General features: G+C 35.7%; 7 protein-coding genes across 18 annotated transcripts; 3 read left to right on the top strand and 4 right to left on the bottom strand.

Annotated features, from left to right (window-relative positions):
- The first annotated feature begins 17,966 nt into the window (after positions 1-17,966).
- Positions 17,967-187,229, top strand: ryr3 (ryanodine receptor 3). 7 transcript variants are annotated; one of them, XM_069193296.1, is made up of 105 exons: positions 17,968-18,093; positions 50,818-50,937; positions 59,023-59,130; positions 61,189-61,209; positions 66,495-66,569; positions 67,904-67,982; positions 69,604-69,716; positions 72,482-72,581; positions 73,872-73,965; positions 77,210-77,284; positions 77,675-77,831; positions 78,984-79,148; positions 82,027-82,148; positions 83,122-83,302; positions 84,164-84,299; positions 86,160-86,255; positions 87,143-87,261; positions 89,707-89,840; positions 90,179-90,420; positions 90,846-91,038; positions 97,951-98,167; positions 99,389-99,493; positions 102,377-102,480; positions 104,305-104,388; positions 105,823-105,982; positions 106,433-106,580; positions 107,077-107,282; positions 107,685-107,859; positions 108,111-108,319; positions 108,609-108,808; positions 109,148-109,220; positions 109,560-109,720; positions 110,250-110,415; positions 110,931-111,017; positions 111,679-111,905; positions 112,288-113,092; positions 113,669-113,869; positions 115,665-115,767; positions 117,454-117,591; positions 124,900-125,173; positions 125,705-125,819; positions 127,211-127,343; positions 129,058-129,161; positions 130,015-130,150; positions 132,618-132,804; positions 134,107-134,215; positions 134,893-135,013; positions 135,978-136,147; positions 136,981-137,201; positions 137,920-138,010; positions 140,314-140,454; positions 141,683-141,846; positions 143,878-143,956; positions 144,302-144,391; positions 144,971-145,117; positions 145,615-145,677; positions 146,121-146,196; positions 146,823-146,946; positions 147,905-148,020; positions 148,588-148,655; positions 149,633-149,754; positions 150,263-150,312; positions 150,848-150,908; positions 151,626-151,864; positions 152,153-152,234; positions 152,658-152,788; positions 153,544-153,861; positions 154,192-154,432; positions 154,872-154,959; positions 155,989-156,081; positions 156,543-156,557; positions 157,560-157,730; positions 158,377-158,436; positions 159,277-159,411; positions 159,918-160,030; positions 162,421-162,517; positions 164,305-164,414; positions 165,041-165,092; positions 165,328-165,381; positions 165,784-165,883; positions 165,996-166,075; positions 166,315-166,391; positions 166,742-166,815; positions 167,888-167,905; positions 168,447-168,527; positions 169,492-169,580; positions 170,145-170,273; positions 171,419-171,523; positions 172,386-172,467; positions 172,690-174,008; positions 174,877-174,935; positions 175,761-175,932; positions 176,512-176,598; positions 176,715-176,918; positions 178,000-178,130; positions 178,492-178,534; positions 179,217-179,344; positions 179,595-179,655; positions 179,787-179,933; positions 180,369-180,503; positions 180,865-181,021; positions 181,617-181,681; positions 182,611-182,711; positions 183,336-183,387; positions 186,152-187,229. In XM_069193296.1, the coding sequence occupies exons 1-105, from the start codon at positions 18,046-18,048 to the stop codon at positions 186,245-186,247; spliced, it is 14,700 nt and encodes a 4,899-aa protein (XP_069049397.1). In that variant the 5' UTR covers positions 17,968-18,045; the 3' UTR covers positions 186,248-187,229. The 7 variants fall into 7 exon arrangements, with proteins under 7 accessions (XP_069049400.1, XP_069049397.1, XP_069049401.1 ...); XM_069193299.1 differs by lacking the exons at positions 61,189-61,209; positions 162,421-162,517 and adding an exon at positions 161,096-161,195 and having other exon boundaries at positions 17,967-18,093; XM_069193300.1 differs by lacking the exon at positions 61,189-61,209.
- A 1,380-nt stretch (positions 187,230-188,609) lies between these two features.
- On the bottom strand, positions 188,610-260,973 carry aven (apoptosis, caspase activation inhibitor). Of its 2 annotated transcripts, XM_015350750.2 has the most exons (7): positions 260,711-260,973; positions 260,065-260,106; positions 257,365-257,539; positions 193,001-193,071; positions 191,635-191,730; positions 190,040-190,382; positions 188,610-189,182 (listed from the first exon to the last, which is right to left on the bottom strand). In XM_015350750.2, exons 1-7 carry the CDS (start codon positions 260,900-260,902, stop codon positions 189,073-189,075), a joined length of 1,029 nt encoding a protein of 342 aa, XP_015206236.1. In that variant the 5' UTR covers positions 260,903-260,973; the 3' UTR covers positions 188,610-189,072. The 2 variants fall into 2 exon arrangements, with proteins under 2 accessions (XP_015206236.1, XP_015206237.1); XM_015350751.2 differs by lacking the exon at positions 260,065-260,106 and having other exon boundaries at positions 260,711-260,970.
- chrm5b (cholinergic receptor, muscarinic 5b) lies at positions 239,965-264,727 on the top strand. Its single transcript, XM_006632443.3, has 2 exons — positions 239,965-240,593; positions 261,945-264,727. The coding sequence occupies exon 2, from the start codon at positions 262,032-262,034 to the stop codon at positions 263,631-263,633; it is 1,602 nt and encodes a 533-aa protein (XP_006632506.1). The 5' UTR covers positions 239,965-240,593; positions 261,945-262,031; the 3' UTR covers positions 263,634-264,727.
- Positions 264,728-269,673: 4,946 nt separating this feature from the next.
- LOC102686821 (fibrinogen-like protein 1-like protein) lies at positions 269,674-273,448 on the bottom strand. Of its 2 annotated transcripts, none has more exons than XM_015350682.2 (3): positions 273,291-273,448; positions 271,537-271,698; positions 269,674-270,447 (listed from the first exon to the last, which is right to left on the bottom strand). In XM_015350682.2, the coding sequence occupies exons 2-3, from the start codon at positions 271,679-271,681 to the stop codon at positions 269,753-269,755; spliced, it is 840 nt and encodes a 279-aa protein (XP_015206168.1). In that variant the 5' UTR covers positions 271,682-271,698; positions 273,291-273,448; the 3' UTR covers positions 269,674-269,752. The 2 variants fall into 2 exon arrangements, with proteins under 2 accessions (XP_015206168.1, XP_006632578.1); XM_006632515.3 differs by having other exon boundaries at positions 271,537-271,695.
- A 1,820-nt stretch (positions 273,449-275,268) lies between these two features.
- Positions 275,269-279,172, bottom strand: emc7b (ER membrane protein complex subunit 7b). Its single transcript, XM_006632442.3, has 5 exons — positions 278,783-279,172; positions 278,147-278,266; positions 277,389-277,527; positions 276,878-276,958; positions 275,269-276,022 (listed from the first exon to the last, which is right to left on the bottom strand). The coding sequence occupies exons 1-5, from the start codon at positions 279,010-279,012 to the stop codon at positions 275,873-275,875; spliced, it is 720 nt and encodes a 239-aa protein (XP_006632505.1). The 5' UTR covers positions 279,013-279,172; the 3' UTR covers positions 275,269-275,872.
- Positions 279,173-280,131: 959 nt separating this feature from the next.
- Positions 280,132-288,827, bottom strand: katnbl1 (katanin p80 subunit B-like 1). 2 transcript variants are annotated; one of them, XM_015350816.2, is made up of 11 exons: positions 288,625-288,827; positions 287,739-287,793; positions 286,995-287,125; positions 286,602-286,639; positions 286,204-286,483; positions 285,439-285,554; positions 284,419-284,469; positions 284,241-284,330; positions 282,424-282,528; positions 281,831-281,924; positions 280,132-281,405 (listed from the first exon to the last, which is right to left on the bottom strand). In XM_015350816.2, exons 3-11 carry the CDS (start codon positions 287,109-287,111, stop codon positions 281,373-281,375), a joined length of 924 nt encoding a protein of 307 aa, XP_015206302.2. In that variant the 5' UTR covers positions 287,112-287,125; positions 287,739-287,793; positions 288,625-288,827; the 3' UTR covers positions 280,132-281,372. The 2 variants fall into 2 exon arrangements, with proteins under 2 accessions (XP_015206302.2, XP_015206301.2); XM_015350815.2 differs by lacking the exon at positions 287,739-287,793 and having other exon boundaries at positions 288,625-288,826.
- On the top strand, positions 287,903-326,502 carry acp7 (acid phosphatase 7, tartrate resistant (putative)). Of its 3 annotated transcripts, none has more exons than XM_006632513.3 (15): positions 287,903-288,364; positions 291,528-291,659; positions 292,250-292,386; positions 293,919-294,119; positions 296,023-296,205; positions 297,194-297,219; positions 300,511-300,608; positions 316,605-316,667; positions 318,924-319,038; positions 319,321-319,434; positions 322,438-322,504; positions 323,347-323,414; positions 324,156-324,227; positions 325,586-325,723; positions 326,023-326,502. In XM_006632513.3, exons 3-15 carry the CDS (start codon positions 292,278-292,280, stop codon positions 326,086-326,088), a joined length of 1,320 nt encoding a protein of 439 aa, XP_006632576.2. In that variant the 5' UTR covers positions 287,903-288,364; positions 291,528-291,659; positions 292,250-292,277; the 3' UTR covers positions 326,089-326,502. The 3 variants fall into 3 exon arrangements, with proteins under 3 accessions (XP_006632576.2, XP_015206300.1, XP_015206299.2); XM_015350813.2 differs by having other exon boundaries at positions 287,907-288,364; positions 292,245-292,386; XM_015350814.2 differs by lacking the exons at positions 291,528-291,659; positions 292,250-292,386.
- Positions 326,503-430,422: the final 103,920 nt, after the last annotated feature.

The following is a 430,422-nucleotide window of genomic DNA, read 5'->3' as shown; positions in this document are numbered from 1 at the left end:
TACAGACAGGTGACCATACAGTATAGTTAAAAATTGAAATTACAGAATGGTCTTCATTCACTGCTCTGTTGACATTAAAAATAATTAAAATTGACTTTGTTCTGGATAAATATTAGTGTGGGTCATTTTGTGAATTTTATACCATTATCTTTATTTAATTTGTATTAGATATTATTTGATATAATTGAATGTAACAGGCAAATTCACATGATACACTTTAGCATTAGGCCATATGGATATTTTTAAACACAGAACAGTGTTAACAATATGTTTAAACATAGGAATAGAAGAGCTTTTACATTTCTATTAATTAACTATGTTGTTCCCGAACTTGGTGAGTCCTTGAAATGTCTATAATTGTGTAAGCTTCAACTAAACATTAAGCAAGTTAGATTCATCATGACTGATGTGCACATGAAAAGCAGATTATGCATCTGAGCACAGATGAACAGCTAACGACTCTGCGATTACTGTGGGCTTCCAATGTAGACCAAGCATGGTCACTGTGCCCTACATTTTTAACTGTGTGACAGATGGGCTAGAAAGCAGAATTTAATATGTCTTAAGTACTGAAGTGGATCTCTGACTGAAAACCTTTTGTGTAAGTTAGTAAAATGTCTTTTTAGTGTGCTGTTATTTACCATGCAGTACTAAACAAAAGTACTTTTTAAATTAATGTAAATGGCTGTTTTATTTGTATTCATTTTGTTTTAGGCAATAATGCAGGTTTCATTAATGCATTGTTTCTTTATAAATTAAATGATAAAGCACAGCTTTCTGTATTATACAACAGCCTCATAGGACATACTGTTTATGATGGAATATATTTTGCTTATGTACAGTAAGTGCAGTTGAAGGTTGTGGGGATATTAAGAATATTAATTTAATTGACAATTTCATTTTAGTTCTGTTGTTGAAGTATTGACAATTAATATTAGAAACTATACTAGAAGGTCATCCCTCGGTCCCTTATAGGCGTGTTTTTGGAGTGGAGAATGAAAGGGCAGGATGGCAGGGTTGTAAACTCACAGGAGTTTACTGTCCTCAAGAATTAACAGGTGTCCACGTGTATTGGTCACTGAGAGTGGCAGAGAGCAGAGAATGCACCATCACCAGGAGGCAGAACTCACAATACATTCAAAAAAGTTCTCCTTCATGCTTTGTCATCACAAATGCTGATTAATATTTAATATTTTTGTGCTAAGCATAGTTAACTTGTCATTTTTTATAAATGAAATAGATTATTTTACCCCAGTGCAGTGTAATACTATTGAAAGTATTCAGGCTGTGAGAAGAATATTCAAGGAAAACTTTAGATACAGTATGTGGAAGTTGTCTTAGAAATATTTTAAGAAGTTCTTTCTTATACATTATTTAGGAGAAAGTTGAATTTACATTTTGTTTTGTGTGTTTCAAGATGTTTCTAAGAATTGCACAAGAAGTTATATATACTGATGGGAAAAAAGAAACAACACCTCCTCCCATCTGTGTGGAACAGGCTGTGTAACAAACAGTTCTTTCAGACCCTATGCGGATGACACGATCCAGGGAAAAGTGAGGAAACACTAGGAAAAAGATCATGCCGGAATACAGGGATGAAAAGGGGGGGGGGTCCAGGGCAAACAATCCAAAAGTAATCCAGAGGGTAATCCAAAAACACAAGAATAAATCCATGGCCAGGTGATCCATCCAACAAGGGATTAAAAAACATGAACCAGGTTGGAACCAGCTGAAGGGGAACGGGACCAGGCTCTTCCAGGTCCCAGACTCATACAATACAGAGATCAGTCAAAAGGCTTGGAAACACACACTGGCAAATACTACAAGAGGCTTCTCACTAGTGAGTGTGGGAAGGTGTGTGAGGGGAGTTTAAATACTGAAAGGAAAGGGATGTGGTTGGATAATTGGTTAGAGAGTGAGAATTTGAGGAATCTGGTGCATGTGAGAATGTGATGGGTTCAATCATTAATGAGATTGTGAAACAGTGGTTCTGGGAATGCAACGTCGTTTGCGAGGGAGAGTGTGGGGTGTGACAGGGACGGAACAGCGTTTGCGAGATAAAGTGTGGGGCTGAAGACAGACTCATTTGTGAAGAGGACCTGTCCTGTCACTGATGCGGACATTGTGTCTGCCTGCAGTTTCAGCAGTAGTACGGGTGGCAGATCTGAAATGATCTCTCAAATGGACCAGTCTGATGTGTTGGTCCTGCTCTGGTGTGGTCACTCGAGGGCGACTGGATCTTGGACGGTCATCTGTCCTGCCGGTCTGCTGAAACCTTCTCTGCAGTCGGGACACAGTGAAGCGGCTCACTCCATAGTGTCTGGCAATGCTGGCACATGACATGCCTGCCTGTAGCACACCAATGGCCCTCTCCCTTGCTTCTGGTGACATGCGACGCATTATGGAATGCATAGAAAACCGACTAAGTGCGGCCTTTTTTCTTGCAGTGACCTAAGCTTTGAATTAAGGCGTTTTTAAAGGTGACCTGATCAGGCATTGTTCCACTTTGACCTTGTTGGGTGAAAGTGTACTTAACGAGCTTTCATGTGATTGGCAAGTTGCAATGCCTAACTGCACAAGCTGTATTGCTGGTCAGTGGGTTTAAAACAAATTGACAACTTTTTGTGAAAGTACATAAGCTATAACTATAGTATTCTCATTCCAGTAAATGTTGTGTTCCTTTTTTCCATACAGTATGTATATGTTAAAAGTTTTATGGCTTATATCTATTATAAATGAACAACTTTAAATATCAATTGTTTTATTTTTGGGTTGGGGAGGTAAGAGATTTTACTGCTCCTAAAATTGTGCTTCAAATGAAATGTTTACCTTGGAGATCATCTGACTGCAATAATGATGGTGCTTGTTAGATGAGCTAATTAGTGATCTTTTACCTATGCCTGTCTGTTTTTTAACTGATACAGTATCTGGCTATGATTATTATGATTATTAAAAAAGCTATGTTTAAACTCACTTTCCTGAGCTCAGTAAGAAACCATTTATTTTAACTGTGATAAAAATTATTTTATACTGTATCATTCCTTTATTACAGGCATGTGCAATCCTGGTTCTAGAAGACTCATATACAGTTTTTCCCCTCTATTTCAGTTCTTACCCACCTAAACTATCTCATTATTGGTATACATGAACCTTATTAACATCTCTTACTCAACACCTTAGATGCTGAATTTGTCATAATTGTTGAATGATTTCTTCCTCACATCAACTAAAGAAATTAATATTAATTTCTGCAATTGTTGTTTAAAGTTAATTTCTTCCTGTACAGTATGGTAAGGATTTTATATACAGTATATTTACACATTATATCATTCATACAGTAGCATTTTTTGTTTGTGATAGTTTATGTTTTAGGGTCTATAAGCACTAGATCTGATTGACTGACACACCCAAGTTAAAATAGTACAACTTTGCATCAAAAGTAAGCTATTGTGCCTTTAGACTAGAGTTCTAACAATTCCCAGTCTGTTGCAGGTCCTTCCTACACTCCTCCAGTACTTAATCATTTGCAGTCTTTACCTTGTGTCTTCACTTATTCTGCAGTTTCTTCCCCATTCCTCAGAATCAGTTCTGGAACATAGCTGTCATCAAAAAAGGAACAAGAGTCAGCCTGTGTGTCAGGGCTGGTGTTGAGGGATGGTTATGTAAAGCTGGCAACTTGGAAATTAAATAAATTGTGTCCCTTATTCCCATTGTTTTCAGATATTTAGAGCTCATTTATTACACAAAAATGAAATGAATATAAACACTACGTAGTCTTTATATAAACGCTACGGGAAATAAATAATGCTAATTTAGATACAGTAACATCCAACTATAACATTAATAGAATTTGAGTAATTGAGAAAATTTCAATTCACAAATTATCCTTGAGCACAGACTTATAGGCAGTGTTACTACATTAGAGATAAATGACAATTAGAACAAAATAGAGTAAAATCCAACTCAGAATAAAGAACAAAGCAAAATCTAATTAATTGGGCTTGACTACAGTATATTGTTATTTTAGATTATCTAGGTAGCAAACTGTTTTACTATTGGAGTTAGACAAAATAGCCTTGTTTAAACCCTAATGGTAAAGACTATACTTACTAACATGAATATCTCTAATATAGTGCTTTCTTCTCATAGTACTGGACAGCAACAGGGTATTGTGGTTTTCATTCCAACTTGAGATTCTAATGACTTAATTGCATTAATAATTGATAAACAGGAAATCCTTAGCTAATGAAAGGTTGGGTTCACTGTACAATATTTGGGACAAAGGCTCCTCCGTAACAGATGTGAGGATCATTGCTCCAATCCATATTCATTACAGAATTATTTGCTTACCAGACAGCTGGATCCATGGCAATTGACACTGTAAAAAACTTTTCATTAAGTGCACGTTCAAGGAACAATTCTGCAATTGCTGCAAGTTAACAATATGTACTGAAATAGATAAAACTTGAGCAGTGTACAGATAATGTGTATACAGAACAGCAATTTAAACCCTCTGTACTCCATGTTTACATGCAAATAACAAGTTGCAGTAACAGTATGAGACTTAGAAAAGGTTCCAAACAGTGTAGAAGCTAATAAAGAATGTACAATAGTCGAGAGCTCTAGAGAATTTTACAGGTGCTGACTAATCAAATGGGTTTTGAACTGACAGAGCTAAGAAGTTCTAAGATTGGGTGGGCAGTCCATTAAGAAGAATGGAAAAGTAGTACCTGTACATATTGGTTCTGTATTTTTCCATGAAGATATTCTAGTTACCCTTCCCATAAGCGAAAATAAAAAAAATATTGATCTTTTCTGGGATTTTGTCCATCTAGCTTCTTATAGGTTTCCAAATCGAGTTAGATCAAGTTTTGTGTGGAAAAACTGTTTTAGAAATATATCCAATACTAATGGATGCAGTAGAGAAAACATAGAGAATTGGTGCCTATATCTACAGAGATTTGTTAACATGAGGTTTGCGTTTATTAATTAAAATGTACCCAAGTTAAATATCATCATACTATCATTGACCAGAGAGGATCCTTGAAATAATTTTCTCCATGATTTTCAGATTCCTCATGTGACCTATTGCTCAACAAGTTAATAGTATTAATACCTGTCATGCAGAAATAGAAAACAAACTGTATTCAATATACTGATTACAGTATGTTAGTTTAGAATTCAGAAAATTGTATAAAATCTTTCGTTCTATTGGGTATGCACACTCAAAAGTTATAAAGGGCAAGGAATTCTGATATTCTCCGGGTCTTTGTTCAAGATTAATGAATATTAATCTGCAGTATCCTCAGAATTAAATTTTATTTTCTTAAATCACAAAGAGAATACCATTTTTCTGTATAATAACACAAAAGCCATGACACTAGCTCAACTCTCTTTTAAAGTAAAAGAATCCTGGGGTTTCTAAATCTTATTTAGATTAAAATCTAATACTTCTGTAATTTTTTAATTACCTATCCAGTGAGACTGCAATTCAAAATGTGGACCTATCCTGTTAAGACAAAAAACACATACAAATATCATAGAATGAAGCTCAAAGATTTGTTGTGAAATATCCCTGCATTGTTCAAGTTTTTATATGGAAAGAATTTAGATGATATCTGTTATTTTAGTAAAATAAAGTTTGGGTTTTTAGCCAAGAAGGCTGCCTGATAATTCAGAGCTACAGCAGAATTAAATACAGCAGGCCTGACTGATTGAGTCCTTAACACTTGCAGAATTCCATGTAACAGAGAAGGGCTTGTTAGGATAGGCTGTCCATGGAATTAGCCGCTTCTCTGAGTGCACATCTGTGAAGTTTTACGATCAGTTGAGAAGAAAGGAATTCAGTCTGTATCTAGCCTCTGGCCTGGAGAAACGGCAAGGGCTCTGAAGATAGTGGCTCTTGCTATAGACTGGTTGGGCTGACTAATAGGCTGTGGGTCTCAGGAGGCCACAGATTATTTTGAGGAAGATGTAGTGATTGATGTACTGCGATACATCACTGGTCCTGGACAGGTGGGTTCTGTGATAGCTATTTTGCATGGACTAATTAGGATTTGAAGGTATTGAGCATTGCTAGGAATGGTTGCAGAATATCTTCTCCACACACCATCAGGGTGCCAAGGTTGTTCATAGAGAATGTCCCTGGCCTAACAGGATCAGTTGTGAGATTATGTGGAAAAGTTCTAAAATGAGATAGAAGGAAGTAAGTGAGGAGCAGAGAAATATTTAAGACTGATCTGGGTGCCAAGGAGCAAATCAGAATATAAATCCTTGCTCCTATGCTTAGGGATGTAAGTTGTGTTAGTGAAGAGTAAGAGGGAAAATTTGGTTCCATGGAGTGAATTGAAATGAATATTCCATGGCCTGCTAGTGACTGAGTGTAGCGCATTCAGAGCAAGAGTACTGTTTAAAAGAAGAGACCAGGGAAATCCTGAGAGCAGAAAGAGTTTGCTCAGTCTTCTTTGGATTGGGACAAACTTACTGTGATAAACCTAGGATTCTTGTGGTGGTCTGAAACAAAGTATAGCAGAGTGTAGATAGGCCTCTTAATACAAATGGTCTCATAACTTCAGCCATAAGTAGTGAAAGTCAGGATGGAGGGGTGTAATGAGTGACTTGTTCACAGTATTAAAAAAATCTGTACCATAGAGTGGTACATTTGATATCTTATTGCTATTCCTATGTGCCAATGGAATTTCAGTTTTCTCATGTTATTTAATAATAATAATCTATAAGTGCTCACACTGATAAAGTGCTTTTATGGACATTCAAAGCGCTATACAGGTTATGGAGACTCCCCTCCACCACCACCACTGTGCAGCATCCACCTGGATGATGCAATGGAAGCCATAGTGTGGAAGTACACCTGTACACTAATGACACATTAGTGGGGAGGAGAACAGAGTGATGAAGCCAATTCATAGACCTGGATTTTTAGGAGGCCATGTTTTGTAAAGGCCAATGGAACATTTGGCCAGGATGCCGGAGTGACACCCCTAATTTAGACTCCTTACTTCTTAGACTCCTTAAATATTAGGGTATGATGTTCCATTTCAACAAACAATCTCATCTAAAAAGTAGTGAGAGATGGGTGTGGTTCTATTTACAAAGAAATAAATTATATTCAGCACCTAACATTTAATTCATATACCCATACAAATAAAATTGAGTTTTATTCAATTTTATTTGTATGGGTATATGAATACCACCATCATCCAGGTGGATGCTGCACATTGGTGGTGGTGGAGGGGAGTCCCCATTACCTGTAAAGCACTTTGAGTGGAATGTCCAGAAAAGCGCTATATAAGTGTAAGCAATTATTATTATTAATTATTATTCAACCTACAACTGCCTGGAATAGGACTAAGTCATTGCTCAATGTTGCCATCTAGTGAGTATGCTAGCTCAACATGTTAAAAAATGTAAAGACTCTTAAATATACTCTACAGTATGCAACTAACATTTTGAGGCAAGGATATTGAAAATATATATATCTTCCATGTTTATGTTTCTTAATATTTAAAACAAGTAGTACCAACCACTGTACATTTTTCACATTAAGATGAAAAAAATGCACAGATTTTTACCATTTTAAAATACATTTACAAAACTATTAAAACAGAGGGCAAACCAATCAGTGCTGTGGTGAGAACAATATCTTCTAAAACAATTTTAAACATTTTCCTCTTCCATGTTGCTTCAGCAGCTTGCTGCGACCTCTGTGGCAGATCTCACAAAGCTCCCTTCAACTGCACGCCATTTGTCTCCTCGCTGTCCTGTTCCATATGTGGCAATATTCAAAACTGGCAATATGGGAGTGTTAAAATGAGCCAAACTGATTACTCAATTAGCATTGCTCTGCACGTAGAGTAGGAGATGTCCAATTAAATTGCAAAATTAATATTAAAAGGCAATTTTACTGTCACGATTGTAATCCCTCCCCCTTAAGGGCGCTCTGGCTCATTCACTTTTTAGTTGATCTTGTGCACTTGCTCCCTGTTCCAGCCTCCCTACAAAAGCCAGATGCTCACTCTGTTCCGGGTTTTGCACTGGAAGACGGACACCCAGTGGCCTGCCTACCACCGAGTCGCCCTACGTCCGCGGCTCGAGGGCAGTGGCCTCCTATCGGCGCCCTGAACCTGACGAGTCCAGGACCTGGAGCGCCTGGTCCCATTCCACCTTTTTCTCCCAGACCCTTCGCCGGATCCCACTCTGGTTTTTAACGTTGTCTTGTCTGTTTTCAACCCCTTGCCGGGTCCTGCTCCGGCTTTTAACTTTGTCTTGTCTGTCTCAGATTGGATCACCCGGCTCTGGACTTTTGCCTGTACTGGATTTCCGTTCGGACTCCTTTTGGACCATGCCCCCCCAAGCACCTTCGTCACGCACCCCTGTTCGTCCACCAGTCCTGTTCCTCCACTCTTCCCTGTGTGTGTTCACTCCCTTATGGATTGTACTGTCTGCATAGGGTTCTGAAAGATGCTTTGTAACAATTACATTCATAGGAGATTTGATGGGTTGAGGTTCAGCATATCAGAGTTATAAAAAACTAACAAAAGCATCTGAAAGTCCTATTTCTATAGAAAAATACCATCTCTGATTCTTATCTGAACTGAGTTTATCATGATTATGTATCATTAAGATAATAACTGACATATTTGTGTAGATTTTATTTTACTTGGTTCAGTTCTTTAACCAATTTTGTTGGGATAGTACACGTAAAATCAAAATGATCTGTCCCATATGAAGATCCAAGATAATGAGATTACTTGTCTTCATTGGGGCTATCTCTTTAGGTAAACCCTAGGATTCTTTGTTCTGAATGCAAGATATCTTTATTAAAGTCTAAGATGTCCTGTTCTAGTTATTTTCTCGAGTTTGAATTAATCACTTGTGTTGATTGAACACCTTTAAGGACTCATTGATATCAAATTATTTCAAGTAATTTTTATCCAACCATTTTCTAACAGCTTTTCCAATGTAGAAATGCTGGGGAGCTGGAGCCTATCTCGACAAGCAGTGGGCACAAGGCAGGGTAAACCCTGGATGAGAGGTGAGTCCATTGCAGCACAGACACACACCCTAGCCCTCACAAATGCACATCCTCACACCTAAAGTCAATTTAGTATATTTTTGGACTGTAGGTGGAAACCAGAGCAATAATGTAATTTGTGCATACAAATTCCAACAGTCTGTTTGTATACTGTATGTCACTCCTTTGTGTGCAGGTCTTAATTACTTCTGGCCTTCTAATCATAGAGTCCCAAGCACAGGTTGGGGGCCTGTCACACCTCACCGCAACATGTGCGAGCAAAATTGTATGGAGAGCAAATCCTTAGAGTGCATTTTGTAATGTATCATAAATTAATGTATCAAAAATGTATTGACCCAAGATAGTTGAAATTTCTTTGATTGAGGAAGTTGACTGGAAGAGCCTCCATCTAGATGGAGGGCAACTCCCAGTACAATATGTGGAGATAATACATGGAGAATACATTTTAGAGGAAAGAAAATCTTACAGGTGTCCAATGTTACACGTAGGAGTTTAACTCTGTAGGTTCCAAGGGGTATCTCCTCCTAGCCAGTGTAAAAGAATCAGCTTCCTCTCCTCCTTAAAAACATACCTGAGAGGTGTGTTCCTGATCTTTTGCATGCATATGTTATATATTGGGGGAGAGATAAAAAAAGGGTGAAATTGGCTAATTTACCAGGAGGATTTTCAGAGAACCATGTGACAATCCTGAGTAGCCTCTGTTTATTCCGATTCTCCCCATGTTGTTACAGGTGTTGTACTTTTCAACTGAGACCCAAAGACACAGCTAGGGTATTTAAATTGGGTGGCCATGTAATAAATAATAAATGATTAACATTGAATTAATTCTAATTTAAAATGTAAAATGATGTATAGAAACAGCTGAATAGAGCTTTCTCAGTGATAAATTGGAATGTTAAAAAGGTCCTGATTTGAGGAGAGTTACAGTATGTACCTGCCTGTGCTCCACAGCTAGTTTAATTGGATTTATACCTTATTTTCTGGCAAGCCTGAAAAGTCAGTGTTTCACTGAGCAGTTGAGTCCATACTTCTGAGTTTTTGCAGTTTGATGTGGTTACTTGAAATACAAGAGCCCTGAAAGGAGAAAGATTTATTTGTTTACTAGGGGGACATTGCAACTTCTGGGATTATAACTTGTTTATTAAAAATGCAAATCTCTTCCTCCTTTATGCTTTATTTGTGTTTGTGATATTGTGTTTAAAGCGATAGATGTAAACAGTCTATCTTTAGGTCTTTACAAGTACAAGGAATGATAACTATAATAAAAGCATTACAACAATATTCTAGAATCCTTCATGCAGAAAGCATTGCTAAAAATAAATGATCAGGAGATCTTTGCCATATTTATACTTGAATCTCAAATGTAATTGAAATACTGTATGCTCTCTTTTAATCCATTTACTGTATCTGGACTTTGAAACAAGAAAACAAACCTTATGAAATACTTGCTGCAGTTTTTCAGCAACACTTAATGCTTTATACAGCAGACTTGCTCTCTGAGTATCAGCACAGCATTGTAATACTCTAATGAGCTGTGTTGCCAATTCAGGGGAAGACCATTTATTTCATGTCTTCAAAACATTAAATAGCCTTAAGCTCAGGGAAAAGATGACATACCAGAACCCATTAGTGACAATGAGATGAAAATGTGGGAGATGGAAAGCTTTCACTCTGATATTCTGTTTCCTTCTTACAAAGATCAAGGGATTTTTTGTATTGGATATTTCTAATATTATGATTATTTGGTTATATACTGTATATGGCACTGACTGGCATCCCATCCAGGGTTGTATCCTGCCTTGCTTCAGCTGCTTGCCTGGATAGGATCAGGCTCCCTAGCTACCCTGAATTGGATAAAGCAATTATAAATGAATGGAAGGGTGGATGGTTATACTGTACATACTTTTATATACAGTACTGTATGTATAGGCATGTGTGTTTTTTTAATATTAGGTTGTACTATATGTGTACAGTATATTGTTTGTGTATACTGTACTGTATATGTTTTGGATTCATAAAACGTTACTGCAGTTTACTATGTACAGTATCTCAAATTCACAAGTGTCATTATGTATGTACAGTATGTATTGTATATATTATTAGTACTGTATTACTACATAGTGTTTCTAATAGTAATCTGCGAAAATGGCTTTTACAAAGATAGGAATTGCTGAGAAACTTGTTTGGTGTTGTGTGAAACTGTTTAGGCAAGTAAACCAAATAAATAAACCAAGTGGTGTCATTTTAAACATCTATGAGTACTAAAACAATTGTATCCACTTTCACCACAGGTTTAATCACATTTCATAAGCTGCTCATACTGTAAGTGGCGCAACTGAGAAAGACGCTTAGCTGAGAGTTTTTAACCCTAAACTGTGATGTGAATAATATCAATATATATATCAGAAATGTATAAGTAAATATATATCATAATATATATAGCACATATATAAAATGTGCATGTAATGACAAAATAATGGGCAAATTGAAATTTCTAAATGGGCTAATTTCAGATGAATATAAAAATTGAATATCAATAGGAGGTCCTCAGAAATATAGAAATTTAACCATGCATAATGTGCTACAGTACAAGGTTACACCCCAACAGAAATCTTTGAAACTTTCATTGACGTTTATCATTTCACTACCAAGGATAATAAAAATAATAAGAATAATTAATTGTAGTTTTTTTTAAGTAGCTTTTTTGCCATTGGTAGGTGCTTAAATGGCATGATAAACCTGAAAAGAATGTATATCTGGATTTGATAACAATGTTAATATTTTGAGAATATTTTAACCTCTGTGATCTGTGATCAGCTGTTTTCAATAGATGCTTTCTTCCATCATTTATTGGAAAAGCATTTATTTCTCTGAAGGGCTACTGAGACCTATCCCAGAAACACAGTTCAGGACATTTGTAATCTTATACAGAAAAAATAAAAGGTTTCAAACACAGTACATCATCTCTAGGTACAAGGACTGTTGAATTTCACATTTCCAGCAGAGGGCAGTAGAGCACCAGGCACATACAGTTTTAGGTAATTCTTCCCTCCTTCCTCGTAAGAGATTTTCTTTTCTTATTTTTTGAAAGGTCTTTATAATTCAGGCCCTAACTACGATACAATTACAGTAAATAATTCACATTGTTTATATAGTTAAAAGCATATTGTAAATGGACTCTTGACACATTCACAAGCACAGATTTATCTGGATTTCTGCAACATTCAATTTCAAAATGCCTGCATATGTTCTTATCTAACTTCAGATTACCATCTGATTAAAACAAAATTAAAGCTAAAATGGATATTTTGCATCTCACCATACATACACTATACAGTATCTTTAGACAACTAGAGTGGGAAGCATCATTTTCACTATTAAGCTATGCCTTCTATTGATTAAAATATTATTTTCTTTGTTTTTGCTTCCAAAACCACCCAGACAATTTATTTTTTTTGTGCCATGGAGATGGCTGGAAACACTGGAGTTCTTAATATCAAATGGAAAAGCCAGACACATCTGGCACCACTACCGCGTGTGTCTGTTCAGCCAATTGGCTTTTCACTGAGCTGAGATTCCCTGTTGACTTGAGAAGGTTACAGTTATCATGGCAGTTCAGGTCTCTCTCTGATGACTCTCAGCAACAAGTGGACAGTGCAATGAACTGGATCATAAATGTGACTTTCCAGAACGGGGACTCATCCTTCATTGCAATTGGACTTGGAAACCAGACTATAAACTATTTCAGTAATGAATTGGCTTGCAGCAATATGATGAAGGTTAAAGAGTATGTAGAGCACGTAGTAGGGTTATCTACAGTAGTTTTTAGGTGCTAAAAGGAATAAGGTGCGACAAAACATAAGAATCTGAAGGTTACAGTTTATTTTTGCAGGGCTGGGAGCAAAGGTCTACCTATTAACAAAGGAGCCTTATCGTTCATGTGTACATTTAGAAAAATATTATTTGAATTTTGGATATTGATTAATTCTTTTGCTCATTGTGATTCACTTGTGTGACTTTAACTAGTGGACAAGCACTAAAATCACCTCATTAATGAAAGGGTTGACTTGGTTGATTCAGCTTAACCTGCTGATAATCAAGAAAAGCTACAGTATATTAAAAAGGAACCAATCTGACCTTTGTGCTATTGGCATGTTTGACTTTGTCAGCACACTGTCATTCACTCTCTGGGGTGTTCAAAGCCAGTTTGATTTCTAACCTGGCAAAAGGTTACATCCAAACACATCCTGTTAATGATAGGCTATGAGCTGCGAGTCATGACACGTCACCAAGAGCATGGGGGAGCTCAAAGTGTAAGAAAAATATGACTCTTCTTTCTCTAAAAATTACAGAGCTGTGCAAAAGTATTCACACCTTTCCCAAGGTGTCTAATTTTGTGAAATTACCAACTAATGCATATACAGTACATGTTTTAAGCTTAATACTGTAAACAAAATCTGAATGCACAAATTGAAGACTATAAAAAGGTAAAATAAGAGACAGTGAATGTTGGCAAAAACTAAAGAGAAAAACTTGAATATGTTGATTGTATAAGTATCCAGACCCATTAATTCAATATTTGATGGAAGCACATTTGTCAGTTACAGGCCTGATGCAATTTGTGCCCATGCTTCTTGGCAGATTTACTCAAGTTCTCTCAAGTTGTTAGGGAATCATTGATGGAAAGCAGTGAGATTTTTTTATTTCCACACAAGCACCCTTTGTGGAGTGACCAGAATGTTGTTGTCCTGTGTCCTATGAACTCTGGAACTCTGTAAAGTTGCCTTTGGTATCCCTAACCAGTTGCCTCCTTGCCCAACTGCTCCATATGAAGGAACGGCCTGATCTAGTCAGCATCTACTGTATGTGTCTTCCCCTTTTAAGGATTTACTTCAAAGAGAGGGTTAAGGGTTTTTGAACGTTTCTATGCCCTGCCCCTGATATGTGCCTTTATACAACTTTATCCCCAAGTTGTTTTGAAAGTTTTAAGATGATTGAATCTTTGCTTGATATTCACTACCTGACTGAGGGACCTTACAGAGATAAGTGTATTTATTATGAAATCATGTGAACCACTCTTAGGCCTCAATTGTATGCAATAATAATATCACTTTATTAGCCATATACAATTTCTTGCATTAGGAATTCGTCTTTTTCGCATACCCCAGCTTGCTCTCCATGAGACACACACATAGACAGGCAGAGAAGCTTGGGGTCAGAGCACAGGGTCAGCCATCGTACAGCGCCCCTGGAGCAGTTGAGGTTAAGGGCCTTGCTCGGGGGCCCAACAGAGTAGGATCCTAGCTGGGGTATGCGAAAAAGATGAATTCATAATGCAAGAAATTGTACAGTATATGGCTAAAAATTTTATCTTATTATTGCATACAATCAGAGGCCACTTAACTAATTTAGTGGCTCGTTAATGTAATTATGTCCACCTGTATAAACTTGGGTGTACCACAGCAAAGGGTTTGAATAGTTATACAATCATGATACATTTTTCTTTCATATTAGTTATCTTTTTACTTCTTCCTTTTTGTTTTTAGTTTAGAAAGTGTGGCATAGGTTGTATACAGTATATATCTAATATTAATTGCTACTTCAAAGTGTCATGATTGCAGGCTTTAAACAACAAACCGAAAACTGTTCAAGATTCTGAGACCCCTAGCAAAGGTTGTTCAGGGCACTGTACGTCTGAAATCCTACTAAATTTATTCAGAACAGGGTACTCTTTCTTAGAATAAATAAGATTGGCCTCACAGCCTGCATTCCTGCCACTGTCTGTATTATCTGCTTTCTACTTTGTGTTGTATGAGAAACTATGCAGTCCTATATAGAAATGAGCTTCTGAGGTATTTACAGTACAAGTACTGTACTTTCAAATCATAGGGAAGCTTGCAATAAAGATGTACTCTACTATGAAGGATAATATCAATAATATGTCACAGTAATTATTTAATTCTTAGAAATGTGTATTAAAGACTCAACATGGACAAGTTAAATATTAAATCAATCACAGCTCAATTTAATAGAATGGAAGATGTGTTTCATTTATGCTTTATAAGCACAAATTTTAGTAGTTACACTATATACTGTAGAATAGGTATACTGTATATGAGTTACTTACATTCTATAAACAGCTGGTTTTCAATAATTTGAGGAAACCCAGGGGAAATTTAAAAGAACAGCTGACAGTATTACTTTTCTTGTGGAATTGCAAATTTATTGCTGTGCTGAAAGGGTAAAAGGGTTCCAGATAGCAACATGGAATAGTTTGAAGTATCAGCAAAGAATGCACTTACAGCGTAAAGAGGATTATTTTACTATGAAGCACAGTGTACACAACAGTAAATTATAGCACATCCTTTCTTGGAAAATCAACATAACAGAAAAAAGATTAGGGTATATACTGTAACTGTACTAACTTGAAATACTGTACATTATTTGACAATTCTATTCAAGTTTAAAAAATTTAATTTTCTAATAAATGATATCTGATGGTATAAATGTATTTTAATGGTGCAGTTGACAATTGGGAAGACGTTTTGTTCATTTTTTCCCTTGTCAGAAAACTGAAAAACGTTAAAACTAAGAAAATTAATCGTTTTGCTGTTTTGCTAGACGTTTGGTGTGTTGTTGTTGTTGTCTTCTTGTCTATTCATCAAGACAAGTACAACTACTTGTCTATTTATCAATTAAAACCTAATTAAAGTATTATTGTCATTGTAATGGCACTTTATGGATATTTGTTTAATCTTCATCTGTGAAGATTCTTTTCTATAGGTCAAAATCTGTGCAGATAGTTTTTTTTTTCTGTTTCTTGTTGTAGCCATCATTTCAAATATACATAAGTTGAATTATTGTCAATTATCCTTACTTTTCAATTCAGATATAAATCAGGATACAAAGAAGATAAATTAATTCAATGCTTCATACCAAATTGTTAGTAGCTTTAATTACCCACTACCTTGATATTCTTCCTAGTGACTTATTATCCACGACATAACATGGCAGTATCCATAGAAAATTCATTTGTGTATATTAGTAGCTGTTGTCTTACATCCTACAGTTTGCTGTGTGTGAAGTAAACATTTTGATTGGTTGTTGTTTACTTTCAGAATTGTTAAATCCTTTCACTTTATTTCCACTGCACCTCTTCAGTTAGTTTAGTGAGTCTAATCATTCAATTAATTGAAGAGCTTTATCTCCTGTCCTCAGAGTGTTTTATAATCACTAGGCCATAAATTTAAAATATGCTTATGAAATTCTGAAAGATGCAGATGCCAAAAAGTTCTCTTTCAACCAGTGAATGATTTAAGGCACAAATGGCTGGCCATGATGCCCAATCTTTTTTAATTGGTGTACATATCTACCTAATTTGTCCAAAGGAGTTTCCTAGTCCTTAGCCATGAATAATTTCAAGGCCTCAAACCGGCAGGATTTCTCAGGAAATGGGCACAGTCAATAACTGTAGACTTCTGTGCTGAAAGAGAGGTGGGGGGAGATCATAGCTCCTGGATAAAACTCATATGAACACAGTGAGAACATACATACTCCATACAGAAGGTTCCCTAGCCCAGAAACAAAACCAAAACCCCAGAGGTGTGACATGGCACCTATGTCCATTGTGACATGTCCCTTCTGTACAGTATGTCACCATGTCTGCCAATTAACAACACAACAATTTAAACATTTATGTGGGTGTTTTTACTTTTTATTTACCCGTGAAATTAGTGTGTTCCTTATTTTATTTGTTTACATTGTACTCATCTAAGATTACAGTACTTTATTTCATACTGAGCATGGCGTTGAAATATGTATAGATGCTTTACCAATTTTCAGTTTGCTGATGCGTGTCATGACAACCACAGATACACTCAATAGTTATATGATCCCGTGTTTAAATAAATTAATAAATAAGCTACCGTTTTAAGAAAAATAAAAATGTTGTATTTCTAATTGGTGGGGTTAAGGAAAGAATTGTTATTAATCTTTAATTTGTTTGGAACATATCATGTAGGGATTACACTGAATCAGATTTAAAGTACTCAACAACCTACCCTAAAGCTAAAACGGTCTTTCAAAAAGGATTAAATCTCACTGCATTTTCTATGATATTTTAATGATCCCAGCTGAAACACATTGTGATGCTTTCTAAAACAGTATAGACACGCTTTTTAACGCGTGCCAAAAGCCATCTCATCATAAGGCACCAAATTACAGGGATGCTATTGTGACACTGAAACTATGGAAGGCTTGCAATTTAGACATAACTGAAATTAAACAATACTTACACTGCGGTCGTTTGTACTTGCAATCAGGGAACAGTGAACTGTATTTAACATTAGAATTGCTATTATAAAGTCTCCAGCTAGTTATTGTTGGTTAATTCAAAACCTGAGAGGAGTTGTATGAAACATAACGTTAAAGGGACATGGTATAAGCAGTTCTATACACGTTTTCCTTAAAAGCATGGATTATTCATCACAGAAAATCAGTTAGGCTACTTGTAATTACGCATACTTGGTTGTGTTAGAAAATGTTTCTATTAAATGTAAACAGTCATATTAAAAAACATGCGGTGACTAATACAGTATAATCATGTTTAATATTCAAAGGCGTGCTATACAGAACCCACGCTCGATATTTTGGTCAATTCTGCATGAAATAAACGCTACTGCTGACGTCAGGGATCTGACACCGGTGCTGTATTTTGACTGCAAAGGATTTATTTCCATGTCTTCCGTGTTTTCTGTACCTTCGGTATCCCCAAGAACTGGTGCTTGCCTGCGAAGAGCTCCCCTGGGAACGTTATCTCGGGCATTGGCAGTAAGCGGGAGTGAGTGACAGGCTGCAGTGCAGTAGGTTTGCCCAGGCTCCCCTATATGGCTGTGGATTAGCTATATGCTAATATCGGTACGAGAGGAGTAGCAGCGCGGAGCTGCGAGCCGACAGTGGAGGCTATCAGAGTCTAAGCAGGCTCCTCAACAGCCATGGCCGAAGGAGGTGAAGGGGAAGATGAAATTCAGTTCTTAAGAACTGTAAGTAATGCACAGCGTTTAAAATGATACATTTTAACACGGTGTTTACTTTAGGCTTCTCTCGTGTATCTTTCGAAGCCAAGACAGTGTCGCTGTCTGCAGCCCCCTAGACATTACTCTTCCATTCAATTAATGCTGAAGCATCACCTTAACGCGTGAATACCACAAGTAATGTAACAGAATGCAGGCTCTCTCATTCGACCGTGGATATAACTGAAATCTCAACCTTGTTTCCCCATTTTCTTTTATGCGTTTGCTTCTTTCGGACTGTGCACAAGGGGGGTTCCTCTTTGTTTTGCGCAGCGTTCATAGCAATTCTGTTCTGAGCGTGGAACTTGCTTTACTGTCTCAATACGGATTACAGATGTAGTCATGAACTGAAATATGATTTCCAGTGTCTCCTTAATTTCGTTTTATTTTTACCACACGATTCACGTTTGAAGTAGCCGTGTGCTTGTGATGCTGGTGTTTGCAATAAAAAGTTTCTTTCCCTGTGGTGTAAGGTCGCAAATAAAACAGTCGTAATTTGGAGAGAAAGTTCAAGGCTCTATTTGTATATTTGAAGAATTTGACGGACGATGTAACCACAATTAATTCTGAAGTCAGTCGCGAACGCAAGTGTTGGATTGCAAATATGTCGTTAGCTAGTTGAACTGTTAATTACACGTCTGGTACTGTATTTTCACTAATTTCTGTAATTAAGCATGTTGCTCTACTGTTAGGGCTTTGCGTTAGGTGTTCATTGCAAATGTGACTTTGACAAGTTCTGTTCACACGTTAGCTTCTTCAAGATGGTTCTATTTTTAAGTATTGACTCAGATGAGTTACATAGATGTGGTCGTGCATGGCAGTTATGTTTGAAAATGATATGATATAATGCGAGGAACTGTGTGAAGAACCGTCGCAGCTGGTACGCTGCAGAGTGATTGAAGAGACTCCATCTCCGTTTTAAAGACGCCCATTAGACACCTGTATATGGATGTGTGCTGTACTTGTTTTTTTATCACTGATGATGAGGAGTTGTTTTACGATTGTCGTTGGTTGGCTGCAAGGGTCATTAGACCAGTTAGTACTATTTGGAACTAATTAATCCAAACTAATTACGGAGCTCACACGTAATTGCCAAGGAACTTCGAAGACCTTGGTTTGGGATCAAAAATGACGGATGAACAGCTTTACGAGTAACCTTATTCAACGCTGTTGAGAAAATAGTTACAGTATTTAGAACAGTTAACTGAAAAAGAAAATTGATTTTTATTACTAAGGTGCTGGACAACAATCCATAGAATGTTCTGGGATTTCTTGATTGAAGGATATATAAAATTCACTGTGTGTGTTATGTGAACCAAATTCTGAAATTTGTCGATCTTGGTTGGAAACGCAGCCGGGAGTTCAAAATGTATTGTACACTCTAATGGGTAGCAGAGACAAAACCCATCTAGGCTTTATTCAGTCTGATGTGCCACTGTAGCCGATTTAGGTCACATAAAATTGTCAGAGGTGAATAGTTCCTTTTAGAGCTTCCCTTGTTTAGGAGTGCCATCTGAAGAATCGATATAAGGGCAAGGAACAGAGCTCATAAATCCTCTATACAGTCCACCTTTTTGTTCACCTGTAGGATTTACTCGTGAGCTTAAATTTTATTTTGTTACAAGCAGAGAACCAAAGTCAATTGCAATAATAACTATAATAATTGTAAATAATAATCCAGATTAAAAGCCTTTTTAATGTGTAAATCCTAATTATGCATCTTTTGCCATAAGTGAGCACACAATTTAATAGACTTTGGATATTGAGTCAAATTAAAACTACAAAGTAATGACAGAAAATGTGTAATACTTAGTATTGTTGTTCCTTTAGAATTATCTCCATAAAATTCTATTAGAACTATCATATAGTTGTGAAAGAAAAGTTTCCCTGTCTGTGTAAGTAGGAGTGAATGCTGGATATACTAATACTGTATCTCTGTACTGCTTTCTATGAGTTGACACACCACAACTGCTTATTGCTTTAAAACATATTAAACATTTCATTGAGTTCATATAAAATAAGACCATAAGAAAAAAAAATATTCAAAATCAATGAAATCAATACATGTATTTGGTCAAATGTTTTGCTTTTCCCACCAAAACGAGAAGGACTGAGAAAGATTATAGAGTAAACTAGACTATATTAGGTATGTAGTGTATTCTCCACAGAGAAAACAAAGAACTTCTTAATTTATCCTCAGACGTTTACAATTATCTGTAGACTGCTACATAAATTTGTAGAGGGCCCCAATATTAACCCAGAGAAGTGTGAATACTACAAGGAAACATAATATTCAGGAAAAAAGACATCTGAAAGCAATTAGCAATTTCTTCTTCTTTCACCTGTTCATTTTGTGTCCGAGTTTGGAATTAGCCTTGCCATGAACCAGACACCCGAGGAATCACTTGCCGGAGGGCAGTAGCCTATTAACAGTTCACAGCCTTCCTGTGCTTTCTTGAGCTCGTTGCTTTTGGATTCATTTGCCACAGTGGTATGTTAAGTATATGATGACAACAGCAATTTGTAGATGAACCCACATGCAAGGGGTTTTCCCTGGTCTGACCCTAGTATTGGATAGCAAATCTTGTTACAGATTTTAATTAAAGGGAAACTGTATTATGCTATGGACTGGTGATAGCGAATAGAACATTGTAATAAAGTTACAATTAAACATCAATTTTACCACTTTGTAGTCTGATTTTGTTAGGTCTCCAAAGCTAAACAAAGTTGGGCCTGGTCAGTGCTGGAATGGCAAACCTTTTAGGAAATAGTTTTTGGTGGATTAGTAGGTGACCAATCTATGGACCATCTTGACCATCACAATTTCCAAATAAACGTCCCAATATGGACATGTAGGAGGTGTCATTCTTTATTTGGGACATTCAACTGCCATCCTAGCAGCCTGGTCATAAATATTTTATCATACTGTTTGTAGGAATAGTGGTGTTAAATCTGGTGTCCAGATTAATTCCATTCTGGGTTTGTACAAATTAACATCCATATATTCCAGTAGGTAGCTGCGTCAGCATCCATAGGCTGGAAAGGAACAAGTAAAGGTGTATTCCATGCTGAAAAGAGAAGAAAGGAAACACAACGTTTCGGCTGTGGAGCCTTCTGAAGTTATTTGTCACTTTTCCACCACAGGCTGCTGGCTGGTAATGGCAGCTGTGTGCCATCCAGGTGACTGCTGCACTTCTGTGTAGTGCTATGGGTTGAAAAGTGGTATGCAAATGTGATTTCTTATTTAATCAATCACCCCAAGAGGGAAAAAAAATCATTACCATTGATGAGATAGTGTTTGGATATCTTGTACAAAATTATTGTAGCTATGGCAAACACTGGTCCTGAACTGTAATTTCTAAAACAAATAGAATGATTAAACTGGGGAAGTGTGATGAGGTAATAAATAAATATGTCAATAAAACAGAACCATTGGGTAATACAGCAATTTGCAGTGAAAACAAAACCCTCACATCTTGTGAAGATGAACCTGATTTTTTTTGTTGTGCTGGTATTATAGTATCTGAAGGTTTATCATATTGCCTTTTCAATATCTGAGTTTTTCATCTCAGTATATCCATCTGCAGGTTGTTGTTCACATCACGTCCAACGGTCATAGCAGAAGTACACCTGATATCAATTGCCTGTCTTCGGTGAGAATGTTGTTCTTTATTCAGTGCAGGAAGTAGAAGCTTTGGGATGATATTTAAGAAGAAGCCTTGATTCTTGTTTCCCCACTGCTTAATTGAACAGCATCTGGAGCTTTAAATCCCTTCTTATTGGTGATGTTCACCCTTTGCTCCTGGGTGCCAATATCTAAAATATTCCAGGATTTGTACTTAATCAAGAATAAACATCAATGCATTTAGTCAGAGTTGTGTTTTTAATGTTGCTTTTTCTGCATAATTAGGTAGGATTGGAGAAGATGATATGAGTAGCTGTAGAATAATTTATGAATTTAATGTATTGCCAAAGGAAAAAAATAACCCACTACATTATTCAGAGCTTTACTTAGGTGTTGAAAATGTGATGTTGTTAAAGATAATGACAAACTCCGAAGCTCCGCTTCTTAAACGTCTTATACATGGAGGTTTGTTGAAAATTTTGAAAAGTACTTTCACAATGTCATGTAGTTTACGAATCTCTTCTTGAGAAACTGATATGTGTAGGTTAAAATAGAAGATTTTCATTTTATTATTGAAGCAGTGTGTTTGGTAGGTAAGGCAGGTTTTAATGTTTCTTTATTAGCCCTATACAATTTCTTGCATTAGGAATTCGTCTTTTCGCATACCCCAGCTTTTCTCCATGGAGACACAGACACAGACAGGGAGAGAAGCTTGGGGTCAGAGCGCAGGGTCAGCCATTGTACAGCGCCCCTGGAGCAGTTAGAGTTAAGGGCCTTGCTCAGGGGCCCAACAGAGTAGGATTCCTCTGCCGGCCGCGGGATTTGAACCGGCAACCTTCCAGTCACAGGCGCAGATCCTTAGCCACAGAGCCACTGCTCCACTTTTTTACTAAGTATATGTGAATGTCTCATATTTAGACAGTGTGAATATTTAAGGCAGTGTGTAAATGATAATGTTTCAGAAATAATTTCTGTTAATAGTCTTAAAATGCACAGGATTGATGAGATCAAATTGATTAGGATGGGTCATATATTCTAATATCATATTTTTGCCCTTTTTACAGAGTGCATGCAAGTAAATATACATACTGTATTTATAAAAATATAATCATGTGAAAATACCTTAAATAATACAGAATTCAGTAATAGGGCTAATGATTATTTTTTAACAAACAAATCAATACATTGTATGAGATTTCTTAAGTAGCTGTAACAATGAAATCCTTTATGCTTACTCTCCAGAAAAGTCACAAATGACATAAAAAAAACTTTTGTTTTTCTGAGCTGGGTTTTCGGGGAGGTCATAAGAACTCCTGGATAAATATTCTCCTCTGCTGAGTGCATGTAATGTTTTTTTAATGAGTTCCTATCATGTAATTATACAAAAAAAATAATTAGGTAAATTTGTCATATACTAACTCATACAATTGTTTTTTTCATAAAGCTATTACAATTTGTTAGTTCTTCTTTAGTTACCAACAAACAACAAAAAATAGGCACCAATCTTTATGACAGTATAACAAGGTCAGAATGAATGCAGTAAATCTCTTAAGTGTTTAGTATGCACACTGCATTGTTGCATTTTCTACCTGCCATTAAGAGATTCTGTGCCTCTCAGGAGTCCTCGAAAGGTTCATCTATTTAAGCGTTTTTTACCTGCTGCCCCAATTTAAATTAAAAGATTAATTTTATTTGTTCCAACACAAATATAACATTTTACTTTGAGTTCTGTTTTTCCACATAATATATTCATATAACCAGTCAGGTCTGGTAAGACAGACATATTTTTACTTTCATTTTAAAAGTAAATATACTGTACCCACCCTTTTAGAAGGTACAGTAAGTATGCTATCTCCACTATTTCACCAAAAGATGGTATAAGGTTGAATACTATATTTTACTCTTGGTGTAAAGTCGAATACTATATTTTACTCTTGCTTTGTTAACAAGAGATCTGTATTGTTATTTTCCAAATTTATTACACATTCCATAACTCCCTGTTTTTGTCTTTTAAACAATGCAAGCAACACATATCAGAACTTTGACAACAAGTAATTGCTAAAATATATTTTCAATTAGTACTTTTGTATTTATGTAAACTTTTTTAAAAGTTTGTGTGATTATGATTTTATATGCAATAATGTGATAACATTTTAAATATTTGTGGCATCAGTACAATCCTATATTTCCATCAGTATTATTTGTCCTTTTTTTAAAAAAAAAGCATGGTGAAGCTTTGCTGGGGAATAGAGAGATACTACTATGTCCTCTCTGAATATGGACATCTAAATGAATATCCTATCATCAATTTTGTGTGAGTGAAGCATAAATGTTATTCGGCCTATGTTTTGCCCCTGCTGGCATGCAATATTGTTCTTAAATTTGTTCACAATTAGAAATTCTTGGAATCATAGTTACAGTATCTGCACAGCATTGACAGTTCAAATCGATGCATAACCCAGTAAGCTACCACACAAAATTAAGAACTCAAAGCCTCTTACTTTTCACTTAGCTGTTGATGTGTAAAGGTGATAAACTTGGCAGTGAAGCAATTTGTTAGTGACAAAATCAGAAAGGTCACAGATAAGAGAGGGCCACTTGCCTATCATTTTAAACCAGCAATAAGTAGCCAATCCTTTGCTTCAAAGACTTGACCAAGTTATGAACTAGAAGATTGATTTTAATTATTGCAGAGTTTTATTGTTTAAAAAAATGCTGTATTGTAATAGTAAAAGCTGCAAGTATTGTTTTGTGGAATCTGGTCTCGCAGTAGAGAGTCTGAAACAAGTTTTCTTTTTTCATGGATAATTTATATTTTGGGTTTCTGGAATAAAGTGGTGCTAAAGATATCATCAGGGGGTAAGAGTGTTTATCCAGACTGCTGATTTAGCCTGATTTGGATTTCTAAAGAAACATTTGATTCATGCATTATTGTTTTATTTCATATTTTTTGTTAGTTTTGTGGATCGCATGAATGTTAGCAACACTGCTGTGCACACCTCTGGGTGCAGTTTCAGCTCAGGCTTCTGTCTGTGTTGGGTTTGAATGTTCTGAGAGCTGATGTGTGTTGCTCAGGTACAGTAGATGCTGACCAGGATAAGCGGCTTACTGATAGCTGTCATCCTATGTTGTTGCCTTGACTCTGTGCAACTTGATGTTTGATTATAGATTTCTATTTGATTCCTATGTCTGAGTAAATGCCTTAGAAAACGTCTTGATATCTAATGAGAGGATATTCTGTTTACTATACCAAATGTACCATTAAGCTGTTATGCACAACAGGGTGTGTGCTGTCATGAAATATCACCAGGTACTGTTGGAGATATTATGAGGTGTGAATTACAGATGAAAGCTTCCAACTACCATACCCGTAGCACTATCCTATGACAGTAAAAACCCCAGAGGTAATTATTAATAGGGCATGAGTCATGAAATTATTTCAGAATTCAAAAAGACACCAGATACATCTCGAGACATAATTCTTAATAAACATCTATTCAATAACTTTCAACTCAACGAAAAGTAGTTCTTTAAAAAGTTAAACTGTAAATATTTAATATTTATTTACTAACAATTGGTGAATTCTACAGTTTTAAAAATAAAACTATATATTTTGGGTAGCTGGTCCACTTAAAAATAGCCTTTTGAGTAACATTTGAAAACCATTAGTGCTATAGTATACAGTATTTATCCTTGATGAGGCAAGTACCTATGCTCTGTGATATATTTCACGATACATTTCTGTATTACACCAGATCTTACTGAAATAAATATGGTGTAAGGCATCTGTAAGGCTGTATAATTATGCTTCACATACAGTTCTGTATGGGTGACACATTACAGTCCAATGCGCATTTGCTTTTCTATGGAGCAACTTTTCAAAAGTATTTCTAGCAGGTTTTTTTTTGCTGGCATCTTTATTAAGCAACATAATCTAAAAAAACCTAAACAACAGGGAATAGTTCCAGATTGCATGCAATAATACTGTATGTGCAATAGCTAAGGACAAAAGGAACTGCCTTTAAAACCTGTTTTCCAGAATGCTGTTGTATAGTAGCAATGGGCTTATTTGGAGTTTGTGTTGTTCTGGAAGCCTCAGGCATTCCTGGAGACGACTCCAAGGTTTAAAATTAGCCTTTAAAAAGCTGATGCTTCCACAGCACCTACACACTGTCCCCTGGCACAAACACATGCTGAAGTTATTGCATCAGCCACATACATCATTAGCCATGTAATATCATTATAACACTAATATTTTTAGTCGCTGTATTTAAAAAAGATCACAAAATGCATAAGGCCTTCAAATTATGATAAAAGTTAAGATTTCTTTAAGCAAACTTACTTAAATATATTTTTTCCTTTTTCTACCATACAGATGTTAATATAGATAGCCTGAAGTATGATCATTTACGACAAAAGGAGAGTTGTTAGATTTAAGCTGCAGATTTAACATCTAGAACATGGCTGGGCTCTCTCTAGATGCTCAAATGCATGTCTTTTCTATAAAGATGAGAATCTGAAACAGAATACCCTTTGGCGTTTTCATCACAATATTACAATGGAATTTGTGCTTCATCTGCAGGTTTTAGATGCGTCTTTGTGCACTTTAAAACTTACATACCCACTAACATTACTTTTGCTGACATTAAAATAGTTATACCTGGATATTGTTTTCTGTTCTGTGTTATTTGGAATAACTTGTCGCTTAATGCATCAGCTTTTTAAAAAATTCTAAAGCTATATAAAGTCCTTCAACTTTAATAAGCCAAACACCTCTTTATAACTTGCCACATGGGCCAACACCTGAACAGATGACTGGAGTATCATGTTCATGGAGCGTTGTATGAGTGCATATGGGGTGAATGCAAAGGAAGTGCCAAATTAGAGTGCTTTGTCAGGAAAACAAAACAGGATCTCTAAATGCAGTGCGGCTTGCACACATTTCATTTACCAGAGAACCCTAGCCATTTGGAAAATTGCTTCTAGGTGACAAAATCATTAGTCACACCTTTATTTGTTTTCATTTTTGGCTTTTCCTTTGGGAATTCTTTATTGACCTACATATACAGAACATCTCTATTCTAAATCTTTTTTTTTCCATCTCTTGATTCTATATTCAGTCTCTAGATTGCAAGCCAGTCTCGTTAATTGTATTCAAATGCATTTATTGTCAGTAAGAAAAGTGTATTCCAAATACCATCAATTGAAGTTTTGATTGTTCCTCTACAGGCTAACAATTATTTGTGTTAGTACTCTTTACTTCGTTTTTTTTCTTTTCTACAGAGTTAATACATAAAAATATCCATGATAATTGATATATCCATGATACTGTATACTGTATATTTACTACAGCTCATTTAATTGGTAGCAAAATGAATAAAATAGATTTCTTGTAAGGTGTTTGCAACGTATTAGTATGGAAGTAACAATATGTTTTTGCACTTATTTTGTGTCACATCTTTATTACCATCCATTTTTGGCAAGAAAAAAAAACAGTTTTACATTAAAAAGCAAATGTTCTTTAGGGCTGGTCTGCAAAGTCAGTGTAAGCATGGAGTAGGGACTGATGATGCACTTAGATTTACCGTTTTAGAATAACAACAAAAAAATTCTTCAGATTTTGCATCAATGACATCATTCTATTTTATTACATTATACAGTACTCCACCCAATGTACTGTACAGGCATTGTAGAAAGTGTCAAAGATGTGACACATTGCCTTTTTGTTTGGGAGGCTTTCCTCACCACTAATGTGTCTCTTTTTTTGGCAAACATGAAAGCTGTTATCAGCTAATGTAAATGAAGTCATTGAGTACCAGGGGAAGAATGAGGAAAAGTAAATGGGGAGGAAAACACACAATATATGATCTCTTGTGCTTGTTTGTGGTACAAATCCTGTGATTCTAAACATGGTGTGTTTACCTCCTACTGTTTATTCTAGGAGAGTTTATAAGGCAGCATTATTGTACAGTACTTAATTAAGAAAATACTGTATTTTGTGCAGCTTTGAAATATTACTGATAATATTATAGTTGGCCCTGGTTTTCTGCAGTTGAATGAGTCTGGTTCCTGTGGGTTTGGAGTAAAATCACTGTAGCACAGCTGTTATTGTAATGGTTTACACAGGGATTGTTTGGTGACAAAGGTCATGAATGAGGTGTAATACAGTACTCATTTATTTTGCTATTACAGTAAAAAATTTCCAATTCTTTCCCCATTGTTATTTTCGTTAAGGACTATGCTGAGCAGGCAAACAGGAATATTTTGATTTAGTCAAGAAGTATCTCTAAGATAAGTTGATGCTATTTTTAACCCTGAAAAATTGTCTTGGATTTCACACACATATCATCACTAAGAGGACATCTAAGAAGGTCTTTTGCAGGTATGTTTTGGTATCTTTTTACAACAGTAGAATAAACTTGAATTTTGATTATTTGTGATACAAGCCTATTCACTTCATACTGTATTTACACATAAACTGTGTAAACATTCTGAGCCTCAAGTACAAATTAAAAGAAGTTAATCTAATTGGGTGTTTTATATTTGCTCTTTATCAAAGAAATACAAATACAGGTGTTTGAGTTTAACTTGAAGAGTTAGTTCTCATCAAGAACCCTTGAGTAAATATTGGTGTTAATTCCTAACATAAGCTCTCTCTCTTAAGGGTTTTGCAACATGCCATATTGTTTGTTTTGTTTTATTGTTTATGTTGACAAATCTCAAATATTGAATTTAGTTTTCTTAGATTTAGAGATTTACTTTGCATATTCCATTTACATTCCCCCTAAATCATGGATTTGAGGTTTAAAAACAATATTGTAGATTAGTATTCTAGTAGTTGGGTCCAGTCGGATCAAGGGCAACAGTCCTGAAAGTTTTTCAGAACTAAGTATTGCAAATAATGCAAGATGGCTTGGGGCCAGTTTTATTCATTCATGTGAATAGGCAGCGACTCTAGCTTGGATTAATTGAAATGTGTCAGAGATGTGTGTCATTTACATAATCTAGGAAATATTTCATAATTTCCTTTTCAACTTTTTTCATATAGATTTACTTTAATACCATCCAATGTAATGTGGTAAACCAGTGAGGGACAGAGTTATGCATTTTGAGAGATAAACTTCTCCTTGTTATTTCTTGCCTTTATAAATCAAACAGGATTAGGTCTGCTTTAGTTTGTTATAATGCATAAAATTAGACATTGGATGGTTAGGATATATTACTGCAAATATACAATATGAAATACATAGTAGCCGCCACTGGTAGTGTAAGTGACATTGCACTCTCCATTGCAAGAAGTAAAATGACATTTTTGTGCAAGTTTTTTATAGGATCTTAAAATTTGTACTTTTCACAGGAACAGTCCATGACCTTTAGTTGCATTAATCTCAGATGTCAGATTAGTAGAGATACTTATTTTTTATTCATCACGATATCCGGTATTTTTACAGTAGGATTTTTATGTGTGAGGTCTATCTACTGCCACCCAGTTTTGCTAGATTTTAATGTCATCACGCAACTCCATCACATTTGATTTTTCCATCCCCTGAACAGCCTTGAGGGCATTGCCATCAATGAAAAAAGACTACAATGAGAAAGAGCTACAAAGAGCATCATGAAATTAACCTCTAAAAACAGACTTAATTCAAGGCACATGCACAGAATTTTAGGAATGCATCTGTGAAAAGGGCAGAATTTAAATATGATTAATTTGAAATGGTAGGGCTGAAAAAGTGAGGTTTTTCTTTGCAGTAGGCTGTATTCCACTGAACTTTAATCAGAGAGTCATTTTTAATTAGAGCTAAACCTATATCAGGATGTCTCATGTAGGAAACTGTACCAAAGGGAGGTTACTTCACAGTGTGCTTTAGTCTTTGTGGGGGTTTTGTTTAATGTAAAAAAGCCATGGATGTATTTTCCTAACACCCACTTGAATTTCTCTTGCTGTGCCATGACTCATTTTGTTATGAATTTATCAAAGGCTCCTCAGCTCAAACTTCTTGTTGCCTTTGTTATACCAGGGTGTCCAGATCTGTAATTATTGTATTCTCAGATACATCCATGCTGAGTTGTCTGTTAAAATGTCATGAAAACTTTTCTTGTAACCTGGAGGATTTTGAACAATTCCAACCGTTTAAAAACATTGTATGCTCAGACTTGAAAATTCTCACTACAGTAGGTGTTGAATAAAGGGTACAAAAATGAGTAGAGACCATTGTGGACCTGATTTTAGTATTCAAAATCCTCAAAGGCATTGATAAAGTAAAATCTCCAACCTTCAAATTATTTAGACTTGTTTAGACATTAAATATGGGCACCAATAGAAATCTAGGGAAAGTGTATTTAAGGAAGTAGCTTTTTACACAAATGTGTGTCATCCTCTCATTTGTAAGCTTTTCATTTTCCTTTTATTGTTGTACTGTATATCCGATACTGTATGTTCAGTGAAGGTTTTTTTACTTTGTAACCTTTTAATGTGCAATTTGAAAAAGAAATACATAAAATTGTTTTATTGTAAAGTCATAGCCCTCTTTTAAAACTTTGCTATCATTTTATCAACATAATGTTATGACATAAATACACCATTGTGATATATACAAAAACCTTAAACACTAGACATGAGGAAATATGGGAAACCACTGCAGAGTGTTTATATTACTATTAAAATGTATCACAGTAAGCCTTTGTAAGAATACAAGAAAGATTACAAATGAACAGTTGCCATTTGGAACATCTTGCGTATTTACATTATATGCTATTAGCTTATTTTTGTAGGAGCTCATCCAAGCTTTTTTTAAAAGATCCCAAGAAATAATCTTCAGCATCATGATAGTTGAAGCTTGTTACTGTATATACACCCACCAACAGTGTGTAAATAAATGCTTCTTATTGGTAAATTAAATGATAAATGTCTTGACTGCTAAATTATATTCTTTACCCTTGTTGTTCCAGGTCAGTTTAAAAACAGTATGATGTACAGTATTTTGTCTTCACCAAGGCTTGAGCATATTAAGAATATTACGAAAGGGGGAGAATAAAAGGCTGAAAACACAGTTTTCTTTTTACAACATGAAATTCAGACCCCATAAATGTACATTGACCCCACTATTAAGTTCTTATCAAAGAGAAAAAAGAATTTAATCACCTGCCAACCAGTCAAAGGATGAAAGCCTGAAAAGAGGTACTGTATACTGTAATGTGGCCTGTTTCAGAAGGAAAAGATGCATTCTTCCTTTAAAAAAAATGGCATCATGTTGTAATGGGAACGGGTTTGTCCTTGAAAAGGAGTGAATGCTTCATCAATTCTTATTGTAAACTACACATTTCCCGCTGACAGGGTCACAAAATCTATCTTGATGAGAGCTGGTGAATTCTATGAAATTATATATGCTGAAATATCAGTTTAGCCCTGTCATCCATTCCAACTCCCCCCCCAGCTGTGACAGTCATTTACAGATTCAGTGAAAGAAAATATTTAGTTAAATTTTTTTTGCATTGTGGCACTTAAAAAAATAATTCTAAAATTATTATATGTATTAAATATTATTACATGCATTATTAAATAAATTAAATGTAATAAAATATTGCAAAGAGTTTAAAGGCCTTAGTTAAACATAAATTGAATTGCTTTATGTCTACATGTGTGGTCATAAGAAAATGAGCCTGAGATTCAGATGGAAAGAAAAGGAGAGTTATTAATGTACAAGATTAATATATGAGAAATCACATTCACAAAACCATAGTTTTGTAGTGGTGTTTAAATTGCAGTATAGTGAATATCGGATAAAAAAACACTAGTTTTAAAAAATACAATATAATGCCTTTTTAAATGTGGTCCTATGTAATTAATATTTGACCAATTACAATTGTAGTAGATTTTGTTCCTAAAAATGGTTTTATGTATCCGTGTTAAAATATCCAACTCTTTGTATATTAATATGTAACTTTAAGATGTTTGGACCTAAACACAACCGTTTTAAATTATCTTTTAAAAGTTAAATTGGAGTTATTTCCCGTTTTAAAGTGAGTGCCAATGAGTGACACGTTTGTACTCAAATTGTCGTCAGTGGCAAGTTTTTTTTCTCTTTTGTTCCCCGAGGCAATGTGCTAACAAAAGGATGTTAAAGATATTAGCCACTCATGGGATGATGGGTGAAAACATGTACAGCAGAATGTGTGGCTGCAGTGAAGTGTTGGTTCAGAATCAACAAATAGAAGAATTCCATTAAAACACTTTTTTGCATCTGTTTTTTTATATAAATCACAAAGCACTTTGACCCAACCTAAAAATGGGAGTTACAAGAAAGCTGGGATGTGTTATATGGAGTCTTTCTAGAAGTGTCTAAATCCATACTGGAGGAAAGCCATGGAAAAAAATAGTATAAGGGTAAGCATTCACACATGTGTAGGTATGTCTCTCCAACAGAAGGTTTCAAGAGGCCAGAGGAACAGTGTAGATTGTGGTTCTGGCTGAAGTTGTGAAATCTGACACAATTATATTCTTGTGGATAGTGAAGCTATCGTTTTGCGTTTTGATTGTATCATTTTTGTTTGTCTTTTTGATATTGTTATATGTGGAGACATTTTTTATGAATATAAACTTGTTTTAATGCGATGCTTTTGCAACTTCACATGACATCCAAACGTGTTTGCCTGTCAGTGCCACCATAAGGTTTGCACTCCTCTAGCTGTTTTTCCTTCACAGTGCAGTATTTTGCTCCATGCAGTAATTATATGTAAGTAAAAAGCGTTAAGTACACTCTTAAACATTGGAGCATTGTTATAAATTGATTATTTAATGATGTACGATACAGTACAAATAATAGAGAATCTAATATATGTGAAGTCATGGTACAGCTTTTATCATATAGTTGTATATTTGCAATATGTGTCAAAACAAAATAAAGTTACTTTTACTGAGAGGATTGTGCTTCCAAGGGCAGTAATATAAGCTGATATGGTGTTTACGTAGAGGTGACAACATAATATTTTCAGTGCTCTTGAAGTGCTATTTCCACTACCACTTAGTTTCTATTTTGTTTACTGTGCCCCTGCATTGTGACGTTCTACAGTTTGTCATTTGATACTTTAGTTGTTTCTCTGACACATATTTTGCTCAAATGAAGAAAGTTTTCATAGACAACTTGGGCTGGCTTGCTGCCTTATCTTAGACATGACCTTTCTTTTATTTAAAGTAGTATTCTTTGGAAAGGACTAGTATTTGGACAGGATTATTATACAGTGACTATAGACAACCAGACTGTCTGATTATACTGTAATTAAACTAGCTGTGCCTAGAAAACACATTTCATTCTAACAGAGTCATGTATCCCTGAAGAGCAGTTGCTTTATTTTAACATAACAGTTTCAGGAATGTTTTATTCCGTTCATTTTGCTGTGGTTGCCCATTTATAGCCTTCTAAGAATGTGGCAGAATAAAGCATTGATCTGTAAAATTTGCAGTGACAACAACAAGATGTGATAACTCATTTTGTATGCTCTAGAGTTTAAATTAAAATAATTGATATACAGTATACTGTATATCAATAACCTTTATAGACCTTTCAGGATTTTTTTATTGTAGAACCAAGACTAGTTACTGCACATCCTGTATATGAATCTTTATGACTCAGACAAGCCTTGATTACATCTAGTCAAACAGGTGTAAGAGGCCGATACCCAACATTCCACTCTGTGTTCAGTTATTACAGATGAAAATGGTCACATAAACGGAAGAAGGTCAGACAGAATGTGATATTATATCCCATTTAAAATAAACTGCCTAATCACCTTAGATTTGCAAGTAATCAGATGTGAAGGGAATTTCAGTTCTTGCTGTGTAGTTAGATGGTCATCACGGACACTAAACATGCTTAAATACAAAACATGATTAAAAAGGAATTATGTTCTGCTGCATGTACTGTAATTTCTGTTCCTTAGTGATGGTTGCTAGACACCTGTCGTTGAAGTTGCGTCTTCAAGCAGATAATTTTTCAGACAGCATTTACTGAACATTAGCTGAATTCTTAGATTAGAGACCTGGTTTAGCACCTGGGGTGAAAGAAGAAAAAGATTATTTTGGATCTTACTGTTTTTTCCCTTGCTTGTGACTGGCTCATTTTAGAGCATTTACCCCAAAACTAATAAACATTACAAAGAAAGTGTTACAAACTAATTCTGTGTTTAAACTGATGAAAAATGTAGCACTCCACAAGACAATATTAGATGCTATCCCTTTAGATACATATTGTGTAGGGTAGTCTGCCTTGCAGATTTCTAGAATGCCAGCACCAGATGTCTTTGAGCACAATAACTGATAATTTATTTCTGCCATAGAAAAATGTAAAAGAAGAGGTGGGTGTTTACAGAATCCAATACTGCTGCACATGAGCATCAAGTCTAGTTTGGTCAATTTGAATGTGTTTGTAATTCATGACAACTGCGGTTATTACATCCTTTATTGGCTTTGCAGTGTTTCTTTAAATTATTTATTCCACATTTAAAACAGGATGTTAAGTGCTGCGGGTTCAACTGTACTAAATCTTCTTGTAACAAACACTGAAATGTGCTCTTGCGTCTACATTAAAAAGCCTGATTTCCTTATCAATTCTCAAGCATTTGGAGAAACTCTACAAAAGGCTTATGATACATCAACAGTACTGTATATTAATAGCAGAAGAAAAATGTTTGACTACAGGTCATTATGTGCATTTTCAGTGAATTTAAGTATTATTAGTTAATTTCACAAAATTTAATCCAGTTACTGTCACGGACGTCCAAAGGGACTAACCATGGGGAGCAGGAGAGCGGAAAAAGACCCATATGCGTACCGGCGAGACAGGAAAAAGGCCCGGGCTCATTAGTGCAAAGAGTTCAGGAATGCCGTATAGAAACTTATGCCCTCAGGGAGCGGACGTGGGGCACCCTGGTGCTAGGCGGGTCTCAGGACATCCGAACGTCAATGCTGAGCGAGGACAGAGGGCAAGACCCGGAAATATATAGCCCAAGGGAAAGAGAGGGACAGGAAGGACAGCAGACCGGAAACTAGGGACAGGACAGAGAAGGAGCGCCCTCTGGCTGCAGAGGGCATGACAGTTACAGATTGGAATTTCAGTTTTCCAGTTGGTATTTGGTGCTGGATGCTTATGACATTTTTTTAAATTTCAAAACTAAGTGGATTGCAAAGAATCAAGACTGTTTTATCAGAGAGTATGTCATTAGAAATGGAAAATTCAAGCATTGTTTCATATAATATAAAAAAAATATTTTTAGCTATTAAGGCAACCGAGGCGAGATGAGCTTAGCATAGGAATGGATATAGCTAAGGATTACTGTACATCCTTGCACCAGATTTATACTTATGCTGGAAACGTTATCATTGCTATGGCATTGTGGGAAATTGAAAATCCCCCACAAATTGTCAAAACAATAAAGCAAAGCTTTCATGCATTCTTTCAGACACACTGTGCTAGTGACTGCAAACTTGAAAAAATTTAAGTGTGGACATTTCTTTATCTGAGTTGAAAGGGATAAGGCAGTCACTTATATTCTCTCCTATTCATGTAATGTTTTAAGACAGGTTGCTGTTTCATAGTTTTTGATGTGCTTAAAGATCATTTTGCTGTGAACTTTCTTTTATAACAGCCTTATTTGTAGAGATGGCTTTGAAGGAAAGGTGTGATCATAGTGGTCAGCCAAGATTGATTTTCTGCTTTGCCAAAGTTTTATTTACAGTGTTGTTGTGAAAAGCCAATTTAAGAAAATTGAAAAGTCACTGGAGTAAGGCGTGAACACAGGAAAACAAAATGCTGACAGAACATGATTGACAAAAATATTATTTAAAGTTAAAGCACCAGAAAGTGATGTAGGTGCTCCAGGAGAACAAGACATGCATGGTAATAAAAACCAATGCATTGATAAAACTAAATAAAGCTGTCTGCTGAAGGGAAAATAAGCAGTGTTTTACATGGCCATAAAGTTTCTGCTGCCTACAGTGCAGTTTTTTTTATCAGAAACAGAAGATCACTCCAAATACTTGGTTCCTTGTGCTGGCACGCATACTGTATAGCAATACACTAGTCTTTCTTATCTAGCTATTAAAACCACATTTTTAAAAAGTATTGTCTGCGATTATCAAGGTAAGTGCCTTCTTGTAAACCAGCTCTTGATTGAAGTAAGTGGTTGTAAGGATTTTGCTTTTTATTTTTTATTTCCCTTTTCTTTCCACTTTGAAAACTGGTCACTTTCTGAGAGCAAGTAGCCAAGCAACGTCAGATGCAGCAGGTACTGTATGGTGCAATACATACCAGATAGGCCAACGATATTTAGGACAAAAGGTGTGGTCCCGCATCAGCCAAAATGATGGCTTGAATCATGCCAACCCTTTCAGAGTATTTTTCTTATAAGTTGTTGCACCTATTGAAACAAAACTTTGTGGGTTTCAATAACAACCAAAGGCTTTTCAGTTTTTACCCGAAAAGGTGTTATTTTGAAGCTTGCAGTGGTTCATAAGCTATTGTAAGAATTGTGACCCAATCACACAATCTTCTCCTTTGGGCAATTATTGACAAACATTATCGATATACTGTACTTCTTCTACAGTGTATATGAGATACTGTAGATGTATATATGACAATGGAGTATCTGCATAAACAAAGGTGGACAACCTCCTGTTTTTTTTTTCGGTGTTTTGCCCATATGTTTATTCTGTAGGAAAAACACTCTGAGCAAGGTGTGTATAATTCTGTCAAGTATAGGAATGGGAGATACAGTATGTGTTTACAATCCTACAATGTTTTATCAGTTTATTCTGTACAAACATTATGCTACTGTCATGATATGTGGTGCAGAGGATGACCACAACCTATGATATAGCATTATTTAGCACTTAGTTGTACCTGTAGGCAGTGCATCTCCAAAATATTCCTACAGTAGGTAATATGAGTTGAAAATCTGGGACAAGCACTGATACTGGCAGGAAATGGGGTGGTAATATAGAGTCAGATTAATGTTTTTATAATAGCTTATATAATTTTATGATAATAGAGTTTATACAGTATATTGCATTATAGGGGTTCCTGTGTAAGCTGCGTGACCACTATTGTTTTCTGAAAATTCAAACTACCTCAGTCTTCGGTAACATTGTGCTGATTCAGTTGAAAGTTGACAGGTTTCATCAATGCTCAAGCCTGTTGCGCCTCATTCCTTGCAGCACTGCTATTTATGCCCACACGGATTTATCCCCTGCTTGGTGAAATGCAGCCTGTAACGTACACTGGTCCTATACAAAAAAGTATGTGAGCTATGAATTCCAAACTAAGGGTGGGGCTTGATTGGAAGCCTTTAAAGCTCCATGGAGTTTTCTATTTTTTTTTTATTTATAAAAGATAGCCATCCTATTTAAAAACAGCAATTGTTTTAAAGACTCAGCTCCCCAGCATCAACTCACGTGCTGGTATGGGAAAGAGCAAGATGTAGACCTGCTCCTCTGACAAACCAAGCTGCAAAGCCATCCTTTGTTTTTCACATTCCCAGCTCCATAGCTGGTTGGAGCAGTGGTGTGTCTCACACTGATTTTCTGCAGGGCTGCCCAGCAAGTCAAGGGGCTGTTCTGTTGGAAACCTGAGGGAGTCCTGGCTGATGACATCTTATGCCACCAGTCTTAAGCCACCACTTGAGGAATCTTCTGTTTGTGCCAAATGGACCAAATCTAGACAGTAAAGCTCAACTTAAGCTCCACGGTTGTCAGTTTTCAGGTTGAGCCACTCTGGAAACACGTCTGGACACATTTCAACAGTGTTTGTAAAGTGAAGAGTAATTTTATTTTCTTGTTCCACTTTATATTGGTTGAATGTTTCAAGTAATTCACTTAATTCATATCCTGTTCTATTGAAATTATCCAGAATCCTGAAATTGCATGGTCTTGTTTAGTTTCTTGCCCTGCCCTACTTATTGCTGAAGAGTAAGGGATCTTAACTGTGGTACTCAGGTGTGGCATGTTATGTCTTAATTCTGCCACTAAAAAGTAGGACGCTGAAGTAGCTGTATTTGAAAAGGAATTAAAGCATTTGATTCTTTCCTGCCATTGTTTATAAACATCATGGGAAAATATCACAGTGGTGGCTCAACAGGTTTGTTGTTTTGGGGTGGTAAATACAGTAATACATTGTTGATTACACACATCATTGAGTCTTTGCTGCATCAACCAGTAATAAAAACGCAGATACTGTATCTCTTAGTACATAGTGGTGTGAAAAGACCCAAAGGTTGTTAATATTGCATGAATCTTTTATGAGATAGCGAATTGTTGTGTAGGCAATTGAAGTCATCACGCTTAGCATTACACAGCAAGCCAAGAACAAAAAACACAGCAAATAACATACTGTACATGGAGAGAAAAAAAAATCTTAATAAATCTTATACTTTAGGCCTTTTTGGAAATTTTGAGAGCTTAGACATTTTAAAGAAATTTCTTTAAAGTTTAGAGCAATGTACTGGGCTTGGGTTCTTAACATTTTGATGATCTGGCTACATTCTTAGCTTTACTGAATAAAAACTAGGATAAATTATTTTGTAAGTTGGTGTACTGTATACAGCATTACAGAATGCAAGAAAGCAGAAAAATACAGTAGGACTAGGAAAGGGTTTTTTAATGTTTTTTTAAATGTATAAACTAGGGGTGATTTGGTGTCTGTGGTACCAGTAATGATGCATACTATTCCAATTCTAATGTGAAATATTTTTCTCTGAAGATATTTTTCTTATAAAACTATTTTGGTTTTTCTGAAGATTTAGGAACTCTGACATCTACAATATGACATCTATTGCAAAAAACAAATAAAATTGCGATTGTGGGGAGTAGTCTTCTCTATGATAGAGAGAAGGTAATACGTATTTTAGTGGAGTGTACAGTAAATTTATTAAAGTACCCCATTGCTTCTGAAGTGCTTATGAAGTCAAAGCATTGAAACTTAAAGCTCCAGTTAATCAATAAGTTATTGGTGATGTTAGCATGCTAAGCATATTTGATTTCAAATGTTGAGAAACAAGTGAAACAAAGCAATTGTTTTATAATGTGTGGGACTTTTTGGGAAAATGTTTTAATCAGATGCAGATCTCAGAGAATTGGTAATTACAAGGTGTTCTTTCTCTGCATAAGGACATGCAAGTTTGATTTCAGAGATTAAGCTAAGTTGTACTTCTAGACTTACAGTACAACCTGAAATAGCAGGTAGTTTAAGAGTGTTGCTAATCACAGTCTGTGCAACCACTGGGACCTGCAAATATGATTGTGATTAAATTCAGAAGTAGATTTGTCCATTTATAGGTGCCTAAATATATGCAGTGATTTGTGAGACCTTTTTTTGTGATGTTGAACATTTATTTTTTACAAGTGACTACCAGAAATAAAACAAGCAGTAATGTGCATTAAAGTCCTGTTTCTTTCTCTTAGTCTTCTACTGTATTGAGCATTTTGAGTTTCTTAAAAAATTGTAATAAATGTAAATATGTATTAAAAGAATAGTGATAATTACAATAATAATGACAGACATAGAATTATGAGTCCACAGAGTATATCCACTATCTCAAATCCACTATCGCAAATACGCTGAAATGACACCTTTACGGTGATTATCTTTATTCCTTGAAACTATATTTTTGTTACATTTTTTAAGCCCTTTGAGGTACAAGTATTTTGTTCTCCAAATGACTTGGATTGTGAGTAGTTGTTTCTTATTTTAGATAGAAAAACAATACAAAATCATGACTGCATTCTATTATTTGTTTATTGATATTGGACAATCTCCTGCAAAGCAGACTCTGGCAGGGATATAGTAACGAACTCAAGGTTAAAAAATCAGTACAGACAAAACAGTCAGACTTCCTTATATTCATTTCATGCTTAATTACAAAGAAAGAGGATGAGCGGTTTGAAACCAAGTGTGGCATCTAAGCATTAATCGTCTCACAGCCAGCAATGAGACATGCACACATTGGTTTGTGTTCACAGTGGAAATAGAATGGACTGTTGCAGGATTGTAAACAATACAGTACATCACAAATAGAGGCAGTTAGTGGATGTCAGAAGCTTAATACTGTATGTGATTTATAAGGTTTGCGTAGTAAGGTTTGTTTGATTCACAGGTTTGATAAGACGTTAGAAGCAATGAGAGGGGTCGTTGATATCTTTATGCAGTAGCCAGGAACTGCATTTACAGTAAATATGCCTGAGGTGTTCTTAAGATAAAATGCATTTCATCCTTCAGGGCTGCAGTGCATCTTCACAAATATAGAATTTTGCTCCCCAAGGATTTTTTTTTCATTTTGGAAGGTAGCAACCAAGGGTTCCCACTTGTGTTCCACTTAACTTAGAAATATTGTTGATGTTTTACTCCCTTGATAAATTTGGAGCATGTTGGGGAAAAATGTTATTCCTTGATTTCGCAGTGCATCAAAGCTTGTGTCGAAGCTGATTCTGAGTGAAGGATCACTCTCTGTTAATAATAATAATTCCTTACACTTACAGTATACAGCGCTTCTCTGGACACTCCACTCAAAGTGCTTTACAGGTAAGGGGGCCTTCCCTCAACCACCAGCAGTGTGCAACATCCACCTGGATGATGCAACGGCAGCCATACTGCGAAAGTACACTCACCACACACCAGCAATCATTTGGGGAGTAGAACAGAGTGTTCTGCTCAGACTGTTCTCTGTCCCGTCACACTCCCCTGGTGTTCTCCAAGGTTCTGTGCTGAGTCTTTTGCTGTTCTCTCTTTAACCTTCTCCCTAGGACCTTCCTCAGTATACAGTAGGTGCTTCCTCAGTATTTCATACAACTTCTATTCAGGTGATGCTCAGATCTTCACCTTTACTCCTCTGATAACCTGGTCCTTTTCTGTGTTTATGCCTGCCTCTCATCAGTTTCCAACTGGATATGATCTCACCTCAAACTGAACCTCTCTAAGTCAAAAAATCTTTTTTCTGTTTCTCTCCATCTCTCTTTCTCTTGATGCCACCATCCTCTATGCCTCTGCCCCTGGTGTGAACTTCAGAGTCATTCCTGACCCCTCTGTCTCCTGATACCATCCTGTTTCTACTCTGGCCTTGTCTCATTGCGTTATCTTGACTCCCTTTCCTCATCAACTTGTCTGAACAACTTCTAGTTCAGGTCCTGGTGCTCTCCCCCTCGGACTATTGCAACTTTAACCTCCATCTCTTCCAGAGTGTTGCTGATCATTATCTCATTTATCTCATTCCATGTCATTACTCTCTTTCCTTCACTGACACATCATACAGTATACAGTGGCTGCGCACATTCATAACAAAAATCATGATCTAACCTACTGCTGCTAATTAACCACCCTGCCCCAATTTTTCACCAGTCACTCGAAAGGTTACTCCTTCTAGACCTCTCCACACCTCCTCCAGACTCTTCCTTCTCTCTTCTCCTTAATTTCACAGTCCATTCATTCTCGTCCCTGCTCTGTGGTGGAACAGAACATTAATTCTGTCAATCCCTGACCATCTTCTGGCATCTCCTCAAGGTTCATCTGGTTAGATGTGATCTCTCTCAAAAAATTGTGACCACATTCTGATGATGTACAGTATGCTGCTCATTGGCCTTCCTTCTTTGCTGTAATCAGTGATTCCATACCTAATTGATGCTTAATTCTTGATGGATGCTATTTTCCCTCGGCTCTGTGCAGCACAGGCATTATATTGCCAACATGTGCCTGCCGACCTCTTTGGTTTTTGTCATTTGTATTTTAATTTTTTTCATTTTGAATGATCTGTTTTTTACATTCGCTTTATCTATTTTATACTATATATTGCAGTTTATATAGCGTTTGTCTATTGTATAGTGTACTGTACATAGTGTAACTCACCTTGAAGAAGGATATCTACTAAACCAATTAATAGAAGACCCTGTGCTTATCGAGTTATGTGTTTGTTTTCACGGGCTGTGGTAGGAAGTGTGAAAGAACACATCCATTATAAACACAGGAGAATAGCATCATGCCAAATTTCAATTTAAATCATCAGTGACTTGAAGGCATCGAATGCACTTGCACGAGACAACGTTTTCTGTGAGTGATGCGGGCACATGTTTAGATTAGTGAGCATTCTGTCTTCCATATTCGCAAAAATGCTGATTTTAGATGTGTGGTAAAATGGGCGCATAGGCTGAAAGTACTGTACATGTAATGAATCATACTTTCTAGTAGTAATAAAACATAAGATTTGAATTGTGAGTGTATGAGCAGCATACAATAAAATACAATTTATTATTCTTTCTGGTGGTTCAGACCACTATTTTAGCCTCTTTTTCATGTGATCATGAACTTCTATGAATGGTCCTTATGAGTATTTCCTTTGCTTTTACTTTAAAGCTCTACCATTTGCTTTTAATAAAAGATATTTCATATATACAGTAATGTCAAAACCCAAAAAGTAAAGTTATCTTTTCAGTTGTTGTATTTGGTTTTACACAATAAAACTTTATAAGAGGAAAATGCAAAGAAGGTGTTTTCCATGAGCAATAGGACATAATCACTCAGTGAAACTTCTTCCACTGTATAAAGTTGATTAAAACTCATTAAGTGATTGAAACATGCTCTATGGGAGTCAATACAAACGTGGGTCATCTTAAAAAAAAAGGTGCACTGTCTCGGTCTCTGGCTTAGTGTGTTATTGTTTTTATTAATGTTCCTTTAATGTTTCTATGCAACAAGACAATTATACTAACAAGCAAAGCTGTAGAAGATACTTGATTTTTCACCACGATGATGGTGTTTTAAACTATACAGTACATTGCACAGTCATCACACCAAGAGGACACTTTGCCAGTAATCTTCATCTTTATAAGAATTCAAAAGAATATGGAACAAACAAGCTAGACTTTCAAGAAATGGCTTGATGAATTCCTTGTGTCTACTAACTATCAAATGGGTTGGGCTGGCCTAATAGCCTTTTCTTTTTGATGTTTTCTTATGTTCTAATAATGGCATGGCTCATGACATTTCACCTCCTGTGCTCTTTCCTTTTTTTACCTCCTTTTTCAGGTTACTGTCCTTATGATAGTAATCTTCAGGTTGGTACCCAATCTGTAGTCTGTTTGCCTGTGATCTGAAGTTTATCTAAAGTTATGGCATGGCGTTCTTTTTCTACTAAATATTTAGCATAATTTTACCAGCATTTTTGTTAATTTTATGGATGAAAATATTCAGTTTGCTAACTTTTTAAAATATATTGTAAATAAATATTTATAAAAATATAAGTATTTCTGATAGTAGTGTGAAAAGACCTGTAGCTGACATGGGCTTACTGTAGATTCCTTAAATATTCCTGGAGTCCCAACCTATGCTGTTGGAATGCATGAGTAGTAACACATCATAAAGCTGTCATATTTGACCATGTTAGCAAGCTGATTAAAGCAGACTGTATATTTAATACAGTAGATGTTGAGGCTAATTTATTCTGATACTTGAGTAAACCAGAATGTAGTTGTGGTACATTGGCAGTTTTTTCATAGCAGAACAGTTTACGTCTTAAACTGTCTTGTCCATGTGAACACTTTGCTTTCTATCGCAGCAATGTGTCATAGTAATAATACATGAAATTTTGCCCTGAAGCAAAGCATTTGTTCTAAATGTTCTGAATCATTTAATTTATGTAGGAGAGGTAAAACCTAGCTCTCAAGAATGAAGCTCTGTACTGTGCAAATGGACATGCAAATGTACATCTTGGTTTGGTCATTTTAAAACAACCAATATAAATAACACAATAGTCTGGAAAGTGAACCACCATTACTTCTTAAAAACTAACTGTGGTGAATATGGGCAATTTAGGATGATTCCCTTGTATTGTCATAATGACGTAGAATAGTTGTAGTAATACCTTTTGACATGTTTAGGACTGAATCAAGAGCAGAAATTTCTCTGTAGTCTGTGTTCCCATATTCTTCTTTGATAAAGGTCTTTTTAATGTGGATCGGTCATGTAAAATGGGTTTGTGAAAATAGCAGCAGTTGCCTTCCTCCTTTTCCTTAGAGCATATTAATGCTGAGTGCGTTGTGAGAATTTATTTGGCACAGCAGCACATTAGGTCTCCTCAAATTACTGCTAATGAATGTATCGGGGCCGAACTCCTTAGGTATCCACACCACCTGCTCTTGTCCTTAAAGACACACATAGGGGAAGGGAAGAAACCTAATTAAAAGAACAGGAACATTTAAGACATATCAACACAATTTGTGTGCAAAGGCAGACTTATAATGATGGCTTTGGTTACAGACTTTTGGGCCTTGTTTCTTCTCATTTTCAGGGTTTTGAAGCCTTTGCCTTTGCCAGTTCAAGTTCCTGCTTGGGTACTGGACACAGGCAGCAGAACTCCCCCCCCCCCAACACTCCAACTCTATACATAGCCTCTGATGTAGCTCTTTAGCTTTCTAGCAGATGTCTTTTCTGCAGTCCTCAGGATCATTTTGCCGCAGATTCACTGGATTCTTTGGCATGAGTTCAAGCTTGTAGAAACTCTATTAAATGTGGAATACTGTACCATGAGTTGAACTTTTCAGTTTATGGCTTCATATCATCCATTTAACAGGTTGCTTCATACAGTATCTTTATCATCTGATGTGTAGTAATATTCTGTCTTGTCTTGAAAATGTAATCTGAAAGTGGTGGTGTGCCCATCGCTAAAGTAAAAATAATTATGTATTTTTATACTGTAGCTACAACAGCTTTGTGCTCTGATACCAAGTGTTTGGGAGGTTTGTTTGGTTATCAGGTATTCCATACATAAAAATGCACATTAGGGTGTCATGAGAAAATTCTTGGAAGACACTACAATGTTCAAGCAATGCAATTCACAGTCGGAAACATGGGATGTGTCAAAAAAGAAACATACACTGTGCTAAATACGCTTAACTAATTGAGGAGGGAAATGTAGAAGTGCTGTTCACATACAGTAATTCTTGTCCAAGTCTGAGTTGTCCAATGCAACATTTTAAAATTAATTTTATTAAAGAAATCAATTTCACAGCCTAGCATAACTTACTAAGCACTTTCTAATATTACATGGCTTGAAAGATATTTGAGTACTTTCTGAATCTGCTCATAAAAAGGAATATTTAACAAACTACTCAGCACACTGCATGTACTATTCAGCTAAACCTTCACATTTTAATTTAATAATATAGAACAAAATTAATTTAGTCTAAATGGTCCCTTTTTAATTTATTTCTATTATGTATTTTTGTCTATAAGGTTTCCCAGTACTATTTACCTATGAAATGTACCCAAGTGGTGTAGGTATCATCTGTAGTTGTTGGTGTTGTCCTGGATTAGTGACAGGGTAAAATCAATGTAGGTCTTTAAACAGGAGTTAAATCACTCTTCTAACATTAGTAGTGATTAGCGGCTTCTTTTTTGGAGATGGTGAATTGTCAGGCTTTAATGTCACAGTTTGTTATAAAAAACACTTAAGTATATTAAATAATGTCAACATGAATCCCAAGCCCCTTTGGAAGGCTTCATAGGACTCTTGTTGAAAAGCTCTTGAGCTGGTACATTGACACTTTAAAATCATTCTGTTAGAAGTGCGAGCAAAAGGCCTTCTGCTTAATATCTGAATTATATTCCATCAAACTCTTGAACATAATACCTTCAGTGGGAGTCAAAGGAATGTGGGGGTTTATTGGATCAGCCTTCACCACCCTGGAATATGCCAGGACTGCTGCTCTGTATGTTAAAGCATTAATAAATCACTAGGGACAGAGTTGTTTCATCTGTCTATTTGTGTTTTTTCTCGAGATAGGTGACGATGGGCTTTGTTAGCAGGTGATAGGAAGGCTATAGGCAGCATACAATTGCGGCTATTAATTGAAGACCAGTAGGTGGCCCTTTTCCCTTTGGTTATGTAATTTCAAACAAGGTTTCCTTTATGATGACAGGCTACACTGTGCTGTTGGAATTATCTTTATACAGGATGTACATAAAATAGACTTTGAAGGTATGTAACCCTCTGCATTTAACTTAATAACACGGCTGCTGTCCATGGTGTTGTGGTAGAATCCAACAACAGATTGTAATGGCTAAATTTGAATTGCTGTCTTTTTGTATCTTCTAAGCTGGTCCTGTGGTTAGGTTGGTCTGTAGTGTGTTTATGCAAAAATGACCTCCACATTTTGCTCTGGAGGTGACTCATCTGCAGGACACAATGGGGTGAATCAGTTTTCTGGGGGAGCTACTGTACATATACATGTTCTTGTTTTATTCATATGAGACCTATTCCAGACTGTATTTAGATAAACAACAATTAAAATTCTCAATAACATTCTCACTGGTTTAAACGCATTAATGTGTAAATAGCCGTATCAATTGGGAAAAAAAAGAGCACAGGCTGTAATTAACAATACCAATTTAAAAATAATAGGTAGCCAAATGCAGCATTGCATTAAACAAAATGTTCTAGGAAATGATTCTTATACAGCATTTTGCATTTGGTATGATAAAGTGATCAGTCTGGGAATTGATAAGATTTTGAATTACTGCTTGGTTCAGTTTTGACACAGATATATGGGTCTTTCCTTCAGTGAGGTGACATTGAGGTAAATTGCTGTTGCCAATTAAGCAGCTCTTTGGTTTGTGGGATTCACATCTTGGCACCCAAGGAACAAGCTGACGTCGTCACTTTCAGACAGTAGTACATTAGTAAGACTGTGTGGGTATTCCTCCAGGGAAACCTGAATTATTAACAAGAGTTCATTCTGTTCAAGAGATAAATCTTTTACCATTCTTTCACTAAGATAGAATTGAATTGGCTCAGATAAACTGTGTGATTATGGTGTAATTTTATCAGGGTGGTAAAACATCAGGTTGCACCTTGTCTTGTTGGAAACACTGACGTTGCCCTAACATTGTACAGTTTTATTTTGTTCTGATTAACTTTGACACTTGGTGTTTAATATGATCCTTCAGGCTGACTGACAGAATGCCTGCTCTTTAATGTGATATTTGTTTAAGAAGTCGTAATCAATTGCGGAAGTGATATTATGTTACGGCTCATGGTAACATTGCTAATTGATGTGAAGATTTGCTAGATTAACAGGTTTAAATAAGGTCTCTGAAGTTTCATCTCAATGACCTCTCATTATAACCTTTCTTATATTACTATGAAAATCCTAAAAGAAACACTTAAGAATAAAAGACAGTTGCTTCATGTACATATGCGTACTGTTTAACTGTGCTGTTTGCTGTTATCAAAGCTAGATGTTTAATCTTTTTGTAGTTTGTCAATGGCTTTCAAGCACTTATTGTTTGGTTTAACTAACATTTGAATTATGTATACCAACAAAAGACATAAGGGTGATTCAATTTTAGTCACAGTTGTAAATTGTCTTTGACCTCAGTTGTAGTCAGTAAATAAGACTGACTTCCTGGTAAAAGAAAATGATTGCACCCAAGCCTGTGAAGCTACAGTATGTAATCATTTCCTGAAAAATTAATGAAAGTGTACTGGAGCAAAATCTCGCCTGTGTGGGTAGTTTCTATAAAGGGTTAGGGGCTTAATCTGTGTTTGCAACATTTAATACATTAGTTTGTTCAGCAAATTCCAGTGTTAACCATGGAAACCATTGATGGAGATGAATACTGTAAATATTCTAATCATACAAATGTACTATCAAAAAGGAAACACATCAGTATCATTTTAAAGTTTTTATTATATGGCTCTCATTTGAAATGCACTGATTAAGAAACATATAAATAGTTTATTGAGGACTGGAGTGAACAATTACTTGCAGATGGTGAGATATTGAAGACCCATTCACTGTGTAATTAAGCAGACAAGCTTCAATTTTATGAATACGTGTTTAAAACTGCTATACTAGATTAAGAAGATATTTCTTTGACTTTAACTTCTTTCACATTCTTTGCTGTGTCTTGTTTTGCCTGTGGAATGGAAGAAGCCAAAAGTTCAATTTTGATCAGTTTTCTTACTATATGCGCAGTAGTATTATATACAGTTTGGTATTTAGAAATAATGTTCTTACAATATCATGCAATTTCATGTAATGCACCTTAAGTGAAGTAATTTTTTATCTTTTTGATGAAGAGTTATATAAAAGCAATGAATGATGAATACTATAAGGAATTTTATGGTTCATTTCAGAGAAATGCAGTCTTTTTTAAGTGTCAGTGTGTCTTGGATATCAAAACATGTTAAGGTGTTTAGCCATGCTTTGGATTAGTCCAGTGGTCTCATATTCAATTCCTGGAGGGTTTCTTTCCTTCATCTCTTTCTTTTTTACAAAAGAATCATGTTTTTTTTTAAAAATGGTGATCTGTAGTATACAGTATGTGCCGTAAAAGTAAAAAAAAAATACACCTACTGTACAGTACCTACTGTATACCTACAGTACACTTCTTTGCATCTACACACTGACAAATACAACTTTAATTTTAGGATCATTAATAATGCTTCCTTATAGTAAAAGTCTCACCATGTTTACTTTGTCGAGCTAAAGAAAAATAAACAGTTTTTTGGTGGTTGAAAGGCATTTGTTAAATTGTTTAAGCTATTGGGCCACCAATGATCAAGCACATTGTATTTTAAAATTATTTCATCATCTGCTTACTTACAGTGTGTCTTGTAGACACCTAATCAATGTTGTTTAACCTTATTAGAACTAGCATATCCAATACGAGACACTACCCAATATAAATTACATTATTTGAACTATTCTAGGAAATCCATGTCAGAAGAATATAACAACATTATGAAAATCAGTCTGTTGCTATTTCAGTGCATTAAACCAAGGCTTCAATCATTTTTGATTGGCCTCTTGTAATCAGGGAAGGTCACTGAGCTCACAGGATAATATTTGGATACTGAATTACAGAGTATTCCATAATAAAGAGACATGAACTGCCATTTCCCTCCAATAATGTCATTTTGTTTTGTCATTTTGTGTTCTGTTTTCGGAACAGATGCATAATAGATGCATAATAGTATTTACAGTACTGTATGTCACAGAGTTGTGTTCTAAGGCATACAGTACAGTTACAGTACATACTGTACAGTGGCACTCTGTGTTTGAAAGGTGCAATAAATCTTGTTGTTAAACTATACCTATGCATTTATGATGCCTCTTATTGGTTTATTGAGCAGTTATTCATTTTAGCAAGTGGTAAAGATTTTTATTGTATGAATGTAATAGGAATTATTTGGGAATAATACATAAGGTGACACCACCCCCTTGTAAATTGGATATTGTTGAATTCTCCTGTGGTGAGAGCCTTTTTGGTGTATTGGAATTCATTATTCTGAGGGGAGCTTTATTGAAGCCAGAGGTGCTTTACAGCAGCTGTGTTTGAAATTAACAGTGGCAGCAATGTAGTTCTATGTATTTCTAATAAGTAAGCATGCAGGAAGGAAGCAGGTATACCTTTGGATATATTATCACTCCACTGCTATAAATTGTTTCTTCACCAAGAATGAAGAAATGTCATTTAAATATAGTCTGACAAGGTGACTCTCTGGGGATTCATAAAGCTTAACCTTTGTGAAGCAGTTTAGCATTGTTAAAGATAACCCTGATTCAGATGTTCAGTGATTGTGCTGATTGCTTGACTTTAAGAAGATGAGTCATTCTTAATGGGCTAAGTAAATGTGCTTAGAGAATGTTTTCTCTTTGCAATTTGCAACTCCTGTAGTTATGCAGCAGTAGTTTTTTATTTTTAAGTAAAAAGAGGTATGTGTCAATATTCATATCCCTGTAAGTTAAAATATTCATCCGTTTTGGCTAATCAACTCTAATAAAAGAAAAAAATAATCATAGAAGGTAAGAATTACTGTAAATCTCATTAAATGGGTTTTAATCCTTGATTATTTTTTATCTTGTGTATTCATTCTCATCTGTCAGTAGAGCAGATTAATTCTTACTTATCTGTTCTACCACTGTGTTGTACACAATTTACTCAATAAATAAAAGTTGATTTTGAAAAGACCTCAGTCACATTAAAGAGTCAGACATGATAAAAGCTTCAAAGCAGTTAAGCAATCTGAAGAGAAAGAGACAAGAACTCCATCTGCTTTCTTCAAATTCAGAAGTATAGGTTTATTTAACTCAAAGCCAAGTTTAGAATGCACAATTGGGATTTTTGAGAGAAAGCAATGGCACCATAACTAATGAGGTTAAATAAATTCTGGAAAGCTCTTAAGGATGTTTTTAAATTACTTGGGGCATCCAAGAAAGATGCCTTCTCACACTGAACATTTTTTCTCCAGATTCTAACTACCCTAAATCAAGCATCCAGAGATGACAAAACTGCAGTGCACGAGTTCTGCTATGAAATCGAACTTGAATGTGAAGAAAAACTACGATATAAATGAAATGTGCAACTTTGAATCTAGCAAACTCTGTTTCATAGAACATGCTGTATCTTACAAGACTGGCAAAAGCACATAGCACAAATATTACAATGGAACACAACTAAGTCTCCTTAATTGAAGAAATTATTAAAATTTAAAAAGTTACTATTTAAAAAAGATATTATAATTAACTTCAAGGACACATTTCCGTTTTGCCATTATTATATTCTAAATATGTATCTTGTGTCTTATAGTGTTTGTTGTGCGACAGTTTTTTTTTGTATTAACATTTTCAGCAAAATTAAGTTTCTAAAAACACTTGTAGAGCTGAACTTTAGAAACTTCACAAATAATGATGATTTTTTTTTGTTACTTCAGTGGAGATGTTCTGAGAAATGAATCATAATGTACTGCATGTGCATGAATTTAAAAAGTAGTAACATTGCCTTCCAGTTTAAAAATTGGATATGCTTGCCTCTAATATTGAATCTTTATACTTAGAAACTGTAACAGGCCTACAAATCCTAACAAATAGGGTAGGATTTTTTAATTTGTGACCAGCACTGCTATTTTTGATGAGGTAAGGCATGACAGCAGCTGAGTATTGGTCTGGTCGTAAATGTTGTTGTTAATGGGCTACTGTTCGAGCGCAATGAAGATTTTCTATTTTGTAACCCTCCATTGTTTCCTGACAGGATGATGAAGTGGTCCTCCAGTGTGTTGCCAACATCCAGAAAGAACATCGCAAGTTCTGCCTGGCAGCTGAAGGACTTGGTAATCGCCTCTGCTACTTAGAGCCAACATCAGAGGCAAAGGTAAGTTAGACACTGATACCATTTGGAAGCAAACTCTTCTTTTGAATAGCACCTGACAAAAAAAAAAGGTCAGCAATCACAGGTTGTTGGTAGCATGTTGGATTTTATTGTTTCAAAGTGGATTTAAAATGTCTGTTACCATCATGGGGACATTTATCAGGCAATGAAGATTTGTATAAAAAAGTAATGGTTACAGATGTGAACATTCAGACTTGAAACAGTTGTTTTGTATGTGGTCAAATAAAATGATTTTTTTCAAATGCATACTAAACAGATTTCACATTGAAATCTGAGTTCTCAGAGAGTGGTCTCTGCTTGTTTGGTTTTGGTTTTCTTGTATGACTAGTTCATACAGTACAGATATTTATATTTGAGTATGGGTTTCTTAATTTTTTCTGTTACTCAAATTATCTTCCTTATTTTCATATACTGTATACAGTATCTGGTAGGTCATATATTGAAAATGAGAACCATGAAACCAGCTGTATTTCTGAGCTACAGAAATCATTTTGTCTGTTATAATTTGGGTAGAGGGATTGTCAACTAGTAAATAAAATTAAATCAAACTGAGAAGAAATAACATTTCAATAACCTATACTATACATAGACATTTAATAGTGGGAGTGAAAAAATAATCCCAAGGATCTTCTTATTACTAAAATAATGCTTGTAATTAAATAACAGCTAGGTCACAAAACACAATTTTTAGCTGGAGATCAAAAACAGTAATTAAATCTGTAAGGCAACCAGGGAAGAAATTCCAAAGCTAAATACCATGGCAACCAAATACTGTGGTACCACATGCTTTCCAAATTTAACCTTGCAGTGAAATGTCCATCTGAGCCTGGAAAATAAAAACTGAATTTAGGGTTCAAAAACTTGGTTTAGTAAGAGAGAGCCAGTATGGTTAACAGTATAAGGTAGAAATATCTGTTTGAGAAATTAAAGTGAAAGAATAATACTTTAGATGGTCATCCATTTGATTGTGAAACAGTGGCTAAACCATTGTTGCACCATATTTGATCTGTGTGCATTGAAATGTGGTTTCACTCAGCTTTTGAAAGGTACCGTATAAATCAGATTCCTGGGTTGTAAAATACTGCTTTTTTTTTCAAATGTACAGTATTTGTGCTTACCATTATATACTGAGTATCAAAAGCATGTTGATTTCTCTATGAATGTCTCTATTTCTCTATGAATGTACAGTATGTTGTTTGTAAAATACTGTATTGTACATATTTTGTTTATTAATTGTATGTTTTAACATGATTTTAATTAAGTCATCATTAATGACTGACCATGATACACTCAGTCCAAAATCAAGCCTAGTGAAAACATAGAAAGAAAAACAGGGAAAAAATACACCCTAATCATCAAGAGAACAATGCCTTTGTTCTGTTGAACAAAGAGCCTGGACTACTGTACCATTAGCGTTGTAGTCAAGGCTTTTTTAGTGTTGAATTGAAATCCTGTGTAGGTGATATTAATGGATGTCAGAGAATATGGTTCTGCAGATACTCTGATTTAATGCATATACAGTCTACAGATCAGTTAATGAGAAGGTCCCATGCTCTTATGTATTAAATTTATAAATTAGTTGCAGTTGTATCAGTAAGAGATACTGTAGATTTCTTTACTCAGTATATTCTGAATATTCAGTTTCAAAAAAAAAGTTACCTTAATCTTTAATGCAATGCTTCTATTTTGCAATAAATAATATTCACTATCTCATTGTATTAAAAAATGAAAAATGTTGAAAGATTGCAAAACCACATTCCTTTAGAGTACTGTATATACCATTTGAAGATCAGACAGAAGCTACAATGTTTTATATCAGAATGCATCCATTAGCTCTTAGTTAATCTTGTCTATTGTTTGTGGTAAGCAAAAACTGTTGATAGTGCACTGTAAGAGTATTGTTTATTCTAATCATAATCAATTTATTTTTTTAATTATTTCTGTATTGCCCAGCTGGTAACATTCTGTGACTACCAGGTATTTTCTATTCAAAAGAAAGATTGATTTAAATATAACATGTACTGCATGTATTTTTCCCATCCTCTGTTCTAATATAGAAATTGAAATTGGAGTCCATAAAGTTTATTGGACAATATTTAAAGTAGACAGCAGTGATTTGTGATACTGCTGCCTTACAGTTTGTCTTCAGTGCATTATCTGTATGTGTAGCATATCTTAGGGAAAATGCCTCATTTTTTACTGTACTTCAAAAGAAGCAACAAATCATATACAGTCAAAATGCAAACAAGACGAAGTACATTGTTTAATCATTGCTTTAGGTTTTCAAACATGTGTTTCTAACAAACAGGCCTGATTACACAGACCAAGATTAGTTTTACTCCTAGACTTTGAAATATCAATGTCATCCAAGGTTCATGAAACCTCTGGCAATTCATTTAATAATATGCATCTAATGTGAACATTGGCTTAGCAGTATAGTGGACAAGAATGAGATATAGTCCTACTGTATCTCGGCTGTATAGTATAATTGTTATCTTGAAAACCCTAGTCCATACTGTTAAAAAATAGGAGACATACAGTAGGAAGTAAAAAGTGTAAATGAGTGTAAGTAAAGATCTAGTAAAGATCTAGATCATTGGTGATCATTTCACCAAGGTTCTGGCCTTTTTATGTACAGTATAGAAGAAACAGTTTCATAGAGGTGCATTTACTGTACCCTGTCTTTTAACCAGGCAAAAGTAGTGCCTTGTCTCAAAATAAAAATTACCTCCCAGAAGCCGCAATGTGAGTGATATCGCTAGTACTGTGGCTACAGAACTTTAATCTCTTGCAGAGAACAGGTACAGTCTAGTTTTCCAGTATCCCCAATGTGTCGTCTTTGCATACGTCCTTTAGACATTTACTAAAGTGTCTATTTTTTTCTGATTCACCCAGTACTTTAGCTGCTGTGAAACAGCTACTGTATGCATGTTTCTTGTTAAGCTCTTTTCATGTGGAACACGTCTGTTTCACTTAGCAAAACCATGTACAAGTTATAATTTGATGCAAAATCACTACAGTACCTGCCAACAGTCCACTCTTTTCCCCTTGTTTCCCTTTCAAAACTATTCCAAACTATTAATCATTCACTTGTTTTTTTTAATGATTATGCCTTTCTTTCAAAAACAATTGACTAGATTGCAGATGTAGGTTAAGAGGTGCAAAGAAAATGGGGATAAGTAAAAAGAAAGAAACTAATTTCGCGCTGTGAAATAATGTTTCCCTCCTGGAGTGCAAGTGAAAGTTGTTTTAATTGAGTAGTGCTAAGGATCGATGCATAGCAGTTTGAACCCTCTTCTTAATAAAGGCCTGTTTTTGGCATTCACTGTATCCTTCATTGGATAAGATTTTGACATGCCCTTACTGTGCAGGCAGTCCTGGCTTTTAAAAGCCTATCAGGCTGTAGCTCTAAAACCAAAATTATACCTGGATCTCAACATAACAGTAAAAATCAAGATAAGGCTGTTATGACAAAGAACACATTGCTCTACGGACTTGACATTCATTCAAATGGTAACCTTAACAGATTGAAGCTCTTCATTTGTACAATTATCTTTAGAACAGAATGCCAAGGCCAGGTCTAGCATACTGTACATTCAACTACATACAGTATGAAGCACATTTTTTTAAAAAAAGGAAAGAGTAAACCTTTACTTGCTAGTGTTTATCCTAGTATCACAAGAATAATGATTATAAATCAGAAAGAATGCAGTATGTTGTTTAATATTCTGTAACTTTCTGATGCAGATAAGATTCCACTTAGGGTTATGACGTTTGTCATAAACTTTTGCAACTCGTATACAGTTGGCTATGTACACAAGGTATCATCATTTATCGTAAGAAAGCTCTGGGAAGTCACTGGTCTTCACACTTTTTATCTATACAGACACATTTAGGACAGACCTGAATAGTAGGAACAATGAAAGTACTACTCTGAATAAAATAAATAGACTAAAGTTTATTTTACTGAATCCTAAGTATTTCCCTGATACAAAAGCAGTAAGCTGATGAGGAATGTTTCATTTAAGTATGTCAAATGTTTCACAAACAAAAACAATTGCAATACAAAGAGACATTTTGATTTATTTCTAAACTAAAACTTTAACAACTGACCTTATTGATTCCTTCCTCAGGGAAATGGATATATAGTTCTCTACAAATTGTGGACATACCTCAGAGCACTGAGAGTGCTCATTGTGCTCTTAGCTAACAATAAAGCAAGAGGGTCAGACAGACAGGCAGCCATATAAAAGTCTCTTTTTCCTATCCTTCCAGATTGAAAGCTCACTATTAGAGCCCCTGTGCTGAGTTGCATTCTCATTAATAGATTTTGCTCATGTCTGCAGCTTTCTTCCCTCAGTTGCGTGCTAGCCTCTCTCTCCATGCTGCATGGGTCACAGGTCACCAGGCTGGGTTACAGTCTTGGGAGCATGTTACCCCTGTTCTCTTTCCAGTATGTACATGATATTCTATGCTTGAGTGAGTGTGATGATTTCTAAAAATGTGTTGTAATTACTTTTAAGAAATCATCTATAGGAAAATAAACACACAAGGGATGCACAGTAGCATTAAGTATTAAGATGTTACAGTATATGGCTGATTGGAAAGTACAGAAAATAGTACTGTTTACAGTAATACCATGCCCTATGTAACTTCTATGTTTTAAGAGTGAAACAGAACACACTGTACAGTACATACAGCATGGTCTTTCCTTGAACATGTGCAGTTAATTTATTGAAATCGATTTGCATTTATTTCTTTTTGTTTTCTGTGAATGAATATAATCAAAGACTATTGTTTTATGAACAGTCTATAAAATCATGTAGATGTGACCAAAAACATAATCTATAGCAAAATTAGTTATTGACAAGATCAATTTTACAAATACAAATCCTGGAACCTGCAAGCTTAATTTCAGTGCTTATTTTTCAACTAGGCCTTTGTTTTCTATAAGGAATCATGCCACAGTAGCTCAGCTGCAATTACTTTGAAATCCGAGAGAGAATTAACAGCAGAATCTAAAAGATTGCATTTGATCAGTGCTGGAAAGATATTTTTCTGTTAGGGAGGACTGTGTTGAAAATACCCAAGTTGCTATACTGCAAACTGGAATGCTATGGTTGAGGAAAGTAAATTACTGACATAAAAATTGTAAAACATCTGTGCATATTTACTGTAAAGAACTTTGATGACAGTTTTTTTGGCAATGATGAAATGCAGTGGTTTGTTTGTATAGAGCTCTGATGTCTTCATGTTAATACCCCAAAGTCTATAGGTTTGTATGGATTACAAGAATGTCTGCCTTGTGAAAAATTTCTGATAATGTGATTACTACAGTAGTAAACGGGGCCCTATTTAGTTAGTGAACTTCTAGTCAGTAATGCGTCTCATTTCACAGGTTTAACAGATGTGCACTGGCATAGGAGAGAGATACAGCCATGTGCTTTCAGAGGTCTTTAGAATTGAGTACAGTAAATGTGCTGGCAATTAATTGTCGAACGTCTGTCTGATACAGACTAGGGAGGAGAATAAATGAACCTAATTAAGATCAAGCTAACCAGAGGGACTAAAACTTTGGCAGCACTTAGGCTTGACAACCTTTTTTTTATCTCAAAACAATAATTAAGGAAACATATCAGTGAGCAAAAACTACCAGAAGATCAGGAGAAACTCTAAAACTGGATTTGTTTCTGTTTTTTTGCACAGTTAATTTTTAAAAAAATCTATAGATCTGTAATCTTAGTGTATTAATAAAATGTATTTCTTTATCTACTGTTATGGCACTCAATAGGCATATTAATTCTGGAACCTCCTGATTCAGGGAAGCATGGCAATTTTCAGAGTTATACAGTAATTGAAACTTATAAACAATCTCTACTTGTATTGTATTAAGGTCAAAATGTGATGGAAGCGGTGTTAAAGCTCCTTACTGTTGGTCTATTTAGATTTTTGTCCTTTTTGATGTGTTCTGTGCTTCGTTAAAGCCCTATAAATGGGAGATATGGGAACTGCAGAGTACTATGCCGTATCAGCAATTATGAAACAATCTAATATCACTTTTAACTTTGATGTAACTTGCTTTTTTAAAATATTGTAATGATATGGAGCTAAATTTAACTGTAAAATGTTCTCAGCTTGATTTGAATGTTTATCCTTTTGCTTTGTCTGTTTACATGAAACATTTTACAGTTTTCATTGTAACTTACTGACTCTACAAAGACATTGAAATAAGATATTCTATTGTAAATTTGCCTCTAGCTCTGTAGGTTTTAAGATTATAAAGTACTACAGTGTCCACATTGAATGTAACTACTGAGTTTTTGCAAGTTTTAATAACTATTTTCTGGTATCTGATATCTGATAACATTTGCTTATTTGGTATACATTTTAAGAAACAATTAGTTGCTTCTGTCCCTTTTTAAAAGACAAAAGACTACAATACTGAAATCAATCTGAAAAAAATAAAATAAAACCATGTATACTGTACTGTACTTAAATAGATACAGCAACACATAAACGTGTATACTGCTATAGTTTCTCAGAAGTAAGTTGTTCTTACTTTCTAAGCCAGTATCTATCAATATCAGAATGATGATAATTCTGGTTGTTAAAGGGCCCATAACCAGTATGACTTCAATAAGCTTATACCTACCATAATCATACCATAGCCTTACCTATTAATCATTCCAATACATCATCAACTTGATGTTGTCTAGATGTTTTGTTGTTTAATGTTATTTTGCTGTTTCCGTTTAAAATCATAATGCCTGATTCAGAGTTTGATATTTTCGATGAAGCAAGACTGATTGATCCTCTGTTAAAACATGTCCCAGATCATTTGTTTCTTGTCCACTTTTAATGCTAAAGTGAAAATTATATTTAAATAAATATTCACATGATTAATATTGATTACAACTGTGGCAAGACTTGTGGAGGCCATTCTCAAATGAATATTGTTTCTCTCTGTTAGCAGTTATGCATCTGACCCTAGTGATCTTGAACATTATTCATAAAGTATCTTCAAAAGGTGCTCCCTGTAAATAAAAGCATTAATTTTTAGAAAATAATTTGCCTTAACATGCTTTATGTAATTCTAAAGTTTGAATGTTAGATTCTGTTGACAAGGATGTTAAATGAATAGTGGATCCCATTTTCTTCGATGACCTCATTGGAAATGTTTTACAATTACATTTAGTTTTTAGTATAATTGTTTATGAGTGTCTCAATAACATATTTTTTGTGTTCTTTTTTTTCCTGAAAATTAAGTATAAGAAAAGGTATTGATGATAATTGTCCCCAGTGAACTCGTTAGGGTTTGTTTGTGTCTTTTAGTTAGTGTATCTGTCAGAGCTTCTATAAACATTTTTAAAAAATGGAACAAAGTCAATACCTTACTCTGACTAGAACCCTCTGCTTGACCATTGTTTTATGATACATTGTTTTAGGCAACTTAAGCAGTACGTTTTAAATTGAAGCAACCATGGATTTGTAGGATGACATTGAGCCAGCATTTGTTTATGTGTAAATTCTTATAAAGAAGTCTGATAGTGTGTTCCCTTTTCTACAATGTTAAAGTGAAAGATCTTTCATTGTAATGCCGTTCATGCCCACAGCTCAAAGATAACATTTGTAATGTTAAATTAAACATTTTAATCTGAAAATAAAAAGGTCAGAAAAGGTAAATATGTTATTTGATGGAGAAATCAAGGATTTTTGACATGCAGTGAAAAGTTCCTAAGGAATTAACACAAACAGGATGTTCTTATAATGGCTTTGATTTTGTTTTGCAGCCTTTAAAAGCACATAATGTAATCCGAGCGCTGGAGAGAAATAATGCTTTGATGAATCTGGTCCATTATTGCTTTTGATTGGCAATTTTGTTTTATTATTTTCTGAAGTATAAAAATCCTAGAAACACAGTGATGCAGAACATTGCTGAACTGACAGTCAAATCACGTTTCTGCACACAGTTGTCCTGTAATTACTCTGCACATACTGTAGGTCAGTTGAACAAACGTATCTGGGATTTGCATTGACGTCTGCCTTGTCGTCCCCGTCTCGTTGCAGTATGTTCCGCCGGACCTGTGCATCTGTAACTTTGTGCTGGAGCAGTCCCTGTCGGTGCGGGCCCTGCAGGAGATGCTGGCCAACACTGTGGAGAATGCTAGTGAAGGAGTAAGTGTCACTGCCACTTCACAACCCACATGTTGCAGATTTATTCATTTCTGCATTCTTCAGTTTTATTATACACTCATGGAGTTCTATTTTGTGAAGAACAGAACGAATCTTAAGTCCGCATTTGCTTTATAATCAGTGCTTCTACCGCCATTCTAATTAATACATACTGTACAAAATCAAACATTTTCTCGTACTGTAGATTGTAGAAATTTCACTTCCCAATGTTCACTTAATGGTTGTTATATGTACAGTAGCTCCAAGTGCTACTGTACCTATACCTTGCCTACAGTAAATCCATTCTGTGAACTTAGAACTGATGTGTGCTTCTGTGTGTGATATTGTTCTTGTTATCATGTTCTTAGAATTTTATCTTTATGCTGTGTTTAAGCCTTACAGTCAAGACAGTACTCTACTATGTGATGGCTTTCCTTTGTCATATAAGGATATTATAATGTAAAGACCCTGTTTGTTCCAGACTTTTTTCACTTTCATTTTTTTCCTTTGATCAACACTGGAATTTGACGAAAATTCTGAAATGCCAGTAAATAAAGCTTCGCCTAATACCAGTGCTACATTTTCCATTGAGCCTCCAATACAAAACTATAATTTAGAGTTTAGATTTACAAAGTAGTATACTGTAAATATTTAATCTTTACTGTTTTTCTGTTCTATTATAATCTACGGTATTAGGATTTTGACTCAGGAATGGTGGAAATATGGGCAAACTTGGTAAAGGTATAATTTGTAATTGTGAGTAGAATTGTGTGAAATATTTTGGTGGGTTTTTATACATGATGTGGTTATTACAGATTATAGAGGTAAATTTTAGTTCTAACAACAGGTTAGAGCACTGTTATGCAAAAGTTATTATATCAATTGCAGGTGACATCTTGTTTTCTGTATCCTTTCCAGAGCTCAAAATTGAAATTGTTTGATAAACTACATCATATGTGAAAATGTGTTGCTCTTCCCTTTACAGTACAAGCAGAGACAGGGGACATGATATGTTAGTAACCCTTTTAGAGAAAATCGGAAATACTGATATCAGGTGTCTTGGAGTTCAAGCATTATCAAAACATATGTATAATTTGGGTACAGAAACTTTAGTTTAATTATTGTATTTCAAATTAAAAATCCCCTCAAATAAACAGGCATTATCTGTCAGTGCTATAGTACATGATTGACTAGTCTTGCCATGCAGCTCTTGCCCAACATTCGGCTCAACAGTTGGATGGGTTTTATTCAGTTGCGATTCTATTGATTATCTAAAAAACTGTTTACAATAAAAATACACATCATTTTACATCTTTGTTTGTAAAATTCATCCTCTTCCTTTTACTTTCCTAGTTAGTGTTGCTGTTGTTGTGATATACAGTATGTTGCATGGGTAGAAGCAAGACATACTGTAATACACCTTTTGATTGTTAATTTAGCAAATTTCAGCTTATTCTTACTGTAAGTGGGTAGTAATATTAATGTGAATATACTGGAAGGGTAGATATTTAAGGTCATATTAAAGGCTATAAAAGAACTAGAACATTTAATTTTTTAACAAATACTGGGTCAAAATTCTAAATGAAATTATTGTTTTCGGATTTATCTTAAAGTTTTGGATAATTAAGGCTGTACTGTAAAGTGGACATGTCTGATGTACGTTCAGGCATGGTGAGCCATTCCTCTAAAATGATAAACGCCAGTATTTTTTTTAAATACTGCAGTTGTAGCTTCATACTTGAAATTATTTTTGAAATACTTGAAAAACTTCTAAATTGGCTTTACTAAGAAAAACCCTTTAGTCACTAAAATCTTGGCCTGGTTTTTACAGTAAAAAGTGCTGTGTATAATAATGAATTTGCCCCATGTGTCATTTAATGAAGATTTCATTTTTGGAATTCATGAACTGATGTCTAATATTCATCTTTTGTGTAACATATTTCTTGAACTGTTATTTTAATTTGCTTTGTTTTTGCTTTCATTGACTATGGCAGCACAAGTCATGCTTTTTGTCATTTTTTTGCTTTATTATTTATCTTTGTTTTTGTTCAACCATGCTAGCACAAAGACCTCGACAGATGGGTATGTCCACCATCCATTTAATACCTGTACATTTTTAACTGCATGAAAGCTTTCTTCATGAAGAATCAATTTCACTTTCATTTAAAGGTGTTTGCAGAATCATTTGGCTTTTCTCCCTTTCTTTGAACACACACACAGACAGACATATTCGATGCATACTGTATGCAAGATCAAACCTTTTCTTTAGCAAAAAAAAAAACATCTTTATTCTGTAGTGGACTACAGTTTTAATTTCAAACACTTATTATATATTGAAAATAAAACAGATACTCCGAAAAATGGTTCAATCAAAAAACAATTCAGTCAGACTGAAGTTTTTTCTATCGTTATTCTGAAATGAAATATATGATTTTCATATCAGCAAACCAAACTCAGGTCATTTTGTGTAAGTTTTCTTATTGTATATGTGTATACTCTGTTTAAATTTACCTTGAAGGCATATGTTTATCTCTAATTTAAGTTGAGAAACTAGCAACAATAATTTGCTTAAACTTTGAGAAAATTTCAATATTTATTTACATGGGGAAAGTTTATTCATTTATTTTACCACATACTGTAACATCCTTTCAGTAACTCATACTTTGAATGTATTTGATGTACAGTACTACTGTACTGTACATCACTGTGACATTGGTACATAAATTATTTATTGCTCCCATTTTTAGATTTGTCTTTGATCTTTCATATAATGTACATAAAATGTTTAGAATCTGAGTCTTGTAGGAAAAGTAATAGGATGATTCTCCATTGCTTTAAATTGTTTGCAGGAAGACAGAATGAGAGTTTAAAATATTTGATTCTGGAATTTACTTGCCGATAACAGTGGCCTTAGCAAAATACCCCCTTCCCTTAATAAAATAAAGGGACATATGCAGCTTATAACAAAAAAGGATCATCTACCAGTATGGAGTAGTGGTGAGGGATTGTTTGGATCAAATCCAGACACTGCTTTTTACACTTAAGCAAGTTATTTCAGAGATTGCTTCAGTTAAACGCAAGGAGACATACCGTAAATAGGTGCAAATTTAATTCAGTTTGGATAAAGCCAAAACTATAATAATTTTGGATTAGCCAAAACAATAATACTTCATAAGATATGCACTTTGATATGAGGTATGCTAATTGAAATAGTCCATGCAATTAAATGACCGATACCAATCTGTTGCAGTTCAGAGAAGCATGTAGATACTGTACTTCTTCTGAAAACCAGTCACCAAAGACAAATGGGCTTTCTGATAACATTTAAGTTTTTGTAGCAAAGCAAGGATTAACTGTGCATTTTGAATACGCTCTATTTAGTCTGTATATGTCTAAAAATTGTTGCTGTATAGCACATGAAAAAGCAAGAACCATCATCACATGCAGAAAATGAAGAAAACTCAGTCATATAACTTATATAACTAACAGTAACATAATCAATAACACATTTGATAAGGAAGACTTATCACTGACAATAGGAAGCAAACTGACAGTTGAAAACTAGGAGACACATCAAATGCCATCAATCATCACTAATCACAACAGTTTAATCGGTTGCTCACTAATTTTTTGCCAGCCTTACAGGTTTAGCAATATGGTTATACAGTATATGTTCTTACTTTTTTCTACAGAGAAAGAATAGTTTTGTTCAGAAGCAAGATCGTGTACATGGCTTTAAAAAGCTGTAGTTTTTTTTCCTCTTTGTCTAATTTAAATGGTCTCTTTGTGCCTCTAAGAGTTAAAGGGAAATAACTTTATTCTAAAAATAACCACTTTTAACAAGCTTAACATAATTGCACATACTGTATAGAACTTCCAAGTTGACATTTGGAGAATAGTGAAAATGGCACTTAAATCAGTGAAAGGTTCAAGTACAGTATGCTGTTAAATGAATGAGTCAAACAGTCCTTCTTAAGCTAGTGTACACATCATCCTTGAGTTGGAGGTAAAAGATAAATGCACTTGTCAAAGTCAGCTGCTTTAGCTGCATTTAAGATAATTATCAAATGTAACCAATTGGCCCCACAGTATTTCCCAGACTGTGTGCAGCATTTTGGACTTACCTGTATGCAAACAACAACTTAAAGGACTGAGATACTGTCCTATAATTTCTAGGAATACCACCTTTACACTGCTTAAAGCATATATTCAAAATAATAGTACAGTAACTCCCCTAACACATTGGAAAAGAGACTGAAAAGAATGCTGTTTATTAACAGTATGACTAAAACTTCCAACTAACCTGATTAAAACTAAAGTTGCAAACCAGTTCTGCACCACAATAAGCACATTTCCTTTGTCAATTTTATTCACAGTTCTAATTATTTTTCTTGCTGTTTCTATGAGCCTGCCCTCAATTATATTGTTTTCTCGGCCTAATGAGTGCTGTGAGGACTCACTAACACTTGTGAAGACAACACATCCTGAGGAGCTCAGCACAGTGCAGCGCTAGGGACTGATGCTGTTGTGGAAACCGTGCATGCACTTTCACTCATCAAGGTGTTATTTCCTACAGAATCCATGCTTAAGGCTACATCTGCTTAGCCTTCATCCTTCAGTGTATGGTGTTCAGTTTAAGAATAAATTGTATTGTTCTGTGTTTTCATGTCTGTCTCCTTTTTAAGGCAGTTCAAGCAGATTCTTTTCTTGGAAATTCTTTTGGAACATTCTTTTGTGCTGTTTTTTACAGTTAGATGACACCTTTCTTTTTGTTTAAACACAGTGCTTTTCATTTCAATGTGTGTTTGTCTATGGATTGTGACGTGTCTTCTTTTTTTCTCTTTTGGGTTTCTAAACCTGAAATTTCAAGGGTACCAGGGAAGAGGAAATGTTTTGGAAGAGAAGCAGTTGGAGTGTAGGATCTTCAGACAAAGTTTAAAAGTCAAACTTGGTTTAGAACTTTTGATTGGTTGATTGTTATAGCTACTGAATGTACAATTAAAAAGCAGTGAATCTACAGTATAGATTGCAATACTTGTTTTTAAACAGAAAATGTATAATTGTTATTCTTGTAAGTGAAAATTGATTTAACAGCTGACAAAACTCTTCACAGCAAGTAGTTGTTAGTGAACAGTAGGTTGTAACATGGCAAAATGTCTGAGTGAATAACTTACTGTTTAAAAATTAAAAGACTTAACTAAAATTACATCATATCGCTAGTTCATCCATTTAACGTGAAACATTTTGAAATACACAAACGTTTTTTTACTGGTAAAGTTTCATTCAGGCATGCATTTTAAGAAATGTTATCAAGAAATTTAGAAATTGAGACCATGGTGTGTTCCTCTTACACTGCCAGTTATATTTTAACTTGTGTAGGTTTTGGTTTTAGTAGTAGAAACTCATTGTATTTGTTTGTCTTCTTCTGGAAGCTGTATGTTTTCAGAATTTCATTTGATTAAATGATTTAAAAAATCACTAATATGCCAAACACTGTATACATACTGTATGTACAAAGATATATGGGTTTTTTTAATGCATGTTAAGCATTAAGTTTTCATCTGGAATTCAATTATCTAAAGAACAAAGAAAACTAAAGAACACTGACAAAATGAGTAATATGTGACATTTTTAATCCATTAGCCGCTTTTATATCTTAGTTGCTGGGTATAATTCTCTTTCCTAATAAATTATAAATGAACTCTACCAGAAGTACCTGGCTTTGTAAATGATACATCAAAACAATTCTTGTTTTTTCTTAAGAAGCTGTGATCTTTAAAATGACAACCTTGACAAATAACACAATGACAGTATGCTTGCATAGACTAAGTATTTCCTTTAAGTAGGAACATCATGGTTTTATGTACAACTTCAGTTTACCTACTACAGAGATACTTTAACAAATCACACAAAGAAACTACTTAATTTTCATGGACTGCAGATCTCTCAGTGCTGAATAAAATCAAGTGAGCTGCTGTGCAGCAAAAGGTCACCGTTTTTCATGTGATGTCAGTGTGTCAGCAAGCTTGAAATACAGCAGGCAATCTGGGTGCAACAGCTGGGCACAGGGTACAGTTTTGTCTTCCCTTTGATCAAACTCCCATTCCTTTTTTGTCCACAAGCTTCCCAGTCATTAACTTGCTTTAACTCTGCAAAACAAATCTTGACAGAAGTCTTTTGTTTCATTGCAAGCATAGAGTTTAAATGCAATGTCAATCAGCAGGACTCATAAAGCTTTTTTCTGAGTCTCTGCTGGAGTTGCATTGTAAACATAATTCTACAGTGTCCTGTGAGATTGCTTTAGTGCTTTCTTTCACTGGCTTTTACAGTAAATGTGTCAGCCAATGAAGGCTATATAATGACTTCAGTCCTTCTTTAAAGTAGGATGTGACTAAGGATCTGCACCTTTGGCTGGAAGGTTGCCGGTTCGTATCCCGCAGCCGGCAAAGGAATCCTACTCCTTTGGGCCCCTGAGCAAGGCCCTTAACCCCAGCTTCTCCAGGGGCGCCGTATAAATGGCTGACCCTGTGCTCTGACCCCAAGCTCCAACAAGTTGGGGTATGCGAAAAGACAAATTCCTAATACAAGAAAGTGTACAGTACATGGCCAGTAAAGTGATCTTATCTTATTTAGGGCACTTTGAAAACTGGTCCACTGATAATTTTTTCTAGTTTAGGTGATAAACATCTTTGGCTTGTTTTTTTGTATAGAAACTTTACAAATAAGTACAGTATCTCATTGGAATTTGAATGTTTACAAAGGACTTAAATATTTCTAATTTACCTCTAAGACTGTAATTTCTATTGCCATCTGAGTACCTCTTTTTAAGATTATCCCAGTCACCTCTATTATCAAATATTAGATAAAGGAATAATGAAACTAAAAAAATATTCATAACTTTTCAGACATTTTGAAGATAAGGCATTCAAACATTAATGTATTTTTCTCTTCTACATTAATGCTTCCTAGAGGTTTATAAGGAAGGTAAGTATTCTTAATAGCTCAAATCTATCTAAATACTGAAATATTTTTTTTGCCATCTATGAACTTCCTTGAATATTTCAAGTGCTAACATTTCCTCCCCTGTGATACTACAATGAAATTTCTCTAGTTCAGAAAGGAACTGGAACATCTTTTTTTTTTACCTAACATATGGCGTACAATGGATTTGCATGCAGTCCATATGTCTTTTAACATCAGAATCAGAATATTAATATGAGAAAAACAAACATACATTTCTTTGCCATAAATATCTAGAAATCCTTTGTTTCCTGAACAGCTCTGTTATGACAAGGTGCTGTCTTCCTGAGAGAAATTAATATTGCTTTCCTGTGTGAGTGTTTAACAGAAGCATGCTTTTCCCATAGGCTGCTCAAGGAGGAGGACATAGAACTCTTCTTTATGGTCATGCCATTCTTCTTCGACATTCTTTCAGTGGAATGGTAAGATCTTAAGAGATTACTTGCTTTTGATGACTGATTAAAATTTTCAAGGAATATGGTGACTAGGCTTGTTTCCTTTTCTTACAGAAATGTTATTTTCATATTTTTCAACCCGTGATAGAATTAAATAATATGTTTAGTTGGAAGGTACACCCCTTAGTATTTTAGCAAGAAACTAAGATTCTACTTTAACTAGCGGTGTCTAGAGAGAACTTTGCTAATATTTTTGGCCTTGGTTCCCATCTTAATTCTCAAACAAATTTACTTAGAGTAGCAGTCAAAGGTATTGGCATCCTTCACCTTCATTTGAATCGATTAATCAGATCATTATAGTTTAATAAATAGTATATCAAAAGGTACAAATTATACTGTATCTGCAAACCCTGTGGATTTGTATTGCCACCCTCTTTCTCTGTTTACTACTATTAACACAGTTATCTAGAAATATCAGTGTTCATTTTAAAAATGTAAAATATGTAAATACTGTAAATGTAAAAATGACTAAATAAACACAATTCTTAAATCTGTAAATTAAATTTCCTTAAGCAAACTATACTGGCATTTTAGTTATTGACTGCATTAATCCAGTCAGCAGACTGTAATTCATTGATTCATATTCTTAACCTGCTACAGTGAGACTATTCAGGCTTTCATTTGAAAAACAATATTGAGAGAAAAGAGAGCAGAGAGAAAGAGATCAATGAATTTTATTCTTGAAGGAACATGTTTTCAATCTCTGTTTTTGAGTACATTATTTTTTCCAATGCCCATTTGTATTTTGTTTCAAGCATGTGGATAATACAATATGTAACACCATGCAGGAAAAAAAAATTCTTATATAAAAATGCTACCTTTCAGCATACTTACAAACTATCAGAGGTTAATTAGATTAACATATCCAAAGAAAGAAAAGGCAGTATGCCACAGCTTTTACAGTTTTATGCAAGAAAGTCCTTCCAGTATGAAACACACATGAGGAAAAGGGAAGAAAGTGAAACCTTGGCAGACAGCGAATTAAACAGACTGTTTCTCTGATGGTTCCTGCTGCTGGAGTGCAGTGCATTTCCTGAATCACAACTAAAGGTGCAGAGCAGGAAATAAACATTTAAAAGGGGCAGATAGAGACTAACCGAAAAATCAAGGGAAAACCAAGATTTAGACAAAGATTAGAAGATGGGCTTAAGGTATATAGAGATTTTCCTTGAATAATTCCAAATAATATTTTCTTATGCATGTGCAATGTCTACCATCTACCCTTTTAAAATATTTTGCAATGTACTGAATAGTTTAAAAAAACATGAATGTCCTATTTCCTTGTTTTGTACATTTTGCAGTACTTAACCTGTCTGACTACATCAAGATCCCAGACGGATAAGCTGTCTTTTGATGTGGGACTGCAAGAGGATGCAACAGGTATTGCAATGCTGACATTTTTCCTTACTGCTGATTGTTTAATTCTTGCATTATAAATTGGAATTGAATGGTGCTTATTACCATTAATTTATGTAATTTTAAGTAAAAACTACTTTGTAAAATATTATTTATCAATCTTGTAGTATTTATTACTTTGATAAATTAAAAGGAATTTGAATAGTAATCCTGCATGAACATTAAGAATATTAAGTTTGAAAACAAAGTAGACAAAGGACGCAGTAAATGTTAACGTGTACAGTAGTTATATTCCATTTAGCTTTGTGATCTTCACCTGCTTAATGAAAAAATAATGTGCTTTGTTATAAACATCTCAGCTGAGCCAACAACAGCCTAGCAGTACTGGTAACGCTGGTAACACTAGAGATAATCTGAAACAGCGTTTTTTGTTTTAGTGTAAAGTGTGCTAATATCTTTCCAGTGCCAGATATAGTAAGCTATAACATTCTCCAAGTAATGGTGAAATGAAAAAAGTATACCTTTCAAGTTTTTCCATAGTAGTGACAACTTTTTTTCAAAGCTTGCATTTTTAGCTTTGGAGTTACTTTTTGAAAAGCAGAACAGACTGGTTTTGAAATCAGACTGGGGATTAAGGAAAAAAACATACTGTATCATTAGCCAATATCATTAATATGGTCTGCAAAGTAAAAATGTATATTCATTACCTACAGTGTATACTGTAGATGACTTACATTTCCAGAGGAAAGCTGGCAGTTGACAGAAACAACAAAATGTGAAATTGAAGTAGCTCTAGATACTTATGTATGGAGTCACGGAAGAGTGCTCCAAACTCCGGATCAGCTGCTTCATGTCTCAATGTGCGCTTACAAAATATTCTGTACATCAGTAATGGATTTTTCAGTGACATTTAAAACATATAGTGTAGTAAAAAATAAGTCTCTTTAAAAAAAAAAAGCTTTTGTGAGGAACCTTGGATGACCTTATCACGTAATCAGAAATGACTCACAAGTATTTATGTTTAGTATGCAACCAAAAATAGATGCACTGTGTCGAACATAATAATTCATGTAGCGCAAATAACAATTTATATGGCTCTAGGTCTAGTAGTACACTCTAAGGCTGGAACAATTTACTTGTATTAATCATTTAAAGAAGAATGCCTACTTGCATTAGGATGGTACTGTATGAATTGCCTGGTCTTCATTTGGTTTTGAATTTTGTGAAGGAAACAAAAGGAACATTTCCACGAAAAATGTCAGTAACTTTTTTTCCTTTCAATAGAAATAATGTAGATGTGACATTCATACAGTATATAACCAAAGATAGCATAAAAAGCATCATATACCGTACAGTATATCTCTGAAGATGATATTGACTCTTGGAAGGCAAGAAGTAGATTTTATTACACAAAATGCACATACTGTATGTACATCAAGGATTAATGTCCTAATCCTTGAAAACTAATGTTTTAATGTGTGATTGCACAACATTAATAAAATCTATAATGCATGTGCCAAACAGTGTGATTGCTTTTATCGTTTGGAAGGATGCAATCCAAGCACACATGATGTCTGTAGAGTAACAAAAGAATTTGGGTGAACACTGCAAGCTGTGATGTGCGTCTTTTACTTTGTGTCTGTAGGTGAAGCATGCTGGTGGACTATTCATCCAGCCTCCAAGCAGAGATCAGAAGGAGAGAAGGTGCGCATTGGTGATGACCTCATCCTGGTCAGTGTCTCCTCAGAGAGGTACCTGGTGAGTGCAATTCTTCTTTTTATCCATCACCTACAAAGGTCAGCAGAAGGGGACATTTAGTTTCTTTAAAATTCTCACATTTGTGCTCACCGTGCTATCTGACTAATAAAGTTTCTCTAGCTAAATGTAAAGAAAGAGGTGGAGGCTGCACCGAATGACCTATTGCCTACCTCACGGTTCCTTCCAGTAAGTTGTTTATATGGTCTCTTAAGAAGTTCACTTTGCTTTACTGCTAATGTAGTGTGGCCGATACAGTAAGCAGAAACAACAGAGTAATGTATTTATGTGTCATTCCATCTTAAAATAAAACTAATTAATGTACCAAACACAGTACTTTTATCTTGAGATGTTGATGTAAGGTTAGTGAAAGGTTAAATGACCATGAAATGTAAAATGGTCATGATAAATATCTTGTATTACAGGATTATTTAGTGGTCTTTAGGCTCATTTTGCTCAGATCCACACTCATACACAATTTATTTTTTGTTACAATTGTGCTACCAATATTATATATAGACTGGGATTCTCTTTTGGCATTTCTACAGCAATGAAAATGGAACCAGCCTAATTAATCATTTTAGTGCAGTGTTTTGTTCCTTGAGCATCCTGCTGTCGAGTGAACCTTTCCATGTCTTTATTTTTCTCACCACACTTAGTTTCTTTTTAACAGTTTTTCAGGTTTTACTGTCATTATTAAATTCATAATTGCAGCATTGCTGATTTGATTAGATTTTATACCATTTTCTCTCTGAATTCTCATATGTATTATAGTCTGAAGTAACGGAAACCTTTTGATTTCATGGATTTCATGGTCTTGGAATCCCACCAATGGCAAACATCTTATTTGTGACGCACAGAAAATCACGCATCACTCTATTTTAAATCTCTCTCTGGATGGCTAAAGAGAAAGCAAGCAGGGCACTCCAAGGAGACCTTCTTATCGTATTACACCATTTTCCAAGATCTGTGCCACCATAACCTTGTGTTATTTTAATATATAAGACCTCATACGGAAATCACCAGCAGTACCACTTTGAATAATTCAGGGGGGGTCAGCAAAAGCAGGGATCAGCATGGCAGCATGAGATCAGATCTAATACATGTTCTCTCATTACAAATGTTATTGCATTGTGCTAGATTTTTCATTACCATGGATATTTTCATATAATTCATTTACACATGTTTTGTCATATTTGTATTCACTATTGTTTGTGATTTGCAATTTTTGCTAAAACAATAGCTGTAGAAAGCTCCTTAAGCTGTAAGAGGGGAGTGTCGAGTATGTTAGTGTTCCAAACGTACATCTCTGTGTTTCAGGAATTGACTTTTGTGTTTTGTACAAGGTTATTTATTCCCTTCTGCTTTAAATTGGGCAGCTTTAAGAACTCTCTTCAGATTTGCAGGATTAACTGTTTAGAATGGCAAATTTGAATTGCTGCAGTGCCACCACCTTTTAATGTGGATGTTGGGATCCCAAAGTGGGAGACCAAATTACAGTATATTTGCTTATTGTTACAACAAGTATGGGATGTTTTGTTTTGTTCTTTAAATCATTTTCAATGCCCACGAACCAAATAAAAAAAAACTACAGTTGTTAAAAACTATAAATAATGGAATCCAAAGACATTCATACTGAATGTCATTGTAGGGATTGAGCTAACAGTTGTATCTGATGAGACTTTGGATTGCTGTATTATTTTGTGTGCTCACTGATAATTTCAAGGTACAACAGCTTGTAGATGGCATTTTTATTAGGGATAAACTAAGGGTCCAGATAGGTTTAGGGTTAGAAAAAAACATGAAATCAAATATCTCTCAAATTATTAAGTATCTCAAATAGTAGAATTTGTAGAAGTGTTTCAAGTGATTGAATTAAGATAGGAGGTGCAGCATGATTGTAATTTCAGGATTTTAGTAAGCGCCTTTTTTGAGAGTAGTGGGTCTTTGATGGATATGAGAAAGGGGCCTGCACAAAACTTGAAGTGAAGAGCAAATTAATATCTTAAAACATAAGTATGACCTTAATTGAAGTCAGATGTATACAGTATGTTGCTCTGTCCATATCCCAAATCTAGCCCTGTCCCAAATGCCACCTCAGCAGTCAGTGTCAATGTAGAATAACATACATCCATACCTAAAATAAACAACCTACAAAAGCCCACTTGTCACTATAACATCATTCTAACCTCTAAACCACAAATTTCATTTATCTTAGGCCAACAGCATAAAGCATAAGGAAACATTAAACCACTATATAGAAGACCCATTTTGACTTGGGAACAGCTTGATGCAATTTTGCTCAGATCCACACTCATACACGATTTATTTTTTGTTACAATTGTGCTACCAATATTATATATAGACTGGGATTCTCTTTTGGCATTTCTACAGCAATGAAAATGGAATCAGCCTAATTAATCATTTTAGTGCAGTGTTGTGTTCCTTGAGCATCCTGCTGTCGAGTCCATGTCTTTATTTTTCTCACCACACTTAGTTTCTTTTTAACAGTTTTTCATGTTTTACTGTCTGTTCTGTTTCTCATTTATATGGCATGTTCAAGTCAAAGTGCAGTCATGTGTGAAATGGGAGCTACGACCATACAGTTATACAGTAACTGATTCCACGCTATGACGACTTGCTTGAATTAATGTGAGCTTTAGCTTTAACAGGAGAAGTGCTTTGTTCAGAAAGATGCTTTCATATTCTTTTTTTTGTTTTCTACTGTTTTCACTTTCAGTGTAGTAACACAGGTTTTCTTCTTCTAGCATCTGTCCTTCTCTAATGGGAATATACAGGTGGATGCATCTTTCATGCAGACACTGTGGAATGTACATCCTACCTGCTCAGGCAGCAGTGTAGAAGAAGGTAAGTTTAGCATACATTTGATAAGGTTGTTTGAGAGACGTTATCAGTACCTTTGAATGAAGAAAACATTTCATATTATTCCACCAAAAAGTATTTTCTGGCTGTAATATTTGTTCTTATAATAGAGTTGTACTGAAAAAACAGCCTTCATCTTCATAGGCAAAAATTAGAACTGATTAACAGAGATACTGTATCTGACATTTAAGGTGTGCAAATCTACCAGCAAAATAAATAAAATAATAATATTGTCAGCATTAACCTTTGTTTCCTGTCTTGGGTTTGGTTACTAAATAAGGAGAAACGTCACACGCCTCTTGTTTATCTTCTGCCCCAGACAGGATGAGCTATATAATTGTCAGGATTTATATGGATTGCTTGGTCTCTAATTCCAGTTTGATAGGAGAGGGCAAAAGGTAGTACTCGGTATTCTTTGCCTCATTGTTCGAGAGCATAGTTTCCTGTCCTCTTTATGAAATTGCTATTCTAATACAAGTGGATTAGACTTACAGTATGTCTAATGAGAGATGCCATCTCTTTCACTATGGATTGATCTTTTATATCTTCTGTGACTCAAAATAATTAAATATGTTTTTTACCTTTAGAATGTGAATGTGGCTGTGAATATCTCTACAACAGATCAGTCAAATTTATTTTTAAATGTATTCTTTATAGCTCCATTTATAACATTAGCTCCATCTTTTCTCATTCATGACTCACATAATACTCTAATACTGCATGCAATTTGTGGCTAAAAATATGTTTGCAAGTCCTAATAAGAGTAAAAAGACTTCTAAATTGTATCCTTTAATTGAGCATGGGTAAGCCTCAATAAATGATAAATGATTGCAGCAGTCTTGTTGCTTACTGCTTAACATTTGCACTATTGTCAACTTTAATAGTTTCTTCTTGTTCATTTTTTAACATCAAACACACAACCTGATCTCTAAAAGTGCTGGTGGCTGATATGAGTGGCTACACTTAAATGAAAGCCAATTTTATTTAATTTAAATATAAATTCAGTTTAAATATATTCTTGCAAAATGTGCTCGACTTTATATATACTGTACAGTCATTTTAAAAGGTTATTTAAAAAAATAAAATTGGATCAATAAAAATTATTTCAATGTATTATAGTTTAATTACAGCCACATGATATCTATCCAGTGTTTTCCTTCAAAAACTGACTGTGCCACTTTAGGTCAAAAAAGGCCTCTATCTCTCCTATCCATAGGTGACTGTTATTGAATTTGTTCTGACTATAATTGCTGTTAAATCTCCTCATTCTCTTAGGATACTTGCTTGGTGGCCATGTAATGCGTCTGTTTCATGGTCACGATGAGAGTCTAACCATCCCAGGGTCTGACCAAAGTGATGAACAAAGGAGGTGAGTTCTCATTTCCAACTCACTAACAGCTGGAGAATCTACCCTTATCTTTGGTTCAAAGGTTATTCTTTGGATGTTCATTTTCAAAAAACAGTGGATTAATAATTTTCATACTCCTTTGTGTACCCTCTCTAGCGTTCCCAATGGTGGGTCACACAGTATATGCTTTTAAATGGAAATATAGAGACGGAATGGAATTTGTAGATGCATGAATTGTAATTAGTGTACTATGAATGCCACAGTACAGTATGTGTCATGACCCATGTTACGTTTGGAGCCTTTATGGCAAAATTGCTTTACATTTGGGTTGAGCAACAGCAGGCAAAATTAGAATCAATATTTTGATTCAATATTTTAATGAATTACAGTAGGAATGTTATATAGTTATATGTACTATACATATTCAATCTGAGAAGTTTAGACTGATGCTTTCTCACTACAGTTTGGAGTAGAAACAAACCTTAAGTGCCAGTTGTAGAGTGGACAAGGGCACAGTGAATAATGCAGAATCAATTATAGTGTTGTAAATGATGTAAAAAAACAAACTTTGGACAAGTTAAACTTGTCTAAACTCATTGCATGGCTAATATAAAGGTGGAAAACCTTGTGGAAGAGACGTGCTATAAATGACTGGTTAAAATGAGCATGGAGTTGCATTGTGAAGATATATATTGAAGACACATATTTGATATTAGACATATTTGATAAGCTTTATTCTCCTGATAGGGGAGCTGTGACAAAGCTGTCAGTGGGGAGCTGTGTCAGCAAGGGTTGACTGTGAAGGAATAAGTAAAAGTTAATACCATGCTGAAAAGCAGAAAGAAAGATCCATATTTTAATGTTAAGCCTGTTTCAGGTGTGACTGAGGGAAAGGAATTTTGAAGGGATATAAAGCAAAGGACAAAACAGGGAAGGTATGGAAATCCTGGGTAGAAGTGTGAAAAGCTGAACTCAGTTATTTAATAGAGATATTCTAGATTGAAATTAGTCTATCATTAAAATAAAGGTAGCGGAAGCAGGGGTCATGGTTCTCGATAACAGGAAGTTGTGAGTTCAAATCTCACTGAGACATTGCTGTTTTATCCTTGAGTGAGGTACTGTACTTAGTTGTATAAATTGGTACAAATGTACTGTATATGGATGTGTTACTCTGGATAAAATGTATTACTTTGGTTAAATGTGTCAACCAAATGAATTAGTAATTTCTAATTATGTGATGAGGGAAAGATAATGAGGATACTGAGATCTTGGGTAACACTGTAAAAAGATATGGACAGAAAGGTTACTGAAATCATGAATAAGAAAGCTGAAATGGAGAGCTACTAGCTTGAAGAGGTCTTTCATCCTCATACTGTAGCACTGATTTGTTACTTATCTCACTAAGGTAAATCTTAGAATATTTTCTGCAAGATGTAAATGAGGTTGCTACTGTAGATACATTTGATGTATTGGGGTAGACAGGAAGCACCAGCGCAATACATTTGTGGGACTGGGTGTTTTTCACTGGTTTGATGTTTGGCTCAACTTCATGATGTTGGAATTTCCTTTGTCATTATGTAACGAGTTCAGGGAAAGCTTAGTCTGCTGCAAGAGTAGGTATCCTGTCCATTCTAAGACTTGGATCCAGCCAGTATTTTGTTCAATTAATCTACAAATAGCTGTGCAAAATCTGTAAATCCTTAGTGTTGTCCTGCTCTTAAATGTAGCACCTTGTTAGCTGTGGAGGTAAGGGACAAAGCAACCAGCACCACAGTCAGAGGTTTAATACATACATGTATGTTGCTGTAACTGAAAATCTGTCTCCTAAGTAGAAAAAATGTTTCACTATATATGTTGTGAGACAAAAAATGGTGGAATACTAATGTATAACTGGCTTGCAGCAAAGACTGTGAGAAGCTCTACCTTGGAATGGAGATATGATAGGACTGTGCATCTTTTCTGGAGCTGTAGAGTTATTTTTAGGTGGTGTTTGGCAAATTCAGTGGAGATGAAATATTGGTTGTCAACTTTGGCTTTACTTTTAGTCTTGCCCTTGAAATTGAATAGAGGTAACATGTTTAAAGAATCCAAACTTTTTGCCTGGTACATACTGTAAATAAATACAAGACCTGTCACCAAAGTAAATTAAAACATTTTCTAATATATGTATTTCCCACTGAGTTACCACACAGCTTTAATGAGTGTCCTGTTTGAGACTTTCAGTGCAGATTTTACATACTGTTTCAGTATTGGTATTTAGCTTAGGGAAACCAATTAGGGAGCAGAAACCTATGCAGACTTCCAATCTTTGTGCTTTCTTTCTGCCTTGTATCACAAAATATTATTCAGATGGTGGTAAGTAAAAATCAATATTATGATGTCTTGTGGAATGATTACTGCATTATTTTGTTCCCTAGAAAAATATTTTTTAATTGTCATTAATATATTTTATATTTTTGTTTACATACAGTATGTGCATCAGTTAATAGCAGGCATAAGAGATGGTTCATTTTTTATGGTACTGTAATTCAAAGGACATACAGCAATGATATTCACATGCAACCAGCATTGTATTATCTTTTGTGAAATATATTGTGGTATAGTACGTGGAAGCCTGGATGATTGATTGAAGTGTCATGTCACAAGATATTGATGGATGGTTTTGTGGTTCAGATGAGTGATTGACTGCTGCAATAACAAACATGACTTTTTTCATGAAATGCTGAGGTTGCAAACTATTCCACCATTCCCAAGTGGGATTTACTTAGCTTTTTGAAGCTCTTTTTTTCATGTGGGTTTTCATTTCCCATCAGACTACAGCCATCAAGTGTTAAAATGCTGACACTGTAAATAATGAGAGCATTGTTTTTTTTACGTAACTTTTTTATCTGAATTACGAATACTGGTTCTTTGCCTTAAAGAAAGAGATTAACAGCTTTTACCTCACATAAAAAACATGTGTACCATATTAAAAAAAGTATAAAACTTTACCAGGCTCATTAATTAAGCATATTGTTGTATATTGTCAGGATAAAAAAATGTTGTGGCACATGTATGGCTAAATCGTACAGTTCACGGATTATACACAGTAGTGAACAGTACCTCTCTAAATGCCAAAGTTGTTAATACATTCAGTTTTTCAGAAGATTTTCTCATCTGGTAAAGTTTTCCTATTCTGCTGCATTCTTATAATGAATACATGGCATCATTATACAGGTGGATTCAAGCTTGTAAAAGTACAGGGATCTTGTCTTTCTGTGTGCAGGATAGTGAACTATGAGACAGGTGGAGCAGGTGCCCGGGCCAGGTCTTTATGGAGGTTGGAACCACTTCGGATCAGGTAATCCCGCTTCTTAAGGCATAAGGCAGGATGAGTGATAAGCAGCAGAGAAGATCCCAGTTGATATTTTGTAAGGAGACGGCACTTCTATGAGCATCTCTCTAGCACTTTTGCCTCGATAAGCGAGCTGTCATAAGATGTTAGTTACAGTCTGTTGCCTTTCTGAGGCCAGACTTAAGTTCAGATTTTAGAAGGTAAGAGGATTGAATATATACTTCTATAATTATAAACCAGACTCCTAAGCTCTGTTTGTTGACTAATTGTTTCATTTTCAAATTAGATATCATCCTGTCATCCATACCTGTCTAATACCTGTTGATAAAATGTGTGGTACAGTGCACAAAGGATGAGATAGACCTAGTGGTTAGATAGGATGTGTGTTCTTTGCAGCTGGAGTGGGAGTCACATTCGCTGGGGCCAGCCTTTCCGTGTTCGTCACCTTACAACAGGACACTACCTGGCTCTGACAGAGGACCGTGGCCTTGTGCTTCAAGACAGAGAGAAGTGTGACACAAAGTCCACAGCGTTTTGCTTCAGAGCGTCAAAGGTGGGCTCAAAGAGTAGAACCTAGCCTTGACTGTGTGATTGGTCTTGTGAATCCACCTTCACGCATTTGTTGAGAGATTCTGTTCAATAAGTTACATATACCAAGAGGCCTTAAAAACACAACTAATGAAGTTAGTTCCAACACTCATTTGTTGAATATTCAGGGCATCTTAATATATACTGTATATATGAACATTCATGTCCCTTTTAATGAGAAGAATGTTATATTGTAAGATTTTCCTGGCTTAATTTTCCATTAGGCTTGAGACCTTTCAGATATTAAGTTCTTCTTTCCCTCTTTCAGTAATATGTGGTTCTTCAATAAAGTTAATTTATAATTACTGTACAGTATACTGAATGTCAATTGCAAAGCACATGTATAAGAAAGTCTAAATCAAAAGAGATATTTTTAATGTCACTTTATCAATTTTTAAGTTACAATTTAGTTGTGTTTAAGTTGTTGTGACCATATATGTCACTCTTTCTTTTTAGCAGGTGTTTGTAACCTATTCTACACTGTATATATTAGAATAGTCACAGCTGATACAAAAACTGTTTTCTCTGGAGGGAATGAACCCTTATGAATCTTCTTTTGAGGGGAAATACATATTTTTAAATAATCCCTTCTGTGTAACCAGTAAGATAATATGCTGTAAAGGGAAAATAAATATGGAAATTAAAAAATTGAACATGCTGTTAAAAAACAGTTGCTGCATCAATTAGAATTGACACTGGGTGGCTTTCGTAGTTGGGTTAATCAAGGTAATAAGAATTTTTCCAGTAGTTTTAATCATCAGTGCAATTCATGGCACCATTGTTAGCTCGTTCAATTCTCACCCTTTTTCTTATGCTTTCAATCTACCTCTTATCACACTTTGTTTGTATTTATGAGTCAATTTCAGAAAGAAGTTAGTCTTTTTTTTTGTCCTTGCCTAACTTCGTTTTGGTGTGTCAGCAAATTTTAAATTGTTTCCCTTAAATGAGGTCACTCATTACATTCTGTTTAGCATAGTAAAAAGTTTGATTAGAATAAAGCTGCTTTTTTTCTGTCCAAGGCACTGACCAAAAAAATAGCTTGATTTTACAGTGGTCACCCTCGAAAATGCCTTATTTAATCATGTGCAATATTGAACTTGTTTTGTTTCCTCCTCAGGAAAAACTGGAATCCAGCCCAAAGCGTGACATTGAAGGCATGGGGGCGGCTGAAATTAAGTATGGGGATTCAATTTGCTTTGTTATGCATGTGGCCAGTGGACTGTGGCTGTCCTACCAAGCACCCGATGCGAAATCTGCTCGACTTGGGCCTCTGAAAAGAAGGGTAAGGACAAAGTCAAGCATCAGTGGTAGTGTGCGTGTGAATCTAGTCGCTAGAGGATTTGTCTTTTTTTTTTAATTGCTCGCATTAAATGTAGATATTTTCTAGTTATTCATTTGTAATCCATTGTGTCTGTCTTGCTTATTTGCCACACACATTCAGAATATTCATAAATTAGATGTTGATGACTGACATAAATGCATTTTATGTCCTACTGCCCTGTCTCTCACACACCTGAAGAAGGCTCCATGGCCAAAACGTTGTGTTCTCTTTCTTCTTTTTTTCAGCATGGAATAAACCTATTCCTTGTTCATAAATGCATTTTGCCATCAACTGTGGCACTTCACTGCTTCCATAGCTTTATGAATGTAAAGTAACGGTCGATTAGTCTTATTACTCAGAGAGAACATAACAGGTGATAAAACACAGAGAAAAGCTTACGATTATCCCTGTGGAGACAGTCTAGCACAGTACAGTATGTAGCCTATTTCCATTGTTCTGGAACTGGAAAGGTTTAAATAAGGTTACCAGATGGAATCCTGTTAACATATGCATTCTGGCACAATTCCTCAGGGGGTAGGATGGCGGGGGGAGACTGTTGCAAATCATTTACAAAATACATTTGAAAAGGCAGCAACTTTACTGAATTAATAATTTGGAGTTCAAATATATGAATAAATCCCTTCCGATTCTAAGGAAGATTCAGATCAGATTTTGTCATCTGTGTGGTATACTGTATACTGTATGTAGCAGAGAAAACCTTCAGAATGTACAATAAATGGTTGTGGACCAAAGTAAAATAGAAAATGTTCGAAAATTTTTAAATTAATCTGACGTCTTGTAATTGACACTTCATATGAAGACTGTGTACAAAACATTTTAGGTTCTTAGTTTGACAAATAATTTACATCTCCTAGACAGTGTATGGAAGCAGCTAAATAGAAAAACAGAATAATAGGATATACTGTATAGGCTAAATTTAAAACATTGTCTCCAGGTTTGTTCATTATATGTAAACGATATTACTGCTCTGGAATCAGTCCAGTGAAGAGTAACCAGATACATTCTGGGATGTCTGGGAATGTCCTACACTGACAGGCTGATGAAACTGAACCTTTTTTAATCTTGAACAGAGACAATTACATAAGGACCTGATACAAGTATTCGTAATTCTCAAAGATATCGACAGAGTTAACCAAGTGGACTTCTTTAGAAGGAACAGTGAAACACAAACCAGAGAAAACAAGTGTAATCTATTAGGACGTTTTCACATTTGTAACATTTCTTATGTCCATGCAGTTAGGAGAAATGCAGTACTGTAACTGTCATCAAAGTGCAATGAGTGTAAAGCAATTTATGAAGATTGTTCAAATATCACTCTAATATTTATGTTCTGACAAGAGTGTACATTTTGCACAGTCCATTATTTGTAAATTGTGACTTCTAGCCTAGATGCTGTACATTGCTATTGTTTTATCTCTGCCTCAGAAGGCAAAAAATAAATCTTCAAAACTGCAATGCTCCAGTTCCTTCAGGAAGCTGTACATTTGCTTTTTAATAGTTTTTAATGTCATTTCAAAAAGATACCTTCCAGCAGAGTTTTCAAGAAAATATTAATTTCATAAAAGAAACAATAGTGGCCTCTTTCCTTGGAGCAGGTGTGCAGATTTAGTTTGTTACTTTGTTAATAATCATGAATAGTGCACTGAAAGTAGAGTCTCATAATTGCCTCTTAATTGCTTAACAGTATGTAACAACAGTGCCAACAGTTGGAAGTGTGCTGCAAATAGGAGGGGAAAAATAAAAACTCCAGGCAATAATTTAGATGTCGTGATAATTAGAAAAGCCATGGCTGGGTAATTTTAGAAAGTGGAATAGTGATTCTGATTAAGCAGCTCATCACTGTATTAGGCATGCCGTTATTACATGGGAAAGTTTCCGGAGATCACCTTGTGATGCTGGTCTATAAATGTCTCTAGGGAAATATCGCCACTTGTTTTAATTTTGTAATTGAGAATCTTGTTTAGAAAAATTGACCTTAAATAAAAAAGTAATTGCTGTCTAGCACTTGACTTGGCCAGCCTCATCTCAGAACTCATTATATAGATCTTGTTTAATGAACAAGCTTTCCTACAGCTGGGCATTTCCATCCCATTTTTGAAAAAAATAAAATAAATATGGATGAATTTGACATCTTACAGTATGTGTTGCTTCAGAATGTATCTGTTCATTTTGAGTATGAATGGAACAGAGCTGTAGGAAATTATATTTAGCACAATAATACCAAGGAAGGAAGACATAAATATCCAGTTTATTATTAAGTGTTAAAGATTGTAATTTCTTAACTATAATGTACCAAAAGTTGTTTAAGGCATGTAAAAGGAGATTTAATGTACAAGCAACACAAATAACATCAGCTCGCTATTTCCAGAGACACAATTTCACATGTTTCATTAGTGCTTCTACAAAATATCAGTTCATGCTTGCTTGGAGGATGTTTGAATGTGAGGCCACAGGAGTGTCCCCTACAGTATGTGCTGCAAATACATTTGATCAAGACAGGACATGGCCCTCTTTAATGTCAACACAATGCATTGCAGTTTTCCTCTTCCTCTACCATCTCTGAATAGTGTATGTCTACATTTTGGAGTCTAAGTCATAATGTATCATTAAAAGACTCCCAAAGTTGATTTAAAAGGAGTATTCTGTGTGAGAGGGTGCAGCTGGATTGTGGATAGCTACTGCTGAGTATTTTATTTGTTATGTTTGCTGAATTTATCCAAATGGCTATTAGTATAAAGAATTTACATATCCCCGGAACAGTGCCGATGTCATTAACAGGCTAATTTGTTTGCTTTTTTTGCTTGTTTTTGTTTCCCAGGCTATTCTTCATCAAGAAGGGCACATGGATGATGGTCTGACCTTACAACGCTGCCAGCATGAGGAATCCCAAGCGGCCCGCATCATACGCAATACATCCAAACTTTTCAGTCAGTTTATCAGGTACGAGAAAGTGAAAATGAAGTCCGAAAAGCCTAAGAAGGGGTCACATTAATTGTATAGCAAACATTAAAAATGTTACTGTTTCCACAAATACACAGAACAGTCAACACCAATACAGCAGACATACAGTACAGTCACCCATCAGTCACACAGAGGATTCAATGACAAAAACACTAAGATAAGATAGTCAGGACTGCACCAGTTAATTTAGATTGGCCAAAAAGCAATTGAACAGGTGCATAAATGCAAACCATTTTAAAGGTTCCATGATAAAATTAATTGTTACATCATTAGAAAATCTATTCACTGCCCTTTTGAATTGCACATTTTCTATCTGTTACTGAATGTCTTAGTTTCACTTGATTTATTTTTGGCATTTCAGAAATAAACAGATCTAATACAGCGATGCAGCGGGAATGACTGCAACACCTTTAATAATGGATATATTGTAATACAGCAGTATGTTTCTACTCTCTTCTTTTTAGTCATAGAGATATTTTTATCCTCTTACCGGGAAGGTATAGTAGATGTGATTTATGGAAATAATTTGTCACAATGACATATTGGTGTAGATCTTATGAACTGTTCATCCAGTGAATATTAATCTTTGCATAGGCCTAATTTAACAGAAGCTCCTGGGATCATATTAGCAGAACAAGCAGACTGTTTCTTGAAAAATTTCCAGTTTTATTTCATATTCTTTTACATTGTATAAAAGATGGTGAACTACTTTTCCATTGTTTGAGCTTGTTAGCTTCAGTTCTGATTTAGCACATTCTCATACTGTATGTATGTTATGTAATCTTCTATACTATGTGTTTTGGAATTGTTTTTCATGTTAAGAAATGAGTTGTCTTTCAGATGGCTTTCAGATTGGCAAAACAAAGGCTTAGCTTTTTAAAGTTGTTCTTTTTCCTCTCGTTTGAATGTGTTTTATATGCCTGGTTTTCCTTGCAATTCTTCCCCATCTCAGTGATCTGGATAGCCTGAGTGGAAAGAATAGAACATCTGTGGCCCTGCCTATTGAGGAGGTTCTGCAGACCCTGAATGACCTCATCACCTACTTCCAGCCTCCAGAGGAAGAGTTAGAGCATGAGGAGAAACAGAACAAGCTGCGCTCACTGAAGAACCGACAAAACCTATTCAAAGACGAGGTTAGAGAGACACCTGTTCTATTGCTATCACAGCTTTTTTTTTGCTCTGGTGTGGAACATTTTCTGATTCTGAAAACTCCATCTGATTTTCCATTTGTGCTTAAGTGATTACAAAATATTCCATTTCACCTGTCTGTTTCTCTTGTCTCTTGCTAGACCAGTAAGATCACAGGCAATGGTGTCTAGATTTTTTCTTTGGGACCAAAGCTTTAGACAGTTCCCTACTAAGCATTTTATCATTTATTTTAAGATCAAAAGGATTTTCTTTACTCACAATTTTCACAATGCTTTCTTAAGCATTTGTATCTCTACCAGGGATTTCCTCTCATTGCATTAAAAGCTAGGGTTGAAATAAGTGAATCACAACATGACAATTTTTGGAAAATTTTTGGATTTAGTTCAATTTCTCTATTTGTTCATTATTCAGTTATATGCTATGGTATGTTGAGATGAAGTGGGACATTAAGCACCTATGTATAAACTAAACTTAATCTCCTGTAGTATCGTTTTAGTTTTAAGATGCTAAATCTTTAGTGAACACACAACAATATTCAGTTAAATATGATACAAAATCTGTAGCTAGACCACCCACAGGGATTTTATGACAGAGATGAAAACTTCACTCATCAATTACACTATAAAATGGAAAATATCTGTTAATATAATAATCTGTAGAATCAGCAGAATAATCTGTGGAAGAAGGATCCACAGCCGAAACATTGTCTCTTTTCTTTTCAACACGGAATTACCTTTACTTGTTAAATGTTAAAGTGAGTACAGGGGATCCCGTTATAAAAACAATAAAGAAAATGACAAATGTTCAAGAACACCAGGAAATAATACATGTTTTATGTTTTTTAGGGGATGCTGACTTTAGTTTCGAACTGTATCGACCGGCTCAATGTGTACAACAGTGCCGCCCATTTTGGAGAGTACGCAGGCGAGGAGGCTGGGGCTGCCTGGAAGGATATTCTGAACCTGCTTTATGAATTACTTGGTATGGAGAATAATCGGTTTATAACTAAGTTTTCCATGACTATGAAAGTTTGTGCACAGCAGGTACTGTACAGTATATGACTGTCAGTCACTCCTAGGCCCCACAAAACCAATATTAGGGATAGCTTTGACTTCATACAAGAGGGGTACCAGCATAACAATTTTGCACAAGGTTCTTCACTTGGGAATCCCCGTGTTCTTCAGTGTGTGATGGTGTTTCCATTTTCACTTTTGCATGGAGGAAGGATGACTTGACCACTGAGCGCAGGAGGACAGTATATGACATCTGTACTGAAGAGTTGTGACATAATCACCCCAAGGCTTTTAATCCAGTAAATACGTTCAGTTGGAGAAACCATTCAATTCAATTCACCAAATGGGTTCAAAGTGATAAAATAAAAATGTCAGGTTCAGTCGTGTTCCTGTCGTTAACTTACACATCCACTAAGGTTAACATTATTAAATAATCAGGTTAAAGTTAAGTTCGTGCCCATTAAGTACAGTATGCTAAACACATATAATAAACAGAATATTTAGCAAGATGTCTTGATTACTTTTCTGCTCGATATTTCTGGGTTTTCAGTCTGCTCACTGTTTGTAAAATGTGAATGAATTTTTCAGTTCTTAATGCATTACCTCATTGTTCATCCTATAAATGATTGTGTTGGCTGGTAAGTATTATTTTACACTTCTCTGTTGAAGCATATTACTGTGCCATGCATGTATTCCCATTAAATTAATATCCTGTCCTTGCTATAATACATGATTTAATACATACTGTATAAAGCACTATATCAACCTAATGAGATTTAGGTAAGCCTGTATTTGTTTGTACCACAACTGCATTTGGTCTGCTAATTAATTAATTGCTAAGTATCCAGCAATAACTACTGTATAGAACAAGATTTTGTTTTTCACATAAAGGTTGAAATGTACAGTATTTTGTGCACAATTGCCTCACAACGACCTGTGGTTTTGGTTTTCTGCTCCCTGTGGAACTAAGACAAGTGTTGCAATGTCCTACTTTGTAATATCAAATATTGTTTAGATCCTACTTTGTAATACAAATGCTTAATTGTAACACATCTTCCTAGTGCAGTTCTTGACATTCTGTTGTGTCATCATGACAGCAAATGTTTTTTATGCCGGTTACTACAGTAAAAATGGCCATGATTTACTGATATCCGAATTGCACACTTCAAGCAGTTGTATTATACAGTTGAACAGGCACCCAAATCATCATGTGTTACAAGTCTGAAAGACTCATACTAACTTTACTTGCCCCAGACCCAACATCTATTGCACTATTCTGAGCTACCCAGCATGTTTTCTGCCAGTCAGCAGTCTGGACTCAATCATCAGGGTTTATCTATGGATAGAAAGGGCCAGCTGCATCATTCTGTATGATTCTGTATACAGTATGTGTGCATTGATACATAGAGTTGTAGTTTTTAATCAACAGATATTATTGAAATTCTGAAAGTATATTCCAGTACCAGATTTATTTTCAACATTTCCAGAATGATACAAATCTGCATCCACTTAACCAATTACAATCCTCTTTACAGAACATACCACTAAACCACCCACTTAACAAAAATGCTATGTCAAACAGGAAAGATTATGTTGGAAGACAAGAAATGACTTTATCTTAGTGAATTATGTTAGAACAAGCAAGTGTATGAGAAATGACAGACATGTATCTGTGCTTGAGTTCCTGAAAAAAATGTTGAAAGCTGGAAAAAAACAAACAATCACCGATTAAATTCAGACTCATAGATTCATTTAGATTCAGCATGAATTCTTCAAAATTATTGTTAGGTAAGAGTAAATATCAGTACTTTTTGGTGGTTTATTTCAGCTGCCCTGATTCGTGGAAACAGAAACAACTGTACTCAGTTCTCCGATAACCTGGACTGGTTGGTCAGCAAACTGGACAGACTGGAGTCCTCATCAGGTAATCGCTGTCAAAACAAATATCATGTTAATCTATGTTTTGTACAGTGATACTAACCTCTTTTCTATGTGTCTGCTTGGGCTGTTGATACTGTTTTTCCTTACATTATCGTAACGTTTTAGATTGTTATTGCAATTGTTTTATTTAGTGCTTTTAAACTGGAGTCTAGCTCTTTATTTCTCCACTGGCAGCTATTTATGTGAGTGACAGTAACATTGTTAAATACATGGGAAATGTATTGAAGGTGACTGTTGTTAGCACCCTTCACAGTGCCACTAAGTAGTGTCATGCAGGCTTCCTCTCAAGAGCATCTTAATTCTGCCCCGCAGGTCGGCTGTCTTTAGTCCTGGGCTTCTGCCAAGCAAGAGGCCATATAGTAATGCATTATCTTGAATTTTTATATCTTTGTTTCCTGGCAACAAAACCTAGACTACCAAAATCATTTTGTCTGAAAGCTGCACTGGATTTGTGCTTAATAGTAATAGTTGAGGATCTTGCATATTGTTTCCTCATTATACTAATTTGCATGTTATGTATTGATGAAAACTGTCCAGTGTTCGTGTCCATTATTATAATATATTAAAACTGACTTTTGTCCTCAACATGAAAGTGCTGTTTCTGTCTGCAGTGATCTAATCAATGAGTCCTTTTTCAAAAGATGAACTATGCCCCAGCTGAAATTAAAATGCCAACCTTCCCATCAATCACAAATTAAGAATACTGTATCCAATTTTACCTTTATATCGGCATTCCTTCTACCTATTAGAAACCCCAAATTAAGAAGTGGGCTTGTAATTTGCAATTACTGGCTGGTTTGAAATTATATTTGATCTTTCCCTTTTCTCATCAATTATGTGTCTATAAACTGCCATTTTTTTCCCATTAAGGAATTCTTGAAGTTCTTCACTGCATCTTAATTGAAAGCCCAGAAGCCCTGAATATCATACAGAAAGGTCATATCAAATCTATCATTTCCCTTCTGGATAAACATGGACGCAATTACAAGGTATGTGGGAACTCTTTTATAGATGTTTGCTATGAGGTACATGTGTATGAGTACTATAAGACTAGAAATGAAGACTACTGTCTAACTTGTCCCCAGAGGGATAAAAAGTTGTCTCAAGGACTGAAAAATGTGACATCTGAATGTGAATAATGTGGTGATCTTAATGAAGTGGTACGTGACATTTATCTTATTGCTTCCTTTATACAATAAATCACAGTTGCAGTAAGTTGCAGTTGCAGTGCTTTTACAAAGATCAAAGACACTTAATATTATTACCTAGTTGTGACATAAATGCACTGTAGTACATTTAATCTGATGTAGTTAAAAGATATGAACTAAAACCTTGATGTGCATTAGGAGATGGATGTTCACACTATGAAGTAGAGTATGAAAAATAGATGATGTTCATAACACATGGATAATGTGATGCATTAGTTTGTAACTGATAATGCAAATTTCTTACTGTTTGTGTTCTCAGTTATAGTTATTAAAAACAGTACTATTTGAATTTACTATTCTACTATACATTAAAATATATTCTTAATTTACATTTTGTCATAGTTTATCGAAAGTTGACTATTTTGTTAACAAAAAGTGTGCTTACTTTTTTCGTGGTAACTGACCTGGTAACAGACTCTTCAAGGTTTCTGTCAAAGGTTTACTTTTAATGTTGGTGACAGGCTATGAAATAGAACTTTAAAGAACCTTAGATTCTGGTTTTATCTGTACCAATTTTAAAGATACAACACTGTTGTAGAATGTGTGTAAAAATAATTCTGCCAGAACCAATTTCATCTTTAAAATTACCTGCAAGGAGCCTGGTTTTGGCAGAGTAGATATGACATGTATATTGTTTATTGTATGTGAATAAGCACTAAATCTGTATTAGAACAAAGAAGTCATTGTGAATATTGTTTTCAACATTTTACATATAGTATAGAGCGTAGTATACATTATATATAGTATGCACATATATAGTATAGTATATAGTATACATAGCATAGTACACTGTATACTATATACAGTGCATATAGTATAAAGTATTTGGAAGTGACATATTTTGTGCTGTTTTGGCTCTGTACTCCAGCACATTGGATTTGCGAACCTGCCAAATTTAAATTAAGAGTATGTTAATGTGTCCAATTACTTTTGTTCCCCTAAAATGGGAGGACTATGTATAAAAAGGGCTGTGATTCCTATATGGTTCACCCAATATAGATGTAAATACCCTCGAATTAAAGGTGACATTCTGCACTTTAACCTCATAGTCATTGTTTCATTTAAAATCCAATGTGCTGGAGTACAGAGCCAAAACAACAAAATTGTTTCACTGTCCAAATACTTACGGACTGCACTGTATAGTATATAGTATACACATTTTCTTGTATTGAAATGGCTTTTGCTAAGGGAGTTGTGTGTAACTGGAATAATCTCAGCTTTTAATTGTCAGTGTATCCTTAAAATTCAGTGTTGTTTAGTCACAAATTATATCTGCAGGATTCTTGCAATATCATGAAGAAGAGCTGCAATATTAATCATCTTGTCCTGGCTAAATGCCTTTGGCTAGGGCTATTTTTCAAGTCCTTAATTCCCTTTCTGTGTAAGGAGAGGGCTACAGTCCTGAGTAGTAGAGTAGTAGCAATGTGAAGGAAAATTTTGTACAATCAATGTTGGCATTTTATCCCCTATATGAAATTTGGCAAATACTTGATAAAAGGAGTTTCTCTGGTTGTTGCATTCCAATTATTGTACAGTATGTTGTTTTTCTGATTCTATTAATTCAGAAGGAACATAACATTGCTACCTGAGCATTCCACAGCCAATTTGACATTTAGTTAAAAAAAACAACTCCCAACACATACAGTACAGTAGTAAACAAGGGATTTTTATACTTACCTTAAAATCCCTCTTCTTGTATATTTCTTACCTTTCTTCTGACTAAACTACTTTCCAGTCTGGGGAATAAGCACTCATTAGGCATGTGTGAGGGGTACCTCAAAGGGCAAGGCCAAAGGCCAAGTGATTCATTTTAACAGATTATTTCAATATAACACTAAAAGCCATCAACTGTATATGTTGTACTGTAATATGCTGTTGGTACAGTATATTGTAGTATATTATGTCTATGCTCTTTATACAGTATATTATCTAATCATAAGTAATCATAAATTCTCCTAACTTAACCAAACCATTCTTCTTTTAGTCTCAAATCTCTTTTAACATTTTAACATGAGTATCTTCTTACTGTTTGTGTTATGCACTTCAGAGTATTTATGTCTGCAATTGAAATGGCTTCTGAATTATTTTAACATTAATTGAGATAAACATTAATAAAAAATGGATACCTAACACCAACATGTAAAACATTAACTTGTACTGTAGTATGTAAGGTTAATACGGTGCACACTGATAGCAATGATCTTTTTTTCTCTGGCTGTGTTTTAGATTTTGGACGTGCTGTGCTCCCTGTGTGTATGTAATGGAGTGGCTGTGAGAGCCAATCAGAACCTCATCTGTGATAATTTGCTTCCCAGAAGAGATTTGCTTCTCCAGACCCGTTTAGTTAATGATGTCCAAAGGTAACAAGCTAATCAATTCCAGTCAGCTACTGCATTCCTTGTTTAGTAGGACCTCATTACAATGCAGACAATTTCATTATGTGCAAAGACTGCATGTTTTAGCACATCTGTGTTTTAACATTAACTGTTAAAAATCCACAATGCCAATGTATGAACGTTTGTGTTTTCAGTTAATGAGGATTTGGCTTTGCGTACTTTTTGAAAGAGTGGTGCATTCTTAAAAGGATTGAATTATTGAGTCCTTGAATCAATTAGCCTTGCTGAGACGTGCTCAGATATTACAACCATATTGAACTAATGCACTGACAGTAAAGCATATTTTATTTTTTTCTGCACAGCATGAGGCCAAATATTTTCCTGGGGGTCAGCGAGGGCTCAGCCCAGTATAAGAAGTGGTATTATGAGCTGATGATTGACCAAGTTGACCACTTTGTGACGAGTGAGCCCTCTCACCTGCGAGTTGGCTGGGCCACAACAAAGGGGTACGCCCCATACCCAGGGGGAGGAGAAGGCTGGGGAGGGAATGGTGTTGGAGACGACCTCTACTCCTTTGGGTTTGATGGACTTCACCTTTGGTCAGGTGAGTGAGAATTAGGAATACCTACTGATTAGTCCATCGTTTCCTTCTTCCTAACTTATTATCATTATCTGACCCACTTGCCTGAGTAGTTTAGCATATCTTCATATGTTTCTCAGGATGGGAGTTATTGTTTTGAGTCTCGTCTTAACTCCGCTTGAATAACAATTTGATTTTAATAGCTCACTTGTCAGATTATTTTCACGTACTCTATATGTTGTTCCTAGAGACTTCTGAAGATATAAAGTGACTGATTTAAATATTTAGAGCAATGACGGGATGAAAATGTACAGTATCCTACAGCCACTTACTGTAAGACTTCAGTTTAGCCAAATACATTAAACACTGAAGTTTCAAAACCTCCCTCTATTCTTATGTATGGAATGTTGGTACTGGGTTTATAAGAAAAGCTTTTGTATTCCTCATAGGGCGTATTCCTCGGGCTGTGGCTTCCATAAATCAGCACCTCCTGAGCTCAGATGATGTTGTCAGTTGCTGCCTAGACTTGGGAGTACCCAGCATTTCATTTCGGATCAATGGGCAGCCAGTCCAGGGCATGTTCGAGAATTTCAACACTGATGGCCTCTTCTTCCCGGTGGTCAGCTTCTCTGCTGGAGTCAAGTAAGTGTGAAGAAAGTGGCTTCCTAATATAAACAAAGAATTTATCAGCTTGTACAGTATTTTTAGTGCATGTGAAACATAATCTATTCAGACAAAACTGGAAATGATTAGTCAGAAGAGGCTACCTTTTGAAAGCGACTTAGATGTTTATGTTAACACATCTTGTTAAAAACACAAAATAATGGAATGTAAAGTATAGTGTTACAGCTATTGGAGGTGGATGCCGAGGTGTCATAAGAAATTTCGAGACAGTGGTCAACATCTAGTGTCAACATTTGCAGTTCTTGAGAGCTTCAAAGCAAGAATCGAACTGAGGTGTTTGCTGAGTTGGAAGAGGTCTGAGACACATTGATCAAAGGAAACATCTGGTTTATCTTGGTTGATTAAGTTCATGGTACAGTAAATCATTAAGAGTCAGCAACAGTCCAGGAAAACTGGATAAAAGTTTGCGAACGAGCAGAGAGGAGAGAAGGGCGTGACATGGATGAAAGACCAAGAGAGAAGAAACAGTGCCAGATGAGATGTTCTTTTTCTGATCAGCTTTTAAGACCAGATGTAAATGAAGTAATTGGACCTGTGTCTTAGGAAACTGATTTCCTTCACAAATAATCCCTAGGTTAAAAACAGTCCCTCTAGGTTTATGTACAGTATACATTTTTTTTAGAATTAGGGAGATAGGTTCCCATTTATTTTGTAGTATCCATATTTATATAGTGATTAAACTCTAGGTTATGTTCTGTTTGGTTTTAGATAGCAGGTTTTTGCAGGATTTTAGAAATCTCTGTTTTTGGCCTGATAGTCATTATATTGGATTTGAAAATGTAATTGCGGTCTGGAGTTTTTTTAGGTTGGTCAGGATGAAGTCTTCTGAGACATCTTGTTTTTAACTAAAGTTACTTGGAGTTTTATGTTGTGTGTTGCTTACTTGTTATTATTGTCATTATTAAGAGATTTTCATTTATGCCACACTCCTCTGATTTATTACTTCTTTGCCAAAGCTGTGCTGCAGAGCAAAGATCTCAAGTGTCTCTAATTATACACTGTTATGAGACATTTACACAATTCTAATTCAGGTTTATAGTTTAGTATTAGTCAATTTTCTGCCTGATAATGAAAAGTGCTTGAGCATAATATTTAAGATGGAGCAGTTTAAATGCAGATGGTGAACTGTTTGTAGTGCTATAAATTTTACGTTCATACTGGCAGATATAACCAGGTCAAATAATCGTATACATTAAGTAGACAAAACATAGATAATTATACTGTACATACAGTAGACTAAGACTAGACTAAAACATAGACAATTATACTATATAAACCTAAAGAGATTCTTTCTTTAGAATTATAAGTGAACAACATGTTAGATAACAAGTGGAAACATACTGTATACTTAGAATCAGTAACTTATCCCTTGTAGGTACAGTATTTTTTTTTTTTTTTGCAGGTGCACTTGGCTATGTTTAACAGGTTAAACTGCCTCATTACCTGTGTTTAATCAGCTCTCTCACTGATGAGATAATGTGATGCTTATACAACTGAGTCAATAAAACCCAATTGTATTATGGTCAGTTATGAATGATTAATGAAAATGATGAATAAATGAATAACAAAAATATTTAATCAATGCTCAAAATAAGTATAATTTATTTTAGATTAGTCTATAATTATTGTAAATTCATAAGGTATAGATTGTGAATAGTCAAGGTAATACATGATGTTTTTATACTGTATGTGATTCCTACCTGTATATGAAATTGTTTATTTGAAAAAAAGCTAATATCAATATCCTGCTTTCGCTTTGATTAAGGATTTTTAGACCACTAATGAGTGGTTTACTTTTTCTAATTATTCTTAATAAGATTATGTGTGCTGTCTAAATTACCTAATCCTCTCAGTTGGAAAGGCTTTGCAAGTACCTGCACAGAATACTTTAAACATAGTTATCTTTCACAATTCCTCTTAAGAAATAAGTGACTCATGACAAAGATGAAAAATAAATAAATCTTCTATTAATTAATTACAATGTTAGGTAGAATGAATCACCTTCCTGTGTTGTAATAAAAGCACTTCTGCAAAATAGAAATAAAAAATGTATTTGTTATTACTAAATTTTTTGTATACACTGGCAATCGACGATGATTGTCTACTATGAACCTTAAGATTACTGATAAGGGCAGTACAAGAATGACACATTCTCCAAGAGATTGAGTAGGTGTGTTGTCATGGGAGATATCAGGTGGTGTGCTGAGCAATCCAGTCATGGTGAGCGCTTTTCAACACCCTCACTTTACTTCCTAGTTCTGATATGTTCTACCTACTTCTGATAAAGTGCTGGGCTCCTTTCCAGATATCCTTCCTCCATCTGGTCAATATCAACTCCTAGGCTCAATATCAGGTTCCCTTGGCTGGAAGAAGAGAACTGGCTTTGGTAGCCTGGAGTCTCATATCTGGACAATATGACCAACCCAATGGAGCTGATGACTAATGATCACAGCTTCAGTGCTTATGGTTATGCATGGATGAGAAGACTGATGTTGGTGCATCTGTTCCCTTGGTATTTAAAGTGTTCTGCAAACAGAATTGGTGATTTGTCATGTAAATTGGTGATATCCAGTCATATCAGGTCAATTCCATTCTATCTTCACCATTCAGTGCAGGATTTGATTGAGGTTATACTTTAAAATCTTAAGATTAATAAAACAGCATTTTTCAGGGGTTGTTTGGACACCTATACACCTTACAGTTTCTCAATTTGAAGCAGTAGTGAACTATACAGTAGCAAAGAAATACCAACATGCTATTTTTATTAATAGTTGATCACCATGCATAGTATCATTTTAAGTACTGTGTGTCACTGCATCTTCTAAAACTACTGTAGCTGCAGTTCATAATACCTAGTGTAAAACTAAATGTCATATCCATTTATAGTTTTCAGATTGAACTGTACATTCCTTAATGCAGACTGGCTTTCCCAGCTGCTTTGCATTTACTCAAGAGATGTCTGCTCTTCAGTGAGATATGTGCAAACTATAATAACGTGGAGTGAGCCGACTAAGGAAATGGGTATCTTAGGGGAGAAATAATTTAAATGAATTTCAATTTTATTTTTGAATTTTTTGACGTAAGCAAATGGTGTAATCCAGCCCCCCATTTTGCTGGGTAAAAATGACTTAGAGAGTATGCATTACAAGATTTTTTTTTTCTCCTATTAACTAGAGTTTTATACCCCTGTTTTATTCATTTTAGCCCTCTTTTGCATTTTCTTTTCCTTGGCCATTCAGGATGACTTGTGCATAAGTGGAGGGGTGATAACCTGCTGTCTTGGGTAGACTCCACTTAAAGCTTGCTCAGTCTGGCCTGCATAATGCTCCTTCTTAAACTCAATTGCTAAAAACAGTTTCTCATTTTTACCCCTGTTCTGCTATAGTATGTACTTGGAGGTGTTATATGCATTGAATAGCTGACATGTTACCCATGTAGATGCTGCACTTCAGTGGTGGATTAATCAGGTAACCTCTTACTGTACTGTACATGTACTATAGAATGCTTTTTGATCTTTTTAGATAACACAAACTGTGTAAAATCCACAGGATTATTACTGATATGTTTTTCTAAATCTCATGCAAAACCCTACAAAAGTAGTTTGTAAGTAAATGCAATTACTATATATCACAGTCCACAACCATCAGAGTATATTATCTCTCTTGTTTTCACTCATCTGTTTTTGAATGAATAGAATTTACCATGAGCCTAGGTTTTAATGTTCTGTAGAAACTACTAAACAACACAACCATGTGTTCATGATAATAGCTTAGACATTTTCAAAGATGAAAAACAGATATCGGTCACAAATCATTGAAATCCATGTAAAGCACTAACAGTACAATATATTCCATTTTGCTAATGAAGCAAAATATTGGTGAAGGGAGAAGAATTGAAAAGACTTGGTTTTGACAGTCAAAGTAAGACTTGCAGATTCAGCAATAATGGGTGCACAAATATTTTGCTGTCATATACAGTACACAGCTTTTTATTTTTGCAGTTGGCAGTCAAGCAGCTTATGTCAGTGTACAGTGTCTTATCTCTCCCTGTGGCCATTTTCTTCCATATCCATTTCTCCTATGAAGCCATACAGTACCTTTCTGTCCTTCACTCTGTTCTCCCCTTCCAGAGCCTGTTCATTTTCTACCCACAGTCCTTAGTGGTTGTATGAACTATCCACAAAAATCAGAACTGCTCAGTCCCTGATAATTTTTGACGCCTGCTTAAGATTAAGATTCATACTTTAAGACACCTGTGACATCTTATAAATTCTTTAACTCATACACCATTTTGTACCCATTTTTTGTTGTTCTCAGACTGATAATGTAATTTGCAAATTGCACTTATTTATTGTCAGTATTGGGCATTAGCTTAGCGTAACTTTAATTAGGAAAACAACTGTAGTTAGCTGTTTTGGTGACTGGCTTTATAGTAGTGAGTAACTTTTATTTAAGCTATACTGTATGGAGCTCCTGCTATTGTCTCTTTTTTATGCGGTTTTCTTTTTGACTGATCTTGCCTAGTTGACAAGGGTCTGCATAGCTGTCCTCTTTCTTGGCAGGGTTAGCTGCTGAAGTCTGATGAGCTGTTCAGGAACCCCTGATTGCTATAGCGAAGACTGTGAAGTTACTTTCTCAAAAGTTTCAGTTTTAAAACACAACATTAAAGGTTAGGGTGACTATTTCCACAAAACAATGAATGGTTTGAGACAGAGCAGGAGTTTAAAGTTTCTCTGATACTCAAAGCAGTAATTATTACACCTGAGCATTTCCTTTATGTTATTCCTTATATTATTGTAATATATAATATATTATTATATTATTTCAAGATCAGACAATCAAAGAGAGTGTCAGTGCAAATTAGGGCTGTACAATAGATTACTTTTCAGGTGACAATAAAGATAACTATTAAGTAATTGTAACTGAAAGTAATTAAAGATGGATTTTTTCTTAATTCTGTAAAACATACTGTACGTATAGTATCATAATGAAAAAAATAACAGTGAATATTCAGCAAAAATCTAGAGCTTGGTAAAATGAAGCTTACTACAATGATTCTGTTGTTTAATTCCTGTAATGTTTTGTTTTTCATTTATTATTTTCCTTTTTTTATATTGAAATGTAGTTATGAGAATAACAAGTTACATTTTCCAATTAGCGTAGTTTATAGCTTAATGGCATATTGTGTATCTGTCTACTTTATCAAAGAGTAACATGTAGCTCTAGATAGCTATTATTTTTTTTAGCTCTTCCTACACTGTTTACAGTAAACATGAAACAGATGCCACCAGGGTGTTTAGATTACTGCTTTTTTATCCACTCCATCTGTATATTTGATATTGTTACAATTAGATTCTGACTTCAGCTTGCTTTGCAAGCAAAGTATAAAGATTAGTAATGTTACCCCCTAAAGTCTGGGAATATTGAGCATTACACAGCATGTGTATTCTTTATTCTACAGTTATAACAGAGTAATAATCAGGACTAGACAAACAAATGCTTATTAACAATACATAAGAAAACTGCAGTATACAGTATAACAACACAGTTTACATAACATGCACCAGTTAAAAATGTACAAATCAGTAAGCTTCAGAAACTTCAATAGACGCACTGTAGCCCAAAATTCTGTCCTTATATGTAAAAACTGGCATAATACACCTATATATCCTATATAATTGAGAACATGCATTGTAATAAGATGGATTCTTACCAGGACTAAATTTCCCTCTCTAAAGAGATAGTCCCAAATGAATTGGAACCAATTTCCCCCTTCTACACAAAGGCATCACAATAGTAGGAGATATGTGTGTAGCCTGTGGATTCCACTGTAATGCCCCAGAATACAGAATACAGCAAGCTCTCTTCTATAATGAAACTCAGCATTAGGTATTCAGTGTTGGTTTGTATGTTTCCCTGGATCTCTGTTTGTGTATTTATGCTATATCTTACTAATATATGCAGTGACCTAAGAACGGTCCAGTCACTGTTGAATGTTTATTCCTCAATATGGTGGTCTTAATAATTTACAGTGAAGTTTTATCCTGAGTCAGTTTTAGGACTCCCTTTGATCTTAAGTGCTCTCTGCCTCAAGGACAGCTAAACAGCCAAACAATAGCCATTGTTCAACTGTCGTTTGTTCAACTGTTTCAACCTGCTGAAACTCCAGTCACAGTAATATTGTTGTAGTTGATAATTCATTTTCAGTTGACGTTTTTAACACTTGTTGCAAACACAAACATTGCCTTAATAATATTTTCTTATTTATTTTATTGTACATGCATTTTGTCGTGTCTGTTGTACTAAATGTATATGTATATGCTAAGCAAAAATACTGAAGCAAAAAATCCCATTTACAAAATAAGAGTAAATGAAAGAAGACTATTTGCGCCATCTATCTCATTTAGGCTTTTGTATCTTATTTTAAGAACACAAGAAATTATTACTGTCTTATGTTTATGTTAGAGATTTATACTTAACAGGGAAACATACTGTAAGTAAACTAAGGGAAACTAGAATGATGCTGTATTTACTATATCTAAAGTTCATACTGCACATAGGCTGTTATTATGTACTAACACAAAAAGAAATGGCTCTAATTATCAAATTCGTGCTTTATTTTCACATATATTCATCCTGTTGGTTCTAATATACTGTACATAATAAAGTTTTGGAGTCGTTTAATCAAAGATTTTCAGTAGGAGCAGTTTGTATCATAGGCCATATTTCTTAAAATGATAAATGGTTGTATTACCTTTCGAGCTACAAACATTTTGAAGCTTAGGACACGAGGAATCATTCCTTAAATACGATAGGTTTGACTAAAATGGGTACTTAAAAGGCGCCTGGTTTTCTTTTTTTTCTTCATTAGGGTGCGTTTCTTGCTGGGTGGCCGCCATGGCGACTTCAAGTTCTTGCCCCCCTCTGGCTATGCTCCATGCTATGAAGCCCTGCTTCCCAAGGAGAAGATGCGGGTGGAGCCTGTGAAGGAATACAAGCGGGATTTCGAAGGCGTACGGGATTTACTGGGTACCACTCAGTTCCTTTCCCAAGCCTCCTTTATCCCCACTCCTGTAGAAACTAGCCAGGTAAGCATGAGAATCTCTGTCCTGGGGTCATTTTGCAAAACCCTCTTTTTCTTAATCTTCTTACTCAGTGGCAATCACAAATCTTTAAAATATTTAACACTAACCACTCTATTTCATTAGAATAGCATTAATGTCCAATGCCGTTTGCTTCATCATCTTTCGGAGCTCAGTTTTTAATGATTAGAAAACATAATGTCTCAGCCCTCAGGAGCACATTCACCTTGCCCATGGCAAGGGGATTGACTATCAAGGTGCTAAGCACACTGTTTTCAGTCCCCTTCAAGAACAATCCTTTTCTTTCTTGCTGTACACTGTAAACAGCTGTGTGTTGTCCAATTAAATGATAGCACTAATAGATAATTACTTCAGACTGTTATCATCTTTATTTGATTTAAGAAGTATATAAGACAGTTCACAGGAACTGTGTCTAGCCAGAGTCTGTTTTATTTCCATGTACTACATCCTAATAGGGGCATCACATGAGAAGAGCAGAGTCACTGATATTAGCAAGAGCCTCGACAGGATACTGACATTTTTTAATGAATTATTAAAATTATTAAAAAAGAGCTCCAGAACATCATAAAGCAAACAAGTGAAGGAGCATATTAATATTTGTAGGGAAGATAATGAGGTTTGAAAATGAGCATTTCTCATCTAGATCATAAAACTTCTTTCCTCAAAAGCTAAATGCAGATTTACTGTATATATTTAAATTATCTACAGATACGACCAACCTTTACGATCAGAAAATGGAGCTGTAAACAGAAAACGCAATTAATATTTCAACGAACAAATGAAGAAATAATCCCTTAAATAAGCCACATTCAAATAATACTTGCTACAGTATATACAGTACATGACCAGTCAAATGTCTGCACAGGAGTCCATTGCTATGCATGATTACACAAGATTGTATAATATTTTTAGCATTTTTTTGTTAATGAATTTATATTGTAAATGTATACACTGATTACCTGTAAAGATATCATTGTTGTTATAATAAAATGACAAAAAATCATGATACAACACAAACCTAGAAACAATTCCTGTCCCTCACTGTTTCATACCTATTTTCTTATCATTTCTGATAACCCTGCAGTAGGAAATCTACATCACCCTTGTTATTGTTTAAATGCTTGTTCCAAGAAATGTGCTAATTGAGTTATTTATTTTAAAGGGTATTGTAAAGAAGAATAAGTGATCCCATTAAATATTTTTTAGATTGTGATGCCTCCACACCTTGAAAAAGTCAGAGATAAATTAGCAGAAAATATCCATGAATTGTGGGGGATGAACAAGATAGAACTTGGTTGGTCCTATGGCAAGGTATGTTAATTTTTAAAATATGTGCATGCTGGCAGGAAATCATGACCACAGCTTGTTCTCTGTAATGCTTCCCAGACACTTTTGGGTCATGGAATGACATTAGCTTCAATCACAGGTCTTCTGTATCAGGTTAGCCATTGCAAATATTAATGTTGTAATCCTTATTTTTTTTAGCCTAAAGTAGGGTCCGTGAAAAATGTCTGAAGATGTTATAGCAGTTTCTTTAACCTTTAAGCTTTCCAGTGTTAAAGGTTTGTTACTTTATATTAAACAGGAGATACAGTATATAGGAAGGATTGCTTTTGTTTAAATTATCAGCAACATTTGGAAGTTTATTATAACAAATAAAAGCTACAGATACACATTAGTGGTATAAAAATGTGTTTAAAACTATTAAAGTTTGGTTATGTAATCTGCATGGATTTTAATGTACAGTAACAGAGTATAGTATTAAGCCATCATTCAAGCCAAATTTGCTTGTGGATCATGTTGCTTTCTCTTTTATAATTTGCGGTTCACATTCTAAACAGAAGGTAAGTTAAATTCTCTCATTGACTTTGTTCTTCACTCTCAATTTGACCATGCATTTCCAGATTTATCATTTGTTTTTGTTGTTTTGCTGTTACGCAAATAAGAAAAAAACGAGGAAAACAATGTAAGAAAATAACAAAGATATTGAGTGACCTATTGGAATATTAACTAGTTGTACATAAAGCATGAACCCATGAACCTCTCCATTCACTATGGACACAAGAGAACCACTAACTCCTGGGTCATGAGATGTTTGGTATGTCATCACCCAAAGCTATGACAAAGCCCAATGACAATTAGGAATGCTCCCAAATTAGTAATTGAGAAATTGGAGTTTCCCTGTGGGATTCTCAACTAACTTTCTCCTAGGTTAATGACTTGCTCTGAAATGTCTGTGTGACCCTGATGCCGGGACACAGAGTCTCTCAGCAGGATTCTAAACATTTTTTAAATAACTCTGTTTTCTCAAATGACTCTTCTTTTGATCTGTGAGAAATAAGCACAGATGCGCCCCTAGATTATTTTTTTTTTATGTGCAGCCAGCTTGGACCCTGAATTCAGTAATTTATCTGCCTCTGTTGAGCATTCAGTTTTTTTGATGTGTGTATACCAAAACAATATGTAAAACACAGGGCTGCATTTACTAATACTAAGAACCTGCAAATCATGCGTAAATGTGCTTATTCTGTACATTTCTTAACATAGGCAAATACTGTTGTGTCCCAATACAAAATAGTCTCTACTGTAGAGTCACTGAAAGGTGCCGCTTAAATGATTTAAATCAAGTTTAGCGTGTCAGCGATTTCTGGAAATGCTGTTAGTGAATTGCACAGTGACTTACCCTAAAATAACTGTACCTCAAACCCTAGGAGAGCCAAGCTTAAGTGTTTTTACGTTTGTGATGGGAAATACTTGAGACTGTTTTTCATGCCCCTTCAGACATTATCTAGATGGAACGTCTAGAAGAGCTGACTGAGATTTATTTAATTATACATAAATGTCTGTAGACGTAAAGGAATCATTGTTACTATCTCAATCATATTTAAACATGTTTTCTTGGTCAGTTTATGTAATCAACTTCTTTATTCTTGGAATGATTTTACATCATCATTTGGGAAATTACTATAATTATATTTTAGATAATTAATCCAGTCAGGAAAAGCTAATAGACCTCAGCTTGGTTCCTTAATTGGTGTCTTGGCATTGCATTATTTGTATAATCTGAAATGCCATGTATTTCTTCTGCATTATGAGAGTCTTATTTCTTTATACATATTTAATAAGAATTACCTTTGGGGGTGCTTTTCTTATCAGTTTTGTTTTAACATTTTTTTAGTAAATGTACAAATTGTTAGAGAATACTGCATTGAAAGATCATATCTTCTTTGCTATTTTGGAGCAAAAGAAAACAAAATGGAACTGTTGTTTCCAATGAAAGCTCAGAAATCATAAATAAATGCCCTGTAATTTTGTGACAATTCCTGGGAGCTCCTCGAGAAACATAATACCTCAGTCTGCCAAATTTATTTTGGGGGGTTTAAGAGTTCAAGGTTCCTTTACATCCTCTCACAGATGTTAATGTGTAAAACTTACTATATGTGCTTCGAACCACAAAAATACACACAGAAAACATTGCTGACAAAATACTCACCCAAGAAAACATGAAACATGCAACTAATCATTCATACCATGTTCAACTGCCTCTATATTTGCAATAATATTCAGTAGTTGTACTGTAGTTATAGTATAGTATTTAAGCAGTTGGTTTATAAGTAACCTTAATTTTTTAATGGTATACAAGTATTAATGGAAGTGTGGAAGTGGAAGTCCCACTCTCTCGACCTCAGAAGCCTGGGTCCAGTGGTACGAGTAGTCGTTATGACTGGAGAGACTTCCCTGGTTGCAGTGGATGACCATGATGCCTTCCTGTGCCTTGTCATGCCCTTTGCTTTCCACTGAGAATTGCAACAGTATAGTGTCCCATCACTATACTGGGGCATTAGGACCCACACAGACTGCATGGTGAGCACCCCCTGCTGGCCCCACTGACACTTCTTCCAGCAGCAACCTTAGTTTTCACAAAGAGATAAATAGATGTTTAACTGTTTGATTGGCACATTAATTGGCACATTTCCCTGTCTAACTTAATATGAAAAATTGTTTCATACTACTGAAATTCACTCACAGTGCTACAGGCTTGTCTTTAGTGATACTCTTGACTGCGTTGCACAGAAAAAAATTGTCTCTTTCCTAGAGCTTAAAAAAACAGTACTATCATCTCACACTTGCTCTATTGCTCTGTTGGAACTGTAATGATTGAATGAATAAATAAAATGAATGCTGTTTACCTAGGTGCGGGATGACAACAAAAGGCAGCATCCCTGTCTTGTGGATTTCTCCAAACTGCCTGAAACAGAAAAGAATTATAACCTCCAGATGTCCACTGAAACCTTAAAGTGAGTTTTGCATGGCTGAATTAATGAGTTCCATTATAAAATGTCAGAGGTGGTCGGTAAAAAGCTATGACAAAGCCACAGTGTGTGGATCATGTGAAAACTAGCTATTAATTTTTGCTAGTACTGCATGGTTTTGCTAAATCTAAATAAGTTAAAACATTGTAAGTATAAACTTATTTAGCCATTCTGAAATTAAGTACTGAAATGCTCTCCTCTGTGTTAAACTAATTTCACAAGACTCGTAATTGTGTCATTAACTCTGGAGTGTTTTAGCACAATTATGTTTCTTGTTCAATTATTGGCATTAAATAGCAGTGCAGGAAAACCCTGAATAGTGAACAATTTAGTCATCCCCACAGGTAAAATTCATGTGGATTCAGATCTGGTGTCATGGGTGGCCAGGCCAGTCTTCTACCACAAATGTAAGGGGACCTGAATGAAAAATATTTGGTTAATGGGATTCTAACTTTTGAAGATCTAGGTTCATGTGTTCCTAACTTAATACATAACAGTTTTGTCCCATTTTTCCATATTTGTCTCCCCTTCTCACCTGTTAATACCAATTCTCACATTCTTTCTTATATGCTTCTTATCCACAGTAACCCTTTCCCACATATTCCTACTCTCTCCCATGTTCTACCCCATACCTGAAGAATGTTTCACAGCAAGGACAGATGTTGTTGTTTTTTTCTCTTTGTTATTTAGCAGTACACATTTTGAAACAGTTCCCTGTTCATCGCCAACTAGATACAGTACATAACACAAGCTATTCATTTTTTAATGTCTGTGGGTTTTGCAAGCTTGGTTATTGGTTTAACTGATTCCTCATAAAGAATATCAGTTTTAGTGCTTTCATACATGGCATTTTTCTCAGAACTTGTGAGATGTAGTCAGAATATAGAATTAAACAGTTCTACTAGTAGAAAAGAATGATCTGAACATTAATGTTCTGTCAGAAGCTGACATTTCCTATTGATTGCATGATGGATTTGTGGCACAGGGAAAGAAATTAAAAAGTAAAGCTTGATAAAATGTGGTTTGACGAAATTGAAAGCTTACGTGTGTGTAATTAATCTTTTTTTAATCTTCTTTTAACCATAAAACAAAAAAAAACTGAAGCTTAGGAAAGGGCAGGTTTATTAAGTTGAAAGCTGTGTGTAATTAATCTTTGTTTTAGCTACAAAACAATGCAGAAAATGACATGACATTCATAAATGCAGCTCTGACTTTGTAGATAATAAATGAAGCAGTCAGCGAGACATACAGCAGAATTCTAATATAAGCCATGAATGTAACGACCACCCATTATAATAGTAGCAGTTTACATAGCATTAGGTGTATATTCTAAAACAATGGAGTATTTCAGCAGAAGTGAATAAGAATAGATTTGTATCAAGCTCTTACTTAGTAGTAGCTGGTATTCCAAATAAACACATAATGCCATTCTTGTTCAGAAAGGATGGCATGTTGTCTCAAATAGTGAGTCTGGAGCAATTCATACAGCTGCATACTTGCAGATTTATTGTATCAGATGGTCATAAAGAGAATCAGTAAATCAAAGAGAATTTAAGATCATGATTATCTTGTTTTTGGTAGACTGCAGTTCTGGTTCTTAAAGGAGATGCATCATGGAAAACAACTCGGGCCCAAAATCCTGTTGCAGTCAAAACATACAGTACATTAGCTACTGTATGTGTTAAAAATGCATCAAGAAGCCTCTGGAAAGCATCTTGAATAAGCATATCCTTAGGCATTAATACTACTGTACAATATGGTGAAATTTTACTGGTTAATTACTGCTTTGTGTCTTATACCCTCCCATAGGACATTATTGGCTTTGGGATGCCATGTCGTTCAAGTAAATGTGAATGCAGAAGAAGATCTGAAAAAAATGAAACTTCCAAAGAAGTAAGTTTGTTTCCAAATAATTCATAATTGGTTTATTAGAAATACTTGATTTGTATGAAAATGTGTCTCCACATTATTTCAGAGAAGTGTTATTTTTTCTTTTCTCATACTCCACTTTGACCCCTGTAACAGCACACAGGAGAGAAAAAAGAGCTATAGGTTAACTCCTCTGACTCGTTTACCTTGTAGCCCTTGTCAAAGGCCACACAGCCCCTTAATAGAGATTCAGTGCCAATTGTACTTCACTGACAACACCTAATGCCTGCAAGCACCCGGGAGGCCGCAGGGATCCCCAATGTCACTGAGAGTCAAGGGAGGCCTGTCTGACTAATGCTACCTGAATCTGTGACACTTAGCCCACTGTGTTCCTCAGCTAGGGGAATTCCAGTCATAGTTGTGTAGTGAGCTGACCCAGGTTTGAACTTGTGATCCAGAGCTCAACCTGGTTGGACGCAGGCTCTATACTCCAAAATATATTTTATGTAACAAATTGTCAAGGTTTCTTCACAAAAGCCTACATCAGAACAGTTGACTGAAGCTGCACTATGATTGTTTCAATTTGGAAGAGCCATAGTTGAATGCATCTTTACAAATAATAATAAAAGATTCATGAATCACAAAGCCAATGAAATATATATATATACAGTATGAACATTACCAAAATACAAACATGATCAACAATAATTTATTAGAAGATCTTCAGTAAGCCAAATATGATTGTCCTGATAAAGGGTTCGGTGCCAAACCAATGGCAGTTTATTAAAATTTATTTTGGACTATACAGTAGATTGTGCATCTAGATTGTCGACTTTTTATATGACCTTTTCTCCAGACAGCACCTTTGTGATTTTTGGGTGTCTGTTCTTTTCTTCTCCTTTCATAGAGCTCCACCTTTCAATGCTGGATAATCCACACGGAACCATGATATTTCAGACACTTTTCAACATTAAACCTGAGAAAGTACATTATCTATATATTTTAGAATCTGACTACTATTGATCAGTCAAATAGTGTCTCAGCAGTCAAATCTGTGATTGTTTTATTTTCATGTACAAAACAGCTTTAAGCCAAGAGGTCTGATTAAGAATAGGGTGTCCTGCTACAGTACCTTTGTGTGTAACTCAATTAATTTGTGTGTTATTGAGAATAAATAAAAAAATTGAAATATGTAGTAGCTGGGTCACACTGTGAATCCATAGATCCATTCCCATTTCCCTTTTCATTAAGATATTTTGCATTGACCTTTGGAAACTGCAAAAAAAAAACTTTTGAAAAAGAAATGGTGATGCTTTGAAAAGCTTGTTTTTTTCATGCCAGTTTTATATACTGTACAAATGATTTCAGAATTATTGAAACCTCATGGTATATTAACTCAAGTTACGTGTAATTTTACTTGGAATCTGTAATTGAGGAATCTAATTGTTTTGTTTTAAGCTATATGATGTCAAATGGTTATAAACCTGCGCCACTGGATCTTTCTGAAGTAAAACTGATTCCTGCACAGGAAGTTCTAGTTGATAAACTTGCCGAAAATGCACATAATGTTTGGGCAAAAGACAGAATTAAACAAGGATGGACCTATGGCATTCAGCAGGTAGGAGAAAATATTCTTCTATAATAATTTGTAATGCTTTTTTGTGACACATGTTGTACAGTAGCTCTCTTTTTTTCCCTTAAACTTTCTTTCTATAATGATTTTTATTATGATTCATACTGACAATTCTTCATATCCCAAAGTACTGTATGAAGAATTATAAAAATAAATCTACAGGACAGCTCTTGCCTTTGAACATTTTTACAGTGTTTGTTGTTTTTTTCCTTACAGGTATGTCACTACCACTTAATTTTTCTGCAGAAGACTACACATATTACCTGTTTAATGAAACTTCTAGTTTTTTAGTAATTAGAAAGCAATCAATGAATAAGCTAATATTTAGGACTAAACCTCAGAAAAATCATTACTGAATGCCTCATTTTGACACAGTATAAGAAGAATATACCAGCTTTGAACTTGAATCATAGTTTTTTTTTTATTTTCCAAAAGGATTTGAAGAGCAAAAGGAATCCTCGTTTGGTGCCATATGCTTTATTAGATGAGCGCACAAAGAAATCAAACCGAGACAGCCTCCGTGAGGCTATCCGGACACTAATAGGATATGGATATAACATTGAACCTCCTGACCAGGAAGGTGGTGAGTAGAGCTCATATCAAAGACACAGTACAAGTAAAGTTTGACAATACAAAGCACATCAGTAGAAATTTTCTCTTTCTGTAGGTATATTGGTTTGGCGAAGATATTGCAGATAACCTGACCTGTCAAATACTAGGTCAAATGCCTGACCTACATCAAATACTGTATACACCTCATCATTGAATACACACCAGTGGATATTGAAAGAAGCATTTCTGTACATAATGCTGTGTATGTTTTTCTGAAAACCTTAAAGAAATTAGTTTGTACTGTAGCATACTTGAATATTAACAAGGGAAATTCACTTCGTATGTTCAGTAATATATTTTACTGGCATTGTAAGGTAAAATATACAGTAGGTGGCCTAACAATGTGCCTGGATGTTATCCATTGACTCAAGGTGCAGTCTACTTTTAAAGTACATTATTATTTGTTTGGTGACCATATTTTCTATCCCACATGTTTGTGTTTCATGATGTTGTTTTTTTCTTTGAAGCTGGCCAGACTGTGGAGAGGTTGAGCATCGATAAGATCCGTTTTTTCCGTGTGGAGAAGACTTATGCAGTGAAAACTGGAAAGTGGTACTTTGAGTTTGAGGCAGTCACTGGTGGAGATATGCGCGTTGGCTGGGCCAGGTCGGGCTGTAGGCCTGACATGGAGTTGGGTTTGGATGACCAAGCGTTTGTGTTTGATGGATTCAGGGTGAGTTCATAGATCATATATTTAGGTACAACAGTTTGAGCCTTTGCAGGCTTTAGTTTTTTTTTTAAATTTTTCTCATGTTTATCTACTGGATAAGCCATTATATTTTTATTTTTTAGGATGTTTACAATGGACAACTTTGAAGATAAAATGTTAAAATATATGCACATGTTAGTTTTTTCTCACTTCATCATGTGGGCTTGTTTTCCCTTCTTAGACCTTGCATGCACTGTATGAGATGTAGCAGAGATGAGTAAGACTATAAAAAGAGTATGATTGTAGAGTAAATATGACCTGTGAAAAGTAATCCGATAAAAGTGTCTTTGCCCAACATACATTTCTGTGTTGTAAGACCACTAATTTATTGCACAGATCTGATGCCTATATGCGGTTGATTTTCAGGGACATCGTTTGCATCAGGGTAGTTGGTTTTTTGGTCGCAGCTGGCGTGCAGGGGATGTTGTTGGCTGCATGATTAATTTGGAAGACAAGTCCATGATCTTCACCCTAAATGGAGAAATCCTCATCACCAACAAAGGATCGGAGCTTTGCTTTGCTGATTTTGAAGTGGAAGATGGTGAGTACAGTATAGCATGGTAAAGCTGTGCTGTGTTGGTGCTGTATTTCATAAATCTCTGGGAGAAAATTGTGATTTCTCCCAGGAAATTAAAGGTATTGTTTTAATTTTCTTTTTACTCATTGTGTTCACTCAGGAAAATAAATATCTCATTCTTTGCTTTGCCGGGAAGTTTGATAAATGTGATGGTTTGGCTTGATTCAAGAGTGAAATGAGAGTATTACGACTGAAAAATATTTGATTGTTTTCAGGTTTCATTCCAGTGTGTAGCCTGGGTCTCTCCCAGATTGGCCGCATGAACCTTGGCAAGGATGCTAGCACCTTTAAATACTACACAATGTGTGGTCTTCAAGAAGGCTTTGAGCCTTTTGCTGTCAATATGAACCGTGAAGTAACTATGTGGTTCAGTAAACGATTGCCTACTTTTGTCAACGTGCCAAAGAACCACCCCCACATTGAGGTAATTCAGTCAAAGATTTTAATTAGTTTTCTTTAAATGACATTTATGACTGATTTCAGTTGTGTCCTGAAATGTTCTGTTAATTCTGTATCAGTTAATATACTTTTTTTAAATACATAAATTTTAACATAATGTAGAATGAAAATATTAACATCTGACTAAATTGTACCAATTACTTACTAAATCCATGGAAGCGTTTGTTTCAGTGCTTAGTTAGAATTAGTGCTCTACAGAAAAAGGACCTGTTGTTCAGTGCCTTGACGTCTTTTCTTTCCTTCAAAATTTGCAGGCCACTAGAATCGACGGCACTGTTGACAGTCCACCATGTCTCAAAGTGACCCACAGAACCTTTGGAACCCAGAACAGTAATGCAGACATGGTCTATTGCCGCCTCAGCATGCCTGTCGAGTTCCATTCAACATTTAAAAACACGGGCATTTCTGACGCTGAAGGAATGCATGACGATGAGTCCCTGAAAGCAAAGCAGAGGTGAGACCCGTTGAAGAAAACAATGCTAATGTTAAATTCAAGCAACATGTCACTGTGAAATAAAAATAAGCACTATGGACAATATTTACTTCCCTGTTCGGTATAATTACAGATTAATATCTACATTTATGTATTAAATGTGCATTGAAAAAATATTTTCTTTCATCTTTCATCATACTTTCATCAACACTTACTGAGCAGTTAATGAATATGCAGGAAGGCATCTTGCATCCTAAGGCATCCTAAATAGCCATGTCCTGAATTCATATGCAATTCTGACTAACCTCTTGGAGAAAAGGCCTTTGTTAACTCAGATTGTTTTATTTTTCATCTTTTTAGGTTTCCACTGAAATCCCAAAAACAAGTTGATGAAACCTCTGCAAGAAGGGCAGAATTTGGCAATATCACAATGGTAATTTGTTAGAATCCTTATTATTGATGATAACACTACTTGGTCTTTTACAAGCACCAATATTGATATCTGTACAAATCACAAAGTAAACATGTCAATACATTTAAAACAGAAAAACATGAATTGTTGTTATTTTACTCTCCTCTGCTTGCTTTGGACTTTAGTTTTATTTAGGATTAAGAAAAATATTATGCTACAGTATATACAGTGTACACTATACGAAGAGGGATTTGTGTATCAATATTTGAAATCTCAGTGTTAATGATACAGTAGAAATATATGATATATCTTTCCTTTTATTGTCAGTGAGAAATTGTTTGGTTTTGCTTGGCTCTGCAGTATTACCATTCTGTGCGAATATTTGGAGGCCAGGACCCCTCCTGTGTGTGGGTGGGATGGGTCACACCTGACTACCATTACTACAGCCACAACTTTGACCTCAGCAGGAACCGCACTGTCACGGTAACGCTGGGAGACGAGAGGGGGCGAGTCCACGAGAGGTACGACAAACCCTCAATCTGAGGTCTCACTTCAGGCCTTGGGAAATATTCCTTTGTCTTATCGGTCGCCGTTTGCTGCTGTCTTTCCATCCATCCAACATAAAAGATGAATTAACCATTTGAAAAAAACAACTGTATTAGAATGGATCGCAAAGCCCACATGTTGAAGTGCTTGCCATAGATATTAGTAAGGTGTCAAGGTGCAAGATGATCATTATGTGCACATGTACTGTAATAATTTTTTAGTCATGGAGTTTTCTATAGAGATCTGAATTGACTGTTGCTTTTATTCCATTGCACTGCTTTTACATCACACTGGAAGCTGAAGTGATTAGTTCACACCTGATAGCTAAAGAAATCAAAACACAGTTAAGCAAAGGGACATACTGTAGTTTAAAAGACAGGGACAACATTAATAAGAGAAAAACAGCTGTTTTAATTTTGATTCATACTAAAGATTGGTTGTTTTCATTAACCACTGCACTTCTAGTTATGTGACAGATAAATCCCAGTTTTCATTTCCTTGCAGTGTTAAAAGAAGTAACTGCTACATGGTGTGGGGGGGAGATGTCATCAACACCTCCCACACATCCAGTCGCACAAATGTGGATCTAGAAATTGGATGTTTAATTGATCTGGCCACTGGCCTTGTGTCCTTTACTGCCAATGGAAAAGACATGGGAACTTCATACCAGGTAAATAAAAAAATATACATAGAAATCCATAACATTACAATTTAAATCATTTAAAAATTATTTTTAAAATTCTTAAATTTAGATAGTATTATAATGGTAATTGACAGTTTTGATTAGAGAAAAGCAAATAACTTAATTGGTAAAAGTTGTGTTTTGGGGGAAGTATGATTGTTAGGTTTTCTGTTGAGACTTATACATTGTGTTTTGCCTGCTGTATCATTGTAAATAAAACACTGCTGTCTTACTTTTAAATCTGGACTGAATTAAGTCCTAAGTAGTCGTTGATAAATGTTTGAGTGCCATTACTAATTACAGTAGTTAGCCAACTGCAGTTTGAGTGCTAATTCAATAAAAGGAATACCGGGAATATTCAGAGTGAAAACCATACAGCACAACTACACTATATACAGTAATATAATGTCTAAATGTGGATCTTTGGTTAATGAAGACAATTCAGAAATACTATTGTGCTTTTCTTTCTGTATTCTGTATACAGTGCATTTGTTTTTTTCCAGGTTGAGCCAAATACTAAGCTGTTCCCTGCAGTGTTCGTACGACCTACTAGCTCCAAACTGTTTCAGTTTGAACTTGGGAAAGTAAAGGTTGGTTCTTCAAAATAAGTGTTTCTGCAGTGTGTAATCACTATTGAGAATACTGAGAGAAACTGAATTTCAACCTTTTGTAATTTGGATAATAAACTTTTTATACCCATAGATATTCCTATATTACCTGGACTGGTTGCAAAGATGTGACAAGTTTTAAATAATAATCTCTTATACACCATAAATGTTTTATTTTGTAATTATCCATCCATTTTCGAACCACTTAATCCAATACGGTGTTGTGGGGGAACTTAAGCCTGTTCAGGAAAACAATGAGTGAATTGTGGGATACACCTGCATGGTGTATCAGTCCATCTTAGGGCACACACACTGAGACACTTACACCAGTGTGCCCAGAAGCCAGCTAACCTATCAGCATGTTTTTGGATCATGGGAAGAAACCAGAGCACCTGGAGGAAACCCATGTGAACATGGGGAGAACATACAAACCACTCAGACAGCACCCCAGGACCTGAACTAACCACTGTGCTATTGTCACTGTGACACAACTGTCTTGTCTTCAAGGGAAAATACATTATAGAATAAACCAAACTAAAAATTGTTTGAAAATTAACTGTATAGCATGGGTGTTGAACTTTTGGAGAACCATGTCTGTTTTTACTTTACATTTCCCATTAATTTGTTTTCTGTGCTGTTATAGAACTTCATGCCACTGTCCTCAGCCATATTTAAGAGCGAGCACAAGAACCCCATCCCACAGTGTCCACCCCGCCTGGACATACAGACCATCACCCCTGTGCTGTGGAGCCGGATGCCCAACACCTTTCTGAAGGTGGAGACAGCGCGGGTCAGTGAGCGACATGGCTGGGTGGTTCAATGCCTTGAGCCCTTGCAGATGCAGGCAGTGCACATCCCAGAGGAAAACAGGTCAGTGTCCTCTTACAATACTTGCACGTAGGTCCATAATTTCATTTGATCTATTTTGTATTGTGTTCCTTACAGTTTTATTGAAGAGGCTGTCAATACTTTGATATTTTCACCAGAATTCACATAATTTATATATTGCTTCAACAAATTGATAAAAAAATATTTACAACTTTTTCCTTGTTAAATTGGTTCTAATAGTCTGATCGGCATTAGAATGCATGCAATGAAAATTTCATTTTAATGCCTCTGAGTACAGTTTGTGTTTATTGGCATCTGTGAATCAGCAAATAAAAAGACTACTTTTCAGTCTCGGTCAGACTTAGTTTTTGATGGTTTTTGTTTTCTGCTGTATATAAAGCTTGTAGTTCATCTTTTAATTTAGATGTGTGGACATTTTGGAGCTTTCTGAACAAGAGGATTTGAGGATGTTCCATTACCATACCCTCAGACTCTACTGTGCTCTTTGTGCGTTGGGCAACAACCGCGTGGCACATGCTCTCTGTAGTCATGTGGACCAGTCTCAGCTCCTTTACACTATCGACAACCAGTATCTGTCAGGCAAGCTGAGAGAGGGCTTCTACGACCTGCTCATCAGCATGCACCTTGAGACTGCTAAGGAAGCCAGGCTAATGATGAACAACGAGTTCATCATTCCCATCACGGATGAAACCAGGAGCATCCGGCTGTTCCCGGATGAATCCAAAAAGCACTCCCTCCCCGGGGTTGGTCTTTCCACCTCCCTCAAGCCGCGGCTCAACTTCTCTCCCCCATGCTTGATCACCACCAAAGGAGAGCAGCAGCTGCACAGCCCGCAGATCCCACTGGATATCCTGAAGGAGAAAGCCATCAGCATGCTGACAGAGGCTGTGCAGGGAGGGGGGCATCACATCCGGGATCCTGTGGGGGGCAGTGTGGAGTTCCAGTTCGTGCCCATCCTGAAGCTGATTGGAACCCTGCTGATCATGGGGGTGCTCAGCAATGACAATGTTAAACAGATCCTGCTGCTCATTGACCCCAACGTCTTTGGGGAACGGAAGGAGGAAGAGCCGGAGGAGACCAAGGAGAAGGAAGAAGTGACCAGCAATGAAGAGAAGGCTGTGGAGGCCGGGGAGGAAGAGGCCAAAGACTCCAAGCAACCCATGAAGGGTCTGTTGGAGAAGAGGCTACCTGAGTCTGTCAAGCGACAGGTAAAAATGAATGGAATATTATACATTGCTGGCTGAAGGATACATTTTAGCAAACCTTATTATATGCATTAGTTAATTATGGGCTTCTTTTATCAACTGTTCAAATTAAACTATTTTAGTGGTTAATGTTTTGTGAGTACTGTAGGAATCTAGGAATCTTGCTTGGTAGTTTTCCTTATCTTCTGTGATTTTTTTCAGTTCACAACAGTTGAACAGTATCTTGAAGAGAGATCTAAGACTTGTATTTAAGAAAAGCAAATGCTTCAATGGGATTAACATTCAAAACGATCCAAATATTATAATATTGTAATATCAAAAATTATGAAACCTCTCTTGTTTTTAAAAATTGCTCGTGAAAAAAAACTTTTCCCTATGTTTGTAAAAGCATACATGTAAATACAGGGTATATAATATTTATAATATATGAGTAACTTTATAATAATATGAATATTATTTGGCCTTGTAACCTTAACTTAGGCATGAATTACTGATTGGATTTGAATAATTCATGGAACATAAAAAACATGACCAGAACTGAATCCTACGGTTTATAAGTGCTTTCTTGCTGTTTTCTAGATGTGTGAGCTCCTTCATTACTTCTGTGACTGTGAGCTGCGAAACAGGATCGAGGCCATTGTGTCTTTCTCAGACAGTTATGTGTCGAAGCTTCAGCAAAATCAGAAATTTAGGTACAATGAGCTGATGCAGGCCCTCAACATGTCTGCTGCAGTGACTGCCAAAAAAACCAGGGAATTCCGTTCGCCCCCACAGGAGCAGGTAACACCACTTCTGAAATTTGAATATAATAAGAATATAATCGGTTATTCTACCCCAAGACTGAAGTTCCATACTACAGAATTACGACTAGTTCTCAGTCCTTCTGGACATTCAAGAGATAGGATATATATAGTATTGTCCCCAATATTATAGGTTATAGAATTTTGTGCTGTTATAAAAATGCATTGATACACTTATAGCTACTGTCTGCAATGTCATACTGTGGACTGATCTCTAGTTTCTAAAGCTGTAGTGCAAATACAGTACATGTACAGTATATGCATTTTAATGCAAGAAGCTTGAAGACCAGTTGAGAAAAAGCACTTACCTTTTTTTGTACAATAAAGTAAAATCTGAAGACTGGGCAAGTGTTCACTCTGTTTCTTGACTCAAACCAAGACATTTTGATAACTTCAGCAAGATGTACCAGCTTTCATTGATAATAAAATATTAAAGTATTACAGGATGACTATTTCTCATTAGGTTTAATGCAGTTAGTATTTAATTGACATTTAGAAATGTTGCCTGTTTCCTTAGAACCTAATTCATTAAGTGAGTTCACGTAACAGTGACATTAACTTGTTTTGCCCATTATGCTTGTATAAAATATTAAAAAGACTGAGAATAGAGTCAGCTTTTTGTCACAGAATTCTCCTGAAACACGTTGTTTGATTCACCCACATCACAGCACAGCATTGCTGTTTTTTTACTGTACCACTGACTCAATGCTATGAAGAAGGAAATAGAACATGAGTGTGTATCCTTAGGTAGTCATGAGTAATTGATTTATGGTTTCTAGGTCCTATTACAATAAGCCCTTAATTATAAGTATTGAGTATGAGATGAAAAATTGTCAGAAGTAAACCAAGTGTTTTTGGAATGGTAATGGACTACTACAATAGAAGTTTTTCATTATATCTTTAAGAACCCTTGGTCTCCATGACTTGCTTACAGCTACGGGTGTCAATGTGTGTATCCAGTCAGCATTTGTGCACAGTAATGCTGCGTTCTTTTTCTTGCTGATTTTATATCCTGGGGTAGACGTTTCTACCCCTTGTATGCTTGGGTATTTTCAGGGGGCCTGCAGAGACCACTCTCATCACCATTGTACAGTGAGGGTAATATGATGCCTTAATCTTGGATTCATTAATTCAGTTTCTCATAGCTTCACCATAGGTTCTTTTATTCACTCTAGCGTGATGTTTACAAAATCGCTGAAACCATCTGGCCGCAGCATTTCAAATTCAGTTTCATGTGCTTGGCCAATGTATTGGCAGCAGATCACAATTCAGCACAGACATCCCTTTTGTGGACAAAACTTCCCTTTATCAGAGTTTGTTCATGAAATCAGAAGTCTTTTAAAGGGTTTATTTATTATTTTATTTTGTTAAAGGGTATAGTTGTTTTGTTCAATTAAAATCTCTATGTAGTGATTTGTATTGTAAAACACTTGCTGAGCAATAAGAGTGAATGACATACCTTCTTATTCAGACTATTCAAGTAAGCTTTCATCATCTTGGTCTAATTTTGTCCTGCCACACTGCTGTTCTAGTATTTCAATTAATATGCACATGAAATGTGATTTTCAGTGGCAATAAATGAAATTTTGCTGATGCATTTATAGTTTAAAGTTGGTGGATGTTTTTGGTTTATGCATCCATGCTTACTGCAGAAAACCTGACTTTAATGTTGTAGCCTGTTGAAACATTTATTATTCAGCAAGTGGTTTGTGCACAAGCATACTGTAGTATAACGTTTGTGAACAGTAACGCTTTAGCTCACTTCTGTCTTGTAGATTAACATGCTTCTGCAGTTCAGTGCTGGGGATGACTGCCCCTGTCCAGAAGAAATTCGAGAGGAACTGTATGACTTCCACGATGACCTTCTATTGCATTGCGGTATGACATAACTTGAGCTTTAAATCTTTATTTAAAAATGTATGTAGTAGAATCCATTGGGAAATGTAATATTATTCAGATCTACCTTTCATCAATTACTATAGACTGTACTGTCACAGGTACAGTATATGAGAGGGTAGAACGAATGAAGACTGGTTCCGTTAAAAAAATGAAAAGCCCTGTAACAGGCAACAACTTTATTTTAAAATGTAGTAACTACACTCATTTCATTTTGGGTAATTATATTTTTTGTCATAGAGTGATAGCTTGTATATCACTGATTCCTAATTTACTTAGTTCTCAGGATAATTTCATAAAGTATAAACAGCCCCTCACACATTTGCATATATACAGTAGTTGGATTTTTGTTACTGAGTGTGTGTGTGTCTCTAGGACCAAGACTGGGAACCCCTGATCTATGTAAAGTTAGTTAATTAATAAAAGCTTGGGGTTCTGAGTTTTCAGTCATTATAATGATGTGTTTAGGACCCAATTGACTATAATTGAAATAAATACAAATAGCAATCCAGAAACATATTTCATGTGCTATAGAACTGCAAATCAGGTTCAGTTTTTAAAGATTAAAACAGCTTTTTTTAATATAGAAATTAATATATTTTTACTGTTTTTCCATTTTTCTTGGTGCTTTTACTCAGCTTCTTAAATGTTATAATCTGTTTCTTCATCAAGGGGGAAACAAGATGTCTTCAGAAACAGGAATTACTGGTAGACATTAACTCACAATGTATCTACTTATCTATTTTAAAATAAACGATATGAATGGAAGTAATGCACCTTAATACTTCTGTGAACTAAAGAAGCTTATAATTCTTTATATCTCAGTGTTGAGTGTTACAAGAGTAGAATTTTAAAGAAGAGAAATGTTAGTTTCTCTGCCAGAACAACTAATGGCCTCAGTATTTAACTTTGCTGATTATGCGTAATTCCAGTTGATATATTATTAAATAATTATAAAGACATAGGCCAAGGGGGAACTGTGCTGTTAATGTTTTAAAAGCAAAGGATTCATATATGCATCATTTATTTATTAGCTCTTTTACAAGATCAGTGATTCTGGGAACATGGGTTCAAATCTGAGGGAATATATACAGTAGTGTGCATAGTTCATACATTCAGTCCATGTACTTTTAATGAGCATCGCCACTGTTTGTATATTTAGATGATACCTCATTTTTTCTGTTTTCATCTTTAATTAAATAAGTAATACGTTTAACCATTTTTTACTCTTTTCTTCCATAAAAAATGCATGTTCATTAATATTGTCTGTATTGCTCTTTTATCATTTCAAATTTTAAAATTTTAGTGAATGACCTGTTCTTGTTCATTTCTTTTTCTGATTAAATATTGCTTTGAAACAATAAAAACTGAATAATTTGGAAACTAGTATGTGTTATATCAGATACAGGAACATTTCCTAATGCACTGTTGTGCCTGCACCTTGTTTATTGTTTATTGTGTCTTAAGATTTTCGTGGAGTAGTAATTTGAATACATGAAATTCCCAGTAAACTCTTTCTTGAATGGAACAAATGTATAGTTCAGTTACATGTACAGTATGTGCAGTTACTGTACTGTATATGTATTGTAAATAGTCTTGTTTGCATATGGGTAATTAGTAGAGTTGAAAAAAGTGAAGATCAGGTCTCTGCTCCGGCTCGTCCCACAGGAATCCCGATAGAAGAGGAAGAGGAGGAGGCGCAGGACACATCAATCAAAGGCCGGCTCCTCTCCCTCGTTTACAAAATAAAAGGAGCCCCCCAAAAGCAAGAGGCGGAGCCCACTGAGGAAACACAATCTGCGCCCTGTAAGTCTGTACAACCTTCAATAACTTTCAGTTAAAGGAACAGAATAACAACTCAATTTTCATTTTGCAAAACATCAGGAGAGTTTAATGTTGGAGTAGATTTTATCTTTCAGAACAGTTTTTTGTAGTTTTCTATTTACAGTAGTCTCTAAAACAATGTTGTAATGCCTATGATCTCCTAATGTTATAAATTACAGTATATCGGTGTATATTTGAGATGAGTCCTGTTCTAGGATTTCACTAATATACAGTACATATTTGCTTGACTTCAGGTTTAAAGAAAGCAATTTTTTTTCTTACTGTATATTGACCTTTTGACATTTTAGATGGCTTGCCACATAACTAGTACTTACTCAGGGAATCTTGCTGGTCAATTGCAAGTTTGTACAGCATGTGACTATCAATAATAAACATTATGACTCCAAAAACAACACTATCGACACTAATTGTCAATGTTTTCTTAGTGTAATGTTTGAGACTTATGTTGATAATTTTTAAGCAGTAATCTCTTTTTAATTCAATTAATAAATATAAACCTAAGAATCAAAATAAACTTGTCACTCTCCTTAGGCATGTATGTTTTTAGTAAAATAAATTATACAGATTTTGGATATTGCTTTAGTATTTTTGGCATCAATTTAATTAATTACTAATGACTGACCACGATAGACTCAGGTGACTTTAAATGTTGCAGTAGAGGTAAATTACGTTTGTTGGCTTAACCAATAATTTAAATTTTTGTTTTATTTTTGGAAACTTAACATCTCTTGTCAGTATAGACATAATCAGAGTGAGATACAGACAATTAAAACTTCTTCCTTTCTGTTCTCATCTCTTGAGTGGGTTGATGGTATGTCTGTTGTAAATGTTATTTTATTAGTTTCAGTGTATAGGACTCCTTCTGATGGTACAGATGAATGATGGTAAAGCTGAAGCAAAGATAATTGGAAATGTCATTGTATATCCTGCATAGGCTTCAGAATCTCTTCTGGCAGATTGACAGATTACCACAGTCTGATTCACCTGTGGGTATGCTCTCAGATGTATTTTAAGAACCTCGCTGGGATTAGGTGATCGGTACTTGTTCAGTACTCAGTGGTTGCCTTACAGTAAGACTACATGATATTGTGTTAGGACTCAATGTACAATTACTGGTTTTGATTCCAAGTAAAATTTTAAAAAAGTACAGTTTCAATTCTGTAACAGCACAGTTAAAGTGATTGATGTTGAAGCTTAGAAGTACTGTATATATTACAGTTAGCCAACACTAGTTTTTTTCTTTACCAATTGCTTCATTCCCTGCTTTAAATATTTTTTCTAGACCTTAATTTTTCTAGTATATTTTTGCAGTATATTTTTATACACTGGGAGTTCAGAAAGTGGTAAAAATTAAGTTCTTTCTTAAAAGAAAAATACACATTGCTCACCACAGTGGACATCACAAACACTGAAGTATTTTATATTATTCATAAAATCCCACTGAATATCTTTCAAAATAATTTTTAAAATCTTGTAGTAATACTGTGATGCAGCATAATATATATTATATATTATATAATATAAGTGTTTGCATTTGAGTAAAGTGCTTTATATATTGTACACATACAGAAGCCACAGCCTCATCTTCATCTGTTTTTAAAAGCTAAAGTGAGAAAAAAGAACCTCTATTTCCCAATACCAGTATTTCTTTATATGCTTGTCTTATACTGTACATCAAGTTAGAGGCTTCAAAGCAAAAACAATCCTGTAAAGACCTTCGCCAGTTCTAGTGATACTCGTTACAAAAACTTGCATGCATAGAAGTTCTAAGTGCACAATGTGATGTAATAAGATTACTCATAAATATCAAGGATACAATTAGGATTATTTAAAAAAACTTCTGAGAAATGTGCTACTTATTATCAAGGTATTTGTGAAGCAATCATGAAAAATACATTTTTGAAAGGGGTGCTTGGGGGCTATAGTTTGGAAAAATGTACCATCTCTATAATACTATTTGCTAAAATAAAAGTATTTGTTCATAATTTGTTATGTATGTATTGCTCTAGATTCCACAAGAATGAAGAAATTAGATGTGGATAAGAAACAATAAATGTTACAATAGTAACAGTGCTCTTGTAGAGAGACGGAAACAGTGATATATTAAGAGTTCCAGCGAACAGTTATGTTTCAAAATGCCAAGAAATTCCAAATTACATGTTAAACATCCTTTTTAGATTTATAAGAAAACTGTAGTTATGTGCTAATGACCTCCCAATCTTTTTCCAGTGATTTTCTGTGTAATCCACTATTAATTTAGTATTTTAGTGTTATTGTTACTTCTATAGTAATTTAGTGTTAGTGATGGTTTTTGGACAAATTATGATGTATAATGTATAATGTTCTGGCTTTTCTTAACAAGACGGTTTCTCCTGTAGAAACCTTCTATGCACACTTCAGTAGCAAACCATGCTCTGAAGCTTGTTGTTTGTATATTATACAAATTAAGATGCTATAGTGCTTCTAGGTTGGTACAATAATTGAAAGTTTACAGACATTTTTCTGAACACATTACATCTCAGTACATAATTGGAAGTTATGAATTCCAAAGGTTTGCAAGCTCAGTATTTGTATCCAGTCTTCATGCAGAGCTAGTCTGCGTAAGGAACTGAGTAATACTACACATCATTCAAATGAAACCAAGCACTTTTAGATGTCCTTTATTATAGAAAATTCAGTGCAAGCCCACATTCTTTGACAATTTTGGGAAAATGTCCATTTTAGGATTTTCAGAAAATTTCAGGGGTATCTTATTTTTTAAATAAGCTATACAGTATGGCTTAAATGAGCTCAGGTCAACTATTCTGCTTGTTTAGCTCTACAAACATTTTGTATTCACTATGAAAATATGTTATATATTTGATTGCTAAGGATTTTAATTTACAGTGTTTCGCAGTTAACTGTTCCTATTTAGAATAGTGTAATTTGGTGGATTTGTTATTTATGTTTCTTATTCAGGATATTGTTGGTAATGGAATGAAAAAGAGAAACTGTCAAGGCTGTGGTTTTGCACAGACAGGCAATAAAGGAGAGACTAAACAATTTACAGTGGAAGGCAGCTTTATCGCTTTTGAAGTCAGGATGCTGTCACCTTTTAAGTGCTGGTATGTGATCAATTTGTGGGTTCCCTGTGGCATTACATTCATAGGTTACACAACTGTTTCTTGTTAGTGCTACAAGAAAGGTACTTCTTTTTACATTCCCTTTTCAACCAAAGTAACAGAGAAAAACATCCTCCTCTTGGATCTGTTACATGTTATGTTCATGATTTTTCTACAAAGAACAGTTCTTGTAGATCATATGATCATACATTTTAGGATATATACTGTACTGTAAATGATGCACAGCTTCTGCCGAAAATTCTGTAATCAAAATGGTGCCATGATAGACCAAGCAGAGGGTGATGAATACAAAATCCCTCTTTGTACAGAATAATTGGACATCTTATTTTAATTAATGGACATTGTGTGTTTTATTGTTCATAGCTTTTGATTAATTTAAAAATATACTGTGAAAATTCAAAATGCCAAACTTGAAATTTGTGTCCTTCATGATATAGTCAAGTATAAAAAACATTTATACTGTTTTATAACATATATTTGTTTTACTTTTTTTGTAACAGTATTACAAATATTATTGTTAAATGGTAGTAACATTAGAGGAAAGCATGCACTAAGAGGATCATCTCAATACTCCCATGCATTTAATAATCCAATGTAACTTTGAAATGGTGTATGAAATTTACTACTGAAACGATAACAAGCTTCCTGACAGTTCTGGGAATTGAGTATATAGTCCACCAGGTTTCCTAATGGACCCTGTGTCTCTTAGCTTAACAAAACTATTCATAGTTTCTTCCTGAGTCACTTGTAATATGCCTTTACACCAAGAGATGAAACTCAAAGGCAAATGTTTCTGACAAATAGATTTCACAGAAGAAAAAAAAGCATTATTTAAAATGCATTATTTTACAATTTAGAAAGCATTTACAATATTGTTTGTACAATTTCTGACTCTTGATTTATTTTTTTAATAAATGTTTACAGTTGTAGTTTTGTATTGGATTGTACATTAAATCCTGCTTTTCATTTAGACAAATAATTAAAAATAAATGTGTTCCGTCTTGTCTACCTTTATCTATGCAAAATGATTGATTTTTTTTCCAGTACTTCATTGTGTTATAAGCATTAGTTAGATATTAAAGAGATCTTAAATCTTATTTTTGATTAAGAGAAGACCTTGTCATGTGTGCTACTTGATCTACTGATTTATCCAGTCTTTTGTGCTTTAACAGGCACATATCGAGCTCATGTTGTTCGAGAAGTGAATGTGATAGGCATCAGCACTATGTCACTGTACTGCCTTTATTGAGTCTGAGTTAATGATGAAACACAAGGGAATGCACACAGAAAAGCCTGTAAACCCATCAGCACTGTACCTTGATGAAAATCATGCTTCATAATAGACTTAAAATGCCTTCAGCATTGCTGGTGGCTCAAAGCATTAAAAGTTAATCTGCTTGAATTGTTAGTTGTAATTGGCTGTGACCTCAGCTGGAGGCAGACACTGCTAAATTCAAGCTTCCTTTCAGTGTGTTGGATGAAGAATCCAGAGTCCTTCTTTCGGGCTATCTAAGTCAGCAGCTCTGTCTGTGTCTGGTCACCATGTGAAGAGTTGGTGCATAGTGAGGGTCTCAAATTACAATAGCCAACACATTTCATAAGAAATAAAATATTCTATTGTTTTTGGAACTCGACACTCAGACTACCACCTGTTAATGTCTGCAGTGTATTTACAGATGAAAATAGTTCTGTACAGGCTAATTAGCGGGTACCCAGTCAGTCACAGCAGTCATAATTTAAGGACATTATTTAACTGAATTGAGTAGGAAGGATGTAAATGTCCAACACAGATTTGATGTAAAATAACCAGGTCCATTGATGTGCAGATATAGTCTGATACTTGAAAACAGCTTTAATTCTGGTCTTGCACCTTTAACTATACAATAAGGGGATTTCAGTACTACTGTTAAAGATAATTATTTTATTAATGATGTCAAATATTACTATGGCAAAATTAAACAATTGTCTCCAGATTTTAACTGTAGGAGAAGTGAAACAAAATCTTAATTTCCTGTTTAAGCAAAATTTTTCTTACAAATATGCTGGCACACACTTGGGGGAATAAAAGCCACTTACAGATCTTGCTGAATTTCTGTTGGAATATTGTGAACACATTCCTCAGCTAGTCTGTAATATTATTTCTGTCTAAAAACCATAAACATTGTTACTAAGTATTTAATAAATCATTTTTGACTTGTGCCAGTAATGTACTGTATACAATGTCCACTATTCAAAAAAGTCCAATACTCTACAGTTCTATTCTCTGTTATACTAGAAACATTGACATTTCATATGGTTCATACAGAAAGTGAATGTTTCCATGTGTATACTGTATAAATATCTATTGCCTTTGTCTTATGAGACTGGAAAAAATGTTGTGCTTAGCAGTATACTTTTGAACATATGGGATATAATTGACCAGAACATTCAGTGGCCACCAAATGTCAAAGCTGATAAGTTACATTGGATTTTTAACTGCAGTAGCGAGTAGATATATGTTTATAAACCAACAAAGAGGTGGCCCAGTACATTCACTTAAAAGAAGCCCTTAAAAATAAAATTTCTTATGCGCTCTGGTTGAAATGAATGTAGTCAATGGTATTGAAATGTTTCAGTTTTAAATTCGATATAGCTCCCGTGTGGTTCACCGAACATCTTTTTATGCTGACAGTGGCTTATTGATTTAGTTTTAACATCACTTTAAGGTTTATAGTCATGGTAGCTGCCCTGATACTGTTTTAGAAGCAGGGGTCTGTTTTAGAAGCAGTACATCAGCTTGTCACATTTCAGTAGCTGCAGTATTGTGTATGTATATTAAAGAAACACCTTTGGGTGAATTCTGCAATGCTCAGAAACTCTCTTTTGTAAAAAAGGATTTATAAAACTTTCTTTTTGTTTTTGAATAATAAGGAAAATTCAGGGTTTACAGGATATAATGGTACTCTTATAGAACTAAAGTCCTACTGTATTTTTGCTATGTACAGTAATGTAGTATGACTCTGGTCACAGGTCATCTGAATTGATAAGTGTTTGTTAGATTGCATGAGGAATGTCAGATGGGAATTGATTTTTTTTTCTTTAATAGCACTTGATATCAGTACTAAACGCAAGCCATACAATATTTTTTTGTATACTGTATACAATGTTATGTTTTTTTGGATGCATTTCCATAATTTCAAAATAGAATTGTATATCTTTTCATTTATGTGGTCGCTTTTTTCTTGATAGTTTAACCAGCAATAAAAATCACGTTTCAAAACCAGCTGAACAGAACCATGCTTATTTGTCCTCAGTGTGTTCTCTAAATTGGTAAATATTACTGAGATGCTCCTGAGAGGCTGAGAGGGTGTTACAATAATCCATAACAGGGTGAAGGCTCCGTCTTCAGGGTGCAAGCTGTCTTTCAATCCGGTGAAGTCTTCATTAGTCAACAGCCCAGCAAGCAGACTTTAATCATGAATTATTTTTAAAGCATCCATTTGTACTTCCTTGAAAATTTTCTTTATACCTGGAAGATTTTTTAGAGTATTGCAATCAGCACAGTTGCAGAAAAGAGAAAATATTATTTCACAAATTTCCTACACTGCATTTGTATTGAGATAATACTAATTTATCTCTTAAATCTTAAGTTTTGTCTTAAATCTTAAGCTCTAATAATGAGATGCCACAGTTAGATGTGAAATTAAACCATTGAATGTTTAAACACTGGGTTTGGTGTGGTAATGTTTCTTCAAATATGGACTCACCTCTCGTGACAGACAACCCCATTTGCTGTGCATCACATTTAGGTGTAGAAATAATTATTCACTGTCATTTAATGACATTTAACAGATAAAATGGATATGGCCTCATTAGTGTCATGGATTCTGTGGTTGTGGAAGTGCTTTATTCATAATTGGAATGCCCATCAGCATGAACGTGAGCATGAAAATGAATATTTTCCGTTTTTTCTTGAAATGTAATGACCTGATAGAATACATTGAAAACAGATACCTAATACAAATAGAAAATTTAATTTAACTTTATAGTACTACAGTAGTATACAGTAGCCCTCTATAGTACTATCATTGGACATGACGTAAGAGTGATACCAATTAGATTCGACACTATTGCAGTGATGGAAGTATCGTGGTGCTCTGTCTTACAGCCAATTTGAAGGAGCTGATCTCTCAGACAATGGTGAGCTGGGCCCAGGAATGCCACATTCAGGACCCTGAGCTGGTGAGGGTGATGTTCAGTCTTCTGCGGAGGCAGTACGACAGTATTGGGGAGCTCCTGCGCTCCATGAGGAAGAGCTACACCATTAGTGCCATCTCCGTTCAGGATACCATCAACCTTCTGGCTTCACTGGGACAGATCCGCTCCCTGCTCAGTGTGCGCATGGGGAGAGAGGAGGAGATGCTGATGATCAACGGACTGGGGTAGGAAGTCTTATTCTGTGAACTGTAAATGTCTCATACCTACAGTACAGTATAACCTCTCAGCCAGCCGAGCTGAAAGAGAATGCAATGGAGAGGCCTGTGGAAGAAGAATAAAAATGGATTGAAAAAATAAAAATATGAACATCACAAGATTGTAGTGATGTTTGGTGTTTGTTGTGCTTGTTTTCATTCTGCTACAGTTCAGTATCATTAAAGATTTTTGCTAGTTCTGTTTACAGTGGCATATGGAAATATTTGGTCACTTTAAGTATTTCTGCTTTAACAAAGTATCGAGGGGCAGAGTCCAGAGTTAGAAAATTTGGGAAAAAGTTTTTTATGAACTAAACTGGAAAGCACAAAATGAACACAGAGAAGTATGTGATTCCTTAATTATGTATGTTTAAATGGGTGTTCAGTAGAATTTTTGTTTGTTGTTTAAATTTTACATTTCATTCTATTGTCAGAGAGTATCTTGCACAGTGAGATAGTAATGCTTATCCACTCTGTGTCTTTTCTTTGTTCTACTTTCAGGGATATCATGAACAATAAAGTATTCTATCAGCATCCCAATCTGATGAGAGTGCTTGGCATGCATGAGACTGTCATGGAAGTGATGGTTAATGTCCTTGGGGGAGACAAGTCTCAGGTAATTTCATATATCACAGGGATATGGTCAGAGCTGGCACGCTGCCAGGATACATCATATTAGTTGTTAATCTTGTAGATAGTGCTCCTAAGTGCTTGGTCTAGTAAAGAACAAACCAAATGCTCAAAATGCAATTTTAATTAAGGGAATTTTTTGCTTTTGTACTTCTCTGTATTCACGCATGAATGTGGTCAAAATTTCAACCTATCTGCCAATTGCAGTGCAGTGTAAGTTGAAATAGCAAATTACAAACCCATTGCTGAATGGCAAAGTTATCTTGTGTTATAATGGAGAATATTCTTGCAAATAACACTCTTCTAGGACAGTGCTTGGATTAAAATGTGTGATTAGTGAAAATTAGTGGGGCTACAGTATTGATTTGGTTGAGGTGTAAGTGGTTAAGGTTAAGGTGCAAGCTAATGTAGTATACTGTAGATCCTTTTGGTAATTCAATCTTCTTTGTAGATATCTTATTGTGTTCAGTCATGTCTTGAATTGAGCTGACAATGACCAATCATGGACAAAGTTATAAAAGAAATGTTACCCGTGTTAATAGGTTAATTTCTTAAATTTAATGTAAATATAAAACATTATCTTCTGTTGGATGCAGCAGTAAAGAAACATTGTATTTTACCTTTTTCTCATAAATTGATGTTGATTTGTTTTGTGTTTTTTTGCATTTGTTTCTTTTAAAACAAGTGTTTCTAAAAATTAGAACTTAATTTTCTCGTAGATTGATGTACTGTTGCTTTGCTTTTTTAAGCTTTTGTTTTTCTTTTAAGACAAGTGATATTCTTTTCCACAACAAAATCCACTCTAGCAATTAAATAGTATTTTCACCATTTATTTTAGTTTTCCATTTAAAACTATTGATGTGCTCAGCTGCTGTTGAGGTATCCTGGGAGCTAATACAGACCATTAGAGGGATGAATGTATAATTAACCTATGACTCGGCTTTTAAATAAGGGGATGGTTTTTCATGTTGTAATGAAATAGCCCATGGGGTGTACAATTTTTTTGAAGAACTTCAAAGCAAGTTAATTCAACTAATTGCAGAAACTGAATGCAGTATCTGTAAGAAAAGAAAGAGATCCGGATTTGTCACTTTCAGTTAATTTGGTTACTTTGTGGGCCTGTAACAGAACAAATTACTAATATAGCAGATATTAAACTCTTATTTTTTTCCATATAAGAATGAATGCCTTCAGTTTCTAAACAATTTCTAAATATTATATTATTTTTGTTATATATAAAATAATACAATCTCTTCATGTAATTATGCCTATCCTTTTTTATTTACAGTATACAGTAATAGTAATTTTTACCTGTTGCATATTCTTTCTTGGGATCAGGATGCATGAGCTGTACTTATTACTTTTTTCTTCTAACAGGAGATTGCGTTTCCTAAGATGGTAGCAAGCTGCTGCAGATTCTTGTGCTACTTCTGCCGTATCAGTCGGCAAAATCAGAAGGCCATGTTTGATCATCTCAGCTACCTTCTAGAAAACAGCAGTGTGGGTTTGGGTATGTGAGGCTGACACCAAACATTACACTGTACCACTGGCATTTCTGCACCTTAGAAACGACATAAAGTATAAATATAAGTAGTGAAATGTGCATGAGTGAGAGCCGAGATAGAGGCATCTTTTATACAGTAAGTTGTTTGTTTTCTTTTTAACACACCTTGTTCTGTAGCGGTCTAATAGATACAGTATGTACACAGACAACTGTGTGTCTCAATTTTCTAATGAAACCTACAGCACAATAAAATTTCAAGGAGAAAGTAGATGCTATAACTGTTGTTCTCTGTTCTCTGTTGTTAACTGATTTCTCTGAATGACATTGGACACATAGCATTGAGGATACATTTCGTACATAGTACAGTATATTGTTACAAATTACGAAACACCTGACACCTGATGATGAGCTGAATAATGTTTTTAAAACCCTTTGTTTTTATTTTAAAAGGGGCCCATTCATGTTTTTTTTAAATAAAGTAATGCATATTCGAATAAAATAATAATAAATATTAATATTAATTATTAAAACTACTAATAATAAATTACTAGGATTGCTGAGTTTGGCTCAATGAGGCATAATACCAGTTACTGAGCTACCCTGTGTCTTTCAGAGTAGTATGCAGAGGAGTGTGTAAAGGCTAACCTAATCTTGTTTCTTGTGTTAGTCATTTATAGTCATTTACATTCAGTTATTCATTTTCCCAAATACCAAATGTTCAGAAATCAATGAGGTTTTCAAATGCACAAGGCAAAACAGATGAAGTGAAAATGACAGCCTTTGAGTTCTTGGCTTAATCAGATGAGAGCACCAGGTATCTTACTGCCAGCAAATCACTCAGTGATCCAGTGGTGACAGAGACCTGGGATGAGGGGAGACAGGAAAAAAAGTGTGGAGTAGAACTCCAGGGACTAAAGGAGAGAGGAAAAGCAGAGAGAGTGTTTAGTAATGCAGTACAAGGCTGGTGAGTCACAGGGCGTTTTGGCAAGAAAACTGTGTGACAAAGTGATGAACAGCACCTGCTGCTGTGAACACCTGCATCAGTGAGAATGTCATACACTGTTCAAGACCAAAGCCTGCAGATGTTCCTCGTTTCTGGATTGAACTTGGTTCAAAACAAATCATTCTGTTCAGGCCTGATAGCATAAGTGGTTTGCATTGTACGGCCTTGTAGCAATTAATTATGAATTTTGTGAATATATTTTCTTATAATAAGGTTAGGAAGGAGATGTGACAAAAATATTTCTGTATATAGACTTCATGAAAAGCACATATACAGTATAAAGAAATATATTACTTATCATCACCAATTTGTTATCTGTGATTTGAAACAGAAGGAGATGGATGCTGAAAAAATTAACGAGTGTTATTTTTGAGGCCTTGTTTGGCACATCCAATTTTGATGTCATTTTTGTTTTAGGAGAAGAAAGATATTTATTTTGTAAGAATTCCTCATGAAGAAACAGCAGTATCGAATTGCATGTCATGCATGGATAATCAAATCTCCCAAGCTTTTGAAAACAGATTTTTACAGCTGTATGAGGAACTGCATCTAGATGTGTTGAAATGGAAAATGCTGCCCTCTGCTGTCCATTTTCCTAGGGTTGTACTTTCTGTGAAAGAGTAAATTCACAGAAAAGACTTATTAGTAGTATTTTGAAAAACAGAAGAATGTGTATGAAATAGGGTTCTATGTGAGCTGTGTGCTTTATGTTTCTAGCATCTCCAGCCATGAGGGGCTCTACCCCACTAGATGTGGCTGCAGCCTCAGTGATGGACAATAATGGACTGGCCCTGGCACTAGAGGAACCAGACCTGGACAAGGTCTTAATACCCCAATGTTCTTATATACTTTAGATAAAACTGTCAAAAGGTGTAGGTGTGAACACTATGTGTGAAGTGTTACATATTGTCAGGTTCTTAATGTCATCTGATAATGATGTTCAGGGACATACAGTACAGTAAGCTTCCCCATTGCATAGCTTTGTAATCCACTCCATAAGAGCTACAGGCTCCTGTATACTTTAGGTCAACTCAGGTATCTCTGTGGAGGTATCATGAAATCATTACAATATTTTTATATTGTACTACAGAGTAGATAACCAGAAATGGATTGTTATGTAAGGGGATTTGTTTTATGTTTGGTATATATTATATATTTATTATTTCAGAGTTAACAAAGTTCTAGTTAGCAGCATGAATACAAATTAAAACTTAGTTGTTATGTTGTCAATCAGTTTCATGATTGTACAGATCCTGTTTAACACCACAGAATTTTAATACAGGGGAAATTTAGCAGAATTACTGGAATAATGCTATACTGACCCAAAACACATCGCCAGGAAGTATTGAGCTATGTTTTTAGCTTAAATTAAAGTAGTTTCAGGAAAGGTAAGCTTTAAAATAAGTCATACCTAAAAGCAGTAGAATATAAAAGAAGCAGGATGATATAATTGTCTATAGTATAAATTTATGATTATACTACAGTATATACTGTAAATGTTTCCTAGTGTAAGGTACTGAAAAGGAAATATATGTACTCTGGTGCTTCGATAAACATTGGAAGAAATACCAACAAAAGGAAAAACATAAAACGTTTATTAGTGGTATTAGTTTGACTGCACAGCGTCCCTCTTGTAAGTGACTAAGATTTGAAGCAGTGTTTCTGTTTTGGCAGGTTGTAACATACTTGGCTGCCTGTGGCCTCCAGAGCTGCCCCATGCTGTTGGCTAAAGGATACCCAGACATCGGGTGGAATCCCATTGAGGGCGAGCGATATCTATCTTTCCTTCGTTTCGCAGTCTTTGTCAATGGTATGTTTTGTTAAATGAATGTTTGAATGTTAACAAAAAGCACATGATCCAAATTAAGAGAGCAGATCACTGTCTTGTGAAATGGGAAAACAAGGCCTGGGACTGGATGCAGTTTACGTAAAAACCAGCCTCTCTTGCACTTGTCTGTAAGAATCTGTGGTGGCATACACGGGTCTCATACATTCCTCATGCCATAGGAAATGTGAGAGGAAAGTCTGGCACATCTAAAAAGAGAGTGTCAATCACCTTTTCATACTGAAAGATGTGCATATTGATTAAAATAAGTTTTTCTCTGGCAGCAATGGTCAAGTAAGTTGACAAGTAAGCAATAAAATTAGCATAGGCACATCCGAACAGCTTCCTATGTACCAGAACAAGGTCATCAATATTCACATCATTTGTTTTGCTTTGGTGCAGGATTAGAGTGTGTTTCTGACCACTAGTTACTCTGATGCTGTGAAACCACTGTAACCTGTCTTTTATGCAGTGGTATAGATTAATAGATTCTGGCAGACCCTGACCAGCAAAATGAATGTTTTTATAGTGAACCTAGAAGTATCAATCCACTGCTAATCTGAGAAACACAAATCAAGCACAACCTCTTCCTAAATTCCTGAAGGTTGATTTTACTGCGTGAAAGCTCAAGCACAGGGGAGTCTGTACATAGGTATAATAATTGATAGAGTTTGCAATGGAAATCTCTCTCTACAAAGATCTTTTGATTTGCCTTTTCTGAAAAAAAAATTGTCCTCTTTCTTTAGTTGGACAGCGCTTTTTAGAGGTACTTCAAATTATCAATATCCATCCTGCTTTTCACATTAGGATTATTTCATTCTGTCTTTAAGAAATACTATCTTTATCCTTTTTTCACTTGGTATTTTTTTATCATCCATTTACAATAATTGAGTGCTTGGTAAAGACTCTTGTAATAGTGTAGACCTATCTGTTGTTGGGGAATTAAATAGTATAGACTGTTCCTAATCCTTCATTTGAATCTGGTCTCTTTTTATAATCATGATGAAGCACTTCAATCCTTATGAGTTTATAAATTTTAACTCTTGGTGTACTCTTTGTACTGCAAATACTTAAAGGGGAACTGCAGTCCCAATTTTGCAGACCAGTTATTACTGTACATTTCGGTAATAAAATAATTTCATTGACAGCATGGAAAAAATTACAAATTTCAAATGACAAAATCCTTGAATACTTCTGAAAGTTCTCTAAGTCACCATACCGTCGCAAACCCCTGGTTTTGCCACAATTAAGAACGAGAGTTCCCATGAATTGTAACGTGGTGAGGCCCTTCCTGCTCGCTAGTCACTGTAAATACTAATACAGTGTGATTAATTAGCAAATAAGTATGGGTTGTGCAGCACATATTTCACTGAAGAAAGTTTCCAAAGTAATTTTAGTTGTTAATTAGTTGTTAGCTACAGTAACTTTTTTTTTTTTGGCAGATCTTGGAGTTAACAAGTAAGTTCCATTTATCAGCAATACCGTCTTGAGCAAGTCGAGAGCAATATTTCTATTGGATTAAAAGAGATGTATTCATAGGTCTGCTTCTTTACAATGTACTGCAACACATCACTGGAAGATTTGTTGCTTCATTCTGAATCACAGAATGTAACACTGTGCATACCTGGAAGAGTTTCTGTGTAAATCTTACTTTTATTGTGGTTTGAAATCCTCTTAACAAGACTGATTCTTTCTTACCCCAAAATATAAAAATAGTGTTGCAGTTCCCCTTTAACTAAAAGACTTGTTTATTGTTCTCACAAAAGAGGCACTCAAGATAGTAGCATTGTCTGTATTCTCAACAGTAAAGGACAGAGTCAGCACTGTAGAGCTCTTCAGATATTTATTCTTAAGTGAAAAGCTCTTGATTAGGATGCAGTAAAAAAAACTTAAGGGAACTTTATAGCTAATGAGCTTATAACCTGTATTTGATTTTTACTGATAGCCTGAGACATGTGTGCAAAACATATCCAGTGCTTATTTATTTGTTCTTAAATTATTCTTATTCTATCACTTTGAAGGATTACAAAAATGTAATCTTTCTAAATATATGGTGTTCTGTAATCCTCTGTACTATATTAGTATCCATATGGTACACAAGAGACGGTGTAGAAATGTTGTACCTTCCACCAGGGTTTATAAAATGGACAACCTGTTATTCACCTGTTGTGACTCAAAGACATAAGTCAAAAAGGGGAGTTATGCTGTAATGATATGATGTTAGAAATTGCGGACATACTATCCAAAGTTTAAGGCTGAACAGTGTTTATTTTCCGGGAACCCTTAGGTGCCACATCCAGGGCTGTCTCCCACTAAAGGTCCTGAAATCATTCAATAATGATAAAGTGGAATACTGAATGAAAACGTTGACCAGGCAGGACAATGTTTAGCTCTGTGAGCTGTGCTGTTGGGATGCTCTTCTGGATGGTTCTTTCTGTCTTGTTTTCCCAAGCTGAAAGCGTTGCGGAGAACTCCAGCGTAGTGGTCAAGCTGCTTATCCGTCGTCCTGAGTGCTTTGGCCCAGGTCTTCGGGGTGAGGGTGGGAATGGCCTCCTGGCAGCCATGAAAGAGGCCATCATGATCTCAGAAAACCCAGCTCTGGATGTTCCCCCTGCACTACAGGGTGTTCACCGTGATGTGTAAGAGGCTTTTAAGTACTTTCAGATTATTTACAGTACCAGCAACATCATTGAAACATCATTGCAAATTAGTTTGACCACAGTACTACTGTATGTATGTGCTTCTGCTACATTGACAAGTGACTTGTAATACGTACAGTAAGTGAATACAGAGACAAAATATGTATTCAACAGTATAATGTGGAAGAGGCACATTAATGTGGATGTACTTAATATTTGATATGATGCTACCAAATCTACTTAAAATGTGTTATTCTCTTAACTACTTGCTAACATAGCAAATATACTAGTATATCATTCTAGATTAATATGTCTTCTGTTACATGTTACATGTATGATTATAGAAACAATAATAAGAACTAAACAAAAAGATCATCTACATGGCAATAGAATTCTAGGTTGAGAACAGTCAACAGCAATTTAGAAAAGGTACAGTACTGTTGTGCTTAATTAATTAGGTAGAGTTTTTTAAATATGTGATAGTGCTTAAGTACACATGCAAATTACGTGACATGATATATTTTGATTTTCAGAAGTTTTCTGATCGTTTTTCAAAGATTGATTTAATTGCAGGCAGCATTCAGAATAATTCATGTTTCCATACTTACTAGGGTGGTTAGTTAGTACCTTATTGATCTGTGTAAGGATCACTGCTCTTTTTGACTTCTACAGTATCAATGATCTAGACTCTGGTGTAGATGGAAAAATAGTTCACAGGTGACACCAAAATAGGAGAATTAGCAAACAGTAAATAAAAAAAAGATCAGACAGCTGGCAGATGTTATTGTTGTACTATAGGTAGATACTATGTCCAATTAGCAGAAACAATGAGCTTTAAATAGAAGATTGTAAACACTTGAGCTAAAGGAAGTTATTTATGAAAATAGATGAGGAAACTATGCACAAAAAAAGCTGTTTATGAATTTTACTTTAGGTATTTAAATCAAAATGAATCTCATATACTGGAAAAGTGTCACAGATCTGTCTTTTAGTGGAAATTCCAAAGTTTAATTTATCTTACTGCCACCTTCCTACCTCTAATAAAACTTAAGATCAGCATTAGCAATGACACTCATTGCTGAGAATGAATTTCAAAATAAAACTACCCACTGTACTTTCAGTATTACAGAATGTAGATATTATTGTGCACTATACTTAGAGGGGCTAAGCTTTTTAAGATATAATCATTATATAGAATTTTAGATACTGTGTGATGAGATGAATACTTTTACTATTTTTAAAAATGTTTTACTAGTAATAGAAAAGTACCAGCATATTGAAACACGTCTCTGTATTTTCTAGATCTGTGGATGGCGAGGAAGAGGAGGAGGTTGTCCATATGGGCAATGCTATAATGTCTTTCTATTCTGCTCTAATCGATTTGCTGGGGCGCTGTGCTCCAGAGATGCATGTAAGTTATGCCTAGAACTGTGAATCACTATAGCATGACATATAGAACATACTGTAGGTCTCCCATTTGACCTTAATTTAAATAGAAGATGGCCAATAATACATGAACCAAATCAGCTGTTGATATTGAATAGAATAATGGTGTTGAATATTATTTTATTGTTATTAATATTTGTCTGCATAATTCAGATATTTTTGTTTGACTAATATAAAAACAGTGTGATTGCTGTTTTCACTTTGCTTTATTTGTTCTGGAAAAGATGGGATCCCATGTAACAAGGCATTCAATCAGATAATAACTAAGTTTTGAGACTTTTATTTTTTCTTCTTCAAGATGTCTTTACATTTTAATGTTAAGTCCAAGCAGCCCTCATAAACATAACGGTGTTCTTTAAAGTTTACCTTAATATGTTTTATGTTCAAGATGAGTAAATTAACTGCAAAAGAAGGGATCAATGCGGCTATAGTAAATCACCATTACTGATTTGTCAAGCATGTTCAAGGTTTAGAGTTAAGACAGGATCTATATCTAAGTGAATATATATTCATGTGACATCCTCTCTTGCAATGTCTAAAACAATCTCATAATGCACTGCCAATGTCATTTGCCAGTGTCCGCACTGTTTCCTCTAAATCTTCATTGATTGTACACTGTGATTTGTGCTTCCTGTCCTATAGCTGATTAACAAAGGGAAAGGTGAAGCTCTCCGAATTAGAGCTATTCTGCGCTCCCTTGTGCCCACAGAGGACCTGGTGGGCATCATCAGCATACCACTAAAAATGCCAACTGTGAATAAAGGTATGACTCAGAGGCTCATAGCACACTGACAGCATCTTTCATTTGCCCTTGACTGCTATCACAAACATTAATGCCTTGGCAGTTCTTAAGATTTCAATGAATATAGAAGTGCTCTAAACCTTAATGATATAGCCACCTACCCGTCAGCGTTCAGGCTGCTCTGAAGAGATCCAAGCTGATTCTTAATTATTTCTTAGGTCAAACAAAATAAATGTTAATCAGTTAATCAGATGTCTATTTCACATTCATCCATTTTTTCATTCCCAAAATCCCTGTAACTGTGCCCCCATGACTCAGTTTCACAGCTACCTGAATTTGTTTTATGACATTTTTGTTTACCTCCGGGTTGTTTGCTTTCTGCATACTTGGAGACTGAATTATGCACTTCAGTTACAGCAAGGTGCCGTTCTGTTCACACCTTTATTTTTTTCATTGGTTTGGATTTTCAATAGTTAGCAAAAACAGTTAACACTCCATTAGATATGACTAGTATTTAAATCTAGCCTTTTTAAAAACCTTCAAGTTAGCTCTGCATAAAGTACCTTATATGAAAACATTTAACGATGCCAACATGCAATATTTTTAAGTGCTACAAGTATGTTCTTTCATTTTATGTGTTCGTTGTCAATATAACAAAACCCATCAGTAGTACATTGTTGGTGAAAAAATGTAGTTAAAATAACAAAAATCAAAGAAAATCATACACATTCTTAGGCATCTCGTTTAAATTGAGGCTAACAGTTTCCAGTTAAAAAATGTTGCCATTTTTTTTACTTCACTTCCCATGACATAACATGAACTTCCTGCAATGTTCTTCAGAATTTCTGTGAAACCAGTCAGAGTCTAAAGGTGTTCAGTGTTTTAAACCTGTTTAACCCTTTAGCCCACAGTCATTCTAATTGTTCTTCTCCGTTGCCTCTGTCCCTGCGTCTCTGCTGGCGTATACGTGGCCTCGTCTCCTCAGACGGCACTGTGACGGAGCCGGACATGTCGGCCAGTTTCTGTCCCGATCACAAGGCTCCCATGGTGCTTTTCCTGGACCGCGTTTACGGTATCGAGGACCAAAGTTTTCTGCTCCACCTGCTTGAGGTTGGCTTCCTGCCAGACTTGCGGGCGTCGGCCTCCCTTGACACGGTCAGTGATGAACCTTCTTCTGTGGATGTGTCTTCATTTGTGTTGAAGTAATCAGTCATCGGTGGTGGACTCTCTGTGGAGTCAGCACACAGCCTGACTAAAGCCAGAAGAGCTTATATGTAGTATAACAAACCATATACTGTATATTACCTGACCATTATTTAAGCTGAAAATATAAGAATGGACAAAATGTGTTTTAAAAAAAACAACTACAGAAAAGAAACAAGGCATGAATTATACAGCTTAAAACTGTGCGTTGTTTTACTATTGGACCTATTTCTTTTGTTCTGTGGCTGGTGTCCTCAAGTATTTAGCACTGCTTTGAAGTCTTCATTAGCAATTTTCTAAATATTATATTCTTTTTTTATACTTTATTATACCCCATTTTGTAGTTTGCATATTGCTTTTCAGTCATGTTTTGCTATTCGCAAATTCTCTCTGCTCTGGGAGAATCAAAGAGACACGCTGTGCTCTTTCTGTAGTTTTTTGTCATGTGCATCTGGAATGGAAATAGCAGAATACAGCACAGAAACCACTGACTCCATCCTGTTCCAGTTATGGGGTGCTATTGCATCACATACTGAGCATCTCCTGGATGTTACTTGACTCTCCTTCATAATTCCTAAGCTGCAAGACCCCTGCTAACCTGTAAATGGAGGCTTTTTACAAAGTTCAGTGTTTTGCTAGACTATATAAATATGCAGTACAAAAATGCAAAGCTAAGTCATTATTCCTATGTAGTATACTTGTTCATTATGAGAGTTTAAAAGTGAGTTTAAACTTGATGGCTTTTTCTTTCTCAGTATAAGACGTGTCTACTTGCTCTGTTCCAGGAAGCACTGAGCACTACTGAAACAGCTCTGGCCCTGAATAGGTACATCTGTTCAGCAGTGCTGCCTGTTCTTACACGCTGTGCGTCACAGTTTGAGGGCACAGAGCACTACGCCCCTCTTATAGACTCCACGCTGCACACCATCTACCGCCTTTCCAAAGGCCGCTCACTCACCAAAGCCCAGAGAGATGCCATCGAAGAATGCTTGCTCTCAATTTGTAGGTAAGAATGCTGAAGGGCCACCTAGTGGCACTGTGTGATTCTGCACTTTCAGATGGTTATGAAAGTTTTGCTGTACTACTGTATACAGTACTTATAACTTCCAATATTATAGTTGAGTGTCACTGTGGGGACCTATGTAATATCTTGTATTTGTGGTTTTTATTTCCTTTTATCTTGCATTCAGGATGTTGAATTTTAAGATATTAAAAATATGCAATCTTCTGTGAAATAAGAGGAATGTTCCATTCTTGCATTAAGGACATGCTTGTTTAACACATTAACAAGTTACACTAATGACCATTGAATTTGTTACAAACATTTCTCAAGTGTCCTCTGGACATTTTCAGTGTTTACTTAGCCTTATATTTAATGAAATTGCAATGATTCCACTTAATGGCCATCATGCTGTGTACATTAATTCAAGCCAGAGGCAAAGGGATTATTTGCATCACAAAATATGTGCACATTACCATATCCAGTTGAGGATCCATTGAGTTCTGCACCTTGTAGAATTACAATATGTAATGAGATAAACGTAACCATTAGATGATTACTGGCAACTTTTGATTATGACCTTAAAATTCTGAAGAGCAAAATAAACATTAACAAGGTGTACTACTCTAGTTTGAGTGTCCAATAAAAGCATTTTTTTTCACCTAAGTGGAGTCCCTTTTCATGCATGCAACATAAGCAGTTGTCGGTTTAATTCTATACACAGATACCTGCGCCCATCGATGCTCCAGCAGCTTTTGCGGCGCCTAGTCTTTGATGTTCCTTTGCTGAATGAGTATTGCAAGATGCCTTTAAGGGTAAGTTCACCATTGTCTATTGTATATGAGTATTGTAAAATGTGATGCTTATTTTCATAATTGTGCAGGACTTTCAGAAAGCTTCACGTACTCTTGGTTATATGTGGTTCTCATCCATGCAGTGTACAGTACGGTAAAAAACACATTGTACCTCAACTGAGGAAAGTTTGCTGCTCTTGTCTAGTCATATCAAGAAAGAAGGGCTGGATATTTTGTTTCTGAGTTAGGTTAGCGGTAGGGATGTCTGCAACAACGTAAGGACAAAGAGGTCCTTATTTTGCAGTTTTAATAGTGGTGCTAGAAGAAAAATAATATAAAATGGTAAGTGAAAGTTATCACTTATAACTGCAACAAATTTACAAAGCTATCATGAAAATGCCAAAATATTTTTGTAACAGGAGTACTGACATTCTATTAAATAGATATGACATGGGTAATTTAATTATGCTGATTAACATTTGTCATTAACGGGCTTTTTACCATCCGTGTGACATGCTACTAGAGTGTGTTGCTATTAGAGTGGATAAAGAATGCAAACAGTGGGTTGTGTTTTACATCAGATTGCAAATGTTGTTACATGAGCGGCATGAAGATGTGTATTGTCCTGTTGGAATGTTAAGACAGGATGAGCCCAAAGGAAGGTCAACAGGAAGATCCCAGGACTTGATCTGTGTAGCACTGTGTAGTCAGGTTGTCATCAATCACTATAAGGGGAGTTCTATAGCAAATAGACACAGCTGTCCAGACCATCACACATGGACCTCCCCAATAATCATGATGAAATGTCATGACTCAGGACCTCCCAGATTGTACCCTATTATTGAAAGACTGTGTTTGGCTGTTATGTCTCGACATGTTAGAATTTGCTGACTGTGAGCACCTTAAATAGTGAGTAACAGTGCACACCTGATAAGCAGGGCATATTGGATCGTTTCTGTGTTTTTCTTTTTTTGATTTTCACTAGGCTTGACAATTCAAACGGTTAAATCACTGAAACCCAAAACATGACATGACACCCAAAACACTTAATCAGTAACCAAAATTGTATACTTTATTTTTACAAAAACACGCATGCTTAAATAGAATGATAGCTTTCTTTTGATACTCAGTTTCTGTATTTGATTCAAAGAAAGTTTACCAAAACACTGAATTATTCAATTTCATGTGTATTTGATTTTGTGTGGAGAAAAACACATTGGGTTGTAGCACTTGATATTCAGGAATGTTTTGAGAAAAGAAAAATGAAGAGCACATGGCTATGGAATCCATATGTGATCCCAATGGCCCATAGTAAATAATCTTTCTACTGTAAAGGGAAGTAGGCGGAGTGAGAAACCAGTGGTTAATAATAAGAGACAAACCTTTCTCCTGGAAAATGTTTTTTTTAGATTAAAAAACAAAATAACAAATAAACATTTCCTGCTGAAGTGGTTTACAAGTGACCCATGGCCCTGTCTTCATGAAATCCATGATTTTCATTCAGAATTGCCCTGTGTCACGTCTCTTCAGCCTCCCTGGGCTTGCAGCTCAGGGCTGTGAATGTTTGAATGTGGAAGTGTTTATGACAGCTTTCCGCATCTTCGATTTCTTTTCCCCGCTGGCCCCAGAGAAGGTTGAGTTATGGCCCAGGGCCTGCAGAAACTCAAAATGTCACTCTGTCAGCAGTAGCTCTTGGCTGATCTGCCCCATACATCAGATGTGACCATCATGATGTGTGGCACAGAGTGAGAACAGTGTTCACCACAGGAAAAGACATGTCGGGATCCCAATGTGTGTAACCCCTAAAAAGGCCTCATTTGTTAACTGCCATCTGGACTAGTTCAGGGTACAAATACAAACGATCAAATGAGAAGGCATGGGCTGTCTAAGACTGTGAATGAGGTTTTTTAACAGAAATCCACAATAATATTTAATAGTAAACATGTATAGATTACTACTTCTATATTGTTTAATAGATTTTAATTACATACTATTTTGTGCAAGGATTACCACAGTACTATAATGTGACTGTAAGGCACTTAATGCTCTGTCTGGCACATGTACAGTAGTTTTGTGTTTCATTGATGTGAAACTGTACAAGCTATTAGCATGCAAGTCCCATTAGAAAGCAGGAACTGTCTAAAAGGATTTGATTAAATCAGAAATAAACTGGTTTGGGAATTGCAATTATCCAAACTTCTTCCTAGGCAATGAATAGGACATATTGTCTCGGAAGCATACATGATGGGGAATTGATTTTCTGTTGACATCTTTGTTTGTCAGTACGTTGATATGCACGACTGGTTATCTTGTCTTTTATACAGCTATTAACCAACCATTATGAACAGAGCTGGAAGTACTACTGTCTCCCATCCGGTCTGGGCAGTTACGGCATGGCATCTGAGGAGGAAGTTCTTCTGACAAAAAAGCTCTTCTGGGGAATATTTGAATCTCTTTCTCAAAAGGTATTGCTTCACACATAGTCCTGGCATTACCCGGCTTCCCACTAATCTGAATGATTTGTTACAAGAATATGAACTAAACACCATTGTACTATGACAGTTTAAAATGGATTGGCAAAATAATATATAATAACTGAAATCAGATGCATTATGTGAGAGCGATACTGTATGTTTGCTGTCATTAACATTACTCATCTAACTTTTCTTTTTTTACTTTTACTTTTTGTTTTCTGCATCTTCCAGGGTCTTAACTTTTGTGAAAATACTTGAACTGTATTAATATCCTACCTGTCATTGCATATATTTTTATACATTTGAAGACTAAAATCAAACTTAGAGTTAAAGCACTTGCCTGCAAACAAAATTGAGAAAGTGAACGAAAGAAAAGAAAAGTAAAATACCAAGAATAGTTAAATATTCTAATTAACTATTAACTATTTTGTATTAGCGAGGTCCATGAATACCCAGATCCAGAAAACATTGCAAGTTTCACTATGTGCTCTTATGTTACACACTTTTAAATTAGGAAAGAATATCTTACATATTAATATTTGAGTCATGTATTTGCTTGAAAATATTAATACATTAACCCTGACACCCAAAGACCAAGAAGCACTGCCAAGATAGCAGTAATGACATGGATATTGACTGTGATCTCAAACCCTGACTCTGAAAGCATAGAATAGCAGTTGAAATATACAATATTTTGTGACTCATTCCTTTTTATATGATACCTTGAAAATGATATATAATATATTTTCTGGAATATACTGTATTAAAAGTAGGAAGTTCCATTAGGACTCATATGTTGTAAAAGCATATTCCAATTACAGCAGTGTTTCACACTACTGACTGAAAATATTAGTTCTTGGTTGATTTCTCAAGTATATTGGACCCCTCTTTGATGTAAATTATACTGTTTAGCAGAAAAAGCTTTGGTAAGCAGAACTAATTATGAAAATGACTTGAACATTAATAAAAAGTAGACTGATGGAAAGCCCATTTAAAGATGATCAATCTTCATTAACCACCACTAATGATCCCTATGGAAATAGTCCTGCATCTTCTGCTGTGCTTCTTGCTTTTTCAATGATTTAAGATTCAGCACCTTGATGATGATGGTCCTATTAACTAGATCTGAGCCTTGTGGCTGAATTGTTGCCTGTTACTAACCCTCTGTGTGTGTGTTTCTTTGTTGGGCTACTCCAATCAGTCCCTGTCTCTCCTGCAGAAGTACGATCCTGAACTCTTTAAAATGGCCATGCCTTGCCTCAGTGCTATTTCTGGTGCCCTGCCACCTGATTATGTGGATTCCAGTATAACCACCACATTGGAAAAACAGGCGTCAGTGGATGCCCAGGGCAACTTTGACCCCAAACCTATCAGTACTGCCAAGTAAGTTGCAGGGTTCAATGTATGACAAATTCATTCTAGCAACTCAAGTAATATATTGTATACAGTGGTATGTGCAGGTTAAGGTTAAGGTGGGAGTTATTGTAGATAGCAGCGGTTGTAAAATATTATGGGTTCAGGAACTGGAGCTGTCTTCATACTTTCCAGTCTGCCTTTTTGTGCAAAGTTAAAGTTTGCAGCCATGGACAACTGTTTTGCCTTTATTATGGCTTATACTGTAAGGTTTATTCGTATCACATAAGAAGGAATACCTTTCTTATACGTGCAGATGTGTGCAGTGGTTGCAATGAATAATAGGTAGAAATCATGTTGTGTTTGGAATAGCTAATTAATGTTTGTGCTCATAATATTGTATTTAAATAATGCAAGTGTTAAATGTGATTTTTTATGTAAGTTGTTTTTAATTGTTAAAATCTAAGGGTTCATCATCTCATATTGTTTTCTTTCTTCTTCACCTTTCAAATGGGCGGAGTTTTCTTCAGCTTTTTTACTTTGATGCTACACATTGAAAATATTTACCTCTGTTGTATTAGGTAGAGGATCCAAAGTGCGTTTGATCTTGCATTATTAATATGGAACATTTACAAGGGCTTGTGATAACTGTATGCACACAGCTTCTTCTGACAGCATCAGTGAAACCCTATGGATTTCTAAAGCAGCTAATGTATACAGTGGTGCAGGTGTTACATTTTATCATGTGAAGCCAGTAGGACAGTACTGCAATACCTCACTTAGATGTGTTTTAAAAAGGAGGGCAGTGGGAATCAGCGCTAGTAGAGACAGTTCTATCCTGAGTTCAAGGAAATGTCTTTTGAGGAGCATTATTTCTTACATATAGTGTAAGTGACATACCTGTATGAGGGCTACATTTTGCTTTAGTTATATTCTGTGTTGGGAGGCACAGTGGTAACATGGCTGCATTGCAGCACTGGGGCCCTGGGTTCAGTTCCCTGGGTGATATCTGTGTGGAGTTTGCATGTTCTCCCCAAGTTTGTGTGGGTTTCCTCCCACAGTCCAAAGACATACTGTTACAGTAGATCAATTGGCTTCTGTAAAACTGGCCCTGGTGTACAGTATGTGTGCTGCAGTGGACTAGGTGTATCCTCCTTGCACCCATTGCTATCTGTGTTAGGCTCCAGCTTCCCCTGCAACCCTGTACTGGTAAAGAAGCTTAGAATATAAATGGGTGGATTTTCTGTAGTTCATTTTTGCCACAGAACATAACTAAAATCTATGTAATATATAAAGGAGTTTTATTTTGAAATAACTGTATAGGCACAGAAAGAATTTGCCCCTGCCTTACTTCAACTGATTGTAGCTTTCATAGGTTGACTGTTGACTGTCTTAAATTCTTCAAATTGGCAGCAGTGGTACACTGATGGGACTATGATCTGCCAGGCCTTGTGATACCTAGATGGACCAGGCTTTGTCCCACAGAGTATAAGGAAAATGAACTACTGTAGATCATAGTAGAGCATAGCACACACAGAGAAGCAGGAGAGGAACTACAAGCAGCACTGGCCATACCATACATTAAATATATGTATCACACCCCACTGTAATTTGCTAAGGGCTTGTGCTCAATAACAAAAGACCTCACGTGTAACACAAAAAAAATTGAACCGAGAAATATTGTGGTGTGCTGTAGAATTAGCATGTATTTCTGTTTTTTTCATTATAAAATTGAAATCTAACATCTGCATTTCAGGATACATTGTAGTACAATATTATGAGCAAGACTACAATTCCACTTCTGTATTTATGAAGTTATGTAGTTTATGTTCTGAAAGTGATGTATTTCAAATTTCCCAGTATAAGTGATAATTTGCCATGCAATTTGTAGAGGGTAGGTTTAATAAGACTTTACATCTTGCAGTTAATATTTTACAAATCACCAGGCCAAAGTAAATTGTCTTTTACAAGTTATGTTTTCTGTTCAGTACTATGAATTTAGGCAGTTAACCTTATGTATCATAATGAATCTGGAAGCAATAATTCTGAACTTTTTTTCAGTATTTCCCTTCCAGAAAAATTAGAGTATATTGCCAACAAATATGCTGAGCATTCCCATGATAAATGGGCTTCAGAAAAGGTAAGAGATCATACTGAACTTTAATGTCTTTTTCATCTTCTAAGTCATTTGTGTTAAGATATGAATGTTCCTAAAATGTGTGATTTTGTTTCACACATCATACTGTTTTAAGAATCTTCAGTATAAAACTATTATTTTATTCACCAAATTAGCTGTTTATTATTCTTCGGTATGTTTGTAGTGCAACTGACATTTACGCACTATCCAAACATCTGTCACAACACTTGTCCTGAACTGAAAATTTCTGTCTTTTGGTTATCTAGAACAAATAATTTATATGATGCTGTTTTTCTCAGGCAGAAAATATGCTTTAACTTTCTTGCTGTGTTTTTTTTCTCTCATCAGTTGCCAAGTGGTTGGAAATATGGGGAGACCTTAGATGAGAAACTGAAGACTCATCCTTTGCTGAGGCCTTACAAGTCATTAACGGAGAAGGTACTGTAACAGGAGCATCAGTCAAGAAGATAACTACACACTATTGAAAAAACAATAAATCTGCTTTTCGTTATATAACAAACAAAATGCCTGATTTGAAACGTGTAAATAAAGTTTGTGTTGTGAGCTTATAGCATTGTATACTTTTTAAGAAAGAAAACATTCTATGCTCAGGGAGAATAACTATGATTCTAGAGAACCACAATCTAGCACTTAATAAATCTTCCATAAATCAATTTCTAAACACTTGGAAAAAAGTTTCAGAAGCGTAAAATGAATTATTCATTTAAACTGTTGAGAGAATTCCTATTGTTCTATAATTCTTAAGAATGACAGCTGACAGTTCCAGAATTTTAAGAACAAACTTAATGAATTGATTAAAACTCAATTGTTCTAAATTTTTAGAATTTTATTATTTATACTGTAGGTGACCTGAAGAAACTACTGGACAGAGGCTGTATTGGACTTCTGTACTTTGACCACAGAATATGCTTTTAGAATAGATTTACAAATTAAATGTGTACTGTATCAGTCTATGCACAAATAGAGATATTGTATCTGTGTGTCTTTTGTCTCAAGGAGAGAGAGATTTATCGCTGGCCTGTTAAGGAGTCAATTAAAAGCATGTTGGCCATGGGCTGGAATATCGAGAGAACCAAAGAGGGTGAAGTCATGTTTCAGCAAAGGGAAAGTGAAAAACTGCGAAAGATATCTCAGTCTTCACAGGTATCCAACTCTATCGCAAGTAAACGGTGGCTGCCCACTGCAAATTTGGTAGATACATCTTTTGGATAAGCAAATGTACAGTAGTTGATACCAAAGGAGCTTTCATGAAGTGATCAGTAGTGAATGCAATCACAATATTTTTATTTTTTCCTTTTCAATGTACAGTATTTTACCCCTAAAAGTTTACGTTTTGAGCTTTCAAGTCGTGATTTAAAATCCACACTTTAAATTGTCTGTAGCATTACAATGTGGCCACACAGTGGCGACACTGATCTTTACATAAAGCTGTGAAGTACTGTGTATTGTATTGTGGCTTTGCCCCCGGAAAATGAAATGATGCATCATAATCTTAGTGTTTTTATTTTAAAAAACTCTTAAAGCAAAAACGGATTGAATCAAACACATAAATTGTATGATGCAGTTCATTCTGTTCAACAATACATGTCTCCAGGGTGCCTTGTATTGGTTGTAATTTATGACTTGCTACTTCTCAACAGGGAAATGGTTACAGCCCATGTCCAGTTGACATGACCAATGTTGTTCTGTCCAGAGAGCTTCAGGTTAGTAAAATGTTTAGACTTCTTAAAATGACAATATTTTTCTTTTATTATAAGTTACCGAATGTAGAAACAAACTTCCTAACAGTTGTTTTTATTGTAACTAGTGGAGATCTGTGCAATTTTCATTGAGATGTGTTTATAAACTCAGGTTTGTGTGGTGTTTGTGTTGGGATGTTTTAGTTAGTTTTGCTTTGAAACTTTTCATTATGTTCTTTGATGGACTAGAAACCCAACAAGGAGAGGATAATCATGTGCTCTCAGTACCACCTCCCAGCTCCTAGTATAGGCTTCTGCTGTCCACGATCCCCACAAGGTTCAGTGTCTCTAATAGTGGATGGGTGGAACTTTTATTCTGTATTTATGTAGGAAGTAATATCCCTTAATGTTACACACTGTAGTAGATTCTGTTTATTTGGAGGTTATTTAATTTTGTTTTCATTTAGGCAATGGTAGAGGTTGTGGCAGAAAACTACCATAATATATGGGCTAAAAAGAAGAAAATTGAATTGGGAAGCAGAGGTAAGTGATTCCATTAGAAGTTTGACAAGAATATTTTATGTATTGCTGTAGTGTAATTTCTTTGCCATAAAATTTTGTTTTTTTCAACTTTGTTTAGAACACAAGGGCTATTAAAATAGGGATTTACTGGCTAATATGATTTTCCTAAATTTACTAGTTGAACAGCTTCAAATATAAGAAGTTGATCATCTGGCACAGATTTGTTCTGTTATCCCATCTGCTTTTTAAATCAAACTAAACAGCTGAAACATGCCCATTCGAACCATCTGACAACAAATTATTGCCAGTGCAAAAATAATTTCTTAAAAGCGTTATTAAGCCTAAACGTTTTGAATGAACGGTGTGAAGTCCTATGGTAAGGTGTTTGTCTAATAAACATGAGAGGCGCAGTCTGGTGGCCGTCAGTATCTTAATCTGTTTTAATCCTTTGTTCTTCAGAGCAGACTCAGCTGACGCACTGCGTACTTGACTTACCACAGAAAATATGAAGTACACAAATCCTGTACTTTGGAGAATTAAAATCACACCAATAGGCTTTGCTTTTCTGATAGATATTTTTTTACAAAAGGTCTGTAACCTGTCTTTGTAGTACTACCCTCTTATAAAACCTGTGATTCCCCTCTCAGGTGGTGGGGGTCATCCATTGCTGGTACCTTATGATACCTTAACTGCCAAGGAGAAGGCAAGGGACAGAGAGAAGGCCCAGGAACTGTTCAGATTCCTCCAGATTAATGGTTATGCCATTACAAGGTGACACTTCCTTCACATCACCGATTACCTCACACAACAGTGCTGTGCAAAAAACTTGTACATACAGTACAAAGCTGTGTGGATCATTTACTGTATATTGTTTTACTTCATTATAGTTTTAAATAGTTAAAACAAATCCTTTTTGTTGCAAAAATGAACAGCTATAAAAACAAATAGCACTAGAATTTTTATTCTTACACAATTATTATATACAGTACACATATTTAGGATTAAGACATTAATACCTATGTTTGGAAGAACAGTATTGTGTACATCAAAGGCAAAATAAGTGGGGTTAACACTTTGTGATACTTTTTTGGAAAGTGATGATAAAAACCCTGCAGGCTCTAAGGGACTGTAGACTGTAGAGTGTTCTTGACAGAACGTGTTAGGTGTTTAGTGGGATAGTTTAACAGGGAACATTTAGGGACAGCCCTCACTGGGTCTTTGGAATTTGTGTCTGGATATTGACTCTGTAAATGTGAAAACTAGCAGCAGTACAGAAATGCAGAAGGCCCTCTTGGAGAGTTTCATCATGGACTACCAACTGTTAACATGAGACATGAATCACACTTCACACCAAGGAATATTGATTTGTTTTAGCCATATTACACACCTCATGGAGCTCAATATCCCTGTCCTGTTCAGATTCCAGAATAAGAGTTGTGCTTTAGGATGATTTGTCACAGCATTTGGTCATATTTCTTCCTCACTTACAGAGACCCATAGTCTGTATTGCTATAGAATAATGTCTGAAATATTCATGGATAAATGATGACAGATTAATTAGTCTACCTTATGTGATCAATTGTGATGCGAGAATAATCTAGCAGCCTAAATAAATAATCTAGGAGCATTAAATAATAATGTCACTGCCCACATTTTTTTTTATTGATGTGGCATTTATGGAGTAGGTATTAATATAACTTTTTATTTTTTCATCTTGTTTCACATGAAGAGGTTTAAAGGATATGGAGCAGGATGCCTCTTCAATGGAAAAAAGATTTGCATATAAATTCTTGAAGAAGCTACTGAAATACGTCGATTCGGCTCAGGAATTTATAGCTCACTTGGGTAAGTGCCAGGGTTACTGCTTACCATAGATGTATTACCTTCCCTTGTTGTAGGCTTTTCCCACCGATAGATAAGGCTTTCAACATGGAAAAAATGACCACATATTCCCTGCTGAAGAACTGAAAAATTATTCATGGTATTATAAAAGTAAAATAGCTACATTTCACTCAAAAATATTTCATAGATTTTCTTATGAGCCCCTTTTCCAAGTCTCTTATAAGTGATAGCAAAAATATATTACAGTGGCAGAAAGATGTATCTGACTTAATAAATGTGCAGAGTGCCTCCAAGTGCTTTGTCTTCATTTTATCTCCTTTTGCTTCTAGGAATTCTCTGCTCAACTAACCCTATTTTCTTTCCTTATAAGAATATCAGATGTAATGATTGAAGGATTAGTCAAGTAGTGTGGACGTACATTGTGAATGATTATTGGTCACAAATCCTGTTTTTTTTCTTGCGAATGGTTTTTGTCAGTTCATTTTACCTGCTGGTCTGATGAATTATTTGGCTTGGGTGATCATTGTGGTGTGGTGCAGTGCATCACTTACTTGAATGCGTCTTTTACAGAGGCTATGGTTAGCAGTGGTAAAGCTGACAAATCACCACACGAGCAAGAAATCAAGTTTTTTGCCAAGGTATGATTTTTTCTCTCTAGCATTGAACAATTTAATCTTGCGAGCAATTTCAGTCTATGCACCATAGACTTCTTTTGGAAGAAAAATGTGTTTGATTCATGTTTGATTATTAATGTTTTATAGATGTATGGTATGTTGCTGTTTTGCCAAGTCTTTGTTTAGCACTGTGCTGTACTTGGCAAGCCTTCACATTTTGTGTAATCTCAGTTCATACCATATTTGCTGGAATGTATTCAACTTCATCCAGGTCTCTGAAGTATTCGTTTTAAGATGATCTCCCCTCTTGATTTTCTTTTGTCCAGGATTTTGCACTTATTCTAGCTTTGCTTTTTTGTGATCTTGAAACCTGAAACTTTGTTAGTTTGTTCTAAATTTAAAGTTAGTTGCTGACTCATGTCAAAGGCATGCTTTCAAAAAGAGACTCTATATTATTCCTGTTATGCATTTTAGAAAGCAGTTGTCTTCATCAAATGGAATTAGTTCCTCCAAATTGAAAATTATTCATTCTTTCTTTTGTTTTACTGTGTCATGTTGCCCTTGTTTAACTAAGATTTGTTTCTTCTTTGTTCCTTTTTTGCACGATAGATACTGCTAGGTATCAGTTCAGCAATAATATTATATCTCGTAACAATAATATTATTCCTTTTTATACGGTATTTGACTTTATAATTAATTCTAGCATTAATGTTGTAGGGCTTTGACAAAATTAAAAAAATGTTTAAAATGTTTAAAACAACAGAAATGTTTTAATTTTACTCTTGATATTTTGGAATTAATTTAAGGGTATCAAATTAAATTGTATTTTCAATTAATGCATAACTTAATAATGTTTCTCTTTAGCCGTCTTCACTTTTGTCAAAACATAATATACTAACCCTGCTGTTTTTGCACTCGTGATGTCAGACATTATTTATTTCATTAAACCTTCAGAAATTCATTCTGTACCCACCTTTATTTTTCCCTTTTAACATCCTTAGGTTCTTCTTCCGCTGATAGACCAATACTTCAAGAATCATTCTCTGTACTTCCTGTCATCTCCCATTAAGACCCTGAGCAGCAGTGGCTATGCTTCCAACAAGGAAAAGGAAATGGTGACCAGGTACTACTCCCTTTAGCAAGTTAGCACAGTTTCCTGCTATCCACTCTCATCATGGGGCTGTGAAGCAGCATTATCCTTCTCAATTAAGGAACCATCTGGACAAATACATTGTTGTGTATAGAGATGTGTGAAAAAAATACATATGAAAAAAGGCAGCAGAAGACTCAGAGTCATAAGGATTTGCACTTTCCTTAAGTTTCAGCTATGATAAATCCACATATTATAATATTCAATTAGTCTTACTGCATTTTACACTTTTCATTTAACACTTAGTCTTAGGCTTGTTCAAATAAAAAGTAACCATATCCACCAAAAACTATTTTTGTGGTTTTGCAGACCATGATTAGAGCTACAGTACTTTCATTACAGTTTAGTTTACAGATGTGTGTTAGGGTGTAACCTTTCCTGGGACTTGCCAAGCTAAACTTTATCTTTTTCTTTTGCCTTTTCCCTTCTTTGACCTTATCTTTTCACTGTTGTCTTTCTCCTCTCTCCTACATTTTTTCAGCCTGTTCTGTAAACTGGCAGCTCTTGTCAGGCACAGGATTTCTCTCTTTGGTAAGAAGATGGCAGCATATATCAACTGACACCTAGAGTATCATCACTATTACGTTGTTTAAATATTTTGTATATTGTTAAAAATGCAAATGACATATTGATAAGAAAAACTTTAAATATGAGATATACGATATACTGTAAATGAAAACTAAAATTATTGATATGTGGAGTTCCACTGAAGGGACATCAGTTTATTCCCCATTTTTCTTTGCTGGTAGTTAATTTTGGTCAATATTTTTTAGTCATGACCATATAAGTATTAGAATTACTCAGCTGTAATTGTGTGCACAGGTCATCCCCTAGGACCAAGTATTAAATGCCTGTATTGAATATTTTCACTAAAATATATCAGTTATGATAGATACTGTAACTTATAAGGGGAAGTGACAATTTTTACCTTAGTGTAATTTTTCTGAAAATCTTGAAAGGGTCGTGTGGTTCACTATAAAACAGTTCAGTGTCAACTTTTGGCTCCTGTTTAATATGGTTAAGATGACATAATTTAGACACAATGGAACATTTTGTCATTTTAAAGGAAGTGACTCTGCTACAATGGTGAGCTGTCTGCACATCCTGGCACGAACCCTTGATACCAGGTATGTTTCTGGGTATAATTAATTTTTACATACAGTGAGCATCTTAGCCTTAAAGTAGCTGTAAGAACACAACAACAATAATGATACCAGCTGATTACATACTGTGGCATTTCCTTCATCCTTACCTCAACAAGACAACTTTAAAGCTCTTTATTTTAGTCTGGAAATGTATCCAATTTTAATTAATTTATTCCTGAACCTAAACCCTTCTTTCTAGTCGAGTAAAATTGGAAAAAATGAACAGCTTTACTTTCCTTTGATAGCCGTTTTTCTTAACTTCCTCTTGGGAGATTTTGCCAATTTGAGTTGTATTTTATTTTTTATGACTCAGGCTGTTTACTCATAAATTAGTGTGTTCTACCACACAATTCTTTATCGGAGGCTACATATCCTACATGCTCTGCTTCACTAAGTACTGCTGCTCAATCAATAGAGATTTAAGAACCTAAAACCGTGAAGTATCGATAGAGCTTTAGTAATGCAAGGCATCATGACGCTGACATGATATGGCATACACAGTATTTCTTATGATTTGAATCTATACATTGATCAGCTGGCTATACTACAGTACTTGAAGAAGAATGCAGAACAATGGATCAACAGGTCTGAACTTCATCACCAGTATGCTTTAGACAATATTAATTTGTCATAAAATTGTAAAATCAGTCTTGGTTGGTTGCCTGTATTGTACAATTTATTTTTTAAATATTTGGACAGAACTGTGATGAAATCAGGGTCAGAGCTTGTGAAAGCTGGGCTTCGAACCTTCTTTGAGAGTGCAGCTGAAGATCTGGAGAAAACCCTGGAGAATCTGAAACTGGGGAAATTCACCCACTCCAGAACCCAGATGAAAGGAGTTTCTCAGAACATCAACTACACCACTGTAGCCCTCTTACCCATCCTCACATCACTCTTTGAGCATATCACACAGCACCACTTTGGCATTGATCTCATTTGTAAGTACTTCTGTTCTACCGTTTTCACTAATATCAAAATTTAAAATAACATCTATTATGTGTAGCAGTGATAGTCACTCCTTGTCTTGAAATGTCACAGTTCTGCAGGTTTCAATGGTACCCTAAATGTACTGTAAATTATTTAAAAAATGGCAACATGACTTAGAATTAGAATACACTTCTTACATAACGTGAAGTACAGAACTACACTGAAAGAGAAACTCCCTAGAAAGAGAATATAAAAATGATGCCTTACATTTGCTTTTCCTAATTTAACATTCTTTTCAGTGGATGATGTTCAGGTCTCCTGCTACCGTATCCTGTGCAGTCTTTACTCCCTGGGGACAGGAAAGAACATCTATGTTGAGAGGTATTTGATTGTTGTAGCAAAAATATATAAAAGACCTCTGGATTGGGGTTGTGAATTTTTATACAGTACAGCACTGTGAATCCTCTGTATTTGGACAGAAATCTCTTTACATTAGCATACTAAACTCAAGAAAGGTTACAAACAAGAGGAGCCTGTTTGGCCCATGTAGCCTGTTTGGTACTTAATAGCCAAGTGATCCAAGGATCTCATTGAGCCATTTCTTGAAAGAAGCCAGGGTATTGACTTCAACAGCATGGCTGGGCAGCTTGTTCCTTACTTCTAAAACCCTTACTGACATGTAAGTTATAAACCAGTTTGTTGGTATCAAGGAAAAGTCATTTAGGGGAAATAAAGGTTTTGGTAAGAGATTGGGATCAGGCGGGTTTTCTGGTTCTTCCTGATTCTGTTGTTCTGGTCCTGCAGGCAGCGACCAGCCCTGGGAGAGTGTTTGGCCACCCTGGCAGGAGCCATGCCCGTGGCTTTCCTGGAGCCTCACCTCAACATGCACAACCCTCACTCCGTCTTCAACACCAAGTCTCCGCGGGAGAGAGCCAGTATGTGGGGCAGGAATTGGTTTACTCCAAAACATACTTTCCAATACTGAGTTACTTAGTCCACAGACAAACAATATATAAATACGGTATAAAGCATTATAGTCATACTTAAAAACATTTTCTCAGTACTATTATTCTGTTAACTAGCCTTATCCGATTAAGAAGACAGGGCTTGTTTGTAGATACATATTTACTTTCCATACCTGATTCCAAGCATAGTACAGGGTAGCACTGGAGCTGCAACTGACATGGCAAGAGTGACCATTTTCTTTTCACAAGAAGATCAGGGATAAGCCAGGGACCATTTAAAGTAGACAGTTAGATCTATATTGCATGTTTTTGGAAGAAGTGAGGAAAATTGGAGAAAATCCATAGGAAAACGGGGAGGACGCGTGTTTAGCTATGAGAGGAACCATGACACTTAGACACCCAGGTGTCCAAAGCTGGAATTAAGCCCAGCACTATGGAGCTGAGGCGCAGCAGTGCTAACTCACATTTCACTGTCTTGCTCTTATACCTTGTTTTATAAGAAATTTAATACTTAAAATAGTTTAGCTGCTGAATGTTGTATCAGATCGTTTGTCTTAAGTAGATTTACATTGAGCTTCTTTTTTCATAATCTGAAAATCATCTAAGCTAATGTTTGCTTTAAGCATTGAATGAAAGAATAAATGATAGAAAAAAAACACACATTAGCTTTCTTTTCAACAGATGAGTTGTGGCCCTTTGTATGTAATATGCTGATTTGCAAACAGTTCTAGGGATGCCTGATACCGTTGAGGAAATGTGTCCTGAAATGCCACGCTTGGATGGGTTAATGAAGGACATAAACGATATGGCAGAGTCCGGTGCCCGCTACACTGAAATGCCCCATGTCATCGAGGTCATTCTGCCCATGCTGTGTAACTACCTGTCATACTGGTGGGAGAGAGGCACAGAGAATACTGAGAGCAGCAGCCCCTGCTGTACCATGGTCACCTCAGAACACCTCAGCATCATCCTTGGAAACATCCTGAAAATCTTAAATAACAACCTGGGAATTGACGAGGCATCTTGGATGAAGAGGATCGCTGGTGGGTTGTGAATGAGCATGTCTTGGTTCTTAGTTGATTTATTTTCAGGACAGTTTGCTACAAAGACCTTTATACAGTTATGCTTTATATGCTACAGTATTTACAATAATTGTTATTGCTTCATTATAACATTGTACCTCAGTGGCCTGCAGTGATATTTCAGTGTCTTTATAAGTTTATGGAATTGGTGTAATTGTGATTAAGACCCAATGTGCAGGACCTAAAATATGGATTATGACGCATAGCGGCTTTAGCATGTCAATTTGTTGAAGTAAAATATGATAAACTTATGTTAATGAGCTTTATGAAAACATCTGTGTTGTTTTGCAGTGTATGCACAGCCCATCATTAGTAAGGCCAGAGCAGACCTGCTAAAGACGCACTTCCTGCCCACACTGGAGAAACTAAAGAAGAAGACGGTGAAAGTGGTGGCAGAGGAGGAGATGCTGAAGGCTGACAGCAAAGGAGACACGCAGGAGGCTGAGCTGCTCATTCTGGATGAGTTTGCCGTACTCTGCAGGGATCTCTATAGCTTTTACCCCATGCTGATACGTTATGTGGATAACAACAGGTACTCAACCACTGCTCTGTTTCATAAATTCTTGACTACAAGACCTTTTGTTCCCAAAATGCCATAACCCAAATCACCATGTTGGCTTAATATATATCCTCATCTGATCTTGTCCACAAAAGTACAACAAGATGATTCCAGTCTGGGATTTAGATGTTTACTATTCTCTGTTTTAAACTATCAGGAGAATTTCAGGTGAGCAAAGTGGTATCAAAGTGCTTTTTTCAAGTAAGAATTGAAGCTCTGAATAGGGAGGGAAATGATTGACAATTAAACACAAAAAGCACAGATAATTTCTTGTCTGGACAGTCAAGTGGCTATTATTGCATCTGTTATGCATAAATACAAATAAATGTTGAACAGCTACATCTTAGAGTTATTCTGTATTATTTCTTAACTGAATTTCAGGTAACATTGACTTTGTGTTTTATTCCAAAAGGTCCCGCTGGTTGAAAGAGCCTGATGCTGATTCTAATGAGCTCTTCAGGATGGTCGCTGAAATATTCATCCTTTGGTGTAAATCACATGTAAGAGTGTTTTCATTGAAATAAAAGAGGTTTGTTAATGTTGATGATGAAATCAACTAGAATATAAGGCTGGTTCAATTAAAAACAGGGGTTTAATGTCAGAGAAGGCCATGGCTTTCTTTCCAATGCAGTTTTAAATAATGCACTTTTACTAAATCAGTTAACCAGTGGACACTGTAGTCAATGGCTGTCAGATTACCCTGATAATCTTATTTGCTCTTCTAGTATAATTACTAGTTATAATTTTGGATAATATTGCTTAGGCTAACTGTATGTTAGAATATCTCACACAGATCACATAAGTATGTGATTGTTGTTTTTAAGGCCTGTAAACTGTTATAATACAATACAAATATTTGCAATTTTATTATGTAAGAGTATCAGAGGTGGAAATCCCACTTCTTGAAGGTGAGGATCCAGAAGGTTTTTCAGGGCTCTTTAAATTATCAATAGCTGCAGACCTTTGATAAATGTTAAACTGATCCCATTATGCTTATTATGCTTAATGATAATTATATCATATTAAGAGCAGAGGAGAACTTTCAGACACTGTGTCCATCCCTCATAATGCAATGGAGTTGTGTCCCACTGAAATGATAAATTGTCTTGATCAACTTTCAGCTCATATTTCCTGCTTAAATTAACATAGTATCATAAACCGTATTAATCAAAAAATGAATTTGATGCTACAGTCTCAAGCCCAGTTCATTGTAACATACATATAATTTATTGTTCATATGCCATGATTTGGTCACTACACGTTTTGATACTGCGTAAATGTGGTTTGGTCCAGTATCGAGTTAGAGCTAGTTGTCTGCAAGGACTTTGATAAGATTGCTCCTTGTGTGCGCTTCACCTCTGAGACAAGGAGGTAACACTTCAAACACTGACTTGTAAGGCAACGGTTTTCGAAGTCACATTGTACAGCACAGAACAAATGCTCCTTTTATATATCAAAAAGCAGCATGTATACAGTAGGTAGTGGATGGCAGAAAGTCGATTTACATTGGGTTTCTTTGCTTTTCACAGAACTTTAAGAGAGAAGAGCAAAATTTTGTGGTTCAAAATGAAATCAACAACCTGTCCTTCCTAACAGGAGAAAACAAGACCAAGATGTCTAAGGTGAGCCATGATAATGTTATACTTGTTTTTTGAAGTGGGGATCCATCTATATCACACATACCTGTTCATTCACAGGAATTGTACCTGAACCAGAGAGATCTTCATTGCATTGAGTACAGTAGCTTTATAAATACTATGGTAATTTCAATGCAATGTCTTCAATAGTACTTAGTGATCTCTTTCTGGTTATACTAATGAGGCATTTCTGAAGTAAGTACTCTAGTAATTGTAATAATACATTTCTACTAAACAAAAATGTAGTACATTTACAGTTATAGCATCCTTTTACTCTTACGAAATTAATCTTATGGATGCTTTACAAAACTGTTTATTAGTCCTTTTACAGAATTACATTTGCCGTAATTCATGGAACGCTACGATAGTTGAATGCTGTGTTGATTGTGTCTTGTAGTTGTTTTTTATTGCATAATTACATTTTCATTGTTTTCTCTTTTATACAGTCCATGCACTTAAAGGTACAGGTCAGAATGCATGTGTACTGTACTTGTAGCAAGCCTTTTTTTATCTGCCTGGCAGCAAGCAGAAGAATGTATCATTTAATCTAATGTTAGGTATGTCATATACTGTATGCTAGGGAATTTCTCTGTTTGCCTTCAACATGAGCCACCTGCTAAATGTGTTTTAACATTGTTATATTTAAAAATGTTGGCAGTCATAACTAACCAGTACCATACAAGCAATCCAATCTTATTGGTTTGTTTATTACATTATGTCTACAATTGCCATTAAGTCTTATTCAGCTGTTAAACAGACCATTGATGTCTGTGAAATAGTTGAATATTTGTTACAGAGTTCTTGAGATGTCTGCAGATTAAAATATGTATCACTTTTATGCCAGCTCCTTGAATATGGTTTTATTTGACTTTTACAGAATATTGTTAGTCTTTGCTAATGCATCTTTTCAAGCAAAGCTTTTGAATAAATGCTTAGCTTGCAGACATACATGGACTGTTATGCAGGCTTTGCTTAACGGCTGTCATTCACAGCAGAAAATGTTACTAGAGCCAAAGAAATAAAAACTTTGAAAGCCTACAATAATTTCTTCTCTGCTCTACATTTCTGCTGTGTCTGATATTCATGCTACATTGATAAATCAAAGTGGCTAGTTCTCAGATTCATCTCCCTTCCAAAAAAAGTACGTCAGTCTTCCATTGTTTGATGATAGTCCAGTTGCAATATTTAATTTAATGGAAAATTAATATTTAAATTAAAAAACATGTTCCACAGTTTTCTGGTTTCTTCGATAATCACCAGGTGCAGTACCTATAACAGCACAAACTTTTTTGTTAGAATAATCTGAAAACAGAATCTACTCTGAACTGGAAAAATTATCTATAAGGTAGGAGGGGGGGAGGTCACAATTTAACTTTCTTTTTCTCAAGCAGTCCTACTGAACACAGCCAATGCTAAAGGGACATTTTTCAAAGGAAAACACGTGTTGATTTTTCTTCTACCAGACAGGAGGCCAGGACCAGGAGAGAAAGAGGACAAAGCGCCGTGGGGAGTTTTATTCCATCCAGACCTCCCTGATTGTAGCAGCCCTTAAAAAGATGCTGCCAATTGGCTTGAACATGTGCACTCCGGGTGACCAAGAGCTAATTTCTTTGGCAAAATACAGATACAGTTTGGTAAGAGTATGATGCTAATGAATTTTAACCAAATGCATAGTGAGTGTTGTTTCAGTAATGTGTGTTTTTTTTAGGTTTCATTGATACTGTAGGTGCAACATACTTTAGAATTTATAAATGCAGAGTTTGTTTTAGATCTATCTAAAAGACATACAGTATCTGTCTGCTGCTATTTCAGAGTGTTGAACTTGTTTAATAAAGGTTAGGCAACATCCACCTAATCACCAAATATGTTATTCACATAACCTGCAAACACTATAGTATTGCTAACATTGTCTAGCCCATCTCAAGCCTATCTAAGACAGTGGTACTTCTCATGTGTCTAGTGAGTGTGTTTCGGTGTAACCTAGTTGAGATGAGGGATTACTCTACACTCCCAATGAAGGGTAAATGCACCTCAGATTTTTTAATAAAATTGTATTCATTTGTTACATCATAGTGATTTAAAATCTACAAAAAGAGTTAAACATCTTGTTGAATAACTTACAAAAATACCTTAATATATGCTGTTAATAGTTGGTTTTACAGTACATGAAAAAAGGCAGCTTAATTACAGCTTTAAAGGGAGATACTTGGGCAGGAAATACACAACGAGAAATGTAAATTAACATATTCCTCTGATTCTTTACCATTTTCTATTTTGTAGAAAGATACAGATGAAGAGGTCATAGATCATTTGCGCCAAAACTTGCACTTGCAAGAAAAGGTGGGCTTTTTTAGTTGAAGTATTCATTGTTTCCTCACCTTTTGCATTAAATCGTTATACAGTATCTGCTTGAAGAAACTTCTGCTCAAAATCTTTTAGTTTACAGGACTCCAGATTATCAGACTCCAGAAGACAATACACTGTCATAGAACAAGTCCCATCTGTTAAAAAATGTATTCTTGGATGATTACTATAATTACATTCTAAAAGCTAAGCTAAAGCAATAGCTGAAGATACCTGGAGTGTCGTCCATTTTAATGGTAGTATGTATTATCTAGCATTCTCCATTTTAGAACATCGCAAAAAATAATGTTGTTACAGTATTGAATTATGGTGGTTAATTACATAATTAAAATTTTAACTTCTTCAAGAAGATTACTTGGAACCAAAACTTGGATGTATTTTACCAATATTATCATGTTGCATTTTGTGATCATGCTGGAATCATATCAGTTGTGGTTTTTCACTTTCATAACCATACACCAGTAATCCTTTAGGACATTTTTTCGTTCATTTTGAGCTTTTCTGGCAAACAAAAAGAGTTTAAAGAGAATATTTGTATAAAAATTATGTAGGAAAGAAGGTAATTCACTTTGTTAGAAACCAATATATAATAATATCTCAATGTATCTTTAATATCTCAGAATAATTAATTGAAACTTTACGTTACAGCAAGTGGTTCGTGTAAACTAGAATAAATCTAGTATAAATGTTAACAGTTTAAGCTGTACTATAATTACAATTCATAGAGAAAAGAACAGAAAGTGTTCTAAAAGGACTGTCTCAAGCTATTGCTATTGTATGGTTTACCATGAGTGATGATTGCTGTTCCCTCTGAAGTCAGAGGACCCTGCAGTGAGGTGGCAGTTGAACCTGTACAAGGATGTGGTCGTGAAGAGTGAAGAACCACCGGATCCAGAGCGCACTGTCAGCAGGGTTCAGAGAATCTCAGCTGCAGTCTTCCACCTGGAACAGGTAAGCCATCTGCTGCATAGCCTGTGTTCCAGAATGTGTGGAGATCTAAAGCACCAGGGACACATTTTAACAGAAATGAAAACTAGGGTTTGAGGCTTGAAACTGATCTGAACCTATATGATAGAAGGTCTTGGAATCTGCAGATATGATGACTTTGTAAAGGCTTGTAATATCTTGACTTTAGGTGTTGTGACAAAACATTAGGGTGTCAGAGCTAGCTGCTGAATGAAGAGAGAGTGGTTTCACAGAGCAGTTCCCCTTCTTTTGTGGTTTTCTTATGTAATTTTAAGATAATATGGCTAAACGTAGCATTCTATAAACATAATGGAGTACAGATTGGCTAATAATACAGTAAGTGAACACTGTGTTTGTTCAATTCCAAAGGTGTTATAGAGTATTATCACAGTTTTACTGCTTTGACAAAGATCCATTCATATGCATTATGTGTTTTTACATTATTCTTTTGCTGAAATCTTCCATTCTATCCTTCCTTTTTCTAAAATAAGGTTGAGCAGCCTCTAAGGTCCAAGAAAGCTGTGTGGCACAAACTTTTGTCCAAACAACGAAAGCGTGCTGTGGTAGCCTGCTTCCGAATGGCTCCTCTGTACAATCTACCAAGGTATGTCAATGACAAGATACTAACCTTGCTGTATCAAAATTAAACAGTCCTGGATGCTGTCCACAAACCTGTGCTTTTTGAGATCTATGAATTTTACCACATTTTTAAAACTTCACTACGCACTTTTGTATTTATGTTATCAATTTTAACATCCATTTGGACAAAAATGAAATAATGAAAACCATGTTAATAAAAGCTATGAGTTAATGAAAACTAATAAGAGTTAAACCCAGGATTGTAAATGTTCATAAATTCCTGCTGCTTGATTTGAAGTATTTGAAGTGCAGTTTATTTTTCAAGTTTTTTTATACTTGAAAAAGACTTATTTATAAGTAAAGAATAATTGCTCACATTTTTGTTTTTTCTTGTGGTTTCATAATATGTGTTGTTCTAGATACTAACAATGTACAGAGACAGAAAACACTGAAATAATTACTTTGCTCCCCTAGCTTTTTTTCAGAAACCAGAGAGCAAACATTCTTTCCTTTTAAAAAAATTACAACAGCTGAGGACGGAACACTTTAAAAAAACATTTTGCCATGTGTTATAAATATCTTTGCAGCTCTGAGTTTAGGAAGATTGTGTGGTAAAGCCACACAAATAATAGGGTAAAACAAAATTACCCTGCTCATGACCCCATTGTTCATGTACAAAATTCACTTATATTAAGTTCTTTTGGTAGCCATTAATACGAGGCATAGATCAGGAAACTATTACACTTTCATGCAGTATTGTTTTTAGCTTGCAACTATTCATAAGATGGCACATAAATGGACATTTTCAAGTATTGTTAATTATTCATTTAACATTATGCCCAATCCTAAATGGAGATGTCTTTACCAAATGAGTTAGAGTGAAAATTAGTTAATGAGCAGGAGTTGCTGTCCACTGGTCTAACTCCAGAGGTTATGTGTTGCACTGTCTGGAGTGGACAATAAGCCTCAAACTATAATGACATTTCATCTGGGCAGTATTGTGTTTAATGATATTATCATTTCCTGTAATAACTTTTGACATGTCTCTTTTTTGTTCTTTCTTAAATGACAACATTATACTTTTCTTCAGACACAAAAATAACAATTACTTCCTGAACTCCTACCAACAAATTTGGCTGGAAAAAGTGCATGAGAACACAGACTATGACAGTCTGATCTACACGCTAACGGTAACGTAAGATTCAGACAGCTCACGTTTGTGTAAAAGCAATCTTCCTTTCCCAGCCATGGTTTGTAACTCTCATGCACGTCCTTTTCTCATTGGAATTCGGATTGGTCTCCCTTCAGGGAAAGATGACAACAGGTTCAGCTGATGCTATTAGAAACCTCTTTCAGCACTTTGAGTAGGTTGGAAGCAGAGCTGGGATTCACTCACAAGGGATAGATCCACACTAGCCTTAATTCAGAGGAGTGATTTTCTAATTTAGTATTGACATAACTCAAGGGAGAATTGCACATGCCTTGATAGCATGTATTTCCTCCTGGTATCTCAAAATTGTTGAAGACATGTATTTCTACTTACTATAATTCTAGATATACTGTATCCTTCACAACTGAGGTGAGAGGAATATTATAGCACATTGTTTTTTAACTCTAACAAGTAAATCATGCACAAAACTGGCACTGCACAAGGATTTTCAAAACATCGTTTTAGGAACAGCCTGCAAATAATCAGTTTTTTAGAGTTTAGTTTTGATTCAAAATACATTTTTTGTTAATGTATTAACAGTTACAGTACATTATATTATCTGTAACAACAGGAAACACAAACGTCTTATTCTTTAATTGTAAGAAATACAACACCTTTTAATGTGGCTTGCATTACTTTTATGTGGTTCATTGCTCATAATACAGCTAGATGTTGTGATGTTTCTCAATCCAAAAAATCCAAAATCTTTTGGATTTAATTTAGTTGTAACGAGGAGTTGGAGAATTACATTGGATCTGGAAATGAACACAAACACTCTTTCTAGACTGTTAAATAAGCTCTTGAATTCATCTGGCAGCTTTCTGGTCTGTGAGGATTTAAAAACTCTCTGATGGAGCAGCCAAGTGTTGTGTCACTTTACAGTACAAGTAAAACAGTAAAAACTGAAAAAAATGTTAAAAGTGTGGTACTTTATAAAAGGAAAGGCCACACTTTATATAATGCACCGCATTTATATTCTATTACTACTTTTTAAAACATAACCATTGATTTGGTATCTCTTAAATCTTCCATGTGCAGAAGAGTGCTAACAAACTAGATACAGGAGAACTATCCCTGTAAGGGGACCAGTCAGATGACCAACTGTCCCACTAATCATTAACTGCTTTAGCACAGTCCTCCTGTTCCAATCCTGTCTGCCTTCCTTCCTCATGTTAATCCTCCCTAATCTCACTCTCGCCCCCCAGGCATCGCTCTATTAACCTCTTCCTCCAGGGTTATCAGAGGTTTTGGATAGAGACAGAGGAGTACTCCTTTGAGGAGAAGCTAGTGCAGGACCTGGCAGTAAGTACTGTGTAAGCGCTGGCCTCTGTGCCTTGCTATGAGCTGCAGCTTGACTGGCTGCATGCTTTGCAAGCACAATTACTGCCAAGCCATTGAAATGCATAACCTTGAAAATGATCTCTCATTTTATCCCGCTTCAATTAAGTTTTTGCCCATTAAAAGTAGTGACTCACATAGAACATTAGGGCCCAAAGGGCTGCATGACATTTTAGCTGATGTCAGTGCAAATTGTTTTGAAAAACATGACACATCCATATGTACTTTAGTGTGGGAGTATCTTTATAAAACATCCTGTGATAGAAAGGTTACAGGATGTCTCTTTTCTTTCCTAAATTTTAATATCATTATTGACTCTTTTTTTATGACTGGATTCATGTGTACAGTATTTTTTAAATGCTTAAATAAATCCCACAATATCATCAGACTGTACTTTTTATTAAATATAAAGAACGTTCAATAATGTGACACTTTGTACACTGTGGGAAAGGAAAAAAATATTTTCATGACAATTTATAAGAGAGGTAACTTTCCTCAGTGCATAATCTGTATTTCTAAAGGTGAGAACGTGTTCACTAAATTTACTTACTTCACTGCCTTTCTAATTAAAACCTCTTTGTCCTTATCCTGTTTAAAATTGTTTAAGCCCACAACTTTTATTTGTGAGGGTAGAAGCAATAATACAGTAGAACATAAAGAGAATGAATGGTTTTCTTTTAATCAGTTGGAAGATATCCACAAGAAGGAAAGAAAATTCTACAGGAGCTGGTAAAATAGTCCCCAGAAATACTTCAAAAATATTTTCTGAAAGAGGGGACAGGCCTTAATAATTGTAATGAAATACAACGTTTCAGCCTATCATAATTTCCCCCAAATGTACTTATATTTTCCAACTTGTATTTGTATCCAACTTAAACAGCTTGTATTTAGACATTGTTGTCATGAACCCATGCTATATAACTGTTGTCATCCTTACTATTTCTAACTGCATTTCTGTTTGTACTGTATGTATGTGTGATGCAAGCTTGCTAGCCAGAAATTTAAATAATTGCCTCAAAGCCATGGGTGTTGAAGTACTTTCAATGCATTTCATCAGATTTCTAGAAAATTATGTTTCCTTTAAATGTAATGGGTATGCATTTTTCATGCATGCTTGATTCTATATCTGCTGAAATTTTGGTGTATCCAGTTGCTGTAAAGGTAAGTGACATAATGAAATATCAGAATGCCAGATTGTTGGACTAATGCTTTTAATTTAGAAAAATCTCTTCATGTTTTTAGTTACTTTTAGTTGTTTTATGGCTGTAGTAAGTGTTTTGAAATGGGCACATTTCTTAAGCACAATTCTTAAACATAGTATGCACTGCTTTTTAAAATGCTACATTTAAGGAACATGGTTTAATTTTTTTAAATTATGTTTTAATTGAATAATAGGTGCATTTTATTTACAGTCATAACTTAATTGTAAAGTTATCATATTCACAGAATACAATAGAAATTGGCCTTGAAAGGTCGTTGTTTACAGCCTGTTGGCATACAGTAATCCCTGTGATTATTATGTGCTAATACATCATCATGTACATATAGCAATATGCAACAATTTAGTGCTTTTATTAAGAATGAGAAAAAAAACAATAAAATGCATTTTAATAGGGAGCACCATTTGAAAGGCACTACAGAACGTGCGCATACCGATTGCATGGTAAGAATGAGTTTTGCAATGCGGGGATTGGTAGTGTTGGGATCGGAGAGCTGGGTTATTCTGCTAAGTAATGTGGGTGTTCATGCAGAGACCCCAGAAAAAGACAGAAGAGGATGAAGAGGAGGAGGCAGAGAAGCAGCCTGACCCCCTTCACCAGCTCATCTTACACTTTAGCCACAATGCCCTGACAGAAAGGAGGTGCGTACAGCAAGACACTTGCTTGGACTCCTAGAAAACCATAGGTTTAAAGAGTTTCATCTGTAGTGTACTGTAAGTTTTCAAATTACAAATGACAAATTTACAAATTATCTGCCGACAGACAAGAAATTCTCAGTTCTGGAGATTACAAATATATGGCCAAGTTTCTTGGCATTAAATACAGAAATGTAAAGGTATTTTGAAAATAAGATTTGAAAGTAAAATTGAATTAAGAAGCAAATCAAAGTTTCATACAAGAACGTGAACAGTAAGAGTACACTTCCAATTTTCAAGTGTGAACCTGAAATCTTGAATTGATACCATTCAAAAGCCAAGAATCAATTAGTATTATCTTTTATCATAATTTAGATTAAGAAGATGTTGTTTTTTCCAGGATATTGTGTTATGGTCATGTGATAAATGTGCCCAGGGGTTGAGGAACAGACTCCTGTAGTGCTGCGTGCCCTAATTACTGTACATTGAAATCAAGGGGTAGTGAAGGAAATTAATTTGGTTTGATGACAATCAATATTTATCTTTTCAGTTATTGAATACTGATGTGTATATATATACTTAATTGAGATGAATACATATTTAAATAAGGTCGTGTTTGTGTTTCCCACTAGTTCTCTGGAAGAAGATCCATTGTATATTGCATATGCGGACATGATGGCAAAGGTACTTGTGTGTTGTTATTTGCTTTTTTCTTTCTTTAGAAAACTACAAAGTTGTTCCCTTTTAATTGCACAGAAAATCTTGGCAAAGGATTTCTAATGTTGGCGTTCCCCTTACTTTGTGAATACATGTTGATTTTTGTTTCCACTCTGTATTGTATCTGCCTTTTCACAGCTTATTACTCACAGTATGTCTTAAAAGAGCCAAGTTGACACACAATGTCTTCTTCTTTCCTCAGAGCTGCCAAGGGGAGGAAGAGGATGAAGAGGAAGGAAAAGAGAAGACCTTTGAGGTGAGTGTTCTTCGGTTGTCTGGCAAGGTAGAGTATTCTCAGTTCTTTCTTACTGAACTGTTACATATTACAATATAGAAAAAAGTTGTTTTCATTTAACTTTAACATTTATGGAGTATTATTATTTTTTATGAAAAGGCTGGTAATCCCAGACATTTTCTGAACCCAAATTACATACAATGTATATTTTTGACAAAACTAATGAAATTCAGGGTGTTTGTACTGTATACGTACAGCTTCAGTTAAATTACTCTGTTTTTCAGTGAGGATGGTTGTCTCATATGAAAGTTCTTAAATTGAGTTCTTAATGATTTAAGACACTAAGGCCATGCTCTGTACTAAGGGCTAAGTCCTATTTGAGTGCAACTTCATTAGCTCCTTCCTGTTCGTGTCTCCTCTCAGGAAAAGGAAATGGAGAAACAAAAGACCCTGTACCAGCAGGCCAGACTGCATGACCGTGGGGCTGCAGAGATGGTACTTCAGATGATAAGTGCCAGCAAAGGTAATGTTAGAAGTGACTCTTGATACTGGCAGCTGATCTCCTGCTCACTGATTGAAATGTGCACTAGAACATTGTGCATTAATGGAGTAATACTTTTTTTTTTTCTCCACAGGTCAATTGGGACCCATGGTAACTTACACACTGAAGCTTGGTATTGCCATTCTAAATGGTGGCAATGTTGTTGTCCAGCAGGTACAACAAAACATTCATTTTACTTTTTACAAATATAATCAAGCGTCTACGATAGATTATTTTAGATGGGCCATTTACAATAATCTAGATCCTCACAAGTTCATGTACTTCTTAAAATCATGTGCTTTGATTTTAGAAACCTGTCCTATGCTCCTCTTTAATACCAAAAATCTAGCCTCTTTGGAACCTGTGCAAGTGATCTAGATTTTAGTGACACAGGAAAAAACATGTTTTTGCAGAAAATGCTGGACTACCTGAAGGAAAAAAGGGATGCTGGCTTTTTCAAGAGTTTGTCAGGACTCATGCAGTCATGCAGGTTGGTTGGAAAACATGTGATGAGAACACATCAAGAATTCTGAATTCAAACTGAATTGGTTGGAAGAACTGAATTCAAAATATTGGTTCAGTGAATTGCAAAGGCCTGTTTTGTCATTAGACTTTAATTTATTACAGTGGCCCCTCAATGGTTTTGTCTTAAGTAGTATAATGACTGACGTAGTGTAATATCCATTTATGTGTTTCATGACAATGGCTTACTTGACGGTAAGTTTGTGAGCTTTAAAGGTCTGTTTTCACTTTGGATTTTCCCCATTAATGGACCTCTGTGTTGTATCTTTTAATTTAAAACTATGATAAATACAGTATAGTTTCTCTAAACATCAACAGTGTCCTGGACTTGAATGCATTTGAAAGACAAAATAAAGCTGAGGGTCTTGGAATGGTGACTGAGGAGGGTTCACGTAAGTCAAAATCTACAGTAACATCAAATGGACACATCACAAGCACACGTCTGTCTGATCGTTCTGCTATAGACATGTCTAATGCACATATTCAAACGTTAATCATTTTCTAAATTGTAGGATACTGACTGTGATTTTTAAATGCTCTGAAACGTGGAGCAGTAGTTTTTGATTATATTTTTTGTAGGTGTGTGAGAAGTAAAACTGCCTCAATGTTTTTTTTTTTGTTTTGCTGTCTTTAATTGTTTTTGAGAAGTGGGGCATTATATACTGCACACAAAGAGAGACTATATCAATCTTGTTTCTCCGAATTAATCAGTTAAATAAGACGTGTTTGATATTAGTAGTTGCAAAGCAAGCAATTGTTATTAAATGCTAAATATGATGCAGCTTTTACTTGTGACTTATTAATAGCAGGTTATTACACACACCTTCCAAAACAGGTTTTGTAGAGACTGTTGTAGACCCTAGTATCAACAGTCATGTATACTATTTGATATTTGAACTACAGTCTGTAGAGACTGTAGGCTTAAAATCTTTTATTTTTATGAAAGCGGAAAGCTTGCCTGTGCCTCACATGTGAAAAAAGTCGGAAGTTTTAGCTTATATCATTTATCAAGTACAGATACTGTATACCCTTTATTCCTTTAAACCTCCCTTAGGTTCTGCAAAATACAGCATTTCAGAATAGCTTTGGGTGTATGTTCATACTGTCTGTGCAGAATCCATGACAGATCATTTCAAATAAAAGTTACATTAAAATACATAGAAAACCATGCAAATGAAAGGAAATTAGCACAAATGATTTTTAGCAGTTAATTTTGATCACTGTATTATATCTGTATTATCAGTATGTAACTTCAACTCATTTCCACCTCATGTATCAAGGCATAAGTGATGGCAACTCCCCGTACTGTTTTTCACCTGCCAGAGTGTACAGTAACTGGACTTTAAAATGCATGTACATATAAATGTGTGTTTTTTCTACTTCTATTTAATTCAATGTGTCTTCTCCTTTGCTTACGTCTGCTTTTTTGTTTGTTTTTCTTATCATTTTACTCATCGGTTGCAGTCAACGTGCGTGAGCAGGGTAAATACATGGTTTAGATCTACTCATTTTCTCTGTGCTGCCCTTCTGAATGCAGAGTTTTAACGCTAGATTTGGCCCTGTCTTGGATGTTAACCAGCTGCTTTGGTTTGCAGGAAATGTGCATGCTGAACAGCAAAAAAGCATAGAAAAAAAACAGCATTAACTCACTCATCTTGTACTAAACTAGTGCCTGTCATGTGTGTGGAAATTGTGTCATTTAACAATACTAACCAAAAAATGTATATTGCTAGTTCAATTTGAATGATTTTGGCTTTTTTGCATCAAAAATGATATAGCATAATGTGATTTCCTTTTTTCTTAATAGTAACATTTCTGCTGTTTTGAAGTAGTTTAATTTTTAGAGCACTTTTACCTGAAAGGTGTAAATTTAATGTGAAACCACTAATCAGTAATTGAGATGTTTACTTTTTGATAGTATAAGAGAAATGCCTGGGCCCAGTAAGATCTGAGAGAGCTGTTCAAAGATTCAGTTGCCTCTTCTTTGGTAAACATTCTTGATTTGAATGTCCTGTTTTCAAAGGTGAGAAAGTTCTCCAAAATGATGAGTTCACAAAGGATCTATTTAGGTTCTTGCAACTGCTCTGTGAAGGTCACAACAATGGTATGTATGACTTTGAAACAGAAAGCAACTCTGGGATGAAAGGAGGAGGAAAATAATTCACATTGAGTTATAAATTAATACAAAAAACACAGAAAACATGGATCAGTGTACATAGAAATCTTTTTTTTTTAACTCCAGTATTGAGTGTTGTAAGATGAAATACTGGAAATGTCACTAAATACCCATTTAATGCAGTTTCTCAGTTTTCCCCATGGTGGTTTGTCCAAGAAACACTGTCTGCCATGAGTGATTAATAAGCCATTCTTTTTTCAGGTAATAGTGAGACTCATTTCCTTATTGTCCCTTTTAATGAAATTGCAACAGTCTGTTAACTTCAGTAGGAAAGCCATTCAGAACAGACATATTTACTGGACGGTTCTTTCATTTAAAATGTACTTATACCAGACAAAAATAATGCACCATAACTCTATAATGCATTTTCCAATACATGTGCAAAATAGCTTTCTTAAACTCTACAAAGTATATTTATGCAACTGTTAGTTCCAAGCAACCATAAAATCTATTGATTGTATCATACCAAGTCTTTTGCTCTGACAGCACGGTTTTATATTGCTTTTTAAAAAAATCAGCCTTCTAGGCCTTTCATATTTAGTTTTTTCTTACCCATTCTGACTCATTCTAGGAGAAGAGGAGTTCAATTTTTCTGTTAAGTACATATTTTTTACTTGTTCAGCAGTTTTTTTAATATAAGAACACTAATTAGTTTAATGTGAATCTGTTAAGAACAGGGAAATCCAAACAGAATTTCTGTTTTATTGAAAAAAAGAAAGCTATCTACAGTTTCATTTAAACGTTTCACATTACCTTAATTAAACAGCTCTGAAGATGAGCGACTCACTTTTAAAGAACAGTTACGACTGGTATTAAAACTGCTACCTTTTTTGACTTTAGTTAAAGAGTGTTCAGGGTTGTTACCTTTGTATTCTGTGTTTGAAACAAACAGATTTCCAGAACTTCCTACGTACCCAGACAGGAAACACCACGACAGTCAACATCATCATCAGCACAGTAGACTACCTGCTTCGTCTGCAGGTAACGTCACAGCTGAGTGGGTTAGATAGTTGGCAGGATTAAGAGCGGAGTCGCAGTGGCTTCTTCACTAAATTATATAGTACTTTGAAAATGTACTGTATTTCCCTATAAAGTTCTAAAATCTACTGTACAAATTATTTTCAGCAATAAACTGTTTAAAAGTTGTACAGTAGTTAATGTATAGCAGGGCCTTAGCCAACCTAGCAGTCCTTCTGTACCACCTTCTGCAATACAACCAGAGCAGGACAGTTCCTCCAAAGGAAAAGCAAATATTGCAAGAAATGTAACATTGATTCTAAATATCAGCCTTCAATATCAGAATATTTGCATGAAATAATATAAACTGTGCTGTTTGTTAAACGTTTTTTGGTGGATATCTTGGTATTTTATTTTCGGGGGGTAGTGAGAGAGTTTTTTTAGATCCTGAAAAACCACCAATAGCAAACTTTTTTTATAATGTGTATCTGGTGGTGTTTAATTCAGGAAAACATTTCTTTCAAATTTAATAGCTGATATGCCTTTCTTGTAATGTGAACTCAGCGTGTCCTGGCTTACTCTTTGTAGGAATCCATCAGCGATTTCTACTGGTACTACTCAGGAAAGGAAGTCATGGATGAACCGGGACAGCGCAACTTCTCCAAGGCATTAGCAGTGGCAAAGCAAATTTTTAACTCCCTCACAGAATACATCCAAGTAAGGACTCTTTTTGTTGCTTTAATTAGTTCTCATTTCTCATGGTTCCTTGTAAATGCTTAAGGGATATATTATTTTCCTGTGACCATCTCTTTTTTCTTGTGTTAATAGTGTGTCTCAGTTGTTGTCATATACTGTATGTTCAGTATATATCATACAGTTCAGTATGTACTATATATATATAATACAGTATTATATCAACCTTACCAAAAGTGTTAAGTAGATAAATATTGTGTTATATTGTTCAAGTAAGAAAACGTAATTCAGCAGTAAGCCACAGAGTGGCACACAAGTTCTAAATAAAGAGAGAAGATTTTGTTACAGGACTTTGATTCTCACAAGCTGTACAAGATTTTCATCATTGCAAAAAAAACAGCAGTAAACGTTTCCACAAGATTAAAGGACATCTCAGAAATTGTTAAAATAAGTTATCCTTAAATTAAGAGGGTTCTTGCATATCTGTGGTCTTTCACAAAATATGTTTGGGTGCAGGTCAAGAGCATTCATCGCCTTGGAGAATAATGTTGTTTTGGTATCTGGAACTTTACCAAAATGTAAATTGTACATGGCATAGTAATTGTATACAGGACCCTCATTATTTTTCCTTTGCTCATTCTGGAAGTGAGTTAACTATATTCTGATGTAAAATAGAACACACCAGGGTTCCTTTCAGGGAGGATTCTTACATAGAGGCATTCAGTCATAATCCCACAAATGGTAGCTTCTCACCATTGGCTCCTCAGCTAAGCACCGACACCACGGCTGAAACTGCAGTACCTCCCATATTGAGCAGCAGTACTGTTGCGGTAATAAAGTATATCATCACCTGTTTCATTGTGGTCTACGCCCAGCTTACATTCGCTATTAAATAGTGATGTAAAAACAAATACAAGTTGTGATTGATAAGAAACAATTCTGACCATCTTCCTCATCCATTGTTGAGCCCTGTCGTGCATTGAATTTAGTCTTACTAATGTTTTGCTTGGAATGGGTTTTGTTCATTGTATAAGAAATTAAAGGTGGTTTTTAAATGCATAAAGGTAAGCACAGATGCATATATGAATATGCGCTGTACTGTATATATGTATATTGTATTAAATATACAGTGGCTCTGAGTGCTTACAGACAATGTGTCTCTTCCCCAGGGTCCCTGTATTGGCAACCAGCAGAGTCTGGCACACAGTAGGCTCTGGGATGCTGTTGTTGGCTTTCTTCATGTTTTTGCAAACATGCAGATGAAGCTCTCCCAGGTACTTAATATTTTTAAAAATGTATCAATGCAGAAAGTCCTAATACATTTCAACATACAGTACTGTATGCCTGTTTACAATATGGTGTAAAAAAAGGTGATAGAACATATTTTGTAATGGGAGTGCTTTCCCTATATCTCTGCAAATTAAAAAAAAAGTTGTACTTAATGATGCCCAAAGTTCTCAGCACAAGGACGTTTTAGCACAGTAGAGTTTCATATATTGCAAAACAATTCTTCAAGGTTGTCATTGTGAAATGTTATGATTGCTTCCCAGCTGTTTATGAATATTATGGATCATTGCATTAGAAGAAAAACAGAAGATAGATTGGAATGAAGAGAGATTCTCATAAGCAGCATAATTATTTGGGCTAAAAGGCTATTGAATTTTTAAATTTATATTCTTAAAGTATATAAATGAACACTAGAGACCTCAATAGTTAAGACATTATAAGACACAAATTAGAAATAATTCTGGGTTAATTTTAATTTTTAATTGATAAGTAAATCTCTTTTTTTAAAAAAAAAATCTTTAAATATAATTGAAATGTTTCCTTGGCTGGCTGGATTTGGTCATTTGAAAGCAGGCGTGACATGGGAGATAAAAGTTTAGTTTCAGATGTAAAACTAACTGTGAGAGAAGTCATTGGAGGCTTCAAATAATGTTGTTAATAGCCACCTGCTTCTTTCTAAATAAGATGACATTAAAGTCTGCAGATGGATGAGAGCTCCATAACTTGGGTTATCTTTTGGAAAAAGCTCTGACCTTTTGAAATGCCAGTTCAGCATATTAAACTGTGTTAAGTAATGAAAAGAATGAAAATGGATAGAAGCCTCAGTTGTCATGGGCTGTGTTTCTGCAGGATTCAAGTCAGATTGAACTACTGAAAGAGCTGCTGGACTTGCAGCAAGACATGGTAGTCATGATGCTGTCTCTTCTGGAAGGTAACAAACCTTTCTGTACTCCACCTCAAGCATAAAACTGGGGACTAGGGAAGGCAACAAGATCTGAAATCATTTTTCATCCATTTAACCCTAAATCAGCTATAATGAAAAAACCTAGTGTTTTTTAGGACTTCAGACATGAAATGCACGTATGCTCTACTATTTCACACCAATAATTTACTATCTCACAGTTACATAATGATTTGTACTATTTCCACACAGGTAATGTTGTAAATGGAACAATTGGAAAGCAAATGGTGGATACCCTTGTGGAGTCCTCGAGCAATGTGGAAATGATCCTTAAATTCTTTGACATGTTCCTCAAACTGAAAGACTTGACATCCTCCGATGCCTTTAAAGAATATGACCCTGATGGGAAGGGTGTCATTTCCAAAAAGGAGTTCCAGAAAGCAATGGAGAGCCAGAAGCAGTACACCCAATCGGAGATTGAGTTTCTCCTGTCCTGTGCAGAAGCCGATGAAAATGACATGTTCAACTATGTGGAATTTGTTGAGCGCTTCCATGAACCTGCTAAGGACATTGGCTTCAATGTAGCTGTGCTTTTGACCAATTTATCAGAGCACATGCCTCATGACTCTCGACTCGGGGCTTTCCTGGAATTGGCTGAGAGTGTGCTGAATTACTTTGAACCCTATTTAGGACGCATTGAAATAATGGGGGGTGCAAAGCGGATTGAAAGGGTCTACTTTGAGATCAGTGAGTCTAGCAGAACTCAATGGGAGAAGCCACAGGTCAAGGAGTCAAAGAGACAGTTCATCTTTGATGTTGTCAATGAAGGTGGGGAGAGTGAGAAGATGGAGCTCTTTGTGAACTTCTGTGAGGACACCATCTTTGAGATGCAGCTGGCATCACAGATCTCAGAGCCTGATGTCACAGAGAGGTCAGATGAGGATGAAGAAGAACCTCACAATATCCTGGAAGAGTTGGAAACTGAAGAAGAAGACAGTGCATCTCTGGAGTCCTCCTCAGCCTTTGCCATTGCCTGTGTTTCTATGAAGAAGAATTTCGCTCATTTCATGCAGCTTCTTACTTTCAGAAACCTCAAGAAACAGTACAAGAAATTCAAGAAGATGAGCATGAAGGAGATGATTAAAGTGTTCTTCTCTTTCTTCTGGATGATATTTGTGGGACTCTTCCGCTTTGTTTACACTTTGGTGTGGGGACTGATCCAGATTGTGTGGTCATCAATGTTTGGTGGTGGCTTGGTTGAAGGTGCAAAGAACATGAAGGTGACAGATATCTTAGGAAATATGCCCGATCCAACACAGTTCGGCATCCATGGTGATGTCCTGGAAGCAGAAAAGGCTGAAATGAGTGAATCAACAGCGTCATCAGACCTTGTACAGTTAGCAAAAGGTGAAAAGGGAGAACCAGATTTGATGACCGAGCTAATAGGTATCACGACAAAGAAAGAAGGAAAACATGGTCCAGAGCCCGGCCTTGGTGACATCTCAGAAATTATCGGAACAGATGCCCCCTCCACTCTTGCAAGTGCTGTCCGTCAAAAGAAATTGGCTCAGGTTTGTTTCCAACTTTTTATTTATTTTAAGATCTTTACTTGATTGGAAAAAAAAACTCAGCGGACTCCTATTCACTCCCACCCATGTCTAGGTTTGGCTGCCTATTCTGAATTGTCCCTCTCTATATCCCTGCAGTACAACTAGTGTTTTGTCCAGGGCAAGTATCTGTATATGTTCTCAGTCCCTCTTTACACCCTCGGCTTCCGGAATAAGCTTTTGTATTCCTCACTCACCAGGATAACATGTTTTTGTTAACAGATTGATGGGTGGGAGAAGCATGGCAGTATTCCTATTTAGCTCAGCACTGTTTTGGCAATATTGATATACACATATATTATGCCAGGCCCTACTATAATTGTGAAAAAGTTAGGCTATAAATTGACGAATGGTAATGAACACAATAAACAGATGTCTTAATATTGCTTATTACTACTGCTATTAGATATTCAAAATGTCTTTCTACAACTGTGGTAATTTCCATTTGGCCTTTTGAAAAGAGATTTGTACACATAGCAGGCCTGTTGTCTAGCGAGATAAGGCAGTTTTTCGTAGTAAAAGCCAGGACTTTCCTTTAAAACAGCAGCAGAGAACACGTAAGTTCAAAAAGGTATTCTTATGCTTCAGTATATTCTGCAAGCGTATGACTGTTTTTAGGTAGCATTGGTCTTTTCTTTCAAAATTAAAAAAATGAAATGCAGTTTTACTGTATATACTGTATAAGGTCAACAGTCAAAGCTGTTTTTTTCTACTTCCTACTTTTCATTTTGTAATTAACCCTTACGTATTCCTGTACAGTATATGCAACACAGCTTTTTACTATAGAAGTGTGAGTGCAGTAACCCTACAGTGTGATATTTTTGTTCCATAGGCAGGAGATATGACCAAGGATACTGAAACAGATATAAAGGCAGAGCCAGAAAAGGCAGAGTGAGTGTTTGTTCAGGAACATTGTGTGAAGTAAAATGTACTAATGTGGTCAAATGTCTGAATTAAGCAGCAAAGTAATACTCAAGATATATTAAACCTGATCTGTAGAGTCTTTGCATATTTGAGTACCTAAAGTCATATAGCCTTGTTTTGCTGATATAAAAGTGGATCTGCAAAGATATGAATATTAGTTCTCTATACATCTGTACATTTGTAAAATATATATTTATATACATATTGGTACAGTTTTATTTTAGAAAACCTGATAACTTCTTGCTTTTCTATGAAGTTGTTACCATATTCAAGTCAAAATGCACACATGATTTAATGAATGTATAACGTGCCACACGCATTCTAATATACTGCAATCTGTAAAAACATTACGGTTTTAGCTGGAATAGTGTCTGAAGTGAGTACAAATTGAAATATTTTAATTATGTAAATTAATCAAATTCAGTGATAACTTGAAAAGACATCAAAAACAAAATTGGCGATCAGCCAATGGGTTATACATTGCAGTTTCACCTTTAGTCATTATTATGAGGAACATGACTGAGTAAAAATAAAATGTAAACATAAAAATGTCACACTTTCCATTTATTAACATCATGAATACCAAAATGGCATTGGTGTTGGTATTATTATTACTGCTGGGACACATCTTGGCAACTTTACTAATAAAAATGAGTTGATTACAAAGCGTTTCTTTTGAATTCATCAAAGTGACGATGTACCTCATTGACCTTTGGATAGCTGGGTAAGCCTGCGTGTTGGTTGGCATTTCTGATTCCTTTTCCTACACCACCTTGTCCTGTGGCTTTATAGCACAGAGGATGGGGAGAAGAAGGACAAGGTGAAGGAAGATGAGGCTCCAGAGCCTGTGGTGGAGGAGGAGCGAAAGGTCAGGAGGAGAAGACATGGCCAGAAGAAGGAAGAATCTGAGGCATTCATGGCCACTTTCTGCGCTGGATTGGAAATCTATCAAACTAAGATACTGGTAAACTAATACTTCACTTTGATTCCTTCATGTCCTTCTATGACGTCTGGTAGAGAACATATAATTGAAATTGAAATTCATTCAAACAAAACTCCACCAGGTTTGATTTAAAAGTATTTTAGGCTCTTGGCTAGCAGATATTGATTTAGGAAATCTTGACTGAGAATTCCAGTGATTAGACTGCTATTGAAAGTGGAAATGTGGGTCAGCTATGCAGTGATCCCAGATACAAAGTGTTTATTGTTTTGTTTTTTTAAATCACTATTTATTTTTAGTGGAGGAAAGGCACCAACTGGGGGAGATGTGTGTCTTTCACCGACAGCACTGCAGTGCCTGGGGCACACTGTGCCAATCTCAGCCAGCTCTGGCCACACTCAGCTAGTGGCATGGCCGAAGCTTGAGCCATGGTCATTGAGCTCCACTTACACTCAGGATGCCCCACACAAAGCAGTTCTAACCTTTTTAAATGAAAATTCAAAAAGTAGTGTAAAGAAGGTGAAAGGTCATATTTTTAATTTTAAGCACAGAGCGAGAATTAATCAAAAACTGATCGCATTTCGACTGACTGTATTGTTTCAGAACTACCTGGCCAGAAACTTTTACAACCTTCGTCTTCTGGCTCTGTTTGTAGCCTTTGCCATCAACTTTATTCTACTCTTCTACAAGGTAAATAAAGATTTTGTGAAATGTATTGGTGACTACTACATGTACTGTAGTAAGCTGTTATTTTGTCTTGTCCTGGTGACAGTGTGTGTTCTGAGAACACTGTTTCTTCTATTCAGGTGACAGAGGATCCCTACGATGAAGAGGAATCTGACGAGGACTCTGATCTCTGGAACGGTGATGATGAGGAAGATGATGAAGGTGGTGTGGTGTACTTCGTGTTGCAAGAGAGTACAGGCTACATGGCACCCACACTCCGGTTCCTTGCTATCATTCATACTATCATATCCTTGCTCTGTGTCATTGGATATTATTGTCTGAAGGTAATTCTGTTTAAATTTCTTTACTGGCCTTCTCGCATGCCAAAGCTGCCTAGGTCTAAATCAGCCTTAATGTAATGTTTCATTAAGATTCACTAAAGATTAGACAGGCTCATCATATGTATACAACTTTTCATCTGTGTAAACATGTGCCTCACGTTTTGGCTTTAACAGTAATTTAAATCACTTGAGTCTGTAACCTTTAACACAGCAAAATTTGATTGTTAAAACTTTTTTTCTACAATGCCATTAACTGGTTAAAGAAAATACAGGTTTCTTCTTTTAAACAAGTTATACTTGCTTAGAATCTAGTTTGTTTGTTTTCAAGACCATATTTGTGATATTGTTTTATGAGGCATAGAGGAACATGCAACAAATATCTTACTATAAGGGATATTCAGTAATCTTTACATAGTCCTTACACTTATGAAGTGCATTTCTGGACACTACTCAAAGCATTTTACAGGAAATGGGGACTCCCCTCCACAACCATCAATATGTAGCAACTGGATGATATGATGGAAACCAAAATGCGCCTCACCATGCTTCAGCTATCAGTGGGGAGGGGAACAGAGTAATGAAGCCAATTCATAGATGGGGATTATTAGGAGGCCATGCTTGGTAAAGACCAGGGGAAAATTTGTCCTGGACACCATCAACACCCCCTATAGGTAGGTCCCTTTCTAGGCTATCAAGGCCTATGGGGAATAGGGGGCAGGGGCCACCATTTTTCTTGACAATCCGACACTGGATGTGGAGGTGATGTGTTCAACACATCAAGGATTAACCCCTGGTACTCATTTGGAAAGCAGGCAGTGGACCTGGGAGCTATCTGGAAGGAATTAGAAGGAATCCCTACCTGTGATTGAACCAGGGACCTTCCAGTCAGGAGCTAGACACCCTTGCCATCTGAACTACCATGGCTCCTAACACCCCCTACGACCCCTATAATCAAACATTGTCATTGAACTTTTCGAACCCTATCAAGTACATAATTTCAAGACTGCAGTCTCTGCAGTGTTGCACCATTTTTCCACTTTAGTGCAGTGAATCAATTAAGGGGTCTTATGTCCTTCCTCCAAAGGTGCCTCTGGTCGTGTTCAAGCGTGAAAAGGAAATTGCCAGGAAGCTCGAGTTCGATGGCCTGTATATAACTGAGCAGCCTTCTGACGATGACATCAAAGGACAATGGGATCGCCTTGTTATAAACACTCCGTGAGTCAAAGGGAGCCCGACTTTTACATCCTTGTTAATTTTTAAAAAAAAAAGTTCAATCTATAATTTTTCACAATAACAAGTTTACATTTTTGTGTTACATGATACATGTACATTTCAGCTCTGATTTGTGATTTGTGAATGACATTCATGTCTCTCTCTGTCAGGTCTCACAAGACCTAAGCATGCTTACAAGTTAGACCCTATTAGCATTTTGCTAATTAATATGTATGGGTTAACATAATTAGATTTAATCCGTCTCGTTAAAAACAGCTGCATGGTCACGTTTAAAACTGCCAGTATCACTTGCCAATACAAGTAGGAGACTGTTGAAATGTGACTGAGTTCTGGTTTTGTACAGGTCCTTCCCCAATAACTACTGGGACAAATTTGTTAAACGCAAAGTAAGTCATATTTACTATAATTGCATGCATTTTACTCTGGATATCTGCATGAAGTAAGTTCACCACAAATTGCTGGTGAAAAGATTCCTCCTTCTCACTTTAAGTGATCAAAATCTGTGATTGTATTGATGCTTAGTCTAAATAAAAGTTCCATGTATCAGCACAAATCTCCTGTCTGTATCCCGTACTATACGGTATGCTAGATTCAACTGAAATTTAGAGAGACTTCAAGGCTCTCTCATCAAGTGTGAAGTTGGAATGGTTTAATTCTTGTTATTGCATAGATATAGTTCAACTCTTAACTTGATCTGCTGATTCCAGTCTCCTCTGTCGAAAACCATTACACAAGAGGTGATAAAGCCTTCTTGTGTGCGTGCCTTTGGAATTCGCTGACAAAATCCATTAGACATTCTGCAAATGCTGACAAGTTTAAAACTCACTTGAAGACCTTTTTCACTATACTTTAGTTTATAATTTATAATGTTGTTTTATTAGATCGATGTATTTTTCATTTATTTTTGTATTTACGTGTTCACAGTTCTACCGCATTTTACTTTTTATTTTTAATATTACTTAAATAATACAATAATATCAATGTTTTTTGGGAAGTTATGTTTCTTTTACTTTACCACTAGCATTGCTATTTAGATGCAGCCGTTTATTTTACCTGTGTTCTGTTCAGGTCATTAATAAGTATGGAGACCTCTATGGTGCTGAGCGCATTGGTGAACTGCTGGGTCTAGACAAGAGTGCACTTGACTTTAATCCCACAGAAGAAGCTGTGGCGAAGGAAGCCACACTAGTATCCTGGTAAGGGCCAGACTTTAATGGGGATAATAGTGTATTATAATGACACTGTGCTTGAGATTTTCCTGTTTTTGAATTGTTTTAAATGGATGTCTTTGTTAATACGCCACACAATTAATCCGTTAGTACAATCTAATCTGTTAATCGAATACCTGTACCTAAGACAAACAGACTTCTTGAACAAATGAAAAGAGAAATCTAGATTGATCAGCCTATCATTGTAAGCTGTATTTTAATGTGTTTATTTCCCCAGGCTCAGCTCTATTGATACAAAATACCATATCTGGAAATTGGGAGTTGTATTCACTGACAATGTGAGTATACTGCTGTATTTCGTGCTCCCGGTGTATTAGTGTTTAATTTAATTTGTTTAGCATATTATGTTTTTTCTATTAAAATGTATAAGAAAGTCACGTGCATAGTGACAGTATTTATTCTTTTCCAGTCTTTCCTGTACCTTGCTTGGTACACCACCATGTCTATTCTGGGCCATTACAACAACTTCTTCTTTGCTGCTCATCTGCTGGACATTGCAATGGGTTTCAAGACACTTAGGACCATCTTGTCTTCTGTAACTCACAATGGAAAACAGGCAAGTGCAGTCCACCCCCTTATTAATTAAGAAATGAACTCTGCATGGTGGAGGATAAATGTTGAACAAATTAACATGGACATGAGCTTGACATCCCAGCATCCCATAGAGTATTCATTGAATCCATATGTTCCAGTATTCTGCTAGTATATTCATCAACAAGCACTAACTACTGAGGCTCGGTGTCATAGAAACACAAGGAAATGCAATAATTTCAATTATTTGTACTACTATTTTTTAACTTTTTTTAAATACACTGCATTATCTCCACAAGTGATGTGAAACTAAAGCACATCTATTTCCTACACACTCAGAAGCACAGCTTTATGTATGCTTTGTCTTAAACGTTTTACCTGGGAGGATAAAAATGGTCAAAATAAAATGTGTGACATGGCAAATTGTCAGTATTGTCGGATGTTTACTGTCCTTGTGCAGCTCGTGTTGACTGTGGGCCTTCTAGCTGTCGTGGTGTACCTGTACACTGTGGTGGCCTTCAATTTCTTCCGCAAGTTCTACAACAAGAGTGAGGATGAGGATGAGCCTGACATGAAGTGTGATGACATGATGACAGTGAGTTACTCTTCTGTTAGGTTTGCTATACAGTGACAATCTGTATGGTCACATGCATGTAAATGCTTCTGTGTTAGGCTCAGTGTGATAGTGACCCAGTATTCCATGTAGTATGTGCTTTTGAAGTGCAAAGCCCTTTGAGCAATTAAATAAATGTGACAAATGCCTTCCCTTATGCAGTGTGTTTGAGGAGGATCTATTCAATGGAACAAAATAGTTTTGAGAATAAGAGAACTGGACCATCTTGAATAAGTTAATTGAGAGCTGTATTTAATATAATACTGTGTACTGTATATGGCTGTTTTGCCTAGTCTGTTTTTCAAATCTCACTCTCATTTGTGTGGCTTTTCTTGTTTTGCAGTGCTATTTGTTCCACATGTACGTGGGTGTAAGAGCTGGAGGGGGCATCGGTGATGAGATTGAGGACCCCGCTGGTGACCCATACGAGATGTACCGTATAGTCTTCGACATCACCTTTTTCTTCTTCGTCATTGTCATCTTGCTGGCCATTATTCAAGGTACAGCGTGTCTTTTCACTGCAGGGAGGCCTCCAGGCAGTCTGTCAGAACCACATTCCCTTCCACTCTCAAAGTCACTCTCGCTGAGCATCAACCTCAGTGCTGAATCCTGAGTGAAAGCTTGAAACCGTTTAAGCCTCACATTATGCACAAGTCAAGGATCCTTTATAGCTCTAATTCATGGACTGTGAATCACATGCTCTGGAAGAGCCAGTAAAAAGAAGATAAGACAATCGTGAATCTTCTTGCCCAAAATATTCTAATGAAGCACTATATACGGTACATGTACAGTATGAACCAAAGGTCAGTCAGCAAAGTATTTTGAATACATAGGGACATGTGCTATCATCCAATAATATTAATACTAGTAGCAACATTAAATAGAAGGAAATGTCAGTACTTGGCACATTATAAGGTCTGTATATATTTGTGTAGTGTACTGTATTTATTTTCATAATACAGATTAAGGAATTTATTGGTTCTCTGTTTCTTGGAAACAACTATAACAAGTGTATGAGTGAATTAATGTTTTTGGAGTGCTGCAAGTTGACATATACCAATACACTGCTCAGACAAACTGTTTGTTCTCATAAAGGTTTGATTATTGATGCCTTTGGAGAACTGAGAGACCAACAGGAGCAAGTGAGAGAAGACATGGAGGTAAGAGGTGTATTAACTTCAGACTTATTGCTCTAAACCTCTAGCTCCGTTTAATATTATGTTGTGCATGTGGATACCAGATCATTTAGTACTGCACACTTAAATCTAATGTTTAGGTACAGATGCAGTCACTATGTATAAAATAGTTATATTAAAATTAAAATTGTATTTGATCTGTTTTCCGATTACCATTATAAAGCACTATTATTGCTATTAAGAAGCAAACAGAAGAAGTTAGTGAGAGTTATTTTAATAGATTTGAAGTCTTACCAAATTACATTAGGAAATAAAAAAAACATCAGGTAGGGCCCTAAGTCTTAGTGCTCTGACCTACCTGCCACTCACTCCCACATGTGAAGAGGTTATTGCACCTAACTAAAATGAAAACTTTAACCTTGGGTCCTGCGAGTGGTCAGGGGATCAATGTTTTGATTGAGTTTGGGCCCTAGTTTCTTGTGCAGACTGTTATCTGAAATAGTCATTTACTATTGATGCTAGTGATTGCCAGCTGTCAGGAATTTAATCCTTTTTGTATACTCTCAAAAAATGCAGAAAAAGGAGGCTAAACGTGTTTTGATGAATATTGGCATCTGACCACAAGAAAGTTTTCTATGCTGGCAAAATGCAACCTAGTAGAAGTCTTCCCATAAGAATTTCTGTAAATGGGTGCAACCAAGTGTGTTCTAAGGGCACACTGTCAGCCTCCTCCCAGCATCTTAAGATTTTTTGACTGCATTTAGCCCCAACAGCAAAGAATCCATGCATAAAAATTAATAGCACCTTGAGAGTTGTCCTGGAAAAGGAGCTGTCAGTGGCTCTGAAAAGCAGTTGCATCTGCATCTGGAAGCACATTAGTCACATTCACCCAAACGTGTTACTGCAGAACACTTCCAGAATGTGTCTTAATGCACTTTACTACTGCTTTTCAGACCAAGTGCTTCATCTGTGGAATCGGCAATGATTATTTTGACACGACGCCACATGGTTTTGAGACACATACCTTACAAGAGCACAACCTGGCCAACTACCTGTGAGTACAAATCTCTCTTCACTAATAACTCTATTACACAGGATTTAGAGCACTCACTATAAAGTAAGACTGAACCCTGGTGTAACAACTAATACTTTATACCAGAAATGTGCATTGGTCACAATGTAAACTGTTGTGGATTGAAATATGGCACTGCCCATGTTTTAGAATGTTTTTGTTTGTTATACATAGCTGTAAATATATCTACTGTATCTCATTCATAGATGGAATGATGGCTGAATTTATTTATGCAATGCATGAAATGTTAGTTTTTTTAAAACCTCAAAAATATGTCCCTTAATAAGAGGAAATAATTTTTAAACCCATTACGGTAATTTAAGGACATTATTTTAATGAGAGAAAGATCTTGTTTTGTGTTGCAGTGTTTTATTTTGCGTTCTTATGGCCCTGAGGGTGGATGTAAGAAACGCGATTTTTCCATTTTGTCATCAAATGTATCATAATACAATTGTATTTTTTTTTATCACCAGCTTGAACTGTAAACTGTAAAAGTTTAAACTGTAATTGCTTTCTCGCAACATACAGTACATGGTTGATAGATAACCGAGCTGGGTTACATGTTATCTGATTTTAAAGAATAATCTACCATTTATTACTTCACAGGTTCTTCTTGATGTACCTCATTAATAAGGATGAAACAGAGCACACGGGCCAGGTATGCAGTTCCAGTAACACAGTACCTCAGTCTGCTTCCCTCAGTTTAAATGTTATCTTAAAGCCTGCAGCAGAAATTAAATTTGGGAAACTCCACAAATTACCCTACAGTTTTATTACACTGAAGACTGATATCTCTACTATAAATGTGTCACAAAAACATTGTAAAAAGATGTAACAAAGCTCTTGCATGCAGTAATTTTGAATAAATCTTTCTAAATAGTGCATTACTGCTGATAGTGTTTCTAAGCAAAATATTTTTTTTATTTTGTCAGCAGCATGTATTGTACAACCTTAATGGTTTCAGAAATTGACCACTGAAGAGAAACAACAGCCAAAAAACTAAGCAAAATGTAGACAGTTTGCTACTTATATTGAGCATCACTATTAGAGGCATATCAGTCTATGCATGTGTTTGAGAATAATATACTAGTTTTGAATATTGATTAAATGTTTTTAGCATCATTTTGATTAACTGTGATACACTTTGCTTAAATGGATTAATTGGGCACAGATACAGTATCTAAAAATTTTAGATATCTGAATGCCTACATAAAATCCTGAAAGGAAAACAGAAATGTGCCTTTCTTATCAAGAGATAACATCTCTGTTTCATCAGTATTCTCAAGGATAGACTTTTTGCTGTCTGGGATGTTCTCAGCTAGAAACTGTGAACCTGGCAAGACATTTACATGCAAATACAGTCTAGTCCACAATCTGGGAGACCACAAGTAAAAGCCGCTTCAAGCTCTGCGAGGAGATCCATATGTGATGGTTTGATCAGCAGCAGTGTATAGTCTCTTCTGACCTCCACTTGTAATAAATGGTAGTAACCTGACTGCACAGTGCTAGACTGTCCACGTCCTGGGACCTTATTTACTGCCATTCATACAGGCTTATCCTCACATGACATTTCTGCAGAACAGTAGAACATGTGTAGGACAATGTGCAGCACCTAGGGCTCAATGACCACTGAACAGACACATGATTGTCTATGCACTATGAGAGAAATGAAAGAGAACATCATAACTACACACTACTAATCTAAGACTCCCATTATTCAACTCTATTGATGAAAAATGTTAATCAGCATTAATTTACCTATTTCATGCCTCTTCAATAAAATGTCAGTGTTCCTGCTACAAAAAAGGATAGCAGATTCCCCAATAAAACTGAACTTAAAGTAATAAATTTTAAAACACTTAAAAGTCATGTTTCATTCATATTCTGTATATAGTACATAACCTACATTCGTTTTCTAAACATCAGATCCATTAAAAATAAGATTCACATTAGTTGCACAAAATAGTCATTTTTTGATAATGGTCATTTTATTAAGAATTGGTATTAAATATGCCATGTTTATACAGTAGATGTCTTTTTCTGTAAAATACATAGATTAACAATCTCAAGATTGGATCTACATGGTTAACATGGATGTACTTCAGTCTCTTATTTTTATATCAGTTAAAAAGTTATATTTTGGCCAAAGGGTAGGAAGGTTTAAGGAACTCAAAACACTTTGGAATGCTCTTATCAAACATAAAGGACAAAGACAAAAAGCATCTGCAGTGAAGTTCTGGGTTACACAATGGATTTTTTCTTTTGTTTTACCCTCGGAAAAAACGAACCATCAGTTCTGGTAAATGTTTGGTAGGCTGTAATATCTCTGTCAAAATAACTAAGCCCATTAAAAATGAAAATACCATCCTGTTGAGAGCTGTGTTGTAACTCCTGTCATTTATACTTGGGGTTAAGGCTTAATGAAAAGTTTATATCACAAAGAAGTACCCTTTCAAAGAGGTCTATACTTTATGTGCAGTGAGTGAGTCTATCACAATAAATAAAAATCACTGGAACACTCATGATATTTAAAGGAAAAATATTTGATCTGTCCCTTTTCCCTACCTATTTCCATAACTCAACTATTTCCATAATCAACATTTTGGACATCAGATTCCCGTTAGGTTCTATTTCCTAAAGGTGATTTACATGAAAAGCTGCAGCTCCCCATTTATTTACAAGTAATGCATCAGCTGACGGCTCCTTTTCAGCTACAGTGACTTGTGAATGTGAATAGTTGACAGCTATTCACTGGCTAATAAGCTGTGCTATTCTAGAATGATTTTTCTCATGTACTGTAGGCACGACCGTTGGAAAATTGATGGAATTAGGAGTCGAGGTTGATGGCAAGTTATTAGCCTTGCTATTATGAGATGAAACTTGCATAAATAAGCACAGAAGATTCATAACTTTTTTTTCTATATACAGTTTTGCCCTTTTAACTCTACCAGTGATGTGGCATCCTGCAGTCCATCATCTCTCACTGTTGGATAAATAGGTTTCATTATTGCACTGAATTGTTACTGTACCTAAAAGTTACCAGAGAAGGAAATGCATTTTGATGGTCACAACAGGTTTATGAGGATAAAACCCATCAAATTGCATTTGTACTGTATATAACATACTGTAACTGCCAGCAAGACCATGTACGTAATGTACATTTAATGAAGTCACAATGTACTAATCTCTAAAAACTTCACAATAAGAACAATTAGTTTTGGAAAGCTGCTTTACAGTACAGTATGTAGCAAGTGCCCTCTTGCAATACCCATGCGTCATCAGAAAGCTGCTTATTCCTTCTTACAATTATTCTTATATTACTGTAAATGTAACTGTGTATTATTAGCAGAAGTGAGATGGTGTTGAAAATGTCATTCTGTAATGTTTTCTGATATATACATGTTTTTCTTTTTGTTGCTCAGGAGTCCTACGTGTGGAAGATGTACCAGGAGAGATGCTGGGACTTCTTCCCTGCAGGAGACTGCTTCCGTAAACAGTATGAAGACCAGCTGGGTTAAAGACAGAAGTATTACCTAGTTGTCAGATGTGTTATCTGAAATCAAAACTGAAACTCCATACAACTTTAAAAGAAAACTTAAAACCAGCTCTACAAATGTACTTGACGTGCATTAAAAAAGATCACTTAAACATGCCTGGCTCTTTTAACTTAAAAAGAGTAGAAACTTAATCAAGACTCTTTTATATTAAGAACTACTACTGCATATGAACATGAATGTTGTCCTGTTACCTACGGTACAGTAAATAGTGCCAATTTTACAAGAAACTGCAACTCCAACCTGCCCAGACATCTTTTTTTTTATTTTTGAATAATTATTTTGTCAACGTGTTGCCTTTTTTCTATATAACCCCAAACCATTGCACAAATTTTGGTCTCTTAAGAAACATTAAGTTCAGTGGGGTTATGGATGAATATACAGTAGATGAATAAGTATGAATCTTTGCCCTTATATGCACAAGAATAAAACTTCAGTATCAACTGAATATTGAACTGAGACTTATGCCAAACATAGGGCTTGTAGATTTAACCTTTAATGCTGGATCTTACCTGCTTGTTGATTTAAATAAAGTTTAAAGGAACTATTACCAGCTAAAAGGTTGAACATGCTATTAAATGCCTACTATGAAGTGTCAAAAAAGTGCCTTACTTAAATAAAGATAAAGCTATGCAAAATGAAGTATGTTCTTTATAGTATGTTAGTGCTCACTTAGTTCTCAAGGATTAGCAAAAAGCATAATTAGGTTAGTTTTGTGGCTTTTGTTTTAATTTGTTAAAAATAAAGTGTGTAAATGCTATTCAGTCCAGTTGGCAGCATCTAAGCTGCAAAACATCACAAAATAATGAAATTGCAACTATCAAATCACATTCAGACTTTATCAAACACCTTAAAAAGTGCTATTGTATGGCCATTTGTATGTAGTAGCTTTGCTAAACTGTGCATTTCTTTTGAGAAAAAAGAATAAAGTACTCAATGCAATAAACATGGTCTCATATTATGCATTTTTTAAAGCATTTTTGTAGTAATTTACTTTTATAATTGAAATTGGTAGCACTTGTGATGGGCTGGCTAGCGTGGTTATCTTGGGCAGCTCAGGACAGGATTGGAAGCTCCTTGAGTGTTCATGTTTTATGTGATGACATTTTCAAATGGGACTTAGCTGTTAATACTTGAAAAAGTCATTTTTTGTTACTTCTTTCCCTCCAAAACCTACTCAAAGAGCATTACTATCTATTGCTAATTTAGACTGTTTTAAATCTGACAGCAGTCTTTTTCCAAGTAGTTAATGTTGCACGAATACTACTTTTTACATAGTAAGTAAACTGTATCATACAAGCTCATAAACATAGCTTGAGCATATTATAGAAAAAAAATGAATTCTGTTTGGCTTCTTAGAGTGTTAAACCACTCTAATAAGGGTAGAGTGGGGAACTGCATCAATCTTCTTGATCCAATGGAATAAACATTTCTAATTTGCTACAAAATAAAAATGAAAAGACACCTTGGCAATGGAGACACTTTTGCTTTCTAATTAATTAATGGTAAATCACTGTTGTCACATACTCGTTTTAGTAGCAGAAAAACAGTGTCTCAAGAAGTGCTTCATTAGTTTCTTTAAACTGAAACTTCTTACAAGAAATTAGAGGAAAGCAAGTAACTGACTTACAATAGGGAAATGGCACAAACAATTAAAAGTTTGATGTGATTCATAAACATTACAAGACTAGAGGTTAAGGCTCCACTATGAATCTAGCTTTTGTATGATTTATCTTTTAGGTTAACATTCAAAGAGAAAATAAGTATCAATTTTTTACTATATAACTTTACCTTTTTCATGCACAGCTAAAACAATTAACACACTGTCTTGGACAGCACGTCAAGAGCAAGACTTCTTTTCATTTAGAAAAGCAGAACACTTTTATAGCCCTTATTTTTCAGTTCTTTGGGATTGTTCAGTCTGAAAGATGTAATGCCCTGTCTCATTTTACAAATGAAATGCAGAAGCTTATCACAGGTCCCACTTTCTTTTTAATAGGCTTCATCAGAAGCAATTCCATTTACAGCTGCTGAGTTCCTGGAGGCATTGTAAACCATTATGGCATGATATTAATGCCACTCATCTTTGCAAGCCTATTTAAGTGGAATTATGAAAGGAGAGTATGGGTGAGGGTGTAGTCAATCATTGATTAATTCAGCAGTTAGTACTTATTGCTTTTGTGTATTGCTTAGGTAGCACTTAAACTGATTTCTTATATTTTGTCTATAGAATATATAATGTAGTGTATACTCACATGCAAGTCATATGCGTACTTCCATATAAAAAAAAACATTTGCCAGAAGGCCAAATGATGAGACCGTGACATATCAGGGATTAAATTGTTATTATCAACAAATATTGTTTCAGACAGATCAAGTTACAGACTGACACAAAAACAGTTGATACAGCTGTGTAAGCTTCTTAAATATGTCATAGAAATGATTACCAAACTGGGTTATTTCTGAATTTCCAGGCAAGTCACTACTCTTCCCAAGTTCAAAACAGAAATTAAATTACACAAATCCCCTTAATGGTCTATTGACATTAATTTAACAGGTACTTTACCTGTTAACCTGTGTTCCAAGTAAACATTTAAGTGCTTGCAGAGGTCAACATGCATTAAGGCAATGCGTTTACAGCTAACCTTAATTTCTTCCTCAATATAATGAGTGAGGAAGGAAATGGAAAATGGAGTTTTATTTTAATGTTTAAAGCTGGCAGGCAGTTTTTGTAACTAAAATAGGAAATACATCCAAGACCTCTGAACCCTGTAGGGACTCAAGAGAAATCAGGAAATCATACTATCTAACCAGTCTTCCAGATCATCTTCTGTGATTTCCTTTTTCAAAACTGTTGCTTCAGGAGAGCGCTCTTGTTCTTCTTTGACTCCATCAGATGCTGCAGGGGAACACATTCATTTATATATATATTTAAACTGTAACAGCCTATTTATTTTGTGTGTCAGGAATGTGGGAGTTCCAGCAGGGAGTGTAAAGCAACACAGAAATTCTCCTTAAAATGGATTTTTAAACCTTCAGATTTGAAGCACCTGCTATCCTTGATGCCTTGACTCTGAAGTGAGACAAACTGCTGTTTTGTTGAATAATTGCAGTCTAGCCTCCAGACAACAGCATGATTACCTTGTTCACCAGACTATAAGGCACTGTCTGCAAGCCCATCAACACTGATGAGTGGGGAGGATTTTATGGTGATTACCCAGAATGATTACTAAAAATGCAGTTCATAATCACTTAGCTACAGCATACAGCAACAGAATCCAGTTCCTAGTTTAATGGCCGATATCATTTTAAAGTGGTCCTTTACAAGCAATCTACATTGCTTGTGATCGGCCCACTTTCAAAGATTTTTTTCACAACATCTGAAACGTACATATTCATTGGCCTCTGTAACAACAATTGATTTGGTGCTACGGACTTCAAGGCCTACAAACTCAGCTGTCTTGATAACTAGAAGAGCTGTGGAACTACATTTCTTCAGGAAACTAAAATCTTATGTCTAACTTCCAATGTGTTTTCTTTAAAGTGGCCTATATTATTTCATGTTTCTTGGTGTACAAACAGAGCTATATCACCAGAAATGCTTTAGTAGGTTCTGAACCAAAAATTGTGTGCAGTACCTCCATCAAATACGGCAAATGTTACGCAGTAAAAATGTGAGACAGCAAAATACTGTCTACATTATATTAAAAATATACACAAGCAAAACTTGTGCATAGGATCACAACAAATACTTACTTATAACTGGGGAAGGTGCTTTCATTTCGTCCTTATTCAGGTCATTAGTTTGTGAAGGAACGCTATCAATAGCAGCTGGAACATGAGGATCTAGACTAAGTAGCAGGTCGAGTTCCTCGTCCAGGTCATCTGCTGGGGGCTGGGCTGCGCTAACAGACATCTGTGGGGCTATGGCTCTCAGAGGCTTCCCATCCACAGACTCAGAGAGGGGTACAGGAGTGTTTGCAGAGGAAGCACACGTGGGTGCTGGCTTTATGGCAGTGGGAACTCCAAACTGACCAGTGAGGCTGAAGTCCTGTTTGTTCTTCATGATTATCACGGGGAGCTCTGCCGGAGCAGATACCTAAAACGAAACAACAACATATTCTCAGAACAGTGGACAAGAGGTCTTAATCCATGTGTTTACAAAAAGAAAACTTCAGGAGAAGAACTATATTAGAATAGTTACAACAGAGATTAAGAAATGGTATGAATAAGAGGAGGCCATTCAGCCAACTGTTTTGTTTTTTTGGCAATTTAGTAACCTCATGAAACTAAAAGAGCATCCAGTTTTTTTCTTTAAAGTGTAACCTCAACTACTTCACTGGGATGCATGTTCCAGATAGCCATATCTCTTTGTGTCAGAAAGGATTTCCTTGTGAATATTGGGGTTTTACTGCATATAACTCAACTTCTTGGGAACAGAAGCGCAGCAGATCATGAGGGATTGAATATCTACAAATGCCACCAATATGTAGCTGCATCTATTGTTCAGATAGCCTCAGTTGTTGGTACTGAATTGTCAATGGATGGCAGCTAATTGAGGCTGCCCTCAGATGTGAACTTCTTGTATGTAATCATCACAGCATGCTGGTACCTGTTTTTCACAAATACAGTTGACAACAAAGTGACATTTACACACTTCAAAGCACATCTAGGATAAAGCAGAGTGAGTGCTTTTCTCTCTGAGCAATCTAAATTTTAGTGCCTTCTGGAATATAACGGTATCAATTACTAGGAGAACAGTATTCTGACCCGCATGCCCTACGGTAGACTGAAATGTTAGGTTTCTCATGAAAAAAAAATTCAATCAGAACACAACAGATTCTATGGGTCTTCACTAAATCTTATATCACCATCAGTGTACCAGCAAAACAATTCAACTTCTAGGAAAGGTAACATGGAGAAATGTAAAGGTTTAAGTATGGAAAAAATAAGCATAGTTTTCATCAAATAAAAAAGATGTTGATCTATTAGTCATATTAACATACAGTATAACTGAAATATATGATGGACAATGGTGGAATGTTAAAAACCCAATTTCAATTATTGACCTTTACCTTTAGGAGATGGGTTACTTACATTAAGACTATTAATCTTATTAATAGAAGGAAATATTGACAGATTGTATTGGAGCACATGGCTTTATTCAAATTTACTGTGAATTAGAGTAAAAAAGAATCTGTTGTTTGATAGAGGATTCTCCATAAGGAACTGAACTCCTGATTGACCAAAATCTATTGGTAAGCTTTGACATAATTAGTAAAGTAATACATCGATTTCAGGATGGATAAAGTGGAGAGATAAAAACAGTACTTGAAAAAAATGTTGCATACCTGGACCAATTCTGCTTCCACATTTAGCCTTACATGAAGAGGAAGAGCTTGAAGTGACTGGGCTAATAACTGCGAGTCCACAAAGAAAGCTGACATCTGCAGTGTAGAGAGGATGGATAAACATGCAATATTGACAGGTAAGTCTTTCCTCCTGTAAAGCACTCTCTCTCTCATAGAGTAGCATCCATACAGGGATGTAAGTTACTGATGCATAAATGTGAAAGATGTATCACAGAATATAAACTGCTAGTCCCAATCATTATTCAAATATGCTGCTGTTCCTTTTACTTAGCATACAATCTATATATTTTGATAGATAGGAAGAAAAGATTGTAAAATGACAGATACTTTCATTCAACCTATATAGGAAATATTTATTACATAAATTGTGCGCATGACTGCAAAAGTGCATTAAAACATTGTTTCCGAGTCAGAAATCAATAGTCTTCCCTTAATCAGTCAAAAAAGTAGCCATACCATACTGATGTGCAAATATGGATGTCTACATAAGTAAACTATGCAGAATTATTTCTTTTTCAAAAGCCACTGTCATATTTTCTTTCCACTTCCAGAAGCAAGCTGTGAAATGAATCCTCCACACACATTAGATTTCCCTGAGCCCCAGAGTCAATCAAAGAAATGCCTTGCAATAAAAAGATGGATATGAGACATTCTAATAAACTGTTTAACTCACTACTGAAGAGGAAACGACAACACTGCAGTTGTTTTTCTTAGCATGAAACATTTCTAAAGGTTTTGATAGAATCTGTGTATAAAAGATTTCAAAATGAAATCAAAGTTTATTTCATACCACTAAGTATCATAGTAATCAAGTAACATATTGTTTCCTTATAATGATCCATAAGTTTATTAACTAACATTCCATGAAAAAAAACACAGCTTTGTATACAGTATATGGCTTTTGATCAAACAAAATGAGTTAATTAACTCAATATAACTTACAGAAAACAATTAATCTTAATTAAGGGGTCATAATTATTTAATACTACAACATGCAACAAGTCCATAAATCTCTTTTGACTTGGATTTAAAAAACACGGATTTAAAGATGTTTTTTAGTGTGCAAAGTGCATTAAAGCAGCAAAGCAGCAGCAGCTGCTACAGTACATATAAAATTATAACATAGTTCTTTCAATAGCACTCTATCACTACTGTATATGAACTCAGAAGACAGTTTTGTAAATTTGTTTCTGGTACCGCTGAAAATCATTAGAGCAGATAGGTTATTACTGCAGACAATTTTATGAGATGCTTCCACTGCATGAGAAGCTGCTGATGAGCAGATTTCTGATATTTTCTGATATGTGTGCATAATAGAAAAAAGGACACAGTGAAAGCAATTTACCTGATTGTTAGCTAAAGCATCAACCTCCCATTCTTTTTCTTCAGAAAATCTAAACTGGGTAAAAGAGTCACCTAAGAAACAGAAAGATGAAAAAAATAATTAAACAGGTATGTACAAAAGAGCTGAACATACAAACAATAGGAAAGTAGTATGAATCCTGTTTTGTGATATGCTCATTTAATCTGAGTCATCTACGTACAACACTGGCAAACAAGGCTTGAATGGTAACCGCATTCGCTCAAGTTCTGAAATGACTTGCTAGAATGTAGCCTAGCCAAAACACAACTGAGACCAACAGTAGAGTTGAACTGGCCAGGTGCAATCCAGTGTAGGTTACTTTGAGTGAGAGAAATTATCCTTAGCATGCTACACTATCATTTTGTTGGCTGGCGTGGAACCTCCCAGTAGCTGTGGAAAACAGGACACACTCAATTGTTCTCAAATAAAGGAAAGCATTTGTTTCCCAAAACGACAGAACCTCTGGACTTTCCCCAACAAGAGAGAAAGGAACAGGATTTCCTCCAAGTAGATCCCTTTGTAGTGTATCATCTTGAAATTTAGATAGGCAAACTACAGATGTTTTTTGAAAACTTAATTAGCACCTTATTTAATTATCCATTAAAATAGAAAATGTTTGAGACCATTGTGAAAGGGGAAAAAAAAAGTTCTCCTGATGGCATGCATGAAGTGCAGCTAGTCCATGCAGCCCAACAGAGTATTTAAAGAATAAGTAAAGAATTAACTTGCAAAGATTTAGCCCTTCATGACATTACAACATCTAAAAGGTTTACATGTCTGTGAAGAACTGTGTTCAGCACTGTGCTATCTGATAGCCCTTTCAATTATAGAGAAACAGCAGGGAGATTTCTTTTCCATTCAAATTACTTGCATGAACTTTGTTTGCAATGAGATACCACCATTTTTATTAATATGCTGAAAAAAGTAAATGGATTCATAAAGGTCAATTAATTAAATGGAAAGATTAAAACATTTTAGGACAGACTGCAAACCTCAGCAGATAATTACAGTAGAAAGCACAATGGTTTTTTAAATGAGGCCTTAACTCTTTTGTATCCAGACTGGAATATCATTTTTTTCCTGCTGTAATGTAATGTTTCCTGATAAACAGGCATATTTTAACTGGCAATCCATTGCAACAAACACTCCATAATGCTTTAAGAACTGCCCAAGCCTCACTGGTCATAGTATTACAGCATAGCTCAGTGCTGTTTAATTGCTTCACTTATAGGTAGAAAATATGTTTTAATAAAAATTAACAGCAACCGCACTTTCAACTGTGTACTTTATATAGATATAAACTTTATTTTTTGTGTCAAACTTTAATATTTGATGAGCCGCATAGCACATAGGCAGATCACTGGACACTCCACTCCAAGCTCTTTACAGGTAATAGGGACACCCCCTCCACCACCACCAATGTGCATCCACACCTGGATGATGCAACCACAGCCATAATGCACCAGTATGCTCACCACCCACCAGCTATCAGCGTGGAAGAGAACAGTGATGAAGTCAATTCATAGATGGGGATTATTAGGAGGCCATTATTAGTAAAGGCCAATGGGAATTTTGGCCAGGACACCAGGGTAACACCCCTACTGTTTTCGAGAAACACCCTGGGATTTTAATGACCACAGAGTCAGAACCTTGATTTTACATCTCATCCGATTGAATGCACATCCAGGTACTGGCAAGGCTCATACCTGCTAAGCTTCAGTTGCAAGTTGCAGAGTGATATATATAGATCATGAATAGAAATGCTGGACAGATTTGGCTGCCTATAATTATGGATAACATGGCTACAGATTGTTGAGGTGTGTTTGACAGGAGCTTCTGTGACCAAGACAGATCAGCTTGCTGATGTTTCATGAGCAAAGATGTCTAATGTGATGTCAGTATAGAAGTCTGAGAGAAAGATATCATCAGTAAAGGATAAACTCTGAAGGGTTCGGTGGAAGCACATACTCCAAAATTGTGATATTGTGCATTAATTCAAAGTGAGGACAAAACAGGAGAGCAACTCCTGATTAATTGACTGCAAATTTCAGTGCGGCACAAGCAGCTACTTTAATCAAAAATGGACTGCTGTGAACTCCACAGAGCGTGATGCCATACTGTAGTTGAAGTGCACAAACCACTCATCACACTTGGCAATGCACATTTTCAAGTTCACTGGTGCAAAGACCAAGAGTAATGAACTACTGATTAGAGAAGAGATGTGATGTGGTCAGATGAGTCATGCTATACCATGTTCTTGACAAACAGATGAGCACATACGAGGCACCAACCTTAACTTTTCAACCTTAAGTGCTTCATTGCAACCACTTGGTGAAGGGTTCTGTTGGATCTGTAATGTTGTAGGACTCTCCCAAAGCAGCTGCATTACCTACATTCCTACCGTTGCTTAATCTCCTGGATGTTAATTAAATCTATTATAAGTTTTTAAGCTGTGATGTTCATACATGAAAGACCATGGAAATAATGAACTGACACTCAACACCTCCTTGAAGCGATCTTTGTGTTCTCTCCAGGTAGCCAATATAATCTCTCAACTGCATCACCTGAACTTTACAACTGCAGCTCTTCAATGTCCACTTTACACCTCTCAATTCATATATGATGTGAATGATAATGAATGTCTGAAGCTAAGAATGGACATAATAATAATAAAACCATAATGAATCTACAGGAATGGCCTTTTATAGGCACTATAAATACATTTGTTTATATGTTCCATGTCAAGGAAACAAATTGACCTGGGGAAACTGGGAACAAAATTGGAAAACAAAGCTGAGGTCAGGAATCCAAGAAAGACATCCATAGGGAAATGGGACGAAGGCAAGGACAAAACTAGAGAAATTAAGGAATAAAACTCAAAGTGCTCAGAGTAAAAATTCAATCACAGAGCCCTGAGCTCTTTCGGGTCTGAGTATTTATGTTGAAAGGCACCTGGAACGGGTATAGTCGAAAAACCATCTCCAGGTGATTGGTTTCTACAGCAACCAGTGCAGGAAGATTTGATGACGGTAGAGTAACTGGCTGCTGTGTCACAGTTAGCTCTCCTTCCTTCAAGAAACAGTTGGATGAGTCAGATCAATCAGATATCATCTACCCTGTCGGCAGGAGTACAAAAGACCTTCTGCTGCCCACAATGGATTCACTAACCTTGTTTGAAAGTCAAAGCACAGTCTTACCATAAATACAATTCTGCCATTTTAAAGTCACCAAGTAAGGGAGGCATTTATTTTGGTAGATGTCAGAAAGGTAGTTTCAGTAACATTAAGTAATTTTGTACCTTCCGGATCTAAAATCTGGCTTTGATGGATACTGTTTTGAAGAAGCAAATAATTAGCCCTCATCCATGTGAAAAGTGAAAGCAACAATACAGAACATTTCTAGAAAAAATTGTGTGAACATCTTACTTAAAACAAAGATCCAATCCTCACTCAAGAAGTATATAATTTGCACATACCTTAGAGTTATTTTATTTCTTTATTGTTTGGCAGGTATGCATTCTTTCTTTTTTGTTTGGTTTAGTCCCTACATTGTGATGGGGATAAAATACATATGTATTTGTCTTTGACCTCTCAATTTCTAAACAGATGAACAAAGTGTGACATTGTATGTTTAACATATTATCTTGTACAATGTTATTAGATGTTGTAATCATTTTTATTATTACAATCATTTTATGACAATGGGAACAATCCATATCTGCCTTCACTACAAACCTCAAATAGAATGCTCTGCACTACAAAACCACTTTGTGCTTCAGTATCAAACAAGTAAATAACAGAATAAAGATCAGAACTGATTAATAAGGTAAATTATTTAAAATCTTAATGTGAATCTGCCATAAGAAGGCATGCCCAAGCATGTTTATAATTTCCCCATTTAGACCGAGTTCAATATTTGTAGGGACTCATGTTCTATTTGTGAAGCAGTAGCAGCAAAGGACAGGCGAAGAAAGACTCTAGGTTGTATGACATACAGGCCTGTCATGTGCAGCTGGTAACCATTGCTGGAGCTCTGTCTGTCCCCCATGCAAAAAGAACAAGGTACATCATGGGTCTCCACTTGCTGCCATTCACAGCCACTCCATGCAGGCTCCTTTTATTTCAACATCAAATTGAATCCTAGAGTAAGCCTCCAGTTTGTGTTGAGCTTTTAATTATACTACCCCACAGGGGCAGGGACATCTGACCAGATGGATTACAGCTCTTCTAGTTTGTCTTTTCTTTCTCCTTGTGCACACTCTCATCACCCATACACACTCCAGCTTGTGTATGTTGTGAATGGGGTTTCATTTGTGGCAGGGAACACAGAAACATGTAAAAATAAAAGGAAAAGTATTCTTACATTGTCAGGTTGTAATGCTTCCCTGAATTTCCCTTCCCAAATTAAATGTCCCTGTCATCAGCAAATTATCTTTTTTTGTAGGTCTAATTATGAAGAAATAAGCCATTTTATCAACTCGCCTCCCGGGGCTTTCGGAAATTTCCTTGCACTCTGTAGCATGTCTTTCCTGACTGGACAGGGACATAAATTGATACAGATTGTGTTTGTTTAGTGTTTTAATTACAAGACAGATTGTGTTTTTTCTTAGAGCAACACACTCTAAGAAGCACCTGTATCTCGTAAAGGAAAGAAACTAATTTCATATAATCACATTTTCTTGATAAAATATGCATATTATAAATACACCAGCTGCAAAAGGTGAAAATTGTAATAAAAGAAAAAAAAGATCTGCAGTATTTTGTTAACTTGTCTGCAGCTGTGACATTTTACATTGCTATTATGCACAAAACCATCCAATCCAATACCAATTATATCTTATAGCATATACAGAACTACCATACTAGCACTAGTAGGATACATTTCTTTATCTAAATTGAAAAAAAAAACTAGTCAGATTCACCTGCCAGTCCAGTGCAGAATGTACAGTAACATAAAATAAATGCTGCTAAAGTGTAAGTGATGCATTTGTAATTCTACGCAAGACGCACAAGTAGATCCTACACACTGAAATGGAACCAACCCAATAAGTGGTAAACTTTCCAATACTTCTTCAGTATCCTGGTATATTTAGTTTAAACAAAGTTTAAACATAAGCAATGATGTCCTAAAACCATACAAAACCAAACTGACAGTACTGACTATAGCCTTGTCTACAACAGATCTTTCAAGAACATGCATCTGTAATAATTTTCAGTAAGTAGACATGCAACAGTATTTGACTATAAAACCAATGAATTAAATTAAAAAATAAAAATAATATAGTATATTTAAATAATAAATTTCACACATTCAGTCAGCCTCAAAATGCAGTATTTCAACTTCCTTTTTTAAACCTTAAACCAATTTGGATTCAGTCTGTCACAAATGCAAACAATTGTGAAGAATGGACAGCTCGGGAACATGAACTTAGGTTTTTACACTTCAGCAAATCTTAGATTCTGAAATACAGCTGTCATGGGAACACATTTCCTTCCTTAATCATGCAATTATTAGGATTTGTTTAGAAAATTATGCAGTTCAGAAACAAGGTCATCACATCTATACTGTACTCCGGAGAAATGCATCTCTAATATCTGCAAATGTATTTAGTTGATAAGTGTTCAGTTAAAAGAACAGAACCAGAGGTGTAACAAAATAGCAACTAGGTTCTCTTTTTTTCCCTCCATCAAATCTTTGTCAACTGTCAAACGAGATAAGTCACACTGCACCAGAGTGGAATCTGTGACAGGCTGGGAACTCTGCGTGTCATACAGACGCAACAGTTGTCAGGTGCAATTGATGCACTGCATCAGCAGATTGGAACCTGCATGAAGTCAAGTCTAGAACGGTTTCCTTGAAGGGGCTGACAGCACAGACTACAGTGACAGCAGCAAAGATTATGAGAGTTGAATCTGTCAACAGCTAAAGGAGCAGACAAACTCAGATGGCATGAAGACGGCTTGGTGTGTTGCTTGAAACAATTTTTAACTTGATCAAATCCCCCATATCAGAAAAATAAGATTTCAACTTATATTTTATGTGAACTTGTTTTTTAAAAAAGCGATTGCATCCTGTGTATTATACTACAGCCTTTTTGTTTTGAGATATCGGTATACTTATACCAAATGAGAATTTGACATGCTCTAAAGTGTTTACTATAATGTCTGGATCAACAAAAATTTAGACATGACTACTCTACTATAACACAAGCAGCTGCAAAGCCGTCTTTAGCCTCACTATCCCAGAACTAAGATTTCAGAAAATTAATAAACGTGCTCCACATGGAGTACGGAAGTTATATTAAAAAACTTGGCAGATTTGCAAAATTGGGCTCAAAAGATTTCAAAAGTTCTGCTGAGGCTACGCCATTGTAGACAGAAATGTTGGCAAACAGCTAAAGTAACAGATGTGAACCTCACATACAGCTTTACGGCAGCTTGGCGGCCTACAGCTTGCTCAGTATGAGGGATTTCGAAGAGGTTAAGGAGATTTAAGGATTACAGTCCACAGAGCAGAGATTTTGCTTTTTCCCCCCAACATTTCGATTTTTTATATCACTTAGAATTAAGTTCTGGGTTTAAAGGATGGATTTTACAAGACCATTAATTCAAGATGGATATAAACAGAAAGATATATTGTCCTGGTGACTGAAATAATGTGGCAGACATAAACACCCCTTATGGGATTTACTACAAATCTTCATTTCCTGTGGGATTTTAAACTTTGCCACTGGGATTTAGTATTGGTGTTAGTACAGATTTATCATTTTGAAGGGAATTTTCTTTTACTGCAAACTATACCAGCCTGTCTTCAGATTGAACAAGCCATAGGTTTATTTCATGCTGAAAAGACAAGAAAGAAAACACAACGTTTTTTGGCTGTGGAGCCTTCTTTGGGTGTCTGAATGTCTTCAGATGGTATTACCTCAACTTATGTACCCACCTAAACTGAGAATTTGTCAAGGACATCATATCACTTTCTCTGCTGTTTTATAACATGTATACAGAGCCCTTTCAGTAAGAATCTTGTTCTTAAAAAATTTAACGTAATATATGTGCCATTAATACTCCCTTTTGGCCTATGATTTAGGATTGTCTGTGGTATAAAGAAAAACCTCTAAACTAATGCGGAACCATCTACAAAAGGAATGACCTTTATTAGTTTACTTTTGCTTAATGGAAAAAAAATGAAAAAATATAATTATGTTTTGTTTTAATTCAACCTGTAATTACAATACAACAGCCCTCTGAATCTTTAGTTTTTAAACCAATTCTAACATATGGGAACTGCAGTAAAAAATAGTTCAGCTGCAAGAAGGCTGCTTTTAGCTCTCCTTGCAGCAGAACCATGTTTTCAGGCCAGTTTGATATCTACAAATTAAAAGACTGTCAAAATGAGAAACTCCTAATTAAAAGCATTTCTGTGATGCCTGGAAATGCAGTCTGTTTCTTCATTTTACTAATTACTTCAGTATGTGTAACTGATGCTTTCGAGTTTTGCATCTGCCAAAGCTTCCTTGCCTTGACATATTCTATTTTAGGGCATTGTGTAGAGGCTTTTATGTGGCATTGATGTCAGAACCAGATTTCATCTACTAATGCACTTGAGCCGATGTCCCACTTATCTTTTTATCTGACGTTATGTAGAGCTTTTATAATTGGCTGCATTAGAAATTTGGCCTTAGAATTAAACTACGAAATCTAAAAAAAATGAAGCATGCCAGTGACACTGCACAGTACTAACAAAAGTTCTGTAAAACCTTTGAAAATAACCCTTTTGAAACCGCATGAAAAGCGTTTTTTTGTGAAAAAGATCAATTAAAAATCCAAAAGATCAATAGAACAACGAAGACAATTTAACCTTTGAAAAGGGAGCAATGTAAGGAGTCTGGGCTGCAGTTTCCATGATAGTGCTCAGCTGATAGCAGAGAACAGCACAGTATTTTATTGCGCTGATCATGCATAGGTTTAATGCAGGAAGAAACCCAAGTTCTTAAAACGCACTGCTCCAAGGATACGACCAGTAATCTAGAAAATACCTGACGCTTTTACATGTACATAAAAGCTTCCCTTGTAAGGAAATGCAAAGACAGATATGACAAAAGACAAATATGTTAAAAATACAACCTGCTATAGTGGAGTTCAACCCCACAGAGTGAAACAGACCGACTTACTACCCCTAGTGAAGTTCTGATTGCTGCAAACTACACACCAACTCACTGGTCTCCAACTCAATGCACATTTATTCTTGTCAAGTCACAACTTTACCTTCCCTTCCACTTGTGCACTGGGATTTAGGTTTAAAGTAATACAAACTATCAAAACTACTCAGGCTCTAGGTTTTGCATACCGTACAACCCACCTGCCTTATACTGCAGGAGCTAATGGAAATGTTATTGGGAGCAACAGTGACGGGAGAAGCTCTTCAGCTTCACCATGGCAGTTGGGCTGCAGGTGAGTGACCATTACACTACAGGGTTCAGAGCAAGACACACCTTCTCTGTCACTCTGCAGTTCACATTCAGACCTTAGGTAATCTTTACAGAGAAAGAAAAAACTAAAACTATTCTGTTTATTGCACCTATTTACAACCATTTAATCTTCCAAGCCATAACACTGAAATATCGTATGATGTTACATAAAGCTTTATAATCATCAAATTCATCCAATTTCCAGTTAATTAAGGGGCCATTCATACCAAATACACTATAGAACAGATCTAAATGGATCCTTCTTAACAGCTCTGTTAAAAGGATGTAATTACATCAGTTGCACTGTAATTAACTTCCACTTCTAAATCATTTGCATATCCTATGTTTTCTGCTATGTTGTTTAATCTATATTTTTGGTTTCTGTCAGGGTTGGAACAAACTTTAAATGAGAGAGCACAAATAACATTACTGATGTGGAATCTGTTGTTTTTTTGATAACAGAAGACTAGACAGACGCTCCAAGAGGTCTCTATGAATAAAAACCTTCATTCGTGTAAATCTACCACAAAACAGTATGCGTTTACTGTCGCAAATACAATTTACAATTTAGGTGCAGAGATATTCAAAATGACGTTGAGTAGAACAAATCAGTCTTCCATTTACTCATTCATGACATTAAAAGCGATTTAAAAAACAATAAATGGTTTAACAAAGCTAGCTTGATGGGAAGCTTGAGAAGCCTGAACCAACCTCACTGTTGCATTTTGTGAAGCAGTGCAGTGCATCACTGTGACACAATACATCAGAACTGTGCAATAATTTTTAAAGACCATAATCAGTGCTGAAATGAAATGGGGAACCTCATTGCCAACAGTAATAACTGTATACTGTTTGTATTTTTTTTTGCATTCAAATAATATTGAATATAAAAGCACTGTTCAGGAACATAACCTTCAATCATCACTACCTGGGGAAAAGGTACCACTGGTCCAGCAGGAATGTGACTCCTGCCAGGAGTTGCACAAAAGACTCTAGCTTTGATATTAGCATCACTGCTTTAAAGACCACCAGTAAGCCTAGATAACTACACAAACATTTCTGTTTCCTTTAGTTATTTCCTATATGAAAGGCAATTCAAATTTCTGAATGACATTTGCTCAGAAGACCTACGTTTATTTGTACTTTGTACTTGGCAGAGGGATAAGATCTTAATTCATTTTTTAATTAACCTGGTAATTGTTTTCTTTTGTAACTTCTTATGACTGTCCATAAAATGACAGATCTCTCACTTTCTTTAAACTGGAATGGACAGACCAGTAGCTTGCTTTTCTACAAAACCTAGCAAAGCAAGCAAGACTAAATCATCATCAATAAAGCAACCATCAATAAATATTTGATTCCACCTTAAGGAGATATGATTCAAAATGGTACTCAGGGAAGGAGTTAAAGCCAGTCTGAAGTAAATTCTTCACATGGAATATCACTTTGATAATGGAAGACATACTTATAAGTGAGTGCACTTGAGCAAAGAGAGAATATAAAAATCTGAGGACCACAACACACTTTCATCAATATAACTGAAATGAAATTGGAAATTTTAGAGGTCACACTGCATAGCATGCTAATGATTTAGCTTACTGCTAGCACACATAAATGATGGAGCAAAAGTGCAAAAAGAGCACCAAGTCTATTTAGGATCTTAAATAATACTAAATTAATCATTAAAAATCACAGTCATTCTTTAAGAGTGAGAAAAAGAAAAACCTTTAGCAGAAAATCTTTCTGTGCTTTCAACCTTTAAAGGTATTTAATTTACACCATAAAGTAACATGCACATTTAAGCAGGGGCAAAATGTTTTAGAGCTAAATTAACCGATCTGGGAGGAAATGAAAGAAACACCAATTGGCTGGTGCACAGTCCAAACTGTAAAACTAGAATATCTATTTAGTTAGTTCATTTCTAATGTATTCCTGACTTAGTTTTTTTTTGTTGTTTTCAAGAAACAATCTAAACTGGATCAGTGCAATTCAGTTTCCTCTTTATTAATTGCAAGGTTATTTCTTTCAAAAGGAATGATGAAGTATTGACAGGACTAGCTTGTGAATTGGATTATGCTCGGTGACCTTATAGAAATTATAATAGACATTGATGTCTATTAAAGGCAAATAATTATTCTAATGAACACTGAACATACAGAAGAGTCTGGTGTTGCATCTTCTTTTTATACTGTATATTTTCCTTTCAAATTAACACCTAGTAAGGCAAACCAACACAGAAAACATACCTGACTTTAAAAGTTGTACAAATGTGGAAACACTGCACATGTTCCAAAGGATCCCTAAATGAAAATTTATAAACCCATTTATAAATTGACTTATATTACCTTGTTTTTCCCTTTATAATATATAATTAATGGGCACAAAATGAGACATGCTAAAAACGTAAGTTATTCTAGTGTAAAAGGCATTATCCACTTTATATTCATCACAGGCTCCACAGTGAGAAGTAAAAAATGTCAGTAATTGTACAAATGGCAAAAATTGCAATCAAAATGCTGTTAGGTCCTCCCAATAAAGGCCTAGGGCAAACACTATAAGTTGATAATTAAGCTTAATTTACAGGTCAGTCTTTCTTCCCTTGCGTATTTGTGAAGCACTATTGTGGCTTCACTATGCCCTTCAGCAGTGCCTTCAATTGCCATATTGATAAACTCTATTAAATTACCTCACTATTCATGCCTGATGAATAGTGTGCATTTTAAAGCCCTCAAGACCAACCACTTCTTTTGAAACTTAACATCCCCACAAGTGCATAGAATTAAGCAAATGTTTCTCAAAATAACTTTCCAAATAAATAAAATCATCAAATTTATTTTATTCTAAACATCATTGAATGTTTCTATTTAATTGCTGTATATATATATAATGTTTGAAAAGTAATTTAAAATATGTGAATAATTTAATATACCACAGAATTAAGAATATGAGAATAAACAAAAGTCTGGCTAAAACAGTTTAAAAATTGCTTAAAATGACTTAATTCTAGTTCTTATTGCTGTCTCTGTTTAGTAATTTCATGTTGAAATTTAAATGTAGTTCAATTTAAAACTTGGGGAAAAAAATAACTTCAAACAATTTCTCAATACATTGCTATCAAATGAAATATATTTTACTTGCAGTGAATCAATTTAGCCAAAACCAGACTCAACAAAATGTTTATTTGGATTTGCCTTCATTAGCATGCAACATGGTTTGTGCCTTATAATGTATTTAAATTTAACAACACTTTAGAATTGTGCATTTTAGTATATTTCAGGTTTTTCAAAGTGAGCACATGCAAAACAGTCTGAAGCTCAATTTCCCCGTACTTTAAATATTTAATATTTAGCATTCTGTGTCCCAGATATTATTTCCTGGTCTGAAATCACTATTCAGGCCATTAAATGTCATAACCAATGACATTCGAAAAGCAAATAAAGGTCCCAGTGGAAACATAGGAGCTCGACTTAAAGGTCCTATTGATTAAACAGTCCAGGGAGGCTGACATGAATCATTGCGTGCCAGCTCTGCAAAATATGAGCACACCTTGATACAACTGACCGTGTTCAGGCTCCTTATTAAATAATGCAAGACAAATTCAACCTTGTGACATGGAAACAATTACTTTCCTTATTATAAAAATGAATCTACGTTTGAGTTTAGGCTTCAAATGATAGTATTGGACCATGTACTCTGTGAACACAAAAATTGTTTCAATTCATGTGGATTATCCAATTTTAAAGAAATGGCTATTAAAAATAAATGGTGCTTCACAATACAAATGAATCACCCATTTGCATAATTGCTTAATTTGAAACATTAAAGGCATAACCACATTGGAAGTACACATTCCAATAACCCCAAGGTGCAATACATTTAAATTCCAGGTGGCAATTGAATGTTTGCTGCTCTACTATTTAAATTACATATGAGATTGCACTATTAATGTTTTCCCAGTTCAATTTCAGTAATGTTTTATGCTGGAGCTGTACTCTGTGGGGCTTTGAAATAATTTCTGAGTGAGCCAATGTTCACCCACCTCTCAGCTTTCTCCATTAAACATCTCAGTAAAGTTCATACTGCTTTCTAGGGACCACAAGGGGACCTTGTTATGTAGCTAACATGGTCAAAAATGTGGTAGAGGACTACGATGCCTGATAGAAATGTATATTGTCACGAGATTCCAAAATACATTTGAGAAATACAGGCATTATACAAAACAAAACGGTATGATGTTAGAAGGTCTATGACAGTTTGTTATTTAATAAAATAGTATTCAAGTTGCCAGATGGCTATCTACTCCCTTACCACATCATCATAGTTTCTAGGCCCATTAATTGCCCTTATAATGTTCAGAAACTGTCTCTCCTTTTCCTATGGCAGCTGTGTTACAGGACAGGATCTCATGTTTGAGCCTGCCATTAGGAAACAACGTTCTCATTTTAAGTAATCTTTGCTCTGCCAAGCAGAAGAATTGACAGCAACAGAAAAGACCAAGGAAAGGCGCAACACATTTCAATGAGTCAGCAAACTGCCTGCCAACTCATTAACGATGTACTGTATGCTCATGAAAGTTGCGGTATTTACAGACCTATTTATATTTGTGTTGTTTTCAGATACCTTTTCCTTGTCATGCTGAGATCTAAAACCGCAAAAAATTACTGTCATAGCCTGGACTGATCATGATATATTTACTGCGAGTTCACATTTGCTGGATTGTACCTCTGCCAAATTTAAATGTCTCTCCAGGATGCAAAAACATTTTATTTCCAGGAGAGTCCAAATATTTCAGTAGGATCCTGTTACTACTTTAAGGCACAGAAAAGTAAAGATTCACAGAACTCTACCCTCTTTGAGAAGTAGTCTGTAATGATGCTATCTTTGCTATCAGTCAGTTTTGGCAAACATAAAAAACACACAGTAAAAGAAAAAATATAGTAAGTTATCTTTGCAAAGTAACTGATAGCAGCCATTTTCCATGAGCATACAGTACGTATTGCAAGCTTTTAATAGATAATGTATACCAATTAAGACAACCTTAGGAGCGGATTAAGTCTTTAATAAATAATATCATAATTAATTGCAATGCAAAATTAAAAATTAATGCACAGATAGCGTAAAGAGGACAGTCACTTCCATATGCCAAGAATTTGAGGGCTGCCTGGAAAAGTAATTTTCAAATTCATAAGCATACAGTTCTGGTTAATCCAATGCAGACTGCAATACTCAGTCTTTTGTACATTTATACAAAGGTAAAGTAATTCCAATGGCAAAAGTCCATCCATTACAAGTAAGCTTCTTATTCTTGACAAGTTTCATGGCCACTTGGAGGCTATCCTGGAAGCACAGTACACATGGCGGGACTGTACTCAGGACAGGAGACAAAGTCATTGAAAGCCACATGTGCACCAGGACACCCAAACACAGAGTAACATACACGCTCCACACAGACAGGATCCCAGCCTGGAATTAAACAGGAGTGCTAATTATCGCAAGACTGTGCCACTCTGCAAAGCACAGAAGTATTTTGTCTTGTCAAGACAAGGAGAATCCTAAATTACAAATGTTATAAGCTGTGCAAATGTTTTGAGATCCTCAACATCCCGTTCCAACAGCTTTGCTTCGGTCATAAAGCAAAGCAAGAAACTTTAAAAGAGGATTTTCAAATGACTTATTTGGAAATAATACTGAGCAAATGGCGATACTTACACTGTAACTTCCAAATGATAATCGCACTTACTGTAATAGGTATTTGTGCATTTTATGCATGATGTCTAAGAGACATTTCAGGAGACAAAACAGTTAGTGATGAAGAAATGAGTCATTTTCTATTATCCAATTGTATTACATTAGATACGCAAGACAATACATTAAGAGGTCACAGCATCCCACTGTCACATACAGCATAATACTATACTGTATACATTCATCCATTTTCTAACCTCTTTGTGTAATATATGGTTGCAGGGGAGATGAAGCCCTGAATCGTGGGGAACACACAGACACAAACATGCACACACTCACACCAGACCTAATTTTTGCAGATGCCAACTTACTTACTAGTATGTCTTTGGATTGTGAGAGGAAAACAGAGCATCCAAAAGAAATCCATGCCAACAAGGATTGCCCTTGTCACCTCTCTGTTGTTAAATACAGTATTCATAACAAGACACGGGACAGTAAGTGAGGAACTCCAAATTAAAAAAAACAAACCTAATGCAGGTGACCAAGTAAGATCAAAACTGACATGGACTCTTTGTGGAATCAAACTAATTCCACCTATTGCCTTAGGCACAAGTGACATTTTACAGACACAAATCATGAAATTTGTTCATTTTTACATAACAGACAAAATAAATTGCAAGCATATGGACAAATGTCATATGCATGCTAAATTATGTTGCAACATAGAAAGCATCTCAATTACATTGATTTCATAGTCATAGTGTACAGTTTTAATCAAACCTGTAGAAAAGCAGTTTTAATTTCCTTTTTTAGAGCAGTGATTCCCAACCCTAGTACTGGAGGAACACCACTTTCTGTTTTTTACTTCAGTCAAATTCTAGTCTCAGGCTAAATCTCCTGCTACCTCTTAAAAGATCAAATGGGTTTTGTAATTTTTTTGCACACTGCCTGTTGTCTCTGTCTTTCTTTTGCTACACAATTGTATTGTTGTTGTTGTTTTTCTTTTTCTCTTTGTACTACTTATGTCCGAGAGCTAGCTAAATAGCATTTCGTTATACCATATACCATGTATATGAGTGAAATGACAAACTTTGAACTTGAACTTGAACTAATTGGTATCATCACTGTACTAAGTTTAACTGCCCTCATTGACATGGATTGCGTGGAATGGAATCAACAGGACCTCTGCAGAAGGAAAATTAAAAGCGCATTGTAGGAGTATGTGATACAATGTGATTCCCACATATTCCCACCTACCTTAACTAGTAAGAGCTTTTTAGTCACAAATAATGGCAAGAGAGTTTGAGAGGGTGTGTAAGCTTCTGAAGCTTTTGAATGCTGAAGCTGTTAGAAACAGTACTCTTTGCAGGGCATTTTTTGACACTTAGCACTGACAAAAGAAACAAGTTATATCTAATATGTAGTATATACGGTATATATAATATAAGTCTAAAGAAGCAAGTACATTAAGTCATCAATCAGCACTGGTGATGCAGAGCTCAGCTAGAATGACACAGTGTTCCTCCAGGACCATAGCTGAGAACAAGTGTTCTAGAGTATGGTTATGTTCAATCACAACAGTTTTAGCTATTTGAGGACCAATTGGTAAAGAAAACAAACATCAATATATACACCCGAAGAAGGCTCTGCAGCCGAAACGTGTTTCCATTTTTCTCTTTCCAGCATGGAATTAACCTAGTACTTGTTCCTTGCAGCCTATGCATGCTGTCGCAGCTACCCACCTGATCTATATGAGATGATATACTGTACTATGAAAGGCACTATAGTTTATAATTATATATGGTACACATTTCCTACAATTTTCTTACCTACAGTACAGAGCTACAATGTGTCTTTCAAATTCTTACTTTTTAATAAAATAACACAGCAATAGAACACACTATCAGTCATACTTAATTGCTAGAAAACAATTTTTAAGAATGGTGGGAAGCTGCGTCAGCATGCGTAGGCTGCAAAGGAACAAGTAATAGGTTTATTCCATGCTGAAAAAAAGAAGAAAGAGAACAACGTTTCGGCCGTGGAGCCTTCTTCAGGTGTGTCACACACCTGAAGAAGGCTCCACGGCCGAAACGTTGTGTTCTCTTTCTTCTTTTTTTCAGCATGGAATAAACCTACTGTATTACTTGAATTTTTAAGAATGTTTTACCAGAAGTCAGCAGAAGATATATTGCATGACAGATTTTCTGGAAAATTGGCAGAGATTTAATTGTTGCATAGAAAGACTTGGACACACAAGCCAAGCATATTGTCTCTCTAACACCAAATTAACATCTTCTGGGAAACCATTAATGTGAGTTTCCAGACTTTCCAGACACCCAGAGAAGCAAAGAATAAATTATAAAAATGAATCAGCTCATACCTCTCTATCATACTTCATGCCCGCTGAGAGGAGACATCTGAGCTCAGAAGCATCAACTATACAAACGTTTCAGGTGAATGAAAGGAAAAAATGCTAACTTGGAGGAAAAGGAGAAATAGAAATGAAAGAGCTTTGCAGTGGCATATATAGGGAAAAAAAAGTAAAAAAGTATTTATGCATTTAATTGTTTAAAAAGAAGTCAACAATACATAACCGGGTGAGCTGTAAGTACCAATGAGGAAGAGTAAAACATTTGAATTCTAAAGATACCCTCTTTACATTCACCCAGGCAGGTCTTGCATTTGTGCAGTGTGCTTAACTGCAAAAGCTGCTTAGCAGGCACAGAAGTGGAAAGCAATTAAAAAGGGCACTGGCACAGAGAGCACACCAGAAACTGTACCCCTGATGGAAACGTGGTTAATTCAATGAGCTCTCTCAGTTCACACCAGTGTGCTAAGCAGATATTACATGGACATAAGGCTGTGCGTTGGACTTTCTGAGACTTCAGTGTCACTACCAAGGACAGCCCCATGCCAGGTATATTATATATAGAAATCAGCAAGACCACCATTTGGCAGGAATCCACACACAGGTTTGTGCTTATACGGGATCTTGGTCACCTTCAAAGAGATACATTCAAAAGGAATGTCACCTACAGGTTTGGAAAGATAATCTTAATGAAAGTATTGATAATGTCATCAGGATGTTAAATATTTTTGATAAGATCAGTTTAAATGGCTACACAAGAACTGTAATGTTCTCTCAAGAAACTTATTACCTATAAAGAGCACCTAGATTAAGCCCTGTACAGCAAGAAACAAAACTACAGCTCTCTTCAAACTCAAGATGAAAGGTAATGAGGCTGTTTAATATAATTCAAAGGAGATTTAAAGTTCAAATTCTAAAACTAAAATTTTAGGATTTTAGGCTTTGAGATTTAAGGGTAAATGACATCTGTGATTCCTTTTCCCAATCATTCTTTTAGGATCCAAAATATCTTGCTATTAAACTGTGGTCTTTAAAAAACCTATCACGCATGCACAGCTGTGCCAAATTAACACCTAACAGGTAGAATTCTGGAGTAGACTGTCTGCAGAGGAAGGTTTTTTGCAGTCCATTTTTCCAGGGTGACATGAATTCAGCCCAAATGTTCACAGACAAAATGGATAAAGGCAATACATTAATTCAACAAACGCTTTATTCCCCAAGACAACAGTAAACAAAAAACATCTATAAAGTTTCTAAAACAACATATTCATGCTTTATTTGTAATGTAATTCAGGTTAAATTAATTACCTGCTTGTTTACTTTTATACAGTATACAAACATAGGAAATCTAAAATGTCTTTCATATAATGTTTTGGATAATGTAGGGATGTTTTTTTCCTCTCACAACAGGAAAAAAAAAACTAAACAACAAATGATCAATGTGTTAATACAATCACTCCTTCTCTCAAAAACAAGTAGATGTTTCAGCACCCCATTTTGTCAAAAATGACCATAGTACAAAAATGAAAAAAAAAGGAAAATTTTCACTAACAACTATTGAGTCTAATACACAGCACAGTATAGGCCTTGACTTCTCAGGTGCTTCTCCTAAGCAAACTATTTCTCCCATGTAAAAAAAGTACTATTATCTACAAACATAACTGCCATGGAAGACTGTGTGAAAAATTACATCAACACTTACTTTCACTGGTTACTGACAGCCCATAACTGAACAGGTCTGATAATGATTTATTTAATCATACTTGACTTTTCTTTCCAGTATGGAAAAAACCTTTACCTGTTCCTACGCATGCTGACGCAGCTACCTACTTGAACATTTACTGTCTCATTTAGTAACCACTGACCTACACATAAGACCTCAGAGTTTTGAAGGAGAAACTGAACCAAGAGATTCAGTTTCTCCTTCAAAACTCCATCTGTAAGACATGTACTTCTTGTCTCACGGGGCCTGATGTTCTTTCAAGTACTTTTTCATGGTACTGTTACAGTATTTCAAAGGTAAGCGAAAAACTCGGATTAAAATTTGCTTCAGTACGCACATCTCCAAAAAGGAAAAGCAAACACATTAGCCTACGGGACTGTTTGTCAAGGTTACTGAATAAAACGAATATGCAATACAAGACAAATACAACAACATGAACACTGAAAAGTGAATGTAGCATATAGTTTCCTTTTAGTTCAGCCATACTATGTCATTCATCACCAACTAATGACCTAGTCCCAATTGAAAACAAAGGCTTCAAACCTTGATAGCTGTAGGGTGTACTAGTTTTCAATCCATGTTATTAATGTTTTAGTTTTAAATAAGCACTTAATTACCCATTTTATGAATTTGTATACATAACCCACTTTGGTTTTATTATATTATCATTACATTATTTACTTCTTTCTTCCAAGTTCCTTTCAATGTTGCATCCATGGGTCATGGGTCAAGAGCTGCTGCTGATTAATGCAATTTCTACCCTTTAATATGTTAGAAAATTATCTATTTACTTAATTAAACCAATTATAAGCATAACAACATGTTACGGAAACCAGAAAGGCAGTTCCTCGGTAGAGGAATGCATAGCTTATACTTGCCTGACAGACACATCTGGTCATAGAGTGCCAATGCCAACATGCACACAAGACATGGGCCATGCTCAATCTCTTTCATACCTGTTCAGTAAGGGGCACAGAAACACACCAAGGTGTTTGACACCCACCTGCTCTCTCTCTCTGCCTCAAGAAGACGGATGTGGAGCACCCTCCACATCGACAGTCACAACTAGCGTCTTGAGAACTTCCTGGCCAGCTGGCCAAGACTTAAAGCCACCCAACATTAGCATTTTCCAAATTTGAGTACAAGAAAGTTTAGGAAAATATCACTATTTTTCAACTACAACTGTGCTGTCTACAGTACTTCCCACAACTATTATTTTATCCCTTTGGTATTATACAGTATGTTGCATTGTAAAGTTCAACAAGTTCAAGATGATAGTCCATGTTGATACTTCCTCAACACAATTTACCTCTATACATTTTGTAATCCTCAATGTGTAGGCGTGTAGTTCAAACCCTTTCAACAGTTCCAAACATTTTACACTCAAGCTACAAATAACCAAGAATTAGTAATAAATAGCACTGGGTTTAAATTGCTAGATGCACTAGTATGTGATGCAACTCATGTACCAGGCAAAATGAAATAGTAAGATCCACAACGGAATTATTTATCTGCTCTGTTAATCCAAAGTTAATACAAGTGACAAGTACAAAGGCATCTTGTAAAAAATATGAATATGATTAATATGACAAACTGATTGATTCTGGTTTTAGACTAAACCACAGACAAACTAAAACAGTTTCTAATATCTTCCACAATCAATTAAATTGATTGTAATATTCCATAAAATCAAACAGATGCTCATGTAGCTTGATATATACTGAGAAGCATTAAATTACAACCAATGTCATACTGGTTTCAATAGTCTATTATGTTTTTTATATTCCTCTCAGTACAGTATTTCTGTGTTTCTGGACAGTGATACAGTAACTCCACAGACCTTAAGACATCAAAATAAGATGTACTATCTAACTGATGTCAAATAAATACAACAAATATCTAGATGGCAAGTCTTTTAACAAATAAAATTAATATTAAAATGTTGACTGCCTGTATTTTTAATAAAAATACAACAATTAAACAAGTCATCAAGTTAGAGCAAATGTGCAGTAGTGATTACATTACATAAATGCATTATATTGTTTTATGAAGGATGGAAACTCAGGGATAAGAAATACAGACAGTGGGGGGTTTGGAAAATTAATCTAAATACTGACAGATGTGAATTATGTTATTATTTAAATTATTAAATTATAATCCTTCCTACTGCTGTGCAGAGGTTTCCAGTCAAAACCACATTACAGCCACTGCAAATATTGTTTATTTGTCATAATCTTTGGCAGGCCCATTGCCCAGCTCTAATGAACTGTGAATGAGCATAATACTCAGATATGCCATCAGTTTAAGTTGACTGAATAGCCCTGAAGCCCACTGAGTTGAGTAATGATCATCTTTGAAGTGAAGTGAGCTATAACAATCTTTAGTAGGCTGAATATCCATCAGTTTAACTTGGAGAGACTTTTTAAAAAGGAAAACATTATAAAATATTAATGATAAACATTATGTTGTCCTCCTGTAAACATCTGCTATAAGAAATGTGCAAACCAAAAAAAAACAAAAAGAACTGCTACAACCCACAAGGAGTTGTGTCTTCAACATCCAATGAACACCTTACATTGCAAAACCATTAGTCATAGAAGACAATTAATGTGGCATGGCATCACCTAAATCACATTGAAATATAGAAAATATCATCCTCCTTGTCATGAAAGTTATGAGCATGTTGCCCACATACAATACCAATCAAGTCATGTTCTCTGAGAAGCACTTAATAAACTACAGTGCCCTGTCTTCAAACAATCTGAACATGATAATTTAATGGATGATGACCACTGTAGGTTGTAAATGAGATGTAACCAAAACAATCAGATAGACATATGTGAAATCAATACACAATCCTACTTAAATGTTTCATTTAAAGCTTTAGCTTACAGAAGCTTCTTACTTCATACTGATGGGAATAATACAGTAAATACAGGGAAATTGCATGTTACTTAGTTGGAATGTGACAATATTTTCCCAACAGAAAAAAAAAACATATTTCATGTCATCGCATAGTTTATTTCTACAGCCAATGGTTAAATGATAATCTTAAAGATAACCAATTATTTCATTCATTGCATAAAAGCATTCTAGAATGTTCCAGTATTCCTAGAATGTACAACAATATAGTTTACTGAGACATCCTAGGAAACAACTGCAGCCAATACACTAATTTCAGTTAGGCCAAGCTAAACATTCTATGTGAGGCCTGGACAAACCGAGATTTATAGCCAAGGATTTACAAATTGAGCAATTCATAAGATAAGAGTAGAGTACACCAACAAGGAGCATAAACGGTCCTTCACTAGGTCTTTATCAAGAACCATATTATATTTGGTATGGTACCCCAAAATGTGCATATAACTCTGAAATGTTATCAAATGGTCTAATGGGAATGGGAATGGAGAGAAATACAATAATCTATTCATTATATCCAATGTGAAACATGAAGGCTGGCAGGCTTTAGCTCTTGGTTGACAGAAAGCATAAATACTGTAAGGTATAAAGACAACTCACCGAAATGCTTCAGAGTAAAATTAGGCTTATTACAATGAGCTTTATATTTCAGAATGACAAACAATCCATAACCACCTATCCCAATCAATAATATAATTTCTCAAGAGAAAAGGGATAAAAGAATCAGGCAGGCCACCGTGATCACTTAAGGCAGATCCAAATAAAATGCACTGTTACATGTGAATTTGAAGGAAGGTTTAGGTCCAGAAAAACACCATTTAGAATGCAAAGTTCCTTGCAACTAAAATAAGACCAAAATTACATCTGGACAATTGCTTTTGTAAATATGTCATGCTAGCTGTAGGTTTAGGGTCAATCCATATGAAACTCAATTTTGAAGTCTTCTCCCTTGATTTCTATCGTGTATGTTATAGCCAATGACAATGCTGGGATAGACAGAATGTATCAGTAAACAGTAAAAAAAATGGGGTAAGTGTAACCACTTTTCCAAAGGCAAATGTGCTAGGTTTTTGGCACTCCATCTTACACAGAATGATTTTCCCCATCAGGCCACTGAAATAAACTGAGGTAAAATATTGCTTTTGCTATGAGATTAAAAACAAATAATCCTGATTGTTGAGAAATGCTTTCTTTCAACAGAGGGTAAAACTCTGAAACGTCTGTTCCAAAGTGCATATTAAGTCATACAGCAATGGGTGACACCGTAGTACTTCACTGTTTGTACAGGGATTAATCAAGTCAAAAGCAAAAAGAAGACTACACAATTTTATTGTTCACTCCGAGTTCAGCATGAAACCAGAAAAAAAGAATCAAAACAGATCAAATCTATGCTCTACCCCCAGTAAAAAATATTTTAAAATCTGGTTTAAGTAAATAATTCCAAAGTATTGTTTATACTATAATATAAGTATAATATAAAGTTTTTTTATGCACTGCTAGTGAAAAGACAAAGATTTCACATTATTATTTTCTACTCAATATTCTTCTATCTTTAAAAAAACACAAAACAATTTCACAGAGATTTTTAAATATCTGTTTAAATCTAAGGTAAAAGATAATCATGATAGCTTCATATTTTGTACCCAAAAAGTAAGCTTTTAGCTGTGTGGGTGTGTAGGGAGGCACACATCATGGTCATGATGAGTTATACCAAATAATGAGTCAATTACATTTGATAAGCAATTATGATAGATAAGCTGCAGCAATGTGTCATATTGTTGTGATCAAATTAGTTCTGATCTGATTAATGGAAATTAAAGATTTCTTGATGATTAGCAGGTTTCTTCTCACCCAAACTTAGCTGCATTAATAAAACTTAAAGTTGTTAGAATAGTAACAAACACCAAGGAGAAGCCATGTCTGTAAAATTGTTGATTCTTGTAACATACGTATATCAAAGCTCCTGTTTGACTTTTTTACAGCAGTGTATGTCCTACATTTACCAACCATACATTTTTCTGTAATTGTGAAATATGAACTCTTCTTCCTTTTTATTTTACTGGGACCATCCCATAACAAACAAAACTCTTTTCTTTTTATGACTGCTTTGATCACCTAGTATCACCTAGTAAGGACATCCAGTGGGACAATTTAATTTCTGTTGCATTTCAGGCATTTTATTGGTGCTTTCAGAATTCCTTTACAAACTGAATTTTGTGAACTGGAATGCTTTATCAATTATTAAATAAAGACATTTAAAAAATCCTATCACGAAACCAGGATTTTTTTTTGCATACTGCAGGTATATACCTTGTTATATAGATCAGAATGATCACCTTGAAAAAATAAGTGTTTCCGACTTTCAAATCAAAAACAGCATGTTAAATGATAAACATCTGTACTGCTAGAATGTAAAAGCAGGAACAAGCCTTCGGCTGTAGGCAAGTAAATTAGGAGACACATTTTGTAGGCTCCATACTAAAAAAAAACCCTGCCATTTCTGTTGCTCCCCCACAGACACCAGAACAACTACACCTGAACCACATGTTGTGACAACAATGAGTTCTCTCTGGATTAACGCTTCAGTGAAACTCACTACAGATAACACCCTGACAACGACAAGTAAGGGGAAGTGAAGAGGAAAAGAACGGCTCAAAGCTCAGGACCTGCTGGAGCTGTAAAGAGCATCCAGCATACAGTGCATGAATATCGATCACATTTTATTTGTGAACAATGAGAACCAACTACAGAAAAAAGTAGACAGTACAAAAGTTTTCTGGAATATGGTTTTCTTTTATAAGTGGCTTTTTGTTCTAACATTTAATTTTTTTAGTTCAATTGAGAATTTTATGTTGTTCATGACAAAGTTTCGGCAGTATTTTTAGGAACGTTTGTTTTTTATATACATTAAAAATATCCAGGGAACCGATTTTTTCCACTGCAACAACAAAAGCATCCTTAAACGTAAATATGTACAATACAGTCAATGAAAATAGATTAAATAACGCACAAGTGAAAATTAAACAATTTGGATTCTAGGGTCAGCGTCACCTAAGACACAGTAAAAGGAGTGAGCCAATGCAAGGATATTCTTTTAAGCTACATTTTCTTTTTGTTTTGCTTGTCTTACAATCGCAAAGAAGCAGAGAACAACAAAAAAGAATTAGGCAAGAAAAAAGATAGGTCCCAGGAAAGGCTTTATAAATGTTTCAGTTGTTGTACTACTTTCCAAAAGCTCTGTGATGTCAGCTGTAGAGCACCATGCAGGTCTATATATAGTGCCTAGCAGTCACCTATAGTCTAATGCTCACTTGTCATTTTACAAGACAGCAAAGGGAGTTAAAGGTGGTTCTTGTATTCCATCTCTTTGTTCATTCTCTATTGTAGTGTTTAATTGAGCCCATTCAAACTTCAGACAGATCTTTCAAGTTCTATTTTTGATGCCACATGAATGATTAAAAACCTGGACAGCAGAGGCTGCATGACTGGCTGCCGTCTCTAAAGCCTGTATGAAATGCTTACGTTTGGCTGTTTTCTTTTAGAGCAATGGGGAGAGAAATCCAAAACTTGCATATTCATTACAGCAACTACACAAACATTTGAATGGGATGAGCACGGTTGCCACATAATCAATGAAAGTGATAAACAAAGGAACAAATAATAGGTTTATTCCATGCTGAAAAAAGAAGAAAACACAACGTTTCGGGCGTGGAGCCTTCTTCACACCTTTTTTTCAGCATGGAATAAACCTATTACTTGTTCCTTTGCAGCCTATGCATGCTGACGCAGCTACCCACCTGAAGTAGTAAACAAATATAATTAAGACCACACTCAAAGGCAAAAACCAAAATAACCAAACTATGCACCAAAACTACACAAAGTGAAATCCACTGACCAAAACTAATAGCTTTTATTATTAAATAGTCTTTATGGTGGTTATGTATTAAAATTGCATGTGATTACATGAGCACAGAAACCAAAGAGGTTTTGTTGGGTCATGAGTGAAATAGTCAGACTTTATATCTAGCTACAAGTACTCATATCCCTTTAGAAATTCCAAACACTAGTTCCAATTACCTTATAGTTGCAAATCAGCTACCCCACTTTTGACACATAGTAAAGAGGCAGTAAATTTTTGTTTTCACTTTCCCCAAAAATTGTTTAGAAAGAATAAACCATTTTTGCAAAGTGCTTTTCATGTCCTATCCAAACAAGCTGAACAAAAGAGAATTGCCTTTCAAATATTAAAACAATGTCATGACTATTAAGCGAATCTCAAATTAATCTACATTTTCTATTTGATAATTGATACAAATAAGCTCTCTGCTGAATCTACTGTATAACCACAGAACACAATTTGCAGTTTACCATCTTCCAAACTTCATAATTAATGAAAACCATTACAAGTTTAATTTGTAGGTTTTTGAAATTTAGGAAACCAATTCTGCCAAAAAAAACTAATGACTTATGATCTGTCTTTCAGCACTGAGATGCAAGAGGAGATGTGCTGACAGACACAAAGCCACATCCATGGCTGGTTTCTGAAAGCTTTGACTACAATATTAAAAGTTTCCTTGTGCCGCAAACACCCACACAGTAAATAAGCTAAATATTATTCAACATTCACAAACATCCAAAGACGGGTTAATTTGAATATGTAAATATCAATGTTTGATTTTTTTCAATCAGCGTATACTGACTGAATCTTGTATACCATAATATTTCTAATTCAATAATTTAATATACAGTGTAGTAAAGAACAAGTGATGGCTTGCTAATGCTTTTTGTAAGTATAGGTGCATCATCTGTGCAAAACAACCCAGAACACACTCTTATGATTGTATAATTCATACATATTGAGAAACATATTTCTAATAACAAAATAAATGCCTGATTTCATTGGTCATCGATAGCAGCCAACAAACTAAAAAGGAGTGAGAGGAAATGTCCTCAAGACCCTTACACTGGCTTCAGAAAACCCATCTATCCATTTTTTAACAACTTTCCAATTCAGGTTCAAGACGCAATTGAATACAGGAAACTCCATGCAGAGAGCACCCCAGGTCCAGAAACGAACCCAGGGCCCCAGTGCTGCAAAGCAACAACTGTACCCACTGCACCCCTGTGCTGCACGTCTTTAGAATATTTAAAATCTAATTACAGAAGGTGCACTCACCATCTGACTGACATGACAAAGTTAATCCTGGAGGTCTCAGCAAAGCCTTTGAGATCATGGAGTCTGGAGATCCACCACGGAGAATTAAGGGGGCCTTTCTTCCAGATTGATTAATCCTGCAGTGCACCTGCAACATCTACTGTACAGTACCAGGGTTATTAAAGGCAGTTCTGAGGCTTCAATACAGCTCACCAGCCAGCCAGAGTAGAAGCAATTCCATTATCTTCACTGTTACTGCATTTCAGAATAGTAATAAAATGGACACTCTGCCATTTAATAGGTCTGCCAAAATTAAGCAATCGCTTAACATTTTTCATTTAAACATATTTAAAGCCTAATTGACAAATGTAAAATGTTTAAGAACACTCTTCATCTGCCACGTGCTATTGTCTATAAAATACTCTAGGTAAGCTTTTTTCTTTGAAAAGAGATAGTTTTGGATGCTATTATTTTTTCCCCTAATGATCTGCCTTATTATTTATAAACAACATATTCCCTCCCAGTGTGCTACAAATGGAGCAGAGAAATGCCCACATAAACTGACCCACATCAAATGTAATTTCAGCTACGTTCAGCAACCAAATTTTGAAACATGCTAAAACAAAAAGGATCATTGGAAAGCCGTATAAGAAAAACACACAAACAGTGAATTATTTCGAATGCAGCTCAGCTTCCGGGAAACATACTGCTTGGGTCTTTTGGCATTATTTATTTTTTCCATTAAAATAACATCAGAAATATGTTGCTCCACGGCATCTGTCATGAAAAGGTAACAGGCTTTAGCTGATTTTACTGGATGCTGAGGCATTGTGTCTCCAAAGTCCCTCACACTGTGCTGCAGGGGCAGGGAGAGGCGGGGGGTGCGAGTGAATAATATATACAAAACGTTCATTTGGTGACGCCTGATGAAACTAGATAGCTCATTTTAAGAATGTGGAACGGGAGCGGGAGCACTAATGTGAGCCTGAGATTCCAGCAAACGAAATGCGTTTTGACACTTCTGTTCCAGTGCTGCCGCAATGCAAATGTCAAGGCCCAGACAACATGTGGTGAACAGAAAGAGGCAGCATGCAGCCGCCGAACTCGGCAGCGAGACAGACCAACGAGGGACAAATTTACCGTGTCTATCTTCTTTCAGCAGACCAAGTTGTAAGCTGTCCTACCAGACATGTTAAAAAAAAAAATGCCCCACTAAAATTCAGAGATCCCAAGGGAAGCATCTGGACAACAATTTGGACCAGCCGATTAGGTCAGAAGCTAAAAGCCCATTTAGGGTGGATGAGAACTGGCACTTCATGGTAGCGCTTTCTAGGGACATTTATAAAGAGGATATCTCCTGGACAACAGGAATAACAAGGATACAGTGCAAATATTTCCATGGCTTCTCACTGTTCCTAGTTGCCTTGATAATATTGTTTTTCAACACCTGCTTCATTCTCACGAATGACAAAATGCATTAAGGGGGTTTTGTCTCCAGCAGATTTACTGCATAAAATACTCAACTGCTCTTTTATGAATATCAATCCAACATCAATGTTTGTTATGGGGAAATAAGTCTGAGTCTTTTATGACTAATGTACTCTTTATGATAAACAGAAATGAAGCACTTCATGCTCATTACTACAATAGGTTTCCATTACATCAGAACAAAGATAGCAGCAATCAAGTATTTTAGAAACCTTTCATATTTAATTTTTAATAAGCTTGTGTAGGTAAAGCTTTGTTTTTCATTTCCACTTTGTGCTTCATGAAAAAGAATCTCAAGTACACATTCATTAGCAAAATGTAAAAATAAACTGGCATCAGATACCACATGGACTTGCATTATTTAGAAATTCAATTTTCTAAATTCAACACAGTGAGTAAAAGTTTAACCCTCTATTTGGCCCAAACCTGAGACCAACATTTTATTGTGGTAAGGAGCTTGACATTCAACCAAGAAATATTTCAACAAAGTTTGAGTACAAAACCCATACTGTGGATTAATGGACTAATAAGAGTGTTTTTCAAAACAGTAAAAAAAAAAGTATAATTAGTCATCATTTACCCAGCAGCAAATAGTGCGCCATGCAACTGTACAACATAGATAGGCAGACTTAAGCAGGGTCCAACAAGGACAGAGACTTAGCACATAAGGAGGAAAACGTGTCGACTTTCAAGGCAACAGTGGTACTTGTCAAAATTTTACAATGGCTTCTCCTTGGGGTTGATCTTACCTACATTCTCAAAACAAAATCAATTTGATTAGGGGCAAACTAAAGAGACAGGTGTCCTATATTTATGGCTTTTTTTTTACTACAGGCATCACAGAAATCTTTATCAGCTGTTACAACATGAAAAAAGAAACTAAATGTCTATGGTTTCCTGGGACATTATTTGGAATGATAAATTCTGCCTCCCAAAATCTTATCACATTACTCACTTACCTTTCTTTCACAGAGAGTTTCAGACAATAGTTGAAGTTGGTTTCTAGTTCCCCAAGTACACTCTCTCTCTGTAGGAGAGGTAAGGTTCTGGAAACAGGCTTCTTGTTAGTCTATCACTCTAAACAAGGACATTTCCTGTTCTCATGCGATGTTCGTGCCATATGTTTGGGCTTCTTTAGAAGTGGCAAGAAAAAGATCTGGTTGGGCAGTCTAAAAGCAGCTAAAAAGTTGTTGGTGCTTCTATAGAAGCCTCTTCTCTTTCACTCCTCTGGACAGACTTGATATTTTTTATGGACCTCTCGACTGCTAGTAGATAGGGGTGAGACAGGAGGCAGGGAAACAGGAAGGAGAGACCTGGAGTGCTGTGGGTGCTGCAGTCACAGCCTTGACTTATGGGTCTTCTATTGGAGCTCTTTGAAAATTATACTTTTGTTCACTATTTTATTATTGTTGTTTTAGAAATTCTCCCCCCAAACCATCAAGACAATGTAGAAAAGCAATAAAAAAGTAAAACAGAATGCTCGGGTATATATACTGTCTAGCAATAATTGTGGAATTTAAGACCTGGGAAGTCTTAAGCTCTGTGATGAGAAATAAGACCTCATCCAGGATACTCTATTCAGTTTTTGTCATTATACCACAAAAATATCTTACAGCCTTAAAACGAGTTCAAAGAAGAGCAACAACAATGATTCTAGGTCTCAAGAACTGTCATATATGAACACATTGGGGGGGGGAATTATCTCTAGTCTAGAACAAAGGAGATTGAGAGGAGATTTGATGCAAGTATACAAAGTCATTAGGTCTAAATAATAATAATTCCTTGCATGTATGCAACACTTTTAAAGGTACAGTGACTCCCCTGCACCACTATTAATGTGTAAACCCACCTGGATGATGCATTGGCAGCCAGAGTACACTCACCACACATTAGCTATTAGTGGGGAGGAGAAAAGACTGATTAAACCAATATATGGGGACCAGTAGGAGGCCATGATTGGTAAAGGGCAGGAAGAAATTTGGTCAGGACACCAGAGTAATAGCGCTACTGTTTTTGAGAAAAGCCCAGGGATTTTTAATGACACAGAGAGTCAGGACTTCAGTTTTAAGCCTCATCCAAAGGATGGTAATTTTTTACAGTATAGTGTCCCCATCACCGTACTGGGAAATTAGGAACCACATAAACTGCAGGGTAAGCTGCTCCCACTAACATCTCTTCCAGCAGCCTTAGCTTTCCCAGGAGGTCTCCCATCCAGGTACCAGCCAGGCTCGTACCTGTTTAGCATCAGTGGATTGTCAGTTGTGAGTTGCATGGCAACATAGCTGCTGGCTACAAATATGTTCAACCCAGGGCACTGTTTGACACTCAGTAGCAACAAGGACACAGACACACAATTGGATGAAAAATCTAAAAGGAAATTTAAGGGAAAATCATCTAGGAGAGAGCACATGAAACACTTATTTACAAAATGGCCCCTTTTGTTTGCAGAGCTTTGTTTACTTTTTCAAAAACACTCAAAGGAAAAGGTATTAAAAAGTACGGAAAGGGACTGAAATAGCCGAGATAAAAGTAAGACATTGCTACCTGTGTAAGCTAATTAAATGACTACACCTCAAGCCAAACACTTAGAAGGAGGAATTGTATTAATTTAAGGCTTAAATGCTCTTTGTTTCTGTGCACTGAAAGTATGACAAGATGCCTCTGGCACTGCATGTTTTCAGGATGCTGCAACCCAAGAAGCGGGTTGAGAGACAGAAATCCTTATTTCACATGAGGCAGGAATAAATCTGGTGACGCCAGTTCCTATGCCCTAGTGCTGACTGACTAAGCCATGCAGGCTTAAACCTTCCTTCTACTTTAGTATCATCTTCTTCAAATAAAGGCAGTCAACACAGCTTAGAAATATAATGGGACACAGGGACCTATTAATTCTTCATGTACTAAGGAGCAAGTTCATGTAAACATAAGAGATGCAAGTGCACGCATGTACAACGACCTTGAAAATGTTCCTTCATTCCTCCTTAAATTAATTTTATACAGCAGGAAGACATTTCCAGTGCTCAATAAAAAAAGTTATGCAAAGTGCTTGAAGAAAATATAATTTGAAATGAAATGAAATTTGCAACTGCTACACCTAGAGTAATTTATATGGTTACAAAAGATGTTTTTATAAGCAACTCGTATAATCCTAAACATCCTCTGACAATGAAAATTTCTGTTCTTCTTTTTTACTGTCTGTTCAAACCTGAAATGGTTTTTAAGATTTCATTTGTTTTTGGAAAAGCTCCAAACATGGGGGCTTGTGATTTAAACAAAATAAAAAATTAATAATAGAATACAAACAAGCAGTGTACAACATACACTGCAGCAGTCCAGGCACTTACAGTGCTGGCATTAGCACCATGTAAAGTAAAGCCCGAAACAGCCATCCATCCATTATCAGAAAGCTGTTTGTCCTTATGAAGGTCACAGCAACATGAAGCATATCCTGAAAGTACAGGGAGAAAGGCAAGACTTCCCATCTGTCTTAACAAGCTTCCCAGTCCCTGCTGATGAGAAGCAGAACTATAATATTCTGCCACCAAAATTCTTGACAGTAGGGATGGTCTTGACTGAAAGATTTTGCATCGCTTTGCATCGAGACCCAAAATTTCTAATTTTGTCTGGTCTGACCATGAAACCTTTTGCCATGCTTGCAATTTCACTTTGGTGCTTTGTTGCGGGATTTTAGAATTCTTCTTTGGTTTTATGCAAGAACCCTTTGTGGAGTGACTTGGACATTGTTGACCCTTGGACATTTTCTCCCATCTCAGGCAGCAAGACGGTGTTGACATCATAGTATCTTTCCTGCAGTGCGCGGACGCTGGAAGAGAAGCGGCCCCTCCCTGTGACACGCCTACCACATGCCAACGCACCTGCCTCTACACACAGAGCACGCATGTGGGAGCTCTCCCTGCCCTGCATCTCCTTTTAAACTTAATCCCCTTCTCAGGCCATGGACAGGGACAGTAGAGAAGCAGAATGTCATTATTCACAGTGGATGTTATTTTATATCTTTTTGTTCTATTTTGAAGTGTTACACTTCACCATGCTCAAAGTAATATTAACAGTCTTTGAACAGCAGCTGTGTAACTCACAAGTGGTAACGCACTAAAGCTAAGCACCTGTGAGCCCTGGCCAGTAGCTGGATGGGTGACCTCCTGAGAAAGGTCGTGGCTGGAACAGGTGTTAATGGGACCAGTATACCATGCAGTCTGTATGGTTTCTAATGCCCCAGTATAGTGTTGGAGACACAATACTGTAAACAGGGCACTATCCTTTGGATCAGACAAAACCCGAAGTCCTGACTCTCCATGGTCTTTAAAAATCTCGGGGCATTTTTCGGTGTCCAGGCCACATTTCCCCCTGGCCTTTAACAATCAGGGCCTCCTTATAATCCCCATCTATGAATTGTCTTCATTACTCTATTCTCATCCCACTGACAACTGATGTACACTTTGGCTGCCATCATCCAGGTGGGTGCTACACATAGATGGTGGTGGAGTGGAGTCTTCATTATCTGTAAAGCACTTTGAATGAAGTGTCCAGAAAAATGTTACTTAAGAGTAAGTCAATATTAGTAACTTTTTATACCCTTCTCCAGATCTGTGACTTTGGTCTTCTTTATTTGAATCTTTGCTTGACATTGTGACCACAGAAAGACAGGCATATTCACCCTGAAACCAAGTGAGCCATTATTATTGCACACAACAATAATTGTGTTTCAACTAATTCTGTGGGTAGTTAAAGTAATTTTGAGCACATAATTTTGCTATAGTAAAGATTGAAATACTTACACAATCATAACTTTTCTATTTTTCTTGTCTGTTAATTAAGTGACTTCTTTCTTTTATATTTTTGCTTTGAATGTGTGGTGTAGGTTTTGTATCTAACAAATATCAATTGCTGCTTCAAATGGGACATTACTGCACGTTTCAAAAACAAACATGTGAAAACAAAGTGTGAAAACTGTAAAAGGGTTTGAATAATTTTGAAAGGTACTGTACGGTGTACACCCAGTCATTGAAATTCTATACCTAAGCAATGTAAGGGGAGTTATTAATCCTAGCGGGGTTAATGCTAATTTGTGCCTTTCTTACATTTTTAAGATGAAAATTTAATTAAAAATAATCAGTTACCGACTGACTGAAGAATGAAGAAGGGTACATGACGGTAAGAGTTCAACTGGAAATAAAACACGAAGACACAGGAGTTCTGAGGACATGGAATGATCAACCATCACACGAAAGAAAGTCTCCAGTTTAAAATCCTTCAGTTGTTAACACTTGTGCGCTGGAGACAAAAATCAAAATGTATAATAAAATCATTTTTGCAAAATAAGTCCGTATCTAATCATCTAAATAGTAATTCCTGATTTCATAAACCAGCACATTTTACTCCCTATACTCACCACACAAACAAACAGTGAGCACTAAAAAGAAATATCTTAAAGGAAGACAAAACCTAGAAGGGGGGAAAGCAAGGCAAATCTGCCAACTTTGGAGAGAACCTATTTAATCACTTAAAAGGAATATACTTATACTAAAAAGGATGAAAGAGTTTTTATAGATTGCTTTCATTTTCTTTCCTTACTTTTAAAGAGTTTTAAAATAAAGCTCATGTCATCTGTCAATGTGTCTAGCATTACAATTGTGCGATCAGGCAAGTTGAAACTGCCTCCACTACACATCTATTTTTGAAACTAAATATAAACAAATCCAGATTTTAGCAATTTTAACTCTTGAGATCTTGAGTCTTGTTTTTCTCACTATGTTTATATTGCACACTGATATATATACCATTTCTAAAAACTACTTACATCAGGTCTCTGAAGTGTTTACTTGCTCCTACTACACATACTATATGTGTTTCTGGAACTGGTCTGCATTCTCAAAAGTTAAACAAGTAATGGTATATTTTTTTGAAGAATATAATTCAATAATAACAGTTTTACTTTGGCTCTATCTTTGAGCGATACTGAAACTCAAAGTCACATAATAAGGCATCATAACCTCTTTAAAGAGTGGTAATCAATTTTAATCCTAAAAGAAATTCTATGGCTAAACCCTGTTTCAAAGGGTGCGGTGTACCCCTTATTTTAGAGACTATATCATGGACTTTCAAAAAGTGGATGAATTTTACTCGAAGTAATATACTTCAACTAATACTCTGGTAAATTAGTGAAGAAAAATGATCAGACTGAACATACTAGTACAACTTTGAGAAAGGGGCTTCATTAAACAAACAATAATGTTAGAATTTATTAACATCTTCTTTTCCCATTTCTCAAAACAAAGGCCAATGGTATTGCTTAGTAAAGAAATGCCAGTATAAAAATATACTGAAATGTATGAGCGTCTGTGGCAAACGAACACATTCAAAAAGTAAAAAAGAACCACAGTAGCCCCTTCTGAGTGCTTAGCAAAGTGGAGATTCTTCAACTGAGCTACACAGTGCATGACTCAACAACATTAACTGTTAATGTGGTCTGGGGTGGGGAAAGATGTGATACTTAAGGAAAATCATCTACAGTTAATGCTTTTCATTAAGTGCTGTTGACAGCACTAAAAAAGTGACAAATTGGTGAGAAGAATATAAAGACTGCAGTGCAAAAGACAACTTAAAGGACCCCAATAGCAGTTAAGTCCTTTTTGGATCCAGTAATATGTCTCCGCCAAGCCTTATAGAGCTAATTTGAGAAACACTCCAATATCGAAAAACTGTTTTTTTCTCTATAAATGTTTGAACGGGAAATTAAGTTTTACATTAAAACATTAATTGAAATTATCTTTACATTAGGAAACTGTCACAACCTGATGAAAATGTTGACAAGAACACTGGAATGCCCTTATTTTTTAAACAGTTTGTCACTTCTCGCAAATATCTTTTCCTAAAACATGCTGTAGCAGTCTACCATCAATTAAAGGACGCACACTTGCCAGGGATGAACTTTGATTTTTAGAGATGCTAACTGAATCTGTGCCATGAAGGATCATCCGCAATTTATTAGGTTATTTCTCTTGACAGTTCTAATGTGTGTGGGCAGTGTTAGATAATATAATTGATGCCAGTAAATATGAAGCTGGAAATTGGTTTAGTTTTATCAGCTTTCACAAAGACACTTTCTTAAAAATGTAATTTGCAGTCACCCCTTTCTATCTCAGATAGAAATTACTCAAATAAACTAAATGAATCCACATTTACATCCACAAGAGGAACAATGCTGACATTAATTGCTGGACTGAGTTACAGGATTTCTGAGCTTTAAAAGATTGTATTTATAGGAAGATAGCAAATTTTACACATTAAACGATCTCCAAACATTCCTAAATGCTTAAGTTACAATGAACTGTGAAGACTACTTTTTCAATTAAAAACATTTTCTGTTAGTCCCTTAACAGTTCATATATACGGGTTTATACTGTATGTGCAACATTAATACTGAGTTAGACAGACATTTTATAATGTATTTTTTAATACTAACAGCTTGAAATCAGCTTTCACATTTTGGCATCATTTAACAATAGTTTGAGCCTTCAAACATGCTTGTAGCTCATTCTCTCATGTGGAAATGTAGGTCACCATTATACTGCTTAGTCATTTTTTTCTTTGTGCAGTAAAAATAAAGTCAGGTCAACAGTGCTGTAGCACAATCTGACCATTCACTGTAACACTAAGTTTACAGAGCTGTAAAAGCAGAATGACTTGCAGCACCTTTCATTTATATTTAAGATGACGATCTAACAAAAATGCAGTGTAATAAAACTTTAAATTTTGGAGAATCCAATATTCACAGCTTGGTTTTACATGTATATCTAGTTGCTCTGGAATGGTAAGCTTTTAAACTACTCCAAATCCAAAACCCTGAAATGAGAGGTTTTAACAAGAGAGACTAGATCATATCATCTATATCATGTCACCAATGCCTATGTTCTCATGAGTAGTGTTCTTAAAGGCTATCTGTGAAGCAAGGCATCAAACTCTAGACATTCACTCGCATTTTCAATTAATTGACTGGAACGTATAATGGATCTGCAGGGTGACACAAGGATATCATACATTGTCACATTATTTTTTTAAATCATATTAAAATAGTTATACACCATTTGTAACCAGTGCAAATACATTTTGTAATAGGCACTGTTCCAAGCTAAATCACATTCCAGAAACATATACAAGTAGTTCTTGATTCACATACTTTATTTTCAGGTTTTTGGTTTAGAGCACCTCAAGTTTATATACTACTTTTTAATTTAGGACAAGTTAGTTTTCACTTTAAAGCTGTGCTTTGCTGCATAATGAGCATACCGTGTCACTTGGGTAACACACAGACAACCATCATGGTGGACTTCCGTTCACTGTCCATCAGCTCACCACTGTTAAATATGTCTGTAGACAACATTTGTCTTTACTGTATCCCACTGTACTTCATGCTTATATTGTATGAAGTATAAAATAATTCAATAAATAAAATCAACGAAACCATAAAACTAATCTACTACATTAAAATATTTAGACAAAAATTCAGGGCAAACCATTTGTACATAAAATCCTTAATTTATAGTAATTTAAAAACAACCAAAAAAACAAGATAATTGACCTTAACATTCAATAAATAAAATAATTAAACAAAACAGCCTACAGTTTCTAATCAGCAATTAACACTAATCATAGGACTCAAAAGAGCTGTGGTGTTCAGATGTGACTTTGGGCATGACGCCTGTATTTCCCACACGGTTCACTACCCACCACCAACACTTCCATTCACATTTTACATGAAATCGATAAACCTTGACATGCATTTCTTTTAAAATGACTTTTACTGCAACACTATATGCGTCTTACTGTACATGAATAAATGGGAGTGGTCCCAGAACACAACCTCCCCACTTATATGCATTAGTAATGTAAACTAAGTTTTTGAGTTACGTGCATCTTTCAGGAACATATCTACCGCATAAATCGAGAACAACCTGTAATCAAAGAATTTTGCATTATCCTACAAAGTACACCAGCTGAAACTGAATGAATGTCTTAATTATTGCTATTAAATCCTCATTAGTGAGCCTGTTAGCCCAAAATACGTATCAGGTTCTCTGCCATTAATAACAATTATCCTGCTGGAAACGTTCTAGGTTCAAATGTTTAGTTTCTTAAAATTGTAAGCATCACAGATTTGAAATACCAGGTTCTTGCATAAACTCAGTGGAATTTAGACTCGCATAATGCTTTTTTCCCCAAGAAACACTCACACACAGCCTATACAATTCTGAATGTAACAGCATCATTCTTGAAGTGAAAGTTCACATACTGTACATGAGTTACAGGGTACTTTCTGATTAACAGAAATTTGAGAAAACAGACCACTAAAATTCAAAATTCCTCTCCTTTGCTTCCTGACAACCTAAACAGAGTGCTTCCCGTAGATCTGCAAAGTACTTAAAAAATGCTGCAAATTATATCACCCCTGTGTAGTCACTTAATTATTGTACCTTACTAAGGTGTTGTTTTTCACCTAAACTATTAACAAACACATTTTCCCTAACAAGAAATAACATTTAGTAAGTTTTAAGGCATAAGAAAGGTTACATACTGTAAAAGAGTTGTTGACATGGTTAAATGCCTTTGTCTTTAACATTGCTGACTGTGTTACATAGTTTAGATTTATTATTTCAATTCTATCCTGCGTTATCAAAAAAATAAATATTTAAGCTCGTCAGAAACATACTAGTGAATTAAAACATATCTTTGCAACACCAAAACTTTAACCAGTTAGCTGAGAAAGTGTAAACCTGTTTTTTTCCCTTTTAAATAATACATTCCAGAAAAATAATTAGCTCTTTATTAAGAACATAACAGTGTGTGCAATATATTGAGATCTCTTTTTAGCCCTACAATGGAATGTAAAAATCCATCTACATTTACAGAGTGTCCAGCTAAACCGTGTGTATGATTGTCTTGCAAAGTGGAAAAAGTGCATTAGCACAAATAAAAGCCTATGCAAAGTGGATGTTGGTTTGGATGCATCCCAATTACTATTAATTAATGCACAAAATCACTAAATTACACTGAACATAGACAGAGTAAGTCCTATTTTCCTAATGGCTACCGTTTGAGTGCAACTTAAATAGGTACTAATGGTGTAATTATGCTGAACTGCAGAAGTCTTATCAATTTAAACCCTCCTTCCAGGAATTGTTCAGAAAAGCAGAAGACATAACACAAACAAATCTTCCCTTTGTGCATCAAAGTATGTTATAGTGATTAGCAGACAATGTAAACAACGATTTCATTCAATTTCAATGGATTTTTGAATACGGTCATGTGATACAATGCTGCAGTTTTTGCAAGGGGCAAAAAACTGTAGTATCTCCATCTTGACTCGCTTGTAAGGAGAAAACAAAATCCACAAAATCACCAAAAATTAAAGGCACAGGGTCTAGTTCCTGAGCGGCCTAGCTAACAGACTGCAAAGGTTAAAACTGTAACAGGAAAAAGATATTAACTCGTTTCTTCAGTAAGCTTGTGTTTTGTATGCTCCTAAAAATGGAGAATGCATAATAAACAGAATTATTGTTAATATATACTGTCCAAGAGTAACATGTCCAACATGTAAACTTATTGAATTGACACTTAAAAAGTGGCTTGTGTTGCATACAGAAAAGAAACAAAGACCATGAGGTAGGATAGCGCAATAAAAACTGCTTTCTGCAAGTGCATTTTCACTGGCGGGTTATTCATGTCATCCAATCATTTATAATCACATTAACGTCAGATTGATATTTATACTGAAAATGTGGTAAAGGTTTCTCTGATCCCCCATTACCATACAATCAGAGACAAAGAATGCCTTTAAGGCATTTAAACAAATGTTACCTTGCTACTTTCACTAAGTAATATACTTTTAAGTACAAAATCATGCAAAAAACTTACTAAAAATAAGGAAATGTCTCAGATCATTCACATACACAGAAGTGACTTTATCGCTCAGGTTCTTGTGGCTCTTAAAAGACTTCTAATAAATTAGGTAATACCACAGAAACAGAAACTCATAGCATATTTTTTTAACTTGTACAAATACTAATAGAATAGAATATTAGCATATGGATTTCTTTAAATGGATCGATATAAACCATGTAGGAATTATTTAGGAGAAGTGATTTTGATGCAGTTTATCACATCCATAACAATTGTTCTTCTTCCAAAATTTCTGTGGCAAAATGTTTACAATTGATACTGCAACATGAAATGGAAATAAAAGGGAAGCAGGCGACAGTAAATTGCACAAGACTAGTCAAAAACTGAAATTGGATTATTGTTGTACATTGCAATATTACATGTTGTAATTTGAAAGGAATATTATTCAACACCATGCTGCATCTGTAGAAAAATATATTTTCATATAAGAAGAATCAACTCTGCAAGTGTGTACCTTTTTTCTAGGAGTCTTTGTTGGCTAATAAAAACGGTACTTCAGGACAAATGTATAAGAAAAGTGCTATTTAAAATACACAACAGGCAGTTAACCAAGTAGAACACAGCTTACTCAAAGCAATATGGGGATACAGGCCATATTAGCAGTGTTTTGTTCTTTTAAGTGGTGTAACAACCAATTCATATAGTTCCCTTCTCTTTACATTGTACAGCACTTGGATTCAGCAGCATTTTGTCATTATAAAAATCAGAGGTATTGCTGCTCTCTGCTTATTATCTGTTTATTATCTTCAATGGGAAATATGTTTCCCACCTCTAGGCAGGAAAATAAAAATAAAGCATTTTAATATTTGTATTGAAAAATGTCTAACAGAAGCACTTTTATATTTGTAGCCACACAAAACAACAATATTGGATTTTAGCGCAAAAAGTCAATATTTTTTATCAGAAATTTCTTATTTCCTTGAGTAAAGCAATGAGGGAACACAATAGCTATTAAATGAATAAATGCGGAATAAGATCAGAAAAGACAGGGTTAAGATACAAGAGTGCAAATAATTTAGACAGCTGAATCCTCTGCAACAAAGATTATTAAACATCAATATTTAAGGAGTCTAAACTTAAACCTCAATTTGTCATGAATATGAAAGACCTCAGAAAATAATAAATGTTGGGAAAATAATGTATGCTGTCCAATAAGCAGTGCATGCAAGCAAGACTACATCATTTTCTATAATCTGGAAATAAATTTCATTTGGCCAATCAAATCAATCTTGTTAACATCACTGCAAGGTTTAGAAACTACAGTGGCTCTTCTTGTCTTTCTGTATTTCCTCACTTTTGCAAAAAAAACTACAGCAATGACAGACTAAATTGTATTTTAGATGCCACTGCAACAGAATATTTTAAAACAAGGCACAATTACAGCAGCCTAATGAGAGCATACCCTTCTCCCCACACTGCTACATTTATATTTGTCAGTGAAGCATTGTAATTACAAGCTGATACCTAGACTGTCAAAAGCTGTCAGCATATCACCTTTCCCACAAACATTATAAAATTATTAATAATTAAGGCGGAAAAGTTATATTACAAAATCTGGGACACAGATCCTCTTTTAATCTGGCAACTGAGTTCTTGTGTTTACAACACATTCTGCATCTTAGACACACTTTGTGTTCAGAATGTGTATAATCAGTTGTAGTATGGAGACTTCTTGGGAAGTATTTACATGCTGTGCTGACAATCTTCAGTCATATTTCCTTTTGGTCTCAAATTGCAGTAGCATTTTTTTCACACCAGAAAACACTTGTTGGGTTCAGAAAGACCCCGAGGTGACAGGGTTATAAAAAATATATTGTATTTTTTTTTATTATGCAGTTTCTTAAGATGGTAACCATAAAAGGATTTGCAGAAATTAAATGTATAACTGATTGCCCTGCAATAGGATGACGTCCTGTCCAGGGTGTACCCTACCTTGCACCTGTTGCTGGTTGGAAGCTCCAGCTCCCCTGCAACATTGAACTGAAAGAAGCAACTGGAAAATGGCTGGATATAAACTGCTAATTCTGACAGATACCTCAAAACCCCCAGACCACATTGGGTCACCTACCCTTAAACAAGTTCATTCTGGAAGACAACTGTTTCTTCCCATAGCTGAACATCTACTGGCAAAGGAACAGGGAGATAAGTAAGCAAACTCTTATTTATGTTGTCTTTGTTCTATTATATAATCTGCATCTGTTACTTAGGTCCACATTTAAACATTTTTCAAGCCCAGGAATGTCCTGGACCCAAAACCTACAGAAAGTAGTTTTTTTTTTTTAGTTTGTAGTTTAAAACTACATTATCTATGGAGCTGAAACTCAATCTTAAGGTACGAAATACAAGTCCAGACTATGGGAGGGATTCTAGCTGCTGTAAAACTGAGCATGAGTAATGAGTAAGAAGAAACCATCGCGAAAAACAAATACATAGTGGAAACAGCAGGGGCAACATTTCTTTATTGTCATTAAAAATCAAATTATGTTGATATGTTTCATGATCAAAGAACTGCAGCAGTTACATTTGAAGGATTTCATCTATATATACAGTTTGTATAGCTAAAATCAATTGTTAGGACAGTAGAAGCTTTGTAACAAAGATTTTGTGAAGAAAATGTTTGTGTCAAATGTAAAATAACTACACACAAACAATGCATAGACAGTTTCTCCTACTCTAATGCTCAGAAACGTTCTATAGACCTGTTCATTTCAAAATTGACTTTTGCAGTCTTGATATTAATCACATTTTAAGTGCATAGGAAGGCAATGATAACCCTTCTAGTACTTTTCTGAATCTAGCTCATTTAGGCATAGATTGCCTTAGCTCCTGTAAACTCAAGGTCAGCAGCTATGACGTCAGCCTCCGAGTAGAAGTCATATCAGATATCCTATACTGCATGCTTCTGCTGGACCCCACAGTGATGCTTCCATCTCAGCAGACCATGATCAAATATCTTCCGACAAGAAATCATGAAACTTTCATTGAAAGAAGCTCATTAATTAGCGATACATGACCATCCTTTCACTAGCGCACTCACGGTTGAGTTTTTCCTTTACAGAGTTAAGCAATGACCCCTTTCATTACATGGATAGCAATATTTACAAATGCAATCTTTAAGTGTGTATGCACAGCACAATGAACACTGAGGAATTTTTAAAGCCATTAGAAGGAGACCCTTGTTGATTAAGAAAGTCCAAGCGAGGAACAGAGCTGTTCCTGGAGTGTACTAGAGCCAACAAGCTACCACCCTCCTCTCTCATCTCACTGGGAACCCAACCTGCATGGTCAATTTCAAGAATTACCATGGCAAAGCTTTGATTAGTTATAAAAACTATTTGTCACATGGCGAAAAGGAAAGTCCCCAAGAAGGGCAAAATGATTAACCTACTGCTTAGCTGCCACAGAGATAGGTTAATGACAGGCAGGCAAATGCAGGAAGAAACCTGATTGTGTCTCAAACTGCTCAGTCTTCTATTAAAACTGCTTCTATTAGTTTTTAATAGGTTGAAGTTCTTTTATATTCACTTCCAATTGCCACTAAAATGACTTTGAAAAGGCTTTTTTACTTAAAGAGACAAATTCACATTTTTAGAGTTATTTCAGTATGCTAGAGTCTCAATTCTAGTACTAGACATATTCCCTGGATTTGCTTCTAGTTACTATAGTTATGACCATTAATCATTGAAGCAAAATTAATTTTGCTTAAGTTTGCAAAATGAAATAAAATGATATTCCATAATGGCTATCAGTAAAGCATGACTAGATTTTAAGATAAAAAATAATCGTAATGGTCACACATCAGTGTAAATACATTTTGTTAATACTGTACCACACTTCTGAAAAATATTACAGGTTGCAGTAATTCAGAAAATATTTGCCAAGAAAGCTTTTGAAGCATGTCATCACTGAAAGAGATGACCGTAAAATCTAGCTTAGACTTGCATTGTCTGTGAGTGAGCACCGATGTTCCAGAACAGGACATTGTACTGATACCTAAGAGATGCTTTTTGACACAGTCAGTTTTTTAGGGTTGGAAACAAAATGCAGAAGCTGACCAGCTAGGTTCTTTCAAGAGGTGGCTAAATGAGATTCTGAAATCAGCTAGTTGCTAGACAACAAGCACGATGAGCAGAATGGTCTTTTATCATTTGTTCCCTTTCTTATGCACTTGTGTTCTACCAGTAATAATCTGATTAGCTTCAGTCTTTCAGTCTGATACATTTACATGTTAGTCTGATAAATTTACATTAGAAGTCCTTCAAAATTGCAACAAAGAACAAGTATTGTAAAAAAATGTGCTATGTTATATATTCATTATTTCCATTGGATATTCACTTGAAATTTAAGTCAGCAGAACACTCATTGTATTTATTCATTATAATACCAAAAGGAAAATACAGACATGCACGATCAGGCTAAAAGCTGATTTAGCGTTAACATTCAGTATTTTTCTTTTTTATAAAAAAAAACTAAAGACCTGTATGACTTTTAATTTACTCATGAGGAATGTTTGGCACCTGTTCCAAGCAGAACTCCAGCTCCTCCAGACTGTGTGACCTACACTTGTGAGCTCCTTACTTCAGTACTGTACCAAGTTCTACTAAAGTCTGTGATAACCAGAACAAAAGTGAATATTATCCTTTAGTTCATTAAGTTTAATGCACATATTGTATTTTTCTTCTACTGTGAAGTTTATTTGCAACCAAATTTAACACTCATGACAGATGGCACCAATCCTTGACTAATTTATCGTGATATTGCTGTTATTTGAGGAACATCTCTTCCACCAAGACCAGAGGAAGCAAACCCAACTTTAAAGCAAAACATAACCATTTGTATTACTCACAGAAGGGAGGGCATTCTTTTTCAAAAGGAGTTTTACATTTCTACATCATAAATATGGTGAGACTGGCCAAAAAACCAATGTGTGTCACATTTGACCTGGGAGTCAATTAGTTGCTCTTTGGCAAATTTAAGCCTTTTCTTTTCATGTTGCCATGGTAACTTTTAACTTAAGTGGGGTTTTGGGATGTGTATAAATTATTTTCCAAACCACTTTTCTGACCCCACATTTGGATAAAACTGTATTATGCTGTCTACTAAGGCTTAGTGGCAATCGAGGTGACTTCCAGTAGCTACTACAGAATTCTGTGGCTTTGTGAAACTACCAGACACCTAAAACATTGGTGGATTAAATTTCTAACAACTACTGTAAGAACAATACTCTACATTTAGAAATAAGTATTTTTACAACTGTTCACTGATGTTTACAATATCACTTCACATACACTATTATCACATATTGTTATTGTTGAAAAATCTTTATGTACACTTGTAATTTCTGACAAACTCTTTAGATAACAGTTCATAAAGGGTATGAAGAAATTTGGAGGCTACTGCAGGCTGCCATTACATCTCAAAGAACAATCATAACCTTTGTGTTAAAAGGAAGCTTATGAAAAGTATTTAGGTGAATAATTGGGAAACTTTTTAGCAACACCATCTGGACTGATGTGTAAAGGCTAAATATCCATTGACTCACATGGCAGATTGGATAAGATGATGATGAGCAGAGAAACTGTGCTGCCCTGAATCTGTGGTGTGCCTCAGGGGATTGATAGTGTTCTGAAATGTTGAGAGAAGCAGAAAACTGTGCATGCCAAAATCAAGGGACTCCCAAATGACTCAACCAGTAAACACAGCTTCAGTGATATATTCAGGACATCAATGGTTTAAGTCCGTGTTTTGTCGTTAGCTGTGACCTGTTTTTCTGGCTGGCAGAGCCCTATTGACTAAGTATTGCCAAGGTAGAATGGTTTGAGTCGGGCACAGCATCCTCTGTTTACCATGAAACAGCTACAGCTGTAAGCCTGTAGTGTGTGGTTTCAAACCACTGCTTGCTGGTACTGGTTGCTGTTGGCACTAAGGAACTGAGGGAGATGAAAAGGAACTGGACGGTTTGGTGGCAGTACATATTTCAAAAGAAGTCCAAATCTTCAACCCAGTATGCAGCATCAACTGAACCTAAAATGTTTAGAAACTTTCAATTGCAAAATGGAAGGGATTAAAAAATTAAATGTAAATTCTTAGATTTAGTAAAAGAAAGAGTAGGTATTATGTAACAGTTTCCTTGTGTTGTTTACTGTCAATATTTAAGTTCTGTAAGATGGTATTGTTAGATTAAGTGCAAATTTACTAGTGCATTGAAGCACAATGAACTCAGGCCTTTACAAACCAAGCCTCTCTACGTTACCTATAGATTTCTGAAATAATTTCAGCTTAGCAGCTAGTGAAAATAGCACAAAAGTAACAACGGATAAAAAAATATAAAGAAATCAGTATAAGATGTGTCACAACACAAAAAGATCTGATACCACTTGAACATTGAATAGCAGATGGTAAGGAGACCGGGTGTCAGTCTAAACCCAGTTCAAAAGCTTATAATGGCTCTAAGCTCCTCACTTCTAATTTTCACAGCATCAAGTATGAATTCATCCTGTACCTACAGAGTGTCACCTAGACACTCCACATAAGCATTCTTTCTCTCTCACACAACACACACTTCAAGATCTCTGTTTGAGGGGAAAAAAATCTTTAGATTTAGTATAACCCATATCACAAATTATGGAGAAACTGTTACTTTTAACCAATTACCATTTTTTCATATTTTAGTCCTTGTCAGGAAACAATCTGGTGATAAAGAAATGAAGCACTGTTTATTCACTTACAAGCTGCCTCATGAAGTGCTTTGGTATTAGTGTCTTGAAGGTGTTTTGAATTCTTTATAAAGAAAATCAAGGCATGTGTCATTCTTGTATTTGATAATACTCATTTGTTTGTTTAGGATGAAATACAAAAACAACTGGAAGATCTGGAACACAATACACTAAATGTATGCTCTTTCGCACCTGTTGTAGATTCATTAATTGAGACAGCACTAATAATGCAACTCTACATGATTCTCCATCTATCGAAGGAGCGTAGCTTCATACCATTATGGTGTCTCATCAATTTTCGCACTGCCATTAACATGCTGCTACTCCTGCAGCGCTGACACAGTTTAAATTATCAAAGGAAAACTCAGTTAAGTCAATGTTAACTATACAGAGTAACAACCCCTTTCGGAAAGCACTATAAGTTGAATCCAGTACTATTTGATAAATATCACTTTTGGTGTCTTGCAAAAGGGAAAAAAAACTCATACTCTGTGTCAGTCAAGCAAATATCCAACAATAAAAAGCAGACCATTCTGGTTAAGCCTTGATAACTCTTATAAGAACCTTCTTTTAAAAAAAAAAACACTCCAAAAAAAGATGTTTTCCTTTTCAGTCGTTCCTACAATCCATGTCTCTACAAAGTTTACTGTAGAGTCAACAAAAACGCCGCACATAATATTAAGATATAATATGTACTATGTTTTGTATTTTTTGCATTGTTGTATTATGACCTATTATTGCATTAATGAAAATGTTTATTTTACTCTGCATTATGTATTTTACATTTTACAGTTCATTTGAACCCTGAGCTACATAAAACAATATTAACAAAAATGTATGGAAACTAAACAATGACAGAAACAGCTGGTTAAGGATCTATTCTTGGGGGATTAACAACTACTTGATAACGTATCACATCCAACTGTCCTGATTAAATGATACTTAAAGAGACGTAATTTAAAAGAGCACTCCCCCAACCTCCACAACAAAAACCACTGCAAACAAAAAAAAAAGAAATAAAAGGCAATGGTTCACAACAGCACGTCTTATCTCTCCGGCCCAGGTCAAACTATCTTTGCACAGTAGATAAAAAACAAAAAGCCAGCAAAATTGATTTCACATCACAAAAAAGGCTATAACAGGAGGCTCTGATATGCACTGCTTACCTAAAGCTGTTCAAATACAGGGGGCACCAAACACAACTAATAACATCATCTGCCTCTCTTTTTGTCTTTTTAAGCAGGCACTGCTGCCTGTCACATTGATGTAATTAATGGGCTCATTATGTATGAGAAGCGTCATCCTGTCAGATCACTGCCTGGTTTCAACAGCTCATATCAGCGGGTCTTCTCTCCCACCCACCCCACCTCCCCCCCCCCCCCCCCAACCCCACACACTTCTTGCCATGCCTGCTCACTGTCCCGAAACATGATGAGCCATTCTGCCCTATGGGAATTTCTCCTTCCAGTGAGAGAGCGCTACATCTGTGTCTGCTAGGAGCATCAGAAGGATACATGGCACTGTTCGACCAGCAGCTAGCAACTTCTGTGGAAAAACACTCCAGAATCCAGGAAAAGTTCTGATTGGTAAATTCTAGTGTGCCTGTTCTTTTTCACTGGACTTACGTTTATTCAAAGAAAAACAAAAAGGAAACGCTCCCCAAATCACATACAAGCACCTTTTTTCTCACCATTTTCTTCTGTCTCTCTCTGCACTGAGATGAATGTCAATCAATTTTTAAACAGCAGAGAATGCTTGAATTATACCGAATGAGCTGTTCGAGTGACACACTCTAACTGAAATATAAGCTCTTCTCAGGATGGTTTGAAGATTTTGATACATTTTGGAACTGGAATGCCGGCACAAGTGGGATTTTTGAAATTGGAATCTGAAGTAATTATTGTATACTGTTGTGTTTATTTTCTGGGATAACTGATTGACTAAAAGGTTTGAAAGTATAGCAGAAGAGTGAAAAACATTAAGGTACGGGAAGCCCCCACCTGAACATTCATCTACTTACTGAAAGGCATGCATCTCCACCAGAGCACCCAGCTTTCATTGAGAAACCTTAACTGTAAGTATGTTTCTTTATGCATGCTTTCATAATACCTGCAAGGTCCAGATTTGCACAGCAAACTGTATTTCACTTTAACTTCAGAATGGCACTTGGTATTTCTCAAATAATTCAGATGATACAAGTAAAACATTATACTGTATGTAACAAACTCTTTTAACAGACTTTAAACCATAAACAGTTTTGTAGTAGTATTTAATTATGGCTTAAAGTGTTCATTAATTAGACAGAGCACAAAAAGAAGTAACCAATCTTTTTTATGATGATAAATCACTTTAAAAGTAAACATTTTTATCCAGTCAAACACAATGACCACAAATACTAAATGTATAATTTTGGAGTAAAAGCTGCTAGGTCATAGTAGGTACAAAGAAACAAGAGCCTATAAAAATAAATCGCAATGAATGCATATTTTATAATGTTTCTATGAGGCAATTTGTGTTTCCGAACTGAAGATATTCGACGTTGGTTTTCCTCAACTTAAATAGTATTTATTCCCTTTAAAAAGAGGGTTCATTATTTGTTTTTCTGAAAATAACAGAACCAGCCATATATTTTAAAGGGTTGCACATTATGGAAGTAGTAGTTTTGCCGATTTAATAAACGTGTACTTTAAAGCATGGAGAAAAACAGAGAGGCTGTCAGTGTCAGTCACTCATTTTTGTCAACAGAAACGTATTACTGAACCTTAGATTGTCTGTCAAATTAGTGGCCTCCTTTATTTTCCGAAACATAAAGCTGAAGCAGCTTCTTTATCAATTCCTGAATATAAAATAAGAATTTATGTTGTAAAATCCCCCTTTGGCAAAAAATGAAGACTTTAAACAGCTGATAGACAACACTCTAGAAAACTGCAAGAGTGTAATAAGGGGTTCAGCAACATGACAAATTGCACATTTTCTTCGCATGACTTCTTTTTTTAAAGACATGTTGTATGGTGATGTGAACAAATGAACAAGGTAGCCACCTTAATCCACTGCTAACTCTTGATCAATTCCAAATACTTTGTGTCACTATACGGTAGATCACATACTGCATAGTAAAATACAGCTCTGCATGAAATAATATTGCATCATAAAGGATATTGTACTGCATATCAATTACAAAAATAAAATATTGTATATTTAAAATATTACATTTTTAAAGGGTCAAAATATAACATCTTACTTACAGCAACTGTGCTGTCATGAGAACCTTATCTGTCGAAACAGTTTTTCTCACTTTTCGTATTAGTCCAGTTCTCTTGACAATCTGTATTACCTTTATTGGAAAACCAACAGTAACAAAATAATGCAGTTCTACTAAATTTCAGTTTAATGCTGCTTCCCCCAAATGCTTTGTAATAAATTGTGTAACTTTTGATCACCGCTACACTTAGATGTTTGATTTATATTATTATTGTTGTTGTACATGTGTATACAGTACCACATCAATGTGAAAATCTAAATTCATTTAGATTCATTTTTGAAGAAATAATCCAAGTACTTCATCAGAGTACCAGACACTGGAGAAGAATATAATAAAGTTGTGTTAAAGTTAAAGCTGTGCAGATAAGTCAAGAAGAATATGGTGTTTGAACACAAACCCTGTATCCTCCTTCATCATTAAAAACATAAATATCTGTGGAAAAGAGAGAACACTACAGATTTCCATTGTTTCAAAACTGTAATGTTTTTTAATAACATGCTCTGTTTTGCTTAAACAGACATTGATTATTTTAATTATTTAATTAAAAACACTAAGATAAGGTACCATAAAATGCTAACATTTCTAAATTATAGAAGACAAGCAAACCCTCAGAAAAGAAGGGCAGTAATGCTGTCGCTACAAAGAAGGAGGAACATCAATAATCAAGTCTAAATTAAAATCAGCTTGTACTTAAGTAGTCAGATAAAATGAGTCACAAGATGAAGAAAACGGTAAACAGCTAAATAAAAAATAAAAATGGGACATCTAAATATTTTCTCCCCATTTTTGTCAGCTTGAGCAATGCACCTCATATGAAAATGTGCCTCCCCAGAATGTGAACAGTTGAAAAATGTGGTTTTCCATGCATCCTGCGTGTCAAGGGTTTGCCTAGCTGAGCAATATATTACACAACTGTACTTTGCATATTAAGATGACGTTCATAGGTTTTATGTACTGGTTCACCTCCCCACTGGGCCTTTTCTAATGTGCTTGTAAATTGACAGAGTTTCCCACATAGAGAGAGATAACTATTAAGTTGAATGCATGTTTGCAGTCTGTAGTTTTAAAACATGTCATAATGCTTAAGGCCATTGAATGTCACTTGACATCACCCTATTTTGTTGTTGACAATTTCTGAAGACTTTTACAGTCCACAAGGCATCTTTCTTGTATATTAGAACTCAATATAGTTAAGAACTACAGTTAATATAACAATCTAAAGCAATTAAAACTAAGATCTTGTGTTTTCTCCCAGTGTCAGTTCTCATGTGCTTGTGTAAAAATACAGATATTACAAAAACAGAAGACACAAGCCTAAAGAATTTAAATCATTATGTTATATATTGTGGCTTGATGATAGATTCGTTTCCACAGAAGTCAACAAATAAATTATATTATTACAATTTACTGGATTCTGTAACACATCTGTATTATATAAAAAGAAATGGGGACAATTTTGTGCACGCTAATTTAACAAGGACAAGCTTATCAAAAACTAAGCAACTTAAAAAATTTAGTTGTTGACCTAAATTGCAATTGATGCCCTGAAGCCCTTTTGGAAGAGAGCTTTAAATGTGTGTATGAGCATTTTACAGCATCCATATGCTACACACTGTAGACTTCTATGTGGATGTATTTTTGACTACTAGCAAATCACTGACAATGCCAAGGACATTATGAGAAAAAAGACAAAATATATTTTATGCATGTTATAACTCTTAATAATTAAGGCTCAAATATCTTAAATTTGCCTTGGTAGTTCCCTTATGTACAGGTTTTATTTAAAAACATGATGAGGATATTCTCGTTTGTGGCAAGCGAAAATGTTCATGCATTACAGGTTTTTGAGTTCATGGAGTTGTCTATGAAAACAATCATTTAAATATATTCCAAATTAATTTCATATCCAAAAAATGAGATGGTTTTACCATATTATTTGGACTGGATAATTATGATGATATTAATTAATATACGCACTGTATAAAAATCTCACCCTGCTTAACATGAGAAACTGTCCATTGCAAAACACTAATGCTACTCAGTGATCCTTTTAAAACCTCTGCAGAGCCTGCACCATTAATCTCCATACAATCTGGAAATCCAGATGCAGAACACTCTACAAATTAAGGTTTATTTGATTTTTTAACAAATCCTTTTTAATTTTCTTTTTTAAATTAGGAAATAAGAGCATTTAATACAGTTCCATCTGTAAAAAAAAAATGAAAACTATCCTCTCTTGCATTTAAGAGTAGTCACAACAATTGATAACTGTAGACATTCTTCTCTCGGGTTAATAAAGCCACAGCTCACTGAGTCTGCACAACAAAATGACAATTTTTAACAATCTTGATCTCTTGAGTCCACTAACATATGCTAATCAATGGAGAAATATGCTTATTGTATGTAGGTAGAGATTAATCCAGGGAACTTCTCCAAAGCTGCACTGACTCCACAGTATGACACAGTGATTAACCAGGCATGAAGCTGGACCACACTTTCCTCAACCTAGCCAGAGTCACAGGCACATGTAATTAACGTAGAATAGCTGCATGAATAAGGATGGGTAAAAAGGTATCGATGTGCGGGGGAAAAAAAATTGCTTGGAAAAAGCTCTTACAGTCCAGCTATGATTCCCTGGACTTAAATTCCATATAGTTTGAAACAAAAGAGCTTCCATTCAATGTGACTTGCTTTGTAAATATAAGAGGTTTGTTGCAGTTCCCCCAGAGACAACTTATTTTAATTAAAAAAAACTATATAAACAACTAAAGATCATTAAATCAAATATTTATTTAAAAGATTTACTTGTGCATGTGAAATTCACACAATGACTTACTGTATGTGTAAGGTCTTCAGACCTTACAGATCTTGACTTCTGTATAATTTGCAAGTTCATTTTGGTATCTTTCATTGAAAAAAAATTGCAAACGCATTAGCAACAGACCACACCGAGAGTAATAAACAGCAGAAGAAATAATACAGAAGTCTGAGCTCGATGACTTGAAATTACATCAATATGCCAATTTGGTTAGTTCCTGGTAACGGAAGAAAAGGTTTTTTATCCCCATGTCTGCTAGAATCTCAGCATGGTTTACTGTATTCTTTCACCACTATGGACGTCTTCCCCCAGAGAGTGCACAGCACACTTTCAGGCTTACCCCAGCTCTGAGCTGAAGAGCAGTACAGTACAGTAGAGCAGGAGGCACTGTACAGATATGCTCAATAAAACTTGTATCTTAACCTCAGATTAGGAAAATTCAGTGTATTGATTTACTTTGAGATTTTTTAACAGTTTAACAGTTCAGAAACAACATTATTATTCAACATTATTCAGAAAAGTCCTTGCCAACCCTAACATACAGGTACCGAAATAGAAAAGTCCTTTTTTCTTCAGCCGACAAACATCTCTTCTATTATTTTTTGTCTATTACTTTTTATTTTGCAAGTAAAGTGACATTTTAAAATTGTAAGTCTTCCTATGGTTACCTTGCTTCCTCACATTCAAGATACATATAATGAAATGTCATCAAGGACACCGCCATCTATTCAGATAGATAATCCTGGAAGGCGAGATAGCAGCTAGTTCCCCTGAATACTTTCAGCGCTGAGGAAAAGCACTAGCTGTCACCCCACTATATCATCCTAACAAACAGCTATCTTGTGAGGCAATTCAGAGACCCCTGAGGGGAGATCCCTAATTTTAATGGCTCGTCAGTCTATACTGGCCAGGTAAACTGTATAAAAAACACGTTCTTTCCACTTTATCAGGGTCTAAAACTCACTACACAATCTCTGCTATTAAGAACTGACTGGAAACAATCCAAAATACAGGGCTGAGCAGTAAGGGAAACCTTACTGGGACAGTTCACTGTCAAAAATAAATATGTGCCTTAACATGAAAATCAAGAAATTAAACAGCGAGTTAATGAACATTTGCATTTTCCCATTACTACATAGTTATGGTTCGGTTTTACACTACAACACGGGTAGTAGCAATACAGCAAAATAAGGTGCTTTCTTTTAATAAAAAAGTCACAGTTCTAGTTATGTATTTGTTGGGGGAAAAATTTAGGGTACAGCAATACAAAACAATGAGTCAGGGAATGAGCGCGTGAAAGCCTTGTCACACAGCTTACATATATGTAATGCATGATTAATTCAAAGAGTTTCTGGCATCAGCAGGCTGACTGAAATATAGGGCCAATTTTCCTAAACCTTTTCTTGGTAATTTGGTGCAGAAGAATGCTTTAAAAGTAGATTAATCTTCCTTCACAGCCCTTCAGCCCATAATTACAGAGGCACTTCTCTCCAGTAACATTCTGCATTCAAACCGGCACTATTTAGAGGCCAAAGTAGTTCTGCTAAAAAAAGAAAAGAAAACTCTTATATTCCTCATTCTTCAAAGTGGTGTTCTTGCTGAAATCGCTCTACCCACCAAAGCTGAAATATTAAGCAAAAAAAAGAACACTACAAGAGCAATAAAAAGGTCTTTTACTGCTAAAACTCCCTGATCTTTGCAGCTCAGTGAATACTGTTCCTATTAACACTCAAGTGCTCAAAACAGTTTCTAGGACAGACTTTTCACAGCAGAGATAACGTATGCCAAGCAGGCTAGGTCATCTATTTTTTTGCTGCCCTCAGCTGAATTATTAAATGAAATTCATCATTTGCATGATCAGTTGCTTTTGTCATAGGTTTCCAGCATATTCTTTTTCAAAGCAAAGGCAGGCCTGTAGTTGAACGGTTCCAGCTTCTGAGAGCCAGACACGCAGTCCATTCATTTAAAGATTTTACGTTATTTTAAAACAATTGGATAAAATTAGTGACAAGGTGCTACAGTAATTAGCATTGCTACCTCACAGCACTGGGGCCCTGGGTTCGATTTCGGGGGAGCTATCTACATGGAGATTGTATTTTCTCCTCGTGGTCTTGTGGGTTTCCTCTGGGTGCCCTCCCACAGTCCAAAGACATGCTGGTAGGTTTATTGGCTTTTTGGAAAATTGGCCCTGGTGTGCCCTGTGATGGACTGGTGTCCCCTCCAGAGGGTATCCTGCCTTACACACCTTGTTTGGCAGGATTGGCTCTGGCTCACCCACGAGCCTGTGCTGGATAAAATTTTAAAAAAGGACAGATTGATAAAATTAATACTACAAAATACATAAGGAAAAACAAAAAAAAATGCTACTGAACACCATTCTTTTACAATCAAACCTTTCAAAAAGACAAGATGATGCTAAAAATGACTACTAATTATAAATAAAAACAGTAAGTTAAAGTAAGTCTTTTTTGAAATCCTAAATTGTAGAACTGCTTTCAGTATTATCTTAAATTCATTTAAATTATTTAAAATGAATTAAAAAAAGCTTTTCAGCATTAATATTTTTAATATTTCTTAAAGAGATGTAGACCAACTGAATAAAATATTATTACAATATGTGCATTTAGAAGACTTTCTTTATATTATTACTAACACACAGCTGATTCCAGAGGAATTCAAAGAATGAAATACCTGTTTAATATCTTGCTCATGTTCTCAATTAATTTCTTCTGTCAAGTTGAGTTTTTTCTTGACAGCACAATTTTACTGAAACAGATCCATATAAACTAAATGAAATGAAGATGACTTCATGCAATAATGTTGAATTCATTAGAGCCTTTTGACTATTTTAATAGGCTACCAAACATTTAGGATATCGTTTTCTAAAATATTTAGGTTCCACTGTCAAGCAAGGAATGATTGAAAACACTTGGGTTTTAATATGTTATCTTGCATCTTTAATTAAATCCTTTGAAGTGACTTGAAGAATCAATTGGGATTGCTCTCTCGTCAGTCTTAGTATTTTGAATTATACCTCTGGAACACCTCATTAGGGACCTTTTTGGGAAGTTTTGACAAATATCCTCATGAAAAGTTTCTCCCCATTTTGTATGTGTGAGATTTCACAGCGTTGGGGACATAAACCCTAATAATAATAATAATAATAATAAAACATTTAATTTAAGTAATAAAATAGGTATGAAATGGAAGAAAATATTTTGAATGGTACAATATGTCAACAGTAACGAACTGAGCAGTGCTTTTGCTTTGTAGCTACGGCAAGGATGGGTCACAAGGGACAATTGTACTGTATGTATCAGTTCATAAACATCACATAATATTTAATATTTAATATTTCAGCAGCTGCTTAAAATAGTTAAAAAGTCAACTACATGAATTAAATACATTTGACCTGCATTAGCTCACACGCTAATAAAAAACAGAAATCCATAACCTAATGTTACTAACCGGCTGCATCTAACAACACTGGAAATGCTTTAATACCTGTAAGAAATGCAGTTAGAAAATACAATAGCAATTAAAGGTTATTAGTTCCACTCTCAGTATCTCAGAAACCTACTTTTCATGTCGCTGTTTTTTCCCCACAGGAGCCCTGGCCTAATTCCAACTCTATTACCACCCAGACCGTTTTCAAGCCTGGTCACATCACTCTGATTAACAGTTTATTATTTTCTGCACCTTCACAGACAATGGACAGCCATCACAGGAGTATCTTTCATAATAATTAAAGTTTTTTTTTCACCCTTTCATAACCCACGGCATTAAGGAAGCTATTCTCTTGGATATCTTTGTCAGAAAGGGACAATGTATACTGTAGGTGGGCACAAATTCCTGATTAATCCATATTTAAACATAACTTCACTCAAAAATGAACACACTCAACAGGAAGGAAAATTAAGTTTTCAGAATGAACAAGAATTTTGTTCATTTAAGAGCATACAATTCTTGATTGACATTTAAAGTTTCATTTTATCCCTTGTACATGGTTTCGCGAAAATGTTCAGTGAAATTGAGGGGAAATGTTGATTGTTGAAAACCTTTGGCGTAAAAAAAAACTCGATACAAAAATAAATTACAGTAAAAGCAAAGTAAAATTTAAAATTACACATAATTAAAGGACACATTTGAGCAGGTCAGCATATATAAAGGAAGTAAATATTAAAATCAATAGGAATTAATTCAAGCAGAAATGGTTCCCTTCAAAACAACAACATTAACCCTTTAAAGTATCTCAGTCCCAGAGGGCCTGAAAGAGAAACAAAACACATTGTAAAAGAAGCAGCAAAACAAGGTGGAAGTGTAGGTGCAGAGGCAGTGCAAGAAAAACGATTTCCATTCTATATATAGCTTGAAGAAATTATGGCTGCATCAGCTCTGGCAGTGTTAAGGTTTAAAAATCAATCTAGCCCTCAGAGGCATTCTTACCTTCACATTTCTTCCACTCTGATGTTGATTACAAATCACACGAGGGATGAGAAATGTCACTTTAATAAACTCAAGGGTCAACTTTTTTCCCCCACCAGTTCAAAATGTATCCTAATACATACCTCAGGCTAGAGCTGTTGCTTTTGCCAAATGACATAGACAAGAATAATAAACAATTTTTTTAAAAAATGTTTAATTGCTCAGCAAAAAGGAAGAAGTGTCATTCAGGGCCTTTCTACTATCCCAACGTCATATTGAAGGAAATAAAATGCTAGGAAGCCCCTGCACACTTGTGATATCTGACGACCAGGGTACTGAAAGCACAGAACAAAGATATGCAGTGTGATAATACATGACGACTGCTGCCAACTCAAACTACACTATATCCAGACAACTGAAAACTTTGTATTAAGTAGCAAACTGTTCTTTTTTCAGTGTGAGGAAGGTGGGTGGGATTCTATTAAAATATACACATACAAGAAATCTTAAACCAGCTGGAGAGCTGCCATGACACCCTGGAATTTTTTTAATTGAATCAAACGTTCACTTAATTGGTCTCTATTACCTTTTTCTTTACTCATCGGGATTATAAATTACTTCTAAAACCTGGTGGAATGCCATTCTCCTCACGGCATGTACTCTTGATGATCACTCGCATCAGGAGTACCACAGGATAAAAGTGCAATACATTGAATTTTGATATATGGTATTATCACGTCATATATTAAAGTGATATGATATAACTTTGCCACAATATAGTAAAACGTGCAAATTGAATTTAATATCCATGTTTGCACGCTTATGCAACCAGGGTGTTGTAGGTTTTTTATTTTCAATTATTTTTCATAATAATTTTGTTGGTTGCAAGGTCACATTAAAAATGGAAAAATGTCTGACATGTTTTCTGGCCTTACATCACAAAAACCTGCAATTTCAATAAGGGTGTGTAGACCTTTTTATATCCACTGTAACTGGAGCAACACCTCAAATTAAAAGACAGCCACAAGATCTTTTTTTAATCACTCGGTACTCTACAGAAGGACATGAAAGAAACTGATTTGCCAGACAAGAGAGAAAAGGAGCTCTTCACCAATGCAGCACCCAGGGTTTAAGGATTTCTTTGCTGACTCTAATCAAATGAAAAACTGCTTTCAATTAAAATTGTATTTTGACTTGATTGCAATAACCTAATCTAAGGAAAATCAATTTATAACCTCTTGCCAGTCAATCATTTTTAACTCCTACAAGTAAATCCATTTAAAATAATCAAATAACTATTTGTGTATAGTGATGTATAACAAATATAAGAAAATACATCCTCCTGTATGGACTTCTCACTAATGCTGAGGCACACTAGCATGTGCACTAAATTGCATATCGTTTTCAAGACTAGACTAAAAAAAAAACTTGTATAAGACAAGGTACTGTAGAACTGACTTAAGGATAAGAAAGTTCAATTGATGAAAAGTTTATCAAAAAGGATAAAGTGCTGAACTGCAGGTTAAAGGCTTCATCTTGCAAAATTCCTCATTAAAAATGGTTGGATTTTCGTTTTCAGACCATTTCTTTCTGGGCTGAAAACAAAAAGCTGAATGAGTCTCAAATGACTATGCAGGACAATGTACATTAATTCTTAAAATCCAAAGAGGAAAGACAAAAATTGCAGACTTAATTTTCTATAAAGGTCTTCAAAGTATCTGTTTATGTTACATGTAGGCGACAACCATATTTATGACAGACGGAGACAAGCACAAATCCTGGAAAACAACATGCAGGCTATACAAAATTGGATTTCCAGACAAATGGAGAAAAAATTAACTTCTTATACTACAGACATGATCATTTTTCACATCGTTCTTACTTTCACACACTGCAATTACTGTAGGTTTTCAATATTAAGTAACATCAGTAATTCATACTAGACTTCGGGAAGCTTTCATTACCTTTCTAAAGGATCAGTGAAGGAAAATATCATTTTTCACTGATCCCATTAGAGTTCCCTCACCATCCCTTTCCATCAAAGTCTAGCAGGATTCACCAGCCTTCATTACAGAGAGGCTATTATCACTAGCAGCACAGATTTAAGAGAAGAGGTGGCCACTGAGGACTGTGGTTGGGAGGCAGAAGACACTGGCATGTATACTATATTGTTAATAAACAAGGTAAAGACGCTTGTTGAGCTTTTTCGGCAAATGAAAAATGGAGAAAGATAACAGTGGTAAAATATTTTTACTTTATAACAGGCAACTCTTACTCAACGTGTTGAGAAGGGCAGACACTGTGTTTACATCACTAAATAGTTTCCATTTGCTTTATTACCATAAATGGCTCAGAAAATCTACCCAGCCAAGCAACCGCTAAATTTAATGATTGCAAGAATATAATGAGATCCTAACAGTATTTAATTATGAATTGAATAATGTGAAGAAATCCTTAGAGGGATTTTGAAGAGTAAATAGTACAGGAAAAGAAAAATGCATACAAATTCAAAAACCACTGGGATCTCAAAGGCTGGGTAAAAGCTCAATTTATTCAAATCAATTACACTAATCAACTGATTTTCAGTGAGGGCAACATGGTACTGTAGCACTGTGTGTTTGCCCCGAGATGGACTGGTGTCCTGTCGAGGGTGTGTTCCTCCTTGTGCCCGTTGCTTACCGGGGAGCCTTGTGATGCTAAATTGGATAAAGAGGTTAAAAAATGGATTGATGGATGGAGTTGATTCCAATAGCTTACATGCCCATAAATACAATGGCAAAAGAGTGTCTTCCATTATTTCTAGGTCAGAAATGGTAGTACACCTCTCTGGTGAGGTGCATACTGCCTACTCTTTGCCGAGGGTGGAAGTATTGCAATTGGAAACTGGTTATAGCAGTTGGTCCAAGACTTTTTTTTTATCTAGACACCTAGAATACCTCTACCACATGCCAGAGGACAAGCAAAGTGAAACTGAAATCCTCGATTGTTTTTAATTAATAAGGCTTTAGGATCTGTTGTACGTCTTTACACTGTGATTTTCTTAGGTGAAGAACCATATTAGTAGGTGTAGTTATCAATATATCCAAAAGGAGTTTGGCTGGTCTATACTATCTAAATAGCACAGCACAGAAGAGCACATCCCCTATGTCCCTTGTGCAAAACTGTCTAAATAGAGTAATGCCCAGAATTACTTAAATGGTTAAAACGGTATTTAATAAGTTGTTGCTACATTTCATCGGTACCATTCATGCAAAAGCCTCCCACTTGTGAAGATAGCTAAAACTGCTATCAAGTAAGAGTCTATCTAATCTGTTTTCCTGAGACATCGGAGGTTTGGCTTAGGGCAGCAACAGTATGTAGGTCTTCTAAGCTCTTTCTATTTAGAGGATTTCTATTTCGAAATCTTGTAGCTGTAACTACTGTGCAAACCACCTTTAATGAAATGGACTTGCCTGAACTCAAACAGCTCACTGGCAAAGGGCCCCAGGAGAATTAATGTTGTTCCTAGCAACATCTCAGACACCACCCAAATCCCCCCTGCCTTCACCCAGCAGAAAACCGAATGCTATTTTTAATTTTTGTAGTGAGGAGCCAAAACTTCAGTATCTTCACGCTATCTTCCCTGCTCAGCCATAGCCTCTGATTCATCTGTCTTCCTAGAGGCCTCTCACTCCCAGCACCACATCTCCTTCAGGCACACAGCCCCTTCCGCACGAATCTGTCTGCACTGGAAAAGGCAGATGCTCACCTACTACAGCCAACAACTGGATATAAAAAGAACTGGCTGGTTAATAAAATAAGGAGGTTACTTTTCATAGTCAGAGAATAAGAGTGAGAGTCAACAATATCAATATTTTGTAATGAAGACGATTAGGGAAATGAGAAAATAATGTAAGCAAAAACGACTCTAGGGAAAATATCCTTATTTACTGTGAAATTCAATCTTCTTAAAGGCTTTAATATTTTTTATGTATTTAAAGAAGCAAAGCATTGAGATTCACAAATAAATTACACAGCTGGGTCCAGAACACACTATCACAGTAATCATAAAGCTGGTATTAGATACATTACATCTCATTTAATTGCATTAATAAAGCTATGCTTTAATTGTTAAGGGATTCTGTTTCATAATATTTATCTAAAATTGCTTCTAGCACATATTAAATACACATATTAGAGATGGGCAGCTGATCAAGAAGCATGATGTCATCTAACAAGAAAGACATTCTATATATATACAGCTTGTGCCAGCTTTACGTTGTTGGAATAACAGCAGGAAGTTTCAAGAGCAAAAAAAGATTAAGCACAGTCACAGACAGTACATTTTAAAATTAATAATAATAACATCACTTTATTAACCCTTTACAATTTCTTGCATTAGGAATTGTCTTTTCGCATACCCCAGCTTGCTCTCCATGAGACACACAGACACACAGACAGGGAGAGAGAAGCCTGGGGTCAGAGCGCAGGGTCACCCCTGGAGCAGTTGGGGTTAAGGGTCTTGCTCAGGGGCCCAACGGAGTAGGATTCCTCTGCCGGCTGTGGGATTTGAACCGGCAACCTTCCAGCCACAGAGCCACTTCTCCGCCCAATTACTTCAAAAGTATATGTCCGTGCTGTGAGATAAATGTTACCTACTCTAATAAGCATATTTTTTTATTTAATTGTAGAGGTGCCTTACTATAAAGCCATGAATATTGCGCCCCTTGTAATTGAGAACAACAAATATATGGCTGCATATTAAATATCAATGAAAAGATAAAGGTGAGCTAAACTTTGTATACTGTACATTAAATTGCAATTATAGATTAAAAGATAATACCGTCCATTGAAGTTATTCACAATCAAATCAACGAATCAAATTTGTATGTACTATCCTGAACAACAGCTTGCTATCCTTAGCATGAAAAACATCTAACTACAGCAGACCTAATCTGTAAAAGTAAATCAGTATACAGAACCCTGGGAACTTTCATGTATTTGAAATGTTCATGATGCCATGAAAATTTGGTATTTTCATGTTTTATCATTGAATAAACTGCAAATCTCAAATAAATGTGGTGAGTGAGTTATGGATATCTAATTTCTGTTGAAATCTGTTGGTTCAGGGCTAATGTTCAGGACTCCCAAGCCAAATTTCCAAACTCCTGACATATTCTGATCCTAACAAAGTATTACCAGAACAACTGTTTCTCGTCAGCTTTTCAGCTAACACACCTAATCTACTAAAGTGTTCTACAATCCTTCCTAAATCAACCCTAAAGAAACAGCAGAAAAAAATAACTCTTTTAAGATACTGTTTTAAGTGGCAAAATTAATAAATGCAGTTGGAGATATAGTATTTGTGCAGCACAGAGCTATCCCACAACAGAAGAAGCAAGTTTAACTTAATGGCACTCCCTTGTTTTTCAAAGGGAACAACCACACTGCTAATATAGGCATGTGCTGATTTGTTTCTAGTTTACCCTTAAAAAGCAATGGAGCAATTTACCAGTAGCTCCTGAAATGTACCACCTTTGCAATGCTGCAGCTTCTGTATTAGCACAACATAAGCCAATTTATATCGGCATCATACACTGAACACACCTTAATATACATGTTTGCAGTACAAACATTTTTGAGCCTCTCTTTGTCAGTGACCTTCCTTCTGTTGTCTTCAAAGCACCACAAACTGAACAGCCATCACAACTTTTCATTATACACACCTATATTTATGTCAGAAATATTTTCCCGCCTTTAACACTGTAGGATAATGAAATGACATGTATTATGGCCAAACTCAAACTCCAAAAATCTTATATTTCACGAGTACAATTCCCTTGAAAAATGCACAGCCATTTTAAGAGACAAATACCTCTATAGCTATAGAAAATTCCTTGTCTCACTCTGAAATTTCTAATGCAGCAGTTCTCCAAATTGGTTTAACATTTTCTCACAAAATCCATGCTGCTAAATTGTGAGAAAAAAATATTGAAATAAAAGAAAAGCTAAGCAAACTACTGTATGTGAGTTTAAATTTTAAAGTAAGGAAACATAGAATGAATAAATAATTATTTTCTCTTTTTTGAATGATGGATGCTTTAGCTAAAAAAAACTGAAAACTTATTTTAATTTTCAGGTATTCATATCTTTCCTAAAGATGTCTTAAAGTAAAAGCAGAAAAATTATACTGATATTATCACAGTACAGTATTGCTATGCAAGTTAGATTCTGGTAAAATCACATTTTGACTCTAGATGGTGCTCTTCAGACATTAAAGTAAACCCTCATATTTCTTGTGGCAGTACTATAACAAACTCAGGACAACAGCCTAAGCCCTTTCAGTATGGTAAAATTATCAAGTTGGTCACCATCACAAAATATCAATATGCAACCAACTTACATTGAGTACAAAACTCACACTGAACATATCACAGATTTCTAACTCTGATTCTTCCCATATCACAAAAGTTTAGAATGACTTATTTTGCCCCTCAACAGAGAGAAAAATTTAGTACATGCATGCATACTAATGTTAAAATACTTGTACAATGCCAAAAAACACAGATCAACTGATTTCTATTCTGTAGAACCTCATTACATTATTTTAATAGCATCCAGTTTCTAGTGTACATCATAAACACATTTCACTATAACCCAATAAATTGGAACCGTTGAAGCAAAGTCCAGGTCTAAATAAACAGTTTCTAATTTTTTCACTCTCATCAAAGGGTAACAGATTTTTTAATTGAAAAGGGTCTCCATCACATTAAGAAAGCACAACCAGAAATTTTCAGAAATTTAAAAAAACACTGTAATCAAACAAAGGTTCATGCAACACAGTGAAACAGAAAAGCAGTCCCTAAATGACATTGCAATGTTTCTATTATTTGTCTTTGTCAAAACACCTAGTGAATTTGTTTGCCCTGCAAATTATGCAAAATACTCTATAGTAACTATTTAAAAAGAGGGAAGATTGATAAAGGATTGTATATTTTTCTATATTTTGAGTGCAGTCCAATTGGTAGAAATTTCAGTGTTTATAGTCTCACAAAAAATACTCCTCAAAAGCTGCCTTTAATCGGATCAGCAGTTCTCTCTGCTCCGAGCTGGCTGATTTTACTCACGAGTCAAACTGAAGCACACTGTGACCCTATTTCCATCTGAGAATGTCGGAAGCTGTCACTTCCTTTCTCCTACAGCTGCTTCTCAATGAAATTTTGACCGCAGGGCAGCTGTCAGCTACTATTCCCTGGCCCATTTTAAATTCCACACTAATGGGATCTTCTGTTGATCATCTCAACAATGGCTACTTATTAAAGATGTTGCTTTTATGCCTTTGTTCTCCCTTATTAAAATTACTCATCTATTCAAGTAATATATTTGTCGCCTCATATAGTCTGACCTCTCCCTACACTTCTAAAACAACACCACAGTTATATGTCTAAAAAATGGGTCACAGCATGTCTCCTTCTCTAAAGCTTCACTGAAACTACACGGATAAAGTCTTCCTGCCCAGGGTTTTAGATGTGGTGCAGCTCTCTCAAAACCTGCAAATCCTTGCATAACCTTGTGAGCCTATTGAGGTCTTTGAGTGATTTTAGACTTTGCACTCTGGCAAAAAGCAAAGCAGAATCCAACCGAGGGTTCAGCCTGCTAAGCTGACAACTGCACCATTAAGGCAGGGGAAGTCCCACTTACAAATAGATAAGCGAGATGATTTCTTGTCAGCATGACAAGGATAAGACGCAATTTCTGATGACGCATTTTGTGTTAGGCCGTCATGAAAATAGCCACCACACTTAAAAGTCCAAGGTGGATCGTTCAAATATATAAAACAGCACAACAGTTAAATTGATGGTTGTCTTTAACTATAAAGCACAGAATCAATCTCAGTTTATTGCTTCTGCATTAAGAGAGCTATATTTTTCGCAACTATTAATAATAATAATAATAATAAGACCATTAAGGAACCCATTTCACAATAATAATTTTAAAAAGTACTCCTAATTCTTTATGTGAACGGATTCATGATGGAAAGGAAGATGCACTAAATGCGATTTCTCTTTTATCCACCGGTACAAACACCTTCCTCCACATACTCTATGTAGAATCCTAGCTAAATAGTCATCTTCTTCGCAGCACACATTCTGCTGTTCCAAATTGCATTTAATGTATAGATAATATTAAAATTTGTGACAAAAATGCATCTATTAGGGAAAGCCCAGTTCTAACACAATACAAGCTGTAGACTGGTTATGTCGCCTATTGAAAACCACACAACACATTTCCTATTATATATGGAGCATTGTAATGCTGGTTTTAGCTTGCTCTATGTTAGAGACAAAAACATGATCTAACCTGCAGAGCTGAGGAGGACATGGAAATCTTCTCCTCGCTTGGTTTGATTGCCTTCACAAAGCTCCTCCTTTTCTGCAGCCTCATAGCGATCCCAGTTTGACTCCAGCTTCCTTCTGGAAAAGATGTCAGGGCCATCCTCTTCATGATCTTCCTTGTTATCCACCTCATCTTCAGCCTTTTCAATTATGAAAATGGAAAGCCAGTACTTTAGAAAGGAAGGGGTCAGAATAACACAGCACGTAACAGTCAAAACTGGTGAAAAGACGCGAGTTTGGGAAGAAATTAAGGAAAATTCAAAGAATCATATGACACAAAAGGAAAATAATAATTTGGAATTACGACAACTTTATTATTAATAATCAAATCAGAAACTTTTCGTAAGAGCAATATTTGCTTACATACCTATTATAATGTCTAGTTTGAATATTGTGAATAAAGCCATATGCCAATATTAGAAAACAGCTTCACAAAAAAAGGCCTTAAATTCTACTGAAAGTAATGTCTGGTTTCCCTTACATTTTGCCCTTGAAAACTTAATGGAAATTAGGTTTGTAATTTTACTGTGAAAGTCAAAGGCTACAACTATGTGTGGCCACTTTTCTGCACATGCTGTGCACCAGGTTGCAGATGCTGTCTTGTGTGATTCTGTCCAATTCCTTACCTAGACCCGCGATACACATCATCCCAACCAGACTATCCAATGTTTAGAAAGCAGGGCATCAACAGAATAACTGTCACTGTCACAAGACTTATTATATGGGTATAATGAAAATGTGCATTGTCCTGCTGCTATGTTGTTACATAGGATGAGTCTGCAGGAAGGGCAGAAAGTGGGGTTCCAGAACTAGATTAGTAAAACTGTCCAGACAGGCTGCCATCTATCAGAAGAATGTGGACTACAATCATCAAACACACTTGGACCTCAATTGGTCTATACGCAGACCTCCTTGTAAATATGCAGCTCGGGAGGTCTGAATACAAGACATTCACAATGGACAAAAGAAATAGTGATAGAATAATGAATAATAAAAGAATAATGATCAAAGAGTCTTTATTCAGCAAAAATCTTCTTCCACATACCAACAATCCATTTACTTCTCTAAAACAACCCAACACCAACTAACACCATGTGTCCCTTTACTTCCCAAATAATCTTATTTACTTATCCCTATTTGAGAATCTGACTCCCAGCCCTGCACCATTTAACTAATTAGATAAACCATGCACCTCATATGAACCCCACACAAGCTATTTTACTTACTGACGACCATAATCCTTTATTTATCTACTTCTGGATTGTGAGGACTATTTAAAGTGTCTGACTCGTTTTTAAACTTATGGATGCATGCTTTTTATGTGTTAATGGATTCATGTTGTGCTAAATGTATTATATATTGCATTGTGTTTTTTGCCTGCCTGCAAAGCAAATTTCCCATCTGAGACAATAAAAGAAAGTATAGACAGACAACTGACCTTGGATTCAACGACCTCTAGTGGTAAGAAGCTGTAACTACCATTCCCTGTACAACTGGCCTGCCACAAGGACTTTGTTCCACTGCTGACAAGTGGATCTAAGATTAGTTAGTCAAGTCAACAACATGTATTTGACATGAAGGTGTCATCTTGATAACCGATGCATATTTTTGTATTTTACTACTTGATTTTCACCATGCTTAACACTAAACACTTAAATCACTTATACCGGCTAAACTCTCTCATTAACGTACAATTTTAATGCTTATGTAACCATGACAAATTACTTGAATGTTTCACAGTCAATAGAAATGACAAAAAAAACATTTAATCAACATCCAAAACTTGTACATCGTATTCTTCTAAAAACATACAGTACATGCATGAAAAGAGTGCTAAGATATTTTTGATGCTCTTTCTACGTTCTATAGATATGTCTTAACTTCTGTAATGCCTTCTTTAACTAATTTGGTTCTTACTATAAAACAACTGTTTGTTTACATTTATTAGGCTTAAGTTATTATATTTATTCATTACATTTATTTACATTTATTAGGTTTAATAAATGCATTTTAAATTGATACAACTGTAGCGCAGTTGAAAAGTTTTTTTTTTAGTTTTTTTCTTGTAAAGATAAAGGTAAAAATATTTAGGAGGTAGATGGATATTAAGAGACACACAGATGATTCTGTGAGGCACTACCGTATTAAGTAACTCAAGGCAGCAACTATGCAGTAGCAGCCCCATTACAAATCAGGTGGAGTAGTGAGAAATTGCTTTAGCAATGACTTGAAATAAAGGATTAGGGAGGCCAGGCTGTATGAGTTCAAAGTGACCAGAAAAACAGTTAACACTTTTACACTTATTGTCAGGACCCTGGTTTAATGTTTTAGCTGACAGACAGACACTCCTATAGCACACTAGTCACCAGGGCATGAACATTCTGCTCCAAAGGAAATACAATCACCTACTGGCCCTCTGACACCACTTGATTCAGCAAGTGGATCTTCCTTGGTGGTCTACCATCCCAGTGCTGAACAGGCCCAACACTGCTTAGCTTCTGATATCTGACAAGATTAGTCTACGTGTTGAATACGTGGCTATTGAGGTAGAAATAGATGGCTGGCACCTGCACCATATTGTGAGTGAAAGAACTCCTTTCAACCCATCCCCTTTCCACCACAATCCAGTGAAGCCCAACAAAAGTCAAATTGAGCATAAGCTTACATTTTGAGGTCCTGTCCTTGTTTTGCCTTCAGAAAACTTATACTAGAAAAAAAAAGGTAAAAAAGAAGTGCATTTCAGAATAAAGCTAACCCTCCCTTTGACTCATGAATCAAACAAAAAATGAAAATCTAGACAATCAGACATTATGTAGACCTGAGGCCATGCCTTTTGTCAAAGAATGTTTGAAAACAGTATTCTGAATTTTTGTCAAGAAGAATAGTTCAGGATATATAGCAGTTCAACAGAGGATTCGATTCCTTCACGCAATGCAGCTGGAGAGGCTCTTTAGTATCTCTGCAGCTCTCTGCAGCTGTGTTTTTACTGCCATAACCACCCCCAAAGCTGTTTAGCATGCAGTGCAATTGAGCATACTGTCTTGCATGTGTTGAAATAAGTACACTATTATGTAAAGAAAGGACAGAAACAATCCTAATAAGTATAGCTTTGTTTGGAAAGAAATATAACCTATTATTTAGGTTTATAGTCTTCAGTATCAAACTATTAAGTCAACAGTTTTCACGACTTTTCTTCGGAACATTTAAAATAGAGTGCCTTAGGTTCTAAGAAAACATAACTGTAGAAACCTAAATACTATAGTAAAAAAAAGTGCAACAGCTTTAACTTTTCAATAAGCAACAATTCTTACCCTGTCGCACCGTGGAGGTCCTGAGCGTCCTCTGCCACGATGATGATCCCTTCTTCCCCTGCCACGGTGGGGTCCACCCCTACCTCGACCCCGATGTTCAGTGGGGGTGCCGGTTCCACTTTCACTGCCTCCGCCACTGTGTCCACCTCTCCTCCAGCCGCCGCCTCCTCTGTGCCTTGATCTCTGCTCCATCACTACATTCGCGTTCCCCAGCGCGTCTACCGGACCACATTAAGTGATACGCTGTTACAACGTGTTTCGAGTTACACAAAATGTCATCCGTCAGACAACAAGGATGCTTGCTTTTTTATTCCAGGAGGTCTGATTACATTTGGTTCCCACTACGGTTCGATAATAGCAAGACAATGTCCTTAAAGAGTATTAACTGTTGCAGTGAAATACACAAACTAATGTATAATATATTTATAATTATAATTGATCATATATACATTTATAATGTATATGACTGAAAAACGTTTTCTCCAAATAAAATAGACTGTATGTACTGTATGTATTGTTGTTGTTGTTGGTGGTGGTTGGTGGTGGTGGTGATGATGATGATGATGATAACGATGACAAAAAGCCCATTTGTATTTTTTTTTAATTTTCTATTCTTTTTATTTATTTTTTATTTAAAATTACATTCTAAAATATTAAATTAAAGGTATATTTTATTTAATTTGATTTGCTTTTTATTTATCATGTACATATATACTGTACAGGATATAGGTACTGGAACCTGCATTATTGTGCTCACTTTGTTTAATAATATTATCTATAATATTGCACTATTACAGTTTTTTTAACTGTTTGAAATATGTTGTGTGGGAAGTAAGGTGACTTTTATTCTTAGGTTACGTTTTCTTAAATCCTTTCAAAAATCTTGTGCTGTCGCAATATTGATGTACTGTAACAATATTCTGAAGACATTCACAGAACAACAAAACAGGTCAAAGCTTAAGATTAGGGGAACACATAAAATTAATAAAGAAGGATTTTTATTACACGAGTCTTGAAGGGGTCAAAAAGCTTATCATCAAGCTGTCACAATTATTTCTGTAGCAAAATGTAAACTAGCCTTATTCATTGTAAAAACATTTTCTACAAATGAGTGCAACCAAGATGTGCTATGTATTCTTTTAAAGTAAAATGAATTTACAACACTTTGCATTTCTTTTGGTTTGGGGTGATCCTTGAATTTAACAGTTGTTTTTGTTTATTCTCATTTTCAAAGGGGATGTGCATTCAGAGCGCCATTGAAAACTCCATTGACTCCACTCTGTAGATACGTTACTCTAAGCTGGAAGCACTGAGAACCATTATGGAAGTAGAACAGCTGAAGAACTCAACAGCTAACAACAGTAATACGTCCAATGTTCAAAACCTCAGTGGTCACAGTCTTTGGGAAGTCATCACTATAGCAACTGTTTCAGCCATTGTGAGTCTGATAACAATTATTGGTAACATTCTTGTTATGGTATCGTTCAAAGTAAACAGCCAGCTGAAGACAGTTAATAATTATTATTTATTAAGCCTGGCTTTTGCAGACCTTATTATTGGAGTATTTTCAATGAATCTATATACCTCTTACATACTGATGGGATACTGGTCTCTTGGAAGTCTAGCGTGTGACCTCTGGTTAGCACTCGACTATGTTGCTAGCAATGCATCTGTAATGAATTTGCTAGTCATTAGTTTTGACAGATATTTCTCTATTACGAGACCACTGACTTACAGAGCCAAACGTACCCCGAAACGGGCTGGCATCATGATCGGCCTAGCTTGGTTGGTGTCTTTCATTCTTTGGGCACCTGCAATTTTGTGCTGGCAGTACTTTGTTGGAGAAAGAACAGTCCCTTCAGACGAATGCCAGATTCAATTCTTCTCTGTACCTGTAATCACTTTTGGAACAGCCATTGCTGCTTTCTACATTCCAGTTTCCATTATGACCATACTGTACTGCCGTATCTACAAGGAGACTGAGAGACGCACCAAGGACTTGGCGGAACTCCAAGGTCTGAACTCTACATGTGATCCCAAGACCATTAAACCCCAGAAGACTACCATCAAATCCTGCTTTAGTTGTAAACAACCTGCCAATGTCAACAGGGAAAGAAGCCAAGCCTCGTGGTCATCTTCGAGCAGAAGCAACATTACGAAGACCACACTTGTGTCAAATGCCAGTGACGAGTGGTCCAAAACTGACCAGGTAACCTCCTTTAACAGCTATGCATCATCAGAGGATGACGAAAAACCTGTAACTACAGGAATCTTCCAGACAGCTTACAAAAACCAGGGCACTGACCAGAAAGAATCCTCCAGCAGAGCAGAGAGTGAGCAAGCCTTCATGGATGAGCAGCTGAGCAATTACGAAGAAAGCAGTTATTTTTCTACCCCTGCCAAACACAGCTTACAAAAAACCAAGAAATGTGTCTCCTACAAATTCAAGGCAGTCCCTAAAGATGGTTGTCTCCCACAAAGCAAGAATGGGGGATCCAAGTTGGTGGCGTCATCTTGCTCCTCAGCAGAATCTGTGGGAGCTTCCTCCACCAACAAGACGATGGACCCCAATCTGAAGAATCAGATCACCAAGAGGAAGCGTATGGTCCTTATCAAGGAAAAGAAGGCCGCACAGACACTGAGTGCTATTCTCTTGGCCTTCATTCTCACCTGGACACCCTACAACATTATGGTGCTAATTTCCACTTTTTGTTCACAATGCATTCCTGTGTCCCTCTGGCACCTTGGATACTGGCTCTGTTATGTCAACAGCACTGTCAACCCCATGTGCTATGCCTTGTGCAACAAGACATTTCAAAAGACCTTCAAAATGTTGCTCTTTTGTCAGTGGAAAAAGAAAAGGGCAGAGGAAAAGCTGTACTGGTATGGACAGAATCCTGGAATGAACACCAAAATGACATGAGAATTTAAAAGGAATAGCTTTTGCTGTGAAATAATGTTAAACTATCCTTGGAATTTTCCATCAAGAATTGTGACAACTTTGAATATAATTTTTCTTGTTTTCTCCATAATATATTCAGTTCAGAAATGAATATGTTATGCTCATCAGATATGCCCACCATATGTTTCTGTGCTTCTGGCACATTTTGTAAAGATAACCGTTACATTCAGATATCTCAGATATCTCTTAGAACTAATGATTTTGGCCAGCTACCATTTCTAGGACAATTAGAAGTGTCTCTGGAGAATGTTCACTGTCATTTAGTATGCCTTGACTCACAACTGTTTAGACACAAGGTAAAAGGAACCAAAAGGCATTGATATTGTTCTTCTTCTAAAAAAAAAGATTAAAACAGGAAAACATTATAGGAGGTAATACTTGGATTATAAAATTATTCCACTGTTTTACATATAGAACATACTTAAATATACATAAAGATTTATATGTTGTTCTCTAAACATAAAGCTTTTTAAAAGCATACACATACTGAATTCAAGCTCTTTTTTGGAACAAAAATATTGAACTGCAGGACAAGTACTACTACACTGTAATTCTAATTGTAATTCATTTATTTCTGGAAAATGAAAAGTATAAGTGCATCCCCCCAGACAAATCTATTTTTATTTTTGTAAATGTTTTTTAAAAGAAGCCTTATTTAAAGTTAATAATTTCTGATGTGTCAATGATATTTTGTTTTTCTCTATTTTAAAGGGCTAACTGTTAGTTTTCATGTTTGATGGTACGTTGAATCATAAGATGTTGCTCTGCCTTATTGTAAATGTTGAGTGCAGTTTTATCTAATAGTTGTGTGTCAGTGCCACCTAGGCTTCATTTTCTTATTCAGAACAACAGTACACTTGTCCATAAAATCTTGTTGCAATAGTGCTATTTTAAAGTAATGCTTTTAAGCCCACCTATTTCACATGTAAAGTTATGTGGTGTTCCAAGAAAAACTGAACTGAAATAATGCTTGCTAATTATGACAGAAAAAAAAACACAGGAACCCAATAAATATTGTAAACCAATTCTTAATTGTATTTTTGTCCAATTTGTTTGATTTGGTGGACCAACAAATTCACTTTTGTACTTGGAAACATCCTTTTCCCTTCGTGTGTTTTCTCTCACAGGTATCACCCTGTGTTTAATAAGAAGAATGGGACAGATTATAACAAAACCTCATGCTAGAGGTTGAGGTACTGTACAGTAGAAAAACACAAGGCCAATTATATCTGTCAAGCCCTTTTGTACTCTCCTACAAGAAAAGGATATAGGACTTTTATAGAATCTTTCCAATGGAGAAAATGGAATTGTTATCTTGTTCAGCCATTAAAATTTGAAGTTTTCTATACTTTATTGCCAGATTGTAGGTACTGCATATCTTACCCGATGGGGCTAAAACTTTTTTCTACTGATAACTTGTGATGTTTGTTTATGGAAAAGATGAATTCTCGCTATGCTGGGCTCTTAAAAAAAATGTTTCAACCTAAAAAAACACAGAATGATTATTCTAGTGTGCCTGCCAAAATTGGCATACCATTATCATATTTTGAAATTCATATTTTCCAAGCACATCACAAAGTTTTTTCAGTGTTAGAAATGGAAATTTGTGTGACAACACATTTTTTTTCCAGATGTGTTTTAAACATAATATTGTTGTGTATGTGTTTTGGGCTTATATTTGGAAACAATTAAAATAGTTAAGGGAAAAAACATCATACAGTCTTTTACTAAATTAAATTAAATGGAAAAAGAAGCCTTTCTATAAGTTCAGTGCAAGCTTTGAACCAGGAATAAGTCAAGAAAGTCCGGATATGCTTTTATCGTGATCCATAAATGACCTATTTTCAGAGAAAATACTGAATAAATAAAACATCAATTACTAGTGCACTGAGTGGAAAGAAATTACTAGATGCTTGCCTTTATCTTCCTATCAGGTATGGGTTTGAAATGGCCTACTCAAATATTGCACATGACATGCCACAGATAGGATTTCCAAGTACTTCAGTTATTCAAGATGACACTGAAGTTTTAGCACATAAGGCAAAACGTTACAGTTCTACATTATTTATGAATCAGATGAGGATAAACCTACAATAAAATCCTTATTTGATATGCTTTTAAGCAACAATGGAAAATAATTTCTAAATTTCATTTCTAAATATGTCTGTTTCAGTTGCACAGCAAATTACAACACAAAGCCAAAATTGATATTTCAAACATTTTCAAATACAATACAGCATACATATTAAAAGGTACACATGACTGATTAAGTATTATTCATTCAGTCATAAACCAGTAACAATTATTCATTTTATTGAATGTAGTTATAGTCCAGCATCCAGTATTACTGCATTGGCTAGATACATTTTTTCCAAATAAATATTTCATTTTTAATGCTTTGAATGTAAATAAAACATTCAAAACTCCAGTCTTTCTGAGGAGTGCAATTTACTATTCCACTGTCCTCAGAATCACCCAAAATAAAATTATAGGATTGTATTCGTATGCACGATATGCATTCGTCTACATCTCAGATTTTTTCCAAAAGCTAACCATATATTGTTTCCAGTTTATGATCTTTTTTAGGTGTGTTGTGGCTCCTTTGAAATACCAGATTTTACAAAGGGATATCTATATACATTTACAAAAGATTTACTGTACCTCTACTTTAACTATATTCTACATTCTACAAATCTCAAATCAAATCTATCACAAAACATTTAGTTGACATTGGCCTGACATTGCTGTAAAAAAGTAGGGGAAAAAGCACTTGTTCAGTTCGTTCTATGCTGTACTGTATGTCAGGCCACATATTTTCATTAACACAGAATGGTTTCCCTAGCAATGCAGCAGGGGGAGTACCTGAGCTCCCCTGGCAAACTATTGCCAGGTTACAGAGATCTCCTTACAAACTGCATTCATAGCATCCAGTAGAGACATTTGGTCAAAGGGACATTTATCCCAGCAGCCATTTCAACCTGCAACTCACAGATGACAGCACACTGAAGCTCAGCAGTTGTGAGCTGGGTCAGTACCTGAATGGGAATAGACCTCCTGGGAAAAACAAGGTTGCTTGTGCAAGAGGTGCTAGTGGGGCCAGTAGAGGGCGCTCAACCTGCTGTCTGTGTGGGTCCCAATGCCCCAGTATAGTGACGGGAACACTATTCTGTAAAAAGGCGTCATCCTTCCGATGAGACATAAACCCGTGGTCCTGACTCTCTGTGGTCATTAAAAGTCCCAGGGCGTTTCTCGAAAAGAGTAGGGGTGCAACCCTGGCATCCTGGCCAAAGTTCCCATTGGCCTTTACCAATCAAGGCCTCCTAATGATCCCCATCTCTGAACTGGCTTCATCACTCTGTTCTCCTCCCCACTGATAGCTGGTGTGTAGTGAGTGTACTGGTGCACTATGGCTGCTGTCATCCTGGTGGGAGCTGCATATTGGTGGTGGTGGAGGGGAGTACCCATTACCTGTAAAGCTTTTTGATTGGAGTACCCAAAAAAAGTGCTATATAACTGTAAGAAATTATTATTATTATTATTATTATTATTATTATTATTATTATTATTATTATTATTATTATTAAAACCATCTTCATAGACATTGCCTCACAAGGACAAAAAACAATCCTTGATGGGAATAAGATATGGAAAGTACAGTACATAGGGAACAATTGCATAAACATGGGTTCAAACCACTTTCACTTTACAGGAGTGGTGGAAAGGGGCTGTTAAGACTGTCAATAGACTGTTAGCCCCAACCTTCTGTCCCTCTTCAGGTGCAACAAGTTTTATACAGTATATAGAACATATACTTAGTGATATTGAGCCCAGCTTTATCCACATATATGAATACATTTGGAACCATAATTACTTCTAATTCCATTATGCTCTAAGGGGCCAATAAATAAAACATGGTTAACCATTCAGTGTAGAGCAAATATCCACTGGAGACCTTTTTGTTGAGCAGAAGAGGAGTTTATTGTATATTTGGCCAAAGAAAAGCACCCTCCCTGCAATTAGGAGGATGCTTCTAACAAACAAAGTTACAGCTGACTTTTTAATAAGGAATACAAAAAGCTTAAGTCTCAAAAAGAAAAAACTTAAATCTATTTTGATTTCTATTGGTTAAGCAAACTTTTACCTTAAACATAAGATGTCCACATAACTGAGCTAAATCAGTGTTTTCTAAAATCAGGTAGTTGCAATTGGCCTTCTACACAAAAACAATTATTTGAGATTCTTAAAACAAACCTTCTTTGTGTCTGCAGGCCCCTGGTTTTATCAACAGCAGGTACATTTAATGTTGCAGATGGTGTTTTGCTAAACATAGTGTACAGAGAAAGAATTTAACCCTTCACTGGAGTGTGTCTACAATGATGCTACAGTATGTAAGACAAAACATAACTATGATGTCACCTTACCTGCACGTACTGGTACCACAGCCTCTTCACTCTGTAACTATTTGTTTCAAAGGACACCCTGTAGAGCTTCTTCATTCTGAGGAGGTATTGTTTCAACCCCGGTCAATTACTGCAGGACTGACACTTGAAAATACAGTAATATCTGCAACAACAGTAGCCTGGATTTCCTGCAAGTGGCATTGTTTGCAAGAACCACTTCAAAAATTGCAGCCAACCTGTTCAGCATTGAAATCCTTGTCTCGGCCACCAGAGCAGGGGTTTCTGTTAATTCTTTTAAGGAACGCACTACATTTCTGATGGACAAAAAGGATGACTCCATAAATATCAGAAGAGAGAAAACCCCACATATGCATTTCATACAGTAATGTTTTACTGTGTATTGAAGTTATATGTGATCTCTTTCCTATTCTCAAGTATGAATTTTGTAACAATTGATGCTACAGTTGAACAGGTCAAATTAGGCTACAACCTTTGGGTAGCCTTGCACAATGACAGACCATGATTTAGCATACAGTCAACAATGTTCTCTACCTCTTTGAGCAGCTCTTCTCTGGGCTCATACCTCTTATACAGTATGTGATTATGAACTGAGTGATAATTTCAGCTTTGGGAAAGATTATTTGCATGTGTGTAATAGGGTGTTATATTAAAGTAATTGTAATCAATTGGGAGCAAATGACTGTTTTGTAATCTGTAGAGCTTTGTTTTTACTGCTTTGCCGATCAAGTGTCTGGTATTTGGATTTTGGCTGAAAGCAATGATGCATTTCTACTGTTGCGATGAAAATGTGTCTGTTTTGCTTATTTGGGTTTTGGTTTTGATAATGTTGTGATGTGAACCACAGTTGCATTCAAATTGTCTTAGCAATCAAGAAAAACTGTAATTGTGCAACTAATTCTGCTGATAGCATTTCTCATATTCTCGGTTACACTGTTTCAAAACAAAAGCATAACTACCAGTTTAGGACTAATTAAGATGTCAAAGAAGTTAAATTGAATAGCAAACACAGACTGAAGTCTGAAGTCTGTGTTTTCCAAAGCTTAAGTTCTCTTGATTTGTCTCTTATTTTTGTTATTGGCAGTTTTTCAGGGTATTCCAGTCCAGTATCTGCAAATATTTGTTCCAAATGTACCTCAACTTGATTGAATCCCAGACCCAATATTTTCCCAACTGGAAGTTGATCTGAACTATCTTGAAAAATACTTAAAGGTCTCATTAACAAGATCATTTGTTCTATTAATGGTTCAACTACATAGCTAAAAATCCAACAGGCTTTGAATCGAGCACTTGGGTTACCAGGACCAGGACTAGAAACCCCTACTCCACACTTACAAATTGATTATGATTAATCTGATTGATCTCCATGATGGTCCTTCATCTCAAAATGTGACTGTATGTTAGAAGAAAACAAATGCATTTAGTGGGGTTTCATTTTTAATGTTGCAGTTAACTATTAATTAAAAATTAACTGCTCCATATCTTTTGACAGAACTGTAAACAATATCAGAAATTAAGAACAAGGAAGGAAACATTTCAAGCCTTGCCTTCTCTACCAGCACAAATATCAAACCAAACAGGAGAGAAGTTCAAACATTTGTAGTTTTACTGTTCAATCCAGAGTAAATGGCTTTCTGATAATGGAAGTTTGAATGAATAAAGTTACAGTTCATCCCGTTGACAGCTTCCTGTTTTGATGACTTTAACACGATCCGTGGGCCTCACCATCATCCAAGCATATTTGCAGATGTGCTCTTTGTTGCAATCTTTCTGCCAGTAGATGACATTACGTCTGTTCAAATTAGCACCAGCACAGGCATCGTACCACCAGCCACCTCCAGGTACCCCGAGATACTCCAGTTTGGCACAATTCTGGTAAAAGTTATCATTGTCTCGGTCCTTGGTTGTGAACTTCTGGTTGTCATGTAGGTAAGCCTCTGTGTCCTGGCTCAAGGCATCCACAGCTGTGCCCTCGAACAGTCCCAGACGGATCTTGTACTGGGATTCCTCACTTTCCACGCGGAAGGGATCATACTCTCCAAACTTGGTGACTGCATCCTTATCTACAAGCTTGATCCCAAGTTTGTACTGCCCGCCCTTGTTAGTCAGCTGGTACAGGTACTCGTTTCCTAGCCAGTGGTCACTAGTGATTGACCCAAAGCCCACCTTGTAATCTTGCCACGTCCTGTCGAAGTCCACGCTGCTGTTGACTGTGATGTGCTGCACCACGGTCCAGCCCCCACTCTGCATATCACAGAACACCACAAGGGCAGACTTTGTAGGCTGGATCATGTAGATACCATCCCTAGCCTGGCCTCCTGAACTCTCCCAGATCTCAAAGCAGTCACTGGGATAGTCTGAATTAAGGATGAAAGAATCATTAAGATATGTCGTGCTCTTTGGCAAAACTGGTAGTGGGTTTTAGTATTTCAAATGCACCTACAGCATAAAGTAGAGAAAATAAATGTCCTTAATATTAATATGTCAATGTTAAAAAATTACACCTGTAGATACTCTCCTATATCCTTCTGTTTCATTTAAACTTTCCATTTCTCATTGATCTTGCAGAGAATAGCAATGTATTTCACTAGTTTTAGGTGTATTCTTTCCTCATGATATCCAACCATCAATTTTAATCTGATATAGGGTCAGAGCGGAGCCACAGCGTATCCTGGGAAGTAATAGGTCACACCCCAGATAGGATAAAAAAAGAAAATCATATCTACTTCAATTATTTTTACAAAACAATATCACAGCTTATAATAACAGAATTATAACTAACTTCAAAACAGAGGGATACACCTTCTTCAAAGAAAAGGTTATCTAGTCCCCAAAAATGTTATGCTGAAATTGGACGGTTACTATCTCAACACTTTGTATATCTCCCATCTCCATAAATGCTTCAGATCTGGAATTATCATTGTCGATGACAATTCTTTTGAAAGCTGTCAAGTACTTTATGACAACATTCAGCAATAAGTGAACTTTGACCTCTTGTCCAGAATACAAATCAAACTATTGCTTCCACGTTGTGTATGTGGTTTGACCTATAGCCCACATTACAAACCAACACAGTTGACATGAAACAATGTTACCATCTTTGACTTTTAGCAGAGACAAAACAACTTGAGTGAAAGATTTCAAAGCAATGTCAGTCATATTGTTAACTGTACAACAATCACATGACTGAGATGCCTGTTTCAGAATTAAGGGAGTTAAAAAAAAAAATGGAATTATTGCTTCTAGTAGCAACTGGGACAATCACGTACAGCATGACAAATTATAACACAGTTATTTTCAGAATAAAATCTGAAATATGCAGGTAAAGAAGAAAGATTATGATATAAAATGTGGACTGCCTCGACCAAGGCGTCTTGTTTTTAAGCAGTGCATTTATGCAAAAGTATAACAAACATGATTCTTCAAAAGCCTTTGTAGTTCCTTACCTTTCTGGTCCAAGTTCAAAACAAGTTTGTATTCCTCTGGATTAAGAAGGTGCACATTTTCTGCAGGAGGAAGTTCTTTTTGAGTCCCCACCACACAAAGCAGGGACATTAACAGAGCCCACTGCCAGTAGCAATTAGTTTTCATCTTTCCAAAGCCTCCTGCTAACAAGTGAAAATTCAGTAAAGCAAAACAGTTTTGTGCACAAAAAAATTAAGAACATAAAAATGGTTAAAATGAGGGAAGTCAATTCAACCCAATTAGCCTGCTTGCTAGAATGTATATTGATGTAATCCACACCTTTCTTGAAAGAAGCCAAGTTTTTGGCTTCAGTAAGGTTTTAGCTTGTTCCATACTCCCACAAGCCTTTGTATACAGTAAATATGTGCCTCCAGTTCTCAGGATTTAAAAGCACTTCCAAGTACTGAAGCTTTCCCCTGTGATCTCTGGATTGTGGTGCACTGTTGGGGGTGAAGAAGCCCACTTGGTTGACTTTGACAGTGTCTTTGAAGATTTCAAACACAGCACTTGGATCAGCTCCCCTTTTAGTTTTCTCTGTTTATAACTGAAAGCTTCAGCTCTTTTAACCTGTCAGTGTAGGACATTCCAGGAAAGCCCTTAAGTGTATCAGACCCTACGTGTATTGCACCAGTCTGGACTGAATTCAAAGTTGTAACATCTTTTTTCATAACATGTTGACGAAAACTGCACTGAAGTTTCTAAATGAGGTCTTTATAATGCACTGCAAAAAATTAACAGGTCTGCTCTTCACAGCACAGATTTGTTGAAGTGAAACATGTCTCGATGAAAAGAGGTTTCAGAGGACCTCTGAAGAAGAGCTGTCCATTCTCATAAGGCTGGAAAGGGTTACAAAAGCATTTCTGAAGCTTAGACCTCCATCAATCCACTGTCAGGCAGTGTACAAATGGAAGAAATTCAGTATCACTGCAACTCTCTGTAGGAGCCATCATCCATCAAAAATCACTGAGTGTTGAGTCATACAACACTCAAGGATGTGTCAGAACCCTACGTTAACAGCTAAGGGTCTGCAGCTGTCTCTTGCTCAGGCTAATATCTGTGCTCCTGAGTCCAAGATGAGATCTACACTGAACAAGAGTATTGTGTCCACAAAAGAAAGCACTGCTCTACACAAAACACATTGTTCCCTGTCTCACATTTGCCAAAGATCACCTTGATGTTCAACAATGTTACTGGAATAATGTTCCGTGGACAGATGAGACAAAAGTGGAAATCCACAACGTTATGTTTGGAGGAAACTAAATACTGCACACCAACACAGAAACCTCTCCCAACCATGAAGCATGAGCTTCATGTTTTGGAGCTGCTTTACATACACCATATTATACGTTATAGGCTAACACTATTTCTTCTAAGAACTCTAACTAGTTAAAAAGAAAACTATCTTTTCTAAGGTAACTTTTGTGGGTTTATGTTTTTAAATCATAACACAGAAGAGGTTTGAAATTAAGCAAATATGTAATACCTATTCTATAAATATAAATGTAAGTTAAGAAATTCTTTGTACAAGTCTCCAAAAGTTTATTGCGAAATCCCAGGTGCAATGAAACAAACATCTGTACTATAGAATTGTATCCTATGCAATAAACACATGGAGCATTCAGGGGTTTCACTTTTACAAATGTAAGCTTCAGGCTGTCATAACAAATAGTTTTACCAACTGGCAAAAAATAATAAAGGGTTTCCGTATAAAAACAAAACATTGAAGTAATCTTACCTGCACTAGTACTTCTCCTGGAGTGTTAAGAGTTACTGATTGAACTGGCTAAACAGTTTGTTACAAATCTCAGGCCGGCAGGAATACTGTACTTTGACTGCAGCTTACGTGACAGCAAACACTGGAGTCCAAGCTGGCTATCAGAAACTCAGAGTCCAACAATTCAGCTTCATCTACACACTGCTCTACCCTAATTAGTACTGGACTTTAATCGAGTGGTACTCCAAGACTCATAACTCAGGTAAAGGGCTAAAGCTCGACCTATGCACTGCATACATGTTGCATATGGGGTGGCATCTTTTTATGATAAATATCATGTTGGAACTATTAGTAAACCTAATTAGTTACTTTCCTGTTAAGAGAGGTTTATTACAGCCAAATAATTGATAGCTTAACTCTTTATCATTCTTACCCTATGCAAATAATAGATTATTGTTGCACCTGAGCCTTTGCAACAAATAAAAATGAACTGAAGAAAATAATGAAGGACTTCTGAAACCACAGGCCAATCTAAAAATAGTTATCAACCATTCACATCAACATGATGTCAATGTTTCTAATATTACTATGTATCCTTTTAAAAAAAGATTAATTTAAGAGGTCACTAAAATGAAACAAGCAAATGAGTGCCTCATATAGTCAAGAGAGCTACTCTTTTCAATTAATTTTCTAGTTCTCAAGCCACGTAAGATACTTTCTATACTTTTTCCTGCAAAGCAAGGGATTTTGGTTCTGTTGCAAAATTTCTTGTAGAACTTAATCACGTTCACGCTTATTTGGAGCTGCAATGTTTTGCAATGGATGCAGTATCAGCCATTCCACTGCCACTGTGTTTCACTGGCCCTTTACCAAACACCCTTAAGCACAAAGGTAAAACAAGAACACAACACCTGCAAAACAGCAAAGAGTTATACTTGAGGGGGAGTAAGGCTACTACTTTATACCTGCAACCTAAAAGTCCATTTTCAAGTAAAGGTTCAGTTTTAATAACAGTCGTTTTGATCGACTGATGTTTTTGTTCTACTGATGGTGTGTTCTGCCTACCGTTCAAGTTAAAATACATCAGATCCCAATAAAGAGCAAGAAAATACTCCTGGTCAAAAAGGGCAATTTTAATTTCAAAACCAAAACATGCATCCTGCACACAAGAAAATTTGACAAAATTCAGCAAGGCATCAATATCATTTGCTAAAACGTTACAGTGTTAAGAACTTGTATCTTGAACTGTACTTTCATATAGTGAACATTAGTTTTTCCAAGTACAAAATAATGAATATACATTCTCAAGCAAATTGACTAAAATACACAGTAAGAAACTTTTGTGTCTATGAAAAAAAGTCAGTGTTTACTGAGTGGGTTTTGCATTCCCATGTCCCACAGTCACTCACATTTAGTTATGCTTATGGCAAAGAAACTCAAATAAGAGCAGTGACTGTTTAAAACGAGACACTGACAAGGACATTGCCTTTATGTGAGGCACAGTTAATGATCTTTTGCAAAATGTAAGACTTTAGTCATCATGGCATAGCAGCAGAGTCATTTCTTTCTATGAGATGAAACTAGGGCAAGGTGAATATGTATATTTATTTCAATTTCGTTCCATTAAAGAAAGACTTCTGAACTCAATCCAATTACTAAGCATACATTTCCATGATTACTGTGAATTTGTTGAAATTATTAGTGCTGAGCTTTTCCAATACTTGGTATCTCAACCCTTTAAGATGTATAATATTCACCTTACTGTATCAAAGTCTTTGCATCAAATCTAGTTTATATCAATGTTATCCAACATGTTCTAATCAAGATATTTACACATTAGAACACATTCTGAGAAACCAGAGATACGAAAGTCTTAGGAATATATTCCATGTATATGATATTTCAGCACTACATCATAAAGACAGTGTTATCTGTTCTATGATATGGGCTAGTTGCAGGTGATGGGATAAAATTGAACATCAAAACAAAAGGCAGACAGTATGATCATCACAATTTTTATTATCTTTGTATTTAAATAACATTTGCTCTTTACATTCTAGAATTAAAAAGTGTTGTTTAATTTATAATAATCTAATGCAATGCAGGCAAGGTAAAGTTTCTATAATGAATATTCAGATCACGAGCTCTTACTCGTGTAGGTGTGGCTTTATAACAGTATTATCACTTTCCAAAGAACTCATTCTAAAAGTAGGTCATTTCTAACAGGAAAATCAAGAAGGTTACTGGACCTACTGTGGTATAAAATAGGGTGATGCTTATTTTGTAGGGAATCCAATATACAATGTGCATACCTAATTGAAATAAAAAGTAACAAGGCATTCACAGTAAAAAAAGCAAACAGGCATTTCATTAAAAGCAATAAAGTATCCAGCTTTGTTGAAGGGAACAATCACGCCAGATTTGTTCTTGACCTCTAAGCTCTCCTTATTGCTTAACAGTTGCAGAAGTTGTGTTTTTGCAAATATTTTACTCTAGAAATTAGGTTGGGACTTGAACAATAATTTAGAAAAATGGAAAAAAAACACAAAACTCAATGAATGGTAATGCCAGGCAGTGCATTTACATTCCTTTCTAAAACACTACTACCTCCTCTTTACAGGACCACTCTTCCCACTCTTACTGCTGCTCCCAGATTTGCCAGACGTTTTGGAAGAAAACAGTTTTGTCATGAATTCAGATACATCTGGCAGCTCGTGATTGGGGTTGAGCATATTCATGGACTGCTCCATCTCCTGAAATTTAACACAGATCGATTGGCGTTTTAGATTTCACACAACATAGAGGCAAGCGAAGCTTCTTAAAAGAGTGTGCTCGTCTGACTTGTTTTGATTAAAAATGAGAGTTTTTCTAAAATGAAGTATAAAGAGGAAGAGGGCTCGAGAAAAGATAAGCTAATGCACATTTAATAAAGGTGCACTTTCCAATTCTTGATCTGTCTCAATAAAACCATGGAATCACAGTGAAAATGATATCACTCTGACTCACTTGTCATTACAGAAAACTATCTTAAGTGTCAAAAGCAAAACATGTTTAATAGTGTAACATTAAAAAGCCTACTGACATTAATACCTTCTAAAAATTCTATTTTGTCTGACTTCTCAGAACCACTTGCTTATGTTAGTTATTCTTCCATACTCTGGACATTGTCTAGCTAGCACATCAAACCGAAGAGACAAATACTGTAGAAATACTGTAAATACACTGTTTAAAGTTTACAAATTTCGATATGCATTCATCTGAGTGCATAAAATCTGCATGATATTCCACAAATAGCTTATTTAAGCTATGACCACATAGCTTTTGCTTAAAGCCCACGTTGGAGCTTAAGTGACACTAGAAAACCTGATCTCATACAAGTTTTAACTGTTACTTTAGTATCCGACTAGGAATCACATTCTATAACCTGGAAAACTGTTTTTGACAGGCTTGCATTTGTCAAAAACAAGTTGAACATTTAAAGTGAAGACAAGCTGTAGTTAACAAAAAGAAGGCTTTGCTGTCTTTTCAAATAAAGTATTTGGAAAAAAGTAGATTATATTAGAAGGGATGGCACACAAAAATCGAATGCGAACAGAAGCTGAACTCACCCGTCTCATCTCTGGATCATTAGTATTCACAACCTTCGGCAGCAAGACGATAATCAACAAAGGAAGAACCATCATCATGACCTGGAAGAGACCAACAAATAAAAAAAAGCATTGTGGCAAATCAAAAAGCAGGTCTCAGAAACACCAATCAGATCAGTTATTTGTTTCTATGAACCACTAACAATTACTGTCAATTAATTAATGTCAAATGAATGCTTACACACTAAATCCTGGCAATCTACAGTTGAAGATTCAGCAACATGCTAGCAATTTAAATGTACAATGTAATTATTAAAAATAAATCAGTGGCATTTGATTTGCATTATTCTTAAATTTACAATCTTGCATTAAGAGCAAGATTTGAAAAGATAGGTTTCTAAGAAGTATGCAAGTTATTTTTGATGTCCAAATTACAATCTTCTAACTAATCCTTTGTTTTAAAGGGATCATTGAGCTACTGCTGCTCAACTTCAAAACATTTAAGCTACTTGTACTTTGGAAAGAAATATACCATTGGATTCATGAGGAAATCTGTCCATCCCCAGGTCTCCCGCTTCATAAAATAAGAGTGTGGGCCAGTAGATTTCATTTGAAGAGGGTATGGCAGACGCAGTACTTCAGATGTCTTTATGAAGTTTACCACTCTAGCCCTGGAATTCAGAAAGGCTAAGTTACAGGCCCCCTTCACATATCTTTCACTGAAAGCTGTAGAATTACTGCTACTATTGAATTGATTATATAAGTAATTAAAGATAAAAAACAAATTCTCTAGTTGCTAGTTCTTTTTTTAAATTTAAAAAGGTTTTCTTAAGTAAAAGAAAAAAATACTAGCTCTGAATCACCCACATTGAGAAAAATAAACTTACTTTATACTTCTAACACCTTAAACCCAAAGGGATTGAAGTAAAGGGTATGGTCAATTTTATAACACTTTATGCGGTGGTAACCTCAGTTGATCAGATTGCATGTCAAACAATCAGAGTATCTAAAGTTACTGAAAAAAAAAATCACTAAAAATAATTGCAAGTCGATTCAGTGCAAGGTTAGGAGGTAAGTCGATGCATGGCAATTAACAGCAAATGACAACTACACATTTTTTTTTACCTGACACTCTTTATTCCAAGATAAATTAAAAACTGAAAGGTTTATATAAAAATATTCTGCCATACTGAAACAACATGAAGGGTATACACTGGAATGATTTTTGGAGCTTCTTCAAATAATTTTGGCTTATTCAATGGGGAGCTGACATTTTTGGTTCACCATTACCTCATTTTGCCTTTGGATGTAATGTCCACTCGAACTGGATCAAATCTGTATGATGGTGAAATGATCTCGACTACATAGGATCCTGAAGGAACATCATTCACAGCGAAACTTCCATCAATTCTAGAGCGAGAAAAAATGTAAACAAAGTTAAGCTAGCTGCAATACAACACACCACATATATAACTATTAATAATTGAAGTATAGTATAATCAACAAATAGTAATTCATTATGTCGCTTATTGCTTAAAATTGAGTTCAAATAGGTATTATGAAGTAAGATGCACTTCATAACCTTGACATGTTTGGTTCTGCACCTAAGTGTCCTACAGCAATGAATTCTACCACATTTGTTTTATGAAAACACTGATACTAAGTAAACTAAACTTAACTGGTACTACTATCAAATAAATGCATTTTTTAAAATAGAAGTAATCATATTAAAGGTACACTATTTTACTATGTTCAGAGACAGAAAGAAAGAGTGCAATAAAATAAACAAAACAAAACACAGCACTTAAAGTGAATTAGTGGAAAAATGCATCTATACATAAATTCGCCCTTTACACTAATCATCACAGTAGCAGGTTCGATTAATAAAAACATGAAATCGATGAAGAACCAGACGAATTGACTCACTTCAAAAAGCCAACGTGTTCTTCTCCCTCGACAAGCACACGAGCAGTGGAGATCCAGTCCTGTGTTTTTACTCCTGGCACTACAGCACGGCCTTCAATCTTGAACCGATCTCCGTTCGCTACAGCACCGGCAGCTCCAGGCCCAGGCTCCGGCTCACTGAAGCTCCAGGACACCGAGACAAGAGCCTGGAAAAAAAGCCATACCAGCGAGTCTCTACAACGCAGCAGCATGATGAAACTCAGAAAGCTGATTCTCTTAATTCAGCTAAAATACGCACAATAACACTACCTTAAAAACTATGAATTCCTAGTAATGACTGATAGATATGTATATACTACGCTACATTTACATCATTAATGGCAGTCCTTCCTCTCTTTTTAAAAGGGACGCACGTACCGTACGACAAAACTTTATTGAAAACCAACGTGAAAAAACAAAACGATTCGGAAATACAGAGCCGGTTACATGCGTACTTAGGAACAGAAAAGAAGAATTACACAATCTTTGTAAAACTACTAAGTGAAACAGGAAACGCAACTCAAAGCCACAAAAATAAAATTATTATATAGTGTAGTTCTCAGACAAACCGAAAATCTTTATATTTTATTAAGCTCCACGGCCCTATATTCTCAAAATGGTTAATCGTTTATAATGTAAAGATTTAAAAGCTAAACAAAACTAGTACGAGAACTATCTTATTTACACGTAGTTGAAACACATTTTTCGTCAAGACGTTGTTGCCATTACTGCAGAAGTTCAACGAGATCACATGGACTATTTCAAACTTTCAAGTTTCACGGACCTTGTTCAGATGCATAGTAGATTTGCTTCTAGGCTGCCAAGTAAGAAAATAATACTTATCAAAAGACTACGAATAAAAACGTCAACTTAACTTACAGTAGTCATTTGATAGTCACAGAAATACAAAAAAAACGTCTATAACATCAAAAAGGCATTACAAAACTCAGTTGGTATTATTTATCCATTTCTTCTAGTGAACAAGTACAGGTAATACTGTAAATATGGCAGTTTCCTTAGCCAATATATTTATTGGTTTCTCATAAACCTAAAGCTTTACTATGCAAAATGTAGCTGTACATAAATTGTCTACCACCTACACACATCAGTCAAGGTGGTGCGTCTTCCACTAAAGCAAAAGTGTAAGAGGAAGGTTTAACTTAATACTGTACATAAAAACCATTAACGGTTGGAAATTCTGTCTGAACTTGAAAGTGTAGATCCACACCATTTCTGTGTTCAAGTCATCATACAGAACGGATATACAGTATTTATGGTCAGTGAACATTCCCCTTCAGCAAAAACCAAAATTACTCATTCCTGTACAACACTTTTATTCATAATAATCTTTATTTGAACTTATAAAAAACTTTTTTTAAATCATTACATCATGTCAGGCACAGATGTAACCTAAATGAAATAAGACTTTTTGCACACCTCTAAATCACACTTTTTTTCTACTGTTTTAAAAAAGCAAATACTTATAAAACGTATTGCTGGTTAGTATTTTTACAAGTGCAACAAATGTGGATCTGCTATTACATAATGCATTAAGACTATAAAATTAAGACCACAGGATTACTTTTGCAACAAACTTTACTGACACTTTCTTCTATCTCAACACCCACCCCCCTCGTCGGGAAGCAGAGGGTTGTCAAAATGAATTTGGTTAAGCATGGCTTTTAAAGGGACCACACAGCTTACAGATTGTTTCCTTGAAGAAATATAAAGATTGTGTACTGAGAAACATGCAGCAATGTGATTTTTAAAAAGCACTACAACTCTTATAGTGTCGTTAGGTAGCACCACCTTTTCTTCTTAAAAACAGTTATACATGCTGTCACAGCTAAGGGTTGGACTGTTGTGTCCCAACCTCTGACATGATACAATTGTTAAATGTCATCCACGTGTAACGGAACAAATATTTTATTTTGACATTCCATATATGTGAGACTGACAGTAGTGATACTTGTAATTTCCCCCCACTTTTAGTTACTGATTGAACATTTTTATATCACATCATATTCTTTGCAAATTTATTTAATTGTTGATTAAAAGAACAGTACTATGTACATAGTCAAGTATGTTTTTTTTCCACAAACAGGCAAATGTTCTAATAATTTAAAGATGCTTTGATATAGTTTCAAGCTCTTCACTGCAGGATTTTGTAACTTAAGTACATTTATTACATTCATCTATATACAAATGCACATAATATGGCAAAACAATGCTGTGCTGAAAATAGCTTGGCACTTCATTTAACAGCTTGGATTTCAACATCAATTCAGTGTCTTTCATCTCATGGAGTCAAATGTGCCCTTAAGCAAAATTTCCACTTCAATATGAAGCAGTCATTTGCAATTAATGGAAGGCTTTTTTACTGTTTTTTTTCCTCAATGGGAGTATAAGTGTAGTTCTTGGTTCAGCTTCAATCCCAGTGTTGCTATGCTTTCAGGAGCCACACTATTTCAATGTGGAGTCTCAAGAGTCCACTGTGGAGTTGAAAAGCAGCTTTAGAGAACTGCAACAAGTGCAAGGAGTGGTTATTTTCCCTATGTGCTACATTTAGAGATCACCGCAGCTGTGATAAATAGGATTCCACAGTCTGGAAAACAAAGAAAAAAACGTTTAAAAAATAATCACAGTAGCTAATTTTATAATTGTACATTTTTAATGTTAAAGCCACAATTAACTAATCCTTAAAAGTCATGTAATAAAGCAATGTGGACATTAATACAAAAGATTTCTTGAGTGTTTTGATACATACAGCAGTTCAGTAGTGTTTAATCACAATCCAAAATTTATTATTTTCACAAATACATCCACAAGTACACTGCTTCCAGAGGCTAAATACAAATTAACACACTAGAATGTTTAACATCTCTACTGCAATCTGGAACTCAATGAGGCATCCTTATAAAAATAGCCAAAGAGCAGTTTTCAACAGAATGGGTAAAACTGTAACAATAATATCTAGTGAGTAATAGAATATTTATAATTTTATAAGATGTTTTTTATGTCTGCATATACCTTTGCTATGTCACCTGTATTTCCTGGAACACAACATAAATGTTTTCCCTCCTCCCACAGTTCACGTAACTGCTGCTTCATAATTCCAATATTCCTAAGGGAGAAACAATGTTATTTAAACTGTGGATAAGACTTTACAAAACCTTTCAACATTCCTTTTTATTACTGTGTTAGAGACACCGTCTAAAGAGTGGCAGTTTTTACTTTGGAAGACTACACTCATGTACAGATTTTTTAAGTGTTTAAGAGTTCTTTGAATATGTTATACACCACACTCATCAGTACAACTCTTTAGAATCTTTACATTTTTGTTCAACCCAGTTCATGGAATTACCAAATGTCTTGGCTCATGGCTACAAACTCCATGATGTAACAAAACTAATGTACAATGCCTAAAAAGCTTGTAACCTTTTTCTTACATTGTCTAAACTGTGCTTTTTCTTATTTTCAGTTTTCCCCTTATTGAAAACCTACAATTAAACTAAACAGAAACCAAGAACAGGTTGAATTAGAATTAAGTGGAGGGTGATATAAAATGTGTGAAACAGAAGTCGGGATTTTAAAACCTCAAGAAAAATACAGCACAACCTTACCTATCCTCAGAATGGCTATCCCGAGCATTTCTGCCATTTGCAGATAGTTCTGGCCACCATTTTTTAATAACAGACTGAACCCAGAGTAAACCAACTATCAGGTATCTGAAATACATAATGCAAGATGTTTATTCAGTTGAAATAAAATTCACTATTACATCTTGATCTTAATTCAGTGTTTATAAATGCACAGCTTGACAGGTTTTCCAAAGGAAGCACGTCAGTGCAGAAATCTAGAAATTGTTGCTCTGACAACAGCTACAGACACTAAATGATATTTGGCAGAACAGTTCTTCCAATTAACTGTGTCTGAAGGACAATACAATTTTTAAAGAATCATGCTCTTGATTTGACTAACAGACCTATCACTTTAAAACTAAACAGCCTAAGGGTCAGTAATCTCCTGTTTACCAAAACTGAAACAATGCCAAATTTAAAAATGTTTATTTGAGTTTCACTGATGTGAGTGCCTGTTTAACACTCCTACCAGAATTCAACATGCTGTTTTCAATCTGGCTCAATTAGGACGTCACCCCTTAAGGCGAGTTTGAATCAATTTGATAGAAGACATTTATAACTTAATTGTGATCTTATGTAACTAAAAACAAAGAACACATTACAGAAAATCTTTGTGTAGGGAACAAAGAAATGACTCACTAGACTCAATACATATTAGTATTAAACAGGACCTGCTCCATTAAAAAGGACAGTGAAAACCTATTACATAAATTACATAGTTACATGTGTTCAATAAGTGATACAAATAAGCTAAAGCATCATGGAGCAGCAGTACTGTATGTGCACACTAAGATGTTGCACTGATACTGGTTTTGCTCATTAACAGAGCTTGATCTTCACTGATTCATGGTAACCTTAAAATGCCAGGTCCATCTCTGTCAATGTGTACCTTTCAAGATGGTATTTGATTTATATTTAAATAAATCTAACACAATGCTCCACCTACATAAAGTACATGGCAGGTTTTCTGGGTCCTTAAGTAATTTGAGGATTGTGTTTCTGGCACTAGTAGTCATTAAAACAACATTTAAATAACAAACACTGTTGAAAGACCAACCGTTGGTCAAACCTTGATACATCTACGGTATTTGCAAATTTCTGTCAAAACCTACAATATTGTTTAATTAGATTTATAGTATTTTATTTCTTTCACAAAATTATATCACTGTAATTGTAGCTTTGAAGACAAACTTTGAAAAGCTTTTAACTGTGAAAAACAAGATAGTAAACTGAACAGCAAACGTAAGCATTGATCCACAGTGTGTAGCAGATAACTAATATCACTCAAGACAAGATAAATATTTTAAATTCAATAGTAAACCACATTTATGCCTTAAGTCATTCACAAACCTAAGTGTTTCCTAGGCATGGGTATTGTCCTGATTGCTTTAACATGAAATATACTGAAGATAAAATAGGATGCATGTTAAGCCTGAGCAGTGGTAATTTCTATTTATAAAGCTTGTATAACTACAGCAATATAATTAACTTACTCGCACATAAAACAACAGTATTTGCACTAGGCACATGAACTAATAATTTTCTAGTGCCAGAAAAGACTGATGCAATGTAGAGTTTCAAGTCTAATACTACCATTGTGTTCTTGTACAAGGCACTTTATTCTACTTACTCCAAGCAATATGCACCTGGGTTCTTGAACCCATGAATGTTCTACAATCCTGACTCCTGCTCCACACTAGTCCCTATGTGGAACCTTAAATCATCACTGGAACTTGGCTCTACGAGAATGAAAAGTGTGTACAACTGAGTAGACAGTGCACGTACTACAGGATACTTACTCTTCATATTTACTTTTAAGTACATTTTTTACTAGTGGTAGGAGGTCCACACAACAGCCAAGTGATATACTTGATTTCTCATCTTGAAGGCTAAGATAGGAAAAAAGAAACATTCGGTTAAAGTAAAGAAATTGACTTTAGAAAATCTGATGTTAATTTATTATATTTAAAAACTCACCTTTTTGTAATTACAGGTAAGCAATCAACAAGTACACCCGTATCTTGAATTCTAAAGGACAAAAGAAATTAAAAGATTTTCAAACAATATTTGGTACAGATTAAATTGGTTACTAGGTCAAATCACTCAATACCAATTAACTAGTTTAATTTTTTTTTTTTAATGCAAAACTCAAGAGAGACATACCTAGTTTGTGAAGACGGCTGGCTCATTTTAATTTTCTGTATACCTGATACTTTCTAAAAGAAAAGCTTTCTGTAAACTTTTCACAATATTAATGGAGTACAAAAAGGAGTATAACATGCAAAATTGCATAAATCTGTACATTAATTCACCTTTGACTTATTAAAGACATTACAAAAACTCAAAATACCAGGATTCTCCTGATTAAACTGTAGATAAGTCAATTTTTACTTCTGTTTAGTAATATAGTATATATTGTTACTGTTGATGCATTTGCATAGCCCATGTTGGTATCTGCAAAGTAGTATAGTGCATTTAAATATTAAGTTTAATAAATTACATTAATCATTAGCTTACTTATCTTAAGTTGTGCATGTTCCTAGATATATTTGTTCTTATCTTATAGCATTTGAAACCTGACATCCATGATAGTACTATTAGTTATGGAACAGGGCTCACTGATACTGAACCTGGTACAGAACGTGACATTATCACTTGAAACCTGGAGAGCACTTCCTACCAGTGAGATGCTGAAAAGACCTTAGAATCTTTACTTATACTGAATTTCTCTGCAGTCAGGGGAATCTCATTGGTTGTAGAACTGCACTTGTCACTGTTATACTGCACAGTATCTATTAATTCACTTTGTAATAAACAATTCTATTTATACTGAAGTTTCATTATTTCACAGATTTATACTAGACTGATCTTTCTACTTTAAAAAAATTAGTTGGCAAGCACTGTTGCAATAAGAACTACAATAACAAAATAAAGCATACAAAACATTTTTTATTAAGTAAACACTTCAGACTTTGGCAAATTTGGTGTTCATGTTACCTGATCAGATATGCAACTAATTCACTAGTATTTCTTCGCCACAGAGTGAGAGCTACGTTTAGCCTGAGATTTCTTCCAAAAAGCACTTGTGTCATTGTATCATGATCCTTTGATATCTGTTGGAAAAGAAAAATGTATGTCTCTGGTTTTGATTTTCAGATATATTGCTTGCATTTCTAACAAACAATTCACAAGGAAAATCATGCACTATTGTATTCAATACAAAAAACTGAATTACCTTTCAGGTCACAAACAACTACAGCAAATTTTGCAGAATTACTTTATAATGTGTAATGACAATTTATAAATCAATGTTGCAGAAGCTAGATAAAATCAACTGGCATCTTGGTAAAAAAAAGTGCTGCTCTGGAAACCAGAAATCAGAAACGATCTGGGGATTAAGGAAATGTCCTACGGTGGCAGGTTCAAAGAACATAACCTTTCAAACTATGTGTTAGTGCATTTGTAACTGAGAACTGGAGGCACGACTTTATCTAAAGAATGGTGGGAAGTAGGAAAAAGCTACCCATAGACAGTGAAAACAGATCACAAAATAAACTGCAAAAGCCTAAAAAATATTTTTTCTTATGCAACCTGATGTCTCTTCTGGAAGAAGAAAGCACAATGCTTAGTGCTGCAGTATTTCAAGCCTATGTGTTATTAAAAAAAAGATAATGAACATTTCATACATCAATGAGCATATACCACACTACTGAGCATCAAGAATAACTACAAAGAGCTGAAGAGGAGTGCAGTCAGTCTTACCTCTGCAAAATAATCACTGTATTTGGAACCTGCACCCTCCATCCTTGTGGATCCTGCAGAGTTCAGTGGGAACCCGCAATGATCATCATTGTACAGTCTCTCATGCAAGCTGCCTGCACAAGCCAGTTCATTTTCCTTATTTGCCATATCACAGCTCCGGCTTGCCGAGGGCTGTCTCCGCCGTCCGCCGGAGCTTACAAATACGAGCCGAGTCTTTCTCTTGCTGGATACCACCCTTTTGACTTTGGTGGAGTTCTGTCCAGTGCAACCAATTGAAGATCTGTTAAGGAAGGGGTCAGACAGCAGTTACACAACAGAAACTAATTATGGCTTTTAAAAGTTAAGATACTGGAAAACTGAAATTCTCTAACCACAAAGGTGCATGAAAATAAACTTACCTCTTCTTATTTATTTCTTCCAGTTTAAAAAAATCCACCTGAAAAATAGAAATAAAAATATTATTGGCCTTAACCTTGGATAGCAGTGGGGCAAAGTGGTTGTAAGGTTCTGTAATTAATATTCCTGGATTCATATCCCCGGTGAAACACTGCTGTTGTACCTTTAAGTCAACTGCATTAAGTAAAATATTTAGCTGCAAAAATAAATTAACAAACTGGCATAACCTCATAACTTCTATCTCTGCACTTTAAAAATTACTTATAAAACATACATTGTCTTCAAAAGTATAAGTAAAATATGTAAATACATTGTCTGACAGCCATTTCAAATATATGAGAATTACTCTAAATCCTTTTCTGAATTATTTCAGGTTCAATAAACCAACCTCTTACCTCCTTCATGTTCTTTTTACCAGAAGATAGCATTTTTTGTTTGAGAAGTTCATTGGGTAGAGCCTCCTCAAGATGCTGGAAATCCTTAACTTCAGCATCATGTTCTCCAGAGGCCATAATACTGTAACTTTCTTAAGGATAAAAACAAAACAGGGATGATTTTCATGCAACATTACCAATGCAACATTATTTTAAGGGTCATAATAACTAACGTTGTCACAAGATCATACACTTCGTCTTTGGAATTACAACCCCATACCTTTCCAAGAGTCCCGCTAGATATTCTACTTTTAATTTTAAATGTGTTTCAGGGCAGGTTGAACAAGAATCTCGTTTCTTCTACAGATTGTTAACAACACCACTTGTAGAATATGTAAAACTTCTACAAATGATCAAACTTTTTATGGGCATCTATTGACTGCAAAAAGAGCAGTGTCGTATGCATCGGCCGGTGTTAATAATAAAAACTGAAACCAACACGAACAAAGATGTTACCATACAAAGAACATGCAGCCAGAGAAAACCTGCTAAAATGTTCTTATAGCGGCATGATGGCCCGGACTTTTCCTCGTTTCAATACACACTTTCAGCCAGCTAAAGTTAAAAATCCTCAGTCACCAATCTGTTTAAATTAAGGCGTCTTCTGATACACTCTAAAACATTGCCCTGCGTATTTTGTACATATGTTTTGAGATCCGGTTTTCCAACTGAATTCACAACGGAGGCGTAAAGAACAGTACACACCTCAAAGCGCCGTCACCAGTGCTCATCCCTCATGGAGAACACCAACCCCTATCATCTATTAATAGAGTAACGACATTTCTTTGACAAATAAGACAAAAAAAAATCGCCTGTAGAAAAATAAACTTTTAAAACTGAAAAACGACCAGGGTGACAGCAGTCCGGGAAACGGGCGCCGACACAGACATGGTATGACAGTTCGCTTGGTCGGCGAACAACGGAAACTTTTACATTATCGTGCCATTTGATTTTTCTACGATTACATATAAAAAACAAACATAAAACTTTATTTGAACTTTATCGAAAAAAAAACCATTACGCGAAAACGACCGAAATTAAAAACTGCTCTGCCCATTTTACCCACAATCCAACTGACTAATATGCTTACTACTCATCTATTATTTCCACAACAATATGGCGCAGTTTTAAATACACAACTGGATTACTGGATCTTCTAAGCAGACTCTTTTACAGTATTAAGCGAGTTCAAAAGGTTGGAATGCAAGGATTAACGACAAATTATAAGTGACTTCTGGTGTCCGTCTGGCCCAAGGGGCCCCTTCAGACCTGACTATATCTTAACCGGTTCAAGTTCGTAGCTGAAATAAAATATACTTCAAACACTTCGGGTAAGACAATTTTATTTTTCATTCGTGCCACAGCACATGCAAGCGAAACATTTGTTTAGAAACTCTTAAGAGTACATGGAAAGCTGATAGTGGGGCCTACGTACAATGTACCGAGTAATGCTGAAGCAGGAGCGGCATGCCTAAACTATGCGTTTTAGCTACAGAATTACAATTACTTCTTTTGAAAACGATAATTGCAAAACAATTCACAAACTCATTTTTTTAGCGATTCTCTGCTGCCCAGGAAAAAAGTCACCTACCGTTACATTTTGAAAAGGTTTATGGGGGATTCTCGCAAGTGAATGTCCTCGGACGGTGGTATTCCTTTCCTGTATTTCTTATCTAAAATTTAATATGTAAGTGTCTATTAAAGTAAAAATATAAGGAACTAAAACACACATTCACAGTCCCCCAGCTGAGCCTGCGCCATTCAAACAGAGGAACACGGCATGTTGGGATTGATGTGACTAGGCAGTCACATGGGCTACTGCGCCCCCTAGTGGCACGACGAGTCCAGGAGTAAAATAGGTGGGATCCCGTGACACCATATTAGAGCAGCTGCCGGGGGCTATTTCTGCAGCTTGAGTGCAAACTGCGTCGATAGTTGTTTGAAAGTGGGGAGAAATCAGACTTGTCCTATTTGGAGACATTGACGACATCAGCAAACGCAGCAGAATAAAATGTGGACATGAAATGGCACTTATATGCACTACAAAGCAATGACAGTGAAACAATAACGGGCATTTTTTTGTCATTGAATCGTATTTTAGGTATCCGACTCATTGTGTTTTAATCAGTGTGGATGAGAGTTACTTTTTAAAAAGTTACTTCTTTAAAGGTTTGTGTTTTTAAATGCGAAGTTTGGTGAAATTGATTATCTACAAAATGTATATTACTTTGAAGGTGGAGATAGCGCAGTAGGTACTGTAGGTCTCTGCATTTAATGGTAGGTTGTGGGTTGAAGTCCCCATAACACACACTGCTGTGTAACCTGGAATCAGCATTTTCATCAGGTAATCCCAGCGATACCTTGGCGTCCTATCCGTGGAGTGTTGGGCTGTACTGCCCGACATTAAAGGCAAAAAACGGGATGGTCTCTGACCTAATGAGCCCCCATGGCTTGAATGTGTTACCTTAAAGTCTAACTACAGTATGTGCACTGACTGCATGGATCACTCTAACGCTATAAAAATATTTTCTTCCCAATAACATAGTGTATACCGCATACACAACTAACTGAAAATTGATAATGTATCAAGAGAATATTTCCCCAGCACTTGTAATAATATTCAGTTTTGATTTATTAAATACTTATTATGCTATAATAATGCTATAATTTGAATATTAATAACCTTCCAAAGTTCCCACTTGTTGGGTTTTCAACTTCTACACACTAATATTGTTTTGTATATGTAGAAGTTCCCAAGCCACACACCAGGCTTTTATATATAGATTTCTCATCAGCCTTTAACGCCATTCAACAACACTTATTAGTGGAGAAATTACTATCACATTTTAATGTAGACTTTAATATTGTAGGTTGGATCTTAGACTTTTTGACCAACAGATCACAAAGATTGAGGGTAAATGGTTTTATATCAGAGCAGCTTTGTTCTCCTAATGGGTCTCCTCAGGGCTGTGTGCTGTCCCCCATCCTATACATTCTGTATACAGATAGTTGTAGAAGCCCTTTGAAGGACAGACATATCATTCCGTTTGCTGTTGTAAGAACTCCTTTCTTAATGTGTCAAAAACCAAAGACATGATTATTGATTATAGAAAGTAACCACCAGCTGCAAAACCAACAATCATCGAGGAGCTAGAGATTGAAATTGTCAACAGTGTCAAGATACTAATCACTTTGCACAAGAATACTGTATGTAAGAAGAGTCAACAGCAATTGTTCTTTCTAGAAAAACTCCACTCTTTTAATGTGGGTACCACAACAATGACTGTATTCCATAGAACCGTCCTTGAATCTGTCCTAACATTCACTGCAGTAGCCTGTTTTGGTAACTTTAACACCCACAATAAAAACTGACTGAGCAGGATTGTGATGGTAGCCAACTACAGCTTTCAGACAAATAGTGTGGAATGCCAATGTTATCATTAACTGTCATGACCACCCCTTGCACAGTAAAACTGACCTCCTTCCATCTATAGTAGATTGCCTAGATTCAAGAGCAATAGACGTTAGTCAACTTTTCCCAGTGTTTAACCTCCTTAGTTTGGACAACTGACTATATTTTACTTTATATATTTATTTTCTTTCTCATCATACATGTATGTTTCATATTTGTTAAAATTAATTGCTGTGGAAATGTATTATGTCTTTTACCTGCCTTCAAAGCAAATTTCCCATCTGAGACAATAAATTAAAGTATGTATCAACAAAAGGTCACAAATGTGTATGATTCTGTATATAGAAACACAAGGTCTAGAGATTCTGCAGCAGAGACAAAAAAGGAAGCTACTAAGAAAGCTTCACAAGTTAAATTCTTATGCATTATTATTGAAACGTGTCTGAAATTTAATAGATAACATTCACAAGGCGATTTAAATGAATAAGCTACTCTGAGATATCTTAGAACTATTGCAATGACCAGTGTTGACAAAATATTCATACATAATTATAATTTGTTCCCTCAATGTGTCGAGCAAATAATTCTGTATCTTTACCAATATGTTTTCATATCTAAACTTAATAAAAAACTAGCAGCACCCGTATTGCAATATTTACAGGAAAGACCAGCTGTCGAGTTTCAATTGCAATATTAGTCCTTCATACTCTGTTGCATATTTTAAAACTGCTGTTTTAAAAATGTAATGGATTATGCAGTGTATTTTGCCTTTAAAGGGAATTCTGTTTATTTCTGGCCTAGGTTATAAGAAATGTACAGTAGATGTTTTGTTAACTATGGTCTTGTTTCACTTGGCTCCTTGTTTAATATTTAATAAACTTTCAAGTCTAAAAAAATGAGCAGCACTTCCTGAATGACACAATGACATTGTATGTTTACAACTACAGTATCATAAGTGTAAATAAAAATATATCCAAAACATTTCACGGCTTTGAGGAATTAAATTCTGGGAGCGTTGTGGTTTCTTGTTTATGTTGCATTTTGCTGACAGATTGTTGCTTCTTAACCTTTGCATGTGACAGGAAGTTGAATACAGATGTTAACTGTGTGAGAAAGCTGTTAAAAAGGAAACTGCCAATGTCCCAAGAAAAGACAATAAGGGTTATGGGACATCTGAAAGTGATGTGCTTAATAGTATCCAAATAACTTACCAGGTAAGAATACAGTTTTCAGTTGCTTTTGAAAGATTTAAGATCCTTTAAGAAGTAAACAACTTTCAAATATTATATATCTTCTGTTTACACAGAACAATTATTTGAGAACATAAGACAAAAGAAAATGTTCACTTGGTTAAATGCTGTGAGATGAAAACAGTAAACATCTTAATGAATTAAAAAAAATAGTTGCTGTGTATTAAGCTCTTTTAAAGCAACAGAACAGAAACTGTTATCATAAACAAGATCACATGACAAGATCACATGAGTTTCTCTTGTAGTTTCGTGTACTAGATTTGTGTTGTGTTCAAGCTACTTGTTACAGATAACTACCATTTTCATTCTACCTATGAAAACAGTGTTTTGACTTTCAGATGTGCGTTTTCTTCAGGCTATGTTTCACACATTAGAATGTAACCTTTGATTTAGGTCAGGATTGTTAAACAATTTTCCTTTCAACAAATAATAATAATAATAATAATAATAATAATAATAAAACTTTATTTTATGTAGTTCCTTTAAAGGTAGCTTATCAAAGTGCTTTACGGAATAAATAATAAATTATACTTTTTTCTGAATAACCAGATAAGGGTGTGTGATTCTCGACATTAGTAAGAGATGGACTTGGTTTGGAGACTCTGTATTTTCTCCTGCTTTGGAGTCCACCTTGTACTTGGAGTCCCTCCAATTGGTACACAACCAGAACAGGTGCACATATCTTACCCAGGTAACGTTCTTTATTAGTTTACTTGTTTCCATCAAATGTATCTTCTAAATAATGAAAAAAACACAGTGACAATCTTTCAGTTTGAAAAAAATATCAGTCATTATGATGAAAGTATGTAAAAATAAGAAAATATCAGACTGAGAAAAGCATCTAGCTGAATCAGGAGTCATGGGCGCAATAAAATTGTGTGGGAATTGCTGAGTATAAGGTTTTTTAGTGTGACAGAAGGTAAATTATTTGTTTTTAACAGAACAGCCAGAAGTAAGTCACTTAGAAGAAAACCACAGCTAACAGGTTTCATAGGATGAAAAATTGGATGAAGATACTAGACTTAAAAAGTAAGGAAAGTCTTTAACATAAGACAAAAGAAAATGTTGTTGAACATTTAGGTACATTTAAGTATAGAAAGCACATATTCCGTTATTAATCTTCTACTTGCAGATCCCTGAATGTCACGTTTATTAAACGCTAAAAATGAACTAACTGCATCATTCAAAATATAAGGAATTTTTCCCATATTTATGCTAAGATGAGAATGAAGGTATGTGGTTTAGTTGGGTGCTTTTGGACACTCTGTACGTCATTACTAAGTAATCCTTAACATAGACGAAAAGAACAGATTAAAAGCACTGAAGAAAATTCAGGAGAGCTGCAGGGCAGAGCCATTAGACCTAGACAATTAATGACATTACAAACTTAACTGGCCTGAAAGCAAAAAAGGTCTTTTTTAGGACTTTTTAAGGTCAGGTGGAATGAGTCCTCATTCTGTTAAGGATTTGGCGGTGAGCTTTACTTATGTGGGATGGTCAGAACATTTTGTTATGAAATTCCTGTTTCATTGGTTTTTTTTTATTATTTGCAGATTTTGAGGGTAGCTTTAATATTTAAATTATTAAGGGTTAAAGTATTGGAAGAACGAAAAAATCTGCGCAGAAGCATCAATATTGAATATCAGTATTGAAAATTTTCCATGGGTGATCTGGAGTATGAACTTTGCAAAACACACAGGAAACTTGGCAACTCAATGGCAAGTTCCAATACCATGTCCAATTCCTGCCAATGTGACTAAGAAAGGACAGACTCACAAAGCCATGGCAAAAACTGAATGTAGTTAAAAAAATATTGGTTCATTCAGTTGGTTCATTCCTGATTGGGTTTAGGCAATGAGACTGGCCAAAGAGGAGAACACATAGACTATTACGTCTGTCATTAAAGCCTTTTATTTGTATAGTCATGGACACAGAATGCCTATATTTATATATTCTGATGTAAACACTGTACTATTTCATTTAATTTCCTCTTATTCAGCCAAAACCTGTTTACTAGATCAAGAAGTTCCTTCAGCAAACCATTTAAAAACGTAAAAAAAAGAATAAATAGAAAAGAGTAGAATATTAGAAAAGAGAAGATCGGCTCCACAGTCTAAATGTTGTGCTTCTTTTCTTCTGTTTTGAGCATGGAATAAACCTTTACTTGTTCCTATTCTTTTTGCCTTGATCCCAGGAGTTAGCTTTAGCTGGTTCTCTTTTCAGGAGTCCCACAGTCTATGGTCATCACCTGGACCACTTTCGATAAAGCAGAATCCTGGGTGGAGTATGGAGTCTGGGGAGGAAAGCTCTTTGAGCTGACTGCCAAAGGCAGCTACACTCTTTTTGAAGATGGTGGCAAGGAGAAGAGAAAACTACACATTCATCGGGTGACACTTACAGACCTCAAGCCAGGCTCCACCTATGGTACTGTATGTTTACAAAATTGCCTAGAAATGGATTGGGGTGCTGTCTGGCAAACTGTGTAATATGGGGAGAGAGTTAATCGTTGTATTCTCAGCACTGAGAGACTGCCAGGCAGAGGGAAGAATGGTTTTCAAGTAACAGGCATCCACTAAAAAGAACATTGCATGAGCTGTGGCTGGTTCACCACAAACAGATCACTTTTACTTGAAACCCTTTCGAATCGCATTTACATAACTACACGTGCATGGAAAGAAATGTGCCTCAAGGCTCTGGTTTTCAAAATATTTAGACACGTGTACCCTTCCCCATGTCCTGCTTGTTTATTGTTTAATATGATGGGTGTCATCTTTCAACTGTATTATTTTTATATGGTTCAGCAGAATTATTCTTCCTTTTCTGTACTTTCTGGCCCCAGCCGTTTAATATGGTGAGACATTTAAGCACATTTAGCTTTACTCAGACCTTTCTGTTTGCTTTTATTTGAATCAGGAAAAAGGAAGAGTGGGAAAATATAATTCAGCTGCAGCTCTGTAGATCCACACACTGTCTAAATAGTGATTTTCATGGTATACAGTACATACTATAAACCAGGGGTAATCAGTCTTTGTCCTGAAAGGTTTGCATGGCAGCTTTATAGCAGCAGCACCTGAAGAGCTGGGAGAAGCTGTTAAATTGCTCCAGTAAAGCTTGTAACCTGCTGGCTTGGCTAACTTGGAGAAAATGAAAATCTGTAGACATACTGGTCCCACAGGACTAGAATTGGAAAGCCCTGCTTTTAAACGGATTTTGAGTTACTCTGGAGTGTAACACACCTGGACACTAAATACACTATACAGTAGCTAGACCTTACAAACAGCAAGAAACACCAAGAAGAGTGTAAAAGATGGCATTTGCCTTTGTGTCCATATTTCAGTTAATATCTAAACCCAGTGCATCTAAAGACCATTCACCAGTAATAATATTATATCACATTTCCTTTGTGTTTGGATGATTTTATCAGACTATTCCGGAGGTGTACACTAGATGGCAGTTTTATAGTATGTAATCAAATGTATTTTGTGTGTTTCATAGCTATTATTCCCCATGGCTACTTACTAACCTACAATTTACAGTTTGCAAAAACATTACCCTCTGTATTTTTAATTGAATGTTTAGATAGATATATACAGTATATATATGCATTGTGAAAAAGGACAACATGGTGGTGTGGCTGCTCGTAGTGTTCTAGTTTCTTCCCACCTCCCAGAGATTAGTTTGTTAGGTTAATTGTGTCTCTAAGTGCCTTTAATTGGTGCCTGTGTGTTTACTTGTGCCCTGTGATGAGCTGGTGTCCTGTCCAGGGTGCAGCCCCAGCCAGATACTATGTGCTTTACCCCTTATACTACTAGAATAAGAACTGGGTTGTCATAACCCTTGCCAGGAAAGAGCAGCTAAATGCTAATGGGTGTGTATGTTTGACAACAGCCCAAAATGATTTTGGACTTGTTGGTTCTCACAATCTGTCTTGTTGAGATTTCTAATTATTCAAAAGTTTAAAAAAAGGAAAAACCTATCAGCCTTATTGAATGAAAACAATAACAAGCCAGAGTCTTCATTTGGATGTCAATTATTTGAGCCCTTGCATATACTGTATCTCGGGGCAACAGTGTGGAACTGTAGTTAGGGCTCTGGTTGGGGGTTCAAATCCCATGAGAGGCCATGCGTACCTTGCTGAGAAAGGTACTTTACTTAGATTGCTTCAGTAAATGCCCACTGCATAAATGAGTACAAATCGAAGTCACTTTGAATAAAAGTGTCAATCTTGAGACATCACTCAAAACACCATGCAAGGGAAGAATGTAAAGAATCCAGGGCTAAAGCATCATTTATTCGTGACTAACCAGAAGTAATTGTCTTTTTGCAGTTTATCACTGTGGTAGCAGTGACGGCTGGAGTGAGATGTTCTACTTCACTGCAATGAAAAGTGGCACCGAATGGAGCCCTAAGTTTGCACTATTTGGTGACCTGGGCAATGAGAACCCCCAGTCTTTAGCCAGGCTTCAGAAGGAAACTCAGATGGGAATGTATGATATCATCCTTCATATTGGTAAGGGTCATTTCAATAACTAGCTGTAAGTGTTATGGTACACTGTGCTTAGGTCATTAAGATCTGTAGAATGTTTATATATATTGGTGTTATGTCAACATAACTTGCGTAGCCAAAAAACTAAAAATAATAATTGAAATTGGAATTTCATCTATATATCTGAGAGGCATTAAAACACAAGAAATCAGTACTGGAGCCAATAGCATTGTTGCATTTTAAGGCCTCTCAGCATCATATAAGCCTTCTTGAAAGAGGTGATTAGCGAACATTTTAACACTGCATTTCCTATGCTCATTTAATACCACTATAAAAATGAATTATATCATTGATTTAAAAAATCACATGGTTTTCGTCTGGGTGCTCCGGTTTCCTCACATGCTGGTAGGTTAATTAGATTCAAGGAGATTAGGCCTGGTGTGAGTGTGTGCGTTACTGTGTTTGTGCCTGTGTGTGCCCTGCAATGGACCGACGTCCCATCATGGATTAAAACATTAATGGATAAATATTTTTTACATATTGTGGGCCACATATTTATACATATGTTGGCATTACCTAAGTGCCTAAAACCTAAATCACCCTTACTGTGAAAAAGTAATGTTTTTGAAGCAAAATATACCCGATACACTATGGTTAAAAGATAAACATTTTTGGGGAGCAGTGTAAAATAGTGGACAGGACTCTGGACTAAGAAATACAGTGTTCAGGTCCCAGGTGGGGAATTTCAGTTGTTTCCTTAAGCAAGGCACTTCACTCAGGCTGCTTTTGTATAATTCCTAACTTTATAAATACTTAGAGACAAGTTACTTTATATAAAGCATCAGCCAAACAAATCAATAATAATATTGAATTATATTATTATATGTTTTTGCTAATATGCACTTGTGTGTATCTGCTGACATTCGGAACATCTAATAAACACTGATAAAACTATGAATGCTAAAGGACTGTGATTTTCACATGCATAATAATCATTATTTGTGTTTTCCAGGTGATTTTGCCTATGACATGGATGAGGTAATGTTCTTCTCTTTTTTAATTGTTTTAAATAACTATATGTGCTGTTATTTTTGATTACATGTCTAGGAGCTCTCGTCTTTCGTCTCTAGTCTTCCAGCTGCTACTTTGTGAACAGTACGAAGCCATTTAAGTACAAGGGCACGTTTATTTTCAGTACTCAAGTACAGTACCATCGTACTACTCCATGCTCCATATTATGACAGGCTTCACAGAGCTTTGCATTCATTTGGTATGGCAAAAAAAGTGAGGCAACTTAAAATGGAACTGAAAACTTGTAGTTAGACAAAGGTATCCAAACAATCACTTCAAAGAGGAGAGCACATTGTTATAGTATACCCCTTTGAAATGTTTTGCCACATTTAGAAGGCATCCTGTTCCCTAGAATATTTAGGGACAACTAAGGGACAGATGTCTGCCCCAGAGAAACTAGTTTGCCCTACAATCTGGAATACGGATAACGTGAAATGTGATAAGAGATTCTTGTCATGTGGTTCATACTGTACTACTCACTCAATAGCAGCCTTGCCAGCATTGTCTTCTTGTACAATGGGAGATATACAGCAGTACAATAAGCCACAGTATCAGTAACAAGGGAGAGCAGGGGAAGTGGACTGTTTTATTAAAGTCTCCATTTACAATGCCTAAAACACTCTGACACAATGAAATTAGAGACCCAGAGTGCATTATTAAGTCCCAGTGAACACATTTAAAAAAGTAGCAAAATTGTGCTTGGCTTTCAAGATGTAAAGGAGACCATTCTGTCACCTGCATTTTTACAGTGTGTTATCATTATGTGTACAATTGGGTGTCTTAAGATGATGAATTAACTTAATAAAACTGTGTTTTCTACATTACCTTTGTTAACTTTAAAAATAAATAAATAAATGTGTAGAGGGAAAACAATACACCACCATAAAAGCACATAAATTAAGGATTATAACCTGGAGATTAATAATACAAAGCAGAGGTTACTAATGTGTTTGCCATTTGAATATGAACAACCTAGTTACAATTGACAAATTCATTTGGTATATTCTGATTAAGTGTTGAAAGACAAACAGTTTGGCCTTGCTTTATTCATGAATTACTACAGCATTCTAAACAGGACTTTGACAGAGTAACAGTTTGTGACTAAAACAAGTTGCCAGCCCTAGAGACTGCATTTAGAACTTTTATACACTGCACAAATAGGTGACAACTGCATCTCACCTTTGTCATCTGCTTTCAACAGCAATTAAATCTCTAAACAATTGCCCACCATTTCCTTGTCCGGGCAATGGAAGAAGATAACTAAAACTGCAATGTACCTTTCAAGGCTCGTCAATGCAGACACATTTTCTACGTATTCTACTTAATAAAATTGTCATGATCATTAAAGCATTCTAGCTGTATATGTTTGAGCTATTTTAGGGGAGCATGGGGACTCATCCATCCCTTTTAAATACTTGCTTAGTAAAACACAGCATTGCTATGCTATGAGCCTGAGTCGATAGACAACAGGGGAAAGATAGGACGCACGCTGGACAGAACAGCAGTCCCAAGCAGGGAAGACACTCACTCACACTCAAGAAAATTGCGGAGATGCCAATTAGCCAAGACAGCATGTATCTGGAGTGAGTGATGAAACCCACAGGGAGAACATGCAAACTCTAAACAGAAGGCAGCCATTGGGAATCGAAACCAAGACGCAAGAGCTGTAAGGCATCAGTGTTATGTGCGACTGTGCCAACCTGGGGGAAAATGATAAACTTCAATTTAGTTTTTATTAGTGTTGAGTTAAATCACCCTTAAATCTGCGCAACATTAAGACATTCAAATTAAATTTGAATAGCTTATTATTCTGGACGTTTGGTGTGGTCTGAAATAATGATCAGTATTTCTTATTGCATTTGAAGGCATTGGCAGTTTGAGCAGCTCATCCACTGGAATGTATATTAAACCTGCTGGCTGTGCTCAATTACATTACACACACCAAGCACTATGATCTTCTTGAATTCTGAATTCTTCACATTTCCTTATTATGGTCAAATAAAATGTCTGAACATTGGTATTCTCATCTCCATTTTTATTTACAAAGGTCATAAAAGCCGAAACAGGAAAAAAGTCAGAGAATGGAAAAGTTATTTAAAAAAGACCACACGATCAATCTTACCACTGCAACCATTGCTTTATGCTGGAATGTCAAATACCGTTTTAGTCTTTCCTGTAGCTTAAAAATAGACCCTGGCAAATTTTGTCAGGACACCCAAAAAAATCAGATTTGCCACCAGGAATTTATTTCAATCATCGCTATTAAAATAGTTGTTAAATTAGCTGATCTAATTTCAGTGGATTTATATGGCATGTGAATATGATACTTTTAGAAGCAGGGTTTTAAAAGAAAATGACATTTGGTTTTGCACTCTTCGTTTGTTAAGTAAAGGAACCTTTTAGCAAAATACAGTGAGATCCTACAAAAAGCAAGGTAAAGCATAAAGAGCAAGGTTAAAACAGGATGCAAACCATTAAAATCTTTTACTATGGTAAACTTCATAAGGGGTTTTCATGCACAGCGATAGCCACAATATAAGGGAAAACCAGAAAAAACATTTAATGGAATCCAAAAATCTTAGAATTACAGTATATCTTGCATTTCAAAGCTATTTTTAGAAGTTTGGAGGAAGAGTGATCTGATGGAGATCATCCCAGATATGGTCTAATATTTGCTACTTGATGGTCTTCTAAGTTTATCTTCATCACGGGAATTCAATTTAGTATTAACTTTCACATTAATAACCCTCAGTTTATTATGTCATCTAATCTGTGGTGCTCTCTCATCTGTACAGTATGTTTTCATTTAAAATTTGGACACCATATTGCATTTTATACATATATCCTGCTCTGAAGGAGTCCAAAGACAACTGTAGTTACACGAAACAGAGACGAAATCTACCATTTATGTAAGGGGATAAACATGTATGGTAATAAGAAAGACAAGAAAGAAACTCTTTTGATCGAAACCATGCTCTTTGTTTTCCAATGCTTTATTATGTATTTACTTGTGCTTTTTTACAATTTACTCCACTTTTAACATCACAGCTCACATCTAATCTAACTAACCCCTTTGCAGTGGCAAAAGACAAGCCATTCACAGTTGTGTGTGTGTGAATGAACACAAATAAAGAAGTATGTGATGAGGATATACAGTACTTTTGTGAAACTGTTTTATATTTGTGAATGTACAAAACAAAGGTATATTAAAAAAAGCTCTTTGTTATGATTGAGATGCTGTTTACTGTCATTCATCAGGACAATGCGAGAATTGGTGATGAGTTCATGAGGCAGATTCAAGCCATTGCAGCCTATGTCCCTTATATGACTTGTCCTGGAAATCATGAGAATGCATAGTAAGTACTTCAATACTTGGTCTATGTGCTTTTTCTTCAGATGTATCCTGTGATAGTGACTTTGGGCAGAAAAAAAGAAACACATATTTGACATTACAGGTTAGCAAAAATATAAGGAATAAAAGGTGTTTTATATCCTCCCACCAAATTGTCTTTGTAGTACATTTAAGAAAAGTTTTAGAACATTAAAATAGTATCAGGAAAGAAGAAAGCAGGATTAGATCAAATCATCGGAAAATGAAATTTTAAAATACAAATACATCTTTATTCACATTTAATACTGTCGTCACTTGGGGAGTAACTTGAGATCTTAAACTTTAAAGTCTTTCCTAAGCCTAAGTGGCAAATTGGACCATAGCTCATTCAACTGTCAGTATATTAAACCACCATGATTGTACCTAGATAGGTATTTCTCCTTATAACAGGAGGAATCAAGGTAAAATGCACTGGAAACATGACTCCAGAACCTTCTGATCATACATTTAAAGACCTAGACCCTATTACATGGTGCTTACTGTCTGTAAGAAGTGGAAGCACATTAAACCATTACTCAGCAGAGTGTAATAAGAAGCACTTCTTGGACATCCATTCTAACAATGGCACTGCAGCAGTTTCCACAAAGGAATAAGAACAAATAAAGCACTAAGGTCCATATACTTTGGGATATAATTACCACATCAAATACATAGTTATACACGTAAGAGTTTATAAGTGATTAATTATACTTACTACTTTTTAACAAAATCCTTAAACCTGTGGTAGCTGCAGGCTCAATTCGATTTACTCAATGATTATAGTTTCTTGATTGTAATGCAAGCAAGGCACACATATTGACTAGAAAGCAGTAACCTAATGGGTAAATGCGAGAGTATTAGGGAATTCACATGCAGTAGCTGTGGGTGGCTATGGGAACAGACTTTGGAGAGGTCTTACAGTACTTCTTTAGAAGTTTCTGAATACAGAATTATATTTCTTACTCTTATGAACATACCATCAGATACTACTCTCACAAGAACTTTATCTCTAGCATCTTTAGCAATAAAGGTGATCATGATGGTGAAAGGCGTAGTTTATACAGTATAATCAGGATTTTGCTGTAGTCTGTTTTTAAATTAATATTCCAGTATTTGTTCTGCACAACACATACACAAGATATTTACTAAATAATTACTAATTACATCAATATTGTAGTTTCATTAAGAACAAGTACCAGGAACTACATTAATTCATAGGAAAAGGCAGATGTGTTGCTTTTTAAAATCCTGTTGATAGGAGGGAATAAATGAGAGCTTTCATCTATGCCAGTAAAGAAAAGTTGCCAGTATTCATCTAATTGCTACTGGCTTCAACAGGGATTGACATAGCTCATCACGTTTCCTGTTTTTCACTCTCAGATCAATGAACTACACCCTATTATTTTTTTCTCTTAGCAAGAGAACAAATGTTGGGTTTGGCAATCATTACTTTTGTTTATCTTCCAATGGAAGAATAGTGTGATTTTTAATGGCCTATTTCGGTGCCTTGTAAGTCTATAAATAGTTACAGGCAGGCTTGCCAAAAACTTTATCATCTTTGAACCACTGATTCATCGCAATGTGGGGATTATGGCAATATAACATTTAGTATAAATGTGCATTATACTTTTCTATTACCACTGTTTCAGAAATTTGTTGTCATTTAGACAGGAAAAGATTTCAGTGATCTGCAATATGTTAGACAAATGATTTCACCACCTTTAGACAGGTATTAACTTATTAAGGATTGCCATCTTTAAGCCTGGATAACAGCACGTATCCTTCCCTACAAACACGTATTCATATAACGTAAATAGTTCCATCGCATTTGGTATTCTGATGGCATAACGTTTATCGTTTTAAGATTTTTAAGAATGTAGAAAAATGTGTGAAATAGAACAAGCAGGAAAATCTCAAACTCGGTATGGACTAGTTCATGCACAATGCTTTTAAAACACCTTTGGGAAAACTTTAAGAAGATTAATAAGGCTTTTCTTAAACCTCCTTCTACTACCAACAAGGTTAAGTGTTTCCTCTGGCTTACCATTGAACCAATTTGTCATGCCTTTACTAAGACAGGGTGCAGTTAGATCCAAGATATTTGACTTTGTGCTGGCAGAGACTTGAAAAGAACAGGTTATTTATAAATGTTGAGACTGATTACTATAGCAGACGTTTTCTTGATTTGTGTGGGGCAGGTTGTCCCCCAGATAGATCAGATAGTCACTACCAAAGCAATATTTTAAGTTTATGGAGCAGTCATGGATGGTGAAGGTCTGCAGTTATAGCTCCTCATATATTCAGAGCAAAAGGAAACATGACTACTTTAGTTTGAGTGGTTGGTTTGATTTTGTTTGATTGAGGCTTATTCTTTTTCCTCTGTTTGATGTTCTAAAATCATAAACACATGGCTGAGCAGCAGAGCACAAATAACTATGTGTTTAAAAATATTAATTTTTCTGTAAGGGTGCCACATTCTTAAATGCAAAGGTAGGACAAGGACATGAGGACCAAAGTACCCTGAGCAGGAACTAAAACTCATGAGATCAGCATGAACTGTTCAGAAAGGAAATGTTTTTAGCTTTTGTGTTAAAAGATGAAAGGGAGAAAGTATACTTGGAAGCCCCAATAAAAGCTGGAAAACATAGATTCTTTGCCACTTAATAATAATAATAATAATAATAATAATAATAATAATTGCTTACACTTATATAGCACTTTTCTGGACACTCCACTCAAATCGCTTTACAGGTAATGGGGACTCCCCTCCACCACCACCAATGTGCAGCATCCACCTGGATGATGCGACGGCAGCCATAGTGTGCCAGAACGCTCACCACACATCAGCTGTCAGTGGGGAGGAGAGCAGAGTAATGAAGCCAATTCACAGATGGGGATTATTAGGAGGCCATGATTGGTAAGGGCCAATGGGAAATTTGGCCAGGACACCAGGACACCCCTACTCTTTTTGAGAAACGCCCTGGGATTTTTAATGACCACAGAGAGTCAGGACCTCGGTTTTACAACTCATCCGAAGGACGGCGCCTGTTTACAGTATAGTGTCCCTGTCACTATACTGGGGCATTAGGACCCACATAGACCACAGAGTGAGCGCCCCCTCCTGGCCCCAAATTTCAAATGACTAACACCTCTTCCAGCAACCTTGGATTTTCCCAGGATGTCTCCCATCCAGATACTGACCAGGCTCACACCTTCTTAGCTTCAGTGGGCTGCCAGTTGTGAGCTGCAGAGTGATATGGCTGCTGGCATAGTGCTGGCATTTGATTTTGTTTCCTCTGAATCTATAGCCTCCAACCAATCCGCATCTCACTATGTTAGATGTGAACACATTCATGATAATGCTGAAAACCAGATTATACTGTATGTACACAAAAGACTAAACACATTAAAATGAATCATGGAATAAATCTAATTACTGTTAAAGTGGCTAAATTCAGGGTATATTTCTTTTAACTCAGTGTCTGGTATATTCTTACTAGACGTCATTTTTGAAATTTTGAAATGTATATATGTATTATCTGTTTACTGTTTATTCTATCCTGTACATTGTTCTGTTTTCTGTTTTTAGCAATATAAAAGTCAACATAAAATGAATAGTTGACCAACAATACTGAGGGATTTCTGTGGGTTGAGACTGCAGTATTATGGAAAGGTATTGGTCATGGCAATACCAAGGGAAAGTCAAGAATAACTCTGGATTTTGCTCAAGAATCACAAGATATATGGGTTCCAAACTAAATACTGGTAAACTAAAGTCAGCATCTTGTATTTAGTACAGATTGTAAACCTCAAGGATTTCCTTCTGCATATAAACAAACAGTTAGCAGAACTGTGGTAAAATCTCCATCATGACAGTATTTTAAAGCATTTTCCGTACAATTATCTTCAGGAACATGCCAATCCATGGGTGATTATTTATATAAATAACCATTATTGTATCTGGTATTTTCATAATGAAATCCTTAATAATGCTAAAATGGAACTGCAGTCACAATTTCTCAGACTGGTTATTGAGTCTCGGTAACAAAATAATTTAATTGAGAGTATGGCAAAATTTTACAAATTTCAAATTAAGTGTAAAATCGTGAACTTTGTGAAAGAACTGTATGGTTGCCATGTTGTTGCAAGCAGAAGAGAAACTGCTGGTCTTGCCTGGGCAAGAGTGAGAGTTCATTTGAATTGTGACTTGAAATTAGCAAGCTCACTAATCACTGTAAACAAATGAGAAACATGGTCTCCTAGCAATATTTTTTACCTACTTGAGCTCACGTATATATTTTAAATTATGCCTTACTGTTGAAAATGTAACTGTTCAGAACACAGTAGAACACAAAACAGATCAGATCCCCAGAAAGTCAAACTGTTTCCTTTTTCAAGGGATATTCAAATAGCTAAGCAAAATAATAATAAGCATTGGAATTGATGTTGGTTCCATTGATAAGTTTCTCGACAAGATCCATCGTGATGTATGATCGAATAAGTACAAGTTGTGCAGCACACATTTCACCCCAGAAATGTCCGAACGTGATCTGCATACTGAATTAACAAGTAAGTAGTATTTGTTGGCCAAACTGTCTTGAAGTTGATACATTGAATTCAATTCAATTGCGCTCATCTGTTCAGGCAACAGCAAAGGCTGTGGTGCGGGAAAAATATAAATCCTGCTATAATGTTTCTTTTAGTTGTGATCTACCTTAAAATAATCACCCATGTAAATGATAGAACACTTTTACACTTTTGCAAAATCTAATAATGAATGCATATCTTTTTTTATTTGGTTGGCAGGTTGCTTTTTTTTTGCAATACAATACTTGCCTTGTACTGTATATGTCGGTTTCATGAAAATATTTTAAATTATAATGTGGTTGCAAAACTCACTTAACGTAAAGCAATGCAATACATTGTAAATACATGGTAATTACAATGTAGTAGGTCTGCTTTTGCATTACTGGACGTTTTGTTGCCTATTTCTTAATCAGACGATAATGGCAATATGGTGCTACCTGCTACATTATAATTTCCTCTCTTTTGTGCTGTAAATTGGAGGTTGTACACATTACTGTGTACTTGGTAGTATCATTGTGGTTTGAAATGCTCATCATTGAAAATTCATTATAACCCTGAAATGTAAAAATGGCACTGCAGTTATCCTTTAAAGCTATTCCCTTTACCATAAAAACATGTCAGTATTTTTGTTCTAATGAAGTAATTGAAACTGAATTTCAGGCAGATGTTTTCATTTGGGTGGTATTCTTGTAAAGTGACATCATTAAGTATGTATTGTACTTCATTGCCAATCAGACCCTCAAGAACACAATATAGGGATTGTTTCCAAAATACAACAGCTTACTCATTCTAAAATCTTGGACAGATATTTGCAGATTCTTTATAAATGCTTACAGAGATAATAACAAAAAGATTCATACACAAAATGAAGTGAGTAGTAATTAATAAGAATTATTATATACTGTACCATAAATAATTTTGTTTCCTTTACACATTGCAAAGGGTAATGTGTTCTGTGCCTTGATTTTAGTTCTGCATCAGAAATGATGAATTACTGAGTAACATTTTCAAATTCTAGGAAAATATTACATTGTGAAATGTTTGGAAGCATTAGAGATCCATGAGAAATTACAACAGATGTCTTTATTTTATAAGCTTGGTTCTTTATTCACACAATAGGAATAACGTGTAATTCCCTCAAATTAATTTCCCTCGATTACCTTAGTTCAAAAAGGAAATAAGACAAAATGCAGACTTCCAAAGAGACCTTAGAATTTCTCTGAAATATGCTAACACCCACATTGTTTATAATAGCATTAAAAGATTTACATCTTAAGAGATGGATTTATACTCCAGGCATTTATTTTTATCCAGATTAATTAAAATTGCTTCTTAACTTACTCTACAAAGTGAACCTGGGGACAAAACATTTTAGTTACCAGCAGATCGGATGTCCTTAAACTAATGTTAAATAGTTAATGCTCAGGATATACTTCAAAGTTATTTTATTAAATGTAGTACACTAGAATCATTCAAGGATCAGTCAGGTTCAGTGTTAAAATCTATAAGTTTTGTCTTAATTTTGTTCTGTCATATATACCATGACTTACAGTAACTGGCTGTTTTTTAAAACAAAACTGTAATTTGCTTTCTTATAAAGCAACACTGTACTAAAGTAGGTCACTGACTGACTTTTTCCTTATCTTATTTACAACTGGGAGTTAAAAATATAATAAAGGACATAACCTCTTCTACTTACTTTAACAGTAACAAAAACAAATCAATTAAAATCAAACCCTAGGATCACACTTGAAAACAATCCCAGAGTTTACTGAGAGCTTCCAACTGCCGTCTTTGATGAGATATATAGTACTTGGAAAGGTACAGAAACTAATCACATTTCAAAATGAAAGTTATCTGATGACTGTATACACATGCTTTCAATTTGTTGGTGAAGATTTTCAAGTCAGGTCGAGACCTGTTTGTGCTTGTTCTGAATTAAAAATTTAAGGGAACATATACCGTGCTTTAAAAAAAAAACTGACTTTAATTTCAGGATTGTGCTAATTGCAAAGCAGCTAATTGTTCAGCTGGCTATAGATTGTCTGATGCCAATAAATGTGTTTTTGTTTGTTAAAACCTTGCCTGTAGTCAAAGAAACAATTATATCTGAGGCCTATATGATTGCAGTTTCACCTTGTAGGATCTTTGTGAAACACTACAGGATTTTTAAATGATTAAGTCAATTGATAGACATGCAAAATCAGAGTATGCAGGAATTGTTATGGTTGATGTGTTACAGGATAAATGAGACGGTGGCCTTTTATTTTTTTATGTCTTCGCAGAATGATGGTCACGGGCTTCTTCTTTACAGGCCTATAGCAACAATATCTTCAATTTCTTTAGTCTCTTTTGTCGTGCTGCATGTTGTATATGTACTTTTAAGGCTGTACTTTATTCAGAACAGATTAAGGTATGCAAAAGCCTACGTTATGGGTTTCAAATTTTTTCTCTGTTTTGCCAGTTAAACCAAGGGAGCTGATTCTAATTTAATGTCCACGTTCCAGAGCTCGACAACAAGTGCTGTGAAACTAGTGTGCTGGAAAAGGGGGTGAAATGTGAAGGATACTGGCAGGCTTTTACAGTTTCTTTGTGTGCTGGAGCAGCAGCAGTAGGCTGCACTGGTGTGGATGGAAAAAAAAACTTTGTGAAGCAGAGTGAGGGTTTGGTTAAACAATAAAAAAATGGCAGTAGTCCAAATCCACTTCAAAAGAAGCACAGCTCTTGCTACTAATCTATCAAGGAAACAGAATGTCTTCCATGCTCAGGACCTCTGTCAAAAAAAGTGCCCACCTTGGGCAACATCTTCTGAATAAAGTGTTTTCTGCTAATTTTAGTAAAGTAGTAGCTAATGTGAACTAGAAGTTATCATGTCGTTTGGCATGTCAGAGGTAGTTGCTCTTATCTTTTTTATGCCACTACATTATGCAGTGAGTAATTTTTAACTTAGTTTTCCACTACTCCTCTGAAGAACGCATTGTTCAGCCATCTAGGGTTTATCACACGGTCAGCCCAAATCATCAGTGGCAAAGTTAAGGTGCTGGAGGGAGGACCAATAGAACCCTCATTGACAATATTGTGGTAAACCAAAGGGATACCCTGGCTAAGAAATTACTCATGTGTTGTGGTGCTTGGCCAACTGGGGAATTCTAATCACTCACAATCAAGATCTGTGTGATCTCTGAACAGTATGGTTCATCCTGTTCCCCAAATGGACAGATTAAATCCTCGTTCATCATCTGAAATTATTTACATTGAAATGGCTTCTGCCCAGAAACCCTTAGCTAACTAGACATTTAACAGACGGCAAGGTGTGTCCTGAAGATTTGCTATGATATCTTTTGAATGCAGTGCTGCTTTGTCATGTCAACTAAAAAGATCCAAATCAAAGTTAGTATATAAGTCAGCATATTATGAAGAAAAGCTATTAATCAAAACATTTCACTTCAAACAATGTTAAATAAAGCTAATCACTCTTTTAGGTCATTAGTTATTGAACTAAATTTGAGAGAATGGATAAAGCCCTGAGCTAAAAAAAGGAATCGACTATTGGAATTTTGAACCAGATCAACTTTATTGAATCAAATGTGTTAAGGCCTGAGGATCCTACATATTACATATTTATGCTTACTTTCGGTAGTATGCCAGTGATTGGCACATCCCCAAATGGCTCAACCAGCAGGTATGATTTTTGCCTGAGTACAATTCGTCTTCTATTATCATGGGTTTGGACCTGTGTCGTTTCTCTAGTCAGCTGTGAGTGGGAATCCCCTGCTGACAGATTACCACCAAGAGTATGGAATTATTGACTACTATTGAGTCATGTATTGTCATGTACTTCTGTGGGCTCCCAGCTGCTTTCAGGTGTGGTGCTACCAGTAAGGGACGAGCCCCTCCTCAAATGGGAGCTGAACACTTGGTACAGGGCTGTTGCCTGTGAAGTGTTAAGAGAAAGGTTGCGCAATGGTAAGGGGGCTGGAGGAGATGACCTACACTTCCTCTTTCTCCAATGTGTATGGTCAAAGGCTGGTAGCTGTGGACCAAGGTGTTTAATAAATGAATGTACATTGCCTGTGGTGACATACAATATGCGATGTGTGCTGTGTTTTCATTTCTAATCTCCAGTTTTCTTGATATCATGTTTTTCCCTCCTTTTCCTCTAGCAACATTTATTTTCTCATTGCTGCTTATCACATATTGGCGGAGGTGGGGGGGGGGTTAAGGTTTAGACAGGAGCTAAAAACAGTAGCCTGTTATTGTTGGATGTACTGTGCGACATCAAATTATATTACAATATTAGTAATTCTGTTTATATTACATAACCCGTTTCAACTGGGTCCCGTATAAAGAGCCCATCTGTTTTCTGTTGCATTCTGAAGTAGTGAAGACTAAAGTGGTCTACTCCAGTTTCACCCAAACCACAAAAACAGCACACTAAACGGCAGTTGCAATCACTGGCCACAGACTTGACATTTCAGAATTCCAGGAGCATGATGCCTCGACGTCTACATTAGGCATTTGAGCCGGATCAAGTCAGCTTTGGTTTCAGGGCAAAAGCTTCTAGAACCTCTCACACTGGAAAATAAAACTACTAATGCTTCAAAAGGATGGAGCATGAAGTTTTAACAGTCACTGAAAAAATGTTCAATGAAGGAAATTTATGTGTATTCGTGGGGGGTGTATCACATTTTTAACAGCATTGAACATTTTTTCACATAGTTAACAGCATAAATAATTACATAAGTGAATAACACAATATACCAGCTCTGTACACACAATAGAAATAGTAGATCTGTATATGTAGCTTTTCATACACAGAAATGCCTATCTCCAGTCCAATACAGACAAAGCTTAACCTTTTCAAAAAAGAGAATAAACATCCTCTGAAGATAATTGAGAACAATAGCAATCCTATCGAGGTCCAGTACTTCAGGTACACCATTGAGATTTACAAAAAGATGGATCCTACCAGACCACTGATATACAGTCCACGGCAAAACCAGAAGGTTTTTAATTAACATTTTAGTTGTATTTTGAAACACTTGTTGCAAGACCTTCAGGGTGTTTATAATCATCCATCTGGAAAACTGACTAAGATGTACCAACAAACTAAACCACTGTGAAAAAATAAAGAAAATCCTCATGGATATATTAAAGATAATACAAATTATTGTACATGGCAGGTTACAATGACATTCTTAGTCAGCCATAGGAAGGCTACAATCTTTCCTATTAGTTTTAGAGTGCTCACAACTGCATTATCCACTGCCAATTTCTGAGGGCCTTTGTTACAGCCTATACTGTCCCCTTTGACAGGTGAGTAAATAATCCCTTCAGTAGTGGCAGAACAGGTTTTCTGGTTATCCAATTATTTGCCACTTCAGAAGCCACAAATCAAGCCCATTTTTACTTTAGGTCAAAAGAGCACACTACAACCAGTTGAAAGCCTTGAGCAGAAGCAGTATTGCATACAGTGTTGTATAATCTTAATGTTACTTCACAAAACAATACCGTACATCTTTTCAGGTTGTGGTATTTAATGTGTATAGTTTCAAACTGATGGAAGGACTTAACTAATGTAAGTCTCTTGCTTTAACTATATTAATTTTGAACACCTAAAAAATGGAGTAAATGATATGTGAATAAAGACCTTGTGCATAGTGTTTTAACAAAGATCCCTAGACAAATCATATGTAAAATGTCAAAAAATGAAAGTTTTATATTTCTGCACCTCAAAAACACCTTCTCATTACCATCAGAAAATGTTTTTTAATGAACACACTTGAGACAGTAGAGCCCATACTTTTTGTAGATTTATGTAGACTTTTGGTTAGTAATATGAAGAACTAATAAGTAAACAAAACTTATAGAATATCCAATATCAACTTTTTTGGAACACTTCGCCATTAAGCTACAAGAGAAGTACCATTTATCTCCTAAATTAATGTGGTAATTAATGTGATAATGGTTTATATGTGCAAGCTATGCTATTTCAGTTTTTGTTGAAGTTTATTATTGGTTTGTGTTTCCAATCTTCTTTGATGGGGAAACAAATCAAAGACACATAACTATAGTTTGAACTTTGATGGTTTTTACCCGACAATATTTCAGTATAGGAACAAGTAATAGGTTTATTCCATGCTGAAAAAAAGAAGAAAGAAAACACAACGTTTTGGCCATGGAGCCTTCTTCACACATCTGAAGAAGGCTCCACGGCCGAAATGTTGTGTTTTCTTTCTTTTTTTCAGAATGGAATAAACCTATTACTTGTTCCTTTGCAGTCTACGCATGCCGACGCAGCTACCAACCTGAAATATTTCAGTATATACTCAAAACTAAAGTTTTTAGAATGGAAAATAGAAGGCTGCAGCAAAAAACTAGAAAATAGTTTGATATTGAACGAAAGTAGGATTCTAAGGTTTGAAGAGAAAGTTATTGTAGTTCCTGATATACCTAAAGTGTCAGACTGTGTTACGAGATACAATAGTTGTATCGGCCCAATCTCTATTCTGGGACATTGTATTTGGCATCATTATTCAGACAATGTAAAAGGATGCCAGTCTGTACTGTTATTTTGGAGTAATGAAAATAATGTAAAATTATGAACATTAAATGAAACACTGACATCTGGGCCAAGCTTATGGAAATGTTACCTTAGCCTTCATACTCTTGATTTAATAGATTTTTAACCAAAAATGAAATGAAACATGAAACAATAACAAGCTGTTAGGGTCTACCAGGGGGCTAAAACAATAAAAAGCTATGTAAATGTCTTGTAAACTTAAATACTGCACACAAACAGGATACTTTCAAACTGTTGAAATCTTTTACACCAGACTAGTGAAGCTAAAGTAGGGATATTTTTGCATGACTGGATTTTCTTTCTATAGCACTGATGGTTGCTACATGCCTAGGTCATATCTGAAGTGGTATACTGACTATGTAAGCTGGGTTTGGGGAATATATTGCGGAAGATAAAATGCTACAGGGGACTTCTTAACTTCACTATTGCTTTCTGATATACTCATACCATAAACATTACTCTATTTGCTCAGTTTAGCTGTTTCCATTTTCATGTACATTGCTAATTTACATTGAACTGAAGGGCTTCCACTGGTTTATAACTTCTCTTACAGTATATTCTACAGAAGTAGGGGAAAAGATATTTGATTCCTCAGTGTATTATTTGGACATCTTTTGAATTGCTAATATTTCCTTCTAATTACAATATACTTTGATTTATTGGTAATTGCTGTTTAGGTACAGTATGGTCTTTACAAGGAAAAGAAAAAATTAAATCTTGTGTAACTAGTATTGCCAGGTTTTGCCATTTGTTTTGCTAACAACAAATATTTGTGCTTTTTTTTAAAAAAAGAAAACATTCCACTTTTTTCTTTAAATTACATTTTGTTAAGGAGAAAATAAGCGGGGATGACACAAAGCACTCAGCAAAGCACTGTATCTATCAAACACAAATATTAATTTAATTGTTTTTATAGTCTATAATCAGGCTCTCAGTCTTGGAGATGAGAGGAATTACACATTCTTTTATCTGCTTTTTGTCTCTAAGCCCACTTTGGCTTCCTTATTACAAAGGCAGGTACACTTAATTCTACCTGTTTGTTGTAATGATCTTCTTGCTTAGCCATTAAATGCTTACTATTGTGGAAGGTATTATAGTCTTTTGATGCATTTTAAAAAAATGGTCTACACCTTGTATAGATGACATATGAATTTCACATTGCAAATATAAAATAAAATGTATTTACTTTAACAATTAAATATTTTACTCATGGACTGCTGATTCTCATGTCAGGCAACTCTTTTACTTTATTAATGGAGAATATAATTACTTAACCACAAGATGGTAGTATGAACCTGCAATTCCTGTCCTAGCTGTATATAAGCTTTACATTCAGTACCTACCACAGAGGTTTTGAGGTATAGGAAGCCAACTTTCACTTACTGTAACTGCAAGTTGTGTCAAGGGTGGAATATAAAGTACCTGCATGCTTTCAAACTGGAAACAAAAGCACACTGGTGTTCATACAGTATATATAAATTAGATACTTAAAGTCAATGTTTTGGTTCCTTATAAGTCACTACATATAGATTTATACGTAAGTGGTAATGTTGAATTATTATCACACTTGTCATTTTCTCCATTTCACTACTGTTGTGGACTTAATGGTTTAATGAAGATTTGTATTACTTTATTTTATATTATATAATAATAATTATTATTATTTTATTATTTTAAAGTTCTATACTAATATGTTTAAAGGAAAACACAGAAACATGTGGACTGCCAATTTAACAGTTTATACTGGTATGCAATGAGAGTAATTTATACCATCTACATCTTTTCTTTATTTAATTTAATTCTTAGTCAACATTTCATTTCATGCTTTCTGATTATTTCTGGTTTATGTTAAGAGTTTTATCTGCCATGCTGTCTTTTCTAGCAAATAATAGCTTTAAAGAGACTAATCAAAGCATTAGAAAAGGAAATATCACGGGGAACATTTACAACATGTCTTGGCTCTAAACTTGATTCCCCACAACATGCCAGTGCATTCCAATGTCAGGACCTTAGTTAAAGCCAAATCTAACCTTAAATAAATTACTGTAATAAAACAATAAAGTCAAAATAATTGTATGAAATAAAACAAAATAAATTAACACAATGTGTTTATGTTGACATCATTTACATATTTTAGACAATATGAGGTATTAATACAAAAGGCAAACAAAATGTTAAGATATTTTAAATGTTAAGACATCTATGTTACATTAAAATAGTAAAATGCGCTAGTAAGACCTCACTTAGAATACTGTGTATTGAGCTCGAAGAGAGCAGTGTAAGTATTCTAATTCCTCAAATGTACTGACAAAGTCAAACCAAAGGACACCTAACAAAGGAAAAAAGTGCAAACCCTTGGGCAATGCATTTAAAACTGAGGAGGCACTTCTTTACGCAAAGGATTGTGAGAGCATGGGACAAACTACCCAACCACATTATTGAAGCCAAATCCCTGGCTTCTTTCACTAAACAACTGTATTCAGTCCTTGATCAATTACCTACTAAATACAGTACCATGGTGGGCTGAATAGCCTCCTCTTATTTGTAACCTTTGTTATGTTTTATGTTACTGTTGTAATGGCACATTAAATAAAGAGCATGTTGTGCTGCTTGTGAAATGACCAAAATAAATACTGTACACTACCACTTATCCCCCTTAAACACACGCTTAAACGCTTAAATTGTTGAGCCTAATTTAGAAAGCCATACACTTTTTTAACATTGGATCAGTGGATTGAAAATAAAATTAAAAAAATAAAAAAATTGGAAATTGCAAGGAAACTATGAAGATGGAAAAATCTATTGTTAACTTTCAAACAAAAGATTTTCCCTTTTGCATGCAGTGTGTCAACATCCAGTCTGCCAATGAAAATATTTTTAAAATAGCACGTGTGTTAGAAGAGAAGAATGGTCTCCAACCCAAACTACTGCTTTATGCAGGAACCATAAGTGGGGGCAATTTGTAAAGGCACCCTGTTCTGTGTTTTTTGGCTGAAAGTGGTGACAAATGCGCAGGCATTTTATAAATCAGTAACTGTATAGGCAGGAAATACCTGTGTTATATTTACCTCACCTTGCATCCTGTCTGGAGTAGTCTGTGTGTTTAGACTGCAGATAGTTCTCTGGCAAAAGCACTTTCTTTGGAACTTAACATCTCCAGTATTTATGAAGACCATCTTTTATTATTCAGAGATCTGTATCAGTCCCTAATGTCTTGTTGGCTTAAAGAAAGCTATTAATATTCAAAGCCCCAGTAGACTGCAGGCTCAAACATGCAATAATAAGTACTGTACCATTAGGTTATTTTATGCAGATGAAATATTTCACTTTTAGTAGTTTGTGTTAGTAAAACTGTTGATTCATTTATACAGTATTTAAAAAGAACATTTGGATAATACTGTTGCTGACGGTATGTTTTAATTGTCTTAAAACAGGAGCTCTCAAACAGCTCCATCAGTTTATAGCACAGTTAGAGCTCTAAAATCTGACATTGATAGCTCATGTCCTGGCTGTGATGTCAGCCAACTGTGAAGGGGGTTCTCTAAGTGGTAGTGGTCAAGTGTCACTAGGGTCAGATGGGATTGATTTAGCTATGGCATTCTCAGCTTTCCGTGTAACAACAAGCCCCACGACTTGCAAAGTATCCGTGTGTTTGGCAGCACTGCCAATGAGAGTTTGTTATTTTTCTAGTTTACTGTACATTGATCCTGGACACTGTGGGACCCCAGCATGCAAAATGGTGGATAAATCTGATGAGTTAAGGGCATGTTTCTCATCACTCTCATTAGTGTGAGGGTCTTAGCAGTGATTCAGGCTGATTACTTTTAAAATGGAAACTATGGAAAATAAATGGTGAGTAAGTATGGTAATATTGTGATTTTATGTTTAAGAAATTGTATTCAAATACTTTTGAAAGGTACCGTGTATTATCAAATCATATACATCTTATAGATGCTGTGAAGAAGCAATAAGAAAACAAATAGAGTTGTGGGATGTATATTCAAAAGTATAGATTTTAAATCAAGAGTTTTACATTATAATTGTACAATCCACTAGTAAGATCTCGTTCAGAGTAGTGTGCATAATTTTAATCACCACATTACAAAAACAATATTGCTTTTCTGCAGTCAGTTCAGATTCAGTTCAAAACAATCAAATACATTTCAGGGCTTAAAACAATATCTTACACTGACAGACTAAAATAATAGATTTTCTTTTTGGTGTTGAACAGTGAAGATTATTCAAAATCCTTAAAAACCACTGACACAGCCAACCCAATGGACTTTTTCAGAGTAAAAATGAAAATATGAACCAGTGAACACAAGTGGAAACCCTGAGAAAATACATTTAAACTGAGAGGGTTGTGGGTGTTTGGAACAAACACCTAGCCATTGGTGGAAGCTATACCTCTGTTTCTTTTAAGAATGGGCTGGATCAGTTAGCTACTAGCTAACGTGCTACCTGTGGTGAATGACCTCCTCTTGTTTATAACCTTTCTATGTTACTTTTAGAGCATTCTTTCTTTTTATTTACAGTTTGCCTAGATTTACATTTCAAATGTACTCCCAGGCCATGTTTTGTTTTATTTTTATCATATATCTTTGCAAGCAATATAATTGGTGGGTTCCATCCTCCCTCATACTGTAAGTATGAGGGCTAGACACAACCTGTTCAGCAGTAGCACAGGATCCGTTTTCCTATTCTGGTGTCAGTAAGGAAAAACATTTTTCTGTTGCTAATTAGCTAAGAAATTATGGGCATGCGATTTGATGGCCTATACATTTCAACAGCTTTACTCTGATGTTTTTACAGCAATTTTTCCAACTACAAGAACCGTTTCAGCATGCCTGGAGACACTGAGAGCCTTTGGTACAGGTAGGAAAACACCCGAGAGGTTGTTTTCTCAACCCAACACCCAAGAGATCCCTTTCCTGTCAGTCTTAATGGAAAATACCCATGCTGAGATTCAGCTGCGCACACACAACATAGTCACTGGGAAGAAGGAACCTATATATGCATTCAATGGGCAAGCACTTTTTGGTTTCTTTTTATTTGGAAAGGAAAGGCTATATATACATATTTGTAGCTGAACAAATAAGCTCTTTCATGGTCAAGTTTAAAAAAAGAAGAGGAAAAAAGAAATATTGGGTGAAATGTTGGGCTGAAGCTTTGCTTTTTGATGGCATTACTCTTGTTTAGACACAGGGGAAGTGACAGCAGATGGAGATGAAATCCAAGTTCTAGTGAAGCAGAATACTATACTTTTTCTTCCACCTGGTGCTGGGTGTAAGGTGATACAGTACATCAGAAAAGGGTCCAGCTAGGAACAGCTTGACCACAGAATTGCAGCGCTTGCCCCAGTCAGGATGCTGTGGAATTAAAAGCTAATTCATCAAAGTTCTGAAGAGCTGTGGCATGTTGCCGGCCTGTGCAGACAGCAGATCCTTTACACACTGCTGGGCACCAAAAAAACTTGTCAGGCTGCTTATTGCTCTCAGCTCTCAATCAATTTTGTGTGATTTTCCAGACCTCCGAGATGTTTTGCCCTTACGCTTAGCATGAGCATTGTTAAAGTGATTGAGTACCACCCTTCAGAGCAGATGACAGGAATTAAATTCCTAAGAGCTCACTTTCCACTTTGTGTCCTCCTGTGCTCCCCTTCTCGGGCCTTATCCTTTCCTAAGTGAGCAGTGAATGGCTTTTCACATTCTCTTTCTTTCCCACTACAATTTAGAAACTCTGGGTCTTTTACTTTCTATATTTGTCTCTTGCAAGCAAGTCTAAGAATAGTAAACAGGAACAAACAAGTCAGGAATTTTTCAGTTTTCATCAAGAAGCCTTGTTTCTGAATCAGTGTGAGCTGTAAAACAACTGTATGATACCTCACTTCTAGCATTTCTCACATTAGTTTTCAAAATGTGGCTCAAGCATGGGGTTTAGTATATATACAGTATATGAAGAATAACAGTGTGTATGTTATCTGGGATTGTACAACATAAGAAAGGTCAATATCCTGACCAACTCGTACAGGTACAGGTGATCACATTACATCTGTCTTGGAATCCTTGCACTGGCTTCCTATCGGGTTTCAAGTTAACTTCAAAATCCCCATGCTCTATTTGGGTTGTCCCCTCAGTACATACAGTGTCTGACTTATTATCTCTTTATTCCCGAACCTTGCAACCTTCATTTGTCTGATTCTGGTCTTCTCTACTGTACTGTATGTCAATGGTGACAGGGCCTTCTCCTGTTATGCCCCAAAGCTTGTAATTCTATCCACAAGGATATCAGAGAGTCACCTACCATGAGTGCATTTAAATCCAGACTCAAAACCTTTTTGTTTCAGAAAACCTTTTATTTAATTAGTATCTGTGTCTGTTCCATTTTAGAATGAACATGTATCTTCTGTTGCACCTCTTTCTTCTTGTGTTTATGATAGGTTTATTCTGTAATTTGCTGTTCTTATAAACTTTTGAACCTGTTTATTCTTGCAAGATTTATAACTCAGACTTGATAAGAGTGTATTATGTTTATGTCCATTCTTCTTAAAACAAACCCTTAAAAGCCTTTAAAACTACAAGGCTTACACCTGATATCACTAAATGTTTAATAGTATTTTTTTAACGTCCATGTTAAGAGAAATCACTTTATTAGCCATATACAATTTCTTGCATTAGGAATTAGTTTTTTCACATACCCTAGCTTGCTCTCCATGAGACACACAGGCACACAGACGGGGAGAAAGAAGCTTGCAGGGTCAGCCATTTATGGTATACTGCACCCCTGGAGCAGCTGGGGTTAAGGGTCTTGCTCAGGGGCCCAGTGGAGTTGGATTCCTCTGTCAGCCACATGATTTGAACCGGCAACCTTCTAGCCACAGGTGCAGATCCTTAGCCACAGAGCCACCGGTTTGCCCGTCATTTAAATGACTAAATGGCTAGAAAACAAATTGGCCAAATGTATCACTCTATAAAAAAGGTCTTCATTCATGAACCTACTTTGGGATTTTATTTTGGGAGAAATTGTAAATGTAGGAATGGATAATTAAACACAAAGTTATCTTTATCTGAATATGAATGCTTTCAATGTATTCGTTCTTAAGCTTATTCATCTATGAATTTTTCTCCACAGCTGGAACATAGGACCCGCTCACATCATCTCCTTTTCAACTGAAGTGTACTTCTATCTAGAATATGGACTGGACTTAATTTTCAGCCAGTATAAGTGGCTGAAAAAAGACTTGGAGGTGGAGATTGTTTCAATTTTAAACCTCAATGTATTCATTTTATTATTGAAATTCCACATTTTCAGCTCTTGCCAAATAACAGTATGACGTTTTAGTTGTTTATTGGTTGCTATGCCACTGTTAAGTCTTTATTATTATTCTGCTCAAAAAGAAACACTGTGAGTGTAAATTACAGGTGTGAGAAATCCACTAAGAAACATTTACTCATGAATAAAGCGTACATTGTACAAAAGTTTATGTTACATTGTGTAATTTGCTGTGGTTTTCATAACAATTTTCTAGGAGGCTAACAAACCAGAGAACAGGAAAATTCGTCCTTGGATCATAACCATGGCACACAGGCCGATGTATTGCTCCAATGATGACAAAGATGACTGCACCAAGTTTGAAAGCTATGTAAGTTATTTTTCCACGAATACCTCTGTGGGACTTTGTTTATACCATCAGTCTGATGAGAAGCTTCTTGTTCAAGCAGTGGTGGCAATGGGTTCTGTTCTAACTCCCCCCAGCAAATGTCCAATTGGGTGCAGTGTCAGCCTCCAACATTCTCCCCTGAACTATTCCACTTGTAGCCCTGGTGGTCTGGGAGCCTGAGGCTCAGGCTTTTTCCCCTGAATTTCTGCCTCTCTTTGGATACCTGTTTTCTTGACTCCAATTCTGAACCTTTACCTATGGCTTGGACTGCAACCAGTCTGCGTCAATGAATCCATTGTGCAACTCTCAGCTCCAGGCCTTCACTTCTACATTTGATTCAAGCTGACACCTGCCTACATCAATGGAAACATCATGCATTTCTTCTCCTGTTCTGCAGGAGTCTATCCATTAACTGATCCCTGCTTTCCCTACACCCTTTTTTTCACTCCAACCTTTGCTCACTACAGGATTAACCCTCTAAATCTAGCCACGCTCACATACAGTATTCTGGTTAGACGTCCCTCATCATCAATCTCTCTCAACTTGATGCTCCCAGCATTAACAATTCTGCTCCCTAATTCTCCTTTCCTCTGTGCTACGCAATTTTTGACCACTCTATACCTGATTGAAGCAGCCTGACAGTACAGTATGCTTATCGCATCACAGCTGTAATCATGCCCTTAGATTCATGCCTATTGACCCTAAACCTTAAGCACTTTGTAGAGTGTGCAGGCAAAATGAGTATTATTCAAAGTCCATCTTACTTTTGACGCATACCTGCCCAAGAAGCTTTTTCAACACTTTCAGGAGCCCTCTTCTACACCTTCCTCCATTTAAAAGTCCTCCACTATCCTTCATTTTGGGGATGACTTTCTCTCGTTGAATCTTTCCCAACTAGAGTTCATTCAACCTTGATTCCAATTTTTTGGACATCTAGTTTCCCTTTAGAATGGAGAAAACATTGGGGGAATTTCACTCTTTTGTGTCTCTAATGATCTTCCTTCATTCTAAATTTTCACGCTTTCTTGCCTTAAGCCAATCTTGGCTTCATTAAGACACTTTTCATCATTTCAGCTCTATTTCAATGAAATCTTTCAAACTGTGTTTAAGCTATGTTATTGTCACGCCCTCTGCAGCCAGAGGGCGCTCCTTCTCTGTCCTGTCCCTAGTTTTCGGTCTGCTGTCCTTCCTGTCCCTCTCTTTCCCTTGGGCTATATATTTCCGGGTCTTGCACTCTGTCCTGGCTCAGCAGTGACGTTCGGATGTCCTGAGACCCGCCTAGCACCAGGGCGCCCCACGTCCGCTCCCTGAGGGCATAGGTTTCTATACGGCAATCCTGAACTCTTTGCACTATGAGCCCGGGCCTTTTTCCCGTCTCGCCGCTACGCATATGGGTCTTTTTCCGCTCTCCTGCTCCCCACGGTTAGTCCCTTTGAACGTCTGTGACAGTTATGCATATTATCCCTTAGGTTACTATAAACGTTTGCTGCACTATCATGCCAAGCATCTTAATTTTTAGAATTTAAGAATTCTGTATTGGTATTATGGTGTCTCTCATTTCTTTTGGGGGTTCTGTTGTTGTTCTTCTCACCCAGTTGAGTTACTCCAATAAAGCTCAATATTCAAATCACACCCATTCTCTGCTTTTACTAGTGTTTGACCAAACAAAATTTAAAACAATATCTAATCCTAGACACTTTTACCTAAATGTGTATAAAGATCATGCTTCTTGCATGTTTATGCCTTGTTAAAAGGGCTGTTCTGATAACATCTTCCTTATGAGTGATTCAGGTAGTAATCTTAATTTGGGGTCAGCCAAGAGATTTACCCCAAATTAAGATCAATGTTGGAATCATTCCTTTTCTCTCCCTTTAATAGGGTTTAACTACAACTGAATCCACAAAATAGCCCATCCACTAATCAGATCTCACTAACTTAAGATTTTATGTAGGTCTCAAATAAATTAAAAACAGTATTGCCAAGAATTCTTTACTATTATTTCCTTGTTAATATATATTATAAGGAAATAACGATTAACCTCTTTTTTGGAGATTTAAACATGTTCAAGTTCAAATGCATTTATCAAGTTGCTTTGACAGTTAAATGAATAGGCTCCAAATGTGAACAAGATTGTAGTGCTAGACAGCATTAAGTTGTTTAAAACTGGCACCAGCAAAGCACGACTCAGCAGCAGAATTACTACCCTTCATCATTTCATAGACGACCCAGATCCTGTAAAACTTCAACTATACTCTTCTGACCTTCAACTCCTCTACAGAAAGTCATAATTTCACATTCTTGTATCATAACAACTCTCATTCACTCTTTAAGCACTCAAATAGCACTCTTAGAGTAGTGAGACGGAAAGCTTTGATTACATTTTCTTGGTCACACAACACACAAGTTCTGTCTGGATAAGAAATATATTTGTGTTACTGCACAAAACAAATTACAGATGTTTGTGAAAAAAACCTAAGCACTTCCTTTTTGTACCAGTTCCCTGAATTCTGTCAGGTGGAGAAACAGTTCTTCCACTGTTTATGTTTATGGCAGCTCTGTGTAGTTGGCCCTAAAATATGTATTTTATGACCTACTTATTGTCATCATAAGGTTAACTAGAGATTCTACATATGTGTTCTGCAGACATCTTGACATTTTATGCCACCTTTTGATCTTTTTAGTGCTGACAGTAGATTTTAATATAATAAAATACAGTCTTTTACCTGATCCAGTATTAGACAACTATAAATATTGGCTAAAATGTCTTACAGTTTACAATAACATATGGCCTAGAGTGGTTTTTGCTATGCATTCAATAAATATTTAAGATCTGTAAAACACACAGTTCAACAAAATAGTTTCCATTTGTTTCTTTTACTGAAATCTTTAGTACGTGACTTATTTGACAGGTTTATGCTGGTTGATGAGCGTGATGCCAGATGCCATTTCAACTTTGATTATTCCAAATGGTTTGTTTTGTTCCAGGTTCGACTTGGACGTAATGACACCAAGCCTCCAGCCCCAGGCCTGGAAAATCTTTTCTACCTTTTTGGTAAAATGTCTTGGCTATGATATGTTTAACACCAATAGATACGTGCATCAATTGAGATTCAATTGATTTTGACTGCATTGCTACAGCCAAAAACCTAATGATAAATCCCCATTATTAATATAGCAAGGTCTTGATGAAAAGCAGGTATTTGTGCTGGTACATCAGCTTGAATATTATTAGTAGTTCCAAAATTAATATTTTCCCTTATGTAGTGTTTCATTTTTCATTGCATTAGGTCTTTCAGACCTTAGCCAATTTTAAAACTCATACTCTCTGAGGAAAGTCAACATTATTCTATTATTTCATTATAAAATGTAAATTAAGCTGTTAAGTAAATACATTTTGCTTAATGCCTCTTTGATTCTAGTTAATTGTGGTTTATGACTGCTTAAATAACATCTTGTTAGGACCTATGCCAGAGGATGTATTTGTAAAGCGGGCTGATTTATTTTTGCTGCTGATCGCAAGCATATTTCATCTTATGGAACATATCATTTTTAAAATCAACATTCATGTTGAAACAATAAGTGAAAGAGTTTATTATTTAGTGTATGTCTATGTTTAATGTGATAAGGGAGAGGGGCTTTGTTTTTCAGAATTATGTCAGCATCTCAAAAGAATAAGGATACAGTACCGTCACAGCCTTGACTCTTTCTTATTGTGTATTTATTTTTATTTCAAAAGTTTTGCCATCTTTAAACTATAAAGAATAACAATAGCATGATGGAGCCTAGCTGAAATATAGTTACATCATGTTATCACATCTCTATTGTTATAATTATGTATTTGTTATTATAAATTTGTCACAGTCAGACACCTACGTTCCAATTTTCATCTTTCAGGGGTTGATTTAGAGTTGTGGGCACATGAGCACACCTATGAAAGACTGTGGCCTGTGTATGGATTCAAGGTAAAGATATTTTCCTATGAGGAATAAAACCTTATACTGAAATTAGTAAAGTGAATGGATAAGAACAGTTGGATAAGGATGTAATGATGGCATAAACGAATGCATAGAATAAAAGTAATAAAATGCATATATACTGTATAATGTTAGATGAATGACAGGCCTTCTGAGTGGTTGGTACTGGTATACATTTGGAACATACCTGTAGGATGAATATTGTAGTCCAGTAAGTTTAGCATTCTAGCAGACTATAATTATACATCTTGGCTATATCACTAGTCAGCTGGGACTGGGATTCTCCAACAAGTGGTAGCAATTAGCTAAGTACCTCCAGCATTGGGAGACCTAGTGCTGGCCAAGGTATTCTCCTTAGTATGTTCTAGAATGGCCAGCTGTAGTCCTTGAAAGCTAAAGGGTGTTACCGTTTATATTTCAAATGAGCTCTGACCTATTTGGTTAAACAAATCACCTACAGTACTTCAGTGGTTAGAATAAAAATGTTCCAAGTGTTTGGAAACACACAAAAAAACAAAATATTATTTAAGTGTGTTTATCCTCATGTGTGTGGTTTTTTGGGGTAAATTCCACCACTTGTGGACTGGTAAAAAACTGAAGGTACCTAATTACATTTTACCCCTCACAAAAAACAGCCTCAACCATTGGATTGCATTGATGCCTTCTAAACAAGCTTAGATTTGTTTGATTAAAATACAAACACAAACCAGTTCTTTCATTTTCTACAAGGTCTTCAATGGAAGCAGAGAAGAACCTTATGTCAACCCAAAGGCCCCAGTGCACATTATTACAGGGTCAGCCGTAAGTATTGCTGCCAGACAAGGACCAAATAATGGCAGCTCCTTTCATTCTATCACTTGTAGTTTAACCAGTACTCATTATCATTCATTTCTTAATCAGGTCTGAAATTAATTGTATTTACATAACTGGCAGATTCCCCTTGAATTGTTGGGCCTGAACTGTACTGACACTGTACTTTTAAACTACTTCTCCCTACAAGTACTGTAGTAGCAGTGAGCACCTTCCTCAGCTTGGTCCATCCCTTTTGGCCGGTCAGCTCTTCACTTTCTTCCCTCTTACCAATGGGCTGGTATAGAAATGATTGAGGCTACTACTTATTGAAAGACTTACTCTGCTCTCCATAACCTTACAACGTAAAGTATCACTGTGAGACTAATAACCTGCACAGTGAGGTCTCCTTTTCAGCCTAGTAATGTAACCAGCAGCCTCACCTCAAGCCTGCAAGAACTTAGAACCCCACTGTCAGGTTCTATTGATCACAGTCCCCCCGTGAGACCACCACAAGACTCTGTCATTGTACAATGGAGTCTCACCATACGTGCATCATGCATACAGTATATGGGACTCTCCTTTAGACTCAGTTAGACAGAAGCCTCACAGCGAGATTCTAAATTTCCCAGTCCACTCTGGGATTGCTGCTGAAACCAGCCCCCTTCCAGGGTTTTGATTTTTCATTCACTCAGGAGTTTCTACACGAGACTCCATTTCTTTCTGTCCCCCTGACAGTGAGGGTCTAGTCCAAACCTGAACCGACCCCGTCATAGACTTATTCAACCCTTACTGAACCCTACTCCCAACTAGCAATGTTAATTCACTAATAACCTTGTGTACATTCATATTATGCATTCTCACCATGTATCTAGAATGTCTTGATAACCCCCCCCCCCCGGCTCCTTAATCTAATTTTGACACTTTGGCTGTGGCTTGTATGTTACAGTAACAATAACGTTTTATCTCAAAATGTATGAAGACACACATAAGAATTTTATTTTCTGCTGGGTTTTCAATTGAACCATCATTAAATATCATGTCAGAAAGAGTTCTCTCTAACATCAAATCACTGAAATACCTCAATTTTCATGAAATATAACAGCCTAATTCATGACTGCAGTCTCTAAATATGTAGTAGTGAAAATTAGAAAGCTCCCGACCGCAATAGTATCGTGCTTCCCATATCAAAGTGTCCTCATTAAAAGGACATTTTCATTGCAATTCATCAAAAATGTAAGACAATGAACCACAGTCTCTTGAGAAACACAATGTCAAAATCATATTGATGCAACTGAAAATCCATAACTTAAAACAGAGGCTTGGAGGCCACATACTGTGAATCTATGACTGTTTGCATTGTTTCCCAGGGATGCCGTGAGAAACATGATGGATTCATTCCAAAGCCACGAGACTGGAGTGCATTCAGGAGCACAGACTATGGGTACACAAGAATGCAAGTCCTCAATTCCACACACATCTACCTGGAGCAGGTCTCAGATGACCAAGTAAGAAGTCTTCAACAGCTCTAAATCTTGAGGCTAGTTTGAGCTAGATAAATGAATCTTGAATTAGGTAAGCTTTAGTAACATAAAAGCAAAACAAGATGAATCTGCAAAACTATCTCTTGTGCTACTAGGATACAGAATATATCAGTATACTCAGCCATTCTAAGCTCTTTTACAGAATCATTTCTTTAAATATGATATTGCTTTTTGAATACAGTGATAGAAACCACATAGTCTCAGAGCTATCATTTTTATGGTTTAGAAATTAAAGAAAGTCTCTTACAATGATTCTCTTTCAGAATGGCAAGGTGATTGACGGCATCTGGATTGTAAAACAAGAGCATGGCATTGCTTCCTGGTTGTAGATTTTTTTATTCACCATTCGAAAGGAGATGGAAAAATTAAAGTTTGATCACACTAATCATTAATGCACTTTAAATGATTTTAAAAAGTTTAAATTGATACATGTAAATTAGCAAAGACAAATAAAGGTTTTCTTAAAAAAACAAAATTTGATCTTATACATGTTTAAAATGTGCATTTTACACTTACTATACTTAATGTGGGGCATTCGTCTTTGAGGCTTAAGGCTTGGGCTGTTGTTTCATATTTGCATCTGTGACTTAAAAGCTCACACTTTTAATGTATTAATATGGACAGAAAGAATGTGGCATGAGAAATGTATTGTAAATAAGTATCCTTGCAAGAATCCTGGAATCAGTTATTGCACTTCAGAAATATCATAAACATTAAAATAAACATTTCATGATTTAACCATTTGTATTGACTTATCATAGTTTGTTTCTAGGGAATAGGACTAAACCATTAATATATCTGTGGGGTGTTGACATATACAGTATATATTCACACAGGGTGAATTATTTAAGACTAGAATAAATACTTTGCAAAGATTTTTGTCATGTCTGTAAAAAATTATTAGATTAACAGTTAATCTGTAGCGTAGGAATGTCATCATTGTATTTCTGTCTGAATCTGAGAATAAGTGGCAGCTCTTGGCTGAATACGATATTAGTAATAATATCATAGGCCAGGGGATCCTTCGCCATTAACTTTGTAAAGCTGTGCTCTTGAATAAAATGGTTAAAAGGAGCAAAGCAACATTTAACAGCACCTTTTCCAGCCAAACAGAAATGACCACATTGGACTGGCAACTGCCCCAGATGGGTTGAAATATCAGACCATAATTGGCAGACCTTGTGGGCCCCATGTAGATTTACACTTTGAGGCCATTCTGGCCTCAAGTCACTTGGCGATTGTGGGCGCCAGGCACTGTGCCAATTATGTGAGCCACCATAGCCCCTGTCAGCAAATCTACGTGGATAGATTTTAAAAGAACTTGGTTTTCTATTGTCTTACATCATGTTTTTTCTCTCGACCAGCAATTCTATCCCCCTACAATTGGCTGCTGCTACATAGAACTCCATATGTCCTGAGACCACATTTCACTACTTACTTGACACACTCTTACATGCTTTCAGACACACTCCCATAAATTGTCCAAAACTACTGTGGCACAAACATTTTGGCCCTTTCAAAAATCATGCGTCGGCGTCGCTTTCAAAAATCAAAAATCAAAAATCAGCGTCGCTTTATCCTTCCAACTTCACATCCCCCAAATCCACTGTAATAAACATTTTATCAACAACTGGTCAATGTAAATGTTTCATCATTTTTGTTGTGATCTCAATAGTTTTGTCTCAAAATAGTATTTTATAGCCCAGTATGGCTTTTTCACCAATTATAGCTTGCCATACTTGTTTGGCACCACAGATGGGTTTTGCTGGGGTGGGATATGCCACTATATGTCCTCATTGAACCAATATGTACATATTTCTTGGGGATGCACGCAGCTACAGAGATACAGTATTTATATACAGTATAGTGGAGCCCATGTGTGTTCTTGATGAGATTGAGAGTTCTTATTTAACAAGTCATAAAACAAGCTAGAATTTAAATTAGAAGAGAACCTGGCCTGAAGGGACTCCTCAAAGGGTTTTTTATAACCTTTCATATTTTCTTAAGAGAATAGAAAGTTGGCTAGAAGGCAGAGGAATCCTACTCTGTTGGGCTCCTGGGCAAGGCCCTTAACCCCAACTGTTTCAGGGGTGCTGTACAATGGCTGACCCTGCGCTCTGACCCCAGGCTCTCTCCCTGTCTGTGTGTCTCATGGAGAGCAAGCTGGGGTATGCAAAAAGATAATTCCTAATGCAAGAAATTGTAAAGGGTTAATAAAGTGATGTTATTATTATTATTATATTAATTGACATTTTCTCTTGCAGTAAGCTGTGCATAGTCTTTCCCAGGATCTAGTTTTGTAAAGATATTTAAAACAGAAAACAGCTCATTAGACAGTAAGAAGGGAGTATTACACAGACAGAATTGTAAAAATATATGCAAACATCAAGAAACAACTAAAGGAAAGAACAGATCTGAAATAGTTTTCTCTCTGCTATGTGTTATATCTATTGTTATGTCTACTTTTATCAAGGAGGTGCCCTTACTTAGTTAAAGCACAGGGCATTTAAAAACAAATACTTAAACTACAAATACTGACAACAGAACCAGCAAGCTACCAAGTAAAAAGTTCAAATAAAGAAATGCAGTCTATGAACCCCAAAATACTTATGGGAACTACAATTGTAAGTGAAGATAAAACCATCACACAGAAAATACATACTATATATTGTATTCTTGACTTGAATGATGAGAATGAAGAAATGTGCTATTCTTAACAAGGACATGTCAGCACTGAGCTAATTGATGTGTTGGAAAAAGAAGCCTGTCTGTGAGGCTGTGAACTTTATATGACTGACAGTTACATATACAAAGCAAAATATATTAAGGCTGCACTATCAGCACACACAGATGTGTTGAATGCTTGTGTAGACTGTGACTGCTCAGTACTGACATGTCAGTCATTCTTCCCAATACATCTTGTACATGTCTTGAAACCTCAACAGGAAATACACAGGATTCCATTTAGATCCAAGGTTAAACAAGGACACAAGGCTTAATGGAATACTATACTGACTGTGCTCATAAAAATAGAACTAAAAGGACCTAAAACTGTATCTGAAAATCTCAATTAACAGCGGTACATGGATCTTAGAAAATATAAAATGGATACCTAAAGTATATTGTACACTGTACTTAAGCAAAATATGGAATTACATTTTTGTACATTTTCACACTAGGTTTACATTCATTAAGTTGAAAATTCAGCAATATTTTTTTAATTATATTAGTATAATATAGAATGAATGATACTTAGAAAAGCATTCTTAGTGTAGAAAAAACAAGCTTAAACCTTCTATTGGAAAAACTAGACATCTATTTGGAAAATTTGTTACAATTTCAGAATTCATGAAATGCCTGAAAGCAATATTTAGGTGGTACCAACTCATCCACTGTGCCAGCCTTTGTGAAATATTTTCTAAAAAGGGGACCTCTATAATAACTTAAATGAGAAAAAGTATATAAAATAAAAACTAGACACTGTTATCTGCTCCAGAAAGAATTGACTGTGTATGCTTCCAATGATGACATCCAGTAATAACTAAGAGGGACACACTATAAATGTATTTAAAAAAAAACAATAATTCTTGAAGCAAAATAAAGAAAAAAGCAAGTGCTTGGGCACATACTGTAAATGTGGCATAACAAGAGAACATTAACAGATTCAGTGAGCACGCAAACATTAAAATACTTGGACAATGAACCATGGATTCTGAAATAAGGAGTATATTTGAGCTGATAGAATTCAATAGCCCAGCAATCTCTGTTTCAAAAATAATAGTTTTTCATCTAAATGAATGAGTGAATGAATAAGGAATGAGTATGTATGAAAAATGTTGTAAGGGAGAAACTGGTGGTCCTGGAGATTTTGCTGGAGAAATAGGGGGTAGTTTTGGAACTGGCAACATTTGTTTAAGGCACAGCTGTGGTCTAGAACTGCTTGATCTATTACATTAGGAATTTTACCTTTCTACTGCCAACAACTTTCTTTGTTTTGTAAAAACGTGATTAAAAGCAGTTCAATTTTGTGACCACTACTCTTGAGAAGCGACCAAATTAAATGCAGTTGTGAGGTCCAGCCCTTAGGTAATTTACTAATAGTTTGATCTAAATGGCCCACCAAGGATGTTAAATCTCATGAAGATCCTGTCCTCCCAAATGAAATCCAGCAATTCAAAAGCTTTGACTTTTTCCTGTCATGCACATTACTAAAGTTCAATTTGAAAGACAAAATGGCTAAGTGAGCTACTGCCTTGGCAGTGCTATTGCTAATGAAGATGTTTTCATCCTGTTTAAAATGAACACCCGAAAAGTTGTTCAGATACCCAGAAGCAGCCCATTAGAGCAGGTTTTGACTGCTTCAAGATGTTATGCAAACGGTAAGCAGCTCCATGACCACTGCTTCTTTTTCTAATGGGAAGACAGCTAATCCTTTTCCTCACAGGAAATGTAAATATCTGAACATATAACGCACAGAGATTTCCCCTTTGAGGGCCTGCTTTTTATTACCTGCCAACCCAACACTTTGTTATTATTGTAAGAGGATCTTGGGCAATAATACTTAAACACCAATGAACTCTTACCCTTTGGCCTTTTCAGGTTCTAACTGCTGTTATCATAAATTATTACAAAGCTCCCCTTAAACGCATAACATTGCATGCAACATCAGGCTAAGCCCCAACCAATCTTACAGAAAATGAGTATCAAGGGCTTAATATTTGGGGCTTTTATGAGACTCGTGACCTGTGCAGTGTTGGCATTTCAGATTTAATTGAATTAATTCTTCATTATTATATATACTGTAATCACCTGGGAATTCTGATAATTGCTAAAATACCATTGGAGAAAACTTGTACAGTTTGTTCTGTTTCTAGGAATACAAGGTTGGCAGCAAATTCTTATTTATAATGCTTTGTCTGTTGTTATTTTTTGTTCTTTAGCAACCACTGTGATACAGTATGTAAACATCTCAAACAATAGTGCGCCGATTGATTAACAAAGTTATTTTTTATCATGCAAGGCCACAGTCTAGACTTACTAGACAGACTTACGAGGCCTTAAACTGTCTACAGTTTAAGGATGTTGTGTGACATTTTGTAGAGGTACAGTAAAATGCATCAGCTGGCAAACATTGTTGACATCCATCCATTTTCTAACTGCTTCTTCCAATTCAGGGTCGCAGGGGAGCCAGAGCCTACTGCGGCATGCAGCATGCAACATGCACAAGGTAGGAATACATGAGATGGGATGCTGGTCCATCACAGAGCACACACAGACGCAAATACACACTCACACCAGGGCCAGTTTTCTCAGCAGCCAATTAAACTCCCCGTATGTTTTTGGACTGTGGAAGGAAACCCAAGCAAACATCGGGTGAACATACAGTACTGTACAAACTCTATGCAGATGGCACCCCAGGTCTGGAATTGAACCCAGGGCCCCAGCAGTGTGAAACAGCAATGCTGACCACTGCACCACCCTACATTGCTGACATTCTATGGCCAATATGCACTTGAAAGTTAACATCAGCTAAGGAAATGTATCTTTTTAGCACCATTATTTTCAGCAATAACCTGTAAGCCATGTGTTAAATGACATACTTAAACTAAACAAAGTGATGGACAGCCCTACAAAGCCTAGCTACGTACATCTTACCCATTGACATTAATAAAGATTTAGTACAAAACCTTTTATGGGTATGAATATAAATGATCTCATCTTCCAATCACAGTGCTACAAAAGCCATAACTAGCTTACATCTTCTCATTCCATCCATTTGTTGATATAATGTACAGCCAAGGATAGCAGCCATGGACTGCTGTTTCAGCTTAATTAGAGATCATCGTGTGCTGTATGTACCACACGTTTACTAAAGTTGACTACTAGGTGTTTGCTACTAACTATTCAATTACAAACTTATTGGCAACACTAGAAGCAAAAAGAGTGAATACCAGAGCAGCCACTTGCTACATACAATTTGGGCTCTCATTAACAGCTTCAGGTGAGACAACACCTCATCCAGCCTCCATAAAACACACAAAAAAATGTTGGTACCCAGAGGCTCACAGTGGCTCACAGAATAAAGTTGGTTACAGAGAGAAACTATAGTGAAGTGCCTCTGTAGGATATAGTTGAGCACAGCAGTAGCTTGCCTGTTAAGGTGTACTGTAATAACCTATCAATTCAGACAACAGCCAGGTGTATTTTTCTCTTTGACGACAATGTCCATCCTTTAGCTGTTTGCAAGATAGGACTAACAGATGATTTTGGTGTGTCAGTTCCAGTATGCACAATCTGCATATTTCTTAATGTTTTGGAGAACAATCTGTGTAACCCAGTGTATGAAGCATTATTTTGATTCTGTTTGCTCAGTTAAAAGTCAAATTATAAAAGAAACAACATGGCAGTAACTCCTTTGCAAATCTGAGCTATTTATTACCCACATGATAAGAACCTAAAGGTTGATCATGAGAACAGGCCATCCAGCCCATCAATGATCCTACACTCCTACAGTACCTACAGTATACACCGAGTGAATCTGTCACAATATCTAGCCCCTAATGTCCCATATTCAACTACAAGTTTGCTGGAAGAAAGGCAGCATTTTTGTAATTATCAGACTTGTAATTGGAAAATAAACATCATAAAATAAATAAGGAACAAGTAATAGGTTTATTCCATGCTGAAAAAAAGAAGAAAGAGAACACAATGTTTCGGCCATGGAGCCTTCTTCAGGTGTGAGCAAATACATAAGTAAATAAGTAAATAAGATAAAATAAATAAGATCACCTTTTAAGGGAATTAAAATTACCCATTACAAGCAGATTTAAGTAACTCTAAGGATGACCATAAATTGCAGAGTGAACTCACATATATTTCAATATATAAAGACTAAACTCTTGTCAATCAAAAATCCATCCACAGGCACAAGTGGTAATCACAATTCACCATGTTCTCAAAAAAGCATGAGCACCTCATGTTTAAAACCTTTTACTGCTTTTCACTGCTATCTGAGAAATGCGATTTTTTGGGATTCACAAATACCTCACAACTGAACTCATGAATATCAAAATATCAGTGATATATCAATACTATTAATAAACACAGAACAAAATGAAATTTAATTTCTTAATTGACAGATAATCAATCAGAATCCAACATTCTGCTCTGGTCAAATTTCAGGAGAGGGGACTGGCTTCTGAAAGTCAGAAACATTCATTTTAGACTGCAGTATGCAAGGTAGGATTTTAAGAAAGACTTTTTCTTGTTTTAGTTTTACCTTTAGTTACTATGCAAACTCTACTATGCATTCTAATTTGCTGAACCATCAGAAGGTCATCCAAACTTGTTGTTCCAATTAAAGCTAGACTAGACTTGTTTTAAGCCCATTGTATGTTGCAACGTGATTGTTAGAAAACAGAGAAAAATATATGGTACTGTGGTATGCTGTAGTGAAATGAAACTATTAGAGTTTAGCTGTCTTTAAAACATGTATAGTGAATAAATGGAAAGAATTTTTGAAGTTACTAACATAAAGAAAGGTCACAGATGGTCACATAAATGTAACTGGGTGTTGTGCAGTCAGCCATGACAGCAAACTTCACATCTGGGTTATATTTCATTACAAACAGAATGCTGGAGGTCCTTTCATTATACTCTTACCCCCCATAACTGGATGTTTCTGTCTTGTGCTCAGCATTTAGTATCTGCACAGTGAACATACTATACAATGTTTTAGTTAAATCACATTTTGTCAAGCACAGAAATACTGTAAATGTAACCCAGCAAATGTCAAATGAATTATTTCATTCTTCTTCACACAGGTTTTGTGTGGTTTTAAATATTCTGTAGGTTTTCAATGTTTTGCCAAAGTATTTTTACTTGTAGGCAAAGTAAATGTATACAGTATAACACAATAATAAATGGACTACTGTATAAAATAGTGCTCTAGTGGGACTATATCAGGAATTTATATCAAATTCAGGTTACCAACTGTAACAAGAATTTTGATATACAGCAAGTTAAGTAATACTTCAAGATGCTAAAAGACAATAAATAACTTTTTCCTGGAATTAAGATATTAGTATCTTAAAAGAAACACACAGGCATTTGATTAAGCTGAAGACACAAACCAGTACCATAAGAAAGAAATAGAAATTAATGATTGGTACATTCAGTTCTGAGAATGGGAAACAGTTCTTTTCAATACTCTTGTTTTTTTTAAATAATGGGCTGATTAGTTTAGCAAACAACCAAACAACCATTGTGAATCCACATTATCTAGCCTCATTTTGAAGGTTATTGATGTCTTTAAACAAAATGCTTCTAGCAAATATATGGACCCATGCATCTTCTGTAATGTTCTATCTTTTTTTCATGTGCTGTTTCCTAGTGGTTTGATGAAAGGTACAGCCTCATCCTGGTTCATGAATTCATGCAACTCAACATAAAACTGTATTTTTTTATGACCAATTTCCTGTCAGATTATCAAGATGTCTCACATTACATTGGAATATTACTAATTATTTGATCTTAAAATGCCTCACTTTCAGACTCATAATACTTTGCCAGCAGGATGATTGAGTTGTGATGAATCTATGGCTCTTTCCTGGATTTTGTCTCAGTTCCTGCTGTATATGATTTATTTTGGAGAGATATTATAGAAATGCTGGCAAGGACTGATTCTGGTTTCTGTACTGTACATTTGATAGGAACCCTGTAATCTATTTTAAGAGCAAAGTTCCAGAAGGTAGAAAACTAGATTATTTGAATAGAAAACCAGAAACATTCCTTATGTGATTTCTGGCCCATCAACAATCAGATTTAATTAAAGATGTTTCTTTACTGTAGTATGACACCACACAGAACGTATCTTTGCAAGCCGTCTTCCAAACTTCTGGAAGTTTTATTTAGGGACATAAGCCTTGCAGGGAGTGTTTGGCAACTGTTCAGCCCGTGAAAGAAATGTTCAAAGCAAACACCAGTTACGCCAGAGTGCTTAAAGATTAAGATTAACTCTAGTTGTCTTAAACTCCTTTCTGTCTCAATAATTTAATACTGTATTAACTTCCAACATCTATAATGAAGATCACACTTAAGAACTGGTAAGGCCTTTCTTGGATAAAGTAATGCCAAAAAAAAAACACATCCAAGTAACTTCTTATGCAGAGGTTGACTGACTCTTAGGCTGTAACTGGTTTGCTGACACTTGGCAGTTTGTGTCTGTCATACTGGATTGGAAACCCAATAAAGCATCTACTCGTTATCTTTACCTGGATTTTTCAATCTTATACTCAATTGTTCTAAACGTTTTCTTTAATTATCCCTGTAGATAATTTGTATTATTAAGGCATGTTCTTTTACAAATGCTCATGCACAATAAATCCTTTTGTTGTAACCTTATTTTAGTATATACTGTACCTACAATATTTGCTCCATCTGCATTTAGAAGAACAAGGATTTGGGGGAAATTTATTTTCATGGGGACACTTATTTCTGTGCAAACAAGGTTAACGGTAATGTAAGAAATTAAATGTACCTCATGTATGGCTCTTTGCACTTGCAGATGGTGGTCATTAACCTATTCTGCAAATTTTAGCATATAGCATGAATTACCTTGTGCTTACAGATAGTACTTTTAATTAATGTTTTAGTTTCAAATGCTAGTTGGAAAAAAACAATCTGAAGAGGAGACAATGAGGAAATTCAGAGGAGGAAGGTTAGTAGACCACAAAATAAGACATCATCATAACCAGTTTCCATGGGCACACTGCCCACTGGCAGGAATTACAGTAAATGTCCTTAGTGCTAGCCTGTTCACATACATAATAAAACCCAGCTAAGCACATAGAGAGTGACTATGCATGGTGGTCCATAGAAGAGTTATCCTTTACAATGCTGGAACCCATTTACTCAACTGGGTGAGCGTTATTAACCTGGGCAGAGCACCTTGCTCTAGAGCACCTTCACAATTTTGACTTACATCATTCCACCTAAAACAGTTTTTCAATCTTATCCTTGCTTGTTTTCCATTTCTAGATGTGGCTTTACTGTATGAGATCAAGATGCAGGCCAGGTTTGCATAAATCTTTTTTAGAAGTAGCACAAAGCAGCACATGGGCACTTTATCCATGTTTTATTAATCCACAAGCCCCTGTACTTCATTAACCACAATGCCACTGTTCTGGTGTCACATTCTCATCATTCCACTACAAAGGACTCTTGCTGGTTTGGTTTCATTTCTATGGTAATTCCTGCTGTAGGTCTACTCTTAATAACAATCATACTGCCTTTCAGACCTCAAGAATGTGGTGTCAACAAGAGACCACAGCACGCACATTCAAATGGTAACTGCTGTCATAAATTTAAAACAAACTCTTCAGCATGCTTTCAGAAACAAAGACCTAGTAGTCTTATGTTTTTAAGAATGCATTACAGAATGTAAAACACATTTCTCTTTTAGTGAAAAATAAGTTGGATTTAAGAATCTATTTTGTTCTTGCATCAGATGTAACACTTTGCACTAAGAACAAAAAGATTCAATTTTCTTTTGTCTAACCACAAAACATTTTGCCATATGTTTGCAGCATCACTTATGTGCTTTGTTACAAACCCTAAAATGGTTATGTTATTTTCTTTAACTCTTTCAAAGTTGCCTTTGGTACTGTATCACAGTGGCATCCCTATCCAGTTTGCTCCTTGCTCAGATGCCCAGTATGGAGGGGCAGTCTGATCTAAGTATCAGTATCTATGTGCCTTCCTCTACTTTATGACAGACTTCAGACTTCATGCACAAAGAGAGGGTTAAGGGTTTTTGAAAACTTTTATGCCTTGCCTCTGATCTATATCTTTATACAACTTTATCCCCAATTTGTTTTGAAAGCTTTGAGATGTTGAATCTTCTGAAATTTTTGTTGAATGATTCTGAAATCATGTGAACCACTGTTAATGCACATACAGTAGACAGACATCTATTAAGGTAATTTTGTTTGACTAAATTGATTAAGAACTGCCACTGCAAAGACTGTTCCATTTTTCTTTCATATTATGTATTTACTTCTTTCTTTTTTTGCTTTGAATATGAGTAATGGTTTGTGTATATGACAAACATTAATTACTATGTCCACGCTTCATGACTGCAAGCTTTAAAGCAACAATATGTGAAAACTGCACAAGATACAGTAAGTGAGACCTTATTGCAATATTTTGCAGAACATAGGACAGCTTTATTGTAATTAGAGGAACACATTGCATTTGTGCCTCATGAAGATGAGGCACCCTACATTTAAGACTGCTTTAAGGAATTTTGTGAAGTAGGTGACAAGCAGCATTTTCCGGTTTTCTATTTTGGAATTCAAGAAAAGAAGAGAAATCACACCGAGCTGAAGAAGCTCTTTTATCTAAGATGAGGTCGACAAATGCTTGTGAGAGGACATGATGTGTATGTAGACGTGTGAGGAGCTGGTGTGGGAGTATGTGTTTTGACTCTACAGCTGAGGACCAGAGGTCATCCGCAGTGTTGGAAAGCAGAGAAAACAACCAAGACCTTTCATCCTTTATCTATGGAGGTAAGAATTCATAGGGCTGCACTTTGAAGTACAATTTCATCAGCCAATCAGCTTCACATTCCACAAGTTCAATAATCTATAAAAAGCAGGTATAAATTATTTTGTTATTCTGCTGTGACATTTCAGAGAAGACCTAATGTGCCACAGATGTGTTTTTATAAGTCTGCGGTAGTCTGTGTTTTTTCTTAGCATTCCATGTTATCTGCTTGCATTCCTCAGTGTTGATTAGACTGAAAAAGAAGATAAGAAAATAAAATGAACTCAAACAACTGGATTATTGATAGTTCAAAAGAACATTCTAGAACATACACAATGTATATTTCATTTATCATGCTCTGCAGTTGAAGATGAATAAGGAGCAGCTTTCAATTATCTATTTTCCATGTTGCAAATATACCCAGAAGCATCATTTTGTGTTGAAAATAATGACGAGTTTCCTTTATTATCTTTGAATAGGAGACGCAATAACAAGTGAAATTCGGTCAGATGGTTGAAGCTAGCGACAAATTTAAACAGCTGAATGGTAACTGTGCTCATCCCACTTTCAACAGCTACAGTAAGTGGTGAAAAACCCCTTATAGCTACTATGTTTGTTGGGTTTTGGTTTTATTTGAAGGTATTTGTTTGTGGATTAATGGATTAAATATCTGTCTAACTCAAATTCACATTTTTTCAAGGACTCACACTGATATTTTGATTCAAGAACTAATTGACAAGATGAACTTGATAGGAAGTGCTATACAGTACAGTAGCTCTAAAACAATGTGTGGCTTGGAGAGGAGTACAATCTGTCAAATTAATCAGACAAGAAGACACTCTTAATCACTCTCGCTAGCCAAAATATTTGGAACCAGAAGTCAAGTGAGAAGAGTTCCAAAATATCAGAAAATGTGTAGATGGCTTAAGGGGGTATAAAATAGGCTTTCAAATTTTGCATGTCACTTCTGTTAAAAACTGGAAGAACCAGTGAAATGGAGAGTAATCCTACAAACTTCATCACAGTTTCAGTTAAAGGAATACTTCTAGAAGGAAGGGAAGGGATTGGGCTGCAATAATGACAAAATCATGAGAAATATACAGTATGCCACGTAATGTTTTGGCTATTAGGCATTAAATGTCGATTCCGCATTGCTATAACATATTGTAACGCAACGGGGGCTCAGGCGGGCGCCCTTGCCGCATCTGGTCGGCCCCATCCCGACTGGAGGCTCGAACCCGGGACTTCCGCGTCTCTCTGTAGCGACCCAGCCCCGTGAGCTAAAGAGAGATCTCTCCACAGCCCAGTAGCTGTGGTCCTGCTATCACAGGGAAGGGCGGTGACGTCACCCGCTCTGGTACGCCGGCTCTTACACACAGTGCCTGTCGGCCGTAAGCGTTACACTCTCCCCCGCTTAAATCGCCGTCCCCGGCGGAGGGCTATCCCGTCCCGCTTCAGACACCAATGTAGCGTTTGCAGGTTCTTTTTCAGAACTAAAGAACAGTGGAGACGCGATTAACCAAGCACTGACTTTATTTAACAACCACACCAAAACCCAACACAGGATCTACACACACATGAGGAGACTGACGAACACATACACACAGTTAGGGTGGTAATTACCTAACAACACACTACACTTTTACAGGACTACACAGGGCACTAGAATTACTAGGACATTACTGTATTTACACAGGTAGGGTCAGCCGCTGGTCATCGTGCTGACCCTCAGACTCTTCCCGGCTACCACTCCCAGCATGCCCAGCGGTACTACGAGCGCCTAGGGGCGCTTCCTCCTCACCACCAGGCGAGGGCGTTACAATATTAAAACCAGAAGCAACACAGGACCATAAGGAAGTATTTTTGACAATGCTCACAACTCAGTTACAGTATGTTTCTGTAATAGATCCCATGTAAAAAAGCAGCAGGTCTGAAAGCATATTGTCACGATTATAGTCCCCCCCCCCTCCTTAAGGGTGCTCCAGCCCTTTCATTAAAGACTTTATTCTGTGCACCTGTTTCCCATTCCCAGCCCACCTTAAAAGCCAGGCACTGACGCTCATCCGGGCTCTGCATCCGATTTCCATATCGTGCGAGTCCGGGACCTGGAAGCGCCTGGTCCCGTCCCCGTCCCCCGTCCCCGTCCCCGTCCCCCGTCCCCCGTCCCCCGTCCCCGTCCCCGTCCCCCGTCCGCCGGTTCCGACCCGGTCTTCGTGTTTTTTTAATCCCTTCTTCTGATGGATCTCCTGGTTTTGGACTTACCCTTGCGTTTTGGATTTTCCCTAAGGACTACTCTCGAATTGTTCGCCTCGGCCACACCTCCCCCGTGCACCAGCACACCATGGACACGCCCCCCTGTCTTCTGCCCCGTTTTCCTGCATGACATTTCCCCAGTGTTTCCCCACTCCGTCGGACTGTGTCGTCCGGAAAGAACTGTTCGTTACACATATTTCAACAAATTTCAGTGACTTCCCAGTGACACTGTCATAGTGGGAGTTACAAGTGGGCAAAAGGGGGACGAATATCAAGATATTTTGTTTGACCTTTAATGATGTGCATGGTAGTAACTCAATTACCTTAAAATAAAATGAAACAAATAAAAAACTGGTACATATAAAAAGAAAATATGCATTAGATAAAGCTTACTGCAAATAGGGGATGTTTAGATAACAGCAACCGTCAACAAACATTTTAGAAGAGGAAATGGAGCAAATTAGGGTAAATGTCTAGATTCAATAAAAAATAAATTATAAATAAGGCAGAATCTAAAATTCAATGAAGAAGTGATTTACTGTAGTGTGTTAAACAGATAAATTGGTCCCAAGAAAAAAACAACAACCCATCTATCAAGTGTGTTCTCAGTGAAAGTCTGAACTGTTTATCAGTGTGTGATAGTATTACTGGGTGGGATCTTCAAATATACACTATTATTCGAAATATCTAGTAGTAGATTGGCGTAGTTGTTGCTGTCTGTTTTTATTTTAGTCTGGACCTAGTTCTCTGCACAAAGATCCTTTCTGTGCACTGCTCTACTAACAACTATCTGATACTTCTAGACAGCCACAAAAAACATTCTTGGCCAATACTGAACAGCTGTGTATTTCTTTTTCATATTGCTCTAAATGTCTAAGAAATCAAGTATGCATATTACCTCAGTCAACAAATGTGTACTGCACGTTTGTGCTCCTAAAAACATCACCTTTTCATGAGGTGTTTCAGTGGGACTGAGCTGAACTTGAAATGTGAGGCACTTGCAGGCACAACAGCCACAGACATTGATATTACTTTCAATGTGTCTTAATATTTTAAACATACTTACATTTGTTATTTTTGGGTGCTTTTCACCAACCATATTAGTAAGGCATTCGGCACACACGCTTAGGGTAAAATGATCCTGCCTTTTTTTGTCTGTTCTAAGAAGGTTGAAAGAATAAGTCATTTCAGTTTTGGAACTGACATGTCATATAGACTTTGCTTACAGCTGTTAACCTTTAAAATGTAGAATGCAAATACACTTTCAGTAATGATTTAAAAAAAATAACATTTAATTGAATGTTATCCTCTGTAAAAATACAACCCTATAGTATTTTTTTAATTTTAAAAGACCCCTGAGTAAAGGAGAGGCATATTCAGTAAAAATATCAGTTACTTAGCAAATAGAATTTTATTACAGTACAAGCAGCCTGTTGTTTAAGTGTTTATGAGCTTCTGAAACATGTAATGAAACAATTTAGATTCTTCAGACTTGCATCTGTCACTGAGTGAAAACTCAATAATGTGTTTTCTTAAAAGCCAGAATGACATTTGTGCTGATTTTTTTTTTCAGTTTGCCAAACACAATACTATCTGGTACTCAAACCATAAAAAGAAAATAAAATTCCATAATGAAAAGGAAGGAATTCAATTTCTTGTCACAATTTAACTTAAGCAGTGAAAGCTAAATGGAATTCTGTTAATTCAGTCATTCAGTTAATCAACAAAATGTCAACAGATTTGCAGTAAGTTAAAGTTTTAAGCTTGCGAGGTTAAATATAATGTCTGGTTTGACCCTCAAAAAATACTTTTTCTTCACACAGTATCACCCGAATGGAAACTGCACTTCAATGGTGGATGAAAAACACCATTTTATGACAAGTAATTGCTAATTATTGTTACACAAATATTGAAACATGATTTATTTATATCTACAAAATAACTAAGAAAAACAAAACTGAGATGAACAGAAGAGGGTTTACATAGTACTACCTCATTTGAAATAAACATTTAAAAATGGCTTTCATAGTGAATTGTGATCTTTGGCATCAGGACATGGTGGTACTTCTGTATGGATTTTACAAGGAGAGAGAAAGGTAGCTGTGGAAGGGCTTGGACCAATCACTCTAGAAGATACTGCACAAGCTTATACGATTGAGTCAGGCAGGGCAGAAGTTCAAAATTGTTGTCATGTTTTATATTCAGGCCTTTGAGAAGCCTTCACAGAAGAAGAACTTGTTTCTCGAACTAAACTAAACATGCTCCAGACCACAGTAACACCACCAGCAACTTGGATTATTGGAATGATGGATGGTTGCAGCAATTAGTAATGGCACACAAAATTGCATGGCTTATAGTATTTTATTTACAGCAAGATGCTTTTCATGACTTTTTAATCTTGTAAGAAAAGGCTGGATGCTGAATGAACTAAAGGTTCACTTATTTTTGTTCTACCAAAGTCGGACAGCAATTGCTGGTTTCAATCAGCAAATCAGCCTACATCTAAGAAGTACTACCAATGGAAACTAATAAGTCTGGTATTTTGTATGTCTGCAAAACTGTGATATGTATTAGAGTTAATCTTTCTGACTTACATGCAGCTTATAGTCAGATTTAGATTGACTAACTATGCAAAATATTTCCTTTTCATTAAAGGATAGCGAACTTTTCTCCTGCTCCTTCATTCTAGTGTATACTGTATGTATTAATGCTGAAGTGTATCACATGTCCTTTGGCTGAATCTAGTAACAGTTTATCCAGTTGAGAATCCTAGAGCTTTATTGGATCATGCCATTGCAGTTCAGTCAATAGTCAATAGTTGGAGCTGGCGTCAGATTGTTACTGAAATTTTGTTTTGTTGTTAATTTCATGTTTATTGTGATTTTATCTAAGATGCTTTCAGCTAAATGCAGCATGTGGTCTACATTACAAATATGCAGATTTAAGAAAAGAATATAATAAGTATTTTAGATTATAACAAAAATTGCCAAATAAAATGTTATACATATCTTCTAATTTGGTGTTGTGATTTTGTTAAAAAGCATAGTTATTCTTTAAATGAACTCAACACTAGATAAAATACCACTTTTTCATGATCCAGTGTATGTGTCTTTAAATAACACATCACAAAACCCACATATCTCTGGGAGCTATATTGCAGGATTTCAGAGAATGTTACTTGACATTGACTAGCACTGAATAATGTTCATGTTCAATCTGGGGCTTTCTGCTAGTCATAAAATCAAGTCATTCTCTCATGTAAGCTACACATACAGTACATACTGATACAGTCACAGTAACTGTTTCAAGGTAAAGGTGATGTCATATTTGGCAAGGTATTGCCAATTAGTTCGCATATAATCTCTTGGAGTGTGGACTATATCAACTAAGAACCAAAAAGCAGCTTTCAGTCAGTCATTTACACCAATTGTCCAGTACTGCTATTGCAACTTCACTGGTTTGGTTGGACAGGTTTCAACTAATGCAGTGATAGAGAAGCATCAGAAGAAAGAGTTGGTGCTGCTGAGCAATACCCTTCAAATACACTTAAGAGTACTATTAGTGTTTTCCAACTGATGTGTCAAAATGTTACTATTAAATAGAAGAAGTGGAAAATGGGAAATAAGTGAAAAAAACATACTGTACTGTATATTAAAAGCTGACAAGCATTGTTACATCAATAATGAAAATGCAAGTAGAACATATGCAACTGTAAAATCACCTCCTTCAGCAGCACTGTCTACAAGAAATGTACTCATTTTGAATATTACAAAGCATCCATCCATTCAATCTTCTAACGACTTCTTCCAATAGTGAGTTGGAGCTTATCCGAGCAAGCAGTGGGCACAGGGCAGGATACAGAAAGCAGAATTACTGTATAAAACAGAATGATTTGTTTTCTTATATACAACTATACAGCTAAGGTTGTAACTAACTACCCTAATAATGTTTTGTTTTAAACTGATAAAGGCTTGATAACTTATTTTTATACTTTAGACTTTTACTTGTGTTTGTGTGACATGACACCTTTAAAGTTTATTTTGATATAGAATGCTTAGAGTCACCTTTTACAGTACAGGGAAGCAGATGGTACATTTTCAAAGTCTTCTCTCTTTCAAAGATAAACACTGGTTATGTGAACTCATACATGAAGAATAAGGATCAGTGTAAATTGTTTTGTACAGGTTAATGAAGGTTCATCTTGAATAATGAGGGAGAGCCCTCCCCCCACCTCCACCCAAACGTCAAGGTCAAAGAAGCTTTCATCAGGTGTGCTGCTCTAGCCAGGCTGCAGCCTCTTTGAAGGTACAGACCTCATTTATTTGAGTGATTGAAGTGGGTAATATAAACAGGCCTTAAAGGCACTGCTCCACTACTGAGACAGACCTGCAGTTGTCTGAAGGAAGTATGAGCTTGTGCCAAGGAGCAAAGGTCAGACTAATTTACTTTGAGCCCCAACGCTAGAGCACTTTAAGAGGCTTTATTTACACAACAGAGGCGTTAACACTTTGGGGTACAACTGGAATGTGCCAATACACCCTAATTTGCTGCCATTTCATAGCACCTTCCTTTTTTTTTTACCTGTACAGGTACATGGACTCTGCAAGTGTGAAATATTACACAGCTTTTTAAAAATCTTTATTTCCACATTTATGCTCTACTAGAGTGTAAGGGGGTTACAGGGTCAGGTCTTAACATAATGGATTTTGAAAGTGGTTTCTAAATTACCTTCAAGACATGAGGTCTTTATAAATGTTATTTTGGAGCCTTATGTGATATGTGCCACACTTTTGGATAACTTACTTTGCAATTGCTCCTTACATATATCTTAATTTCACAGAATGAAATATTCACAAACACAAAAAAGATTTCCATCAACACATTTGCTCCATAACGCTGAAGCCAAACAGGCCAAACAGCCATGCACAAGCCGGATAATTGCCCCTCCTCACTGCTGCGTGACTATGTTTTACTTTGTTCTTGGCCGTCTGTTGAATAAAAAAAAAAATCATTTCTAACAACCATGTCTGTTAAGGACTTTTGCTAAAACAAAATATGAAACGATTACAGGATCCTTACACAGCTTAGACTTTGTGGACTCATTGTTTAAAGACTGATTTTAGCAAAATATCTGAGTTTCTTTTGTCATGACAAGCTAAAAGGGATTCAATAAAGAAACAAGTGACGTAACAGTATTACACGAGCTTAAGGCTAACCTTAGTCTTGAGTGAGTTAGAGCATTAGAAATCTGAGATGCAGATTTAACTTTAACCCACTTGGCTGAGGGAACACCATCCTTCCCATAAGGATGGGAATATTGGAACCCCCTCCATCCATTAGCTGGAGGGAGGCAGGGGACTTTGGGAAAGGGGTGCAGGAGGGGTTGCAAAGTGAATACTGGAAAAGGGATGGTTGTTCCTATTATTTTCATTTAGCTGGGTGCATGGGGGGTCAGCCCTTCATACTTGCATGTCCTTTAGAAAACCCACAAAACTACGGCTTGAAATCACTGTTCGGGGAATGTTTAGTCAAAATTACTGAGCATCAACCAAATATACAGTATTGGGACTAGGAGATTAGATTCATGATACCTATAAATCAAAGTAATGGCACACGGGTCTATATATACTGTATGTGATTTGTGTCTAGAATATTATAGATTTTGGATATACTGTACAGTACTGTACAACCGAAATATATTATGTAGATGCTTAGAACATCTATGTATTCAGTAAGTATGCATTAACTTTGTGCCTTTGCATTTACTATAAACTATAAAAGGCAACATTTTTATAATAAAGCGTATAATGGTGGTGACACAAGTGCAGAATCAAACATTTTCTATAAATTTATGTTTTACTTTAATGTAAATTAACACCCTTAAAACAAATGTAAAATGTTGTGGGTATTGTATGTAGTATATGTAGAAAATAGTGACCGAGAATCATTTCTACTGCAAAACGTATTCTGTTGAGTACAGTGCATTTCACATTAACCTGCAGAGACAACAAGAAAAAAAAATACATATCCATTGACCATTAGTTGCCTAAAACCCAGCTTCCCTGGCATACGTATACAGTACCTCTAACAGCAGTCTTCAATAATAAGGCAAACCTTTTTCCAACATGAAATGCAAACCGATTGCATTGTTTCCAGATAATCTGTTTCTTTTGAACATTGTTCACCACTAATTTTAACACAGTAATAATTGTTAGTTACAGTAGGTCTTTTTTGGAAACTGGCTCCAGCTAGTCAATACTTTTCCATTGCAGAGTTCTGTAATGAAACTAAAGAGAACTCCAGGAAGATGAATATGCATTACCAGAGGCTAAGATAAAGGTCAGCAGATTTGGAATTTCTTTTACAAGAAGAACAACAGTGTAATTACTGATTTATTTAGGTGGAAAATCCCAGAGGCAGTGGCTTATGTGGCTTTAGATTATGTGACCCTCACCACTTTGGGATGCTGGTCCAAATAATTAAAAATTAAATTTCACCTTGATTTTATTTAATTAATTCATTGGATATTCTAGTATATATATTTCTCTGATTTTTTGTGTTACGTACTCCAGGGAAATTTCCTGATTTAATTTAAAATCTAACTTTTGTACAATTGTACAATCTTAGTATGCATCCCAATTACCGTTATCACTATTTTGTACACATACAGTACTTCACATGGTGTTACACTACACAATAGCATTATCACATTAGTTTTAATGGATGTTCTACTGTATATGTACACAATAAAACTGTCAAAGCCATAAACACCAGTGGCTAATGGTAAATAAACATGCCTATGTCAAAAGAACCATTAACACCTCATCAGAAGGAAATGAAACATATTAAACACTTTCTCAGAATGAACATAACAAGTGAAAAACTCAGCACTCTAACACACCTTTGAAACTAATGTTAAGAAACTAACAACTTTCTGTATTTTTCAGTGTGCTGATGAATTTTTTGGTCAGCAAACTTCACTTACAAATATTACACATTTCAGTGAATTTTTATTTCATGAAAATAATTTTAAAAAGCTGGGAAACACTTAAATACCAATCTATAATGTCAGGAAGTACCATATATTTAAAATAAAATGAAATGAGAGAATGCCTAGTCTGATTGGTAGTTAGTAATTAATTGAGGGTTTTAAATATGTTTATCACGTTTCCTCATAGTCTTCTCTGTTCAAGACTAAAAAGGTTCAGTTCCTTCAAGTCTGTCATAGTGTAGGTTGTGTCAGTGTGTTCTCTTAAACACTGGAATCTAGTTGCACTTCTCTGGTCTTACTTAGAACAGCAATCTTTTCTATAATGTGGTGACTACAACTGCACACAATATTCTAAACAAGACCTTACTAATCTTTAGAAATCAGTTTAGAAATTTTAACACATCATCCATTGATTTAAATTCAACAGTTTTAACTACTAATAATGTCCCATTATTTCCATCTCTACAAACCTACAACGAAAATTGATGGGTTAAAAAATAATTGTATAAGTGTTCAATTAAAGTGTTTGGATATCCATATAAAAGAGCTTCATTTAGAAGATTGACAATAACTGTGCTTTTATGTTTGCTAACATTCTGATTTTGAGAAATTACAAAAACATGGTTAGTCACCTAAAGTGTTTTGTTTTAAATGCTAAACCAATTTAAAGCTCCATCCCTGCATTAAATCCAGTCTTGTCAACACTGACCTTTTCTTTCAATATTGTGATTGGAACCTCAGCTTGGCTCCAAATAGCCCACATCACCAAAACCAATAATATAACTGGCACCTCCAGTTCACTGGCACACCCTCTTGATGGCCTCACAGAAAGTAGGATGTCTCTGACAGTACAAAGACTGGCTTGTTTGCCTACTTTTTGACGGCTTTGCTCACTATACATAATTCTTCTCAACAAATCTGATGTAATAGATCATTAGATACTCCAGATGTTTAAAAATGAAGCTGTTCCATGAAGTAGCACAATGCTGCTGTTAATAAGTAGGGCAACTGGACAATTCTCCAGTTACAATACCAGTGATGAGAAAGGGATGATATTTTTAGTTTTCTTGTTATGGCATTTCTGAGATTAGTTTTATGAGATTGTACTGGTGATTGTTTTGTGAGTATGTCTTTAGCTTAATACATTTCTTTTAACATTTTATTGGACAATAAAGGTTAAATTCTGTTCACTGAGATTCTACACCTATAACATCTAAATAAGAATGAAATACACTTCCTCCAAATACCATGATTAGATGGATCTACAGAGTGACTGGATGTCCTAAATATATTTCATTCCTAGAATTCCTAGAGGGATAATACAAGGAAAATTAAACTTTGTATATTGTATATTTGTATATTTTTCACTTGCTGACATTTTCACTTTAATCTCTTTTTTTGATAAATGAAAAATATTTTAGGTCTCATATTTACATAGTTAGAAATTATCTATATTATACTGTAGATACATGCATATTATATTAACATTAGAGAAGAATATTGAAGGTGATATTATGGTTACTGATGCAGTTTTACACATCTTGGCTCCTGGGTTAGATTTTGATCTGGGGCACCTTCTGTATGGTGTTTGGATGTCCTACCTACTGTATGTCCAAGTAGGTTTTCTCTGGTGCTATTATGTTCTTTCACAGTTTAAACACATTGGTGATTTAATGTTAAAGTGTATAAAGGGAAAAGCAGAGGCAAATAAGCAGCAGTCAGGAACTGGAAAAAATAAGTAAGTGGTTCTACTTTTTGTACAAAAGTTGTTCAAAAGAGGCTACGTCTAAGCTATTAAAATCAACTTCTATCTACATTAAACTGTTTACAATGACACAAAAGAGGGTGAGATGCAAGGTGAAGATGTTTTTTTTTTATCTTTTATAAGTCTTTCATGATTTGGACAGCTAGCCAGGCCAAGCAACTGTTCCTCATACTGTATAATGTCATCCTTTAAGAGTCTATTGAAACCTGCATTTGGATCACTAACAGGTGCTGAAGGGCCAGTTCTCATTCTATTATATTCATGAAATACCTGAGCACATTTAAAATGAATACATTTAAAATGACAGTGATTAGTGACATGAGACTGTAAGGTTATTACTGCTTGAGTTTTGAGCAAGAGATACTTACAACCATTAACTCAACAGCATGAATAAGTTAACGATGGGTTTCAAGATATCATTTAATAATTGTGTCAAGCAAAAAACAGCAGTTAGACTGTTCAGTCTCAGTGATGTAGCTTATTAATACAGCACATTAAATTGTCATCTTAAATCCACTGACTGCTGAAATGTGTCAGCGTTCATATTATCTGTTTGCTGAAGGATATTGTGATGAACACTAATTTTAACACTTAAGCATAAGTTTATACACAGCTTGTAGCCCTGTCAAGTCTTATGGAAAGAACTTTGAAGATGCCGGTAACATAACTCTATCTAACTAAAAGGCCTTTTGAGTGCATTTTTCTGAAGTCTACATTATGAGTCATGGAAAACAGATACATTGCTTCCTTTTTCCAGCAAAATCTGAGGTTCTAATTTTTTAAAATTACAATTAATAAAAATCCTATTTAAATGTATTTTTTGTATGTTTACATGATAAAGAAATTAAAAAAGGAATTAAAGGACTTTTAATATTATGTATACTGGAATGACATTAACAGATTGTGTATAAGTCCAATGATACACACAACCATACATTTTTGGCAAGAAATAACCCATATCTCTTTTATCCTGTGTTACATTAAGAGGTTTAGGTGTCTTGGATTATTCTTTTTTGTGTACACAGTGCAGGAATATGAATAAGCATGTTTTATTTACTTGTTTTTGGTTTGGTACTGCACATCAGGGGTCGCGTGGAGGTGATGATGAAAATGTGTGCCTCAAACAGTAAATAAACCATAAGTGCATAAGTGTTGAAACAATTGAGCAGTAAAAATGGTTTGAAGAAATTCCTAGTATTATGTTAGGCTGTTCACAGGAAGGAAACATTATCACTTTAAAGCTTCCAGACATTTTTTTGGCATTTAAAATAATGCATTTCAGGATCCAGCATCAGAAAGATAATATAATCTGTGGAAACTCTGAAATTCACATTTACAATGTATGTACTGTACATTTCTCAAAATACTTTCCAGGGATGTCATAAAACATTTGTTGACTGTTAATATTTTTTGTCTGACAAATGTCTTAGTTTCTAATATATTTTAAGCAATTAGTTCAATAAATCAATAAATTATTATGCATAGAGACAGTATTGAATAGATGTATTTTGTTCTCTTTAATAGATATAGATAACTCATTAAGGTCTTTCTATATAGAAAATTAAATCTCCCTATTAGGTTTAAAGCACATTACTGGACATTTGCACTCAAGCAATGCCAACAGCTTATTATGATACCTCATGTTTTAATCATTTCGATATATAACCATTGCAATTATTTCTAAAAATGTCTTCCTTAATGTTGCTGCAATTGGCTTAACCTAACCTCCACCTCCCTAAGCGTCACTCTGCAACATTTCTAGGCATTCTTTGGGGCCGCTGTTTGTGTTTATAGACAACAGTTACACCATTCTCCCTTTGTGTCAAATTCAGCTTTGCAAAAGAAAAGCCAAGGAAGAAGTTTAAAAAATCTTTTGTTTCTGAGCAGTTGAAAAATAAACTGGACATCCAGATTTGGGGAAAGTGCTGTAAATGTCACACCAAGGAAAAAAAGATCCTGTATTTGAAATGGAAAAAGTCAAGCACACATTATAGTTACCATATTTCAAAAAGGAAAACTATTATTTCCCCAAACATAATCCTGTAGGTTGCAATATAAAGTATAAGATAAAATGTTACTCTGAGACTAAGTTTGACCTTCTGTTGAATACGATAAGCTCCTTGTCTCAGTATCCTGCATTCTACAGTACTTCAGTTAAGTGAGTGATTCCAACATCATTTCTAACTCAGACATCTGCCAGATAACTGATCTCTCTGCTCAATTTTACTTAGGTGTTGGTTTCTCACCTTCATTCCAGTGGCTGAAGGATTTTGATAGGTATGTTTGTACAACTGGCTAGCCGGCAAGCTTAACAGAACACAGAGCAGCTCTCTACCCTTGATTAAGAAAAAACAGCTTCACAGAGGATAAACTGGCCTCCACTCCAGCACACTTCATGCATTTCACAGACAAATACGACAAAGATCCCTTTATGTGGATCAGCTGAGTGGAGGGAATAAGAGACGTTAGTGGTAGACATGCCATGAACTAGCTGTACCAGCTAAAGAAGCAGAAGTTGTCTCTATAAGAAGGCACTTTTAAAATGAACCCAAATTACTTGAAAAATAACATTGTGAAAACCTTACACCAAGCATCCTATTTATAATTTTGTATGTTTTATTAACTTTGAAGAGCTGTACTATAACACTGGAATTCATCTAAAAGGAAGAATCCTTAAAAATACTTTTACACTTTTAAAAAACAGGTTCATTATAGTCTTGCATCCATGTAACTACCAGCCACACTGTCAGAACATTTGTTCCATTTTGAACACCCAAGACATGCCTTAAGTCTGAACTAGCAGGAGTGCATAAAAGAAAATGACACTGAGGTTGCTACTTGGTATAATTTTCTCTATCAGTAACATCTTTTGAGGAGAGAGATTAACTAGAATAACCTAGTACTTTGTATGCCATTCATAGTGATTAATGAAAGTTAAGAGAAACAAGAAATACTTGTCACATTTATTACTAGAAAACATAAAACATTAGAAATATTGTGAAATATTACCATTTACAACCATTTCATTTAAAGTGGAATATTAAAATTTTATAAGCTGTTAAATTGAAAACTACAGGGAGTAAAACAAATTGCTGCATAGCAAGGTGTGGGCACTGGTGGTAGCTAAGAGCATTTAAATTACATATAATTTGCATTCCTAGACAAAGCATTTAACAGCTTTGTTACTGACAGCATTCTTATGAAAGATCTAATCTGGAACCAATACATTTAATGTTGCAAGTCTACAGTTATCCCAGGAGCTGAGAAGAAATGTTATGATTACTCTGGTTATATAAGATACATATGAGTATGCATTGCAGTTACTCATTAGCCTCCCTGAAAACAGCTAAGTCAGGAAATAGAAGGCCTTGCTTTCCAAAACCAGTCCATGAGGTTTTTATTTTTCCTTGTTAGGAAAACTGATACCGCAATCACTAATATCATGGTACAGCAGTTTGGGGTACTGTATAAATACAAAAGGTTAGCATCATAAGAACATTGGCGTTTTCTATGCCATGAGTACACAGTATAAGCTTTCTACAAGTGAAGAAGAATATTGAATGTGGTATAAGGTAATGTAAAAACATAAATGTAAAAGCATGAAAAAAACCTCTCTGGTTAAAAACAATATTTACCCAAAATTACCTGCTCTCCATTTTGAGTGGATTTCACTTTTCCAGTAAGTAATTGGAGGAGCTTTTACTTAAGTAGTATAATCCAATTCTAATTACAGTACAATGAAACAAGCAAACATATAAGCAAACTTATATGAGAGGATAGCTTACATAGTAGTTTGGTGTTAACTCGTCTGGCTGAGGAAATGAGTCCTGGCTAAAAATCAGAGCTGTCACAACCCCCAAAGGTACTGTATCCCCAAAACACTGATGCAGATTTCTTTGGATACGGTGCTATTGGAGGGAATTGTTTTGGCTGCAAATTTTCACAAAAACTGAGAAGAACATGAGTTGCGAGAACATGAGCTTTGTTTGTTTGACTGAGTACATTGGGATATTCAATGATTTGGAGGAACACTGTCAGAGAAGGAACTGAATGAGAAGAATGTACTGTATGAGGCAGGTGATGAAACACAAGTCAGTGTCCAGTTGCCAAATCTCTTTGAGACTGTAACTCTGTGGTTTGCAGCAGATGACACTGTTGCGACACAGAAAGAGTGAGGTGAGATGTCCTAACGCAGAAGTGATAATATGATGATAGGAATTGGTAGTGAGCTATCACTTGCTTAGGTTTGCTAGAACTGAATAGATGAGTACAATTTCCAAGCAGAACACTGAAAAGAAAAAGAAATTCCAACTACTTTTCAGCCAGAAGTTTAGCAAGGGAAAACGTTTGAGGGCTGACACCACACCAGTTGGACACCAACAAAAGGGGGGTAAACTTGGTGTCATAGTAGCCTGGGCCACAATCTGGATGGGTGCACTGGGGATAGCAAAGGCTGTGAATACGTAGACCTACACCCAGTGCAGATTCACATTATGCGCTTGCATCCTTGGTGCATGAAATACATTGCTCTCTATGGAACAGTGAAAAGAAGGATTGGGGAAAGGAGAAAGACAAAGCAATGAAGCAAGGGTGTGGCCATTGGTGCTTTGGGTTCGATGATTGACCAGAAACAGAAAGAAAAAACTGGGGGATTGGGTTAAGCAGAAGAGGAGGGGGGCAGGTGCAATTGTTCTGCAGTTCCATGGAAGAATAGGAACATCAGGAGAACTGGAAGAAGAGAGCAGAAAGCATAGCAGGTGCAGAGAGCCAGTTGTTTTCCAAAGAAAATTTGGAGTTCTAAACTTTGACTCTGACAAGAGCACAATGCTAAGTGTTTGAAAAGACGAGTGCAGAATTATGAGCAGATGGTGAGTATTTATATGCAGGAGAACGGAAATGTGAGATTAGTATTTGATCTCCTCCTGTGATTCTGTTTAACATCACCAATTGTTAAACCTTAAAAAATATTGTGGTGTTTATTATATTATATTGTTAATCTAAGAAAAACAAGATTTTGGACTCGATTTGCAGATTAAAGTGCAAGTACAAGGGACATATAAAACAATAGTTAAAGGGATTAAGAAAAAGATGCACTTCTATTTTGCACATGACCATTTATTTTTGTTTAAACAACATACAAAAAACAATTATAGTATTAAGTACAAATATCATAGTATTAAGATTCCTATTTATAAAATCACAAATATCATGGGATAAAGATTTATTCACACAAAATATTTACATCTAGATAAGATTGAAAAGATTCGTATAATTTGATTATGCATTGCACTTGCAAGTAAAAATGGGCAAAATATATTGTATCTTGTGTGCCATACCTTGTCATTTAAAATTTAAACAATCAAGGAAATAAATTATTGAACAGTTCAAAATCATTTTGAAGATTAAAATACATACAGTATTGATAAATAGTGCTAAACTAAATTACAATGTCGAACATTGAAATGGAGCCATGTCAAAAGACAAAATAACTTAGAACTGTTTATAGCACCTGCAAGTACAGTACAGATAGGAAGATAACACTGAAATTCTATACACAAAACAATGGAGTTGGGTTCTTCTATGAAGTCGCATACTATTGGCATTGAAGCTATAAGCAGCTGCCTTTGGACTGAATCTTATCGCAGAAGCTGACATTCCACAGGCTTTTTCACTCAGCTCCCTGGAAGGATCCCACATCTCGATCTGAAGCACAGCAATAACTCTGGAATGTCCTATGGGTTGGCCTACTGCATTTTATCTGATCAAGACAGGATTTAGTCAGAAATGTTGCTAGTTCCCCCCCCAAAAAATGCCAATTACATTTAGAACTGGGAAGGGGGTAATTCTTCTTGATAACTATTAGTGGAGTTGCTCAGTTTGAGGCTCACTTTGGATCACCCATTCACTTTTAAACACAAACCTTTTATAAATGTATTAAATAATACAATAATAAAATCCTAATGGAAAAACAACCAAATACAGTGCAAGTGTTCAATTATTTGACAGTGCTTCCCTCTTCAACGTAAACTTTCAGCTTTCTGACGGAGCATTTCTATCAGGTCCTACACATATGAAAAAAACACATTACCAGATATTTTTTGTTTGTCTACTCTGTATTATGATTGGTGTAATGTCACATACACCATATATAATACCTTTACCAAAACAGATTATTATTATATTATAATATAGCATGCCATCATAACCATGCAAAGATATCAAAGTAATACACCATTCTGCTGTTTTTGAATAGTGTTACACAGAACAATTACGATCAAAACTGACATTTTGTCATAAGTGTTATATGAAATATACAGGGGTTAAACAGGCTCCCCCACAGAACTCATGTAAATAAAGCACATGAAGTATTTTCCTCAGGGAATCTATAGTGTGAGTTTTACAGTAATGGTTCTGGTTCCTGATATGAATTTAGAGAACGATCACCTGCACATTCCATATCTTAGTAGCTCCGGAGAATGCATGATGCATTTTAATTAATCCATTTATGTTCAGTGAAGCTTTGACCGTAAAGTAAGGAACAATAACCAGGAAGATAAAAAGTGGCTGGAAAATGTTCATAAGTCTTGAAAAGAAATGTTTTATCTCATTAAAAAATAAACTTAGAAGTGAACTTTTAATGAAAATGCCATTATTCCAATTTGTTAATTTATGAAATACATTTTTTGTTTTGTCAGTGGTGAAAATAAGAAATCTACATACTTTGTAGATATAAAATCAGTCAAAATAGCCTGGGCAATGCTAGGATATTTTTCTATGAATGGAACATTACACCAGAAATATAAAAATAATATAATTATTGTGTTCCTGACATTGTTGAAAAATCTTTCACCCCAAAACACAGGAGTCTCAGTCTCTGCAATTTTGTTTCACTGAAGAATATCATGGTCCCAGGCTCCTTGATGGCAAATATTGTAAGTTCAGGAAAATCATTATTTGGAAAACTCCAAATTGGGCAGTTCAGGCAAACCTTAATTAAGACAGAGAGGAGATGTAATTCTAATTGTGAGCTTTATTGGGGTAACTTACCAGGTTATAGAGAGAAACCTCTCGGCTGTGGCTGTTGGAACCCCCCTTTTAATGAAGAATGAGTAAGGGAGCCAATTGATTAAAAATGTATTAAAAAAATTAGAAGATATTCAAAAGCCAAAAAAGAATAATATCAGAAATAAAAATATAGTGCAATTTACAACAAACCAAGTCCAAAATAAATTACACAACTTATACTTACAACAACAATAAAAAAAGAAAAAAAAGGTTTTAATGCAGAACTTGTTATCCCCTTCTCTAATAATGTCAAACATTCTCACTTATGAAGTAAGAGCTAAGAGGAGAATAAGAAGCCCAGGATCTTAAAATGTGTGTCCTGTTGCCATTCAAAGACATTATACAGTACCTGCACACCTAATCCTGCTTCTGTGACATTATATGGAGTCTGTACACCTGCATAAGGTGATGATCAGTTTCAGCCAATATCATACCCACAGCACTCAGAAGTTAAGCCATGCTCCTTAGTGTTTGATCATGTTTGCACAAGACATCTTTAAGCTGATATTTAGTGTTACTACAAACATGTGGAAGGCTGCCCTGGGTTAATGATGAAGCAGACTATTAAGTTTTACAGGGTTCAAACTCACCAGCATTGCTCATTTTCTGCTGTGAAAAGTCTTGTTAACTTATTTATTGAAACATGTTCATGACAAAGAAATTAAATGGATAGTATTAATACATACACTTTCACAAGCTAATTCGCAGTACTCTTTAAATCTATTTCTGTATGTTCATTGGCAACTTTATTGCCTAATCACAATCCATTGGAGAGGCTAAGGCTGTTTTTCATGAATTCCTTATTCACCAGAAGGTTTCTCCTTTGCAGCTTGGGGCAAGCATAAAAATAAAACTGTAATGTATTGATCCCAATATAACTATTAGTTATATTAGTTAAACTATATTAGTTTGATAGGATCTAATGAATCATTGTATTTTTAATTTAATATGCATTGTACTGAACTGTGGTTTGGGACATTACTACTATGGAAACAGACAATGATTACTCATGATTATCTCATTGCTCCTTTAGAAATAGTAAAGCTCTATGTATTTTAACTGATTTTGAAGTGAGAAAAGGGCTTCAGTTTTGGACTGTATGTTAAAGAGGATTCACAAAAGATAACTGATTTAAGATGTGAGGACCAGTCAGCACTGGTTTTATATGGAAAAATACAGTATTTATTTGTTTAAGTTATCTAAACTTTGATGTTTGTATCAGATTGCTTTGCGAAATCTCACAGCACTGTTCAGCGTTGCCCATTTGTCACCCATTGAAACTCAAGCAAAGACCTAGGTTGTACTTGCTTTTTATTTGAAAATAGGTATAATGGCTTCCTTTAGTATATAGATGATATATAGTCATATAGCTTCTGTACATGTATTTAAATTCAAATACACTGTTAAAAAAGCTTTCATTTGAAAAAATAAAATAAAATTACAAAATTATAACCCAACTAATTTAAAACATCGAATTTCATGTACATACTGTATTAATTACTTCTACAACTGGTAATTAGAAATGCCAAAAAATAATTTCATACTTTTAATAATGCTAGAATAATCCAGAATGAAGTGTAATTTTGCACCCTTTAAACTAAAATGTATGTTTAAATTGTCCAGAAAATAATGTAGCTTTCAGGAACCAGTGCCTTTTCTCATCCAAAATACTGAATATTCTAAATACCCAGCAGAAAGACTTACAGGAAACATTACTCTTCTTTAAGAATGCTGAAGTTCTCTTGCACTGCCTGGCAGATATTCTAGATAATATCTGGCAGATATTCCTCCATAGGCACAAGCATTTTGCTCTTTGTTGGCTTAATTCTCCTCCTATTTTTAGCAATATACTTAATAATACTCCTCCTAGTATTTTACCACTTGCTTAAGAGGTTACTCCACCCATCCAAGTACTTTCTGTTAAACAGAAAAAATAAGATATAAGTAAAATAGTTATTTTTTCTTTTCAGAATGGAATTGAATTTACTTGTTCTTTTATAGGTAATTACCATACAAACCTCTAGCCTTAATATCAAAGTAGGTATACAAAATGTGAAAACCATCATTGTTTTTTAGGACACATCCTAGGATATCAGGGCATATTAGAGCATAAAAGGAGAAAGTTAGGAAGAATTGGAATTATTTTCTAAATAAACTTGTTATATACTGATATTTGCTAATTAAAGAAGCCAGTCATTCTTGTGCCAATTTAATTTAGTTTTCTTACATTTTTAAGCGGTGCTGGAGAATTCTGCTCAATTATTCTAAAATAATGACTTTTCCATCAATTTTCAAATTAAAAAATAATGCACATTCTACCCTTAAAATCATTGCTGTGAGCCTGTACAGTAAAACAGGACAAAACACAAAAAACAGTGAACAAAGATGTTACAGACCGCCTCTTACAGACCGCAGTGAATATACTCAAACAGCCAAGTCACAATATTATACAAGGCTTTGTCTTCTGCATGTAGACCTTTACAGATGATAAAAGAATTAAATTCAAGCAGCGTGTTAGCCTTGATTTTTAGAGGCTAAAAAATACACGTTCATGTTTGGTTCAGTAATCTCTAGTGTCAAAAACATATTAAAAGTTTTATACTTGATTATTAGATATGGCATGTGGTATAGTACAATGGCAGCAGATCATGCATTCTGAACTGACATACACAGGTACAAGCTTGTTGTCAAGCATCCAAACACTTTCAAGCATTCATCCACATTAAAGCTACTCAGAACAATTTTGAGCAAGCGGGACAGAAGTTATTGCTGAACATGGGGAATGGAAATGTATCACCAGAAGCTTATCAATTTATATAGACACTTGTATTAAGAGATTACACTAAAGAACATGTTTTAGTATGAGCATTTGGTTTCTTAAAATTACATCATAAATGCTTGCATTCAATTTGAAAGCAGATTAATTATAGAGTACTGTATATTCTGTAGCTAGATTAATTAAGATGTCAGAATATGTTCAAGTACACTTAACTTTTACTTAAAATCACTTTAATTTAATTGTAAATGATGGAAAATTAACTTTGGAAGAGTGTCACCTCTGTGTGGGTGAGTGTGAGCCTATGTGTGGAAAAACATAAAAAAATACAAATTAATCTATTTTCAATCAAATACATGTGACTCTGCACTTACTGAAATAATAAATAGTTATGTTGATTTAATGTGGGAAAATTTCTCATGGGAAACTGAATGCTGATAGTAAAGGTCTGCAACATAACTTGAACTGTCACTGAAATTTAAATAATAAACCTCCTTATGAGTGTACTTAAACTTGACAAATTAACACAAGGTTATTAAGCAGGATACACTGTATATGAATGTAAATTGTATATAATACATTCATATGGTGTACATAAAGCGTAAGGGAGGAACAGACATACTGTATGTTTTGACATATTTTTGTATAATTGTATGAAATGAAACAAATAATGGGAAGACAGGTAAAGTTCTTGAGGTACGAGATTCCCTTTCAGCCAAAACAACTAATGGAAACAACACTGGAGAAGAGGATACATCGAGAAGATATATTCCTTTAGTTGAAGCACCAAAAAAAAAAACTGTTCAATGAGGTATTTAAAGACCAAATTGTAACGTCCCCCACTTTTAAAGAAATTGACTCTTTCCTTTAGAGCTAAAATGTAAAACATACAGATTCTTGAAGACATAAAAAAAACAGAGAAAGTTGTGGGATGACAAGGATCTCGCCAAGTGGAGCACAGCAGGTGAGGAATGTCCCACAGACGATTAATTTCATTTAGGTAAACTAAATATGCATATTTAATAACGGTTGTGGGGCTGGGAGTTATCCAGCAGCCATCGTTTTGACCCGTCTCACAAAAGCTTTATTCTATAGGGTACAAAAAACATGGAAAGGTATGAGACACTAGACATGCACATAAACATTTCCACAGTACTTCAATAAAACTGCTGGAGTGGAGTTTCTTCCTACATGAAAAGAATGTCAAAGAAACTTGTGCCTATAACGTAGATGGTGGTTTATTTTTTCTTTGCATAGCCCAGTGGATAAACATTCCAATTACAGTGTTCTGCACCACAAGGGGATGTGAACTGCATGCTAGCAGTGTGGGGGCATAGTGCTACTGCCAAAAACGACTTGACCTCTGTAAATAGACAGCAGTGTATTACACAGGAAAGAGAAGGGGCAAGTTTATGAATGGTAGTTTATAAATTTGTAAGTCTAGAAGCTACTTCATGCTTTTTGATCACGAATTTAATGAGGAAACAGCGGGCAAGTAAATGCAGGCACACAAATGCTTCTTTATACACTTCTGAAAAAAGTTTATGTACTGTATCTGAAAGACAAACAGAAGCACACATTTGTAGAAATCCGCAGAATGTTTGAAAATCTGTACTGGGTTATCTCACACCTGTATCTGGTGAATTACATAGTGATTCAATATTACATACCTCATACTGTACCTCTAGCAAGCTGAGCAGTCAGAAGTGAATAGATTTTTATATTCAGATGGCAAAAATATTTTGATGAAGCTTAATTTATATAAATATCAAGATGATCTAAATTGTCTCTTTATCATATTTACATTTATTCCCTGTATATAAGAAAATGAATTATTTATGTATTACATATGTAACATTAAATTATCCAATTTGCTTCAATAAGATATACTTATTAGTGCATTACCACTAGAAGGCTCCAAAGCTGACAAAGTAGCAAACTTCAGTTCCTCTTTATAATGACTCAAAATTATACAAGGAAGACACTTCAAATGTTTAAAAGTATGAATAAAGATACAGAAAGAAACTTACATCCAAAATACTAGTATGTAAATATCAATTTATTGAAACCTTATCATGGTAATATATTTTTAAAGCTACTAATTATTGTACTTGCTCAATGTTTTCTATATATTTGGCAAAGATTCAATGGTAAATAATAACTAAGATTATAGAGCCTCATGTGATATGTTTGCTTGGAAAACATTGCTGTTATATAAGAAATTTTGAAATTACTCAGTTGAAATTCATTATTTTTGTTGAAGAACTGCAATTCCTATTGGAAACATTGACATCTCCAAAATCTAAACAAATCTCATTTTGGAATTAAGAATTATAAAAAAAAAACAACCATATAAAAATACTGGGGTGAAGCAAAAGTGAAACATGAAAACAAATATTTAGGTTTCGTCTTGATTTTGGCTTTTCATTGTACATTCTAATGAAAAAGATATATGAGGTTAATTTCTTATTCATCTCTAATCCTGGACATTAAGAGAAAATGCTTTGGTCACTATGTATAGCATTTGATATCTGTGTAGACAGTACAAGAAATCATCCACAAATCTCATTACAGTCATTAAGACATCAAGAAATACATTAAACATATTCCTGCCAACAACAATAAAGCTGATTAAACTGAACAGCTGAGTTATGTAAAATGAAAAAAAAAAAGACTTTGCATTATATAAAGCCTGAGTTATGGTACTAATAAGGCAACACACAGTTAAAGCATCTGTAACAATAAACTGAAATAAAAGATTAAATACTTTTATAATAGTCTGAAATTTTGCCTCAGCCACAGATGAAAGAAACAAAGGATATTCTGTATTGGAAGTACAGTAGCTGATCTTTAGTAAAAATGATCCATGTTCAATATCACAGGTAACATTAATCATTTTACTGGTCTAATGTAGGCTTTTTCAGCCTCCATTAGTTCTTTTTTGGTTCAGTTGAAAGCTTAAATGAGTAAGATTGTCCTATTTTAGGTCTCACACCATTTTCCAAGATCATAGAAACCAAAATTAGCACTGTTCCCACTACATAACTTAAGGAACAGTAGGTCAAAGTTGGGTTTGACATGCAGTTGAAACATTTCCCCCAGATCATAAGCACTGTTTGTCTTTTCCTTCCTTGCTGTCCTGGTATGTGCATTTTTGGTATTTTATAAGCCAGAGACTGTACATAATGTCTTCTAGTCCAGCCTTATTTTCACTCAGGCCTGTACCCAGCCTTTTCTAAATATATATTGAAAAAGCTGACATATTCTGGTTTCAACACAGAGGGATTTACTACAGTATGTGTTTAGGAAAATTCTTGTTAAAAATGTTCTTGTTTTATCACTTTGTCAATATAATATACATAAATCCTCTTTGCACCAGCTCTGCCAAGTATTCTCAGGTTCTAAGCATAATAATTTGATCCTTCAAAATCAATTTGTAAATTGAAATGTTCATATTAAACAGTGAAAAAAGTAATAAAACCATATTCTACACAATTATTTAATTAAATTATTATGATGCATATGGTTTAAGGTTAACATGTTACACAATTCAATCAAATACAACAGAATAAAGGTTTCTTCTTAGAGGTCCCAATTTCTGGTCAGTTTTGAGATATTGCCACAGCTGCTATGAATGAAGTCTCCTTAATCTCACATTTCTGAAAAAATCTGTACTCTCTATCATACACGTTAATGTTATATTTTAAATGTAAAAGGATAATGTCTGCCATAGATTAATAGTAATAAACAGGTCTGGGCTAGTGTGGACCTTTATTATATTTAAAATTAGTGAAAGTATCTAGTTGAAGTCAAATTAAATCACATTTTTAATGTTATTATATTTAAATATATTATTTTGTTACTGTTATTTGTAAATTATGTATTAAGAAATTCTATGATATAAAAAATATGCTGATGGTGCTTGAACAATAACACATCCTTATTTGGTGTATCAGGGTCTCTAATTTGATAAATGATCTGTTTAGTCTGATACTACTGTATATACTGTTCTGTTTATTAAGAAAGACAGCATGCACAATCAAGTGTAAGGTATTTACTGGAATACATAAACCTCTTGGCCCAAGATTAAACAAAACCCATGACTTGTAAATTGACCAGCTCAGTCCAGTTTAATGAGAACTGGATTTAATTGCACATACTGTATGATCCTTCTAAAGGTTGTGATTGAAAAGATGGTCTACATTCAAACTGTAAAATTCCACCAGTTTTACACTGCTGTACATTATCCAAAAACATATCATTGAGGAAGCAAGATACCCCTGAAGGCCAATGACTCACTTCATTAAGCTCTGCTGTTAAAAAGCTGCTTCCATTCTAGAATCCCAATGGAGCCATGACTGCATGCCATTTGATGGACTGCCAGCTTCATTTCTGTTCAGCAAGGTCATCTATGGACTCCCACACATTTCCAGGCTTGTGCTTCAAAGAATGTGTTCATAGTTTTAAAAAACAAAAGCCAACCACCGTTTTTCTTGAAAGAACAGTCTGGACAATCACAATTAATTATATCCAGACAAAGAACTTGTTCTAACGGCATAACACTCAATTTGAAGTCACTATGACGTGCATGTGCTGTCTTTTCTTCTGAGTCTGGACTTCAAGGTGTTTATGTAATTCGGCACTGATACCACAGGTGGAAAATTTCAAGGGTCTGAAGGTTTCTGGTTGATGACAAGCTACAGATGATTTGAATTTAGCTTTCTTTTGGAAATAGAATAGTATTTTGTTATTTCCTCCTTTATGAAAACAATGTACCAGCTTATTAATTATAAAACAATATTTTGCAATATTATTAATATGCAGATGTAAGAGAAATTTTAAAAAGTTTGGATAAGAGACAATCAATTTTCTCAATGAAAAGTAAGAAAATATTGAAGAGTGGCCATGAAAACTGAAAATTATTAAATTATATAATATTAGTTGTATAGCAATTTGTTGCACAAATTTACTTACATTAAATTTCATGTACAGTAAATGTATTTGTTGGCTGACAAGTTGTCCTTTACTAGTGCATTGGCAATATTCACAAATATCACAATTGTTTTCATAGCTTTCATAAGGTCCTAATCCAATACCTACAGAAACAGTAAAGTTTGTATCATTTAACAATCTTACTGATGGCAGTATAAATGCAGTGAAGAACATTAAAACCACAGTCAAAGGACAGTACAGCACAGTATATGATAGCATAAATATGTTCTTAGGATCTCAAGTCCTTGCTTTGGAGACTTAATATCTTTTGTCATTGGTTGTCAGATTCTGAAAGTTACTATATGGAGCAATAAAGTAAAAATATTACTGTTTCTGTTTGTATTGCTATGCTACAGTTTGAACAAGCCTCTTCTACTTTGCACCATAGGGAATAGCCCTTGTGGTTTTTATAATAAATTGTCATTCTGCAAATTAAAATTGTATGTAGGTTTGCTTTCTCCATTATAAAAAGACATTCTGTCCTTCCAAAGAAAAGACATATTATTCCATTGCCTTTGTAGTTAAAAAATATTCTGTACTTTTCACATGGGTCCCCAAAACTGGCGAGGAAGGAAGGATGGGGAATTTCTGTTTTTTTGCTTTGAGAACAAAGAATTTTGTCTCCATTGAAAAGATTCATTTATGAAAACCACAACACCTCACAAAACATCTGAAAAGCTCACCACCTCAACCCTTTTATTCCTTTCCTATTAGTTGATTCCTGATCCACAGCTAAATCGCACAACTACAGTATAGTGAGCTTGTCTCGTAATCTGAAATTAATTCATCATTTATTTTTGTTTTCTGTGACAGAACAAATTGAATGGAAGCATTGAACTTCAGAAACTAAATAGGAAGTCCAAAACCTAATACTCTTCCCTAGATTTAAAGTAAGCTAGTGATTTTTCAGTGCATCCAATTAAAACATTATCGGTATGGGAGCGGTTTCTTGGGAGCATTAATTAAAAAATTCCATATGCACAAACTCCTGCATTGCAGTCTCAGATCATGAGATGGAGATGTTTTTGGCAGGGAGTGTTTCCGGTTTCCATTTTTTTGCTGCTGATGGAAGAGGGGCAGATGCTTGGCCAGGTTCTCTCTCATCTTTGAACTGTAACTCACATTCCATTAATCAGATTCTACTGGTGTGCAGTTCACCAATGCAAATGGAGGTCACATTAAATTAAAGGTATTGCACCTCTGAAGGGCCACAGTCTTTATTATAAGCACATCATTGAGCTACAGTAGTCAGTCAAGATACGCTTGCTCATTTGTTCCTAAATGAAGTTCCCAACAATATCTGAAGGACTGAGGCTCCCCAAGACCAATACAGGCCACTGCTCTACAGCCTTGAGATGGGTTTTAACAGAATTAATCAAGAGTATATTTTATTGCATTGAAAATGTTACGAAATGAGGACAAAAGCTAATTGTACAGAGCTCTACAGAAATATATGGAATTTAAGTGTGTATAGTTTTGGGTATCATCAGAACAAACAATAAAAAAGAGTCCATGAGAACCAAAACTGATTACCAGAACCTTATCAGAATAACTGGGGGCACCTCTCCTCTGTTTTCATTGATTTTAAAACTACCATAGTCCCAATATACAGTACTCTAATAGGTTTGTCGTAGTAAAGAAAAACATAAAGATTAGTGGTTTGGCATTCAGTGCTTAGACTCAGAAGAAGGGATAACAGTGTCCTATACTTTTCTGCCACACACGCTGCTTCTACAAATCATGTTAGAATTCTTAGAATTATGTTTTGGAAATGCACCCTTACTGATTCCTCATGAACTGTGAAATGGCTTCCTTCATTTTTTCTGTATGCTATGCACCTTATAACAAACCATATTGAAAGAAGCCACTGAGATCACATAAAGGAAAGTTTCCTTGGCCTCTTGCAACCAAATCACCTCATAGGCAGGAAAGCCAAATAATAAATACAGTAGGGAGAGGCAGCTCTGAAAGCTCTGTGGTCTGCCTCCTCTTGGGACAAATGCAGCTGTTTTTCAGACATTTGATAAACACATTGAAAACCATGCCAGGGGTGCTGGAACATAAAAGTTGACACTGTTAAATTTTGTCTACTAGACTCTTCAGATATCTCAGATGATAGCAATTTTATATTTGAATACCTTAAATAAAGCATTTTTGAATGATGTTTGATACTGTGTAGATGTTGGACTTTTCATGTCATTTTCATTTTTCAAGTTATTATATAGAATCTATAGTGCTCTATAGTGCCATCAAACAGACAATGTGTGTATAATTAATAATAACTCCTTACACTTATATAGCACCTTTCTGGACACTCCATTCAAAGCACTTTACAGGTAATGAGGACTCCCCTCCAATACCACCAATGTGCAGCATTCACCTGGATGATGCAATGGCAGCCATAGTGCACCAGTATTAAGTGATTAAACCAATTCATAGATGGGATTAGATAGGAGGCCACAATTGGTAAAGGCCGATGGAAATTTAGCAAGGATGCTGGGGTAACACCCTTCTTTTCACTTTTTTGAGAAACGTCCTGGGATTGTTAATGACTAAAGAGAGTCAGGACTTTGGTTTTATGTCTCATCCAAAGGACAACACCTTTTTACGGTCCACTGTAGTGTCCCTGTCACTACACTGAGGCATTAGAACCCACACAGACCGCAGGGTGAGCCCCCCCTACTGGTTCCACTAATACCTCTTTCAGCAGCAAGCTTAGTTTTCCCAGGTCTCCCTTCCAGGTACTGGCCAGACTCAGACAACTTTAGCTTCAGTGGGTTGTCAGTTGTGACTTTCAGGGTGATAAAGCTGCTTATTTGTCTCACTATGATGTCCCATAGTTGGACTGGCAGGGCATTTGGAGTGGTTTACAAGCAAACACTGAATAATACTCTGCTTTTGCTGGACCGGCAGTGACCCCTGAAAAATGTTGAAAGTAATAAATGATCTAACTGGAGCTTTTTTGATTACTATAAAATAAATATGAGAAGTAAACCAGTACACAGATGTCAAGGCAGCCTATGTGGAAATTAAGGTTGGCACAACCTTTTAACAGAAGTATTGCAGGCATTCCTAAACAACATGTAAGTGGAACAAAAGAACAAACATTCAAAAGTTAGAAAATCAAAATTCCTTCTGGTTTGTAACTTAACTCATGAAGTACAGTTCACCTCACTTATAGATGTAGCCACTATTTATTATATAAGGAACTCTTACATAACACCGCATTCCCAGAAGTTGTTTTAACCTTTTCAACTGTTTAAAATAAACATCAATTTCCATCCTATCAAAAAGCAATTTTCTGGTCTACAGAAGACTTTCTGTCTTATTAATGGAATGTTTAAACCTCAACCACACTTTGAAACCTTCTAGGCAAAGGAAGTTTGAGACAAAGTACACTGACAGTCTTGGGCAAATAGCAAAATCAAATTATAGCAACAAAAGAAACTCTGACTGTGTTTTTGGATTTAGGCCTTATAATTTAATGAAACACTTGAAAAAATGGTTGTGATTACAAGCTTATGCAGTAGGGTAAATTAGTGTTTCATTCATTTCACTTCGATGAGAAACCTAAAGGATATCACAATTTAAATAATACTCTGCTGTTCTCTTCCATAGTGACTCATGAGTATAGGCTATATTTAATTTGTGGCAATTCAAAAATACCATGAGAAATAACCAATTGAAGACTGCTGAGGGTACAGATAATGAAAAACCATGTCATGAGCCTTAAAAAAATCATGGCATCTGTGACTGTGTTCTTGTGTGTGGGCACTTAGGCCAACAGAGCCGATTGTACCACAGAAAACCAGCCAAAGCCCCATTTTTAATCTTCCCTGACAGGCTCAAAGGTAGCTGATACAGCCTGACTGGGCTGTGTGAGCTGACTTTCAGGAAAAAGGAACATTTTGTATTAAGTGGCATTAGCAACTGTTTTTATTTACAAAAGACTCTCACTGAACCTTGGTTCTATAAGGAGCACTAAGCACAACAGATTAACAGTGTTCTTAGATTAGAAGCCAAAAATGTGAACTACCATTGGACACGATAAATGTCCAACAAGAAGAAAAGATATGCAGGTTTACTTCAAACAGATTTCCAATTCCATGCCACATATGACATAGTCTTCGTGGCAAGTATAATCAAGTAACAAGGCTTTCTCTTGTCAACATTCAAGAATGTCTCTAAATGGATGAATGAACCATAAATTAACATGTCTTCAACACCGGTAAAGTTATGTTAAATTGCAAAATTAATTAAAATGTTGTTTTCTACCCTCATTTGTTGCATTTCTCAAATGTATCAATATAAATTTCCATTATAAGTTGTAGTATTGTGAAAATGCCCCAAGAGAGTAACACCAGAAACATTGATGTCTTGCAGTCCAAATTACCTCTACTGAAAACATGACAACTCTGGCACCTGTGTCATGATTCTAAGAACGAGTATAAACATTAGACCCATTAGACTACACAACTTGATAGGGCAAGTATTGTTCAAACCATTTCAAGCACCACTGACAAAGAATTATAGTTTACCGAGAGCAAAAAGGATGTGCCAGACATTTTTTCATGTTCTACAACTTGATGTAAAAACATTTAATCCTTCTAACTAACAGATCACTAAGGGTTTCCTATGGCTTTAACAAGAAACAAAAACCCAATGAATGTTTAAATGTAAAGCCTTAGTAAATGTCCACTCCATGTTCAGAAAATCAAATAAGGTCATATACTGTACAATCATACACTGACAAAAATGATGTTACCAAGGTAATGTTTTCTCATCAAGAAAAGATATGCAACAGCGAAAACCACACAGTGCATCATCACCTTTGTAACTCTACATTTCAGCCACAATTTCCATGCCTTAAAACTACAATATTGAATGATGTGCAATATCCATAAAAAACTCTGCAGATGCAGGTATGGAATATATCCAGCAAAACAGGTTGATTCGGTTTTTTGAGTTCTTTGGCTTCACTTCAGTCCTTACATCACATATTGTATGCAGATGAGCCCTCTTCATTATGTTACACATTCTTCCAGTGAATGTCTGGGGAGAAACTCCTTTTTTGTACTCATAAATCATTCAAGACTGCCCTTTACAAGATGATAAAGTGCGTACTGGCATGAGATAAGAAAGCAAGGAAACTGAGATGTAAAGTGTTTTTTAACCCTGAAACTTGAATTTATGATTTTCAGTGTTTTCCCTAAATAAAATTAAGCAGCACATGAACTCACTGCTTTTTACATCATTTCTTACTTTTGAACCAGTGTTGTGCAGCTGTATAAGCTGTACAAACAGTGGGAAATACAAATAAATTGCAGTAAATGAATTCTGCCATACTTGCATTGTTGCCATGGTGCAGCAGAGGAAGGAAAATAATTATCATTATTTTCCATATTCGTCAGGCAATCAAACAGGTTTAAATGAGTATAATTATCAAGAAAAAAAAACTGGAGAGAGATTTGTATCACAGACGTTAGGTGCCTTCCAATTAAAATATCCATCATAATAACTTTCCCAGCTTAACAGTGTGCATATGGAAGTTACTGAGCAGCAATAATGAAGGCTTTATGCTTGTACATGTAGCATCACAGGTGGTCCAGGTGAGGCATGTTCTCAGAGGCATTCTGAGATGCCTCTTAATGGAAATGAAAGGGTAGAGTCAATACCCTCGCTCTCTGCCAGAGGTGCACACACCAGGTGTCTGCATGGCATTGTTCAGGCAGGAGCATTCCGTGTGAACCCAAGGATCTTAGTCTCACATGAGTCCCACGCCCACAACAGGGCAAAATGAAAAGCATTACTGAGTCTAACTTCTCTTCAAGAAAATAGAAGCTAAAGGTCTGGGTTCTTTAACATGAGACTTGACTTACGTGAAGTGAGATGTCCCATTCATCATCAAAACTTTTGATATGCAATGGGCAATAAATTATTTTAATAATTGGTGCTGCATACATTTAAAGAAGTTACTTTACCGTGGTGGTATTTTATATATTTACTTCAATCATTCCAGTTTTTGCATTTTTTGTACTGAAATGCCATTTGCTAAAGAACACATATATTTCCTACAGTACATTCAAGGCACAAATCTCTTGTGAGTAACATGGTATATGGTATTGTTGTGCAAAATATACTGTATGTTGTCACTCAATAGGTATTAGTTAGCAAATATGGATGTTATGATCAGAGATTACATTTAGCATGCTCTCCATTTACAAAGGTTTGACTTATAAACATGTGTAAAAGGGATGAAGGACGATGTAAGACACAGAGAAACTTTCACTTACAGTCGTTTGAAAAGGGCAGAGGAACTGTTCAGGAATTGTGCATTTATACTGTTACAGAAACTACAGAAATAATTCAATCGGTTCAAGTGTATTAGACCTTTCTTACAATGCACAACATTGACCGATGCACACACTCCAATAGGCACAACCCAGGAGGTTTACATCACCAGTAAAGTAGATCCTCATACTATGAGGTAGATTCTAGTATTTTGAAAACAATCTCCAGAATTTCTACTGGTAATTAAGATTGTGTTCACTTATTAGTGTTTAGGGTTAAGGACAGGCTTCAAATGAAAACATCTAAAAATTATACAGAAACTTTGATCATTCTATCCATCCTTCTCATACCTTGATCCATTCCATTCATTTTAAAATGAATCAAAATTCCTTTGACATCTTGTCAAAATCACACACACTCAACCCTGTGGAGTTACTCACCTGCTGGTATCTCAGTCAAAAGAGAAAAGCCAGGTGGTTTTGGAAAGTGCACCTAGAGCTATAATAAATGACTCATGACTTCATGATAAATCAATTCATATGATGCTGTTATACAACAGCAAAATGCATTTGCTTATTACCATGAACTGAAATATCAAGACAGAATTCTTCCTTTTCCTTTGAGTTACAGTGGGATATGGATATTGATGGCTGAGCTAATCCTTGAAAGTCCCAAGTTTTCAGAATGTCCTGACCTGTCCTTTCAATGATATGGTTATGTAGATTGCTTATCTATAGTTACTGATAACTTATTGCAGGCATGATATTACAGTTACACAAATATTTAATCAGAATAAAACACAGAGTCAATATTTTGACATGGGAAACTATGTAACCAGAAACGTTAAAAACAGGAACAAGATGCACACAATTAACCAAAGAGTTGTGGGAGTGTGGAACAAGCTGTCCAGCCATGTTGTTGAACTCGATACCCTGACTTCTTTTAAGAAGCAGCTGGATGAGATCCTTGAATCAGTTAGCTACTAATTACCAAGTAGTCTAGAAGGTCCAAATGGCCTCCTCTTGTTTATTTATGGCATAAATATATTATTCCCCTATTCAAGGGCATTGATTTCAGTGCCTACTAAGCCTTGGAGTGACTAAATAAAAACGATATTCTTTGAAATGGAAAGAACATTTTGCTTAGAGAATAATACATTATTTTTTTCAATTTATATATAAATACAGTTTAATTCATAATAAGCCTTTAAATCCTCTTGTTTGGACCTTTCTTATGTTCTTACAAGTCAATTTTCATAACCAACAACATGCAAACTGTGAAAAGGATAAAGCCTGAAATAGTCTCATACAGTATGTCCTCCATGCAACCTCTAAAGCATGAGCAATAATTTAGATTAAGTCACATTACACATTTTTGCATAGATACATTAAAATGTACTATCTGTAGGAATTACCTCCTACACCATGCTTATAGCCATTATTGTATTTGTAAATCCTGTGAATTTCAAGTAAATTATGTGAACTTCATCTCAGAGCTTAATGCAATATGCACTGTGGAGGATTTGTAAATAAACAGAACAAACATCTTTGTTAATGGGGCTCAAATGTGATTAATTTAGTTGCTATGGCTTCCTTTATATGGTTAGTAATCTCAATAGACACAATATGACCAAATAACTACAGTACCTCATGCTTTCTCTCTATCAAAGTTCTTATTTTACTAATGCATAGTAAGGACTTAAAAAGGAAAAAGACATTGATCTTACATTTTAATAAAATGTATTTATAATTCAGACGTCTAAGGCAAGTGAGGTTACTTTGTTTTATGACCGACTGCTAAGAATTTTTAAACACATCTTTTCAAGTAACTGAAAACCAGAAGAAGAATAAAAGCAACACATTGGTAAAAGGTTGGCAAAATAAGCCTGAAGTTTCATTCAGTACTTTGAATCAGAGCCTGAGCCTCTTGCACACATCCCTTCACCAAGTGTTTGTTTTTGTGGTTATGCTATCCAGTACATACCATACTTGAAAACTACAATTATTGTATCTATGATACATCTGATGTAATACATCACAGCAGATGGGTTTTGAACAGCTATCTTCTTTGTACTTTTCTCCATCTGACCAGAGAAAGTTGCAGCTGTGTCTACAGTGAGGCCCAGTAAAATCTGCTTTCATTTCCGATAATCAAAAGATCTTAATGTTTTCTTGATTTTTGTCAGTTTCCTCTGCAGCGAGACTAGCCACTGTGGATTAATCTGTGATTAGACTCAAATCATTGTTGTCTATCCAAATTACTGTAACTGCTTTTTTCAAAATGAGGTTGCAAAAACAAAATCTTTTTGTTTTTTTTAATGACATTGTGCCCACCACTGAAAAAGTATCTTGAATTACCACCTTATTTCTGTGGAAAACAGAAAGATGATAACCTTTATTGGAGATTTATACTGAAGCCTGTTTTATAAACAATTCTGTAACAACTAAGGTGATCTATCTTTCATACAGTGGCCATTTTTTAGAATTAAAACACAATGTAAATTGTAAGAATTTGAAAAATATTACTTGTGTTTCTAAGTTTTCCCCTAATCCAACACTATACGCTTGAGTATTTGGAACATCTAAAAAAAAGTGTGTAGACGAAACACCTGGAATTTTATTTTTCCTACTTCTAGATAACTTGAGCCTTTTTAATGTGTGGTTCCTTGCAGATGTTACTTACAATTAAGAGAACATGTGGAAAAGGTACAATAAAAGTGTATCCTTTATTATTTGTAGAGAAAAATACTGCAAACAAAATATATGAACAATGTACAAATGTCTAGAAATAAACTGCTTATTTTATGAAACCTACAGTATGTTAAGTATCCAAAGGATTACACAGAGGAGTGAGAAAGTCCGGAAGCTACTGTACCTAACCATGATTTTGAGCTGATACCCTATCTTCTCTCAGGAAATGGCTGGATGAGATCCTTGGATCAACTAGCTACCAAATGATCTAGAAGGGTTGAATGGCTCCAGCTCATTTGTAAATATTCTTAATTGGAATTTTGTCTATGTTTATTCATGGCATAAATTATTATATTCCCCTATTCAAGGGTGTAGATTTCAGTGCCTGCTAAGCCTTGGAGTGACTAAATAAAAACTATATTCTTTGAAATGGAAAGAACAACTTTCCATTCTTTAGTGAACAATAAATTGCAATGTTTTTGCATATAGTATCCAGTTTAAAAAAAAATCAAATAGTATATACATACAGTACTCTACAAATCATAATAAGCTATTAAATCCTGTTGTATATTCTTTTCAAATTTGACCTTTAAGATATTTTAATTTAATAAAATGAAGAGAATCCACTGTTTGGTTCATGAAAAGCTGAACAAATTTGTTAATAATAACTGATCTCAAATCAGTCCTAAAGTCATAAACCATTAACTTGGGTTCCCTATGTGTATTTACCTATAAAAGGCAGAATTCTGGACATGTCACTTCAGCTGTGATGTCAGAGCTAATTCTACATCATGACTGCTGGCTGTAGACAGATCTATAATGCTATCACGGGAGATATTGTGGGTTGTTTTTTCCAGATGGTGAGTAAATGAGTCATTATTACATCCAGAGGGAGATTTAAAGTCTGACACCCACTCTGACACAGAACAGGCCTATCTAGTTGCTTCAGCTGAAGAAGGATCTTTTCCCAGCAATGTAAGTTTTTTGTTCACTGATTCATAGCCAAGGTATGTGATATCCCACCAGATGGAAACAAACCCCTGTCTCTATCTACAGTATGTAACAAATGTTTAATCAGCATACTTTTTTCATTTCTGGTGATCTCTACACGATATGTGTATATTAGTTCAGGACTTTCTGCATCATTCTTATGAAAAAGATTTCTCTATTAGACTTGTCAGCCATAAAAGCATTCCTAAATAACTTTAACGTCACTTTCACATTCCAAGACCTTTTTGAATTTGCCTTATAACTCAGCAGATTTACTAATATTTGCGCAAATGGTTGGTGAGTTATGAACAATAACATACAGAAACATATCCCTCATATCTCCAAAACCATCCAGATAAGTTAACTTTGGTGTGTCCTCAAAACCACTGATAAACCCACACCAGTCCAGGCTGAGGTTTCCTATAAAAGGCTTTAATATTCAATGGATTTCCTGGCACATTTCTTAAAATTGTACTGTTACTCTAAGCATTGAAATCAACTAAGTCCTATTTTTTGCTCTTAATGAAGGAGGCTGATTGGCCAAGGTTATGTTTTAACTCCATCATGGATTTTCTGGGGTGAGGAATTTCTTGCTCATTTATTGCTACCAGTGTTGAGTGAATAGTTTACACTGTAAAATAATGTTTGCAAAACAAAACTGAATCTGTTCATCTGCAAATTCTGTCCATTTTCTCTGATCCAGAATTTAACTATTGATCCCCTCACTAGATTGGGTGTAGAAGCCTTTGTGGATGTTACATCCTTGGCTCTGTGTGGAAGAGGGGTTTAAATGAACTCATCTTCCATTTTTAGGTACAGTACTTCAATCCACTTTTTGTAAAGACCAGTTTACAGTGCTGTCTCCATTTAATGTAAACCTGATAAAAAACTTGTTTGAAAACTGGAACTGTCACTTCATCACTTAAATTGACTGCTGTGAACCCTGTACTCTGAAATCCTTTGTAATTGTCAAGTCAATCTCAAATTAACCATTAATGGCAAAAACGTGAGAATATGTAGTAGCATCACTACATCAGTCTCAGTTAGGATCTATTCAGCTCTTTGAAACTTTTTAATTTGGTTTTAGATCTATTCAGAGCACAGAATCTGTCTAAGTTGAGGTGATACTGCAAATGATGTCCGTGTCCTTGGTGACTCTTTTTCTCCAAACATTCTTGTGTTATCACATTTCACAATAATTTAATGGTTCTCAAACCGTTATGTGGTTATTACCATGTTTTTAAAATGCAATAAAACATCAGTTTAATTAAAACAAGAACATTATCATGTTTTATTCTCTATCCCAGGACCAATAGTCCTAAAATCCCCACTTTGCATTTGCTATGATTGTCCAGTATATAAACCGATGCTTATGCATAATCAGAAATACATCCATCACAAGGACTAACATTTAATGCTTACCCTGAAAGTATTGTGAGAGTTTGAAAACTAGATGGAAGCAGCACAAAGGAAATGTACGTTTAGTGCTGCAGTTAGCCAGTGTCACTGAGGCCATTGTCTCTGTGAACCCCTGAAGCTCTGAAAGGGAGAGTGTTTTCAGCAGACTGAGATTCCTCAGCCAGTGAAGCGCGCAGCCCACCTGAGAGCAGAAGGGAGGATGACCTCATTCACAGACCCTGACAGGAAACTCTAAAAGTGAAGGTTAATCAACAACTCCGCATTTATCTTCTCCACAGTACAAAGTGGTGAATCACCCAACTTTGTTTTAGTTACTGTGTTTAGTTATTGAAAAGACACAGGAACAGCAAGTAGAAGGGGGGCTGTGTTGCCTCAGTAGATCAGGCCGGTATTTTGGGATGTTTTGAGTTCACATCTCACTGAAACAAATCTCTCTGTCTTCAGACCATGGGGAGGAGTATCTTGATCTGTTTGCAGTGACAATCATTCAGGGTCACTTGGAAAAATTCCACAGTTTTCACATTTTTATCTTCTATCTAGATACTGCTAGTGAGAGAAGGGTTGTTTCGCCCTTTTTAATTCCCTTAGAACCTCAGTAGCTTTGGATTTTTCCATGATGTGAGACTCATGCTTTGGGGATGAGTGTCGTCATGTTGTTCTCCGATATAACCATACAGGCATAAAAGAGTGTACTTTTCTCTGTTGTTAGGACAATACTGATGAAGAAAATGTAATCTGCTCATCTCTTTCTATGCCAAATATGGACTTTGCTGAAGAGTACTTAAGTTTTTTATTAATATTTTAAGGTCTTTTCAGTCCCTTTTAATGTACTTGGAATAATTGGTTTTGGCATCTCGCTGCTTAAGATTGTCAGTTTATTTTGTAGCTTTGAATATATTTCTTCACAAGAAAACATTTTGCCAGGATAACATTCTGGTTTCACATCAGCTGTTTTTCATTTAATCTTGTGAGCAGTACTATTAGTATGGTTGGAGGACACACGAGACATGAGAGATAGAGATAGGAAATGCGACTGGAGGCTGATACACAGACACATTCTTGGTGGTCAAATGAATAACTTTCCAAAACAAATCACTCGGATCATAAACACTTCCTTACTTATCTGTGTAAATCTCACTAACACATTGTAAAATATTTTCTTCACTCTAAAGAGCAACTTACCAGCTTTATCACTCTTATCAATCCTTATTTAGTAAAAGTTAAAATCGCACAAAATTCATACTGTAACTTCTTTAGAAAAAACAAGGGTTCTTTAAAAATCCCCCCCCCCAAAAAAAAACAACCTAAAGAATATTTGGGTGTACTTTGATACAAGACAAGAGTAAATCCATGATCAAAACATATTTTATTTTGTTGGTTTCATATTTGAAACATCATGGAGTAAGGAAAAAGTCAATTCTGTCCATACACCTGTCTCTACCAACAAAAAAAAAAAATGTGAACCAGATCCATTGGTTGAAGAGCTTGTTTTTCCTTCCGATTGCAGGCAAATCATTTACAACCTTTAGTGAATAACAGTGGGGAATGTGACTCAGATATTAAGACTGAGTTCTTTTGGATAGGTTTTCTGGGGCAATAGGTAATTCGGAAAGTGTACAAGCTCCATTGGACGTAAATAGCTGACAAATTAAAGCGTAATTCCTAGGATGGAGGAAAGAGACGAAGGAGGAGACTTGTGTTCATTCTGCACATTCCGTCTCCGCCCCGAACTTCCGTGGGAAATGAAGGATCTACTCTGAAACAGTAGCCTTGCCCTTATATGGATGAGAATTGTGCTGCTTCTGGTATGCTTCACGGAGAGCAGTGAGAGCTGAACCAGCAGGCAAGGGAAGACATTAATTACATAATAGGCTTGGCCTAAAGAAAGCAGCCTGAGGGTTGTTTGATCTCAGCACCAGACCATGTCAGTAGTGTCCCCAGGAATGCCCAGAATGCCTTTACATTTACTCACAGAGGTAGTAGCTATAGGAACAGAACTGCATTGGAGGCAGTATTTTTTCTGTAGCCCCCTTAAGACGTGGAGCTTTCCCATGATTTTATATGTTGAACAAATTGTGTTTTGATGTGACGTCTTGAGCTTTTGTAAATCCTTGGGTGCTCTAGGTTTCATTCAGTGGTGATTTTACTGCCCTCTATTTTCTGAAAGGTACTCCAGAATATTGGAAGGTATTAAACCTATAAGGCATTACATACTGTAACACATCAGAGATTAATGAAATTGAACTGACCATGTTGCATGATATCTTTGCCTTCTTCCCAAAATGAATCATCCCTAGTGTAAACAACAAAGAGTCCCTAATAAGTACTGTAAATTAACAAAGAACCTAAACAGGATTATTTTTTTTTGCCAAAACAACTGCTGTTGTGTTATAATTCTTTTTCTCAGGCACAAAATTAGATAAAGGCATTATTCTGGTTGAAATCTTTACTTTGTTATACGTACACAATAATTTACATAATAAACTGAAAAGAAGATCTCTGTTTTGGCAATGGCTTTACAGTAAAACGTATTTAATTGACATATACCAGCATTATGTGCAGCCTTTTATCAAAAAAGTTACTTTCATAATAGTAACAAAGTGTTTGTTTTGTTTTACAACATTGTTATATGTAAAAAGAAAATACATACAGTTTTTGAGTTTATTTGTTATTCATCAAAAGAAAGTGTTTTTAATTTGTGAAACAACAGAAGAACTGTATTAATTAAAATGTCTTATACATTTCTCTCTGAGTTCGTTTCCTCATGCAATGATCTGTCTCTGCCATCTGTTTTCAGATGTGTGGTGGATCCCCAACATTACTGCGAACTGGTGAAGGTCTGATTCATTCTGTTCTAGGATGGTGATCATGCTCACCACAGTACCACATACAAAGCATGCGTGCCTTAATAAGCAAAAGCTGCTTGCTTGTTTAATCCCCAACAACAAGAGAATTTATGTTCTGCTACAACAAAAGTATGCACTGTTACAGTATAAAACATTGCTTTTTTTAACCAAAATGGCTGTTGAACTAAATATAACGTAGGACTTTAACATTTGCATCTATGAAACAGGACATATTACCAGAATTCTCAAATACTCCTTTAGATTGGAAGACTGTTTTGCCATCATTTTACCAGCAGCCATATCACTCTGCAACTCACAAGTGGCAACCCACTGACGCTTAGCAGGTGTGAGCCTGGTCAGTACCTGGATGAGAGACCTCCTGGGAAAAACTAAGGTTGCTGCTGGAAGAGGTGTTAGTGGGGTCAGCAGGTGGTGCTCACCCTGCGGTCCATGTGGGTCCTAATGCCCCAGTATAATGATGGGGAAACTATACTGTAAACAGGCGCCGTCCTTCGGATGAGACGTAAAACCAACGTCCTGACTCTCTGTGGTCAATAAAAATCCCAGGCCGTTTCTCGAAAACAGTAGGGGTGTACCCAGTATAACAGCGATTTAAAAAAATATAAATCTTGATCTGAATTTGCATAAAATTTATCAGAATTGCTAAATCGAAGAAGGAGTGAAAATTTGTTTCTATGCCATCCATTTATGGCTCTCTTACGATCTGAAGAGGAGAACTCCAACAATAATTCTTGTTGGCACACATCTTCAAAAATGCTCAATGTATTCCTCAAATATTTTCAAGTCTTGGGAACTACCCAGCTTCCCAGTCCATGGAAGAATCTAATTAATGATTTAATCCTGACCCTGGGACCTCCCACCACTATGAATCAGATCATAGTGTAGTGGGTAATCAGTGTAGTGGGTGGATGACTAGTTCATAATATTTGCAAGCGCAATCAAAATTGCTCTTAGTAACAATATGCTTTAAGTATTATTGTGTTAAGGATAATCTTTTATTAGTTCAATATATTAATGACACAGTATTAGCAAACTGAATCTCCAAGAAACAGTATGTATACAGTATATAGCCCTAAAAACTGACCCTGGTATAAGAATTATTCAGTTAAACTGAATCAATAGAAATAATCTGACATTACTATCATTCAAATTTAATGCAGCTTTTCAAGAACATTTTCTGAGCAGAAAAGCAATGAGACTTCAAATATGTTATTGCAATGAAAAAGAATAATAGGGATATATGTACAATGCCTTGCAAAAGTATTAATTCTCTTCCTATGATGTCACATTTACAAAATGTTGCATTCACAATTTTATAAGCTTCATATTTTATTAAATACGTGAATGCTCAACATGAAGACTTTTAATGATAAGTCGCAGCAAATGCCAGCAAAAACTATAGAGAAAAATATAAGAGTATTGCATAAGTATTTAAACCCATGAGCTCAATATCTGTTGGAAGCATTTTTAGCAAGAAATAGAAACACAAGGCATTTTGGGTATACACCAACTTTGCACACTGGCTTGGTGCACATTTTGCCATTCTTCTTGGCAGATTTAATGTACTCAAGCTCTCTCAAGGTTCTGAGGGTTTATTGCTTATGAGCAGCAAATTGCAGTTATTCCAGATTTCCAGTAGAAATCAAACCAGGATTTTGACTGTGTCACTCAAGGATACCCTATTACTTTTAAGCAACTTCATTGTAGCTTTGGTTTTGTATTGTGGGACATTGTCCTACTGAAAGGTGCATTTTTTTCCCAGTTATAACTCAAAATAAATTTTCCTCTTAGATTTGCCAGTAATTTGCTCCATCTATGTTCCAATCATCCTACATAAGCTTTCCGTTCCCTGATGAGCTTCATGCTTGACAGTAGGATTGTTAAGGAATTAACATGTTGATTGCATGAATCAGTATGTGGGTGAATGATGCATTTTGTTCCAGAAGTGCAAGTGACATCCCATATTAAGAGAAATTCTGTGTAGATTTTAAATACTATAACTATACAGTATGTTAAATTTTAAATACAAATATTTGTTCTTAATATAATCTAAATCAAGGACTACAATTACACATACAGTATACTGTATGTCCACTAGATACCGTATACTCTGAAATGTAATCAAAACATTTGAGAACAATCAATAGTTCATCAAACTAAGGTCCACACCAGAGCAAAGCAGAAAAGCATGATCCCATGCATTTGTCAATGCAAGGTTATGGCATACGTCAGTGTAATTTTGAAGTCAGAGTTGACTAAGGAGAAACCAGTGTTCTGTCCTTACTTCAACTCTAGAGATCGGACATTTGTAGGTGCTTTTTATACCTTGATACAACAAGAATAGTGTCCTGTCTTACCATAAAAGTTGTGCTAGAGAAGTTAATAATTTTGGAAAAAATTATATTTACAAGACAGCACGGAAAGAATATACCTGAACTCCTAAAAGCCACCCTAACAATGTCCTAACATTTCTCTCATAATCCCAATCAGTTTAAAGTTAGTTTAAATGTTAGAAATCCATGTCTGTACACAAACAAATGGTATTTGCCCTGCTTTTAATTATTTTAACTGCTGTTTCCAATATTTAGGCGGACCTGATTGCTTTTAATGTGTTTTAAAACATGCAGCTTACTTGCGGCTATTTGGAGTCGATTAACATAAAGCAAACCATATAATTTCAAAGCTTGAATAAGAAAAATAAACCTCTTGTTAATCACATCAAAAGATATCAGCCAGAAAAATCAGAAGGTGAAAAGAAAACAAAGCTGGTTTAAGGCATTGACAAAAAATGTTCTTGTAATGTTTTTGCCTTAAATGTGTGACAATTCCCAGAACCATTATGCACAAATCTTGCTTATTTCTCACATGATCCCCTCAAAGATGTAGAACAAAGATAAAACTCAGAACATTTTTCTTTCAAAGATAAATTGCCAAAATATATATATATATATTTCATGCAGGTGATATATTTGAGGGAGACACATTTACTGACATCATGATCTATGATGAAAATGTTCATGCATATTTGCTTGCTGGAAATGAAGACTATTTCCAGAAATGCATAATAAGACTGCTAAATAAAGCACCATCTGCTAGCCAAAAAATGTGTACTTTTCTTGGCAAATTCCATTCGACTAACTTATCCCAAATAAAAAATAATAAATTCTACACCAACAAGATTTTTATTGTGAAATATGTTCCCATTAGAACATGGAGAAACCCATTTCCCCCCTTTGATAAGGTCATAATGTACTTTAGAAATCTGTGGAATTTTGCATGGATCACCACACCATGAAACACCTAGCATGCTTTAAACTAAATCCCAAATAATGGGCAATAAATTACATTTATTCAGTATAAATAAAGAGAGCTAAGGTTTTTCATTTTCATAAAAAATATTTTGTATAATTATTAATAGGTGTAATAGCACTTAAAAATACTACAGCTAACCCTTTCGGTTAGTGGGTCAGAACTGTAATTTCTTAAACCGTCAGTATTTTAAAAATCTAACTGTCTGTCTAATTCACATCATATCATGTCATAGGCATACTTGTCTATACACAACTAATATACTGTAGCTGGCAAATTATATAGAGATAGAGTATGAACTGTAGATGATGTATCTTATAATAAAACACAGTGGTATCAGTTTTTTCTGTATTCCCTGGAACTTCCTTGCTTTTAACTTTCTACATAATAATTATCACATTATTGTGAAAACTATGAAAAGGTGTTCTGGGCATTAGTGTGTCTGATGTGTTCAAGCCAATATGCAGAGTTTGACAGAAACCGTTATTGCTTAAGCCAGAGTTTCAGCTCTGGTTCTGAAAGCCTATACTGTATGTCTGCAGACTTCCTAGGTCCACTTAAGAGTTGTATGAATTTAGTAACTAGTTCCAATTAAAACATTAAAGTGCTGATTTATGTAATTGAGTCATGAGTCAGAATGACAACCTGCAGTTATATTAGTCCTCCAGCGCCAGAGTTTGAACACCTAGAATGCTACCAATTAAGCAGAATGCCGATTGGTAAAAAAGGCAGTACAATATGTACAGTAAGTGTAGTTATACACGGGAAACAGGCCTCATAGTGTATGTTGAGCCTGAATCCCCTTGGGCTATATCAGTTCCATCACTTTCTTACAAGATTTGATGCTAGTTTGGGATGAGAGGCATGAGAGTGGGGAGGGGTACCTGAGACTGAGATAGTTTGAATCTGGAGCACAGTTTTTAATGCAAAGCAATACAATTTGCATGGACAGACAACTGGACAATTGTTTTAGTTAGAGATACTGTCAAAATATTATCCAACGTTTCTGTTTCATTCTAGAATTAAGAGTTTTTATTGTAATGTATTTAGTGTCTTATTTTTATGGTTTGCATATCAAAACAATCCTTTAACTTGATTTATTCTGTAGATGAAGTAACTCACTCCAAATGTACTCTGTAGTGTAAGTATCCCTGTGCAAATTACGTTTACTACAGCAAAGATACAATGACCAGCAACTGCCAATAGTTTACTGTTTTAAACAAGGTACTTACAGATCAGTAATGGTCTGTCATTGAGAGCAAGCAACCAATCTCCTTTTTCTTGTTTGTGTTCTAAGGAGCCAACTAATTTCATCATTTATAAGTGAACTAATTATCCTTAAAGACTTTATTTAACAAAGAAGAAACTGATGACAGAATGAGGGCACAATGAAAGCAGTCAATCATTATTCAGCAACAATGTGCATCACATGAAGCAGCAAGAATGACAGAAGTGATGCCAACCACTTAACAGAGCTACTGTAAATAGCATCATATTGGTTTGCTTTCTTTTAACATTGCCCCTGACTGATTAAATTATAGCTTCCTCAGGTCTTGGAGTTATGGAAAAATATTTGATAATCAATACACTATCCATGCAACCTTCTCTCTGTTTTTCTTTTAATAATAATAATTTAATAATTTGTGGTTGTGGAGGGGAGTCCCCATTACCTGTAAAGCGCTTTGAGTGGAGTGTCCAGAAAAGTGCTACTGTATATAAGAGTAAGCAATTATTATTATTACTATTATTTTTCTTTTAATACTAGTTTTAAATTAATAAGCCATGGAATGTTATACAGTAGTTGACCTTTCAGCACATGCATATATAATAATTAGTTTGCCTTTAAAAATAACCTAAAATTATTTCTTTAATTAAAGATCAGGAAGGATTTAGCAGTTAGTTGTTCAATGTGACCCACCATTGTACCTGTGCTCTGACCAAGGCACCCAAATTACAGTTAAGCAATAAAATGAACTTTTTAACAAATCTTCAGATGGTTACACTTTGATCCGATGTTCCAGTCTCACCTAAATGTTTATCACACAGAAAACGCCTCCACAGAAAAAATGGAAAAGCAAGAGAATACAAAAAAGTTAATCAATTTTTAATAGAGTAGCCAGTGTTTTACATTATACTGTACACGTTACCTTTTCAGACTTCTTACAATTGAAGTTAATATCTGGAATGATTTACACAGGTTTGTGACAGCCTACCCACTTCCTTGTGGTTTTTATAGATGTCTCAAAATTAATGGGTATTTTCATTGATCAGGCCAAATTATTTAATCAATAAATTGAAATCTTGGACAAAACAAAAGTGAACTAATTGTAAGAAAAGGATGAATTACTAAATAAAGTATATATCTAGTGATATAGTACTTGAAGCTAACTTCTTTAGTTGGTTTTACTGCTTATCTCTTGATCATTCAATAGATTGTTATGAAAATTGTGTTGTCTGGTTGAACCACATTAGAGAAAACTCCAAGCTGATGCCCAAGTGGCAAGACAGGCATAACCATTTGCTCTGAAAAATCTGCTGCAAAATATCTTGAATATTAGCCTAATATCAGCTATGGAATGGAAGGCTGAAAATTAAATGTACATATTCTGCAGGAGGTTTGGAAGACAAAGAATATTATATCATCAAGTGATGATTACTGTATATTCTAGGTTTCCAGCAGTCTCGGCAACAGTGCAGGTATCTGTCTATGTACCACATTAACAGAAATCAAAACAGAAAGTAATCAAACAATTTGTAACTCACATTTGATTTCAATGAATCAACACAATTGGGTGACTAAAAATGATGTATGTACTGGTTCAAAAATAGGATAATTTTGTTTTGCAAACTGATTTTTTTTCTCCTGGAAGGAACTGGGCAGAAGCACACAAATTTAACTGAAGAAAGTTCAGTCATATGAAGGCATAGAATGTTTTGTATATATATACACTGTAGATGTGAATGCTTATTGAGGGAAATGTTAACATTTTAAATGGAAAAACAAAATAACTTCAGAAGCCACAATGTAATAATGGGCCACAATGCTAGTTTGAGCTCATAAGAATAACAACAAACTTGGTTAACCTCAATCATACTTGGAAAATGAGTTCAACGATATACTGTAGCAAGCCATCACCGAACAAAATTTGTAACTGAGTGAATGGAGAGACTTCAAACAGAGCTAGGTTCAGTTCTATCCAGCTGGGATGTACAATGCCAATGGTTTGACTGAATTATCCTTAAAAGTGTTATTGATTGAATCACAGAAACCTTGATTCCAGAGCCACTTTCATTAAGGTTCTTTAATGTGCCTTATATTTAAGTCGTAAAGCCTAACAAAGAGCATTTCTGGTTCACCGTAGACATACGACACTGTAGATGTTTACATATTTTCTTTGAAATTCAATAGCATGTTCCAAAGGAAGATTAGGTGCTGGCTGACATTCCATGGCACTGTCTCCAGGATTCATAGACTTAGACACATATCACAGTCTAAACTGACAGTAATTAAGATTTAGGACATAATTTACTACATTTTCATGTCAAGTCTATAAATGGTATAAAAGCACAAAAAGTAAAATATGTGCAAAGGACTAATAAGTGAAATATACTACTGTTTATGAGACTTCTTGTTATTGTAGAGAATGCCTGAGGTTGCGATGAATTCTCTGACATATCTAAACTGTAGTGTTTTTTCACCTTGAAAAATATGAAGAAACGTTTAGCAAACTGTTAACCAACCCAACCAAATACAGGATGCCACACCTATTTTGCACAGAAGTAGCCTATGTTAAAGCATCTAATAGATGATTCAATACCTTTATGTAATCTGATAACCAGCTACAGTATATCATCAGCAACTCACAACTGGCAACCCACTGAAGATAAGCAGGTGTGAGCCTGGATGAGAGACCTCTCGGGAAAAACTAAGGTTGTTGCTGGAAGAGTTGATAGTTGGGCCAGTAGGGGACACTCACCCTGCGGTCTGTATAGGTCCTAACGCCCCAGTATAGTGATGGGGACACTATACTGTAAAAAATGAACCATCCTTCGGATGTCCTGACTCTCTGTAGTTATTAAAAGTCCCAGGGTATTTCTCAAAACGAGTAGGGGTGTTACCCCAGCGTCCTGGCCAAATTTCCCATTGGCCTTAACTGGTCATGGCTTCCTAATAATCTCCATCTATGAACTGGCTTCATCACTCTGTTTTTCTTCCCACTGATAGCTGATATGTGAAGAGTATACTGGCGCACTATGGCTGTATCACATCATCCAGGAGGATGCTGCACATTGGTGAAGGAGGAGAGTCCCTGTTACCTGTAAAGTGCTTTGAGTAGAGGTTACTCTGTATTACAGTTACATGTAATATTCTTATTTTATTGATGACGCTGTTTCATTGTGTTGCTTCAGATTGCACAGTTGATTTGCATTATGAAGATATATGAACCATTTGCCTTTTAAACACCGTAGCCATTGTGCTACTGAAACAATTCTCATCTTTACTCATGGTGAGAGAAAGACATTTCCCTTAGTGTATAAAGTGTATAAACTGCACTGCCATTTGTGGAGCAGAATCTGGAAAGACAATGTCATTGTTTTATTCCACAGTGGACACAAGTTTCCGGAAGTCCTCCTCCGACTAATTATCAATGCCCTAGTGCACAATCTCTCAACTGCAGCTGGACATGAAATCATCAGGAGGGGATGACTACAGGGGCTTGCAGAATACTGTCCAATTGCTAAACAGTTAAGTATTAATGTATCATACTTAAATAACTGATAAATCCTCACAGAGAGGACCGAACAAACATAATTAGAAGAAAAAATAATTTCAATCAAATATCTTTAATCTATTTTCGCACATTTTTGATATTGTTAAAATAAAGAAAAACCTAAAGTCTTTAATTATGCTATTACATACAGTACTAAATATAATCACCAAGTTTGTATTGACAGCAGTATATGTTAACATACGTCTAGACTAAATAGTTGAATTCCACCACCCCTAGAGAAGTATTAGTTTTGAAAGAAAGGTTTAATGCACATCCTTAACAAGTTGTTGCAGTCATGATAAGAGACTGGTGCTATTTAAGATTATGTTTCCAGCCTCTTCATCTTTCCCTTTAGCTAAATTACAATTAGTGATTTGTATTCTGTACTGTCAGCAGTTACTTAACTTTCCTGAAAAACAGATATGTGGATGTGCAGTTAGACTGATTTCTGTTGTTCATTATATTTCTTTAAAATGTTTTCTTGGTATGCACTTTTTTTTTGGAAAACCAATTGACAGTTTCAAGGATACATTTCATTTCAATATACAGTACATTATAAGCAGAATTTAAAACAAGAATGTGCACAGTACATAAATCTATTTGGCAAAATTATGATTATATAATGTTTGCTTTTTTTGGTTGCTTTAGCTGAAGAAATAAAAAGGAATCATATGATATGACAAAAGCTTTTTTTTCAATGATGGGAAGTGCTGACAAAAGATGGTAATGTCAAAAAATGATGTATTGACTTTAACATCAAATTATGTCAGACATCCTATGTCCTTATGAGAATTCTTTCATTTGAAAGATAGCTTATATTTGATTATTAGTAATGACCTTTATAGTGGTTTATGGCTTTCTTGTTAATCTTGCTTTACTTTTAGAATGGGAAGGTCACTGAATAATAACTGAAGACAGATGGCTTTCACTCTTTGAAACACTGTCCAAATGTTTGCTAAGCAGTTTGTTAAGCATAGCAATACATTCCTTTATTGGAAACAGACAAAAAATACAAGTTTAAATTAGCCATCCATTAATTAACCATGTTTAAATTAACCCTATATGTCAATATAAATAGCAAAATAGCATAATCCTACATTTTCTGGATTAAAAGATTAATCCATTGCATGGTGATGGACAGCTACTGTACAACCAGGTGTAATCGAAATACTGCTTCTACGTGTTTTGAGTATTTGCAAATGCTGAGGTACCAACCAATTTAAACTTTTATTTTACTGTACAAAGTATTTTACTGTATCAGACTTCCATAATGAACACCTTCTTTTTCCAGAGTTTACGGAGAATAGGAATAAACAGATTTGTCGGACCAACATAGTCAATGTGGACTACATTTCTGACTCATGGGCATTTGCTTGCTGATCTTTAACTTTGGTTTTCAAAAAGATACCCATCTTTACAAAAACTAAGGATGTTAAGGATATCCAAAAAATAATATTTTTTAATGAATTTTTGCATTGTAAAGGGGTCAAATGTCTACTATGACAAGCACTCTCCATTTTTTTTTTGTTAGTACAAAATTCTGTTTATTTTCAAGTACTTGTTGCTGTCTGTGTGTGAAAAAGTAGTTTGGTAGCTAAGCCAGAAGACTATTCTTGCCAAAATAACTGACGCTCTTGTATTCCTCACATTCCATAAAGAGATATATCTGGCACTAAGTGAAGGGGCATTTGGGTCATATACTGTATACTGTATGAAAAACGATTGATGTTACTATAAAGGGTGTGATTAGCAGTTCAAATACATTGTCAATGTGGCATAGATGAAAGAAAAACAAGGAGACTTACAGGTCAGTCAAAGTAGCATTCTTAGCAAGCTTACATATTCACAGGGAACTGAGTTTATCACATTATGATGTTCTGAACTACTGATACTACACCTTCTTTTGAAGATGTATAGTTTCTCCTTTCATTTATCCATTTTTGAGTGCAAGCTAACTGGACGATTATCTACATGTATAACCAGAAGGAGAAAAAACAAGGTTTAAGAAGGAATGAAATGTGCATGAACACTACTGCAATGGCTCCCGTCAAAAGATAGCTAGCAGATTTGAAATGTGCAACTGTTTCTTGTAAGCCTACTGTATAATGTTGCCGATTCTTAGAAGATGAAAACAGACACTGAGATTAAATTGTGAAATCCATCCTATGGAAAAGTTTTTAACTGAATGAGACCCAGAGATAATTTGAAGATGTTAGACACGAGAGACATGCTTTCTAGAAATAGGGCTAAATCTCTGTTATACACTTCACCATAAGGAGAAAGGAGTGAAGAACTGACAAGTTCATGGGCGTATTGTGAGTTTTGTGATGAAGTGTGAGTCTCTGAGTCTTTTTAAATTTTTTAGATTTGTTTTAACATTTAACCTCTTTATAGAGGGTCTAGAAGATTTATTAGCTGTTTATTAGCTAACCGTTTATTAGCATTGAGGCTAAAAGAGCACGGATTTTACCTTGCAGTGTATCCAGAGACGACCTATTTAAAGATCACTGTAATGGCACCTCCTCCATCTATAATATGAAACCTTTCAGACGACCATCTTGTGGCAGTACAAAATCTTTATCTGTAGTAAAGACCTTATTAGGGAGGAGCGGTGGCACTGTGGCTAAGGATCTGTGTCTGTGACCGGAAGGTTGCCGTTTCAAGTACCGCGGCCAGCAGAGGAATCCTACTCCGTTGGGCCCCTGAGCAAAGCCCTTAACCCCAACTGCTCCAGAAGCGCTGTACAATGGCTGACCCTGCACGCCAAGCTTCTCTCTCTGTGTCTGTGTCTCATGGAGAGCAAGCTGGGGTATGCGAAAAGACGAATTCCTAATGCAAGAAATTGTATATGCCTAATAAAGTGATCTTATTCAATTGCAACTTGTTTTTCAGGTCATGTCATTTAAACAAAACTTCCCCACAAACAACTCTTTTCCTAAGTCCTAAGTCTTTGTAGGTCTTTTCCCCAAAGCTCTGCTTTGGAGGGTTTGAGTATATCAGATATGCCTTGATTATCCCTGCTGTGCTGAATCACTGGGCTGTCAATAACCATCTTGGCTCAATGACTACTTGTCACTTTTCACATCCCTCCTCTAGAGGGAGCTCCTACCCCTTTCGATTATGATAAGTTTCTGTTATTTCCTGGTGCATCTTGTTTGGTTTTTGGTTAAAAGCCTAGCGTCTCTGCAGTTGCAGGCTCAGTAGTGGAAATGGATGCCACAAGGCTTGCCTATTTTCCAGGTAGCCCGAAGGCAGGCCTTATTCCCCGGCGTCCTGACCTCTTGGGTCCGGGATTCAGAGCACCCGGTCCCGTTATATTTTTAGTTCCTGTTCCTGTGCCAGTTCCGACCCTGTTCCCATTTGTAACTGTTTATCTTGGATGGATCTCCCGGCCCTTGGATTATGGACTGCGCCCTGACTTCCCTTTTTGGATTTCCTTGGATTTGGTTGCTTCCACATTTCCTTCGTGCATCTGCTCACAATAGTCACGGACCCCTGTCTTGTCAACCCATCCTAACCACGTTATACCTTCCTCCTTTGTCTTTTAGGGATTCTACCGTCCGCTTAGGGTCTTTAATAATGCACTCAACGGGAATCTGAACCGGCTCCCCTGACACTACTCTTGGTCCACATACTGTTGGTCCACAAATTGGCCAAACCCAAAGGAAACCTCTCTGGGACATTTCAACTGCATATTCGAATCAGTGACATACTGTAGACTCCCTCATACTATCCATACCAAAATCCAAAACACAATTGGAACTAAACACTGTACTGTAGGTGCTACTTATAATGAAATACTCCTGGAAAGTTTTCTGTGGTATGAATGGCAACTCTAAGTTGTAGTTAAAAAAAGTAATTTACTGGACCTTTTCAACGAGTGTAGAATGTATTATCTAGACACACATAATTAAAAGCTGTCAAGACATTACAGTTATATAAATTATTTACTGTACTATTAAAAATTAAATTTAGAAACTTTTAATCAAATTACATAAATGCAACACATATGGTAAAGATACCCATGTTAATAGCATGAATACAGTGTTTTTTAATTTCCAAAGCCCAACTTCATCCACCTACAGTACTTGGAAGACACACTCAAACGTAGCCCCACTACACAGAAGATCAGGTAGAGTAGTGTGAAACACCCCAGCTCTAATGGTCCAAATGGTCAGGACTTTAACTTAATGTCTCACCCAAAACATGAGGTGTCAGACTGATACTGAGTAGTCTAACAGTACTTTCCCAACACAGTACTACCGAGTCTGCATTGCTTAGCATCTGTGCTCTGATGAAATTAGCTTAGTGACTCTTTGTACTATAGATGTATAAGACATCACAGAGAGAGAAACATTATGATTGTGCTGTACCATTTGAAAGCTATATATTGCAGATCTCGATCATTAACCATGAAAATGACTGTCCACATGTATTTCATCCTTCTTTCTCTGTCCTGCACTTCTCCGTGGGAAGATAATTTCTTACCTGCAAAACTATTTAGAGAGACATACAGGTGCCCCATAATGTATTTAATATATAATTATTCCAAGAAAGAAGGATAGATGAAGAAACTGATCCAGGTTTAACTAACAACTTACAAAGAAAAAAAATTGAAATAATGCTTCATTATATTCTTTTGTGTTTATATTATTTTGTGTAAATGAATGGCAGGGGATGGATAGCACTAAGACTGTTGTCTTCCTTTGAATCATATAACAGATACTCAGTCAGGTACACAGAAGACATTATCAACATTTTCCTCTAAAACGGAGATTCCTTCACTGTTGTTTCAAGGCTGCCTTAATAATGAAGAGCACAATAAAAACAATCAATGTTTGAAACAAAGCAGATAATTAAATGTATTAATTCCAACATTTGAAACCAGGCAATCACTTTAATCCCTCACATAATTAATGTGATAAAGACATCTGATTTTTAACCTGTCAAATCAGATAATGAAGGTAATCAAGTGCTGGCCTAGTTTCTTTGGTAGAATTAAGGGAGAGACAGCTAACTAAAGGTACCAAGCAACATCAATAGTACATTGTAAAGACCCAGTGAATCAGCAGGGTAGTTCAGTAGTGCAATTGTGTAATATCAAGTCTACGATCTAATGTTTGTGAGGGAGGGATCTGCAGTCGGATTAATCTCAGCATTCTCGAATTGCAGCATTTGAATCACGTTGGTTCAAAGGCTGAAAGTATATCATTTTACTCAAGTTTCGCTTAAAAATGAATCTGTAAAGAATTTGCATTTAAAGAAAAATACACAAGAGATGTAAAATGTTCCTAACAGAGGGGGAAAAATCTGTTCTTGTCATTCTTCATTTGATTCAACCACTTTTTCCATGAGATGGCTTGAAAGATAATCTTAAAGTTAAAACATTTTCAGTTATATTGTTTAAATTCTAAAATACTGCCAATCTTTCTGCCACGCCATCCCTTAGCTAAATCTGTTAAAAAGTGTCAGATTATACAAATAATATAATGATTTTTGGAATAATTGCTTTTGTGTCCTTACTGAGATCATCAAACTTGTGTTGCTTCTCTACTTTACAATATGTCTGTATCAATAGACTAGAAAAAAGGGTCTCTCTTGATCCAAGCAGGGGGTGTTTGCCACATACAGTATATGGCTATATACAGTGCTTTGCCTCAAAAAGGAATGTTGTCTGAATTGCTGTACAAGCAAAAGTTTGAAGGAAACTTGATTTAACTTCACAAACTATTGCAATCAGCATTGACTACACAGGCATATTAACAAACAAAACCAAAATCTATTTGGTGTTTCTGACTCTCATACCACTTAAGCCTGAAACCATACTCATTCAGGACTCTATTCAGCACAAAATTTCCAATGAAAGAATACCTGACAAAAATAAATTTTACCATTCTTGATATATTCTTTTGGTTTTGGCAAGGTTTAGTTTTTTTAGACTAACACAGTATATTGTATAATCCAATTATTGCAATTTCTTGCCAGTCGATCAGAACTAAACATTAAAAGGCTTAGTGCAGGTCAGTGCAAGCTATTACATTTTAATGAGAGTCAAAAGGTTTTCTTTTATAATCACATCTATTGTTTCCAAAGAAGTGAGCACACCTTAAATTAATTCATTAAGCTGGAGATCATTCTGCAAAACAGTTATTGAGCCTACAGTAATTGTAGGCTGTGTGTAATTGAAATCTGTGGTATATTACTGAAAGATTAAACCTCAAATACATTAAAAAAGAACTAAATAAGACAAGATCACTTTATTGGCCATATACTGAAGAAATTCTTGTATTAGGATGTTGAGTTTTCGCATACCCCAACTTGCTCTCCATGAGACACACACACAGGGAGTGACTCTTGGAGTCAGAGTGCAGTTTCAGCCATTTATACGTCACCCCTGGAGCAGTTGGGGTTAAGGGCCTTGCTCCGGGGCCCAACGGAGAAGTATTTCTCTGCCGGCCGCAGGATACAAACCAGCAACCTTCCAGCCACAAGCGCAGATCCTTAGCCATAGAGCCACTGCACCGCTCCAGTGGCTGAAATATTCTTTTCAATGCAAAGCCCTTGCAGTTCAACATACACTGGTAGTCATGTTAGACTAAATAGTTAGTCTCATACAGTACCTGTACTTTAACATATTTCATTTTAAAATAGATGAAATACATGAAACATATTAGCAGCACACAGAATGCCAGATGACCAGCTTGTATTGCTGTGCTACTGAAATATAAAGATTTATGTTCTAAATATACTTTTTTGCCAAACGAAAATCAAAGACAAAAAAGTTTCACAAAATTTAATATCAAAGACAACTAATTCAATGTTTCATTGGAATAATCTTACTGTTTGACCTGACCAGTGGGACACTGCAGTCACCCACAAGAGAACATATAGCATTTATTTACTATCAGTGAGTCCATCATTAAAATTGATTCAACAACGTATTCCATAAAGAAGAATTTTAAAACAAAACTGTTTAATAAAATGTTCAGTAAGAAAGCAATTATCATGTTAAGATTAACTGATATATTACATTACTATTTAAGAAGGAAATGCTAAATGGATTGAATCTATTTAGACCTACCACTTTTAGTTTCCTGATTCCCACATTTGAATAAAATCAAAAGCTTAATGTGTAATATAACTGAAAAAATAAATCCACTGATGTGAATGCTTAAATCAAGATGTGGTCATAGTATCCTGTCTGTTTAAATTAAATCCGTATCATACATAAATCAGTATCATACTGTTCACACGGCATCAGACTTTGGCAGCTACATACAGTACATTACATCCTTCCAAATTCAGAACTGTATTCTTTTTACTCCCACTCATGTTGAGATAAGTGAGAGACGCGGATTGTTTACTTTGACTCTTTGTGCTCATATCTGTGGGTAACCACATCTCCATTCGTCCATAAATGTTGTTTTTTCATACCTAATGGTACACGAAAGTAATGAAGAATTCTATGTAATTGCCAAAACGACATCAAGAAAATTAGCCATCACACACTGATGCATATGTTCTTTGTTATTCAAGCAGGGATTTTCCAAGCAACAGTACGAATTTGCATTATGTAACCAGATTGACAGTTAAGCATCATTAAGGGATTTTCAAAGTAATTCAATAAAATGTTTCAAGATTTAGACAACACGTAACAGTATTGAGTTACGCTTTGACACAATGCAACAAATATTGTTTCCATAAAAATGTAGATTTTAGATTTTAAGCCCTTTGATCTAAAACAAGAGTGATCTTTCAACATGCTGGAGTATTTTTTTCAAAAGGAAAAAATGCATTTTCAAGCATTTCATATTTTATCAACGCTAAGGCAAAGATTAAATCAAAATTTTTGTTCTAACTGCAAATGATACAGTTAAGACTAACCCCAGTATTTGATGGCAGACTTGTGTTAACGAGAGGCTTGAAAGTTCAGTTGAAGTTTTGATTTGGTCCAGGCCTAAGTTACATTCCTAGGTGAACTTTACAACTAGAGGGTATGCATTGTATGGGTTAAAAATGATGGTTTCTGAAATGAAACAGTGTTTAGTCATACCCTCTCTTAGTTTGATTGTTCTAATAGAACATTTCTGGTATAAGCTAAAGACACTATATCAGAAATTGTGGGTACTGGAGAGCTTCCATATGGGAGATGATAGAATGTGCCTGATGAGAATGTTCAGAACATTCTACTGAAAGTGATTCCTCAGGCTTCCCAAGTCAAAGGAATGTTCACAAAACTTGATTGCCAACTTATGAAATCTGAACATTGAGCATTTAGAAACATTTTGGTTTCACTGTATCAGAAAATAGTAACTGTGTACAGGTATTTTCAAGCTAAGTCAACTTAAGGCTATAGTTCATCAAGAGTAGGGGAAAAAATTGGAGGCTACTGTATGCCAATTGGTTGTTTCATTTGTTAGCTATGGTAAGAAAAAAATGCACTTAAAAGACTAATAGGAGTAATTGTGCAGTTCTTGTGATAGGGAGTTGTGACTGAGTGAACAGTTGTATTCTGACATGGAGTACAAGGAACCTATTCAGAAAAAAAGTGCTGAGTGCCAAAATGTTTTCAAAAAACGAATCTAAGATGATTTTTTTCTGGTGAGCTCACTAAATTTAAAAAGATAGTGTCTGAATATAGATTAAAAATTTTTTCAAGCCAAAACAGATACAAGCTTATAATAAAACCCAGAGTTACAACGGATATATTGTACATACTTTGTTAACGTTTTCATAATTTAGTTGATACACAAGTTATTCTGATTACATTTGGCCCCACAGAATGTTGTGAAACCATAGCAACCTAATTGCTGTTGCTGGGGAAACTGCATTTCTAATTAATAAACAAGTTGGGTTATTCCATTGTTTGAGTTTAAACAACTCAGATATTGCAATGCTTTCTTTCAAGGTTCACTTGTGAGATAAGCCTGCAATTACGTCCAATATTTAAAAAAATAAAAAACACAGAGGATCTCCACATAATGATAGTTTAAATCCTTTAATAATTTGGTCATAGTTTTTACAACAGAATATGCCATTGCATTATAATTTTAGGCTCTTGATGCAGTTTAGTTTTCTTTGGTAGTTTTGGTTTATTATTTTTGGAACATTAGAGTAAAACAATTGATACAGTTTACTCACAATTCACCTGTAAAGATGCTGCTTTTCATGCTGAAGAAAGCAGGGAGCAAGAGCTTATCGCAGAAATGTAGAGTGCAAGGTGGAACAAAGCCAAGAATATTTTTTTTTACCCAAGGGGTAAACCATGGAAGTAGGGAGCAAGCCACCCAGTCATATTGTTGAAGTGGATACCCTGTTTTCTTTCAAGAAATGGCTGGATGAGATCCTTGGATAAATAAACTACTAAATACTAAATGGGCTTGATGGGACAAATGTTCTCCATTGATTTGTAAACTCAGAACTCAAACATTTGTAAATTGATACATTCTTATGGACTGAGAGCTCGAAGCGGCTCTCCAACTGGATGGAGCAGTAGTCCATTGCAGGGCCACAGAGGAAGAGAAGATATTGAATAGTCAGTCAAAATATAGCCAGGTTTTCTTTAGGAGTTGTGAGGAGACCTACTCAATCAATCTAGAACCAAGCCCAGACCCTGGAGCTGTTGGGCTGCAGCACTAAGTGCTACAGCAGTCTACCCCTTATTATTAGAATATAGCAATTTGAATTGGTATTTCTGTATTCTTAATCAACATTGTATTTGTTATTTACAGGAACCATTAAAAAAAGCAGGGAGCAAGTACAATAGTATTTGTTTTGTACAAATAATAAACACTTCATCCATTTAATGCAAAGATGCAGTACATTTTATCATTTGCTGTATACATTATTCTACTTTGAAAAGTATGAAACACATTAAAATCTACATTTCCATACTACAAAGATAACATTGAGAATATTTTATCAAAAGCCACAGGCCTACTTAACCTATGATGTTTATTTAATATAAGTATTATAGATTTAAAAGCTCTGTATTACCAATCATGTTTTTTAAAGTGTCTTACAGAACACTTCTAAAAAGCAAACCTTTCTATCTTGTTCATGACATTATTAACAAAAAAATGATAAATGTTTGCCTAAAGTTAAAGTGTATACTACATTCTTTCCCTTGCAATGTAAACATCTGACATCAGTTTTCCAAGGAAATTGCTAAATATCATTCACAATAATATTTTGTCTTTAATTTTGCCTTTCCTTTCCTGTGAATTATGTTTTTTTTTCTCTAGATTCTGTATACAAAGTGAATTTAATTGGCTCAGATGTTTGGTTGTGCTACTCTTCACGTGAAAATGCATGTTTCAGATATAAAGCCTGCTTTAGCCTGAAAAAATGTATAGTGTCATGAGAGCAAGTTTTCAGGGATTTTACTCATTATAAAATCATAATAATGGAAGTTGTGATTCTCCTTGATACAAGACCTGTTAAAATCTGTTATAAGCTAATTATTTACTTACTGGACCTAATTAATCTTTTCATTAAAGGAAATATGTTTTTATATATCTTTGTATTTATATTTTGGTTATAGTAAACAAGTATTGTTAATTTCATCCATGTTTTGGCTGTTTCTATTTCTGTCGCACCTACTGTATACCCACACTGTTTTCTTTGTCTGTTCTACCATTTTGTGTGCGGTTACAGACCTTGAGTCATCTCTGGTTTAAATGGAGACTTTCCTGTCCATAAAGGATGGTCCTTGTTCCAACCTGAGTTGTCAATTAAGCAATTAACCTAAATATTTTCTTATAAAAAAATACTGCATAGGTTACAGCTTACAGTAAAAGGTCTTTTACTTTTGAAAATGTAAAACACTTTCTTCATGTGACTCAAGAATTGGGAAGATCTCAAAATGGCTACAGCAAAGCCTCTCAAATAAGTTGGTGAACTGAATGAGTCCTAAGTGGCACAGTTGCATAGCACTGCTAAAATTAGTCAAATATGAAACTTTTGAAAAGACATTTGTGAATTTGTATCCTTTTCATAATACGGTTGTCATAAATATTAAATTAAATCAGTTGTATATTAAAAACATAAAGCAACGGGCTCTTAAAAATGAGCAGAAAACTGAGGATTACTAAGGCACACAAATGTCTTAATCAAATTCAAGGCATGCACTGTTTCCATTTCATTTCATAAAAACTCAGCTGCATACCTACCAGTAAGAATCTTCAGACTCTTTTTTTAGCTTAATTTCATCATCATTCTCATCAAAATGAGAAAGGCTGTAAAATGTATGACCAGAAGTGTTAAATAAGGAAACTATATTAGGAACATTATTTCAAATATGGGAAAATCTAAGAAACTGTATTAAACTGCATTACTGACAAATGGAAAGATAAATGTCAAGATGCCAAAAAATAGTTTCCATGTTGCTAGGAGGAAAAATTATGTAACTGAAGGCTTGTGTATGAGTGTTGGTGATATTTCAGGCTCAGGGCTTACTTCTCAAATGTATATGATTCTGTAATGTCTCAGATGGAAAATGTGAGGTTTCAAACAAGACATCTCTACTACAAAGAGAGAAAACATGCTATACAGTAGTTTAGGCGGGTAGCTGCCTTCAGGTTCTTCAGGTACCTGAAGAAGGCTCCATGGCCAAAACGTTGTGTTCTCTTTCTTCTTTTTTTCAGCATGGAATAAACCTATTACTTGTTCCTTTGCATGCTACAGTATACAGTAGGTTTATTATATACTGTATATATAAGGCAGGGTGGCACTGTGGCACAATGATTAGCCTTGCTGCCTCCTAAGGTCCTGGAGCCAATTCTGGAGCTGGATGTTATCTGTGTGAAGGTTGTACTGTATGTTCTGTCCATGTTTGCATTGGTTTCCTCTGGGTGTTCAGGTTTCCACAAACATACAGGTGGGTTAATAGGCTTCTGGGAAAATTAGCCCTGGTGTGAGTGTTGTGCGTGTCTGTGTTTTCACTGTGATGGACTGGCCCATCCAGAGTGTACCCTGTGAGCGTTACTTGCTGTGATAGGCTCTGGTTCCCCAGTGACCCTGAATTGGATAAAGCAGAAATAGATATTTGGATGGATATAAAATACAGAGTACCTATTTAAGTGTATTATTTAAGAAAACAGCTTTTTTATTAGAACTATATTTGATAAATCATTAATAAACCCAGCCTGTATATCAGTACATGCACAAAAGAAAGTCAACAATCAGATGTATCACATACAGCACCCTCCATAAGTTTTGCAACAGTAAAGTCAAAATTGTTTTCGCTCTATACTCAAGCAATGTGATGCAATCGAGCAATTGAGATGAAAAGATAAATACATGACGAAAGCACAGAACATCATCTTTTATTTCTGAGTAATTCTGTACATGTATCCTTCAATGTTTTAGAATAATACCATTTTTTGTATTCCATCCCCCCATTTTAGGTGAACATAAGTGCATAAGAACAAATTAATTTAAAACTGTTACAACACAGCGTGCTGATGCAGAAGCTGTGTATTACTGACAGAGGAATCCAAGAACTGGAGCCCAGTGAGGGCTGGGAGAGGCGGAAGCAGGTGGATGGTGCATAGAAGCTGGAGGAGAATGCTATAACAGAACAGACACAAGCAGTCTTTTTGTTGAAAGAAGATGGAGAATGGGACTCCACAGGACAATGTGCTGGATTACAAGCAGGGAACGTGGAACCAAGCCACTGGTCAAGTGTTCACAAAAGCAGGTGGCAGCAGAGAGGGAGACCAGGTTCAGGGCAGACTGGGAGTCTTTCAGGCAGACTTCAGGCTACGTATCCGTCTGAGACACAGGTTAATTTTGCTGAGTGCTCTAACATAGGTTGGAAAATAGCACAATGACAGAACACTTGATCCATGTTTAAATGGCGTGATGTGTAAGGACTCGTTAATTGGATGGAGGAGGTAGGGACAACTGGTCTGAGGGAGTCCAATCAGCAATGGGTGAAATTTGGCTCCTCATGAGAATGCGCCCGGTTTCCAAGGAGACCGAGGGCATAACAAAAGTAAATTAAAATAGTATAAAACTTAATATTTGGTTGCAAGACCTGCCTCAAGCCTGCGTCCCATTGACATCACCAAATGCTTGGTTTGCTCTTTTTAGATGCTTTGCCAAGCCTTTGCTGCAACCATTTTCAGTTGTTGTTTGTTTTGGGAGGGGGGGGGGTCTGACTTCAGTCTCTTTTTAGACAACTGAAATTTCGGCAGCTGAAATGTTGGACTGGATTTCAATCAGGAGATTATCTTGGCCAGTCTAAAACTTTCCACTTTTTTCCCCCTGATGAACTCCTTGGTTGTGTTGGCAGTGTGTTTTGGGTCATTGACAAGCTGCAGAATGAAGAAATGGCCAAGGTGTCTGGAGGCATTTTCTTATACATAAGCAGACAAGGTGTTTCTGTATGCTTCTGAAATCATTCTGCTGTTGCTGTCTAAAAAGATGAGTGAGTCAGTTCTAGAGGTGACCATGCATGCAAAAGCCATCCCACTACCTCCACCATGTTTCACAGAGGAAGTGGTATGCTTTGGATTATTTTCATTTGGTTCCTATCTGTACTTTCACCTTGATATCACTTTGATACTTTTGTATAAACTGTAATCTGGCCTTTCTATTTCTGGTGCTAATGAGAGACATCTTTCTCTGTAGCCTTTATAATTCTGCTGTCGAAGTCTACTGCAAACATTAGTTTGTGATAGCTTTCACTCCTGCATATCTTTCAACCTGCACTACGGAGGTTGTTGGTGATTACAGTGACGGCTGTTTTAAACTTTTTCTTCACAGCTCTGATGATTTTTCTATCATCAAGAGCAGCTGTTTGCCCCGACTGACCTGGTCATTGTTTGACTATACAGCAATTTTGACTTTACAGTCTGAATTGTTATGGAAGGTACTGTATTTTAAACTTTGATTTCAATTAAAATTACAAAAAAGGTACACTATAAATTGAATTGTATTTTTTTTAAATTCTGAAACATGACATGTTGTTACCATGAAAGCATTACAAAGTTACTAAGAATAGTTACTAACAATAGGAGGCCATATGGCATATCCAACCCTTTAAGTAGTGCGAGAGGGCAGTTGGTAAGAATGCACCACAGAATTCTGGGAAATGTGGTTCATTTACCTCCTGCTGTTTAACAGTAGATACTGTAGTACCTAAGTGCCCCAAGGATCTCATCCTGCCTGAAAGACGCCAGTGTATCAACGAACATGTGTAGGTACAGTTGCTTCTCCCATACTTACACGACCCTTCAGTATACTTCATATATAAAAATGATTTTGTATTTTTTTAGTGGTTTGACTTAGTCAGCTCTTGTCTACAACCAATAGCTTTCAGGGTCATATTCAGGCTTTGCCACTCACTGTATAAATTAATAATTTATGCTACTGAAAAGGTTGGTACCTGGCAGAGGGAGAACTGAACATGCAACAGCCTTACTGTTGCTATGGAACTAGTCTAGGAAAACTAGTAAATAGCTATACAAAACAGATATAAAACAACAAAATAATTACTTAATTAGAATTATAATGACTTCATATCTCCTTTATAACTGCTACAAAAGATGTTATAGCACATACATAATGCTATATAGGGACATGTGCAATGAATTTTCTAAAACTTCAAACAATATGTTCTTTGATTGTGAACTTATCAGTTTTTAACTTTTACAGCCTTACTTAGAATGATGTGAAATTAAAATCATCAGCCACATGGAAATAAAATAAGATAAAACTCTTTAAAACATGTATAATTTTATTAACTAGACCTTGAGTGGCAAACAAAGCCACAAAAAAGCTATGTTAGCTGCTAAGCTACATGAAATATTTTGATACAATATGTGGCAGTTGTGTTAAATTACAATTTTTTGGTCTTATAAAACATTTATTGGTCTGTTGTTATTTCCAGAGAAGGAGCCTATGAGCCTATTACGGAAAAAAAAAATGCTTGAATCAACATATTTTTTTATTTTGTCAAAATTTGTATTAACACACAGTAACCGATAATGAATTAGCTGATTACATTACATTACATGAATTTTGTGGAACTTTATCATTGCTACTTTTATCACAAAACAAAGGGTTAACATATTGTCTCATATAACCACATTAAGTTTGTACAAATACAGGTATGTAAAGGACTCACTCATTAAAATAATCAAAACCCAATTTTGTACAGCTGTTAAAAATCCCATGATTAAAACAATTTTCAAACAAAGGGAAGTGATTCAGCCCAACTATCTCATTAAGTTGCCAGTTACTAAGTGATGTGAGGAAGTTCTCACCTAGGGTTTTTTTAAAGGAACCAGGACATAGGCTTCAACAGCATGGCTGGGCAGCAATTTCCAGACACTCACAACCCTTTGTTGCGTGAAAGAAAAATGAGCCTCCTGTTCTAACTTTTGAATGCACTTCCCCATAGTTTTCATTTATGTCTTCTGGTTCAGGTTTCACTCCTGATTCTCAAGAACTCCAATTGTTTTGCCTTTGTCAGTGCCTTTGAGAATTTTGAATACTTCAAATCATGTTCCCTCATAGTCTTCTCTGTTCAAGAGTATCAAAACTACGGTAAATTATTTTACCCTGAGAATGTATCTCGTTGCATTTCTCTGGACCGATTCCAGAGCAGCAATAGATTTTTTGTACATATTTTCCTAAATGCGCAGTTTTACATTGTTATACTTACTATGCTACTTTAATTTGTTCAGAAGTACAAAGCTGACCAAGGAGAGTTTTGGAGTAAAGCTTTCTGGACAGACGAAACCAAAGTAAAGCTAGGTTTCAGAAAGTGACAGAAAGGTTAAAGAATGAGAAAGAAAATAAACTTCATATTTCCCAAAGACCATCACCAAATCTGCAAACATGGTGGAGATAATGTCATGTAATATCATGGACTGGATAAAGATGTCCAACTCTAGAACAACATCACTCCTTTTACTGGTGGTAACTAGTGATGGAAGCAGCAGAATGAATTCTGAAGTTTACAGAAACATTTTGTCTACTTGTACAGAAGAAAATGCTTTCATACTTATTGGGTGGCACTCCAGCATGGTGCATGGCAGTCATCCACACATACAACCAATACAATTAAGAACTTCATCAGGAAAAGATTGTTTTGTGCTCAAGAGTAAAAATGTTCTATTCATTTTTCCTATGAATGTGGTTTCTTTACTCTGGACAGATTCCAGAGCTGTTGAAGATTTATGTTATCATGTACGTAATATTTTAACAAGGTCTTGTGCATTGCAAAATCTTGGGCTGGCTAAGTCAATCTCCAGATTTAAACTCATCTGAGCATGCATTTTTACGGCCTGAAAAAAATAGTACATTCTAAGATTAGGCAAGTTCTTAAAGTGGCTGCAGCAAAGGCTTAGCAAATTATCTCAAACGATTACACAAAAAGTTTGGTTACCTTGTTAAATGCTCTGTTTGTATCCATTACTGCTGGTGTTTGTTCAAAGAAATATACATGTAACACATTAGTAAAGCTGACCTAGATTTTCTAAATCTCCAAACACACTAATATCATACAGATGGCATTCAGAAGTTATTGCTCTATAATTACCAGAATTGGGTTTATCTCTCTTTTTAGATCCATACTATGGCAATTTTTCAGCTAATGTGTCTTACATTATGTAGTGACGATAGTAACAGTGTGAAGTGTTTTATGAATGGCTTGTGGATAACTTTTCTTGTGTCCTCTAGCTCAATTGGCAAAAAATCATGAAAATGTAGACATATCTTAAGCTTATAAGCTTTCTCTTCCCAACACAATTTGTCAGTGATATATTCCTTGGTTAACACTAAGCCATGTGAAATATTTTTTTAATATGCTCTATAAGCTATCGTTCATTACAATCATGTTGAACAATGTTTAATTTCTTACTTCAGGTTTAATAGCAAAATTAATTTTTCTTTAGAGTGGTCTTTGTAATATCCTTTTTTAAAAATGTGCTTGCAGATTATTGTACTCTATTTCATTGTGTCATCTTGCTTTTAAATTATTTTAGAAAGTGCTTTGTTTATCCTTTTATTTTTATTAATTGATTTATTTAACCATTGAGACCAAAAGCTTTCTATCCTTCCTATACTCTTAATGAATCTCTTCTGTGCTTCACATTCACTAAACAGTCCTGTAGAAGTGCTCACAGAAGCAGTTTTCTAAAGGAGATTGAAGACTTAATGAGTGAATGAAGTTGGCTTGACAAGATGGATTAGCATTTTGAAGGACAATGGAACTCCAACAGATGGCCAGCAGTGATCAATAATCACAGGGACTCTACAGACAATGATCTCATACCATCAGATTTGTTAAAAAAATAAAATACTGGCATCAGAAATGATGGGTATGTTGCCAAAGTTATTTAGGTTATACATCAAATATCTTGTAGATGTCTCGGCTAAACCATATTGAATATTTTAAATTAAAACCTCTGCAAATGTAAGAAAATATCTGAAAGAGAAGTTCTCAAGAAAACAGAAAAGGCCATAACTGAAAAATTAGGGAATGAAATCAAGCAAAGAAAAAGAAATACCCCAGGACCTACATTGCTTAGCATCAAGAACCGATATGGACTATAAAATGGATTAAAAAGAGCTTACATTTCAATAAGATTGATTGTGTTAGTGTCATTACCTTTCAGCACAGTACAGGGCGTGCTGTCTACATCCTCTTGTTATAGAACTGACAAAGCTACAATGACGTTTGATTCAGTGTCTGGATAATAAGCAGAACATGGGATAACATCTTCATTGGAGTATTTTCCAGTTGTTGTATTAGACTGATATATTACTTTTGGCCTCTGGCCCCAAAGCGCATTAGATTTTAGGTAAACCGTCACACTGAATGTAGCCAGATAAGGAACATGTATCAAAGAGTGACGACTTTCCCTTCTAGGATGAACAACAGACAAAAACTTTCAGGGAAACACCATCAAAGTTCTGCTCCAGTTGTGTAGCTTTGCATTTAATTCCATTCAACCCATCTGGCTACAGGGATGATCTGCAAACATTAGCTTGCATGATTAGCATGTAATATACTGAGCATGCATTCTGGAGACCAAAGCTAAAATGGAAAGGAGGCAACAGCTGCCTAGATGTACACATGATAGTCATCTGAAATTCAGTGTCTTCGGAATTTTTAGTCAGGTGATCTGGACGTCAGTGGACTATGGAGTTGATGAAGCACTTCAATCTCTTATCCAAGTGCTTCCTGGAGAAACACATGGCAAGAAACCCGATTGTGGAGAATGATAAACTCAGTGTCTTGAAATGATGTAACCAAGTTCAGTTATGCAGAAGAGGAGTTTGAAACTGTCTCTGGTTGGTGGCATAGCTATTGAGGAGACAGAAAGCATTCTCAATTACTGATATATAATTGTCCATTTGAAGAGGAAAAATTATAATCCCTTTCCAGTTTGGTCCGTTTTGTTTTTCTTTGAAGGTGGAAAAGTACTGTATAATGTCATTGGACATAATAGTAAATCCAAACACACAGAGATGAGGATCAAGAGGAAGAAAAGGCAGTGAATTCAGAGCTGTGAATTCATTAAAACAGAGGGTTAACTAGACTTACAGTAGTAGTAATTACCTTTATTTTAAATATCACCTTCAAAAGTGGCTTTTCAAAGTGCTTTACAGTAAAAAAAAGCACACAATGAGCGAAGACAGTTTTACATAATCACAATAAGGATTTAGAATACAAAAATTAAGAAAGCAAGGGGTCAGACAGAACCAATTAAATAAAACTCCTTTTAAAAGAAGAAGGTTTGAGTCTTGATTTGAAATGTGATCAGTAAGGTAAGAGTTGAACCATTTAAGAGCAATGTCATAAACTCCAGACACAGTCTCAAGATAAGAAAGTACGATGTCGTGGTTAACAGTGTCAAAAGCAGAATTTGGGGTCAAGGAGAATATGGACAGAAAGAACCAGAATCAGAAGCTGTTAGATTTACATCTAAAGGTGTAATGTGAAACCATTTTTAAAGAGAGTGGAAGGGTTGGTTTGGAAAGGAGTTTCATTGCAATGTAGGCTTCAATTAAAAGAGGGAGAAAGTACACATTTTTTTATTCTATGACCTGGAAAGTGAGTAGAAAACACAAGAAACAACTGCCAAAGTCATAACTAAGCTTGTAGTCAGAATGAGCAGGGCACAACAGAATATGAAGGACAGAGAACAGTGGGTTCTGGTAACAGGATTGGAGAGACTAAGAAAACAGAACAGATATAGAGTGTTTGCTATTAGATTAGACAACAGCTTGATGAGCCGAGTTCACTGGGGAGGAAAATCTGACTCATGGTTATACTGTAGTTATGTTGTAACAGGTTATTAGTAAGAATATGAGTTTTGTCTCTCTCCTGAACTTTCATTATTAATTCCAGCACCTGTGTTATTGTTGTAAATGTCCACCTCTGAAATTTTCAAGCCACAACTTGAGCTATTTAAACAACTTCATAAACCTCAGATAGGAAATCAAAGTCATAGCATTCCTTATTCAATGTCTTGTTTACATTAAAATCATTAAAACGTTCCAGTTCTGTCTTTTCAAAGAATTTTTAAACCTTCTTATGTGCAATGGGATTTCAGTTACGATTCTAGGAAAATGCTACTTTAGAAGGGACACAATGCAGAAAAGATCATTAAGATTCTTTATATTCTGTTTGCTTAAAAATATGTCCCCACTACTTCAGGTCACATGGTATGTACTGTATACTGTAATTAATTTCCCCAATAAGGAACAGTATTTGTTTTAACCCAAAGCATTACACTGATTTAAGCCTCTGATGTTTTCAACAATAAACCTGTCTAGTTTCCTAACAATCGAGTAGATTACAGAAACGAACAGGTTCGCAGAACATCACGTGACATACATTATAGATTTTCACAAAGTTATGTTTTCACAAAATTATGCATTTGATCAGGGGCTTTAGTTAATTGAAAAAAGTACTGAAACCACTGTTTCATTAGAAATATTGTCAACAGTTTCCATTTTTTATCTACTATAAAATTCGAGGGATCCTAAAGGTAAAAAGACCACTTTTAAAACAAGCATGTAATTTGAACAGTATGTAATTTGCTAAAAAACTTCTGACATAAAATTGACTTAAAGAAATTTCACTGTGGTAATCTTAAATACAAATAGCACCAAGCTAGGACAATCAGGCCACAAGCACATTTTCAAGCCAAGATATTGTACTTTTAACTGCATTTAAACATGTGCCCATATTTTGTATTTTTCTTTCAGATCAAAGGCGTGAAGGTCTGAACTAGACAGGACTCTAAGATATTAGAATACTTAAATAACAAAATGAATTTTTTTTGAGAAATAAGGTTTAGTTTAATAAAGTCAGGTTAAACGTTTTAATTGTATCACAGATTCCTGCCAGTGTTAGATCATTGTTGATGTGTTCAAAAGTTATTTTATATAATGAAAAGCATCTTTAAACTTTTCTTCATCTTTGGCCAGAGAGGTGATTTACACACATGTGCATACAAGATTCCAAAAATGAAAATATTGCATTTTATATCCTTATTTTAGAAAAATAGTCAGTGCAAGAATCCCAACTATTATTGTAATTATTTTTTACATACTTAATCCAAACAGATGATTATTAAGGACAGATATTCTTTAATAAATTAGAAAGCAACACAGAAAGAAATTGTCTGTGCATTAATTTCTGTCAAATAATTTATGACAGACTTTGATGGCATTAACGATCACAGAATTTCTGGCTGTAAAATGATCAATAAACACAAAAATCTTGAGTAAATAGATTTGAGTTAATTGATCCCAGATAGCAGTTTGGAATCATGCTATAAAGATTGTTTTGAATCTAAAATCTGTCTCTAGTCTCAAAATATTTTCCAATTTAAAATTTTGACTCTAAAGAACTGAAATTATTATGAACTGTATTTTGTTTTACTGTATTTTATTGATGTATACAGTTTCTACCATATAACATCAATATTTCCATTAATATTTAGTTTTTAGTTAGTTTTAATCTAAATAAACAATTATATTTTCTAGTATTTTTTAGTGAATTCCAATATGTTTTTATTATACAGCTATAAACTGGTATTATAAAGTTCAGTTTATTGTCATTTGCACAAGTGCAATGAAATGCTTATTTGCATGGATGCTCCAACACAAAAGACATTAAAGGAATAACCAAAAACAAACACAGAACAGCAGTAGCAGGAACAAGTTAAATAGCAAACTTAAACTTAAAAAAAAAACATCAGTGTGAGCCAGTGGTAGGTGAATAGTTCAACAATCTGGCAGTTTGTGGGAAGAAACTGTGTCTGAATCTGAAGGTTCAGCCTTTATGTTCCTGTAAAGTTTACCAGGGGGAAGGGGGAGGTGGGGCAGAGGGATGAGGAACCAGGATGACTGGTATTCTTAGCAATACTTCCAGCCTTTCTGAGACAGCAAGTTGTAAAAATGTCCACAATAGAAGGGAGCCATACTCCAATGATGGACTGGGCTAACCTGATCACCCCCCTGTAATGCCTTCCAGTCAGACAACTATCTGCTGCCAAACCACACTGCCATACATGAGCACATTCTCAATCAAGCACCTGTAAAATGTGATAAGGACAGTTGAACACCGTCCAAATTTTTTCAACTGTTTGAAGAAGTAAAGGCACTGTTGTGCCTTCTTTGTAGCTCCAGATACATGCTGGGACCATGTTAAATCATTAGTAATGAAAGTACCCAGGGACGTGAAGCTGCTAACCATCTCTACAGCCACCCCAGTGATGTGAATGGGTGTGGTTCCCACCATGCTTTCTTAAATCGATGACCAGCTCTTTGGTTTTGCTGATGTTGAGGGACAGATCATTGTCAAGGCACCACTCTACTAGGTTCCTGACCTCATTCCTGTAGGCTGTCTCATCACTAGTGGTGATTTGGCCAATGATGGTAGTGTCATCAGTATATTTGCAGATGGAGTTAGAGCTGTGTCTGGCCACGCAGTCCTGGGTAAACAAGAAAAACAGCAGAGGGGCTTAGCTCACAGCCCTGTGGGGCATCTACTGTATATTGATGGTGAGTGAGGAAGAAAGCTTTCCATTGACCCTCACAGTCTGTGGTCTGCCTGTCAGGAAACCCATGATCCAGTTGCATAGATAGGTGTTGATGCCCAGGTCATTAAGTTTCCTGACTAGTCTGGAAGGAACTATTGTGTTAAATGAGGAGCTGTAATCAATGAATAGCATTCTGATATACAGTATGTGTCTTTATCACCCAAATGAGCCAGAGTCGGGACCTCGGTTTTATGTCTCATCCAAAGGACAGCGTCTTTTCATAGTATAGTGGTTCCCCATCACTATATTGAGGCATTAGAAACCACACAGGCTGCAGGGTGAGTAATCCCCTACTGTCCCCTCTAACACCTTTTCCAGTAGTAACTTTAGTTTTTCCCAGGAGGTGTCCCTTTCAGGTACTGACCAGGCTCACATCTGCTTAGCTTCAGTAGTTTATTGTAGATATCCACTGATGCAAAGAAGGGAATTTCGAAGGCTGTGTTGTGGCTAAAGGTGCCATGAAAGCCAGTCCTTAAATAGCACAAGCAACTATATATATTTTAATAGATGAATATCTTAACAAATTGACAGAGGTTTCTGCAGGCCATTTTTCAATCTGGACGAAGTTCAGTGATATGTTACCACTTTCATCCACACTAATAGAATAAAACACCAATAAAGATGAATGTAGTGACAATTCATTGCTGTGTTTATTCTAGCTGTAAAATTGTCTTCAGCTGATTTCTTGACATTCTGGAATGCCAGAGAAAACACATTTTAGTAGCATTTCAGTCATCACTGCCATATTTAACAATTATGGAAAATTCAAAAGGAGTAATAAGCACAATGACATCTTCTTCATTGCAAAGTATTTGGACATTGTAGCTGACAGATCATGGAAAGAATCTGAAGGAAAAACTTCACATTTTCATTTTTGCTTAAGCTAAAAAGAGAAGTCTGAAATGTGACTGTCATTTTTAGTTGCTTTTTTGGTCAGATACTTTATGCATCTGAATCAGATAAGATTCCCCTTAGAAATTAAAATAGAAATGAGCTTATTTGTGAATTGGGATCACCGTTTAAAGAAAAATTCCATTCAGGACATTTTTCCATCACAAGGCCTTATATAACAGCTGGAGATGCTGACTGCCGCTTGTCTGCAGTTCTGATCTCCTTATAGGCTCTGTAAATGCTAATCTTCTAATTAGAAAGCATGGAAATCAACTTACAAATACTGTACATATTGATGTCTATAAACACAAATGTGTGGAAACCATCTGCACAAATCATAAATATAATTTAAAATTAAATAACCACAGATTGCTAGGCTGTGAAATCTGGAATGCAAAATGGGCAACTTTTCCAGAACTATGGCAGAAATGATTTTCCCTTGCTTGTTTCATAAATGGTTCCTCATTCTGCTTATGGCTCAGGCAATTGCTTCCTGCACCACCTCACCCTGTGGAGCTCCCAATTCTCCCTTTTTTCTTCTGCATTATTTTTTGTCTTTGTTTAAAAGAGCATTTTGTAAGGCTTCCAAGAAAAAAAAGTCAGTCATTATGATAAAGTACAGAACTTAATTCACTATTTACACTCAGAGTGTTTTCCAGCTGCACACATTCTAAACAATAAGGCTGATTCCCACAATTCATGCATAAGGAATTTGGGCTCGTTGAATAATTCACTTTTTTCCATCAGATGGTTTCATTTGGTGTATCATGACTTTGACAAACATTAAACGAATGCGCAAAAGTTTCATGACTCCTTTGAAACAAACATTCGCTTAAACTTTTACCTTTAACTATATCCAGCCAACGTACTTAGTAATGATGCTCAGAATATTATGTGCAAAGTCTTTTGCTGTTTTCTTCTGTTCTGAAATTGAATATTTGATTCAGTCCAATCGGTAAATTGTAGAGCAAATAGAAGGAGGATGTCAGTGTAATATCAATTTGCTTGTTTTGTAAAAGCTTTGAGAACATTTTTTGATGGATTGGAATTAAGGCAGTAGCAATTTGTTTAACACTGTTAACTGTGAAAGTTTTTTTTTTTAATTGTCATTACTTATTTCCATCTATAAACATCTTTCAAAAGTCAAAAAGATTAAAATTAGAATGGGTCAAACAATTTAAGGCACATACAATTGAATTGAAATATACACATACAATAATTATACACATAATTTAAATTTTCTCAGGGACGTTGTAAGTTTATCTAAGTTTAGATTTTTCTTTATGAAAGATGATTTAAGACAAACAATGAAATTAATACTATTTTGGGAGCTATATTAAAAAGATCCACCTTTAAACTATTTTAAGAGTTTGAACCTACTGTACATCAGTGATTTGTAAGAGTTACTTTTTCTGGTTGTTTAAATATGGCCATGAAAAACCACCTATGAGCTCTGAGTGAAAGCACTCCTTTTATCAACAATGTTCAGCTTTATGCAAATATATATTGTACATACATACTATAAATATTGTAACGCAACGGGGGCTCATTAGGTCGGCCCCCCACCGTCGGGGGCTCGAACCCGGGACTCCCACGTCACTCAAAAGGGACCCAGCCCGGTGAGCCAAAGAGAGATCTCCCTACAGCCCAGTAGCTGTAGTCCTGCTATCACAGGGAAGGGCGGCGATGTCACCGCTCTGGTAAGCCGGCTTTTACACAGTGCCTGTTGGCCGTATGCGTTACACTCTCCCCCGCTTAAATCGCCGTCCCTGGCGAAGGGCTATCCCACCCCACTTCTGACACCAATGTAACACAACAGGGGTTCAGGCGGGCGGCCTTGCCGCATTAGGTCAGCCCCCCACTGTTGGGGGCTCGAACCCAGGACTCCCACGTCCCTCAACAGGGACTCAGCCTGGTGAGCCAAAGAGAGATCTCTCCACAGCCCGGGGGCTGTGGTCCTGCTATTACTGGGAAGGGCGGTGACGTCACCTGGTCTGGTAAGCCGGCTCTTACACAGTACCTGTCGGCCGTAAGCGTTACAATATATACAGCATAATAACCATTTTTGTGCAAGTGATGATCAGGTGCTCATCTCTCCAGCTGTTAAGAGCCCAACAACAATGCCCACAGATGAGAGAAAGCTATAAAATTGCAGGGCATTTATTTCCGCAAAGAATATAAGTGAATCATACAGTATAAGTGTGAAATGTGCACTGTTCCTAGTTTGAGGAAATCTAAAATATTAGCCTGCAAACATATACAGTAACACATGATTCACTGACATTAGTAGGAAAGGGGCTGGTTTATATCTTCATTTAATGGAGTTCCAACAGATGTTTGGGAGGGATGAAGGCAGTTGAACTAATTAAACTCAGCTGATGCAACTTGCAACTAATCCTAATGTAATCCCATATAGATTACACATCACCCTCTCCTCTTCCTCGCATGTTTTCACATTCCCTCCTCCACCCCATCTCCACCTTTGCATCTTGGTCACCTTTTCACCAAGGTCCCGGCCTCCCTGTCCAATAGCCAGGAAGTTGGCTCTCAGCAAGCAGTTTAAGCCAATGTTTTCACTTAATCCAATAAACATTTCTACCGTTACACAATCTTCAGCTGCTGTCATTCCACATTAAACCACTTTACACAAGTGTATCAGTGAGATAGCAATTTGCTTTTCTTAAACTAGTTTTGTTGACCAGGATTATTAATAAAATCATGGACAATTGCCTATTACTTTTTCACCTTCTAAAATGTTGAAAAACTGTAAAGGCCTAAAATATATTTTAAGAGCTGGATTTTGACTAACAATTAAAGTGAGTACGTGAATACTGCATAACTTATGAGAGAAATGGAACTACACTGGCAGAAAACTTAAAAGAGAGCCACATCATCCTTGAAAGTGTAGCATGTCTTCAAAACCCTCAGCCAAAACCTCTTAACACCTCAACTACCACACAACTGTTGTGTGGTGTAACCAGTGAAGGAACTCAAAAAGCAGGTTGAGCTCTATGCTCCAGATATCAATGGTTTGAAGCTGGTCCAAATCATTAATTGACCATAACCAGGTTTCGACATGTGGTGGTGCATTCTGCCTGGGACAGGAGGGCTAGTCAGCTAGGGTGAATTTGACTAGTGAGTCCTGTGGCCTGGCACACAACTGTAGCCATGCAGTGTAGTCTCTCCTCCATGTGTTCCAATTCTCCTGTGAAGTACAGTAGATCTTATAGGGTGAAAAAAAAATGGCACTGACAGGTAGATTTGTTGGAGAAACATATGTATGACATATGTTTTGCTTTCCACCTACAGCGTCTATAAAGGAGAAAGTCATATGCAACTGACAATTCACATGGATTGGGTAAAAATAATTGTCAATACCACATTTGAAAACATTCCTGGTCATAGCTCTCAGCATTGCTCACATGCTTTCAAGATACAGCATACTTTATGTACTTACAATATTAATTTATGTTAACGAACCCCCAGCTCAGAAAGGAACCTTTTTCCATAGATTTTGAAAGACTTAAAAGCTTAAAAAAAGACTGTGCATGACGTATGCATAGGTCTAGTGTCGACCTATTAAACAATAAAGTTGAAATAAATGAAGTCAGATGACTTTAAAGTATTTATTCCAAACAATTACGAAGAGATGTAAACTGTTATTTTTTCTGTAATCAAGCACCTTAGGGCAAGGTTGCTAGATTGAATTTCAGAAGAATCCACAAAAACTTTTGACTGACACATCAGAAACTCTGAAGATAAATGCTGTAGCTGGCAAACAGGAAGCTGTAGGCTGAGACTATAAGAAGGTTTACAAACTCTAGGCATATCTGATTGTCCTGGATGCTTTCACTTGATCCCATATCGATGTATCATTAAAAGTTATGATTCATGTTAAGAAGTGATAAACTGGCTTAATCCTACAAACCCTGTAGTTCCCTCTAAAGAGCAGGTTTGCATGCCATCTAAAAAAACCTCCTTGTATCATCTAACCCCTGGGGATGTGTTTATCTTCAGAAATGTTGCCGTGTTATTTCAAAGGAAAACATAAGGGCGTTTCACGTTAGTGAAAGAAAAAAAAAAGATTTGGGCCATATTATTTCTAGTACTTGTTTATGCTAACACATTTTACGTATAAAAAAACAAGGTTTAGAAAGAATGAAACACATTTGCTTAATGAAATGTCTGTGACATTCCTGGAATTTATTCACTGATATCCTTGTAATAAATCTGTAATCATCGTCTTCTCTTTCTTTTAATCTTTGTATTTAAATCCTTTTTCTGGGAACCTGTTAAAGTCAGCTTTCATACTGCGTGAGTAAAAGGCCACGAGGCATGATTTCACTAAACATCAAAAGCACACAATAGTGTTCTTAATTATTATAAACCAGACCAAGCAAATTTGTACTCTAGCAACAAACATTTTTTTTTTTGGGTGAAAGGCTTATTTGCAATATATAGCTTTAAGCTTGTTATTGTTTTATTCCTATACAGTTATATTGTATCACTTTTGTATTGGTAAATATTACCACCGTTACAATTGACTAACAGTATACACCATTAAAAGGAACTCGTGGCAACCTCTTCTGTATATACAATTTACAGATATGAAACAGGTGTTAATAATGGAGGCCAGCTAAGAGAAGGAAGACAGTACTTATCAATGTGACAAGATTACATAAACGGATGGCAGTGGACAAAAAAAAAATCCATGAACCTATGTGCTATGAGAACAAGATCAGGAACGCATAATCTATGAACATAAAACAGGTAAGAGGTGGAGTGAGACGGAGAAGTGACAAAAAAGGCAAGGAAAACTGGAAATCTGGAAAGGAAAGTGGAAAAGGCTGCCTGACTAAGGGTTATGGCAACACATTACATAACTCACCAAAATCAACTGCAGACCTGAAGGAGTATAAAAAAAAGACACACCATCTGGATTAAAAAGGACAAAAAAAATAAATTCAATGGAAAGAGCACATTAAAGACGTGTCAACCACAATGACAGCGTTATAAGTCAACTAGGTGAACGGTGAAACAGTAACCAGGGGGCACAAGTGGAAACTATGTTGAAGTGCATTTAAAACCAATAACAGGAGGCAATTCTTTACATCAAAGTTTGTGGGGGTATAGAACAGGTTACTTTAACCTTGCTGTTAAAGCCAATACTCTCACTTTAGCGACTGTTTTAAGAATGGATGAGATCCTTGGATCATTTAATTAACTACCAAATGGGTTAGATGGGCTAATAGTCTCCTCTTTTTTCTAACCCTTCTTAGATTTTTATGATTATGATTTATGCTTTTATGCAGATATTTATATGATCTTAGCAGCATTTTTCTTTGAGCAAGAAATTTGAAACTGATGTACAGTACTGTATGATCACTACTGGCACCAAAAATAATTCTAAAGACAGACACGTAAATTGGAATCAGAGCTCTTATGCCATCTTTTCAGTACTATTCCAAAAAAACAAAAGTGACCTGTTAATGTAGTCACTGCAACATCTTGCATTTTATTCCTTATGCTTCTAGTATTGAGGTGTAAGCATTTAATTTTATTGTTGCCCTGGGCTTTCCTTATCCCACCAGAACTGGCCTGTTCTGAGCTCCCTGCCCCCAGGGCAATGCACATTATTTCTGAGAGAAACTGGAGAGAAAAACAGCAGATGTTCTACTGGAAGGCTCCAAGATAGGACTTTGCCAATTTTCTTGTTGTGCAGTCCCTTCGCAATTACCAGATCTCAGACATTTCTCTCTATCATCTTCTAACACTTAAGTTTCTGAAGGCTACTCTGTCAGGCTGCAGAAGTTTTTAGGTTTTTTTTTTAGACAAGCCGAGCGCCATTTTGTCATTTTTGTCCACATTTGAAAAACATTACAGTTCTGCAAACAGACCACATACCTTTCTAGTTATTCTCTTTTGGCTTAATTTCTGCAGATCAGTCCTGTCTGCAAAGCCATTTGAAGATAAACAATAACAGTAGTACTTAGATTTGTGAAAAATCACAACACATTCTGTGCCTAACTTTGTTTTTTACCAAATCTTTTGGGCTACCAAACCCAAACATCAAATGAGCTATACCAAACAGTGTTTGTTTAAGCTCCCAAAATATAAGCAATATTGCATGCGGATGGAAAAAATTGGCTCACTTCCATACAGTCAGACTACTACAAGATGAAGAACTACTGAAACCTTGAGTTTGGAATGTCTGTGGGGTGTATGAGAGCTAGAAGCCCTTTTGATGACTTGGCAATATTAAAAAATGTCAAACACCAGAATGTTTTTTTAACACTGACCCAGAATCAGAGCCATAAGATCCAAAAACCCCTGGCTGAACTCTTTCAAGTTCAAATGTAGCAATGGTGCATTATTCCACTCATGATCTGTCAAATCCAATGCCCGGTATTAGCAACAGGGAGCCAACAAAGATTGTTTTTTTATGTGCATCCATACATTATCAGACAGGAAAGTTAGAAAGCTAGAAGGATATATATATATGAGTACCAGCTTACCTGCTTATTGTACCATTCATTTTGATCAATTAGCATATTTTCTAGGCCCATATTGAAGTGTACCTGCAACAGATACCAGCAGATTGAGATTTATTATAAAGGTCATAATCCATCAAACATGAATGCAAGAGCATCCAATTTCTTTCCGTACAGTAACTGTCATGTATGCCCCAGCTGCTGCTCTGCGGGGCGAGCTACTATAGCTGTGACAGGGTAGCAGTTACACCTTTGTCCACCTGTCTGCATATGCTGGCCGCTGTGGGAACAAATAACCGGGAAACTAGGAGCACCTGGAGTTGATTTACGGCCACACCCATTCAGGATATTTATACTGCTCTTCAGTATAAATACTCTGAGCTGATTGAGTTTCGACATTGAGCCCCTCGAGCTTTCTTGCTTTTTCCTTATCTATTGCGATGTTATGCTTGGTTGGTACACAGACATCTGCTTGCTTGTCGTTTACCCCACCTTCGCGGGTCATCCCTTCGGTTTGTCTTCAATGTGTTTTCACGGCTCTGACTCTGGGTCGTTTTTGTTTTGCACTGCTCACTATGCCCAGTTTCTGGAACGCGTAACACTGTCCCTATCAGCACACAGCTTGCAGTTCCTCTTGGTTCCCATTGCCTATTGCTCAGCAGGTCGATTCTCTCACACTCCTGGATTGAACTACCTCAGTAGAACGATATTACAGTAGCGTGTTAAAAATGTAAAGGACAATTAATTTGTTTTATTGGGTGATTAACCTTTGTTTCTTTCTTTCACATTTTCAGTTTATGAGACCTGTATTTTATTTTTGTTTGACTCATGGGAGGCTGCCTAGATTGGCAGCATGCAATATAATCACCACTGAAGAATGCTCAGGTTTTATTGAAGACCAGTTGCAAAGGATCAGTTGCAAAGGACAGTCAATTATTAACTTGTTTTGTAAGTTGTTAGATAGGTCTTGTCTAATTGTTTTTGAAGGAGTCAAGATAGCTTCATTAGCTCCAACATGTCTTGACAGCTTGTACCATTGACCTGACACCTTTTCTGTAAAGTACCTCCTAATCTCATTTGTCTTTTCCATCTCGTGGCAGGGAGATAGAAACAGGTTCTGAAATGATTAGTTCCCTTTTTTCCTCCCTTCTTCCTTTTTCTTCCTTTCCCTTTCCTTCTCCCCTCTCTTCTTTTCTCCAGTGTATGTGTACATATGAGAGAGATTTATTTTAAAGCACATCCTATTTTAAAGTATTAATAAATGGATCCCATATTTCCCCCCCCAAAATGTTCAATCTGATTCTTGTTAGAGGCGGTCACTCCCTCAATACATTGAAATGTATTCTGTAAAAAGGCTAAGCCACTCTAATGTTTAGTGTTTCTCCAGATTTCCAATTTAAGAGGATATGTTTTTAGCACTGGGGAGGACAATGAGATAATATGAAGATAGGAGAATGGTGCACCTCAGAAGATGGGATCAATTAATGACTTCTTGACAAAATTGACGAATAGGTGGTTATAGCCAAATGGCATTATCTAGGGTATCCAGTTCACAGTGGGAGCATTTGTCTTTGTCTATAAATGTAATTTTGTACATTTTATGCTGTGTAATATCTGCTCTGTGATGTACTTTATACTGAATGAGTTGTAAGTTACTATTACTAGTTAGTAATGAAGATGAAAGATTCCTATAGATTTGTACCCAAAAGTCTATGTATATTTGTGCCCCGTAAGAAACTACTAAATATTTTCTTATTTTGTAATCTGAATTGATATTCCCATCAACACAGGATAATAGTTTGTATAGTTTGGGAAAAAAAATCTTACACGTTATTTTATTGATTTCTTCTATCAGTAAGCATGTTTGTGGGTTTTTATGTGTGATATTAATTTTAGATTTAAGCACACATTGTTCCCTCCTAATACCATACTTCTGGACCACATTTGTGAAATAGACGAAGGTAATATTCTCAAATATGTGATGAAGATTAATGATGCCTTTTTTTGTTCCATGTAATAAAAATACATAGAGTTCCATTGACTTGAAAGTCAGGATTGTGCCAGATTAGAGTTCTGTATATTTACACAGTGTCAATGCAGAGTTAAAGATTTTATTGTTTTTCCACCAGGCTGACAGAGTTGTGAAGATAGTGTTTTTGAAACAGTTGTGATGTTTTATTGATGCACTAAGAAACAGTAAATCAAAAATTGAGATTGTTTTGTATTACAACTGTTCTACTTCAATCCAGAGATTGGTTGTTTGGTTAAGGTGAATCCATGTAGTTATATGCTGTACAGTGTTGTAGTTGGATCAAAATTGGTTGCTTCTAGTCCTTTGTAATTTTTGTAGAGTGGTTTATTGAATCCTGGGTTATTTTATTTTTCAAATAGAAGGTGGTTGTTATAGAACCTAATAAATTAATCCAGGTAGTGATGGGTTAAGTTGGAATCATTATGAAGAGATACAGTAATTAACATTCTGTAGAATTACTGTTTTAACAGTTGATATTCTGACAATTATAAAGAAAAATACATTCTTCCAGTGGTGTAAGTCATCTTCTATTGTTTTAAGAAGAAGACTGAAGTGTAGTTGGAACAGGTCTGACAGCCTGTGGTAAATATTAATACCTAAATATCTAACTTTCCAAGTAAAAATAGGAAGGGGTAGTTTTAGAGCTGAAGCATTCCAGCTATCCCCACTAAGTGGTAGAATTGTGGATTTTGTCCAGTTAATAGAGTAACTGGATATTTCAGAAAATTTATGAGACTGATGGCTTCTTGTAAAGAATTCTTTACAAGTCGGAGTCTTTTCCCCATTTTGAATGCACTTGCCCCTCAATGAAGAAGTCCATTAAGTTGTCTTTCCCAATATCTTTGAGGATTTTATAATACTTGAATGAAATTCTCCCCTAGTGTTGTCTATGATTCATGAAGAATTATTTGATTTTTTTAATCAATATGTACAATATATGATGTATCTTTATTGCTGGGAATGTTCTCTAAGTTCTGCTTTACACCATAGGCATCTGGAGAGAGTCTGCATAATCTTAACCCACACTGGAATAAGTGAATTTTGATCATGGATGGCTAAATACTTTGATTTAAAAGCTGTATTTTTTCATTATATATCCTAAGAATTGGATTTGCCTCCCCACAAAGAGCTATTTTCTTCATTTGTTGAGATAATTATATGTTAGTCTGCTTCTAGAGCTTTATGTTCTAAAGAGTTGAGGTTGTGCTAGTTGACTAAGTGCTTGTCACTATAGTGGCATTACAGCCAACAGTCTAAATAATGGTAATTAAATTATTCATAGACATTCTGTGTCTATTGTTAAATCAGTATAGTTGTAGAAATATTTTTTAATTTAATGAAGTAACTAATTAGTTCCTTTTAATGATTGGGGATGTAGCCAGAACCAAAGCTGTGTTCTTCCACTAGTTACTCCCAAGGATGTACTGTACTTTGCCCTGTATAGAAATTATTTTAAGAGTAATTGCCACTCTAAACACATAATTAATAATTAAAGTTATTGTTAATTTGCTGCAGGCAGATGGGGAGGGGGGGCAAGGGACAGTTGTACATATGTTTGCCACCTGTTGTGAACAAAACTATTTGAAGTTGACCAAAGACATGGCAATTGATTTCAGAAAGGACCCTCAGACCCCCACGCAAACCTGCACCAGGGGAGAATCAGAGGAGATGGTTGATAAATACAAGTATTTAGAAATTTGTCTGTACTGCACGTTAAACTTTGAGGCAAACATTGCTGTTTGAGGCAAACAGTGCTGATCTTTCAGTCCTACCACACATCTATCAATTAAAAGTCTTGACTAAAGCTTATTCTGTCCTAGAGGACTCCTCACACCCCTAGTTTAATTACAGCAATCCCAGTAACTCCCCTCAGAATGCAGATCCCCCCCCCCGCCATTTAAAAACAAACCGTTTCAAGTTTTCATTTATACCTGGGGCTATACCCTTGCTTAACAGATGATTCTCTCGTTCATGTTTATGTGTATTGTTTGTTTGTGTGTTTTCTTTATATTGTCTGCTGCTATAAAACAAATTTCCCTTTGGGGATAATAAAAATACTCTTCCTCTCAAAACCAGACATGTCTGCAGCACCAACAGATGGGTTTTGTACTTTCCAAAGCAAACCAAAACCATAATAATGGGTTTGAGCCCTTTCCTCCCACTCCCTTATAATGTTTGTATGTAGTCTTGTCAAAAGACGAGAAACTGCGCATTATGTGAGCTAAAAGCTGGTGAGCCAAAAGTTAATAATCCTCACTGCAGCCTTTGGCAAGAAGTATATAAAATGTGATCTGGCTTCTGGAATTCATCTGACAGTAGTGTCCTTAGAAACTCCTTAAAATATTTAGAATTATGAGAAAGTAAAGAGAAAACATACCTCTAAATAAAACATGTAAGCTGTCTCAACAGTTTGATGAGCAAAAGCCCGATTCTGAAAAACAACAAAACAAGATTCTTAGCATTTGATTACTTCTGAGTCATTATCAACTAATGAACCTATAGAATTGCTGGAATTGTATAGTATACAGTAATTGCATGTATTAAACCTGCACAAATTTGAGCATTGTAGGAAAGACAACAAATGTGTACATTTGTGCAAGAACAAACAGTCCCTACTCACACCAGCAGCCCTCATTATTTTCCTTCTGCCTAAAACCAGCAGTGCTCTTGAGTTAAGCTTGGAGACATTTTTTTGTTTAGCAAGGTTTTCCAGAAAGAAGAATCACGCAAAGAATCACATTATGAGCTCCACAATGGTATTTGGTATTGAACTAATTATGACAGTTCCAAACATCTTCTACAGTACGTCTGCATTTCAGGAGGAAAGCCTCAGACACTGAAACCTTATTTGACTCTGGCCTGCTCGGCACAAAAGCTTGCCAACAGTTTTAGCATAAAGTCTCAAAGCTGGCATACTGTACAACTCTTTTGTGCTGTCAATTGAAAAATGAAAGTTATTTAAAGGAGTGAATCTACATACTGCACTAAAGGCAATGCATACCAAAGAAACAGCTTTATTGCATCCAGAAATGTTATTTTCCATAACATTTTGGTAGCCTACAAATTAATTTAATAGTTGTAATGGACTGCTCAACATCCTCAAAGGGGGCAGTGGTCCAAATTGGAGAAAGCATCCTTGTGCAGGATGTTGCTGAAGTCAGTGAAAGAGAAGTGAGACTGCAGGTTTAAGCAGGTGAGCAAGCAAGTAGAACAGCGAGACAAGACAGTGGGACGGGGCCGCACACACAGGTAGCCCCGCAAAGACTACGGAGCTGCAGGCATACAGCTGACATGTAAACAACGCAAAAGGAAAATCCGAAGAGGGAAATCCAAACACAGGGGTGAGGTCCAAGTGCTGGAGAGGGTCAAAAGAGTCGGGCAGCCCAGGTCAAACACAGGAGACAAAACAAGGCTGAAGGGGAATCTAGGAATTGATATCAAAAGATACAAGCAATGAGTCAAGCTGGAGAAGATTTCAAAAACATAAGGGGAACAAGCCAGAGACTAAATTAGAGACAATACTTGATAAACAAGCAAAAGCGCTGAGTAGAGCTAAGGCTTAGTTGAAGGTGAAAAAACTAAGACCGAGTGCTGAAAAGTTGGCAAAAAGGACATCATAAATAATAACAACAACCTTTATTTTATATAGCCTTTAATAGCTTTCTCAAAGCACTTTACAGAAAAAAAATACACAGCAAGAGCAGATTGTAGATGGGGGTTAACAGTACAGAAGGAAAGCAAAGGGGCAGACAAAGGACCAGGGTATCCTTAGGTATGGAATTCCAAAGCTTTGTAGCATAGCAGAAGAAGGCACTGTCACCCACTGAGTGTAGAAGGATTGGGGGATAGACATGAGACCAGAATTAGACAAATGAAAGTTGCAAGGTTAGAAGTAGGACAACAGTGACTCAGACAAGTACTGAGGTGCCAAGCCGTGCAGAGCCTTATACGTGGGAATGAGGATTTTGAAGTCGACATGAAACCTGATAGGAAGCTAGTGCAAGGAGTCCAGGATAGGAGTGATGTGATCACTTGCTCTCCACCTGGTCCAGATCCTGTCTGCTTAATTCTGGACATACAGTAATTTGTTCAGTGTGGATTTAGATACCCCAGTGAATAGAGAGTTACAGTAATCAATATGAGAGAAAATAAAAATGTTGACCAGCTTTTCAGTGACAGTTAGCAACAACATGGGATGAAGTCTGGCAATATTTTGGAGATGGAAAAGTGATATTTTGACTATACAGTATGTTGCAAACGTGGGTCAAACATCAAGCCTGGATCAAATATCACCCCCAAGTTCTTCAATTTAGAGACTCAAATACAGTACCATGCACAGATAGGGTTGCAAAGGAAGTAGTAATAGGTTTATTCATTGCTGAAAAGAGAAGAAAGAAAACAACGTTGTGTTTTCTTTCTTCACTTTTCAGCATGGAATAAACCTATTACTTGTTCCTTTGCAGCCTATGCATGCTGACGCACCTGAACTACTACAGATAGGGTTACTGCATTGGCTTTACATACAGTACTGTAGTTGTTGGAGCCTGCCAAGAAGCATGACTTCAGTCTTGTCATTTGGCTGTCATATCATACTGTTTAATTTACTGGCCAATTGTGTTGTCAAGGGAACAGTGGTGATGTGACTACTAACTAAAGTCACTTTTCCATTGTGGTTTCCGTTTTGGGAATATGTATGCTAGTATGTTCAAATAATGGATATATGGATTCAGTATTAGATTCTCTTTGCTACGCAATGCGTCTTGGCAATCTCTGGCATTCATATTTTTTTGCATTCATCTGCCTCACTTATCTCTCTTCCTTCAGCAACACCTACTGTATGTCTAAGCAATTATCCAGAGCAGAAACACAATAACTAGAAAATGTTAATTGATCATCCAAAATTCACTCACTGCACCAAGTGGCTGCACAGCTAATGTCTAAAGTGTGACATTTATACAACATTGATCTGTGGAATGTTATTACATCTGTAAAGGATAAGGATGTCTGCTAAGCAAACAAATAAGGTTAATCTACCTTAAGGGAGTAATTTCTCCTTCCGCATGATTAAGCGAGCATTATGAAAACACGGATGTACTGGGGCAATCTAACTAGTAGCGGGATGTATTTGCCAAAGCAAGCAGCTGGGGCTTTGTGTGGTGTTCTAATGCTAATCATTTTTATTACAGTACATTTCTATAAAGGCAAACACCTGGCATTTAGACTGCAGTATTGATTCAGGCTTGAAAGGCAGGTGGAAACTGAACCCAGAATGTGAGCTAGTGGAAATAATTAATTAAGACTCAGTGCCCATCAGATGCTGCAATGGATGAACTTTGGCTTGAGACTGAACTGCAGTAATTCTTACATACTTCTAAATTATATTCCAAATTTACCTCATTGTGTGGATATAAACCTAATACACTTACTTCTTCAAAACATCTTCACTTAGCTTTCTGAACTAGGCTAACTCCGTCTAAAACATGAAGTTAGCCTAGTTCAAAAGGACTTGTAGAAAGAAGTTTGTATACTACAGAAGAACCTGTAAGAATAAAGAGCTTCACAGTTGCTTGCAGACTTATTCAATTTTACGTGCTGCTTCTAAGAATGATAGCTTGCCGAGTGTTTCTTACTAAGAAAATTGCTTGCTATAAATTTCATGCGGTGACAAATACTAGAGAACGTTCTAGCTACATTCTTAGAAAAAGGTTGAAAGGATAATAAATAATAAGGTAACATCCAAATTTATTCAAAATACTGTACTAAAGAACTGTAACTAAAAGTAAATTTATCATGAATATCCAGTTGTTCATACAATATTTCAATGGAAACATGTCAGAATGCACAACTTCAATATTGAGTGTATAAAAAGAACAGCTCTCGAAATAATTCCAAATACTCAAATAGTTAGACATTTTACTGAAATATGTTTTGGTGATCTCAAAGATGCCTGTGTTCTTAAAATTTTCAATAGGAATATTCCATTTTTTCATTATATACAGTACTGTAGCCTATACAATTATGATTTACTACAGTGAGAATAAGTTATTTAATGAATGAAACATAGTATTTGTTGTTTGTTTTTATTGTTGGTATTTTTTTATTTAGAAATGATTGACTCTGAAGAGATTACCATTACCAGAGATTACCATGAGGAAATGTAAGAAAAAATTACCATTGTATGCCATTGCTGGCAACGAATGGAGAGCAAGTTCCGTTGAAATGGCAAATGTCAAAAATAATTTCCTTACATATAAAATAACAGTGAGAAAGTAATCATGAATCTTAGCTTAATTTAGTAACAGTTACTGTTTTGAGAATTGGAGAAAAAACAAAGTCTATATTCAGATATACTGTACTTTACAAATTTAGCTTGCTTTTTAAAGAAAGTTTCTATAAGCTTGTGTCAAAGTATGATGTATCCCATGAGGTCTCAGCTGAAAGAAAAGAAGTCATGAAATCCAGTCTACGGAAAGCAAAAAATACTACTGAAGTATCATTTTACATTTTTATTGAAATATTTCAAAATGCATGTCTTGTGGCTTTTAATGCAAGAAGGTGGAATCTTTAACATTGTGCCAGGGGCATTCACACAACATGGGATGGGATTTTATGCTTAAATTCTTATGAAACCATGCAAAATCTCATTTTAAAGAAATTAGAAAACACTACTGTCATTACTGTGGTTATGCATACAGTACTGTACAGCAGTTGTTTGCTTATCCACCCTGACCATTACAAAAAGAAAACTATTTCACAATTATTTTACAAACATTTAGCTAATGTACTGTAGTTATAGTCTCCGTCTCTCCCTTTTGATGCTTGAAGAAAACCAAGGGATAATAAAGACTGTATCCTACAGTTTTCTATACACCAGAGAGCTGTAGCATTGCACACCTCAAAATGTTAAATAATTCATGACACAGAAAGCATCAGCTGATGCTCACCTGTTATTTTAATAAGGGGCTTTCAGGTCAGTGCCATTTTCACAATGTTGCCCATCTAACTCTAGTAGTACTAAGCCAGTTGTGCACTGCTGCTTGTGGAATCCTGGCTACATGTTGCTTAGATTTTAATTGTTTTCACCCATTTTATCAGTCTATTTTTTCCCTCACCTTTAGAAATTGCAGAAATTGAACGTAACCCTAATCTTCATTGCAGGTTAATAAACAGGCATCAAATGCAGACATATCACATTCACCAGCGATAGTGCACACCTTTTTGCCTTGTACTCAGAGTTGAAATACAGAAATGTATTCAGTGCTTGAGCTAGGGGTGAATGGGCAGTAGCAGAGGGGATAACAACTGGTCTGTATTATCTTTGTTAGATAATACCATCGTTAATAGTATAATCTATGTTTTGCTCCTCCTTAAAAATAACTTTCCCCTCTCTCCCTCCAAAACAGACAGCTCACCAAGTAGCATTTATTATGTAACCCAATACTTACCAAAAATACACTTTTTCGACAGGATGGATAGCATCTCATTAAGCGTTATCACATACTTAAGAGGTTTAATTCTTTAAATACAATGTTTCTTATACAGGAAAGAAAAACTATTAAATAATGATAACAAAACCCCCAAAAGCTATGGAAAAGTACTGTTCTCTGTACTAAAACAAAGATAAGCTATTGTGATGAACAGCTCTTTAGTGATGACAACATAATAAACATTTAAAAAGGTTTCATATTTTTAAAATACATAACACAATATACAGTAGGTAGATCAAAGAACACTGATACTGTGATTTAAGAAACACAATATATGGACGTGGCAGTCTTGTGGATTAATTTACAGTATATCCTCTAATGCTATAAAAACAAAATTCACAATTATACATTCTTTCTGAATTGTACATCCTTCTATTAAACTCAATCCATGTTTTGAAATTTTCTTAAAATAAACCAAGACATCAGCAGTTAACTTTTTTGGATCCATTACTTAATCAGATTAAATAATTTGTTAAACATCCAAGATCCAGTAAGTGACTGTAAAAATTACTATACTATGATTTTGCTTCCTCACAGTTTCCAAGCTATGACTCTGCATCCGATGGCAAGATCCTTTTATTTGAAAGCAATTGTGTTTAAAGTATACGATTCTTATCAGTGACTTTATGATCCATAAAGTAAAGAAACATCTACTTCTCTTCAGCAGCCATATCACCCTGCAACTCACAACTGGCAGCCCACTGAAGCTAAGCAGGTGTGAGCCTGGTCGGTACCTGGATGTGAGGCCTCCTGGGAAAAACTGAGGTTGCTGCTGGAAGAGGTATTAGTGGGGCCAGCAGGGGGCGCTCACCCTGGGTCCATGTGGGTCCTAATGCCCCAGTATAGTGATGGGGACACTATACTGTAAACAGGCACCGTCCTTCGGATGAGACGTAAAACTGAGGTCCTGACTCTCTGTGGTCATTAAAAATCCCAGGGCGTTTCTCGAAAAGAGTAGGGGTGTAACCCCGGTGTCCTTGCCAAATTTCCAATTGGCCCTTACCAATCATGGCCTCCTAATAATCCCCCTCTATGAATTGGCTACATTACTCTGCTCTCCTCCCAACTGACAGCTGATGTGTGGTGAGTGTTCTGGTGCACTATGGCTGCTGTCGCATCATCCAGGTGGATGCTGCACATTGGTGGTGGTGGAGGGGAGTCCCTAATACCTGTAAAGCGCTTTGAGTGGAGTGTCCAGAAAAGCGCTATATAAGTGTAAGCAATTATTAATTATTATTCTCTGGGACTTTTACACCCAGATTACTTAAATACCCTACTTTATCTTATTAAGTGAATTTCAAATAAGTAGCAATCATTTGTTTCCATTCTTTGCCTCTAATATATTCGGGCCCAGATTAATTTAAAGCTTTGAGACACCCACCAAAAACTAATCGCCTCTTTCTGTCTGCTTCCGCTTAATGGAGATATTTCAACAAGTACAAAGTTCTGAGAGTGGAGGAAATTTTTTACTTAATCCGAGTCCTAGTCTAGAAGGCAATGATATAAACAGGACATACTGTAAGAAGTAAAAAAAAATAAATCTGTCATCTTTCATCTATACATTTGTAAGAGCCTTTTTTCATTCATCATTCCATGAGATACAACAAAGCCTAAATCACTATGAATACCTTTCTTAGTATTGAGTGGTTTCCTGCACATGGAAATTCGTTGATTGAATGTGAATACCAGGTTTGAAATGGTTTTGGAATGAAAATAAAAGTATTTTAATAGTTTTGTGCATGTTCAACTTTTGGAATTCTGACTTTCAGAAAGCAGTTTTAGCAGTTTCTATCAGCACATAGTTGAGGATGTTGGGGCCAACTTGTTTAAGCTCTGGGTCTGTGGATCTGTCACTTTACAGTGGGTCTTTTTCATTCATACTTTCAGAGTAGTTATCTTTAGCCCTCAGGAGAAGAAGAACAATTCTGGACAGACAGTCCAGCTTGTGGGCAATTTTTTTTTTTAACTCGAGGGTCTGGCTTTAGTGTTTAATTAATAGAGGAAATTTTCAAGAACAAAATAAAAGCAAGCCTTCTCATTAATAATAAAGTGTGTAGGAGTACTGTAATATTCACATAATACATACTGTTTTATACACTGTATACTATCTCCTAATACATACCTCCATTTTATAACCACTTCTTCCAATTTAGGGCTATTGGGGAGTCAGTCTATACACCCAGACAGGATACTAGTCCATTGCATGACACACAGACAAACTCACGCCAATCAGTGCCAATTTTCCTAGAAGCAAATTAACCTACGAATGTTTTTGGAGTATGGGAGGAAACCCTTGTGAACATGGAAAGAACATACAATCTCCACACAGATAGCACCCTAGTGTTGAACCCAGGGCCCTGGCACTGCCACAAAGCAATTCGACCCACTGTGCCACCATGCTGCCAACATAACATCTATGTTTAAAATAACTCATGCCTCCTTTGAACTGTTAATAATAATAATAACAACAATTGCTTACACTTATATAGCGCTTTTCTGGACACTCCACTCAAAGCGCTTTACAGGTAATGGGGACTCCCCTCCACCACCACCAATGCGCAGCATCCACCTGTTCTCCATAGGTTTGCGTAGTTTTCCTTAAGATGCTTTGGTTTCCTCCCACAGTCCAAAGATATACTGTGTTGGTTAATTGGTTTGTGAGAAAACAGGCCCTGGGGTGTGTATCTGTGTTTGTGTCTGTGTGTGCCCAGTGATGAACTTGCATCCAGTCCAGGCCCCAGAGTTAAAGAGGTAAGTCAGTGGACAGAATGGTAACTTAATTGTATTGTGAAATGATTCAGGTTCTGGTTAGTTTAGATAGATACTTTATTGATCCCGTGAGGGAAATTGCAGTGCAACAGCAGCTTAACACACACAACACAGCCACAGTGTAACGAATTATATACTAATAGTACAATACATACAATACAATACAAGAGTTACTCACAGTCCGGACACACAAGAGGAAACTAGAACAGAACAGTACACAGAAAATCGTATCACACGTATGAATATAAATATAGATGTAACCATAGATATAAATATAAATATAAATGTATTGCACAGGTCCCTGGCATATATTGCACAAAAGTGGTTGTAAACGGGAAAAAGAAAAAGAAAAAGAAAAAGAAAGAGAACAGATGTAGCAGTAGATGTGTATATGCGTTTAGTCCAGAAACAGGTCACTGTCGCTGTTGCCTCTGCCAAGACGCAAGGTGGATGCGTTGTACAGTCTTATGGCAGACGGCAAGAATGACCTCCTGTAGCGCTCCCTGTCGCACCGTGGATGAATCAGTCTATTGCTGAACGTGCTCTTCATTCCTGCAAGCCTGTCATAGAGGGGATGGGAGAAGTTGTCCATGATGGCCTCCAGTTTGGACATCATTCTCCTCTCAGCCACTACCTCCAAGGGGTCCAGGTCAGACCCAATGACAGAGCTCGCTCTCCTGATGAGCTTGTTCAGCCTTTTGGAATCTACTGCTCTAATCCCAGAGCCCCAGCACACCACTGCGTAGAAAATGGCACTCGCTACCACCGACTGATAAAACATGTGTAGCATCTTACTACACACATTGAAGGACCTGAGCCTCCTCAAGAAGTAAAGTCGGCTCTGTCCGTTCTTATAGATGGCCTCGATGTTCTTAGACCATTCCAGTCTATCGTCGATGTGCACTCCCAGGTACTTGTACGAGTCCACCATCTCCACGCCACTCCCATGGATGTAGACAGGAGTAGGTTTGACCTTTTTCCTCCTGAAATCTACCACCAGTTCCTTTGTCTTTGTAACATTCAGTTCCAAGTGGTTCACCCCACACCACTCCACAAAGCTGCTGACCAGTCCTCTGTACTTATTTATTATTCTATTTGCCTAGAATAATAAATACAATTTTATCATATGAACTGTTGATCTGAATTATGAGCCAAGACTTAAGTTTTTGCAGTATAAGTAGTACATATACTACAAATTCCAAATTAATGCCAGCGTTCTAAATATATAGAATTTTCCGTTTCTACCAATCCCTCATTGGGATTTTAAATCCCCCTGCAAGTGCTAGAAATATCCAAAATATATATTCCAACAAATACTTAAAAAATAACCTTCCTGGACTAACACAATTTTATTACACAAAATGTTTACAATCGGTTCATTTTAAAACATAGAAGCAAAGCAAAAGGGAATAGAGGTCTTTGTATTAAAATAAGGGCACCTACCAGTTCAGTCTGAGGCAGACCTTCCTACAAGGCACATTATCCTTCAAGAGAATTTCCTCACTGACGCAGTTTCATTTCCATGTTGAAAGAATGTAGAAACATCCAAATCAATCCCAGGCACATATAAATATTCATGTTAACAGTAACATTGCATTCTCACAAAAAGGTAAATAAAACCAGTTTGACTGTACATCTATTCATCCTAGTGGCAGTAAATAAGTCAAGAAGAGAAGCCAAAACTGCCCTGGAAGCAGACTTGCCACTGATATGATTTACTGAAACAAAGTATTTGGCTGTGCTGATGATCCAATAGAATGGGTGAAATAAAAAGACTGATAGTATGTAGAATTGCAATGTTTATATTGGCAAATGCATGAGATTTTGTGGTATAACAATTCATTTAAAGTAAGACCTTTCCATCAACTCCTCACATGGGAATGCATGAGTATTCCCATTTTTCTCAACATATCAAAAATTCAATTTCCAGAGTATAGTTTTGGGTTGGTAACATACAATACAGATACAGAAGTGTGATATCACTTTTTCCAGGAGAAAATGTAGCCATGTACAGTGTTTGACCTATTATCTGAGTGGTATATTTTACATTGTCTTGAACATTTCACCTTCACACTGAATAATTTGTTCTATGTAGAAAACAGCACTGCATATTGTTAAATCATCCAACAGAAGGAAGCTGGTGGTTTTAACTGCTGCTTAGATGGACAAGTATGTCAGTAATGTAAAGAATAAACACATGGGCTGCATCATGTGAAGTGCCTAACTGCAGGATTATCAATGTGTGCAGAAAGTGCTGCTATATTGCCATGTGGAATTTTCATTTTCCGACCTTGAGGGACAGAAGGGGAGACAGATTTGCAGTGCAGTGTGACCAAAAAAGGGATAGTCTTCTGGGTATATTGAGTGCTGCTGAAAAGTTTAAAAGGTCACTTGTCTTGACCATGAAATTGTCTGGAAAACTCATGTCCCCATGGTGTGCTTAGCTGAAAGAGAAATTGTTGCCACTGTTTTGTTTCTTCTATCTGAATGAAAATACAAGCAGTTTAAAGAGGGCTCAATGACTTACCTCTCCTCTACAGCTTTATTACTTATAACACAGTTCTAAAACTGCTTTGCTTCTCTCCTAAAGGGGAAGATTTTAAGCCCATAGTATGAGATATGAAAAAACAATCCTTGAAAATGTTATTTTATATTGTCTGCTGGGACCACAAATGATCATGTAGCTTAAAAAACTTCTCATGGCAGACAGAAGCCTGACAGATGTGGCTGCAAGGATGAGAAAAAAAACTTTTGTTTGGCATCTCTCAACAACATGGTCACAAATTATACCCTGCAATTGTGTCAATGTACAGTAGCATTCAGAAAATTTGAAAACAATTGTTAAAAATTAACCTTTAATGACTTGCTATTATAAGTATCACAATAGCTTTTCTTAAATTATATATTACTGGTTTAAGAATATACATTTATTCTTTTAAGTATCACACATACTGTATAGTACAAGATTTGTGTATTTGTTTTAATGACTTCCTTTTCATTCTTGCCTTATAACATTAATAGCACTACAGGCCATGTACTGTAGCTTTTAATAACTTGTCACCCTTAGTTAAAATACCACAGATAAGATCATAAGAAATGTTACAAATTATAGGAAACTATTTGGCCCATCTAGCTTGTTTGCTGGTAGCTAATTCATTCAAGGATCTCATCCAGCTGTTTCTTGAAAGAAGCCAGG

This window comes from Lepisosteus oculatus, chromosome 8 (assembly GCF_040954835.1).
Source record: "Lepisosteus oculatus isolate fLepOcu1 chromosome 8, fLepOcu1.hap2, whole genome shotgun sequence".
NCBI lineage: Eukaryota > Metazoa > Chordata > Actinopteri > Semionotiformes > Lepisosteidae > Lepisosteus > Lepisosteus oculatus.
This window is presented reverse-complemented; position numbering and strand designations above follow the sequence as displayed.

Excerpts from the sequence above, each read along its gene's own strand:
- aven (XM_015350750.2), bottom strand. The coding sequence starts at position 260,902 with ATGGAGCAGAGATCAAGGCACAGAGGAGGCGGCGGCTGGAGGAGAGGT. Across the intron at positions 260,107-260,710 it reads GACCTCCACGGTGCGACAGG|TATAAGTTTTCTGAAGGCAA; the intron begins GTAAGAATTGTT and ends TTTTTTTTCTAG. Across the intron at positions 191,731-193,000 it reads ATGCTTTAGCTAACAATCAG|ATGTCAGCTTTCTTTGTGGA; the intron begins GTAAATTGCTTT and ends TCTACACTGCAG.
- acp7 (XM_006632513.3), top strand. The coding sequence starts at position 292,278 with ATGGACTTGGTTTGGAGACTCTGTATTTTCTCCTGCTTTGGAGTCCAC. Across the intron at positions 322,505-323,346 it reads AAATCTTTTCTACCTTTTTG|GGGTTGATTTAGAGTTGTGG; the intron begins GTAAAATGTCTT and ends TTCATCTTTCAG. Across the intron at positions 325,724-326,022 it reads AGCAGGTCTCAGATGACCAA|AATGGCAAGGTGATTGACGG; the intron begins GTAAGAAGTCTT and ends ATTCTCTTTCAG.
- chrm5b (XM_006632443.3), top strand. The coding sequence starts at position 262,032 with ATGGAAGTAGAACAGCTGAAGAACTCAACAGCTAACAACAGTAATACG.
- emc7b (XM_006632442.3), bottom strand. The coding sequence starts at position 279,012 with ATGCTGCTGCGTTGTAGAGACTCGCTGGTATGGCTTTTTTTCCAGGCT. Across the intron at positions 277,528-278,146 it reads ACATCCAAAGGCAAAATGAG|GGCTAGAGTGGTAAACTTCA; the intron begins GTAATGGTGAAC and ends TCTGAATTCCAG. Across the intron at positions 276,959-277,388 it reads ATTTCCTCATGAATCCAATG|GTCATGATGATGGTTCTTCC; the intron begins GTATATTTCTTT and ends GGTCTCTTCCAG.
- LOC102686821 (XM_015350682.2), bottom strand. The coding sequence starts at position 271,681 with ATGAAAACTAATTGCTACTGGCAGTGGGCTCTGTTAATGTCCCTGCTT. Across the intron at positions 270,448-271,536 it reads TTTGAACTTGGACCAGAAAG|ACTATCCCAGTGACTGCTTT; the intron begins GTAAGGAACTAC and ends TCCTTAATTCAG.
- ryr3 (XM_069193296.1), top strand. The coding sequence starts at position 18,046 with ATGGCCGAAGGAGGTGAAGGGGAAGATGAAATTCAGTTCTTAAGAACT. Across the intron at positions 79,149-82,026 it reads TTGGGCCTCTGAAAAGAAGG|GCTATTCTTCATCAAGAAGG; the intron begins GTAAGGACAAAG and ends TTTGTTTCCCAG. Across the intron at positions 99,494-102,376 it reads TTGGTTGGTCCTATGGCAAG|GTGCGGGATGACAACAAAAG; the intron begins GTATGTTAATTT and ends CTGTTTACCTAG.
- katnbl1 (XM_015350816.2), bottom strand. The coding sequence starts at position 287,111 with ATGGCCTCTGGAGAACATGATGCTGAAGTTAAGGATTTCCAGCATCTT. Across the intron at positions 282,529-284,240 it reads CTTAAAAGTAAATATGAAGA|ATACCTGATAGTTGGTTTAC; the intron begins GTAAGTATCCTG and ends TATGTATTTCAG. Across the intron at positions 281,925-282,423 it reads GATAGCCATTCTGAGGATAG|GAATATTGGAATTATGAAGC; the intron begins GTAAGGTTGTGC and ends TTTCTCCCTTAG.